Source organism: Syngnathus scovelli, chromosome 2 (genome assembly GCF_024217435.2).
Source record: "Syngnathus scovelli strain Florida chromosome 2, RoL_Ssco_1.2, whole genome shotgun sequence".
In the NCBI taxonomy this organism is placed as follows: Eukaryota; Metazoa; Chordata; class Actinopteri; order Syngnathiformes; family Syngnathidae; genus Syngnathus; species Syngnathus scovelli.
Window position 1 is genome coordinate 2,352,009 of NC_090848.1, and position 554,320 is coordinate 2,906,328.

Genomic DNA, 554,320 nt, shown 5'->3' on the forward strand with positions numbered 1-554,320 from the left:
AAGTAGGCAACCCGTGTGGGTGGACGTTATTTCCGCTAATCTTATCACACCATTAGCAGCCCACTTTAAGTTAGCGTAGTGAGTCAGGCCAACTAAATTTAGAAACGTTTTTTTTAAATAGATAAATATATAAATAACTGAATAAATAAAGCAACCAAATTGCGAGTTTAATTTTGACTCCTCCCAAAATTATAGTTTTGGTTAGGAAAAAAAAAAAATATATATATACAGTGATCCATCGCTACTTCGCGTTTCGTTTATCGCAGCTTCACTGCATCGCGGATTTTTTTCCAAATTAAAAAAACATTTAAAAGTCAAACTAAAACTTCTAAATTGAGGAAACATGTGTCTAACCTTTAGGACAATGTAGTATTGCTCCAAATGTTTGTTTACATGCCTTTAGAAGTCCGTTTTCGCGTGTTAGCACGATCGCGAATTAGCATCTTTCCGCTAACTCGTTAGCCTGCCCAGTACTTCTTGTTGGTGACCGTACTTAGAGGATTTCACTTATCCCGGGTGGTTTTTGGAACCAATTATCCGCGATAAACGAGGGATTACTGTATATATATGTATATATTTTTTTTTTTATTAAAAACAATGATTGCTCTTTGGGAGTACTGGTTATTCATGAATACATCGAGCCAGATGCATCCTGGGAAACTTGCACCCTCCTGACATTTTAGCTAGCACCTTGGTCAAACGTTCTCTTGCAAAGGAAGCAAGAAAGAAAGGTCTGAAGGTGGGAAATGTCCTCAACATGCCTCCCACGCTCCAACTTTCTGCGATCCTATTGGCTCTTTAAGACCTCGCTCTGCGGGATCCACTGCGACCCGTCTTCACCGAGGCGGTCCGAGGGCTGATTGACGGCACGCTCTGTCAAAAATGTTGATGCAAAGCGTACAAATGTTCCACCCTCAAGTGCCTCTAAAGGGGGAACGTGTTTGGGTCCCGGGAGGAATGATGAGGTGGTGCGGACGTGCCCCCTCAGCCAGCCTCCCTGGTGACAAGAACTTTGAGAGTAAGAAGCAAGCACATAGACGCCCCACAGCTCAGCCGCGGAGGCTCGGAAGCCAGTCCGGTGCTCCACCATGTCATCGCTGGCATTTTTCTTTAGGGCTCGGAGGCCACTTGGGTCACATGAGTCCACTCAGTCAAAGTGCGGCGGCGATTGTTCGGGCCTGAGAGGTTAAGTCGAGGGTTTCAATCTCAACTGGCAGTGGCGGCCTTGAGTGGGCCTCGTTCCTCTTGACTGACCACAGCTGCAGTGTGTGTGTATGTGCGTGCATGTGTGTGTGTGTACAGCATAGGTGTTAAACTCAAGGCCCGGGGGCCAGATAGGGGGCGCCACATCATTTTATGCGGCCCGCGAAAACAAATTGTGCATCAAATTCGTGTGTCATTACTGGAATTGCAAATTGTCTTCACTTTTAATATATATTTTTTAAATATTTGACCAGTTTTTACTCGATTGATTTAAAAACGAGCTATTTGTCAGTTTGTTTTGTAGCTTTTACTGTATATAATAAATTATTTATATATTTATTTGGGTTGACAGTCATAATGGAAGCTATGACCACAATGTGCCCCGCGAAAAAAATGAGTTTGACAGTATATTCCGTATTTATTTGATATTTATTTCGATAGTTTGCTTTCCTTCCTGTGTACCGTAATTTCCGGACTATAAGCCGCACCGGACTATAAGCCGCACCAGCTAAAATTCAGGGATATTTTAGTTTTTTTCTTACATAAGCCGCACTGGACTATAAGCCGCACGTGCACATGAGTTTTTTTACAAAGAAAGACAGTACACAGAAAGCCGTGAAAATCCATAAATACGCCGCGCCGCCATTTAAGCCTCAGGGTTCAAAGTAACCTTCTGAATAAAATGCATTAAAAGTTCACATTCATTACAACTTGTTTTTGGTGAGCAAAATACCAGAAGAATTGAATTTAAATGCTGATTGATTGGGTTTGAATACAATGCAAATGGTCCAAACAGCGCCACTGCTTTGTGTAATCTCTGAGTCACATGGCAGAGTAAGAGAAAGGGTTTAGAGCCCTTTGACGCAGGTCACCTAGCGTGCATTCCTACTAAAACTCATAATAGTCACAAGCAACACAGCCAGAATAAGCAGCAGCCATTGTAGTGTTTCAAAATAGTAATTTTGTTGTTGTTTTTTTTCTTCAAGATACCGCACAACAGTGGTCCACAGCCTTTTTACGAGTGTGTAAAAGTGATCAAGTCATCACAAAAATCACGAAAAAAAATCTTATATAAGCCGCACCTGACTATAAGCCGCAGGGTTCAAAATTTGGGAAAAAAGTCGCGGCTTATAGTCCGGAAATTACGGTAGTTTTAATCCAGCCGTGGCAGATAACACACATCTTTTGAGTTTCCCACACGCTGCAGCACGACAGCGCAAGCAGTAAGATTTACGTGTTCCAGCAAAGTAAAACATTCGCCGAGGATTGCGGCTGCTAATCACCGTTTTTATTTTTTTTCCGAGACCATAAAACACCCGAGTTTTACATTCAAAGTGCACAGTCAGAATCCAGACTAATAGGATTGCGTTTGATATATTTCTCCCGAGTCTGTGAGGTTGCATTTAAGGTGCCATGACCTCAAATGACAATTTAACATCCACACAAAATATATCATGTACTTTATATACACACATACAGTATTGTTTACACAAAGCGGACGTAGACTAAAGATGGCTTCCTCGGACTGATGAAATACAAGCGGTGTTTAAAATTCTGCCTCTAAAATGATAATAATTCTCTATGTGTGTGTTTTCGATCAAACAATGTTTTGTGTTGTGTTGACGTGTGTGAGTATCCAGTGTATACTGAATTTTGGTACAGCAATGGTGCAGGTTAATCCAATAAGAATCTAGCACCATCTAATTTTTATTTTTTTATTTTTTTTATTGGAAAAACAAATACATTTCAAATTAATTTTAATTTAATTAATTTTAAAAATGAGATAAATTTAAAATTAATTTAAAAAATTCAAAATAGTTTTTAAAAAAATGATCATTCGCGTTACAAAATCACAGTTATTGACTATTGTCACATGGGCAAGGGACACACCCCTCACTTGGGGATGGGGGGGTTAGTTGAAGGAGCTTTTGCTGTGATGAATTCATCCAGAGGTCAAGTTCACGAGGTTGGCGTGCCTAGAAATCCTTGAGGCTTATCTCTGTAAGAGTCCAGTGAGACAATGCAGATTGGGGCGGGGGGCACTTTGTGTCCATCTGGTAAGGGGGAAGAGGAGGATGAGGAAGGAGGGCAAGAAAGAGAAAAGGAGAAAAGAAGAGCAGGATGAGGGAGAACAACAGAAGAAAAATGGAAGGGTGATCTCCATTGGCTGAAACTGATGATGTCACGCTAAATGTTAACCAGGGCTAGAAAGAACTCCTGATTTAAAAGTCTGGAGTTTTGCCTCCAACAATTTTGGCATTCCATGGGGAAAGGGTCCACCAGGTAGATCAACGTAGGTAGATTCAAAAGCCTCATTCACCGGCCGCACCTAACGAAAACAAAAACCCTATTGTGACCCGGCCCCGGGGGACACGCCCACTAGAGACGTAAACGGGAGGAAACGTTTTCAACGACCGACAAGAGTCCTGTTGGGCCCATTCAACTTTAATAATAATCACGGAGATCTTCGAACAACAAACCTCACGCCGCAACTTTTGTTCGGAAAAATCACTGAAATACCCCTATGTCTCCACAAGGGGGAGCAATTTCCCTATATGAACAATGATTTTCATGTTACGAAGCCAAAAGAAAATCGATTCATGTTGCCTGAGAAGCAAAAACCGCCACCGACTATATGCTAAAAACTGTGAACATGTGCACAGTCTGGGAGTGGGTGTCCGAGACACGCCGTGTGAACTTGATTTGGACTCGAATTCACATGTGCTTGACATATGCTGTCGCAAAAAAAAAAAAATCTGGCCTATCAAATTCAAAATGAAACATGTTTGAGCCAATTTTACTCCTTGGTTTCTAATCCTGAGTGAAAACAGAGTTGTTGGACTTTTAGGCCCAGGGGTCTTAAAACCGTGGTCTGGGTACCATCGGGATTCCGTGTGGGTGTCCGAGAAATCACAACGAGTCACTTTAAGTACGCTTTAAATACAAAGCTGCCTTGTACGCAACATCTTGGTCGTCACGTTTTAAATTTGTACTTCCCGTAATTGGAAGACGATGTTTTGGCCTGGTGAACTTTAACCTCACCCTGAGCTGAACGTGAACCGCGTTGACATGTCTGAATCGCTGTGTGAATGAGTCGTGGTCACAGAGCTGCTCAGGTTCGGCTCTCTCAGACAGCAGGTTCCGTCTGACCTCGGTTGTTTGTGTGTTTTTCCCTTTTTGTTTTCATTTGCAGCCTTAATCGATTTATACTAATCAGCTAATGAATTGTTAAATCCACCAACAGATTAAGCCGCTCCGGTCACCGCGTCAATCCGTCTCGTGTGACGTGTGATGCGGCTCGCGACGGTTCCTTCGGGCCGAGACGGCGGGCCCACACGCGTTTTCTGGTTCCGCAGAGTTCGGACTGTGATCCAATGGTCCTGTCGTGCAGACAGCTGGCACGTCTGATCCTGGCAGATTGGTTTTAGTGGTACAAACAAAGCTGATTAGCACCGCGCTGCTAGCACCGCGCAGCTAGTCCCGCTAACGTGTTACAGACACCGCTGCTTTCATGTAAGCGCGTACAAATCCGGGTTTCTGACGGAATGTTCCAGTCCAGTTTTTTACGTTGTACGCAAGATAGCGGTTTTTAAATGTCGAGGGTTATTCAGGAATATTCCGTTGTGAATAATTGGGTCTTCTCGTTGTGGTAAAGTGTGACATCACGCGACGTGACGGTTCAACGTTGTTTCCCTTCATTGGTGTTTCCTCCTCGCCGGTGATGAAGAACCCCGAGAAACAAAGTTGAACGCTCTCACGTGGAGAAAGGAAGCGTATCCGGTGTCGTCACTTGAAAGGTGAAAGTCTTCACAGAGCTCCGCTTTGTGTGACGCTTTACAAAAGCCGCCTTGGCGCAGATAAAGTTTAAAGCAGTCGCTCGGGATTGAGTTACCGTGTGCAAGCCACACCGCTGCCAATGTGGCAACTGTGTTTCGAGTCTGTTTGAAACGTGAACAAAGCCCGCCACAGTTGGAGTGCGGGTTCTGACCCGAACTGAGGGCAACGACACAAATGTACAGCGAGATATTTTCCACCGCCATGAGAGTAACTTCAGATCAAAGTCGCACAAAGGCAATCGCGAGGTGTATTTTGTTGCTTCGACACGGCCCCTCTCATCACCCAACACCTTAGCGCTCACCAATAGGGGGAGCACTTTTCGGTTATTTAAAATGCGTTATGGTACGATGGAACCGAGGCGGAGGTTTTTAGCCGTGATTCCAAATATTGGTTAAAAAAAAAATAAAAGAATACCGTAGCATGTTTGAAGCAGCTGTTTTATTTTATTTTATTTTAATTTAATTTAATTTAATTTGTTTTGTTTTGTTTTGTTTTGTTTTTGTTTTGTTTTGGTTGGTTTTGTTTTGGTTGGTTTTGTTTTGGTTGGTTTTGTTTTGGTTGGTTTTGTTTTGGTTGGTTTTGTTTTGGTTGGTTTTGGTTGGTTTTGGTGGGTTTTGGTTTTGGTGGGTTTTGGTTGGTTTTGGTGGGTTTTGGTGGGTTTTGGTGGGTTTTGGTGGGTTTTGGTTTTGGTTGGTTTTGGTGGGTTTTGGTTTTGGTTGGTTTTGGTGGGTTTTGGTTTTGGTTGGTTTTGGTGGGTTTTGGTTTTGGTTGGTTTTGGTGGGTTTTGGTTTTGGTTAGCTGAAACTGGGTCTGAGACAAAGTGGAAGTTATTAGGAGCAGTTCGAAATAGGTTAGCAGAAAACCTTCAGGCTCCTGCTAGCTAGCAAAAAAAAGGAACAGCCTACTAGAACAGCTGAAATTGATTTTGGGTTCTTCTGTACGGCCCGGTATCAAATATCCCACAGACGGGAAACCACTTAATGTCAATCGTAGTGGCTCAGAACATCATCTTATGAATGAGGTTGAAGCAGAGCAGTCTGTCACCTTGACTGCTAATGCTAATCAGGACTTAGCTTGACAGGTGCCCAGTGACTTCGCTGGATGGAACGGTTGACAGATGATTACTCTGTGATAAGATTTGAATGGCTTAATGTTGCAGCTATTAATCTGCTAAGAAGCGTCTTTGCGCTGATTTGATGAGCAGCATCCGTTGAATTAATCTGCCGCCATATGACGGCCCCGCCCGCTTGCGCTCCAACAGGTCTCACCGTGGTCCAATTTGAATCTGTTGACTTTGCGTTCAAAACCAAGACTGCGCTGTAAACAAAGTTTGCTTTGCCCTGCTCGTGGCAAGGCGATGACCTATATGGGCCAGCCAGCCATTGTTTGGGGGCAACTGATCTGATCTTTTCGATAGAGTCCGCCGCAATCTGGGCCAGCGCATTACCAGGCCAAGATTATCCGCATTCAAGCGGCCTTATGCTTTCACATATGACAACAAGCAACCTACGCAAACAAATAAACAAATTACGTCACACGTGCTTCAAACTTTTTCTCGCTTAGTGTTCGGCCCAAAACAAAACAGTCTTGAAAAACAAATATTAAACGGTGTCAAAACACGTCACCCCCCCAACCACGAATCAAAACACAGTATTCTGATGATGTCACTGTGATGTCATTTTTAGTTGACTGCAAGTACGAGACAAAATGGTCGCCCCATAAGATGGATAGAAATTGATTTAGCTTTTCAAGTCATATTCCACAAATCCATAATCATAATAATAATGTTTAGACTACTTTTTAACTTGACTTCTCATTTAAAGTAAATTAATAGCTTTCTTTCTCAATCCGTACATTTGAAAATAATGTCTGAAAAGTCCATTTCTGTGTTCCTAATTGTTTATTAGGTGTGGCTTAAATAATTTCCCGGTGATGTAGCATGAGTACCTCTCCTTTTATGAGAATTTATTTTTAGAATTTTTTAGAATTTCACATCTGACTGAATTGACTTAACTACTTGATAAAGTTTGTTTTTGGGGGCCATCATGAAATGGCTGTGCTAGCTTATAACAGGGAGGAACATGGTGAGATTGGTTTGTCTTCAAGCTCAGAATTGGATTTTGTAAGCTTGGATGTGGAAAGGACCTAGCAGCATTAATTTCTCAAATCATAGTAATTGAATTTGATTGACAGTTGAGTGGACACGCCCACATTTGAGAGTGATTTGATTTCTCATCATGTTGAGGCGTCATATTAAATTTTGACTTGTGGTGTGTCAAATTTACAAAACATATTTGCCTTTTGGTTTACAGGGCCTTTAACAAATGTGTGTGTATAGCTGTGATAAACACACACTTTGACTTTGCATTGGCGTGGATGTAGGGAGTGTGTTCAGGGTGTGTGTGTGCGTGCACAATGTCCCCTTCGTGCCAAGTCTGTTGCTTCAGACCCAACAAAAGCCCCTAATGCCGATTTAGATTTTCAATCCCGCGCCACAATTGTGCTCCCTTGGACAGGTCAGCATCAACAATCTGTTGTTTCCTCCTTTTCATCACTCCGCCGTCATTCGCCACCGAGGAGGCCCCGGCTGATGGGCGGGGGGGAGTCTGAGGATGAGGCAGGCAAGGAAAGATGGTGAAGATCCTAATTACAGGTTGCAGCGGAGCACTGGAAGTAATCCCCGCTGCTGCTCACCATGCTCAAGCTGCGCACATCAGGAGGTTCCAACCTGCCGACCTCTGTTTACACACCAAAACCACAATTTCACGTGCGGAGCTGAAATTCTGCTGACTCATCAAAAACTCCGACGTGATCGAACCGATTTTGAAATGGGGAAAAGAAAACAATAGCTTACCAGAGTGCGATGAATGAAAACAAGATTACGGCGAGCTTGTGCTCCTTAAGCTGCCCGTTTCCCTCCCTCCCTGGACTGAGGGGCCCCTACAAGCCCCTCTCCCCCCATCCCCCTTCCATCCCCACCTGGGGAGAACAATATCCTCAGATCATCTTCTGCCAGCAGATGGTTCTTCCAATCCGCTGGTTTCCTCCCAGCTTGAACATGTGTTCACATGTTCCTGCCCTAAAAAACACACATGACGTCCTGACCGTCACATGAGATGCACGCAAACTATTACAGGTGCAAAAAAAAAAAAATTAAAATGAGCAAATGTTTTTATTTAGCGGCTTGATGGAATGATAATACCTTCTTTATCATTTTTTTTCCCACAATTTGATCTCACCAAAGGTCACGTCTGACAAGGTGACGCCATAATAATAAAATCTTCCAGATAATAACTAAAGACGATAATTTTCTCATCGTCATAGAAAAGTCCAAACCGTTTAGTTCTAGATGTCAGCGCTAATTAGAAGCAAACAACTTCCTGGTCGAAATGCTGGCAGGAATGTGGGACAAGTTATCGCTAATAACCCAACCGATGATGTCATCACCGCCGATGACTAACGCCATTGTTCCCGCGGACGACTTAAGAGGCAAAAGTTGCTATTGTATTTGTTTCCAGGTCACTTGATACATTTTTACCCTGGCCCCGCCCTCCTGCTGCTCTCATTGGCCAATTATTTCATTATCAGGGTCGCCACCCACCCTGTACGTTGCCAGTGGGAATATCCTGGCATGTCAAATATTTTCTATCCCCCAACGTGACAACTTTAAGTACGCATACTCTCGACTTAAGTAGATACGATAATTGTCTGATAGTTCATTTTTTTTGTATTGCGATTTTGACCCATAGAAGCTTGCGCAGTACGGATTTGACCATATGTTGTCATTTATCACTAGGGTGAGAGGTCACCAATCCTGATCCTTAGGGTGTCCTGTGTCCTGAATCAAGTGGGTTGAAGGAGGGAGACCTGGAAAACATGCAGGGCACCGGATCCCGAGGATCAGGACTGGTGAGGCTTCGGGAAAAAAAATCCACCTGTTACCGGCCCTAACCCTTAATCGCTAAATTCGACTAAATGTATTTAGTGCTAGCTTGCGTCGGCTCAAAATAAAATTCCCGCTTGGCTAATGTTAGGAAATTTGTGGGGAAATTTTAACATTTCCAGGCAACTTAAAAAAGACGCATTGTATTTTTTATTTTATTTTTTATTTTTGTTGTATTTTTATTTTATTTTTTTAACAGCAGAAAGTTGCCGCCAATCACTCTTGTAGCTAGCAATTTGCTTAAAAAAAAACGTGGATGGGGAATACGTTGATTCTCTAAATCACAGGTGTCAAACTCAAGGCCCGGGGGCCCAGATAGGGGGCGCCACATCATTTTATGTGGTCCGCGAAGACAAATTGTGCATCAAATTCGTGTGTCATTACTAGAATTGCAAATTGTCTTCACATTTAATATCTTTTTTTTTTAATATTTGATCAGTTTTTACTCATCTGATTTGAAAACGAGTTATTTGTCCGTTCGTTTTGTAGCTTTTACTGTATATAATATATTATTTATATATTTTTTGGGGTTAACAGTCATAATGGCCTTCCGAAAGAAGCTATGACTACAAAAATGAGTTTGACACCCCTGCTCTAAATCATCTTCATGAATACTCCCTTCTTCATTTTCATTTCCCGCAATAAATTTCTTTGCGCCACGCTAGTCTTACAGCAACAAGCAGCTATAACAAAAGTAACATTTTGACGCAGGCCTTAGCTGAAATCACAACTTAGGCCCAATCTCCAGACTCAAAAGGGGGGGAAAAAAAAGTCAAGGGCAGCTTTGCGTGCCAAACTTTCCGTCTTGGCAGACACATTTGGCCTCTCACGTGTCTTCCCCGTACAAATTATTTAGGAAGGTTCTGAGAAGGTGGGCCCCGGGTCGGAGCGCGGCGCGCTCGGGGAGTGCTGCCAGTGCATGTGCCACTAATTAGATGCGGGCTATTGTCCGTCCAGGGTCAGTGGAGTGAGATTTGGGGGGATTTGCTGCTGCTTGAGCGAGCTGATTCACTGCTGACACTGATAGGAACGCAGCAGGGGGCCACTCCAGTTACGTGTGTGTGTGTGCGCGCCGGGTACATTAGTGCCACACATGCATGCACACACACATTATTATGCTCCCAGTCATGCAATGTCCCATCTCACTGCATCACTCAATCGCAGTGTGAAGCACTGCGGGGGTCCGTGACATCCTCCGCTCCGCCGCTAAGCTCTTACTCCTCTTCTGTGTGCGTGACGGGGGAGGGGCTTTGCGCGTGTGTGTGCATGAACGCCGCCGCCGTGACTGCGTGAACACGTCAAGTCCGAACGCGTTACGGTTCTGATGCAAGCTGCTGGGTCTCCTCAGATAGCCTCTGGTCACGCAATAATATTGGAGGATTGGCTGGTGGAAGTCAGGAAGCGCAGTGACGCGTTGAGATGAGAGTTGAATTTGTTCCGTGAGCAAGCTCGTAACTTAAAACACTCGTATTGAAATGAATGTAATTTTTTCTTGTTCGGCCTCCCCCCCTCAGAAAACAATTTGTGCGTCACTATTTAATGCCGCAATCCAATTCATTGTGCTGCTCCTCCTGGTGTGCCTTTCTTGGCCACCAGGAGGCAATCATGCAGACAAACGAAGAACATGCTGAAATATTTTTGTCATTTTCCATAGAGAATAAAAAAATAAATGTGAATATTTGTTATCCGTCTACGTGTTGCTGCTTAAAGTCTTTTAATCTCGCCACATCGTTTATTTATTTATGAGCACGCCTATGGTCTTATGTGTTAGCATTAAGCTAGCTGTACCGTCGCTTCTAAAACCACTTTTGATGCTAACTGTGAGCTTGTAAATAGCATCGTTATCATTTAGTTAAGCTACTTGTGTGGTATATTTCATTTGACAGCTTGAAGCTAACTTTTTGATCAATTATTTAGCATTTCACGTGAGTTCATCTTTCCGCAACCTCACAGCACTTGTCAAGTCATAGCATAAAATCTGTCACTGTCACTCAAGTGACTCGGTAACATGCTGAAATATATTTGTCATTTTCCATAGAGAATAAAAAATAAATATACCTGTGAATATTTGTTATATTATCCGTCTACGTGTTGCTGCTTAAAGTCTTTTAATCCCGCCACATCGTAGACGCCATTTATTAGCGCGCCTATGGTGTTAGCATTAAGCTAGCTGTACCGTTGCTTCTAAAACTGTGCTTTTCGATGCTAACTGTGAGCTTGCATCGTTATCATTTAGCTAAGTCACCAGCTAAGCTACTTATGTAGTATATTTCTTTTGACAGCTTGAAGCTAACTTTTTGATCTATTATTTAGCATTTAGTGAGTTGATCTTTCTGCAACCACACAGCACTTGTCAAGTCAAAACATAAAATCCACCCAGTGGTGACTTATACTTTGAAAATCTTGTAAGTCGGGTTACTTGTATAATAATACCCCGCATGAGCTTAGCCCTCAGCATGTAACAAACTATTCATTGGTCGGGAAAGTTCAACAGGAGGTGAAAATTCAACCTCCCTGTCAAATCTTTGATTTCTTGTGAAGCTTTGACTTTTTTCTCCGTCACTCATTGGCTCAACTGTGAAAATTTCATACTGTATGGACAGTATGACACTGAGATCAAAAATCAGTGCGCTGCCGCAAGGGGAATGTCCTCCTGGGACAATCCAGCGCCGTCTTTTGTGTCTCGGCGATTGTCTCCCGCCGCGCACGCTTGTTTCAAACATTGGCTGATGGAAATTGGCTCATTTTCAAACACAATGACGAGCAGGCTCCAATGACAGGCGCCGGTGAAAAGGAGTGATCTTGAAGAACATCTCTTGTGTCCCAGCTGCCACTTGTGTCTCCCTCCGTCGCGTAAAAACCGTGACCGCCGCCTATTGTTTGGCCCGCGTAAACACTTTAAAATGAATCTTAACTGGCCCGCCCTGAGAATATTATGCATGTCAAGCAGCTCCTGAGGAGGGATGAAAAGGAGGACAACCATGCCAAAGAAGTCTTTGCGCGTCCTCTCAAACAAAGGGGCTCCATCCCGCCGCCGTTAGCCACGCATGCTTCCACGTTGCCGTGGTTGGATTTGAGGAAGGTGAGAGCAGCATTGAAGTGTTGATCAATATTTTTTTTCCGACGTGAGTTACCAGGACAACCGTGTCATCCATTTTTTTTGCTAAATGTGTGCAGCTAACTTTTTGTGTGGTGTCGCACTCACCTGCTGTGACTTTGGTGTCCTAATTGGGATGTTTGTGTCCTTTTTGATCAAATGGTGGAAGGTGAACATGGAGGTCGTGAGAAAATTTTGCATTAAGGAATCTGAGACATGGATCTTCTATTCATCGGATTCTTTATGGGTTCTCGCGCAGAGATTTGTAGGGTTGTGCTAGTCCACCAAAAATCAAATTTGGACAACTTAGAGAGTTCTTGTCTGTGAATTTTAGTCTGTTATAATTACTAAGAAAAATACATTTTATTTCATTCTAATTTTCTTTTAATTTACAATTTTACAGCCTGTTTATACCACTCACACACCTATAATAATGGTTTAATCCAAAGTCATTTTCATTGTTCCATTCCACACACTGTACATAAAGCAATCGGGCTCTGGATCAAAATGGTTCTTTCAGTGGACACATTCAAGGTCAGGTCGGGTCAGGTGAGGCCACTTTGTCTCTGTTGACGGGCCCATAAAGGCACATGTAAAAGGAGAAAGCTTATCAGATGGTTGCGGTCAGCCACCATGACAGGAGTCAAACGCTGGCGAAAGGCTCCAACCCAACTCCAGTTTAGATCACATGAGAGACATTTTGCTTTCCTGCTGAAGATGGTGGCGCTACTGTAGACTCGTTTTTGGTGTCAAACTCATTTTTGTAGTCATATTTTCCTTCGGAGGGCCATTATGACTGACAACCCAAATAAATGTATTATATACAGTGTAGGCTACACAACAAACTGATGAATAACTAGTTTTAAAATCAGACACGAGTAAGTATTTTTTTTTTTTAAATTGCTGGAAACATCTCTATTTTTTAAAAGTGAAGACAATTAGCAATTTTAGTACAGTGATCCCTCGCTACTTCGCGTTTCGTTTATCGCGGCTTTACTACATCGCGGATGTTTTTCCAAATTAAAAAACATTTAAAAGTCAAAATAAAACGTCTAAATTGAGGAAACACGTGTCTAACCTTTAGGACAATGTAGTATTGCTCCAAATGTTCGTTTACATTACTTTAGCAGTCCGATTTCGCGTGTTAGCACGATCGCAAATTAGCATTTTTTCGCTAACTCGTTAGCCTGCCCAGTACTTCTTGTTGCTGACCGTACTTCGCGGATTTCACTTGGTTTTTGGAACCAAATATCCGCGATAAACGAGGGATTACTGTATTGACACAAAGTCTATGTACAATTTGTCTTCACAGCGGGCCAAATTTCCTCTAGCTAGATGAACATTGTTTCAATCATTTTTGGATCAACTAAGTGATAATTTGATCATTTCCCGCAGCACACATGATCATTTTTAATTTCACGGTGGATTGAGCTACTTTAACCCACCAAACGAAACCCCCGCATTCACATCAGCCCAGTCCCGTGCGAGCGAAAAAAAAAAAAAACTCTCAATGAACCTGACGGATCAAATTTCAGAAGAGGTCAACTAAGTCCGTATGTTACGGACTCTTCATCTCACGCTTTTTCTATCCTCACCTGGAAGGCACCACAAATTACTTCGCAAGGTTTAGCTTGGGCAAAGGATTAGAACATGAAGAAGATGAGTGAGACTCCACCACTTAAGCGAGAGATAAACCCAGACAGCCCGATGGCGGACATGAAAGAGTCCCGGTTCAAAGGCATGCTACAAATCAATGGCAAAGCTGGGATCAAACATGTCCGCCACCCAATGTCCTAGCGACGTAGCGCTACTTTTAGTTGAATACACCCTCGGTCACAAATCAGGGCCCGTGCTGGCGGTTTATAAACGACTTCCCGGAAAAAGTCAAGATGACTCGAAAATGCGTGACACGCTTTAATGGTGAACTTCAGCTGACCTTCTGGAGAAGTTAGAATCCACATGGCCACCTGCTGAATATTTCAGTGCTTTTCACACTTGTTGTTCTTTAACAAGGAGCTGAAAGGTGAAATTCACAACAGGTGTTTGAGCTATCAAGCCAGACCAAAGATGGAAAAAGCACCCTGAGGCTCGGACGGAGGGGCAGTGACCCCGGGCTTTCAAATGAAGCGCTGAAGCCTTCAAGATTGCCAAAAACGTACTTCGTTCCTTACTTCTATTTCATATTTTTAACAAGATATTCAAAATGATGTCTCCAGTAAAAATTTCCTTCTGGCTTTCAGTTTTCATTCTGAAACTGTGAAAATTATTAGATGATGAACCTGGGTGAGCAACTTTATGGGTCCAGAAATGACAACTGGACTGCTTTGAAATTTGCAAGCCAAAAAATAACTTTATTAAATTGTCCTATTTCGACAACATCAACCAATCAGCAGCACAAACTGTGTCCAGTATCGGGGCAGGACAAACATCGTCCCGGCAGATGGAAACCCAATAGCGCCATTACTCTATACCCCCCCACTAAAAAAAAAAAAACTTAGGGGGTCCGCTGTTGCATCATCTCATATGCCTGACTTAACGACAGGAAGTTGTGAAGAGAAAAGTTCTTGTTCAGAGTTGACTCGTTCCATCTGCTGTCCGACAAGTATGGAGACCACGTCGTATTAGGAGGGCGGGGTGGGGTGGGGCGCTTATTTGCCGAAGGGGCGGAGCTGCTGTTTAGTGGCACTTCATTCATCTGGTTTAGGGTTTGCCTTTGTCTGCCTGGCAGGTGCTTCTAATCCCACTGTCACTGGGCTGGACAAGATGTTTGGACAAGCCCTCCTCAACACACACACCAACATGTGATATGATCCCAACCCACATGCTAAAGTCATGCCTGATTATACAGTTTAGGAAAAAAAGCGGGAACCGTTGCTGACATAACAGTAAGCCCGTTTCTGACCTTATTTGGTCACGGATTCTCCTGCACATTTATTTATTATGTCTCGCCCCTCAAAATAATCAACCATCGCCTTTTTAATATGGTCTTCCACGAGAAAACATCTAATCCATAGCGGTGTTTTAATATTTATTTATTTTGTTCCGTCACTCAAATCATCTTTCCCCATTGAAAAGTGTAGCTTCCTCCAAAAACCCAATTTAAAAATTTGTGTTTTTTTTTTTAAATAACAAAAATAGAACTCTCTGGGTTAATGAAACACGATATTTTTAAAATAAATAAATCGAATGAAAAGAAACAATTAATTGCAAATGACTGGTGTGTGTGACTTGGCCACCGGGGGCAGTATAATACAGTTGTGTGACTCAGCGGGCTGCAGAAATATTAGTCATTTTTTGCAGAGGATAAAGAATATATGCCTGTGAGTATTGTTAGATTATCTACAGGTTGATGCATATTTGCGTTCAAATTTGCCCAAAACGTTATAATGTGACTTTCAATGGTTGAGTTGAGTTCATGATCACGAGAGTACATAATTTGCTTTTTTATTTTTAGAAAAATAAATAGACACAAGTGCTCTGACATGAAGTTGAGGCAGAAGTGCGGTTTTAAAAGTCCAAAAGAGCCGACTGTTCTCGATTTATTTCGAGACCTGATATAAAAATCCAACATATGAGGATGCCGTGACCTTTCCTCGGGCTTTCTTTGGTCCGGTCAGCGGCGAGATGTTCTATTGTGATTCTCCGATGGGACTGCTAAAATCTCCAACCATGCCATTGATTTTGGCCTCGGGGGGTCAAGAAATGACCTCCAAACCGCTTTCTTTTGTTGAAGATCACAGAAGCAGGTCCGGTTGGGTCGGTATTTTTGGAGATCGGCGTTAGGACGCCGTTCCCCCTCACAGGGTTGGTGTCGGTGTAACCTGGTTTCCAGCTGCGCTCTATTTTAGCGGGAGAAGAGGCCGCCGCTTTATTTTGGATTCCTGGTGGCCCGGTTCCTCAGCCTGAGGTCTCCAATAACCCAATTTGAGTTGACTTTTCCCGTTGAGGGAGCGCCATGGCCCGGGGCGACGCACTGTTACAATTCAAGTGGTACAATGAACACACACCATCTTCTTCTTTTCCAAGCCTCAATAGAACGTTCGACCTAATAATGTTCCTCTCTTATCTTCAATGGACAAAGAAGACCCCACAGAGGTTTATTTTCTTCCTCAAATTTCAGCAATCTGGTCTTCTTGCTCGCTCACACGCAATATGGACGGACTGGTGTGGACTTTGCTCATCAGCATAACATGGCGGCGTATCCGCCGTTTGATTGTCAGAACCTCCTCCGGCTACACGTTGACCCAAATGATTGACTTTGTCCCAGATTTGAGGAGAAGAGTTGCAACTACTTCTGATCACTTGATGGAGAAACTTTTTAAAAATATGGAGAATCGGCTTCAACACTGGACCAAACTTGTGGCTAACTTTCTCGAACTCGCTCTTGAAACAAACTACGTGACCTTGTCAACCTTCAAAAGTCTTCTCAAACTCCAAAATACTTATGATATCAATTCATAGCTGTAATTTGTGGTTTGTTCCAACTTGTCTGTTCTTGTAAAGCATCAGATTTTTTTTTAACGCACACCATAAATCAAATTATTTATGGATCACGAATGAAGACTCACACGGGCGTGACCTTCAAACTGGTGCTCCAATGTCACGAATCTGATGATGACAATCATGACAGTCTATGGGGGGGTGAGGGGGGGTTGCACTACGCTGGGAACGTCATTGAAGGCCGAGTTGTGCTGCTGGGAGCGTGAAGCTATTGTTTGGGTTGGCACGGCGCGGGGCGCCTGCGGGCCGCGCCATCAAAAGGGTTCTGTCCGATGCCCGAGCGCTTATTGTTGAACATTCCACCCCCCCTCCTGAAAATTAGCATAGAAGAATCCAAAATGCAAAATGTTCTGCAAATGACAGCTGCTTGACTGAAACAAAGGAAGCAAAATGGCTTTTGGTTGCGCTGTACTTGTTATGCTAATGATCTCCCTAGCACGCCCCCCCACCCTCCCTCCCTCCCTCGCCACCCCCCCCACCATACAAATCACGCTTGTCCCTCACTTTGTTGTACCAACTTGAAACAAAGCTCCACTTTTTGCTGCACCTCCATCACATCAAAACCAAATAATTGCAAGCGGAACATCTACAGGACTTCCACGCCGTCCGCTCACTCAGCTCCGTGAGCAACGTTCAGACACGAGAACCCATGTCACGCAAGCGTTGACCTCGCTCCGGAGCTCGCTCTGATGTCTTCTCGGAGGTTGCGAAGGCTTGGCGTTATGTCACGCCGCAGCTTGGTGACCCACGCATGACGGTTCACTTTCTGCCTCTTCCACAATGTGTCTTTATGCTGCCGTTGCTCGGAGCTGAAAGAGAAGGGCCGCGCTCGCCTCTCACTCTTTGAAAATTAAGTTGCCGTCGCACGCCTTGGCTCTCATTGTCTCGGAAGCGGCGAGCCGGTGCTTGGTATTCCCGGCACAAAACGGCCTTGGCGGCGTGCTGCCGTTCGGATTCCCTCCCTCGCCATTCCGACTTAATCTGGGTTCTGAGCTCCGGCCCGCCTACCCTGCATACGACTGTACGTCTGACATGGGAACCGGTCGGCTGCGGGAAAGTGACCGCAAAGGACGTTTCGGTATTTGCATTTGCATCATTAGGGAGAGCCGAGAGGCGTCTCACCTGCTATCTTATGAAGTGCTACCTTTCATGGCTTTCGTGCAGCTGGTTTTTGTTTCCCGCAGGCAGCAGAGCTCCAGGAATCCCAGAGACTTAACTCACTTCATCAGCCATTTTGGAATTTTGTCTCAGTTTTAGTCCAGGTTGAATCGAGCTTGTTAGTTTTTAGCACGTTTAGATAATTTCATCCTGTTTTTCATTTGGTCAAGTTTTAGTGAGTCGAGGATTTTAGTCGTCTAGTTTTAGTTAACAAAAACTGTCAACAATTTGATCTAATTTTAGCCCAAAAATATTTTTTCGCCCTTTTTTGTCAGTAGATATTATACACATATTTCATTTATGAAATGTAGGTCAAAGTTGCTTTGAATTATACCGCATAATTTTAGTTTATTTTTTCTAAATTGTTTTAGTTCATTTTAGTTTTTAGTTTGCATCCAGGTCTCAGATCGGTTCATACTTGTGTCTTCTTTAATTATACTTACGATTCAACTCAAAGTAGTTGCCCAATCAGTATAAGTTTCTCAATTAAACAAATTCAAGTACACACACAATTATATCAACAAGTGGCGACTATCGCTACATGCTAGAAGCTAGTACGCTAGCTAGCATTAGCCAGTTTGTTACAATTCAAGTACACACAAAATCATATCAACAAGTGGCGACTATCGCTACATGCTAGAAGCTAGTACGCTAGCTAGCATTAGCCAGTTTGTTGCAACATTAGAGCCATTGATTTTATTTTAGGTTATAAATAACTATTACCAAACTTTTTTGAAAAAGGAGGCTTTTAGTCTTGTCTATTCGAGTTTTCGTCTTGTGAAAAATCTGCCTTGACCAACGTATTCACAAAATTAACACTACTTAGAGTTGAGCTGTCCAGAATCAGAATCATGGTTATTGGCCTACATGGATGGTAAAACACAACTAATTCTTCTCCAGTAGTTGTAACCACATTAAAACTATTGCAAAAATAAAACATAGATTTAGAAGACAAACATAAAGTAATGTCAAGTGTCCAATAGTGCGGTAAGACTGACGAGACACAGACGGCTGAAGCTACGGCGATGAATACAAGAATATTGAATGTCTGCTGGTTTCGGTGTGCGTTGTTCCATATCGCCATGCTATCAAGTTTCCGAAAACATTCCACTGCCTTGTGAAGGCAACATGCCCGCCAATCCTGTTGCCGTTCAAAGATCAGCGCATGCTCTGAGACTTTATTGTCTTTGCTGTTCACTGATTTGTCAAATATCCGCTCTGCTGATCAACTCACTAATTAGGATGTCTGAGCATCCCTGATGACCCTCTTAGAGGGCAGAATCAGTTTTTTTTTTGGGGGGGGGGGTTATTTAACGTGAGTCAATGAGTCTGAACACAACCACGTTGTAGCAGGGTGTCCAAACTTGTGCTACCAAATTAGCATAGTTTATTTTTACTATTGAAAAGAACATTACTGAAGTTTTAAAACGATTTATGTTAGTTTCATTATATTAAAAAAAAAAAAAAAAACGGGGTGTGTAGACTTTTCATATCCAATTATATAGATACTGGGTGTCCCAAAAAATGTACTGATGTTGCATATGGACATTTTGAACAATTCCGCCGGCTTCAAACTGATCTCTTATCTGACATGAGAATGTGTTTTTCAAATCTGAAACAAAACAGAAACCGTTTGATAACAATCTATCCAAGAGTGGTTGTGTTGACCAAGGCCCTTTTGTCTTGTTTACAAACGTACGTGTCCTACTTTTCTCGGGGGGTTGTCCGACACATTCCAGAAAGTTTGCTGTGCACTTACAGTTTGTTGTCCCGTCCCAGAATCGGCGCTAATCCGACCCGCAACTGGGGATGAGCGTGGGGTTTAATGAGGTAACAAACGATGGCAGCTTGTATGAATGAAGGAGTTGTTACCGGAGGTGCTGGACTCGGGGGGGTCGACAGCAGGAAAACGCTTCCTCTCATGAATAGTCATCGGGGCCACACGTCATCCCCGTGAATTCTAATCAGGCTTACATGCACAGTTTTTCCTGCTCATTAATATTCATGAGTTAGTGAGGGTCTCCTTTGGGGTTCAACGTCTGTCGGCCCGAAGGAACGCAGATAATTGGACTGGTCTGGAGCGCCTTCACATGTTGATTATTTTCATCTTCAGCGGGAGTCAGGACAGGAAACATCACCTGCAAGCCTCCGAGGCTCACATCCTAGCTAGCTAGCCCTTGTGGACAGTGTACAGTGTAAAAAAAACTAAATGCACACCACAAAAATTCCCAAGCAAACGCAAAAAAATATGTGATGGGTAAAATTATGTCGAAATGGAAGTCAGTTTTACAATAATATTTACAGGCTTCTGCTAGAAAGGAATAAAAAAAATGTCAGGAAGAGATCACTTTATTTGGGGTTAGGGGAAAAGCACCCCCAACAGAAGGTAGAATGTGATTGGTTCATTTTAAACGCAGTTATGAGGGTGTGCGCACTTGTGCAACCACATTATTTCAGCTATTTTACTTTCCCTCTACAAAAAACTGTTGAATTGTAAAGGTTTGGATTAGCTTGCTCTCATTTTTCATTTCATAACGGCATTTTAATTGGGGTGTGTAGACTTTTTATATCTCACCAAATCTGTTGGTTTGCGTTACGCCATGCCTCTGCTCACTTTATTTTTTTTCCAGCCCATGAATTTCTAAGTTTTCAACCTTGTCTGACCTCACCTTTCTGTTTACAACTTTTTGTAAACTTTTTGTGTGTGTTGAGAAAACTAACGAGCCTATTTGAACAAAGGAAGGAATATAAAACGCCGATGTCTGTTTTCAATAAAGCTCAACTCAGCTTTCACTTATCGAGCACTTTAAAAACAACCACAGCTGCATACCAAGCACTGTCGTAAAAGTACAAATCGGAAATATAAAATACAGTTTGAATTAATAGCATAAAACTATTCAAGACAAGAAAACGCTACAACAATATAACCTGAATTTTTTCTTTAACGTTCAACCAAAGTCAAGAATAATCAGAAAAATTAATACTCATGTCAAGTAATGTGCCTGTAAAGTTTGTTTACAAGTTGTCACTTATCTTTTGAGACATTCCACTCATTCTGTGGCGGCAAGAACTTTGTGCTTTTGGGCTGCTGTCAACTTGATGTGAGCTTCGTTTGCGTTTACACTTGCCTGAAATGCTTAGAGGCTCTTAGATGTGCAAACATTCGAAAAAGTCCACACACAACAAAAATGTTAGATATTTTTTGGTTTTGGAAAGAAAAAAAAAAAAATTGAGCTGTTAATATACATGGAAACAATTCATTGAAATATAAAATCTTTCTGGATGAAAATGAGAAGCAATAGCTGATTATAATGCAGTTGCAAAAGTGCGCACACCCTCTTCGAATTGTCCATACACGGATTTGATCAATCACATTCAAACTCATGGTCAAAAAAATTGAGCCCGATTGATCGACCCCGAATAAAGAGCAGATGTTTTTTTTTTTTTTGTTGCATCTTGCAGAAGTGAGCATCCCCAAAAATCTGCTGGATGCCATTAATAACATGTAGAATGCTATAAAATGATTTCCAAAGAATTGGATGGAGCAAGCTATCCATCAGGAAGCGGAGACATTTTTAAAAAGTAGTGATGTTACTAATGACTGGAAGGTTTGCTGGAAATGGAAAAATCATTAAAGGAGCTGCAGGAATTTCTGGCAAGTACAGGTTGTGTCCATTATGAAACAACAATCTCCCTTATTTTTCATATTTGTGGGAAGGCGAACTTTTTCTTGCAAAGTATACTGTATTGTATTATACGAAGCACAGCTTTAGTCAAGTAGATGGAAGTAGGATGGAATGTTGTTGTGATAAGTTCCAAAGACAAGCCCATTTTTGCCAGAGAGCCAAAGACAAAGAATTTAACAACCCCCCCCCACCCCAAAAAAAAAAAAATCATGCAAAATAAGCTTCACCAGAAGAAAGTTTTTTTTTAATGGCCCAGTCTGAGCTCGGACTGAATGTTTTATGATGTTTATCGTTTTATATGTCTGATTTTGACTTTATGTAAAGCACTTTGCATGCAGCTGCGGTGTTTTTCAAGTGCTGTATAAATGAGTTGTTGTCAAAGCTGCTTCAGTGTGTGTGCAAGTAGCTTATTGAACTTGAACTTATGCAAATAAAATTTGGCTGTTGGTCAGCGTGAGCTTAAGTGAGACTCCATTTTGGTCTCTCACTATACCAAATGCGCTCAGACAACCAGTTGGATGATCTAGTCTGCCTTTTTCCAGAAGTTATGTTTTTTTATCATTATTTTTATTCATATTTTATTATTTATATATATATATATTTTTATTGTGTATATTTTTATATGTTTATATTTATATTTTTAATTATTGTTTTATTATTATTTATTATTATTATTTTATTATTATTATTACTATTAATAATACTATTTATATATTATCAGAAAAATAATTCAAGATGAAGGCCTGAATCCACTGCTTTATTTATTTATTTATTTATTTATTTATTTATTGGTATTTTATCCAAACGGACACTTCATTCCAATTTATTAATTCAAATGTGTTTGTTATTCGACTTGACTTGTTGTCTGCTGAACCTGTGGCACATTCCATTCCTTCCGGACACCTGCAAATATTTTCAGCTTACTGAGGAGAACTGATTGCGCTGACGCACAACATCCTTCCTCTCTCCGCATGAACTAGTCCTTCCGTTCCATCCTCGTTTTGTATGCGTGGAATCTCCTCCAGAATGAGCACGTGCGAGCCGCTCTCGTGGCGGTTTACGTCTTGATGCCGTGCCACGTTTGCGCTTGCAATCATGCTGTGATTGGACCAGGACTGTTCTGATTCCCTTGGTCTAAATAGCAAACCACTAATGGCTTTTTAAAGCAAAGACGAGCAGGTTGTACCATGTTCGGGCAAGCCGTAGGGGTGTTTTGTTCATGTTGCCAGGCTACAACCATTTAAATTCACATTGGGATAATATCAATAGCTTAAGAACACTTTTGTTATAAAGTACCCGAATGTTATTTCTTTCCTTTTCTTGGATTTTTAAACTGATGGGATTTGTTTTATGGTAGGGCCCGCCATTATGTGCTAAATTATTCAAGAAGGTGGAAAACTTTTAATCTTGTTTGATAGACTAGAACAGGGTGTACTTCTAAGTGGCCCCATGATTCATTTAAAAAAAAAAAAAAAGGGGGGGGGGGCGAGGGAGCTATTTCTGCATGCCTTTTTTTTCATATCTATCAAAATGTGACTAGAAAAAATTTAATATACATATTATTTAATATATATATATATAATATACAAATATAATTTATATATACAGGCGTACTAGCTTAGGAATTTTTCTACTTTATACTGCATTGACTCTTACTATGTGTGCTAATTCAACTCAGATTAGTTAATTAGATTAACTCGTTTTCAAATCAGACGAGTAAAAACTGGTCAAATATTTAAAAAAAAAAAAAAAAGAGATTAAAATTTGCAATTCTAGTAATGACACGAATTTGATGCACAATTTGTTTTCGCGGGCCACATAAAATGATGTGGCGGGCCGGATCTGGCCCCCGGGCCTTGAGTTTGACACCTGTGGGTTAGGGTGTCGACCCGAACTGTAAATTTTGCGATTTATTACGCTTGTGGCCTAGTCACCTGTCACACGAGTATGACGCATAAATCAAATCAAACCGTCGGTCTTGCGTGGTAGCTTTCTGGGATAACCGTAGCATGGTGTTAAAACACGTCTGTGCACTTGCTTGCCTCAACTTAGTGCAGCCTCATGATTTTACTGAGGTTCCTCCCACTAACATTCCTCACCTCCAAACACCGAGCAACGTCCATGAATTTTCTTGAGCCTTTGTCCTCGTTTGGGTCACGGGTGAGCTGGAGACTTTCCCAACTGTCTTTGGGCGAGAGAAGCTCCACTGTTCGCCAGGCAGTGCACCTATGGGCACTTTTGTCTTCAAAGAAGCTAATGTGAATGTTTTTTTAATATGGATGGAAACATAGAAACCCTAACCCTAACCCTAAACATGAATCTTCTAAATATTCAAAATGCCTTTCATCTGTTGACGGACAGCCACCAAAGAATTTTTATTTTTTAATTCAACAATATTTTCCCTAAACATGAATCTTCTAAATATTCAAAATGCCTTTCATCTGTTGACGGACAGCCACCAAAGAATTTTTATTTTTTAATTCAACAATATTTTTTTTTATTAAATTAGCACTGTATTGGTTTTAAACAAAATAAAATGTGATCAAACAATGAAACTTACTCAATTTAATAAGTGACACAATTAACTTTTTTTGACTTTTCCATACAATGAATATCTAATTACGGTTCTCAGGAAAAAATTTGGGTTTGTAAAAAAAAATTTAAATAAAATAAATTGTTTTGCTAGCTTCAAAAACAACTCAGGCCTGCAATAAAATCAATAAAATTGACATTTTGAGAAGGTCACTACGATAATTATAATGTGTGTGGTCTTAGCTAGCAGACCTCGCTAATTTGTTCACGTCAGACAGATATTTTATTTATTGCATGTTCTCCTCCTGAACTCTCCAAACTTGGACTTCAATTACTCCACCAGGACCATCACACACGTTGATGCTCTAGAGTCGGGGTGTCAAACAAATTTTTTTCGCGAGCCGCATTGTCGTCATAGCTTCTTTCGGAGGGCCATTATGACTGTCAACCCAAATAAATGTATGAGCACCTCATAAAAAAAATATATTATTAAAAGTGAAGACAATTTGCAATTCTAGTAATGACACACAAATTTGATGCACAATTTATTTCCGCGGGCCACATAAAATGACATGGCGGGCCGTATCTGGCCCCCGGGCCTTGAGTTTGACACCTGTGATACATCGGAATAGAACTTGACGTCTTTTGTTGTAATATAACAGATTTTAATCTCGAAGCTGGTGTAACACTTAACAGATTTTTGTTGGTGGTGATTTTTTCCAATGAAAAGGTGTGCCGTGAATCACGAAAGATTGGGAAACACTGCTCGAGAGGTCTGACACGTAACAACTTGGTTTGACGTGTGACATCATCAAGGATGATGATAGCTTTTAAGTGGCTTCAAAGTTAGCTCTTCTTGTTGCACGTGCCAACAACTTTAATGTTTTCTTTCAAACTTAATTGCCTTTCACATTAACATGATCAATGGCTTCATCCACATTGTCGCCCGAGGCTCTTCTGATGAAAACCGCAAACCATCCCAACATTCCAGTCAAGCTTTTTTGTAGAAGCATGTCTTAGTCACATGACCCAAGAACCTCAAACCACTCATTTAATTTAATAATAAGACATTTATTTTTTTGTAACAGTCACCATGACGAAAACATTGAAATGTTACTGCTTCAATCTAAATGAATCTAAGAAATTGAGCTAGTAAAAAGTGTATTAAAAAAAAAAAAAATTAAAAAAAACATCTTCAAGGCAGAGATGAAGATGGTGATGATCCACATGACAGTGTTTTTAGGCCTCTTATGACAACACTCAAATACAGACAGTACCTCTTTGGTTCCTTGAATGCAGTTTTAGAAAAATAACTTTTTTTAATTTGATGTCCCGTGTTGGCAGCTTCTCAGCTCCTCAGTGCAAATAATCGAATAACGGTGAATGGGAGGGGTTGCGAATGGGAGGGGCCAGAGAGGCGTGACCATGCCGAACGTTCCGCAGAGCAAGTCGAGCAAACGAGAGCGATAAAGCAATGCGTACGTTTCAAGTATTGCCGATAGTGATAGTTTGTCGCTGGCGTTCAGCTTGTCTGCTGTGTGCTCAATATGTTGCATAGCTTGTGTGGCACTTGTGTCTTGGACTGGTGAGGCGCCACCTAATGCTCACTGGAGGCATTTCAATCCGCAAGTGCTCTTAACCGTGTGAGGAGCTGAGCCTCAGCGTGAGTTTGTGATTTGAAAATTGGCTGTGAGGTCACAGAGGTCAACTCCCAGCGTACAACCATGCAAATACAGTGGTACCTTGACTTAGGAAACAATTTTAAAAAAATAGGAGTGCATTGTAAAAGATAAATATGAAATAATGGAGAATGTAAAAGAACTGGTTGTGTGAATTCAGCCAAAACATACATCATGTGGTATTTGTGTCTCCTTTAAGGGGCGTGGCCTTGTGAGTGACATCACAGGTTATACAGCTATTAATAATTATAGCAAAAAAATGTTGTATAATTGACGCTGAGGGAAAAAAAATAACCTGCCAATAAAAAAAATAGGGGTTGGCTCCCCTCCCAAAAAAAAAACATTTTAGTTGTTTGAAAAATAATTAATACAATTGATAAATACCATGAATAAATAATTACAGTAAGGCAATTTAAAACTTTAAAACCGCCCCTTTGACAATACAATTGTTCTAAAACAGCCATTTTGTATTTTTCAGGGCGCTCGTAAGTCAAGGTACCACTGCGCATGAACAAACATAAATATATATACAAGCTTATACGCAAGTGCACGTGAGAGCGTGCACTTCTCCAGACGCTCCACCTGGTTCCGAGCTCAAGCGCAGCCGCACTCCTCCACGATCATGTTGGGAACGTCTCGTTTGACAATGTTGTACTCGTCGTCGAAATACAGCATGGACATGGTGCTCAGCCTGGTCGGGATGCAGCAGGAGTTCATGGAACCCGGGCTCATCCCTCGCATGCGGTACTGGTTCACCACCGCCGTGTGGAAAGACGACGCCGACCCCGGGACGCCCGCCATGTAAGCGGGACACTTCCCTTCACAGTAGTTCCCGAAGTAACCGGACGGCGCGATGATCCAGTCGTTCCAGCCTATGAGTCGGAAGTCGATGTAGAACTGCTGGCGGCAGCACAGACCGCCGCTGCCGTCGCATTCCAGTCCTCGCTTCCGAATACGATGCTTGGCGTCCACCTGCCGGGCCTGCAGCACCAGAAAAGGCCGGTGCGACTCGTCGTTGCGGTTGAGGAGGACGGGCGCCACGCCCGCCGCCTCGCAGCCGTCGCAGCGCACGTCCAGGTTCTGCCGCCGGTCGCCTTGCTCGAACACCAAGCGCACGGCTTGGGTCAGCGTGAAGGTGTGCCAACCGCTTCGTTTCAGCTCCACGCACTTCTCCACCAGGTTCCACTTGCTGCTCAGGCCCGGTTCCTGGTAGTACACCTTCACCGTCACTTTCCGCCGTGAGCGCACCTCGACGGGCGGTGGGAGCAACTTGAAGTAGAGCCAGAGGGTGGCCTGTATCACATCCAGGTTCTGGTTGCCCTCATTGGAGATCAGGAAGAACAAACTGGACTTGGACATCACCAGATCATCTGCAACAAGTGGCACAACGAGAACTGATAAAATTAGGATGACATTTGACCTCAGAATTTGCAAATTGGGCTTTTCTTCTGTGTTGCTCATCTGGACTGATCCCCCCAGTGGCCAATTAGAATATTAAGAACAATTGTTTTGTCCTAGGTGTCAAAGTCCAGGCCTGGGGACCAGATGCGGGCCAACAAATCATTTTATGTGCCCCACTAAAGAAAAATTCGAGGCATTCTGACAGAAAAGCTATTCAAATTGAGGATTTTTTTTTCAGGTTAATTTAATCCAAGGGACCTGAAGCAAGGATTTTATTAACTATATATATTTAATATATATAAATATATATTTATATAAATTTAAAAAAAAATTAAAAAAATAATAAAATTTAAAAAATTAAAAATAATTAAAAACATAAAAAAAAAATAATAATAAAAATTAAAAAATATATATATATATATATATATATAAAATCAATTCACATTGTATAACAGCAATCATGTCTGAAAAGTGGATTCCCCCAGGCCCTTAATTCCAGTATTAAACACGCTAGCAGTGTTAATTAGCATGGCTTCTCTGTCATCCCTTTGTGAGAGGGATATTTGTCAGAACAGTATAGCTTTTTCTTGGCAGCGATGATTAGTGACTTAGGAGTAACGTGTTGAGCCACAGAAGCCAGCTGAAGCTTGTTGCTACTTGTAGCGCTGAGCTACTCAAGCCTCGACCTCTGCAAGTGTGTGGCCAGCCTAGCAAAACTTTTTGGGGACTCTCTCGGTGGTTGATTGTCAGTTTTGCAATTAAATTTGTTTAGTGTAGTGCAAAATTTTAAATTTGCATGGAAAACCGCATTTTTTGACCTTTGTTTTTCACAGTCTTAATAGCGGACACCATAACATCTGGTCAGCGACCAAAATAAATGATCATCTGCGGGCCAGAGCAAACATGCACAGTCGCCCACAGGTACAGTTTACATGTTGATTGACAAGTGAAGAAGATTAGAGCAATTATTCAAGAGTGAACTTTGTGAACTCTGAGCGGAGCCGATTGAGAGTGACACTGAGAACCCGAGATAATCATAAAGCTTCACACTTGGATGCGCATCTTAATGCACGCACATGCACACGTGCCAGTGATGTGGAGAGCAGACGTTTCTCAAGATGCTCAGAGGAAGTCAGTTTACTGGCTTGGTCCGTTCGGGCGCAACTGTAGCAATCAGCTGGAAGCGACTCAAAGCACTGATGCAACCATTCTTGGCGGAAACGTCTGAAGGCTGTCAAAGCTGACATCACGGCTCGCAATTATTTTTCAGGAGTGATTTAGGAGCGTCCAATTTTTTTTTCCAGCATGTGAACATAACATACGTTTCTGTCAGCAACAGGTGTCACATTTCTATTTACTTTCATATTATTATTTGGATGCCACGCATGCTTTGTAAAAAAATAAAAATAATTGGAAAATTTTAAAATTTCAAGGCAACAAATGAATAGAATTTTAAGTTTTGCTGTTTTGAAAATTCTTTCTTATATTTCACATACAAAAAGACGTTTGTCGACCTAATTATTCCTTGTATTGCCCTCCAATATAAATATAAAAGTAAAAATAACTCAGCAAATTGCTTTGTGCAAGTTCCCCAATATTGGCCTCCAAGTTGAAGAACTACTGGAAAACGCACCTTTTTCCGCAAAGCTGATGATCTCCGAGCTCTCTTCCAGAACGTCATTGTTCATCGGATGCCCGTCCAAATTGGGGATCTCCACCCTGCCGTCCTCCCGCAGCTTCCCGGCGTGGAGCTTCCGCAGCGCCGTCACCATGGCGGCCTTCGGCACCGGGTGCGTGATGTTGGGCCGCTTCCTCATCTGCAATCTGCTCAAGATGTGCCTCTTGACCGCCTCCAACAAGTCCGCGTCCAGCCGGCCCGTTTCCGCGGACTCCTCCGGCTGAGCGACGCCGCAAGACGCGCAGCTATCCCGGGACGGAGCGTGCGCCTCACCCTCGCTCGTGGTACTGGGCGAAGCAGTGCTGAGGATGCAGAGGACGCAAGTCGAGAGCAGAGCCAATCGGAGTAGCCAACAAGTCATTTTCTGTTTGAGAATGAATAGAAGAACTTTGGTCCCGCTTTGGTCACACTTTAAGTCATCAAGTCCAAAGTGAAGTCCAGGGAACGCTCTGTTACATCACGCCAACACTTTGCCACTCAGCTCTAAAGATGAAGACGAGTCACGCTTCAAAAGGAAACCTAACCCGAACCCTTCAAAGTATCCCACAAAATGTGAATCCATTTGAAAAGTTGCGCCATTTCTTCAGAAGTTCCCAAGCACGGCTGCTGCTGCTGCTGCTGCTGCACTGTGGCTGAGGAAAGAGGAGGATGAGGACGAGGTGGACGAGGAGGAGGAGGTGTGCCAGCGAATGAGTCCATTCTGGCATCTGGGACCCACGACGCACCACACCACCAAGTCCTTCTTGACGCGGGTGGGAGTGGCCAGTAATTTGGTGGGTGGAGTTCGGGAAAAATTCTCAATGATTCCTCACGTTTCACTTGAACCTCTTTTTTTTTTTTATCTCACGTGAAACAAGACCCGGTGCACAAGTTCCTCGCATTTTTTTTTTTTTTACTCCTTATCAGAGGTGGAACAATGACTGACTTGACCCGTCTGTGTTGTCCTATCGTAAAGCCAAAAGTCATCCAACGAGTGTGATAATGCCGTGCAATATTAGTTTACTGCTTTTTCACGATTACATTTGTGGCATCTAATAATTATGCTATAGATTATTTCAAACCATGCTCTTCTCCCAGACACTTAAAAACTTGTCTTAAATAGTGTAATACAGGGTTCTCGTTTCCTCATTTTTACTAGACATTTCTTTTTTTAAAGAGAAGAAAGTGTAGTTTGAGAAGTGAAATTTGATCAACATATCTGATACTTGCATAATTCATCAGAAGTAGACCCTAAATTGAACTAGTGTGGTGCAACAGTGCCACCTTTTGGCGAGTGTATTGTTACTGCAACGCTAGCTACTTATTACCCCAATGATCACCCAAACCTTAAACTAATAGTGCTCTCAGTACAATTTCTCAATAAATGTAACATGTAAATCCTTGACCGTGATGCCTCAAAACTAACTAAAGACGAATGTTTATTGATAAGCAATATAACTACTATATCAATCTGCGTTTCCCTCGATAAAGTGTGAAAAATTAGTTTATTTTAAGAAGAGAAAACTCAATGAACACCTCAGTGCGTCACGCGACGTCATATCCTGTCAAAGTTCTTATCCTTTTCCAACGACAAAAAGATGTGTCACTCTGTGCACCGTTTCCAGATTTATAAAATAGAGAAAGGGAACCACTTTTCTTTAAAATATTATTACTTTGGGTGTAAAATTCCTAATAATGAAATGTAAGGCCGTGAACGCTGTGGCATGTTTATTAATTTACAGTCAACGCGAGTTACTCTCGCGGTAACGTTTTGAGCTGTCAAGAGTTAGTCCTCTTGTCGCTCTTCCTTCTTTGGCTGCTCCGGCCACAACACAAGGTGGGGCACAAAAAGTCGGCTGCTCGTCCAACTTGATTTTCTATCACTACGCTGTATGGCGGGTAACTTTGCAAACAAGTGAAAGAAGTACTAAGAGGTGAGTTTGCTGGTGTTTTTGTTACAGTTCACTACGTGTCTCGCTTTGCGGACAAAGTGTAATGTCGTTTGAACTCTACTGGTTCTCCCTGAGGGGAGAAAGCGCTATCTGCACCAGCATGTCACGTGAGCGTCACTGGTCTCGGCCAATCGTCTGTCTCGAGGGCGTACATTAAAAGGGTTAGATCCAATCAGAATCGAATTTTCATTTGAGGGCGGGAACCTGTAAAAACTATGTGGGGGCTTGTTGAAACTCGTTGATTGGCTGTCAGTTTACTCACAAACTTTGAATTGGTTCTGTTTGAGTAATCCCAACAATACTTTTTTTTTTTTTAATATACGTTCATTCATTCTGCCTCTTACCATTTTTTCACCGTGACTTATTTCAACTCGATTGCTGCTATTCAGTCTCGTTTCATGAACTGCAGATTTATATGGCGTTAGATTGACTGTATTATAATTTATCATTGTGTCATTAAATATCGCTGCCAGAGCCAATATTGTAGTTCATACACAAATTGTACGAATATTACTGGGACATAATTACATTATGTTCATTACTTATCAGTGCAATAGTTTTAAAAAAATACAGTGATCCCTCGCTACTTCGAGTTTCGTTTATCGCGGCTTCACTACATCGCAGATTTTTTTTTCCAAATTAAAAAAAACATTTAAAAGTCAAAATAAATCTTCTAAATTGAGGAAACGTGTGTCTAACCTTTAGGATAATGTAGGATTGCTCCAAATGTTTGTTTAAATTCCTTTAGAAGTCCGTTTACGCGAGTTAGCACGATCGCGAATTAGCATCTTTCCGCTAACTCGTTATCCTGCCCAGTACTTCTTCTTGCTGACCGTACTTCGCGGATTTCACTTATCGCGGGTGGTTTTTGGAACCAATTATCCACGATAAACGAGAGATTACTAAAAGACTCACTAAAAGATGAAGAACACATCTTAACCATTTTTTCTCTTTAATTCTTAACGCCAGAGAGAGACTAGAAGAGTCACAGAAACACAAAAATGGACATCAAATAAACCTGCATGGCCCAAAAACCTGTTGTTGCAATTCGGCCACTTAGAAAACAGAAAATGGTATTAACAATTGAACATTGTGTTGAAATGTACAATAGGTTAAATATAGTTAACCTGCAAAGACTTAAGTGTACTTCAAGTGCATCCTAAATTTAGACATTGACTCAATAAATCTTGATAAACAGTTCTCCGAATGGCTGTGTGATCGTTTGCACTGGTCTGTGCAGGTGTCGCTGTGAGGTGTCATGGCTTCGAGCAAAAACAAGAACCAGACGTCTCTGGCGCTCCACAAGGTGATCATGGTGGGCAGCGGCGGCGTTGGGAAATCCGCCCTCACGCTGCAATTCATGTATGACGAGGTAAGATTGCCACACTTCCGTTTCCCAGTTAGCCACGCTTGTGTTTTCCGTCTGTCACCACGGTGTTTTGCTTGCAGTTTGTGGAAGATTATGAGCCCACCAAGGCCGACAGCTACAGGAAGAAGGTGGTCCTAGACGGAGAGGATGTCCAGATTGACATTCTGGACACGGCGGGGCAGGAGGACTACGCCGCAATCAGGGACAACTACTTCCGCAGCGGAGAGGGATTCTTGCTGGTTTTTTCCATCACAGAATACGAGTCCTTTGTGTCCACAGCAGAGTTAAGGTGTGCTCAAATTTTCTTTACGATATGTTGAATATGCCCCCACTCGTCTAAACTCGGCATTCAGATTAATATTACGTTTGTGGAATATGAGTTAAGCAACAAAATGTATCTATTTTTAATCCATCTGAGGAGGCAGCCGTTTTGCCACCTGCTGAGGTACCGTATTTTCCGGACTATAAGGCGCACCGGACTATAAGGCGCACTTTCAATGAATGGCCCATTTTAAAAAGTTGTCCTTATATAAGGCGCACCAGACTATAAGGCGCACCATTAATGCATCGTGTCAGATTTTTAATCCAAATCAAATCATTCTCCATTTTATCTTTTTTATTTCAACTTCAGACGCAACAAATTACTTTATAATCACAAAATAATGATCCATAGTCTTTTTGATTCATGATTCATAGTCTTCAGCGGGCCACTTATGATTGATTTCATGACACAATGCGTCGGGCCAGTTTAACTGTAGGAATTTGGTCCATATATAAGGCGCACCGGACTATAAGGCGCACTGCCGGCTTTTGAGAAAATTTTAGGTGTTTAGGTGCGCCTTATAGTCCGGAAAATACGGTACACAAACGAGCAATTTTAATGGCTCCTTTCCATAGGGAACAGATTCTGCGTGTGAAGGAAGAGGAAAGCATTCCCATGCTGCTGGTGGGAAATAAGTCGGACCTGGAGGATCGGCGAAAAGTCACTGTAGAGGAGGTGATGGAAAAAGTCAACGAGTGGCGCGTTCAGTACGTGGAGACTTCGGCTAAGACAAGAGCCAACGTGGATAAGGTACGCACATAGGGTTGCAAAAGTTAGACACTCTGAGTGACTATTTTTAACCCAAAATAGTCAATAATTAATGAATTATTATATTCATATATATTATGAACTCGCCCATCCTAACTCACATACACTGATGGAGCTCATGTCGAGCACGCTCTCTGATCATCCTGGGTTTCTCTCAGGTGTTCTTCGACTTGATGCGGGAGGTGCGCATGAAGAAAATGGCCGAGGGCATGGACAAAAATGGGCCAAGTGGAAAGAAGAAGAAAAAGCGCTGCTGCATCCTTTAACGCGCTTACAGAGCAGGCGGAGAACACAAATGCTGCTGACGGACGACAATCACCCAGACAGCTCTTCTCAATCAGGGCCTAAAACGTGGCCACTTTTTGTCATCCGAACACAGATTGTGCTAAAACAGTCCAAAGTGTCAATTTACCTGTGGACATTTGCTTGCTTGGTTTCTGCGCCGTTTCACACCTTTTGATAATGAACATATTTTACATTCTCCCCACGCTTCAGCGGTCACCTTCTAAATATTACATAGATCACGCCGGGATCAATCTATGTGTTCACTACAGACACAACATGGGAAAAAACATGATTTGATAATAAAAGAACCTCACTTGTGTTTTGTATTTTGAAGCAGTTATCATTGTTCAGCCATGATGCTATTTTTTTTTTTTTTACTGCTATAATTCCCAGGTCGTTTGGATAAACAGCTATCTCATCATATGATACTAATTTTCCCCTTTCTGCTCTTCTTTTTGAAAATGATGGAGAGGGGATTAATGAATCCTCAACACCTATTTTGCTTGCCTGTTTCTTCTCTCAGTATAATAATATGACTTCAGTCCGCTTCTTCCTCGACAACCATGCAATATACTTTGTGTCTCATTCAAAAAAACAAAACAAAAAACAACAATATATACTACGTAGTACTCGTGGCATCCCAAAACGTTGTTTCCCGATACCAACACCAGGGGTCGCAGTTTCTCTATTAATACAGTGTGTCGCTTGAGAGGACTGGACTTTATTGTGACTGTCCAGTTAAGTCTACAAAACACACACTTACAAAGACACACTTCATTCTCGGAGAACGCGAATGTTCGAGGAGACACAGGGTGGGAGGAAGAAACGCGGCTTTGTAGAAATTTTACTGCTGGACTTTCTGGATGGACAACAAATGCCAGCATACACACAATAGACACTAAGGGGATTTTTGTCTGCTTTGTGTCATCCTCTATTTTCTAATAAAAGCTAAAAGTCAGCACATGCCAGCCACCTGCATGTGTGTGTTTAATGTGTGCGTGCAGAAAAGGTGAGCAACAGTGACATTTTATTCATCAGCAGGTTTATACTCTCCTCAGGCAAATTGTGAATGGGGGCATTGAATGGCATTTGATTCCATGCCAAGTGCATGGAAGTCAACTATGTGAACCACCAGAAAATCTATTGTAGACGCAGAAAGCGACCTACCAATTTACCAAATTCAAAGAGGCGTAACCGAGATGTGTGTAAGGGGCCACGTCCACAGAGAAAACTTCAAGGTACAACTTTGGTATGTTTTGCCAGAAAGAGGCGGGTCAATAAATATTATTATTATTTTATTATTATTATTTAACAGCGGCTGTCCCGTTTGTAAGTAAATAAAATCTTGCTTAAGTGAAGTGTGTAGGTCCTAATAAGGTGTAAGAAAATAAAAAATAAAAAAAATAAAGCATTTATTTAATATTTTCAACACAAATATCTCCATTTCTACTTAACTGCTTTTGCCCCTCTGGTGATATGACAACACTTTTACTCATGTTTGAAAGGATATGACGTAACACACGAATCCCAGTGGAAGTGGAAAAGTGGATGTTGTTGCTCGTCTCCAAGGAAGAAGACGTGATGAAGGCTGTCCGCTATTCCCCAATGAATATATCTAAGGATTGATGTTGGAATGGCCGTTTATGGAGCGCTGTAACACCGCGAGTTGGAGTTTTCCCAAGGCTGGGTGATGAGTCTAATACCTGTGAGTTGTGTTTTGAAATTACTCTACGCGATCTACATTCGGACGTTTATTTTGAAACGGGCAGGAAGTACATTGTGTTCAATAACGGTTGTTCCTCCTTCGTTTGTGCTGTGGATCCAGTCTACCGGGGATGGACCTCGGTGCACGGGACGGGACAGCGGCCGAACAGAACCCAACAAACCTGGCCAACTGATCGCTTTGAAGGAAACTGGAGTATTTTCTAGAAGCGCGTTCCCGAGACTGAGCTTCGGGTGGCGGAGGCAAACAAGACAAGGCTCGGGAGGAAGCAGGCGCGAACGAACCGCTCCGGGTAGGACCCACCAACCAGCTGTTCACGAACCAGATGTTTTGTGTCGGTAAAATATTAGCCGTGTTATTGTTCTCCCAAGTGACTTTATTTGGAGAACTCCCCCAAATTGGGAAGCCACAGCTAGCTATTTAGCTTTAGCAGGGGTCCAGCTAGCAGCTACCCTAGCCCGCTAGCAGCAAGGCCGTTGTGGAGTAATTGTCATGACTGCATGTGGCTCTGGAATCTTGTTTTGAACTCTATAAATCGGTACCAATGTCCTCCTCTTTTCCTCCTCTGGCAGTCGAGACATGGAGAAGTCCTGCTCAGGCTGCTGCACATCTGTCAGCGCCCCCGAGTCAGGAGCCGGGAGACGGCGGGGACGGCAGTAGCTACGGCACTGCTCAGTGGCTGTGAGTACCATCGTGGTCATGATGATTAGGAATAGGAGACATGTTGATATAATTTGTATCTGATTTTTCAGTTGTTCAGCAAACGTCCCACCCCTCTGGCTGAAGTCCACATCAGCGATGAATTACCAGCAGCATCTCGCCAATTCGGCCGCCATCCGGTCCGAGATCCAGAGGTTCGAGTCCGTCCATCCCAACATCTACTCCATCTACGAGCTGCTGGAGCGAGTGGACGAGCCCTTGCTTCAGACACAGATCCGGGAGCATGTCATCGCCATTGAAGGTAGGGTTTGCTCCAATGTTTTTAAAAAAGCTGATTCGGAATTTTTTGGATGAACGCTTTTGGAAGTCGGGTTGCTTCGTGGGATGTTCTGGCCATGTGAGGAGCTAGGGATGTTTGTTATGAAAGGTTCTGTAGTTGCTCTTGCATAGTGAAGGACATGATGTTGAAAGGGAAAGGAGATTTACGGGAAATTTTGAACCATGAAGCCACCCACCCATTGGTTTAACTTCACATGGGAGGTCATTATGGATCTGCTGTACAGTGCATCTTCTAACGTCCAATCTCAGTTGATTTCATCAGTTCAGTGGAGCTCACATTTTCTGCAAATACTGCCGCAGTTGTTTGGAGCGACATGCAGATGTCCTGTGAGTCATGTCCATGTCCTGATTGGTCTTCCTCATTTCTGCACAAGGACCATTAGTCGGCGTTAAACACTGCTTCGTTTGTTGTCTTCCATAATCGTTGAGTGAGCGTAAGGGAAAAAATCGTCTTTGCAATGTTGGAAGTCGATTACGTAACGTACTGGCTGAAATATCTGCACCTTTTGTGCGTAATGCAGTTTCAACCCCACCCCCATGCAGATTAGGGCCAAGCGCAGACATTCAATTCCCCTCTCCGTTAAGTGCTTGTGTACTTTCTGCACATCATCATCTGGTGCCCTGCAGGCCCATCTCTGCGCATAAAGCCGAGGATGTGCTCGGCGGAATCGTGACGTGAGGATTCTAACGGCCGTCAAATCGCAATGGCGGCAGGAACATGTCGATGGGCATTTTAAATCCAGTTTTGTCACTTGTGAAGTCATCAAACCCGGTAGCATGTAGTTAAACCTGTAGGTTAAACCTAGGTCAGAGGTCACTCACTCTTGTTACCAACTGATAGCGAGTCAAAGAGAGTCGGGATTAGCGGCAAACACCACTTTTCCTTTTCCTTAATCCGCCCGCCAGACGCTCGTTGCCAAGCGGAGCTTCACACGAGACGCGAGATTATGCATGTTGATGTGTTTACTGCTGCTGCGTGTTTGTTGTTTTAGCAACATGCTAACGTACTTGAAAGCTTGGCGGTGCCGCCGAGGGTCCCCCACCGTCCAATCCGTGTCGTTCCAGACACCCCCGCTGAGTCTTGAGCCTTTGTCTCTTAAATGGTGGTGTTCTTTAAGATGACAAATCCCCTGACCCCCTTCCAAAGATGAGGGGCCTAAGCTTAACTGACATTTTCCTTTCTTTCGATCCTCTTGTTTTGCGTGACAATGAACGACGACGTCCCGCCTCCAGACGTCCACCGTTGACAGGTGGTGGCGTCTACACTTGAAGGAATTCCGATTGGTTGAAGTCGACGGTATTTTAATGGACGTTGACTAGTTGCTGATGAATGATGGCATTTCTATATGGACGTGATAGATTTTTGGAAGCTACCCATCAGACTTTGCCTATATCGCTCGTTATAGTGAAACCGGATGAAATGAATTGTCCGAAATATTCCGCAGTAATCTTGTAGTTTGGAGCGGTGGGCCAGTATTTACTGCAACTCAAATTGTAATAATATCAGACATTTTGGAGTAATAGACATTTCAGTAACAAAAAAAAAGAATGAAAACTTGGTCTGTCACAATCAAATATTTTTTTTAGAATCGATTATTCTATTGATTTATCGCATCGATTAATCGAATACATTGTATTTACGTCAAAAAACTAATTTTCCCCAATTATTTTTTATTTGCTACTGCAAATAATTGAGTAAATATATTCTATTATATATATTATAATTTAAAAAAAATAGTGATTAAAAAACAACTAAACAACGGCTAAGCAATATCACACAATAAATCAAACAATATAAATTATTCCTTTATTTTACTTGCTTTATCTTGCCAGTAGCATCTGTCTTCTCTTCTGATGGTCAAACAGAACGGCGCCGCAGCGCCGATGTCGCTCAGGCGTCCACCTGATCCGCGATGGATCATCTATCATGTTTTCAGGATAAATTAAACAAACGGAAGCGAAAGGTCAAACGGAAGCCTCAAAAAGCTCTTCGGCTCATAAGCTGACGCTGTAACCATAGAAGCGCCTAATGGCCTCAATCAGCACATTTGAACGGGCAGCGCGAGCGTCACTCGGCAAGACCAAACAAAAACAAACAAGCCGATTAGTATCTCGATGACCGCCCGCGTGTCCTTTTCAGACGCAACTGTCCAAAGCGGGACATCGCCACGTCCGAAGAACACTTTCGCACGGCTGTTGCGACTCGGCACGTTCGGTTAATTGAGTCTTAAGCGTTCAACTTCACACTCGACTTTTGCCGTCCTGACGGTTCTATGCGTCATGTTGGCAGCTGCAGTTGTTCTCCAAACGCTCCCCTACCAAAAGGAAGCACCGGACACCGACCCAAACAATAGCAGAGGCTAGTCCCACACGGATCGCACGCGGGTATTAAAATAGACTTCCTGTCCTCGGCGCAACAATGCTCCCGTATCTTCCTGTGACGGCGGCGACTTGTTAAAAAAGCTCCGATACTACGACGCGGATACCAGCTTGACGTAAATGTAATCTGCCCTCCCTCAGGCGATTTTAACTGCTCGTCCAATATTCTAATATTGCTTATAATATAATATTTAAACAGTTTTGCCAAAAAGAAATGCAAACATAGCTCTTGATGTCCACCAGTGTTGTAATGTTTCGATATTTTTGCACTACAAAATCAGACATTTGTCCTTTGCAAGAAAATCATTTTCTATGGTTGAATTGACCATCATTTGTTCACTCCTTTTTTTTTAAGAGCCACTGAAGGCACTATAGGGGATAACCAGCACTCACTTCACATTCCAAGGACACGACAAAATAGCCAACTCACTATATGGCGCTCTGTATTTTTGATAATCTGTCATCCGATCCCTGGAGCCACGCCTCCAAGAAGCAAGTATTGTGGAGGGAACGGAAAAGGCTGAAAAAATGTGGAAAGACGAGGTTTCCCTCGGATTGCGAAAAGACACAAGCAGTTTGAATTAAATATGAACAGAAGAACATGAGCCCCAGGTGGTGTCTCTAACTTGAGAACCTGAAATTTGTTCTCTTGGGTCACTGCACAAGTATTTTGTGTATTTTGTGTCGGTCTTATTTTACTTATTTCATTTAAAATGGTTCAGTGATGTGTGTCTTTATTCCAATGTTTACACTCCAAACATGCCACACTGCAGTCTATGGCTCCCAACCCTTACTGACATTTTTTTTTTTTCTTTTTCTCCTTTTCATTGTGGTCACTGTGCCCTCGTTCGTCCACATGTATTTGCTTCGAGACGTGTTTATTTTTAGGAAGCGTTCTTTTATATCCAGCAACGACATCTTGTGGCGATAGTTCAGGCGAGGTGCACTACTGGATGATGCTCAGCAGGGGGCAGCAGTTAGTAACGTTTGCTGCATGAGAATGCGCTGGTGTTTCGGAGTGATACAATTTTTATTTATATAGCACGTTGAGATGTTGCTTTTAACCTGAAGCTGAATAGAACAATAATTATAAACTTCTGAGGATGAGTTGTGTCCTGTAAATTGCAGAATATTCTAGTTTCAAAGTGATAAGGTCAAATGTTCCAAAGATCTTCTCTGGGTGAGAAGCAAGTACACCAACAAATGTATGTGTGAATGTAATAATCGGTGGAAATGATGTCAGCTTCATGCTTGTTGGATTTTTTTTTTTTTTAAATGAAGCAACTGAAAAGAGAATTGTAATAACCTACAAGCAAGGCAGTGAACTCTGTGGGGGGTTTCTGGTGGTGAGCTCAGAGAAGATGTGGGCCGCAAATGTAGGTCATACACATTACTAATGTATTTGTCGTATTTGCGCTTTTGTTGTTGCTCGCTCCGATCTCGGAGAGCATCTGCAACTCCAGATCAGCTGTGAAACGCCAACTACAATTTTACCTCAAAGATTTCATGAAGCCTCCGCGGAGCAGAGGATGCTAATGAAGGTCGACAGTTACATGTGACAGAAATTCTCTTGGAGCAGTTACCACCCAAAGCCGGGCGGCTGGTTACCATGGCAATTTCCCCGCGTCTAAACCGGTTGGGCGATGGGCTTGATTTTCTTCTTCTATGCAAATTGACGGTTGCTAATGTGGAAATGTGATTCTTCCTCTCAATGAGTTTTTTTTTTTGTTTTGTTTTGATGGCACTGGTGTTGATGAGCTTCTTCCTGGCAGCAATAGATACTCCCCAACGTGCCCTCCCCCTCTTCCCATCGCTGACTGACTGACCCAGTTTTACTGTCTCTAGGGGGTGTGGCAATATGGGGGGGGAGGGAGATGATGTACCTCCTGCCGATGCAACCTTTCAGGTGTGCGTGTATTTCACAAGGTTCACGGCATCCCAGTTTGAAGTTGCACCTTGAAGGTGACCTTGCAGATGGAACGTATCAGCGGGTCTGATTTTGACATGGTGACTTTGTGCTTCACCACAGAGATTAGAGAACTTCACAAGGAGTGAGATGACTCACCTGCTCCAACTCTGACCTCTTCAGCAAGGGTTATTTTTGTTATTCTATATTCTCCGATTAAAAAAAAATGGCTGAAGTGCTGTCATTTTACAAACAGTTAAGATCAATGCAAAAAGAAAACAATAAGTTTAATTTTTTTTCTTGTACATGTCCCTCAACTCTGACAAATTAGTAATTCATTCAGTCGCTCAGTTGCAAGGCTGGTCCGGGCGTTGCTGACAAACTTCACTGACAGCAGAGAGAATACCGCCCCCTTTCGGCACAAAGTAAAACCCCAAATGGATTTCAGGCAGACGGACTGGGGCGAAAGAGCAACTCGGTCAGCCTCAGCAGGAAAGAAAATGACTCGAGGAAATTGTAAAAAATCGCTCATGCTATTTTATTTTATTTTTAATGGAAAGTGCTTATTTGCGGGGAGGGAGTCAAAGATCGCAAATTCTAGCTCGCTGATCACGCTGCGCGTAAAATCCAGCCCATGTTTTCGCTTCGCCGCTGCGTGCGAGCAGCGTGCGCGCCTGCCCGAGTGCGTGCGTGCGCGCGCGCACAGCTGAACGCAATGGAGGCGACAGCATCGGGATTGTTGTGAAGGGTTTTGACGATGGCCCTCGTCTTGAGATGAAGCTTATTTGAATGAGAATGACGGCCGAGCGGAGGTGAAAGGCGCAGCGGGGGATGCACGCGCACGGTGGCAACCAGACGCGTTCGCACCGGGGAATACGTTGAGCTTCTACTTTTGGAATTGCGCGGCAGTGACAGCGCGACACTCAACGAAGGAAGGTGGAGCTGCGAGCTGCTGTAGGCGAGGACACCTGCACGCTGGGTTTTTTCTTCTTCTTCTTCCTCCTCCCTTTTTTGGGGAAGTGTTTGCGCAGCCAACGGAACTCTATGGGGATGAAGGCGGAATGTATTTCCTGTCCTCTTTTTTGCGCCTTTGGATGACCGGAAAGTCACTCAATAATGCTCCATCAACTAGTTTAACGTGTTGAGGAAATGATCGTTTCACCATGTGAGTTGAGTTTCATGGAGACTTTTTTCGAAGATGTGCTGAGTTTCTGAGGCAGGACTTGGCAATTCGGCCATGTTCCTCCTGGATGGGAACTGTACTGAAGGGATGGAGAGAGGGACGGCTCAGAGGAAGACAGTGTACCGCATCTCCCTCACGCTGGTGAAGAAGGAGACATTGGAGGATGGACAAGATGCGTCGGACAAGCCAAAAGTGGGGAAGGTGAGGGCCTTCAGGCACCAAGCTTCACTGGAGGCCCCGCGCAGTGGCCTGCTAGAACAAGTGGAAGAAGTGGAGGATGAATCTGACGATTTGTCATCGCAAAGCAGCATGAGGAACTTCAGGACGTATAGCACCGGCCAGCTGGAGCTGGGGAGGCTTAAACTGGCTCGCAAGCAGCAGCTTCAAATGACAAAGAAAAAAAACGCCGCGTCCATGAGTTGGCAGGAATCTCCACCCAGACTTGAGGAGAACATTTGTGCTAGGACAGACTCTCCTGGGAATGTGGTGAGTAGCGGCGTGATGAAGATGAAGAAACTCTTCAAGTCAAAGAGTTTGGAGAAGAGCCCTGAGTCATTAGACCACGGCGGGACGACGCCACACCTAAACGGAACGTCACCTCCAAACGGGACACCCGAGACGCCACCTCAGCGGGAACCCGCTGGCCTGCTGCGCCGCAGCTTCAGCTTCCGACACTGGACAGGCAGCGAGCGGCCACGTTTGCAAGCGCTAATGAAGGACAAACAGCAAAACAGTTCTGCTCGCACAGATCTGGAACCGGCAAGCCCGAAGGTCACCCAAGATGGCGAGTTCCAGAGCCCCGCCGCCCGCCCTCGCCTGGGCACCATGGAAAAAAGCCGAACGCTGGAAGTCGGTGCCATCCTGAACAAGACGGACCCCGTGTTTGACCTCAGCTGCTGGGAGAGCGCGCACGGCGGGAAGAATCGCACGCTGGACAACAGTGACCTCCAGGTTCTGGCCGCGCACAAAGACGGGGCGGCGCTTCGGAGAGGAGGACGTTCCGGTGAGAGGAGGCTGCTACGCTTCTTCAGCGGCATCTTCTCCCGCAGGGACGGGACCGGTACCTGGACGCCGGTGGGGAGCCCCGGCGCCGTCCGTTCCCTCCGGCACAGAACCACTCCTCTGCAATCCAGCACGGAGAGTGTGAATGGAAGCCCAGGCGGTAAACAAGCATTTTGTTTGTGTGTGTGTTTGGGGGGGGGGGGGGGGGGGGTGTGTTTGTTTAGGACAGGAGGGTGATGTTTGGTTGAAGCCGCCCCGTTGTTTGCCTTTCATTACTTGGAGCTACACGGAGTTCATATCTCAAGTGCAAACACGGGACGGCTCAGGTCGAAGAGGACCCCGTCCGTCCGTGCACGTGAGGAGGTGACAACGTTGAGATAACCAGCATTTTCCAGACACAAGTGGAAATAAACTGAAATAGCAAAAATGAGGTCATAAGGGAAGAGGAAGAGCCCCGAGATGGGGGACGCTTTGCATTCGAAGCCATGTTTGGGCATCTTGAGAAAGTCAAAGCTGCCAACCTTTTCGTACGGGTGTTAACTTTTGCGGGAAGTTGGCGAGATAAAAAGTTGCTTTCTTCACTCGGATCGTTCCGAAGTAGAATTCCAAGAAGCCTTCTGTCTGCCAAATGGCGAGCAGAAAACATTGCTGGTGACAGGAAGCAGCTCGCCATGTGGTGTTGATTTTCACTGTGTGTGTGCTTCGAGTCACACGGTTCCCATCTTTTGCTCTCGAGTGGCGGCACGCGTGTCATATTAGATCCGCCAATGACTTCGTAGAATAGGATGCCGTAGAAAATATTAGAAAAATGTTTGTCATTCAATCACTGAGCGACAGTGGAAAGAATTGCTCCCATGCAGCTGGAAAAACAGGCTCCACAAATATTTTTTTTTGTTGAGTAGGTTTATTATTAGCCGTAGTGACCTAAAAAAAAAAAAAAATTCATCGATATACGTGTTCAGGTGTGAGTACGATTCTGCCGTTGTGTGTTGAATATCCCCGAAATATTACGATTCGCCAATTCCAAACCGCTTTAGCAAGACGTCGCCAAACTGGACCGTTGACCTCCCCGCCCGATGCAGGTCACGGGACCCGACTGCCTTCGGGCATTGGGGGGAAACGGCCGCCACTTTGACGTGGAAAGCAGAAAAAGAAAGTTGAGAGAATGTGACACTTGAGTGTCACTCTGCTGGCGTGTGCAACTCTGGCAACCCCCGACCTCAAAATCTTCCCAACGGGCTTGATGAACCCTGACAGGAAATCTGGCAAGTGAGGGGCTTTTTTTTTCCCCCCCAATGCTCCAAAGGGTGAATATTCTCTACAAAAGCATTTTAGTGGGATAAATGTTTGAGCGGCGAGCGCCCTGTACTGACCCCCATTGGTGTGTCGATACAGTATGTTGTTGTGTGTGTGTGTGTGTGTGTGTGTGACCTACATCCACAACCATGCAGAAGTAACGTGAGGCGCACATGCACACACATCTGATCAGAAAGATGAAGGCATCCTTCCCTTATTCATAATTTCAAAAAAGCGAAGGGTGGAGAGTCTCTGTCAATGAAGAAATGAGTCACATGGCATCCTTCATTCGTTCTGGAATTCCCACGATTTGCTTGATTACAGGTACGAACGTGGTTGGACGCGCAATCGCTCTTCCCGACTTGGCTGACAATTAGCCATCTGCCGCAGTTATCAAGTGGCTTGCCAGAGGTTGTGTGGAGGTCAAAGAGTGTGAAGGGTATGTCTGTGTTGGTCACCCTCCTCCCCCCTCGCCACCACGTCCTCTTCAGGACGAAATTAGAGCTCGTGGTGAGCGTACGTGAGGCTTGTTGAGCAGGTGTGTTCAAACTGTGGAGCGGGTGCCATTTGCTGGCCCTGGAAAATTGATTTTAGCATGCTTATAATTGAAAATTTAAAAAAATTCGTTCTTTGAATGAAGAAGTTTGGACTTCCCTGGCTTAAAAGCAGGCAGGAACCCAACGACACTAGCATTAGCTTCACCCGCAACACGTCAAACCACTTGAACGCGCCTAGCCGCTTACATTCTATAATACGTTTATTTGCGTCTGTACACTTTGTTTTCGGCGACGTAATCGTGGCCAGACCGTGCTGGCGTGCAAACAGCGCATCACCGAAATCCACCCCCCTGCTGCTTAAAGCTCTTACTGTATATAAAGCTCAAATCCGCCCAGGTGATGAGATCACTCTCCCTTCTTCTCTTTGTCCGCCCTTGAGTAGCTAACGATCGGAGGAAAAAAAAAAATCTTGCTCGGCGTCATTTGCATAGTGAACCCGGTGACCAGCGTCGGCATGATATGTAGGTCAGACCGTATTTATGCATAGGAGCTGTTTCTTGACATCCCGCCGAGTCCCCCCGATTGCTTTTTTAACACCACGATCTGTAAAAATTTAGTTTTTTAGCCACAAATCAAGTAGACTCTTTGTTGGGGTTTCTCGTCAATCAACACGAGACCCTCTCAGCTCACAACGACGTGCTAGTTTGTTGAATTTTCTATTTTCAAGTAATCTGGATTCCCTGTGGTGCCTGCCACAGATCGGATTTGGGACTAGGGGTGCGCTTTAAAAACGGTGCTGCCATTTTGTGTGCATGTAGAGGTCAAAGTTTGATTCTGTGAGATCTTGTGAAGAGGTCAATAATCTGCTTCCTCATAAAATTTCGCACAAGATTTGGTTTTTGGAAAATCCTGCTTGGGATTTCCCACCAAAAAAATGTCACAGACTAAAATCGTGAAATGATTAAAATCGTTGCGGGCAAAACGATGTCCTCTTTAATGTTACTAAAATGAGAACGCATCAATGCAAATGTCGCTAAAAACAGGAAACAGCTGAATCAACATCCTGCCTGGCAGCGAGCGGGCATCTGTGGAAACCTCTACAATGTCCTCCTATGTGTTTGGATTCTCCTGGATTCCGTCCAGACTGATAAAGATGAACGTGTGGAAACTTGGCCGCAGCCGTCGTGAGGGGCGGGAAAACCATTTGAATCGGAACATCGCTCATAACTCGAAACCAATGGAACCGAATCGATTAGTTCCACTTTAAAATATATCGGGATATATTTCGTATCATATGAATCTAATTCCCGAATGGAAAAATCCTCGGGCCGGCAGCCCCCCCCCTCGCGGGTAGCGAAGGTTTAGTGTAGCGTTACAAGTTTGATGTCTCAAAGCATCTTGGCGTGCATCACTCCATAAATGATGGATATTTGTAGGTCAGGGCATGTTCTAGATATTTCCTGGAATGGTCGCACGAGTTGAGAGTGCAAGCCGGGCGAGCATCTTCAGTACCTGGAGGGCTTTTAGCACGTCTCGCAGATTGCGGTTAATGAATTAGTGAGAAGGTCTGGAAGGGGTGCGGCCTACTGGCCTACTTCGTGTATGTGGACCGACGTTTTCTTTTTAAGTAGACACGCATGCAAAAAATTTTTAAAAATTGTGTGACATCACAAAAAATGTATTTCAAAGTAGAAAAATATTTTAGATCGCAATTTTTTTATTTGAAGTGCAAAAACAGGGATGTAAAGTTTTATATATATATATATATATATATATATATATATATATATATATATATAATATATATATTGCTCATCCCCTGACCCAGCCTAGTCCAAAAAAAAAAAAAAAAAAAATGCAGCCGAGTCCCAAAATATCTGAAAAAGTTCCATTCAACATGGTAAATGAAAGGAGCCGTTCTCCGGTCCAAAAATAAAGTCGAGATTGTACAAATCGGATCTCAATAGCCTTGTGTTCGCTTTCGATTGACAAACGGCAATTTGGCATCAATTCTGCTAGTTTTAGTCGGGGTTACGCTCAAATGTATTTTCCACAGTTATATTTAGTTCAGCTTTAAGAGGCAAGTTTCGGTTTTGTGATTTGTCGTAATTTATTTCCATGGAAAGATTCTCCGATTGGCAGAAGATTGGATGCTCGATAGTTGGTGGTGGTGTGCGAGTCCATCTAAAAAATGATGCCTTGACACAATTTATTCAATTGAGTGTTTCAAAAAATGCTTGACAATTTTTTTTTTTCTCGTTCAGATGCTTTCGTGAACAGCCAGGAGTGGACTCTCAGTCGCTCTGTGCCGGAACTCAAAGTGGTGAGCTGCCCCGACACAACTCCCCGGCCCAAATGTGTGACGTTTCCTCTTTATTAAAAATAAGGTGCTCTCGTAAACAGGGCATTGTGGGTAACCTGGCCAGCGGGAAGTCGGCGTTGGTCCACAGATACCTGACAGGAACGTACGTCCAGGAGGAGTCACCCGAAGGTACAAAGAGATAAGTTCTGGAATATCCGGACTACAACCTGCTTCTTTATACGCTTATGGCTTGATTAATTTGATTCGATTTTATTTATTTATTTATTTATTTATTTATTTTTATTATTGATGAACTTCATGGTAGTCTCCACATCTGACCTATGAAATTACCAAACAGTAGATCAGCAAAACTGTCTTGAGTACACACTCGTACTGAATTTTCATATCACTCATTTGATTAATTTGATGATCAATAACTTGCAAAGAGTAGCCTCGAAGCTGTTTGTGTTTATTTTTAAGGCTACAAGTAGCTGTTGCGGCTTTATAGTCGGGAAATTACGGTAGTCAGAAACTTTCCGAAAACGTTCACAGGATAATAACAACAAAAAGGCTTTTATTGTTGAAGTTTGAGTTTAGTTTTACTTTATGTACGAGCACAACAATCAACTGATTTATATCTCACAGCTCGTAATTTGGGTCAGTCATAAATCGAGGCTCGCCAACTGGAGGTCAAAACCTCTGACGAGGTTTTTTTTTTTTTTTTTTTTTTGACCGTAACTGTTTTTATTTCTTTCGATGAGAGCATGCATCACACGCTGGCCAAAACCTGGGGATATTTTGGTGTAAACTTTCCCGTTTCTGACCGCCACTTCCAGTATTCTTTGTACTCCTCCGCTGGGGGAAGGAAAAAAAGTCACAAGCTGCACCTCCCTGTCTGTCCACATCTGTGCTAACTTTTTGTCTTAAACCTTGTATGAAAAAAAAGCAGAAGAGCCGTAATGTACCAAAAGGTGGGCACCCAATCCTTCATTGCAGACTCCGCCCCTAAGAAAACATTTGTCTCAAAAGGTCTCAAAGAAGACCCCCCAACTAACTACTAGCCAACAGTTTTTTTTTGCTCTGATGAAAACGTGATCATTTTTTATGGATTTCATTCGCGAGTGTGCCGCTTCAAACTGTTGCTGTTCTGTGTTGTTTTCAAATTCCTGGAGCCTAAAAATATGCCGTCGTCTCCTCCATTCCCATGCCGATTGATTCAGCGCTGAGACGGCGGCTTTGCAGCAACCACAGCGCCACAAAGCCGCTAACCAGAACTATTCTGAGGCTGCACACCCCCGCCGGCAAAGCAGTAGCGGCTTGGCTCGGCGGTGTGTTCACGGACGCTCGGACAACAAAGTATCGCGGGCCCGGCGGCCGAGCGGCCCTTTTCTGAATTCACAAATGGAAACGGCGTGGTGCTTCCTCATTTTTAGAAAACGGCAAATTACAATGCAGACATTTTCATTTGAATGCATCACTCTCAAACTTCTCTTGCTAGCCAGCCTAAAGGTGGATTTGCTCTCTTCACCTTTCACCTGTGTTTTTTTTTTCCTCCTCTCTGTCTTCTTCTTGCTTCTCGATATACTAGCTGACGTGGATGCAGGTAACTATCCTCTTCTTCTCCTTCCTCTTAAGTTCAACACGGTTGCAGCAGCTTGACGACGACAGCTTGGATTCCGTTCCATCACCTCGCGAATTGGTTCTTTAAGACAAACCATCTCGGTGTCAAATTAACAACACCGAAACCCCAAGCTCAACTCGTCGGGATGACACAACCGCCATCTTAGTTTGCTCTCGGTCCCCATCTCATCATCATCAGCCATCTTGAATGATAGATGTAATCTTTCCTTCAGCATTCATAATCTATCATCCGAGGATTTTGGCCTAGCCAAACATCTCCCGAGTAGAAGTCGCCAACACCCAATTTCATCCATCCAATAGTATTCCAACTAAAGTAGTTGATCTAGTAGCCCAGTTGGCGCAACGGAGGATGACTAATCTGATGATGTCATGCGCAAAATGCTTCTTTTAGGTGGACGGTTTAAGAAGGAGATGGTGGTTGATGGGCAGAGTCATCTGCTGCTCATCAGGGATGAAGGAGGCCCACCGGAGGCACAGGTAACAATCGACTTTGTTTAATCGGTTCACGATGTGATGAGCCGTATTGTTCATTGGCTTTTTTTTTTTTTTTTTTTTTTTTTTTTTTTTTTTTTTTTTCTCATCTGCAGTTCGCTCTGTGGGTTGATGCAGTCATCTTTGTCTTCAGTCTGGAGGATGAGATCAGCTTCCAAACCGTTTATCATTACTTCAGCCGTCTTGCCAACTACAGGAACGCTGCCGACCTGCCCCTGGTCTTAGTTGGCACGCAAGGTCTGAAACACAAACATTAATCCACTAACGTGTTGCAATTATTTTTTTATGATGCACTGCTGCCACCTAGTGGAGAGTTATTGCAGCCACGCAAAGGGCACCAAGCAGTACACTACAGCGTTATCTTGGCCTATTGCGTTCCCCTGATGGAGTTCCCCAGATCAACATCGTAACTCACTTTATTCATATATCCAATAATTTTTTTAATTAAAATAAAGTTAAATTTGCATGCCCGTGGCCCCTGTAGAAACAAGCAAAATGGATGATTAATTAATTATCTTGACTGAAGAATGTCAGAGCCCTTTTATTTGTTTGAATTGGGGGGAAAAACTATTTTCAATTTTTTTTTCAATGTGTTTTTTTTACCATTTAAGCTAATTGAGAACACTTTGTCATTTACATTTACTATCTCACAAATAATTATAAAAGTCAACTCAAAGAAAATACACAGTTAAAATTATTATTAAATGTGTTATGTAGATTTTTTGAAGATTTCCCAAATTGCATACATTTTTATATTTCATATTGGTTGAGAATGTTCTGTTTGATTGGTTGGTCATCTCGAAGAAAAATTGCAGTAGTCTTGTTGCTTTGATTCTCACTTTCGCCAGCAGATGGCGCCACATAACAATTTGTACTGCATCTTAAATCGACAAGCCTGTGACTTTGGCATTGATTAAACAGTGCCTAGATATTCGATATTAATGCGTTAATGACAAAGACCATAAATGAATTTTTGAGTTTGGATCAATTCGCTGATATCGAAGGTGTTTTCCACAGACGCCATCAGCTCGTCCAACCCGAGGGTGATTGACGACAGCCGGGCCCGAAGACTGTCCAACGACCTGAAGCGCTGCACCTACTACGAAACGTGCGCCACCTACGGCCTCAACGTGGAGCGAGTCTTCCAGGACGGTGAGAATCTTGATTGCAGAGTCCAGTCTTGTGGGAAGGTCACATTCCCCCGCCGCACATTCGCCAACTCTTAATCGCCCGTCAATTAGGGGGGAAATTGACCCGCTCAGCTATTTAGCTCTAACCGAACAGCAATTAAGTTTTATCATAGCGAGGGGAGCAAGGCAAGGAGGGGCGCTGCGAGACGAGAGCCTTCCCCGGGCGGATTCATAAAACACCGACCCATTAAAGGACAGGCGCGCCAGGTCCAGACATGGCGGGCGACTATTCCGCGGACCACATCTGCCGCGTCCATACGCTCGGACAATCCTGATCCTCGCTAAAACTTACGTTAGCAGTTTATGTGTCCAACTGGGCTGAGCCATGTTGTGTTGTTTAGAAAAGTTTAAAAAAAAAAAATCTGTCCCCCTCTTGAACGTGATTATTTGCGAATGCATGTTGGAGATGATGTGACCTTGCAATTTGGCTTGTGTCCCTTTAAAAAAAAAAAAAATGAACATTTTAACTATTAAAGAAGCTTTTTGCGAGACCGTCTCAAAATTACAAAACATGGATGAGGGACACCGTTTACAGATTTGATCCGTCTTGTTGCCATGGCAGCCACTCATATTTGAAAGATTTTTTTATTTTTCATTTGCCTAATGCTTTGCCGACTAGCTTATTTGTTTTCGTTTGTGACTCCGCGTGCGCGCGCGTTAGACGTGTAATGAGAAGCGAAGCCTCGTCCGGTTGGGAGAAGTGACCTCTGCGTGAGGGAAGGAGGGGGCAGGGGCGAGGTTGACTACGCTGTGGTCCTCGTCCATCAGCGTGCTAATTTAATTAGCCTAATTACGGCGACATGAGCCTCAAATGCACACACACACACGTCTGTGGCTTCGTCCTCATCTGTCAGAGCGTGGAAGTCGAGCACATCGTTCACACTCTCTAACAAGCTGAGATGAGCACTCGCTAATGTTCATCCAACGCAACACATACACACGTGAGGTTCACCTGCAGGCTACACATGTGCTAGCTATTAGGAGAAGTCGACCATGAAAACAAAAAGTTGCCCGCTTTGTTTTTGTAATTGTGTGGTTTTTTTTTTAAAGTTTGTGTTTCACTGGCGCAACTTGTGAGATGATATTTATAAATTAAATGTCACAGTTGAACTCTCCAGACTGCGGAATCAGCGGCTCCGCCCACCAGCCCCGACCACCATCTTTATGTGACGTTCCGCCATAAATCTGATAAGAGCGCCGACGTTAACGTTAAAGCGCTCGCCTCTCACATCAGGGTTGTGATTGATGGCGAGAGATAAATTGTTAATTATTACGTTAAATGTGCGGTTTAAATGTTTAGCGCATCCTTATAATAACTGTTCTTAAAGTGGGAAGTCGACTCTTAAGATTTTTATAATATCTGCATGTGTAAGCAAAAAAAAAAATGCTTAACATTACATCTGGACATTTTTGTCTCGTCCATCGGAAAATCCGTCAGACAAACTCGACAAGTCGTAATGGCGAGCGAAACTTGCTTTGCCAGCTCCGCCCCTCCGAGATGTTCTCTCAGCGTCTGCCCTTGGCTCGCCCCGTGTCAGCGGGAGGTAAATATTTACGATTGGGCTCCTCATCAACCAACTTTAACGAGTTCAATTAAAACAATCGTCTGTGTTGATTGGATCCGAGTCTCGGTCAAGTTTGAACTCGTCTCCTTTCGAGCGACCGTGTGCAGTCCACGTTCGCCATGTTCTACTTGCTGATGACGGGTTTTCTTTTGCCGCAGAGATGGACTGGCTTTACTTTCACAGCCGTGGTTAAACATCGATATCAAAAATATCGTTTTGTTTTGCAGTTGCTCAGAAGATCGTGGCCTCTCGGAAGAAGCAGCAGCTGTCCATAGGCCCGTGCAAATCGCTCCCAAACTCGCCGAGTCACTCGTCCATCTGCACCACGCAGGTGCCCAACGTACCGGTCAACCAGGTCAGTGAGGTAGCACGTCACTTTTTCCACATATTAAAAAGTCATCTCGAGGACTGCTCAAATATCAAAAACATATGAATCGTGATTATTTTGGTTTCGTGATTAATCAAACGATTGTTTATTTTTTGATACGTTTGTTTGAAACGTGGTAATTATGTAAGTTCCTTAATGGAGCAAACGTATAAAAAAAAATTTTTAGAACTATGCAAATGTACTGTATTAATTCAAGAATATAAACAAATTGTGGATAATAATGTGTATTAAAATTAATTTTTCTTACGATGATGCCAGTTTGTAATCGTGGAGTGTAATAATAATAATTGTAATTGGATCGTGACAGCTTAAGTCATTTCAACCAAAAAGTATTTGAATTTAAGAAAAAAAAAAAATCAGTCTACATGAGAATGAATTGCAGTCTTCACAAAAAAAATAAAAAAAAATAAAAAAAATAAAAAATGATGAAGAGTGTAAATGTGATGGTGTAGTATTTTGGACGTGGAATTGTCCTCCCTTTCAATACTTTCACATTATTACGTATATCTTAATTTCTACTGTCCCATTTTGATGTTTCGTTTTTTTACCCGCTGTTCCAAACAAAATGACACCAAACTGACTTTCCGAACGTCCGGTCGTTTCAGACAAGTAACGGCGGCGGCAGTTTGAGCGACTACTCGTCGTCGGTGCCGTCCACGCCGAGCACCAGCCAGAAGGAGCTGCGCATCGACGTTCCGCAGAGCACCAATACGCCCACGCCCGTCCGCAAGCAGTCCAAGCGTCGCTCCAACCTCTTCACCGTCAGTTTGCGCTCGCTCGGGGGGCTCCTCCACGACACGGTTAGCATTCGCCAATGATCATCCTCGCTTCTCTTCCACAGTCGAGGAAGACCAGCGAGACGGACAAGGATAAAAAAGGGCTGGAGGCTCGCGCCGACAGCATCGGCAGCGGGCGAGCCATCCCCATCAAACAGGTAAGACTTCCTGTCTGCGAGCTCTTCATTAAGAGTGAAATCACACACACTTGACATCAATTAGAGCGCCGAGCTCTCCCGGGTCCTCCGAGCGCATCATTAGGAGACGGGCGCCGCCCCTCCCTCTGTTCCCCCACTTGATCGCCCACTTGACGCCGCCGTGTAGCACTTCAAGCTGCTTCCTTTGCATCCTTTGCCCCTCTCATCTGCAGCTGAGCGCTTTGGCGCCCGCCGTAGCGTTTTTCAAGGCGCGAGAGGAAGGGGAGGGCGAGCGAGACGCCGCCGCGGCGGAATCGGCGCTTAATTTGCGGCGGCGGCGGCAGGCTTTCCTCCCGACGAGCATATCAGGCAATTAGCGAGCGCTAATCATGACCCTCGTGTCGGCGCCGCAGCCTCGTTTGTAATCTCTTAATGAACAAATTGCATCTCTGATTAGGGGACGTCTCACCGGGAGAGAGAGCGCAGGCGAGACGGCAGCGGAGGCGTCACTAATTGGCGTTCCCGGTGTCTTTTTTGGGAACCCGTGATGTAAAAATGCGACTCAGTGGACAGTCAAAATTTTTGGTGGCGTTCATTTTGAGTCGGAGTGGCGTAAACACGTGACTCGGTCTATCTCCAAGTCCACGATGTCAAGTGTAAAACAAATGTCGCGCGTGTCCGTCATTATCCCCGTCGAAATGAAAGCGGACGCTTGATGTCGGAATCTACGTTTCTCTCCGGCGTGTCCCGCCGCGCCTTCGCCCGGGAGGTCAAACGAAACGGCTCGATCGGGCGCCCGCGCAGGAGCTGTCAGTCATGAAGATTAGAGAGGAAATCAATGGGATGAGGTGTTTGTGGGAGTTTGAACTGGGAGAGCTTACCTGTCAGCACTCCTGATCTCATTAGAGCGACTCCGGGCCACTCGAGGTGACGGCGCTTCAGCCCGCCTTCTTCTTAAAGAAAAGCGTTTTTTTGAGCGAGAAGCTCGCTCATTAAAAATACCCGTTTGCAGTACTCGGGTCACAGGAACAGGAACAGTCGGGCCTAATTGGTCCCGCGCACCTATTATGTTTACACACTTGGCTTTTTTTTTTTTTTTTTAAACATGCACATTTATCCGCGTATTAGCGGATGAGGTCGTTTTGGTCACGCTATCGTCGCTCAGCCGCAGGGAGGTCAAATCCAACTAGTCAGGGGAAAAAAAAAACTTATCGTATTTCTGATTGCTGTTTTCCTTCAACTGTTGGCGTGGTGAAATATTCTTCCGCTATGAGTTTCTGCAGACCTATTGGTGAGTGAAATGTCCCGCTGAATAATAAACCGTGGGGCCATTTTTTTTTTTTTTTTCCCCTCCTGGAATGCAGCGCATGCATCCAGCTTTGTTTACTCCTCCACATCTGCTCCACTTCGCTAATTAGCCGCTAATTGGCGCAGAGAAAGCAAACGGCTCACTCCAGTCTCTTGTCAGGCAAGTTCACCGAGGAGTTTGAGGAACTCGTGACGGACCGACAAACTCGCGCGAAAAAAGGAACCCGAGGCTGCCGTTGAGAAATGTCGGAGACGCAAATCGGTGATTTTGACCAATCGTGCCAGGATTCAAATAATTACAAAAAAACAGGGAAACCCGTATTCCAAAAATGACGGCAACTCTGAAGGGAAATCGTGTTGCAGGTCAACGACATTACCTGAAATCGTAATGACAGGAGCAGATCGCGGCCGGATGAAAAAAGCAAACCGGTGTCAGTCAACATTAAGTCGTGTGGGCGCCTTGCAGGAAGGAATGATTATGAATGATGTCTGATGAAGAGAATCCTGACGGGAAGAGAGAGGGCCTGGAGATTTCCCGATTCATCTCAACCTCTATGACATAAACTTGATTATTTATTTTTTGGGATTAATATTATCACTTCAGTTGTGACTGTTCGCCCAAAATAGAAACAAACTGATAAAAAAACAAAACTACAACGTGAAAATGGAAACCTTTGGACGTACCGGTGAATTTTTGGTCACCCCGCCCACCGATCGTTCCTATACGCGGCGTACTTTCCGACACGGGACGAAACTCTTGTCTTGGAAGGAAACGATTAGCGGCGTAATTGGCTCTCCATGTTGAAGCCGAGCACGGGGCTGGCTGGTTTTGACAAGTGTGCTCGTCCCCTCTCGGCGCCCGCTGCTTTGTCAGGAGTTAAATTGCATGGTTAATTCGGATGTTATTTACCCTGTAATTCATTAGTTTGGGCCGCCATTGGCGACTCGCAGGCTGTAATTTCACGCTTGGCAATAAAAGATGTCTCATAATCTGCTTCATTTAGCAGCCAAAGAATTTAATGAAATTAACTGTGGCCCTAATTAAGACGGTGAATATTAAAGACCTGCTATCAAGGCTTTAACGAGGGTGACACGATCCGCATTTCGCCGGATCGGAAAAATATCATTTCCCCCGTTGAAAGGTTGTCACTGCTCGGAGCCATTTTGGCCATGATGACATTTTTGTCACGCGCGCTCACCCCTGCAAATGAGATTTTCGCAGGGGGCGTCGCTCCCATTTTAGTCGGAGGAATAATTAAAGCGTGGCACGCCGGCGTCAATCAAAGAACATACTCATTACGCCTCATTTCCACTTTTTGTTTGCCACGGGCTCGTCGCATGATGACCGCCGTCGGCCCGAGGCGCTTCGTGTTTTATGTCTGTTAATACACTAAAACTAACTAACCGCTGCGGTAAGCTTTTTGGGTTCGTCATTCGTGAGCCCCATCGCTAAATTGAAGGATTTCGGGAGAAAGCAGCCCTGAGTCAACCTTTTTTTTTTTTCAAATCTTCAAAATCTGTTTTTAGCACAGTGATTTCCAATAAAGTTTGTAAAAGTTTGATCCCGTTCCGCCGATCGCATATCAACCGTTTGGCCACGCCGCCCGCAATCTCGCCGCGAGCACACACGCGCTGTCTGAAAGCATGATGGATGAGCTTCGATGGCCGGCGCGATAGCGGAGGCAGCGTCCAGCTTCCCTCCCACCCACTGTCACCCCCCCCCACAAGTCTGCTGTCCAAGGGTGACACCTCCAATTTAGCTCCCTGCTCTTGTGGGATTTCCACGAACAAAGGGGACGCGGCCCCTCACTGAGCCGTCTGCTCTGCGCAAAGCGTGTCCCTACTCTGTCTCGGCCGCCATCAAGCGCCGCCTCCATCTCCTTTTGGATCTCACACGGGACCCGTCCATTGTGTGAGCAACATCGGGGTGATGGAGGGATTAAATACTCTATTAGTTAAGAGCAGACCAGGAAAGTAACATTACTGCTTCACACAAAAGAAGCTAGCATGATGTCGCTAGTAGCACTTGGTCTGGTTTAAGCCATTCGAAACTTACTGCTTTTAAAAAATATATATAATCCAGCTCTAATATCTAATACAGGGGTCACCAAGTCCGGTCCGCAAAAGCCCCTATCCAGTTTTAGATGCAACCCCACGTAGTAGGGCCATTCAAAACTGCTCAGATATTTAAAAAAGATGGATGCTAATAAAAATTGCTGGCAATTTCTCTATTTTCTAAAAGTGAAGACAATTTGCGATTTTTATTGTTTGACACCTGAAGTTGATGCACAATTTGTTTCGGTGGGGCCGCACGAAATGACGTGGCGGGCCGTATCTGGCCCCCGGGCCTTACCTTTGACACCCATGAGATTCTAGACTAACCAATAAATAATAATCACCGATACTTAAATCTTAGGCTTAATTGCTAAGTCTCGACAAAGTTGAACATGAAAATTGTGACGTCCCAGTTTTGTGGAAGGTCGCTCAGGCCCATCCAACATCTTTGTCTGCCGCACGAGCCTCAGGTACGATGCGTCATCTAATGAATGACCTCATCGCTCAGCCCCCCCGCCAACAGGCGACCTTTGCGAAGCACTACTTCTTCTCAGTCTTTATTCACCGTCCGGCTTCCTCTACCTGAGCTTAACTATGACGCTCGTCATTTGCCTTTGGACATTTTTTGGGGCGTTTAACAAATGACATCATCACCGCCATCTCCCCCCCTCCCTCCCCCTAGCTATCGACCTTTTCCTAAGCACTAGGCCACAATACTTCACGTGGCGGGGAAGTGCCAAGTGAGTATATCCGAGGACATATTTATTTCCCCGCACGGGGGACCTTGCGCGCCGTCACGACAGCCCAGGCCGCTCCCGAAGGCGAATCGTGCCGCGTGTGTCACCGAGCCCGTAGACGCACATAATGAAACATGTTAGCCGTCGGCGTTCGGTTAGCCTCATGCAAAGCGATCGCGTGTCACGCGTAGGACGGATGACTCAAACGAGTCTGATAGCTCCTGTCCCAAAAAGACTTTCGGAGAGGCCAACGTGAGGAATGTTAGCAGTGGAGCACTCACGACAATCTTGTACACCTTCTGAATATTTCCGAATCACCTTCCTTGGTTTTGATCCGTCCTGACTAAATCGGGTTTTCCGGGTTCAAGCCCAACATGACCCCAAAATAAATAAAAATCGGGGATTTTTGTACGATCAGTTTATCAAGTCATTCCGCATCTTGGGAAAGTGGACCTGATGGTTTCACTTGAATTATTTATTTGTTTTGTTTTTTGAGGATGTATTATTTCTGATTTCACCGCGAAGCGCGGGAAATGTTGGGTCGCCCCTCGGTCCCTCAACCGCCGGCTCTCCCAAATTCATTTCGAGCTCTTCCCTCAAACACCGGTTGTCTTAATCAAAGCTGAGCGTTGAGAGCAGCGCCTCGTCTCCTCCTCCATGGGTGTTGCCGCCGCATGCCCCCTCCCCCCCTCCCCCCTCCCTTTACGGCTGGACTCTATTAATATCCTGTGTCGGCGTGTTAATGTTGTTGAGGTCCAGTGGAGTGACACGCGTGGCAGCACGGCTTTAATTGCTAATCAGTGGACAGTTTTATCCGCTGCCGCCGCCTCCCATTACCCCTCCGTCACTCCTCCCCCTCGCCGTGCCGCCATCTCCGCGACCTTCGTGCTCTCTCACCTAATGAACGGAGCACAAATGAAGTGTGGGCGGCGGTCGCCCGGCCTCGCTGCTCACTCAGCCGCGGCTGATGCGCGTAGGAGCGGCGAGCAGAGAAGCGGCGACGTTAACAAGCCTGAAGAGGGAAAAAGTCAGACAATTAAATGACGCCGGGCAATGTCGTAAGCTCGTTAAGGCGCTCGTGTACGCCGAGACGGACAATTGCGTGATTATGGCACTAAATGCACTCGTTAGTGGATGTTTTTTGATTGAAGCGTTGTCTCTTGACTGAACTACAAGATTTTCTTTTTTAGGGCTGGTGAACATTTTGAATGTAAATTTCACTCCTCCATATATCTTCTGTATCCTTCGTCCCAAGGCAATTTGTAGCTGGACATAATTTGTTGAAAAATGTAAAGATATGACGCTCATTTATGACAGAGATACCGAACAATAAATCTTTTGTGCAAAGTGTGTGCTTCCTCCGACATGGTTGTGTCCGCATCGGGCAGTCACGTTGCATGTTTGGCTTCGATACTCAATACGTGCTCGTCTCCAGGGTATGCTGCTGAAGAGGAGCGGCAAGTCCCTCAACAAGGAGTGGAAGAAAAAGTATGTGACGCTGTGCGACAATGGGCTGCTCACCTACCACCCCAGTCTCCACGTAAGACGTGCACACACGCTCACTTGAATTCCTACTTGGCTAATTTAAATAAATATAAAATGTCTATTTATGTATTTATTTATTAGGTGAACATGATTAATAATATAATAATAAATAAAGTGTCTATTTAGTTAATTTATTTATTAGGTCGATATAATGAATAAAATAATAAATAAAATATTTTTTAAATAAATACAATTTAAAAAATGTATTTATTTATTAGGTGAACATGATTAATAATAAATAAAATGTCTATTTATTTAGTTAATTTATTTATTAGGTCAATATAATGAACAAAATAAATAAAATATTTTTAAATAATAAATACAATTTTAAAAAATGCATTTATTTATTAGGTGAACATGATTAATGATATAATAATAAATAAAATGTCTATTTATTTAGCTAATTTATTTATGAGGTCAATATAATGAATAAAATAATAAATAAAATATTTTTAAAATAATAAATACAATTAAAAAAATGTATTTATTAGGTGAACATCATTAATAATATAATAATAAATAAAATTTAGTTAATTTATTTATTTATTAGGTCAATATAATGAATAAGATAATAAATAAAATATTTTTTAAATAATAAATACAATTAAAAAATATATAATTAACACTCTGTCTCACGCTCTCTTGACACGTTTCAACTGTGAGCATCAGTCACGCTAATTCTTCCCAATTTCAGGACCCACAAATGAATTAACACGATCTGCCACCATTGCTTTTTTTCGTTCTGTCATCTGTTGGCGTGCTTGTGTCACTTGATGTCGGAAGCCCTCCGGAGCCGAGCGACTGCTCCCCGAGGTCGTGGGTTCCATTCCCTCTGGCGCCTTCTCCTGACACACTTGAGCAAAGCTCGCGCTTCCGTCAGCGATTAGAAGAGCTGATGCAGTAAATTAGTGCGAAAAGTCATCACTTAACACATGAGTACACGCAAAATGCCCGGGGCGCAAAAACACTGGTTTTCCTGAGAAGCTCGCCGTCAATTAGCATGTTTGCAGAGGCTAATCGGATGAAACTCAATCAGCGCTGCTAATTGCCATACTATGTGCAAAGAAATCACATTAATGTCGCTAATTAAGCGGATGGAAACAACGACATGCTTATTGGCGGCCGGGAAAAGTGTGAGGCAACTCTCGCCTTTGTCAAGTCACCGTGGAGTGAGCCCTTCGTCCTCACCTGTAGCCCCGCCCTTGACTCCGCCTCTTTTAACATAACAGATTTGTTTTTTTTTAATTTGTCTTTTCTCTTTCATCGATCTACGTATGGATTCATCTGTGTCAGCACTTTTACGCACACACACACGTTTCTACTTGCACACACCGCGGCCACCTGCTGTTGATGCATCCAGTCGATACACATCGGGGCCCGGACGCCGAGCAATCGAGAGGACAACTGGGCCGATGATGAAAGTACCCCGATGCAAATGGAGACTCAATTACCTCGGTCAATCTGTTGGCGAAATGCGCGTGTGTGTCTTTGTGTGTCAGGCTTTACCCAGTGGGCTGCCGGCTCGATGGCTCTCCAGTGGCTTGTTAAGACGCCATCAAGAGCACTTGGCTTTCAATTGGCCTTTTGTCAGCCCCGGACAAGAAAGGAAGTGTGTGCGAGTGTGTGAGGATTAAAAGGTTCCAAGCAGTCAAAGTAATACACAACGCCAGACGTAACGACATCGATGGAAATGTTCTACCGAATACATTTTACGAATCAATTTGTCGACATTAAAGTGGCGAAGCACCTCTCATCTCCAGCAAGCTCCGATAATGCCAAGCCTCCTCACCATGGGGTTGAAGAAGTGTTCCTCCCAAACACATCAGAGCAGGCCTCATGATCAGTAGCATTGCTCCTCTTTTGAGTTTGGACTCCACTTGAGCCCATCTAAAGGGATTAGTGCGGTTTTTGTTCGTCAGTCTCGTCACTATTCAAATACAAATGTAAGGGTCACTGGAAGTTTTTTTTTTTTTTTTTTGTGTAATCCCTTTCAGGACTATATGCAGAACGTCCACGGGAAAGAGATTGACCTACTCAGGACCACGGTGAAGGTGCCGGGTAAACGGCCGCCGCGAGCCGTGTCCACCTGCGCCGTCATGCCCAGCCCCAAAACCAACGGGCTGACCAAGGACATGAGCAGCCTGCAACTGGGACACATTCCAGGTGAGGAGGAGGAGGGGGGGGGGTAGACAATTTGACATCCTCGAGAATCAACATTTTCATTTCCGACTCTCATTGAGATCAATAAAGGCAGCTGGAATGAAAGCTGCAAGAGATGATTAGCACCTGACAAAAGATGTCGTAAAGGAGACACGCGTCTGTTTGTTAAGCACACACACACACACAGTCGCGTTCAGGAGGCCGAGCTAATAGCATGAATATTCAGTGAGGCGTACTCGTGTACTAATTATTGTCATGAATATTAATGCAATCAGAGACAGAATCGACTGCCAGCATCGAGAAATGAGCTGCAGTCAGTGAGGAAGGGCTTTATGGTTTTTGGGGGGGGCTATTAAGAGAGAACGAGAGGTCAGGAGGAATGATGTGAAAGGTCAGATGGAGGAATCACACCTAAATATTAAGTCATGTCACACACTGAAAGAAGGTTCCCTATTGTTCCTTCCCGCTGAGATTTGATCAAAATGATTTTGTGTCTCGACAGGTTCGGTTAGCAGCAGCTCGTCGGTCTCTCAGATGGCGAGCGGCGTAAGCTTGATGTCCTTCAACAGCCGAGGCTCGGACGGCATGGGCGGGCACCAGCGCTCGTATTCCGTCTCCAGCGCCGACCAGTGGACCGACGCCGGCGTCATCGCCAACTCGGGAATCGGCACGGGTTAGTAACCGCTCGCTGCTTGGGACCACGATTCGAATAAATGACGATAGCCGGTGGGATCGTTGTAGTCGCTTACACGTTTGACTTTGTTGGGGGCAAAAATAAGACTACGTGAAAATCGGGTCACACTGAGAGTTTGAAATTTACGGACGGTGGGCGGAACTTAGCATAGCACGTCAATCTAGGCGATATGAAAAAAGAAAATATTTTTATAAAATAGTTCCAACTCATTTTCTCAAATTTTTTTTTACGTCTGCTTATTGTTTTGATTCACCTGTCAGAGCGCTAATATCAGTTGTGGACCATGCCTAACACACACACACACACACACACACACATCGGAATGCTGCAATGCAGTGACGATCATCTTGACTGACACCGACAGTTACGTCTTAAATATTGCCCCTCCAGCCCTCCCCCCTTCCACAAATAATATTTAAAGGTGTGAAACGCTTTCAGCGGGGTGCTCTCACACACCCAACAAGCGCTTTCTCTCGAGCTCTTTCACCCTTCTTTTTTTTTTTAATACCGTGCCTTCCTTTTGACCTGCCAGTATTTAAGCGAAATTTTTATATTTCTCCAAATCATTTCCAATAATTCTAAAATTCCCCCATCGTAACTTAAGTTTACCCGGAAATGTTTGCAAGGTGCATTAGTGACGTCACGACGAGCGGACGAAAAGTCACAGCTGATCGTCGAGCCGCCGTTGTCCAAACTATTGACGGGCTGACGAGAAACAATCATGGAGAAAGTCAAGGAGGAAGTCTCCAGGCTGCGTGCTGGTGGGGGAGGAAGGGGGGGGGGGGGGGGGGGGCTTGTTTGATGTGGATGGAGCGCAGCGCGCAGATGGGAGCGCCGTTAATCCACGCCGGTTAATTGCGCGCTCGGGGATGGCATCTTGTCAGCAGAGATAAGTTGTCACATTTTCCACTTGAGCTGAGACTAAACGATTGTAAAATAAGTTATGGCCGTCCTTGGGGCTGTCTGCCGTGTGGCGGCCAGTGAGCTCGTGCGTGTGTGTGTGTGTTTTTACATCTACACACACACTTATACTGTGGCCATGTCAGTGTCACCGCCGCGCTGTGATATTGATGGAAACTGAATGTTATTTTATTCCGCCGCTAGTCACAGCTGTCAGCAGCCGCGATCGAGATGGAGGGCGGAGAGAGACGCCGCTCGTGTTCTACAAATGCGGCCCACCTTCACTTTCCAATCAGCATCATAGTCATGCGGGGAAAAAAAATGTCCGCCTTGTCAAGGCTGAATGATTTTACGATTAAGATTTCTAGAGTGACATTTGTTTTTGTTTTGATCCAAAGTGTCTTCAAGGAATTCTGAGAATTTTTTCAAATTTGGAAACTGTCCATGGGAGTTCATCGGAATTTTTTTTTTTAGTTTTGAGTCACAGTTTCTGATTTATAAAAGTAAAAGTCTGATTTATTTTGTTCTTAATGAAAGTATATCTTCGTATTGAATCAGACATTTTCAAACTGTTTACAATCATCATCTACATTTCTTACCTATTTTTTTTAACCAATCGTAATCGTCATATTTTTAAATAAAGTGATGGGCATTAAAAAAAATATTTTTAATCCGATCAATCGTCAAAGTAATCGAGAAATTAATCGATTCATAAAATAATTGTCAATCGCAGCCCAAATATTTTTCCTTGATAATATTGTCTTCAATTTATGGTCAATTCTTGTCATTTCCATGGAAATTTTTCAATTTGGAATGTTTTCAAAATTTCCCATTTTCCCCACGTCTCGTGAACTGTTCCAGCTGTTTAAGGCGCTTCCGTCCGTCTCTTTCCAGACGGGGCTTTGGGCGACTGCATGTCTTCCAGTCCCAGCATCTCCAGTACAACCAGTCCCAAGATGGAGCCGCCGCCATCGCCGCACGCCAACCGCAAAAAGCACCGGCGGAAGAAAAGCACCAGCAACTTCAAAGCGGACGGCCTCGCCGGTACCGCCGAAGGTAACACCGGCAGCTTCCGCCATCGTCCTCGCTTGTGTTTTGACACGTCAAAATCTCTTCCACGCACGCACGCATGCAGAACAGATGTGCGAGCAGCCGTAGCAGATGTAACTTCCCCATCGAGCAGCTGACGAGGGAAATTATAGTCGGACAGACAAATTTACTAGTTTGTCTTTTGGTTCTTTTCACCTCCTTCCTTCATCATCATTTCCTAATTCCATCACGTCTCCTCCTCCTGTTTCTGCTCTTTGTTCTCGTTTCATCAGCAACGCTCTTCATCCCTCCCGAGAGAGGCTTAAGTGAAATATTATAAATAATCTGTGGTATTGAAATCTTTTATCCGCCGTGTCACTTCCATTATTCAATAAGCGATTCGTTACAGTCTTCCCAATTTAGCCATTAAGCAGCGAGCGCTCTCAGGCGGCCGCCGGCTCGCCGCCGCTTGTCACGCCGGGGCGGGCGGGCGGACAGGTGGCTGAAGTATCGTCGTGTCAGAGCCGAAGCCCGGCGTAATTCATGAGGGAGGAACGCCCTCTTGTCTCCCAGCTTCCCCTGATTAGACCCGCCACAGTCAAAATTGAAGTTAACAATTGATTTGGTTACCGGAAGAAAAGCAGGCGTGACAGTTGCTGCTCAGTGGCAACGTTTGGGTTCATCTCTCGCTAGTAACTTACTAGTAATACATTAAATTATTGTTTAGACGCACACAATGTGTGTCATTTCTGGACCTTCAAATGTGTTAAGGAGACCCCAAAGTAGATAATGCGTCAATTGTTCTTCGGGGAAAAACAAAGAAGAATTTGTCAGTGGCGGTAGATGAATAAAATTTCAGGAAATCCGAAAAAGATTTTCTTTTACAAACCCAAAATATTCTTTAGAAAATGCTATTAAAGCTATTTATTCTCTATGCCGTACCAGGGAAAATGTGAAAAAAAAAAAAAAATATTTTACAAACCCAAAATATTCTTTAGAAAATGCTATTAAAGCTATTTATTCTCTATGCCGTACCGGGTAAAATGTAAAAAAAAAAAATCTTTTACAAACCCCAAATATTCGTTAGAAAATGCTATTAAAGCTATTTATTCTCTATGCCGTACCAGGGAAAATGTGAAAAAAAAAAAAAAAATTTACAAACCCAAAATATTCTTTAGAAAATGCTATTAAAGCTATTTATTCTCTATGCCGTATCGGGTAAAATGTAAAAAAAAAAAAAAAAAAAAGAAAAAGAAAATTTCAGGGGGGCCCAGTGACCTCCCCGGCCCCCTCTCTAGCGCCGCCAGTGTGACAAGAAGTCTGCTTATGGAGCTTGGAGGTTATGGATATGGATATTAAACAAATGTTGATTGTCAAACTATAGAAAAGACAACATTTTGGCCAATTATTATTATCTGATTTCGAACCGATGACATATAATATATGAGCATTTGGATTTTGATGTCAACTGAGCGCTCACCCTGTCTGTGTACGGTCCACTTTATACCTGGCCCGTGTCACATGACCTGTTGATCCCACCTCGCTTTTCCTGTGCCCGAAAGGCGCGAAGGCACGCCACGGGATGTCAGGCGACATTATCCGAGCTTTGTGTCCACGTGAGCGTTTGCGTGGCACTATTTTCCAGGTTATTAAAGTAGTAAAAGGCCGCTGATATGGAGAGTAATGACCTGTGTCGCAAAGCAATACTGTGCGCGCTGACATTTAAGCTTTTAATTTGTGTTTCCCCAGGCCCCGTTTGTGTCCCTCACACCTCCCCTCTCATTGCACCTGGCGGCCCGCTGTCACATACACAACACGGGCACAGTATGCATGCCGGCCCCTCCCCCCTCCCTGCATTTGGTTTGTTCTGTTTGTGCCGCTAAAGGTTGCCGGTGTCAGAGTTCACAAATTGCCTCGACGCCGCCTCTCTGCGTGAATGTCGCTCACAGTAGCCGAGAGCGCCGGCGGTAATTACCAATAGCGAGCGAGCGGCCGTCTGGCAGCACTCGGATACGCTCGACGCCGCCGCCGTCTCAAAACGGAGGATTTACTCGCAGCGCGAAACAAGGAGGCCCACTTGAAAATCATTTCCATCCGGTGTTTGCGGCTCTTTCGGAATCGGCGAATCAAATCGAATCTCTCCAAAGATCATTTTTGGTAGTTGGAGTGGTTTCATCAATGTGCTCATGTATTTTTTGAAAATGAAGATGGCCACGTGCAGTTTGATGCAAAATGCACATTTTATTTATTTATTTCTTTTTGGTGGAGTTCCTCGAATGACTCGTTTCTCTCTTCCCCCAACAGAGCAAGAGGAGAACTTTGAGTTCACCATCGTATCACTTACGGGTCAAACGTGGCATTTCGAAGCCACTTCGTACGAGGAGCGAGACGCCTGGGTGCAGGTCATCGAGGGTCAGATCCTGGCCAGTCTTCAGTCCTGTGAGAGCAGCAAAAACAAGGTGGGTGCCTTTTGTGAGCACCTCAGCAACGTGCACTCACGTCGGCGTCCTTCTTCCAGTCTCGTCTGACCAGCCAGACGGAGGCCATGGCGCTGCAGTCCATCCGAAGTATTCGTGGAAATAGCCGCTGTGCCGACTGCGACTCTCAAAGTGAGTCGAGAAGATTGTTTCGTTGAATGAGCTCATCTTTAGATCGCGGGTCATGAGAGAAATAGAAGAAAAAAAAATTCCAAAGTTGCCACTAATGCTGCCACTTTGCAGACCCAGACTGGGCCAGCCTCAACCTCGGTGCCCTGATATGCATCGAGTGCTCGGGCATCCACAGGAACCTGGGCACCCACCTGTCCCGGGTACGCTCGCTGGACCTCGACGAGTGGCCGCTGGAACTCATCAAGGTCATGTCGGCCATCGGCAACGAGTTTGCCAACAGCGTGTGGGAGGCCAACTCGCAGGGTCACCTGAAGCCTGGACCGGACGCCAGCAGGTAGGCAAACCTGCTGCCGTTTCACTGGATGCCGCTAGGGGGCGCTGTTTGGGTGAGAGCATGTTCAGAGAAGCAAGAGTACAAATGAGCGCAAAAGTGCAACGGCCGCGGTGGAAATGCAAATGAACATCAATCAGTCCGCCATCGACTGCACACACACACACACACACACACTGAGCGTATTGACGTGTCATTAACCCTCGTCCATCAGAGCGCTAATGCTTTTATTGTTGCTCATGTTGCTATTTATTTATTAATCTGATGTATGTTTCCCCCTGAAAAGATTAGAGCAAGTCAATATTATCTCAATTTAGCTGCCACGCTCCGCTGCGGCTGCATCCCTCTCCGGCCCCGTCGATAGTATTTATCAGGCCATTCCTTAAGTGCCTTGATTTTCTCTCCCGCCCTGTTCATGACTTCTGTATCCATACCCTTCGGAACGTCACGCTCGTTTCACGGCCGTGCGCTAGGAGAACCTCGGACCGAGCGAGAAATGCACGCGAGAAACACCAGCTGTTTATCGATGGATGGAGAGCAATGGAAATAGCAGAAGATAATATTTATTGAAACTGATTTTAATTTGTTTTCGGTGGAGTGAGTCGAGGGGGGGAGGTCATTGTCACGGTCTTCAGCCGGGCGCCATATTTGGTCGAGGATGCCAGCCCTTGTTGTGCAGGCAGTTGAAAGGATCACAGGGAAGCCAGAGGGGAGGAGGGGGGGAGTCGGGTGAGACAGCTAGATGGAACACTCACCCCACCCCCTCACATGGTCTCTCAAGTGAGTAATAGAGGCCGAAATTTCATTTTGCAAGTGGCTGATTTAATGATCCAAAGGGTAATTAATGGCCTGATTATCTTAATGTTAAATATGGCCAGCAGCAATTACACTGACCTCCTGTCTGTCAAGGTCTGCCCCCAACACGCTCACGCCTCCCAACCACATCCTGTTTGGAGCTCGGGTGGAAAGTCGGAGACTCAGCAAAGGTAGGGAGCAAAGGAGAGAAGGTGGAAAGAAGGGAAGGTGAGCCAGCTAATGACCGAGTGGGGAAGAAATGATGCAAGAAAGGATGGCAAAGGGAGTAGGTTGGTTGGAGCCCAGGGGGAAATGGAGGAGGGTTGGCCAAGGAGGTGCATTAGCATGGCTGCCTGTATTAAACACCTCCTCCTCACCTCCCCTCCCCTCGCTGGTCTGGCCAGAGGGAGAAATTATGTTCATGGAGATCACGCCCCTGTCCGATGAGATATGTGACAGGCCGCTCTCCAGCTGTTGTCATCATCTCTTTATCAAGCGCCGCTTTGTAGCCACCGTTCGCCGCCCGCCGTAAGCCCACCCACAACATTGTCTCGTCCGGGGTCACATTAGCGTCAGGGAAACCAAGACTCCGAAGATTCGGTCGGCTTCTTTTGCGAGGATTTCTCCGGAGCGCCAAAAAAAAAAGACTGCGGCATCCTCTAAACGTTCCCATTAACCCCTCCGACCGCCCGCGGTCAAGCGTCCTCACCTCAGCTGGCACGCTCGCCGGTATCGGCGCCACAGCTGATGCCACAGCTGAGGGGGCTGCTAAGTTTGGGCCGGCTGCCCGTGTTGGAGCAGGGGGCGGGGGGTCGGCCGCTTCAACCGCGCTTGTGGGCTTGGCGTCGCAGCTCATTGTTTTAATTATGTGCGGAGTGACACGCCAACACCAGCACGCCCGGCCGGCACCCTGGGCCTCGTTGGGCTCGGCTTGACGCGGCGTGTTAAAAAGACGGCGGCGGACGGCAAGTGACAGCGCCGCTAAACCGGCCCCTCCTGCCTTCCAGACTACAGAGGTGACCATGTCGCTTCTTCCAAATAATGACCTTTGGCGGGTTTTCCCAGAGGCTGGCCTTGGCCTGGTTCTGCTCATGTTTCCGCGTATTCAAAACATGTGACTCCCCCCACTTTGAGCCTCGCCAACCCAACAAATGCTCAGACCAGCTCGGAAGGTGAAGTTGGTATCTCCAGACAGGAAGCATGACTTAACAGCGACCCATGCGTGTCAGATGCTGAGCCGCTATTAATTCTACACGGTCCTGTCCGCAGGGACGTCAATGAATACCAGCTCAGAGTAATAATATGCCCCCCCCCCCTCCCCAATCCTAAAATGGCCATCCCGGCACCAACAGATTTCAAATGAGACCTGCTGCTTTTAATCTGAGGTGGGGTGTCAGGTGCGGTGGCCGCCACGGCAGGGTGGTGGGATTGGGCTCAGGGGACATGATGGGGGCGGCCAGGAAAAAGGGTGGGGGGGGGCCCTCACAAGATAATTGTCCCCCAGGGTCAGAGCTGGGGGAGGAGGAGGGGATACTGCTGCTGCTGTCCCGGTTCTCTGATCATAACACACATCGGTGCGAATTTCGTCACGCACATCGGAAGAGAAAGATTCGGAACCCCCCGGACGAGACTCGAGACTGGATTTCACAAACCAAGTGGCGTTTCTCTTTTCGCTGGAACAACTCGTGTGTCGCCGAGCTCCCCTTCCGCCCAACGGTGAGCGGGGCGGCCGTCTTAATCCCTCCGCCATTATGCGCGGCCCCCCGCTCTCGGCCTGCATTTTAAACAGCGCACGCTGGCAGAAAGAAGCCTCCTGACAGGCGGGCCAGTGCAAATAATTGGGCCTACATTCTAATTCATCCTTGATTAAATGAGTCCTAATAGACATTATTTTTTACATGACTGCCTCGCTGGCGCCCGCAGCCGCGTCCTCCGACTCGCCTAATGAGCCCTCCAATTTACTATTGACATTAAACCGGCTGACACGAGCCAATCAGATTCCCTTCATGGTTGGGCGTCAGCGAGAGGTTCCGCTAATGTGGGCTAAAAGCGCTTTTTTTTTTTTTATGCCTGACTCATCACGGCACGGTAACGAGGAAGTAAATAACGATCGCTACATGCACGAATCGGGCGGATCTCAATATGTATATCTATATGTGTAATCTAATATGTGCGCCGCCGGTAAGCGTCCTCCCACCCTGTGGCTGATTGGCCCACTCAGCGAGTAGCTCATACCATGTTGGGGGGGCGGGGGGGGGTCCCTCCTCGCGTTTGTGGGTAATTTGTTTGGATTGAATGGGTTCACGAGCTGCTGATAAACACTTGAGACATTTTTTATTTCCTCATTGGTGCAGACTTTCACGTTACCAAGGCAACGCGGCCTCCCTGGTTTGTTAGCAAAAAAAAAAAATCAAACTTTCAGTTGATGTTTCTCGGATTCATGTCTGACTTCCTTCTGCTGCGATCCAAAAAGGTTTCACGTGGCTTTCCACATCTGCTCGTTAAATTACCCTGAGAGAGATTCCGCCGACATACTTTTTTTTTTTTTTCTCCCCCGATTGTCCCTCTCCTCATTTGCATCGGTTAACCCGTCCGTCTCGTCGAGTTGCGCCGAGGACTCGCCCCCTCCCCCCGCTCATCTCCTTTAATGATCCGTGCCTATCGGAGGGCAGCTAACGACCGTCCGGCAAAGGCTAATTGATTTCGGCCTCGTCCCCTTGTTCTTTGTCTTGACTTTTTTTTTTTTTTTCCCCGGCACGAGCGAATTGATGTGCAAGTAGGTTTGAGTGGAACATTCTGCGGCTCACCTTGTGACAAAAAAACGTGATGCGGTGATTCATCTCGACCGCGCATTAGCTCGGCAGTTAGCTGATGCTCTTTCCCATCTATTAATCTATTAATTAGAGGGCTAATTAGGCCAGAAGAGGAGCCACTGACACGGTGTCACTCTTAACCCGGTTTCCTACCGCTCATTACCTCTGACGCGGCGCACACACACCCTCTCCGACTGTAATTAATGATTGCCTTGAACAGAAGCCTATTAGCTCAAGTAGCAGCTTTTTTTTTTTTTTTTTTTCAGGTTGTACCTTTTAACTCGTAAAGCTTTTACTTTGAAAGAGTAAATTGCGGCAAGTCGAAGGCCGCTTTTTTTTTATGGACTGTAGTTTAGAGTGGAAAAGTGCAAATGTGAGTTCGCTCTAGACAATCGGGTGTTGTTGATGCCGCGGTGGATTGCGTTGTTATCAAAATGCAGCGTACATGTATGAATGTTGCTCGTTTTGGCGGTGATTGATTTTTGATTGACTCCACGATGCGAGAGAAGGCTGCGCTTTGAATGATGGTCAGGACGAAAAGGGCAACACAGGCTGAAGGCCTTCATTTTTTTTTATTTTATTTTCTTTTTAATTCGAAAGTCAATACCCTTCAGTTATTCCCTTTTGTATTATTCGTTAGGGTTTTTTGGATTTACGTGATTGAGTGAGCTTTTGGAATTAAAGTGTTTCCAATGAAGAGGGTTAAATACATTTTATTTATTTTTTCTGCCTCTTAATATAAAAAAATAAATAATACAAATTAAAAATAAATATTTGAATCAAAAGAATAACAGTCACCTAATTACTTATTGATGCCATTTGGCACACAAAAGAATACCAAAATTCTAAATAGTCACATCTGGACTTCCCATGTTGGAAAGATCAGTTAAAGTGGTGTTAAATTAATTTAGTGTGTAATTATGCTAATTAGCTGGGTGTGATTATCACTGTGTGTTTGAGGGTCATGGATAGGTGACCTCTTGAATCGCATCGAGGGAGCAGCCAAATGGCCTCTGGCCCCTGTTTGTGTGTGCCATGTGTGTGTGCGTGAATGCAAAGGCACCTAGACAAAGGAGGTGCTCACAAGGAACATTTACACACACACACACACAATGTGAGGAACAGGAAATGCGAAAATCTCAGTGGGCCCAGTGTGACCCTCAAAGCACTGGGATGGAATCACACAACCTCCGCATCCACTGAGACAACACTGTCAGTCAACAGGTGGACAAGTCGACCAATGTATCGAGAAAAAAAAAAAAATTACGAAAAAAAATGGAAGTCAAGTAAGAGCCTCAATTGAGATTCATTAGACGGTCCAGACTCACTAGAGATACAGTAAACACATAAAATGGGGGCTTATATCCTCTGGGTGCATTTTTTTTTTTTTTTTTTTATCATTAATTTAAATTACACGCACACTTTCCCCCTCTGGGCCTGCGTGTGTGTGTGTGTTTGCGTGCACGCGCCCGTGTATGCCTTCTCACCCATACTCATGTTTAATTATCTACCCAGCATGCCTGAGTGCAGGAAAACAGCGCTCTGCCTAATGGGATGTGAAAAGAGACACACATTAGCACACAGAAATATGAGGCCGCGCATTCACAAGATACACACGGACATATAAACACGCACACACACACACTGTGGTTAATTAGTGCAATTAGCCTCTCCACTGTCGAGAGCTGTGTGTTTTCAAGACTCGTTAGTTTGTAATGATGGAGTCACTGCGCACACACACACTCGCTTAGCAACCGAGGTGGTGGGGGAAGGAAGGCATGCGTTTCCTGGTCCGCCGGCCTTCATTTGCCTTCTCGGGGACAGAAGGTCGGCCTCCCGCTGCGTGCAGGCACACACCGAGCGACCCCGCCCCCCCCTGGGCTTTGTCCGGGGGTCACGGGCCGTGCTCTCGGCGGCCGGCCTTCCTGGACCGGAAGAGAAAGCCTCCGGGACATTCCGTGATGCTAGCCGCTATTGCTCGTCTCCGGGAAGTTAATGAGATTGCGGCGAGTTCCCACACGGAGTCTCAGCTTGTTGGAATGTCACCTCAGCACACAAGTTGATTTGTCTGGTTCAGGTTGTTTTGGTTTTATTCAGCCGAAGGTATCACGAGACGCTTAACGCACGGGAAAGTCAAGAGGCACACTTCTCATATGTTAAAAAAAAGAAAAGAAAAGGGCACTGGGTCAATAGTAGAGGAGAAAAAGAAATTTAAAAAAAAAAGAAAAGGACACTGGGTCAATAGTAGAGGAGAAAAAGAAATTAATTAATTAATGGGCAACTAATCGACTCAAATTAATCTGCATTTATTTTGAAAATTGATTCGACTCATTTTTGAGAGACATTAAGTTCAAATTCGCTAAATCCTCAAAATTCCAGTTTTTTGACAGTAAATGTTTTGTTTCCCTCCATGAAAGCGGACCGATGAAAGTCGCGTTCCATCAAAATAAAATATTTGCAAATATTTGCTAGCAGCAACATGTTTTCCAATTTTCTGATGTCGTGCAGACCAAAACTGTTACTGAAATTAACCAGATTTTTTTTTTTTTTCACTGTCAATTTAAAATACTGTTTTTGAATGAAGAGATTTTTTTTATCTGATTGATTTAAAAAGATAGTTGATAGGGAAAAACTTTGGCAGCTGTATCAACAACGATAATAATATTACAATTATTAAAAGTGGCTTGACATGTTTTCTTTATTTTTCCCCCAATTAATTTTTTTATTTTACTGCCATGACAAAAATCCGTTCCTGACAGCGCCATATGCTAAAGGCAATCAAAATTTTGTCGACAGGATCAGACACTTTTGTGTTCCCCTTCATCTCCCTGCCAGGGACACGTTTTCTAAAAAAGGGGAGGGGGGTGGGGGGGCTCAATGTCCCTAATCCCATGGGCCTGAATGAGTGGCTGTTTACACGGTAGGATTTAGGTAGATAATTGAAACCGGATTAAACACGGCAGCAGTTGATGACACTGGATTGGGAACAATGCTGTCCACGCTTGCTGCGTCTTATTTTAGCCACCGGGGGTCTGACATGGAATAGCGTAGAATGCCATGACATGCCACACGTGAACCCGAGCGTCACGCCATTTCTCGCTGTGTCTCGGCAGGGAAGAACGCGAACGCTGGATCCGGGCCAAGTACGAGCGGCGTATGTTTTTGGCCTCGCTGCCGTGCGCCGAGCTGTCGCTGGGCCAGCAGCTTTTGCGAGCGACGGTGGAGGAGGACGTGCGCGCCGTCGTGCTGCTGCTGGCGCACGGCTCCAGGCAGCAAGTCAACGAGACGTGCGGCGAGGGGGACGGACGCAACGCGCTGCACCTGGGCAGCCACAAAGGCAACGTGGTCATCACGCAGCTTCTCATCTGGGTACGGCGGCGTTTTCAGGGCGAGCGGCGTATCTTGCGTATCTGATTTAATTTTTTTTTTTTTTGTGTACAGTACGGTGTGGATCTGATGGCGAGGGACGCCCACGGCAACAGCGCCCTGGCGTACGCCCGACAAGCCAACAGCCAGGAGTGCGTGGACACGCTAGCCCAGTACGGCTGCCCGGATGAACGCTACCCGCTCATGGCCACGCCCAACTTGTCTCGCCGCAACGCCAACCGCAACAACAGCTGCAGCAGCACGGGCAGCGCCGCCGGCAGCAGCGCCTTCATCTGAGGCCTCGTTGGGAGAAGCGTCGTCCTTCTTTCGGGTAGCGCCCGCTACCTGCCGTGACTCTCGGCGCCGCCCGCCTCGCCCGTCGGACTGGTCGAACCGGGTGACGAGCGCGGGGAGTACCCAAAGCATGCTGGGTACTGCACCGGCATCACTTTCACCTCAGACTCTGGATGGCCGGTGTCATCCTTCTCTTCACACACTACAAGGCCAGTTTGCTCTCAGGCAGCGTCACTTTCCCCGCCCCAAGCATATCGTTTCCCGGCCCGCGCGGCACTCCCAGTCCCGTGTCTGCTCCATTTTTTCCTGTGAACTAATTTACCCGTGTTAAATGTGACAAATACGTACGCAACCTAAGAGGGAGAAATCTGGCATGTTTGGACTTTTTGCTATCTGGACTGCTGGACGGGGAACGTTGGATCAGGCTCAGGGGCACGGTGGTTCAGCTTGCAAATGGTGCTCACACGTCTTCATGATGAAGACCGCAAAGACCTCCTCCCAACGGCAGAGGTGGAAGGGGCGGGGTTTTGAGATTGGTGTTTTGGAACGTGTGAATGTGGACTGGCAAAATGAGTGACTGAGCAAGATTGTAAGATTTGACTTTGAAGGACTCGCTGCCAAGTAATAATGACTTGACTGGACTTGTCGTTGAACGTCCTCCCACCTCTGCTTGAAGGTACTGTGCTCGTGTCCCAAAAAAAGCTCCAGCTTTAGCAAAAAGTCCCGTGCGTGGAGAATGCTAACCACTTTAGCATCATTTCGAAAACAACACTCAAAAAGACTGATGATTTTTTTTTTTTTTTTTTTTGGATCTACACACCGTCCCTTTAACACTCAGTGAGTTTGCGTGCTTTCATGTGTGTCCACTCGTTGGGTCACTTCCTTCTGGAGCAAAAAAGGGAATCTAACCTCTTCAGGTGTTTTTGCACCAGGAAATCTTCTTGCAAGCTCCTCCTTGGCCTTTCAGCTCGGAGCTAGGAAGGGCTTTTTCTTGCGTGCAAATTAATTTAAAAACAATGTTACCCGTCCTCCTTGAGATGTGCTGACAACCGCTAGACTGAAGGTGGTGCTCATTTATCCACGGCTTCAAGTTTAACCTCCAACCCGGAGACTATTTATTTATTTACTTCTATTTTGGCTTCACTGTGTCAGGTCTGACAACTAGGAAGCAAGGCTGCATTAGTGGATGACTGAGGGCTACAAAGTGAGCTTAATGGCCAAAATAATCTCGCATATCTCGTTGATTTGACTGAATGTGCCGTTCCTTCGCTGTGTTTCCTCACCACGTGACTGCTGAGTAATGGAGGGAACCTTTTTGTCTGTTTTGCCAACTCAACCCTCAACGTGTGTATAAATCTTGAGCTGGGTACACACGTGCTTCTTATTAGAGAACAGCAAGTTGCGCAAATAGTACTGAAACACTGAATCATTCGAACCTATGCATTCAAAAGTTTGCAATCCAACGTTCACTTGTAAAGTAGCTACGTTTTACCTCATCCTAAAATCCTGAAATGCTAATATCTGAGAAGTTTGTTCAACCATGACCTCTTAATAACTGCTTAAGTCACCCTATTCGGATGTGAATCATCTTGAAATATCTTGAAAGTCTCTACATAAATCGACAGATGTATGTTGTAGTACCAACATTGGCCTGTGAGAGGTGCCGCGGGGCATACAGGCTGTCAGAAAATCTAAAGTTCTTTTGGATTCTCTAGAAGTATCTGGGTTAAGTATTTGTCTGCAAACACGGCCCGATTGGTATGTGTGTGCCCAGTTTTAAGTCACCGACACTCTAACGTTGATTTTTTTTTTGCCTTTGTTGAAACCCACCTGCCTTCCTTCAACCTGTGATCGTGGAAACCCCGCCCTCACCATGATGTCTCCTTAAAATAACTATTATTTTATATTTTTTCATGCTATTTTATTTATGTCAAAAAAAATGCACTAAATTCACTTAGCATTAGCGTGTAGCCTTGAGGCTATTTGCAATTGGATGCTTTTACTTTAATTTTGGACAAGGTTAGCGGCTACCGTTGGCTTGAAGTAGCCTTCGTTTTGTCTGTGCTGGACATTCTTGTACTTTGCCAGCACAAGTTTAAAATAAAAGCCAGTGTGAATAAACTTTTATGTGGGCCAACAAGAGAAGTGCAGCTAGCTCTCAAGACAAAAGCCGTTTAACGCTAGCCGTGACCTCAAAGTTAGCTTGTTAGCTCGTCTCTCACGTGTATTTTGTATAGGTTGCCCCCCCCCCAACTCGTTCCAAGTCCATCCATGTTTTTAATATTCTGATTTCTCGTCCAGACACATTATTGATGTGCTTGTGGTTCTAATAATTGTTTAGTTGGATGTACAGTAAGATAACAGAGAATCTTCTACTGTAATGTGTCTCTTTTCAATAAAGACCAGAATGATGTTCACTCACTTTGGTTTCAAAATGTACCTGCAACGTTTACTTGATTTCGAGCTGGGCTGACTGGGCAAGTACATACAATAAAAATTATTCATAAAATTATTACAAATAAAGATTAGGTTTTTAAATATCCCAAAAGTTCCTATTGTTCTCTAGAGTAATTAATTTGGTGAGTTTATTATTTTTCTTGTTCAATAAGAACGCATTTTGACGCTTGCCGTGTAAATGACGTCACGTTTGCTTTGTGCTCAGGTAGCGACCAATCACGACTCACCTGTGTTTGGCCATGGGATGTCTGCAAGCTAATTGGTTGTTACCTGTATTTTAGCCACCTTATTTCCGGTTATTGGTTATAACGAGTATAGTTAATGGAGCGGTGTTTTTGAACAGTTGCTACACTCACCTTTTCAAGCGATCATTAGCCTTCATTGCATTTAAAAGTCTCTCGCACGTGGAAAAATGTTGTTTTGAGCCATCAAAAATGCCACCTTCTACCCGCATTTGAGGAAAAACAGACAAAAAAAAAAAGAGCACCTCGACGTTGGACCTGCTTGGCTCCTTTATTTCTTTTCACGGACGAAAACACGATGCAGCACACACTTTGTGTTAATGTGTTTGGATTACAACACCGGAGAAGACTCGCCGGGTGAGTGCAACAATAAGGTCGGTTATTGTTTAGATTTTTGTGGGCGACTTGTCAACTTGTGAAATTATTAAGGATCGCTGCAATATTTTTGTTTTTGGAGAGTAGCTTTGTCAGTAAGATGTAGTGTGGCGTGGAAGACGTTTTGCTCACGCAACTCCAAATATTATAGCCGAGCATTTAAATATTTGCCATATTAGTTGCAAACAGACACGTATTTTTGAAGCTTAATAAGACTGCATTTGTCCACCTTTTTTTTTTTTTGTAACTAAACGTGAACTTCTTAGTAATTTACCATTCTTAGTAATTCACAGGCCCACTGGCACCACGCATGCGTAAACATTTAGACGAGATGAGTTTCATCCCCTTTGGGTTCATATGTCATTTTTCAGCCGACTGACGTGATTGCCTCAAGCCAAAATTATCATCACGTTTACAAGATCCTCAACATGTCAACAAATAACTTAGGACAGCAACAAAAAATTTGATCAAGCTGGATCTGTCAAATTATCATGATTATAATTGAAAATAAAATTAGTAAAAGAATGTTTCAATTGGCAAAAAAAAGTCATTTCATCCAATATGATGGGGGATAAAGAATCGCTGAAGTAAAATCGTCTTCTCTTTAATACAATTAAACACTGACACTACCGGTAACCAAAACAAAAATGATTTCCATATTTCGATGAGTATTTTCAGCGTTAAAAAAAAGCATTTAAACTTAAATGTCCGGCGTGCGGTGTGCCTGCATTTGACGTCAGTGAGAGAGACTTAAACTTGTTCGTTTCATTTCGATTGTCATTTTCACGTGACTTGAATATGATCCAAGTTTCCGCTTCTCTTTCCTCTCGGCGTGAGCGCCTTGTTTTATTTGGCATACTGTCAAATTATTATTTTAAGGATGGAATGTTTCACGTGTCCTAATTTTGTTTATTTTTATTATTTAAGTGAAACATTCGTTGTCGGAATGTCATGGAATTTGTCGTTAGTTCATTTTTATTTAGGTACCTTTATCATTTTTCATTCTTTGTTACAGAACTAAATAAAAAAAATGTTAATAAAAAATGTATTTCTAAAAAAACTATTTCTATATTATGTGACATTCCTGCCGTTGGATGATTAATAAGTGAGTAAATAGAAGTGAATTTGATTATATTTATAGACAGTGGGAAAATTGTCCATCCATAATTATTATTATTATTATTATCATTATTATTATCCTCTGGACATTTGAGGCCTTAAGCGCACTGGTCCTCTCAACTTTCATTTCTAAAATATTGACTTTGAAGTCCACATAAATGGATGCTGTTTAAAACCAAAACTGATGTGCACAAAGAAAAAAGGAGACTTATTTGGGTTTTTTTTTTCGATTGACACGTATTTATTTTTATCGTCACTGGAATTCACTGAGCACACTAGGATTTAAATAAACTAGCAGCGTCTTGGGGAAAGAAGAAACCTCGTAAAAAAAACAATTCGATACTATTGTGTCATCAACATCATCATCCTCCTTTCATGTTGGGAGTTGATTATATTTTGTTCAAATGTTGTCCCTTTAAATTAGAACATTAATGTCCTAAATGAATTTATTTAGATTCCATTGCACTTGTTTAAGAAAAAACGCATTTACATGTCTTGACTTAAGCTTTGGCCTGATTTTTTTTTCTTTTCTTCAAATTAAACGAGCGATAAGTGCGCTGAGGAGAGGCCAGTTCTCGACAGTTGTACTCGACAAAGTTCTCGAGGGTCCTAGGGTCGGCTCTGCTCCAGCTGCTGGTGCTGACTTCTTATTGCGAAGCGGCTGACGTGCACCGGGATGGGAACTACGATCTTGGGGTTCCGCGACGGTTCCCCGGACTTGTTGTTGACGTTGCCAGCTTTGACCCGTTTCCATTTGGCGCGCCGGTTCTGAAACCAGATCTTGACCTGCACCTCGCTCAGCTTGAGCGCATGCGCGATCTGGGAGCGCTCGGTGAGCGACAGGTACTTTTTGCAGTGGAACTCCTTCTCCAGCTCCAGCAGCTGCTCGCTGGTGAACGCGGTCCGCCGCCTCCGGTTCTTACCCCCGCCGCCGCCAGCTCCTACTCCCCCTCCACCACCTCCCGGTGGGCCCGAGCCGGACCCGGCCGAACCGTGGAGGTGCAGGCTGTCGTCCAGCCCGGCCGCCGCGGAGCTCATCATGTTGTCGTCCGAGCTGTAGTCCGCGTCGCTGTCCATAGAGAAGCTCTCGTCTCTGCGCGCGCAATCGTCCTCTTTGGACTCGTCCGGACTCGCGTGTCCTCGCGCTGACACCATATCAAAAGTACACATTCGGAAAGTGACGTTAATATCCACCCATCCATTTTTTTCTTAAAGTCTCAAAATTTTGGGTCAAAATAACAATCAACCCGCTATACGTGGGTCAATTTGACCCGATTTTCTGCATTGTTTTGATACAGTGCTGTTTTAGATATGCTGGCGTCCCACCCCCATATACTTTACAGCTGCGGAGGGCATTCTTAATAGTAAAATAATAATATTAATTAATATTAATAATAATTACTAATGACAATAACCATAATTCCTCATATTCCCTCAATAGCAGCTGGCCTCCGTCTGTTAAACTAAATTACTGAATAATAACATCAATTTAGTAACTTCCCTCCAATTTAAAATCATAAAAAAAAAAAAAAAAATGCCCATGCTATAAGAATTCGTACCTGCGGCTGCTTGCACCGACGTATCCGCGTCTTCTTTGGCCGGCATCGAAGCCAAACTCTTGGCGTCCTCAGCGTGCTTCCGGCCCGCGTCCTGGTGCTGCTGGCTTGGGGAAAATCCTCCGGGAAGCGAGGCCATGAGCGTGGAAGTGAGTGCCAGGCTGGAGCAGAAGCCGCCTTGCAGCGCCGGGATGTGCGAGTGCGGGTGCTGGGGATGTCCAGCCGGCTGCAGGGAAGCGGGCGGCGGAGGCGGAGGGGGCGGCGGTTGCAGCATCACGGAGCGGTACGGCATGAACATGGGGTAGCCCGTGTACACAAAGTGTCCCGGGCTGGGCTGCGGAGGCCCCCCGATGAGAGAGTCGATGCTGAAGGCGGAGCTGCTTCCGAGTGGCCGCTGCATCACCACGAACGGCGGGCTAGACGTCGCACTCATAGGAACGACGACGCCGGTGACAGGACGACGAGCACTGTGCGCGGTGGAGGGGCCACGGAGCCCCGCGGGCTTTAGGGAAGCCCGGCACGCTTCGCTTGGAGCCCGGGAGGCTTCGGTCGGACGGACGGAGCCCGGGAAGCTTCAGGGGAGCCGAACGTACACGCATTCCATCCGAGCCGCCGTCAACTTTCACCGTGGTCTCCCCCCTAACCAAGTGGCTCCAAAAGGTTTCCGCTCTCCTCCACACAGCAAAGACGCGTCCGCTGACGTTTGGCGATTTCAATTTGCGCTCCCCGCTGTTTAATTGCGCTGGTTGATGCCACGCCCCTCCTCGGACAAAGCCAGCTGACGATTGGCTAGGCGTCGTGACGTCACAACCAGCTATTGGCATTGACAAGGATTTGGAACTGTTTTGAACTTGCACGTGCGTGTGAGCGTCGGTTGAAGTTGGGAAATTTCACAGAGTGATTATTGATTTAAGAAGTTTCACTTCATCCATCCTTTCTTCATAATCTATACCGCTTATCTTCATTAATTTCCCATATTTATTAGTCCATTTTCCTTTCTTGCGCACCAGACTCTGCCCTTGCTGTAGCGCTTTGTTTTTAACTTGATCATTTTTCATTCTTTATGTTAAATTATTATTGCTCATGGCACATCCACCTCACAATCGTGAGGTTGGGGGTTGGAATCCAAGCCTTCCAAGTCCACTTCAGTTATATTTACCACGTGTTTTTAGATGCCAATAAGTCAGAGTGCTCGGCCAAACATGCAAACTCCACCCAAATTGGAACTTACACATTTTAAACCCTCATTACATCTCAACTAATAGATTGAAGTGTCAGTCGGCTTCAAATGGTCGCCGACGCCGCATTATCATATGTAGCCACATGACCTCCGACCCCGAGTGGATCTCCCAGTGGCTGCCCCCACTCCTTTGATGGGCTGAGTCAAGGGCACGCTTGAACGCCCCCACCCCCCCAAGGGTCACTGGGACACGATGTCATTAAAGGCGTCCTGATGTGTGGTGACATTAAATAGCAGTATTTTTCAATTAGCGCTGACAAATTCAATCAAAGTCGCATAGATTAGCAGGAACGAGCCGCGGCTCATTTACAGGCAATTTTAATTGCGCGGCCATTAGACGAGCAGAGCGCGGCCTCGCTCTCATTATCAATCATGCAGAGCATCAATAGTAAAAGGTTGGAAAGGGAGGGGAGGGCCAGCGGGCCTGCAAGTGTAGGCGTGCGCGCATGGCCAGCGCGCACGCCAATGTTCAGCCGCACTTCGCACAGCAGCTAATAAATAGTCGCTTTTGTACTTATAAATTATCCAGTTTAATTAACAACGTGGATTATGATTGGACGATGATTTAATTAAACCTTTCCTGCATGCAAGGCGAGTGCTGCCTTCATCCATTACAGAAAGAAAAGTGGCAAGGTGGCTGGGTGGGGGTGCTGGGGGGGCATATGGAGGAACGGCTCTGAAAGGTGGGGCTTAATGCTTACCTGGTCGACATTACAGCGGTACCTTAGTTTAACATGTTTAATTCCTGTAATGCAAAGCGTTATCACCATTGCATTGACTGGAAATGACGTGATTCGCTTCCAGGCTCCGGAATAACAACAAAACAAAAATGTGCGTCTCACGTTGTGCTGCTCTTACTGGTGTGAGTGCCTTGGCCACCAGGGGGCAGTATAATGTATACATTGCAAATAAGATGCGGTAATTTAACTTATTTTTTGCAGAGGACAAAGAATCTATGCTAGCGAGTATTGTTATTAGTTATATTAGTGTTCATAACTATAGTAATATTGTTTTGTTGGCTAATGTGCTAACATAATTTACAAGATGACAAACTATAGTGTACAATTAGTCAATAGCCAGTGCCTTGGGTTTTTCAACATAAGAGCTGTTGAGACAATTATTTGCTTTGAATAATGAGCATAAGTTTGGAATATAAGTGTTGTATGGTGGCAGTGAACTAACTTCAAGTCTTTTCACAATAACTAGGAATTGGGAAGAACAATTCTTAAAATAGCAAGGCCTCAGTTTTTTTTTTTAGCTGCTCTCAGTTGAAGTTTAGTGTCAAAATAAACATCCAAATAGCTTTGCCTTCGAAAAGTCTATTTAGCATTATGCTAACAAACAGTATGAACAGTTATGTATTAATATTAAGCTAGCAGATCTTTGTTAGGCAACATTATATGGTTTGGTAAAATACATGTGTAAGATTAGTCTGACAGTTAACTTGAACCGGGAGAAACCGGGAGAGCTTCTTAAAACTGTTCACTAACTGCGTCTTGTTGTTTTCATTTTCTCCCACCATCCAACTCCCACCAAGTTTTTGATCATAAGTCAAAGAAAAAAGATGATCAAGTCACAGCATGTATTTAAAAAATCTCATAAATGTGTAAGTCGAGGCACCGCTGTGCGTTGAAATGGCTGTCTTTCCACCCCCCACCTATCCTGGCGTTTAAATCTACAACGAAATGGCATGTTCGCTCATATTACTGCATGTAAAGTGGCAAGGACGTGGCGGGAAAGCCATTAGCTAGCTCGGCCAGCTGATAGGAACAGATGCGTGAAGGGTCGGTTGGGGGGTGGGTGGGTTGGGGCCGTCTTCGCCCTGAGCGCTGGTGCCACTCGCCGCCATTCAGTGAAAGCGTAGCAGCGTGGCGGTATCAAACCTTTTCATCAGCTTCCAAATGCCAAGCTGCGTTTACTCATACGCACGCCTGCTCCTGAATGCCGCCACACAGCGAGACGACGCTTCAGGCTTAAAAATATAGTGAGTCAAAAAGTGTACATTTACCAATGATAGGGAGTTTGAACACAAACACTCCACCCTGCTTACAAAGCGCCTCTCGGAGTCTGCCTTTACGATACGCTCAGACCGATAATCGGGCCGATTGGGAGCTCAACGACCTTTCTTAGGCCAAATTGTCCGATGATCGCTACCGATTATTTTGTGGTGTTGGATCTAAAGTGATTATTCCTCCTCAACCAGCTTAAAGTAATTGGTACCTGTTTGGTCTTTACAGTGTGTAGTTAATATCCACACACTGTGGCAGTGTGCAAATGTGACGTGAAAGAAAACGATAGCCCGTTAGGAAGCGACCTTTTCACCATGATGCTACGCGTACTTTTGAGTGGCAAAACACACACTTGAATAATGATTTTAACCTTCTTCTTAACCACTGCCTGAAATAGCACGCTATCTACTAGCAGGGTAGCTATTATGTTGTCTAAAATTAACCTAAGAAACAAAGCTGTGACCTTCCACAAACCCAAAAATGAAACTTTCCAGTCTGTCCCTTTAGAAGATGTTACGACATCTTGAAAGCTTCTCTGTCCAACCATTTAAATTCCTCACTCATAGATTAGATGAATCTTTTAGGAGAATCTCAAATTGAAATCTTTAGGGGAGTGTTTGTAAAACGTGTTTTCTATTTCATTAACCACAATAAAAAAAAGACAAGAAGAAGCGTTCAAGGCTTAAACATGTTCGTGGTCGCTCAGTCATGTGACTATTTTAGGAGATGAGCCACGGGAGTGTCATCCGTAGTTTGAAATCAGGTGACAGTGCCCCCTGCTGGTCAATCATAGGCCACATGCTAATTGCTGTGGGAACGCTGTCTCAGTAATTCCCAACCGTTTATTGAATCAAGGCGCATGTTTTACATCAGGAAAATCTCACATGCACCTCCAAACAAAAATGGCACATTAAGTAAATAAAATATCAATTTACTCACAAATGTAAAATGAGGGACAGTTTAGTTCATTAAAACAAAGCTATTATTCTGTTGTATAATTGGCAATAGATCTTAATTCTAGCCTCTTTTATCAAATAAAAAATAATAAAGCCTATCACAGATGCATTATTTGTTAGCGGTTAGCATGGTGGTGGGCTAGCTAGTCAAGGTGGTGACACTTTACGACATCCATCACCGTACATCAACTTTCCAAAAAGCAGCAAGCAGGTGTGCGTTGGTCTGAATGACTGTAATTACACTCGGAACACAACCGTCCCCCCTTTTTAGGCCAAAGAATGTCAAGGCACACCGTTCCACCTTTGACCACCGGCAGGTAAGTATAAGCTAGCGCCTGTGTTAAACCCAAAGAATTAGAGACATCCACGGCAAAGACAGACACCACTTGAAGCTTCCAGACGCTCAAACATTGACTCTGAGACAAGTAAATTAGATCTCAACTTGTCTCAAATGCTCGTTATCCAATTATTACCCACGGCCTCCGTCACACCAATAAGACGTGACGAGCTAAAATTGGGTTTGCGCCGCCTCGTCCCGCTGGCTTCCGCCGGCGTGAGCGCCAGATGAATAGTCGCCTTGTTTCACCATCTTGTCTCAGAAGAAACGTCTGAGAGCATGTTGAGCTGCAGGTGCCGTCCGACCGTGTGACCGATCGTGTTAACGAAGGCGCTTGCATTCGGGCGTCCAGAGGAAGGGGCACGTTGACCCCCGGACACTCACTCGGGTCTTTGATGGAATGGCTAGCGCTGGTGAGAACTAAGCGAGCGCAGGCGTCCGACATCATTAGCAGGGAAAGAGACGATAGCGGCTCGGCTAATGAGCTCTGGTGGCATAATTAGCGACGAGCTCGGCCCTCGGCCTGCTGCTCGCGGCTAATGGAGTGAACAAGGCGGAGAAAGCGAAGTGAAGACCGGGTGTGGATTCTGGATCGCCGTGTGAGATCTTCTGAAGAGCTTGGCTTACTCGCCATTTTGTTTTTTTGTTAGCTTATAACTGGATTTACACTGCAGGAGCAAATGTAATTGCCTTCAATGATGTCATCCAGGTTGATGTGTAAAGAAAGGCAGTCCCCGCCCAAAAATAATGGAGGTTATTAAGATGTGCCAAATGTAGTCATAAAAATCACGTTAAATCACTGCCGAGTTTTTAACCGGCTTGGATTTTAGCGCTGACATCATTTTTACATACCTCTTACATAAGTGCCAATGTTCAACCCAATCAACGTTCCCTTTAAACTGCTGTGATGTAAATCCAAATTGTGCCAGTTAAGAATAGACAAAAAAAAAAATGAAATGTGTAACTCAAGCTGTACAATTCAAATCCATCCTACTCATATGAGACGTCATTTAAATGTGACATCTTTGCTCTCTGTCAAAGGTCAAATCAAATGTCCCCGAGTACTTGGCCGGATAAGAATTCGTCCCATCGCGGAGGTATGCTGGAAGATGAAATGGGGGGGTTGCAATTTGGGTGTGTTTGATTTGGTCATGAGTGTCACCTATGTGGGAGATTGGTGCCAGGAGGCGGAGTCACGTAATGGCCACGGCTGGCAAGGTCAGCGAGGTGATTGGTCGCATGATCAGAGTAGGGAGGGGGCAGGATGGGTCGAGGTCGTGCTGATGACTGTTGTGATTCATTCGTCGCATGCAGGAGCACAACAATCACCAAAGAAAGCTTGTATTTATAATTGGTTGTTGTTCTTTGAAGGAAACCACTCAAGTGAACTCTGCCTCTGAAGATAGCAGTTTCGAAAAGTGGTGATGGTCGCTCACATTCTTTTTGTGACATGGCAGGATGAGATCAGTCCGGAGGAGATCTGTGTCTTTTGCTCGAAAACAGGTTAAGCGCCATTAAATGGCAGCTGGTGGCTAATCACAAAGAGCGGCTCCCACGTCTTCAGGGCTCCTCTGGAACCAGATTCACTTAGCACTCCTTCGCCCTTCCCCTTTTTGTAGAAACAGCTAACCCTTGGGAAAGTGTCAACGGCTGAACATCAACTAGCATGAGCTCACAGAATTGAGCATGGTGCAAATATCTTGGGAAGGTCTCGACTTCAGGATGCTATTGGAGATGTTGGTTTCTATAGTATGGAAGCGTGGAGAAAACATCTCACTGAGGAAATATTTGGCCTCAGGGATCCATAAACACGAATATGCATGTACACGCACACAAAGCAGCACTAATTACACGTCTCCAGGGAGCACAACTGGAGCGAACGTTACGGCGTCTTCTTGCTTAAGGGTCTTTTTAAGGCGAAGAGGGCAGCGACGTGGACAATTGCTGAATAATTCGATTTAGAGCAGAAAAAAGGTAAGTTTGTGTCGGCTGACTGAGCCCACCTGGTCCAAGATGTACAGCGGGCCAGCTTTACCTTCCTGAAGCGGTGTGGAAGAATATCAGGTTAAACCTGAGAAATGTGGAGCTTCAAAATCAGGTCAGAATAGTTTTGATCATGTGACCTGGAGGAACCCTGGAGAACCATCCCCTACCCCCCACTATCACTCACATCTTGTTATTTGGGGTAGACGGATTCGAGAAGTGGGTCATTTGTCTCATGTAAACAAAAGCTAATTAGTCACTTGGACGCGGGACACATTGGCTGTCATACATGTGTTCATTGATGCTGTGTTTCCCAACCTTAATTGAGCCACAGCAAAAATTTCATTTATATTTACCCAAAACAAAAATGCCGCAAAAAGTGGATGAACATGTCGATAATGTCCCTGCTGGAGTTTAGAGGAACAACATTTAATTGTTCTGCCTGTCACGATACGTTGCTACCATAGATAGACGAGATTATATCATTAATAATTAATAATGGTAATAGTGCAAATAAATATGTTTTCTATGGTATGTAACCTGTTTAGGATCGCAGGTGATTATATTTTATTGCAAATGATGACACCTCCATTCATTGAGACCACTGCAACGTTTTGGATGAGTAGTGTCGTAAAGTATCAACATTCAAAATTCGAGCAAGTTACAGTATTAAAAATCAAGTTAGTCAAATGGGTTCCATGATAAATTTCGAGCAAGTCGAATTAAGTCAGGACTTGGGTTTCGACAAATTGCAGTTTTCCGATAGAATTATTTGGTCACTGCCTGCAGTACTGTTCAGTTGTATTTGTTTTTAATTTGAATTTCCGTGGTATATACCACATAAAACATTAAATGTTTGGGCGCCTTTCAGCAACACCTCACGGTCGTACAGCGCCATCTGCTGTCTAAATACATCTACTTTTTTTTACTTTTTTTTTTTAAATCTAAAATAATCAGGGAAATAATTTGATTTACGAGTGTGCAATCGCAGGCCTCGATGAACTGACTGGTAAAGCCTGAAAGGAGAGGAAGCACAGGATACCACTGGGCCACATTTGAAACTTACAGTCATTGAGAGTAACGCATTGCAAAAAAAATAAATAATAATAATTCCGTATGTGGACAAAGTACTTCAAGATCTTGGTGTAATTATACCTGTCAAAATCTTGGTAACATGTAAAAAAACAAAATAGAAATAATAAATATCAAAATATCTTGCTAGCATTTTAAAATCAGGCAAATGGTGGAAACGAATATGATGATTGACAGTAACCATTTTTAAATACCTGTTTTTATGTTATTTTAATCTCAAAAGTCCCTAATTGAGTCACAAAAGTCTGCTAAACTACATACAGTTGGAAAATATGATAAAGGAGGAAACAGTGACACTAGAGGTCATTGGCGGTATTGCAGGCGGAAGCTGGCCACCTGTTGGGGACATTGAGGTGTACGTCGTCTCACCTCTTATGAATTCGTCCAACTAACTCCACCAACTCCTGGGAAATTTACGGACACGTTGTTGCTTTTGTCGGCAGCAAGAGAGCAACTTCATGGATAAACTGAAGAAGGTGCTGAGCGGTGAAGATGGTGAAAATAACACGGACGGGACCGGAATACTGGAGGTGATGTCAAGTCGCGCAGCTCTTGTTAGCTTCTAAAGGCTAACCACTAAAACAACCGTAACATATGTTAATTTGGAATTATTGCATGATTGGTTCATTTGTACTTTTTATTACAACCATTTGTTCAACTCGACGTAACAGGAATTCACCATTCTCTATTACAGTGAGAGCCAATTGACTTTTTTTTTTTTTTTAAATAATAAAATAGAGGTGGTTAGAGTAGCCATAAATCGTACTCAGGTAAGCGTACCGTTACTTTGGAGGAATATAACTTCAAAGTAAAAAGTTGATCTCTATATTATTATTACTCAAAAAAAGAATAACCAGTATAGCAAAATCAGTCCAAAAAAAATCTGTTTTGAGTCAGTAAGTTTTAAGTTGGGTCAGTCTGATATTATAGCCACGTTGTAACATTTATTTCATATCGTGTTGCTGAAATATCATTTATCTGAATGCAAATAACTTTAATTACAACAAATACTGTGTGTATAAAAAACCTGTCAGTAATAGGCCATAAATATAGAAGGAAGCAAAGCACTAAGATAAAGAACTCTTAGGCTGCTGAGAAAATGGGCCTCATTAATCGCTGTTTGTAGACTTGGAATGACATAGTTAGCAAATACAATATTTGCATGGAAAACAGGCTAGAATTCCAAAACAATCAAAAGTAACGTCAGAACTGGGTGTGCCTTCTTTTGTCACATCCTCACTCGAGGCAGTTTTTTGGCTCAAAATGTCAGGATGGCTGAAAAACAACGACCCTCTGTCACTGTTATCGTTTTTCAAGGAAGTTGGAGCCCTCCTGGTTGCACTATGTACTTATTAACTTATTAAACTTATTATAAACGTATTAAACTTGGGATCTGATAGTTACGTACGAGAGGGAATTTTGAATATTCAAACATTGGATTAACCTAACATGTTTTTCTGGCTTTGAGCTAACAGCCACTGCAGTAGTAAAATATTTTTGGAAATACTGAAAAGCAGTATAACGCAAATGAGTTTCTGTAATTAATTATGTTTAGTCAAAATAATGATGATGTCATCTCTTCCAGAGAGCCAATCAGGCTTCGACACTGTCTTGGGGGACAAGGATGAAAGGCTTCTTTTTCTGTTTCATTTTTGGGGTTATGTGCTCCATTACGGTGAGTAGATTTGCCTGCCTGTGATGTCATACTTGTCGTGGGTAGCTAAAAATCAGGCAGTAATAATAATAGTTTGGACATCTCTGGTCAACTTTGAACTCTTGCGCTGGTGATTTGTTTCAGGGCACATGTATGCTGTGGTTGCCGTTGTTTGGTCTCATTGTGTTCGCTGTCCTGTACAGTGTGGGAAATATCTGCGCTTTATCCAGGTACACATTGCGCAATCACACCACCGCTGCTTTCTTGATTCATCGTCCAACGTGTCTTTTTCTGGTGTGCTTTTAGCACCATGTTCCTGGTTGGACCGATGAAACAGTTAAAGAACATGTTTGCCAAAGAACGAGCACTGGCGACAGTCATCATGCTGGTGAGATGAGATGAGAAGAATTGCTGGGATCATCATTAACGTTGTTGAAAATAGAAATAACAATAAATATATATTTCTGTCTGCAGGTGTGTCTGGTGCTGACGTTGTGTTCAGCTTTCTGGGTGAGAAATTCATCTCATTGTTTGGCAGGCATGACATAGATATATACATATTATTCTTTCTTGAGTTATTATATAAAAATGTAGTTGGAGATTGAAAGCAGTATGGTAGTTGGAAACAGTATTTTTGGCAGGAAAATGAAATAAATACTTTTCATGTTGTTGTTTTTTTAGCCCAGTTACACAAAATTAAATTAGTTAAATAACAAGAATTTTAAAAATGCCCAGCGGAGACCCAAAAAAGTTTCTTAAAAATATGATGACGGAATATGGCTTGCAATTTGGACACGTTGCGTACATTTACTGAAGTTTGTCTCCCTCTAGTGGAAAAGCAACGGCCTTGCACTGCTCTTCTGTGCCTTGCAGTTTATGGCGTTCACCTGGTAAGATTTGGTGCACACGTACAATTAGATTTGGCGGGGTTAGGTTCAGTTCAATAATAATAATAATTTATTTATATGACACATTTTAAGGGACCCTTAACATATATATTGTTGACTAAAATCAGAGGTTCATCATTAGACTGCGAAAATGCACACAAATAGAAAGAAGACAATTAAATGACAATTAAATTCTGCTTTTTTACCGCAGGTATGGCCTGTCTTACATCCCATTCGCCAGGTAACGTGCACATACACGCATATATCGATCCAAGCTTTAAGTGGTCCAAAACACAAAAGTGAAATTTGTCGTCTTTGTGTATTTCAGGGACTGCATCCTCAAATGTTGCTCTGTGTGTTTTTAAAATGTCTAAATGACCATTCAGGATGCCGGCCAGGTGTGGTTTCCATGGAGACAAATTGTATTTCCATATTCTGTATGTTACTTCCCCACCTGCTTTCAGCATAGAATGTTATTTTTTTAAATCTGCTCACTTTTTTTCCTCTGCATTATTTATTATAATATCATGTTTTTACATTTTTGATTAAGTCTGTTTGTTGGTTAATTGGCAATTTATTTAAGAGTAAATTGTATATCATGGTAGAGTAGAAGTGCTTTGATTTGTTGCTGGGGAATATATTCTCATTCAGCTTTATTGTCCAGATATTTCAGAGCAAATTTTCTTTTCCTTTTTATGTGAATATTTATATTTGTCTTAAGAACATTTCAAAAATGACCCCAAAAAATTTCTGAATGCTTAAAATGTGACTTGAGATTGTGACAAGTCATCCAAATAAAAAAACAGCATTTCCTTGATGCTGAAATTTTTATTCAAATGCTTAAATTGGTCAATTTATTTATTTCGATGTTGATGTGTGGCCTGCCGATGTTTTCCTGCCGCTTTAGTTCACGCCGTCTTTATGCCCGCCGACAGGCTAAAGCCACTAAATCTCCCCCGCTGATTAAATCGCACGCACGACACACATGCACATATCAGGTGTCGTGTGTTTCCAGATGTTTGACCTCTTGTCCGTTTCACACTTCTGCCCGCATGTGTGGTTTCATTCAATGTTCTCTGCTGACATTTAAATGTTGGTGTGTCCCTGCCGTTGATACTTCAAAAAAAAGATAAATCAAGAGGAAGTCGTCTTTTCATCCTGTTGGAGCATCTCAACAAGTGACACTGGCATGAAAGTAGGAGGACAAATTGTTGTTTTTAACAAGCAGTCCTTTTTGGAATGTGTTTTTTTTTTTTTTTTTTTTAAATTTGGCCACATAGATGCGCTCTTGAATCCATCATTGAATGTAATTATTGGTGTGTTTGCAGCTTCACTGTTCAGTCAAGAGCGGCGAGGGAGGGAGGAGCTTCGGCCGACGGATTATGTTCCGTCGCTCACTACGCTCTTTTACATCTCCACCCAAACACTTGTTAGCGCTCATCTTCTTCAAGTCCATTTTCTTTGAGTGATTGTTTTTCTTCAGCACTCAGGTAAGTCTGATTTTTTTCTCGACTGTTAAAATCTTCTAATGTGTTGAGATTTTTTTTTTTTAAATGTCTACAATTTCTTCATTTACATGCATTTTTGTATATTCTCTGTTTTCATCAGTATCATCAAATGTTTTGTTTTTGTAGGTTATTCTGTAGATGAGGGACCAAATTTTGAAAATATTTTTTTTTCAGAAGCTTGATATATTATATATTATACAGTATATAAGTCCAGGTCAAAGCTTTAAACGTACTTTCTCATGCAAAAATTTGCCAAAATTTCCCAGGCAGTTCCATACAAATAAATTCTGATATTTCGAAAGTCAGTTGGAGATGGAATCGGTGACTAAACTCTGCCATTGTGTCGTGCAGATGAAAGTGGAGCAGCGACAGAACGATGGCGAAATCTCATCGCAGCCCTGCATATCGCGACTGCTGACCGCGGTGGAGAATGAGCTTCAGGCCGGGTGGGAGAAGGGCGACCCCACAGAAAGGGGACTCCGAGTCACCCTGGAGGACGCCGAGCTGTGGAGGAAGTTCCAACACATCACCAACGAGATGATAGTCACCAAGACTGGCAGGTAAATAAGACTGAGAGCTCGAAAAGAAAAAAATGTGCAAAATTAATTTTAGTACGGCTGAAGCTACATAGGTCCCAGTAAACAAAAAAAAAACAAAAAACACAACTTTTTGCGATTAAAAACATTTATCTTGGAAGAACTTTAAATGGTAAATTATTATATTATAGTTCTGGGAACTCTTATTAATTTGTTTCTACAACAGCAAAACATTTAGTCGAATTAAAAGGATTATTTAAGTTGCGTTGAAAATTTTATTCCACCTAACTAATGTTTTCATTCGTCTAGTACGTCTTTTTTTTTTCTTTGACCACACCAATTATCTCAAAACATCTTCAGCCATTCAAGGGTAAAAACATCAATTTGAAATTCACATATTGCAGCTCTGTAACCTAGTGATTTTTTTTGGGGGGGGCAAAACGCAGAGCAGACAAATTATATTAAACATTACCATGACTTGAATATTTTAAATATTAAAAAAATGAGGGTCATCTTATATATCAACAACATTCACAAAGACCAAAAGCGATTTCTCATTTGCTGATTCGTCATGTGCTTGTCCTAGACGCATGTTCCCTGTCCTGAAGGTCAACGTATCAGGTCTGGACCCGGGTTCCATGTACTCCTTCCTCCTGGACTTCATCCCGGCCGACAGCTGCCGCTGGAAATTTGTCAACGGCGAGTGGCTGACGGCCGGCCAGGCAGAAGGCGGCGGCGCGGCTCGGGACCACGGCGGCATCTACGTGCATCCGGACTCGCCCAACTTTGGAGCTCATTGGATGAAGGCGACGGTGGCCTTTAACAAGGTCAAACTAACCAACAAACGCAATGCGGGAGGACAGGTATCCGAGAATGAACTCACTTCTTTTTCTTGCTTTTTCTAAGTATCTTAACCATTATCCACAATATGAATATTTCAAAGAATGAATGGTTATCATAATAATTGTATAGCCATTTATTTATTTTGTGCTCTTGTTCCGCTGTTGTGTTGGAGTGGGAGAGAGTGCAATGCTTGTAATAATCCACTTTAGCAGCTCTTCTGACACACTTCACCTGCGTGCCCCCTCGTAACCACGGGAACGCCATAAACACATTTTAATTGGTTGGCTGCGGTTTAATGCACTTCCTGTGTTGAGGTTCTTCGTCATCCCTCAGAATCCCGCACACACATGCACACACACACTCAGACACACACCGACCGGGCAGTAATGTGGTGTTGGAGTTGCGCTGTAATTGAATAATTGCTCATCTTATTTGTGCATTATGATAATTATAGTTTTTACTGGGAAATTAATTTACCCATCATGTCTGAGAGAGATGAGAGCGAAGATAAACTAAATTCAAAGAGCCAACACTCCAGCTAACATGGTGTGTGTGTTTGTGTGTTAGCTGGCACAACAACAACAACAAGGGTGCATATGAAGCCAACCTCTCAAAATGAAAATTGTTTGTTCTTTTGTGTTGTGTTTTCTGAAATGGCCCAGATGGGTTAATTGGATAATTTTAGCATTGTATTTTTAGGCTTATTTAAAGAAAAGTATTTTGACTAAAAACCATGACTTTAGTCTGCATATGCATGCAACTTGTGTTTTTCTGTTTGTTTTCCAGATTATGTTAAACTCCCTTCATAAATACGAACCTCATCTGCACATAGTGTGCGTGGGCTCGCAGCATCGTCTCGTTTCCAACGTGTCCTTCGAAGAGACTCAGTTCATCGCCGTCACCGCCTATCAGAACGAAGAGGTACGGTTATGCGTGATGTGTCATTCAAAACCTTCTGATAGAAAAAAAGTTTATGTGGGGTTGATGAAAGGCAAAAATTTGTCGTGATCACCATTGAACATGATTTTGGTGTGTCTGCTCATAATATTGTTTGGCCTTCAAAATATTTATTAATTTATTTTTTTATTTTTTTTTATTTTACAGATCACAGCTCTGAAAATCAAACATAATCCTTTCGCCAAAGCATTCCTGGACACAAAAGACAGGTGAGAGTGAACAAAAAAGTTGCCTTAGCATTTTCACCCAGGATATTAGCATACTATATGATTAACAAATATTTTTTTTCCATTCTGCTGAACCCAGGAACCTGGGTGGGCGGGGCTTGGCAGAGCAAATGGACGGTAATGTTGGTATTCCACCGTGTGAGTTCCTAATTTCTGAGTGAAAGAAAGAATATGACCTATTTAGTATATTTATTCGATCTATATTTGTTCCATTCTTCTATTTCAATATGTAGTGTGACATATCTCACAGTTGAAATGTAATCTCTCATCAGGTTGGTCTCTGTGTTCACCGGGTGGAGGTGCAACTTTTTCTTATGGTGGGAGCCTTTCACTTCCATCCCATCATCAACACGGATACCGGCACCGTGGTTACGCTGGGCGACACTCTCCCTATCACTACCTGCCACACTGCTCGCACCCCTCAGGTAACTGCAATTAAATAGAATTTTAAAAAATCACAATTTAATGCTGCAATTCATTGTGCTGCTCCTTCAGGTGTGCCTGCCTTGACCACCAGGTGGCAGTAGACTACTACGATCATGCTTTCACGAATTTCAAGAAAATTTATTATTTATTAGAAGTTTTCAACATATATGATTTCCTGTATGTCAAGGTGTTCAGGTGTTACCAGAGGGGTGGAGCTCGACCTTCTCCCATCCCCCGACCAACAACATGCCTACAACACTGGCCCCTAACAACTCCAGGTGAGGCCCCGCCTACTATTTCAGATCATAATTTCATACCAACGCTTGTGTGTGTTCAGCCAGTATCCTTGTCTATGGACAACTGGCTGCGGAGAGATGAGCCCCTCCCCTTTGCCATGTGCGATTTTGCAAGGATCAATGAGCAGCGAGTACGTCAAGCAACCTCATAGTGGTAATCGAGCTGGTGGAGCATGGTGGGCTTCTGACCCTGCCCAGTCTTTCTAACAAGGCACGTGATTGCTTGAACAAAATTCACCTTTGACCAATGGATATCTATTATTAAGTTGTCGATGTCTATTTGTGTTTTGTGGTGTCGTGTGGCATCCTTCTACATTATTTGATTCGGTGTCTTGGTAATGAAAATTGTCTGAAGAGAAGAGAAAATCAAAACATTTTTACACCAATATAGGCAGAAAATTAAGATGGAAGACTTGGTTACTAAAATACACAGTTAATGGGTGACCAAGAACTCCAACGACCTGACTTTTCGGATACAATAAATTAAGTTATAGTTAAGTATAAGTATATATTTAGCTCGCGTACTGATGGTGTTGCACTTAGTAGCTTGATATCAGGGGTGGGTTAAAGTATGGGTACTTTCTTGTCAATCATTTGGTCCACTGAGCATTTCCATTTTAAAGAGTCTAGCAGCATATATATACAAATGAGAATTATGTATTGGAATAAACCTGAATGTATTTGACGTACACATTTTCACAAATTTATTTTGACCTCATCGACAAATCTGTCTGATTTAAAAATTAAACAAGGCCTCTGTGTACAAAGGTTTGCCCAGCCCTGCTCTAAATCAGTTTATTTAGTGTGCTTTTTTTTTTTTTTTTTTTAATTATGATGTTTGTCGTGTTTGTTGAAACCAGTTAAGCTGTTGCACAGTGCTTTACCATGTTTCTATGTAATAAAATATAATGATAATAAATAAAATCTAATAACTGTGTTGAGTTATTGGTGTAGACTTTTACTTTATATAATGTGGATTTGTCTCAAGTAGTTTCAGAAGTAGGACTCGATGGAAATATAAAATAGTTGATGAAAATGTCAACTTTATCCGTGTCGTGTTTCCACTATTCACCGGCAGTGGCACTATTGTGCCCACAATGTCACTAGGACGCTAAAAACCATCGAAGAAGATTTCTATACCGGAAGTCATATCAGTACGACCCGGATGTTAATTCTGTGGTAACTTGGTTTGAATACTTATTTTGTTCGATACAATGTTGGAATAAAGGTACGTTATAATATATATTCAACGACTTTATGTTTATAGAGTTCAGCTGTTCAAAACGGAGTGTAATTTGTTAATATTTCACCTGAAACAGTGAGATTATGTGCTAATTTAGCCTTTTAGCCGCTACTCTTTTAGGACACATGACCGCGCGACCAGAACGATTTCAGTCAGTGCTCCACTACGTCAACCCAAACAAAAAACGCTGACGAAGCTATCAATTTATATTTCAAATAACGTTGCTGTCTTCATACCACCACCGTGCACGACAATTATCCCTTTCAATGATCGCTCTTATTTAACAGACCGTGTACATTAATTTTCATTCAGTCTATTTAAATTCAAACGTCGGTAGCCATTCAGTTGAATGAGAGATATTCCTTTTCCTATCCCTAACAGTTATGAAGAAATATAAAATAATACATCATTATTCAAATTGAAATACCCTCTGACACTCCGACTTATGTTTTGGCCATGGTTTTAATATGATTCTCCCTAGGTTGAGGTTCTTGGGTGAAGGCATCATGGCTCACATCACTATCAACCAGTATCTCCAACAGGTGACGTCAACAACATGAAACCCAAGTACAGTACGTTCATGGATGTATTTATCAACAAGCTTCTTGTCCTCCTTACAGGCATATGAAGCTCTCGACAACCAGAAGGGGACACACTGTGCTGAGCTGCTTTCCTTTAAACACCCCCACGTAGCCAACCCCCGACTCCAGGTGTGTTGAAACCTCCAAATAGATGGATAAAATAGAGACACAGATGAAAAACAAATTTACAACTGACTCAGTAAGCTGCAGTCATGTTGACATGAATCATTTTTTGCTGAGGGTATTTATACCTGTGAATATTGCAATATTGTCTGTCCACATGTGTTTTGCAATCATTTTATAATAGTGACATTGATGCTGTTTGTTAGCCTGCTTATGTTGATTTGCATTGTGCGTTAGCATTAAGCTAGGACCGCTAACATTGTTAAGAAAAAGTCAATTCGTGAATGATAGTTAATACATGTATAATTGGTCAACGTTTGTGTTTTAGTTGGCCAATCCAGAGGACAAATGTCAACAGGTTCTTGAGCCGCCGTACGACGAGATGGTGGCTGCTCATCTCAGGTGGGCTGAGGTATTGGCTTCATGGCGTATTGAGAAATGATCATAGTCTGTATTTCACGGCAGTATTTTTCCAGGTGTACATATGCAGTTGCTAATCATGACTTTGTCGAAGCCTACAAGTTCCAGACCATTGTCGTCCAATATCCTTTTTGACGGCATCAGCATTTAATCAATAATCAGTTATGATCTCGTCTCACAAAAGTCATTGTCGCTTCCTTGACTTCTCACATCCTTTTTGAGAGCATTTCAGTCACACAAAGAGGAAAACTGGTGAGTGGCAACTAAAGCAGGTTATGCATGTAATAAGAATTAATCCCAGTTTAAGCATCTTCCCCCACCTCTTTCCAATCAATCGAGGCCCAATTGTCAGGTCATGTTTCTAAAAAATGATTCTGACTAATTATTTTGTGGTGTGGTTTGTGTTAAGTTTTTTTTTTCCTCTCTGATCAAACATATTGTCTCGTTTAGGGCGCTGCCTATAATGTTCACTGTCACTCTGGATCTCAGAATATTTGCCAACAATGTAAGTGAACATTTTAGCCCCCCCCCAAAAAAAAAACCTTTCTTTTTAATGAATTGAAAATGTTGTGGTCAAAATTGAAGCTGAACATTGACTGTATGTGGTTGCAGGCAGAGCAGCAGTTGCAAAAAAAGGGCAAAGGTCAACCGGGCGAAATGCTGGAAAAAGCAGCCGAGCAACTTATGAGCTGCTTTCGAGTTTGCGCCAGTGACAAGTCAGTAATAATAATACATCAAACTTTTTGTTATCAATTGTGTTCCATATTAAGGTAATGTTCCTTTAGGAAATCGAAACTTGTGTCGCTATGACTTGTTTTACTTTAAAGAACAAAAACTTGGAATTTGAACAGGGGTGTGTAGACTTTTTATACCCGCTGGATTTGGCATTCTCTCCCTACCTGGATCTCATCGCTGCATTCAACTTTTCCCTTGCAGTCGAGCCGGGATTGAGGATTCAAAGAAGTGGGGCATGATGTTTCTAAGCAACCAGCTCTTCAAGATCTACTTTAAGGTCTCAGGTCTTTTGTATCTACATTTTTGACTGTGGCGTTGTATATTGATGCTTTGCAAATGTGTGTTTTGGGAATCAGATCAATAAACTGCATTTGTGCAAGCCGCTCATCAGGGCCATCGACAGCTCCAACTTGAAGAACGATTACAGTACCGCTCAGAAGGTCACCTACAAGTACTACGTGGGCCGCAAGGCCATGTTTGACAGTGATTTCAAACCAGGTAGCTTCATTCACGATGACATTAGACTAAATAAATATAAGGACGTAAAGGCAATTGACATATTTGTGCCCCTCCCCCCCCCTGTAGCCGAGGAGTTTTTGTCCTTCTCATTCCGCCACTGCCATCGTGCCAGTCAGAAGAACAAGAGAATGATTCTCATCTACCTGCTGCCTGTCAAGATGTTGCTGGTCAGAAGGCTTACCCCTTGAGCTACTTTGACAACTGTGGTCAGGAAGAGTCGAACCGCCATTTGTTAACGTTTTAGGGCCACATGCCGACGCTTCAGCTCCTGGAGAAGTACGACCTCCTGCAGTTTGCACAAGTCACCAAAGCCGTCAGGTCCGTTGTGCATTTATGGAATTAATACCGGACCTATTATTAGCTCGCTAACAAGGCATTACTTAAAAGCGTCTTTGGGTTTTTGAAAAGCGCTATACAAATTTAATGAATTGTTAATTATTGTTCAAAGGGTGACGGTAAATTGTCACCCATGAATTTAACAAATAAGAAAAAAAAATGATAAAGTAGTAGCACACATTATTAAATACTATAAATTGTCAACCATGAAATTAACAAATAAGAAAAACAAATGTGAAATAGCAACACACATTCTTATTTATTAATTTAGATGGCAAACTTGAGTTATTAACGAGCATTCCTGAACAGAAAATTGATTCCTTAATTCCCGACTTCCGAGAATCGCCCACGTGAACCAGCTCAAATTGGTCTCTGAAAAATTTTAATTCAGTTTGAAAATGGTTCATAATGGTAAAAGGATGGAAGCTCACCCAAAAAAAAAAAAATCACATTCAAGCAATCCTTGATACTAAATTGTCTCCTCACTTACATTTTACTCTTTGTATTCCATTTTGAACTAATTACCGTGTGTGTGTGTGTGTACACGTATCAGTGACGGGAACCTGCTGTTGCTGAACGAGACGCTGTCCAAACACGAGACCTTCTTCATCCGCTGTGGCATCTTTCTTATCCTGGAGAAGCTGAAGATCATCACGTACAGGAACCTCTTCAAGAAAGTGTGAGTCTCGCCGTCACTCTTGCGATGCACTGAGACGTGAGCCCCCCCCCCGAGGGTGTGATACCGAGCTCTACTTCCCATCTCTGGTCAGGTACTTACTGCTGAAGACCCACCAGTTGCCTCTGGACACATTCCTGGTGGCCCTGAAGATGATGAAGGTAGAAGATGTCGATGTGGACGAGGTGCAGTGTATCCTGGCAAATCTCATTTACATGGTGAGCGCACACACACGGACGGATGCGGGAAGGAACGCTGACGCGGTTTCTCTGCTCTTAGGGTCACATCAAAGGTTACATCTCACATCAGCACCAGAAGCTCGTGGTCAGCAAACAGAATCCCTTCCCTTCGTTGTCTTCGATCTCCTAAAAAAATATCAACCCAAAAAAATAACTTTTTTTTTTTTTTGTAACGTGCTGTAAAACATGAATGAAAACTTTGTATGTTCTGTGAGTTCCTCTTTCTTCAACATTATGGCTTGAGGAATAGACATTTAACTTCATTATTGATTTAATGTTCAGGTTTTATTGTCTGGATTCAAACACAGCAGGAACATCTTTCACGGTAATATTTTTTCCTTCAGTTTCGGGGAAAGAAAAAAAAGGCTATTCCATTTTGACTCTTCCTGACCACAATCTCCATCAGTCCTTCAAAAGTTTCATCATTTTATGTGGCCCGCTAAGCACATCACTTACGTTTCAATCCATAAAATTAAAAATTGAGCTCACTTTTAAATGCATATTGCAAACAGATTTAAAAACTAGATTGAACAAACTGTTGTCCTTGACTTCTGATTTCGAGAGTTATCCAACAATTTCTTGTGTGTAGGATGAAAATGACCTCTGAACTACAATTTGGCAAGTGACTAATGGATTTGCTCGTAATATACAGAAGAGGAGCTCCTTGATGATCAAATATGTGACACCAGAAGGTGAGCGGGTCCACTCATGAGTCGTCTCAGTTTAGTTTCTTTTGGACTCTTAGGTTGTTTGGTCATGTGACTGAACGGCCTCCAGGTGCTGTCTGATCCACACCAGGTGTCGGGACACTTTGGTAAAGACCAGCCCGTTCTCCTGACAGCCTTTAGGTGGCACGATGAGCAGCCCTGTGAGAAACGCCGTCCCTCGTTCCACCGTGGCGAGAGGCATAGCGGACAACAGGCCGCCGCCACATTGCGGAGCCGTTGATCTTAATCCGTCGCTACTAACCGTCTTGGTTGACTGCATCACTGTTTTTCCAGTCCGTCCCATCACGCAGAACATTTTATTGCTGAGGTCGAGCGAGACGTTGAGCCGGCCGCGACACTCGTCCAAACTCAGGTAGATGAGCTTCTGGTCCAGGTGTTGGTTCATGCTTGCCGCCAGCGCCGTTCTCCCGGAATACATGAGGATGTTTTCGCTGAAATCCTTGGTGGGCAGACACAGGTGGCGTAGGAAGGAACCGAGAGGCAACGGGCCGCTCAGCTCCAGGAAGGCCAGATCGTTGTCGTGCCGGTTGCGAACGAAACGTTTGTGAAGATGGATAGCCTTGACGGACATTGTTTTATCCGTGGCACCTAAGAGAAAAGAGCTAAACGTTAATCAGGATTTGTAGATATTTCGACGGACAAATGTTGACTTTGTTACCAGCGATGACAAAAAAATTAGAGGGTTGAGGGTCTGGTTCCTGTAGGAGGCAGCTGGCAGAAGTTAGGACGGCGCGCGGACCTAACAAGACACCGGCACAAAGTTCCGTCCCGCCGCTTCCCAGCAGCAATGCCTGTGGACGGTCGATAATTTTAAAATTTTCCTCCATTTTAAATCGGATGTACTATTGTCACAAAAAAGATGGTGGTGTTCATGTCACCTGCCAGGGACAGTTTCCATGGTGACACATGGATGCTCTCTGAGGCGAGATTGAGAGTCTTCCGCAGGGAAAGTCCCCTGAGGAAGACCAGATGTCAGATTGAGGTCAGAGGTCAAAAGTACACGAGTGGTGGTTGCTGTTGGAAGACCTTCAGGCAGGCAGCTTCGACCATCGCTGTGCAGTTTGAATCCTGCCACGCAGGAGCACGTGAAGGCGTAAGTGGTCGACGTGCACAGTTGGTGACAAACATTTGGGCCTTCGGTGGGACACGGGAACCCTCCTAAAACACGGTACATGTTGAAGCAGAAGCATCTGAGAGGATGATTTTTCAACCTCAGGTTCACCTGCTTCCACTTGCGGCGCTAATTTCGGGGTTCTTTTGTTCTCCTGACTGTCTTTCAGTTGGCACGTGATTCCGTGGTGGGGGGGCGAGCAGGAGCAGTGGAAGCCGAAAGCCTTTTTTGTGCAATTCCCACCATGAAGGCAGGGGTTGGGCTTGCACTCGTCCTTATCTGTCACAAACAAAAATGGCAAGATTGCAGTACTTGATAGCAGATATGAGAAAGTCATAAATGTGCTTGTTTTATAGCCAAGCAAGTCATGTGACCTCAGCTTGGCTGCAACCAATCAGGGCCAGTTTACCTGCCATGTTCAGGAAACAGGAAGTGCACATTCTGTATCCAGTTCAAACAACATGCATTGCTAGTTTGAAATAAGAATGCTGTTGGATTCAGGAATCAAAACTATATTAAAACTAGAAAATAATATAAATATTGCTGTCTAATATATACCAATTCTATTGACTGGAGATATATAAGAAGAGTGATGACCTCTGACTTCTCAACAAGACTCGGTAAGCATTAGTTCTGTTATTTTTCTTTTTTTTACTTTGTTATATTTGGCTTTTGCTTCCCAAACTGCTTTATCAATATGTCAATGTTTTCCCGATGGTCAAGAATAAATTTTCTCGTGGTCCCATCAGAGAAACTTCAACTTTTACCACCTCAAAGTAGATGTGACAATATTGCAAAACATGCTTTAACCATTTTTAACCCTCCCCTCTTAATTTTGACCTACCACCAGTCAGCAACTTTTCATGATAATAAACTTACTCGGATAAGTGTCCCAGAACTTGTCCTGTGGAGAAACAAACTTGTTGAAAAGTCGAAGACTGAAGTACTGCTGTCCTACTGTTTGTGCTGACCGTTTTGTCCTTGTCTTCAAAGTATTCCCTGGCCTCCTCGTAGGAGCAACGTTCCTCGTGACATTCCCGTTCCAGGTTGCCCTGCAGGAACTCCTCCACAAAGAACTGATTCGCTCGCTTGGAACGCAGGAAAACACTTTGTGCAGCCGGCGCATGTAGAAACACTGAAACGCCATGTGACAAAACGAGCATTACAAAAAGATTAGGTGAGATTTCCAACAATGGCGCCAAAAAGATCAATAATTGGAACGGACGCTTTTGCACTGTGCGACGGTTCATACAAATCGTATTTTGCAAAGTGCTCTAAGGTTAAAAGAGTTGTAAAGCTGTGGATTAATTGAGGACCAATTTATTTGACGAACAAGCTACGGTAATGCTTATGTAATCCCAGAAGTAAACTATTTAAAAAAAAAACAAAACAGTTCAACGAAAAAAATGTACCTGAATTTTTTGTTTCTGTTTTTCTAGAGCAAGAAACATGATAATCGCCCAATATTTAAATATATGAAATTGGAGGTAAAGCTTCCACTTGAACGTGAAGGATTAAAAAATAACTGCGATCCACAAAGTAACAAAAAGTTGTGTAACCAAATATGTAACACCAAGTTGAACTCTTACCGTCTGCTTTTCCGAGGACCTGAAGGACGCATGCCAGCAAGTTGAACGAGAGAAGACACACTCCAGGTAGCGCCATGACACCGAGTGCTCGACGAGTGTCGTCACATCCCGGTTGCGAAGCTCTTGCGCAGTCCTGGGCAACACACGCTCCTCCATGACCTCCGTGAGTCCCAGGGTCACCTGCTGAATGTTTGTCTGTCTCCATCACATGTTCACATGTTGACATTAAGCGCAGTCTGCGGGAAATGCTCTGTTCTTGGACTCCGACCTTCCAAAACAAGTTTGTTTGTTCATTTTATTTGCGGAAGGGGGCAGCTCCTGATGGCAACCTGACAACCACTTAGCTAGTCTTCTTCTTAGAATATTCTTAGTTCATATAAATACTATTCATTCACACACACACACGCTGTTGCAGATTTTATTTATGAGCTTTGAAAAATGCACAAAATTTAAAAGCTTTGGCGTTCAAGCCAAACTGCATGATTTTACGACTTGTCTCCAAGGAAGCTGTGGCCGTCTTATAAATACAGCCTCCTGATTGGTTGACTTTGTCGCCTCACCCTGTCGGCGCCTTTGTCGTTGCGCAACAGCTTCTTCATGGCATATCGGATCCATTTGTTGAATTTGGAGACTTGAGTGTAGATGCCATATTTGCCTTCTTTTGCGCAGCCTTCACCCCAGCTCACGATACCAGTGACAAAATAGGTGTTTTTGTATACCGTAACGTGTGGACCGCCACTGTCTCCTCGACACGAATCCATTGCTATTTTGTCGTAGCCTGCGCAGAACATGTGTGTGGAGATACGGAAATTGCTGGATTCTTTACAAGTCTGCTGAGGTACATAAGGTACAGTGAGGCGCTGCAGGATGGTGGATGTTGGCAGATTTTGGGCAAGACGGCCAAAACCGCTAACCAAACCATCTTTCTGCACCATGAGAACCTGCAAGGAAAAGATGGAGCCCACTTATAACAATTTACGTACACTACTCACAAAAAGTTCGCGATAGCTTCAACATGCTCTTTGTATATTATTGACCATGAATCCAAGACTATGCCAAAAAATTGATATGACAACAGCAGGCTTCAAACATTAGGTGACCTCTGTCATCAAAGTTGTCGTATGGTGTTCCACAGGGTTCCATTTTGGAGCCCCTGCTGTTCTCGTTGTATTTGCTGCCCCTGGATTCCAGGGAAGCAGTGGATCAGTGGTAGAATTATCTTCCAACCCAGAAGTTGCCATTGTGACTATGTCAAAATATTCTTGACATGATACTGAAGTCATCAGTAGATGAATGTGAATTCAGGGTGAAGCACTTTTTGGGCCTTATATAAATTGCATAGTGGTTTTTAAATTGGGCAATGCAATTTAATTTGGAGTCAGCCAGTCCTCCCTCAAGCTGAAGAATGTAACTCCAATTCTGGCCTGACTGGTTCACAATACATTTTAGAGTTCATTGTAAGAACATTTACCTTCTCAGCAAAATCCGGATCAGGAAGACAGGCTGGCAGGATGTACTTGGAGAACTTGATGGGCGTAGCCAGTTTGAGGAGCGCAATGTCATTGTGGAAAGTGTCTGGGCGGTAGAGCTTGTGTGTTAGGGCCGAGTCCAGGTAGTGAGTGGCTTCGGTCCCCTCGTTTACCAATAAGTCAAACTCACCTGGATGGACATAAATTGCGTCATTTTATCACTCACGGTAAAGTTGGGACAGACTCTGATTGGTCAGTCGCACCCACCCAGCCTCACAGAGATATAACGCGTGTGGTTCATGCAGTGCGCCGCTGTTAAGATGATGTATTCGTTGAGGATGGTTCCGCCACAAAAGCCTCTGTCGTTTTCATCCATGAGAAGTGCCTGCATTGACAAAATGGAGGGGGAAAAGACTCACTATGGATTGACATCCCACATGGACAGACACCTATTGCGTGGAAACACTCGGGGCCTGATTTACTAAGATCCAAAATTGCGTGAAAGAATGTTTAGCCGCTAAACTTTAGCGGATTAGATAGCTCAGATGTTTTTCAACGTTATTTAGGAGAGTACAAAAAAGTGATGGACTTGGAAGTGTTGTTGGAAGGCTATGACTGGTGAAAAAGTTAGCCTTGACATTGTTCAGAAGTTTGCTGAATAGATCGTACGCCGTGATGATTTTTGGATTTCAAAAAATCGATCCATTCTCGTCTCGCAATATCCGCCCGGTTAATCGATCATCTTAACGCAGTAAATCAGGCCCTTGGTATGTGAGTTGATCAACTGTCTGCACCTGCCATGGACATTCTCCTGGTGGACAGTTTTCTCCATTGACTATGCGGGTCATTCCTGCAATCTCAGAGGTGATTTCTTCGTCCTCTTTATATTCAGACATGTGTTCACTGCTGTCGTTGCCGGCAGACGACATCTCCGTTAAACTGACAGCGGATGTGTCGTTGCCTTCAACGTGGGTCTGGTTGAACTCGGTGACGTTTCCCTCTGTGATGTTTGGGCGCTGGTACGTGAAAATGGTTCTGGTTTTGGTGGAAATTGTAACGCCGCATTTGAAGGGATCTGCAAGAGTTTTGTGGCGTGAGGAAGAGACTCAGTATCAGAATGTGACCCATGCCGAATACCGCTCACCGTTGGATTCACAGGATTTTTCATCCGAAGACAGCACATAGCCATCGGCACATGAACACTCAATGTTTCCTTGTTCCACCTTGCAGAAGTGCTGGCAACCTCCGTTTTGGTTCTCACAGAGTTGAGGAATAACTGGGTGGAAATGAAATAGCGAGGAGACGGTTTAAAAGCTGTTCAGGTAGATGGTGAGCACATCTACAGGCAGAGTCGTTCCGCACCAATTTCACAATTGGAACCATCGTAGCCGTGATCACAGTAGCACGTGTACCTGCCAATCCCGTCTTCGCAACGTCCCCTGTGCGCGCAGGGTACATCACGACACGCGTCGCCGTCTGGGTCAACCACATAACATTTGGATCAAAAAACGACAACAAACATTTTCCGCTAAGCCTCTCACTTCTTACCGTAGTATACGGCCCAGAATTTGTTCTGAAAATGAGCGAGATAAAATCAAAAAGCATTACTGTAAAGTGTAAATTCAAGACAACTTTTGTCAAGTTACATTTAGTGCACAAAAAGGCTACCTGGCTAGCAATAGCAACAATACTAGCTTACCGCGACAAGATTTCATCAGGTTACTGACACACACATGTTTAAACAAAAATGTTTTCCAATATTACCAGCTGATGGCGGTCTTATTTTAAGATATCGAGTACTCACAAAGTCTGCCGATACCGATCACAGTCACTGACGCAATTCTTGTGCCCATATCAGGAAGTTAACGGCATGCATAACTGTCAGAACGATTTTTCAAATATCCATGTCAAGTCCATTAAAATTCAATTTGTGTAGCTATTTGTACTATTTATGCTAAGTAGGTAATATTAGTGTCTTTCTGCCAAATATCTATACAGTTATTTGCCAACTCAATTTCTTACAGTGTCCACCCTCCGCTAGCTAATGCTGTTGCTAAGCCTCAAGAAGTTTGAGGTAGTTTGTGTTGAATATCTAACTTTTGAATATGGTGATTTATGGTACTGGGTGTTTTTTTTTTATTGTGTATATGGTAGATGCGTGATGTTGGTACTTTATGATTATCTTCGTTTTTAGTGATTTGCTGCCATCTTGTGGCAAACCCCTTTTGAGCGTATGTCAACTATTCACGGTTCTTTTGCAGCAGGGCTAGTTCATGGACTTTAAAATATTTCAAAATATAAAAAAGTTGAGTATATAAAAAAGTTGAGTATTGTCAGAATATGTGGTGGGTATTAACTATTTTAACGAACAAATTTTTAAGGCTAGCAAAAAAGCTAGTATCTACATGAAGCTCGTTATTTACCTAAGAGCTAGCAAGAGCTAGCAAGTAGCTTGCTAACTTTGAGATTGGCTTGTTTTAGGTTAGGTGTTAGTGTGTTTTTCTGGAATTGCATATACAGTTTCATCATCATCTTCAAAAATCTCCCGCGCCTCCTCCCAACTGCAGCGTTCCTCTCGACACTCGCGCTCCATGTCGCCTTGCTTGAGCTCCTCAAAGTATTTGTTGGCTCGTCTGGCCCGCATCAACACCTGACTGGCCTCATCGTTGCCGAGGAACACTGAGGACGGCGAGAGAATGACATTTTAAGACGCATTTTCATTTTTAATTTGTAACTAAAAATACAAGAATGATCAAAAATGGAAAAACCGTCATGTTAAGTTTGGTCAGGAGCATTAGCAAAGCTAGGTTAGCTTGTTAGCCGCTACATTCAAGAAAGGCCACGACCTCCATCTAGCCATTATATAGTTATTGAAATCATCTTCATAAATTAGTTCGACACGGAGTCTCCAGAGTACCTGGAGAAAGGATCCTAACTTCCGGCCGGATCCGGGATTCAAACCCCAAAACTTACACAAATGTGCTAACGACTTGCTCAAAGTCCAAAATTATGAAGAATTTCTCTTTTATGTGCATTTTAAACAAACACACACAAAAAATCAAATAATCACTCTTTTTCAAAGTCTAATTGTAAACAGTTTGAGAATAATTTTATCCAATCAGATGATCGAACACTCATCAGGTGTGGCAACGCTGACATCACACTCCATATTCTAAACATAAAAGCATACAAAACAAATACACAAACTTAGCACACAAAGCACACACTTCATCCTACACCCCAACATCCCTCGCCATCGAACATACCGTGAGCGGCAGCCAGGTGGAAAAACAGCACGCCGAGCGACACTCCACCAAAACAAAACATCACGTCGGATGGCGAGTTGACTAGAAGAAGTTCTTAGTGGCGAGGAAACGATCTGAAGTCTGAATACACAGCCAGGGGCAGGAAGGGAGGCCGATGACCCCTGTGGGGGGAGGAAGGGGTGTCGACGTGTTCAAGTGGACCCATCTGGATGGGAGGAGATTGCGTTGGCTTCACGTACTGTACAACTACCACACGTTGGAATCTGAGACTAATCACGGAAAAGGAATGTTATGAATGTTAGGACTAGAATAAAAAAAAAATACATTATTATGATTATTACGAAACAAAGTTGCATAGCATGTAGAAAAACTCGCAGGACAAAACGCAGAAAGAGAAATTGAACCAGACTAATCTGCTGTTGTGGTTTTTGAGTTCTTTGTTTGTTCTATTGGACGAGAACATTTTGAACACAGTTCATAATATCGGGTCAGCAAAAATCTGTGTTTTATTTTTTGAACAGATTATTGCAGGGGCGAACTCTTGTTTATCTCTATAAGACCGTTGAAATGTAACTTGAAGCATTTATTGCGGTTTTAGTAAATATAAAATCAGTTTGAAATGAACCGCGTTCAATCCTCAACTGGCCTTTTCTCGATTTATGTTGAATTGGTGTTTTTGTGAGGAGTTCCGATCTTAACTTCAATAATAGCAAAAATCAGACAAAACAAATGTTGGTCATTGGAATTAAGAATTGCAAAAATGATTGTATATTCTCCGACCAGGTTCGCTTGTGGTCTTAAAATGTTTTGTGTATTTATTTATTGATACAGAACATTTAGCTGTCATGAAGATCTGGTGTGTTATTTTGTCATACAAGCGAAAGAAAAAAAAATCCCTTAGTTGATTCCTAATTTTCATTTTATAGCTTTTTTGTTTTTCAAAAAAATAAGAGCACAAGACATTCAATGACCATATATAGATGTTTTTTATTTCAGACCTGAAATTTGTTACTATCAACAACACAATGACGAATCATTCCGTCTTAGACGACTACCTGTTGCATCATGTCAGGTGCCATTGTGTTCCTCGACTCCACCCAGTCAACAAACTTGGAAACTTTAGTGTAAACACCAAAGTAACCCCGGATGGTGCAGCCTTTCCCCCATCCCACCACACCTGAAAGGAAGTGGGTGGAGCCATAGAGAGTGGTCATGGGGCTCCCGTCATCTCCACGGCAGCTCTCCTGGTCACCCGCCAGGTAGCCGGCACAGAGCATGTTGTCGGTGAAGTTGAACCGGGAACTGTCGGTGCACTGGGAATTCTGGATGATGGGTACAGACATCTTGCGGAGGATGGGTGAAATGGGAACCCCCCCGGACACGATGCCTTCGTTGTTTCCACCAATGGTCCTCTTGCCCCAACCGGACACGGTGTGGTAGCGTAGCAGCAGTAGCTCATGCTCTGCCAATTCTTTGGTGGGCAGGCAGATGGTTATCACGTTGCTATTTAGCGACGCGTTTCTACTCAGATGCAGGAGGGCGATGTCGCTGTCTCCCGTCGCCGGCTTGTAATTCTCATGAACGATCACCGTCGAAACGGGGATTCTTTGTTCAGTGCCGTCGTCAGCGTCCAGGTTGTGTTCCCCTGGAAACACAATCAGTCGAGTCAAATGTGTTCGGCCGTTCGCTAACTGAGATGAAAGCATAGCAAGAAGACACAAAGGAAGTTCTTGGTTTGGGATGACATCATGTAATTGTCTTTACCTGCCACCACAATAAGTTTGTCAGGCTTGATGTTGGAGACACAGTGAGCAGCGGTAAGGACTCTGTCGGGACGGATCAGAACGCCTCCACAGTGACTGGCTCCGTTCAATTGAATCAGAACCTAATGGGAAAAAAAATCCCACTATCGTTATAGTGTAACGCTATCTTCTATCTATGTCGTATGGCCCACTTAACGCCAAAGGTCTGGTTCAGACCTCGTGTCAGTCATACTTTAGGACGAGAGCCTCTACCTGCCAGGGTAACTCTCCTTTGGTACTATGATCGGATCCGACAAGCCTCGTCTGACCCATCATGCTCTGATTGGTTGGAGCCAGCTGACCACACGGAAACTCCACTGAAAGACAGAAAGACAATTTCAAATAGAGCTACAGGAACCTCTGCAAAATATTTGTGGCTCGTAAGCACGGGTCAAAAGTTCCCAACGAGGGTACCGTATTTTCCGCACTATAAAACGCACTGGATTATAAGGCGCACCTTCAATGAATGGCCCATTTGAAAACTTTGTCCATATATAAGATATATACATTTGGCCCGCGGGCCTGACTTTGGACACGCCTGCTGTAGTGGCTCAATATTGGTCCATATATAAGGCGCACCTGATTATAAGGCGCACTGTCGGCTTTTGAGAAAATTGGAGATTTTTAGGTACGCCTTATAGTGCGGAAAATACGGTACATGACTGCTTTTGAACGGACTGCTAAACGAGCGCTATGTTTTTGGGCAGTGTTCAACGCTCGTGATTCAGCTCATGTTGTCTGTTTCTTAGCGGAACTTCAAATTCTTTGTCCCTCTTTTTCAAAAATAGTACCGTAATTTCCGGACTATAAGCCGCGACTTTTTTCCAAAATTTTGAACCCTGCGGCTTATAGTCCGGAAATTACGGTAGTTGGAAAAAGTGGCTAAATCTAGCCAGCAAGTGGCTAAAATGCTTTTGTGAACTAGCGCTGTAAGCTAGCAATGATAGAATATTAAATTTGATTGGCTAAGATGATTTCCTTTCAACAGGTGATTGGTTGAAATGTTCAAATTATTCCCAGACGCCCACCCTGAGGAATGCACTGTCGTCCATCTTCGCCCAGCATGTAGCCCTCAGCGCAGGAACATTTGCGGCGTTTCCCCGAGCCGTCGCAAAAGTGCTGACATTGGCCGTTGTGGTAGATACACTTGAGCGAGTCTTCAAATACTGAAAGATGAGAAAGAGGTGCAGCAAAATGAGCAAGGTCATCACCACGCAAACTTCATTATTTCCTGCAGTACCCATCTGACAGAAGCGTCCTTCAAAGCCTTCGGCACATTGACACCGGAAGCCCGTCCCAGCGTCGACGCACACGCCGTTGTTAAGACACGGGTTGACTTTGCAGGGGTCACGACCTCACACCGCAATAAATCAGAACACCAAAATCAGCCAAAAAGAACAGGAAGAGAAATTAGTCAGAGTTAAACGCAACTTACGGTCATACGTATCCCAGAATTGCCTCTGTGGAAACAAAGAACAACAAAAACACGGCAATTATATCTTCAGAATAAAATCTTCGGAATGTTTCTCAAGTCTGATGCGAAATCATTCGTACAATAACATTAAAATAAACTGATGTAAGCAATTGAAGGTCAAAGGCAACCGTCTGACCGTCATGGCTTCGTCCTCAAACACTTCTCTGGCCTCCTCGTAGTCGCAGATCTCCTCGCGGCATTCCCTTTCCAGGTTGCCCTGTTTGAGTTCCTCCAAGAATCCAGTGTTTGCTCGTCGCCATCGGCTCAGCACCGCGTCCGCCGCCTGCTTCTCCACAAACACTGATACCAAATGCGTACGGTCAAATGATGGATCATAGACTAGCCGAAGTTGTTAGCATAATACGTTAGCTAGGCAGGAACAAGTACGTATCCATGTAAAAATGACATATTTTTGCGTTATAAGAGACAAACCTCCAGCTGCAGCGATGTCAAACAGCAGAATCAACAAATAGCAGATTCTCGCCAACATGATGTCCACCGTTTGGCTCCCAAAAATCAAGGTTCAGATTCTCTCGAGCCTTTAAACGAGAACTCGCTTACGACCCTCGGACTCGGTAAAACAAACACGTTCCTCTTTTTGCATGAGGTCTGTAAACAAAGCAGAGGTCAACTGGATTTGGATTTTCGCTCATCAAACTGGGAGTCAAAAATATCGCTCCACAAAAACATTAGCGGAACATTCGGTCGTCAGATCTTGAAGGTCTGCTGTTATTTTATCGTACCGCGGAAAAAATTCAATCGTCTTTGCTGATTCCTCATTGGCCAATTTGGGTGCTGACACATTTGAAGAATCATACACGATATTTGGACAGAGAAAGAAAATGCAGGTCCAGAAAGTTGTCCGTCTCTGTATTTGAATGATTTTGGTGGTTAGCGTGTCCGTCTCACAGTCGATAGGTTGGAATCATGGCCTTGACTTCTTGTATGCTGCTTGAGGTTCTTCCCGTCCTTACAAACCTCAAACCTTTTACATAATTTCCCTTAAAAATAAATGGCCTCGATTATTTTAAAATGAATATGCAACTTCTGTTAAAGTTAGCTCATCCCTAATGTCTGTAAATGTATGTTTATTTCCTCGATTACTATTTTCCTAATACTAGTTATGTGTTTTACCGCTTACCTGTTGCTTGGAGTCGGACTTTTCCATTTTTGGCTCGATGTATGATGGCCTATTTCCTTGGCCTTCATAACCTGTCATGTGAACTTTGATTAGCAAAATCCTTCTGACTCTTCAAGCGGGTGCAAATTACCCATCCAAGGATTTATTTCATGAAGATAAGTTTACATATTTTTAGCAAGGGGTGCACTGCGGCCGCATATACTGCACAAAACAAAAACTGCCTCTGTTGGTGCCATCTTAAAACATTTCAAAAAGTACAAAAAAAAAAACATGTGGAGGTGAAAAAGAAACCATGGAAGAGGCCATACAGTAATCCCTTGTTTATCACGGATAATTGGTTCCAAAAACCGCGATAAGTGAAATCCGCGAAGTACGGTCACCAGCAAGTACTGGGCAAGCTAACGAGTTAGCAGAAAGATGCTAATTCGCGATCGTGCTAACACGCGAAAACGGACTTCTAAAGGAATGTAAACGAACATTTGGAGCAATACTACATTGTTCTAAAGGTTAGACACATGTTTCCTCAATTTAGAAGTTTTATTTTGACTTTTAAATTGTTTTTTAATTTGGAAAAAAAATCCGCGAAGCCACGAAACGCGAAGTAGCGAGGGATCACTGTATATATATATATATGTATATATATGTATCTAGAATACATTGACTATCATAATGGGAAACTATGACTACGACGTGACCCATGACAAAAATAGTTTAGCTTAAGTGGTTCGGTTCTACAGCGGAAGTTGCGTGTCGTTCGTGAGCTGTATTGGCGTCGTCATGCGGTCGTGTATCCACGGCAGGTAGTTGGAAACCCGAGCGTAGATCCCGTAGTGGCCTGGCCGGGCACAACCCTTCCCCCAGCTCACGATACCCAGCAGGAACGTGGTATTCTTATACTGGGTCACCAGAGGCCCGCCGCTGTCACCTTTACACGAATCCGCCTGGCCCGTAAGGTATCCGGCGCAAAACATGTTTTCGGTGAGCTGCACGCCGCTCTCCTGGATGCACTGTTGCGTCCGTATCCGAGGCACCTTGAGGCGGCGCAGCAGATGCGAGGTGGGTCCGTTCTCAGCTCGCCGCCCCCAGCCGCTCACCGTGTGAATGCTGATTGCCCACAGATCGCGTTCAGCTAAGGATCTTGTGGGCAGGCAGACCGGCACGGCGTACGGCGTGTAAACCACGGGAGAGGCCAGTCGCAGTAGGGCGATGTCGTTGTCGGCCGTTCTTTTTTCGTAGCTCTCGTGCATGAGGATTTGAGTCACTTGGATGATCTGCTCTGTTCCCTCCTCCACCATGGTGTTGTGCTCACCTGGTAAATAGAAAGCAGATAGCGAGCCGTGTACGAAATGTCATCCACGAGTTTGCTTGAGAAGGTTCTTGTCACCTCCAAGAATGATGGAAACTAAAAGCTGGCATTCAAAATGATCCGTTCATGGAAAAAACTAAATTAATGGTAAAACCTGTTTGTCATCAGTGCTAGTCGTCGTTCCGACTGACAGGTCACCATGTTAGCCAGCCAGCTTAAAATATTATACCTGCAACCACGTTTAGAAACTGGACATCAACATCTTCCAGGCAGTGAGACGCCGTGAGGATCCACATGGGTTTAATAATTACTCCACCACAGAAACCTTTGCCTTGATAAACCAGCAACACCTACAAGAAACATCAAGAAAGACTTCACCAGAACCTGCGAGAAGCTTCTGTCCAGAAGCATTCAGTACCTGCCAGGGACATTCTCCTTTGGGGCACTCATTTCCACCCACAATCCGAGCACGAGGGTTAAGTTGATTGGCTCTGTTTGGATCTTGAAGGATTGGGGTCATACCACACGCTATTGAGTCTGAAGCAAATAATACGGACTTGATAGGATGCTTGACGATGACATCACATAAAACTTTGCAAATACTAACTACGACTAGCTCACCTTTAGCTACGCAGCCCTGACCATCAGTATCCAGCAAGTATCCATCTGCACAGGAGCAGTTGACTCCTTCTCCCCTCTCATCTTCATTACAGAAATGCTCACAGCCTCCGTTTTCTAGCAGACATGAGTTTGGCCTGGCACGGTCGTCTACAGAGTACAACGAGATTCTAGATTGACTCGATCCAAGACGCGTTTGAGGTAGCCTTACCCATCTCGCAGTTGAGGCCACTGAAGGGAGGTGGGCACAAGCAGTTGTAAGACGTCGGCAGGACCGAACAAGTCCCCCCGTTCTTGCAAGGACTCGATTTACAGCTGTCTGGAACTGAGAGATGTCACTTGCTGGGGTCACTTGTTCATAGCACTGGTGTCAAACTCAAGGCCCGGGGGCCCAGATAGGGGGCGCCACATCATTTTATGTGGCCCGCGAAGACAAATTGTGCATCAAATTCGTGTGTCATTACTAAAATTGCAAATTGTCTTCACTTTTAATAATGTAATTAATAGTTAATAAGGCAGTTCTGTAAAGGCAAATTGTTCAAGAGGAACAAACTCATCCAATGGAAAAGTTTTTGGGTATTGAAAAGTCCACAACGTTGTCTTCTCATTAAAGTGTAGCAACATGCTAGCCATGTCAGTCGTTGGCTATGCTAATGCACTCGCGAATACTGAACAGAGGCGTTGACTACTTAACAAATGTGCCATTTAATATCTTAGTATTTATATTAATGGCATTTTTGTGTTGATACATTTTGAATTTGACAACTTTAGTAATTGTTAAATTTGCACAATTTTTAGCGCAATGATGCTACAAGAGTTGTACCGATGTTTTGAAAATACAATTTTCTACCTCCAAAATTGTTGTCATGTAAAATAATGTCGAATAATGTTTTAGCAATTTCAATGGGCTTGATAACAAAGTGTTGATTTTGCTTACTGCTGTATGTCCTCCAGAACTCGTCCTGAGGAAACACAAAGCCATGGGTAATTGAATCAACATTTGGAGATGAAGATGAATTGGGTATGGTAAAAAAAAGCAGGATATGCCAACCGTGGTCTCTTGATGCTCAAAGACCTCACGTGCTTCCTCATATGTGCACTTCTCCTCCAGACACTCCCTCTTCAGATCACCCTTCTGGAGCTCCTCCAGCCAGCCCGAGTTGAACCTTTTGCTGCGCACCAACACGTTGCGTGCCTCATCTGGATCCAGGAAGACTAAGGAGCAAGCACACCACAGGTTTGAAAACTGGTTCAGGATGAGATTACACGAATGCTTCCTGAACTTCTCCTTCTCTGACCTGAGGCCAACGATGGCGAGCTTAAGACGATGAGCAAGTTTACGAAGACGCTCAAGCGCGCTGTTGACGCCATGGGAACGCCGGTTACACTGTATGGGGCTGAAGTCCATCAACCCCAACGTTGGTCAAAAACTGATGGGCCTGATGAGAAGACTCCGCCTCCTTTATCGTAGCTGTTTGGGAAACTTTCTCCGCGCCCTCTGCTGGTGAGCATTATCACTACCGTCACAATGTCTTCCATTTTATTATCTATTGACACGGCAACACATGTAGAGCTGAAATATGATTGGATAAGTTGAAGTTTATATTTGAACATGAGATCAACCAAACACAAAATAGTTTTTTCACATTTTCACATTTCATGTTATGCCAAGAAGACAAATAAATCAACATGTTCAAAAAAGGAGAAGGAAGAAGCTATTGCTTGATATTGCTGAAATATGATTGGATAAAAAAAAAAAGCTAAATCTAATCTCTGCATTTATGTATAAGCTAGCACTGATCTCGCACCACCCTCAAGATGTTAGCATTTTTAGCTGGACAAAATTAGAGTAAACAGTTGACAACCAACAGAAGAAAAAAAAAATGCTTGTTTGTTAGTTTATTGAAACAAAAGTCACCAGCAAATATCATGTTGTCGTTTGGCAAATTACTTTTACCATCTGCTCATTTGATTTTGGATCCAGTCCAGGTAGTTGCTGACTTTGGTATAAATGCCGTACATGTTGTTGTCAGCGCAGCCGTTCCCCCAGCTCACCACCCCGGTCAAAAACCAAGTTTTCTTGTAGCGTGTCACCAGAGGTCCGCCGCTGTCTCCCTTGCATGCGTCTTGACCACCCTTTTGGAATCCGGCACAGATCATATTTCGCGTGATGTTAAGTTTGGTGTGCACGCGACACTCTTGCAGCGGAACCCGTGGTAGCATCACGCGTTGGAGCAATCTTGCCGTGGATCCGTGCAGTGACAAGCGACCCCATCCTGACACGGTGTACTGCCGCATTGCCGCTAGCGTGCGTACGAACGAGCTGTTCCTAGCCGGGAGACAAATAGGAACCACGTAAAGTCCCATTTTGATGGGACGGTGGAGCTTCAGCATGGCTATGTCGCTGTCGTAGCTGGAATGGTTATAACTGCGGTGGATCAAGACTTTAGATACTCGCCGCTTCTGCTCCGTCTTCTCATCTGTCTCAAGGTCATGCTCGCCTTTAGAGGAGCAAAAAGAAGAGAAAATTTCCTGAGCAAGCGGCTCCAAGCTTTGCTTTGGATCGATCATCTTACCCACAACCACGTGTAAGATGTTATTTGGTTTCTTCCACACGCAATGAGCCGCCGTCAGTATCCATTGATCGGATAAGACGATGGCGCCGCAGGAATGCTGGTGGTTCTCAGTCAGGAGAGCCTGAACAGGAGGTCATCGGTTTTTTATCGTCATTCATTTGTCACTATGAAGGATGAATCCTACCTGCCAAGGACAATGTCCTTTAGGACAAATCTCTCCGTTGACAACTCTCGGCCCAAAGTGGACCAACGGTCGTCCACACGGGACAGCGTCTAGGACCAAATATTTAGCGCTAATCTGAAATCATCTTAAAGCAACGTTAACAATCTGCTCAGACCTTGTGGAGTACAGGTACTATTATCCTGATCCAAACGGTATCCTGGTGCGCAAAAACAAGTGTATGTCCGGTCGGGTAACTCTTTGCAGAAGTGTTCACACCCCCCATTCCTATAGCGACACCCATGGGCGGTCACGCGTGCTACCAAGAAATAGACAATCATACATCAGTTGGTAATCAATCACGCCCGGTGGTGCCTTACCTTTGTCACAAGTGGATCCGTGAAATCGAGACGTGCATTGGCAGACAAAAGTGTCGAGCTTCCGAGTGCAAGTGCCGCCGTTCTTACAGGGAGATGACAGGCAGTGATTCTCGGCTAGAAACCAAAAACATCAAGAAGCTTATCCAAAGCAGCCTTCAAGCTGCGTTCAAACAGACTTACCTGTGTACATTCTCCAGAAGACCTCCTAAAAAAACAAATGCGGCACATGAGTTGAAGGCAATGGATAAAAACATCTACTGATAGAAGTAGACTGACCAGCTGCTGCGGGAGAGCAAAGATCTCCTTTGCTTCTTCATATGAACATTTCTCCTCGAGACATTCCCGCTCCAGGTTGCCTTGTTTCAGTTCCTCCCAGAAATAGTTAGCTCGACGGGTTCGATGAAGGAAAACGCTGGCGTTGGGTTTCTCCAAAAACATGCCTGTTTCAACACACCGGATTGTGGCGGCAGAACGGAAATATTTGAAATCCCCTTTTTTCCCGTCTGATTCCATTCAAGAGCCTTTGATGCTAACCGTCTGAGCCTTTGATGCTAACCACTTTGATGCTAACCGTCTGAGATGCGAAAGTCACATCTGTCATAACCAAGTTAGCGCTATTCTTGTTTCTGGTTTAAAGGAAGCTGGATCATCTAAACTGATCTCGGGTGAGACCCGGGGTATCGATGTCACCGATGTTTCATCCGACACTCGGTTGAACATCGTGATCAATCTGCTAACACAAAATTTCAGCCACGTTTCAATCAAATAAAAAAAGGAGGACGATAAAGGAGAGTTGGAAAGGTTGAAAAGGCGGAGGACTGACCTTCAGGAAGCCCAATGCATGCTGGGATACAAGCCAAGACTAACCCTAAGAAGAAAAGCGGCTTAGTGTGTCTGCTTGTTGTCGCCATTTTTATTCTGATCTGGACAAAGGTCAAAAAATGACTTGAAAGAGGAGAACACCGTCGTGTGTGTAAACTGCCCAAATATGGCTCGGCTTTGTTAGTTTTGTCTCTTTGGACTTTGCTACTAATCTGTTTTGGTCACTGCATCAAAGAAGTCACTCGAAGCGATTGAAAAAAAAACCCATCAGCTTGATTTGTCATTTATTGACATTTTTGATTCACTCATGACTACAATGGAAATGTATACTTGAAGCGGTTTCACACGGAATCAGTAAAAGGATCCAATCTGATCCTTGCATTTGTAAACCAAAAGAGAAAATGGAATGGGTAAACTCCTTTTGTGGTTTCTTTGGATTTTCAGTACTTCAGACATTTAAGGATGTCTGGGATATAATCCTGAGCATCCCTTAACTGGTCCTTCCAGTCCTGCGGGATGGTGGACTTGGTGTAGGCTCCTCCCGCTCCGAGCAGAGCCCCCAGTGCAGCTCCTCGGTTACAATTCTCTCCTGAAAACGAACATAATTGTCTCGTAATTATCACAATGTGATCTAGATTATATTTGAGTTCTTAAAAAGGATTTTCAAACCTCCACAGTTAGTATTGGCCAGGATTCCTGCAGCAGGGTCATCGTGAAACTGGTGGGCAAGGTAAAACATGCTGGAAAGAGCTCCTGGAGGGTCACAAAAAAATATTACAGAAACAAGATCACATTTAGGAAAGACAACAGGAGGAAAATGATCACCTACCTTTTGTGTAGCACGCCAGGCCGAGACTACTGACAGCACTTTGATGGACCTGCAGTCGTTCTTCAGATGCTTCTGGAAACCTAAAAAAAAATAACAAATGGACATATGATTAAATGAAACCTTTTCTGGAAGCAGGACCAAAACCAAAACAAGATCTGCAGTTGTCGGTGTGTACCTAGCAGCTTGCCGACTGAACTTCTCGCAGGCGTCCCACACCCCCAGCGTCCTGAGGGCGAGCTCGGCCTGTTGGCGGACATCGGCACCCCCTAGCACGGCGTGAAGGGCCTTGCTGTAGATAGATACGTACTCAGGCACGGATGGGTGGGGGTGGGAGAGCTTCACAAAATCCGCTGCAGCACGGACCTGGAGAAGCAGTCATTTAACATAATGGCTAACGTCCATTTGCATTCCCGCATCAAAAGAGTAGCATGTCTGTACCATTAATCCAAACAAAAAAATTCCATGAATTATCCAGTCATGTCAATTACCATCACCTGAACCCGCTGAAATATAAATTACAGTCTTTTTAAGTAATTTATTTTCCATAAAAATCTTTTGGATTGAAATTAAACACATTCACACTATGGTGGTAGAAAAGAAGGTTTTGCCACTCAGGTGTGTATGCGTGTGACCTCACGGTGCTTGCGTGGTACGTACAGCTTGCTCCTCATTGGCCGAGGCCGACAACAGAACGAAGGGAAGGCTCATGGGGAGGCAACCGATTGCATCCAACTGGCTGTCCGGGGGTGATTTTAGCTTCTTCTCGGAGCGCTCCTCCGCAAATAATAGAACCTTTCGAGAACACAGAGTTGAAGGTCCGGTGTAACAGTTCATTTTCAGCTGCCCAGCGATTGATTGAGCCGTGAACTTCCCCGAGGGGAGATGTTGTACCTCCTGGCTGGATGTCGGTCTGCTGTCCTGCCATTCGGAAAAGAAGGATCGGTGGTAGGACTCGGCGTAGGTGTCGTCGTGCGTGCCGGGTGTGGTCAAGAAGTGAACGTAGTCCGCTAGGACGGCGGCTCGAGCGTCCGGATGCGAGACGTCGGTAAAGTCACCGCTGGCCAGCGTGTGAGCGGCTCGCAGGGCGCACAGGACATTTAGCGTGTTGTTGCCTGCCTCCAAACCTGGAAGATAAAACCAATTCACAATTTTGGGAAATAATAATAGGAGATACTTCCAGGTGGCAGAAAGCCTGTGTTGCATCTTCCTTCCCAAAAGTTGACCTCACTTAACTTTTTTTTTTTTTTTTTTTTTTTTACGACGCCTTCATATAATTCAAACTACCGTATTTTCCGGACTATAAGGCGCACCGGACTATAAGGCGCACCTTCAATGAATGACCCAATTTAAAACTTTGTCCTTATATAAGGCGCACCGGACTATAAGGTCTATGTCAGCTTTTTAATCCAAATCAAATCAGTCACCATTTTATTTTTATTATTTCAACTTCAGACGCAACAAATTACTTTATAATCACAAAATAATGATCCATAGTCTTTTTGATTCATGATTCAGAGTCTTCAGCGGGCCACTTATGATTGATTTCATGACACAATGCTTCGGGCCAGTTTAAATTTAGGAATTTGGTCCATATATAAGGCGCACCGGACTATAAGGCTTTTGAGAAAATCTTGGGTTTTTAGGTGCACCTTATAGTCTGGAAAATACGGTACACCTGCAGCAAATAAGGCCAAAGTTAGTACACAATCAGGTCTTTTTTTTTTATGTTTTTGTTTTTCTTTTAATTATGTATGCTATTTTATGTTTGTACAGCGACCTTGAGTGCCTCGAAAGGCGCCTTATAAATAAAATGTATTATTATTATTAATCCATTCCCCCCGTTCCCTCAATAGTTCTGCCTTGGTACCTTGGTGATAGTGGATGGAACCACTGGAAGCTTTCCAAAAACGCAGTTTGTCATGGAGGATGATGTTACCAACCACCTCCACTCGGTTGGCTGCAGACGACCAGGAAGTGCGCCCGCTACCAGCTTCATCAAATGATCACAGTAAGATGCTTGTTGATAAACACACACAAAAAAGAGGAAGGCTGATCCTCACCGGTATTGGACAGGCTGAGGATGCTGCTCGGATGTTTAACTCGGGGAGAATTAAAGCCAGATATCCATCCTCCAAAATCCCTTCTGATGTCACGGATGTTGTAATACCAGTGGACGGGCATGGACATGGCGTCGGCAGCACACATTGCCCATAATGCCTCACTCACAGACCTCCGCAGCGCAGTCATCTACCACAAGTTTGTCAGAACTTTATTCATCATAAAAGCTGAGAGTTAGAACCAGTAAATTGTTCGATGGTGGCTTCTGACAATAAAATACATCACGTCCAATTTAACTTTCTTGTTAAAGAATATCTTGCTGCAGACAGGTTTATTATAGTGAGTACACATTTGTAGAAAGTATTTCATAAAACTGAGCACAACCTAAACAATTTAAAAATATATTGTCTAATCTTTAGTCTATCTTCATGAAAGATTGCTCACTCACATTATTTTAAGGCAAAAGTTATTAATTAACTAATACATTTTTGCTTGAGTATTAATTTGGGAGTTCCAATTTTGAAAAAAATCCAAGACATTTTTCAAAATCTCTATTTAAATTTTAAAGATTTTTATTAGGGTTTTTTTTTTTCTTCAAAATGAAAGCAATGTTGATAGGTTGCTTAATCCTACTATTTGATTATTTTTTCTTGAGTACTCATTCATCTACACTAAATATTTATTTGTATTTCATATAGTTTTCTTGTTTTCCCAATGTGTTCACGTTTACAGTCAAGGATTTGGACATACTTTGTACTCCAAACCATTTTGAAATTGTATATACAGGTTATAAAACAGTCTGAGTACATAACACACACGCACACTTATGACTGTACACAGTTTATATATTTATAAGCGTGCTTCACACTTAATTTTAAAAAAACTAAATTGCTAACCTCTCAAAGACGCGCTTTACTTTCCATCAAGACGTTGTTGTGTAACATGTCATTTAGGTGTTACAAAAGCATGACAGGAGCAGCACCGCCCACACGAGAACGTTGGATGATTAACAAAACTACTGTGCTAAAAATAATAATAATCGTTGTGTGGATTCTCCGGACTAAACAGCAGAATATCAAGCACAATACATTCATAAATTCCGGTAGTATCAACGCGAACTGTAGGCATGTATAGAACTGTAGTTTACATTTCCTACTGTGGCCGACGAGGGTCAATCGACGCCTAAAACAGGTACTACGGTGGCCGATGAAGGTCGTTAGACATCAAATATAGGTACCATGAAAAATTACATTTATCTAAACGTCCATCTATCCAAGGTAGATGAATGAATGAATCTTTATTTCGAACATGATTTAAAGAATAAAAACAAAATAAAAATGAATGAACGAATAAATCTTTATTTCGAACATGATTTAAAGAACAAAAACAAAATAAAAAGGAATGAACGAATAAATCTTTATTTCGAACATGATTTAAAGAATAAAAACAAAATAAAAATGAATGAACGAATGAATCTTTTTTTCGAACATGATTTAAAGAATATAAACAAAAAAGAACGTGGCAACCTAAAAAGTTCGTTCTGGGGATTTAAGATACAGCAGGCCTCCATTTTTTAGAATTTTTTTAGATAGATCTATAACAGAAAATAAGCGGCAAATAAAGGGATCCACTTATCAAGTATCTTGAGTGCGTTGGTGGATAAATATTACGTGTTTTAAGTGATTAAAGACATTTGAAAAGTTTCAGTTCTATTTTGTTTTGCTATACACAGTATGAACGTCAAATGTTAGTGGTGTCTGCCAGACCAACTTCAGGGTAAAGAACATTGGTAAATTACGGTGGCCGACCGGCCGGTGTATAGTGGTGGAAGAAACACAACATAACGTCTGAGCCATTTGGGCTGAATTTATTAATGCAAAGAAATAAATTACATTGAAGCTAAGACAAACAATATCAGCTTCAAGGCTATTTTATTAGACGTCGCCTTTTGTAATTTCTTTTTTCTTTTTTGCTAATGCAACCAAGTCAAAATGCGACTGCTAGCTTAGCGGTCCATCAGATCGACTAATACTTCAAAATAACACTTAAATGTTTCGCTTTGATTAAAATGGAAGATTCCTTCGACCATCGAGACGCTGGTGAGATTGTGATTTAGTTAAATTAAAGTAACTTGGGTTACGCGCTATGTGAAAAATTATTATCATAATTTTATATTTTGTCTGACTGATTTGATGATGCAGGGAAAGTGATTTAAAATGTCTTTGTGTTTCCTAGATCGGGCCAAAGCTTTTTGGGACAAGGAGAACGTGGATCAGGTGTTTAGTATAATATTCAAGAAGCTAGATCACCTGAAGGAGGTCCTGAGAGCCAACACGGCAACCGACAAAGGTTTTGCTCATCTGCCTATCTTTAATTTTATGATAGATTTTTCTAAATTGCTTCTGTTCAATCAGAACGGGTTCAAGCTTTGAAGCTATTCGATTGTCTGGAGTGGACGGTTCTGTCTCCGATGGGCAACTCTCCGGTGATTCAGTTGGTCGTTGGTTCAGGTAACCCATCGATATATTTGTGTGAATTTGCAGTTTAATGAAATATTTAAGAGCAATTAAAAGACAGCAAATGGCATTGATGTTTTTTTTTTCTCTAAGGTGGATGGTACAACATTTTTGTATGTACTTTCTGTAGGTCAAATTTGATCGAGTCTGCCAAAATGGAATTCAAATTAGTGGAAGTATTAGAACTGTACATGCCATGTTTTTTTTTTTTTTGACTGAGTGGACATTTCAGATAATAGTGGACAAACATAGTGTGAAGGTATTTGATTTGGTTTTCCAAAATGATGACATCATATTTAAACGTAGAGTTTTTTTAATGCAAAATTAATGGTGCAAAACAAATTAAAAAAACACTAAATCTTTGTTTTAAATCATGCAATCAGGCTTAATCATTCATTTATTAACATCAGATAGGATAAGAATATATTTTGAAATGTTCTGTAACTTCCAGTTTATTAATTTAAATATGATTATTATAGTATGAATAATTTTTGCACAGAATGTAAGAATGTCAAATAAAGTCCTGCCTTTATTTACCTGCTCAGATAAAGAGCATGAGCACCGCAGCTCCACAGCCACATCTCCTCCATCTGCCTTCGAAGATCAACTGCCTCCTCTGCTGCCCATTCAGCCACCATACAAGCTGCACGTGTGCAGCAAGGTAAGTTCAAGATGACCATCACCATTCACTTCATATTCTGAATCTGCTTCTCCTCCTTCTAGATGTGCCTGCCTTCTTTACAAGGCACGCTTCGGGCCAAACTGCCATATTGGAGTCAGAACCCGCTCAGGGTACCGCTGCTGTGCGGGTTCAAGAGGATGGTGGCCAGGCCACTGATGTCATCCAATGAGGACGGGTCCAGTGACGATCATTGGAAAGATGAGGAGGAAGATGAAAGCCACTGGGATGTGATTTACAAAGCCCCCTGTGGACACAGCCTCCGTAACTATGCCGATGTGTTACGCTTCCTGTTGGCCAGTGAAAGCTATGATGTATTCCAGGTCAGCTGCTTTGCAACATTGTTCGGATTCTCATTTACATGAAATGTTTTGTTGTATTATGCTAAAAAAAAAACAGATCGATGAAACAGGATCATATTGCTGTTTTCTTTCAGCTGGACAATTTCTCCTTCAATATGGCGGTGCAGTTGGACCCTCCCATAGTCCTGGGCAGCCATCCCCCAGAGATAGACCTGAGTCGCGGAGCCGAGCCCACCCCAGTGGAGCTTTGCGTGGGCCCCGATGACTCCCGGCCCCCTGAATTCCGCTACAGGAAGGAGCGCTGGCCGCATGGCTGCTTTTTGACCCGACGTCCCGTGTTTGACGCGTGTTGCGAGTGTACGGATGGATGCTTGGACGAACAACGCTGCGCCTGCATCGCCATGACGGGATCAGGAAACCACTACAACTATCAGAGACTCTCCCACCCTGTGCCGTCCGGGTGAGTTAACCACGAACAGTCAACAATCAGTGAGCATTTAGAATTCACAATCATTTGAGATGCATTGATAGGTGCTACTTGTTTTCAAGCCCAAGTATGATTATTATTATTTTTTTTTTTTTCAATTTTGTTGTAACCGCTCCATGAATACCAATAAAGATTTGAATGCAGGTTGTTTGAGTGCGGGCCGTGGTGCAGCTGCGACCGGGCTCGTTGTCAGAATCGAGTCATCCAGAGAGGAATCCGAGTCCGTCTTCAAATCTTCTGGACGGAGCGTTGTGGCTGGGGTGTGCGCTGCTGTGACGACTTGGACGTGGGCACGTTCGTGTGCATCTACGCAGGTGACACAAACAACACGTGTTTAAAACAATCTGAATTCCCAAACTTCAATTTAAAAGTCATTTTGACATCCCCCAGGCGTGATCCTGCAGAGAGTCCAGCGACCCATTGAGCCTCCGCCACTGAAGCTGAGCAGAATGGACCTGCCGTCCGATGACGAGGTGGAGTTGGTCACCGAGTGGCTGGCACCCCCCGTACAGGAGGCAAACGACTTGCTGGAAAACGCCGACCCCCCGACTTCGCCGCCGCTGCACGTCGCAGTCATCCAGAGACCCGCCGAGGCCAACGCAAATCAGAGCAAAGACAAGGCGAAGAAAGCTTTGACGTCACCAAACAACGGCGATGGCCACGGCAGCAAAAGGGGATTGAAGATGGCGGGAAAGTCGGAGGACGTTTATTTGCTGGATGCCAGAAAGGAAGGAAACGTGAGCCGCTTCCTCAACGTAAGTGGACCGCAACTCCAAGAAAACAAAGATGACTTTTTCATGGGGCCATTTTCATGTTTCTCTCTTTATGGAGCGACCCACCTTTGATATTGAGCTCTGCCGTCTTGTCTCATCTCCCGCAGCATAGTTGCCAGCCCAATCTTTTTATTCAGAACGTCTTCACTGACTCACATGACCCCAACTTCCCCATCGTGGCCTTCTTCACCAACAGGTAAGAAGCAAATAAGTGAGGCACCTGAAAATTCATCGAATGCGTCTCATGTGTGGTTTTGTGTCAGGATGGTGAAGGCAGGCACCGAACTGACGTGGAATTATTCTTCCGACGCATACACGATGTCGCTGGGTCGACAACATGAAGTGGCGTGCATGTGCGGCGCTGACGGCTGCCTGGGCCAATTCCTGGAGGAGAACCTTTGTAAAACGTGTGAGCTTGGAGTTTCGGACACTATGGAGGAGACGTGAGCGCCTTGTACCCTTTTCCACTTTTTTACACGTTGTTTAATGAAATTAAAAAAAGAGGTGACACTCTGCATCCTGAATTAATAGAAATAGGTGGAACCTTTCGTTAACGAAGGAAAGATTCTTCTGCCACTGGCATAGAGGGATGTGTCTTTAGTACGGAAATTTTGCGACCAAAAAAGTAAAATTCAATAATTGTCTCACAGCATGCCAACATGATTGGTTAGTGTCTTATTAAACTACTACAAAAATATTGGTTAGTCTAATTAAACTACAAAAATATTACTCTACTAAATGACAAAATATTTATTCAATATGCATCAATTACCCATGGCCCGTTAAGCCAATTATGTCAACAATGCTAAGATAATCAATTCTAGGAAGTCCGCCATCTCAAGTGCAGGATTTACTCTAAGAAGAAATGAGTTTCTTTAGACTGGAAGACCAAAATCACTCATTTATTGATTTGACAAGTCAGCTTACCAAGCAATCCAGCTTGGGTGGTCTGAAAGTATGAAAAATAACCGATGCAAAGTCCATCTGTTAGCACATACAGACACAGTCTGAATAGAAAAACAAAAAACAAAAAAAAATCCTCCAGACTGCTGACCGTCTCTGAATCCAAAGCCGCCGTCGTCTCTTAAGATTCAAGTGTGGATGTTTTTACGCTTGGATGGTGTTCTTGGCACTGAAGGCCACGTAGTAGAGTAGGATTCCCACCAGGGCTGCCACCACCTCGGTGGAAACCCACGGGCCACTCCACACGCCCTGAAGTCACAACGGCGGAAACATCAGTCACATCGCAACATGCGTCGAACGTCACAAAAAGTGGACAATCAGCGTCAGAAGATGATACAAAGATACACAAGACTCACCCTGTGGTCCACGTTGACCAAGAATAGAGGCTCGATGGCGTTCACATCTTCATTGTTTCTCTGGGCCTACAAAAGACACAAATCCTCATTCCAACCAAAAAGCTGAATAAATAACTCAAATAGCTTAGCATCTGGCGCTAACCTTGCGCAGTGCGCTGTAGGATTCCTCGTCAAAGAACTTGACCTGGTAAGTTCCTGAGCTGGCCTGCTTGTGAGGAAGACTCCATGACACCTAAGATCAAGTCAAAGCCAAGTTAGGATGGGGAGGAAATGGACAAGGCACTCAAGACAGCTAGTTAAGTACACACTTATGAGTACACTATAGAAACGTGTCAAGTGTGTTACCTGGTACTTGCCGACATCCTGGCCTCTGGTCACGGGAAACTGTCTTCCATTCACATCAGCATACAAAGTGATGCTCTGCCGGATGGTCACAGTGGTTAGCAATGGTTTAATGTTACTAGTTAACAATAGTTAGGGACAGTTAGCAATGGTAAGCAGTCGTTATCAATGTAAATGTTAACGAAGGCTTCACGTTTCTTAGTGAAGTCCAGTGTGTGTCTGCATGGTGCCTTGTTGTGAACTTACCTGTGCTCCGTTGGCACAAACCAGGCTGAGCTCCACGATGAACACCGACTCTGCGGCGATGACAGCGTCCGAGGTGGTGTAGGCCGACGGGGTGATGGCCGGCTCCGTGCAGGTCTCTCCTGTCAAGGGATACAATATGGTGTATGTTAACATCTGACCTGGAATATGTTTGTCATCCTAACAAGCAGCCACTTCAATTTGATAACGTGGATAATTGTATCTGTGTATTTTTTGTCCTCATTCGAAAGGCACACTAGTAAAAATAGTATTTTTCTATTAATGCAAAATTTGAATAGTTGACCCCTGTGCACTTCTGGTATTACTGATAAAGCGCTAAATATTAACTAGTGTCATTTATGACGTCCGTAGCAGTACTAGTAGCGTGCAGTGGACCGTTTAGCCTCACTCGTACTATGTACAAATGTTCTAAACCGGAGCAAAGCGTACTAGTACTTGGATATTTATTTTGATATGAAGACTAAATTCTCAAAGTTTTTTCATTGAAACACTAGTTCGACTAGTAGCTCATTAGCGAACTAGCTTCATAGCATTTGGAAAGCTCTTAAAACATCGCCCTCCACCGGCTCCAACCATATAGCTTACCCGAGCATGCAACCACCAACAGGGCGAGGAATGCAGCTGCTATCCGGATCATTGTAGCTTTTGGGGCTTTACGCGTTGAGAGGTGAAGTGTTGCTTTGAAAAAGTTCTTCTACAACGCTGCTGTTCAGTGACTGCAGGTCGGGGAAAAGGAAAGGAAAGGAGGTCCACTAGTCCACATCAGCAAAACAAGGCTGTCAGGCCAGTGCGCATGCGCTGCAGGACGCAGACTCGCAATAGACACGTCATCAAACGGTGACCAGAAATAATGCATTTCTTTTTGTCCTCTGCTAGCGTAACTTCTTTTTTTTTTAAATTATCATTATTTTTCACTGTAGTCCGCCCTTTAATACTCGGGCACCATTGCAGCGTTCGAAACAAATACTAAAGGGAAATAATTTTAAATACTGCTTTAAATTTACTAAAACAATTCAAACAAACAAAGCCACTTTTTGTCATGCCAAAAATTCATATTTCAAAACACAAAATCATTTTCTGTATCGGTTGAATGAACAACGAATAGAATTAATTTTATTTATAAACGGATTTTCAAATTAAACTCACATTGTTGTTGCTAAGCTTACAGATTTTATTGTGAAGTGTCCTCGCACAACCTAACCGGAACCGGCTGTTGCTATTTTGGCAAACTTAACACCAACTTCCTTTCCTTTACTCTGCTAGCAAGAAAACTGGCTAGTTAGCTAAACCAGCCCTTTGAAAGCGTGGTGTTATTAATATTATGAATTGTGCAAGTGCTGCAATCTAGCTAACGCACCACAGAAAACGGAACAAGATGAATATACGAAACGCCAGGGTAAGCATGTCGCTCACACTGAAGGGTAGCTCAGCTAGCCTCATCACATAGCCGACTAAACGTGCTTCTGCTAACTTCATTAGCATTGTGGCCATGACTGGACTGCAAGTGTTTATTTCTGGATATTGTGCATTATGTAGAAAGGGCAAGGTGTATCTGATGTATGTATTTAGTATAAATCATGCAGGGGTGGCTAAACATTGAGTACCGATACTAAAGTAGACTGGTGGTCAAATGTATGTCGAATGACATGATCTTGTGCTTCTTGTTTAAATCAAACTTCGAATGAAATTGCGTTTCTTGTCTTTCATTTCAGCCGGAGGACCTTATGAACATGCAGCACTGTAACCTTCTGTGTCTGCCAGAAAACTACCAAATGAAATATTACTTTTACCATGGATTGTCCTGGCCCCAGGTTGTTCACTTTACGTTTTTTTCCTCTTCTCCTTTTTTTATTTATTTTTTTATTAATCACACTTCTGTCCTCTTCTTTGTTTTTCAGTTATCATACATCGCCGAGGATGAAAACGGAAAAATTGTGGGTTACGTGCTGGCAAAGATGTATGTTACACACAACACTGCCATTAAATTGAACAACCTTTAGTGTTAATAGGATCACTTTTGTTTTTTTAGGGAGGAAGATCCAGATGATGTGCCTCATGGACACATCACGTCGCTGGTACGTCTTGAGTAAGAGCTTGACGCACTGAAATCAACTGCTTTTACATTGTATACTGCAAGTGACAAAATTCCAATATATGCATCATATATTTCTCATAATCATGTCATGGAATTGGATTTCAGATTTGAATCCTGATTCGCTCGAATGTAGATTCAAATCTGATATACTTCAGCATGAAAGTACAGATGTAATGTTTGTTTTTGGGACCATTCGTGCAACCCACACAGGAAAAAAAAAAAGTTAAATTGGTCCAAGTTGAAGGAAAAGCTTTGTAAGCATCAAACAATAAGCAAGCAGTGGCCTTGGATGTCTCCCAGGCGGTGAAGCGCTCCCATCGACGTCTAGGTCTGGCTCAGAAGCTGATGGACCAGGCCAGTCGCGCCATGATTGAGAACTTCAACGCCAAATATGTCTCGCTTCACGTACGCAAAAGGTACAACGTGTGTCCTTCAAAACGTCGTGACGCCTTTAACCGTTCCGTTGTCCTCACCGCAGCAACCGAGCGGCCCTACATCTCTACTCAAACACACTCAAGTTCCAGTAAGTCAGTTTCCATTGAATTCATTTGAATCCTCCAAAAGTTTAGGGTTAGGTATGCGTTTTTTTTTTTTTTTTTTAAACTTCAAGCCATGGAATACATCATGCTTGTTTCTGCGCAGGATCAGTGAAGTAGAACCCAAGTACTATGCAGATGGGGAGGACGCCTACGCCATGAAGAGGGACCTGGCCCATATGGCAGATGAGGTACCTGTGCAATCATTGTAATTAAAAAAAAAAAGAAAATTAAAAAAAAGATTGCAAGTGTGTGTGTGTGTGTGTGGGGGGGGGGCAGAGTCAAGTGGTGATCGGTTGGATGAACATACGTAGACTTTGATTTTGACTACAACTGTGGCATGCCGTAGCTGAGAAAGCCTGGTCCCCGTGTGCCGGGTCAGGAGGCGCCTTCCGGTTCCGGCGACCCAGAGAGAGAAAACGAAAGAGACAGCGGCGGCGAGAGCAAAGAGCTGAGCGAAGTCAGCGAGGCCACCGAGAGCACGGATGTCAAAGATTCCTCCTCGGATTCGCAATGACGCTTGTAGGCAGTTTTTGGGGTTTGTTTTTTAAAGGAAATAATAGAAAAGAATAAATTCCTTTTTAATGCCCCGCCCGCCCCTCCCTTGACAATGCGCTCACAATCATGACAGGATGATGACACACCAATTTTTTTTTTTGCTATACACTCTGGTCTGCCCATGTAACACACTGAAGCTAATAAATATGATATAGTACATCACTAGTGCAATAATTAGAATAAACGTTTTGGGAAATGAAGACCTGATTTTAGGTCAGTCCTAGCCTGAAAATCGAGCCAATAGTGAAAATCATTAATCCCCCCCTTGAAAAGATTTGTAATTGCTTAGAGAGACCACACGATGGCAGCAAAGCACGTCATAATTCCTGACGATGGCAAAGCAACTTGTATATGAAACTTTGCTTTCACCAGTGGAGGTAAGTTTTTCAGCCAGTCCTGGCAGATTGGATCCGCAATAGTAAAAGAGAGATGATTATATGATGCACACTACACAGAGATAGACAAAAATATTTGTTGTAGATTAAAATGGTACTCTAGACCTCAAAAAGTTGAGTACTGGGTTCTGGTCTGAAATTTTAGGACAAATCTACAATGCACAATCACCTCAACACACTTCTGAAATGTTCCAAAGCTTGTTCTCCAACAAGGAGTGAACCAGCAAAATTTGCAACTAGTGTTTGAGCCACGAATATTTCCAAAAAAAATGCCCACTTTTACTCTGATTCTTTAAATCTCCATAAATTTCCAGACTTTGAGTTTGCTTTATTTATTTATTTATCCCAAATAAAGTCAGAATCATGTAAAAAAAGATTCAAGGACTTCCTCAAATCACATAACCTTTTCAAATTGTCGTTTTTTCTTTTCTTTTTTTTCTATTACGCAACTTAATCCACTTTAGAGGAAGGAAGTGAGTGAGGAGTTCCAAACAGAGAATGTCCAAAAAGTTTGATACGAACCACCAGAAATGGAAAATAACTTGTTCATGGTACTTGAGAGCAGCCAGTTTAATTGTGCGCAACAAAGCAGCATTTGATATATTCGTTTCTGAAGCCGCATCACGAGGATACCCGAGGCCATCATAAACATCAATCCTCATAAAGTGCCGTCATGACCTCACACTTTTATATACGCATCACCGTGGGCATATGTAAACCATTTTTAGGCCCTCGAGTCCTCTGGTGAGTCCTTTATTATCATTCTTTTCTATCATTCTCCTAAAATTAGCATAGTGCGCTGCACTTTTGACTGCAAAATCAAATAAAATCTGTCTGAATGTAAATATTGTAAATATTTGTTATTGTAAGTATTTTAAATATCTGCATCAGTGTAAGTATTTTAAGTGAGTTCATGTTAACCGTCTTGACTCAGGAATTATAACAATTGTTGCTGTCATTTAGAGCAGTGAGTCTGTGGGCTCCCTCTAGCGGCGTGTAAGTAGTAGATTTGCATTTTATAATCGAAATCTGGACTGGTTATTTTAAAACAAATATTCGAGTATTTTTTAATTTAACTTGTGTTTGCAATACTTGAGAATTCTAACATTTATGCACTTTTTTTGTTTTCTATATTTAAGTGCCGGAATTCATGTTTAAAATGTGCTTGATGTACGGAGAAAATAATTTGTTAATATATTTTCAAATATCAAATACTGAAACGTCTTAACTGGTGCTAAAGAGTCGTCGAATATAGATGTACAGTAATCCCTCGTTTATCGCGGATAATTGGTTCCAAAAACCACCCGCGATAAGTGAAATCCGCAAAGTACGGTCATCAACAAAGAGTACTGGGCAGGCTAACGAGTTAGCGGAAAGATGCTAATTCGTGAGCGTGCTAACATGCCAAAACGGACTTCTAAAGGAATGTAAACGAACATTTGGAGCAATACTACATTGTCCTAAAGGTTAGACACATGTTTCCTCAATTTAGAAGTTTTATTTTGACTTTTAAATGTTTTTTTAATTTGGAAAAAAAATCCGCGATGTAGTGAAGCCGCGATAAACGAAACGCGAAGTAGCGAGGGATCACTGTATACTCACTCACCACAGTGTGGCGCATCCCTAGATTAAATGACTCATTCATTTTGGGCGAACCGTTTACCTCGGGAGATTAAATAATGAATTCCCATGTTTCCATTTTTCAAAATGAAATGCCACGAGTTCCAAAGTTGGCCCTGTACCTGCTGTCGAAAACCAACAGCAGTTACTTTCAATGATGACCACTAACCAGTATGTGTTTGTGTTTGCAAGTCAAATTTATACAGGGAACCAGTTGACCCCCAACGTTCTCTGCTGACACTCCCCATGTGCACATGTGCAAATGTGACGAAAGGGAAAGCAGAGAGTGAGTCACACTCACGGTGAGCGCGCACGGGCGCGTGCGTGAGCGAAAGAACGAGCAAGGAAGGGATGAGTTGCACACCCCACCCACATCTATGCGTGTGAGGGGGAGGTGAGAATTAAGTGGCGTAACTCGGCTGCCTTGTGCCTGCCTGCCTGCCTGCCGCACTCTCAAAACACAAGCGACAAGTCAAGCCTGCTCCTCATCAGGTAGGACGCAGACACACGCCCTCTGAGAAATACGTGCCCTCTTTACAAGTGCTCCAAGTCCGACTTTCGGCTCTTGGTTTTGCCATTTTGCCGCCTTTTCCTGGTTTACTACCAACAGTGAGTCAGTGGGATTGACTGTCGTCACATGGTAGTTTATGGGCTGAAGGCGTCTTCAAAAGTTGAACGCGACAAGGTTCAAGTTGCTCTTATTACTTTTAAGTCTTAAGATTTTGGAATGGCAGTGTGGTAAATGAAAGGTTTCAGAACTCCTAGTTAAAAAAAAAAAAAAAAAAAATCCGTAGCCATTGCCCCCAACCAGGGAGGGCAACACTGAAGGGGTTACTGACATACGGCTTACATGACCTTATATCAATGACGGTGCGATTGGGGAATCTACTCTTACAAAGTTGACATGTTTCTTCTAAGTTGGCTTTGTTTACAGAAATAATTTGATTAAAGATACCATTATTTATACAGTATCTAAGCGTTTGTTTGGGGTGGCAGCTACCACCATGAATTTATTTGTTTTGGGTTGTAATGGAAGAGGGGAAAAGCATATAAGAAATGAGACTCAACCCAACGTGGTGCATGACAGGCAGTTTGGGTTCATATTTGTGTTGCGGTTGAGTTTGTGTGTTGCTGCACGCATTTGTGGTTTGAACTGAAGTTTCCGATCTAAGAGCCATAACACATTTCAGCAGAAGAGAATGTTGAAGAGTCATATGTGCTTTTTCTAAATGGGGAAGTGTGTGTGAATGTGTGTTGGTCATGCAAGAAAACAGCACTCTTCCTCTTTTTCATACAATTACTCAAGTAAATCTTCCTTCAAATTCGAGTAACTGAGATCTCTGCACGGCCAATGATGGCGAGGATGTTGCCGGTCATGGTTTTTGATTTTTAGTATTATATTTACTGTGTCACATCATGTGGTCTAGTTCAGGGGCTGTATAGCTGTATAGGTTTCATTGACTCACTCAGAAGAATGACGTGATACAATTTGATCATCACAAAATTTTTATTAGATGTGTATGTAAACCTGCACACACATCAACTCTAAACAGGTTGATAATTCCTGGCACAAATCAAGCTGAGACAATATTTATTTTTAAAGCATCAAGTCAGTCTTTAATTAAAAAATCTATAATATTTAGATTTTACTTATAATAAAATTAAAATAATTAAAAATATATGTATATATTTATACATATAAAACAATAAATTTATTAAAAAAGGTGACAAAATAAATATGTTCAAATAATATAATTTTTTTTAAAATTTAATGAACTGCAAATAAATTTGTAATTTAGTGCAAATGAAAGTGCAAATAATCTGCAAAGTCATTTCAGAACTGCCTCAGCAGGCATGCAAACCAGAAGTAGCAGGCAAAACTAACTCCTCCGTTATGGTGAACGCTTTCATGCTTTGTGTCACAAGGCGTGAGAGCTTATTTCTATGGAGACAAATCGGAAAACAATCATCAGTGAATCATCAGACTGATGATTTCGTCTCAAATTTCCCACAACCCGATGTAGTCAGTTTGAAATGTCCATACAAAGGTTCTGCCGTCTAGTGGAAGAGCGTTGCAATTGTTCTACCTGTCACTATACGTCACTGGCACAGACAGATTAACAAAGGACACATTATTTGTATTAAATATTCATTTTGGGATGAGTTAAGGCAAATGAAATTATGAATTATTGCATCAAAAATAAAAATGTCTTTTAGTATTTCATTTATTTATTTTATCTCCTGTACTTTTGAGCTGACCAATCCGTGCATTTTACAAATCACCCGATTTTTCAATGCTGTCTTTGTTCCACAGAAGTCCACCTGGTTTGGGCAATCATGGCTTCCCATGTGAAGCTCAGGAAGGACAAGACTGGCGTGGTGGACTATGACACACAAATTAAGGGTAAAACACATTACGATTGCAAATCGGGGTTGTCTGTAGTCTTTGATTCCCTCTTGTGCCTTTGTCAGAGGTTCGCTGTCAGCTGGTTGACCAACTGAAAGCCATGGACGTGCAGCTGGAGCAGAAGAGCCAGCTTCTGCACGATTTTGCCGACTACCTGCGGCGACGGAGCGAGATCGAGAGCGAGTACTCGCGATCCTTAGACAAACTGGCCGAAAGGTTCACCAACCGGAGCAAAAGGTAGAACAATTTCAAACCTTCAATGTTTTGGTACTGTGAGAGGGAAGAACTCACTAGGGAGAACAAGCAAACTCCACACGGGACGGAACCTCAAAACCCGTGTTTCTGGTAACAGGAAAGAGGCGAGCAGTCATTCCGTGGCCCAGATGTGGTTGGCCTTGCTGTCACACACGAGGCAGGAGAGTAAAGACCATATCCAGCTGAGTGACAACTGCTCCTCTTTCCTCATCCAGCCTCTCAACTATTGCTTCGAGTACACACAGAGGCTGGCCAAGAAGGTACTCAAATGTGTGTGTGTGTAAATATCCACGTGAGCAGGGTACGAATAATTGCTCGGTTTCCAGAGTAAAGAGATCTGCACTCAGCTTCAGGACGGCCTGCTCAAGGTGACCACGGAGCTGCAGACTGTACGTGAGAAACTCAAAAGCATTTTTGTTTTTCTTGAGCGTGAGTAGTGACACGTGTGTCTCTGGTCCAGGCATGGCGGACGTACTCCCAGTACCACGCCGACTACCTGTGTGCAGACGGGAAGTTGAAGGAGGCAGAGAAACAGGAAGAGAAGCAGAAGCAGAACGCAAAGAAACTGGAGAGGCTCATCGAGAAGGTGAAGTGCTGTCGTCTTCCTCACTTTCTTTACAAAAGAGATTTTCACAAAATGGCAGGCGAGCAGATGTGACACACTCGAATTGATCGTGTCGCTGATTTTATGACTTGGGACTTGCTCGGCAAAAAGTGACGCGAACTCAGTGACTTCACAAGTCATGTGGTTTACATTTAAAAAATATATATATATTTTTAAATCTCTTAAAAATCCAGTACATAAAAGAATGTTCATGCCCTTAAGTTGTTTAATATTTGCCGCTATAAATGTACATTTTCTGTGTTCATTAATTTTTTTAGAGCTGGAAAATATTTTTTTTTGTTGTGTTATGATCAGTGGAATTTTTATCACTCCAATAATTTATACTGCGAATGAACAAGATTGTTTGACTTGACTCATGACTTGCTTGAAATTTGGTAAATTGGCTGTTGGGCTCTAAAGCACCCTACAAAACCCTCATGTGGAGTTTTTACAATCTGAAGGTCCAGCGCTAAAACTTTAAATTTATTACAGAAAGCAAGGAACAATGGAAGAACACACGTGAAAGTGATTTCTTTTTCCCCCCCCATGTTCTCACAGAGGCAAGGAAAAGCCCAAGACATCTACTTGAAGTGCAGCAAGGCCAGAAATGATTACCTGCTCAACTTGGATGCTGCTAACGTTTCCATGAAGAAGTACTACCTCCAGGACATCTCCACTCTCATTGACGTCAGTCCGCACTTGTCCGTCAACCAACGACGAGCGCTTTTAGACCTTGCCGTGTTCTTCAAATGACTAGATTAGCACGTGATGGCTGTTTGACATGCCGCGGCCTTCCCCCCTCCATGCAGTGCGCCGATACGGGCTACCACTTGTCTCTGGGCCGAGTGATGCAAGGTTATCTGTCCAGTCGGCGCCAGGTCCAGCAGAACTTGGACTCCAGCCTGCAGCATCTCCACAGTACGATGTCCGGGCTGGACCAGGGGCGGGACCGAGACAATCTCCTGCAGGACCACCACGTGACTTTTTGTTTGCCCTTTCGCTTCCCCTACCAGCCCCACGATGGCGACCAGGTGGGTGGTCCCGTGCTTTGGTTTGCTTCTCTCGCACATCGCTCATTCCCTCCTCATTTGCTCGTAGCAATCTGAGATTAGCGCCGAGAACGAGATGAGGTCTGAGCTGGAGACCAGATTCAAACAGATCCAGACCAGGCTGACAGCCGTCACGGAAGAATCAAAGGAGGTAAAGCGTCGCCGTCCGTCCTCTTCCTTCCTTTCACGCTCATTGGTACTCTCTCCAAACATCCAACATGGCCGATCTCACTGGTGTCCTGTAAGGACTTTCGCTTCAAGGCGAGACTTCCAACATATCCAAACTGTGGCTTTCACCCGACCGCCGCAGGCAAACAAGAGCATGTTAGCAGCCCAGTCGTCTTTGTTGGAAACGATGGCCGACTTGGACTTGGAGCCCAACAGCAACCAAGAGGAGAGCACAGACAGCCTGTTAGTCCGGCCCAGTGTGGCACGCCGCAGAACAAACCAGCAAGACATAGAAAACCTCTACCTCACTGTGAGTTTTTTTTTTTTAAGCCATAGACTCACAGTCTTCCTTTTTGTGAACAGATGATTGACAAGAGCTGCTTTTTTTGTCTTCCAGAGAGTCAAAGAGTATCTGGTGAGCAGCTCTTTGGAGTCCAAGCTGCAAGCCAAACATGACCTGCTTAAAATGGCGGTGGAAAAAGGTGGCGCAAATGTAACTTCTGTAACAATGACCTGTTCGAGTACTTAAATGTTTATTTCTCACCATACCCTAGGCCAAACGTCAAGTAAACATCTACCAAGGTAAGTCAACCTCACTTTATTGCGGCTGATCCGGTTTTAGGCCCACGGCGAACAACCTAAGCAAATGATTTGCTTTCTTTCTCCGTACAGACACAACGGGAAGTCTCCACGTGTTCGAAAAAATCCCTCCAGTGGTCATTTGGTGCACAACCACAAACTTTTCAGCGGTGACATGCTGTCTTTCTTGGAGGTAATGAAATTTGGCACTTCCTTAAATCAGTACACGTGTTGTCTTACAGAAGTGCTTATTTTTGTCAATATAAAAAAATATATATATACTGGAATGTCAAATTAAAAATACGCTGCATGTTCTTGTGCATTGTTTTATATTCCTTCCTATGTTTTGCAGGCGTCAGGTCAACAGATTCCAGTTGTGGTGGAAAGTTGCATTCGCTACATTAATCTCAAAGGTGAGCCCCGTCCATTGTCTCTCGGCAGAGTCAGAGGCGTGTGCACGATTTGAATTGTGATTCCGTTCACCAGGCCTCCACCACGAAGGCATATTTCGGGTGCCGGGCTCTCAAGTGGAAGTCAACAATTTGAGGGATGCATTTGAGCGAGGTAAGGAGGGAGCTGCTAGAAATTGTTGTGAAAAAGAAAAGTGGGGAAAAAAATGGTCAAAATACTTTTACTTAGATCCAGCGTTGTTGTTTTGTAGGAGAAGACCCTCTGACCGAGCACACGTCTGACCTGGATTCAGTTGCCGGAGTGCTCAAGCTGTATTTCAGAGAGTTGAAGAATCCCCTTTTCCCCGTAGACAGCCTCGGTCGGCTGTTGGAGTACACCTGTGAGTTTCGTCATCCTCGGCGTCCCCTTGTTCTATTTGGAGTCTTCGTTTGAGACCTAAAACTGATCTTCTCTTGGACGCCTTCATAAATTGCCTTGTTAAGTTTCACAGTCCCTTTTGTCCATCAGACATCCAAAACGACGGCGAGAGAGCCGATCAGCTGAAAAGCGTCATCTCGTCCTTCGCCGAGCCGCTCATCATTGTCATGAGATACCTGTTTGCGTTTCTTCACCAGTGAGTGCAAAACCCCGCCCACCCGTCCACCTTAAATGAGAAGCTTCACGCTAATGTCGCCATTCGTCCCCAGCGTGTCGCAATACAGCGACGAGAACATGATGCAGCCTTACAACCTGGCGGTGTGCTTCGGTCCAAGCCTGGTCAGAGGGGCTCGGGAACAGAACCAGGATCAGCAGCTGGACCAGCACGACGCCGTCACCTTGCAGCCACAGATCAACGCTTTGGTCAAGAACTTTATCGTCCAGCACGAGAGCATCTTTCCCGGGCCGAGCGAGGTGCGAGGCCTTGTGTACGAAAAGTGCATGACGCTGGAACAAGATGATGGGTGAGACAGTTAGCCCCCCCAAAACACATTATTTATTGCTGGGTTTTTTTTTTGGGAGGAGGGGCTGGGTTGATTTTCTGAATTTATTTTCCCCAATGCAGATTTTTGCTGACGTATTTTTTGACTCGGCTGTTTTAATTGGACGCTTTGCAACAGAGGAAACCATGTTTGCACAGATACAAGAGGAAGCAAACGCGCAAAAGCCTGTTGAGATTTTTTTTTTTTGCTTTCTAATGCAGTTTTTTTCTTCCCCCCTCTCACAGTGAGCTAAATGTGGAGGAAGGAGACGGCGAGCCAGAGTACTGCAAACTTGGTGAGCTCAATTGCTTGTTTTTCTTTCTGAGAAATGCTAAGAAACCTTGACTAGCAAGGACAGATTGTCGCATGCATTCGGGATTGTGAAACACAAAAGTAACACGCTATGTGATGTGCTACAGAAGTGGAAGCGGGACACCCGGTCAATCGCAGTCACTCGGCGAAAGGAGCCCTGCAGAAAAACAGCGAGGATTCCAAGAGCGGCCAGGCGGACCACCGCAGGTCCGCGTCGGGACCAGCCGGGGCTGGGGTCAATGTGGCTACATGCGGGTCAAAGGTCATCATCCAGATTCCAACCGGGCCCCAGAACTGGCCAAGGAGGACTCACTCTCCTGGTTTTACGCGCAGAGAGTGAGTATCAAGCTAACAATGGATTCACGCTGGATTCATCCCAATTTACATTAATGACAGTGAAAACGATTTGAATCCAAACATCACCCGCCATCTTTTCCTTCTTCAGACAGGTGACCACCACCCCTGCGGATGACGTCAAAGTAGATAAGGTTTGTGCTCCTTCTCTTTTGCCTTCTTAAATATTTTCAGTTCACAATGTCCTTGTGCCAAGGGGGAGGAGAGTTTGAAGTCACACCAGATTGTCTCGTCCTCTGTTAACAGGAGGTGTGCCGCCAAATGGACTCAGTCTTCAAAGAACTCGTGTCCAAGCACGTGCTGCAAGAGTCTCCCACTTCCTCGTCGTCCTCCCTTGCAGGCGTCCCAAAGGAAAAGAGGGCATGAGGGGTAGGGGAGTGTTGGGGCGTTGGAATAGCTGCACACAATCAGACAAAATGAAATTGCAAAATATTCAAGCTGTGAAAATGACTTGTAAAAAAAAAAAATGTATATATACATGTATACAATATATTTACACGTTGTCAATGCGAAAGAGCATTCACACGTTATTCTGCAATCTTCCCGTGACAACTATTTTCCATATTCCTCCAATACCAAATTTCACTTTCATAAAAAAAAAAAAAAGATCACCCAAGTTTTTAGGGTTACTTTTCTTGCATCCCTTCCATGTTTCCTGACCAGTACAAACGATTCCAAGTCTCACATTCTCCATTTCAACAAGTGAATTCATTCCACAGCATTTTAGTTCATCAGTATCCACACACACACGCACACAAATGAGAGGCTGCCCATCAAAACCCCAAAATTTGGTTCCAAGTGCCAAGTTTATTTTATCTTTCAGGGTATTTGTTTATTTGCCGTTCCACTGCAGTCCACTGACACTTGCAACCGGATGGACGAATTCCTCAGGGCTAAATGCTGCCATCTAGTGGACATATGTGATAACTGCTCATTTGCAGCCCCATTTTTGTGCATTCCAAAGCATACTTGAATATGTACAGTAAAAAATGGAATAAAGTAAAAAGATGAAACTATTATAACCAAAATGTCGTGTCATTCGAGGGCATTATACGGATATGGATGGACTGAATTAGGATTTTGTTATCAAGACTACTGTACAATGTGTTGAATTTATTTTTCGTGCTTTCCTGAAATGGGTTGTTCAAGGAAAATAAATTAGTACATTCATACACGTGTTTCTGTTTTCAAAATGACATGTTCCTTGCCTTGAGGCCAAATGTTTCCCCACCTCTTTTCTTTACATATTCAAATTCTGCGTCGTCATTAGCCAATGGGTATTCTTACAGCCTTCTAAATAAACAAGAACAAGCAGCGCCGAAGTGATGTGCATTCCAGTTCTTTTAAGTGAACAGAATCTTTAGAATCAGTTCACTCAAAAGATTCGTTCAAACAAATCGTTCAACGAATCTAGTGTTGGCTCGTGAGTGAACGATGGGTTTGAAAGAACGAATCTTTTCAGTGAACGAGAGTGACCGAATCACTTCCTAAAGTGATTCGTTCTTTTTTCAGTCCATATGACTTCAACCAGTAGGTGTCAGTAATGCCCATTGAAGCTGGTGCCACCTCGCTGTAAAACAAAACGAGTGAGTGATTCGCATTTCCAGTTCTTCGCGAGAACGGAGCAGTGAGGGTTATGCGCGTTTTCTCCAAGCTAACGGCTAACTTTATTGCATGAAGGGATGCGCCGTTATGAAACAACGGGGAGATTATGCTTCTCTTTGGGTAATCTTGATTTTATAACACTTATTGTAGTTTTTAAATAACGTGTATGCATATATACGCCTAAATATTGTTTCCAATATATCTACTGCAATTTTACATTGGATTGCTGGTTTTTAATTTACTTTTAATTTTATTATTATTATTTTTAAATAAACATTTATGTTAAAACATGTCTGGTTTTATTCCTTGTTTTTATTTTTTTGGGCATGAAAACAAAAATCTGACATTTGGTTAACTGCTTTATATTGTTGGATTTTGTCCACAATTTCTTCAATATGACAATATGTGTAGGTACACCTCATGGACACTAAAAATAAGGTACACTACACGAGGTAAAAAAAATAAAAAATAAATAAAGGGTTAATTGCACAATAAAAGCACATTCAAATATGTGCTCGCATCGGGATCGAACCAAGGTCTTACCAAGCAAGAGGCCGTGTCACTCACCAGTGGACTCTTTAGACCTGGAAGATAATACTCGTCTGCACCGTTTTGTACTACTGATGTGCATTCCAGTTAACTGAATCTTTAGGCTCACTCACCCTAACCTCCTGATTGGCTGTTTGATCTGTGATGTCACTTGGACACTCCATTAGGTACACCGCCATTTTCAAGTGTACCTAATAACAGGCCACTTTATTAGGGAAATATCATGGTCAAAGTTCACAGGTGTCAAGCTCTCGTCCTCAGGGCCGCATTCCAACATGTTTTCCAAGATAATAAAGTGGCCTGTTATTAGGTACACTTGAAAATGGCAGTGTACCTAATGGAGTGTCCATGTGATTCCCTCGTTAAGCGCAGGTGCGTGAAAACTTTTAGCTCCTTTTGAACGTGAAAGAAGCTAAAAGTTTTCACGCACCTGCGTTTAACGAGGGTCACTTGGAAAACATGTTGGAACGCGGCCCCGAGGACTAGAGCTTGACACCTGTGACCTTTGACCATATTTACCCAATAAACTGGCCTGTTATTAGGTACACTTGAAAATGGCGGTGTACCTAATGGAGTGTCCATGTGATTCCCTCGTTAAGTGCAGGTGCGTGAAAAGTTTTAGCTCCTTTTGAACGTGAAAGAAGCTAAAAGTTTTCACGCACCTGCGTTTAACGAGGGTCACTTGGAAAACATGTTGGAACGCGGCCCCGAGGACTAGAGCTTGACACCTGTGACCTTTGACCATATTTACCTAATAAAGTGGCCTGTTATTAGGTACACTTGAAAATGGCGGTGTACCTAATGGTGTGTCCATGTGATTCCCTCGTTAAGTGCAGGTGCGTGAAAAGTTTTAGCTCCTTTTGACCGTGAAAGAAGCTAAAAGTTTTCACGCACCTGCGCTTAACGAGGGTCACTTGGAAAACATGTTGGAACGCGGCCCCGAGGACTAGAGCGTGACATCTGTGAACTTTGACCATATTTACCTAATAAAGTGGCCTGTTATTAGGTACACTTAAAAATGGCGGTGTACCTAATGGAGTGTCCATGTGATTCCCTCATTAAGTGCAGGTGCGTGAAAACTTTTAGCTCCTTTTGACCGTGAAAGAAGCTAAAAGTTTTCACGCACCTGCGCTTAACGAGGGTCACTTGGAAAACATGTTGGAACGCGGCCCCGAGGACTAGAGCTTGACACCTGTGACCTTTGACCATATTTACCTCATAAAGTGGCCTGTTATTAGGTACGCTTGAAAATGGCGGTGTACCTAATGGAGTGTCCATGTGATTCCCTCGTTAAGCGCAGGTGCGTGAAAACTTTTAGCTCCTTTTGAACGTGAAAGAAGCTAAAACTTTTCACGCACCTGCGCTTAACGAGGGTCACTTGGAAAACATGTTGGAACGCGGCCCCGAGGACTAGAGCTCGACACTTGTGACCGTTGACCATGATAGTTCCCTAATAAAGTGGCCTGTTATTAGGAACACTTGAAAATGGAGGTGTACCTAATGGAGTGTCCGTGTGATTCCCTCGTTAAGCGCAGGTGCGTGAAAAGTTTTAGCTCCTGTAGAACGTGAAAGTGACCAAAAACTTTTCACGCAGGTGCGCTTAACGAGGGAATCACATGGACACTCCATTAGGTACACCGCCATTTTCAAGTGTACCTAATAACAGGCCACTTTATTATCTTGGAAAACATGTTGGAATGCGGCCCTGAGGACGAGAGCTTGACACCTGTGAACTTTGACCATGATATTTCCCTAATAAAGTGGCCTGTTATTAGGTACACTTGAAAATGTCGGTGTACCTAATGGAGTGTCCAAGTGACGTCACAGATCAAACAGCCAATCAGGAGGTTAGGGTGAGTGAACCGATTCTAAAGATTCAGCTCACTTGAGAACTGGAATGCACATCAGTAGTACAAAACGGTGCAGACGACTAATGTCTTTCAGGTCCAAATAGTCCACTGGTGAGTGACACGGGCTCTTTCTTGGTAAGACCTTGGTTCGCTCCCCGTTGCGAGCACATGATTAAATGTGCTCTTATTGTGCAATTAACCCTCTATTTATTTATTTAAAAAATGTTTTACCTCGTGTAGTGTACCTATTTTTAGTGTCCATGAGGTGTACCTTACACATATTGTCATATTGAAGAAATTGTGGACAATATAAAGCAGTTAACCAAATGTCAGATTTTTGTTTTCATGCCCAAAAAAATAAAAACAAGGAATAAAACACCAGACATGTTTTAACATAAATGTTTATTTAAAAATAATAAAATTAAAAGTAAATTTCAAACCAGCAATCCAATGTGAAATTGCAGTAGATATATTGGAAACAATATTTAGGCGTATATATGCATACACGTTATTTAAAAACTACTATAACTGTCATAAAATGAAGATTACCCAAAGAGAAGCATAATCTCCCCGTTGTTTCATAACAGCGCATCCCTTCCTGCAATAAAGTTAGCCGTTAGCTTGGAGAAAACGCGCATAAAAGAAGTGGTGTTTCAGTGAGTGGTTCTTGCTTTCCTTGGCAAATCGTAAATCGGCATTCTGGCTTACATAGTTCACGCCAGGAGACGCAACACGTTCACTGACTGATCCGTTGATGCACGGGAAGGAAGGCAGTTGACCCATTGACTCGTTCGCGAACGGGAAAGTCAGCATTCGTTCCCTCACTGCTCCGTTCTCGCGATGAACTGGAAATGCGAATTACTCACTCACTGATTGTTTCGTTGGTGAACGGGAAATGCAATTCACGACTCGTTCGTAAACAGGAAGTGACGTAATTTTCTTATTCGTTTTGTTTTACGGCGAGGTGGCACCAGCTTCAATGGGCATTACTGACACCTACTGGTTGAAGTCATATGAACTGAAAAAAGAACGAATCACTTTAGGAAGTGATTCGGTCACTCTCGTTCACTGAAAAGATTCGTTCTCTTAAACCGATCGTTCACTCACGAGTCAACACTACAGCACCGCGCCCACTCATTGGTCCAGCATGTGCACATTGCGGCTCTTGCTCGCAACTTGTCAGTGAAGAAGGTGGCAAAGCTGCAAGTGTGGATGGAGTCGAGCTTGTGGCTCGCCAACAGGCGCTACCGAGCCTCCCTCACCGGCTGGACTTTCAAGTGGACCCGAGTTGATCACAAGAACCGTCATCACAAAACAAGTACGTTGCACTTTCACTTATCCCTCGCATTCACAGACAAACACAAAACTCTCCAGTTCGTTTTCGAAAGTCGTCTATAACAAACGAGCTCATTAAAAAAAAAAAAAAAAAAAAATCTTGTTCTCACTTTTGTTTGTAGAAAACCGCGGGAAGATAAGTTTTGGAAGTGAATGATTTGGAAATTTTTTATTTATAGTAAAAAAAAAAAATATCAAGCATTATACACTTAATGCTTTTGCCACAACTAGTCAAAATAAACCGGGAATCAAAACCCCTGTGCATTTGCTTCCATTCACTTTTTTTTTTTTGCATTTGGCAGTTGTTAACCACGACATGTGGCGGAAATCTCGTATTATTTGTAATTAGAGAGTGGTTTAAGGTTGTCAACACTTGAAGGAAAAGCGGCAAAACACGCACAACCGGTTGAACAGCATCAACGAGCCCAAGTGTGACAGATGATCTACTGTAACTGAGGTGTCAGGTGGAGATTGCAATGGGAGTACCCAACTTGCTCTCAACACCGTCCAAATAGCGCGTGCTTCCTGAAACTTTTATGTAAGGAAAAGAAAAAAATGTAAGGGAAAGCCTACTAGAGCAACCTGAGTGTTGTCTGGCGCCAGGAGTTTGAAAGTGATTGGTTAATTTAAATGATTTATTTTTGGTGCAAAGCAAACTTTCTCAAATGTGTTATTTAGTCATAATCCGTTTTTTTACTACAATTAAAAAGGGGTGTGTGGACTTTTCATAAGTATTCCTTTATAGATCCTAAAAAATTTTTTTTAAAAATTGTGACCACAGAATCACTTTTGATTATTTTTGGTAAGCAAAAGTGTAATCAATCAAACGCACATTGTGGCCGCACGCCTTGAATGGAAAACAGCGGATTGTTGACTTTCTCGTGTTTCCTTACGCTTGGTTTTCAGTTTCGGTGTCGGTAGCGGATGTCGTCGGCGTGGAGGAGGGGCGAGTTAGCGTCCTGCCCCGCAAGTCCGCAGAGGACTCCGACAAAGACTTTACTGGTGGGTTCTCTCTATTTTTCCATCGATTTGAAATCACATACCTTCTACCATGATTAAGCAATTCTCCTGGTTAATTTCGTTTCCCTTCTCATCAGTGTTCTACGTGAAACGTGTGAGCAGCGGGAGCTCCCGGGGGTTGCTATGGCGACTGGGCCACACCCAGTTTACCTGTCCGAGTCGGGTCCTGAGAGACCAGTGGACCAATCATCTGAGAGGGGCTCTCAAAACTCATTGTAAGCAGTCGCCTCAAACCAATACGGTGTGCGTACTTGAAAATAAAATCTCCATCCTCTTTCAGGTCCTTTGCGTCCAAGCAGATTATTGGTTTTTATCAATCCATTTGGAGGGAAGAAGAAAGGAAAGCAAATCTTCGACTCTCTGGTTGCTCCTCTCTTTGAGCTGGCTGGAATCAGCTCTCAAGTTATCGGTAGGAGATCACACCTAATCGTTTCCAATTTTTACCATGGTCCTCATATAATTCATATTCTAATGCCATTCTTTATTTTTCCATTTAGTAACAGAGCGAGCCAATCAGGCTCGAGACCACCTCCTCAAAAAAGATCTCACAGGCTTCGACGGGTAAGTGCATATGTGTGTGTGTGTGACTTGCCTTTATTTACATTGTGCGTGCCACAGCGTGGTGTGCGTCGGTGGCGACGGCATGTTCAGCGAGGTGCTCCACGGCGTGATTGGTCGCACGCAACAGGAGGCGGGCCTGTGCGAGAACGAGCCATCCGCTGTGTTACAAGTGTGTCCGCTCCATATCGGCATCATCCCGGCAGGTCGGCGCCTAACAAAAAAACGACACCGGTTGTGTTAGTATAGAGTCTTCATTGGTTTTTTGTTTTGTTTCTTTTTTCCTTCTCATTAGGCTCCACGGACTGTGTGTGCTACGCCACCGTGGGGGTCATCGATCCCGTCACTTCAGCTTTGCACATCATCATCGGTAAAGAGAATAATTAAATTAAATTAAATATTGTCACTTCAGCTTTGCACATCGTCATTGGTAAAGAGAATAATTAAATTAAATATTCTCACTTCAGTTTTGCACATTATCATTGGTAAGCAGAATCATTAAATTAAATTAAATTAAATTATTACTTTAGCTTTGCACATCATCATTGGATAATTAAATGAAATTAAATGAATGAATAAAAACATAAAGAAAGAAAGAAAGAGATAGATAGATAGATAGATAGATAGATAGATAGATAGATAGATAGATAGATAGATAGATAGATAGATAGATAGATAGATAGATAGATAGATAGATAGATAGATGAATGAATCCAAGTTATCAATTTTGGTAAACAGAATCATTAAATTAAATTAAATTAAATTATTACTTCAGCTTTGCACATCATCATTGGATAATTAAATGAAATTAAATGAATGAATAAAAACATAAATAGATAGATAGATAGATAGATAGATAGATAGATAGATAGATAGATAGATAGATAGATAGATAGATAGATAGATAGATAGATAGATAGATAGATAGATAGATAGATGAATGAATCCAAGTTATCAATTTTGGTACGAAAGGGCTAAAGAGTGACACCGAGTTGGTTTTGTTGTGTTCCCAGGCGACTCTCAGCCTTTGGACGTGTGTTCAGTGCATCATTCCAACACTCTGGTGCGCTACTCCGTGTCTCTCCTGGGTTACGGCTTCTACGGCGACGTGCTGGCCCAGAGCGAAAAAAAACGCTGGATGGGACCGCTCCGATACGATTACGCCGGTAAGAGCACGAACAAAAAAAGTACGTGAAGGCTTTGGAATGACATCATCGTGTGTCGTCGGCGCAGGTGCTATGGTGTACCTGAGCAACAGAAGCTACAAGGGCGTGGTTCACTTCCTGCCGGCGGACCCCATGCTTTCCAGCCCGAGGGACAAGACACACTGCCTTTCAGGGTCACCAATTAGGAATTGAAAATGTTTCCCGATATTTTAACGTTTGTGCCTACTCACATGTCTGTCGTTTTGCGTGTTTGGTGTGTAGGTGCGATGTGTGTTCCAGGAGCAGGGATAGGTTTTTCCCCCAATCTGCAGATTCAAGCTCACTCTGCAGCTCCTACCTTAGCCAGAGCAGCAGTGACTCAGAGGGTAACACACTTTCTCATGCACACAAACGCACTTGACAACAGCATTGAATCGTAAATGTCTATAGGAAGATTTCCGTCTGAATTCTGAATATTTTTATGAATATTTTTGTATGTGTACCTCCGCTTCAGGTGACTGGGTGAGGGTGGAGGGCCGCTTCCGCTGCGTGTCTCTGACTTGCATGTCGTGCTCGTGTCCCAAAAGCCCTCTGGGCCTCTCGCCCTCGGCTCACCTGGCCGACGGAACGGGCGACCTCATCCTGGTTTGGGACTCGCACCCGCTGGGCTTCCTCAAGTACCTCTACAGGCACACCAGCTCACAGGACCAGGTAATACTAGCAAGTAGTCCTCATATCCATTCATTGAAAATTATTTTTCATTTGTTTTTGTAGTTTTTGAAAGGGTGCTTATTTGAATTATTTTGTAGGCTTACAGTAATACTTGAAATATTATTTTTTAAATAGTAATTGTCAATATTTTACAGAGGTTGCCGAAAATAATTTTTTTAAAATTTCTTTTTCTATTTTTTTTCAAATTTTTTAAATTTTTTCATCATTATGTGTTATGTGTGAATTCCCCACAGGGAGGAAAATACGCAAACTTGTTTTGAATAACGTCATCCGCTTTTCCTATAAGTGAAAGGGAAAGAAACCGGTTTGACTTTTGTGAAAAGCATAACATTCAAATTAAATTCTACATATTTAACAGTAAATATGATTGCTGATTTTCTTATTTACCTCATTGTGCTTAGTTTGATCTCCCGTTTGTGGAGGTCCACCGAGTGAAGGCAATTCGCTTCTCTGTATCTTCTGGCGAAGAAGAGGACGCGTACAAGAAGGTGGGAGAACCCAGTCCAGATGAAGAAGAAGAGGAGGAAGAGAAGAGAGAATACAAGGAGGACCTAAGCAGGAACGGATCTCAGCAGCACCTGACCACCAAACCCGCGCAACCCCCCAAAGCGACGTGCGGCGTCCTCTGCGGAGTGTGCTGCAGCAGCGCTCCCACGACGTCCGTGTGGAACTGCGACGGGGAGATTCTGCCCTTTACCGACATCCTCTGCAGGTGACGTCTTCGTCAAGTTTGTGACGAGCTCTTGAGGCAAAATTCCAATAAGGCAATAGTGCACTTGTTCGGTCTGCTGTCAGGATTGATTCAGCATGTTCTTGTCGGTCCATCAGGATTCACGGGCAGCTTGTGCGACTTTACGCAAGGGGCATTGAAGATGCAGCGACCATGCATCCAGAAAATGAGCTCCTGTGAAGAACTATGGCGGCAAAAGAAGAAAGGAAGTCTTTCGAGAAGCGGTTCGCCAAATACTATTTTTATCCACCACAGTGAATTCAATAAACTATTTATTTTTATATATACCCATTGTGTTTATCCTCATTTGAGAGGCAGGGGGACCTGAAAGCTATTTGGCAAGTTTATTCTATATTATAGCGCCCTCTGCTGTTGAGTAGGGTTTCAAATTAGGGGTAGTGCTTAAAACAAGGATTTTTTTGATTGTGTGAAGAAAAGAACTATGAACTTTTTATTTTTGGAACGATGAACTTAGTTCATAAAATTTGAACTGAGCAAGTTAATTTTTAAAATGTATGAACTGAACTTTGAACGAGGTCGTGCAGGAAATGAATTTTTCTGACACTCATTGGAACTGAGATGCTTCCTGTGGAGTGAGGTGAATGTGTGAAGTATGCAGAACAAAATGGACAACAATAAGACATAGAAGTGACATTTTCATTTACCTTTATAGTTTTTAAAAGTGTCAATAGTGGCGCATGATGCGCATCACAAGTGAGGTTGCACCCACTTGTATTTCCCTTCGTAGCGGAATCCAGCCGTCCTCACCAGCTCGTCTGCTTCGCTTGGGCCGCGACTGAGCAAAAAAAAAAACAAAAAAAATCATAGTGGGATGATTATTTGCGGAACATCACAAATAATCCAAAAGTGTTCCAATAGTAAAACAGTTTTCCCATAGGAAATAATGGAAATGAACAGAAAGAATCACAGTCAATTAAAAAGAAAGTAGAAAATTGGTTAGTAGAGATTCCGGCTGCACTTTACAGCACATGAAAATTCAGAAGTGAAATTATTTTTGAGGAAAATCATATTTGGAAAACAAGAAAACAAAACGACTCACCTCCCGTATTTGTAAGGTAAGGGACGTGTCTTCTTCTCTTCAATTTGGTGGAGGAGCGGGGTAAAAATTCGCCAGGCTTCCCGTAACTCATCGCTAAGGAAAAAAAAAAAAGTGGAGGAAAAGAAAGTGAGCGCACAACATTTCAGGAACAGACTGTGATGCATGTGATGGAAACCTTCGGACGAAATGCATCTGATTTCCGCAGATCACGTCCAGGAGGAGCCTCTCGTACGCGTCCGGAAGCTTCACGTTCTGCCGGGACCAGACGGGAGATGTTTCTTTGGACGTGCTTGGCTCTGATTTTTTTGTTCGTGAATTCATGCTAACATAGGGATTTAAGAATGTGGGCGGGGCATAAGGAGAAGGTGATGTCAACTCCACACAGGAAGTTCACAGCTCAGATTGGAACCTCAAAGCTGTGAGGCAAACGTGCTAACCGCTTGTCCACCGTGCTGCCATCAAAAAAAAAAAAATGGAGGTTACCTTGTATCTGCTCCTATAGGTGAGGTCCAGCTCGGTCTCCTCTGGGGTAAAGTGCCCCCCGGGCCTCTTGGTGGTCATCTTCAGGTAGATGGCTTCGTCAGGCTGCACGCGTACCACCAGCTCGTTCCGCTGACATTCATTTGCGAAAATATCGCCCGGCACGTCGGTGAACTGCAGCCGCAGCTCCGCCTTGCGCTCGTTCAGAGCTTTACCGCAGCGCAGGATGAAGGGCACACCTGAGAGGGAGCAGAAGAGAAACATCTCAAATATTGACAAACGCAATATTATTGCATTATTAACTTGAGATTTTTCATTAAAGTCATTTTTAAGGCTTAGAGTTCAAATTCAGTAATTAAAACTAATTACTGGATTTTTCAGACTATTTGTTGCTCTGGAATATTTGTTGCTCTGGAGTATTAGTCGCGGCAGTCAAAAACTGCTAATGCAAAAAAAAAAAAAAAAAAAGGGGGGGTTTAATGTAATTTATAAAAAATAAATGAGTGATGGTGGGTCACCATCCATGCAACAAACGTAAAAGAAAAATTTAGAAGTGGTGAAAGCAATGGTGTGTCTCCTCTTTACCGTCCCATCTTTCGTTGTTCACGTAAAGCACGGCGGTGGCAAAGGTGGGCGTGCGGGAGCCTTCGGGGACGCTGGGGTCGTCAAGGTAACCCAACTTGGCAAGATCATCGCCCTCGGGGTCCCCCACATACTGGCCGAGCACCACCTGGGACGCATCCACGGGAGTGATGCACTTTAACACCTTCACCTTGAGAAGAACACGTTCATGAGTGTGAAGAAAGAACTTTTTTTTTTTTTTTTTTTGCTTAGCATGATTTTGTTAAAATTAATTTCTCTGTCGCGATTTTGCTTTGGATTTGATATTGCGCCGTCCCCACTGTTACCTTCTCATTCCTGACGTCATCTGGCCCGGTGGAGGTGGGCTTCTCCATGGCGGCCAAGCAGAGCATCTGGAGGAGATGATTTTGCATCACGTCTCTACGTTCATATAAAAAAAAAAAATTGATAAAAACAAAACACAATAGTCAAATTCATAACCTTCTCTCCAGCACGGCTCGCTCACCGAATGATGCCAAAGTTATCAAAGTATCCTCCTCGTCCATACGTCCCGAAAGGTTCTTTGAAGGTTAGCACCACGCACGACACGCTGTTCCTGTTCCAAATCGGTCCAAAAATGCGATTGCCAAACCTGCAAGAAATAAAAGTGAACACATCGATGTTAACCTCTGCTAGCCTTTCTCCTTGCCATGTTCAGACATGGCAAAAGACAAGTGGCCTTCATGCTCACCTGAGGACCATGAGGTTCTGGACCATCTCTTTGCCCAGGTAGTGGTCAATGCGGTAGATCTGCTCCTCTGCAAAGAGCGAGGCCATGTGTGCCGACAGGTCCTGGGAACTCTGAAGGTCCCGTCCGAAAGGCTTCTCAACGATCAGTCGGTTCCAACCTCTGCTGGGAACATGAATGTTGGTGATGAGGTGGATCATTGATTTTGGCCATTCATTCTAATTTGTCAGCGTGTCCTCGCTGACGTGCCAGGAACCAGAAACACATCGATCATGTGTGTGTGTATACTGACTTGGTGCTCATGCAATGGGCGCTGATGTTTGTGCAGACATGGTGGTAGACGGTGGGTGGCAGCGCCAAGTAGAAGAGACGGTTAGCCTCAGCTCCGCGGGGCAGAGAGGACACATGAGCGTCGAGCTTGCGAAAGGAACCGGCGTCGTCATAGCGACCGCTCAGGTACGAGTTCCTGCTGAAGAAGGTGGAGAGCCGCTCACCCTCGCCATCAGTCACCTGAAGACAGGAACGTCCGGAATGACTGTTTGCTTCATTCGGAGGCTTCTTATCATACTGGTGGCATGCTAGGGCAAGTTTTAGAAATAAAAAATAACAAAGGCTACCTTCATGTAAGGCAGGCACGCTATCTTGATGTCCTCCACTGTTAAGTTAGATCTTGCGAAACCCACAAAGTACGTGTCTTCTGGAAGCAGGCCATCACGGAACAACCACCTAAGAGAACACACTTGAGTCCAACAAATCAAACTTAAATTTTTTTTTTTCTTTTATCAGACTCACCATAAGGTTGAGTAGATCTTCTTCTTAGCAAGATCTCCCTATGGAATCAAATAGATTGGTTATGACAGTAAATTTGATTCAAAATGATAATAGTTGTTGAGTAGGTATGAATGAGAGGTCCAAAGGGCAGCGGAGTGAGAAAAAGTGAGAGCGAGGGGGAGGGGGGGAGCAGACTTGCAGACTTTGACCACATTCCATTTGCAAGTAAATACACGCGCATTCATACGAACACGCCACTTTTTCCAACTTTGTAGGCGATCTAAAGTCCTCTTTTTGCATTGTTGGGTGAAGGGTTTGCACTTCTGTGAATAAGTAATATTCTTGAAATAAGATTAAATCGGTTAAGAAAAAAAATGCACTGACCGAAGCGCCCAGGATGATAAAGATGTTGGAATGATCGGATTGAAGGTGTCCATGGAGTTCTTTCCGGAGCTGGCTGAAAACCTCCGAGCGGCTTAACGGCTCTGAGTTCTTCCTTTCCTTCGTTTTCACGTCCATCAGCTCTCAGCCTCTGTGGAGACATGACACATACACAGGCACGCAAAGGAGCAGAGTGAAAAGTCATCGTCGCCTTGCACAAAGAAAAAAGAAAAAAGCGCTTATGCCGCCATCTACTGGCGAAAAGGGGGACTACAAGCCTCCAAATTATGTGATGGAAGCAATTACGATTAAATAAGATTCACTTTTAATTCACTGTAATTCTGATGACAAATAATATCATTATTTCACTGATTATTACGTAATATTGTGGTAGACCTCAGATCCAGGCCTCACCCAGCAAGCCACAATATTCCAATTATGGCCAAATAATTTAATAATTTCCTCAATTATTATCTTCACCGTTCCCATATAAACAATTATTCAACCAATTTTACAATGTGATCTTTAAGGATAACATAATATGATAGGATTCATTTTAGGTTCACGCCAGTTGTAAAATTTATGATAGTTAAAAAAATCATTTCATTTATTCCCCTCAAAAACTTTTTCTTAACATAGTTTGTGCTTTTTTAAAAAAAAATGTTTGAGGATCTGGGGCCAAGTAAAAAAAATTAACTATCATGTCCATGTGGCAAAATGAAAATGTTTCCTTACAGACGGCGCCGTGTAAAACATACATTTGACATTCCATGTATTGAAATAAATTAATGCTTGGCGACATACGTTTGACATTCCATGTATTGAAATAAAGTAACAGCACTTAGCTCCATTTGTGTGAGTGTTCATCAAAGCTGGATCGGAATGGAGCAGGGCGACCAAATCCAGCTTGGACCAGGGTTTATTGAAGAACTCAAAGACAGACTCGGCGAACTGACATAACTTACTAATAAAACCAACAACAGACAAAGACGTGAAAGACATGAAGACATTAAGAACAACAGGAACCAAAAAGACATAAAAAACAACAACTAACATGACTTAACAAAACAAAAGAATAACTTGACTGACCGACCGGAACGTGAGACAATAAAACAACAGGACATGGCGAAATCAAGACATAACAACGACACAATGATCTGAGGGGCAGACGGGACTTAAATCCAAAAAAAACGAAACACGAGGCAGGTGACCTCGGTTACATTGATGTAGGTGACACAGGAGGGGAGGGGCGACGCGAACAGAAACCATGGCAACCTGGGAACGAGACGTGACACTGCTGTTGCTTGCACTAGTCAAGCAGGATGGAAATACACGTTGTGGCAGATCTGGTTTTGCAACACCTCCACTTGACACATTTGTCCGGAATGTTTCTTGCTCTATACAATTGCTGAGCAAACATTTTTCAGAGTGCCGGTCCTTTGACAAGTTGTAGTTTGGTAATAGGTCAACGAGACAACCAGCGAGCAAATAGGAATCTGACATTTGTCGAATCTCTATTTTGACACGCCATGTTGCCTCATGAAGTTGGAAGTAATGATTTTTGTCATTGTCGAATACAAATCTTATTTTTTAACTATTATGATATCATTAAACCACTTTTGCAACGGTTATATGATTTTTCAAATAAAGGCCATCATCAATCTGAATTAAAAATGACACACATTGCGTCACAATTTTGATAGACAATGCTGTAAAAGTTTTTTGTAAACATATTTAAAATAGAATATCCAAAATATAAACACCTTGTGGCCCTTGCAAAAATCTTAAATAAAATGGGACTTTCTTGAACATGCTGATATCTATTCTGAGACAAAAAAAATAACACTGCAAGAAAGCTGCTCAATTCCACTTCCTTCCTTCTTATGCTTTAAAATGGAAAACAGAATGTTTTCTATCTCCATATTAAAATCAAACCACTAACAAGTCTGGCCAAAGTCTTCCTAGCTTGTCTATTACAGTATTTTGCTTAACTTATTGTACTTCCATCATCACAGCCACCACCAGTCCATCGTGAAAAAAAAATAGCCTTGACTCTGATGACCACTTTTGAGGCACCCAAAGCCGACTTATCTTTAAAGCAGCCAATCCAAGTGCATCGATGTGAGTCTGGTGCCAAAACCTCATGAGTCCAGTTGGACAGTTTGAAGGATGTCAGCTGAAGCTCCAGCGCTGGTTGTCGTTCCAAGCGTTACACTTGTCCATCACGACCACCTTTTCTTTCGCCTGTAAGCATTTTCCACTGATGGTATTCTTCAGGAGGTTCTCCTGAAGAGGGAGGAAAGGAAAAGTATCGTCAGACTGTATCGCACCGGGTCGCTAAGCTTAAACACATGGAGGCAAATGGACCTTTGTGAAGATCCACTCCTGGTTTGACGACGACTTCGAGGCCCCTCTTTTCAGGGTACATTTCTCGATCTTCACCGCCTCTGGATTAAGCGACACATGAAGACACAAGTTGTGCCGGATGTTATGGCACAGCTCCTTGTTGGCCGTATATTCAAAGTACTGGGAAAGATCACAGACGAGGCCTCCATTACACTGCTGGCAAGTGACAAAGTACAAGAACCTCCTGGCTTAAATGTTGCCCCATGGGGGTAGAATGATTTAAATAATTAAAATGAGTAAATGATTAAAAATGGGTAAAATAATTATTACAATAGAAATAAAGTTTTTTATATTTTTTCGAATTAATTATTTTATCGATTGTTAAATCAAATAATCGAATAAAAATTTTGGTGTTAATTTTTTTCCCCCAGATTACTTTTTATTTACCAGTTATTTTTGTTTATTTGGTATTATTTAGTGATTAAAACAACAACTAAATATTACACACAGACGTTTATTTTCCAAAGTAAAAGCAGATGTTTGCAAATTCCTTATTTTGATTAAATACAAAAGATAAATCAGTCTGCTTTCATGAAAAATAACATAAAATAGAGAATTATTCTTTTTGAGTATCTGAAATCAGAAGATTTGGATGAACCTCCACAATTTTTTTTTTTAATAAATAATTACTCGACTATTAAAATACAAGACCATTCATTTGATAATTGGTTTGTTGTCGATTAATTAAGTCCAACTTGGAGGTACGGTGAGTACATTGAGTTGCGTACCTGGTTGCCTCCCTGGTTGTGACAATGATACATGATAACAGATTTTCCTTCTGGGTTGGTATCACCGACGTCCAGGCACGTTTTAGATCCGGCATTCCTTATCTGGAAGCAAACAATAAAGGAGGGAGAAGCTCTACATTCGCTCCACATCCACTTGCAGCAATAAAAGCAAAGCTGACTTACTGCTCCATATTTTAATGGATGGATCTCAGGAACGTACATCTCGGGGTAGACGGTGTTTAGGTACCAGGAGAAGTTCTTGCAGCGTAAGCTCTCTCTCAGTTTCAGACGACTGGAGATGTTCCCGTATGAGTGCTACAACCACAAACGCATTTCAATTCAATGGCAGTGCAGCCCATAGTGAGAACATAAAAAAAAATTGTGTTTGTAATTTTTAAAACACAAATAAAAAGATAATTTTGACAAAAGAGTGTCCTGTTTCTGAGATTCTTTTGACTCAGTTTGGGCTTTGACACACAGTGGAGGAGACTTTCGAGTTTGATAACACGCCCAGAATGATGGAAGACGTATACAAAATACAAGACGTTAGATACAAAAGAATTAATGTGACGACTGAGTCACGTGATTCCAAAATTGGATCACTGTGAATGCTTCTAAGGAACAACCAGCAACGGTTCAATCCAGGCACCCGTCCGCCTTGTTTGTTAACAACACAAAAAGCTTCTGCACGTTTTTAGGTGTGGAGTATTTATGTCTCGGTGGGTGTGTCCCCCACATTTATGTTTTTGATGTTGCTGGCAGGCATGGATGGCCGTTTAGAATACCAACCGGTCCTCCACTTGCCTGGAAGCAAAACAACTTGTTCGTCCGAATTTTGTTTCTTGTGAAGGAATGGATGAGTATCTTTTCCTTTGTGGATAACTCCAAATCTACATCGTAGTGTCTAGAAGCTCCTCCCACAAGAAGAAATGGTCACCTCACTAGCCATGGCGCTGGCCCTATTGTTGCGACGATAGAAGATCGTTTTGTAGTCGTCCATCCAGACCTCGGCCAGGCGCACTTGGTTACGAACGATGACGTCGGTGCCTTTGGGGAAAGTGTGCGGACTCTTGGTGCGGAAGACGTGGCCCACCACCGAACAAGGAAGGATCTCCAGCTGACCGCCGCACTGCCACACCTGGACATACATAACACAGCTATGACAATCGGTGAAATGACATTTGTAAAGACAATAAGGGGGGGGGGGGGAGACTGACCCGGAAGGACATCTCCACATTTTCACCACCCCAAATCTCCATCTGTTCATCGTATGTTCCGATGTGTTCAAAGTAGCTCTTTGAAATGGAAAAGAGACCGCCGGCAAAAGTGGGTGTTCTGAAATATTCACAGGTAAGAAGAAAAAACGGAATAAATGGATGAAGCCAGTACCAGAATAAAAATGATTTGATTCTGTAGGCTACTTCGCTTGAGGAAGCAAAATCGAACGAGTCTTTTTACGTGTACTGAATGAAGAACTCAAACTAGCCGTGGAGTGGCAATACTTACTTAATCGGATAGGTGTCATTATTGCGCAACTTGTAGATGTCAGCGGGGATGGGCTCCCAGGTAAAGGTCAAGGCCCAGTCGAAGGAACCTCGGGTTTGGTAACGCAGGTTGGCTACAGGCTTCTTGAATTTAAACGTGTTGAGGTCGATGGAGACGATGTGCGGACTGACCACCGCCGTTGGTTCCTCCGCAATACGGCTCATTAGCGGCTCCAGCCACCCGTGGAAACACTCACCTTCAAGTACATCAAATCAGAATTTGGTTTATAATCAGATTCTTTTATTCAGAATTTTTTTAAATTGTGTTCGCTTCTTCAGAGGTTGAAAAAAGTAATAAAGTGAAATGCTTACAGTGCGCATCAAGGAAGGTGAGCACTTGGCCTTGGGCGATGCTGGCGCCCAGCAGCCGGGCCGCCACCAGTCCCTTCCTCTCACGCTGCCTCAGCACACGGACAATCTTCATGTCGTGGACGTACTCCTCCAGTTGCTTCTGCAGGTACTCTTGAGAAAGGCCATTTTTTTCACATCAATTGGCGCAATATCAGCAAAACTGTACCAGGAGATTGAAAAGTATCGGTATTGCCGCAATTGAAAAATGTTCACGAATAATTCCTTTCTTCTGATAACCAGATTTGGCTTTCTTCTTTTTCATTTGCTGGTCTCTCACCTTCAGTGCTGGCATCGTCCACCAGGATGATTTCTTTGAGCAAGATGGCAGGTGACGTGTGCATGACGCTGTAGACCGTTCGGATTAGCGTGGACCAGGCTTCGTTGTGGAACACGATGATCACGCTGGTGTCAGGTAGCGGAGGGCAGCGGGAAAACATCTGGGCCAAGCACCTGGGACAGAGTGGACACGTTAACATTTCATCCGTTAAAAATATGACCTGAAGTGAATATGTAGGCTAATGAAGCCGACCAATCAGCTAGTATTGTGGCAAAACGTTAGCATACCAACTGCTAGCGTTTCTCATTAGAAATATTCTACATTTAAATGAGTTATTCCGTATTTTAGCTCAGCATCAAGGTTGGTTTTTCCAATCAACAGAAATGTCCAATCAAATTAGAGATGTCACACCAATGGCGGATATCAATCAATTGGGGACTCAAAGATTGTTAAACAAAGTGATATCTTACTCTGGAGGGCGAGTGTCGTTGCCGAGGCTCCGGCTAAGCGAGATGCGGTCGCTGGCAAACGCATTGAAGCAATGCTTGGTCATGCCCGCCTCCTTCTCCTTGGTCTCCTCAGGAGACAGATTCTTTTTTTCAAAGGCTTCTCCATTTGCACCAGGCGCTTTGGGGTTCTGAGGCGGTCTCTCGATGTGAGGCTTGAGCTCATCCTGGCTGTAAAAACCAACGGTGCAGGCGATCCTCCCCGTCTCGGCCGGATTAGGAATCTGGAAGCCCAAGTTTTTGGCAGCCTCTCGGACCAGGACCATCACCTTGTCGTTCTTCGGTACCCGTTCCCAGAGCGAGGGTTCGGTGGATAACGAGGTGTCCGTGTCCTTCTGGAGAAGCAACAAGGCCAACATGAAGAAAGCCCCCCCTATAACAGCCAGTTTCAGGGGGGCCATGCGACGTCGGGGGAACAGACGCATGCTTCAGCTTCAACATGGAGCGCGACTGCGGAAAGTGATTTTGAGGAAGTGGTGGCAAATGAGTCATCAAGGTGACATTTGCTCAACCGACTCCCTTCAGGTGTCAACGCAGCAGCATTGCTCAACATCACACCTGCCAGCCGCAGGACCCACGTGACTGCAACCGGGCTAGCTCAAGCTAGTGAACCAACCACCCGACCAGCTGAAGTGACACCTGATGCGTGACTACTTCTACGTCACACCATTGGGCCTTACAGCAAGACCTGTTTCCTGGATTGCCGAAACAGGATCTAAGTGCTGCAATGTTGGCGGTCTGAAGTGAACACGGAAACTCACTCTTACTCTCGGCCATCATTTATTTACTCACGTGTCATTCAAAGCGGCCACCGACCGGCTTTGTGTAACATATTAAAATATTCAAAGAAAAACAAAGATGATACCTAGAAAAACAAACACATAAACAGAATAAGTTGGGATCAAATTATCCATTTTAGCATTTACGAAGCCGCATGTGCTCATTCGAGTCACATATTTATATTTCTTTCAAGAGAAAGCACTAAGGTCAAATAATAAGGGGTGCACGTTGTGACCAGCTCAGTGGCCTAGTAGTAGAGTGTCCGCCCTGAGACTGGAAGGTTGTGGGTTCAAACCCCGGCCGGGTCATACCAAAGACTATAAAAATGGGACCCATTGCCTCCCTGCTTGGCACTCAGCATTAAGGGTTGGAATTGGGGGGTTAGATCACCAAATGATTCCCGAGCGCGGCACCGCTGCTGCTCACTGCTCCCCTCTCCCCCAGGGGATGGATTAAAATCACATGGGGATGGGTTAAATGCAGAGGACAAATTTCACCACACCCAGATGTGTGTGTGACGATGATCATTGGGACTTTAACTTAACGTTAGAAAGTGAGCATAGAGAGGGCTAAAGCAAATATAAAGGATTTAATGGGTTGCTACATGCTAACAGGCTAGCCACTTGAAACCCAAAACAGTGATTCTCAACCGGCCAAATGGGGACCCAAAAATGTGGGGTCGCAGACAGCTAGTAAAAAAATAACTTGCATTTGAATTTTTTTTTTTTTTTAGAACAAAGGTCCCCCATAGAGCATACAATGTTGGGTAAACACTGAAACAAGGAAATCTTACAAGTTGTCAAGCTGCTCTGTAAACAAATGCAATGCAGCTCAATCTTTTGGCTAGCAGACAACAAAGTTAGCAGTTTGCTATTCGCAGTATGCCAAACATTTAAAACTGCGTTTTAAACTATTACATATCTTTCTCGTAATCTCACAATCAACAAAAACATCCTTGTATAGTTACAGTTGCATTATACAAGTGACCCGACGCATTGCACAAGAATAATGACGGTTTAAAAAAAGAAAAAAGAAAGCGACGATCATCACTTACCTACACAGGATTGGTGGTAGCGCGCCACCTACTGGCACGAAGCGGAAAATCCTCTCACAGGTCAAACGCGCGAGTTTTATGCAAAAATGTTAATTTTTAAAAATATGTTTATTTCCGGTCACATGTTTGTCAGTAAGGTACGTTCAGTGACCGCTCACAAAGTAGGACAGCTCAAAACTACATAGTAAAAACAGCACCAAACAGAAATGGCTTCTATATGATGACACTTCAGGGAGTACGTGGAAACATTTTATAATTTATTTGACGCACCAAAAATCAGAATATAAACTAGTCGCGGTATGGGATGGCTTTGTGACGTCACAAATTGAAGACCCAGTCGTTTTCTTGGAACGGAAAACACCAATTTAGGGATGTTTTTGGTGAATAATTAGCATTTAACCAAATAATTAAACAATAGATTTGCGAAAAGTATCTCCTAAAAAGGCACCTGTGTTTCAAATTGGACTGAAGCCTTGTTGGCAATGTCAAACAAGCTCTGTTTTGTTATGCCCATCAATTTGCCAAGACTACATGGTGATCTAGTAACACGGCGGCTATTTCACAAGGGGATTAACGAGAATTTATGAGACTTAATTAATGTACAGCATGGAGCGATGTGAGAACTTGGCCACGGGCTGGCCAGAAATGCATAATTCATGTGCAAGCAATTACACGTTCTCCATTGCACGGGGCTCTTGAAACCTTAGATGGATTTATTTGGGGAAAAGGAGAAGAGGAAGGCGTTCTCGAGTTACTGAATCTGAGCTGCATTTAAATGAGAGTAATTTCAAAGTGGAGCATTTCACAGAAATAGTTGGACAATTTTCTTTTATTTTGTAAAATAGATGCTACAGTCGTGCTGTAGAAGTGCACCAAGAGACAAGAAAGGGACACACAAGTAAGGCAAAAAAAAAAAATTTGCTGCGGTCCTATCGGAGAAATAACGATTAAGGGGTATTTGGTTGACTTTTCAGGCAAAGGCGTCACCTTTTAAGGCATAAATATTTTGGACCTCCACGTAAAAAGTCAGCTCCTAAACATTGCAGTGCATGTACAGCGCAAGTACACTGTATTCATTTGCAGGAAACGAGAATCCCAAAGTGTCGCGTGTCCTTCAGTGGTCATATCACGTTTTTGTTCTGACATACATTCGACGGACAGTTTGAGGGGGGTGACGAAAACAAGTCTGGAAAATTGGTCCATTGCGACTGGTTCACATCAAGGCAAAAAAAAAAGTCGCCGTGTAAGCGCTCTGTCCTAAATCTCTTCAAAAAATATACTTTTGCGTTGAAATCTTTTTGCTTGGAATAACATTGGCGTCAAAGTGGACATGATCCTCTTGCGATCTACCAGAAGTTCTGGAGATGAATAGGAACCATGCAAAGAAAGCATGATCGCATATAGTAAAAACTCACAGTGAAAAGTTACAGTATGCTTCGTCGTAGGAAAAGTTCAGCAGTCTGTTTCACTCACTCACACACACACTCTCACATATACACACACACGCACGTCGAGCGTATTGTTTGCACTCGTTATCTGCGGTGATTTCGTCCACGTGTGTGCGTGCGTGTGTGTCCCTCAGTGACTTGACGGCACAAACACGATTAAACGAGCGTACTTGGGACAGAGTCTCAGTGTTGTTCTTTGGTCGTGTTCTTCCTTCATAATGTTTCTAGCTTATCCTTTTTTGTACATCACTAAAAATCCATCTGCACGGAAGAAATAAAAATAAATTAGGAGTCCAGAGAAAATACTTGTACAGCTCACACACAACAAGCACACTCCCGTCCTAAGGCAACTGGGCTTTGTGCTCGCTTGTGCAAAAAAATAAAATAAAAAAATAAGCCTTCAAACACCACCAACAGAGCCCTGCGTGTGTGTGTGTGTGTGTGTGTAGGGGACAAGACACTAACAGCATTTGTCAACCCTGCGGGGTGTTTTTTTTTTTTTTTTTTTAAGCGGGGGGGTCCATGGTTAGCTGCTAGGGGGGCCACTGGTCAGGAAGTAAGTGGTCATTTCCCCTTTGCCCTTCACCTTGACCAGTCCTCTGCAGTCCAGCTGGTAGCCGTTGTTGGCTAGCACGTGGTAAAGGTCTGTGGTCACCTGGGAAAGAACATCCATATGAATTTAAAATAGCTTTTGAGCAAAGCATCTGAAAGCTCCTAAACGAGGTCTACTTTATCTATAGTGACACTTCAGTTGTCAACCAAAGATGGATCGCCTCAAGATCTGCTTGTCCCTTTTCAATGGAGAAAAATGTTCTGTACAACAGGTGGCAGCATTGCTCAATGGTTCTTCCTTGTGGCGGTGGAATTCATTTATAAACTTCTTAGTGTGTGTTTCTAAAAGTGTGTTACCTGAATGTAGTCCGGGACCCCGGTGCTGTCCATGCGACTCGCCACATTGACCGTGTTCCCCCAGATATCATATTGGGGCTTCCTGGCTCCAATAACTCCGGCCACGACTGGTCCCATGTTCAGCCCTGAGGAGCACAACCCAGTAATTTGTCAGAAACATATAACAAAAAAAAAAAAAAAAACTTTCCGAATGGCGACTGGAGTAAAACATGGCAGAATCCGAGCTGTAAAATCGCCACAGCTTACCGATTTTCATCTGGAAATTGTTGAAAGAGTGCTCGTTGATGTATTTCATCTGCTCCCTGAGCCTCATGGCGTAGTCGGCCAGCGCTAGGATGTGCGAGCGACCTTCTCGGTCGTAGCTGGAAACGTTGAGGCCGGAGGCGGCCATGTAAGTGGAACCGATGGTTTTGATTTTTTCCACCTGACGGAATTTCTCCTCACTGATGATCTGGGAAGCAGAAGTTTGATTTAACAATAAGACAATATAAAAGCTAAGCTGAACATGCTGAAAGTTTAAAAAGTTGTTTATGCAATTGAAATTTATCATCAAATAGTCAATTATTCAGCTAAATATTTTTTTGCTGGACTATGAATGCAAAAAAAATTAAACATTTAATTTAATAAATAAAATAAAATAAAAACGGTCAGGTTTCTTTTTTACATAAAGTATAATCATGTAAAATTTACAATAAAACCGGCACACAAAATAAAAAAACTATCTAAACACCAACATTTTCAACCAAGAAATGTAATATCAAAAGAAAGTTAGCATAATGCTAACATATAATGTAAAACCTCATAGACGGGCTAATGTAAATTAGCATAGCTGAAAATACAATCAACTGGTGCAGCAACACACAAAAATAAAGCATATAAAAAAAGAGTGACATCTTCTAACAAGACCAACTTGTAATCCAATACCTCGTCGAAATCAGCGATGATCTCGTTGAGCAGCCGGAGACACTCGACGCCCTCGTTGTTGCCCTCCAGCTCCACGTAGAACTCGGAGAAGTTGCAGATGGAGGCAAACATGACTGCCACGCACTCGCACGACTGGTAGTACAGCTCGTCGTTACGCCGCTCGCGAGCCAGGAAGTGGGCGGCGACGTCTTTGGGTAGGATGTTGTGGAGCAAGCGGCGGTTGTACGCCTGCAGCTCCTCCATCTCCTCCTTCTCCTCGGTGGCCTGGGGAGGGGGGACAAGGCAGAGGGTTTACTTCCTATTTGCATACTGGAGGGAGTAGTAGAAGTACAGAAGATGCCCTCAATTTAATTACCGTATTTTCCGCACTATAAGGCGGCGCCTTATAGTACGGAAAATACGGTATTCCTTTTTTAACTTGTATAAAACGTTTTTTAAAAATACCTGCAGCTTCCAGAGGAAGTCGAGTCGTGCGGTGGACTCCACCTGCTGGCCGTGCAAGTACAGTGCCAGGACAAAGACGGTCAGGATGACAGGGGTCATGACCTTCAGTGGCACTTTGGTCACACTCTCCAGGCTGTGGCAAGAGTTCACCAGTTCATCATCGGCGTTAAGAGAGGCGTCGAAAGATAAGATCACTTACCACTGTTCCGCTGTTGCATTAAAAGCAGGCCTGTAAAAAACAAAAACATGAAATTAGCTTTCCCGTCATTGCGCGGTAAAAAAACACAGTTAGTGTTGTTTGTTGACTTACAGCGAGTTGGCTTTGACCAGCAGGTCGGCGTTGTCGAAGAGGACCACCTGAGGCCACTCCACCAGCAGGAGAAAGATGAGCTGGATGAGCAGCGTGAGCGCTAACTTCCCGATGCTGCTCATGTGGAGGAACACCGAGCAGACCAGCAAGGTCAGCAGGACGCTGTAGCTGAAATACTGCAGTAAGGGCGGTCCACCGGTCAGCCACACAATGCACAACAAAGCCAACACTAAATTCATCTGACCAATTTTTGGACAACCTCGGAATAATGGACACGACATAAGCAGAAAATTGAAAACTAACGAGACCGACCTGAGGGAAAGGGCAAGGTATGACCTGGCTGGAACACACGTTGAAGCCGTCTTTTGCCGTCTTGGTGAGGTTGTGCAGCAGACAGAGCGTCACCGTCGTGTTCCGCTGTTCCTCAGCTACGCAGTCCTTCAGTTCAGTTCTGCTGCATGTAAACTAGAAGATCAGGAATTTTACATTAGAAAAAACGTTAGGTGATAAAGTACCGTATTTTCCGCACTATAAGCCGCATCTAAAAACCTCCAGTTTTCTCAAAAGCCGACAGTGCGCCTTATAATCCGGTGCGCCTTATAGTGCGGAAAATACGGTAGACAAGTTGGCTTTTTGCGGGCAGAAAATGTACGAGCTTCAACACACATACACACACACACACGCACACACACACACACACTGGTAACCAGGTGTATTGCCGTCAACATTTAAGTCGCCCGGCAACCAGCGTCATAACAAAATGGAGGGAAACTTTTTAATCTGGGAACTTTAGAGATAATATTGGACAATGTGCAAGCACGGGAACAAGGTGCACATGGACTCGAACCGTCTCCCTCTGCCTGTGAGGCAGACGTCCGAACCACTCATCCACCGCGCTACGTGAAAAATGACATGAATCAAATATGAGTGAAACCAAAACATGCCAAAGCGTACCATGTTAGCAAAGGAAGCGATGAAGAGGAGGAGGATGGTGAAGACCGCCACCATCGTGCTGTTTGCGCGGGACTGCACGATCTTCTTGGTTAGCGTCTGCAAGGCTACTGGGAATAGCTTCGAGATGGACAGACAGACATAAAGAGCGGACGCCACGTTAGCTACATCGCGCGACTGCCAGATGGTGAGATTATGTCTCGCTTACTTTGATGCAGGAGTAGATTGAACAGATGAAGAGGATGTTGGTTAAGATGATGAAGATGCTAATATAAAGACCCAGCATAAGCGGCGTTCTGTGGAAGAGACGAGGAAAAAAAATTCAAGAAGCTCATTAGGGCGGATGCTGAACTCATCAAGTTGATGAAAAGTCCAAGATGGGAAAGGCGAGAGCTGCTTACATTTTTAAAACGATCATCTGAATGATGCAGATGCAGCAAAAAACCAAAAGGGTGCAGGCCACGTAGCCGCCGAAGCCGTCGTCCACCTTTTTAGAGTACTGACGACAAAAAAAAAAAATGACAACCAAGTTGAAAACAAAGGTGTGATCTAAAATGGCCGCACGTACTTTTTTCTCCAGTTCAGCAGTTTGAAAGGTGAGCAGGAAGTTCTTGACGTGGTCTTTGCGTAGCTGGTCGATGCTACGAGCGTCGATGGCTCGGCCCAGGAACTCATCCACCTCATCTTCGGGGTTCAGGGCCTCCTGAGCGCAACGGCTTCAAAGGACATCATGGGTTAGCAAGAAAACAAAAGAAAATAATCATTAAAAAAAAAAAAAGACTCACTTGTCCTTGCTGGATGCTTCGTCGATACCCTACGAAAAAAAAAAACGGCAAATGGAGATTACGGTGTGGCTACAGAGAGCAGCTCAGACATGCGCAGCTACATAATCCCCAGGAGACACGCCGATGTTTTAATTAATGCTCGGAGGTTGCAAATTACAGACTGTCTTTGCCGCAAGGGTGCAAATCCCGCAGAGACGAAAAGGAAACGAGGAGGAGGCCAACGATACTTGTTCATGGAGACTTTCCAGGGAAAAAAATGTGCTGGGGAGGCGCCGGCGGGATATGCAAATTCTCCCATTCAAGGATTTTGGTTTGGAAGTTGCCTTCTGTCATTTGCAGAAAACTTGCTTTTTGCAATTTTGTGTATTGAGGCAAAAATAAATAAATTAATTAATTTAAAAAGGTGATTTTTTTTGGCATTTTTAAGGCAAATTCTTGCTATTTTTATCCCTTGGAAAGATAACACAATAAAATTAACTGAATTAATGAACTAAAATTTGCCTGTTTGCATTTTGGTGTTGTGAGGCAAAAAAAAAAAATTGGAAATTTTTTTGACGTTTTCAAGGCAAACTATTATTATTTTTATCTCTTGGAAAGATAATACAATAAAATTTGCAGAAAACTTGCCTGTTTGCAATTTTGTGTAGTGAGGCAAAAATAAATAAATTAATTAATTAAAAAGGGGGATTTTTTTTGTTTTACATTTTTAGGGCAAATTTGCTTTTTTTATCCCTTGGAAAAATAACACAATAAAATTAACTGAATTAATGAACTAAAACTTGCCTGTTTGCATTTGGGTGTTGTGAGGCAAAAAAATAAATAAATTGGAAATTTATTTGACGTTTTCAAGGCAAACTATTACTATTTTTATCCCTTGGAAAGATAACACAATAAAATTAACTGAATCAATTAACTAAAATTAAATTAGATTAACACATTCTGATGACTTCAGGTCATTTGCTGTATATTCAAATTTTTTTTGTTTTGTTTGAAGAATCTCACCATCTGCCTGAAGACTTTGGACTCCTTGGTTCTGGCGAAGGATCTATCAGGCACCCAACGCGGCATCAATCCCTCGGCGGAGTTTGCCCGCGCTCGCTGCATTTTCGCCATCATGGCTTTCTCCTCTTTCTGAAAACAAACATCCAGAAGATTCTGTAGCCGAGGCAAGCTTGATCCTTTGCGTCATTTTTGGAGGTCTTCAAATCAACCCACCCTTTTCTGACTGCAACCGAGCACCAAAAAAGTTTCAATGTTGTTCTCTTTCAAGTAGGCGTTCCTCTCCCCTCCGAAGCCGGGCTCTACTTCGTAATCCTCGTTGAGGTATTGAAGAGTAGCTTTGGTGATGTGGATGCGTCTAAGACACACACACAGAATCAGAAACTGGACTACGGATGGCAGCACACGAGTGCCGAGGAACTGACCCGGCCTTCCCGCCGGCCTCCATTTGATTGGCCAGCGTCACGTCGTTGGACCACACGTCAAACTGCCACTTGCGTAGACCCAGCACGCCGCAGTGGACGCGCCCGCTGTGGATGCCCACTCGCATGTTGACGTTGACGCCCGTCACTTCTCTCACCAGTCTGCCGACAGACGACATGTTAATGGTTCGATCGGAATAACCAGGCTGGGTCAAATACAGTAATCCCTCGTTTATCGCGGATAATTGGTTCCGAAAACCACCCGTGATAAGTGAAATCCGCAAAAACAAAAACTATTGGGCAGGCTAACGAGTTAGCGGAAAGATGCTAATTCGCGATCGTGCTAACACGCAAAAACGGACTTCTAAAGGAATGTAAACGAACATTTGGAGCAATAATACATTGTCCTAAAGGTTAGACACGTTTCCTCAATTTAGAAGTTTTATTTTGACTTTTAAATGTTTTTTTAATTTGGAAAAAAAATCCGCCATGTAGTGAAGCCGCGATAAACGAAACGCGAAGTAGCGAGGGATCACTGTACTTCAATGGCGACTATTGTGCTAAATTGACAAAATAAATCATGTTATGTTTATTTTGATCCAAGTTAGGGCTGAAACGATTTATCGATTAATTTCAATAATTTGATCTTTTACAATGTCGCAATGTTGGTTGTGCAGTAAAGAATACATTCAAGAGTAAAAATCTTGAGGAAAGTCTTAATATTAAAAAAAAAAGACAAAAGCATGTTTTACCCGATTACTCGATTAATCGATGTAAATAATCGCTAGATTACTGGAATCAATAACTGCAGATTCTGCATCTGTCTTTTCGGGTTTTTGGATTCATCTAGTGACGCATGTAAAAAAAAAAAAACATCACATGTAAACAGTTGACTCAAGATGGTCAGTCAGAATGATTTTAATCGGTATGATAAAAAAGTCTGCATCTATCGGCCAACCAAGTGCCAAGTTCTAAAATTGCCGAGTTCAGTCTAACTCGAGTTAAGTCATGTGACCGGAGGCACCCCCACCTCTGGTAACTGATGATAAAGACGCTTTTTATTTACTTTATAAATGTGCCAATTGTTCATTCCCCAATTTATTAATTTTTTGTCATTCACCCAGGGCACAACAAACTCAAGTACTCACAACGTGAGGTTTTAGAAGAGCATGAAGATAAATGACAGGAAACGACGGCGTTGCAACTGACTTACGAGATGGCTTCAATCATATCCACGCCCATCTCTACGCAGCAGTGGGCGTGGTCAGCCCGAGGTTCGGGCAGCCCCGATACACAGTAGTAGCAATCCCCCAGGATCTTGATGCGGAGGCAGTGATTCTCCTGCGTAGTAGCCAGGACATTCGGAATTACTGCCTATGCAGATGTCATCTGCTTCGGGGTGGAATTGTGACAGCTGTTGTATCTAATGTACCGTATTTCCCGGACTATAAGGCGCACTTAAAAACCTAACATTTTCTCAAAAGCCGACAGTGCGCCTTATAGTCCGGAAAATACGGTAATATAATGAATTGTAATGTAATATAATGTAATCTAATCTAATCTATAACTAATCTATATGTAAGAGATGACTCATCAGATTCATTTCAGTGTAAGTGATGTTCCGCGTAAGTGTTGCGCAATGGCCCTCTATCAGGGTCACATGACCTCTGCGGTGGTGCAGGCTCTCACCGATGCCAATTTATCGAAGCGGGCAAATAACTCGTTGAGCGTCATGACGAGTTCCTGCGCTGTGCACTGAGACGCCAGGCTGGTAAAGCCCTCGATGTCTGCAAACAAGATGCTGCATGGAAACACACACAGACACACAGAAACAGTAAGCACGGCTAACACTAGCGTAGCACTTAAGCTACCATGTGAACAAACTGGTCACCAGTTAATGTTTGGGCAGATTTAAACAAATAATGACCTGGCACCACATTATAGAATTTGGGTCACATTTAAACAGAGACCAAGCCGCGACCTCGTTTCTTTGTTCCCGATCGTCAATCACCACGGCAACCTTAAATGCACATGACACGACTAATAGGCGTGAAGAAATCACAAATCTCATTTTCGTTGATCTTTTCGCTTATTGAAAAAGCTAATTATCGCATCACGTGGACTTTGTTCCGCGCTTGTCGACCCATATTAGCATGTTAGCGTCATTGAAGACAAAGCCCTGATATTGAATCGCAACCATCGTGGGAACGAATACAAAATAATGAATGAGTTTCCGTTGACAATCATGAGTAATATGCATCATGTGACATTTTATCGGTAACGCGCCAGCCGCTGTTGTTTTTAAACATGAGTGTGCTAACTTTACCTAACGTTATCATGTTTTTGAATGTAGATCTTATGGAACATCATATCTTCTTTCTTGGCATTGATGTCAGCTTTCATCTCCATGGCGACGTGCCTGGGAAGCACTGACAGTAGGAGGCGCTCCTGAGCGAAAGAAATGAAAGAAGAGCGTCTATGGAGGCGCATTTGCAACGTTAAGAAGGCGCGATGAGTCACGTTGCCTCGTCAGCGTGTGTGTGTGTGTGTGTGTGGGAATGTGCTAGTCTAAAACTCGCTGATGCGTGTTATACCGCTAAACATATTGTCGACCTGGGAAAGCTGAGACAAATGAGAATGGCACGTGTTGCTCTTTCGCATGCGGGTGTACCTGCTGCTGGTTTTCTCTCTGCAGGTGAATTCTGGCCTGGATGTATCCTCGGGTTTCTTGGAAGGCTTGTCTCTGGGAGACTTCAGCGGGGTAGTGGGTGCAGATCCCGATCATGTTGGTGCACAGGAAGATGACAATGTTGGCACTTATCTGTAAACATGTCATTATCGGGTGTGATCAATACATGATTTATCAAATTTGCTAAAAATATGAAGCTGAACTGAAATACGGTTGAAACTGGTCAAACATTGGACTTGAAGTTCCTATCTCAGAAGACATCAGGCCAACTATACCCGGAACTGGTCGTAGGGCACATATAGACAAATAACCTTCACCGTCAGGTGAACATGTTCATTATCAGGCTCCTGCAGAACATGAGGATGAACGGCTCATTTGAATCAGGTGTGTTCAATGATGGAAACTTGGAAAACATGCAGAAATGCGACCCACGAGGACTGGAGTTTGGCGCCGATAAATGATTGGCTATTTCCGAGGACCTTGTCAAGCGCTTTTGAATATTTGCAATTAAAACCTTGACAGGTTGGGAGATAACCACTCTTCCATTGATTTACACAATCCTCATTTTTAAAAACTCTGATCCCAACGTGATTTGAACACGCAACCTTCTGATCTGGAGTCAGACGCGCTACCGTTGCGCCATGAGATCGAGGTTCAGGCTTCGATGCCTGTACCTAGGGAACAAAAACGAGAAGCAACTAAGGTTTCTATGTTTTGCTCAAGGACACTTGGAGGTGGTCATAACGGCTGGGAACAAAACCTCTGACCTCTGTGTTGGCACACAACAACTCTCAAATGTATCCACACAGTGCTCATTTTTAAAATTAATGACCCCGACGTGATTCGAACACGCAACCTTCTGATCTGGAGTCAGACGCGCTACCATTGCGCCACGAGATCAGCGTGCTCTACACGGCTGTCGTCTGCTATCCTAGAGGGTCTTGAGCTCCTGCTCTCATTGAAAGGAGCCAAATGAGGTGGATCAGGCATCTAATTAGGATCGCTCCTTTCGGCTTCCCTGTTGAAGATGCTGACTGCGCGAACCAGCTCCAGATAAGCAGTGGAAAAAAAATGGATGGGACAAGCACCCCACAGAGTCTCCATCTTTAAAGATCATGACCACGACGTGATTTGAACACGCAACCTTCTGATCTGGAGTCAGACGCGCTACCGTTGCGCCACATGGTCGATGTACTTGTAGAATTAGTCGGTGCATAGATACGGCTTCAATTTATGTGTAGAGGTTCTGTCCTGTACCCAGGGGGAAAAAAAAGGGGTTTAGTTTTTTGCTCAAGGACACTTGGACTTGGATCAACCCTCCGATCTTTTCGTTGGGAGACAAACACAGTCACTCTTTTTAAAAGGTATGACCCTGGTGTGATTTGAACACACAACCTTCTGATCTGGAGTCAGACGCGCTACCATTACGCCACAAGGCCTTACTTCCAAAATAACAAAAATGCCTCTATAAACAATATAAAAAAGATTCCTCCAGGAAAATCTGAGCAATTCAGCCTGATAAGTGAAAATCCAATTTGAAAAATGTGCTTCTTTGCTATACTTACACACTCATTCTAGTATGAACGCACACTGGAGCTACATATGATCCTGGGAAATTGGGGTGAGCTTGACTTTTGTGTGGTGCCACAGCAAATGATTGTCAAGTGATCGAATGAGCAATGAGCTGTTGCAGCAGAGCAGTTTTTGGTGCATTGCCGAGGCCATGTGCGTGTGTGTGTGTGTGTGTGTGTGACCAGCAGTATTATCTATGGCAGCAGTTAAAATGGATTGAACATCGAGTTAGCCTTCTGGGGTCATCAACCTTAAAAGCATTCCTCTTCTATGCTGTGTGTGTGTGTGTGTGTGTGTGTGTGTGTGTGTTTGATAGCATCCATCTGTTTGTCAGTTTTTGTAGAAACCGACAACGTCCGCGTGAATGAATACACAGGCGTGCGATTTCATTCAATCACCGCAACTGACTCGGACGAATCATCGGTCACCGCAGCTTCGCCCGAACATTAGAAACGAAGCCTCAAACTGTGGACTTCCCCTCTCAAATACACAAACACACAGTGTCCCCCCCCCCTCTATGCTCAGAAACGCACTTCAGCCTGGGAAAGTCACTTGACCCCTGACCTCAGCACAGAGCGTTTCCTCTGAAGATCATATCATGAATAATGAGAAAAGGTCAAATTTCAATCGGTCTTAATAGGGTCAATATCATTATTAAGTGTTTTTTCGGAATCACCGAGTCAAAATGGGGCAGAATGATGACCTTCTGAGTTCTTCTTATAAGTGTTCTAAAATTTATGCACAAACAAGTACAAGTTTTTATTATAATAATTTATATGACAGCTGGACCAATATGCATTTCCAACTATGTCTAATATTGAGTCTACAGAGATGGAGATCAAGTTACACGTCTCAAAAAATCTCAAGCAACATCTCAAAAAAGTCCCAAGTCAAATCAAGTTTATTAGTTTCAAGACTAAAACAGCCTCATAATTGGCGGCCATGTTGTTTGTGTGTGTGTGAGTGTATGTTGGTGTGTGGGCGCCAGCGTGCGTGCGTTTACTTTTATGACAGCAGATGGAGGAGATTCAGGCTACGATTCACACACACACACACACGCACATTCAGCCTTGAAATAAATGCCGATAAAATTGACTCCAGATGGATGTTAAACATTTAAGCACGAAGCTGTGAAAAGAAAACTTGGGAAGCACTTATGGGAGAATATTTACACTGTAGACACACACACGCACACACATTGGTGGCCACATGTTGCCACAACAAGAGCGAAAGCATGTGACAGCTTTCATGACGAGAAAACGGACGTCTGGCTAATTCCATTGTTTACTCCAAAGCCTAACCAAACCTAAGGAGTTAAATAAACACAAGGGAGCAACAACATGAGCGTTTCGATGATTCGCTCTCTCCTGAGTTGAACTCGGTTTTTGTGACGGACGTTTGTATTCTCAGTGCTGACTGTGCCTCCTTGCTTTTTTTTTTCAATTTCCTATTAATCAAAATTGGGTTTGCAGTTAACTACCGTATTGGCCCGAATATAAGACAGTGTTTTTTGTATTGAAATTAGACTAAAAAAGTGGGGGTCGTCATAGATTTGGGGTCTGGACATTATATCCATGCGCCAGATATCTTTAAAGCGAATGCTGAACTTAACTCCGCAGGCCAAAGCGAGTCCCTGTCACGAAGAAGAAAAATAAAAATAGCGGTAGAATGAAGAAGAAAAATAAAAATAGTGGTAAGAAAGGAAAGAGAAGAAAATAATAGAAGAGATAACAGAAAAAGATTTGAATGAGGCAAAATAACATGCTTTTTTTTCTCAAATATATTGTTATAATCATTTGTTTCAGATGTATTTTCATAATTGTCATTATTTTCTGTATAAAAATTAAATTTGGTGTTCAAAAAGTCTTTTTTCAAACTTGAGTCTTGAAAAAGAGGGGGTCGTCTTATAATCAGGGTCGTCTTATATTCGGGCCAATACGGTATTAGAATTTTTCAGTGGTGTTAGGCATTGACAGCATGGCGGAACGCAGACGAGGGATTATTAACAACATTTTTTGAACTGCTCCATAAAAATGGTCAATTAGTGCCCTAGCGATAGAATTAAACTGACTTGAACTGAATTAAAATACACACAAAGGGATGTTTGTTGTTGTTTGTTGTCCCATTGAAATTGGCTTGTTAGGACACAAGCAGCTTTTTGTGAACAGATGACTGCATTTAAAATATTTGGAGTCCATCTCTTTGTGATGTTTGAAAAGAAGTTGCAAAAGCTGTATACTGCCACATCCGAGCCAAGTCCGCAGTATTTTGTGGATTCAGGTCACTTCTCATAATTTTCGAACCCTGACCGTCAGGTCAGAAACAAAATGGATGTGTTTACACAACTAGCTAAGCGGTTATTAAGTGCTGTATTGAATTTACATAGCATAGTCACTCAATTAGGACTTGGCCGGTGGTGTTTATAATTCATTGAGAGAGCCAGGCCTGTCCAACCTAACCTGATCATATTGATCCCTAACAGATGGCTCGGAACAGTGGGAGTGCGCTAACGAGGTTAGCTAGCCTATGTGAAACAAACGGCCACTTGTATTTCCTAAACAACCGGCATGGATGAAGACAACAGAAAAGAGGACGTCTGGCCGCTAAAATAAAACTAAAAATCTATTTTTTAAAAATGATATGGTCTGTCTATATCGAGGATTTTCCCGGCTGGGACTGGAACGAATCCCCCGCAGTAAACGAAGCTTCATTGAAGACTTGTTATTGTTATAGACTGCCCATCCATCCATCCGTCCGTTTAAACAAAAATAAAAATCTATTTTTAAAAAAAATGATATGGTCTGTCTATATTGAGGATTTTCCCGGCTGGGTCTGGAACGAATCCCCCGCGGTAAACGAGGCTTCATTGAAGACTTGTTATCTCAACTCACATTTGGACTGGAGAATCTCCAAAGCGTTCCTCTGCCCTCAGACTATTGGCTCAAGTTCTTTCCAAACATTGGCTTATAAGGTGCGTCTCCTGCTAAGGTGCTGCGAAGCGTTTTTGAAGAATAAATGAAGGAAAAACAGTCGAGTTGGGCTTGGCAAACACGAGATATCCTTTGCATCTTCTGCAGGCGGGGATCAAACAAAGCACGTCATTGGGACACACTGTTTCATGGCTAAAAGGTGTTTACATGAGACAGTCACTCATTGAGAAGTTTCAATTTATCCATCCATTCATTCTCTGTACCGCTTATCCTCAATCACGATGTGGGTGTGCTATTCAAATCCAAACCCGGGGTCAAATACTGTATTTTCCAGACTATAAGGCGCACTGGACTATAAGGCGCACCTTCAATGAATGGCCCATTTTAAAAAGTTGTCCTTATATAAAGCGCACCGGACTATAAAGCGCACCATTAATGCATCATGTCAGACTTTTAATCCAAATCATTCTCCATTTTATCTATTTTATTTCAACTTCAGACGCAACAAATTACTTTATAATCACAAAATAATGATCCATAGTCTTTTTGATTCATGATTGATAGTCTTCAGCGGGCCACTTATGATTGATTTCATGACACAATGCTTTGGGCCAGTTTGAATTTAGGAATTTGATCCATATATAAGGCGCACCGGCCTATAAGGCTTTTGAGAAAATTTTAGGTTTTTAGGTGCGCCTTATAGTCCGGAAAATACGGTAAACGTTTGCATGGCCATTGACAACAGAGAGCATCCTCTTTTACTTAGAAACATAAAAAAATTTCAACCAATCATTATGTCTGTAACACCTTCCATGTATTTGATTGCTTGACTTACTGGTCACTTTATTAGGGACACATGCATACTATAAGGACTACTACAACTTCTGCTTAGGCGACGATAATGCTAACTTTTGAGAGGTATTAAGATGTTTTTTTCAAATAACATTCGCTCCTCTCATTTAGCTAAACAATGAAACAAAATTTAGAGCGACAGTTGTATATTACCACAAAACTATAACCGCGATAAGACTGCCGTTAAAAGAAATAGATCGTTCAAATAATGTCTTGCGTGAGTCCGCTGAGATTGAGGACCTAATTAAGAGCCCGCCGAGTGTAAATACGCAACACAAATATTTAGTTTATCATAAAGTGTGTTTGCCAAAGACTCTTGAGGAAAGTGTCTGTGAGTAGCTCCCGGTGGTGGTGCAGCAACAAAATTGATTATTAACTCTTGTGATGATAAAGGCCAAGCTAAACATGATAACAACCACATGGGGCCCATCAAATAAAGTCTCGGTCCAGTTTGGATTCATCAGGAGGCACCTGAAGAGTGGGAGGACATTTGCAAACATCGGAGTTCCATTAGGGAAACATTAGATTAAATTAGTTTCAGAGATAGACTGGTTATTTAAAACATATCTCAAGAAAAAATATACATACAAAGGCAAGATGGCTTCACAATTTAGCTTTGTTAGTGTGTCTAGGGTATCTTCTGATTGGGTTTGTAAGAATTCCCAAGGAGTGACTTATGGGGTTATGCTGGGGACTCGTAAATATATTTTCACCAATAAGGCATCTTGGGGCTGCCAAAACATCATCAGTTTGTCTGAAAAATAATAAAAATAAACACGGACATTCCAAGAAACTTGCCTGAAACCTAATTTGCTCCTAGTAGGGTCGTTCATGGGAGCATCAGTTTCATTTTTTTGTCTTCTTGGGGGTGTTCCTGCCTGTTTCTAATAAAATACATTTATTGCAAACATCCCCAGCGGTATTTTAGCAGTCCTAAAAAAAGGAGGGTTGTTTTCCCAAAACAAGTGTCCCCGATAACGTGACGATGCCGTTTTGGTAAAAATAGAACGGCAACACGCTAGTCTGAAGCTGATTAGTTGCAGGGCGGCTCATAATATGTAATTGTGAACACAAGAAAAGCATAAAAGTGGTTGAGGGGTGGGCGTGCCTCATCTGGAAGCTCAGCTCCGGCCAAACTAAAATTAGCCTCAGACGACCGAGCGGGCCACAAAGGCTGAGGCCAATTCCGTACGGACCACATCTGTACATCATCAATGAACGCTAACAAACACAATGAACCCAAGTTGAGCTGATTAAAGAATCGGAAAGAATTATTTCGACCTGTAAAGTGTAAAAAAAAGAGGAGTTAAAGCTTTGACTGTACTTTCCGCGGGAAACAGGAGAACATTTCCAGGAACTGTAAAATTACAGGTTAAAATAAAATGTAACCGCCATTTTAGCTTAGCATGCTTTCCCTCTATGCTGGTCATCAGCTGTGGTGTGGTGTGGTTTGTCTGTACCCAAATTTATTTGACTTTATTTTAGTACTGTTAAAGCTTTATTTTCTAGTACAGTATAATTTGGGGATTTAACTCATTGAATGCCAGCCATTTTCTAAAACTTTAGACAACAGTCCTTCTGTTCGATATTTTTTTCCGCACAAACATCGTATGGTGAAAAAATCCTGAGGAGCAATTTTATGTTCGGGAAATTCCGCTTGACTGCTAGCGGCTTGGATGTAATGCAATCAAGATAGGACAATAAATAGAAAGTCAAGAAGATTTTTTGCTTCAAGCAAATTCATTGGTATCAACACTTTTTTTTTTTTTAATGAATTTATTCCACAAATACAGAATTTGAGCCGATACTGAGCAACTCCAAAACTTGCCAAAATGTTGCTGACAAATTGGTTCAAATTGTTTTGGATTTAGAACACCAAATAAAACGTCATCATTTCACGCCTTGACCTCAGTTGACCTCATTTGAGCCAGCAACAAAGAATTCACTCACCATGTTCCTCTTGCCTTTTCCCTTGACTTTTTGTGACACTGAAAGGCCCATCGTGGTAAGAGAAGATAATCCACAGGAAGTTAGAGTGAAGTCAGTGACCGGATTTTGGCGAACAAAGAACTTTTATTTGGATCTTGTGCTCAGTGTTTGTTTGGGATGTTTGACAAGAAGGAGCATGCCGAGTTAGCGTCTCACGCAAGCAAACTAGCCAAATACTTGTCACTTGCGATCAAAAGGTAATGTGTAGTGTCGTGGTAAGTGTTATTTATATAACATGTTAAATGGTAAGGCGGGTGTTTTATGTAGCTTGTCATTGAATGGGAAATGGTGTTATACGTAGCATGCTATATGCTAGGGTAAGTGTTAGCATCGCGTTAGCTACTATATAAAATATTATATGTAGCGTGTTATATGGTAAGAGGTGTCATGTTTTATTTTATATAGTGTATGAAAAGTGTTTTCACATTTTATATTAGTGGTTGATTTGTTTTAATCTCCCATTCATTATCCACTTTATCGTTTTAGCTGATAATGTTACTTTAAACATTTTTTATGATATAGGCAATTTGGAGTTCATTCGTGGATGGATTGCCATGGAGGAATTTTTGTAGTGTCATGGGACACATACCACAAGTGCTACAACATGTACATATCAGTAGATGAAATAAATCTTATGGGGAATGCACAAGTATGCGTTTGTCCCAGTGCTGAGATTTGGCTAGACACAGAATAAAAAAAAAAAAAAAATCAACGTTTTATAGCATTAAGGGGGGTGCACTCCTCGTCCGCAACAAAGCAGCCATCCTACAAATTGGCTCCCAGCCCACCCCCACTCACCCTTCATTTCCGCTTGCACATTTGGTTACTGGAGTAAAGTTGACATTTTAGGGGGCTGTACATTTTTGGAATATTTATTTTTCTAAGGACTTTATTTTTACTCCCCACTTTTGATAACAAATTTTGTCAGTAATCCCTCGTTTATCGCGGATAATTGGTTCCAAAAACCACCAGTGATAAGTGAAATCCGCGAAATACGGGGCAGGCTAACGAGTTAGCGGAAAGATGCTAATTTGCGATCGTGCTAACACGCGAAAACGGACTTCTAAAGTAATGTAAACAAACATTTGGAGCAATACTACATTTTCCTAAAGGTTAGACACATGTTTTCTCAATTTAGAAGTTTTATTTTGACTTTTAAATGTTTTTTTAATTTGGAAATGTAGTGAAGCCGCGATAAACGAAACGCGAAGTAGCGAGGGATCACTGTATTTACTGCTTCTATTTTAAATATGAGATAACATTTTTTTTTTCTGTCCTCGGTATGAATACTATTCAAGTTAATGAAAGTTCCCAGCCAAAGCTAATGCTCCCACAACCCAACCCTGGACAAGCAGAAACAAACAGATGGATTGATGACCGGATCGTAACTTAACCAAAAAACCAACGTTCAGTTCTCTGCTGTCTTTACTCACTCATCCTAACTATGTGACAAAGTCCAGACCATTAAATATAAAACTATGAGATAAACGTCAAGAAATTCCATCTCCTTTTAAGCACAATCTACAATACGAAACCAGGGCCAGCATTTTACCGGAAGGCACACTGGAGTGCATTTAGTCCCTCGGACAACAAGTATACAGGGCTCATAAAAATAGGACGATTCAATTACATTAAATGAGAGCACATGGGCAGAGAGAGGAGCTCTGAATAACAACACAAGAGTTAAGTTTCACAAGCATCAGATAACAGCAGCAACTCACTTTCCAACTCCGGTCCCCGCCTCTGATCATACACAATATTTACTCTTACCTCTGTCCAAAACATACAAATCAATACCGTGACCAGAACAACACGTGAGCGCTTGGGCTCAGACGAACATGCTCCAAAAACAACTTTCATGAATCCCGATAACATGGACGGTAACATTTCCAAGTAGTAAATATCATTTGTCATTTTCATTCCGGAGGAGCAATGATAATCAAAGGGATGCATTTGCAATTCCGGAGCTTGTGAATGACCGAGGGGCTGACTTGAAGCCGATCACAAGAAGGAGTCATGCATGCTTTGACAAAACTTCTTTTATTTCGGCGTTTCCTTGAGTCTGTAGCATTTCAGCGCCATGGAGGATTTAGTGCTGGCGTCTTCCGGAACGGATTTCCGAGTGCACGGTGCCGAGTTTTAAATGAAATGTTACGCAGGAGTGGCAGATACAATCAATTCCCACAAATTAGTTAAACAAAACATTATGATGATGACAAAAATGCCATTTTAAATATACAGTGATCCCTCGCTACTTCGCGTTATGTTTATCGCGGCTTCACTACATCGTGGATTTTTTTTCCAAATTAAAAAAACATTTAAAAGTCAAAATAAAACGTCAAAATTGAGGAAACATGTGTCTAACTTTTAGGACAATGTAGTATTGCTCCAAATGTTCGTTTACATTCCTTTAGAAGTTTGATTTTGCGTGTTAGCATGATCGCGAATTAGCATCTTTTCGCTAACTCGCTAGTCTTTTTGTTGGTGACCGTAATTCGCGGATTTCACTTATTTCACTTACTGTATATTATAACTATAAATATACATATATAGCAAAATAGTTAAAAGTTTTTAGCTTTTTTCCCCCACAATGATCAACAAACTTGGAATTATAATATTATTGAGGTACTGCCCTGCATGCGTGAGTGAGTGAAATCACAATTCAATACCAGTTAGTTGGGATTTTAGAAAAGGATAATCTTAGTAGATCACATGCAGAAACAGAATATCAAATCTGTTGGGGAAAACAAGTAATAGAAAATCACGCCAACAGACAATTTTGCAAGCATAATCTAATAAAAGATAAAAATGACCGCCCTTGTTTTGAAAGTGACGTAGCTTAATTACATGAATTGGTTTTTGGTGTACTCTAAATCGTTTTTTTTTTTTTTTCTCCCAAATGGTCTTGTGTTACTTTGCTATTGCAACGAGTGGGCATAATTGATGATAAGGCAACGTGATTCTTTGTGAGGTTTCTGCACTTGAGAGAGAGGATCCTGTGACTTCTTCAGATGAATCATGAGACGGTGGGGGGGCCTCGTTAATGTGGACGAAATGACTCATGTTTAGTCACAGACAATACGAGAATGTGCTGTCAAGACTTTTGCTTTAGGGTTGTTATAAAGGGGTGTTGTGGTAACGAGGTAAGCGATTTGTGCTCACTCACTCCTCTCTCCGTCTCGTTCTCTCTCTTTGTATATAAGTGTAAATACCGTATTGGCCCGAATATAAGACGACCCTGATTATAAGACGACCCCCTCTTTTTCAAGACTCAAGTTTGAAAAAAGCGTTTTGAACACCAAATTAAATTTTTATACAGAAAATAATTTGAATAATCTGAAAAAAAATGATCCTGTCGAGCTCTTGAAAGCGGACTATATATATATATATATATATATATATATATATATATATATATATATATATATATATATATATATATATAACATAACATAACATGTCAACATAAATTACATATATACTTTTAAATATGTAATTTTAAATATGTTTGAAATAAAGATAGATGTATATAATAAAAATAAATATAATATATAATATAAATAAAGATATATATATATATATATATATATTGTGGATGGATGTACTTTACTGGCTTTGTGTGTGTGCATGCGTGGCATTTGAACAGCAGGACATTGTTCCGTGTTTGCGCAGCGATGGCAATCATGTTTGTCAATTACAACACGGTCTCGTCGGCGCATTCTCTCGCCATTACACTTGCTGTTGCCTGTTTAACTATGCAACAGATAATGGGCGGAGGGGCGGGGGGGGGGGGGGGGGGGGGGGGGCACAGGACGGATAAGCGTGACCGTTGTCTTGTGTTGACGCTGAACTCTGACACACAACTATTCACCTTCATGGAGAAACAAGGCTATAAAAGCCTGAGCTAGCATTCCATGCTGATCAACATTTAACGCCACTAATGGATTCCAAATATATTTGTGCTGGGTGGTTGGCCGTCAGCCATGGCACTTCAGCCTCGACGTATTTACTTTCACACGGAGCCAAGTTGTTAGTAAACCACGAGCAGCCATTGCAGTCACCCGGCTATTATTAGGCTAGGCTATTATTTTCCTTCTCGTTGGCGATGTTTTAAGAGCAATATATTATTCATAACTGATTCCAAACTGCTCTTATAGTTGTTCTTCTACGGTGGTAGCAGAACATCAGAGGTAGAAAAAGTAATCTGGACTTAAGTAGAAGTACCATATTTTCCGCACTATAAGACGCACCTAAAAACCTCCAATTTTCTCAAAAGCCGACAGTGCGCCTTATAATCCAGTGCGCCTTATATATGGGCCAATATTGAGCCACTTCAGCAGGTGTGTCCAAATATATGGATTTATATACATATACATTATATACATTTGCTTCAATTTTGATGTTCGTTTTGAGGTTTTATGTGACAATAGTGCCTAAAAGTTAGCCAATGCTAACACTGCTAGCATCATTTGAACGTATCCCCACTCGACTAATCCCTGTGTGTGTCTCTGACCAAAGTCACGACCGTTCTCAAACATGACCCTTCATAATGGCATGCGATGATGAAAGTGTGTAGCCATGATAACTAGTCAGAGAGAAGGCTTATCTAGCTTCAATAAAATAGCAGCACTAGCAAAACCAAGATAGTATTAGGATAGATAAGCAACCCTCAGGTGCTACCAAACATATTTGTAATTGTGTGTACTGTAATACTAAAATTTATTCTTCAATTGTTCGTTTTTCCTTCGGTGCAGAATTTGTTTTTTTAATTAGAGATGCAAAATGGGGCCAGTGTTGACAATTTAAGAACTATAACAAACATCTTTTTATTTCCCAACGAAATTGTAACCCCACCTTTAATTTCATACTTCAAGAGTAAGATTTTTATACGACCTCGTACTTTGTCATTCGTCATTAAAGTGTTTGTGTGAGTAATACCAATAAAGGTTTGAACTCTGGCACGATGTCATGTGGACTTTGTGCTTAACGTTGAGATCTAAGTGACACACTTCCATTTTTTAACTTGAAATCTAATCATCTCATCTTTTTAACAGTATCAAAAAAATCTTAGACGTTCACCAAAAAAGAAATGAGCTCGCGTGAAGGAACCCCTATCATAGCGTGTTGCCATTACTCTGCAACAGAATGTGTCCTTGGGTGTGGCCAGCTGACCTCGAAGCCCTGATCTAGATTTAAAAAAAAAAAAAGATTACATCAGCAGTCCATATTTCACCATTGCCAGAGTGTGTGCCAAATACAGTTACAGTGGCCAGTCAAGTTTTTCTTATATAATACTGCTTTAAATGAGTGACATATCTGTGACATTTCATCAATGGCTATCTTGCTCTCCAGCGTTAAGCGTAGTGATCAGTAAGTTTCCATCAGTCCCGCATCCATCTGACCCAACAACAATCTAGAGTAGGAACAGGTTTTTCCTCCCGTGCTGTAACAACACACAGTAACAAACAGCCTGATGTACTTTAGATACCGTACTGCCCTCCTAAAGCGTCTGTCAAGAAATCCTTCTAAGGACCAGCCAGTTTGGGATTTGAGAGCCAAAATTATCCCCGCCGCAGGCCAAAGAACATCATATGTTTGCTTGAATGTAAATCCACATGACTTTTTTTCCCAAGCTGGTTATGTTGGAACCCAAACAATGCTTTTATAAATCATCCCTTTTAAGACATCTAAGCGAACGTTAAGCTCATATGTTATGGAAATACATATACTATTTCAAAACAGAACATGTCTCCCATGTAAGTGTGTCTGGTGCCTGTGAACAAAAGAGAGACAGGTGGGCTGTTGTAAACCAGACTAATCTGGTTTACACCATGTATGTTTATATATTACAAGCCCCTGTCACAGGCTTTTGGCCGTTGTTGACTTTGAAGGAGGAAGAGGCTCAAATGATCGGTCCCGCATGTGTGTAAACTGCTTAAACAATAAATCTCTAACCATTGATAGGATACTTTGGGTTAAACAGTAATCCCTCGTTTATCGCGGATATTTGGTTCCAAAAACCAAGTGAAATCCAAGAAGTACGGTCACCAACAAGAAGTACTGGGCAGGCTAACGAGTTAGCGTAAATATGCTAATTCGCGATCATGCTAGCACGCGAAATCAGACTTCTAAAGGAATGTAAACGAACATTTGGAGCAATACTACATTGTCCTAAAGGTTAGACACATGTTTCCTCAATTTAGATGTTTTATTTTGACTTTTAAATGTTTTTTTAATTTGGAAAAAAAATCCGCGATGTAGTGAAGCCGCGATAAACGAAACGCGAAATAGCGAGGGATCACTGTATAGTAGTCTAGACGAGAAGTAACAAAGGCATGGATTCAAAAGTAAATTAATGTTCAAAATATTTTTGTTTACTGTCAATAATAGCTTAGTGGAAGTGATAGCCTTGAAGAGTCACTTGTTGTTCACGCACCACATGTACACAGTGAGTGAAAATGCTATCATTGCTAGCTAGCGCATGTGAATATTAGCCGCGGATTCCCAAAGTTTATGTCTTTCCAGTTTGGAGCGGTTACAAATTCACGATAGGACAACACTCGGTAATCTCCTCAGAATGTCTGTCCTCCAAAGTGAACTTCCTTGGCTGCCCGAGTCGCTTTATCTTCATCTGTCCGTCGAACCCCCTCAGAGTCGAGTAATGAGACATGAAAGTGGCCGTGAGTGTGGAGAGCTCAGTGTCAGCTCTCTGGGAAATAAAAGGTCGCTTCGTTTGAGATGGATCTTTTGAGAAAGGATTCTTTTAAAAAAAAAAAAAAAAGGGCAGAAAAGACTGGCAGCTCTGATGAAGTCCGGTGAGTCATACCCACACTATTCATACCCTCCGTCCGTGTCACCCTCATTACATCCATCATCCCCCCCCTATGCTCCATCGAGGAGGTCTTTCACAAAAAAACACTTTTATCCCAACCGTCATCACTCTCACATCTTCTCAGCTCTACGTGCGGCATGGACATCTCCACAGGGAAAATACAAATAAGGGAAAAACAAGAGAAAGCTGGGGAGGAGGATGAAGTCCCAGAAGGAGAATGCTACTTTCCCAGATCAGGGAGCCTAGCCATGTGACGCTAGGGGCCACAAAGTTTGTGTGAGGTTATGTGTGTGATATGGAGAGCGTGACAGGCTGAATGGGCTCTCTCTGTATTCACAAAAGTCCAAGTAGCCTGGAGCCAGACAGACGGATACCTGGTGAAATTGAGCTTACAATGAGATACCGCTGCTGTGAGAAAAACCAGAGGTGGCCAAAGTACTCACACTTGGTACTTAAGTGGAACTACAGATACTTGTGTAGGAAAAGACTTGGGTTTAAAAAAAAAAAAAAAAAAAACGGCTAAAGAGACTGAGAACAAGACAGATATTGATTCCGCCATTCTGGGAATTCACCGTCCCACTGGGCATGCCGAAATATAAAATCTTAAAAATATCAAAATATGAAACGTTTCTGTATAGATGTTTGTTTTAATACTGATTCGACTCTCACGCTTGAGTCAAAGTAAAAAAAAAAAAGTACAGACTGAAATTTAACTCATGCTGTTTTTTTTTTATTTTAAGCTAAGCGCTAGCTAGCGTTGTTTCGACTTTAGCTGATTTTGTGAACTGCCAAACAAAAAAAAAAAGTCAAATTAGGTCACGATAAGGACTAAAAATACACTTCTATGCTTTTTTCAGATTGTATTTGTAGATTGCAGAGGTAGAAAAAGTCAAAACCATGCCGCAGTTTGGCTTTAGCTTCTCATCAACTAGCAGGTAAACAAGCTAACTCTTGCTTCTCCTAATCTATTGCCCTAGTTTACATTTCTTTGTGTCACTGCTGTCCCCTTTTTTTCCCCAAGACCTCAAGTAACTAATCAATGGTTTACTTGACTCTCCCTCCCTCTAGTTAATTTTTTTATGGTCACTAAACATAAGCCTAATTCGACAAATTAGAAAGTGCAGATTTTTTTTTTTATAAACGTAAGGTAAAAGTCAAAAGTTGTTCAGAGAAATAAACACTATAACGTACGGCTACCCGATAAGATTTCTTAACAAATGATTTGTACTTGATTACTTCCCACCACTGCCATTTATAGCGACTCAAGCGTATAAACGTTGGATACGGTTCATCCAAGTCATAAACAAGCCCAAACAATGTTGCTATCCTCCTCCCACATCTATTTTAAGCTCAAGTGAGAGAGCAACAATCTTGTTGGGCAGTGCGAAGCTTATGTTCCATCATTGATTTGCATGTTGAAGTGGAACATACTGTTATCCGGGGGGAAAGGGGGCAGCAAATGTGACCCGGCCGGGCGAGGCGGCCGACAAATGTGTAAATGTGCGCCTGTAGCCAGGCTGTCTGGTCTGAAGCTCTCCACGCACATACTGGAAGCTCACTCAACCGGCGAAGTTGTGTCAACATTGTCTCATTCCCAGTGGCCCCGCAGTCATCTGGGTTGCTTCATCACCATGCTCGGTTAAAAAAAAAAAAATAAAAAAAAAAAAACAATAACCTGCGGTGCATTTGACTTGGCAAGTTCGACCCAAACGTTGTCGCGACAGACAAATATGAACAGTCATTTATTTTCTACATGAGTCTGTAAGGTGGTGACAATCAATTACCCTACCGATTATTCCATCGATTAATCGGGGGGAATCGTCACGATCTTTTCCCAGATAGAAGGACTCATCTAGCGTTCTTTGTGATGGGTTGTACGGCCTCAGCATCCCAGCCTGTTTCATTTGACTACAATGGCCTCCTTGTCTCAATCTGGGGGGGGATAGCGGACTGAACGGCACCGAGCGACATGATCACGATATAGTGTAGCTCCACAATGAGAATAAAGGCGCTCCATAATCACGATTAGGCCTCCGCAAAGCTCGCTCAACCCAAGTCACCTTCTACAAAGCTCACCCAAAAAAAGTTGCCGTCTGACAAATGACACAGAAAAGCTCCTTCTCAATAGATTGGACAGTTGGAGTGAAGTTTTTACAGAACAGAAAAAAAAAAATCAATCCTACTGCTCTACCTGCTTTAGAAAGCTGCAAATCTAACCATAAAGCTCGGAATAGTCTCACAGCTAAATCTATTCAAAGCAGTCTGACTTCCCTCTGAGACTTGGAGAGCCCACGGGCTTATTAATTGTTTCCAGACCCGGAAACAAATAAAGTCAAGCAGCTGATATCTGCTCAAACTATCGTGACATCTCAAAGTGCTCACAGCTGCTTTTCATAAATCAACTTTTTCATTTATTCTGCTTTTATGTTAGGAATCCATCAAGATTTTTTCATCTCATTTATTGTTATTTTTTTTTTTGTCTATCTGTAGAGCACTATATAGCGTACGGCGCTACGAAGATATATAAATAGCGCAAAAAAACGAAATCTCATTGGAGAAACTGACGAGAGCTTGGGAAGGATCTACTTTCGACATGCCAAGAGTGCGGAAAGAGCTGGAACAATGTTTGTCCTATATTGATGCGGAGGGAAAGTAGGACGTCTCCATATGAGGACAGTAACGACATTGTGCTCCATTGTACGTTGACGACGGCGAGCCGCCGCGGTGGCCTGCCGACTATCTCGTGCTCACACATGCCAACAGCAACTGAAGGAAAAAAAAATAATGCAAATGGAAGATATTTTTTTTAGCAATATTGCCCCACTATTTGGATATTTTCCCATTTTTTTAAACCATTCAAACTTCCAAATAGTTAAAAAATTCAGGCTAATAATTCCTACGTGAGCAAAATTCCACACGTTTCACGATAACCTTTCAAAATTGAAAAAGATGCTCTACGCATTTACCGTTTCGCATTTCCCGGCTGATTCAAAACTTCAAAACGCTGAGCTCATTTAGAAGATCATGGGAACTATTTAGCACGTTCCCCCAACATTCCGTCATTTTCACAGCGGGATTCCCAAACAAAGAGATATTTTACATATCTCCCTCTTTTCGCATTTCTCGACCGATTCAAACCGTTCTAACTTCAAATCTCATATTTTATACTGCAACAGTTCAACTTAGCTCAACTTCAGCTCTTCAGCTTTTATCTCACGCACAAATAGCATTTTCCAGTTAGCAAACGTGCACCACTATTCAAACGACACCATAAGCGCTTAGTTCTGAAGAGCAGGACCTGAATCCAAAGTGACGCAATCCAAGTTTGAAATGATGTGGTATCGTTTTGTAACATACTGACAGTCCTTTCTCATATTTTGCCAGAACATTAAAAACAAGTCATGAGGTCAGTTTGATCTGGACCTGTTCCAAACCCTGAAAAAGAGCAATCATTTTTTTGTATCTCATTATCTCCATTATTAACAATATCAATCAACATTTAGTACATTACTTCCCACTGTCAAAAGTAACAACCTTTTAATGTTCAAACATTTGGCAGCATGTTCTCTCCGTGCGTTTATGAGTTTGTCAAACGATAGCTTCGATGAAAAAAAGAGAAATTGTCCTTAGGCATGAAAATCACATTGTGTTATATGAAGTTGTTTTGGAAAAAAACTAAATTAATTTCACATCAACAAACACGTATATGATCTTGTTAATTAAGCTTTGCCAATTACGGACTGTGTACATTTTTCCTAGATGAAAGTCATAAAAATATGAAAGCAGCTTAAGACACACTACTCGTTTGTAGATTGCTACTTTCTATTTTGGCCTGAAGGAACTCTCTGAATTATTATTTTTTTTAATCTTGTGTGTAAAGTGCTTAATTGGAATCTGTTTTGAAAATATTAGCGATGACATAAGACTGTTGAGCTAGCTAGCTAGCTAGGATTTGCCACCTAGCGAGCTAGCCGCTGATTGGTTAGCTAGTGTGTGTTATGTTTACGCTGGAGTACATTCAGAAAATACACACAAGCACAGTGAGAACGTTTAAACTCCACACACAAATAAATAAATCGTGTTTTGTCCGTGCCAGAGAGTCTATGAGGCTAAAAACAATCAAACTGCGACTTACCAATTCCGAAATGAACGTGTCCTCTCGATTTCTCTGCCACGCCGTCAGCGTGTGGATGACTGACAGCGTGATGCCGCTAAGTACAGCGGCTCTCATTCGGACAGGCAGCAGTGTGTAGATGATGTAAATGAAGAAGACCGTCCACCAGACGCCCTCCGAGGCACTGCGGGGGTTCACCATCAGCAGCCCATACACCTGCACCACAATCAGCACCCCGATCACAAGGTAGCTCACAATCCACATGTAGTCCTGGTGGAAGCAGTTGCGGTTGCACACCACCATCACGGCCAGGAAAAGTGTCATGGCCACGCAGAGGACGGTGACGTAGGCCACGTCCGGAGCCCGCTGGATGCAGTGGAAGGTTAGCATGACCCCGCACACCACCACCAGGACCCCCATCAGCATGGTGAGAGAACTCTGGTTGAGTCGGAAGAAATAGCGCTGGTACAGACGCTCCAGTTTAGCCGACTGGAACTTCTTTGAGTGAAAAACCCACAATACTCGCATCCAGCAGTCGGTGGCGCTCAAGGCCTTGCACCGGCCTTCGGTGGATTCCCCAAAGTCATCCTCCTTCCTCCCCTTTGCTTCGCCATCCTCAAAGCCCAAGTCCACTGCCTTCAACCCCAGATCCACTCCTTCGCCCATCCTTTTCCCGTAGTGGTCCTCTTGCCATCCGCAGTGCAGGCCCAAGTTCCCTCCGCTCGTCCCCGCTCGAGTGTGGTAATGGTGGCCGACCGTATTCCGGGGCTCCGGGTCCTCGGGGTCCCTGAGACAGCTCATGTAGCGAGAAGTGCATAGCGAGGATTTGGCGGTCTTCTTTTTGCCATTGCGCTCTCCCCACGCCGTCTTCCGCTCGTCCACTCTGCCCACAAAGAAGCGTCTGGCCCACGACATCCTGTCGAGGGACAAACAAGACATACGTTCGCAAAACGGGTCTCGAATTAGCTTTCTTATGTACATATTTTTTTAGTGAAGAGTTATCGATAGCAATATCGGGGGGTTCGCTGTGCAGCAGTGAAATTGCTCAGTTGGGAGTTTGACCAAATTTGGGGAGGAAAATATGCCTCAAAGTTCAAACAACTTCAAACATATGAGCCGTCAGCACTGCTCACTCGACGGCATTTCAGCTAGCATCAAAAGATGTTTGTTTGGGTTTTATTTTATGAAAGGACCTTCATGGAATGACAACAAGAAGAATATCCAGTGTGACGTTAGTGAGGTCTCATTCTAAGAGAAATCTGAGCATATTTTTTTTTTTTGTCCAGGGTGTTTGGGTTTCATGATAGACTGAGAACTGCAGTTTTGCTTCTGTTAAGACACCTGACTGGTTTTATATTGGTAGGTTGCTGTTTTTGTCCTATAGCTATTGGCTTAATAGTATTTTCACTATTTTTATTTTCTTTATATTATCAAAAAAACTTCATTTGGTATAGTTGATTGGCGTGGATGTTTTTAAAAAGTGACAACAAACTGCAAAACTAGCTAGCTAGCTAGCTGGCCACTGAGCGATTAGCCGATGCTAATTGAGACACTTGTGATTACGTGTGTGTAATGTTTTGACATTTTGTTACCGGTTGATTTCATTTTACCCTTGCGTGACAGTTAGGACTCTATTTTTGTGCCAAACGCAAGTACAACACAAAGCACGGCTTAACTGTGTGCATGGTTGGAGTTTTCTTTTGTTATTTACGTAGACACGCGTGGGTAGAAAAATGGGTGTTTGCGCCCTTGTGGGAGTGAACACAGCCATCCTGTCATTAAAACAGCTTCTACAATCCCCTTCAAATTCAGCGCCTAGCAAATGCGCCTTTCTATAAAAATAGAGCCGTAAATATTGAATAAAATGAATTTACTGTGAAATTTATTACGCCGAGTCATTAAATTTAACAGCATTTTTAATTGGTATGTTTTTTTTTTTACAGACTACAGGAAGCATTACTTTATATATCTTTGTAGGAGGAGTCAAATAAGAAAAGCAAAAAAAGAAAATAGATTTTACAGGTGCACGTTTCCACTTACCTGGGTGGTTTGTTGGATTTAAGACTCCTCTTTGGGCTAGTTCATGCCAGCAGGTGCACCTTGAGGGCTCAGTTAGTTCTTTCTGCAGTCTCCCAAAGTATTAATGTATTAGCCCTGCACACGATCGGTTACCTCTGTAGGCCTTCATGTCTCCTGGGGGGAAAAAAAACAAACACAAAATCAGCTGGCAGATCAAGATCAGGCCTGGACTACCTTCAAACTACCTGTATATCGGTTCTCACCAGTCGACCGGTCCCTGCCATCTATCGCAACAATCTGCTGCTGTCATTAGTGTGCTCCATTTGACAACAAAGGCCTCTAGAGTGGGCACCAATCAGAGATCAAGAGCTCTCCAGCCACATTCAATTGTCCATGCTTCCATGAGATCTTATGACTCACGTAAGCTAGCTTCAATGACACCGACCTCCAAATCTAATAAGCAAATCTCTGTTCTGGATGAAGGAGGACAAACCATGTGGAACTTGGAAGGTGCACGTGAGGGAGACCACCAGGAGCATGATCGGATCCTCATTCCCACTGTAGCTCCTGCTGTCATGCAAACTATGAACTAGATGTTCCCATCCCTGAGTGCAACCATTGGACCAGGCATGCTATTCCTATATACGGCGAAGTGGAACAGGCAGACCGATGGTGGCGGCGGCGGCCAGTTATTACATAACAGGACGCTGGGTCGACAGCTCTCCGTGTTCACTCACTCACATGCAGCAGGCAGCACGCCCGCGAGTGCACGCCGTCGTGCAGCCCCCCGTGCCCTCTCACGAGTCCCGGAGCCCAACATTCCGCGGGGCAACTTAATGCACGGCCGAGGATGTGCAGGCAAAGACCCGGACGCGCGGTGGATGTTTGGACTGAGATGTCAAGTGGCCAACACCGCGGAACGGTGCAAATTTAATCAGCACTTCTCTGCCAGTGTCACTTTGACGCATTTGAGCGCAAGGTTCACACACACGCACCTTTGGCGAGGGTCGATCTTCCAACACCCGCAGCGGAGCAGCTCCAGGTCCACCCCCGAGACTCCAGGTTCTACGTAGCCGCCGACGCTGGAGCCTGATCCGGATGCAGATGCGGCTGTGTGAGCCTACGAGCTCCGACCTGAAGTCTGCTGCTTCTACACTCTCTCTCTCTCTCTCTCTCTCTCTCTCTCTCTCTCTCTCTCTCTCTCTCTCTCTCTCTCTCTCTCTCTCTCTCTCTCTGGCTCTCGCTCACCCACCTTCTCTATCGGGCAGCCAATAGCACCATCTAGTGGTTATAATCTGCAATACGTATATATTTATTTACTCACTCTTTTCCGTTGTTTTTCCAGCAAGTGGCGCCATTGGTCACAAACTTCACACTAACTCCAATTATTGTAAATCTCTAGAGATGGCTTTATATGTCCCAAAATGTTTTTAACGCCGATTTTTTTTTTCAAAAATGTGATTTACTTTTTCTAGCAAAATCGTTTTTTCACGTAATTTTATGTGTTGCTTTTAAGTTTGGTGCAATGCTCTACTTTTTAAGAAGAAAAATTCAATTGCAAAATTCAATTCCAAATTAAAAAAGTCTTCTTAGTGAAAAGGTGTGGATTGTGTTTAAGGTTGTTGAAAGTGGTTAAACAAGATATGGAGCGAGCGGCACGCTGCGAGAAAAGTTCCTCAAAACAAAGGAGATTAAATTGTTTGCTTCAGCGTGTCTCCTGTGGGCCTTGTCATGATGATGCAAACCAATCATATTTTCCTTGTGTACTAAGTGTAAAAACAGTCTCACTATATATTCAATGTTTAACATCTCATCTCAAGTCTGCAGCCATCAGATATGAAAGGAGTCAACACCAACCAGGTGTTTTCTCACCCCCCCTCCCAAACATTCAAAACACAACACCCCACCCTCTATCTACCCTGCCAGTGCCTTAAAATAGCTGACGCGCATCCATAATGCACCAGCAGCAGGACTCTGCCCTCAGAGGCTTTAAATGGGACAGACAGACTGACATGTGCACGCCATGCTTGGCTGCAGTTCCCAAAACAGAAGCCATTTTCTGTTTAACTTTCAAACCTCCATTCATTCATGTTTTATTCACATTTACTGCTCATGTGGAATTGGAATGGATGCCTTGCTCCTTCTTTTCTCGTCCCCCCCCCTCCCTCCTCACACCACCACCACACTGTTTCCTTGCAACCCGTCCTATGAATTATGAATTTTTGCCGGTGAGTTTCACAACTGGCACAGTCATCTTTTTTTATTTGTATCCATTTATTGATTTATGTTATACTTCATATATTTTGCTTCATACTTGAACCTATGTAGCACTTTAGCTGAGCAAGGGTGGAGCTGTTTTTAGCACAAACTCATAAACACGATGCGGATTTTGAGCTGGCATACATGGAAAAAGACAAGATGATTTAGTTAAAAAGTTAAAAGTGTTAAATTTCTCATCCATGCAACGACTTATAGACACACTGCACACAACCAATCCGTAATGCTGTTGCATCCACAGCGAGTGGAAAGCCAGCCAATCATAAGGCAGCTGTGACGTCATTTTCAGTCGACAGCCAGTCTCAAAATGGCCGCCCCGTGAGGTAGATGAAAACGAGCACGTTTTTCTGCTTAATTCATATTTCACAAACAAATTGTGAACCAGAATGTCATGTTTAAACGAGTGTGGGCACATACAACATATTTTAAAAAAAAGTTGACTTGATTTCTACTTTAAGTTACTGATTTGTTGGCACTGTAAACGTTACTTTCCAATCACTGTTTGTAAAAAACAAAATAATGATAGTAAAAAAACATCAATAAAAGCCAGTATCGCCTCCAGAAATATTCTTAGTAGAAAGCTGATGCTTGCTCTTTAATTGTGTTTCTTTTGTCAGGGAGGAGAGCAAGGACGATATGTAGAAGCGATAGAGGCTTGCTGACGTCACAGCAGTGGAGGGCGGGGCTGCTAGGCTGCCAAATCCACGAGAAAGAACTCGTCCACTCATGCAACGGTGCACTCGAGTGTTGCTCGGAAGAGAGAGCGCACCATGACCGCCTAGCGGAGCCAGAGCAAGAGAGAGCGAGAGAGAGATGCTCTCCCACCTCCTCCCACGGAGTAAGTACTGTCCTTTCCCTTCCGTGTCTGCTGCATTTCCACCCGTGGATCAGGAGCGCATGGATGATGTGTGAAAAACATTTGTGGATTGAAACTTTGAGGGGAACGCCTTTGGTTGGCATTCCGTGGCATCGTGTGAAGATGTCTGATGGTGCGGGTGGGTGGGCGTACTTGCTTGAGGGAGAAGGAGTGCATCTGGGACCGCGAGGGCTTCCTGTGCCGGGTCAATTAAATAGTGCATGAGACGGAGCACTAAAAGCCTGTCCCGTGAGGCGCAAAGTGCTTTCTTTGTGTGTGTGTGTGTGCGCGTGCATGCATCAATGCGCGATGCCTTGATTAAAGTTGATGAACCAGCAATGTTGACATTGTTAACCATTCCAATTCCTGCTTGAAAACACTGCTTATGTTTATCTTCGCTTTTCACCAAAGATGTTCCAATCTTGGGCAATGTGTTGTGTGCATCATGGGTGGTTCAGAAAAAAAATTCTTAGGAGACACCAGCAAATATTCCAAGCCAGCAGTTGGGATGCTTTAACGTTAAATATTAGGTTATGCGCTTATGTAGGACGCCATTACATATTGATAAGTCTGACATTCCCCTTCGTCAAGAGGCACCAATTAGGCCCAACTCAAACCCAGAGCCGGAATGGGGTCAGCGAAAGTTGCAAACACGTGCAATTAGTGAAGGATGCTGCAGTGGGCAAAGCTGAATGCAGCTCCATGTGGACTAGTTAGTTAGCACCAGCGTTCATGTATAGCGGTTTGGGGAAGTCGGGGAAATGGTGTCAGGCAGAAGAGGAAAGCGAGTGAAAAAATAGAATATAAAAGTAATATGACAAAAAGCTTTAATGCAAAATGACATTTAGCTATCCGATTAATCAATGGAATAATCAATTCTGAAAATATTTTATATCTCAGGAGGTTGGCTGATTGAAAAGTAGATCTTAGTTGAAAAGACGTTGGGCAGCCTTGGTAAGGATGAAGTCAACAGTGAGAATGAATTGCGAAGATCTTCGGCTTGCTCGCTGATTCAAGCATCAGCGCGTGCCAGCCTCCGCGTCATTGCCTCGTCCTTATTGCATCAGTAGCGTTACTCTTTGCAGATGGCTAATGCAAAATGTCAGCGCGGCCGTACCATGTGGGCTTGTTGTTAGCGGTTGCAAACGAAGCTGGTCTTGCAATGACACGACATCACACATTATTATTATTTTTTATACAGTAAAAACGTTTGCAGCGCCGTTAGAGTAATACCATGTATGGTTGGATGCTCAATTTGTGTGTATATTGCTGCTTTGTGAAGATTCATAATTACCGTATTTTCCGCACTATAAGGCGCACCGAAAAACCTACAATTTTCTCAAAAACCGACAGTGCGCCTTATAATCCGGTGCGCCTTATATATGGACCAATATGGATTCGTGGATGAGGACTAATTTATTAAAGTAAGATTTACGCGTGTTGTGTGATATTAACGTTTGCGCAACATAGAGTCATTGATATATTGTTATTGTTTTCACTATTTCAATTGTTATTGTGATTGCATTAACGTTTGAGCAACGTTGAGTTATTTATTCTATGCGCTTTATAATCCGGTGCACTTTATATATGAACAAAGTTTTAAAATGGGCCATTCATTGAAGGTGCGCCTTACAATCCGGTGCGCCTTATAGTACTGTAACATCAATGCTAATCTCTGTTAGCTTGCCTTGGACATTTCACATGATCTGTTAGCATTAAGCTAATTGTTGTGTAAATCAGGGATGTTTAATTCTCTTTGGTTGGACATAATAATATATATATAATATAATATAATAAAATAATAATAATAATTATTATTATTATCATTATGTAAAATAAATAATAAAATAATAATAATAATTTTAGATGAATTAAAAGCAGGCTGGAGTGGTAACACCATTTTAAAAAGTGTATTTTTTTTTTATCATCCCTCTTTTTGCATATTTTAACCGATGTTCTGGTGTCCATACATTGTGATCAGAAGGGGCCGTATTAACTGCAGGATCACCCCGAGGTAACATTAGAGCAAGAACAGGGTGGAGCTACTCAGGACAGGATGAAGCTTCTCCGCTTGTGCGGTTCTCCTATTGATCCACTCAACCCGACTCTGGTTGCATCGTCAGGGGATGGCATGATCCACCTCTACCCGGAATGCTGCCTCAGCTTCCCCTTTGCGCAGAGGGCGAGGTGGCTCCGATATGAAAAGAGCTTTTTTTTTTTTGTCACTTCACTTCTGCAATAGACCTCTCCTATTCTGTAACATGTCACGAGTAATTTAATGTGTAAAACACATCTTGTGATTTCAAGACTTTTAAGATACAAATTTCTCGATATGCACTTATACTGCATGCTCACCTCTCGCTGCCTTACTTATTTCCGTCAGTGTGTTTTTTGGGGCCTCTTGTGACAAGTGCTAAAAAAAGAAAGCATCACACCCGCATGACAGTACCAGGAGGATAAAACAATACTGCGCAATGTAATATTCTTTTTTTTTTCTTGTTTGTGTCTACTGTACGAGAAGCTAGTTCACATATAAATGGACTAAGTCAAGATAGCTGAGCCTGTTTCAAATTTGTTTTGCTCTTTTGTGGTGGGAATTCATCAAAAGTCAGTCAACTTTGACAATCCTCCCTCCCAGAGGTGATGGTGGGAGAGGTGAGGGAGAAAAACTCGAGGAAGAGAAGATGCTGAGTTATAATTAGATTGACTGAAGAATAAAACAAATTGTGCTAATCTCCTCACATTTGGCTGCCATCTTCCTCTTCCTCCTCTTGTCATCATTCCCTTTCCTTAGTTTAACATTGGATTAAGCAGCAAATGAGCATTTCGTGATGTTATTTTCTCCCCGTTTCTCTTTCGCCTAGTTATCTTTATTCTCTCGCCAATTGTTCTCTTGCTTGGCGGCATTGCGCCCCCAACTCCTACTTCATGTTCAGCCCTAATGATGAAAATAGTCACCCCGGCATGTATTGTCCACTCCAAAGAATGTGTGTGTGTATGGGCCTCAGGTTCCTTTTTTATTTCAAAAACATGTCAGAATAAAGCCCTTAAGACATGTTTTGCTAAAAGCCGCAGTGGAGTGCACTTCATTCTTAGGCAAGGAACCTTAAATGAGGCAGATGAGAGCGTGCGGCCTAGCAGCATAATGCACACCAAAGTAGCATCGTCAGTGCCCTGGGTTGTTTTATTTTTTTTATATTGAAGACAAGAGCGAATACATGTTTTCGTTTAAGTGCTACACGGTGAAAAATGGAAGGATACAATGTCCACGTAGACATTCCGTATTTTTAATTTACTAAACAAACCTTGAGATTACGAGTGTTTTTTCCGGACTCGAGCTGTCTCCGATCGATTTTTCTCCTTGTACTTGCTTGAGATACTAGCATTTCAATCGGTGTCACACAATAAGCAGCACGTTAGCAAACACTGAACGTCAAAAAAGAAGTTTCGGGATATTAAATGTCACTACCAGTTGAGGAGAAAGAGAATTGCACATTGTAAAGCCAAGAAAAAACAGCAATAATGGATTTCTTTGCCTTGGAAAAGCCCACTTAGCTTAATGCTAACAAACAAGTAATATGCTAGCAGTTAGCATTGATAGTTGTAACGGAGCAATTCGTAAACAGTTTTTATAACAGGAATCACAGGCCAAAGCCTCCTGTGGCAAAATTTGTTGAACATTATCAGTAAATAGTAATAAAATCACTGCTAATCACGTTTTACGCCATAAGTGAAAACATAAACACAACAGCCTGACCACAGCAGTAAATTTTTCACCATCATCAAAAAAAAAACAAATCGTGTTTGCCATTCCAGAGAGATTCACAAAATGTCTTCTAAGCTTGGCCTTATTATCACTTTTTCTCTCTTCATCTTGAATTTGTCACCCTTCTCGCAGCTTATGCCAAATTGTGCATCACTAATGGCAGACCAATGATGTCAGTCTTCAACGTGCCTTTCAAAAGGGAACACATAATGGAAATTTGACTTTTTAATTGCTGTTCAAGGGTGAAGTAAATCCTTATTCAGCTTCCTATTTTGGAAAAAAAACTTTTCTGTCGGCAAGCCTTTCTCCATTTTGCCGAATTGTGCCATCGCGGTAATACCTCCATTGCTCCGCTCATGACTTAGTTTTTGGGCTGAACGAATATCCACCATTATCAAGTGATTACAATCTGAATACTGGCCCGCATCCAAATACCGTATTTTCCGCACTATAAGGCGCACCTAAAACCCTAAAATTTTCTCAAAAGCCGACAGTGCGCCTTATAATCAGGTGCGCCTTATATATTGACCAATATTGAGCCACTACAGCGGGCGTGTCCAAAGTCCGGCCCGCGTCCCAAATGTATATATCTTATATATGGACAAAGTTTTGCGCCTTATAATCCGGTGCGCCTTATATATGGACAAAGTTTTAAAATGGACCATTCATTGAAGGTGCGCCTTATAATCCGGTGCGCCTTATAGTGCGGAAAATACGCTATGTCCCCTTTTATTGGTAAAAGTGACAGCAGATCTTTCTGAATGAGCGATTGGCTGCTCCTCATAGTAGCAACGTGTGATGCTGCAAAGGCAGATGCTTGAGATTTTCCATCGGGGTGGAGCTGATGCCGAGCGAGCAGCCTTACAGTCGCTGCATCACTCTTGTATAGGAAATGACTGTAGGCAAAGCAGCAATGACAGCTGTGAAGCACTTAGGCTGATGCTGCCCCCCCACCCCCACCCCCCTCCGCAAGCATAGGGGAGGTGGGGGGCAATCATGTCTGACTCCAGCGCGACAGGACTCATCTTAAACAAGGTAGGTTGTGATGCGCCCCGGCCGTCTTTGTTGCCACGCTCCGCAAGGCGGGCGGACTCTCGGTCACGAATCCCCCCCCTTCCCCTGCCGCCGCTTCTATATATAGACCAAGTCGCCACAAAGTTACACGTTTTCCGGTGGCGCCGCTTGTAAAGAGCAAGGCAGGGCGGTTGCAATAACAGGCTAAATGGCTTGAAAGATGATTTCAGCTTTCTTTTCGACCGCTCTAGTTTGAATTCATGAGGTTGTCCGTGGAAAAGATGTGATGAAAGGTAAACTGCTTTGAAGTTCTTGGATTGGTTCACTGTTGAGCTTCTGCAAAGGAGGATTTTTTAAAACCAACATATTGTAACCCTAATTCGTTAGGAACGGCGGCAGTTCTAATTTAATACCCATTAACAGTCAGCGTTTTGTCTGCAGTAAACTAGACCCCCTACAGTGAGTACTAAAAATACCCCAAATGGACCCGGGATTTATTTTTAGGACTTTTGTACGAAATACAAGGCACGTGAACAGAAATTCACTTTTGTGAGTATCAATACCAGATATCAGTATCGGTATCAGCCTTATTTCAAGGTGTCGGTACTCACAGTGGCATTAAAATACAAATAAAATAAAAATAAATACATATAATAATAAAATAAACAAAATAAATATAATAATAATAATAATAAAATATATATAAATATATAATAATAAAATAAAATAAAAATAAATACATATAGAATAAAATAAACAAAATAAATATTGTGAATCCAGCCTTTGTCACTTCCAGTATTTGAAAGCAGCCATTCTTTTTTTTTTAGGGTTCAGCCGATTCCTATACTAGTCGACCCTCGGATTCCGACCTGTCCCTGGAGGACGATCAGGAGGCGCCTCGGCGTGAAGCCGAGCGCCAGGCTCAGCTGCAGCTGGAGAGAGCCAAGGTGAGATCACGGTACTTGTCCTTATGATTGATGACGCTCGGTTGATATTTTTATACTTTTATATTTTTTTTAAGTCGAAACCAGTGGCCTTTGCAGTAAAAACCAATGTTAGTTATTGTGGGGCCCTGGATGAAGATTGTCCGGTCCAAGGCGCAGCCATTAATTTTGAAACCAAAGACTTTCTGCACATAAAAGAGGTGAGAGGTCATGACCATCCCTGCCGCTTTTTGACGCAAGACACTCTAAGTGACGTCTGATTTTCTGCGCTGCAGAAATACAACAATGATTGGTGGATCGGTCGACTGGTGAAGGAGGGCGCGGACGTCACCTTCATCCCCAGCCCCGTCAAATTGGAAGCCATCAGGATCAAACAGGAGCAGAAAGCAGCAGCCAGGTCAGAGGTCACACAGGCAAATGTAATTGCAGAGTCATTTTAAACTAGCTGCTGTAAGATTAGCAACTAGTTGTCGCTAAAGTGCATTCAGGGTATTGTGATATTTAGTTTTGCATTATTACATTATTTTTTTTTTTTGGGTTTGACTTGCAAGATCAAACTTCCGATACCATGTCACTGACTTCACTCAATGAATGTTGAGAAACATTGCTGGAAGCAACGGATATTAAAACACGGCAACAGATGGAGGGAAGTGCTGCTGCTTGTCTCATCCAAACAATTTAGTTCCAGACAAAAACGAAGGAGCGTGTACTTTTAATGCGCCGCACGTCACAGTTGACAAATTCTACGTCATCGACCTGCTGTCATTGCCCCAAAGCCACATTTCCACAACACCTTTTAACGACGGTTCCCGTTGGCCCGCCTACTTCTTGTATCGCTCGGCTTTGCCTTGCAATTTTCTCCAAATTGCCGCCTGGGGGGGATTCGCCCGAGATGACACTTAGCATTTTGTCGCTCCGCAGGAAAGGAGGCAACGCGTCATCCGGGGGTTGGAGATCCACGCCGCCATCTGCAGGTATGTAGAGCGGCGAGAGTCCAGCTGCCGAGTCGGTCCTCTTCAGGGGCTAGTCGGCTCCCAAACGAGAGCTGTACCGCATACCGCATGTTAACAGGATGTGAAATTTAAGGCATGCGCCACATGAGCCCCTCAAAGTGCTCCACTGTGTCATTTACAAACCACAGTTAGCAAAGCATGCTAACGTTTTGCTTAACTAAATTAATGATGGCTTTCCTGATGCACTTCTTCTTGTCTGATGTTTGCTCCTTTTGTTCTGAAAGCCAAACAGAAGCAGAAACAGGTGTGTTTTCCATGAAATGAAATGTCTTAAGTGGCTCTGTCTATACATCGGATGATAACATTTGGAGTCATTTGTTTCTGTGTTGACTTTTTGTCTGGCGTAGACAGAACTTGTGCCCCCGTATGATGTTGTTCCCTCCATGAGGCCGGTGGTGCTGGTGGGGCCTTCGCTGAAAGGCTACGAGGTGAGACATGTAAAGAGAAGCCTTAAATTTTCTTTATAATAGTATGTCCCAACACAGCATTCTGATTAATATTGCGTTTGTGGATATGAGTTAAGCAACAAAATTCATCTCAGGGGGCGGCCATTTTGTCACTTGTCTCAACAACCAATCACGTTTCAGCTTCAGAAAAATGGTGAGCTGTGAGTGGTTGGTCATTTTCAGCAAGTGGCAAAATGGCCGCCACCCTTAACTGGATAAAACAGGCACATTTGGGTTGTTTAATTCATATTCCACAAATAAAACATTAATCACAACGGTGTTGAGTAAGAAAAAATGTAAGCGTGACTTCCCTAACTCGTCTTGATGTGCTTATAGGTGACGGACATGATGCAGAAAGCCTTGTTTGATTTTCTGAAGCACAGGTTCGACGGCAGGTGTGTACAGAAAAATAAAAGTTTATTTATGGCCCCTCGAGTGCATGTGACTTTATGAAGCACTTCTTCTAGGATCTCCATCACACGGGTGACTGCTGACCTGTCGCTGGCCAAGCGCTCGGTGCTCAACAAGAAGGCCATCATGGAGCGATCCAACACGCGCTCCAGTCTGGGTGAGTGATGACATCATCATCAGCAGCCATGTCTTTGTGTTCACACAATTCTTCTTCTCAGCCGAGGTCCAAAGTGAGATCGAAAGAATCTTTGAGCTGGCCAAGTCTCTGCAGCTAGTCGTCCTGGATGCAGACACTATCAATCACCCATCGCAGCTTCTCAAAACCTCTCTGGCCCCCATCGTTGTCTACGTCAAAGTGTCCTCGCCCAAAGTAGAGCACAAAGCCACCTCATAGGTCTCCACAATATCCGTGTTTTAGTAACTCCTTGTGTGTTTTTGTGTGGGCTGCACTGTCAGGTTCTGCAGAGGCTGATCAAATCTCGAGGGAAGTCACAGAGCAAACATCTGAACGTCCAGATGATGGCAGGGGACAAGCTTGCTCAGTGTCCGCCTGTATGTCACTTTTGCTCCATCTACTTTGTAGAACCATCAACGTACACTTGAGCCCTCAAACTGACCAAAGTTTCATTTAAGCATTTCTTTTCCAAACGGAGATTACATATCCTATTTTGTCCCACCACCAGGAGATGTTTGACGTGATCCTGGATGAGAACCAACTCGAGGACGCGTGCGAACACCTGGCTGAGTATCTGGACATTTACTGGCGTGCCACCCATCTACCTTGTTCTGCCCCCATCAACCCGGTCCAGGACCAAAGTGTTGTCACCCCTCCTTCCGCTAACTCCAGTCAACAGGTATGTTAGCAAGCCAGAACTAGTCGTGCTTTTAGTAGATATAGTAGTAGTAACTAACTACTACCATGTTTCCTAGTTCTCTGAGACTCAAGAGTTAATCGAGTGACCACTTGCGGTGAGTCTTCCTCTTCTGCTGCAACATTCGATGGCCAAAACTCACTGATGTTGCAATGTGCTCTCTCCTCCTGCGGAAGGCTTGGGGCAGCCTAGGGCGCCACCATGGGGTAGCAGCAGCAGTAGCAGCAGCAGCTTCGCTCCACCCTGAGTGAGAAGAGGGACAAAAGGCAGAAGCAGCTGGAACGTGCGGAAGCGACACAAGATACGGTTTGGGGTGAAACAGAGGGAGATCCTGCTCACCGCTGCCCTCTAGGGGAAAGTCACTTGCTCCCGACGCCACATGACAACTCAGGGTCGCCTTCTGTACACATTCTGATAACCTTCTGCTACACACAGACACACACTGACAGTTGACACTGGTTAGGATGAGACACCTGTCTGTCTGTCTGTCTGTCTGTCTGTCTGTCTGTCTGTCTGTCTGTCTGTCTGTCTGTCTGTCTGTCTGTCTGTCTGTCTGTCTGTCTGTCTGTCTGTCTGTCTGTCTGTCTGAAGCCCACAACACATGCGAGGCTCGACGGGAACACTTCAACAACCACTACTATTACTCCTACTCCTATCGCCATTACAACTAATAACTACTACCAGTACCCATTAATAATAAACTACTACTCACTACTACTAACAACTACTATTACTCCTCACTACTAGAATTAATATTACTATTTTTACTACAACTGCTACTACTACTGCCATTTAGTACTATCACTAATTGTAATGACTACTACTCAGTAGTACTATTAGTACTAGTATATATTACTTTTACTACTGCTAGTAGTAATCGCTGAAGTGGGAGTAGTAATAATACTACTGCTACTACTTTTACTACCACTAACTACTATTATAGTAATAGTAGCCTGCTACTTCTGCTGTCTTTACAACTCCAACTATTAGTAAAAACTGCCGTGAATAGCACCTAGTAGTACTACTACTACCAACTTTGATTTACTCGTAGTATCTACTAGTAGTACTATCGCTACTATTTACTACGACTAATGCTAACTACAATACTCTTTCAAATATTACCTGCTTGTATTGCACTGGGGGAAAAAAAATGTTGAATTTACTGAAAAATAATCATCTGGATCAGATATATTTTTAAAAGTAAACTTTTTTTCAAATATACCTATGATGATGACAGAAGATGAAGTAAATTCAACACCTTTTTTTAGTGTGGTGACTAGTAGTAGATCATAATTGTGGATATATTTACTAATGCTGCTACTTGTGGTAGTATTTGTATCCCATTATACTACTAATTAACAAATACTTTTCTGATACTGTTATTAGTACCAAGGTACCACTAGTACTATTTTGAGTACGGCAGACGCTAAGAGCAGTAAGACACGCACATTTTTCGCTGTCAACATGTGTCGTGGGCTTAAGACGACAAACACAGGTGAAAGCTCCTCACTAACTCCGTCTTCCGTCTCTACCGAGCTGACATTCCAGTTGAACCAAACGCGATTCCTGAAAATGGCACAAATTGTTTCTAGGCGTCGACATGCTAGCGGTCGACATGCTAGCAGTCCACAACGCGGCGGAATCTTGAATTTTTCAAGTTGCTTGATTTCCTTCCGATCCGCTGGTAGCCTTTTTTTGTATAGTTTCTTTTCTACACTAAATGTAATGTAGTCATGGATGACATATCTTTCTTGCACACCGCCATGCATGTCAAGCACAAGACTAGCAAGGGAAACAAACTTCCTCGTAGCCATTTGTCACTTTTTATGGATGTACAACTGCCAACGCCTCACTCACTCATTTGCATCTTCCATGACGTCAGTCATATTGCAAATCAGTCACAACATTAATATCAACGTTGATATCAACAACCAAAAATGCTTAGTCAGAAAAAACAGCAACAACAAATCAACATGAGTAAACTTTGATATCTGATGCTATTTTAAGATTTATGGCCAATTCGAAATGACTTTTCCTTAAGCACTTTAATGGATTTTGGAGATTTTGTGTTGTGAAATTGGAAATGACTTTATGTATAGGCTACATCATTCCAAAACATATTTTCTTGTATCATTTGAAGCATAAAAGTGATCATAATTCATGGTCAGGATGACAACCTGTTGTGGTATATTTGAGTTGATACAGTTTTTCCATCCACTTCTAGTAGCAAATTGCAGTATCTATATAAAAAATACTGACATGAATGAAACTTAGTCATTTTGATGACTTGAAATGCATATTTACAGTGTAAACAAATCCATAATGTTATATTTTCTTTTATTTAGCCTCCTGTCATGGACCACCCATCAGCTGGTTATTATTGTAAATAATGTAACGTGCATGACATCATTGTATTGCAGTTTCATCAGAAGGGCTTGGCAGGATCACGTGACTCATCCAATGTTATCAAATACGTTATCAACGCTTCATTGTACAGATTTACGATGGACATAATAGAATTATAAATTGTTCTGATTAGGATGATTATCCAACTGCACACAAACTGATAACAGAACGCATGTTTTCTTTTAATGCTTTCCACATTTTAGAAAACAGTGGTACTGCCAAGTTGGACCCCGATCGTTCCAATTTTGGTTTTAAAGTGGAACGATTTGATTTTGGTTGCATTCGCCTCTTTTAAACCCAAACCGATTGTTTCAAATCTTTTTTTTTTTTGTTACATATTTAGGCTAACGGATGCCAAACTGGAAAGCCACTGTTTATATATATAATTACAAAAATTTCAGGATGCGGTATTGATGAAAAAAGGTCTTTGTACTCCTATTAACGGCAATTTAATAAAACAGGATGTAGAATCTTAATAATATACAATAAATAAAATAAAATAAAAGCGTGATAGGCATCCTACTGGAGCTCACGAGACTCAAGCACACAGCTTATATATTTTCTGCCGAGAATTTGTTTTCCAAAATGCCAGAGCTGATTCTTTGCTTCCATGAAATTAGGCCTGAGCTACCTAACGTTTGCGGAGATCCAACTTCAAGGTGCCACTGATCATTCAGTAAAGCACACTTTCTTCTAGGAGGTTCTGTATGCAATACAAAGTAGAGCATTGCCCTGAAACACGGCTGAGACTATCAACCTCCTCAGGTCTATCGTGGAGTATGTTTGCACTACACTGTATTTTTCTTGTCTGCTTTATGATGCAATAAATGCACTAAGTTCGGATCTGGCGTCTCAGGCTTGATAGGAAACATATTCCACGCTGCAATCACACCGTGTGTCCGCTAGAGGGCAGCATATGCTCCATTTACTCCGTAGTTTGGTTTGCTTCTGGTTTTATTCCTTCCATCATGTGCATAAAATGAAAAAACATTTGGAAAAACAAACAAACACATTATACATATGACAATATAAATTATACAATATGCTAATATAAATACGGTAGTATCATAATACCCACAATTGTAAATGCTATCACATCAAGCTTCCACCTTGTTTATTTATATTTCTCCCCTATATCTATACATATGCTACAACTTAAGCTCCTATTGCCGTTTGAACCGTTTGGATTTAATTTCATCATGAACTCAGGAATGTGATACCCCGATTGACCATTTGGGGGAGTCCTTGCTCCTTCAGGATGAAGTAATTTGATGAGGGCGGGGTCTTCCTGCAACACCTGATTGAAATGATCAACTTATAAACCAGCTTTTGCAAAAGTTTGATAACGATCCTGATGTTTTGAATCTGGACTGGACTTGGCCTAACCTAATTAATGGTAAGTTATTGAAAAATGCTTGTTTTTATTCATTTCTTAAAAAAAAAAAAGATTGTTTGTTGTTGCTGATTTATATTGCGCTACTGAGATTGTGTTGTGGTGATCATAAAATTTTATAGTGTTTTTTTTTTATGTCTTCCTTGAGCATTGTTGCTTTGTTTATGGGGTTTTTTGGTTTGGGGATTTGTTGATGAAAGTTTTTCCACTGGCCCATTTTTACACGGTAAAAATCACATGCCAGTGTCACACTTATTTTCATGCAGTTTCCCACTTTCAGTCCAGTGCCGATTTGTGGCTCGTTGCTTCTACTCATGGCCGCCCCTCATCTACAAAGCTAAGCTGGGCGGGGTGCGATGCCTCTCCCGGCAGACTTGGGAGGCCTTCCAGTGGCTGGGCTCCTTTGGTCACCTTCTGGATGTCGAGCTCGGGGGGTGAGTGTGTGGAAAATGACGGCTGGGGGTGAGAATGGCAGAAAGGGTGGAGCTGATACTGGGACAAACTGCAGGATGTTGGTTCTGTTAAGGATGATAAGAGCGAAGGGATGGAGGAGGACCAGGAAGGGAGCGGCATTAACTTTTGCTCAGGTGGAGAACTGTGAAGTGATGAGGGAGCTGAGCAAGGTGACCCAGCTGCAGGATTACCAGGAGCGATGATTCGTGAATTGGAACAGTGAAGGTGGTCAAAGTGTGTGCTCTTGCAAGCGTCCAATTGGAGCGGAGTGGATGACGGTTCAGGTATCAGGACGCATTGAAGGTGTTGGTCATCTGCGTGCTGGGTAAAAAGCGGCGGCGCAGGGGAGCAGGTGTGCGAGGAGATGCTAGGAGGCGGGGTTATGGTGCTTGGGATCAGCAAGGTGGAGGGGTTGTGAAAAAGCGGTTTGAGAAGTCGGGTCATTTCCTGAAGCTCCTGACTCACTGTGGTGACCTGGCGAGAAAGAGCCTTCATCTGGTGTGGGCGTAGAGAAATAAATCAGAGTTCAAATTTGGGAAGATGGTGGGGAAATCAAGATGTCTCACCTCGTGTTTTAGCTTTGTGATCGCCTGCATCGTGTCGTCCTCGTGGTGTTCGTCTGTGGAGGCAGAAAGTGATTAGATGCAATCCCTTTTCATAAGTCAAGGTGCGGTTAGTCTTCATGGCTTACCTGTGGCTGAATCGGGGTCGGATAAAAAATGTCGCGTGGCATCTGGGGAAAAATCAAACTTTACATCTGGACTGCTTTGATTTTCTGCTTCAATGCCATCTACAAAGCTGAAATGTGAACAAAAAAATAGCAATATAGAAAGCGTAAAGGGTAAAATATCAAGGATTCGGCATTTTGACAAAAATACACTCCTAAGACCAATTTTAACCGTCGTGACATCATTTCGACGGATTTTGATCCACTTCAATTTAAATTTCCACACCTTGCTGGAGGGCACAAATGATCACTGGAAGAATTTTTTTTTTCTGCACACAATGTACATACTAACTCACATTGTTTACATTTTGATATCTGTTGGCTGTCGAGGTCGGTTAGTCATTTTGACTAACAGCTTAGCTAGCCATTTAGCCGCAACAACTGAAAAACTCACAGATATAGCTTTTCTGTTTTTCTTGGCCGTTCATTAAATTAATTCTTGAAATGTGGTTTAAACGCAATGTTAATTTAGTATTCGCCAGCTAGCTAGTTTGGTTTGCTAGCTTTCGAGATAAGTTGCTAGCCACTTAGCTTGATAGCTACTCTAGCTAATTCAACCTGGGGACATCCAATAGTTTCCTAAAATAAAGTTTACGTACATAGTGTAATTCTTTGATATTTATTTTGTCAATAAAGTTCAAATGGAACTAGCTAATCAAACTCTGAAGCCTCTTTTTGAAGAATTTTGATGACCTGCCAAACTGCGGCTGTTGTGAAAAGATGAGTTTGCTTATACATCGGCCATGCTGTAAAAAACAAGACTGGAATCCCACTGAGATGAAACGAAGACACACTCAACAGCCTGCTTGGAGAGCAATGATTGGTTTCATACCGAGGGCTAAGCTCTGGCTGGAGGCAGCTGAAGCTCACCACGGGAATCTGCAGGCCGGCGGGCCGAGCGTGGTTGCTCGCTGGTCTGAAGGGTCTCGGCGGGAGCAGCGGCGAGCGCAGAGGGGAACGCAGGGGAGAGCGAAGACCTCGGCCCAGTCTGGCCAGCGGTGGCATCTTTGGGAGAGCTGAGCGTTCCCCTTCGGAATTCGACCCTTCCTCCACCTCCTTAATGGAGGGCAGCTTCTTCACGAGCCCTCCGTTGCTCTCGCAGTCGGTCTAAATTTGGAAATATGAGAAGGGATACATCATGGAATCCAATCACTGATTAAATTGATTTCAAAATCTGCTGAGATTTTCCGAGCAGGAACGCCTCCCCCCCCCCCCCCCCATTCAGAGCTCCGCTAGAGCTCCACTTCATTCACCAACATCGAAGGAGCGCTCTCGTTAAGAAGCAAGCACCATTCACTCTTCCATCTGTTTTCCGTCCCTCGCCACCATTTGGATCTTCTCCATCCAGTCCACGTGCGAGCAAGTATTTTTAGATCGCCGAGGTTTAAATTTAGCTGAGGTTTTGCTCTGAGGGAAAGGGGGGAGAAGAAGAGGGGGTGTTTGGGATTTCATTCTCAGCGCATGTGCGTTCTGCACGTGCCGCTGCAAATGTGTCTCTCTCTCTCCTCAAGCGTGTGTGAGAATGTCCGACTGAACAATGATGTGCTTGGTTAGGTGTGTGTACAGTAGTAAACATGAGGAGAACCAAATTTCATCCTCCCTCCCCCCGGAGCATCCTTTCATCCCGATGTCACGGCAGCTCATCTGCATGTCGTTCTATTATTATCCAGTCAGGGGTGACCTCTTCCTCTCCACGGTGACCCCTCCCCCCCCTCCCCAGCACTATATTTAGCCCCCCACACTGGATGGAAAAAGCAGGAGAGCAAGTTTAAAGACTAACTACCCATGTGTGAGTCAGTTGAGATGTTTAGTTAGCAAGACGAGGAGATGCAAAACGTGCACGCAACAGCTGAGAGCCATCTGTAAGCGTCTGGCAACGAGAGAAATTGTGTTTAGCTTGCGTCTTGAAACGTTGGCTCCAAGTCAAGGAGAGGACTTGATCCTGCCCCCCCCCCCCACCCCACCAGTCCAGATGGCTGAGCTTTTTTTTTTTTTTTTTAAATGTGTAACGCCATCCAAAGCAAAGTGTTGCATTTAAGAGCGTGTGGCTAAAAGCTGAGACAAATCTTAAAAAAAAAAAAACAGATGGGTTCAAGTCATGATTCTTAACCTGGATTTCATTTGAGGCATTTGGAAAATGAGATTATTTTCTTGCAGGAGCGGAATTTGGAATGGTGATAACAGCAATTAATTGGAATCTTTTTTTTTTTTTTTTTTTTGCATGTCGAAAATGCAATTATAGAATAGACTGCCATATTTCCGCATAAATATTCATGGCCTGTTTAATCGAGAAAAAAACAAACCAAATTAAATGGAATTGAATATAAAATGTCTCCATCGCTTCTACTAACAAATTGAGAAGGGGAGCCAGTTTACAAAAATGGCCGTTGTTATCGTTAGCTATTTTTATGAAGCCTCTAGCAACCGATACTGATGTTCTTGTTTACATAAAAAAAAATCGGAGAAATTACACGATTGGATTTTTGCATTCCAAACCAGATGCAGAACATGCTTAAGGCATATACCATCTGCTTGGAGAACATCTTGGCAACCCTCAGGCTATATGGAGTGAGTCTCCTGCGTACCCCCCCAACCTAATAAATTCATAATTTCGTCCGCCTCACCGTACCTCGGCGCTATGTCCTTCCCTGAGGTTGTACGTTAGATCGTGTTGGATCTCCGTAAGGAACTTCTGGGCGTAGTCTGGGTACAAACAGAGAACCTCCCGAAGCCCTTTAAGGCTGATATACTGCAAGTCGCAGTAAGTTAGAGCCTTCACGCAGGCGTTGGTCTTAATCACTTCTTCCTGAGTCAGACAGTCAGAACCAATTAGGTCGCCTCTTCCTAGAAGGAGAAAAGAAATACTTGGTTAAAAATGGAGCTTACTGTTTTCATTCATGCTGCAAACGCGGAGTGGCTGCAATGTTATTCTTCATTCAGGGATGGAGATGAAATTTGAAACAAAAAAAATTTTTTTTCTGTCTCCTTCTGCATCGCATCCCTTCTGCTAAGCTGTAAATCCAAAGCGGCACTGCCAAAGCAATTTGTGTGTGTGTGCAGTTGTGTTTCTGGGAGAACAACACACCTCCTGTGAATTAACACTCAGGAGGCACCAGTGAGTGTGTGTATCATCGTGTGCAGATACCCAGGCCAAAATAATAATGAGGGCAGCACCCACTTCATTATTTACACCATGAATACAACCAGCTAGTTTGTTTCATATCCACAGCTGAGCTTGATCTCCGAGTGTTGTGTTACAGGACTTGGAAATGGAAATGTTTGGCAGGAATGTTGCAGATGTAAATGATGTTGTTCATTCCCTGCTCTGCAATAATATATTTTATTCATGTAATGACTGATAATTGATATTGTGTTGTGATATGAAAAGACTTTCCGGTTGTAGTATCTGATTATCAATCAGTTTCTTCCACTAAGGACAAAAGCAGATAATATATTTTGCAAAAACTCAATTTATGCTTTTATGATTTTATTCTGGTTTCTTGTGTGTTTTTATTTCTAGTCTTGTTTCTGTAGCACTTTGAGATTCTTTTATGAAAAGAGCTTTACAAATAAAATTTATTATTATTATTATTATTATTATCCATCCAATTCTATGCATACAAAAAATAAAGACAGTTAAAACAATAAATTAAAAATATAAGAAACAGTTGAGGACCCGGAATTGAACCCTGTGGAACACCGTATGACAGCGGGGTCATGCAACTCTACGGGATTGTTTTGTTTTGCGCTCTCGCTGTCATTCTCGTTTATCTTAAAACTAGTGGTACTCTCCAAGGTCCTGAAAAGTCAGTGCGCCGGTTTATCATTATCACGTAAAGCAGAAAAGAAGTTTTTTTTGTTACCCAGAATGGCGAGCACGGTGTTATCCTTCAGCACTTCCATGGAACCGGAGCACACAAAGTAGATGGCTTGCAGGGCGTCACCCTGCCGGATAAGGAATTCCCCGGGAGCACAGAAAGACGTCTTGATGATTAGTGAGAGTGAGCGCAGGCAACCTCTGCTGGCTGACTCAAAGAGTGGCAGCTGGAGTAGCTCCTTGTTCAGGTGCATGGCAATGTCAGCCCTCAGCTCATCTGGAAAGTCCTTCAGGAGCTGGAGAGTGGATACAATACAAAATTAGGCTGACTTAAATGTGACTACAAATATGTATAGTGGCCCCTTGTGATCAAACTTTCATTTACCGTATTTTCCGGACTATAAGGCGCACCTAAAAACCTAAAATTTTCTCAAGTGCGCCTTATAGTCCAGTGCGCCTTATATATGGACCAAATTCCTAAATTTAAACTGGCCCAAAGCATTGTGTCATGAAATCAATCACAAGTGGACCGCTGAAGACTATGAATCATGAATCACAAAGACTATGGATCATTATTTTGCGATTATAAAGTAATTTGTTGCGTCTGAAGTTGAAATAAAAAAGATAAAATGGAGAATGATTTGATTTGGATTAAAAATCTGACATGATGCATTAATGGTGCGCCTTATAGTCCGGTGCGCCTTATATAAGGACAAAGTTTTAAAATGGGCCATTCATTGAGGGTGCGCCTTATAGTCCGGTGCGCCTTATAGTCCGGAAAATATGGTAGTCTGCCCACACTAGGAACTCAATACATTCGTATCCTAAATAATCTTTGCCCATTGAAATGAACAGGAATGCCATTAATCGGTTCAATAAATAGAAAAATAAATGTTTTACCTCACTAACGTCGATGCCATTGTTGACAGACCAAGTTGTCTGGAAACATTCCATCATACGTTGCTCAAGGGCTTTAGGCAACCGGTGGACTCTGATGAAGTCTTTCAGATCCTTAGTGCGGGTGTGGTAAAGCGAGCGGCGTGAATACATCCTCTGGATGATGGCGGTCACATTTCCAAATACCACGGCGTGCATTAATGCTACGGACGAGAAATGAAAAGGGCAGAATCAGCAGGGGAACTTTTGATATCTGCCCAGCCCGATGCTACGCACACCTCCGATCAGCATGGTGCAGATGGAGAAGATCTTCTCCGAATCCGTGTTGGCTGACACGTTGCCGAAGCCGACGCTGGTCAAACTGCTCAGAGCAAAGTACAGCGACGTCACGTAGGAGCTCCGCACGGATGGCCCACCGCTTAACGCCATGCCTGGCGCCCTCAAACGGGACCTGCTGCCGTTCCACTGGGTTGCACCGAACAAACCCGACCCGGTCAATGGCTCCAGGCCAGAGCTGTTCCAGTGGCTGGAGTTAATCAGTTCCGGTGTCACGGTGGTTTGAGGCGAATCGGAAACTCCCAGTAGGGAGGTCAGCGGAGATGAGAAGTATGGTGTGCCCAAACGTTTGGCAAGCTCATGAAGCCAGCCTGTTGGGGGTGAAGGGTAAAAGGTCAATTGCAATTTCCCTGCTAAACAAAGGTTTTAAACCGGGCCGCTAATTTGGCTGTGCTCAATTTGTCATTGTTTGCTGGGGGCTCACTTCTCTGGCTCTCTTTATTTTTTATTTTTTATGGTCATCTGCCTTTCAATCTTTTGACGATGAATCGTTTAACACACAGGTGTCAAACTCAAGACCCGGGGGCCCAGATAGGGGGCGCCACATCATTTTATGTGGCCCGCGAAGACAAATTGTGCATCAAATTCGTGTGTCATTACTAGAATTGCAAATTGTCTTCACTTTTAATATCTTTTTTTTTTTTATTTGACCAGTTTTTACTAGTCTGATTTGTTTGTTTTCTAGCTTATACTGTATATAATATGAGGTGCTCATAATTTTTTTGGGGTTGACAGTCATAATGGCCCTCCGAAAGAAACTATGACTACAATAAAAAAAATGAGTTTGACACCCCTGGTTTAACATGTTAGCTCGGAGTACTTTTATTTTCTTCATCTCACTCTTCCTGGCTTCATCACAAGTCAATTCTGTGTATTTTGGGTCTCTTAAGTACCCAGTAATGGATGCCAGCTAGCCCTCCCTAACGCCTTAAATGCGACACTAGCTTGTGGGTTGGGAGTCCCTTCTCGCAAGTCTCAATCAGCGACGATTTGTGGTTTTTTGGTCGAGCCTTGGGCTTGTTCACCAAGGATAACTGTTAGAATGATACTGTGACCCAAATTGAAAGAGGTGTAACGGATGCCAGCTACGTGATAGTTCGCTAAGAAATCCTAAGCCCTGGAGAGTAAAAGCCAAGGCTTCCAAACCACAGGCCAGTGTAGCACTTTGACTTAATATAATGTTACACAGCGCTGTAGCTAGCATGTGGTACATTAGCATTGCACAAAACAATTAATCACTGACTCATGTGACCAAGAATAACAGTTAACACCGCAAGGCACTCACAGCATTGCTGTTTTTTTTTTTGTTTTTTTTTTGCCGTTAACACAGTTGGAGGTGAGACAGATCGCCATAATTAGGTTTTCTCACAAATGCATGCTCTGTGGATAAAATTATTTATTTGGCCTGTCTGTGGAGGATTTGACTGCTTAGTATGATTAGCATTTTTTTTTTTATTTGCATTTTGCATAAAGCCTAAAATCCCCCAGATGATGAAATTAAATCACTTTACTCATCTCCTGACTTAGCTTGTAAAAAAAAAAAAAAAAATCAATGCTAAGAAATTGGATCATGAAACTAAATGCTAATGGAAAATTTGGCAAGCTTAACACTGCATATAAGTTAAGAGAGAATTTTTGCTTGTGTGGAATAAAGTCACAAACCTATATCCCAAGAAGCAGGGCTGTTACTTTCAATCTCGCTGCGGCCAATGAAGTACCAGACACAGGCCATCCAGTGGGCGAGTAGGGCAAAAGTGGACATGAGCAGGGTGAGGACCACGGCGCTGTACTGGGAGTAGCGGTCCAGTTTCTGCAGGAGTCTCAAAAGGCGCAGGAGACGGACCGTCTTCAACAGATGCACCCCGAAGTTCTGGGTGATGCACAGATGGAAGGAATGAAAAAACAATACCCAACTTCACTTTATGATAATGATTTATTTACTACAAATAATGTGTTGCTGGTCACCTATCTATAATAATAATAATAATAATAATAATTAATAATAATAATAATTAATTATAATTATAAATTGTATTGCACTTTACATTTGCCAGCAACCTGTAGTCTTGGTTTATAAAATGACGTCATTAATTCAACCACGCCCCCACATTTCCGTGTCTAAACAACCCGGAAGCTTCAGTACGGAAATCATACCGGATGAGCAAGTTTTCTTTTTTGTTTTTTTTTATTTATTTTTGTTAATTGTATATAGAACAGTTAATTCCAAAACTGTTAACGATAGTTAAAAATTGTTTTATACTTCGATTGTAATGAAATGTTGCTCATATACAGTGGACGCTTTTTACTGCCTCCTATCGTCTGGGAGAATATCGGTGGCGCGTTCAAGCGTCAAGCATAAGACTGTAATTTTGTGTTCTACTAAACAAACCCAATTCAACACTCCTTAAGTCAATTTATGACTTAATTAAGTAAGATTTATCATGATTTAATGACTTAATATAATCTATTTGTTACATTTCTGTTTGGTAATAGTTGGGAAATATTGTTAGACTCACCACGCTGATATTGAACGCATAGAGCAGGTCGAATGGCAAAGCGGCGATCAGATCCACAAAAAGCCAGGATGTGACGTAATGGATGCAAATGGAGCGGGCGTCATACACGACCTGACCCGACGTGCTCACAAAGGTGGTGCGGAAATTCAGTACGATATCTGAAAGACACCCAAAGACACCATGTGATTTTTTTTTTTATATGTTAAGACCAAAATGAAATCATGATCCAGACCCTCACCAATCATGAAAAGAATTTCCACCAAGATGTCACTGACACTTGGCGGGTTTCGTGCTGTCGAAGCCCCGTCCTCTCGTACCTCCACTGCTGTGAAGCAGACATTGTAAGGAACCGTGACGGCCACGTAGAAGGTCGCCAGTAATATCAGCCAATCCCAGCCGGCCTTGAATGTGCCATAATGGAGGAGGATGAAGCGGGACTTCTGGATCTCTGCCACTTTGTACTCTGGCACCGGGTTGGCATTGGCTCCCAGAACGCTCTTGTTATGAAACAAGTGACAGAAGGAACGCCGTGTGAAGTCAAGTTAGCGTACTTGCTATATTTCAGCCAAGTTAGTCGTTACTTGGATTAAGTTTTGTAGATTCTCACATTGTTGATATTCAGCTTGCTCTTGGTCTTGTCTTGTTTCTGAAGATGTCCAGAAAGCTGGTAAAGGACAGCTCGACTTCGGCGACGCTCCATGGTGAAGCCTGCCGGGTGGCTGATGGGTCGCACCTCCAGGCCTGTCTCCTCATCTGAAACGTGGAAAGCACGGATGGATGATGGTCAATACATGACTTTTGTTTGATGGTTCAAGTGTGATTTTGGAGCTCACTGGTTTCAGACTCATTGTCAAAGTCCAGGTCTTTGTTCTCTGTGATGTCCTTCTGTGAGACCAGGAAGAGAACCACCTCACTCTTCTCATTCTTAATGGGTACAATGTCCAGCAGACACCAGAACTTGGAACCTACACAAAGTTGGAGAGTGGATCTAAAAAGTCTACACACCCCTGTTGAAACAGCTGGTTAAGATCAATTCATTTTTCCCCACAAGTAACGTGATTTGAAAATAGAAATCTTTAATTGTTGAAATAACTCAAATAATGTGGTTGCATAAGTGTGCACACCCTCCGGAATGTGGCTGTGTTCAGAGATAAGTCTCTTTTTGTGGTTTTTTTTTTCATTGACTGTTAATTGGAACATGCAAAATTGAATTCCAAATTTCAGCTTTGAACCATAACAACATTTTGGGGGTATCAGTTTATTTGCGACTCTGCCCGGCAATTGGACAAGGGTGTGCAGACTTTTTATATCCATTGCTGAGGCAAGACGTGATTTGATTTTCTTACCGCTTTTCTTGTATAGGATGATTTCAGTCTTGAACTCCCGCCGCTCATCCAGAGCTCTCTGCATCTGCGAGGTGAGGTGGTCGCTGGTCTCGCCACCGTACAGGAAGTGACACGTGCAACTCTTCTGCATCAGCTCGCCGCGGGCAAAGCCGGTTAGTTCACAGAATCCATCGGAGCAGTAGACGATGGGGTAGAGCGTTTGGACTTGGGCGTTCCCCAGCACGAAGTTGCTGTCTGGGGAGAGCAAAGATAGGATTTTATTATGAGCTTCTCTGATTGCTTTTGTAAATCACTATTATGGGAGAACAATAAAAAAAATGTTATCATTTGCGTACAGAATTGGATCCTGACGTTTTTGTTGAGTCTGCAAACAGTTAAACATATCAACAGTAGGGAAATTGTAGAAAATGATTGCTTGTGTGCAGTTTTATTAAGATGTTGTCATTTCAAAAAAACGCAATTAATAGTGCCTGCACGGCGCTCCCCCCTTTGCCTCGGCTTTTGGGTCATCCCGGATTTTTCAAACCTTTGAAGAGTTCTGCTTGGGGAAATCTAAATGCCTGCTGGTTTCCAATGAACTGTCTCCCTTCACTTCTTTGCTCCTCTATTGTTCTTTCCAAAGGTACTTTGCTCAGCCAGTATTAGGAAGCCAGTGGCAATTATCCAAACTAATTACGAGAGGGAAATGTAGACGGGAACGTGCTGGAATGGCAGTTGTGCATAATTCATCCTGGAGCAGAGTGAGCGAGTACGCCGTTCTTTCCAGAGGGTTCGTTAACGTCCATTCATGAGTGAATGTGGAGTGAGCCCAATGTTCACTTTGAAGGATGTCAACTGTAGTGGAGTGACTAAATGAGGGGGGGAAGTCATTCGTGCATGAATAAAGCACCAATAAAGCTCATGTAAATGTGTCGGCTAGACTTTATTCAGACTAGAAAAATGAAATAAATCTTGCTGCCTGTCCTGTGCGATACAGAATTCAGCATTAAATGTACCCATTTTTTTCATTTTGGCCTGACAATATTTATTTATTTATTTATTTATTTATTTATTTATTTATTTATATATGTATAGATGTATGTATGTATGTATGTATGTATTTATTTATATATGTATATATGTATGTATGTATGTCATTTGTATTTATTTATTTACTTATTTGTTTATTTATTTATTTACTTATTTATTTATTTATTTATTTATTTATTTATATACGTATATATGTATATATGTATGTATGTATGTATGTTATTTGTATTTATTTATTTATTTATTTACTTATTTATTTATTCACTTATTTATTTATTTATTTATTTATTTATTTATTTATTTATTTATTTTAGTTGTGTCATTTTATTATTTAATTGTTTGATTATTCATTTACTGTATCATTATTTTTATTATTTTACTATTTTATTTATTATTTTATTATCTCATGATATTTTTACTATTAAATATAAAAACATCTTGAATGATTAAATGGGTTCGTAAAACAGTTTTTTGCGGACCCCTTGAGATCTCAGGAGATATTTTGTAATGTCAAACAAGCTGGAAGATCATCACCAGCAGATTTTTTTGTTGTTGTCATGTGACAAACAATCTTTGACACTGCATGAAATCTTCTTCCTGTATTATCTCCGTAATATGTGTAAAAAATGAGTTTTTCATTTACAGTGCATCCATCCACACGTTTCCTCCTGTGAGTTTGCACCTTTGGTGTGGTGTTGCGTAACAACGTGAGCAACCAAAACTCCAAATTGAGTGTTGATTATTCGTGATCTGTGTGTAGAAATGACTTTTACACTGCATTTGGATAAAAGGACAGCGCTTATAAGAAGTTGTGCAATATCCAAATCGTGTGTATCACTTTGTTTTCATGTCAGATCAAGGTCATCCAATTAAAAACCTGCAGACCAGGTCTAGGCCATGCTCAGTTGTTGAGGTGGCCGCATTTGTTAGATGTGTTCTACTTCTGGAAAGAAAATACATCCGGAAAGCAAAAGTGAAAATCATGAAATAGCTCAAGTGGGCAAAACCATAAAAAAAGCAATTTTTCATCTAGATGAAAGTAGTCCGTGTTGATCGATTCCACTTGGAATTGGCACAATTCCGGAATGATAAATACGCCATAAATCATAAATTAAAATCAGCCCATGCATTTCAAGTCAACTACTGCAAACTAATGTGTTTTTTTTAATTGACCTGCAGAGTGTCATTTTACTTCATGACTTGCTCAAGTGCCGCTTCGTAATTCATAAATGTTTGTGGGCGTGTGCGCGCGTTCCTGCGAGTGTGCCATCATTCATCAATTCACGCTCAATTAGAAATCCAATCAAAGCCACTTGTCATTGGTTGATCATTAAAGTGACGACGACGAATTATGTGAAACATTTTTGCAACTCACGTGTCCCGTCGAAGCGAGTAGCGATGGTTTCCAAGAAGGTGTTCTGTGGTGCAATCAGACCCCGCATCACGGGCATCCGCGACCGGGTCGAGCCGCGTCTTTCCCGGCGTTCCGAGCCATGATTCTCGGCGGAGGTGCTCACGAAGCCCGGGAGAAATCTGGACGTGGCTCCCGGCGCTCCTCCTCCTAAACCCTGGAGGAGGGCGCCGAGCCGCGACACCCGGGACTCCACGGTCCAAATTTGACCAGCGACCGCCGAGCAGGTGAGGAGAGAGCGCCCGTGCAGGATGGAGAGGATGGAAGGTGCATGGAGAGACCACAAGGAGGATGGTCACATTTACGCACGGGTGTGCTGCTGCAATCCTCCTCCTCCTCCTCCTCCTCCTCTCCTTTTCTCCTCTCTCCTTGTCGACTAAATGCCCCCCCCACCTCCTAAATCACCCTTTCACTCAATTGCTGTCATTCTCAACCCTTCACGCTTTGATTGATGGTCTGATTGAAAAGAGCATAATGACTTTGAATTAGCTGATCAGTTCTGTAAATATTTCATAGTGATTGTGAAATAGTTACACGGTGGAGAAGTGGTGGCTCACCGCTTGCACCCCAACACTTGTCTGAATCCAAATGTGGATTCTGCAGGGGCATGGGCTTGAGCAGGGTTCTCTTCATTCTGCATGAGGTGCACTCCGACACAGCACGCCTGCCTGATGAAGCCTCATGGGGTTGGAGGGAGGTGTGGAGGGGGTGATGGAGAGATAAAGTGGAGGAAACGAAGTGTCCTTCACATGTGCTCAGATGAGGAGTTTGACATTTTTTTCGACTGTCAGTACAAATCCATAAAGCTTGGGGAAATGGGAGGAAAAAATCCTGGAGGAATATAAAATATAAAAGAATATTGCGGGGGAATAAAGACAGGAAAATAAATGAGTGAATATGCAAATCTGTAGATGCCGAACTGCAAATATGCAGACTGTAGTTTTAAGTTGTAGTACCAGCAATCACCACTAGATGGCAGACACGTCTTAGTTGGGCTTCCACTAGGTCGTGCCCAATGCTGTCACGTGACTCGGCTGAATTTATTTTTTTTGTGGAAATCTATGCAGGGCAAACAGTGTCTTAAGAATATTAACATTTTGCGTGAGTTGATTTTGGTGAAAAATATACAATATGAGTTTTTTCACTTTAATGTTTGTTTCTTGTACAATAGTTTTGGATAGTGGGTATTTCATACGTGCATTGGTAAACATTATCATTATTATTGTGAGATAAATTGAGAGCATGTATGTTGTCCATATTTAAAATAACATTCCTTTTGTGAGAAAATAGGGCCCTCTGCTGGTCGTTAATTTTTAATGTCCTCTCCCATAAATCAGTCATACACAGAACATGCTTGCTGCGTGAGAATCATCTGCAGCGTTAAATCCTTCATTTAAATGCTGCGTTGTTTATCTTGTTAGTTTTTCTTCTTCTGTGTCTCTTTTTGGCGGGGCGGTTGTGTTGCTGTATTTTTCTTCTGCTGTTCTTCCTCCCTGCCTGAGGGTGGTGCTGCCGTCTGTTTTGTGTTTTCCAGGTGTGGACTTCTGATTGGTGAGGAGAGGTAAAATGGCGGAGCTAGTCTTTTAAATTGTTATTCCTTTGGGTTTACTCGCAACGAACTGCAACATGCCCTGGGTCAGGTTGCTGCAGGTATGGGCAGCCATTTTGTTTTTCTTAGGTGTATATTTGTAGAGCTCGAAAGGCTTCTGTTTTGATTATGTTTGGTTTCAATGTCCCCCGTGAGCCAATGGCTCAAATTTTAGTCTTGGAGGGGAGCCTCTTTCACCCCTTCCAAATGTTAGACCTTATTTATTGTTTAAAAACGTTTTTTGTACTAGCTTGAGGCTTACTTAAATAAAAAAAAAAAAAAACAATGCTAGTCAGTGGACCAGCAGTTTGGGGCGTGTTCTTTGTTTCTCATTGTGCCTTGATTCACTTGTTGGCAGTGGTTGAGGACCGCTGCTTTAAAATTCTTGTTGCATTTCAAGCTTTTGGCCACAAGATGTCAGTGTAAGACCATCGTCTACATCGGCTTAAACGCTCGCTTGTTTATGACGTCAGCAAATTACTGAAGATTAAATGTATACCGTATAAAGCATTTTAATTTTTATAATTATTTGTTCCTACATATTAAGCAGTTATGTATTATCCATATTCTATGTGTCTTAGATAATAAGAGTTGACGAGATTCTCTTCTGTACTTTCCCATAGACATTGAAGGCATCACTGGATGATGGACTTGGACGCCGCCGGCCGGGCTGTCCTGCGTCAACATGTCGGCCGTCATCTGCCTCACATGAACACTTGGCACCGAGAGCCGCATTGGAGAGAAAAAAAAAGGAGCGTGCATGCGCGCCATCGGATAAGCAACATCTGGCGTGCGCCCGCTTCTCGCTGTCTCCAGCAGCTGGTGCGTAGTACGATGGGACGCCCCCCGCTTGGCGTCTTCCGCCTCGCGATGGCAGAATTGCGCGCGTAAATCCAATTTCTCCCTTTTCGGATCGAACGTATTTATATTCCGGAGAAAAAATGGCGACTGGAGCAGGTTGGCAACCCGTGTACGCAAACTCGACGAGCGGCTCGAGCGGCTCCACCACCACCAGCAACAGCAGCAGTACTAGCAGCGGTGGCGGAGCCAAATACGTCCCGTCGTCCACATCCAGCATGTTCTACGACGCGAGTTTAACACTGGAATACACGCAAGATCTCCATTTGAAAATGAGCAAGAAGATTGCGCAGTTGACCAAGGTGAGAGATGCGCTCGGTGTAGCCTGGAGTAGTGGAGTGGAGTGATGCTCTTTTTTTTTTTTTTTTTTTTTTTTTGGCGTGGGACGTTGCTTGTAAACAAATCATGGCATCTCATTGAGTGACTATGGCGCAGTGTCAAGTTAGATGCAGCTAAAAAGAAAATAGTCCCGGCGCTATGAAGGTGCTTGCATCTGCCATGACGCCAAACTGTCACCATTTCCTTCATTGCCAAAACCACTACCTAACCTGTGCACGTTTTCCACAAAGCAGCCATTGCAACCAGAAAGATGCAGGAGGGGATTACGTAATTTTAGGGAGGGGAGGGGGGTGCAGGGGTTTTGTTCCGTCTTTGTACCTGAGAGCAGTTTAAGTGGTTGTAGATTTGAGGTGGCAGCTGTGAGTTGCTTTTACCCCGAGTGAAAACAAAGTCTGCAGTGCGAGCAAACGCAAATCAGAGGATGCATTTTTTTTTTTTTTTACATAACGTGCAGACAAAAGGGGGACACGCGTAAAACGCTTTGGTTCAATCACCTGCTCCACAGTCCAAAGATATTTAGGTCAGTTAATTGTGAATGTGGTAGATGTGACAGCCTCGCTGCCAAGTGCATGGCTGAGCTAAATTCAATTTTTTTCCAGTTTGTTTTGGTTGTATTCAGAGTGAAATCCCTTTTGTGCGATAATGACAACAAATGACCCAGCAAGTAACTAAGACAATGACGAGGATTATTAATGTGTGGTGATTTTTTTTTTTTTTTTGCATCCCTACTGTCCTCAAATGGGAGGTTATTTTTTTCTGCTATGTCGTCATTGTGCAGAGATTAGCCAGGCAGGGCTTTTCTTTATCTTGTTACACACTCTCACAAATAGTCCATTTCTCTTTTTGAAGCGAGTGCTTTGCTTTTTTTATACAAGCACATTTTTAGTTGACGCACAGATGTGTTTAGTTGAACAAAAGGCTTATTCTCCCTCTGCGCTAAAGCTATTTTTTTTTTTGTATTAAAATATATTCAGATTTTCTTAAACATAAAATGAGAAAAAAGCGAAACTGGATTATTTTCCATGCCACACCGAGACTTTTTTGCAATAATGTTTTCCACAAGAGGAATGTGGTTTTGTTGGAAAAAATGTTTTGTGGAAAATTGTGGAAGGAACTTTAGTGAGGTCACCTTTTTAGTTCATTCCACAAATTTGGATGGGGTTGAGGTCAGGGTTCCTCCACAAAAACCCATCCAAGTGTGCCTCGAATGATTTTGCAGGCTTGTCAAAAATGTCTCAACAAGATTGACACAATACTTTTGACAATTCAAAATGAGTGGTGGGAAATTTCTGGTTAATTTCTAAGGCAATATAAAGTGATTTATTAGAAAGTATTTCAGGAAACAGTCCATTCTTTCATTTCGGATCAAAACATGCTTGTTGAAACGTTGCCGCATTAAAGCGTGAAAGAAAATTCAACGAGAAGCGCGTCGATGAAAACATTAGCATTATTGTCGGAATCTTTTTGTGCGCACACGAATGTGTGATGCGCTTCCCTTCGGAGAGACGGCGAGGAACGCGAGAAGAAGAAAAGAGATGAAAGCAGCAGGCATCATTACAATAATCATGTATAATTAAAGGCGGGCGTGCTTCCATCAAAGGCTTGCACTGAACTCCAGGCTGAAAATGGATCTTTTTCTTCTGGCCTCATATTTGGAACATGAAGCTTGGAACCAAACAACATCCTGATAGCAATCGTAGAATATTTTTGCTTTGACCTGAGAACGACAATAGAGAATAAACGTTTGACATGCATCCTTTTTTTTTTTCTCCCACATTGTTTAAATGTTGTTCAGTTTTTTTTTTTTTTTTTTTTTTAAGAATAACAAATAAACCACAACTGTCAGTTGATAAACAGAACATTGGTTGAAAATAATGGTGTTATGCACTTTTATGATCCATAGAAATTATTAAATATAATAAATTAAAAAAAACTGATTATTCAATTAATTAATGGAATAATTGATGCTAAAGATATTTGATAGTGACAGTCTTGAAATGAAAAAAATAATGAAATGGATAAAAAAAAAAATACATAAAAATCAATAAATAAATAAGCTTGAAGGTTCATATAGAGAGAATAAATAATAATTTTAAAGAATAACAAATAAACCACAACTGTCAGTTGATAAACAGAACATTAGTAGAAAATAATGGTGTTATGCACTTTTATGATCCATAGAAATTATTAAATATAATAAATAAAAAAAAACAGATTATTCAATTAATTAATGTAATAATTGATGCTAAAAATATTTGATAGTGACAGTCTTGAAATGAAAAAATAATGAAATGGATAAAAAAAATAAAAACATAAAAAATCAATAAATAAATAAGCTTGAAGGTTCATATAGAGAGAATAAATAATAATTTTAAAGAATAACAAACCACAACTGTCAGTTGATAAACAGAACATTAGTAGAAAATAATGGTGTTATGCACTTTTATGCTACATAGAAATTATTAAATATAATAAATTAAAAAAACAGGTTATTCAATTAATCAATGTAATAATTGATGGTAAAAATATTTAATAGCGACAGTCTTGAAATGAAAAAATAATGAAATGGATAAATGAATAAATACATAAAAAAATCAATCAATAAATAAGCTTGAAGGTTCATATAGAGAGGTGGAAAAAAAAACTCCGTAAGAATTATTTTTAATTTTAACCAGGATTTTTAACTCCACTTCACACAATTTGAATGAGCCAGCTCCAGCCGAGATTCAGTTGTCTGTTGAAACTTCACGGGGAGTGGTGAAGGCCTCAATTGTCTGAATATTTTTTTATTTATTTGAATTTAAATTCACCTTCAGCGCTTATAACGGCAGCTTAAGCTTGTGGAAGTGAGCATGACTGAGGAAGTGTTTTGGTCTTCGCTCCAGCTTGCTTGATTGACGTTCTATCATATCTTTGGATGAGACGCTGGAAAAAGAGACAAAGCGAGAGAACCAGACAGGAGGTGTCTCCAGTTTGTGTTTGCATTTCTCATGTGTTCATCGTGCATTGTTGCAACTATCAATTTCAAATTGACGCCGCATGAAAGCCGCACAAGCCTTCCTCACTCTGTCATCTTGTTGTCTAGGTTATCTACGCTCTCAACACCAAGAACGACGAGCACGAAGAGGAGATCGATTCGTTGAAGGAAGCCCATGAGGATGAGGTAAGGACAAACAATGTCGAAATGATTGCTGTGAAAAATGTCAGAGACGATAAAGCTTTTGGTATGGATGGAGAAATCATTTCTAATCCTTCTTCATCCCTTCCAGTTTTATTCTGTTGGAACGATAACTTTTTTTTCTGCTCAGGTGCAACACATCGTGACAGAAACCCGAGACAAGATCATGCAGTACAAGAGCAAGATGGTGGACGAGGCCGACCTGCGGCGGCGGCTGGCCAGTCTGGAAGAATCTGTCGAGCTGCATGAACACATGAAGAGACAGGTCACGAGACTTCACTTAGTTGTCTTAACATTGAGATTTTATATTTAGAATGTACCGTATTGGCCCGAATATAAGACGTCTTAGATTTGGGGGTCTAGACATTATACCCATTCACAACGCTAGATGGCGCCAGATATCTTTAAAGCGAAAGCTGAACTTAACTCCCCAGGCCAAAGCGAACCCCTGTCACAAAGAATACAAATAAAAATAGTGGTAGCATGAAGAAGAAAAATAAAAAATAGCGGTAAGAAATAACAGAAAATGGAGACAGTTTTTGCATGATTTGAATGAGGCAAAATAACTTGCTTTTTCTCTCGAATATATTGTTATAATCATTTGTTTCAGATGTACTGTAATTATTTTCTGTATAAAAATTCAATTTGGTGTTCAAAAAGTCTTTTTTCAAACTTGAGTCTTGAAAAAGAGGGGGTCGTCTTATAATCAGGGTCGTCTTATATTTAGGCCAATACGGTAATTATTAATTGCCCCTCAATTCCCCCTGCGTTTGATTATTTTAATTTAACCTAAAAATCAAATATGAAATGAAAGATTGTTCAATTTGAATTTCATTCATTCACTGCCATTGATGGCTATAGACGTCAAAGATCTCTTTTAACAGAGTTAAGGAATGAAATAAGACCTGTAAAAAAATATTATTTGAGATGAACCGTCGAAATAATGAAAAACAAAACCCATTAATGAGGAACTCAAAGTAGACACGCTTTATTTGCCGCATAAAATGAATGAATTACTCTCGACCGTCCGCCGTTGTGAGAGCGGGCGCGATTGTTTTTTTTTTTTTGTCGACATGTTCACTGCCGTTGACGCAAATGTTGCGCAACAGAAGGCTAACTCAGCGTGTGATGGTTGTACTCTTTCAGGCTTTGGCAGAGTTTGAAATGTACAGACAAAGAATGGAGGATTCGCAGCTCTGCACCGAAGCCCAACACACACAGCGAGTGGTTTCCATGAGCCGAGAGGTTGACACACACACACACGCACACACACACACACTCAAAAGTGGAATGATGAAATAAATCAAACAGGGCTAAAATAGTTCTGACTAAGAACAACTAATATGAGTTGACGTTTGGTGCACAAAATTGTTTTAACTTGTAATTTACTGACCGCTAATTTAATTAACACGTAATTCTAACACATGTAGTAATTTGTTGACACAAAATATTTCTGTAAATAAAAAAAAAAATTATATAGATGACAAAATTGAAGTTAGCATGTTAGCTTGGCCTAGCTGTCACCATTTCAATTTTTCTGATTTGTATTTTGCTGTGGCTTAAAAGTGCGTCCACTTATTCGGGCTTATTGTATTGTATTTTCTTTCTTTGTTGACATCTGTATTGATCTGGCACGATTCCAACATTCTTTGTCTCCCACAACAGCGTGCGGTTAGCTAGCTAGCTAGCTAGCTAATTAGCTTGTCATTGCTAAAGCCAACGCAAATCAAAATAAAACAGTAACAAAAAAAACAGACACAATTTCATACACATCCTCCATATTATCGTTTTTTGGGGATTATCAAAAAGCAGCAAGAAGTCCCTCGTTTCCCTCTTTGGATCAAGGAGCGGACTTACACCCATGGCATGACATTTTACATTCCATTTTTTTTATATCTTTTTATTTTTTCCTCATGCCTGTGTGACTTGTCTATGTGTCAACTTTCTTGTATCGGGCGGACCAGAGAAGCTGCAAGCATTCGCTTATGTCGGCTTATGTCAAGTTATCGCGGTGAAATATTTTTGCACGTTTTGGAGTGAACCACGGTTGGGAGTCGGGCTCGCAGTTCGCACGCCTCCAAATAGAGAATAGAACATTTCCCGTGATCTCACTAGGTGGAGGAGATGCGGCGGGATTTTGAGGAGAAGCTGCGGGCGTTCAGCCAAGCTCAGGCCCAGTTTGAGGCTGATAAGCGGCGAGCGCTGGAGGAGCTGAGGTCCAACCACCGCCAGGAGGTGGAGGAACTCCTAAACAGCCAGCAGAACCAGAGCGCCACCTCCACTGAAGACCAGGAGAAATTGGCTGAGCTCCATAGACAAGAGGTGGGGACAGAAAGGAAGAGAGAAGAGCTCACTAACTTTCCCGTTTGGAGATAGTTTATGCAGCAAGTTACTTAACTGGGTAATTGCCGTGTCGGTGGTTTTATTGATTAATTCGACAAGGATAGGGTTTTGGTGTTGTTGCATGTCATCCCACTCACATTTTTCTTTTCCAATCAACTAATATAAAAAAAAAAATTCAAAATGAAAAGTTGCCTTTGTTGTCGGGCTGAAAAATGACTCAAATTAACATCACAGTGGAGTAGACACTGGCGGAGCTAGGGGAGGGGCCGCGGGGGCACTGGCCACCCCTGAAAAAAAATGCTTTGGACGCCCAACTGTCTTTAGGGGTGTTTTTCGATTTTTTTTTTTTTTTTTTTTTTTCTTTTTTTTTTTATCCGTTTTTTTCTAAAGAACTGTAACATTTTTGTTTGTGAACACCCTGATAGATCTTTGACACCCCATGCCCCCCCAAGGGAAAAAAAAAAACCCTACCTCTGCCAGTGGTGGTAGACTCTTATTTTGAAATTGCAAAGGCTAAATTTTGAAAAAGGAAAAAATGCTTTTAGGCTTTACACACACTTAAAAACCAAAACTATTTTTATATGTGTTTACTAACAGGTGGAGTCATTGATGGAGAGGGTGGAAGAGCTAACCAAGAACAAAGTCCGAGTGGTTGAGGAATACGAGGCCAAACTGGCTAAGGCTCAGGAGTACTACGAGCGCGAGCTGGAGGCCATGACTCGAACGCACCAGCTCACCACCGAAAACCTGCTGGCCTGGAAAAGGACCGAGGTAGAACCCCACCAACCGCCTTCCAACAACATCCACGCGACCACTGAATGTTCTTGCTCAGGTTGAGCTTCGGAAGGAGTTCCAGGCTCAGGAGGCGGCGTTGCAGAGATCGCTCTCAAAGCTGAGGAGTGAACTTCAGAGAGCCCAGGAGGAGGCGCGGGAGAACCGAGACAAGACTAACAGACTGCAAACATCTCTGGTTAATGCTGAGGGAACCATCAAGGTAAAGGAAGATGAATATTTAAATGCAGTGGCGGGGAGTCATAAAAAAAACATCCACGTACAAAACAAGACGTTCCAGGTGTCTGCGTTTTGCTTGAGTCGTTATTTTTCCTGACGACTGTTAAATGTTTCATCTGCTGTGTGATGTAGAACCTTCACAAGCAGCTGGAAGAAGCCATCCAGGATGGGGAGATTTGGGTGATGCAGCTGAAAGACACCGAGTACGAATTGGAGGGCTGCAGGGAACGAGTCCAGCAGCAGGCAACGGAAATCCTCCACAAAGCTAGTGAGACACCTGCCTGAAGCTCACACACACACACATACACAACACATGCACACAACAAGAATGGCTAAGAAATTAATTTATGGCTTATTGTTTTTATTTTGCATCATAAGAACAAAACTTTTATGCAAAGTAACACTGATATTGTTTACTGTAATTCAGAGATTAATTTGTTTTTGTCAAAAAAATCATGGGAAAGGGTCCTTGGAAAAAAAAAAAAAAAAAAACGTGTAATACATCACGATTTTAATATTGTAGAGAAAATGAATTCTTATTTTTTTAATATGGTCTGGGGTTCGTATCTCTTCCACCAGTGCTTTTATTTAATGAAAGTATGTGTTGAGATCTTTTTTTTGTGTGACTCTGTGGTTTGAGATATGATCTTGCACTGGCTTACATCATCAACAATGAAAATTAATCTGGCCGTGCCAAGCCTTAGCAGGACTTCACAGATCTTTTTAGGCTTTAGCCTTTCCAAAGGTTCTCGTCGGTCCATAAAATGATGTCCTAAAATTGTTTCTGGATTTTGCTTGGCTTGATGTTTCCCAGGTCAGATCGGATCCCTCCAGGCCACCCAGATGGCCCACGAGGCATCCATCAGGAACCTGGACCAAGAGCAGAGTCGGCTAAAGGAGAAAATCGGCAGGCTGGAACAGGAGAGGGAAGCCTTGCTTAACCAGAACCAATTAGCCAGCGAGCAGCACAAACAGCAAGTGCTCAAACTGGAGCAGGTACGTTTGCACGTCTCAAAAATGGTCCTCGCGACAGCTCAACAGCTCGCTCTTCTCCTCAGTCTCTACGTGAGGAGCACCAGGGCTACGAGAAGGAGCTCTCCAGACTGAGAGCTCACTACGAGGAGGAGACGCGGCGCTACAAGGAGGCTCAGGTCAGGGCCTTGGAGGAGATGGAGGAGAAACACCGAGTCATGCGGGAGGAGGCGGAACAGGAGAAAGAGGAAGAGAAGAAACTTCTCATGAAGGTTTGTTCTTTTTGAAAAATTACAATATAGGTGATATTCCAAGGTGACTCGCCGGCTTGCTCATGATCTCATCGCCGGCTGATGAAATCTGGCATGTACGCCGTAATTAAAACATGCAGGAACGAGCTCTTCTATCTCTCTCAGCTGCGCAGGAGCATCAGCAATTAATGTTTGCCCTTCAGCAAATGCTTGTTGAGATAAATGTATGGCGAAGAAATGCACGCCCCCCCCCTCCCCTCTCTTGTGACTGCACAATTTTAATTAGGCCAAACAACATTGCTCACCGTTGTGTAATTTTTTTTTCGCTCGGCTGGGCTGTGACGCTGTCACGCTTGGACCTGCAGGAAATCAGCCCACCTCCACGACAGCAAAGCGATTGAATTCAGAAGGGGGTTTATCTTTTGAGTATTACGCGGCCTTCGTTTCGCGACGTGCCCGCCTGATTGGAGCTGACTGCTAATTGACGGATTTTCACTGACATCAAATCCTGCCTCTGAGCATTGTGCAAGCGTGTGGGCGTCAGATTTTCTGAAAGGATCAGAAAGAGCGAGGGCGGGGGATGAATGGATACAATGGAGGTGAAAAATAATTCATACCGCCTGTGCCTCGATGGATGCCTGTTTGTCTTATGACGTCAATTTAACAGACTGGCGATGGAGTGGTCATTTTTTTTAAAGCGCGGATTTAATCGGCCAAAAACTTTTAATCCCTGCGAGCGAGATATTAGAAAGTTTCCAAAGCAATCCCGCTAATTTCTCATGCTCTATTAATTCCAAATCCAGTTGGATGAGACTGCAGCAGAATTTCTTCAATCCGCCTGCAGGTGGCAGGCAGCTTTATTGGCCGTGTCGAATCATTGACTGGTCCTTGAGGAGAAGCGCTTCTGTGCTCTGAATGTTGATGAGGCGCTCTCTGTCGGATTAGGCTAACACCACCTGTCATGCAGATTGTCAAAGCTTTCATCCTGCTAAAAGGAGGAAGGAGAAAGGATTTGTGATCGGCTGCCTGAAATATTTAATTGAAGGTATTTGGTGAGCCGATATGGAAAAGAACTCGCTTGGACATCATCAAGGAGGCTCGTGGCAGCTGAGCTGCTAAAAAAAGAAAATGGCCCCCGCATTAAATGAAGAATATACAGAATACATGTATAATTAATTATATAGTTTTATTCATATTTGAATCAAATGGCTTTATGTGTCCCGACGCATCTTTTTGATATTGATTTTAAAAGACATGTAAGATTTTTGAGATTTTAATTTTTTTATTTGGCCTGTAAAAGCATATTTAAAATAATTAATATAATACAAATAATTTTAATATCATATTTTACAAATATATTATAATTTATTAATTTAATAAAACTTCCAACCCTCATCCCTTGTGCCCAGAATCCTCCCCCCCCCCCTTTTTTTTTTTTTTTGGAGCTGCTTCCTTCGATTTTTAATTTTAATTTTAAAAGACGTGAGATTTTTGAGATTTTAATTTTTTAATTTGGCCTGTAAAAGCATATTTAAAATAATTAATATAATAATACAAATAATTTTAATATAATATTTTACAACTATAATTTATTAATTTAATAAAACTTCCAACCCTCATCCCTTGTGCCCAGAATCCTCCCCCCCTCCCTTTTTTTTTTTTTTTGGAGTTGCTTCTTTGGAGTGTAAACACTTGCTCTGCGGCGTCTCTTCTAACGTCCAATCTTCTCCCCAGAAAATGAGTCAGGAGTTTGAGATAAAACGCTTGTCTCTGGAGGAACAGCGAGATCGGGTGCAGCAGCAGCTGGACAACTTGAAAGAGGAGCTCTCTGCCAAGCTCAACATGGCCAATCAAGAAGTAAGAATCTGAAAACTTTCTTAACCGCACATTTGGGGAGTGATTTGTTGGTTGGATTCCTCACGTGTTGATTCAACAAGGACATAATCGGAAATGGGTTCAAAGAAAAGTTGTCAGTTTCGAATAATAAAAAAGTTGTGACCCTCTTTTCATAATTTTTCTCGTGCTTACACAGAGAAGAAAAATAAATCCTGGAAACAAAATACAACTGGAAAAATACACAGTTTTTTCAAAAAATTGCCGTATAAATCATCAAGATCTCAACAGGGTTATTATAGTGAACAAAAACGAAGCAAATAAATAAAAATAAAATTGAAAACCCATTTTTATTCATGAAATACGATAAAAACAAAAAACCCTGAAACTATATCTTATGATTTTGCAATTTTATTTTTACGTCTGCAGATATTGAAGAAACTTTTTGGGGCCAAAATAAGGAGTAAAAAGTCCAGATATTAAAAGTAGACCAATAAAAACATCATTTGTACCTTTGCAGGTGTCCCACCTCCAGGAGCTGGTGAGGGAGCGGGACCAAAATGTCAGCTCAGCACAGAACCAGATCACCTGCTTGAAGGAGACTCAGGAGAAGCTCAAGATCGAATTGGATGCCACCCGAGCCCGCGTCCGAGAGACCAGCAACCTGCTAACCGACCTGCAGGTGAGCTAGATGGAACTTTTGGACATTTTTGAAATGAGAATCATTTGTGAGCTAATAATGATGGAGGACCTAAATGAATCTACAAATGGCGGACAAAAATTGTGCACACTTTAGAATGACAATACAGAACCATAACCGAAAAGGCTCATTTGCATAACGCTCGTAGGAGGAGATTGAAACCCAGAAGCAGCAGCATGAAGCGCGAGTGATGTCAATCCGAACCGAGGAGAAGCAGAAGATGGACAAGATGGCTGACAACTTGGAGCAAAAATGGAGAGAAGCGCTTCGGTAAAATCTTCACTGACATAAATGGCCGGATCAAAAATATTTTGGAAAGAACTTCCATATTCCTACCAAATTTTTGGCCCATTTAAATGAAACTGAATGTTGAGCTAGCCGCGGCACATCCTTCGACTTATTAAAAAATCATGCGCTTCGCTCTTTAGTGAAGAAGTGCGGCTGCTGAGGGAGGAGCTGAACGAGGAATACGATGCCGACAAGCAAGCGGCGCTGACTCAGCTCTCCCAGCAGAAGGAGCTGGAAATGATGGCCGCCAGGGAGGGCTGGCAGCGGAAGGTGGAGGACCTGCTCGAACAGGTACAAAGCAAAATGTCGCGGCTAGTTAGCATCAATGTTAGCCAAGATGGATCCTCGTGGCCAGGCTGCAAGCCAGGTCACATTAAATGAAGCTCCTCTGCCAAAAGGCCTGGGAGCTTGTGAAATTAGTCATTTAAAAAGAAAAAAAAAAAAAAGACTCCCACTACAACGTTAAATATCGAGGTAAAGAGTAAAACCGCCCTTGCTATTTATGTTTATTAATGTTCTTTGGCAGCAGCAAGAGAGGAAACAGCATAATCCCCTGCCCCAAGCGACACCATATGCAGCATTTTAGCTGTAATCACAAGAAAAGAGCCTCATTTGTGATTATGTTCCGGAAGGAGAGCGCTTGAGCCGCTCCGAATATCGAGCGTCACGCCTCCCGGCTAAGTCACAGCTCTGCTGAGTCACAAACCCAAGCGCCAAGAGAGACCCGTCCTGATCTGGCCTCAGATGGTGGAGGCGCTGACTACTGATGGCAGATTGGGAAATCACAATAAATCAATTTATTTCCGTAAAAAAATATATATATATAATTTTACCAATTTTTTTTATGCACAGTTGATCTCTCACATCACCCTGATTATGAATTTCTGGCATAGAGGAATTCTAAACATGACAATTCTGATGTCTGTCTGCAGAGCTGCTTAATAAATCGCTGACCTACTTGGCCCCAATGCAGTAAAAAATATATATCAATTCTTAATCCCATGTTCACTTGGTACCTCATCAAAATTTAATATAACTCCGACTCGCAGACGTATGGATGTATCAATGAACACACAGAAGAAAATTCCTCCATCTGTGGTCATCGCCATTGTCCGGCTAATCCCATCCCATCCAATCCTGCTCCTCACCCTCGTTTTATTAAAGCCATCTAACGCTACAGCTTCCCATTTCTGTCGCGCTGCACTAAATTCTGCAGAGGACTTAACTGCCGGAGGAACGGGGCCGAGTCGTGCCCTTCACTGGCCCTTAAGAGAGTAGCTCCTCAAAATAACACACTATGAATAATATGGAAAAAAAAATAATCAATATTTCTCCAATAACAGGTCACATTTTTTAATCCTGGTGCGTTGTCCTCGCCTGCAGATCTCTCTGTTGAAGCAGTCCCTGGAGTTGCAGCTGTCTCAGTCACAGGCTGCCCTTCAGCAGCTGCAATCTCAGTTCAGCCAGGAGAGGGAGCTACTCGGTCAGCAACTCAAAGGTAACGCCTGAATGCTGATCGAGTTGGAACGGACATTTTGACGTTCATTCTGGATGTCAAATAACCCTGAAAAATGGGAATGCTTTTTGCTATTGAGTTAAAAAGTTATGATCGCGATGTCCTCCATTAATGAAAATGAGTCAGTGTAGAGCAGTACCACGGTTCACCAGCAGAGGGCGCGCTCTTGGATGATTGACGTTTAAGGGTTAGGAAATGTGATAAAAATCAATAATTTTGGTCAAGTCTTGAGGTAGAAATATCCGCAAGTACATCCAGCGTCCACGTAGGTAACTATTTTATTTCACTTGTAATACAGTGATCCCTCGCTACTTCGCGTTTCGTTTATCGCGGCTTCACTACATCGCAGATTTTTTTTCCAAATTAAAAAAACATTTAAAAGTCAAAATAAAACTTCTAAATTGAGGAAACGTGTCTAACCTTTAGGACAATGTAGTATTGCTCCAAATGTTCGTTTACATTCCTTTAGAAGTCCGTTTTCGCGTGTTAGCACGATCGCGAATTAGCATCTTCCCGCTAACTCGTTAGTACTTCTTGTTGGTGACCGTACTTCGCGGATTTCACTTATCGTGGGTGGTTTTTGGAACTAATTATCCGCGATAAACGAGGGATTACTGTATACCGATAAAATATCACGTAATATTATTCATATATTCTCAGAAACTCAAGTGTTGTGATTATTTACCACCATTTTGTTTGTTTCACAGAGATGCAAAGAGAGCATCAGAGAAGGGAACATCGACTACAAGAGGCTCACTGCTGTGCACTTAGCACAATGGAGGAGGCTCGGCAGCACCAGATTCGAGTATAGTACACACACACGCACACACACACACACTATAAGAATTTGTTGTGACCCAAATGAAACATGCAAATACTCAAGCACAACATTATCCAAAGTCATTGCTTCTAGAAAGGAAATTATAGTGTCGAGCACTCGCTATGCCAAAGCTGAGTTGATCAATTGAATCTACGAAAATCAATTTCTTTGTGGGAAGCCAGAGAATAAATTCCAAGCCTGTGAGGCTGAGGAAATTGCCAATTCTGCAGCGATTGGACAGACTAAGTCAAGTGTTTTACTTCTTTAATTTTCCTCATTTCCTTGCTAAATGGATCTCCAAAATTGAAGGAGCCCGATGGCTCATTGTTGGGCTCACGCGTAATGCGCTGGGATAATACATTTCCGGCAGCAACTTTTAATGCACAATGAATACTTAATGAGATCTTGACTGCCCCGCTGAACAAAATGATTTGAGGGCACCCCTCTTCTTTGTTGTAATGTTATTTCACTTCCTGAGGCCTGAGATATATGGAAATAGCTGTTATAAAAAATTGACATAGTTGTGTTTGTTTCTTTGATTAAATTTTCTTACCCGTGTGTACTGCCATTATTTTCTACTTTGCTGCCGTAAAAGGAATTTCTGTAATGTCAGACTGATGAAGGCTATTCTATTCTATTTTATATTTTATATTTTATATTTTATATTTTATATTTTATATTTTCTTTATTTTTATTTTATATTTTCGTTTTTATTTTATTTATTTTTATTTTATTATAAATATATATGCTTATTATTTTTTAGATTTTATTTAATTTTTAATTTAATTTTTATCCTATTCTATTCTAGAAGGTTTGTGATGTCATAGGGACAATTTTTTTTTTTTCTCCCCGTTCCTTTTCACCTTCACTCTTTATACCTTCTTTCTCCTCTCGCTCCGTGCCGCCGCTAGGCCCTGGAGGAACGTTTGAAGCAGGAGCAGAGAGAGGAGGTTCATGCTCTGAAGGAGGCCCATAGGAGGACCTTGGACATCCTCAGACAACAGTCAGAGCAGGAGTTGCAGACGCTGCGATTTGAACTGGAAGATGAAGGCAAAGCTAAGCTGGGTAAATGACGACATGCAAACATTATCCTCGTTATTTAGTTTTAAAATATTATTTTCTTGATGACCACTTTCTTCGTCGGCAGCGTCACTCCGCGCTGAGCTCAACCACCTCCACGCCACGGCCATCGAGCATTTAAAGCAGATCCACCTGAAAGAAAATTCAAATGCCAAACGGGAGCTGGAGAAGGCCATGGAGAAGAGCCGCCAACAGGTCACTTGTTAATTATCATCTTGAGGACGTTTGCAGAAATTTAACCAGACTTTTCCCGCCTACCTTCTGTGTGGTACAGGAGCAAGAACTGCTGGTTCGCGTCTCCGACTTGCAGGCCGAGGTGTGCTCCCGTAACAGCCGCATCACAGATCTGGACCACGAGATCCACTCTTTGAACGAGACCATTGACACCTTGACTCGAGAACTCGAGTTGAAAGGCAAAGAGGTGCTACGGGTCCGCAGCGAAGCTAATCATCACATACGGTACTGCGTGCTAACTCTTCCGGAAGCTTTTGCAGGACAAAATCTGACATATGAATTTACCTGACTGAAAATATATCAGAAAGTATTTAATTATATTCTATTAAATTTTCAATTTGTCATTGAAATACTTTTTAAATAATGGTGTTTTTTGGGGGGCGGGATCTGAGTGCTGGAACAGATTAATGGAATTTCTATTCATTTGAATGGGGAAACTTGATTTGGAATGTGTTTGGAATTGTCAGCATAGTCACTGAACAATTTGAACTTGTATCTCAATCCACCGCCTCATAATGTGTTTCCTGTTTATCAATACCTGTACACAGAGTCGATTGATTGATTAATTGACTTTTTTTTTTTGATTAATTGAGCTGTAAACTGTTTTTCAATGGGATTCAAAAGTGTGTGTTTGGTTTGTCAGGGCTCATGAGCAAGACTTTGCCAAGAGGCAAGAGCGAGAGCTGGGAGAGCTCAGTGTGGTCCATCACAGAGAGACTCATATCATGTTGGCAGACTTCAACAAGGCTCAGGAAGTTCTCAAAGACAAGATCACTGCTTTGCAAATAATGTAAGAACCAGAAAGGAACGTATCTCTCAATTGTCCCCTTCCTCAATGCTTCTAATGTCTCCTTATCCAGTCTGGAGGGAACAGAAGAGAAATTAAGGAACCGAGAGAGCAGACCTGAAGATCTGCATCTTATCGCGGAGCTCCGTGAGATGGTCTCCGAGAGAGAAGCCTTGGTGAAAAAACTGGTGGTGAGTCAATTGTATTTGCGCTCCATGTTTTTATCCAACAGACACTTTGTGCTAATGTGTTTTTTTTTTTTTTTTTTTAACAGGATGACAAAAAGTTTTACCAATTGGAGCTGGTCAACAGAGAGACAGGCTTCAGCAAAGTCTTCAACTCCAGTGCCAACGTTGGGGTCATCAACCCTCTTATCAAGGTCAGTGGCCGTGTCAGACATGGTCAGTCTGTGCCAGATGCATTAGTTTAGAGGCATTGTGTGTTCTGCTGTGTATCTGCATGTTTGCACAACATGCATGTCTTACAAATCATACACAACTAAATATTTTGTTATTGTCGGCAATGTTTGACTCTGCAATAATTGGTTCGGGTTCCGCTAGCATCCTGCTGTTTGCGTATTTGACGTACTCTGTAAAAATCTATACATGATCCTAGAATAAATTAATATCATTTCAAACTCATCTTACAACATTACATTTAAAAATTAGTCTCACAGATTTTGGATATATGCTCCAGAAAAAAGACAAAGCTTGTCTCTCATCACTTCGACATTCATTTCCCTGACACTGGTTCCCATTTAGACGTGACTTTGGCGACACCTTGTGGCCTCTTGGGGAATATGTCTGCGTTTCAATGAGGCGTTCATTCTGGAAACATTCCAAATGCATGTGCTGTTGAACATCAGTTTTAAATGTAGTATAAAAAAAAAAAATGAAATAAAAATTCAATTGAGAAATTCAATTAAAAAAAATCATTTGAAATGTATTGTAAAGTTTATATTTAAATTCTAACAATCTCAATATTTAAAAACAAATAGTTATTTCAATGTTGTGAGATTGTAATTTTACAAAAGTGGGTCTCGGTGGAAGTTAAATAAGAAAAATATCCAAATATTTGAGCTTTAACATTAAATACAACTGAACTGACCCTAGGCAGTGATTCTTTTGGTATACCACTAGGGGGAGTTTACCATTTGCACTCTATAGGCAGTGTCGAGAAAAGTCGCATGCTCTCGTGGAAAGGCACCTCCATACAAAATTGCTTTCTTGCCGTTTCCCCCCCCACCCCGACACGCCTCTCTATGTTTGTGTGTAGTCGAAACCAGGCAGCCAATCAGATCAACGCTTGGCCAGCTTCCCGAGCCAGTCGGCTCTCCGATTCGTCAGCCCTCCCGCCGTGAGTCGTGCGAGCGAGGAAGCGGAGGGTCGGGAAGTGGAGGAGGTAGGACCGGGCCCATTTGCGCCTCCCCACTCCCCCCTCCAACGCTCCCTCCCCCGGCTTAAGAAAGCTCCGCCGCTCCTCCGTCCTCTCCCTCACATCCCTCAGCATCCGCCACCTTTTCCTCCTCATCCCCCGCCAAGCCACGCCCTTGCCCATCCTCCTCATCCTCAGGAGCCGCAGCATCAGGCAAGTTGTAGGAGGTGAGAACTCGTGTGACTTGCTGCCTCGGCTGCCTTGAGATGACGCGGGCGGCGGACGCCATTTGCCTGCCGCCACCTCCCGTTTTAGTTGTCCTTACAACCATCCTCACCCCTAAACCCTTAAAAGAGGCCCCGTCACCAATTTTGTATGCAGACACCTTCATTGAGAAGATCTCGAGTTGAAATGTGCCTGAGATAAGGAATCACCACTTTATCAGCCATTATACTTTATAATTTCATCTCTCCGCCAGATTACAGCCTCTGAGACATGCTTTTGAGACTCCGCTTAGAAAAATGAACCCAAACTCATAAATCACTCCCAGTGGGAATTCAAATTGAAAGCAAATGTGAGAGTCAAGATAACGACTGTGAATTATTATTATTTTTTTTTCATCTCAGAGTGGACCTATGAGCATCCATTATGGAAACTGTGAAGGACAGACAAAAATAATCAGGAGAAAAATCATACAAACATTAACAGCATCGAGAAAATTGAATCCGCTAAACTAGACTATTTTGCACTAATTATCCAGTTGTTCTCATAAGTTTACACCCCCCCCCCCCCCGGCAAAAAGTTATTTGGAGTTTTAACGTGAGTTACAACTCCCGCCCGGGTTTGTCAATTTATGAGCACAACTACTTGTGTGAGTGTCTTTCTAAATGTTCTTTGGTGCTATGTTTTTATGGCATGTTGGTAAATCTGGAGGACATTGTGTGTGTGCGTGTGTGTGTGTGTGTGTGTGTGTGTGTGTGTGTGTGTGTGTGTGTGTGTGTGTGTGTGTGTGTGTGCGCGTGTGTGTGTTCGGGTAAATGAATGCGCACGTACCAACTCGGTGCATGCTCGGCATTGTGTGTTCCGACCATGCTTGCGACGTGCGCATGTTTGTTTGGGACTATTTTAGCGATGGGAAAATGAAGCTTCGAATTTGCTTCATGAAGCAATTATATTTTTTGACTCCTCTAGATGGCGCTCTCTGTTCAACGTTAAGGTGAACACGCATTGCACACTTTCCATTTCTTGAAACCAACAGTGCCGTCTAGAGGAGTCAAACTAAAACAATTTGGAGCGTCATTTTCCCGTCACGAGACTTATCTATCAGAACGACACGGCCTCACCCCCTCCCTCCCAGTCTTTTTAACGGATGTTTTTATTCCTTCCCGTAGCCTTCATGAGGCAAATGCAGCGGCGTCAGACCACAAAGCAAAGGAGACAGGCAAAGATTACGCTGCAAAAAAAGACGAGCTGTACGCTCACTACTTCTCTTTCTGATGTCCAAATGCAATTCCGTAAAACGGACACCACTAAATTCCATTTTGCCAGAGTAGCGGAATTGTTTCGTAACGGCCGTCTTTGTCACGGATGGGCTAGACGGGAATTTTTCCCTCTTCGTTCTGTTATTACCGACCGATTAAGATAATCCGTCGGACATGGGGAGTTGACAAGCGGGAATCTTTTAAATGCTGCTTTTGACAAATTTCTCACTGTGAGGCACCTCAGCAGTCCGGGGGAAGGGGAATCAGCGACACCTTTTTTTGTTTCTTAGAATTCTAATATTTGTAATATAACACAAAAACTGTTTTTCTATGGTCTGTCATATAAGGCCAGAGATTTTTTTTCGGCCATAATGTGGGATGTTGATATTTTACCAAGCCTTCCACGTTTTAATCGATCAGGTTCCGCAGAGGGGGCACGTTGAACTTGCTTGCTATGTGTCTCTGTCTGCACTCATGACGGTGAAGCATGCCAAAACAGAAACACACGTCTAATGCTGCTGTTGCTCACACAAAATGTCTCTCGGTGTTCAAACCACTTGAAAAAAAAAAAAAAAAAAAAGTTGACTTGAAGGTTTGCACACTTCTCGTGAGCCCCCTCCCCCCCTTCAAGTGTGAACATCCACAATGTCCATACTGTCCCCTGCACAGTTTCCAACTGCATGATCATCATCTGTCCGGACGAATCGTTTTATTGTTAAAACGGGTAGAAAAGCGAATCACCTAGAGAAAGACGATGCTTAAATCAAAATTGACTCCACATTTTTCCAAGTACAAAAGATTAACTGAGTGACCTAATTATTTTTGTGAACTTCCCTGATTGGCCCATTGGGCAAGTCCTTCCCCAATATCGCCAGATTAGATTACATTTTGTTAAATTAGTTTTACCTGCCTCAGCAACTATCACCTCATCTTCTGTTTTCTTTCACACTCAAACATTGAAACTGAACTTGAATCTGTTTTATTCGGTATGTGGTTTGGTCATTTGCACCTTGAGGGACAGAAATGGACATTTGCTGTAGCCCAATTTCTTCCATCTGGCACTTTTTTGGGTGTTTCCCTATTCTGTAGCAAACAAACAACAAGGCTTAGAAGAATCTGGAAAAAAAGAAAAAGGATCTCAGAATGTATCTGTCCCAATTCCAAGCGTGTGTGATCCAATTTATTCTTTTATAAAGGTTTAACTGAGAACGGAACAATGAAAACAAAAGATTGTATTGTTTCATACACCCCTATGCTGAACCACAGTTGGTTCGTTCCACTTTGCGCACTGTGACGACAACACTGAGCTGTGATGACGTTTTAAGATTTGGTTCTTGTCTTATTACTTCTTTGCATCGAATTGCACTTTTTTTTTTTACTTCATTTTCCATTTGGATGGGTGGTTAATTGTTGGTTTTCTAAGCCTTTGTTTAGACCAAGAAGCACATCCCAATTTTTTTTTTACATATGTAATTCTCTGTTGTGCTTGAATAGTTCCACGAGTTCACAAACGTCACAAACTTTGAGTACTCTGGCTTAAAAAAAAAAAAAGTTAAGACCAAGTTTCACTCTTATACCTCAAATTTTGTCTTTTTTTCTCCATTTTATTTTGTTCTGACATCCATCGTCTTCCATCTGAAGGGACTGTAATTATTATCCAACATTTCTTCCACCAAATATCGCAACGAGCAAAAAACTGTAAAAAGAAACGTCTTTTAGTTTCCATTTTAATAACAATATACAAAATATTTACCTGCATCTGATGCTGAGTCCCGTGAAAGTCTTCTCTCAAAACGTAACGATCGAACACTGCCACCTGTTGGTCGACTGTGAAACATAAACGGCAACTCCAACTAATTGGAGTCTTTTATTTATGTGGTGTTATATAAAATGCAGTCCGAGGTTTGCTTCCATTCACTTTGTCAAAATGCAAACAGGCGATTATCGTCACTGTCTCGATCCAACCTGACTTTGGTGCTGACGCGTCTGCTCAACGTTTGCATTTTGAGTTGAAAAGTGGATCATCCTTGTGACTTATATCCTTTTGTTTGTCTTGACGTAAATGTACAATTATAACAATGTTTATATTTATATCATTTCTGTTGTATGTTATCAAACAGTAAAATTATGATTGTGACTTTTGGCTTTGGTGTCTTGATTTGCGTGCGAGAAAGAAAATTAAAATCCCAAACACAATTGTGCTAATGCGGTTTATTTGGTTGGCTAGAAGTTAACAGAACATCCAGCCATGTACGTTTCTGGCCCGCTAAGTTATATTGGTATTTAAAAATTACTAGCCCAAAATACCTTCAGGCAAAGTCACATTGTAATGATGACACACTTTAAGTGTAGTTTAATTTATAAGGCGGAAACGTGGTCGGGGGATTGCGCAATTTATTGATATTAAGCATGTATTTTAAAAATGTCAAAAGGGTAGTAACTTGATCTAACTTCCAGTTCCTACCGAAACATTTTGGTGAATCATTTATAACGAGACAGGCTTATCCATATGTATCAAATTTTCACTCGTTTTCAAATCTCAACATTTTGTAATCGTTAAACCGGCATAAGAATAACAAACAATATGGCCGACTGTGTTGCTCTCTGCAATCTTTTCACTAAAGCGCCGCTCACCACTGGGGCTTGGATATCACTTCTGATTGACTTCACGAGTAGTGATGAGAAAATGAAGCTTTGAGTTTGCTTCATGAAGCAGTTATTTTTTACTCCTCGAGATGGCGCTCTCAATTCAACAATGGACTGAATGCATGATGCACAATATCTTGGCATTTCATAAAACCTTTTATTGAACCCATCTAGAGGAGTCAAAATAGAATTGCTTCATGAAGTAATTTGAAGCTTCATTTGCCCCTCACTGTTTTTGCTTTCAGAAATTCTGGGTCTAGTCGACATATCCTGGATTTATTTATTTATTTATCAAATCTTAGCTTTTCCTGCAACACAACGAAACTTTCCACGCCATTTCAATTATGTCAGGCAACTGCCATTTTAATTAAACAGCAAATGATCTTCTCTGACGCCATTGTTACTTTTTATTTAAGAGTGTGCATCAAGTGACGGTTTCATCTTTCCTTCTCAGGACGGGACAAAAACCAACGGATAGAAGTCCAGAGTAGCTGTGAGTTTTTTTTTTTTTTTTTAAAGTTATCGTGACACATTGCACATATTGTAATTGCGCAATCTTTCCAACGCTACACTGCAGATAGGTGGTGCATACTGTGGCTTACTCATTCCTCAACTGAAATTTTATACAATACACCAAGTCGGGCTTGGAGTAGCTGTAGGTAGACGTGCAGTCACACATGAAGTGGATGAGTGAAGTGTAAAGGTCGCAGGTTCCACACATCAGCTACTCAGCAGGACGATGATGTAGATGAGAAGCAAGCAGATGAGGAGGAGGGTGAAGTTGATGAAGAGCTCCTGCAGGTTCCTCTTGGCCTGCGGAGTCACCTCGATTTGGGACGCGCGGCGCATGGCCGACTTGGTGATGTGTTGGACGCGCTCCATCATTGAAGTCTCGTGGTGATGTTGAGCCTGGATGAGGGAATCAGGACATGAAGGTGGGCGGAGATCAGGTCTGGACTGGTTTTGAGACAGGATGCTTTTATACTGAAAAAAAACAGGAAGGAGTGTTACCCGCCTGCTGATCAAAGTTAGCATTTTCCGCTTCATAGCGTCATGCTAGCTGGAACTCATCCGCACTCTCGCTCATGTGACCTCAGCTGTGGCTCACCACACGCTACGATGATAAGAGGCGCCAGCCGAGGTCGGATGATGCGTCATTCCAGACAACACGGATATGATGACAACAATGTAAAGTCAAAGTGGCCTCGCCTTTTCCACGTTTCATAGTCCCGCGCCAAAAAGTCTGCCCAGCTTGATGGGGAGATGAATGCGAGCACATGGGGTGACATTTGAAATGTCTTTCATCGGAGGCTTTGAATCCCTTTTATGATCCCGTGCGGGATTTTACCAATGTGACAAAGTCAGCATGCTTTCGTATTAGCAGCAGCTGCTAAAACCCAGCATCTTGCACTTGCGCTATTTTTACTAGCTAGTGAGTATTGAAAATATTTTTATGTACCATGACTTTATTTTTATTGTTCAGATTCGCCCCCCCTCTATCCTCCACCTCCCTGAACTCTTGAGTCGCTGATTATAACTCGACATGTTAGCGCCTCATCCAGCCTCAATCCTCGCTAGATAACTTTTAAGTGTGTTGGTGTGCTCACACCTCCGAACTCTGGCTTGGCTCATGCATTGCTGGAATCATTGGAAGGAACACAGCCAAAGTTCTTCCACAACATCCAAATATGATTTTATAGTTCCAGCTTGGGAATAGTCGCGGCAGGAACAGAAATGGGCCGATGAGTAAGATTAAAGAGAGTCAGCTGTTCCTCTGTGGAACAATGCGCAAGTAATCCTCAGTTTCACGCTGCTAATGAGTGAAAATAATTCAATGTTGCCGGGAAATCCGAGGAGCTTTCGAGGCTTCTGCTAAATTTAGCTCCCGTCTAGACCAAATAGATTTGAAATCTTTATTTTTCAGCAAGTTCTCTGTGGGTTGGCGCTTGCCGTGTGCGCTTTAGTTGGCCTTGATGCTGCAACCTCGAAGTTTTGAAAAAATTATTTTATTATCTGTGAAAAGATATGGTTTTAGTTAAGGCACAGGTGTCAAAGTCAAGGTTCGGGGGCCAGATACGGTCCGCCACATTATTTTATGTGGCCCGAGAAGACAAATTGTGCATCAAATTCGTGTGTCATTACTAGAATTGCAAATTGTCTTCACTTTTAATATCTTTTTTTTACTCATCTGACTTGAAAACAAGTTATTTCTCAGTTTGTTTTGTAGGTTTTACTGTATATAATACATTTATTTGGGTTGACATTCATAATGGCCCTCCGACAGAAGCTATGACTACAATGCGACCCGCGAAAAAAAAGTTGGACACCCCTGAGTTAGCGGAACATTCTTATTTTGTCATACATTTTATTTTTATGCAGTTCCTGTAATTATAGTCGTTTTTGTTAAGACCCAGGAGTGAGTCTTGTTGAAGTGGGTCGTGACGTAATAAGAGGGGGATGACGTCATGAGAGGGGGATGGAAAAAAAAAAAGCTTCTGCGTGGATGTGCTCTGGAAAAAAAATGCTTCATGTAACCTCCAACTTTTTTTTTTTTTTTTTTGGAGTGTGCAACATGAGCCGTCATTTGTTTACAAACATCAAGTTGCCAGGGGAAGCCAAACAGGCAGATTCATTATTGCGTCACGGATTTTTGAAGAAAAAAAAAATGCCTTCCATGCGTGTTTGTTTATTTTGCTCGAGGAAGAGGCGGCACGAACTCAAGCTGCTATTGTTAGCTGCTCTTCACATGGCATCGCTCCAATGTGGCTGTGATGCGTCATGTGGCTGCTTGTGAAAGTACAAAAAAGTCACACGCAATCGATTGTATCAGCAAAATAATCAAAGACGTTGGAAAAAGAACAGCCGCCATGTTGAAGCTGAGGTGGGCTTTGTTGTCTCTGGCTTGAAACAGCTGACGGGTTCCTGTTCTTTATCTTTCGACTCATTCATAGTTTCCGTCAAGGTGGCTTTCAGCTGCTATGGAAACTCTACTCGCATTGCAGAGAGGACTCCAAAGTGATGATGGAGAAGTTATGACACAAAACACGTTTCTTCCACTCTTAAATAATCGCAGCTCTTTGACAATGAAGAGCTTGTTTTGGAAACGATAAATATTTTCTCCTCGCTGCAAAGTCTTTTGGTTGACAATGTCAGAAATTTTAAAAGTTAGTTTTGCACTGGATCCTAGTTAGAGGTGTTTCCAATATTTTGGAAACCTGCTGGAGGAGCTATTTTTAGAAAGTATGATGCAATACCGGTACAAACAACAAATTAATAAATATGGTGTTTCCGATATTTTTGATATCAGCTTTAGTTATTGGAGCTATTTTTTTAGAAAAAAAACTATGATGCAATACAATTTAACACCAGTACAAACAATTAATTAATATTCTGTGGAATCAATTCTTCTCTGACAGACAAAATTGATCATTAATAAATTCATAAAAGTGCCAAATTTGGGGTACACCATCTATTGTAGCGCATCGGATTGAGTAGGTGTGCCTAATAAAGTGACGGATACATCGAGATGAAGTCAAGGATGTTGCTTCTTACCTTTTAGATGGGAGCAGGTCTAACTGGTGTTTGAGAGACCAAGATATGTCGGATATTCAAGGCTGTAAACAGAAGCAGGAGAGGAGAGAGAGAGGGAGAGAGAGGGAGGGACGGAGAGAGAGATTAATCTTGAAACAGAAAAAAAAACCTGACCAATCCACAACAAGAAAAAATCTGTTGTCGCTGTTACACTTTGTAAACTTTTCTTGAACTTACAAAAAGAATGTATGTGTGTTTGTTTAAACCTCTGGGTCACATCCTCCACAAAAAAAAATTAATGAGTAAAAATAAGTTGGACCAACATTTTAGGTTATGCTAAATTGCCTTTCGTGTCTTTTCAATAAAGAAATACGAGTTTCCAGAATGACCTGACCCTTTGCTTTGTCCCATGTCTTAAGACATATGTTAAAAATAACTCAGCAAATTTCTTTGGAGTAAAAAACAACTTTATAGCTTTGTTGCATTAACAAACAATGTTGCCATAAATATCCCAATTTAAATTATTTTAGATGAAAAATAAAATAAATGTAGTGACTTGCAAGAAAAAAAATTGCCAATGGTGCAGAAATATTATTAGAAAAAATGTAAATAAAATATCAATCACCGAATGTTTGACTCTTACTATACACTGACATTGTTTTTGTTTTTTTAAGAGTGGACTGGACATGAAAAGTTAATCATCGGGAACGGCTGTGAAACTGCAGCCAGAGCTGAAAATGCATTAAGGACGACAAACGCTAGTTTAAGCGTGCGTGCTGTGTGAATTAAAGATAATACAAATGTTTTCTCAGCAGGTACATGAGACAAAGCTGTCAAAGCTTGTGTAGACTTAAGAGAGATTTAGTGCCGGCTGGAATGTAAAAGCGTGTGAAGAGAGGAACTCAACTTTTTATGTTCTACGTTATTTAACAGCCACTTGGAAATTAGCTGGGAAGTTTATTATTGCTTGGTGATTTGAAAATTAAAAAAAAATGTCTTTCCTTCTTACGCAGGCCGTAACAAATGCATCTCACATGCTTTTACATCTTCTTTTATTTGCTCCTGCGAAGAATGAGCTTTTTTCTTTTTTTTTTTTATTCCGGAGCTGCTCAGCTTTGTATCCTTACATGGTGAAAAGATGACTGACCCGAAACTCGAGTGAGAGGGCGAGAGAGACAGAGAGCGAAAGAGAGAGAGAATGAAGCGGTCTCTCTCTCACGTCGACACGTCTCCCACCACAGACGATTGAGACAATTGTGACCACATCAAACGTCACCGCTCCATTTGTTTGTTTAATAGCCTTTAAAACAAAAGTCATCGCAAAAGAATATAGTGGTGCCATTAAATATAAGTTGATGCTAAGCTAATTAGCATTTGCATTGTGATACTTTGACCCTTTAAGGAATAGGTGTCAAAGTTGAGGCCCGGGGGCCAGATAGGGTCCGCCGTATCATTTTCTGTGGCCCGCGAAGACAAAATTGTGCGTTAAATTTAAGTCATACTAAAATTGCAAATTGTCTTAACTTTTAAAATTCATCTTTTTAAAATATTTGAAAAGTTTCCGCTAGTCTGATTTGAAAAAACAAACGTTTATTTATTTAGGTTGACAGGCATAATGGCCTTTCGATGGAAACTTTGACTACAATGAAGCCCGTGGCAAAAATGAGTTTGACACCCCTGCTTTAAACCGTAGGTGTCAAAGTTGAAGCCCGGGGGCCAGATATAGCCCGCCACATCATTTTGTGTGCCCCGCAAATAAAAATCGAGCATCGAGTTCATGCGGCAATACTAAAATTACAAACTGTCTTCAGTTAAAAAAAAAATAAAATAGAGATTTGTAGATTTTTTTTACCATTCATCTATTTTAAATATCAAAACTATTTGTACTGGGCACTGATTTAAAAAAATACTCATCAATTAATAGGTGTTAACATAATGGACCTCTGAAATAAACGATAACTATGAAGCGGCCCGCGACAAAAATGAGTTTGACAGCAAATGGTTGAACACAAACGGTGCAGCAAAACATGTAGACAGACAACTATGCCATGTATTCTTTATTTTCAGCATAAATCTGTCAGAATATTTCTCAGATGTATTTTCCAGCCTGCCTCCATATCTTTTATTCATCTTGTTCTCCTATGGAATGAAGTGAAAAGGGTGACTCAGGCTCCACCCGATCATCTTTGTGTACTCTGGAGGTCCTACTGCTGCTGTTGGCATCTTAACACACATTCTCCGCCTGGTTCCGAATCTCCCCAATACCCCTCTCCCCAATCTCCCACATCACTCCTACTCTACTCCAGATTTAGAACGTCTATGTGGAGAGGCCCAACGCAGGATTATCCCCACAGGCCTGCTGCATATACGAGCAGGATTTATCATATTTCATATTTATGGATTTGTGAATCTCAGTACTACGTGTTCTATGAAATAGAAAGTATACTCATATAATTAGTCTTTCATTCACATAGTGTCAACAAGCTGTGATTTATTTCAAAGATACTTTTTTTCGATGGGGTCGGAGTTAATAATGTGGCGGTGGTGTTATCGTGCGAGTTTTTTTTTTTGTGCTAAAAGACCCCGAATGTTTGTGTGGTGTCTCTGGTCGGATGTTGGACCCGTGCAGTGGAAAAATATCTGTTCTATTTATAAAGGCCCATTTAACATAACAGGGTCATCTGTGTCGCATTCAAGAACACAAGCAGTCAGGATGTGAGAACTCGATGAAAGTCTCCACTTCTTGAAAAAAAAAAAATCGCAATCCAATTAAAATATTATACTAATCTAAAGAAATCCTCGACAGTTAAACATTGATTCATGCACGGCAGCTAACTCGAATGCAGTTAAAGTCTCGACTTGGTTTTATTAGGTACACTTAAAAAAATGGCATCCCAAAACAAAATATTTGCTTACCAAAATATTAGGAACAGCCCCAGCTTGACCGATTCCACTTGAGTAGTACAACTAAACCATCAGCTGTAGCGATACGGCTCTAATTGGAATGTTACCTCCGTAAAAGTGAAATTGCATGAATAAAATTAACTATTTGATGTTTTAATAAATAAAAAAAATATTTGAATAAATGATTTTACATGCAGGGCATACAGACATGCTAACCAGTGCATCACTGTGCTGCCAAGGTATTTTTAGTTTGGATATAGTGTTTTCAAGTTTCAAGCTCACCATGTTTATTTTCAGTTTCGAGGTTTCTTTTTTCAAGTATAAATGTGGGTTGTTGTTTTTTTTTAAGTACAAAACTTTTGACCCCAATCTACCTCCATACGTCGCATCTGCCTAACGTTCATTTGTGAACGGCCTTCTTTTTGAGTCACACGTTATTCTGACAAAAAATAATTTAAAAAAAAGAATTGAATGAAAAACTACTAAATATGACTTTAAAAAAAATAAAAAAGTCAAGATGGGGGGCCCCTGGATCGCTTCCGTTTACGACAAACTGCGAAATGAGGTCCTGGTTGCTTCGACAGGAAATAACCTTCATATTACCCAGCAGTTGTTCTTCGTGTCAGTCAGCTATGAAGTTGAAGGTGATGGTGTGGATGCTTCCTTCATCAATCGTCTCACTTCTCCTTCTCGGCTGTCGTCTTTCCTGTGCAGGTAAAGAATATATTAAAATTATTCTGTGATGATTGCTAACATATTTTTCAGTTGGTCGATTTTTTGGAATTTTTGCCAATGTGTAACTTTTTAATACGACTTTTACAGAAGTTATCTCACATGGTTATTATGTCTGAATAGAAATAAAATGACTTCTGTGATTTAAAAATACATATATTGTTTTTTTTCCCCTTGTGCTAAATTGGCAAATCGGCTATTTGTAAAGCGAATGATAAATTAAGATTTGTGTTGTTCACTGGGAAAAGAATCGATGCGCTGAACTGGCTAATTTTATTTATTTATAATTGGTTGCAAACAAAAAGTATAAATTTGGATCTGAATACAATTAAGTAGATGTAAATTATGGATCTGCATCCACTTGATTTTATTTCATGCAACCACTCCACATAATAAAAGTAAATTCTAATTTATTTTGTGTGTGTCGTCTTCAAAAAAGAAATATGTCGCATGATAATGTTGTTTTATTAAGATGGCCTGCTCGTGACAAGTCTGAGAAGAAAAAAAACAAGGACAGGAAGTGATGCGAAACTGCTTGGCTACAAAACGTTGAATGTTCTTATTATTTTTTTTTTTTTTTGGTGCCGTAGACTCCCAAGATGCTTGTGGAGCTTACGCCCTCATCGGCGGAAATGTTATTGTGCCTCTCTACCACAACCTGCAAAAATCAGAAAAACTCAGATGGATACACAACAAAACCAAAATCTTTGACCAAAGAAATGGCATGATTGTTATGGGGAAGCCAAACGACATTTTTCAAAATGGATCCTTGAGGCTGACAAACCTGAAGAGAAGCAATGAAGGCACTTACGTCCCTGAGGTTTATGATATGAAAGGCACACTTCTCACGGATGCCAGGAAGCTGTATTTGTGTGTGTTGGGTGGGTATGTTTCGAAAAGGTGTCAAACTCCTTTTTAGTATTCATAGTTTCCTTTGGTAGGCCTTTATAAATAAATTAATGTATTATATACAGTACAGGCTACACAACAAACTCAGTTTCAAATCTGAGGCTAGTAAAAACTGTTCAATTTTTTTTTTTAAAAATGAATGGTATTAAAAATTGCTCATAATATCTCCGGTTTTTAAAGACAATTTTTAATTTTGACAATTTGACACATGAATTTAATGCACAGTATGTCTTCCCAGGCCACATAAAATCATGTTCTACACCTATTTTCTGCTGTTAAAAAAAATAATTTGAATTTCTAAATATTTCAATGAGTGCCCTGTCAGATGTTTTTTTTTTTTTTTTTATGTACCAGTAGTTTTGGAGAATCGTTGTTGATCTTTTAAATCTGATTAGATCCTGTCTCAAAGCCTGGATTGAAAGTGGAATGTGCCTTGCCTAATGTGAAATTCACTTGCACGTCTGATCAGGTAAGAATGTTTTTGTTTTTCTTCCAATGTTGAAAAATGAGATCCAACAAAAAAAAGCGTTTTTAAAGACCAAAACAAGGACAATTATGGAAATTAAATGCTGATTTTTTTTTTTTTTTAATGCAGATACCGAGAGCCACTGTCGAGTGGTTTCAGAATGGCAAGCTTCTGCCCCAGAAAAATCAACAGACTGTGCTACAAATCGCTCAAAATGTGAAATCTGATTCGTTCACGTGCAAAGTTTCCAATCGACTCAGTTCCATGAGCAGCGAGGCCGTGAAACAAAACTGCATTGACTCAAGTGAGTATGGCGCAAACCATGACGTTCTTCTCAAATTGTTCCTCTGACATGTTCCTCTCTTCATCCAAGGCTCCATTTTCCCCAAAGAATTATTTGGCCTAGATTTTAGGATCATGGTGAGCATCCTGGCTGGCATTGGAGGTAAATGTCCTTCACCAATGAAACATTTAAGATTTCCAGCATATTTTACAACTTCCTTTTTTGTCCTTATCAGGTCTTGCTCTGTTGCTCATCATCATCCTGATTGTTTGCTGCGTCCGAGCCGTTCGAGAAAAACGAAAACGAGTCAAAGGTCATAAAAACACTGCGTATCAATAAAAAATATACAACACGTTCATTCAATCGATTCCAACAGATGAGGAGGAGCTTCGCTTGCGTTGGACCAATCCAGAAAGACGGCACCCTCAATGTCCTCATCATTCTCACGGTCAACGCGGCGTGCCGCAACGGTCGAGAAGCCAAGCTCAGGCCGACGTCAGAAAAGCAAAGCAGGTCGAAGGTCAAACGGTCAGTGCTTCTCAAAAGGGGCTTCTCAAACTGAGCTCTCAAAACGTTTCCAGCCTCCGAAGGCATTTGAAGTTGTTCACTGTTTCTTACTTCTTTTGTAGGGCTCCAGACCTGCAGGTGCAGATCAGCAGGCTCCTCCTCGTCCTCGTCCTCAGCCGCGGAAGAAGCATCCGGCACAAAGAAAGTGAGAATTCAGACGTCATTAATATCATCATCATCATCTCACACTATTTAAGTTGACTTATTAAGTAACACAAAATGACAAGAAACTTCCATTAATGGTGTTTTTTTTTTTTTAAATGTTAATGATTTCAGCAATACTAGATATTGCAATGCCTGCTTACTTTTCACACCTTTGAAAATAAAATTTGAGTACTTTAAATGTAGTTCAAATGGAACTATTTATTGTGTGACAACATTTATCTCAATAAAGTTTTTTTGTTTTTTATTTGACAAAGAAACTACATTTCAACAATTTTGCCTTTCCCACGTGTTTGAATTCGACTAAATATGCAGAACTTTTTGGAAATGCTGGAAGTAAAATACGTGACTGTGGTTTGTGACTTTGGTCCGCTTCTGCACTGTTGTCAGCTGAACGCGCAGCAGATGCGTCACATATTTTGCACAAGTTCTGTTTGTGGTTTTTCTGAGCTCCTGCGTGGTGGTTAACTTTTTTACACGTGACTCCAAGCTGATTTATTACAAAATAGATCTAAATGGTCATCTTGCTTGTGAAGTTTGATATGTTATCTTCCCCTAATTTTTAGACTTTTGGTCATGATCAGTAACAACTTTTGTGGAATTATTCACAGGTTAAAAAAACTGCACTTGTAAAGTATGTCCACTAGATGGTAGTGTTGTGTTAATTTAATATGATTTAGTGATTTTGATGGTATTTTTATGGTTTTATGAGAGGAAATTGACTCATGAGTGTTTGCTAGGAGCCCAGACACACACACGCACACGCGCATACACTCGAGCACAAACATTTGATGTTGCTCTCTTCACATCCTCAAATATTAGATGACCTTTGAGCGTGACGTTTGACTTGCCGCACTTCCTCCTGCTTATGGTTGCATGCGTCGTGACTCAGTGTTGTCTCAGTGAGTGTGGCGTGGACGAAAATGTTCTTGGGCCACTGGGTTGGAAACACCGACAAACTTTTAACAGGTTTAGTTGAATGAAAAAAAATACGGGGGGTTTTCCGACTCATATTTCAATTGCATTATTTACAATAAAGCATTTGAGTAAAACATAATCAACAATGAAATACATTCTCCATTTTCCGTGCTGCTTTTTTTTATTGAGGTCATAGGAATTTATTTATTAAAGACAAACGAGCATTGGCATGGACAATTATGTGGACAATTTAGAGTAGGGGGGTTAATTTTTTTATTTTAATGAGCTACTTTTGGGGCAGTAACATCATAAACTCAATGAGAATATACAAACTCCACACAGAAATGCAGGATTTGAACCACCAACCTCCAAAGCGTGAAGGAGACAGCAGCCACTATATGGCCCTCGCTCCTTACTTTGAACCACCCAATAGGTGAGTGATGACGTATGTTTAAAGAAGCCGTTGAAAAGTTCAAGTCTACCATGTTTGCTCATCCTGGAGGGGGGAAAAAGATTTTTAACTGTGCCAGTGAAGGAAATCACTTGGAGACCGTGCTGCGCCGGCAATATGTGTCACATAAAAGCTAATTAAACTAATACGTCATGCAGCATAAAACCAGTGTGAGCTCTCTCTCTCTCTCTCTCTCTCTCTCTCTCTCTCTCTCTCTCTCTCTCTCTCTCTCTCTCTCTCTCTCCACACTCCTCCTTGAAACCACCTAACTTCCGGCCACACTCCCTTCCTCTACCTGCCTTCGTGTGCCTCTTATCCCGCGTCCAGATTCCAATCGGTTCCGTGTCCCAACCACATGTAGGTCCGGGAGGTGTGTGGATTTTATCGGCTTGGTTTGGAATCACAGCGGGCATCCCGTTTGCGCTGCGGCTCTTCCCGGCGAGTGGTGCGAAAAGTGCCTGGCAGAGTTTCTTGAAGGGTCCGACAGCGGCGGTAGTAGGGGGACACTTTTAACCCCCCCACGCTCGCTGGACAAAGAAAGAAGTGGGGTGGGGGGCTAAATTGGAATAACGGAGAAAAAAATGGAGAATTACGTCTTCACGCTGCTGTTGGCGACGCTCATATTCGGTAAGCTTGCTTGACTGTTGATTGTAAATGAACTCGAGATACGCGCCACTGCATGATGCCAGTCTGAGTTCCCGAATGGTCTTTTTTTTTTTTTTTTTAAATATGTTTCCACTTTGCGACCGCCGCATTTCATTTTTATTGCAAGCGTTTAGGTCGATACCGCACGCTAATGAGTTCGGGTTAGCCCCACTTCACCCTGGAAGCTCAATTCCAATAGGAGGACCCTCCTCCCCCCCTCCCAATCTGTTTAAATCTGTTTAACTATAACTAGATCCTTCACTTAGTTATTAAGTAGCGACAAACGTGTGAAGTGATTTTTCTATATTGAATTAAACAACACCCTAGTCAGGTTTCATTCGGGCTATGTTAGGCAGTCCGACGGGCTGTTAAATTCAGTGTTGTATATTAGGTGCTGGTTGCCTTGACAGCAGGTGGTTTGTTAGTAAATACAGAAGTCAATAAAATGATTGAGTTATTTGTTTTAATCGACAATACACGTACACTGAAGCTGTTACTTTCATAGTAATATTCCTAGAGTCCTCCTTTGCAAGAGCGCAAAAAAGACCATTTAAAAAAAAAAAAAAAAAAACGAACGCAAAGACCTATGAGTTGGGGACCCCGTGAGGGATACAGTAATCCCTCGTTTATCGCGGATATTTGGTTCCAAAAACCAAGAGAAATCCGCGAAGTACGGTCACCAACAAGAAGTACTGGGCAGGCTAACGAGTTAGCGGAAAGATGCTAATTCGCGATCGTGCTAACACGCGAAAACTGACTTCTAAAGAAATGTAAATGAACATTTGGAGCAATACTACGTTGTCCTAAAGGTTAGACACATGTTTCCTCAATTTAGAAGTTTTATTTTGACTTTTAAACGTTTTTTTGATTTTGAAAAAAAATCCGCGATGTAGTGAAACCGCGATAAACGAAACGCGAAGTAGCGAGGGATCACTGTATTTCCAATTACATTTGTATATTGATATGGATCAAGATCAGGCTGCTGAAATGTTGGCATTGTAGTGTCTAAAAGGAGTCGTTTTTATTTGGGCTAGCTTCAGCCATTTCTCAGGTCCTCCTACATAGCCCAATGTACATTCAGTAAAAATATGTACTACCGTATTCACCCAAATATAAGATGACCCCCTCTTTTTCAAGTTTGAAAAAAGCCTTTGTCTAGACCCCAAATGTAAGACGACACCCCCCTTTTTCAGTTTTATTTCAATGAAAGAAAACCTCGTCTTATATTCGGGCCAATACGGTAATCAACACGTGCATAATTATCATTTTTACCTCTAAAAAGAAGCCTAACCGGTCTGATTTGATTAATTTGTGTGTTTTTTTTTTTTTTTAAATAAATTAATCTGTGTTTTACCTGAGTTCACGTCACTTCTCTGCTTCCATTTTCCCTCTAATTGGAGCTGCTTTTCATTATCTAACCCAGTGTTTCGACCATATCTTTGTCAATTCAGCCCTCAAGTTGGACTAAAGGGCCATGTGACTACGGTACTTAGTCATCAGGCAGATTTGCAGCAAAGGGCCAAGCACCATTCTGATACTGACATTACCATATGTTCAGTCATCAGAGCTGTGTGTGTGTGTGTGCGTGTGTGTGTCAGACGGTGTTGGCTTAATTTAGTGTTGTGTCAGATGCTCAAATGTCGCAAGCTCTCCTGTGGTGCATGGAGTGTGATTCTGCAAAAGAGAACATTGGCACCTGATAGTTGATGTTTACTTCCTTTTAATAACACTTTTCGCCGCGTGTTTAATTTAGTTTGCCATTTCTTTCATCAATTTGAATTACAGAGCACTTTAAAAACAACCATCGCTGCATACAAAGTGCTAAAAAAAATTAGACATAGAATAAAAACAAAATTATCATGCTTATTCAGTCATACTCCATAGATTTTTTTTTTTTTTTAATGTATTGTACTAGACAGGCGTCAAGCCAAGGCAGTAAGATTGCAAATCCACTTTGTCCGCCAAACCGGTTCCATCAAAATGCCTGTTGTTTGTTTCTTCACATGATTAGAACCCTTGCTGTGTGTCCTCAGGCACACTGGCTCCAAGATAATAAAAGTCTAAACACCCCACTTCAAATGTCAAGTTGTAATTAAACAACAAAAAAAAGACCAAGATAATTATTTCGAAAAATATTTCCAACATTTGACCTTTTCACTCACTGAGAGAAGGAAAAATAAACAAATGTACCATGTGACTGTATTCAGAATTAACTTTTAAACTAGGTGATTACCGATACCTAATATCGATATTGGGCTAATACTGACCTCATTTCAGTGTATCGGGTAGAATGCAAAAAACAGCTACCAGTATTTAAAGAAAGAAAAAAAAGAAAATCTGACATAGAGTAAGCACTTTTTGCCAATAGTTGGTGCTACACTGCCATCGTTTGATCACGATCATCTGTCATTGTATTAATTCAAATATCGTAATGGCATCGGTACTTCGTATCGGTACCGGGGAATAATCGAGATGAAATAAAAGTGTTGGTTTGACTCATACTAAATGAGTCAACACACATAAAGTCCCCTCTAGTTAACCTCCAACAACTATTCCTTGTTTAAATCTCATTAAAAAAAAATTAACCCCCGAAGCTAGTCTTCTCTTATCGACTGTACTCTCACTTATAAATATAAACTTGATTTTAATTCAAGGGAATACCTAGTTAAGATAAATAGCCGGATGAGTGGAAATGGCTTTATCTCATGATAGGCAGCTTTTAGTTGCATTTTTCATTCAATCCGCTTGGCAAGGTTAATCCTCGTGGCTTTCCCCACTTGTGAGAAGAGGAGAAAGCAGTGGGAAAACACTTAGTTTACCTTGTTCCAATTTGGTGGGAAAGCACTCACTTGGCCATGGACACTGACAAAGCCAGCCAATGAGCGGAAAAAAAAGAAAGAAAAAAAAAATGCACTCTTCATGTATGCGGGCCGGCCGGGATGGAGTAGCTGCTAGCATGCGCGACTCGTGATAGTTCTGTTTTTAAGGAATAATCTGATTTATATATTCAATAATGTAAGACAGTAGTTTCTGACAGAAAGCTAAAAACCTTCATCACATTTCTGATCTTTTGCTGTATTTTTGAGGAGAAAAAAAAAAAAAAGGTCACGGTTGTCATCCCGAGTCAGACTGGAAAAAACTAGAATATCGAGTTTCATTGCTGCAGAGGGAAAGTGAAAGGGAGCGGAGCAACGTTTTTAGTACCACTCCTCAAATGTAAACAATGATGAACTATTAGTGGGATAATTCTTCTTGAAATATTTGTTTTGAAAATGTCAACTTGTGATGGATTTACATGGCTGAAAAGTTGGCTCTTAATGGGAAAATATACAGTGATCCCTCGCTACTTCGCGTTTCGTTTATCGCGGGTTCACTACATCGCGGATTTTTTTTCCAAATTAAAAAAACATTTAAAAGTCAAAATAAGACTTCTAAATTGAGGAAACATGTGTCTAACCTTTAGGACAATGTAGTATTGCTCCAAATGTTCGTTTACATTCCTTTAGAAGTCCGTTTTCGCGTGTTAGCACGATCGCGAATTAGCATCTTTCCGCTAACTCGTTAGCCTGCCCAGTACTTCTTGTTAGTGACCGTACTTCGCGGATTTCACTTATCGCGGGTGGTTTTTGGAACCAATTATCCGCGATAAACGAGGGATTACTGTAGTTGGGAAAATTTTAGGTTAGCATAATTCTGACTATAACAACCAGATTACATGCAAATACAGTTAAATTGCCTGAAAGTGTTTAGCAAAAAAATGTAAAGGAGAAAATTGTGGGAAGCTTTTTTTTTTTTTTTAAACAATTTTTTTTGAATTGTCTGGCTTGACGTAATGATTGATTTAATCAGAATGACAAAAAAGCATCTGTGTAAATCCAGCTAATGATATTAGCCATCGCTAATGAAAGGAGAAATGAGTTAATTGTCTCATCAGCAGCACATCATCTGTGGTTTTCTGTGTCTTGGCCAATGATTGGAATCTGCTGACACAATCATTCACATGAATTCTCCCTTCAGCTGCAACTAGCTTTTTTTTTTCTTCTCTTGTGAACATGGTAATGTGTGTTTATTTTGTCAACTGACTGTACAATGCGGTTGTGGTTGTGGCTATCTCAGGTGACAATCGATTAATCGAGAACAAATTATCACATTCATCGTCTTATAATTTAATAATCGAGTAAACGTTTGGGGGGGGGAATTAACAAAAATTTGTCAATATTTTCTGATTTCAGGCTTTCTTAAGGAACATTTTTCTGATTCATTTAATTGTTTTACTTTGGACTTTTTACTTTTGTAAAACAATGTCTACTTGTGTGATATTGCATTACTGTTACTGAATAATACCAAATAAATAATATGTTAATATATGGGGATCGGGGCAAAAAAATTTTTTAATTCACTTTGACGCAAATAAAATCGGATTTGATGATTTGATTAACGGAAAGAATAATCGATTCTAAAAACATTTGATGTACTTTCTGTGCTACTTCAAAGTTCTCAGTACTATCTCATCTTTTTTTTTTTTAAAGGATATTCCCAAAAAATTTTCATAAAAAAAAAAAAAAAGTGATGACATGGCACCAGTCTCATAAAAGACAATGTCAAAAGTTTTTCAACCTTTTGTGAACTTGACCTCGGGTTGTCGATTGTCAGTCAAAGGCTTTTTCATTGATCGTCAAATTCATTTTTGATATTGATTGCTCTTTTACTTTCCACTCAAGATGGCTGCTGGGCTCGGGTGGTGACGGTATCTCCCGGCCCTTTGATTCGTGTGGAGAGTCAGCCAGTCTCCATCCGATGCGATGTCAATGACTACATGGGACCTCGTGAGCAGGTGAGACCTTTCCCACAAACTCTTTGTATATAAATAATTTTTTTTCTTCTTCTCTGAGTTTTTGACTTGTCATCCTGCAGGACTTTGAATGGATGATGTCCCGAGAGGCCAACGGCGGGCGTATGAAAATCATCTCAACCTTTGACGCCAGTTACTCCCACGCGTCACTCAGCAAGCGCGTGGCGTCCGGTGACATCTCAGTGATGCGTCTCCAGGACAACGTGGTGGAACTGAAGATAGCCGAGGCCAAGTCGCAAGACGCCGGCTTCTACTGGTGCCAAACGCCGAGCACCGACTCTGTCATCAGTGGCAATTATGAGGCGCAAGTCCAACTCATCGGTATGGGGGATGTGTGTGTGTGTGTGTGTGTGTGTGTGTGTGTGTGTGTGTGTGTGCGTGCATGCGTGAGTGCTGCCATTAGTAAAACGTTTGACCATGCTTAGCTAGTTTGACTTTTTAAATTGACTTTATCTGCCTACGGTTCATTTAACAGCCAGTGCCATGACTTAGCAATGCTCTACTGAACATGTTTAAAGCTAAGCACACCAGCAGCCGCAATTGCTTCTTTTGCTAAGTCGCCGCTGCCTTGTATTTCGGACTCTCGCATGGAGGTGAAGCCTGAAAGAGAATCTCGATGAATTCCGTCAGATAAGATGGATGGATGTGTCACACGGGAAACGGATCACTTATACCAACATCCATCCATTCATCTTCTATACCACTTATCCCCATATGCTCGATGACAGTGATTGATAGTTGTGTCTGTGTGTAGATATAGAGTGATCCCTCGCTACTTCGCGTTTCGTTTCTCGCGGCTTCGCTACATCGCGGATTTTTTTCCCCAATTAAAAAAACATTTAAAAGTCAAAATAAAACTTCTAAATTGAGGAAACATATGTCTAACCTTGAGGACAATGTAGTATTGCTCCAAATGTTCGTTTACATTCCTTTAGAAGTCCGTTTTCGCGTGTTAGCACGATCGCAAATTAGCATCTTTCCGCTAACTCGTTAGCCTGCCCAGTACTTCTTGTTGGTGACCGTACTTCGCGGATTTTATTTATCGCGGGTGGTTTTTGGAACTAATTACCCACGATAAACGAGGGATTACTCTATCTATCTATCTATCTATCTATCTATCTATCTATCTATCTATCTATCTATCTATCTATCTATCTATCTATCTATCTATCTATCTATATGTATATGTTTGTGTGTGTATATATATATATATATATATAAAAATATATTAATAATATATTATATTATTAATATATTTTTATAATTATATTAAGATATAATAATAATAATAATAATATATTATGCCGCAAAAGACTCAAATCCGCAAATGCCAAACTACGATAACTATAATTTTAAGTTGTAATATCACTAGTCACCACTAGATGGAGGACAAGTTTTAGTTGCCTGTACTCTTATATTACCCTATACTTTTTGGGGCTGCTTTGGAATGATATGGAGGTCAAACACAGTACCTCAGTAATATTACAATTTTTATTGAGTTGATTTTTTTGGGGGGGGGAAAAAAGTCCGAGTTGAGTTCTTGCACTTGGTTGGTTTCTTGTTCAGCACTTTTGAGCCTTTTTAAACATCTGGTTAGGAAGTGATTGGTTCTTTGTGCCTTCCTGGTAGGTAGAAATTGTGGCCCTCTTCAGCCTTCCCACTTTGGCAGTATTTTGTAGCGTCATTTCACTCTTTGCAACTTGACCTTGGATTGATTGCTCACCAAAATGAGCAGGCCTGTGAATCCTCTTTTGCTTCAAGGGAAGAAAAAAAATGGAAGTCTGGGTTAATTTAGGAGGGTTGTCAGTCCTCTAAGTGCTTCAAGCAGTCTTCGGGAACTGATTTTTACTTTACCTGGATACCTATGAAATTGTTATTCTTCAATGGCCTGCTCAAAATATATTTTTTTGATTGGTGTGCCGGCTCAGGTCCTTGATAATTTGGCCTATTTTACAACAAAAGATTTTGAAAATCATCTACTTAGCATTTTCCTTTGAAATTAATTGGGTTTCTGGCCTGCAGTTACCCAGTAAGTAAATACCCGGAATAGTCAGAGGTAGCGGGGGGCGGGGCTGTATTGGTGCAAAGCTATTGTTGTCCAAAAAAAAAAAAAATGCGTGTTTGGCTTTTCGAAAACATATTTGACACAAAAAGCGATGATGCCTGAGAACAGGTTATTTAGCTCCATAATGCACTATCATGTTCAGCTGCTCCCGAGCTGGGCTCCCTTGGTACCTTGTTAAATTTAGACCTGAATTAACTTGGCAGAACTGTTATGTGGATCGTGCGTTCGTGCGTTCGTGCGTGCACTTGGTCGTGCATGAGGCAAAGATTCATGTTGTTTGTGTGTGAGGGAGGCACTTGGTTGTTAGCTGAGATGATGAGTCGGATTTGCCGCTGCAGGGTGTGTACCAGTCGAGACTTGTGCATAGCGAGTACACACACACACACGGCGGTGTCTATCTCCCCGATGAGGGTGTTGGTTACGTAAGAAACAAGTGAAATAGAGGTCGCCACGGGTTTGAAAACTCGGTTCAGGCTAATTTTAATTGATAGTGTCAAACGTGTATTTTTTTTATTTATTTTTTTATTTTTTTATTCCTGCCTTGGCTATCTGTCATCAGCACTCACATCACAGCTAGCCTGACCACTAGTGGACTACAATTGTGGCATCGCTAAATCATGCTTATTTTTCTTGACAATAAAATGAATGCATAGAACTCTGATAGCGATCACCAGATTTTCTTCTTCTTACTTTCTTTCTGTCAGGTGCAGAACACAGGTATGCAATCCTGTGAGTTGGAAAAGTCCACACACCCCTGTTTTATTTTTAATTTTTTTTTAATTTTTTTTTTTTTTTTTTAAATGTGTCCATCTTATGTCATATACAAGCTGTGTTACTCAATTTAGAGCAGGGAAAATATTTTTTCAGAGGAAAACTAATATCAAACAACTGAAATAATGATGTTGCAAAAGTGTGCACACCCTCTGATAACTGGCTGTGTTTAGAATTAACCAGTCAGCACACACCTAACGAAGCTAACACTGACTTGTATTTGGAACTAATACAGATTATATACTATGTCAAATTAATAGAGTAATTATTAATTACATGTATCTCGGGCTTGTTTACATTTGACCAGGGGTGTGCAGACTTTTTTTTGGAGTCAATCCACTTTTGCTGTTTTCCAAAATCCTGCTCAAGCTAATGAAATCCAACACCTGCTGGAAATTTATTTGTCCCAACAGAAATATTCTTCAGTTCCATTTGGCACCATCAGACACGCATTTCTTGTACTTTCTAATTTGAAGTGGTTTGATTTATGATTTAGATGTATTTTAGTATTGTACCCTTCTCGCAAAGCTTAATAACTTACAAAATATTAAAAACACACACAGCAACCACATAAGCAGATATTTAATGCTGGTTTCACCTCCATGGAATTATCAGTACCAAGCATTATTATCTCTTTAAAGTCATAATTACAGCTCAGGCGTAGTGCCCGCTCGTAAAATGTGTGTGCGTTGTTTCCCCCTCCAGGAGGTGAAACATCGTAGCGTGCTTCCCGCAATGCATCGTGTTTTCACACACGTCTGCCGAGTTGTTATTTTCACATTTAATACAAAATTCCTTAATGAGGAGTTAAAGATCAGTTATATTGGCTAATTAGGTTTTTAAAAATGGAGACCAAAGCGCACTTGTAAAAGAATTCGACGTCAGCAACGTTGGGAGTGTTTCATCCACGCAACATGTGATCTTGCACTTCTTGCTCCAACTTGTCAAAACATCACGCTGTGCTTCATGAATCATTGCAAACTTATTTATTTATTTTTAAACACGTTTGGCTTGTCCCACGATTGGCCGGTTTACCACCGACATAGAATAGGAGTAGAGGATAACGTGAAGGTTGGACAGATGTTTGGTCAACAGCTAACCAATGTCACCCAAAATTCACGTTTCCCTCAGGCTCATTTATTTATCTTCCTTGAATTTGAAAAGTAGGGCACAGGTAGGTGAAGACTGATCTTATCTTCATTTTGTTTTGCGGGCTCCCTTTTATTTGTGATTTTATTTCATCTCCAAAAAGGAGACATGAAGACATCTGAACGCCTTCACAAAACAATAAAAAAAAAGACACATGCTAATGAGAGCGTGGAAATTTTGGATTGAATGCTCAAAGGGCTTTTATTGCACTTTCTGGAATTTAGCAAGGAGATCAGGTTTCACATAAGTATCGTTACTTACTAATTATCGATACAATGATTTATTTCAGTTATTTTATTTATATTAAATATTTATGTTTATTTTATATATATATATATTGAATGGTTAACATGATTCAAGGTTCTAATAAATATAAATAATATATTAATAATAATAATAATAATAAATAAATATAAATATGTATATAATAAATATATATATATAAATATATATATATAGAGAGAGAGAGAGAATAAATATAAATATACGTATAGAATAAATATAAATATATAATATAAATAAAATCATTGAAATAAATTATTGAAAATTTTATATATATATATATATAAACTAAAAAAAAAATTGTGAATCTATTAAATGTTATATGGATGTATGGTTTGATGGTTTACTACTTTTTTTACATTTATAAAACCTGAAACTGGTCCAGTTAAAGAAACCTGCTTCAAACCGTCATATGAATTAAAAACACGTTTCCTGACTGCTTTTTTTTTTTTTTTTTTCCCAGTCATCCCCAACACGCTCAAGGTGAGCCCTCAGACTCCGCCCTCTGTCATCCCCGAGGGTAGTGACATCACGCTCTCTTGCAACGTCACCCGAGAACTCACCCAGCCCACTTACCTGTCCGTCACCTGGTCGCTGAAGAGGGGAGGAACATCGGAGGACATTTTGACTTTTGGCCCTCAGGGCGATGTGGTGACGGGAGCCAAATACGCACGACGTTACGCCGACGGAGCCATCCGTCTGGCGCCCGGGAAGAATGGATTGTTTGAATTGGTCATTTCCAGAGTGACGACGTCTGACGAAGGGATTTACCAATGCAACGGAACTGAGTGGACACATGAAAATGGCGGGAAATGGATTCAAATTGTGGGCAGCGCAAAGGAAATGGGAGCCGTTGCTGTTACTCCGACAGGTAAGAAGCTGTTCGATTTTAGCCCTTGACCTCTGACATTTGAACCTGTTATAGTACGTCAGATGTAAAGTGAAATGTCAATAGATGAGCTGATTCCAATATTGACATAGTGGAAATGAAGTTAATGAATCATTGAGCTCCGCGAGAGTTTTTTTTTGGTTATTGCAGCTTCAGTCTATCATGGCGTTTTTATTTTAGACCAATATTATGCCTATTAATTTTTTTGTCGGTGGGGCATTGAAACCACTTTATGCTCAAATTCTTTTTAGTCTAAAAACCCGCAGTCAAAAATACACTCCCGAGAGTCGAATGCATCTTTTGGCACTGTAAATCCTTGTTGTGAAAAAGCTTGTTGCCATAACTACCGTTTTTTTCCTCTGTCTTCTTCGTAAAGTATGAAAATAGAGGAACACTAGTCATTACAGGTTCCCATAAGAATAAGTGATTCTTTTTGTATTTTCAAAGTTATATTTATTGAGGATGAAGGAAGTAGTGGTTGCTTTCCAAGTGGTTCTTCTGTGTTTCTGTGGATTTTCTGTCGCTATACTTTACGGGTGTCAAACTCAAGGCACGGGGGCCCAGATAGGGGGCGCCACGTCATCTTATGTGGCCCGCAAAGACAAATTGTCCATCAAATTCATGTGTCATTACTAGAATTGCAAATTCTCTTCACTTTTAATAATATATATTTTTTTAAATATTTGACCAGTTTTTACTCATCTGATTTGAAAATGAGTTATTTGTGAATTTTTTTGTAGCTTTTACTGTATATAATTTATTTGGGTTGACAGTCATAATGACCCTCCGAAAGAAGCTATGACGACAATGCGGCTCGTGAAAAAAATTTGTTTGACACCCCTACTATAGTTCCTCCCTGTTCCACACATAAAAATACTAATTAATTAAAGACCAAAGTCAACTAGGGTAGCTTCACCTACAACTTGAATGAGTGGAAAATAGTTGGGTGGTTGAAAATAAATAGGGGGCGGGGCATGTGAGTGTCTCCTGCTGGAGTGTTATTGTGTTTTAGTGAGGCCCCCCTACACATTCATTGTTGTTGCTGGAGCCACCATATCTTCTATGCTTCTGGGTCACCATATCCTCTTCACACTCCCGACTGATTTATAATGAATCTCAGGTACACATAGGAGTCCGTCGTGACTCTTTGTTGACTGAGCAAAGAAGATGAGAAAAGTCAAACAAAGTGGCCTTTGTCTCATTTTGTCCCGCTCCAGACACCATCCAAAGGCTTTTCCCAGCATGCTGCGCTCCAGGTTGCCGTTGGAGACCCAAGTTGTGGGTTTGAAGATAGTCGCAAGAGTTTTTAATTAAACTGACTGTCTTTTGAAAAAAGCAGTGCGAGTTGCACCTTGACATTGGCGGAGGGGGGTTAAAAATACATTTATTGCTCTTCCTTATCTGACATTTGCAGAACCTCTTCTGTTTGAGGGCCACTTTGTCTTTGGTCGTTTTCTTCAGTATATTCATTTAATGGATGTTGATCATTTTCTAAGACCGCCATACATCAATTTAAAAAAAATATATATAAAATATATATATATATATATATATATATATATATATATATATATATATATATATATATATATATATATATATATATATATATATATATATTCGTTTATTTATATATATTTCTCTATATTTATTTATATATATATATATATATATATTTATTTATTTATATATATATATATTTATTTATTTATATATTTATATATTTATAATATATATTTATTTATATATATTTATTTTTATATATATTCATTTATTTATTTATATATATTTATATATATATTTATATTTTGGAAACATTATATTTGGTAAATGTTGCATGACTTGATTTTATTGAAAGAGCACAAAAGGGTCCAATTTTAAGCCACAATATTTTTTAAATTTGGCTTTGCGCTGAGATCAGTTTTACAATTACAGAATCGTTCGAACGATCATATTCAGATTGAATAAGATTTATGGTTCATTATTTTGATGGTTTTAAATTTACACTCTGAGGGAACTCATTTTTGTTCCTCACTTTTTCTGTTGTCAAGGTTTTAAGTTCTATGCGCAGTTACATTTGTATTATTCAGCACTAAAGTTTACAAGACCTGCCTGTGTCAACAGTCTGTGTGAGATCTTTCTTTTTTTTTCTGATCTCTACCATCTGCTCTTCTCCTTTCAAGGTCAGTCCCTGACTGTGAAGGCCTCTTCGTCTTCTTCGCCCCCCTCGGCGAATGTGCACCTCACCCCCAATGACAAACTGACACTGCTTTGCTCCGTCGCTGCCGACAATCTGCCCTCCCTGTCCCTGGAGGTGTCCTGGCTGGCCAACGGCCGGGATATCATCACCATGGAACGCAGCGGGGTGGTGATCTCCAATATGTCGGCCGGCTCGCCGCAAGGAAATCACGGCGAGGCCAGTATAGAGAGGACCGGCGCCAACCAGTACAGGTTGGCGGTGAGGCAAGTGAGCCCGGAGGACGGAGGAGCTTACGCTTGCCGCATCCGGGCCTTCATCGAGAAAGGAGGAAAGAGTTCGGGGGGAGGAGGACGCTGGCACCTGGCGGCTGAGAAGATGTCCAGTCCGGTGATGGTGAAGGTGTCGCAGATCAGTGAGTCAAATCTTTCATCGTTTGCCTTTTTTATTTTTATTTTTTTCCTCCTTTTTTGTTAAATACACTGTCGATGATTAGGGTATGTTACCAGAGTGCAAAATACTGTTGATAGAAAAAGTCTACACCCCCCCATGCCAGGTGACACACACAAAAAAAATGAATAATTTCAAAACCTTTTCCACCATTGATGTGACCTGTAACCTGTATAACTCACTTAAAAAATATTATAAATATTTTATATATATATATATAAATTATTATAATGTATTTATTTAATTATTTATTATTTATTATCATTTGAATTAAGGTTCAACTCTTGAGCCAAAACATTTATGATGCTCCTGAAAAAATAATTTAAAAAAAAATAATAAAAATGCAGGCAGGAAAATACAACTAGACATTTCAGCTTTATTTGGGCTTAATTAAATAAATAAATAAATAAATAAATAAATAAATAAATAAATAAATGGAGGTGTTTGCTAGCTCCCATTTAAGTTTGATTGTGTTTGGTTAATTCTGACCACACCCACATCTGCAGTTCTGAGAGCGTGCACACTTGTGCAACCACGTTATCTCTGTTGTTTATTTTAACTTTGCCTCTCAATGATTATTATTTTTTTTTAGTTCACCAAAAAAGATTTTCCTTGATCTCATGTTTTTAAATGACAAAATCCTAGAATTTGAACAGGGGTGTGTAGACTTTTTATATTCACTTGTGGAGTACCATAAAAACCAGAGAATAGGTTTCCACATTATTGAGATATAGAATAACATCTTTTTCCAATTAATAATCCGTACAATCGGTCACATCGGCGACATCTGTGCATCTCCTGCCTGCTGCCACTTTTCGGGCTTCACAACAGCCGCCTACTAACTTATGAAAGTCCCAAAAGGACTTGGGATACGCTTGCACATTTTTGTGTGCGCCAAATTGTGTGTGTGTACTGTATCCACACGCACACATGTGCCCCACATTCTGAGGACGCGGGACTGTTCTAACTGGTAGAGCTGCTACGTTGTAGCCTGGAGCTATACATTCCATCAAACCTTCATCTGCGCACACACACACGCGAGTCTCCAACCCACCCTCCCGAGCTCACACACACACACAAACTGTTTTTTGGGGGAACTCAAAGTCACTCGTACACACACTCTGGGGGGTTAATTCCTCTCACCCTGGGTTGTACTTTGACGTGTGTTGCTTTGTCAGCTGGAATTGTTGTCAATTAATGTCTCAAAATGTCAACGTGCAAGCTAACTTTAGAGCATCAAACTTTTTGGCCACCTTATTGCATATTCGAAGACTTCCTATCGATGCTATTTTGGCGATGTAGCTCAATGTTTTTTGTTTTTTTATACGACCCATATTTTTTGTGTAAGTGTGCCTAGGTCACGACCCCACGCTTTTACTTGGCACCTAGATGGCCACCCGATTTCTAACAGGCCGGGTGTTGACAGAACAGCACAAGCCGTCTCGCTAATCTACTTTTTAAATCGCAGACGGTTGCGTAACGCAAAAGGTGGCATCCCACACTCGGTTGTTTTGGCAGCATCGGCTGCTTTGTAATATGGACAGCGTTTGTCTTAATGGCGGTAGTAGTGGTCTGATTATTCGTTTCGATTTTATTCAGTCACATCACGTCAAAGTTTTTCAAAATCCAGGTAAAACAAAGGTGTTTTTGCTTACCGTCTAAGTACCGTACTTTCCGGACTATAAGGCACCTAAGAACCTAAAATTTTCTCAAAAGCCGACAGTGCGCCTTATAGTCCAGTGCGCCTTATATATGGACCAAATTCCGAAATTTAAACTGGCCCGAAGCATTGTGTCATGAAATCAATCATAAGTGGCCTGCTGAAGACTATGAATCATGAATCAAAAAGACTATGATCATTATTTTGTGTTTATAAAGTAATTTGTTGAAATAAAAAAGATAAAATGGAGAATGATTTGATTTGGATTAAAAATCTGACATGATGCATTAATGGTGCGCCTTATAGTCCAGTGCGCCTTATATAAGGACAAAGTTTTAAAATGGGCCGTTCATTGAAGGTGCGCCTTATAGTCCGGTGCGCCTTATAGTCCGGAAAATACGGTACTTCACCACAATTGTAGCATGTAGATAGGAGCTAAGTGACTGCCATTAAAAGAAGAACTTCAAAAATAAATCTTGTGACGTTAGTTCGCAAGTAGAGCTCATTGGCTCCTGAATCAACATAGTTAATGATTGCCACAGTGGGCAAATAAAAACCAGGTGTAACTCGAAAGAAAAAAAAAAACGTCATCAGGACCTGATCATATCTGAATCATTATGACAACATATCGAGCGATGTGGCAAAGCGAAACCACAGCATTACGCCATCCTTCTCCGCCCGCCATGTTTTCCAAATGACTCTTCCTCAGTAATCGTGTTGTGCAAACGCACATCCAGTTTTACACGCGAAAAAAGTGAAACAAGACGAATCGGGTGGGTGGTTGGTTTTGTCAGAACCCAGATGAAATCAGTGCGTCGCACCCACGCGCTCCACCGGCAACACAAAAGAAAGACGTGTAAGTGATGGCACCTTTTAACAATTCATGTGTCATCTGTTTTATCCGAGCACAATAAATATGCGAATCTTTTCCTTGCCCTCCATCCTTTTTATTTTTTTATTTTTTTAAATCGACAGTACAAACTCATTTGTTCTACAGTGGATGACTTTGGAATCGCAACTCTATTTACATTTTTCTATCTTATTGGCGGAAACGACAAATATTAGATCAAATCTTTAAAGTTACCCGTCGTTAAATTTTTGATGAAGAACTTGAAAATCTCGATTGTTACTATGATCTTTATTTCTTTTTCCTGAAAAGCAAAATTGCTAGCTTTTGTGAGTATCATTTTGGCCCAATTTCACTCGGATCCAGGGGAAGGGTTTCCAGCTTGCTTTACTAAATAAGACATTCTGGTGAACGAGAGTGGCACATGAATAATTGCCAGAGAAGCTTCGCACTTCCTCATCCGTCAAAGTGTGTACGTGAAACCTGTGTGTGTGTGTATTTGCGCTTACGTCTTAAAGCAGATGGTGCATGAGGTGCAACATGGCTCCAAACCTGTGTTGCCAAACACATCAATATACTTGAAATAACTTTTTTTTTTTTTCTGGTGTGTGATGTTAAGCATAAAAAAAAAAAGAGCGAGAGAGAGAGAGAGATCGTCAAACAAGGTGGCAAGCCCATCACCTCTCGTCAGGCAGGTGTTTGCTGTTTGCTCAAGTGTAACGATGCAATCTGGGAGCGCTGACAGAGAGCGACGCACCGCCATGCTATTTGTGTCTTTTTCTTCCCGTGGCTCGGTTCCATTTGGATTTCAGGTCCAAAAGCACAAAGCAGCAATCACCGCTCTGTACTTGTCCGACCGGCCGGCCGGCCCCACGTCGGACAAAAACCTGGCACTGACAGATGAAAGTAATGTGCCACCAGGATGGGAATCATTTCTCCAGAGGCAGCTAACTGTGTTATTATTAGAAGCGAGATGTTGTTCAAGGAATTGCCGCTCATAATAGCAACTGCTGAAAAAATCGATGTAATTAAAAGGAAATATAAGTTGGAAGCATTAATTCATATTAAACGCTTCGTGCTTTTCGAGTCGACGGCGTTTTGTCAATATCTCCAGCATATTCAACATTTTCTCCTTTTCCCCAGAAACGAGCTTCGAGCTGGATATTGAGACCATCGTTCACCCCCAGATGACCGGCGAACCGACAGAGTTGGCTTGCCATGTAACCAATATTACACACCTTCCCTCGGGAGGCCGACTGGGAGTTACGTGGGAGCACATTCCTCTTCCTGGTACTTCGACTCCACACACAATAAAAAATAAAGTAGTGATGGGGAAAAAGTCTTTATAATATTGCTTTTTTTTTTTTTATTGCCGCAGGCACCGCCAGTGAACCTCAGGCTTCACAATCCGTCGGTTCTATGGACGGCTACGGCAATCTTCTACCCGGTGCGATGTATTCGGACCGTCTGGAAAGCGGCATGATGACACTGAGTAAAATCCAGCCCAACACCTTCAAATTACGATTCCTGCGCACGCAGGTAGAGAAACGTCGATATCCCGATAACGGCTCGTTCAATTTGGCGGTTACACCATGCGTGTCGTCTACAGGAGATCGACATGGGCCAGTACGTTTGCGCCGTTTCGGCGTGGAGCATCAACAGCCAAGGCGATGCGGTGAAGACGACTGAGCACCAGAGCTTGCCGCTGACTGTGCGATGGGACACCAAACGTATGGACTTAGCTCTCCGTCTCGTATTTTCAAGATCTCTGCATATTTCATTGCAGGGGTGTCAAACTCATTTTTGCCGAGGGCGGCAGTTTCCCTCGCCGTATATTATGTACAGTATAGGCTAGTTTTGAAATCAGAGACATAGTTGAAAAAAATGAATGGCAATAAAAATTGCTAGCAATGTCTCCATTTTTAAAAAGTGAAGAGAGTTTGTGATTTTTGTAATGACACAAAGTCGATGCAAAATTTTTCTTGGCAGGCCGTATCCAGCCCCCGGGCCTTAAGTTTGATATCCATGGGCTACACGATGAAGTGAAATTTAATCACGAGAATTATTTTGGCTTCCCGCTATCTTTAAAGATCAGGTTGCCCACGTTGTGAACTTTAATATATAATACATAAATAATGTATAATAAATATGACAAAGAGATAAGGTCACAGCTTCACTGAGTGCAAAAATGCATCGAAGATGGAGATGTTCGCCGAGGGAAAATGCAAGAGTCTTAAATTTCACATGATGTCCACAAGGTCACTTTGTACTTGACTCAAATTCAAGAATAAAATGTGCAACATATTGAGATAAAGGGCGCGAGGCTACGATAATAGATATGAGTGGTTAAATTGAGATCAATGGAAAAAATCGTTTTTCAATCGTGATTATTTTAATCATCCAGTCGTATATCCCGCAACTTTTCTGTATTATTTATCCCAAAACTAAAAACTCATGTCGAGTGTCAAAAAAAAATCCCATGCCGTCTCATCATAGTGACCCCGCTGTTGGATCTGATGAATGAATGTCCAAAATTCATTGATATCATTTCCAAACTTCAGAGGAAGTCTCTCAACAGATCTTTTGTCCGCTATCTTTCCTCCTCCCCCTACTTCCCCACACCGAACTTTATGGCCTCACTCGAGCTAATTGAGCCATGATGTAATAGCGTCGCTCAGTGGGCACGCACATCTGCTCCGACTCAAAATGGCTTCATGGTGTGATTGCTTCTCTTCCTGTTAGGCCCTTGCCTTCTTCTCCCTTCCATCCAGACTGAATCATGTCTTTCATAAAGCTGAGAAATCCATTCATTGATCCGCCGCCGGTTCTTCCCAGGTCCCTCGCTGAACGTGGTAGCCAAACGTATCCGCGAGGCTTCTGTGGGCGGCGCTACCTTTGAGATGAGCTGCACGGTGGTGACCCAGAACCTCGGCGAAGCGGGTTATTCGGTGCTGGTCCAATCGCAAGAAAGCCCCGAAAGCAACGTGAGGACCATCATGACCCTCAGCCCAGACAGCGTCGTTCAACACGGCGGAGCAACAGACCCAAACAGGAGGTGCGTAGCGTCGCCATTGTGGCGTGCCGTAGCCGTCCCTCCAAAATAAAATCTCCTTTCCGTCCATTCAGAGACAGTCTGGTTTTGACCAAGTCCGGCCCATCTGAGTTCCGGTTTCGCCTCGGAGGCGTCCAACTGTCGGATCGAGGTTTCTACTGGTGTGACATCACCGCGTGGACGAAGCAACAACCGGGTCAAACGTGGACCAGAGCCACGAGCGCAGAGTCCAACAAAGTCAAGATCGACTTCCAAGAAAACGGTAATGGATCTCAGCGTGAAACAAGTTTGTTCTGCACGTACGCATCCCTGGCCTACTTGACTTTGTTTGATGTGAACGGGAGGCCGTCAGAACAAATGTTGGAGATGGAGGAAACGTGCATCTGTTTGAGGAACACACCGACGATGTCTGAAGGATGAAAGGAGGAGGAGCTAAGCGAAACAAATCTTTCTCTGAGGAGAGAGGCTTCTTTCACCTAATTGTGGATTTTTCTCCCCCCTCCCTTTCTGAGACATCTTCAAAGTGAAGCCCTTTGGCCACTTACCCCGGCTACAAAGATCTACACTGCTGCTTCCCTTTTCCCTGTTTTTTGGTCACAGGAATAATTTCGGATGATCTTGCTCTATTATGTGTTCATCCTTCATTTTGTGGGGGGGTGACCTCAACATCACCAAAGCCAAAACATTCCTCTCCCATCCCAAAAAGATTTACCGGTGTTCTTTTTCCCCGATATTGCCGTCCGAAAGAATTTCAAAGGGTCGAGGTCTGTTTTTACAACCTGGGTCCGATTCTCCACCCTTGGGGCCCCAATTTGTGTCTGGATTCCCACCCCTCCCCCACCCTTGAAAAAACTGAAATGTAGACGGGTGAAAAAAAAAGGGGTAGTCTAAAATAATATGATCAATACCTCTTCATAATGTCCATCGGATTAAATGAACGGTGTTAATGATTGTCTCGAAGTTGATCCACACACTTTGTTTCTTTTTCAGGACCCTCCTTCTCCATTTCTATCCATTCAGACACCAGTACTGTTTACCCGTGGCAGACAGCCAAGATGAAGTGTTCCCTCCGCATCTCCGGTTCCTCACCAAAGACCGGTACCACACACACACACACACACACACTTACATTACATACATTTAAAGTCATCCCCCGGAAGCCCAACCCTCAATAAAAATCTATTTTAGTCTTAACAACCAGAGTGTGCACAAAAATAATAAATAATGATAAATAATAACTCAACGCTAAATAATAAGTAAATAAAAAAATGATTACCCAGTGCTGTGCAAAATGACTTTCCCCCATTCATAACTACGAGTCATAAATCAGTCACTTAATGTTTGTTATTTTTCTTACGTGATTCCAAATCGTGCACGCTCGCAGATACAAAAATACTCTGAACAATTTGCATATGTGCCGCGCTCACCTGTCAGCCGGCGGCACCGCTAATAAAAATGTTCTGTGTTTAAAAGTGCCAAACACACACACGTACACACCCAGATGCCATTAAGTCATTGACTCTGACAATATTTATCCCTCTCAAGTTGTATTTACCGTATTTTCCGCACTATAAGGCGCACCTAAAAACCTCCAATTTTCTCAAAAGCCGACAATGCGCCTTATAATCAGGCGCGCCTTATATATGGACCAATATTGAGCCACTCCAGCAGGCGTGTCTAAAGTCCGGCCCGCGGGCCAAATGTTATATATGGACAAAGTTTTAAAATGGGCCATTCATTGAAGGTGCGCCTTATAATCCAGTGCGCCTTATATATGGACAAAGTTTTAAAATGGGCCATTCATTGAAGGTGCACCTTATAGTGCGGAAAATACGGTACTCCAATGATGCCGTAAGACACTGCATGTTCACCTGACTGTATCAGAACTATTTCAAACACTGCTCCAAAGAATTGATTTTGTTTCATGTGTTCTCCATCCCCCTACCAGCCCGCAATATATTTGGCATACTGCTTTCATCTCCCATGTAGCCTTGCCTTCATCCCCTTCTGCTTACTAAAGACCCATCCAGTTTCTCTCTCTCTCTCTCTCTCTCTCCCCTTCATCCTCACGCATCCATTGCGCTAATGTAAACATGTCGCATGAGCTCATGTGCCACTCCTTTGCCTCCCTCAACCCATCTGTCAACATTCCTCCTCATTTCTCGCCTCTTTACTACACCAGCCGTCCAATGGTTTCGACCATAAATCCCTCCAGCAAATGACTCAAACACGTCGCTCGTAGGCTTGTTTGGATTTCCGCTTTGTACATAGAATATGCAAACATGTTGCTTTGCATTTTAAAGTGGAAGTAAATTCTGCCATTGTCATTGGCTACTTACACCTTCAGATGATAATTATTAATTTTGACGTTGGTAATCCCCCGGAGCAACTTTGTAGTGTCAAAAGCGCTGACGCGGCAAAAGGGACTTCTTGTTGCTTTCCTGCCCGTTTTGCTGATGAAAATTCCCAGAGGTGGCGAATGTCACTTCCTGGGTCACAAGATTGAGTGGAGCGCAGGCTTGAATGTTAAGCAAGCAGCTCGGTGTCGTGACAAAAAGTGAGGCGTGCCAATTTAGCTTGCCAAACTTTTGCTTCCTCAGGTGTCTTGGCTTCACGAACAATAACTAGCGGCTGTTATGCGCAATTTGCAACTTGCTTATGGAAATTTTTTTCTAGGCAATGCGCAGACGTGACGGATATTAAATAATTTCATAAACCTGCGCCACATAGAAATACTACCGTATTTTCCGCACTATAAGGCGCACCGGATTATAAGGCGCACCTTCAATGAATGGCCCGTTTGAAAACTTTGTCCATATATAAAATATATACATTTTGCCAGACTTTGGACGCGCCTGCTGTAGTGGCTCAATATTGATCCATATATAAGGCGCGCCTGATTATAAGACGCACTGTCGTCTTTTGAGAAAATTGGAGGTTTTTAGGTGCGGAAAATACGGTAAATGGAAATTCAATTTAATCTACTCCCATTATCAGTCTTTTCAATCATCCCTTGAGGCATTCAATATTTTTTTAAGTGCAAAAATGAAATCGTTACAAGTTGCTTCGAGAGCATTAGCTGAAACTCCTTTTCCCTGCTGCTCCCATATCAGTTAGCTTTCACTGCACAGCAGTCAATGATGTCATCAACAGTTGGACTCGCTCAACACCCACACCGTATTCCATTCATCGATTGTAGCTCGGCCTCCAGCTACACTCACCAGGGGTCAAGGCTCCGAACTAGCCTTTTACTTACATCTACAATGAAAGAAAAAAACTATTATTTACCGCGGCATACAAAGTGCTGTACGTTGTCATAGAGCAAAAATGAGTCATACCCGCAGAGTTCCGCCTCTCACCCTGACAGGAGAATCTTCCTCCTCAGACAACACAAATCATCTCCTAATCAGTTTCTATTGTAGAACTCAGTCTCATGTCCATCTGGTAGAACAATGTTGACTGCCAAGCACAAAAAAAAGCCTTCAACAAAACAACATAGGCGACTCAAAAAATGATTAGCTCCTCCCTCCTCCATCAGTGGAATCAAATAATACTTGGGACAAAAATCTCCCCGAGTACAGTCAGTTGAATTCTTGGACAATGTGTATTTTCCGACTAAGAGCTATGACTAAATGTTCACCGGTGGTGTTTTTGTAATCATTCATGTTCAGTCATCATTTGTAACTCAGTTGAGCAACTGGGCAGTTACATTCCTGAGGGAGCGCTGAATGCGGATGCTCTCCTGTTGGAGCTTGTTTTTGTTTTTTTATGAGCTTTATTAATACAAAGGCGTGTGCACACATATGGAGTTTCGCTCATCGCTTCGCAATGATAGTTTTTCCTGTAGGAGCTACTTAGCTAAAGCTACATTGATTAAAGAAAAATAAAGACAAGATCTACTCTGAGAAGATCTCTAAAGTCAAAATAGAAATGTTGCTAATGTGAAAACAAACTTAAATACACCAGCGTGTCAATCGTAGGTTAGCAATTAGCATAGCGTGTAGCTTATTAGCATGGCTTGTAGCTGATTCCTCGAATTCGCAACATCTTCTAAATTTCCTGAGATAAGAAAAAACAAATACGCTTATTTGGAGATTTGATGTGGCCTCCCAGCCTGCCGCTACTTGCTAACTTGCCCTTTGCAAATGGAATGACTGGCATGTTCTGGCAGTCAGGCCAATGTGTGTTCAAGACTCACGGCGATTTTGTTTACCACTGCTAACGTCATCATTGAGAGATTTTGTACTTCTTAATCTCTCTTATAAAATCCCTGCAGTGTCAATTTGTCTTTTCGGCTAATTCCCTGCTTTGTCATTTTGGCTTTGTTTCCACGGTGACTTTTAGAGACTTATCCTTCTGGAGGATACATTGCAGCTCCATTAGGAATTATTAACGCCACCTAGAATATGCAAAATAACATTTCAAGTAGAAATAGACGAAGCGATGTGTTTCTACGACTTCGACTGCTTCCGCTATATTTTGTCAATCTGATCGTAATTTTAATCCCAACTCTGGGCGGGTTAATGGAATTTCGTCCACGTAAACATCCGCTTTTCCATTTCATTTCCTATTTTTATACATTTGTGAAACTAGGCGATAAAAGCGCCGTGCATCTTGCGAGCCTTTTGGCTTTTCAAAGAACACTCCAAGATTAAAGTTAGAGTGGTTATTATCTCTATCCTCGCTATTTGCTAGATACCATTTCTTCCATCTCTTTTGTAAGAAAGGTCCAAAAGGTGCAACTGCTGCTCCTCCATTTTTCCTCCGATATGGCTCCCGTGGAAAAGGAAGCGAATAACATTCATTCGCCCTCAGTGACATTCTCCAAGCAGGTGATTAACACCTGCCAAATTGTTTGCTTGAGAACGCCTCTGACGATCGCGTCTTTGCCTCACAAAGTCTATCATCCCTCTTTTGGTTGCTTCTGCTGCTTTGACTCCTTCTCGCCTTCCTCTCCACTCTCACCAAATTACCCAGCTGTCTTTGCTAGGGCGACAGGCAGCCGTTAATTAGCCAATCTCACGCTCCGTTAGCCGGCCGGGGAGACGGGAACGAGCTAGCGAAAGAATAGCTGCTGATGTGGAGAGGCAGCGAATGAGGTAAAAGTGGAGGCCGCTAAACAGGCTGTTAAAGTGAACAGTGGTGAATAGCCCAGCCAGTAAATGGAGGAAGAGGAGGCTTGAGAACACTGTGAAAAGTTTGCAGAGTTGGGGGGGGGGGGGGGGGAAGAGCTTTTCGAGAGAGAGGGACAAAATTCGTCTCATTGAGAGGGAAAAGACGAGTCCCACCAATACTTTTGCCAGCAATGCGATAATGTCCCAAAAAAACTGCCATTCGGAAAATATTTCGTCCCGCTGCTGGATGAGCTCCACGAACCTCAAAAGTGGGTGATTACATAAGCATCAACCCCCCCGGAAACAGATGGATGGATTCATTGACGCAACTTGGCACCTTGAAATCGCTCAGCGTTAAATCATCACCGCTCATCTCAACCTGATTTACAGTAATAAGCTTTAATTCCGTTCACGCTGCAAAATGTCTCCCGTCACGTTAATGCAATATGTTTTTCAACCAAAGGTGGCATAAACTGCTTTTCCGTACGCCGAGCCTTTGATTCAACTTTCATGCGCCTCGGGCTTTATTTATTTGTAATTCCGAAGCAATCATACTGGTGAATTAAGAGCAAACAACAGAAAAGAAGAGTGACGGCGCAATTAATTAAATACGTTCAGCGGATCCTGAACAGCAAGAAGAATGCAATGATTTTCGCTCCATTACTCGCGTAGGGAAAGGAGGCTATAAGACTTTGAAGGAAACCTCAAACAGCATATCAAAATATCAAATTCAACTCTTAGTTAAGCGGCCACATAGCAAGCAGGCATGAAGCAGAATTCATCTACTGTAGATCTTTTTCAGCGCTCAGCAGTTAATGAGGGACGTATCGCCGCCCGGCAGCTTTGTTTCCGAGAGGCTAAATGGTGTTTTTATCTTTTTGTCGGGATTCCGCTCTGCCAGCGCCGCCCTGCTTTATGGCGCGGAGAACTCGCAGCCATTTTCATTATAAGCGTGTGTGGTAATTGTCGGCCTTTTGCGTGTCTGTGTTTGAATTTCAGGCAGTTTGGAGCCTCGGAGTTTTCTCCGGGGATTAATCGGGAGAAATCCAATCAGGCTGTTTTCATTTCCGCAGACAGCCATTTTAGTTTTATGAGCTCAGACGAGAGCCAGATAGTCAGTTAGAGGTGCGCCGGCGTTCTCACTTGCCATCACCACGCTGCTCCTTCTCCGCTTAATGAAGCCAGCGCATCACTTTAAAGCGTGTAATCAAGCTTCTGCACTTGAAGTTCTACTCTAACCGGGTTCACTGGACCCTCCTCTATTTCTGCATCTGAAATCGTGCTTAAGATACACTACATAAGGGATGGGACTAAAAAAAAAATGCTAGTTCAAATATGGATGAAATAAAAAATTGTTTTGTACTTATTATTGCCGACCCCTTTTGGTACTGTGATGTCATTTTCAATTGACAGCAAGTGGTTGTGCCAAAACAAAATGGCCGCCTCCTGAGATGGATAAAAATAGGAGGATTTTTCTGCTTCATTCAAAAACGCTATTATATAGTTTTCTTTTAACTCAATTTTTTTGTGGTAAATGTCATCTCATACTCAAAGGCATGTTTTATTTATTTAGTTTGAGTCCATATTTTTGGGGCTTCACATTATATACTGACTTTCAAGGCACCATTATTTTTTTATGTTAAACGCCTGAGGAATGAATACTAATCTTAAGCAGACAAAACAAAATGATTTTCCGGATATTAATCAGTTATGTTGTACCTTCGGAGGTCATCATGAATCTGTTGTAGGCGTACTCGTGATATGACAAAAAAATAATAATTCCCTCGCCAGATGTGTAAAAACAAAGCAATTGTTCAATCCACTTGAAACATTTCCACATTTGCCCATTTACGGCACCAAAACAAGGTCACCGCTCACAATCGGCTTTCCATACCACGGTTCAAAAATTTCCAGCATATCAAATCGCTGTGGAAAAAGTCAGCGGGCAGTGCATTCATCTTATCAACTCAGGAATGTGTGCGTTCATGTAGCAGGACCGACACGGTGGGTCCATATGGGGCCGCAGCAGTGAGTCAGCCTGCTGGATGCCTCTCGGATAGCCCTGGAGGAGGAAGTAGCGGTGCTCGAAGCTCAAGGTGTCCCCCCACCCCCTCCCAAAATGACTCCCCACTGATGATTTTTGGGCTTGAGTGATAAACAAAATAATCTCTACACTCACTAAGTATTCCAAATCCTCCAGCTCCATCCGCCCCTTCTCGCTGCGCATTCTCAGTCATCGCCACTGTCAAGAACAAAGACGGTAGTGGATGGGGGAAGAGAAGACAAACTGCAAGAAAGCCCAAGCTTGCTAAATATAGCTCCATTCCTCGACCACGCTTGCCCTTCAACAAAAACAAGCAAGCTCACTTCATAGACCAGATCTGTGTTACCGTGCGAAACGTGTCTTTGATCACTAACAAGAAAGGCAGATTGTGATTTTTTTTTTCAAGAGTAGAACGTTTATATTTTCGGTAACGCATAGGCAAATACCTGACTTGATTTTTTTTAGACATACAAGCTGATATACAACAGGATTTTTGTGTTTGACTTGTGTGCAAACATTTTAAATAAATAACAATTAGCAGTTTGGCACATTGTGAATATTTCTCAAAAGAACCTTCAATGGTACTTGAAGGGTACTGTCAAACAAAGCAGAGAATCACATGTAGACAGTTAGCTTAATGCTAACCAACAAATCACCACAGATGGGCTAACAAAAGAGTATTTGTGAAACTCTTCTTTGCGTGTCTTTGTGCTGTGTTGTACTGCCCCCTGGTGGCTATTATTCTATTATACTATTCTGTTTTGGGATGAGGTTGTAATATAAAATGTGGAAAAAATAAAACTGTGAATACTTTCTGGATACACTGTAGGTGGATGTCTGATCAAGATGAAGGTGTTTACATTTTTGGATTTCAGTCCGTTTATTGTAGAACCGTAGTTACTTTTTATGTATAAATGTGAAATGAAAAATTCACCTCCATCCTTCACAGCCATTTTAGTGATGCTCTTGTTTTGTAATTTACAGCTACATTTATCTTCTGGTTTATTTTATCCTCTCAATGATAATCAATCCTGGCTCCATCTGTCAAGCGGATCCATTTATTGTGGCAGCTATACGAGTACACGGCACAATTGACTAAATAGGTGTCAAGACATTTTGTTGAGTGAGTGTTTAAGATAGCTCTCAGTCTGAAGAGCAAATCAAAGGCCAGTGTATGACGAGTACCGCCACTTTTTTTTTTTTTTTTTTTTTTTTTTTCACAGCGCTTGAATTTGAAAGCCATTTAAAGGGCAAGTCAACCCTAAAGTCTTTATAATATGTTCGGTGCAGTGTTTTTATTAATGTTTCATTTATGGAATATGAAAATCCACCTGTTTTCATCCATCGAAGGGGCGGCCATCTTGCCACTGACATCACAGTTGCCAGGTGTCAGGTCACAACCAATCACGGCTCACCACTCTTCTGAAGCTGAGCCGTCATTGGTTGTTGAGACCTGGCAACTGTGATGTCATTTTAAGTTGACAGAAAGTGCCAAAATGGCCGCCCCCTTGTTATGGATAAAAACGGGTGAATTTTTCTGCTTAATTCATATTCCACAAACTTAATATTAACCACAATGCTGTGTTTAGACTAGTGGGGGAAGGGCACATACAATATATTGTAAAAAATAATTTAGGGGTTGATTTCCCCTTTAAGAAGCAAACGTGGCGGGGAGCATTTGAGAAGTGATTCATTACGTGGCTTCGGGTGACTTCACTTTTTTCCCTCATCATTATTCCTTTGCTCCATTCTCTTCTCATCCACCTCGTTTCTTCATCCATCATTTTCTCGCCTAACACCCACTGTCTCTTAATAGTTTTCATCATTGTTTGCCTTTTTTTTTTTTTTTTCCTCATGTTGTCGCTTGCAAATGCATTGTCTATTTGTCTCCAAAATGACAGAAGCTGCCGAAGGTGTCATCTCGTTCTTAGTGTTTTCATGTGTGTGTGTTTTTGCATGTTTGTGCATGCATCTTAGGGTATGTGTGTGTGTACGCCAGTGTGTAGGAGGCACCACAGTGCTAATAGTTCCTGTCCCTGACACACTAATGACTAGTTTGTGCTCTTGCTCGCTCGCTCTCTCTCGCTCTCCCTCCCTTCTAGAAATAATTAGTTCCCCCCCTCTCCTCCAACGATTACATCTATTATCATAATTCTCTCTCATCCCTGTTTGCCTCCATTTGTCATCAGCGGCATCCTTTTTCTTATGCTGCCTATCCATCACTTTTATTTCTCTCACTGGGAGAGGAGCAAAAAAAAAAAACCCACGCCCCCCACGAACATGTTCATGATTAAGCTGCTCCGAAGACTCAGACGGATCTGTGCGTGTCAGTCGTCAGGGCTGCATCCAAAATACCACAATGAGATGCCGTTTTAAAACGTGACTCTTGCACGTAAATATTTTTCTTAAGATGCATAAATAGCGCAAATCATGCCAGCTTTGACAGCATGTCTCCGCTTCGAGGGGATTTTGAGGGATAACAGACACACCTGCCCTTTGAACAGGAAAGCCTGAGATTAAAAATCACCTTCATAAAAAATGTCCCTGTTCATTAGTAATCAATTTCACACGTCCAGGTATGATTTTTTTTTTTTTTTTCAAAGACTTACCTGCTTGTGTTTCTTTCAGATCACCTAGCCTATGAGGTTCGTTGGTTTTTCACACGACTTCGCGGAGGGCAGACGACAACGCAAGTAGCCAGCGTGGACCGCTTCGGGGTTGTGCGTAAAGAGGATCGCAATTCTTCCAGTGACGTTTCCATCGAACGTGAGGACACGCATTCGTACACGTTGAACGTCCACGGCGCCCATGACAGGTGAGTCGTCAAGCGGCTGTTTAAGAAACGGCTAAAGTTAGCGTGGCAGCGCCAATGTTGAACAGAGAGCGCCATCTAGAGGAGTCAAAAAATATAACAACTGCTTCATGAAGCTTCATTTTCCCATCAGTAATTTTTTTTTTTTTTCCACCCCTGCTTGTGATTTCTAAACATCCCACCATGTTTTTGTCTTGCAGTGACAGCGGCGAGTACCACTGTGTGGCTACCCCCTGGTACCTGTCTGCCTCCACGGGAGCCTGGACCCAAGCCGGGGAGTTGACGTCTTCCAGAATCTTCCTGACAGTCCGATTTGCCGGTAAGGAGTGTGTGCACTCTTAATGTGACATTTTGCGTTCCAGACACAAATTCACCAATTCTTCTGCTTTCTTGTTTGCTTTGCAGTGTGGGAGTCCCTAAAGTTGCCCCTCTTGTACGGCGTTTCAGCATCAATAGGTAAAATCACATTCATACACGCTTGCCACAAAAAAAAAAGCTCCTGTTGTTATTGTGCTGTGGCTTTCGGAACGAGCCAGGCTGAACTTTAGTAACGCAAATCAGTCAAATCTGCTTAGTTGGCACTGGCGCCGTTCTCGCTGGGTGCATTCCAAAATGCTGCAATACTACTAGAAATATTGCAAGCAGATGGAGAACAGTCTTCAGAAGAATTGTGTGTGTATTTTACGTGTACACATGAAATTGTCACAAGTTATAGCTTTGGGGGCTTTTTTTATCTCTGGTGTGTCGTGCTGGGAGTTGCACATCAGTAAAACAAACTTGAGTATATCCTTTTTTCCACATCAATTAGGTTTAGATGTGGAATTGCAATGTAGAACAATAAAGAAGCGGCTCTGTTCATAAAAATTGCAAATATTGAGTTAGTGGAAGGAAAACAGCAGCAGGAATTCCTAAAAAATAATTTGAGTTCTTGTACTTTCTGCAGGTGTGGGCCTCTTCTCGCTGGTCCTGGGTCTGGTTTGCGCCCAGTGCTGCTGCCGGGACATCGCACACACTCCCCGCTCACGCAATAAACTGATGGACCTGGAGATGGACTGACAAATACTTCCCCCTGCGCCCTCCCACTACAGCGCTCCCAGGAAACAGCAAACGCCCAACAGACACACGCCCGTCAACGACTTGTGGGACACCCGGTTGTTTCCGAGTAGAGGACGTTGGGAGTAAAACGGGCGGCGGGCGTGTTTCCTTGGGGGACGAATTCAAGGAAGTATCTCGAGAGGCATTTCAGCTCTGCAGTGGAGGAGCAGGGAGTTGTTGTTCTTTTTTTTTCTTTTTTTTTTTACAGGCACAGGTGATTTCACTGCCATGTGGGAACAAATATCTACCAAACACTAACAAATGAAAAACTCTGGTGCTGCCCTCGTGCAAACTTCAGCCACATTTTGAACACCATCAGAATGTGTTCGTTGGGCTTTGTGGAAACTTCTTGTCAAATCCCACAACCGACCAACGTGGACTGTTCACTCAGCCTGAGCCTCGTTTTGGCGGCGGTTCCGGAGCGGCCGGAGAAAGTCGTCTCCCCCCGCCGCCCTCCCCCCCACGCAAGAGGCATTGCACTAGCGACCCAGAGTGTTCCTTCCTACCTTAACGAATGGACGATAACTACCTTTTCTTCTCGGCTCTATTTTTTTGAAAATTAAGAGATTTTAAAAGTCGGACAGATTTTTATGCATCCCAAGGAGACATGCAGTGTGTGTGTGTGATGTCACTTATTGAGAAATATTTTGTGCGTTGTGTGCACAGTGCCAGTGTGCATGTTGTATTTTATAGCACTCGGTGAGCAGCGGGAGATGTTTTCAGGGTTACATCAAACACTCCTAAAAGTTGCTGTCAATCCACTACTTGTAGTCATGTGTTCACCCCCAAAACCCTTTTCCCCCCCCCTAAAAATTCAGTGTTGCATTTAATTTTGCACCTTTTCAGATCATTTCACCAACAATGAATGCATCCTCCATCTTTGCCCCGTGTAATCGAAGCAAGGTCAAACTGCCATATTTGTAGACCTTGTTGAGTGTTTTTTTTTTTTTTAATTCTTGCGTGGTGCCTTGAAATACGACCTGAATTTGTTCCCCGACCAAGCCAAACGCTCATCTCAAATCATATTTCCCCATTGAAATGAATGGGAATGGCATTAATCCGTGCCAGACCCACCCTGAAAAGCAAGTGTCGTGTATTTTTCAAAAAAAAAAATAGCACAAACCTATGATCATAATTCAATATAATGTAAAGAATTCAACGCTTTGCGTATTTTGATTAATCTGTAGCAACTCCGTCTGGTGTGTGCAGCTTGGCCACTAGGGGGGCAATATAATTCAGTTATGAAGACACAAACCAAGATGACCTTCACAACTGCTGTAAATGACCCAGTGAGCTCTTGTAATTGTTTTTTTTGTTTTTTTTGTACTGTTATAATGTCCGTCCACGTGTGTTCAAATATCCCCTCGCTGAATTCGTCGGTGAGGTGAGTTGAGGTCATTGCTGGAAAAAACTCTCGTGGGATCGCTTGTATCTCAAGGCACCGCAGTAGTTGGATTGCACAAATGTAGCGAGGTTGCTTTTGATCCGTGTGTGCAGCTCTGATGGACTTTTATAGAGCTTTCAAGTTGTATTTCAAGCACGCCAAACTGGGAGGGGCAATATTATGTGGTCGTTAATTATTTTTTTTACCCTGAGTCCTCAGGGCCTGATTGACGGCGCCTGTGAAAGTGCAGCCGCACAAATGGAGCTCTTTACTGTACACTCGTATTCAAAATACATTTAAATATTCTGTGCCAAATTTAACAAATGACAAACTTCTCGTGTTCTGTCATTCCATTGCAATATGTTTTTTTTTTTTTTAATAAATAGATTTGTAAAAGGCGGATTTCCATTTTGTTGTCTAACTCCCCATTTGCCCCGACTTGCAGTTCTAATAAAAATGGCTGCCTCTTGACGTGTGTGTTTTGTGTCGTGCAGACAAGATGGATTGGTGTGTAAATAAGGTCGTGGGTGGGGCTAGTGTGTTTTGCACCCTGGCTTTGTCGAAAATGAGTTTTTCCAAACGATCTGATGACGTGATCGTGAAAGCTGTTCCCACACGATCTAGTAAATGTGGGCCACTTTGGTTGTCGGCAAGGCATCAATCGTTTGGGAAGATCTTCAAAAAGTCGCCTCTACTGTTTTATAATTCAACACTGGGCTGCATCTTACTGTCTTCCATCTTCTTGTTCGTCTTACGGGATTCATATTCGATGTTTATATTCTCTCATCCTCCATTTGTCTTGCAGCTTCTCTCGCTAGCCTTCTGCACATCTTTCTTCGCCTCTCACTCTCGATTGAAAATGCAGATGAGGTTGGGCCGTTCTCCCGGGCTTTGATTTTTTAGCACCTCTCCGTCCATCCGGCTCGCTTTCATTTGCATTTCATGTGGAGAGAAGTGGGATCTGGTGGCGTTTTGGTACGCGTGCGCATGGTTCCTAGCCTGCTCTCCCAGGGTCCACTTGACCCACTTTTCCTGGTCCTGCTTTGTGTGCTCACTCCTGTCATGGATCATTTAGTAATGTGGTTTCGTTGCAATTTCAGATGTTGTCTTTCTCAGTTCGTCGTGCTCACCTCCTGCGTCATTCCTCAGACATTCATCGGAGAGCCGAGGAACTATGGAGTATTTCTCCGAGGAGTCCCCCCCCCCCCACACACAAACTAGGTGATGAAATTTCTTACAGGACTGAATGTTTGTTTATCCAAGTTGCATCTGTTCCATCATCATGTGGACTCTCCTCACTGGAACCAAAATGAAGCTTATCTAGTCAAGCAGATCTTACTTGAATTTTATGTTCTGCCCAAACCAAATGTTACTTTGTGTCAGATAAGATCTTTTCATCATGTTTTAGTTATGATGCCACAAAAGCAAGTGAACATTTACCTCAACTGAACTGAAAACAAGGGAAAAAAAACTACTTTAATTTAGGAAAAAATAAATAATTAGTGAGGTTAAATTCTGTGGATTATCTTTCAGGCACTTAACAATGGCTAACGGCTAGCCTGCTAGCTAACGTCAACGCTACAACACGCTATTTCAGAGTCTAAAGAGCGCCTAAGTTTCATTAATTTAAGCAAATAAGAAAAAAACATTTAACCAATCCTTCCATAATTGTGTTACCTGTTGAATTACAGTCAGCATTCTATTTCACTTTTAACTTCACCAAACCTTTTTGCTACCTGACATATTTACGCTATAGTAGAGAAGGCTAAAATCACCATTCAAGCAATTGAAAATCTTAAATTATATTAATCAATAAGAAAAAGGTATCAGGATTGACGCCTTAACCCACTGGTGTCAAACTCAAGGCCCGGGGGCAAAATACGGCCCACCACATCATTTTATGTGGCCGTGAAGACAAATTGTGCATCAAATTCGTGTGTTATTACTAGAATTGCAAATTGTCTTCACTTTTAATATCTTCTTTTATTTAAATATTTGACCAGTTTTTACTCATCTGATTTGAAAATGTATATGAGGTGCTCATACATTTATTTGGGATGACAGTCATAATGGCCCTCCGAAAAAATCTATGCCTACAATGCGGCCCGCCCAAAAAATCAGTTTGACACCCCTGCCTCAACCTCTTCTCTCCAAATTTCGGGGTCCAGGAATCCAATTCTTTTTTTTTCCTCCAAACATTCTCCATGTAGTTGGTTCGACCCTCTCAGAGCTGTCGCACACGCTCTCACCTCCATCCGGCATGCGCTAACCTTACATGGTTTGTTATGCACACGCGTGCACGTAAATAACTGGTGTGAATACGAGTCTCGGTTGTCTCGGTGGCGTGCCGCCAGCTAATATCTCGCTGAGAGACTGGCCCGCAGCAACTGTTTTGCGCTCACGCTGCAAATACTGCTTACCTCATCCAACCAAGGGTTATTAATACTTGATGACGTATGCGTCTTGATCGGGGACTGTGCTAATTGGCGCTCACGCTTGTTAGTACGACGGAAAAAAAAAAAAAAAAGCATCTGCATATGAGGAATGGATCCGACATCGTGGAATTAAGATGTCACAGTTGAATTCCGCCATTTTTGCGGAGGTTACGCCGTCTCGACACGCACGTCCACGCTAATCACAACGGCTTTATTGACATTAAAGCTATAATTCCGCAGTAGATTGCAGCTAATGCGCCATAAGGGAAGCATTAACGTGAAAGGGGATGAGGAAAGTCACTTGAACTCGTACGCAGCTGTCAAGACTTCCGCAGTGCATGACCCCATGAAAAACTTTGGAGAACCATGCAATGATAAAGTAACCTCTCACTTTAAATCTCGTGCAATCATACCAGTTAGTCTGAGACTCAATCCTCGTATGTTCACGAAACCTAAGATGTTTCTCAATTTTCTGTAAATTTTTGTAGGGAAAAGTGATTTATAACCCTAAAGCATGAAAACAGACCCCAACTTACCTCGACGATAAGACGGCTACACAGTCCGGCCCCTCGGCAACAAGTGATAACAATAATGGTGAGCGAAAAAAAGGGGGAAACAAATATGTGAGTATTATTTATGGATTTTTATTGTGGTTGGATTATATGATCGATACTTCGGCACAATTATGTGTTCTGAGTTGTCGCTTGCAATAGAGCTAGCTTAAATGGCGTCAGGGCAAAATAGTCTGTCTTCGTCAAAGCTTCAGGGTTAAGAGCAAGGAATGGGATTGGGCCTAGTCTTCTAAAACTAGTTCTTAAAACAAAGACAACCCCGCTAAACTAACTATGTGGATGAAAATGCGTTGTAGTTTCTCATATTGTAGTCATTTCCATGCATGATAGAAACCAACAAAAAAGTTTACTAAAGTATTAGCGACACACACACGGTGAACATTAGCTAACAATGCTAACTTTAGCCTGAAGCTAGCTAGTAGCCCATTAATGACCATAAATCTAGTTTTACACAAAACTCCCAGGGAACTTGTAACTTACTTTCGAATCGTCTCATCACTAAAATCTCACACATCTAGCTTTAATTAATCAGAGCCATTATTATCTCATCGTTATGAAATTATGTCGTGAAAAAAGGGTCATCAACTTAATTGTTTCGTCATAGTTTGCGAAAACAACACAACTTTTGTGATAGTCTCATGAAATCAAGGGCAAAGAACGGAGGCGGGAATTGGCTGCTCAGACATAAAGTGTCTCCAATTTCAGCATGTTGGATTGTAAACGTGCTCATAAAATCCAGCTTGACCTGCATCTGCCCTCGATCCGTGGAAGAGGCAGACATCTCATTGAATGGCGTGTCTCTGGCTGAGAATAGACTAGATATTAATCGAGTACTCGACAACACTGCCGATGACCTACAGAGCAACCCATTAATAGACAGCTAAACCTTCTTGAGTTTGGTCTTAATGTGGCACAAATACCAACCAGGATGGGACGCCATAGATCCCTCAATAATTCATTAGTTACGGTAGAACATCTAAACTAACACAAGAAGGTTATAACAAAATACTAACAAAAATAAAATGAGATGTGTAACCTTGCAGGAAACTGTCTTGTCACGCTCACCATCTATGGAACAGCCAAAATGTGGATCAAGTCATCTTGAAAGTGCGGTGACGCCATCTTTGTGTTCACGCGGCCAGCGCACCATCAATCATGCGATTTCACGCTCACATAAACCCCGAGAGCGAAGCAATGCCGAGTAGGGAGCACGTCGACATCGAGCGCCAGCCCCAATGCGTCATAAAATATTGTATTCCATTACACACCCTTGGATATATTGGCAAAAAATAAACAAGGTGGATTCAAATGGATCATGTATAACCTTAAAGTAGAGCGGACAAATAAAAGTCAACGCAACTGTTTAGGCTTTCAAACTCTGTCATGGCTGCTTTGCAATGAATTACCAGATGCGAGTAAGCTAACGTTGGCCAGTCGCGTGGTTCTCCCCTTATTTTTATGATACCTTACAAATCTCCTAAATCCCACTAAATTGTTTGCACCACATAAATCAGCAGGGTGGCGGAAATATTTCTATTCACATGAACTTTTTGGAAGGGGAAAATTGATTGATTGATATCTTTATTTCGAACATATTTAAAACATAAAAAGATTTTAAAAAATTAAAAAAATAACACTTTAAAGTGACATATGTAAGTCCGTACAACAAACAGACAATAAACCAACAAACTGAAAAAAAATCAATAACAAAAATAAATAAAATAAAAATCTGACATGTAGCCATGTAACACAAACTGAAAAAAAATCAATAACAAAAATCAATAAAATAAAAATCAGACATGTAGCCATGTAACACATAAAAGTAAAGGCAGTGCAAAAAACAGGTAAAGTTTGATAGAAGCCAATTTATTTCCTATTTGTGAATTGATGTCTCTCTAAAGGGAAATAAATGTCTTGTAAATTTGACACAAAAATTGGAGTGTTTTTGTAATCATAAAAAATCTGCAAGATTTTAGGATTTGAAAATCTTGCAAAAATCAAACGTCCCACTTTCCTGTCAACTGTCAATCAAATATTACTTCTATGACGTAGAAATATGGATGTTACTTTCGTATACTTTTCCAGCCTTTATCATCTTGAATATTAAACACGGCTTGTTCTTTTTGGGTGCTATTCATCAAAAGAAATGCCAAAGTGAACAGAAACATATGCCAACTTCCTTTTTGTCCCGACTACTTCGTGTTCTCTTGGGTCAAATTCCAACAATGGACGAGTTGTGCCTGCAGCCATATTTCCAATTAATTTTTCCATTGTGCGTGCAGGATTTTATTCCTCCCTCCAAAAGTGCTGCCGAGTTTTACAATTCAGAGGCTATTAGATTGCTTTCTGTTCTGCTGTCCTGACTCCTGACCAGTCAGTCCACCACCTTCTTTTCAGTTTGACCCTCCAGAAAAGCTTTATTTCCCCCCCTCGGCTGTCATCTGGAGGTGATGCAAAGATATAAAATGGAAGGAAGTATATTTCCGTCTATATCAGGTTACAGAAATAACCAATTCACATGTACGGATAAATATGCTTGTTAAACACAAATCCAAACAACTTCACAGCTGGTTCCGACTTTAAAATTTCGAAATATGATCATATTTGATGGTTTTAATTTAGACGTCTATTTTAGGCCTATACCGAGACCAATTTTAGACGTCTAAATTAGGTCTACATATAGACCAGACGTCTAATAGACGTCTATGGCTCAGGGTATTAGCATAGGCTATATTAACTACACAACACACAAACATGCACACAGAATATACATTACGATAGTGTTACTTCAACTCAAGAAATGTAAAAAAAAAAAAAAAAGAAAGAGGACGGGTTGCTCGTTCCCTGTCGTGCATCTGACAAGCTTTCCCCTTCCAAAACCTGCTGAGTCAGGAGTGTCAGCATTTTCGTGCGCGTGCATGTGCGACTTTTCCCCATACTGTATATTAAGATCCCACTGATAGAAAGCCGAGGAGCATTACATCTGGGGTCTTAAATCCCCCGAGCACATTCTATTGTAAAACGATGACGCAATTACGTCTAGATCAAGGCTAATACCTTTCTTATGCAGAACCAGTATTCTCCTTTTATTCTCATCTCCCCGTCTGTCTGACACATGAGCGCGCGCGCGTGCACGGAGTCTGCTTCATTCTGACAGGCGCGTGTTTGCAGAGGTCACAAAGTTTGTGTGCGTTCCTCTGGTTTCTCAGCCACTTTGTGTTCTCACTGTCACTCTCTCCCAGACGTGTTTTCTTCACAGAATTTCTCTCGACGCTGACGCGCATGTAACCATAGCAACAGCTATACATTCATCGCAGACGTTTAATTGGGATTTTAAAAAAATGCAATATTAATAATTGTGGTCTAATGATGTTTATTTGACTATACTCGGGTTCAGACAACTGACTGGATCTAAATTAACACATCCAACTTGTGCAAGTTTCGTTCGTGGTCTTCATTAACCCAAGGGGACCAAAAAAAAAAAAAACACTCGACAGCGATGTTGTTGGAAGTGATTTTTCCATCTGCCTTTCATTCCTCCCACCATCTGCCACCGCCAGTGACTATTTGCAGAATAGTGCCCCCCTTCTGGTCCATGCAGAAGTGTGTACGTGAGAAAAGATGGGGGCATACCACGGATCACAGACACTCACCCCAGCCGCTTTATCTACTGTGCAGCTAGTTGCACAGTTGCCATGGAGGAAAAAAATGCATTCATTTTGCTTTTGGCTTGCTCATCGAGTAGATTAAATTTTATGTCACATTATTATGTTAAAGAGGCCCCTTGTGTTATATCTACAATGACACTCCTCAGTTTACGCTTTTAAAAGCTAACGGGATCCAATTTCCCTTCAAACGTTAAAACATATTAATGCTCAGTTTTGATGGACACTGTCATAATTATTTATCGTTGTTTGTTGTGGGAGAGAACTTTAATTTACTGGAGTTGCTTCTGCTACATGCAGCATCATAACCATATGACATTTTCTGACCGTTTCGTCATTATATTCAGACATACTACAAAGTACTAGAGGGGATTTGGATTTGAAAAAATGAAGAATTAATGGTAAAGGAGCTGTTTGTTCTGAAATCAAATAGCACCATCTAGTGTCTCATTTCAGTTTTGCAACAAATTAGCTATCAAAATATTTACAATCAGCTTTTGGATAGTTGTGATGAATGATACAGCTTTACTGATAATAATAATAATAATAATAATAATAATAATAATAATAATAATAATAATAATAATAATAATAATAATAATAAACTCACAGTGTAACAAATCAGGAACCGAATGGCATTAACAGAAAAAAGTACACCTTCTGGATTGGATAAAGTCCGATTTAAACCAGATTAAAATGCAATTCGCACCAGATTAGCATTGCTGAGCTGAAACACTTTTGCAAAGAGAACAAGGTAGAAAATTCTGACCATACAATAGTACACCTAGCCCACATGCGCTTAATTATTCAACAGCAAACAATCAAAATGACCTGGCACCAGAATAAAAATCTACCTTGTATTTTTCAATCTTGAGAAATAAAATTTGCGATTGCAAAAACAAGCTAACGAATTTTGCGATAACGTGCAGAAAAACAATTTACGGAAAGACGGTACATATCCGGGTAATTTTATCACTATGTTAAATACAAACATATTCTCCTCCGACGATTTAAAATACAAAAGATTATTATTTTATGCTCACCTTCGCTAATTTTTAAACGTTCCACAAGACTTTTATTTTACCTTTATTTTCCACCATCACCGGATGTTTTTTTTTTCTGTTTTGTTCACGCGTGCTTTCTTAACACATCTTCATTCCCAGCTGTAGAACAAATCGACATCAGCTGGGTTTGCATCAAGTACCACCTTGGTGACCAACGTTGTGTAATTCTAAGCAAATTTCAGCGTGCGTTCTGCAAAGTGTCGACTATTCTTGCAAAGCTGCCGAATATCTCTTTTGTCGCGGCGAGGCACGCGACAAAGGGGCGATAACATTACATCGAACCCCGGCAAACAAAGAGGTCTTTTTCTCAACGTCAACATTTTTCCTCCATATTCCATAGTGATGAGTCATGTGTCCGTCGAGAATGTCCATGGTCTAGAACAACAGGTAAGCAGCGTTTGATGTTTCTCGTGGCGTCATACGAGGGGGAAAAAAAAAAAGTCTTAGAATGATGTTAGCTTACTGGCTAACAACCGCTAGCGAGATGCTATCGTGCTAATGGGAGCGCTTCAGTCTGCGACTTTCCTGACGACAAGTGACGACCGGTCAAGCTGTTATACGTATTTCCCGCAATATTTTTGACGTAACCTTTGTATTTAACACCCCCGAAAATACTTTTATCCAAACGCATCTTTTTGTGAAGCATAAAATGATGCTTGATGCAGGAAAAAGTGATAGCTAAATAACGGCGGCCTCCGTCGGCGCGACGCGGTGAGCATATGCAACGCACCCGTCTGCTATTATCTCACTGCGTTTGTCTTGCAGCTCGACACAAAATAAAATGGAGGTGCGCTAAAGCTTAGCCTGTGGAGCTGAGCGCTCTAAATTCTGCATTTGACAGCGCGTCACACTTTGCTGTCAAAGGCAACAAGCTTTTTTGTGCTCGTATGCGTCGCGAAAATGTTCAATTATTCTGCGTCACTAAGAGAAGCCATCCATCCGACTGTCAGTGTGCTTGGTTAACCAGTCAAATCAAAAGATTCCGAAAATTGTCCTCGTATTGCCCAGTTAATTAAATATAAGGCGCAGAATTGCAGATTACAGAAATGATATTTGATGTCTGGCATTTGCAATATAAGATGATTCAGTGAAGGACTTAATACTGATTTTAAACCCACGCACTGGATGGTAAATGGCATCCAGGCACAGTGCAAAAGTCTTGGGACACCATTGATTGAGATCATTTTTGTAATGATCGTTTTTCCCCAACCATTCATTTTAACATTGTTAAATTGTCAATAGAGAATACTGGCTTTGTGTTCTAAAATTGATTTCCATTTTGATGTTATTCAGGCAGTTTTGTTGAAATGTATGTATTAAAGTTAGTGTTTTTGTGCCAAAGCCAAATAGTAAAAAATATATAATTGATATATATAATTATTATATAATTAAATATAATTAAAATGTAATTATGACAGGTTTAATTGTTTATGTCTGACACTTTACGTTGCTGGCATTGGTAGACAAACAAAGGATATGGCACATATTTTGTAGTAAGAATTTTTTTTATATATATACTATTTGCCTTGGTCATACACTTTCAAAAATGAATGGTGAAAAACAACCTAATTTGGGTGAAAAATTGGACTGTGACCCAACTATTTTTTTTTTTTTTTTTACTGAACCACCCAGCAAATTGGGTTTTCTTTTTTACAAAAAGGTCTAGTCAACCTTGAGATACTGTCGGTGACTCAATTTCTATGTTTTTCGGGACACAAGCTCAAATTTGAGGTACGATTGCGTCACAAGTCGACCGGTTTGTTTTTCCCAGTTGAAATTCAAACTGAACACGAAACCAAGAGAATTGACACAATGTGTCTATAAAACAGCCACAGCATTGCCTCACTTGGCTTAATGCTATTCCAAATATTGTTCCTCACATTCGATTAGATAAGGTCATGCCTTGTATTTTTATGATACATGTAAAAAAAAAAACAAATATAAAAGACTTTTTTGTGTGTTTCCAACTCCAGCTTGCTGTCCTAGACTTGAATGTGGCAGACGGACAAGGTGGTGGCCCCAACAGTAAGCGCTTCCTATGTTCTTGCAAGTTTGATCGGGTAATCGGTAATCGCAAACTCTTCTGATAAAAGTTAGGGATGCCTCAGAGGCAACCGCAACGGGCCGTAACGTGGCGTTGTGAATTCTCATCCACAAATTGTTGCATTGAGGATGTTTTTAGATTTTGATTGCCCTACTTACTGATTTATTAGAACGAGGCTGATGTCTCTCTCGTGTCTGCAGGAAGATACATTCCTCCACATTTACGGAACAAAGATGGTCCTAAAAATGGTGAGGAGCAGCAATTTAGTGCTTCTTCCAACAAAATACTTTTTCTCTGAGTCCTCGAGGCCCCAACGTGACTCAGAATGCTACGTTTTTGTAAAGCTAACTTGATGCATTCGCTTCACTGCTATCTCACCATTTTACATCGTGTCGTTTGTAACCGACCGAACCGTTGGTGAAACCACCGTCGTCTTTTTCGTCTTCTTCTTCTAGGAGGAAATGTGTTCGCTGCCAGGGCAGGCTACACCATCGCACCTGCCGCCGCCTGTAAGAAGCTTCTCGGCTCAATTTGAAATCTCTCGGCGTCACTTCTGAACTAATTGTTGTCTTCATCTATCCAGTCGGTTGGGATGGCGGCCGCGGCAACTTTGTCAACGGCTACCACGACAACCGCATGACCGCCGGGAACGCTTACAACCGCGGCCCGCCTCGTATGGAGCGGGGCCGAGGGGGCATGGGCGGCTATCGCGGCAACAGAGGCGGCGGCTCCTTCAATCCCATCAACCCCGCTCAGCCTATGGGCTTCGGCTTGTACGAAAACAAAGGTGGCCGTCCCCGTTCGGACCGCGTGTAATTATTTGTGCAGTCGGCGAAACTTGACGACCTCTTGTTGTCTTCCGGGACCTCGTCAGACGCTGGTGGTTGGAACACCGCCAAGGACGCCTACAGCAGCTTCGGAAACAACAGAGGAAAGTCGGCTTTCTTCAACGACAGAAGCAACGCAAATCGTACACGGTGAGATGATCGGGAATTGGAGTCACGTCATGATTAAGGTTGCGTTTGTGTGACTTTTTTTTTTTTTTGGGCTAGGTTCGACCATGGTGGCTACAGTGGTGGCGGGGGAGGAAACAGCCGCTGGGTGGAGGAAGCCTGCAATGATGGAGACTGGTCCAAACCGACGCCGCTCAACGAACGACTCGAGCAGTAAGTGGAAGAGAGAGAAACGGGTTTCGTATGGAGAAACGCAAGATGGCTATGTCGTTTGGTGAATTAAGGGAAATGTTTTCACGTTATTTGTCCAGCGCTAAAAATCCCGTCTCTTGGTAATGTCTTGCGTAACCCTACGTGGATTAGGCAGTAGCCAGCTAACAAAATTTCCAAAGCCACATTTTTTGGGAACGTGTATGTAATTCTCCAATGCCCGGCGTGAGCACGTTAAATACGCTTAGGACAATAATCCGCAAGTTCAACTCTCCACTTTTCTACCCTCTAGTGAGTTGTTCTCCGCCAGCAACACTGGGATTAATTTTGAGAAATACGACGACATTCCCGTCGAGGCCACTGGACAGAACTGCCCTCATCACATCGAGAGTGTAAGTCCGAATGGAAGGTCTTATTTTTTTTTTCCGTTTACAAGTGTGACCTGTTGGCACGCCTTTCTTGTTGCGTAGTTCCAGGACATCGACATGGGGGAGATTATCATGGGCAACATTGCGCTGAGCCGCTACACCCGACCCACCCCTGTCCAGAAATACGCCATTCCCATCGTCAAGTCCAAGCGAGACCTCATGGCCTGCGCACAGACGGGTAGGACATACTCTTTGTGTCTTGAATTGCAGAACCAAGTTGAAGATTTTGCTGTTTCCAGGTTCTGGAAAGACGGCGGCTTTCCTGCTGCCGATTCTAAGTCAAATCTACGCAGAGGGACCAGGAGATGCTCTGAATGCAGCTAAAGCGTCTGGGCAGGTATGGAAAAGGATGCCACACATTGGATCTAAATGTGACTTTTCTTCTTGTCACTATTTCTGCAGTTCCATCTGCTTATTTAAAATCCTTTGGTAATTCTTTTGACATGTTGTAGGAGAATGGAAAATACGGCCGTCGTAAGCAGTACCCCATTTCTCTGGTCCTGGCCCCGACTCGAGAGCTGGCGCTACAGATATATGACGAAGCTAGGAAGGTAAGTTTCCATATAACAGAATGTAAAAAATAAAACTCTGCTTTGAAAAAAATGTCGTCGTCTTATTGCGTTGTAGTTCTCATACCGGTCCAGAGTGCGCCCTTGCGTCGTGTACGGAGGAGCAGACATTGGCCAGCAGATCCGAGATCTGGAGAGGGGTTGTCACCTGCTGGTGGCCACGCCTGGAAGGCTGGTGGACATGATGGAGAGGGGCAAGATTGGACTGGACTATTGCAAGTAAGATACGGACGGACTGACACGAGAGCTCCGTCCGCCAGGAGAGCTTTTCATTGACGTTTTCATTCAAGACAAAATGGCCGCCCCTAGAGACCATAGATTCATATTAATCAGAGAGCTGTGTTTATTGCCATTTCAATATTAAATTGAAGTTGTAAAGATAATTAAGGCCTAAATAAATATTCTAAAAGATCACAATGGAAATATATTCAAACATTTAGAGCACATGTGTGATTGACAGCTGGACATCTGCTTTTTCTCCAGGTATCTTGTCCTGGATGAGGCGGATCGGATGCTGGACATGGGCTTCGAGCCTCAGATCCGGCGCATCGTCGAACAGGACACCATGCCGCCGAAAGACATCCGGCAGACCATGATGTTCAGCGCCACCTTTCCCAAAGAAATACAGGTGCGTCCGTTCGTCCTCGCCATGACTCACGTGGAAGCAACCTCACTGGAGCAAAAGCCGCCACTCCGGCTCGCCCCTACAGATTCTAGCCAGGGATTTCCTGGATGACTACATCTTCCTGGCGGTGGGGCGAGTGGGCTCCACCTCTGAAAACATCACTCAGAAGGTGGTTTGGGTGGAAGAGAGCGACAAGAGGTCTTTTCTCCTGGACCTGCTCAGTGCTACAGGTGAGACGGTCACGAGGCACCGTCGGTCTTCTATCCCGCTCGCGACGTTCCACATAAACACACGGGCACCAAAAAAAAAATAAAAAACAGACGCACATGGTTGCTGTACTGGCGCGAGGGCGGTCGTTGGGTGTTGATGGTTTGGTGTGGTTTTATCCCAAGTCATCCCCAGCGAAGTGCAGGACAATACTGGAGAGAACATGGAGAAGCCTGGTAAGCTCTATACCAGAGAAACTCACATCCACGTTATTTTTATTTTTATTTTTTTTGTTACGGCAAGTTTGCCTATCCGCCTGCGATCGCCATTTTAATTCTCATCGGTTCCGTGCATCCCGGCATGAGTCGGATCCGTAGTCCAACACGCCAACCGTTTGGATTCCAAAAGTCATCTGCTCGGCTTTTCAATCAGTGGTCATATTTTTTTTTATGTATTTCTGCTTGTTTTCATCCATGCGTCCTGCAATGCATGTTTGTCACTTGTCATCACCCACATAAGCAGCTGTCGGATTTGAACCGAGGTGGCCAAAAGGAAGAAAGGATTTGAGTTCATTTGCAGTTTCTTTTTTTTGGCCGACTAGGGAAGGACTCGCTGACTCTGGTATTTGTGGAGACCAAAAAAGGCGCCGACGCCTTGGAGGACTTCCTCTACCGGGAAGGTTACGCCTGCACCAGCATCCACGGCGACCGTTCCCAGAGGGACCGAGAGGAGGCTCTGAACCAGTTCCGATCCGGCAAATGCCCCATCCTGGTGGCTACCGCTGTGAGTAAAAATTCAATTTCGGGAAATACAGCCCAGCACCTGTAGTAGGCGCATGTGGTTTAGAACATAGGTGTCAAACTCAAGGCCCGGGGGCCAGATATGGCCCGCCACGTCATTTGATGTGGCCCGCAAGGACAAATTGTGCATCAACTTTATTTGTCAATACTGAAATTACAAATTGTCTTCACTTTTAAATTTATTTTTTTTTTTTTTTTATCATCATTAATTTTTTTTAAATATTTGTTACCAAAAATGAGTTTCCTGGTTTAGAGGCTTCCGTCGCTATCTCTCAGGTTGCAGCTCGCGGTCTGGACATCTCCAACGTGAAGCACGTGATTAACTTCGACCTGCCAAGTGACATTGAGGAGTATGTCCACCGTATTGGACGCACAGGACGAGTAGGAAACCTGGGTAAGATTGTCACCGGACGCTAAATAGCGAGTCGCCGTGCTTCCAATAAGGCTTCTTTTTTCCTCAGGACTGGCCACGTCATTCTTCAACGACAAGAACGGGAACATCACTAAAGACCTGCTAGACATTTTGGTAGAAGCCAAACAGGAAGTTCCTTCATGGCTGGAGAGCCTGGCTTATGAGCACCAGCACAAGAGCAGCAACCGCGGACGCTCTAAGAGGTCCGCCGACGCAGTTTCCTCTCATTGATTCGGATTCTGTAGATGCGTCGCCTCGTCCTCCAAAAACTGGAATTTGGTTTTGCAGGTTCGCCGGTGGTTTCGGAGCACGCGACTATCGTCAGACGGCCGCCGGGGGCAACGCCGGAGGTTTCGGAGGGCGTGGCGTTCGGAACCAAGCGGGACACGGAGGAGCCCGTGGCTTTGCAGGAGGTGCGGCTGTACTTTTTACGATTGTTGTTGTTACGCTGGCCGAGCGTCCGCATTACCTCCATTTTGCCTCCGCAGGTGGTTTCGGAACCTTCTACACAAGCGACGGTTACGGCGGCAACTACTCGCACTCTCAAGTTGACTGGTGGGGCAACTAGACTTTATTTTTTTCTCTCTCTCTCTCTTTCTCGCTTTCACACGCATATTTTGTCCCCTCCCCACTCAGCTGTCTTCCTTTCTCAACTCTGTTGTCTTCAGCCCATCTGCTGCCCTAGTCAACATTTAGAAACCTCTCTCTGCATGCAATTATAAATATACTCATCATACAACTCCCTCCCTCCCGCACATCATCCCTGGACAGTGTAATCGGAATTTTATTTTGTGGTAAAATCTCACATCAGACAGTCTACATGGCAAAGGGATTTTTCTTCCATTTGGTTCTTTTCCAACATTCCCGCCGTGGGATGCTTTCTGCGTCACTTTCCGTATTTCAATTTTGGCTCCATCCTTTTTTTTTTTTATGCCTTGACCCAGTCACACAGGCTTCCTTCGAGTGAGCCTCTCCCCCCACCCACGAGTCATCTTTTGTGTTTAATGCATGTCCACTGACTGAGGAAGAAAAACAAAACAAAAAAAAACAGCACTGAGACATGAAACAAATTCAGACATAGGGAACTGCTGGCTGAGGCCTCCTTCTGGAAGAGAGGCCACTAATATTGCTCTTAGTTTTAATTTTTATTTTATACGTTTTCTTTTAACCGGAGTGCAGAAGTGCAGACGTCTCGGAAAGATGTCTGAGGAGAACCCAGGGCATTCTGGTATGGGAAATTTGATTGGCTAGCAAGCATATTTGCCCTTCACTTGAAACGTCAGCTAACAGAATCATAGGACTTGGCAAAAATGAACAACAAAGGAAGATCATTTTGTTTCTGTACTGTGCCTTCAAGAATTCGAGCATTGGCTTCTCTTATTTCCGTTCTGTGAAAAACATTTAATGTCATGTATGGGTTTGTTATCTTGATTTCTCTTTGGAAGGAAACAAGTTAGACTTGAACTAAATCAAACCTTGGCAAAACAAAACTAAACTTTGTAAAAACTGCCGTGAGGAAACTCAAAAACGTGTTTCCTCATGATCTGACCCCCGGTTCTTAATAAAGCTTCGTGCTTCTCGAACTCGGATGTCAAACCTGCAGCTCTGCTTTGAGCATGAAGTCGAGACGTTCCACGCATAGTCGCCAAAAGTTGGTATTTCAGTCGTCGGGCCACTGAGGGCGAATCGGACTCTGTATCATTAATAAGTTCCATTGGTGAGTGCCCAAGTCTGTTGTGCCAACTCTTGGCCTCCTTATGCTTCTGGGAACCTGACTCCGCCTCCACCCACAAACTTTTGAAGCCCTTTTTGGCCAAAAGTGTCTTTGAAGGGGAAACACAACTAAAAAGACTCAGAGATCCAAAATTCCCTGCTCACTCTATCCTGGAGAGTCACATAAAGAGTTTTCTCTTACAAAAGGAACAAAAAAGAAAAAAAGTCATTCCAGTATTTTGTTGAGTGTTTTTGGATTAGTTGCGGTCGGGGGATGAATGCATACATCGGGCCCAAATGTTTCCCGGCAGAGGTTCGGAATGGCTTGTTGACTTTTCAAGGTTTGAGATCGGCTCCGTCGGTTTCTGCAAACCACACTTTGACGATATTAGGGCAGGTGGTGAGTTGCCCCGCTAGACACGAAAACGCAGCGAAATGAGGACTTGCCACCGTTGCACGTGGCCCTGCCGTGGAACCAGGCCTCCACCTTCCTGTGTGATGGCAAAAATCAGGGTGTGAATGTATTTAGTTAACGTGGAGATCTGAAAGGATCCTGCATGTAGATAACGTGTAAATAGTTGCAATTTGGCGAGCGGAAATGTGCTTGGGTCACTCACTGCTGGGGATTGATATTGTCCGGAGACCTCACTTCAGTGGATAATTTAAATCCCAAAAAGATTTTCTCCAAATTGCCCATGCAGCAAAATTGTGGGTGATGACTATTGGACATATGCAAGTGTTGTTGTTGTTTTTGGTCAAGCAAAAACGAGTCTTTCAAGCATTTTTTTTTTAGTTAATGCTGATATTTTTTTAACCCCCCTGTCCTTTTTGTGTTTCCTTTATTGATCTGCGTTACATTGGGGAGATAGTCTTTTGTTTACTTGCAGTGGGAGAAGCTCCGAATGAATCCCATGAAAGGTGGTTACGCCCTCTAGTGGCAAGATGATGTTTGCGGAGATGTCAGACAGATTCTACCCTCGTGTAGGGCTGAATTTACTCCGAATTTCAGTCCTTGTAGTTGAGCTGCAAGGTTGGCTTGCAAATGACAATCGGTTCAATTGTCGTTCCATCAATCACGCGTTTTCCACCTCCCCAGGTTTTGGTGACACCTGGCGCAAACCCCGCCCACTCCAATTTAACTTCAACAGAGCTCTTTAGATGGCTTGTACGCACTTTGCTGTCATGAACACTGACGTGCTCGGTGCCTTGAAATTCTTCCTTACAGACTGAAACGTTTGCGTGACACTTCTCGTAAATGTCTCCAACCTGTAACGTTGTTTATTAACCAGCAGGGTTCCGCCTGCTCATTTTTAGCATTTAGCTCAAAGCACTGATTGCACAGTTTCTAGCATAGCTGTGGGGTTTTCTGCTTTTCCTAGTCCGTCGTTGCCATCTCGTGGTAAAGATCGTCACTCATAGCCTCCATAGAGAATCACTTACCTTTCGATGCCTTAAAATTCAAGACCGATCGTCCGAATACATTGGTTACGCTCGATACCGTGTCGCCGTGGAGTTTTGTTTGTATCAGTGGCAGGAAATTCAGCGCTTCTGTGATAGCTCAACAGACTCTTGAGAGGTGTTTAGTGTCGGGGGAACAATTTAATGGTGCTATGCTCCCTTTGCTGCGGCCTGCAGGCCTTCCGTTTGTAGAAAGACTGAAAAATCCCACTCGGTTTTTACCAAGTTCTTCTGTAGCACAGGGTCCTCCGTGGGCTTGGCAAGTGGTCCATACGTTTGTCGTTGCCAAAAGAAGGACGACTCGGTAGTGATGTACGAAAATGTTTGCGTGTGTGTGTGTGTGTGTGTGTGTGTTTGGAAAAGGATGTTGCAGATGTGAATCTCTGCGGGGACCGGTTTGAGTTGTAGTTCAGAACAACGGCCAGATTCAGCTGTTTGCACCCAAAGTTCTTGAGTCTACTTTCGCTAGTTTGTGTAATTTATCAAAACATTTTTGAGAAATATTTATTTTTATAAGCCTAGTGCAAGTGTTTGAGGAAAAAAAAAACGATAAAAAAAAAAACGTGACTTGACCAAAAGACGGTGAACAAAAACACTGGCACATGAATGTTGAATGTCATTGGTATGAGTGAAAATTTCTATTTTTCTGGGGTAGTGTGAGCTTTTTAATAACGGCGTAATGGGGTTTCTCTGAGTAGGTCACGACAGTTTCGAGCTGGTCGCCGGCAGATGTGACGTACGAAGAGAAACCGATTACTTTCAAAGTCTCATTGGACTCAGTATCAGATCCACCAACCTGTTTGTACAACGGGTTCCGATGCCAATCATGATGATGATAATACACCATTAGCAGCCATCTTCAATTGGCCCCCCCTAAAAAATTATAATTTGAGACACTTCCACCGAATATGCCAAGGTTTGGATTAAATTGTAAGAAACAAAAACCATTTTGTATATATAAAAAAAAAGAAAAAAACAATACATGCAGTACAAACATGTCCAGATTCGCTCCAAGTCCGTTTTTTTTTCGGTTGTTCATTTGTTTTGACACTTTTCCTTCCTGTTGATACCCTTTGTGTGATTATCTATCAAGTGGGGATGTTAAAAAGTCTATAACACAGAAGTTACTGTGGTTCTATTGCTATGTTGTTGTGATCTGCATATTTTCAGGCGCAGCGTGCTCTTGCGCTCACCGCTGAGCGTCCGGCCAGTCAGGCAATGGGCGAGCGACGTACGATAACTTGATTTTTTTTTTTTTTTTTTTCTCTTTTGCTGTTAAACTGTCGCGGCACCCTTTGCCTCTTTGCTCCAGAATGCAACGGGGCCAACGGGACATGCCTCCGTCGGTCGGTGGCACATTCATATGCAGCCTTTTATATACTAAATTTTGCAAATATAAGTTAATGGCCCTTTAAGTTCTTTCTAAAAGGTAATCTGGGGAAGAAAAAAAAAAATCCCTACGGTAAAACTCGCAGACTGAATTGACTAGACAAAAAATATTTTGGTTTTATTCAAAAATATCCGGTGCATGAAGCAAGCCTGATGTTGTCACCATTATTGACTGGCCAGACAGTTCAGGGTGGACACACAGCGCCACAATCCTGCTAGTTAGTATTTGCTTTATGTATTAGTTTAGCAGTTGTGCACGAAGAGGAGCACTACACTAAGGAAAAACAATATTGTGCATCCATTGTGATTTTACCACAATTAAAGGTTTGGATTTGCAAAACTAAACTGCTTTTGTTTCGTTTTGGCTGTGTGAGAAGCAAGTCGTCCATTTTTTTTTTTTTTTTTTACAATATGTCTAAATAGGGCAGCAATATTAAGTCATTTACTACCATTGGCGGCTACAAACATCCAAGATCCATTTTAACTAGGCTGGCAGTGAATCAAAGTCGAGAACATACTACAATACTTTCTACCTCATTCGCAGAACAAGAAGCACACATCGAAATCATGTCCAAAATAGTTTTATTGCTCATCCATTATGGAGCCTTGTGAAACCTAAAACAAAAATGATCCTAAAGTATTTACAATCATTGCTTTAACTCAAAAGTTGAATAAATTAAAGATAACATTCAGTACTAGATAAATCCAAGATAAGTCATCACACGACCTATTCTCATCTTTCTCGTACTTAACTCAAACGTCAATGAGGTGATGCAATAATTCGACATTGTCTCATTATCTCAGAACATTTCTGCCTCAATGGAATTTCTGCTGGCGGACGCTAGCATGCAAACTGAAAAGCTAGGAACGTGCAATTAGAGGAATGAGCCCCTGGGGTACATTTACCCCCCAGCTGCTAGCGTGTGTTTCCATCAGCGAAAGATCTGGAAAAAAGATCTGGACGACCTGAGCCCAGCTTGGATGGACGGAGGAATGGACAGTAAACACAACTGGTCAGTCGAGGTAAGAATTGAGGTAAAAATTCCACCACTTGTTAATGTCCTCTGATATCAAGTGTGTTCAAGTTGACTTCACAGTGCTTTGGTCAAGTGAGGCTGCGCCCCCTGTTGGTCCAAGGCGGTACCGGCTTCATTCGGACAGGTCTGTATCTTCCAACGTGCTTGGAATTTCTCCCGGGCCCTCCGGTGTGTCCGACCAAAAGTCTGGGTGGTCCTGGTACCATTTGACTAAAAACAAGACGGGTATGAATATTCTGTCTCAGATGTGTGTTCGGCCTGGTTGTGTGTGCTTGCCGTACCAGTCCGTTTGATACCATCAGACCAGGAGACTTCGGCCTTCCAGCCCAACTGCTGAAGCTTTTCACATTTGATAGGGTAGCGGATGTCGACCTTCGGCCTGTCTGGTACGAACTCCAGCCAGTCGTTCAGCTCGGCATCTGGCACGTTTTTTACCTTAAAAAATATACACAGCATTTGTGATGTTTACGTCCAAGACTATCCGTGTCGACCTACCATCTTGACAAGTTCCCTCGCTAGTTGCACTATGGCGATCTCAAAGTTTGAGCCTATGTTGTAGACTTCTCCCACGATCCCTTTCTCCAGAAGCAGAAGGAAGGCGTTGACCGTGTCGTCGACGAACAGGAAATGGCGAGATTTGGGGAGGGTTCCGTGAATGGTACTATGGCGAGGCAGCACAGAGCACAAAAATGGGACGCTGCACGGTGTGACCTTTTCAAAATAAAATCACCTACCATTTTTTGCGCATTTGCAAAAGCGTGAGAAATTTCGGGATGACCTGTGAGAACGACAACACCGGTTATTATAATCCAGCACTGCAACGACCCAAGAGGACAATTTCACTATCATTAGTTTTATTAATAACGTAGGATGTCGTTTTTGTCATTGCATTGAGTAAATATTTGGTTAGTTTGCGTTAACCTTGCACACCACTGCAACTAGTCTGTACCTTCTCGATGTATTGCTTGGGACCGTAGATGTTGTTGCTCCTTGTGATGATGACAGGAAGCTGAAGACAGCAAATTAAATTAATATACCTTCAAATACTATTATATTAAATTTCTACCGAAAGCAACTTCTTCTACGTACCTTATACTTTTCCCAGTGCAACCTGACCAGGTGCTCTGCAGCTGCCTTTGAGGAAGAATATGGATTGGAAGGCTTCATTGGACTGTTCTCATCAAATTCCTGCAAAACAGAGGTGTGTAGACTTTTTATACCACAGCTAAAATGACGACATGAATAAATCCACCAAACCTCATCTAGACTCGATCCGTACACTTCATCACTGCTGGCGTAGATGAAGCACTGAAGCTTGTGGCGTGTCTGAGTGGCAGCTGCTAGTAAAACTCGCGTGCCGTGGATGTTAACGTGCTGGAAAATGGCTGGGCTTTGGAAGGATGAATCTAAGGTAAAACCCAACAAGACCATTGTAGGAAATAGTGTTGTGGTTGCCATAATTCGACTTGCTGCTCACCAACGTGGGTTTTGGCGGCCAAGTGGAAGATGATGTCGATTTTTTGAGAGTTGAAGATGTGGTTCACCAGCTGGGCGTTACATACATCGCCCTGTTAGACAAATCATTCGGTATGATGGAATTTAAACATCTTAACCCACAAGGGGGGCGGAAGGGGTCATTAGGTAACTGTCCGTAACTGCAAAAATTTATTACCTTGATAAAAGTGTAGTTGGCTGTGTTTTTAATGCTGTCCAGACTTCTTGGGCTGCAGCAGTAATCTAGCTGAAAAGATGTCACACAAATTTTGTCGCTATATAAATCTCTGCATTTCCTTTTTTTAACACAGTAAACTGATAACAAAAGCTTACATTATCCAAGTTAAAAATTTTCCATTCGGGATGCTTTTGAACCAGTGAACACACAAGGTGAGAGCCACTGTATGGACAGAGGAACAAATCACTGTAAATAAAGACAAATTTATAATAATTGCAATTGAATGATTTATGTGACGTGGACTCACATAAACCCAGAACCCCCAGTCACTAAAACAGTTCGGATGGAGTCCATCAGTTCCTTCACTTATAGTCTCGTACGCGTATTAATGTTGAAATTGTTATACACGATCGTCTTTGGGTTTCACTTCTAATTTCGTAATCTTGAAAAACACGTTTGTGACAGGAGAGGTTCATGATGGTAAGCACGACAGTAGGTGATGGTTTACGGCAGTGTTGACACGTTGAAAAAGGGGTTGGACAAATGAGCCCCATTTTCTGCTTTCTGATTGGCTGAAAATATATTTTATCAAAAAAACGTTTTTGATTGGGTGGATTCTAAATCCATCATTTTATCAACAGCACCGATTGGACAAAGTCATACCACAAAGCGTACTGACATAGAAACAACATTTCCGAAATATAATGTCAAAATAAACGTTAAGAAAATGACACCTGGTAAAATATAGTGTCACCAACGAGGAATCAAGTTTGTACATTTTGCTGAGGTGTTACGTCTCGTATTATTTTGTCACTTTGCACCATCACGAAAATCCTAAATGGACTACTTTGAGACTTTTAAGAGTATTATCCTTTGACTTCCGCTTTATTTGTGTCCATGCATGTAGCTTGACGCAGAAGGGATGTCACTTGGTTTCGTGGCTCATTGAAGTGATGAGCTAACATTTATTGGCTTAAAACGCAAAAATTACTGCCTGTAAAATGTCGTGTTTAATAACCGCACTTACAGCTGCAGTATTCTTTTCTGCACAGGCTTTCGGGAAAACTGTAACGGGACTTTTTAAGACCGAAGTAGCGAGGCAGCATCAAGGCCAATTCATCACAAAATTCATGTATCAAGGTAAATTAGTTTTTCCTCTGATGTCATCATCCGGATTTTCATTTCCATCTCAACTTATTTCTAGAATGGAAGTTAATCATGACACTTTTTCCAAAAACAATGTTAAGCTGTTGGAAAGAAAGACACATTTAAACGTTCCCCTTGTCCCTGTTTGACATTCTGTGTGTAGGTGCTGATGGTTTGTTGGTCTGCCAACTGGACAACCCTTCACTAGCTGCAGAGAAGGAATCCCGACTGCTGCTGTTTGCAAACGTGGATGAAGATTGGGACAACCTCAGCTGCTCTGAAAGGCTCACCCGTGCCCAGTTCATCAGTAAGAAGTTGCACCAAAAAAATGCAAAACCAGTTATAACAATTCACATGCATATCTCTCCACGTCTGCTTCAACCTCTAAAAATATCAAAACAATCACACTAATATTTGGGACTCTCCATATTTGCTCACTACAAATTAAAATTGCTCTATGAGGAACGCTTACTCTCCATAAATTCTAAATATCGCGGTGATTGTTTTGACAATTTTCTGAGGTTAAAGTGGGCTTAAGTTCATGTGTCAACACATTTTTTTTTTTTACAGCGATTGATAGCATTTTTCTGACATTTTTTTTACATTATTTTTAACATTAACCCAATTCATACCATACAATAAGTTGTGCACTTGTGTGTTTTCCCTCCTTTGCTTCAGTTTCTCTCAATCAAGAAGAACACAACCAGACGATTCTCAAGCAGTCATCCCCGACAGTGTGGACCGCTCTTTATACAGATCGATACACATGTCAGGTAAGTGAAAAAAAAAGGCTGAGTTTACAACTTTTACTGAGCCACGTCATATATTTTACGCTCGCAAAACCTTATAAGACGAGTTGCGGTTTGAATCTGCTTACGATTTCTATCTCCAGGTGGATACAGCGATTCCTTCTCATGGTGACCTCAGATTTACTCTCCTGCTGCTTAATGCCGATTCTGCAGGAAACCCTCTAGAACATTTCAGCGCAGAGGAGGCAGGTTAGACATCCCTTTGTTTAGTCGAGCTCCGATTCGTAGCTTATGAGCCTAAGACAAGAAAAACTAGTCTAAATACGTGATTATTTTGTTTTTGGCATTGTCTAGGTCTCCACACGTTTTACTTCCTCCTACTCCTGGCCTACTTTGTAGCATCTTGTATCTACATTAAGCCACTGTACCAAGCTCTGAGGAAAGGTGGACCCATGCACACGGTCCTGAAGGTGCTGACCGCAAGTCTGGCCTTCCATGGATGCTCGGCCCTTTGCAAGTACATTCACATGGCCAGGTAAAAGAAGTCGTTAGCATTGCAAGCTAAAGCTAGCTACTCAATGCATTTCGTGTGGCCGGCGCTAACATGAACTATTGACATAAATCAGGTACTCCAGAGACGGCGTTGGTATTCCTCTGATGGGCAACCTCGCAGAGTGTATGTCGTTTTTTTTATTTCCCCAAATCAAACCTCGCATACACAAGTAACATCTTGGACTCGTTGCCTGTGCGTAGTCTGGGCCATGGCAGCCCAAGTGTCAATGCTGTACACCTTGCTGAGCCTGTGTGTGAGCTGGAGCCTGAGTCGAGGCCGGAAACCTCAATCGCGACCTCTGCAGTGGGAACAGTCTCCGGCGTCCACGGCCGTCGCCGTCTGTGGAGTCCTCCTGCAGGTGAGCTCGCTTCGCTCAGGTGGTCACGTGACGAGATGTTGACGGTGCCGCCCGCAGGGGGCGCTTCTGCTGTGGGAGCGCTACTCCACGTCCGAGCGCCAACATCACAGCCAGTTGAATCTGGCAAGCATTCTGCTCATCGCCCTGAGGGTGACGCTGGCCCTTCTGCTGGCCTCCATTCTCTACCAAATCATCTCCACTGAGAGGAGCACACTGAAAAGAGACTTCTACCTCTGCTTCGCCAAGGTCACCCGCGCCGAGGCACGACTCGCACCGTGCGGCTCTCCCGGCAGCTCCTCACTCTTGTGTTTTCTTCGCAGGGATCCTTCCTGTGGTTCCTCTGTCATCCTGTCCTCGTCTTCACGTCATTTGTCTTCAATGAGCACCAGAGGGAGAAGGTTTGGCTGCCTTTTAGCTTCATTAGCGGATGTGGCAAATGTTCCTACGCGTGCAGGGACGTGCAGAGGGGTGGCATCCACCTGAGAATCTTTTTGTGGTTTTGTGCAGGTGGTCACCATTGGCGTGATTCTGTGTCAGTCCATCTCCATGGTCATCCTCTACCAGCTTTTTCTGTCTCGCTCCCTCTACTGGGAAGTGTCCTCACTTTCCTCGGTGTCGCTGCCGCTCACAATGTCCAGGACCAACCAGAGGGGTCGCTACTGAGCACCTGTGCTGGCCTGAGGTGGCTTCACCTCCAACTGGAGCACAGGACGAAGACGGGAGACGTCGCTTCGTGGGGGCTGCTGGGCCTTTGCGGTTTTCTTGGAACCAAGTGAAGCTCTTCAGTTTGCTTCAGAGGGAACAAAGGCCGGAACCTCGAGAAGCGCCACCAGCAGTTTGGCTGGACAAAAGCATAAAAAAAACGAAAGTAGATGTTGAACTCTATTTTATTTTATTTTTTTAAAGAAAAGATATATGATACAATACAGGGACTCTTAGAGGAATTTATTTAATACATGGGATTGAGGTTTATAAGAAAACCATTTGGAGTACGAGCTATCAAAAATGTGAATTTTATTGCTGGGAATACACTCATCTCCAAAAGTATTGGTACGGCAAGGTCAAGTTGTTGTATACCAAAGACCCAAATGTCTTCTGTAGATATCAAAAACAACTGAATTGACCTTGCCGTTCCAATACTTTTGGAGGAGTCTACATATCATCTATAGCACGTTTTTTTTCCTCGTGAGTCTATCTCAGAGTCTTTAACCTATTTAAAGTTTCTGAATGCATGTCATGCAAATATCTCCACATCATGTCTGAAAATCTTGTTACTGCTCCATTTTGATGACTTTATGTACAGTTCAAGAAAATGTAACTATTGTTTTATTCTTTATAACCTGTGGATCTATGACCGGAAATAAATTATTTCAGGGAAACAATATATCTATCGTCGATATAGCATCTGTCGAATCAAGCTAGGCGAAAATGATTTATAGAACTACAAGTCCCAAGATGCATCACGCTGTTACACCCCAAGGAAGTTGAGGACCTCTCCCAAAACGCCAGTTTGGACGCAGTAAGGTAAGATGCGGAGCTTTTTATGAAATAATAATCCATAGCAACAATATAGATTCTTACATTGTTGTTTGTTGCACGCAAAAGAACTTATTTAACTTGCGTTAGCATTTAGCACGGCTAAGCGCATCCTTGTCATAAACGGGATCCACGTGGTGTGTAGATGTGCGAGTGTGTTTTGAGCCAGCGTCAATTTTAAAGTTTGTGTGGCTAGCGGGTTTGTTCGTGCAGTCCACGTTTTTTTTTCCTTCCCCTCCTTCAGTCTGCAAGCTGAGAACACGCGTCCGTCTCCTGACCGGGCTCCGGCTAATTCCCGCTTTATCCAAAACTCACAGGTTGGTGTTGCGATGATTCGGGAATGTAACACGTCGCCTACTGAGTTATTTTTTTTTTTGCAAGTTCTAATTTTCTTTTGTGATTATTTTGCTAACGTGATTTTCATTTATTCTCTAGATTTTTTTTTTCCACTCGGTACTTTATAGAAATGCTTGTTTTTTTTCATTTGGTACTAATGCTTTCGTTTAAAGAAATTGGCGTAAGTTTAATTTCTGCAATTTGGTAATAGAACACGATTAAATGTATAAAAATAAGTTGCTTCTAATTTTCCTTTGGGATTATTTTTCTAAAGTGATTTTCAGTTCTTCTATAGATTTCTTTTCTTTTCACTCGGTACTTTATAGAAATACTTGTTTTTTTTTCACTTGGTACTAATGCTTGCGTTTAAAAGAAATTGCCGTAAGTTTAATTTCTGCAATTTGCTAATAGAACAGGATGAAATGTCTTTAAGTCCAAAAATAAAAATGAACTTCTACTGTAAATGACAGACAAACCCCATTGGATAACTTGGCTCAGCAATTACAGGAAAAGAAAAAAAAAACTTGACGTCTTTTACTAAGTAGCGCTCGAAATTTTATTCAAGTACAATGAAGTCAAGTACTTCATTACTTCCCAGTTTGTTCATATACAATATATTTTTCTCGCTAAAAATATCTTCACTCAGCCTAGGATGAACTCTGACTCCGCACTTATTAACTTTTAGGTTAACGAGTATGGTGGCTGCACATAAAGCCCCTAATTGTTGCGCTCGCTCGGGAAAAGGAAGCCAAATTGCATCAGTCTAATCAGAGCGTTTTACTGATGAAATCACATGACGGCAAACAAACGTCACGAGGCTCGTATCCATTGTCCTTTACTGAATTATCAACACGAGGATGCGGTACGAAAGCGTAAAAAAGAATCCAGAAAGTTTACTCCGGTTTTTCAAGTAAAGCCGTCGAGAAGCTTTTGTGTCTTCGTTCTGCCCGATTGAGCCCATCCAAGTGTAACAATACAAGATAATATTAGATCGCAGCTGTCTATAAAGGTCAGCGCTTCCTCGCCGCCCGACCTTTCGTTTGTGTAATTAGACGACATGGAGTCGTGAAAGGTCAATTTCCCATCTCGCAGGTACCATGGCTGAACGGGTGCTGGTGGTTGGCGGAGGAGGGCGGGAGCACGCTCTAGCCTGGAAGCTGGCCCAGTCGCAGCACATCCAGCAAGTCCTAGTGGCGCCGGGGAATGCCGGGACGTTCAATTGCGGCAAAATTTGCAACTCGGGTAAATCAAATTGGACTTCCCGTTTGTGTGGACGATAAAAAATTAACGTCATCATTCTTGCGACAGAGGTGTCGGTGAATAACCACGCCATACTGGCTCAATTTTGTAAAGACCATCACGTGGGGCTGGTGGTGGTCGGACCTGAGGTTCCGCTCGCAGCAGGTAAGTTCAGCGGTTCTCCTCAAGTCTTCCTCTGGTTCTCTCTAACCTCCTCATCGGTTTTGCCACCCAGGTATCGTGGATGACTTGATGGCGGCAGGAGTGCAGTGTTTTGGTCCGACTGCCAAAGCGGCTCAGCTGGAGGCCAGCAAGAGCTTCTCCAAGGCCTTCATGGAGCGACACGGAATCCCCACCGCACGTTATGGCTCTTTCACGGACCCCGAGGCGGCATGCGATTATATCCGCACGTCAGTAGTTCCTAAAATTGTGACTTTGAAGAATATCTGTAAATATTTATTTTTTTCCTCATCAAAAACACATTTCCATTGTTGCTGTTGATATTTTACAGCAGAATTTTTTTTTTTTTTTTTTGATGTGTCATTAAAGTAAAATATTACAAATAAATTAAATAATAAATATTTTTTGGGTGATTTACCAAGAGTCACTATAAAAAAATAAAAATGTCCTTTTTGTGTGACCCAGGGCTGACTTTCCAGCGCTGGTTGTGAAAGCCAGTGGCTTGGCGGCAGGGAAGGGCGTTATTGTGGCGCAGGACAAGGACGAGGCCTGTCGGGCTGTGATGGACATCATGAAGGTGATTTTGCATTTTATGATTGATGAGCAAGTGGATCGTTATCATTTTTTTTTCTTCCTTCAATCACTGCATTTCAGGACCGGGCGTTTGGTGCCGCAGGTGACACGGTGGTGGTGGAGGAGCTTCTCGAGGGCGAGGAAGTATCTGTAAGTTCTTGCTCACTTAAATACAACAGCGCTCTCCAAATGTTTCTGTCCCATAGCAGACGATTAAGAGTCTAAATGTGAACCGAGACACATTTGATATTCAAACTCATTTCAGTCTCCGGCGATCAAGTTTCATGACCTGAAAATAAATATAGCCGCTTGTGTTTACAGTGTCTGTGCTTCACCGATGGCTCCTCGGTGTCGCCCATGCCTCCAGCTCAGGATCATAAACGTCTGCAAGATGGCGATCGGGGGCCGAACACAGGCGGCATGGGAGCGTACTGTCCCACTCCTCAGGTATGTCTCCTCTTAGCCAGGTATTTAAAAAAAAAAAAATCTAGTTTTAATTTCTTTGGGGGGAGAAAAAAAATCACTGCTCTTTCATAATTAGGCAACCAAAATGCCCTTGGCAGAAATTGCCCAAAACTGAAATCCGGAGTCTGCTAAAGAATTCTTTGTGTGACGCAGGTGAGCGACAAGCTGTTGGCGCAGATCCGAGAGTCCGTCCTTCAGAAGACGGTGGACGGCATGAAGCAAGAAGGAACTCCCTACGTTGGCGAGTGCAAATTCAATTACCGACTCGGTTTGACCGACTTTTGTCAACACGGTCGCCGTGTGACTTTCCAGGCGTTCTGTACGCCGGGCTGATGTTGACCCAGCAGGGACCCAAAGTTCTGGAATTCAACTGTCGCTTCGGAGACCCCGAGTGTCAGGTCTTGCTTCCCCTGCTGAAGAGCGACTTGTACGAGGTCATTTTGAACACCGTCAACGGCAAACTGGCCTCCAGCGCCCCCGAGTGGCACAAGGACAAATCTGCCGTTACCGTGGTGATGGCGAGTGCCGGTTATCCTGGCGCTTACAGCAAAGGGGTGCTCCTCACCGGTGAGTGGTTGGAGACCAAGTCCTGAAATGAATAGTGCCAAAAAAAAAAAAAAAATTTCTAACTCCAATGATTGATTCCTCAGGTCTGTCCCAGGTTGAGGAGGCAGGGATTCAAGTATTCCACGCAGGCACAGCGCTGAAGGACAAGCAAGTGGTCTCCAGCGGCGGCCGCGTCCTGACCGTCACAGCGGTCCGCCCCTCTCTGGAGGCCGCGCTGCAGGCGGCCAATCAGGGCGTGGCGGCCGTGGGCTTCCCCGGCGCCGTGTACCGCCGCGACATAGCCCACAAGGCCATTGCCCATTTGAAACAACGCAGGTGTGTTTGAACATTTCATCTTCTGACCTGTTTTACGAATAAACCAACTTTGGATGATCTCGTCGTTGTCGTTTCTTCACTCGGAATGAGCGTCATAAACACTAGGGGGCGTGCCCACTTAGCTGTGATTTGACGTATCTGTGACAGAGGCCTGACCTATAAGGACAGCGGCGTCGACATCGCCGCCGGCAATAAACTCGTGGACACCATCAAGCCTCTGGCCAGGGCAACTTCCCGACCGGGTTAGTTTAGATTAGCAAACCGGTTTTTGTATGCATAAAAAATGAATTTATGTGTTTTGACACTTTATCCTCACCAGGATGTAATGCTGAGCTGGGAGGTTTCGCCGGACTCTTTGACCTTAAAGCGGCAGGGTTCATCGACCCAATTCTGGTTTCTGGCACTGATGGAGTTGGGACCAAACTTAAGGTATGATTTAGATATTTCAATGATTTTATTATATTTTAAAGCTTTATGCATTGGTATTGTGAGTATAGCTGAAAAAAAGTGATTTGTTTGATTTGATTCAGGTTGCTCAGGCTTGCGGGCAGCACGGCAGCTTGGGTCAGGACCTAGTGGCCATGTGTGTGAACGACGTGCTGGCTCAAGGTGCCGAGCCGCTCTTCTTCCTCGACTACTTCTCGTGCGGAAAACTGGACGTCAATGTGACCGCCACGGTTGTCGCTGGTATCGCCAAAGCTTGCGAAATGGCCGGCTGCGCTCTGCTAGGTAAGCAAAGTCCTTGCCGTCGGCATTTCCGTCGTGCTGCCATGTTGTCCTCGTGGATATCCAGGTGGAGAAACGGCAGAAATGCCGGGCGTCTACGGCGCCGGCGAGTACGACCTCGCCGGGTTCTGCGTCGGAGCGGTGGAGCGGGGAGCTCTGCTGCCTCGGCTGGCCGACATCGCCGAGGGGGACCTCTTGATCGGCGTGGCGTCCTCCGGTATCCATAGCAACGGTTTCAGCTTGGTCCGCAAGGTGTTGGAGCAAACGCAACTCAGCTACAGCTCTCCAGCACCTTTTGGCAACCTGGGACAGACTCTTGGTAAGTTTTTCTTTAAACTTCCATCACACTAAAAAAAGTTTGCCATTTGCAAAAAAAAAAAAAAAAAAAGTCGTGCTCAGGACTTTGTCATTGTCACAATGACCTTCAGGGGAGGTTTTGCTGACACCGACGAAGATCTACAGTCGTCTGCTCCTTCCGATCCTGCACAGTGGTGCCGTTAAAGCGTACGCGCACATCACCGGCGGAGGACTTTTGGAAAACATCCCGCGGGTTCTACCCCAGGAGCTGGCTGTCGATTTAGGTGAGGCACACATGACGTGGAATCAAGTGTATGGAGATTATTGTTCATTTATTTAATCATTTTCTCCGTGAAACTTAACTCAGCCTTCTGGTCCAACTTACTCTCACCACCATATTTTATTGGCCATTTTATTTTGATATTATATTATAGGTTGGTATTTGTTTTTTTTCCAGATGCCTCTCGTTGGAGCATCCCTCCAGTATTTACCTGGCTTCAAAAGGAGGGTGGCCTGAGTGAGCACGAGATGACTCGCACCTTCAACTGCGGCCTGGGTGCGGTCCTGGTGGTCGCCCCCGTGGATGCTCAGAGGGTCTTGCGGCAGCTTCAAGCCCAGGAGGAGGCCTGGATCGTCGGGGCGCTCGCTCACAAGCCACCTGGTGAGACCCCGAGCGTCCAGAACCTCCCTAATGGGAGATATTATAATGTTAATGGGGTATTGCAGGTGCCGAGTCCGTGGTGGTCCGCAACCTCAAACACAGCCTGCTGAACGCCGGTCCAGCCGCTAAAAATGGCAGTTCTCTCTGCGATAGCAGCATTCCTCATAAGAGGACCAAAGTCGGGGTTCTCATCTCAGGAACAGGTTTGTTTATTATTTTACGATGTGAAGTCATGGAGATTATAATTATTATCGGCGGTCTCCTCCAGGAACCAACCTTCAAGCACTGATCGAGCAGGCCAAGCGCCCGTCGAGCTGCGCAGAGATCGTGGTTGTCATCTCCAACAAGCCGGGGGTTCAGGGTCTCAAGAGAGCCGCGCTGGCCGGCATCCAGACACGGGTACTCGTTTTATTATGATGTTTATCAAATGCTCGCTTCTCAAAAATTGGTAAAAAAGAAGTCTTGGCAAGTCAGCTTTATTTCAGTAGGACAACTCAATGTGTGTCATGCAAGTAAAGCGAAAGCAGAAACGTAACAGGTAGAGAAAGTTAATTACTAATTAAAAATTATTTGACATTTAAAGTAATAAAACTGTGAAAAGGAAAAAATATTTAAAATGTTTAAATAATTTCAAGGTATGGGTTAAAAAAAAAGCTACATTTTTAAAAGCATTTACACTGAGATTTGTAATTTATTTTGACTAAAAAGAGTTTCATTCACTCAGTATGTGATTGATTTGTTCTCAAGCTCTTTTCAACTTTTTAAATTGGTTAATGTGTATAAATAACCAATAGTGTGGATTATTGAAAAACTCTGAAATGAACCATATTTGGAAATAAGAGATTTACGTGTACACTAACAAAATGTGTTTGATTTCCACGAGGTGGTTGACCACAAACTGTACGGGAGCCGAGCAGAGTTTGACGGCACCATCGACCGAGTCCTCGAAGAATTCGGGGTGGAGTTGGTGTGTCTGGCCGGATTCATGCGGATCCTCACGGGATCTTTTGTCAAGAAATGGAACGGTGAGTTGAAGCACACATAATAATCACTCTTGATTCCTTTTTTTTTTTTTTATTCTAAAAATAAAAACATTGTCCCATTTTAGGTAAACTCTTGAACGTCCATCCCTCCCTGCTGCCCTCCTTCAAGGGTGTAAACGCCCAAAAGCAAGCTCTCCAGGCCGGGGTGCGGGTCAGCGGCTGCACAGTCCACTTTGTCGCAGTAAGTCAACCACATTGTCGTCCACGCGTCGCCAAAGCCGAGACGAAACGTCACGTGTCTGTCAGGAGGAGGTGGACGCAGGCGCCATCATCGTGCAGGAGGCCGTACCGGTGTCGAGCGACGACACGGAGGAAAGTCTGTCGGACCGAATCAAAGAGGCCGAGCACAGGGCCTTCCCCGCCGCCATGGAGCTGGTCGCCAGCGGGGCCATCCACCTCAGTGAGGACGGCCGCATCATCTGTAGGTCCAACGTACAGCAGTAGGAAAGGCGTAGTCTGACACTGTTGCAAAATTGGGGGAAGAAAAAAACCATTCCAAATTTGCAATGCTTACCATTTAAATGCAATTCATGCACATTAAAGAAATATTTCTTGACGACGATATATTTTCCCCTGCATGTATTTATTTCATTGCCTTATTCCAATCTACTTTCACCCAAATATTTGCTAGTGACAGGTTAACAATTTGAAAACAACAATGGGAATGATTCTGTTCTATCTTCACGATGACCGTGATTCTGATAAAGGACACTTACCAGTGCCGGCGACTTCACGTATGTTTGCACCTCTGAAAGCGCAGCACTGCGAGCCGCTCGTTCCCGGCTCTGGTCGACAGGTGTGGCTCTCCCCGTAGGCCGTGTCTGCTCAGGATCTGGATGATCTCCTCTAGGATGCCATTGTTAGTTGCAAAGTAAGTATTTATTCATCAAGCTGCATCATCCCAGACACCTGGATCATTCTCAGCGATGGTGACCAAGTAGAACAGCCCTCGACTGGACAGCAACTGCGATACGATTGGTAGAAATCTATCCGTGACCTCACGACCTCGCCTTCCGCCGGCCCAAGCCGCCTCGATGCCCGTGCTGCCCACCTTGACACACCAAGAAAACACACACATTGTGTTCAGTAATCTCACTTTCATGACCTTTCAACTTGAAGAGGTTGGGTCACCTCACTGGACGGTGTGACCACATATGGCGGGTTGAACAGGAGCACATCCACTTGTCCGCTCAAGCGGGGCAGGATACTTTCCACCTAAAACGGAACATCGTGGTCAAACCAGTATCTCACAATGTCAAATTGAGTCTCGGATGTCTGACCAGGTCGGTGACGATGGGCTCAAGCGACACGGCGTTGCGTGATGCCGTCTTGGCGGTGCATAGCGCTGCGGCACGATTCACGTCCGTGCAACTAGGAAACACATTCTTGGTCACATGGAGAGGAGATGATGTGGAGCAACTCACAAATATATGGCTGAGGGTCCAAGCAGGGACGCGAGAAACGCAGACACCACTCCGGAGCCGCTGCCCACCTCCACGCACATGCAAGGCCCACTGAAAGAAAAAAAAAAAAAAAGTTTGCAACATTCAGATGAATCTTGAACAGTCACCTGAGGGTCACCTCATGCGCTTAAGTTCTTCAGCATCCTTTTCCAGGGCATCAATGAGAAGGAAGGAATCCTCCGACGGCTCGTAAACTTCGCTGAATTCTCCCCGCGCGGCGTGATCGTACAGCGGCGTGGGGTAGTTAGCCGACATCCCTTCTCCAGTCATGTGCAGGTTATGGCGCTAATTAGTTCAAATGAAACGCGACACGTTTGATATTTACTTATTAAAACATGTGACGCGTTCTGGTTTACTTCCTAGTACGTCAAGCGTACGCACGCTGGAACGTACGTCAAGACGTCACTGCGTCAACTGGCGTGCCTACGGTAAACGAGAAGGCTCAATTCAAATAGAACCAAGCGCATTCTTACCAAGGTTCCTTGTTTTGACTGACGCAGCAGGTATTGAGTTTCAAACTTTAATATTTTTCAGCAATTCGAAGATCTCGTTCCTGTAGCGTCGGAGTGCTCACAGTTACCCGCTCCTGGAGGCAGCACTTTTGAGAAAATTTGGTAGGCATGTCTCTCATGAGTAGAAAATAAAATGTACGTTCAAGCGACCGTTTTTTTAACACGGTTTTCAAGTCACCTGGCTTGCACACCTCGATTGGGGAGAGGTGGGTAGTTGCCCATTATTCCTTACAGAGTTGCACAAGTTCAATCTGATTGTTGTTGTCACTTGCTGTGAATAAAACTAAACTACAATAATAAAGTGAAATCACCAAGAACTCTCGTCTTTTTCGAACGTTTCGGTGAACGATTCTTTTGAACGAATCTTTTGAGTGAACTAATTCTAATAATTCAGTTCACTTAAAAGAACTGGAATGCGCATCACTACTGCAGGCTGTTTGCTTGTAGTGATGAGCATTCCAGTTCTTTTAAGTGAACGGACACTCCATTAGGTACACCGCCATTTTCATGTGGTGTTTCAGTGTGTGGTTCTTTCTTTCCTTGGCAAATCGTTTATCTACATCAGGGGTGTCCAAGTCCAGTCCCTCGAGGGCCGCATTCCTCCATGTTTTCCAAGGTTCCCTCGTTAAACACACCTGATTCAATGATCAGGCTCCTGCAGAACGTGAGGATGACTATTATTTGCAACAATCAATCAATCTCAATAAATTTTGAAACACTGCTGTTTCACGTGTGCTGTCGTTTTTCGTAGTACAGACCGCTGTCCACAAGAGGTCGCAAAAGACATGTCGACCAATCTCGCCTATATTGTGACTATGAAGGGCTGCCTCCACACACCGTTATACACTATACACCATGTACAGTGTATTGAGACTTTTGGCACTCAGTGTAAGGCTTACACTGAGTGCCAAAAGTCCCAATGATGGTGAGCAGCAGGGGGGGGGGGCCCCATTTCAACCCCTTACACTGAGTGCCAAGCAGGGAAGAAATGGGTATCATTGTTATAGTCACTGGTATGACTCGGCTGTGGGTTTGAACCCACAACCTCCCAATCTCAGGGCGGACACTCTCCTCTTCGGCCACTGAGCTGGTAAACACTCGTATCGTAGTATAACACTTATAGTCGTTTTTAAATAAGGTGTATACCGATATACGCCTAAATATTGTTATCCAATATATCTTGGTTTAGAATTCACATTAGATTGCTGGTTTGAAATTTGCTTTTAATGTTATTATTTTTAATAAACATTTGTGTTAAAACTTGTCTGGCGTCTTATTCCTTGTTTTTATATTTGCCAATTAAAACGTAAAAATCAGACATTTGGTTAACTGCGTTATGTGTAGGTACACTACACGAGGTTAAAAAAAAAGAGAATAAATAAAGGGTTGATTGCACAACAGAAGTATATCCTCGCACCTGGGCTCGAACCAAGCTCTTGCCGAGCAAGAGCCCGAGTCACTAACCAGTCGGCTTTTTCGACCGGCAGTCTACAATAGCTTGCACTGTTTTGTACGAGCGATGTGTATTCCAGTTCTTTCAAGTGAATTGAATCTTTAGAATCGGTTCACTCAAAATATTTGTTCAAAACAATCGTTCACCAAATCGTTCGCTATAACACTTATAGTCGTTTTTAAATAACGTGTATACCTATGTACGCCTAAATATTGTTATCCAATATATCGACTGCAATTTCACATTAGATTGCTGGTTTGAAATTTGCTTTTAATATTATTATTTTTAATAAACATTTATGTTAAAACTTGTCTGGTGTTTTATTCCTTGTTTCTTTATTCGCCAATTAAAACATAAAAATCAGCTTAATCATGCTTTATATGACAATATGTGTAGGTACACCTTCAATAGGTACACTACACAAGGTTTAAAAAAAAAAAAGAATAAATAAGTAAAGCACATCGAGTCAATTTCTCGCACCTGGGATCGAACCAAGTTCTTACCGAGCAAGAGCTCGAATCACTAACCAGTCGGCTATTTCGACCGGCCGTCTACAGTTGCTTGCACTGTTTTTGTGCATTCCAGTTCTCAAGTGAACTGAATCTTTAGAATCGGTTCACTCAAAATATTTGTTCAAAAGAATCGTTCACCAAATCGTTCGCTACACTTTCTTATTTATTAATTTTATTATTTTTTTACCTCGTGTAGTGTACCAAAATATCCCAGAATTATCTGCCTGAATAATTGTGACTAATTTAAAACTATTCTACTTGTTAATACCTACAAAATAACATATTCTAACCAGAGATTGCATTGATCTAATTTTCACATGGTCCTTGTTTAGTCAAAGTCAGCTTTATTGTCAATTTCTCCACATGCCAAAGACACACAAAGAAACCGAAATTTCGTTCCCCCCTATCCCACGGTGACAAGACATGGCCCACAACAGACAAACAGCATGCTGAATAAATAATGAATGAATAACACAATAAATAAATAAATAAATAAATAAATAAGAGGAGCAAAAAAGGAGCAAGTGCGCGTACAGCGGACATTCCAGAAAATAGCGCAACAGTGCCGCACGCTACGCAGAAGGGGGTAGCGAGTTCAGGGTCCTAACAGCCTGGTGAAAGAAGCTGTTGGCGAGTCTGGTGGTGCGGGAGCGCAGGCTCCTGTACCTCTTCCCAGAGGGCAGAAGGTCAAACAAAGCGTGAGCCGGGTGACTCACATCTCGCGCAAATGAGGTTGCCTTGCGGGCGAGATGGGAAGTGTAAATGTCCTTCAGGGAGGGGAGCGACGCACCAATAATCTTACCAGCCGTATTCACTATGCGCTGCAGGGCTTTCAAGTTCTGTTCAGTGCAGTTACCACCCCAGACAGCGATGCAACTGGTGAGGACGCTCTCAACGGTGCCATGGTAGAATGTAGACAGGACTGCCTGAGGAGCACATGCACGCCTGAGCTTTCTTTGCCAGTGACGAGGTGTTTGCAGACCAGGAGAGGTCCTCACTGATGTCCACCCTCGCCACCACAGCACCATCGATGATCAGCGCCAGGTGTTTTGTGTGACCCTTCCGGAAGTCAACAACGATTTCCTTGGTCTTGTTGACGTTCAGCAGGAGGTTGTTGTCCCTGCACCACGTGCTCAGCATGATGCTGGCGGAGATTTTGTCGCCAACACGCACCACCTGAGGCCTCTGACAGAGGAAGCCCAGTAGCCAGTTGCAGAGGGAGGTACTGAGGCCCAGCTCGTCGAGATTGCAGATTACATTTTGAATTTGACACTGACAGCTGTCAAGTGCCACGTTAGGGCTCTTCTTGTGTAAGTTTTATTTGTTATGGGTTTTCATTTGTAAGTTTAACTTTGGGTACTTCGAAAGTGTCATTTTAAATTGTACTTTGCTAGGTGTTCGTGTACACAACATGTTGTGATGACATCTGCTGTGGAGTCTTCACTGATCTAGTCGCTTGTGAGCTGCTCCATAAAACCATACATGTTCCATGCACTGAGAGCAAGGCTTCCATAGGGTAGTGGTTCGTTCTCTGGGCTTTCACCCCAGCGACCCGGGATCGAATCTCAGTGGGACCAAAATACTTTTATCATAGAAAATTTGCAACACAGTTGCTCGTGTAACCATATAACGATACACTTCCTAGGGTTAGGTTTAAAGTTAGGGTTACTGCAAAATTAGGTTCAGAGCTAGTGTTAGGGTTAGAGCTAGGGTTAGGGTTAGAGCTAGGGTTAGGGTTGGAGCTAGGGTTGGGGTTAGGGTTAGAGCTAAGGTTAGGGTTAGAGCTAGGGTTAGGGTTAGAGCTAGGGTTAGGGTTAGAGCTAGGGTTAGAGCTAGGGTTGGGGTTAGGGTTAGAGCTAGGGTTGGGGTTAGGGTTAGAGCTAGGGTTAGGGTTAGAGCTAGGGTTAGAGCTAGGGGTAGGGTTAGCGGTAGGGTTGGGGTTAGGGTTAGAGCTAGGGTTAGTAATAGAGCTAGGGTTAGGGTTAGGGTTAGAGCTAGAGCTAGGGTTAGAGCTAGGTTTAGGGTTAGGGCTAGGGTTAGGGTTAGAGCTAGTGTTAGGGTTAGAGCTAGGGTTGGGGTTAGGGTTAGAGCTAGGGTTAGGGTTAGAGCTAGGGCTAGGGTTAGTGTTAGGGTTAGAGCTAGGGTTAGGGTTTGAGCTAGGGTTAGAGCTAGTGTTAGGGTTAGAGTTAGGGTTAGAGCTAGGGTTAGGGTTAGAGCTAGGGTTGGGGTTAGGGTTAGGATTAGAGCTAGGATTAGGGTTAGTGTTAGTGTTAGGGTTAGGGCTAGGGTTAGGGTTAGGGTTAGAGCTAGGGTTAGGGTTTGAGCTAGGGTTAGGGTTTGGGTTAGAGCTAGTGTTAGGGTTAGAGCTAGGGTTAGAGCTAGGGTTAGAGCTAGGGTTGGGGTTAGGGTTAGAGCTAGGGTTAGAGCTAGGGTTAGAGCTAGGGTTAGGGTTAGGGCTAGGGTTAGAGCTAGGGTTAGTGTTAGGGTTAGAGTTAGGATTAGAGCTAGGGTTAGAGCTTGTGTAGGGTTAGAGCTAGGGTTAGAGCTAGTGTTAGGGTTAGAGCTAGTGTTAGGGTTAGGGTTAGAGCTAGGGTTAGAGCAGGGTGAGGGTTAGGGTTAGAGCTAGTGTTAGAGCTAGGGTTAGGGTTTGAGCTAGGGTTAGAGCTAGGATTAGTGTTAGGGTTAGAGCTAGGGTTGGGGTTAGGGTTAGAGCTAGGGTTAGAGCTAGGGTTAGAGCTAGGGTTAGGGTTAGGGCTAGGGTTAGAACTAGGGTTAGTGTTAGGGTTAGAGTTAGGGTTAGGGTTAGAGCTAGGGTTAGAGCTAAGGTTAGGGTTAGAGCTAGGGTTGGGGTTAGGGTTAGTGTTAGAGCTAGTGTTAGGGTTAGAGTTAGGGTTAGAGCTAGGGTTGGGGTTAAGGTTAGGATTAGGGTTAGAGCTAGGATTAGGGTTAGTGTTAATGTTAGGGTTAGGGCTAGGGTTAGGGTTAGAGCTAGGGTTAGGGTTAGGGTTTGAACTAGCGTTAGGGTTTGGATTAGAGCTAGTGTTAGGGTTAGAGCTAGGGTTAGGGCTAGGGTTAGGGTTAGAGCTAGGGTTGGGGTTAGGGTTAGAGCTAGGGTTAGAGCTAGGGTTAGGGTTAGGGTTAGGGCTAGGGTTAGAGCTAGGGTTAGTGTTAGGGTTAGAGTTAGGGTTAGGGTTAGAGCTAGGGTTAGAGCTAGTGTTAGGGTTAGAGCTAGGGTTAGAGCTAGTGTTAGGGTTAGAGCTAGGGTTAGGGTTAGGGTTAGAGCTAGGGTTAGAGCAGGGTGAGGGTTAGGGTTAGAGCTAGTGTTAGGGTTAGAGCTAGGGTTAGGGTTTCAGCTAGGGTTAGAGCTAGGGTTAGTGTTAGCGCTAGGGTTAGAGCTAGGGTTGGGGTTAGGGTTAGAGCTAGGGTTAGAGCTAGGGTTAGAGCTAGGGTTAGGGCTAGGGTTAGGGTTAGAGCTAGGGTTAGTGTTAGGGTTAGAGTTAGGGTTAGAGCTAGGGTTAGAGCTAAGGTTAGGGTTAGAGCTAGGGTTGGGGTTAGGGTTAGAGCTAAGGTTAGGGTTAGAGCTAGAGTTAGGGTTAGAGCTCTAACCCTAACCCTAACTCTAACCCTAAACCTAACACTAATCCTAACCCTAGCTCTAACCCTAACCCTAGCTCTAACCCTAACCTTAGCTCTAACCCTAACCCTAGCTCTAACCCTAACCCTAGCTCTAACCCTAACCCTAGCTCTAACCCTAGCTCTAACCCTAACCCTAACCCTAACCCTAGCTCTAACCCTAACCCTAGCTCTAACCCTAACCCTAGCTCTAACCCTAACCCTAGCCCTAGCCCTAGCTCTAACCCTAACCCTAGCTCTAACCCTAGCTCTAACCCTAACCCTAACCCCAGCTCTAACCCTAACCCTAGCTCTAACCCTAACCCCAACCCTAGCTCTAACCCTAGCTCTAACCCTAACCCTAGCTCTAACCCTAACACTAACCCTAACCCCAACCCTAGCTCTAACCCTAACCCTAGCTCTAACCCTAACACTAGCTCTAACCCTAGCTCTAACACTAACCCTAGCTCTAACCCTAACCCTAGCTCTAACCCTAGCTCTAACCCTAACCCTACCTCTAACCCTAACCTCAGCTCTAACCCTAACACTAGCTCTAAACCTAACACTAGCTCAAACCCTAAACCTAGCTCTAACCCTAGCTCTAACCCTAACCCTAGCTCTAACCCTAACCCTAGCTCTAACCCTAGCTCTAACCCTAACCCTAGCCCTAACCCTAACCCCAACCCTAGCTCTAACCCTAACCCTACCTCTAACCCTAACCTCAGCTCTAACCCTAACACTAGCTCTAACCCTAACCCTAGCTCTAACCCTAACCCCAACCCTAGCTCTAATCCTAACCCTAGCTCTAACCCAAACCCTAACCCTAGCTCTAACCCTAACCCCAACCCTAGCTCTAACCCTAACCCTAGCTCTAACCCTAGCTCTAACCCTAACCCTAGCTCTAACCCTAACACTAGCTCTAACCCTAACACTAACCCTAACCCCAACCCTAGCTCTAACCCTAACCCTAGCTCTAACCCTAACACTACCTCTAACCCTAGCTCTAACACTAACCCTAGCTCTAACCCTAACCCTAGCTCTAAACCTAACACTATCTCTAACCCTAACCCTAGCTCAAACCCCAACCCTAACCCTAGCTCAAATCCCAACCCTAACCCTAGCTCTAATCCTAACTCAGCTCTAACCCTAACTTTAACCCTAGCCCTAGCTCTAACCCTAGCTCTAGCTCTAACACTAATATTAACCCTAGCTCTAACCCCAACCCTAATCCTACCTCTAACCCTAACACTAGCTCTAACCCTAACCCTAGCTCTAACCCTAACACTAGCTCTAACCCTAGCTCTAACACTAACCCTAGCTCTAACCCTAAACCTAGCTCTAACCCTAGCTCTAACCCTAACCCTAGCCCTAACCCTAACCCCAACCCTAGCTCTAACCCTAACCCTACCTCTAACCCTAACCTCAGCTCTAACCCTAACACTAGCTCTAACCCTAACACTAGCTCTAACGCTAAACCTAGCTCTAACCCTAGCTCTAACCCTAACCCTAGCTCTAACCCTAACCCTAGCTCTAACCCTAACCCTAGCTCTAACCCTAGCTCTCACCCTAACCCTAGCCCTAACCCTAACCCCAACCCTAGCTCTAACCCTAACCCTACCTTTAACCCTAACCTCAGCTCTAACCCTAACACTAGCTCTAACCCTAACCCTAGCTCTAACCCTAACCCTAGCTCTAACCCTAACCCTAGCGCTAACCCTAACACTAACCTTAGCTCTAACCCTAACCCTAGCTCTAACCCTAACACTAGCTCTAACCCTAACCCTAGCTCACTCCCTAACCCTAACCCTAGCTCTAACCCTAACCCTAGCCGTAGCCCTAGCTCTAACCCTAACCCTAACCCTAGCTCTAATCCTAACCTTAACCCTAACCCTAGCTCTAACCCTAACCCTAGTTCTAACCCTAACCCTAGCTTTAACCCTAACCCTAGCTTTAACCCAACCCTAGCTCTAACCCTAACCCTAGCTCTAACCCTAGCCCTAACACTAGCTCTAACCCTAGCTCTAACCCTAACTCTAACCCTAACCCTAGCTCTAACCCCAACCCTAGCTCTAACCCTAACCCTAGCTCTAACCCTAACCCTAGCTCTAACCCTAGCTGTAACCCTAACCCTAGCCCCAACCCTAGCTCTAACCCTAGCTGTAACCCTAACCCTAGCTCTAACCCTAACACTAACCCTAGCCCTAGCTCTAACCCTAGCTCTAACCCTAGCCCTAGCTCTAACCCAAACCCTAGCTCTAACCCTAACACTAGCTGTAACCCTAACCCTAGCTCTAATCCTAACTCAGCTCTAACCCTAACTTTAACCCTAGCCCTATTTCTAACCCTAGCTCTAGCTCTAACCCTAATATTAACCCTAGCTCTAACCCCAACCCTAATCCTACCTGTAACCCTAGCACTAGCTCTAACCCTAACTTTAAACCTAACCCTAGCTCTAAGGAAGTGTATCGTTATATGGTTACACGAGCAACTGTGTTGCAAATTTTCTATGATAAAAGTATTTTGGTCCCACTGAGATTCGAACCCGGGACGCTGGGGTGAAAGCCCAGAGAACTAACCACTACCCTATGGAAGCCTTGCTGTCAGTGCTTGGAACATGTATGGTTTTATGGAGCAGCTCACAAGCGACTAGATCAGTGAAGACTCCACAGCAGATGTCATCACAACATGTTGTGTACACGAACACCTAGCAAAGTACAATTTAAAATGACACTTTCGAAGTACCCAAAGTTAAACTTACAAATGAAAACCAATAACAAATAAAACTTACACAAGAAGAGCCCTAACGTGGCACTTGACAACTGTCAGTGTCAAATGCAAAATGTAAACAAGGACCATGTGAAAATTGTTTTGAACAAATATTTTGAGTGAACCGATTCTAAAGATTCGGTTCACTTAGGAACTGGAATACACATCGCTCGTACAAAACAGTGCAAGCTGTTGTGGACTGCCGGTCGAAATAGCCGACTGGTTAGAGACTCGGTCTCTCACTCGGCGAGATCTTGGTTCGATCCCAGGTGCGAGGAAATGCTTTTGTTGTGCAATTATTTTTTTTTTAACCTCGTGCAGTCACTACACGAGGTTAAAAAAAAATACACAGATATTGTCATATAAAGCAGTTAACCAAATGTCAGATTTTTATGTTTTAATTGGCGAATATAAAAACAAGGAATAAGACAAGTTTTAACATAAATGTTTATTAAAAATAATAATATTAAAAGCAAATTTCAAACCAGCAATCTAATGTGAAATTGCAGTAGATATATTGGATAACAATATTTAGGCGTATATAGGTAAACACGTTATTTAAAAACGACTATAAGTGTTATACTACGATACAAATGTTTACCAGCTCAGTGGCCTAAGAGGAGAGTGTCCGCCCTGAGATTGGGAGGTTGGGGGTTCAAACCTCCAGCCGGGTCATACCAGTGACCATTATCAAAATGGTACCCATTTCTTCCCTGCTTGGCACTCAGTGTAAGGGGTTGAAATGGGGCCCCCCCTGCTGCTCACGATCATTGGGACTTTTGGCACTCGGTGTAAGGCCAAGTTCATCCTCACGTTCTGCAGGAGCCTGATCATTGAATCAGGTGTGTTTAACGAGGGAAACTTGGAGGAGTGCGGCCCTCGAGGACTGGACTTGGACACCCCTGATCTACATTCTGGCTCACGTTGATTCACTGAAAGTCAGGATTTGTTCCCTCACTGATCCGTTCTCGCGATGAACTAGAAGTGCAAATCACACTCAATGACACGTTCACCCACAAATCCGTTCAGTTGGTAAACGGGAAACGCAATCCACGACTCATTCGTGAACAGGAAGTTACATCATTTTCTTCTTTGTTTTGTTTTACGGCGAGGTGGCACCAGCCTCAATGGGCATTACCGACACCTACTGGTTAAATCATATGAACTGAAAAAAGAACGAATCACTTTAGGAAGTGATTCATTCACTCTCGTTCACTGAAGAGATTTGTTCTTTTGAACGAATCGTTCACTCACCTTTTGACGACGATTTTGACGAGCGGCTCAAAATCTTAATGTCATTAAAGGTATTCTTTTTCCTTTATTGATCTGTAGCAGTTGTTTGTAGAGTCATAGACATTTCTAGAGCAGTAAATAAATATTGGTACAAGTCAAGTCAAGTACAGTCACTTTACAAAAACTCTTTTACCGATCTCTCCTTGCCGCCGGCCGTCTCCGATCTATCTTGCCTTCCATGGTGGCCTCGAGGGGTGTCGGTGGAGAGGCAACCCCCTAATCCCGAACCGGTGGGATTGGTTTTGCGCTATGTGAACTGGCGGAAGCCTCGGTGCGGACATGTGGGCCTCAAGATAACAGAGTCACGGCGGGAAGAGCTCCTTGGAAGGCGTGAAAAGGCATCCCGACCCCGCCGGGATGGGTGGCATTTGCACACATGTCGGCCGCCTCAGCTCGTCCTTTGTCAACACGCTCGCTCGGGTTGGCCGGCGACACCCGCAGGCATTTTCAGACGCCAAATGCAGACCTCGGTGGTAGTCTGTGTCCGCAAAGATAGAGCGTCCCCTCCGAGAGGCGCTTTGCTTTGTGACCGCATTAGCGCCGCATGGACGTGCGCGACTTCAACACGGTCCGGTGTCGCCGAGAGCCGGCCAGAGTTGTCCGATGAATTTTGTTTGTCGTCCGAGTCAACTGCAAAACAGCTCAAAGTTAAGGACCGCACGCTGGGCCTCCGGAGACCCCCCCGAAACATTTTCCGCACGACACACACAATTACAGTCGTCAAAGAGCCAGCAATGTGAATTCGGGGTGACATCCCGCACCTTGGAAGCACCGTTTGACTTTTTTATATTTTTTTCTTCTTCTTGCTAAAATTTATCTTACAAGGCGTATCCTTTTGAATGCAGATCTTCTGACGCGTCAGCCGCTCGGCTTCTTATTACTTGCTTTTATTTCATTCCATCTGCAAGTTCTGGAGTTTAAAGGGAAAGAAAAAAACTTCGATTGGTTCATTTATCAAAGGCAGTAAAGTTCGGTTAAAAAGCGCCGCTGCCCTCGGCAACCGAGACTTTATGTCAGATAACAGCAGGGGGCGACCGACCGACCGACAGACCCCCCCCCTCTCTCTCTCTCTCTTCTCGTCTTTTCCTCATTTTCAACCAAAGATGTAACTGTTCAAAGGGACTAATTCTTTCAAAGCTGCAAAGATCATGAAAGGCCAGTCCCGTTCCGCATTGCTAATGGATGGAATGCTCTCGCGTGTCTGAACGTGAGCCTGTCTCCAGAATCTCATTAGCGCTCGCGGCGGCACACGTCATTAAATTTGCATTGCAGACATTCTAGACACACCTTCACCGGCCTCCACCAGTTAGTATAAAATTATTATATCGTTTATGGATACTATAGAACTGTTTTAAAGTCCTTAACGAAAGCAAATTTTTCCCACACGTGGAAAAGACTAAAATGTTGAACACCATTAAAATAAAATGTCTATGATGCACAACTAGTACAAAGATTTTTAACATTTTGTTCGTTTCACTGGGGAAAGTCAGTCCATGCATCAAACTGTACATTGATTGACTGCGGTTAGCTGTTTTGTCATTGGTCCGCTAGAGGGCACTGTTACCCTCGCTAGACTAAGGGCACAGACAGTCGCGCACAGCCAGCCTCTCACTCATCCTCATCTGCAGGAGGGCAAACAAGCAGAAGCTCGTCTCTTCGGAAAAGCAGCACGCATCTGTCAGGACTGTTCCGTTCCGTCGTTTGCAGGAAGCGAGAAGGATTGTGCACGCAGCAAAGCCTGATGAGCGGCTTGAACTCAGCAGATATTGCCGTCGGACTTGATAACTAAGTTTGTCGCGCTGCCATCCAAAGAGGAACGGACTTTCTGTGGGTGGACCTTTTTTTTTTTCCTCCTTCTAAACGGGGAAAGAAGTCGGTGGGTGCCCTGTCGGCGTCTCTGCAGCTTGCCTGGCTGTGGAGTCGGATGTTGATGTCGCTCCTCGCCCACGTACGTCAGGCGAGCGGGGATGAGAGCGCGACTTCCTTCGCGGAGAGCGCAGCAGATATGAGGACACAAGTCTGCTCTCGGGGTTAACAGAACCAGACCACACGGAACCGCTTCGCACCAGCAGGTAGGTAAGGGGGGTCCATTTTGGGCGCCGTGACGGGGAAAGTGACTAGAAAGTTCATAAACAAGCTGTCGCTCACTTGGTTTTGTTATTTTGAAGCGGAACCACCAGTCGTTGTTATGCTTCAATGGTAAATCTCAACTTTTTGGACTGAAACGGGGCCCCCTGAGGTGACACGGCTAGCGGCACTTTGAAAGATGAGGTAACGGGATCCACGCTGAGCTGCAAGCGCACCTTGGGTGTCCAGTGACTTTGCCCGTGCCCGGTCCCAGTCTGCTCAGGAGGTCGAGCTGACAGTAATACGAGCGAGCACGGATGGCATCCTTAAAATGGTTTTTCTTACTAATCCCCTCCTAATATGACCAATGATGGAACATGGCCGCCGTGCAGAAGATAAAATGTACATATTCAATTAATTGTGTTCTTGTTAAGGGAGCAAAAGTGGAAGTATTTTTCTTTAACCAGAAGTTGAGTGCGTGTGTAAGAACACCGCAGCAACAGATGCTCGGCCTTAGCATCTTCTTAGCATTACGCTAGCAGAATAGAATTTTGGGGAGAAAATGTTGACTGCCACAATGCTGCTTGCGAGCATTCATGGCCACCACATGGTACAAAAAAAAAATCATTTACAGTTGATCATGAAGGCAAATTTCCAAGATGATGCTGTGGCCCGTGTTTGTGGAGGGCAAATCAATGCTGACAATATAGGGGCAATTACAAAAGCGCTTTGAAAGGCAACCTAGTGGAACAGACCCACCCATGCATGAAGAATGTGTGTGTGAAGTGAGCAGAGGAAATGTTGCGTTCGGTTGGTGCGGCGAAGCTGTTTGCTATCGAGCGAGCGTCGATGCGGGTCTGAGCCAGTGTGTGTGTTTGGACACACTGCAAAAGATTGATTTCCGCTCTGTTGCTTTGAAGCAGTCGCCAAGAGCTTCCTGCTGAGTGTTCCTGCAACGCCAAGCTTGTCTGGCAAACTCTCGTTCTGCCTCTCAGCCACTTCCAGTCTGGCTTCTCCCTTTTTCTTTTTACAAAAAGCGGAGATGAGCGCATACTGGTGGAAATAAGAACATTTTGGTAGATTTGAGAAAAATTGTATTCCCTGTCGCGGCCTCCTTCAGGGATGCTCGATTTCCCCGTGAAATGGGTCCGGTCCCTCTCGCATGCCCCCGTCGAGTTTTTTTTACAAGCGCCTCTCGCTCAGTGTGCCATAATATGCCGAGCGAGGGATTTGGGAGATGAGTGAAGCTGTGAACAATTTTTGTCCGAGATTTACTCTGCAGATGCAATCCGGTCAGGAGCGAGGGGGCTTTTACAATCACTGTAAATACGTGAATCCAATTTTCAGCGAGAATGTCACATCTGCTTTAGTCTCCTGCTGAATTTAGGATGTTAGAAAACAAAAGGTTGACATTGGAGCGATACACAACTCTTTATTTGAACAGCAAAGTTGCGCAATGGCACTCTTGCGTCGTCGGGGGCGACGGAATCCTGTGGACCGACCGCGCTGGTTCTTTTCAACTGCTGCAAATCAGTCGGAGGAATCCTTGCCGATAAACACGAGTGTCGTCAGTCTGTCATGCTTTGTAAAGATATCGGCGGCGAGCAAATCCTCCAAAGTCAAATTACAGAGAGTGTGGCTAACATGTGGCCAGATGGAGGGAGCGGATCTACACAAGCAAAGCAAAAGGTCACAGTCAGGCTCCAGATGTCAATATTGGGCAGGCTGGATGCAGGATTCATCAGGAAATCCGCCCTGTTTGGAACTATGCAACCCAAAGGACCTCTTTTGGATGGCGCTTTAGTTCTAATTTTGTCCGAATTAAAGGTCAGCGAGGCCTCGTCCAATCAAACGCAAGATGACAATGACGGCGAAATCTGAATTTCTGCCCTTGGCACTTTTTCGTTCAGCTATGTCCAAGATTTGTGTCAGATGCTTGTCCCGAGTTCCAGGTGTGGAAAAGTCAGTCGTTGCTGCTGCTGGACCGGGATGAGACGGGAGGGGCCGGAGAGATGAGCTGTCCAGAGACGGATGCATGACAGCCAACTATTTTGGGCCGATGGCGAGCGTGTGAGCCTCAGCCAAACCCGCCCGCCGTGCCCGCACAGAGCAGGGCCGACGGAGAGCGCCCGAGCAGATGCTTGATTTAGAAAATGATTCTTGCTTCTAGGGCAGGGAAATGGCGCTGAAGTTTTGGCAAACAAGATGAGAAAAGCTCTGGAATGAAGACCAAGCCGCCATCACAGATGCTCGCTGGAGATTCAAAGCAACAAGAACCCGCCCATGATGGTGTTGGGCACACCTGACCTGGATCTGTACTGTCAGCAGCCGCACTCCTACGACCTATTTGTAGTGACATCCCTGACTGTAGCTTCAGGTGAAAGCAGTTCCCCAGGTTAGCAGAGGGAGCAATCGGTGGGAGGGAGTGCGACCCCCATGGGTGGAATCCCTGTTTTGTCGGGGCCGCACGAGATGGCAGGAGCTCATTTGAAAGATCCAACGTCAAGTCTGTGATGTGCATTCTGATGGAGTCTGACAAATAAGAGCGTGACCAAGTGCGTGCAGACACGTACGCACCCAACTTGGCGCCGTTTTAGCCACGCCCACAAAATCTGGATGCGTATATTCCAGGCTGATTTTGCGCGCCCTTTTTAAAGTGTGTTTTTGAACGAGTGTTGCTGCGGGGTATTATTGTGCAGGGACATCTTGAATCTCTTCCCGCTGCAAACCTTTGGGAGGACAAACGCGAAGCGGCGCAATCGAGAGGAGGCTGACGAGGCGTGAGGAGGGGAGGGGGCGGGGGGGTGGGGGCGCATTCCAACGGGACTAATTAAAAGAAAGGAACAGACTGCACAACTCATCGGAGAGCGGCTCGCTTTCTCCAACAATCACCCGCAACTCTTTTTCTCAGTCATGAAAGCAACGTCGGAAGATCCAGCGTGGGTGGACGGTGCCGAGACCAAAGCTGGAGTGTGTTTGTGAAAGGCGCCGACGTTTCAAAAATTTTCGTACCGTAGACATTTGATTTAATGGAATGGCCTGCACGCATCTCCTTGGACTTTTTCATGTGGTCACATGTTTTCTTGTCTCCGTTTTTTTTGGCTGTCTCTGACAAAGTGTGTGTCCTCTTTTCGTGGCAGAATGCGGGAGCCCTGTCCGTGCGGAGGTGGCGGCGGCGTCCGTGCGTGGAGCCTGCTGCTGTCGATCTGCCTGGCCTCCTTGACGCACGCGCAGCGGAGTCACACAGGTATCAGGTGATGGCTGGCAAAGAAGCTCCGTCCTTCATGGCAAGCCTTTCTCGCCTCACGTTGCGCTCAGTCCGTGGAGGGAAACCTCGGTAGCACGACACCATTAGGCGCCTCGTCCGACTTTATTTCCAAATCAGACGTGAAGTTTGTGCAAAGTTGCTCAGTCCGTCGGGAACGCGGTCCGGTTGTTCTCGGGTGAGTGCGCACCGAGCGAGTCCCACGGGCCGGCCCGGCATGCGTTGGCTCGTCAAATGGGCTCCCCGCCGGGATGTCGGGAGACAGGCTGTCGGCCCTCTTTGGAAGCTGCTCGGCGCTTAAGTGACGTCTCCATATGGCTTGATAAAAAATTCAAATTGAAAATGACACGTGTGAACGTTTCATGCCGCTTAGCGGTCGCTCAGCAAGCGCTTAGTGTGTGCGTGTTTGGGTGATGCACGGCTTTTTTTGTTTTGATGTTACAGCCGCAGGAGAGTCCAAGTTGTTTCCAGCTTTGGTGACAACACCACGCACGTCTTGAAAACAATCTTGTCTTTTCAGTCCTCCTCCATTTGCTCGCCGCACTTTGCAGGAGTTGTACTAGCTCCCGACTTTTGCTTTATTTCACGGTCAATAAAGCTCGAAACTCCAATCAGGTGGCACAGCGTGAATTTCCGCAAGCTTTTTTTTCCCTTTCCTTTTTCCTCCTCAACATGGCCTGCTTTTTTCCTTAGGCAAGACACTTCACCCCGCTTGTCGTTGGAGTTGACGTCCACCCTCTGTCCTTTGGGACGTAATCCTCTTCGCCGAGCGCCCGAGCGTTTCGCCGCATATGCTGCACTCTTAGCCATGCGGCGTTTTTCCGTGGCCGGCATATGCTTCGCGGGGCAACTTTCGTCAGATTACTAGATTAGAGCTTAACCACGTGGGGAGTTCGTTTTGCCCGTGACCGCGTCTGTGTTTACCGATGCGCGTGCTTTTCCGGCTCCCGTCGTGTTTGCGGAGCTGTCGTGTCGGACCGAGCCTCTCATGTTGCCTAAATTTGCTTAAGAGGCTTTTATTTTTAGTCTTTTGCTGTTGTGAGTTAAATAAAACAGCCGTAATGCAGCCTCACTAATCCTCTCAGGCGCAACTAATCCTTGGAGAACACCACTGTAAATACTCGGTGGGCTTGCGTTAAGGCACAAATCACTCAATCCCGCGCTGAGCGTTTGATGCTTATTTTGGCTCAAATTAATTGAAAACTCGCCCCCCCCCCTCTCTGTTTCTCTCTCTGCCTCAACAGGCGAAAAAACATTCCGGAAATAACGTTGCTATACTGTCTAAATACTATGTTTTAGCATTTGTATGCTTTTTTTAAGGTGCAAAAAAGGGGCGTGGCCATCCATACTGCCCCAAAGAAGCGATGACGCGATGGCTCACTTCAATAAAAAAAAAAAAATCTTCATTCACATGCTCCAAAAGAAGTTAAATACTTATTGAACTACCTGGAGAAAACCTTGAAAGGCCTTGTGGTGAAGCACTTGATCTGTTTGCAGATGCCGTTGAGTGCCCGCCCGCTCGCTGATGTCGAGTGGCGTGTGCGTTGCGGCCTCTTCAATCTTTCACGCAGAGTAAACAGGATGAGAGCGCGCCATTTATCTCCATCTGCACCATGACACCTACACAAAAACAAGAACTCACTCTGACGCACGCACACACCCGCAACTCGTGACGTAGTTTATATTACACAATCCGTTTTGTCCAGCAGCGGCAACGACACAATGTTCTACTCCGGCGTGACATAATGTGACTTTTCTCCCCAAATTTAGCGTTTCTTAGCGTGATAACGAAAATGACAAGTGTCCTCGAATATGCGCATATCTTCAGCCGCCTACTCGGCTTTCGAGAGTTCAAATACCGCTAACGCCGCGTGGATTCATGCGCACGAGGAATTGATTGGTCGATGTTCTCGAGGAGCGCTCGACTGTGTGTTCCCTTTTCTCTGCGCTGATTTTCTTGGCAGGCACCCTCGCAGAATTTTAATTTGCCCCGTGTTTACGATTCATAATGGATGGTCCCATCTCAGTGGAATGACATCTCGTCATTAGCAAAAACGCAAGAAGGCTGACGGGAGCGCACACACACGCTCGCGACCACGTGTCATCTAATTGGCTGAGCAAGTGCGAGTTGCACTAACAAGAGGAACGTTTGCTTTCTCAGCGTGGCTCAAAATGCGGTCAAGTGTCTGTTGTATTTCGTTTTTAATCCATAAGACCCATGAAAGTTTGTCATCTGTTCTCGGAACGAACGAACGTCGTCGCGACGGAGACTGGCGTGCATAATGAATTGGCCGTGATTGGCTCAGTTTTGAAAGGTCAACCGAAGTGATCCCGTGGGGGTCATTAGTGTGTCCCCGCCGGCAGCTAAGCTCCTTCCAACGCCAAAAAGAAAATAAATGAGGAGAAACGGACTTTTCTCATCAATTTCTTAGGATGCAACTGTGACATTTTTATTCTTCTCCTGACCTCGCACTGAAGTCTGCTTCTTTGTTTCGCTCATAATACTACGTCTGGAAATGTACGAGCGAGTGAGAAAACACAAAAGCGGAGCTGGCAACGGGGAGAGGTGGCTTCCTTTCTTTGCCCGCCCTTGAAAAGTCGCATTTCGAACCATGTCGACTGACGGCTTTGTTCCAGAAGCAGCGTGCGACCTGCCAGAGCGACGTTCGGAGCAACGTGTGTAGCAGTGTGTGTTTATTTGTGTGGCGCAGTGCAAGTGAAAGCCGGCACGTGCGAGGTGATCGCCGCCCATCGCTGCTGCAACAAGAACAAGATTGAGGAGCGATCTCAAACGGTCAAATGTTCCTGCTTCCCCGGCCAGGTCGCCGGCACCACTCGGGCCAAGCCCTCTTGCGTGGATGGTACGTAGATCAACAATATCTGATCGATCGATCTCTCACTCCCTCCCTCCTCGCTTTTGATCCGATGTGACGCGTGGCGCGCAAATCTCACATCCCGCTGCACGTCTGGCCTCCACTGGATTTGTTTCCACTCGAATACGAAGTGTGGCCCGTGCGCCGATGACACGGCGGCGGGACCCTCGGCAGCCACGTCGTCATCAATAATAAAGGCAGAGCGGAATTCAATTGCACAATGTGCGCCTTGAATATGAATTTACCCAAACCAGCGCCGCAGAGGAACATAATCCTCGTAAAGCCGAACGGCGCCGCTCGTTCGTACCGAGATGCAAGTTGGATTTCTCGCTTGCGGCTGACAAATGTTTTTCCACCAGCCTCCATTGTGGGCCAGAAATGGTGGTGTCAGATGGAGCCGTGCATGGAAGGCGAGGAGTGTAAGGTTCTTCCGGACCTCACGGGATGGAGCTGCAGCACCGGCAACAAAGTGAAGACCACCAAGGTCAGCGTTCACGCACTCTCCACAGATCTTGGCTCGCCCGGTCCAGCCCGGCCCGACCTCGGGGGTCGCGCCGGCTTTGGAAATGGATTTTTTTGCTCAGGGAATGAATTGAAGGCAATTCTTAAGGAAAGCCTCCATTTGGAAAAGTTCTGTACGAGACAAAAGCAAAGGCACGCTTCTATCGGTATCGTCCACCGGTAAGAGCGAGATCATTTTGCGCTGCTTGCATCCAAATCCTTAATCGATGATTCATCACTAGATGATGAAAAGCCTCGTTTTGTTGTTTTTTTTCTCCTCGTCGCGTGCGGCTGGCTGAGGTCAAAATGCTCAGGCATCCGGATCAATATCACCGCACGCATTCTTATCGTCCCATTAAGCCCGGCTCGTAAATTGAAATTGACGATGGGCCGGAGAGCCAAGATGGCCGCCCCGCCCAAAAGGCGGACTGCCGTCTGCTCGACAAGAGCCGGCCGCTCCGCCCCCAAATGCTGCTCCTCCACTCAGGACTTGTCCTGCTTCAGCATTTTGAGCCGCTTCTTTCTGTTTTTTAGGTGACGCGATAGTCGAAGAAGACGCCTTTGCTGACGAAGATTTGTCCCGAGCTAGGAATGGCGGCCGCCGAGCCGGCCCGGACTTTTGCGCGGCCCAAACTTGCGCTCGGCCGCAAAGGGCCGCCCGACGCCACCTCCCGGACCGAGGGAAGCGGCAGCTGGGCAAAAGTCCTTTTTTTTCCCAGCCAGCCAACCGTATTCTCCCCCGTGGCGTTCTGCAGAAACACGGCCAGTGGTCGGCCTTTGGATTTCGTACGCCATCAAATTGAACATTTTGTCAAATTGTGCTCCCCCCCCCCCACCTCTGAAAAAGCGCCACCTTTGTAGGAATTATTTACCTGAACTAGTTTGTGGTTGACCACCTTTTTGTTTTTCTTCTCTCTTTGTGTTTAAGCTCAGATTGCTATCAAGTGAGATGTTCTGCTCTCCATGTCAAAATGGTGCGTGTTTTCAAACGTATTCTAGGCAACGAATAAAGCCTCAAAAGCCAAGGGAACGTACCTCCGTCTCTCATTGACCACCTGAACTTGCGAGGCGACTTTCTGCTCTCGTTTGTCCTCATCTGCCTTCTGGAGAGGGAATCCATCTTCACCACAAGCAAAAGAGACGTGGGCAGAGCTGAGATGGGAATTTTACAGGACGACTTTGCTGAAAAGTCTCATGATTAGCATCAGAGGCGGCAGACACTCCTGTCAGACAAGGAAAAGGGAACAAATTAGCGAAATTGCAGAGCCTGGCGCTCAGCGTTCTTCACGGGAACTCATGACAACAGCGCGGCGACGGTCACTGCAGGTAATGAGCTCCATTTTGCATAAGCATCTGAAAGTAATTGACAGCTCATCGTTTTGGATGGAGGCTGGGAGCTGAAACAAAGTTGAGGTATAAAAAGGAAAAGAAAAGACCTCAAACGCGTCATTCTGATTGGAGCACCGTCATACTTATGTGCTCGTGCTCATTTCGATTTTTTTCACTGTCAGCATAGCCAGCCACTGTGATGTCCTCCATACTTTTGACGTTGTCACGTCGTGGCTAAGAATAATAAGTAGGCAAGTACACCGACCTTAAGGCAAAAGTCAGCAAAACCCAAATGCTGAAAAATATTTGTCAGTGCTTGTTGCATATAGTCGATCTCAAACTTTTCTCGATGTGTTATTGTTTTTTCTTTTTTTTTTTTTTTTCAAATGCAAGCTCTGAATTCACTTTCCAGGGTGATTTAATATATCTTTTTCTTCATAGATGCTCTTTTTTCATTTCCTTCAGCAATCTTTATTTGATCTTAATCTTAGAAACCACTGCATGGCACACTCTGCTGCCTGCGCGCACACACACACACACACACACGCGCACACACACTTGACAAATAGGTTCCAGCGAGCCATCTCGAATTAATTAAGGTGGCTGCACTTGCGGGCAGTTGCACTGCAGACTAATATGAATAAAAAATGCATGCAGTCAAAGACAATAAAGGAAGAGCGAGCGCAGCGATGGAAACGCATTTTTCTTAGAGGGGGGTGAAAGAAAAAAAAAAAGAAAAAGTTTCAGCTCCAACTGACTTGCCTTCATTTCAATTAGATTGTTCCTGCATTTGCTCACTAAATAATTGAAGGGGAAAAAGCATCAGCAGACAGCCATAAGCATATGAATGTTTTAGAGCGTGCACAGGCGGCGAGGGGATGGAGGGTGGGGTGGGAGAACTTGTCATGTGGGCTCGAGGAAGGGAAATCGTTTTTAGAATAAGCGCCTTTTCCTCCACTCCTTCTTCCGAATGCATGGGAGTAGGAGAGAAAAAAAAAACATTGCTGGCTTGGGCGTCAGCAATGGTGGATGCGAGCCACTCGTCGCCAAATCCGCTTAAATGTGCCAATCACGTGTTTTGGCACCTACGGGCACATCTGGCCGAAATCGGCAGGCGCCAGGGTGAGAAGGTCTTCAATGTAAAATCAAGGCCACAGAAAGTTTTCAACTAGCCAGCCAGCCATGTTGCAATGGACACAGGGTGCATCCACAATGTGTCAAGAAGATAAAAATTAAGGGGACAAGACTTGAAGTCCAGTATTGTCTTTCGGAAAATGGACGTCAAACCTCCTTCATTGCTGCTCCCTTTTTTTTTTTTTGCTTCGCCCACTCCCAACCTCCTCATTTGTCCAATCCCTTGGGCTCCCTTTTCATTTTCAGCCATCCTTTAGCTCTGGCAACTTTTTAATATGCTTACATCTTATTTCATTCCCAGCCAGACTGTGCGGGGATATCAATTATTCAATGAGCGGAGGAATATCTTCGTATTGATGAAGCTTTCGCCACAACCAAAACGATGCGTGGGCATCCACCTACTGTAATATCGCTTTGGAGCGGTGATTAAAAGCCCGTCGGTCGGAGCCAACGTCATCTTTGCAGCTCCACCTTGTTTTTTTACAGCACAGCAAAGAATTAACGAGATTGAAGAATGTCAAACAAGAGGTCCCCCAAAGAGGTCCTGCTTTTCAATTGCCAACGATTGTTGGTGCGCTTTTCACATGCCGTGCCTCGGCCGGCGTGACATTTGCTATCTCGTTTGCGCAGAGCAGCAAAGGGACGGCGGCTCCAAGAGACTTTCCAGAAAGCGATACGGCCGCTCGCTCCTTCAACGCCGCAAATGATGCTGGGAGATGAGAGCGAAAATGCAAAAACGCAAGCTTTCTCTTTCCAGACGTTTAATCGGACAAAGTAGAACCCATGCAGGGCGCCCGGGTGAGAGCTGCAAATGACAATCCAAACAGTCCGGTTGCCAATGATGTCATGTGGAGACGAGGATATGAACCAAACTCAACATGGGAAGAAATGATGAAAATACATGAGGAGTGATTTGGCTTGTGTCATTTTGAAATGTGCAAAAGTAAATGTGATTACATCCATCCGCAGCCTCCCGCACTCCTTGGTCCTTTTCATTCTTCACTGGATGTGTCAATCATCCTTGAAATATTCATGCTCTCGAGTGAAAAATGGATGCAGGCGCTTACGGCGCTTCTCTTCTGTGCTGGCAGAATCGGCGTTTACACGCTGAAATATTTTTTTACCATTTTTGAATGCCAATGTTTGGCCGCATACTTCCTTTCCCTTCCCAGCTTCAAATCAATGATTCATTTGGATTTGATGGCACCTTATAACACCACCGAGCCGAACGCCGGTGATCCAAAGGAGCACGACGGCTCCCACAGAAGCTCGGGCGCTCCCGGAGCAGAAATCAAAACCGTCAGTCCCCACACGGAACACTGACAACAAGGCTAACGGTGGCCGCCACGGGCGGGCCGAGCAGTCACGGAACACACCGATGCCTCGGGCGAGAAAAACTGAAAGAAAGAAGGCGGCGTCGCGCTCTCAATCGGGCAGGCATTGTTGCAAAGTGACGAGGAACCTTTGCGATATTCTTCTTCCTAGGCGCCGTGTGTGTTTGGACTGTCGATGGCGGCGGGAGGAGCAAGAGCGCCGACAAATTGAACAACAAGCAATTTACATCTTCCATCACACGGCCTGATTAGCGAACGCTTTGGAATCAATAAGCCGGCCCCCGACTCATTCTTCACACACACAAATGGAAATACAAAACAAGATGGAACCTTTTGCATTGTTCCCAAAATTGTTTCTGAGCTGCGTGTTTTTCTGCTTTTGTCGGTAGCCCGCATGACCCGAACGCGGCCATCGCGGTGGACGCGCACCGCTCCCTGACTGGCTCGCTGGAGCAGAAATGTCTCAAGTCAGATGCGCGGGCCTCAAGGGATCCGTGTAACTGGGGAATTGTTTCATTTCACGCTTTTGTTCACAAGCTGGAGGTCAGCATAGTGGAGGGAGATTCGGGCTGGGGAATGATCAGCTCACGCGCTGCTGCTCCAGCGCAAGCTGCTCCTTTCCATTTGGACTAAAGCAAACACCCACGTGCTGCGTATCAAGTCAAGCTTTCCTGTATCATCAGCAGAAAATGGCCATCCATCACGTGAAGGAGAAGGCAGGAGGAATCCAAATGTCCAGCACCAATTTGCAGAAGATGTCTAGTTGCCTTCAAGTGGACGGACGCTGTAATTTTGTATTGTGCGAGTGGCTTTGCTCCACCGTCACGGGACACATTGACCTCACGCTGGAAGACATGTTAATCCATCTGTGAAAACGCCTCACGGCTGGCTCCAAGGTCTTCGCCATCCATCCATCCATCAGAGGCGGTGTGCCCACATGCACGATTTACATGTGGCTAAGATGATATCCTGGGGCTGAGAACGTGGGTTCGTTATCTGGATAGAGGCGGCAGCAGATTGTGGAAGCTTTTTGCCAAGTTCCTCCCTTCTGGAGGACTACCAGTGGATTATTTACAATCAAAAGTCAACGTGGACATTAAGAGCCCACGGAGATCTCATTCGCCTTACCGATCCGCCAACGGGCCGATTCTTTTGTTTGAAAACCTTTCGAGGTAAAATTGTGCGAAAATGTTGTCAAAATAATAAATTTACTGAAACACACAGCGTAACAGCGGCAGTTACAATCAAGACCTGGCGAAACTCCCGCTCACTGTCAACTTACTTCCGGGTACAGAGGACCCGTTACAAACATCACACACACGCAAAATTATACATTGTACAACAATAACCGTATGTATCATATTCTCAAACAATAATTAGCTCCGACTACCAGCAATATTGCGAGTTCTGATCATCATCATTTCAACAGCGTTACTCACCTGAAACACACAGCGGCGGTTACAGTCAGACCCGGCGAAACTCCCGCTCGCTGTCTAATTACTTCCGGGTACAGAGGACCCCCGTAGTTGTCCCAGGTGCCTTATTGAAATTCCCCAGAATCATATTCACAAAGTAATTCAAAAAAATAATTAACATGGCGGGTGAGTATGAATATCCATTCAAATGTCCCAAAAACCACGATGGGCCCCACAAGACGACTTTTTTAAATTGGACACTGCTTCATTTCTTTGCCGCTCTGTGTGCGTTCATCTCACTGAAAGCGGCTAATATTTTACAGGCATTGAGGACACACACGGCCGAGCTTTGAGAATACATTTGGGCAAGCAGCAAATTAGTATCTTTTAATTCCCCATATTAAATTCCGCACCTTCAACCTTGAAATTAATTACGACCGCTTGACACATTAGCCGTCTCGCTAGCTCGAGTTAGCCCGTGCACATGAGTATATAGTGAAAGAACTCGCTTGCAGAGTTCAAAATTGGTCGGATATCTCCATGATTTAGCCTGTTACATTTAGCAAGAGAAATACATCTGAGTAGAATATTCCTGATTTTAACTTCTAAATAATTTGAGACCCTGTTAATGGCCTTCCGCATAACAACGCTTTCATCCCAATACTAAGAATTGAGCAGTCATTAGACATCAGCCAACGGAAGATGATAGAAAGAGTTATTCCACTCCCTTTCAAATGCATAATGAGCACTAAGTGTGTGTGTGTTGCCTTTACAAAACACTCTTGATTTCACGCTATTGACCTTTTGCCAAGCGATGGGCAATGTGTGTGCGTGCTGTGACACCCCACCGACCTCCAGCGACAAGCTTATTAGGGCTTTATCTCCAGCCGAAGAGGCCAAGAGGGCAAATCTCTGGAGAAGCAAAAAGCCGTATATGATACAGACAAGGTTGGGCTTTCGGAATGTGTTTTTGTCGGTTGAGTAACAAGCTTGTTAGGAAAGTCGGTGCCAAATGAGCCAGAGCAGAGAGGTGTGAAAATGTCAGCTTTGTCAAATTGCCAGCGGTCAGCATACGGCACCTTTGCCCACACCCACAACAGCCAGCTCTCGCTCCCTTTTTGCTTTCTCCTCATCTCTTGATTTCTAGCTGATTGTTTTTCTCTCATCAAAGAGGCAAACCAAATTGTGAACGGCTCAATCTCAAACTCAATCAGCATAGTTGGTGTAGAACGTTTATTGACGGCCAGCAAGAGTGCAAGCTAGCTAGCAAGCAAGCTACCTAGCAAGCTAGCAAGCAAGCTTCTCGTCTGAATACGCATTTTAGTGGCTCAATCTTAGTAATGAGGCCCTCTGCGCCTCATCGTGATGGATCGTTTGCGCGTGTCTGTTAATGGCACATTCCAAAGCAGGTTTAGTGGCTAAAAGAGTTTCAAGGTGACTGATCAGCCAGCCTGAGATGGAGCTGAGCTAGCACTGAGCCCGCAGCGTCAGCTATTGATAAGGAGATGGATGGGGCTTATAAGTGTCTGACATGGCTTGTTTAGCGGGACATACGGAGCGGAGCAGCCGTTGCCTGACAACACGCTACGAGTGCGCGGACATAAGTTAGCATGCCGCATCGACGTCATTAGCTCGTTGTGTATGACTTTGCCTGGCGGCTGATTAGTTGCGTTGGCTCGGAACACAATTCAATAGAAGCTAAAGGATGGGACTTGTTGGCATAAATGAGGAGGCTCGTCAAATACATTGCCGTTCTCGATGACGTGATTTTGTTGAATCTCCCCCCAATATATCGAAAGTGCACCATTGTAAAAAAAGCAAAGTTTCACTGCGTGTAAAAGTACAACAAAAGCGCTGGCAACATGGCCGACCATTTTTTTTTTCTCCTCACTGACGGCTTGGCTATAATGAACAAGTCGAAGCGTTTCCTCTCCGCACGTGTTTCCCTGAAGTAAGACTTTGCGGCAGTATTTCAGGGCCCGATTGAGCGTGACCACGCCAGGCAACAACACCCGGCTGGCTTTTTCATTATAGATAAGAGGCAGCCAGTGACAGGGAGAAGCAGCGTCAAGCATGTCCTTCATTTAGCACCATTGATCTCCATCTCTTCTCTGGCCTTTTTCATTCAATAAGTGTCAAAGTGTGTATGTGTGTGCAGCCCTTTGGCTATGCACAGCTCAGGCACAGATAAGGTTATCACACTCCACCTCGCTGATGTGATTGGCAAGGTGACGAGAAGCCCCTTGAGGCTGACCACACACACACACACACGCTGCCTGACCTTAAAATAAGGTAATCTTTTGTTTCTCTCCAATATCTGCATGAAACAGCACAAAGACATTAAGCAGAACTTCAAACGCTACTGCTGCTGAGCTCCGACGAGAAGATCTCAAGAGAGATCTCAGGAGGTGTTCATCATCAAGTATTGGATTTACGTGGAGAGAATTCCAAAGCGATACAAATATTAAAGTGAAGGAGAGCTAGATCTTCCGGAGGAGGGAAAGGAACTTGATTGACTCAAAGTAAGAGATGAGAACAACAGATGATGACAGTGTATTCATGGAAGCTAGTGTGAAGGTCAGAGCATGGGGAACGTGCTATAATTGCGGTGGAAGTTTTAATGAAATAGTTTGGAGAGGTTGGAGCCTCTGGGCGCTTGGAGGGCGCCCACTGTCACAAGAACTCTCACAGACTGACGTCAGACGGGCGAGTGGCCTGTCACCGCCATGACAAGTCATCATCCATTTCTTTGCCTGCCCCCTCCTTCCTCAAATCAAAACATATAACACACACAGCTCAAGTAGTGGGCGGGCCCCCCGGGAAGGCCGGTGTGCCCCCCCCCTCCAGGGAACATGTTCATTAGGCTAGCGGAGGTGTCTTGATACTATTTTTAGTCACTAAGGAGAGTTGGCTGGCTGAGGTGAAATATTTTCCTTCTCCTGGGGGGCCTAACAGAAAAGAATTGCGCCGCTCCACCGGATGACATCAAGTGATGACATCACGGTGATCTGTAGACACCTTCGTCGGCAGGTTTTTACCATCTGGAAGCGAAAGGTCAAGGTATTTGGAAATGACCTTCATGTGGGCTATTAAATATTTGCTAGTAAGTTGATCCGTTCGCCACTTTTGCCATTCAGAAGATCTGCTGACACAGCTGGTTCCAAAAGTAATGTAGAAAATCCAAAAGAGCGCTGGATTGGTTTCTTGCCTCGTGGCCTCGCGGCAGCATCGATCGCCGCGTCGGCGGCTACGGGCTGTCGGTCTGCGTATTGATCCAAGCGCCTCCGCAAACATCGGGAGATGACGTGGCACATGTAATGTGCACGACACACCAATGATCAGGTTAGCGTTCAGCACGGACGGACTTTGTTGGATGATGATGATCATCATAATTATTATTATTTTCATGGTTATGATGATCATTATTATTATTATCATCATCATTATTATACAGGCAGGGGAGACAATGGGAGAGTGAGTTTTTTTTTTTTTTACAGTTGTACTAGTTGCTGGTAACTTTCTTCATTCTTCTTTGGATGGTCCTCCAAGCATCCGCTGAAGGGAAACCACAAACAAGCGTGGGCGCTATGGTCTCCTAAAATGGCCGAACAGCAACAAGCAGCGTCCGCAGTAGCCGCGTTTGTGTTTTTGCTCTCTACCTGTTGCAGCCCGAGATGTCGGCTCCTCATTTGAAGCGTGGAGAGAAACACCAGGCAGGCCCATCTGGAAACAAACGATGCCTGTTTGTGTGCGAATGGAAGGCGAGGGCTTCAACGGAAGGCCCATCAATCTTGTTCCCGGTGTTAATCATCTATCTGCAAGAGCTGATGTTGTGCAATAAATCTCGGACAGATGGACGGACACGCTTAGTAGACCTTGTCGACAGGTTGCAATGGGCTTGTTCCGAGCCGGCCGACGCCAACGTAGACACACCAAGTTGGCGATGCCGTCCATGTTGGAACGTGATCTTTCAACAACCACAACCTTTTCAACACACTTGAACAATATGCACGAGTAGAAAACACCATCGACACGTTCGCCTGGAAGAGATAATACAAAAGAAATGCAAGCTTGCCTCCTCCCACACACGGGCTCTTTATTGATGCCAAGTGTGTGTGTGTGTGTGTGTGTGTGCGTCGACTTTGTTTGGCCGAGCACAAGAGGCAGACTGGTGGGGGTTTAGATAGCGATCCCAATCCTTGCTTCCGGCTTGTACTCGAGTTCATTTCCAAGCGAGTTAAAGCCATCAATTGCATTTCAAAGTTCTTCAGCGTTTTACTTTCAAACAAAGTCAGCCGAGTTTTCATAAAAGTCAAAAGCATCCATCGAGTGGAAAATAGGCAGTCTTCTGGGAGCTACTAATTAGCATAGTGAGCATTTGAGAGAAAGAACCGGGTGAAGCTAACCGCCGCTAACATGACTAGCTATGGCTTTTCTTTGCTAGCTGTAATAAAATGGCTGACGCTTGAGTGGATTTCAAATCTGCTCAAGAATTTTTATGCTTTTGTGTGTGATTGGCCTTTGGTAGCTTAGCGCAAGACGGGTCAACGTAGCGCTAACGGATAACACAAGGAGGAAATAGCGGCGCTTTGCCAAAATTCTTCTCTTGCGTCACCGGTGATTACCTTCCAAGCTTTCCAGCCTGGACGCTTCACACTCTCACGCAAGCCGTCTCCTCACATTAGCTTCTCTCTGCTTCGCGTCTCATCACGTTAGCGTCGGCGTCGACCCGCCACTCGGGAGTGCTCTTGGTCGTTGGCGCTGGAGCTGGTGGCACAGTCTTGGTGATCCCCGTCAAGACTGTGATATGGGATGCTTTTCATCCTTCAGGTCAGGTGACCGACCCGACCCGACGGCTCAGCGATTAGGAAACATTTGCAAGCCGGTTATAGCCGTTACAGAGCGAGCGATGAAGGTGACAGTGGTGCTAATTGTCATTTCACATTTTCTTTACTTTTCAGTACATTTCACGCAAAGAAATTGATCGGATCCCCAAATGAATCTAGAAAAATGCCAATTGGGTACAATCGAGAAAGATTTGGAGGATGTAAACGCATCCCCAAATGATCTCAGGTCACGTCTGCTCAACGAGGATGAGCGGTGTGGCTTGCTTCTCCTTGAGCTGCAGATGGGCTTGCGGATATTACGGATAGCCATCACGTCAACCGCAAATTGTCCAAATGAAACCGGCGTTCGGATGGACGGATAAATTCGTCGGCTTCGTTCTCCGGCAAACAGGTCCATCGTTCATCTCCCAGCCACGGATGGGACTGGAAGCAATTGAATTAGCCCCACCCACTGCTCCCCGCAGCCGGCGATGGGCGGCCGGATTCCATTAGACAAACTCTATCTCAGCTCATGGAAAGCTCATATCCATGACAAGGCTCCATACATCAGCCGCAGGCTAATAGGCCAGGGCGGGGCGGGGCAGCGCCCACCCGCACGTTGAGCCCACGTATCTTTCAAGCTGGGCTCACGGCGGCTTGCCCTTTTCTCAATGTGACGACGTGAAGCACGCTATGGCTAGCTATTATTCCATGGCTGGACGAGCCGGCCAGTTTGCCCATAAAGCAAAGCATCCTTCCTTCCTTCCTTCCTTCCTTCCTTCCTTCCTTCCTTCCTTCCTTCCTTCCTTCCTTCCTTCCGTCCTTCGTGCATGCCTGCCTGCCTTCCTTCCTTCCTTCCTTCCTTCCTTCCTTCCTTTCTTTCTTCCTTCCTTCCTTACAGTTTTCCTTCCTTCCTTCCTTCCTTCCTTCCTTCCTTCCTTCCTTCCTTCCTTCCTTCCTTCCTTCCTTCCTTCCTTCCTTCCTTAATTCCTTCCTTCCTGCCTTCCTTCCTGTCTTCCTTCCTTTCTTCCTGCTTCCCTTCCTTCCTTCCTTCCTTCCTTCCTTCCTTCCTTCCTTCCTTCCTTCCTTTCTTCCTGCTTCCCTTTCTTCCTTCCTTCCTTCCTTCCTTCCTTCCTTCCTTCCTTCCTCCCTGCCTTCCTTCTTTCCTTCCTTCCTATCATTTTGCTGCCTTGAGGGAAACAAATATCTTCTTCTGTATTTTTCGAGCGCTACCCGTTTTTCGTACGACAGGTTTTCCACGCCAAAAGATTCTTGCATTCCAAACTCACTGGGGAAGGACCAAGCTCCTTATTTCAATATTTTTTCTGTACTGACTTCTTGAATTCAAATTCAGCCAGTTGTATGTTTCCTGTTTGTTTTTTTTACTGTTTGAAAAATAGAAAGAACTGAATGTGATGGAAAACACAAAAAGGTGAGCGATTGCTTATCCATCTTCTTTTCTCCCCCTGCCAAAGTCAGCGACACCTCATCAGGGAGCACATTAAAAGTCCATCGGTTTTACACGTGGGGGGGCCTGTCCACGGCTTAATGGCCGCAGCGTCTCGGCGCGGCATCTGGCGTGCCAGTCCCTCTCATTTTGATCTCGTGGCCTTGTTGGCACTGGCGTTCAATTGAGCTGTCATCCAAGGCGCTGAGGGACACACATGCACGCACGCTCGCAAATGGATTTCCTGTCAGCACGCGTTGAGAGCAATCAAAGCGTGGTATCACATCATGCCCTGATGGGGGCTAAAGGCCGTCGAGGGACTGACGCACGCAATCATCGACTCCCCGAACTCCTCAACACGTGCCAAGTGTCTGCGCGTGTGTTTGCGTGTCTTTCGTGTCACCCAATCGGGGCCAAAGCCGAGTCCCGCGGGAACTTAAGAGCGTCAGTTTTGGCGAGTTCAGCACGGGAGCCCGGAGGGATGAACGAACGCAAGAGATAGAGAGTGATGAGTGACGGACAGGAGGAGAGAAAAGGCGAGGCGGGCGCGCGGCTGTCAAAGCCCGCCGTGTCGCCAGTGAGTCGAGTCAACTTGTTAGCGGGATGGAAAGGGAATTAGTTTTAGGTGTCAAACTCAAGGCCTGGGGGCCCAGATAGGGCCCGCCACATCATTTTATGTGGCCCGCGAAAACAAATTTTGCATTGACTTTGTGTCATTACTAAAATTACAAATGTTTTAAAAATATTGCCAGCAATTTTTATTACCATTTATCTTTTTGAATTGTTCGAACAGTTTTTACTAGTGTGACTTTGTTGTGTAGCCTATACTGTATGTCAAAATGGCCGCCCGAGGAAAACTATGACTACGATGCGACCCGCGACAAAAATGAGTTCCACACCTCTGCTCTAAAGTGAAGAAAGCAACGAAAGCAAGAATTTATCAATACCGCTGCTTGTGTTTGTCTCTTGGCAACGTTGGATTGACGTGGGAGGCGAGCCAGGAAGCCTGATTGCTACTTGACCGCACCACTATTTTCGGGTCGGATTTAATTTGAGCTGATTGATTGTGATCATTAATTTGCTGTGGGTTGATGATTGTAGTCATTTATTCGCTACAGCTGGATGATTAAGGTTCGCCCGTGTTCCCGTTGCGACGCGCGCCGTTCGGCCCATTAGCGGTCGCCCAAGTTCGGAGTTGGAGCCGAGTCCAACTAAAAGAAATCGACGACTTTTTGTGAAAATGCAAGCCCGCTGCCATTTCGGTTCAACCTTTAAAAGTGGAGTTTGAAAGTCCGGGCGGGTTTGTTGCGGCGGGAAGTGTTAGGGTTTTCCAGGTTATCTTTATCATAGGATTATGTTGGAATGCAACAGGTAATAAATACCTTACCTTGTCCTCCTTATCACAAGATCGTAAAACATCCCCTGAGATGTTTAGACTAGAGGACAAGGGCTTTCTATTCAGCCCACTCATACCCCCACTCTGTTCCTCCTAATAAATATGCCCTTGCAGGAAGGAGACCTTTCAGACTTCATTCGATAATCGCTGTTCAGACAGCGACGAATGGACTCTCCACCTGCAGGTGTCTAAAAGAACTTGCCTTGTCTCTTGTGGTTCTTGCAAAATAAGTTGGAGTGAGCAAATCTCTAACAGGAAGGAAATGAGAACGGATGCTAGCTGTGGCTTTTGCCTCTGGGCGGAGCAGCGGGGCGCTCGCTAACTTGCGCCTTTGCACCTTTACAAACCACTTGACGAGCTTGTTATGATTAATAGGCGAGAAAATCACTCGCAATCTCGGAGGAGCGTTGGACTCGCCTGGTTCTCTCGGCGCGCTCATCACGCTCGGGCCGCCGTGCTTAATGGAGCCCTCGTATGGGTTATTGATTGGGCGACCCACAGCCAGATTAATTTATTCTTCCAATCAAGCTTTAATTAATAGCAGGACACTGGTAAGGCCGCCGTTCAAAGTGCTGCTCATTACTCACAGCAAAAGGAAAGCAATAATCCCAGGGGAGGGGGGGGGGGGGGGTTTGCTTCTTTGTCGTTATTCGTCACTTGTTGTTGTTTTCGGCTTTCCTTCCGTTTTAGCCGAATCGAGGACAAACAAGAGCCAGCTCCCGTTTGAGGAATAAATATGTGGGCTGGCAGGAAGTTCTCACAAACGTAAAACTTTCCTGTGACGGCCCAAAGCGAGAAGAAGAAGCGTCCAGCAATTAGCCTCGCTAATGAGAGCAACCTTATGGCACCTTCCTGTCTTCTGCTCGCAAAGGGCTTGGTTGAGACAAAAAGGGAAAAGGACTTTCATCTCATGTGGTATGGCCGCAGGAGAGGGGAAGGTTTCCATGGCAACATGGTGGACGCGCACTTTTTAGTGTTGCTGCTTGATGAGAATTGGGATATCCAGATGGAGCCAATGTGTCACATGGCTCTTCTCAAGTGGAACAGAAGACTTCCCGAATATACTCGAAAGCCGACCTGCATCGAAATATGGACGTTCTTCCACAAATTGACAGGAATAGGAGACAGGAGACGTTACCGTCATGGCTCCATTGGAATCGGCTGCCGCTTTGGACGCTGTTGCTCGATTCCCACGACACTTGGGTCCCACGACTCACTTAATTAATTAATGAAGTAATTAAGTAATTTAAATTATTTACTTTGTTCCTAAATTGTGGCTATTTGACATGTGTACAGTTCATTAAAAATAAAATAAATAAATAAAATAAAATAATGATCATAATAATAATTAAACAACTAAATAAATAAAATAAATAAATAAATAAATAAATAAATAATTAAATAAATAGACAAACAAACAAATAAATAAATAAATATATATATAAATAAATAAATAAATAAATAAATAAATAAATAAATAAATAAATAAATAAATAAATAACATGTCTTCCGTCGGCTGTGTCAGCACAACCTTTACGATCGAGTTTTCATCAATGACCTCGTTAAAAGAGCCGAGCGCTGGTGATCGATCAGAAACACGGGACTCATCTCTCACTATTTCCCACAACCGCTGCTGAGAACACGTAAACACACACTCAGCTTTCAGCCGCTGCCGTTGGCCTATTGCAGGGCTCAGCCACTAGCTCGACGTACTTTTTTCTATTTGTAATCTTTTAATTTAGCACTGTAATCATCACAAGTGGGCTAAAATTTGAACATTTTAAATGCCCCAACTTGTTTTTTATTATTCCCGCTTTGCTGGCATCGTTTGGCAGAGAAGATCTCCTTCTGCTTTTTTCCCCTGGATAGATTTGGATCCGTGGGACTGCACTGTATTGTTTAGCTTGATCTAATTCGATAAAGTCAGCTGTGTCCCTTTCTTCCAGCAATTTTCACTAGCGCCTGCCTGACGACGATAACATGAGCCAGTTGCATGAGGACTTTGGCAAACGTCTGGAAGATTTCCTCAAAGGATCTCAGTGGACAACGTGGGGATGAAAGCATGTGACCGACCGATGTCTCAAAAAAAGTGGACGCCAGCATGCTAACAGACAACGGAATGGAATCCGAAATGAAAGAGGCCGACACATCGTCTCTAGTTTGCTGTCAGAGTCGAAAAGCCTTGAATATTTGATCAAGGTGGGTCGATAATGATATGTAGTATATCGTTGTTTCTTAATAAGCTGCGGTATCGTTTGAAGGCAGCCCAAGAAAAAAATCGATTGTTAAGAGTACGCTATTGATCAGCGCATACATCTTATTGAAGGTTGCACTTATAACAACAAAATCTGTGTCGTTGCAATGCTCACAAACAATTTCACTCGTGATGGAAAATCAATGTGGAACTCTCGTAGGCCCTTTCAAATGTCATGCAAATCTTCATTCATTGCTCATTTCTGCTTATTTCCTCCTGGGGATCAAAATTATCTACCTGCAGATCACAGAGTGACTTACAATAACTGAGTCTTCAATTGTTTTTATGTGACTGAGTCAAGTCACGCACATTAATTAATGAATCACGATATCATGAATCGCAACAGGATGTCGAGATGTGATTTGAGTTACCAAGGGGGTGAGTGAACGAACGAACGAACAAACAAATGAACAAACAAATGAACAAACAAATGAATGAACGAACGAACAAACGAACGAACGAACGTGGGAATCTCCTATTTCAAGGTCCTGGTGTGCACTATAATGCGTGAGGTGTTCCTTTTCCTGCACATCGGACTCTTCCCAATTAACTGAGAATGATGCCTAATTCCCGGAAATAAAGAGGAGGGCGCTGCGGCGGCCCGCCCACTCAACCCTTTACCTCTCTTCTCTAACTTTGTTACTGAAATCTAAAATTGCAGGGCATTAGGCCAAACACATTGCGAGGCCTTTTATTGAGCGATGCTTTTAGAGCAATCTCATTCCCCGTAAATGTCGGAGCACTCTAACGGTACGCACGGCACGCTTTTTGGCAGGGAGGGGGGGGGGAGACGTTTCTGATAAAGAGGCCTTTCAAACGGCTCCGTCTGTTCGACTCAACGAAAGAGAGCGAGAAAGCAATAGATGATATCCAAACAGACAAATTTGCGCTTGCCGCTCATTTTTCCTGGGCTCGCACTTTATCCCCCTCCTCTGGATGCGCGCCTCCTCTGCGTGAATGATTAGGGATGAGAGGAAGTCATTCTCTGCCTGTGGTTATTAGTATTGATCTAAACGCCATCCAGCAGACGTTTCTTCCTGATTTGCTCGCCTTGGTCGTCCTCATATATTCTAGAATGTAGCCGCCGCCGCGGCTCATCCATCTTTGCTCCTCTCAAATTTGTCCACTTTGTCTGCTGTGTCGCACTGATTTACTGATTATCATGGCCACTATGAATAATGACGCACAGACATCCAACCAACAGGCCGAGGAAAGTACAAAATTCAAATCTGACGCCGGACGGTGTTTCGTTGACAGACAAAAGACACACAAGTTGCGGTGACTTGTATGATATGCGCACATTTATTATTAAAAAGGCCTCTGCGACTTTGCTCACGAGTTACGTAATCCATTCTCACAAAAGAGATCATTCTGGACAAAAAGGCCTCCTCCAAAAAAATCCACCTCATCCATTCTAAGATTATGGTCAATGAAGTGAAGCCTGTCAATTGCTTCTTAGATGGGACCATCAGTGCAACGAATCTACAATGACTTGCAAAGTGCTGCTGTGGGCCACAGCTCACACTCACCTGAAGACTAATTGGCCCTCACTAGGCCACGCCCCTTCAAGCCACACATCCAACACAGGAATACTACACTAGTATTATGTTTTTGTGCATTTATGTACACACACTGACTAACATGAACTAACACACAGCTTCTCACGTTGTGCGCCAGTCCTCACCGAAATGTGAATGATATTGGTTTGCATGTTGTTAATCTGCTCCGGATATTAATTACAGTCCCCATTAACATTTCGTAAATACTTCCCTGGTGGCTTTGCCGCTGTGGCAACTGAGGGCCTTATCAGCAATGAGGCCTTTAATTGGCCTTCCGCTGCACAAATGGCTTTTTAATTAGCGTGCGGTTATCATGTCTGCACCAAGCTCGGGGCCCCGACTTGATCAGTACGTGCAGATGGGTCGCTTTTTGCTGAGTGTGGCCATCTTTAATGGCGTGAGGTCGGCCGCTCTTAGCATCACGTTTCATTAGCGTAACCGAGGGAGGCGATGGGCGGTCTGCGGGCGCCGTGGAGTGGACCTCCACTTGTCTTTCTGCACCAGCCTAGCCTCTCAACTCCTTTTAGCATTTGAGGGTATTACAACCTGACACAAAACTTGTGTCGAAACAGAACTCGTGTTTGTGCTGCTCAATCTTTAACGCCATCATCCCTCTCTGCCAACAATGCCGGTAATATGTTACACCCACTTTTGGTAGTAATGACTCATTGAACAAGTTACTTCTCCCAGTCAATTCATCTAACTACACCGACTGGATTGAAAATGATGATGTTGGCAAGCAGGTAACATGAATCGCATTGAAATTTACTGGTTACCAGCAGGTGATGATGCTGTAGTCACGCACGCGCAAGCGCGCACACGCACACGTTAGACTGAAAAACTGCGTGAGGTGATAAATGTCACTTTTGAAAGACAATAGCTCCCTCTGGTGGTTGATCTGAGTTCAGTTAACCTTTTGGTAGAAATTGAATGGATGAATAGGATTTCTCTGTTAAGCCACGATCTTGCTTTGCTTTGAATAAACATTCACACACAAACACACACACACACACACACACACACACACACACACACACACACACACACACGTGGAATTCTACATCATCCAAGTGCAGAGGCCTGTGAAACAATAGAAACACGAGCCTGTTCAAATGCCGTGACAGCATGAGTAATAGGGTTAGGGTCTGCCTAAAATGTAAATACAAGTGAAAAGTAAGGTATTGAGCTTTTAGAATGCACAAGAAAAATAAGTGGTCCAATTAACTGTCTTGTCTCCAGGACAGTAACGAGAATAAACGTTAATATTCTTCCCACCCACTGCAGGCTGAAAATGGATTTCTTCAAGTGAGTCACTGCATGTAGATGAAATGCGTTCCCGATTATTTTTATTTCACGTAAGGCAAATATCTAGGCAAGAAAGAAGGTATTGATTTCTCAATTCCCACAGCTGAAACAAGTAAACAGCCCCTGCAATTATTTTCTAACTGTGATTTCTTTTTGGAGGGGGATGACTATTTAATTGTACTTTGCAATAAAATACACTTACAGTAAGACACTGATCTCACATGGGAAATTTACAGCAACCAAAAGTTTTATTTTTTGCTGTTGTATTAAATACTGCTCTGATTTATCTGATAATGTACACGCTATGGATGAATAATAATTATACAAAAAACAGTAAAATACTGATACCAGGAAATTCCTTCCAGTGTGACAGTTGATGTCATTTTATTTACAGCCACTAGATGTCGTCAAAATTCGACTGGCATTTTATGAAATCGATCAAGGCCTGCACAAGAGCTTAGCACTACTCTCACCAAAAGATATATGGAAGTTCTTTATCACTGATAATATTATACAAGTGGTGGAAGGACAGAGAGGAAAGCTAGAGAACTAGATGAAAAGAATGGAAAAATGTCATCAAAGAAGAAGTGATGGCCTTGTGCATCTAAGGGTTGAAACCCTAACCCTAGTTTGAAACCCTAACCCTAGTTTGAAACCCTAACCCTAACTTTAAACCCTATTTTGAAACGCTAACCCTAGTATGAAACCCTAGTTTGAAACCCTAACCTGAGTTTGAAACCCTAGTTTGAAACCTTGACCCAAGTTTCCCTTGTGCATCGAAGGGTTAAAACCATACTAACGTAGTAAAAACCCACTGCCTCACCCCGTATACTTTTGGTGATATATATATATATTTTTTTCCCTGTAATACAAAGCATGTTCTTTGACTTAAGAATTGAAAACACACTGACGTGTTCAGGCCAGTATTTTCCTGAAGCGTGCCTCTTACGTCATCAGTCCCTTACTAACATGGCCGCACGTAAAGGTCATTGAGCGTCACTCACATGGCTACGCCTGTGACCAATCAGAACACTCCGGCGGGGAACACTTCCGGTAGCGTTTCCTGTCAGTGTTTGTAAACTGAAAAGAAAAATTGGAAGTGCGTCAACTAATAATCGACAAAACTGTAAACAATTAAAAGGTAAGCAAAACAACCGGGAGCACACCTTAGTCGCGTGTGCAGAATCTTTTCATTGGTGGGCTGTTTTCGGATTTGCGAAGGTTCCAGCACAGCCTGCGGTAGTTTTGTGTGCTGGTCCCTAGCCCGCCCGCCCGCACGCCCTGCCTGCCTGCCTGCCTGCTGTGCCTTGTGTGTGCCTGCCTGGCTGTTGTTGTGTCGTCTGGGGTGGGGGAGGGTGGGGGTAACCGTCTTGCAAGACTCCCCCCCACCTCAAAACGAACAACTAGCTAACAAGCTAGCACGCGTTGTTTGGTTTCATTCAGTGCGGCCTCCGATTTCTTTTGCCATTTGGGTATCCGTGTTTAAAATCAAAACCCGCAGTCGACTGTTTTGATACGTTTCCGCTCGCCAACCTGTTTTCTGGTAAGTCGCTAACTAGCAAACTTGTACAGTTAGAAATGTGTCACCTTTGCTTCAACTAGATCATTTCTTCTTGCACGTGAAAGCCCCTAGCTAAAGGGATCTCGTATTCACAAGACTTGAGCTTAAAGGAGATGCTTTACCATTTGTAGATAATGGAACCGGGTTTACACAATATGGAATCAAACTAGTTCACGACGAAAACGGAAACTATTCTAGGCATATAAGAAGGATAAGGTGTCAGAACTACTGGAAGAAGACTGGGAACTAACTGTAACCTTTCTGGAAATCAATATTAATGTGGACAAAGTGGGGGGGCGAGAGAGGGAGCCCTCTTCTGGATAAGCGATCACGCGACTGCTAACCTCGAGCTTCCCATTTTCCTATGCGCTATATAAGATGCTCAACTTGCCGTGACGTCATTTGCCTTGTTTGGGTTGTTTACAATTTACAGTACGTCGTTAAAAATGTCATCAATCACGTATCAATTGGTTTTCCTACTCAGGTTTCCATGTGGTGTAGTCAGAATACATCCCATATTTTTTATATGCTGTATAACAAAAGTTATCAGGAAGCACAGCTTAAATATGATCACACAGATGGTCAAAAACGTCCAGATTTGACCCGCACAATTGTTTTAGTTGTTCCTGCAGCACAATGTGTGTGTGTCCGTGTCAGAGCTCCTCTGACATTCCGCTCGTTGTTTGTTTTACTTTGCTGTCGTGCTTTCTGGAGCCCCCACGCACACAAACAAACGTTGAATGTCAAGTCAAAGGGATGCTGCACATTTGAGCGCCAGAGCTCCATCTCATCCCTGCCATGCTTGATGAACTTGCTTCCTGACTGAAGCATGTTATTTTGTCATGCCTCTACTTTCAGGCTTTGGCCTCCGTGATTTGGGTGCGTGTGGTCTCTTCTGACTGAGGTCAGCTGTGCCTCACCTCCCCCCCCCCACACACACAAAAATTCAAAAGCACGGCGATGACACACCATTCAAACAACTCTGTTGGAGGGCATGCGAAATGGGTCAGTGGAAGTCTCTCCATCTGCAGAATCCAAATCACGTGGCGCCAGAGGCCTGCCCGTTTTGTGTTTACTCACGTTGCTCGGCACCGCTTCGCCGTCCCTCCGTGAAATCCCGCCGCCGCCGGGTCTGACGTCACCGTTTGCGTTCCCAGGCTGGCTCGTCGGGCTACGAGGAGGTGCTGTCCGGCATGGCCCTGATGCAAGCCAACAACATTGCGGCTCAAAAGAAGATGATGTCCTCCCTGGGTCACGGGCACCGGGCTGCGTCGGAGGGCCACCAAAGCCACCCGCACCACGGCCACAGCCACCACGGACACCAAGGGCACCACGCGCAAGCCAACAGCCACGTGGGCCATCTGTCGACCGGGAGCTGCCCACCCCTGGTGAGCGCAACCCTTCCAAAAGCAGCCTAATGGCGCGCCATGCACCTCCGGCGCCGACCAACCACCTGGCGCTCAGCGCCGGTCCTGTTGCCGAGAATCCTAATCCGACCATTTCTTTTCTCCCCAAGCTGATCCAAAAGGATGGCGATTACCACACTTCCAGAATATTGGACGGCAAGAACACACACGGCGGCCAGAGCGGCCACGTCAAGAAAAAGCACAAAAAATCGGTCCGGGTCAAGGAGGAAGCGCGGGTACGCTTGAGCTTCTTTTCACGTTTGCCTGACGCCACCGGTTGACGAAAGGTGTTTATTTTATCCCGCCGGCTAGCCTTTATTGCAGCAGCTGGACATGGATGACGACAGCGCTCTCAAAGTCCAGAAGAACTTCATCTGCGACCACTGCTACGGAGCTTTCCGGAGCAGCTACCACCTCAAGCGGCACATACTGACGCATACGGGTGAGGGGGAATTGACGCTCAAAGGCTGTTTTGAAGCACCGCCCGCGCCACGCCCCCTGACCTTGAGAATGGCGTGTCCGCAGGGGAAAAGCCGTACGCTTGCGACAGCTGCGAGATGCGCTTCATCCAGCGCTACCACCTGGACCGCCACAAGAGGGTGCACAGCGGCGAGAAGCCCTACCAGTGCGATCGCTGCAATCAGGTGAGTGGCGCAGCGGGACGGGACGCCATTTTCCCCTTTCTTTCCTCTGATTGGTTCGTTTGATATGCCAAAAGTGGCATGCTGACAACCGACCTCTTTGCCCGCAGACCTTCTCCAGGACGGACCGGCTGCTGAGGCACCGGCGCCTGTGCGTGGCCGGCATGTCCAAAGACGACGGGCAGTGTTGCGACGGGCGCTCATCGGCGTACTCGCAGGGCACGTCCGGCGGCCACACGGCGTCCTGGAGCCCCTTACAGCCTTCCGGCGGCCGCCTGACCGTCTGACCCCAGCAAGGACCCAACGGACAGCTGGCCACGCTGCTGAAGCGAAAGTTGAACGCGGGCGGCTTAGACGACACACCTAGCTAGCTAGCTAAGACAACCAGATCGAGTTAGTTCCGTCACGGATTTTGATACCTTTTTAATCTCCTTCCCTGTGTTGTCGAGATCTGAGGAGAACGAGCGATTCTCTTCTCAACACGGCAGTGGCAATAAGTGGATGATCGTCTGCCGCTTGATCACAGTAAAGACTGGAGTAGCGCCAGCCGGCAGACAGCCGCCATTGTAGACGGCGTCTCGGCCGTGTCTTTGAGAATCCCGCCGAGCCCAGAAATCAAGCCGGACCTTCGGACGGTGTCCGTCGCACAAGACTCTGTCAGCTTCCGTTGGTCAAATCAGGTTGCTTTGGTCTCGCACTTGAAAATCAATCAACATTGAAAAATGTTCAACGCGTGAAAGCCGAAGCGTTTCAATGTGGCGAAACAAAAGCTCATATCCGATCCAAATATGCATTTAGTCCTCCGCTGCGGGTTCACCTTTGTATTTAGCGTTTTCTTTTTTTTTTTTTTATGAAATCATCCCATCTAGTTCAGGTTGTTGATCTGTTGGTCTTGTTTTTGGATGAACGCTCCGGCTCATTAGTCCATCCGTTTTGTGGGATGTGGCCCAGAGCGCGCTCGCTCGCCTTTGGCTCAACGAGATTGAATGTGAAGACAACCGTGCCAAGTCCTCTCATTTCTAGTTTGAAACACTTGAGCATCTTCTGTGAAGATGATGTCTAAGTGCTGCTTTTTTTTTATTTTTATTTTTATTTTGAACTCCACGAGCTCATCCCCTGTAGAAGCGTGTGTCCGTCCGGTTCAATCTCCAAACAGAAGCAAGATGTGTTGAAAAAGGCTTTTGCTTTTCCATTCAATTTTTTGGGGGAGTTGCGTTGCTATTTTTGGACTACGCAAAAGGAGATGGGGGACCATCAATGACACTGACCTCTGCTCAGTAAGTTAATATAAGTATTTAAATTGTATTCAAAATGTGGGACCTATACCCCGCCCCCGAAAAAAAATCTCCATATTTAGAAAGTTTTGAAGCCTGCCTGATTTCCTGCGTGATTGGAAGGTGGAGCAACTTTTCATTTGGAAACATCTTTCTTTTTGTTTTTGTCTGCATTTATACAAATGTAGAGACCCCGCCACGATTCAGTGTTTCATTGTTAGGCATTAGGGTAAAACGATGTACATTTTCTAGCTACATTTTACACTGCTTTGTGCGTGGAGTTTTAGGGCCCTAAGTCTCAATAAAACGATCCATTTTTTAAGAACTGCATGCCATACTCATTTAATAGGACACATGTTGACAACTTATACTAAACTATACACATAAATTCTTTTGCCACAATTAGTTTTTAAAATGGCCCGCCGTTCCCACTCAGTAAATGTGAGTGATGATAAGCTAACGTGCCTTGTGGACCTTTAACACGATTAGAGACTTTTGATTGATTTATGCAATGTTTGAAATTACATTCCAATGCCTCTACGTTGCCATTCACCTGGTCACGATTGATATCGCAGCTAAGCAATACCCGTTTTCGCCGCAAGGGGGTAGTGTGTCACTTTTTTCTGGGAGAGTAGCGAGAGAGGCCTCCAGTGACGTCAGAAGAGCAGACAGGGATAGTTCGAGTAGCAGTGTGATGGCTGCAAAGTTCCAAGGGTCCACATTTGAGAACCCGTCAAGAAGATGGGGGTCAGTGAGACTCCGGTTTTAGCGCTTGACGTCATCTGATTTCTCGAAGGGAATAAAGGAAACAATATGTTGGTCGCTGCATTCGTAGTCTTGGGCGCCTTCCACTTTGCCAGTTAACTCCCCGAAGGCTGCTGGTAGTGCTCGCACGCTCAGCCCCACCCCCACCCTATGGGAGGTTGCCCTCCCTCACTGACCCCCCTTCCTCCCGCCCGCCGCCGTCTTGATTTACAGCACCCACCGGCCCCCGGCACTTAACAATGGACCTTTTTAAGTGAGTGAGATGGGAGAGGAGATTCGAAAGCGGATTAGAACACTCCATCTTCATACACAAAGTGTAGAAATCATTCAGGTTCGAAATCATCTCCGCGAGACGGAACGATCATTGATCATCGTGGGTTCACTTGTGTGAATGTTGGTGTAACCAATGAAAACAGGGTACTGATAGACGTTTACGATCAGCCACTTCAATTCAAAAATTTGAATGGAGTAAAATGCAAAATCGCCTCACCACTGCAACCATAATAATCCACACATTCAAATATAACGGTGAATTAGAAAAAAAAAAAATACCGACACGCTCTTTGCACGCAAATAGAAGAGCAAATACTCCTCGACGTCCTTTGTAACATTTTTTTATATATATTGTCCAACGTTTTTATAGAGTATTTGTGTAGATGGTGTGTATACGTATGAATGCGAGTGATTGCCTGCTGTGGGTGACCAGATTTGGGGATCCGTCGATTGTCCTCCTCGTGGCCCACGTCACTCCGTAGCGGCGAAAGCTAAAAAGAAAGCATAGCATGAGGCGAAGGCTGAAAACTCGAGTTAATACTACATCATGTCCTCCATTCTGATTAGGCAATGTTATGTTCATCCCATACGCTAGATGGCGCCCGACACTACTTTAACATGAGTTGGGTCGGCTAGCAAGTAAATGAGTTGAATGCAGTAGGCAAGATGGAAGCTACGCTAGGCTAGTGCTCTCATGCATTTGTGTTACGTTTTTTATTTAAAGTACATTTATTAAACTATTTTGACATGTTTCACACATTCTTCCGTATTTTAACAACTATGATGACAAACAGCACGGCTGGAGATACAACTTTATGTTGGATGTCGCCAATTACGCACGCGCATGCGCACATGGACGCGCGCGCACACGCAGGCATTCATTATTCCTAAAAACAGAGATATAAAAATACACACACACACTCCTCTCCTCCTAATTAAAAATGTTGACGAGTCTTGCAATGGAAGCAACTATCAAGGTTGTAACAATACAAAAAAGTCTAATCATGTGCTCACAAAACAAAGGCTCATTTTCTTGGGTGCCTGATTTTTGCAAAAAAAATTTTTCAATATGTTCCCAAAATGGCCACAACCACACGGGTGAAGCATTTGATGAAAAAAAAAAAGAGCTGTTGCAATGAATGCGTGCACGGAACCTGCCTGGCAGCTTCTTGTTAAACCTTCAGCCCAAAAATGAGAAGAGCGTGACTATAATTGATTGCTAAATATTGTAATTTCCTCCAGAGTCATTGGTCCAATTGTTGTATCCAGAAGCAAAATGTGAGACACTCGCACGTACAATAAATTTGAGAGCAGCGTGACGACATTTCTTTGGAAGTTGAACGACTTGACGTGATCTTTCACAAGTCACGTTAACTTTTGATCCTTGGATGTCAAAAACGGAGGACGTCAGCAAATGTCTTTTGGTCCCACCGTGGAGACGCTTGCTTTGCTTGGCCATTGCTGCTGTCACCTTGACCTGCCTGCTGGCTCTCTCTCTCGCCACCTCAACATTTATCATCAGTAAGCGAAAAACAGGCTTGCCTGCCGTCTGGCCACTCACTTGGCCAGCGCAGAATTTTCCAAGCCTTGAGCAGACTTTGCTTCTTCGCTCCCGAAGGCTCGATGCGATCAGCACCAAGACGGCTCGACGTGTTGCTAACGCAAGGTCAAGAATCGCCCAGGTCTGAAGGTCAAAGGGTAGGAAACGATTGAAATTAATGAAGGTGCGCTGAGCGATCTCTTGCTACAAGGAGCTCCGCCTCCATCTGGAGCCAAGGGCTCGTCACGGACGACCCATCGAGCAGAATGGCAAAAAAAAGAAGGCTTACAATGTGACCTCAGCGGCGGGCTAACCCCAAAGCTTTAACAATCGGCTAATTTGGTTGAAGTTGTACCTCGAGGCACAGAAATAGAGCCCAAGTTGGCGCACAACTGTTTTGAATCTGTCTTCTTCTGCCAGCTGACCTTAACTGGTCACTGTACTCTGAAATAGTAAAGGCAAGGATGCCATATCCAAGGGAAACGCCGTGTCAGTGAGCGGGACGGGCGAGATGAGCCATGGAAATTTCCACTGGTGAAGGTTGTTGCAAGGCCGGGGTCAGGCGGGCGTTGTGTTTTTGGGCGCCTGAAGCAAAACGTTTTACGTGAGACAAAACGAGTGGCGATGCTCTCGTTGTTCGGATTGAAATCCAAGGTTGAGCTTTGGCGTCCCTCCCTTCACTGGAGGGGGGGCACTTCTCGGATGCCTTCACCAAGCCTGTCTTCGTATTATTCTGGTCGTTCTTTCTCTCGGCGGGCGCGCGAGGTCTCTTGTCCCCCCCTTGTGACGTCATAGCTATTATGCTGGAGCACCGCCTCCCTTCGGGGAGAAGACTTTACGATCGCAACCTGACACCGTTTCTGTGTCCTATAAGCCATGGAGCTGTAACTCACTTCAAAGGCAGGAGGCATCAAATCTCGGTGCGGCCATAAATTTAGCTGTCAGCTTTTGGCCAATGAGAGGAAGGCCATAAATCACAGCTGTCCCGCTGGCGGCCAATGGAAAGACGATGGTAGTAAATCTGTCGTGGCCGTCTCTGTTAACAGTGTTGTGGTGTGGTTGGGGAATCCGTGCGGGGAAGGGGTGGGGGGGGATGACAGTTTGGGGGAGGGGGCAACAGCGGGCTCAGAGGTATGCCCGACTAGATGCTCCTCTGCACATTCTTTTGCTGCGACTGCTGCAAAGCACCCATGCAGACTTGAGTCCCAACACAGAAGTGCTCAGGGAGAATTTTTTTTAGGGCATACAACAAGACTAAACACGCAAGGGGGAAAAAAACTGACTCGGGAACCCCTCGTAAAGCTTTACGGCCGCAATTGCGAGTGCGTGCGTCTTGTCTTGTTGACTGTCTCCAATGAAAATGACAGATTGGCGTTCTTTAGTACTGTTTTGCATCATCACTGCTGCAAAAGTGTTGAGTGTTTGATAACAGCAGTAACCCAGAAAGGTCATCAGGATTATGGCCCGTGGTGGGGGAGGGGCGGGGTCAAACTGCATTCCAGATGTGACCCGGTTGCACACGTGAGTATATCTGCTCGGCTTGACGCGTCACTTTGAGCGTGCCTTCTTCGCTTCGATGGGAAAAAGGAAAATGGAGGGAGAACACATCACCTCCAATATCTGCGGGATTCACAATGGTTCCCCTCGGTGGACCGCTTTCATTTTCCTATCAAAGTTGGACATTTTCATGTCGTAAATCTTTCGAGTGCCATAAAAGCACTGATCTCGCGAAGGCAAAGCTATTCCAGTCCAAAAGGGGAGGGAGGAAAGGGAGGGAGGGGGAAAAAGCTGTAACTTCACAAAGCCCACCATTTTTTTTTTTTCAGCAACCTGTAACGACGTCCAATAAACCAAGCACATTCACGCTGACAGTTTTATCTGACGTCAACAAAAAATAAACATTAGCATCAAAATTTACAGTCATTTTTGTCATTACAATGAATGCTCTTTTTGGGGAGGGGGGCGGGGGCACAAACAGCTTGCTGAATTATGGCCAAGGCAGGCAAGAGTGCAGCAGCGAAGGTGTTGTTTTTGGCCGGCTTTTTCAGGAGCAGTCGTCATTCTCCGTTCTATGGGAATCCATAAAGAGAGCCAGAGAGGCCAGCGGGGGCCATAAAACACGTCAGGCTGCAGAGTTGCTGCATGCAGGCTCGGCTCGGCCCGGGCCCATTCCACCGCCTCCTCCTGCTCCTGCACGTGTGCTCTTCTAGCCTAACCTTTAATGACCTCCTCCTTTTTCTCCATTCATGGCCATTGGATTGCCCTTATATAGTTTGTACTCAGTCTTTGGAGTTTGGTTAGTATCTTTGTGTGGATGTTAGCTAGCTACCATAAAGTAGCTTTTAAATGCTACAAGGGTCATGCGCTTTGTCCTGCTCAGCCAATCGAATGTCTCCGTCTTGAATGTATTTAGCCAATCAAATGGCTCCGTCTTGAATGTATTTCGAGATTCAAAATCATTGTGACAGTTTTCTCTTGCACGGTCCACGCCGCCCGACGGCCGCTCGGCCTCATTGATGATATAAAGACTTTAAACTTACAGATGACGAGAATTTATTGACTCTTTTGCACAGCGCACTCAGGCGCACGCAAAAGAAAGCGAGTAACTCTCGCTCGCACTGTACTCATCGATCATATACGAAAGCTCGAGCCTGCACCTCTCTGACAGCGTGTCAAGCTCTTTCAAACGTTCCAACCATCATTAAGAGAAGTTACTGTGTTTTTTTTTCTTCTGTTTTTTTTTTTTTTTTTTTACGATGGTGCAAGTGTAATTAGCAGATGGAAGTACGCATGCGCGAGATGGCGACCAAAAGAAGCCAAGTGTGTACTTTAGGAGCCAAGATTTCATCTCATCACATTTATTGCTCTACTAACCTTCACGTCGGCGTCCTCCCGCTGTCCTCGCTTCGCTGGCAAACTGGTGCGATAACTGTAAAGCAGTGTGATAATGATGACGCCACCCCCCTCTCTCCGCATGGCTTCTTGGCTAGTAAAACACTTAGCATGAAGCAGTAACATACAGTCACAGTTCATTCATGCTTTCTTTCATTGTGGCTCTTAGAGGCTCTCATTCAAGGTTTTGAATCAGACTGGAGGCTAGCCAAGGAAGTAATTAGCCCCACGGGTCAGAGCCGATAAGACTTTCATTGATGAGTTTCTATGACGTAAAAAAAAAAAATCGTCTTGCCACAGCAATCTTAAATATCGCGGGAAAAGACGAAGGCCCTTTAGAGCCAGTTAAATGCCTGCTCACAAAATGTTCACAACGGTGGTGGAACACTGGAAACAAATGACAGAAATTGCCCAACTCAAACAAAAATGACGGCAAAGTTTTGTTTATCTTTTTCTAATTTGACGTATAAAACGGGGGAATTCGGCCTGACTCCTTTTTTCTTAACCACGTTAAAGCTAAACGTGTTAGTGCCCTCTAGTGGACTCATTGCATAAGACAGTTACACACTTGTCAAATAAAACGTGCTCGCCCTGACAGCAATTTATTATTGGTAGATTGCCTAAAAAAAGATTCAACGCTTGTCTCGTACTGTGCTTTCTATCTATTTCGATTCCAGGATGGTGCTTCCCAGATATGAGTGAAGATATTAAGTGAATAAAATGGTCTGACAATCAATTTGCTTCAATCAATGATATTGTAGTTCATCGATTGAGGTAAGGACTGCCAACTTGTTCCTTGAGTGGACGAGGTACATTTTTCCTGCAAAGGGGCCACAACAAAGGCTTAGTTCTCACAGTCAAGTCTAAAATTAGCAAGAATGTGTTGACGATGCCTTTTTGTGAATTCTCCTGACCATACACATTTGTTTTATACCGCGATACCGAGACCAAAAAAAGAACAAAAGTAGGGAAGTTCCATGACTGACTACATTTTTTTTATTACTCTGTTGAAATGTGGGAACAATTTGTGGAAGAAAAAACAACACATTACCAATTCCAATTGCGCGCACCTAAAAAGACGTGTCTGTCCACCGCACCTGCTGCACCGTGACAAAACGAACAGCAGAGGGCGCCCTCGCTTAGGACGGCCGGATCGCGACAACCACACCATTTTTGAGGAGCAAACAAACGTTGGAGTGCATCAACAGACTTTTATTCAAGTGGTCTGATGACAAAAGGCGGCAAAATGAAATAAAGTTCGGCCACCAGTGATGACATTACAGTACGTTTCCATCAACAAATGAAAAGATTACAAGGGCCATGCGTGGAATGTTGTCACCAGCTCTGATGGGTTGATTAAGAATCAGGGAGCCATACGCTGGTTTTCATCATGAGAAAATAAAAATACAAAGAGAGCAGTTCAACCGGAGTAAGAGAATGTACACCTGATTTGAAGCCGCTAGTGTCCACAGCTGTACAGAAAATACTTTTTTGGGGCTGCGGCAGCTGACGGCGGTGATTGCAGGGGAGCAAAAGGAGGATGTGGATCAGTGCCATGACGAACGGGCTCGTTGCGCTGCTGCGACTATCGGAGAAGCGACCACTTGATCTGTTCCTTGGCAGACTGAAGGACCTGGGAAGGAAACGTTGCTTAAATTCCGTGCTTATCGTCGCTGTTAGAAGTGGCCATAGTTTGTTGACAGCTGATTTAGGCTGCAGATGCCTTTTTGACGGCCGGGCTTTGCGCTTGTTTTGTGTTGTGTTTTATAAGCGGTGGGGGAACCAACCTGGGTGACGGTCTGTTCAGTCAAAGGCACATCATCCCCCTAAAAGAGAGCAGATGTTTCAGGTTCACAACACGTGTCTTAATACAGTACCAAGAGAAGCAGAAGTGGCGACTTACTCTTAGGGCCACACGGTGAACAACTTGCTGAGGGTCACTCTCGAGGATTACCCTGCAGGGGGCAGCAAAGAGCAAGCTTATCATCTCAACGGAGACTGATGGAGACGCTCACGCTTAACTCACCCTCCGTCCACAATCTCATCCACGGCAAGGAAAAGCCCCTCCATATTGTCCAACAATGCTCTGCGCTCAACATTTTTTCTGTAGGTTTGAGTAGAAGACATTAAAAGTTTTTCTGAACCAGTCCGAGAAGATGACGTTAATGAAAGATGTCAATAGCATACCTTAGCATCTGACTGAGGGAGTCGAAGAGGCAGTTCAGAACAGACATCAGCATCAGCTGTTCAAACAAGAAACATTTATTTTTCAAATGGAAGCTGTTTGTGTCACTTTTGTTCCTTACAGCACAAATACATTTCAAACAAATGAAAAATGGACTCACGACGGGCCGACCCGTCGTTGTTATGGGATACAAACACGTACCTCATTTTCATGCGAACTTCCAATCACATAAAAGAAGAGGTCAATGTTGCTCTTGTAGACAACCGTGAGGCCTTCCAGTAATGCGATCTCACCTTGTAATGCACATAGACAACATCCATATTCAACATGTGTCTTCAAATTGGGAAACACTATGACATCTCTTACTGTCTGTCCGATGTGTTTTGTTGAATATGTTCTTCTCAAATGCTTTCTGTTCCTTCACTGTGGGGTAAGTGTCATCATAATACTGCAGAAACATGTCATCGGGTCCGATTAATGCATAAGCGGAAGAATTGCCAAAGTTTAATTAAAGAAATGCAATTAACCCTCCTGTACCTTGGCATAAAGTCGGTCGCCATCATTGTCCAAAATGAGAATTGCCTTCACGGTGTACAAAGACGGTTCCTGTTCAAATGACACGTCGTTACAAACGAATACATTTGGAATTTGAACACCAGCTGGTGGCGGGCGTCCCTTTTGCTGCTTCAAACGTCAACAAAACGCCAATTTCACGGAACGACGCTGAAATACAAATGATACTCATAGCCGATTGTTGCTTTTTGATTTGACTGATGTAAAAGGTGAAACGTGACACTTTCATATCACCAGAACGGACGAAAGCCAAGCTAACAAGTAAGCTCACAGAGGCTGGCTAGCTAGCTAGCTAGCCGGCTAGTTAGCTAGCTAAAGCGTTGTTGTACCATTCCGCGAACGAACCAACGCCGTCTCTATGTTGCCCATGATATCACACGGCGTGCTTAGAAAACACAGGCTTTCTTCAAAGTAGCGACATTACCAATATGGGAGTATCCATCTTGTTTTTTGTTAGCAAACCCGGTGGAGTGGACTTGTCAGAAACCACGTGATACGGTACGAGGAATGAGGCGCTTTCCTATTGGCTGGCGGCAAACACACGTCGCTCAGCACCTTTCTCGCGAGATCGAGCAACTTTTCAGTGAAATGTAGTTAATTAAAAAACTTGGAAATTGTTCTGAAATATAAATAAGGATATAAATACATAAGAAAAATATGACCACACTTGACAAATTACACAAAAGTGTTGATAAGCAATCTAAACTACAACAAATGATATTTTCTAAATGTTTTTATAATGTAAATAATAACGGTGTGTAAATAATCACAACCAAGCAATGGCTGCGTCCTTTAGTGGCTTTGGGCAACAAAGTCCATCAAAGTCCATTGAAAATGAATTTTCACTTGGCCTATGTGCTACACGTATATGTCTACTTTTGGAAGGCCAAGCTTGGGGATAAAGGTAAACATCAGCCTGGCTGGAAAATGAGCAATTAATTTATTTATTATACGGTCGGTATCGAGCTTATTGAGCAAAAGGTGGGAAAACGAGAGCTGTTGCATTGATAAGGGTGAAGGGGAGACAATCAGATGAAATGGTGAAAGTCAACAACAGCGCGACCCCACAAGACCTTCGTGTCAGCAGAATTGCCACAATTGTGTACATTTGCAACAATAGTCCCATTTTTATTTCCACACCGAGGTATATATCGCTGTCATGTTTTCCCGACTAGGCCAGGGACATTTTTTGCGTGGAAAGTTTTCATGTGGTCTGCTTGTACTCATCTTTTTTTTCTTTTTTTTCCCCCCAATACCCTCCTACATTCAACCAACTCCAATTATCCTACCTCCCACTTCTGGGAAGCATTGGGAAAAGCAGGCCAATGGGGTTTTCCCTCTATCTCAGTCTATAAATGACATCACAATTTGGCCTGACGCTTCGATATTTTCAGCTCGGAGTTTTGAAAAAGAACAAAATAACATAGCTGTACGTGGCGGTGAAAGCAACGGTATTGTGTTGTTGTCGAGAACACATAACGTTTTGAATCGAAAGCGACGTTGCGGGTAACCGTTGGCAATGTTTGTATAGTTAAAGCCCGGTTTTCAAATTTAACTTTCCGCGTTAAAATTTGATGATACGCCTGAATGGTGTAAGGATGCTGTTTCGATCAAAATACGTACGTGGAAATACGACGAGCATGTCAGTGTCGTCCGCAAAATCATCAAACGGAAAAAGCTGACACGATGTTATTTCTCACAAATTGAAAAAAAATCATCTTGACCACGATTATGTGTGATCTTTAAACGAGTGACGCGGTATAGTGTTTATTCAAGATTGCTTGTTTCGGAAGACGATCAAATATGGAACAAAGTTTGCCTCGTTCTGGTCGTCTGCCGGCAGAACCACAACAGTTTGTGAGTTGCCTTCCTTCCACTCAAGTGGTCCTTTTATCAGCATTGAGCAGAAGTTCCGCTTCCTCTGCCTTCCATCTTCAAGTGAGCAGCATGCAGAGCACTTGCTGGCCCACCTGTCTTCCACCAATGACGTTTCAATTGCAACCTTGGGTGTCTTTTTTTTCGAGGAGGTCGCCGATCGCATCTCTAACGGGCTTGCCAACAACAAGTCTTTGAAATCCAATGGAATGAAAGAAATTTAATTATTTTCCTTAATGAACTGATTGGAAAAGGCGTTGCAGACTGAGAGATAGGTCTCGTTACGTGGATCCATGTCACCACTTTGCAAAATTCCCCCAAAAAACCAAAGATAGATAAGAGTGACGCAAACTGAAGTTTTTTGCCAAACATTATCTTGATGGAAACACATTGAAATAAATGCCGGCTAAACGGTCAACCGTGTTTTGACGCTTCCTCATTTTCTGCCACTGGACTTGCGATGTGTGAAAACCACGTGTGATAGTTATTCTCAGAAATAAAACAGATCAAGATCCCTTTAAAGGTAAGCCCACTTAGTTCCTCTTTTGTTTTTCTGTCTCTCTCTCTTACACGAAATGTCTAGGCGACTTATTTCCAATCAACCGCCAGACCAGTATTTGAAAGGAAAAGAAAAAAAAGCTGCCGGGAAAACTTAATGGAGGCAAACAAATAAACGGGACGGGAGGAGCGTGGGCGTCTACTGCGTCCAGATGCCAAAGGCGCCGGCCACTGCTGCGGTGGCGCTAATAACACGCTTGCGGTGTCGCAGCTTGAGTCAGGGGCGAGCCGCGAGCGCGGGCCTGGTCTCGCCGGGAAGGCCTTGCCGGAAGCGCTCGGGAAATCCCTGGCTGGCTTGATTCCGGGTAGACGTTCACCTTTTCCCGCAATTGCACACAAACAAGCCGGATTCTTTATGTTATTCTCAAAGTATGATGTCATTTACTAAAAAGCGGAAGCATCTGTAAACAAAATGGTCGACATTGAGCTATCATCCATCACTACTCTGGCCGGGGTGAGCTTAGACTTTTCAAGCAGCGGGTTCTATCCACGCTCGGAGCGGTTCTCTCAAGTCTTTTTTGCCAAAGGATGGGAACGGAATTCTCTCCCTCTCTTCCTTCTTTCCCCTCGCTCTCCCTGGACGCCAGGTCGAGGAACAATGCGTTCTTTCTTACCTGTACATTCCATTTGTAGGTCTCAATCCCACCCCTGCCCTGCCCAGCCTGAAGAAGTCTTCTTCTGACTCCAGGTGTTCCCTCGTCATACCTTTTGATTCAGGAGCATTTTGAAGGACACAGCTTGTTTTTTTGTCTTCTGTGGCGAATGCATATTTTGGCAGGTATGGTCCACCATGGCGGCAGCTTGTGGCTTTGTGGTTTGTCATGTGGGCAAGAGGGAAATTTGGAGGTTGGGGTGTAAGCGTGCTATTAAGAAGCACTTTAGAGGAACGTCGCCTTTGAGCCATCCCATTTTTGCTGCTGTGTGTCGCTGAGCGCACGCAGACACACACACGCACAGTGCGCCTGGAGGAGCCCGGATGATTTTTGTTGTCCAGGGCAGGATGATGCCCATCAGCTGACCCACGTACGCAATGTTGCTCAGGTATGTCGCTTTCCTCTTGTCGTTTTTTAATTCAACAAACTAAATGTGGCTTGATGGGGGACTTTTTGCATCATCATTTCATGTTTAATTTTATTGATGCATGTTTTTTTTTTTTTTTTTTTGGGACGTATTTCAACATACAAGTATTTCAACATTTCGGCGACCTTGAAAGGCGCCTTATAAATAAAATATATTATTATTTTACTGTTATAACTTGTAGGCGCTTTTAGAAGCTATTTTGCAATATGCCGCCTTATCTCTTAACAGGCCATTGCGTCTCTTAAAAACATTTTTGCTCAATATTTTATCCACCGTTCACAATTCTACAAAGCTTTCCCAATTTTATAATGTGAAGAGTTTATATTTAAGCTAAAACATCAACAAATTGTGTGTGATGTGATAGCAATCGCAATCAATCATGACAACGGCTCAAATCTAATATTAGCAAGTGAGCAGGTCGTTTCGACGCTCACTTAGTTGCTCGTCCATTTTGAAACATTTGGACGAAGCGACAGAGTTTGCAAAACGACAAATAGAAAGAATGTGCCGACCGACATTTAGCATTGGTGGCTACGAGACTGTTCCAAAAAACGTTTACAGTCTTCCAGCAGACCTCGGCCGCTGTCGCAGAATATTCTGTTTCCCTACAGATTGTCTTATCACCGGTTGGCACAGCTGATGGGCGGAGTCAACTGTTTGGGAACATTCGTGTGTTCCAGAAAGCCTTCATAGAAATTAAACTGCTAGAAATGAGCATGGTTGACCTCAAGGAGGAGAACGAAGCGGACAAGACACGCCACCGCTGACATTGCAGTGATGTTGTGTCTTTTTAGCGTATCTCTGTCCTGATAGTAAAGAGTTGGTGATAATCGGATATTTAATGATAAGTGAATCCTTACAAGGTTGAACTTCTGCAACAAGAGCGTGGCCTAAATGTGTTCAACAGCAAACTACGTGCCCCCGCCAAGGAGGACCTGCGAGGTAGGGGTTGTCAAAGACATTGGATTTACAGCTTGCCCCTGCGTCGACACTCAAATATTTTTTGCTCTCTTTCAAGCTACTGGCCTTCCCCTCGAGCAGAGCGTGCGGCGGAGCGCCTGCTCATTTCCTCGGTGGTCGAGCTCATGGAGCGCAACATTCGCAGACAGACATGGACGCCGCCTGGCAGGAGTTGATGGCCATAACAGAGTTGCAGGTGACCGCAGTAGCAGCATTTGCATAAGCCCTTTTTTTTCAAAGTTTTTAGTATATGACTGCAAAACAAAAAGTGGCCACCAGACTCCCGACCTGACTGCTTGTTGTCGTTGCAGGGCTTGGAGACATCTGCCGACAGTTCCTACCAAACAAGCCAATACCAAAGTATCGAGCCAGCGCCTCTGATGGGCGCATATGGGCCCGCTCACCGCCATTCTGCGGAGCCCGCCGCATTTGAGGTGGGCCCGGCCGACGGGTACGACGGGGGTTACTCGGAAGGAAGTCACCGCGCAGAGCAACTCTATGAGCACTCGGGACCGCAACTTGATCAGACGATGGCTCTCGCGGGACAGATGGGCTCACCGGAAGCTGGTCGAGATGACAGAAGGCCCAACGGCGGTGTGCCCCGTCGCGCCATGTGGACAACACGCGGCCATGGTTCGTTTGCTCATTCGCCCGATGATTTGGAGTCAGACTCTGGACTCTCGCTGGGCTCCAGCCCACCTTTGGCCTCACCGGAAACTTCCGCCGCTGGTTTAATGGCGGCCTGCAGGGGTTTGGACATGTCCATCGCGTGTGATGGGGATACAGGTGGCGGAAGAGCGCCCAACTACCAGACAGATTACCAGAGTCGCTTTAACCCTTACCCACACACGGGTGCACAAGAATCTTATTTCACAGCCCAACCGCACTTAAGCCATTTGCAGTTCAACATGCCGAATCCCGAGCCAGCCAAACATCTGACTTTGGGTGACCCTTACCGCCCCGAGTCAGCCAGCAGAGGGAGCTGGCAACACACCGTGCATTCAAAAGCTCAAGGAGCAGTCCAGACAGCAGCCAGCAAGGATGAGAGGCGGGCGGCGGCATTGAAGATCCCTTTCCCGATGGAGAAGATCGTCAACCTGCCAGTGGATGACTTCAACGAGTTGCTGACGCAGCACACCCTGAACGATGCCCAATTGGCGCTGATCAAGGATATTAGGCGCAGGGGCAAGAACAAAGTGGCAGCTCAGAACTGTCGCAAGCGCAAACTGGACAGTATCATTCATCTGGAAAGAGAGCTGTCTCAGCTGCAGGCTCACAGAGACAGCCTGGTGCAGCAGAGGTTGGAATTCCAGCGCAGCTTGACGTACATCAAGCGTCACCTCAGCCAACTCTACACCGAGGTGTTTTCTCAGCTGACGGATGAAAGCGGACGACCGTATTCCATCGACGAGTACTGCTTGCAACAGATGGCGGACGGCGAAACCTATCTGGTGCCTCAAGCGACGTTGCGCGAGAAAGAATAGCGTAATTCGAAAGGAAATGAGCGTTCGGGTCGGGGCGACGTCGGGTTTTTTATTGTGCATTCCGTGTTCCACAAGTTAAAACACCACCTGTTTATGAAAATAAAATTTATTTTTAAAAAAATGAAACATTGGTCTCTTCAGATGAATACAAAAAATAAATAAAATCTGCAGTCGTTCTCCAGAATCCTGCAAGAGAAACGCAGAGCATCAAGTTTTGCTTGTTCAAGAATCAACTCCATCAGGTCCAGGTTCACGACATTTGGTGCAATTTCAATAAAAAAAAAAAAAAAAAAAAGGCAGGCCATCGCCGGTTGTACCTGATGTAGCCATTGCTGGTGATACGTACGAGGTCGTTCCGCCGTGGTCAAACTTGTATGTCACCTGAAATTAGAAGCACAAAGTCAATGGAATCCAGCGGCCGCTGGAACGGATTGGCGGCATGCAAATATTGTGTCTCAGGGATGGTCAATTTTCATGAAAACACTTTAATCATTACTGTGCCACACATCTGACTACCACATGGACATGATCAAGCAAGGTGTACGTTGAGAAGTCTTGTCTTACCTACACAGGTAGCATTTAAGCCTTTGGAAGCTGCTGCCTTGCTAGCCTCAGGCTTCTGTCCTCACCCTCCCCTGCTTCAACGCTCCTGGCGACGATTGCTACTTCTCTCCCTCAGCTGGCTTCCACGGCTAGCCTCACAGAGCGCATGTAAGCTAGCGTCCCTCGGATGACCTGCGTAGCAAGCGCGAGCGAGCCTTTTCGAAACCCCTGTCAGCCCTCAACCGGTCGAGGCCTACCGCGTGGATGCTCTGTCATTGGGCTCTGCTCGTGGTGCTCCCCAGCTGTATGCAAAAGTCAGCCGGGCGGCCGGCCCTCTTCTCAAACCCACTAAAGGAGGCTAACAAGAGTTTGTAAAAAGACTGAAAGTTTGTTTATTTCAGCTCAACTTGGATGCAGTTACAAATAAAACCAGAGATTAAGGACAACATATCTACATAAAACCCTCATTGGAATGCTTGCTTTCCAGAAACAAAATTTGATAAAACAAAAATCAAAACACAAAAACGCTTAATGGAACACCACCCTCCAATTTTTTTTTTTGTTTAACCTAGTATACATCTGTCGCAGCGGAAGTAACCTGCCACGTGTTTGGCTGAGCAGATTTAGGAGGTACACCTGCAGCTGCCCTGTCACTTCCTCTCCTTGCTCTCCTCTTGCTGTCACTTCCTCTCCTAAGTACTCAGCCCTGTTGAACAATACGGAACAACATTGTTAACTGCGCGCTGACTTCATAGGACCTGAAATCCTGAGTTTTTTTTTTTAAGGTTATGAGCACCGAACAACGGCTCCCTGTTACTACAAAGACTGGAAAGCCGGTGGCCACGGCATCAATACTCACCCCTTGAGTCACTTCAAAATCGCCCTTGACGTGAATAGCCACTGTTTGAGTTTCCCCCATAGCCACCTTCAACACAATCAATACGCACTCAGTCTATAAACAAGAACACCACGATGGTATTGAACCATCCACTCACCATAGCTCCTGCTGCCGCCTCCACCGCCGCCGCCAAAGTTATTCTTCATGGGGCCAAAGTTGGAGGACTGAGAATCATAGTGACCCATGTTGTAGCTGCCACCCCCTCCGCAGCCTGCAGGATATGGCGGCACGGGATCATTTTGCAGGCCAAATGTCACACTGTTCCGCCGCCAAAGAAAACTTATCTACCGTAACCGTTGCTGTCATAGTTATTTCCGCCGTAGCCTCCACCGCCGCCGCCACCTCCCTGGTTGTATCCTTGGCTATAGCCGCGGTTCCCTCCATTGTTATATCCACCTCCATAGCCTAAAAGCAGGATGTCTTTTCAGTACGGCAGTCAAAAGCTGTGTTAGTCTCAACCCAAAAACTGCACACTTACCTCCATCATTGCCGTTGTAGTGGTTGTCACTGTATCTACCTCTGCTTCCTGGAAGGAGATGGACAGATTAGCGATAGACAACACTCTGGAGTCACAGCGGCGTACCGTTCGCTCACCCTGGTTGTAGCCTCTGTCGTAGTCATACGGCCGCCCGCCACCGCCTCCACCGCCGCTGCGTCCGCCTGAAAATCCTGTTTGACATTTTGAAAAAGATTAGCAAGACAAATATTGAGCAGATGGTTCATGCCACGTGTGCAAGCGGCAAGTACCTCCTCCTCTCATTCCCGAGGACTGCATATCCTGTCGCGGGAGGGCCTTTCTCACTTCGCAGTTGTGGGAGTTAATGGTGTGATATTTCTGAACTGCAGGCACAGAAACATGGAGTCTACAAACATGTCACATACAGTCATTCATTCCGAGTCACGGTCAAAAGTTCACTTACTGACAATCCTGTCCACAGCATCGTGGTCATCAAAAGTCACAAAACCAAAGCCCCTCTTCCTTCCGGTATTCCGATCGTTCATAATTTCAACCACCTCAATCTTGCCAAATTGCTCGAAATAGTCACGCAAGTGTTGTTCCTCAGTATCCTCCTTGATACCCCCAACGAATATTTTCTTGACTGTGACATGAGCACCCGGTCGGTTGGAGTCCTGCAACAGGAGAAATCAATCAACATCTATCTATCCACCAGCCCGAGAACCATCGACATTGTTGTACTACCTCTCTGGAGACGGCACGTTTAGGTTCAACCACTCTTCCGTCCACCTTATGAGGACGAGCTGACATAGCAGCATCCACCTCTTGTACTGATGAGTAGGTGACAAAGCCAAACCCCCTGGATCTCCTGTTGTTGGAATCCCTCATAACCTAATCGGCCGACACAAGACATCATTTAAGTACGCTCCTGAGAAAACAGTTGAATTCAAACTAATTCACTTACCACACAATCAGTAAGACTACCCCATTGTTCGAAATGGGCCCGCAAACTTTCGTCTGTGGTTTCGAAGCTCAAACCTCCGATGAACAGCTTGCGAAGCTGCTCTGGCTCACGTGGAATCTAAACAGTAAGAGAATGCATGACGGCGGCGTTCTCCGAGATGCATCCCGAGAGTAACACTGGCGTCTGCGCAGTTTTATTTGAGCGTGTCGGAAGAGACAGCTAAGGTTCCGCGTTGCAGTCAAGCGCTGGGTGGGGGAGGGCGAAAACGCCGCCATTACGCCACAATATGGTGGCGGTAGGCTCATGTATTGCTGACTTAAAATGACTTCTGAAAGATCACCCACTGCAGCAACGGTGTAATAATTTAGTTGCGACTGAGTATAAACAATTTTAAAAAGCAGTAAATATCGACGATGGGAAATCCTACGAACAATAGAGCACGAGGCCCGGGCTCCTATAAAATGGCGGCATTGCAGTTCGTGTCGCGCATTCAAATTGAGGTAACGCGCATAAAATACGGATTGCCAACTGGTTCATTTTCTCCATCTCTCAACTACTTAATAACGTCAAGGTACTCACATCTTTAGACATTTTGCACACAGGGTAACTTCAGCCGACGCGTTTCGATTTCACTGAAAAAGGTGAACCGCGTCAGGCAGGCACGCCAAGACTGCCTCTCAACAGTAGAATAAATAGTTACAGAACCACCTCTTTGACTCAGCGATTGGTCAGGAGTTCCCGCTGAGGTGTGGCGTCACTCCAACAAGAGTATTTATTGGACACACTCTTGTCAATCAGCCATGAGGTCCAATCGCTATCGAGGTAGGCGTTACCGAATTTTCCGTACGACCCAAATATTCGAGTGCATTTTCTGCATTAACGATCGCATTTGCAATACATATTTTAATCACAAACCAGTATATACATCTATACAAGTTTTAAATGTAGGTAATTTGCGATTGAACGTCATTCATAACGACATTTGTTTTTTGGTGGGGACATGCGCATCGCTGTTATTAGAGTTCATAAGCTACCATAATTACTGTAATGTCTTATGTATATGTTCCCTCGCTTTCTCATTCTTTCGTTTTTCTACCCTATTAATGATGTATTAAGGTTTGACTGATGGTAATAACAAATGGGCTTGCAATAGTTAGGGACGAGGAAGGGATGAGCGGATGACGGGCGGCCAATATAGGTCAGAAGCTGGCTGAGGGGCGGAGACATTCGTTCATTGTGAGCTTTAAGGCGCGCTTTTCACGCACCGGGACAAGCAAGCGTACAGTACCTTTATGTGGTCTCGGCTAAATGCTAAGTTAGCCTCAGTCGCCCTTCACAAACAAGCAGCTCCCCACCTTGCTATCGGTTAAGACTGATGCTTGTTGCGTGAACAAGGTAAGCAAACGCGTAAGCGTGTTGGCGCGTCGTCTGTTAGCTAAGCGTTCGCAGGCTATCTTCGTTAGCACGTTTGCTTTTGCTCTGTTCATTGATTAGCACGCCAACTAGCTAGCGTTAGCATGGTATCGTTATTTTACGTCTTGGTGACTGAATTGGAGGGCTTTAAAACTTCTGCTCTAATGTTTTTCTAGCCAATGTTTAGTTTGCAGTAATCCCCGATCAAACAAATACCCGTAAATGTTGTTGTCGCAATGCTAACCCAGAGCAGAGTTAGCCATTTTTTCCAACTTGGTGGTATCTCTAATGTTTTTGTTCCCTCATCACCTGGTTAATTTTGATCCCACTTGTGTACTCGTCACACTGTATATTATTATTTGCTGCTATAACCAGTGAATTTCCTCACCGTGTTATTATTCTTCGTGGTGCCCAGAACAACACGGAGCCCTTTCATCGTTTGTAAACCACTCGTGTTTCAGTTAAAATGTTAATTTTTAGGAAGTGTGCCTTCAAGTGAACGTCATTGAAAGCTCTTCACCAAACAACTTTAAAATGGGCAAAAAGTCTCGCGAAGACGACTCCTCTTCGTCGGATGAAGAAGAGTATGTTGTGGAGAAGGTGCTGGATCGGCGGGTGACGAAAGGCAGGGTCGAGTTCTTTCTCAAGTGGAAAGGATATTCAGAGTAAGTTCTTTTTTATTTTATTATTTTTTGTGTGCACCCGAAGAGAAGGACTGAAAAAAAAATCCTGTTTACAGCTGCAATTAATAATGATGTTGACCATTGATGAATGTTTTGATTATTTATTGACAAATAATAGTGAAAAAAAATCTGTCTGAGCCGCTTAAGATATGTCAAATAGGCGGTGCAGAAAATGCACAAATGTAAATTAAGATTCACTAACTGGTTTGGTCCATAACATGTCAAAAAATAGGAGAACACGCACGGCAATTGTTCAGCTGGTGTTAGAAGTTGTGATTTGTTCTCAGCAAGCACAACACATGGGAACCAGAGAAGAACCTGGACTGCCCCGAGCTCATTTCCGAGTTTATGAAGACTTACAAAAAAAGTGGGAGCTCAACTCCAAGTAGCGCAGCCAGCAAGCCCGGCACAGCCCCCTCTCCAGGACGCGCCAAAGACTCCGGTAGCTCCAAGAAGAGGAGCTCGGACGACGACGAAGACGACGAGGGTGGAAGCAAACCTAAAAAAAAGAAAGAGGTAATGATGGCAGCGTCACCTTGGGGACACTGCCACTATAGATTGAGCTATGATGGGCAAATATTAATTCTTATTAAAAAAAAAAATCCCACGTTAAGGATTGATGTTGCTTTGTGTTTCAGGATGAAATTCTAGTGGCCCGAGGTTTTGAGAAGGGCCTTGAACCAGAGAAAATCATTGGAGCAACTGACTCGTGTGGTGACTTGATGTTCTTGATGAAATGGTACGCGTTACACTTGCGAGCTTATCTCAGTTCACCTTTTATTAATCCGACCATAACAAGCACTTCTAGTTTCCTTTTACTTCTGTGTGCAAAGTTGGGAAACTTTGTCGGTGGCCTGTTACTTCAATTATTGCAACCTTGAACAACTTTGGCTAACAATCTTTGGGAAAGCTTAATATTTGAAACAAGGTATCTTTCCCGAGCGTTTTTAGGATCTGGATAACTTTTTCTCCAAGTGCCAGTCCTTGTAGAGGAAAAAAAAAAAGCGTTTGAATTGCGCCCAAAATCATAACACTCCGACAAAATCGCCTTTTGAGCTCGAGCCCGTCTGAGACGACGGGTAGACCCCGGATCGATCCCAAGAAGGCCATTCCCGTCTTTGCCTGTCAAATGAGCGAGAAGTTGACGGTGATGTTTTTTTAACCGGGCTCCTGTTTTTGCCTCCGACAGGAAAGATTCCGATGAGGCGGACCTTGTGCTCGCAAAAGACGCCAATCTCAAGTGCCCGCAGATCGTCATCGCCTTCTACGAGGAACGCCTCACCTGGCACGAGGACGGCGACAAGAAGGAGAAGGACGCCGTCAGCGTGTGAGTTTGTTCGCCGCCACGGGAAAGGAAAACTTCTCCGCCACACGGACAAGCTCGAGTCAGACATTTTTACCCCCCCAACTGCATCCCCACACGCTGTACATTGTCCGACAAAGACGCTCATACAGTGGACACAGACCGCCAACCCTCTTTAGACCAATCTTTTTGTCATCGGGTGTCCCGTCACGAATGAGAAACTGCTGCATCAGTCACCGCCGGGCGCGTTTGCGCTCGCTGCCACCTTGTGGATGAACACGGTGACGCTCGCCATTGCCGACGCTAAGCCGGTGCTTTTCATTTCCAAATATTAGTCCTCAAATCACGTCACTTTTAATGGGTGAATCATGATTTTGATCATCGTGACTCGAAGCTTTAGAATGTTGCCTGATCAGGCTTATTCTGCCTTCATTTGATTGGCAACTATTCTTCAGTGCTTCCTGTCATTTTGTCTTCACAGATACTTTCCAAGATGGGTGACATATTTTAAAAAGTGGGTGTCGTGTGTCCCGAAATAGTTTTTAGGGCCAAATATGTTTTTAATGAGCTTTATTTTACTTAGCAAACAAAGCCTTCAGTAGTTCTGGCGTGACAGTCTTTTTACACTTTTCTTTTTCTTAAACATTGCAGACTTTTTAAACAAAACGTGAGCCGTTCCTTTTGTGATGTTAAACAGAGTATGGCAGCATACTTCAATAAATTGTTTCGATGTTGAATTTGCTGTTGGTTTTGGGTTTTTTCTAATCGCAAACATTCCCAAGATGGACACACTTACAACTGCTGGATTAAAAATTGAACTAGCTCAGAAAATTGGGGCATTTTGACACAATTTTGGGTTGTTTTTTTGCAAAAAAAAAAAAAAAAAAGCAACCAAGGAAGTGTGGGTTCCATTTTTAATCCCAAATGTGTTTTTTTTTTTTTTTGACCCAGCAATGTATGTATTCAGCTGGTGGGCTTGTGCACTGTAAGAGGGCAGGAAACCAAAAACAATAACACATTAATTGGATGCAACAGTCAAAGGAAAAACAAATGTTGAGTACACTTTTTTTCTTCCGGAGGAAATGTCTTGTACCAGCCTATATCACCAGCAGGTGTCACTGTTGGACAAAAAGCATTCATTTTTTTTTACCTGCATTGCTTTCCGGCCTAATTTAAGGTGGGTGGGTTTGCACGTCATCAACGGCGTTCATCTGATCCAGTAACTGCCTTTTTGCACACTGGCTGAGGATTTTAACACCTTCCGTTTTCAGTTTGTCATTTGAACCAATCAACATTTCACCAATTAAAGCCCCAGTTCGCTCAATCTAAACTCGGTGTTGTGTATTAGAATATTTATCTTTTATTTTTGCTTTGTGGATCCAAAAATGGCAACAATCGTTGCCCCACGAGTCCCTCAACAGCCCCAGCCCCTCCCCTTTTCTCTTAGTGCCCTTTACAGTGAGCACGCAGGCATGCATACAGAGAGCTGCTCAGTTACACCTAAAGTGATGGAATTTCCCGAGCAAAAAGCCTGTTCCGCTGTAACGACGATGCAAAGGTCACTAGTAAATTTGCAGCCCTAGGGACCGTTAAGCTGGGCAAAGGGATGAAACAGCAGGCTGTTTTATGGAGCTTGGAACAGCGCTGACCATGAACCCCGGCTGGTAGATTTGGTTGGGGGTCGAGGGGGCTGCTGCTCATGCGCGGCAACAACACGTGTAGCGGCACAGAGCACAACCGACTATGTCATGTGTGGTAGAGACATGCTCCATTTGACACATTTATGCTCATTTTTTTTCAACACATCACGTGAGAATAGTCGTTGGAAGAGCTCATCCAAAGAACCTGTGTTGGATAGATTTACCTGATCCATAACCATCATGCTAAAACAACAAAAGCTAATGACATTCAGTTTGTCAATGTCTGCTTCAAGGTCAAAATAAATTTTATGTTTGATTTTCAGAATGCGGCCAGAGTGTAAATATGTGCAATTCTTTGATTCAATAGTTGTGCCTTTGTTAAATTTCAGACGTGGGTCTGTTGGATTTCATGGCAGCCCTCGCACTTTCAAAAAACTCCCAGCATGCCGTGCAAATGAGTTCCTCAGGGCATGATTGGGCACAGCGGCAGAAGAGGGCGGCCAGCTCCCCCAACGGCGCATCACACCAGATGAGTGTTTAGGAAGGGGGGTGCAACAATGATGCTCGTCAATGGAGGAGCTGGCTTGCGTGTTACTGTTGGCGAGCTCATTGCTTGCTGATATAAAGTGTGGTGGTGATGACTGGTGCACTGAGGTGTGGCAAGGCCATTGCCATGTGATGCTCTAATTTGGGGAGCCATCACACTTGATGTGCATGCTCCCGGGACCAGAAAGCCAGTTGGTTCCAAATGCTCCTCCTCCAACCCTCTGCTGGCTCGGTTCCCCCTTCAGCAACCCCCACCCACTGCGGCACCACCCCCACTCCCTCATCTCGCCTCTCCACCAGGGGAGAAGAGTTATGGCTGCCATAAAAGGCAGGTAATGCATTGTTAACTAATTCTGCCTGCTCAGAGCTGATATATCCTCCGCTCTAAATCTCAGCGCTTCCAATAAAATGCAAATGCTAATGCTTGCCCTCTATGAGCTGATATCATTTTTAACAGGCCAGAGGTAAACGCACGAGACAGCCAGGCACGAGGGACCGGGCCTGGCTGACGAGGGTTTTTGGGCATCTGGCCTTTCGGGACCTGGCTGTCCACGTGTGCAGAGGCGGCCCAGGCTACCCATGTGAGACTGAAACGGCACATATTTTACAAGCTAGCTAGCCGTGTGCAAGCGGCATGTGTTGGAAACGTGTCTTTCAACAACTCTGTGCTCCTTTTTTTTTTTTTTTGTGAGTGCAAAGGTATTTTCAGCTACCAGTTTGCCGTGGATCATGCAATGCATCATATCTCCATTTTAATTGTAACGTCGCACTTCACGTAACCTTGGGCTTCTAACTATTGATCCCCCTTCTCCATTTTCAATTATCCTCTGCCTTTTTTCTGCCAACCGCTAAGGGATAGTGATTTGTGTTCCTTCATATCTGGAGGCTTGTCCAGTAATTAGACCATAAATTAATTTGCAGAAAGAGAGACAGGGGAGGGGGGGGTGGGGGGGAGTATTAAGTAAGTCCACTCCGGCCATCGCACAGTCCCAGCGAATCGCAATAGTGTTTTATTCATTAGGAGATAATTGGATTACAAATTGGAGCGCCATAACTTTTGTGTGCCTGCCTGTTTTTCTTTCAGTGAAAGGCGCGCTGTTGCTGCTAATGATGGTTGCTAAATCTACTCGAGACTTCATGTCGAGAAATCATCCGCTGGCGTAATTGTACCCAATTACTGGCAAGACAGCAGCAGCAAAAGGATCAGGAAAAAATTGGCGCAATTAACATCCAAACGTGTGAACTCGGCAACGAAATGCGCTCGAAAGACACACAGAGCGTGGCATGTAGCAAACGCAACTCTTATTTACCGCACAGGCAGCTCTATAAAAAGCAGAGGAATCTCGATGGCTTTTAAATTGCGGCCACGACGCTTCCCCGAGAGATGAGCTCATTGTTCCCCGCTGGCAAATGACACCATGCGATTCGGGCTATTGCCGCAGCGTGTCTGACGACTGCTAGTGCCCATTAGACAAGCTCAACATCCTCACGATTTGTAATTAGGAGTCAAAATGACACCGAGCGAGATGGGAACGCATACTGTAAAGCCTCGTTGGCGCCAGATTGAAAGGAGTCGTTTGGATTTCCGAAAACGACTTCCGCCGTCACACCGCCGTCTGCTCAGAGCTCGATAGAGACCAGGTCAAATGCGCCAGGTCGGCCCGTAGGAATCAAACAAATGATGGAACTTGACGAGTGTGCTGTTTTTTTGTTGTTTATGAGCCAACTTGCTGGGTACCTCCAATTTTTAGGGTGTAGTGAAACAAGCATTTTTTTAGTCAGACTACAAGCACTACTTTTTTTTCTGAGGTTTACTAGTTCTGCAGCTTCTACTAAAATACGACTTGGGTGTGGCCAATAGGTGGTGATAATGAGCCAAACATATTTCTCAAGCACCAAAAGAAAGCAGAAGAAATGGAAGCAAAAGTACAAGTGGTGTGGATTAAAAAAAAAAATCATGTTGATATGAGAAAGCGTTTGCCTTAGGCCTCAAATCGAAATTGAAGGTCAAGGAATTGAAGGTCAAGAAATTGAAGGCCAACATCGTGGCCTTTAAGTTGCAGCCTTTGATTTTTTTTTTTTTTTTTCGAGCCGACCTGCTTTGGATGATAACGTTGCCGCTGGCTGTGAGTGAGCGCACGAGCTGCTTCCCTCATACCTTGCAGGTCTTGACAAACAAGGTCGGCCAACGCCGAGCCCACCTGCTTTTTTTTTTTTTCTCCGTGGCGCCGCCCCTCCCCGCAGCCAAGCCGGTTTACGGGCCTCAGACATCACGTGTCGCCCATTTTATGACGGCGACTTCTTGGCGGCCTTTGCCGTTAAAAGTCGTCTTGAGTTTCCCCGTATGCGCGGCCGGCGCTAATCCGTTAGCATTCGGAACAGACACGTTCGGACTCCGGCTTTGAGCCCTGACAATATTTGACCCGCAGCTGACCGCCGCATTGTCCCTCCCTCTCGCCTCAACAATGCCGTAAACTCTCTAGTGTTACGTCGCATACGGATTATGCGATCCAAAATGCCCGCCAAAAAAACGCGTTAAAAAAGTCCAGCTGCTTCAAAGAAATGCGTGGGGGCATCCATTTACAGTAAAACAAGTCATATTTGCAATTTAACAATTTCTTGAGCCCTTTCCAGCCAGTATCGGATTGAAACCTGCCTCGCTCTGATATTCGATACGAATAAACTCGAGGCCCCGCAAAAGATGTGTTATCATTTGGAACGGCTTATAAAGGCTCGCTAAATACTTTATAAAGCCGCCTCGCATAGCAAATCATCCAACGCATAAAATACGGCCCGACACGGGATAAAGAGGATCTTGGCAGCTTCTTTTATATTTCAACATTACAACCGCCATTCTGTCATTACCGGGGGCTCGACGATATATGTACCGAGAGAGAGAGAGAGGGAGAATGTATATACGTTTAAGACGATTTCAAGCAACGCTCACAGCGGAGTCCATTACGCTGATTAGAAGTAAACACATTGGTAATAAAAGTGGGTGAAAAAGAGGCTGATGATTGATGACGGGATCTCGTCGCGGTCGTAGGTGTCGTACTTGCACCCTGGGTGGCCATTTATGATGCTCCTTGGGCCAAGTGCTGGACCGCCGGCTAACTTTGTGCAAGTAGTTTTACATTTCGTTCTTTTGCTGCGATGGATGTTTGGATGGATATCGAAACGAGGACATGTTTTTTGTTTGGGTGTTTTATGTGGGCTTTTTCCTGAAGCGACGATTTTGTCTTGTTTTGCGGAATGTACGGGTTGCTTTGAGTTAATAAAAATGCTCGGAGCACTGGAGAACGAGAGCCGGAGCGAGCTCCTTCTTGTCACTTGCGATTTCCCCTGTCAGTCAAAGTGAGCTGCTTTACGACGCAGTTTACATTTTTTGCTGAAGCTCGGCTGAAGGGTCGTTAGAGGGAGGTGAAGAAGAAAGCGCTTGGTCATGTCTTTGCACTTTTGACCCCTTCCATCGACGCATGTGCACACCTGGTTCACTTTAGAACATGCAGAGGAGCGCGCAAACATGCTAACTTTGTTCACGTGTTATTATGTCAGGGCCGAGGTGTCGTGCGGTCTCAAAATAAACGAGTCGTTGTGGGGCAGCCGGCGTGACGGCGTGCTGAAATCTCAAATGAGCTTTTCGTGTCGTTGTAAACTGGCCAAGAGAAAGGCCTTGCACGATTTTGAACGCAATAGTGCAAATCTTGCAAAATAAGAGCATTGGATGAGAAGAGCAGCTACGTGCAAATGCATGTCAGATGTGTTGCCTCGACGATGACGAGCGCCGACGCCGATCCGGAGCGCCTCATCTGTTTTCTATTGGGGTCGAGCAATTCTGGCAGGAAGGCTCGGGCGGCAGATCAAGGTGGCTGGCGTTGGAGCGGCGCTCCAACCAGAGAGAGGAAAGGAAGGGGCAGACAAACAGGAAACGACAATGTGAACCACTGGGCCCACTTAGCAGCTTGCCAGAACCTTGGCTTGCCCATAGCCAACCGACTGGGTCTCTCTCTCTCTCTCTCTCTCTCTCTCTGTCTCTCTCTGTCTCTCTCTCTCCACATTTTTTGTGGGCCTTCCTTGCCCCTTCCCGCTCCTTGCTGCCCCCTGGCACGCTGAACGAGCGTTACAGTTGCTAAGAAATCAGAAATCATTCCTGCTCCCATCCTCGGCGCTTTACAATACCTTCAGCGCTCCCTGGTGATGGATTAATGCGCTGTTGTTGTCAATTTATTGCCATTTTATTGCCCGAGAGCAATTTAGCAGGCTTTATGTGCCTCTGCCGTCCAGTCGAAAACCGCGCAGGCGCAGGAGGTCAGCGCATTCCTGGGACTGGCTGACTGGCTGGCCTGACCAACGCGCATGCGCAATACGGTGCCAGTCCGCGCACACACTGACGGCCTAAATCAAATGCACAATTCATTGAAACACAAATGGGCTGCTGTACAAGCAGCCAGATGAAAGCCCGAGTAGTGAATCTTTCAGCCGGCTGATGGACTTGACTCAGTGCCGTGCTCCTCTCTCGCCACCCGAGGGCAACATCACTCACATGGCCTACAGCAGAAGATGCAACAGCCCCATGCAACTTGTCAGTTTCAACAGCGTTTCTAAATTCTAAATTCCCCTCTTTTCCCGTCAGTCAGTCTTTTGCTCACGAACACCCCGATTTAATGCATCACTTGTTTGATAGCTCAAATTGAGTGAATGCATGTAAATCCATAAAGAGCTTCCCAGATTTTTACACACCTCTGCCTGCCGCTTAAGGTCAATTTAAATCCTAAATAATAATAATAATAATAATAATAATAATAATAAAATGAATTATTATTATTGATAATAATAATAATAAATAATAATAATATTATGGTGAAGCACTGGTTAGCACGCCAGCCTCAGTTCAGAGGTACAGTAAAATAATAATAATAATAATAATAATAATAATAATAATAATAATAATAATAATAATAATAATAATAATAATAATAATAATAAGCTTCTGTTAGGCCTCTTAAGGTTTGCTTGTTTGTTGTAAATAACCTTTTTTCCCCTTCTCATCTGGTTTATTTGATAATCTTTCACGTTTTTTCTTATAAGTCTTTAATGCGCTAACCCGTAAATGTCCCCACTATGGGATAGAGATAGTCTTATCTAAATAGAATTGTTATTTTGAACATAGCGAAACACTTGAAATATTTTGGAGTGCTACGTGAAAAGGCCCACCCGCACTTAAATGCACACGCTGCTCATCTAAGGTGGCTTTTTGTTGTAGCACGTGGAAAATAATTTGTCACATCTCTTGCCAAAGTGATATCTCAACGCCCTGCGGCCTCCTCCATTCACACACAAAAAAAACCACTCTATTTTCCTGCCATTATGTTTATACAAACCTATAAAATAGTATTTAATTTATGGGCATCCAAATATGCATAAATCATCTAAACCTTTATGACATGTACAATTGTAGTAATAATAGGTTACGTGCAAGATTGACAAAGGAAGAACATTTCAAACATTTCCTGTTTATCCGCACTTGGAATGGGTGCTGACTGACTGACTGTTTTAAAGAGGTCACATTAGTCGCCATAGCACAAAGCAGCCACCAGAGGGAGCACCAACACTGCTTATTCCTGTTTAAATCGACACCACTTGGCCAAAACTAGCTACTGTATTTACAACTGTCATCGCTGCTAACGTCAAATAAAAATAACAAAGCACACACATGCGAGTGCACCTTTTCAATAATTTTAAAACTTCACAAGTCTCATCACACCTCTCATACATTGGAGCTGATGTGGACATACACCTGCGTGTACATTTCCGGCCTATTTGTACTTTTTTTTTGTCTTTGCAAGGACCTGTAACCTCTGAGTGTCTTGTGACCCCGAGAGCCGATGATCCATCACTCTTAATGGAAGAGGATAAGTTTCAGCCAGTGAAAGAGAGATCAGACAAAGGCAGGAGGATTTATGGCGGCCGAGCGGGAGAAGTGGAACTGGCTGTGGGCCTTGATCTGAGCCATGGGCTCGATGCGTGATGGCTAGGCCAGGTGAGGCATTGCCTCGGGCCGGGGTCATTCTCATGCACGCTCACTGATGTACAGACATGACACTAAGCCAACCCTGCCCAAATCTACACACCACATCACAGAATCCAAGGCATTTGTTAAGCTTTTGAAGCCCCCTCCCAGATCATTAGGCCCCACTTCAGTCCGTCTCTCTTTTCCCAATGAATGGAGAGACGTGTGTGGTGAAATATGGAGAGGTGACCTGTTCCATGTTAGCTTGGAAGATGGCCACGGCGTGAATGATGCGGGAGTTTCAAGCCGGTTTTATTTATGTGCGACCTGTCAGGTGTTTAGGTGTCGCGCCGAGATGCTCGGCTTAGCGCATAGTTTGCTTTGCCGTAAATCAGCGCCGACGGGTCGGGCCCGTTTGCGTGTTTGCACCCAGCCCCGATTTGTTGTCGAGGCCTCGGCGCGAAGGCTTTGAGGGCGCGTGCGCAAGGTTGTCTGTTTTGTCTGGAGGCCATCGCCGTTTACACAGATGGCTTGAAACACCAGCTCTTCCAACTTTGCACCTGTTGGCAGTGCAATGAGAGCAAAACTTTAGCTCCCTCCCCATTGTCCTCTTTGCTTGGCCACGACTTTTTAATTCCTCCTAAGTGGGCCCGAAGTCGCCGGTGGGCAAAGGCGGCGAGGTGGAGACCTGAGCTCTTGAGTTGAGGGTGAAAGAACTTGAGAAGATGAGACAATTGTGGAGAGAAACGGGGAGGATGCAAATGAAGAGGCAAAAACGGGGGGGGGATGTTGGCGGGTGATGTGCCGCCGGAGGCAGGTATCTCCATCTGCATTCTCTCCAAACGCAGCATCTCAGGTATCTCCAGGTAGATTTACGGCCTGGCTTTGTGCCGGCGTGTTTGTGCGGCCGGCGAATGCATGGAGTTGAAGGGCGGCCAGCAAATAGCGACCATGTTGCATTCCATCCATGGCGCGATCCCCCTCCGCCCCGCATTTCATCTCTCCTCTTCAACGTGCTCCATCCTTCTATCCATCTATCCTCTGTGTCTCATCTCTTCTTTGCAGGCCTCCATTGCTCAGCTGGGTCTCAGGCCGTAAAGCCCTCTCAGGGGGAAGGCTGTAAATCAGTCTCCCCGTCTCAGGAGATTTCCTGGAGCTCAGCAGACTCAACAAAGCCTGGCTGGTGAGGAAGAGCAAATGTTTGAGCACGACACACACACGCAGGCACTCACACACCACAACACACACTATTTCGAGGTAAAGTGTAGGTGCTCTCACACACTTTTTTTGCTTTGGTGCAAAAATGAAAGCAGGAAGTTGCTCTCAGCATTTGTGTGTTGGCGTGCATCCACAAAGAACCCCCCTTCCCCCCACCGCCTTTTGTCCAGAGGTGTGTGTGTTGATCAGACAAGCTTGTTGTCTCCTTTTATTTTGTCACCCCCATGCACCAAGCCCACCCTTTCCTTTCCTCTACTTCCCGCTCTGGTTTATTGCACTTGATTGTAAGCGTGGCCATTCCTGAGATGGCTCAGATAGCAGCTGAAGCTAAATTGCCCGTCATAAAGTATCCCCAGCAGCGAGCGGCAATTCTAGCTCTGCTTCTGCTGCGAAGACTCCACTATGAAAAGACCAAGTCCTCTTTTTAATCTTTAAATGTACAATATGAACTCTGTCTCAACAGCCACAAATCAGCAGGATCTTCTGGAAACATTAAACGATTCGGTGGCATGATCGATATCCTAAGTGGCTCCTAAATCATTTTTATGCAAACGATTTTCAGGAACATTTGGCTATTTCAGCGCCAGGTTTTTGGACAAAAGTGACTCAAAATCAAAAGTGGCCGTGATCTAGCGGCATTTGGGGACATCAAAATGCTCTTTCGTGATACTACTAATTACCCGGACAAGACAGGCTGCTTCAAGTGAGATGCGGCGATTTACGGGCTAGCCGTATATTTGCCTCTGCTATGTGCTTGTCACATGGCTGACAGATGGATGACTGCTGGTTGGCCTGTCATTTCCTTTTCTGTTCGAGTGGAACAACAAGCGCACTTGCGGGATTTGGACGGTAGAGGGCGCACGAGTGGAGACTTGCGCGTCGCGAGCACGATAATGGCAGCAAGAAGAAGAAGGAGGAGGACTGAGTGAGCACATAGAGTGCAAGTCAGGTAAGAAAATTTGCAGGGAGGAGAGGAGCAGCAGGTCAGAGCGGTTTTGGCGCAAGCCATGGAAATTGTTGCGCGCGGTGGTGCCAACTGAATGGCAAGAGATTGAGCCTCATCAACGCAACAGCAGGCACAATTGTCATGCATTCAAGTCAGATAATAGCACTAAGCCAACAATTAATTTTTTTGGGTGTGATTCAGAATCAAGAATTTATTGTCTTTGGAACATTCACAGTGCAGACTTTGTGAAATGGCCCAGACAGTTTGAAATTGGTAGATGAACAAATCAGTGTTTAATTACAATGCATTGAAGCAAGCAAGCATACAAGATGGACGCGTTGTACTTCCGCAAGCTGGAAGGTGCCTCGCTCTTCCCTTGACGGATGAGCCCAATGACAGCAGGACGCGACAACCTGCAATCGAAGGTTCTCTTGCCTTCCGTGCATCCGTCACTGTCGCCGAGGATCAGCGGGCATCCGTGCGTCATCGCACAGCCCACCAACTGGAAGAAGAACCAGGGCCCGGAAGGCCTCAGTTACATTTTTTTTTCTTCCTTTTTGCCTTTCCATCACCTTCCTCTCGATGGTGTTCAGGTTGGCCTTGCTGCAGTACGGCCATTGGTCAATTTCATATTTTTTTCACATATTGTGTCGCTTTCCAGTTTTTTTTTTTTTTTTTAATCTTAAGGGTTAAAATTGGCTTGCTCTTTGCAGAACAGAAATGGAAAAACTGAAAAACAACAGAACAATGGCACTCGTTAGGAGACGGGAGTGGCGCATTTCCGGCTGGTATTTTTGACGAAGCCAAGCGAGTGGATTTAAATGCTGAGCATAACGGTGGCCGAGAGGAGGCGCGTTTTTTTTCCTACGTGCTACTTGGTGGCTGTCAATATTTTGATAAACACCGGTTTATATCCCACCCTTCTCACCCTGTTTTTTTTCTTGACGTCCTGCAGTTCTCCACTTTGACCACAAGGTGTCACCTCACTCACAAAGCGTGCAAATCATGGAGCTAGAAGGAGTCTCGTCTTCCCCTTCTATTTTCCGCTTAGGCGACGGGCACAGCGAAATGGAAAAGGAAAAATGAAAAGCAGCACATAAATGTTTTTTGCGCCACAGCGACTTTAATGAAGTCAGCCTCGCCATGCAGGACATTAGGAACACCCGCATGCAGCCATTGAAGGACAACGCGCAAAATGGCTTCAAATGGAGATAACAGATGAACAGCGAGCCTGCTCACTGAAAAAGCAGCTCGTTGATTGTCAAAGTAGAGATTTACTTTTTGTGCAACTCGCTTTTTATGGCCAAGCTGTACACAATGGCGCTGTTTTGTAACAAATACGGCACTCAAACAAGCCGGCGCCATTTGTCATATTTAAGCGGATAGAATGATGCCCAATGACCGTTTTGTGCTTGAGCCGCTCAAAGTTTTGCAGGATGGAGACAAATGGACATCATATATGTCAGATGACTGCAAGCCATGGCGGGATCGCTGGTTTTGATTCTAAGCCCGCTGCATGAGCTTGTTCTTTGTTGTATTCCAAGGCAAATTATGAAATAAAGCAGCTGCCTCTCGCAAAGTAACGAGCGCTCGGCTTCCCCCACATAAAAGCCAGTGCCAAAATGAATCGTTACAATCAATCAATTGCTCAATTCCAGAGTCATCAGGCTTTGCCCGAGATCATGAGCATTCTTTTGGCTTGGGCTTGCCCTGGAGTTTGCCACGTGATTAATGACTGCGTCCGCAAATACTATACGGCCATGTTGACAAGCGCACTCACTCTGCGTTTGCACATGCGCGCGCATTCCGAGAGGATGACACACAGCAGGGAGTGCCTCGTGAGGGAGGGGGGGGGGGGGGGTCTTCCGTGACGGTGACACCGGACTTGCTATAGTGGACGCTTCCAACATGTCAACACGTGACCGCCACTCGTGGCGCATCCTCATCTGCATACAGAAGACGCGTGCACGCACCCGGCTTGTTGTTAGCGTGTCGTTCCTATGCTGTGGCTTGCGGGCCTGTCTGCGGGGCTGATCGATGGGCCTTTACTGCTTCCCCAGGATTATCGGTCGAGTTCACCGGGAGGGGAAGGCAATTCGTCAGAGCGCGGGGAGAGGAGAGGACAGGAGAGGAGAGGCGAGAAAAGAGGCGAGGGATGGGAGCCGGCATCTTTGTGCAAGTGCGAGGAGAGAAAGGGCAAGGTGAGGCGAAAAGGAAGATGGCGCTGCAAGATGGTGGAAATGTCTGGAAGAGCATCAAAGGTGCACAGAAGATAAGCGGATGGAATGTTAGCACAACCTCACTTTGAACCCTCATCATTTTGTTTCCTTAATATTCAACATGACAAAGACACTTTAGGATGAGACAAGAGTTGCATCGCTACCGTGCAGATGGCGAGCTAGCATTAGGCCTTCCGCCACTAATCATTTTTCTTCTAGTCACCGCCATTGAGATGAAAGTCGATGACGTCGTCAAGATGGTTTCAGCGTGGTCCGCAAGTGTCAGAGCTACCACGTTAGCTCGTTAGCCGCTTGTGTGATGTCATACTGGACGTATTGTCTCCTTTACCATTTGTAGGAGAAATATAAACATGCTTTGCACTCTTTGCTAGCGCATTTTCAACATCGTCGTCCGGAAATGCAAATGTTTGTCTTGCGTTCCATTTTGTCTGGCTGCCCTCGCTCAGCTTCTCTCGCGCTCTCCATCTTTCCACTGATGGATGGACAGATCATGCATATCCAATCTAGCCAGGGATGCCGCTGATGTGGTTCGGGGTTCTGACGAGTCTCGAGGCGGGAGAAGCGAGCAGAGCGAGGCAGCGGGGTGACAAAGAGGACACGACACCTGCCCTGGCAGGCAGAAAAAAAATCGTGGCCATGTTGGTACGTGTCAAACAAACATGGCCGGCTGCTCTTTCTGCATGGGCCGCTTTTTGCTTACACACAGAAGGAAGAAAGATCAAGGCGGCGGGCGGCATGCAAATGGAGAGCCCATCCATAAATAGTGTCCCGAAGGCCGCCTGCCGATGGAGATGGACTGGGCTGCTCTTGTGGGAGGTTTGGCTGCCTTTACAAACATTGGCCGCTAGAGGGTAGTAGAAGGTCAAAGCGGACTGAGCTCGTCAACTTGACAGCCAGCCACGTTTTTTGACGGCCAGCACCGTGTGCTGATTGAGTGTCTGGATGGTGGTGGTCGTCATGATGTATCGATGTATTGATCACATATGTTGGAATTTTATTTTCCATAGTTTACTTGAAAGGGACGATACACATGAATGGACACTGGTACAATAATGCAACATTAAAAAAAAAATATGTCATCAAATTAATACAATTGGTTATTCTTACTTTTATTCTTTCTTGGATGGCACATTTGCAGGAAATACCATTGACACCTTTTTCTCTTTTATGTTCATTTGCAAAACATTTGGTGAGGAAGTTGTGGTCGGAGTGAACCCAAGACCGTCTGACCTCTGAGAGGCAAAAGGCGGAGGTCATCTCACTTGACCCCTCCTCTTGTTGTTGTTGTTGTCTTGCTCGGTCCAGCTGCCGCATTCCACGTCGGAGTGGCGAAGGGTTACTAGACATCATGTATGTTTTATTTTTTAATGGCCTTGTTGGTATGGATGATGGCGACTTGTAATCTTGAAATGATTCAAACGGCTCGCTTCAGCTCAGCAAACTGCCATGTGGACGTAAAAGCAACGAGCCGACACAACAAAGCACATTTTCCAAATTCCACCGCCGTGTCACAGACAAAACGGCAGCCATTTTGTGCCCCCCCCACCCCGATAGTAATCAAATTTGTTCTCATCTTTTCATTTTCTCCTCCCTCCTCCCCATCTGTGCGGTGTTGTCATTCTCTCCCTCGTCATCCCTCACTGTCGCTCGGCGGCTCTCAGCCGTTGACCTCCGACCCCCGGGCGGGTTCACCGGCGGGTCAGCAGCCTAGTTTGGGGGAGGAGGGCTGTTACAAGGAGAGGAAGAAGGGTGGGAGCTGCCAGCTTCCTGCTTTGACCATGGATACAGAGCAGAGCCGCTGCTGCCATAGCAACTGGCCGAGATGGCGGCGAGCGAGCGAGCGAGCGAGAGAGAGCTGCTTGGATGGAGAATGCTGGCTGGCTTGCTAATATGCTTGCACGCTCGCACACAATCTCATTTGTGCACGTTGATCCTAATCAAATGTTTTATTCGGGCCGGCAGACTGTGCGCAAAAAGACTTTTTCAACTTGGAAGATTGATGAGAATTCTGTCTAGGCTGCAATTAATCGCTGCATAATTAGACTTACAAGTTATTTATCGAAGCAATTTGGGGAATACAAGAGCCCGGGGATGTGTGAAAACATGAGCTGGCGCCGCCGCATGCCGCGCAAGATGCTTGTTCTTGATAGCAATGAAAGTCACGTTGCTCGCCGAGTTTGTCCGAATTTGTGAGTGACGATGTGGGACGTGCAGGAGGTCGACCTGAGGTGACGGAGGAGCGCTTGCTGCCGGCCGGATTTGCGTGGGCACCTTTGCACCTTTGCAGCTGCACATGAGAAGCTTTGAGGTGGGCCGCCGAGGGCCTCTAGTTCCTTCCGGCCGGTGTCAAGTACAAACGCACACTCTTCATTTGCTTGATCCACCTCCTCCATCCTCGCTCTTCCTCCCCAACTCCTTTATTGTCATCTTCTCTTTGCTTTGGACTTTTTCTGACTTTTCCACTCAGCCAGCACTGGCCTCTCTTTTTCTCTTGCCCTCGTTGTCTTGTCTCGCTCTATCTCGCTGTGTCTCGTTGCTCAAACAAATATGACGAATGGGGCTATTTGCGTCTCTCTGAAAAATGAGCTGTGATTGCAAAAGCTTTGATGTTTGACAGCTTGAATGATGCATCGTGATGAATCCATGTACACTCATTTTTACTGCATGAGATTTTCTGTTTCGCCGTTCTCAACCTCACACTGCCATTGAATGGTGTGTGTGTGTGTTTCCCTTCGCTTTTCTGGACTTGCATTCCAGCGCCTTACATGCTTGGTGACAATGTCAGCACACTCAAGCCGGGAAGCTTATCTCAAGTGTTTCAAGAGGCTCTTATCGGTTTTAGGGCTAGTAATAGGGTGGGATGTTTTGCGTGTCACTTGAACACTACACACTAGTGATGATGACTAATATAGTCTGTGTGCGTTTGCGCGCACGCATGCAAGAAACCAAGCAAACGTGTAAATTATTTCACCTGAGATAATTATTCTTAGATTTTTATTATTATTAATTATTATTATTATTATAATTATATTTTTATATATTTATTTTTAATGATATATTTTTTATATTTATATTTTATATATTTAATAATATTTATATAAATATTAACATATTTTTTATATAATTATTTGAATATGAATGCTATTTGAAGCGACTTAAAAATCCACCAAAATGTTATTTTATTCCAAATTTGTGTTATTTGCCTTTATTTCAGACCAAAGATGAAGTAACTGTTGCAGTTCTCCTGTTCCACCAGTAGGTGGGGCTATTTGCATGAAACGGCCCACAAGGCCGCTGCAACCGACTTGCCTCAATTCCAAGAGCTAATCCAATAGTGAGTGTGTGTGTGTCAATTCAAGGGGTCAACTTGATGGGAGGAAAAAGCCCCCCCTATCCCCGCCCGTGCAGGAAGAACTCTTTCGAGCTACGATAGTATTGAAATGAAGGTTTTCATAAGCGCAGCCAATCTTGTGAGATCTCACGCATTCCTTGAAGCTCGCTCGCTGGCTGCCGCATGAGTGATGAGTTTTGCTTTTCACAGATCTTGGCGAGATGAATGCATGGCGCGGCGGAGGCAGGCCGCTACGGCGAGACTGCGCGGCCGCTAGCTATCTTATCATCACTTGCTTTTATCGGCCAGATAAAGTAAATGAGTTTGCAAGCCTTCTGATTCATTAGGAGCTCCCTCAGCCCGAGACCGTTTATTGACAAAGCCGAGAAGCACGTGACCAACGCGAGCCTAGTCTGCCGACAGATATTACGTAGCGACTGACGGAAATAAAGAAGCTTCCTTGATGTGATGCCTTTGCTGCCTTCTCCATTTAGTTTATCTACAAAAATCCCTGCTAACGCCCCGGAATGGTCGCCGGCCAATTGCTTGTTGCATTTTGGTTGACTTTCAATTTGAGTTGGGTTGACTTGTTCTTATTTCAAAACAATCATCCATCGATCCAGTTGTCACAGATGAATGGAACGAGACCAAAGGGCATCAATCAAATTACTACGACCGATCAATATCAGTCGCAGATCGTATCAAAATGTCCGAGGCTTATTGCACAATACGCAAGATGGCTGACAAGCTCATCAGTTGACGAAGACGACGACAAGGAAAGGAATTATTTTTCCCTCTGCTTCCATCTCAGCTTTGAGCACTACGTCGAGCTCAATGGTAGTTATCAGCAAAACAAATTAGTCAATAAGAAGGTATGGAGTCGTCCCACGAGGAGGATCCATCATCGTGCTGAGTGGCGCCTCTGTCAATGAGCGTGAACGTATCAAATGCACTCATACGCTATGTGTGAGAGCCAGCGTGTGCGTTTGTGGAGAACGAGGACATCGGCCTCTCAGAGTTGAGTGATGCTCTTATCAAGGATACTCTTAAAAACCTGGATGCTGGCTGCATGGCTGGCTTTGTCTCCTACATAAACATTATGTTCCTCCTCGGGTTCCTCTTTCCTGGCCCGTCACTTTGCTTACCTGCATCAGGTGGACAATAGCTATCAATAATAAGGATAAAATAATAAAATAATAAAATAATACAATATAAAAAAAATCACCAAAAAAATATATACAGAAATAAAAAAATATAAAAAAGAAATATAAAAAATATAAAAATAATAAAATAATTAATAAAAATAAATAATACAATTAAAAAATAAGAAATAAAATCAAATCAGGATAAATAAGTCCTTCTCTCCCCACTTTCTAATGGCCCATAATGCCAGACAGGACAGGATGGGATGACCCACCTCCATTAGCGAGTTTGCCATAGTGAGGGCAAATCCATCCATCTGATGGGAGCTGAAATTGGGCATGCATGAAACCCTACTCAATTCCAAATGTTGAAGTTCAATTTTCAGCCCCAAATCTCTTCATCACTGACTGGCGAGCGCGAAGAGCTAAGATCAGCAAAGCAGACGCACCTGATCGGAAGGAGAACGGACGCGAGGAATCCCCGTTCACGTTGGCGGCGTGCTCAAGGACAACCCGAGAACATTTCCTCTGCTCCAATCAATGCATTCGTTCGCATGTCCTTCAGGGTGGAAACTCATGATTATTTCATTCATCAATTTGCAGCCTATTGTTTAGATTTATCACTTGCTCATTTAGGTGGGAAAATGGCAAATCATTTTTTTTCCCTAATTATGTATGATGACATATTCCAATTGCTTTTTTTTTTTAATATAAGTGTGTGTGTGTTAGAAGGCGGTCTCCAGGTTGACATCACCTGCAAATGAATATTTTGGCAGTTCCTTTGAAATGTACTCGGCCCACGCTCATCTCCTGCACGGACTCGTACAAGTGCTTGTAGCGTGCAGACGGCGAGAAATTGATGAGAATAAGGGGCGGGGCTTCCACGGTATGGCGTGTGTTTTCCCACAGCGGCGCAAAGGCCCCCTTTTCTTCTACTTGCACCTTTCTTGGAAAAGACCAAATATAAGAAAATTCAATTTATGCACACAGTTGGACTGCACTTTTTAGTTGACATAAAATAGTAAATAAATAATAAATAAATTGACTCAATGTCCTCTATGAACATGTTTTCATTTGAAAGATAGGAAAGGCTTTTATTTTGAAACTGGGCCAATACCACAAGAAGGAAGTGGACACAATGCCTCAATGTGTGGATGTGTATGTGTGGGGCCTGAAAAAAAATGAGGAGTCGGACTTTACTCAGGTAAAAATGCTTCTTTTTTTTGCCTTTGATTTGCAAAACCATTTGTGCAGCAACATGTTTCAACGCTGCTGCCAACGCTCGACTTGCTAATGCTCGGCTTGGACCTGTGCTAAAATGCAAATGATCCTGCTTTCAGACTGTTGTGTCTTGGCTTTGCTTCTTTTATGTTTACATTTAAATCAGAGATGTCTAATTCAGAGAGTAAAAAGCCTGCCACCGTTTGGCTTTAATCACAGGTGCTTCCAATCAAGCGGCCCGGCAGGGTTTTTTATTTTTGGATTTGACACCTCTGATTTGTGGTGTCTGTGCTAATGGCGGCTAGCTAGCTAGCTAATGAGTACACTGTGGCTGCTAACCTTTTTGTGTTGCTGCTTGTAGCATGTATATCTTGTCATTATTTTGACTCAATCGACTAATTATTCTTCACAAGAGGCCATGATAGTTTCATGCATGAGTTTATTGCTGTTTTTAGTAGCCAAAGTCCCAAACAAGGTCAAAGGTCAACACAGTTTGTTTAAATCCTTTTGAGCAGTGGGTAGCAGAGGCTCGGCGGCCTGAGCTCAACTTTCCATTGCGGGCGTCACGATGACCAGCGCAATATAAATTTATTTTCAGAAGTGATGCATCAAGTGAGCGATTGCATAGCCAACGCCAAATGATTCATCCGCCCATTCCTTGTGCGTTCAATTTGAAGTGGTCCTTGTTAGCGGATGCTATTTGTAGAATTTGTAAATGTTCCTTCCGTTTGCCTTGTCTCATTAGAGGCTTGACTAATGATACGCTTCCATTAGCTTAGGCTGGAGCCAACGCGTCCCGCTTCAGGTCTACTTTTTGTTTGATACTCGGGCCAGCTCTCAGACAAGGGCTGCCCGGTGCCCGCAGCGCCATTGGAAGCGTCGCTTCCTGCATTAGTAGGCCTACTTTGCCTGGTGGCTCCACACGGGGCGAGGTTGGAGACAGACTCGGGCTCCTTGGCAAGTGTCTGCAGGCCGCGGCGGCACGCTTGCCGCACACTTGCCAATAAGCGACCATTAGCGTGTCGGCAGACACACAAATGGCATGGAAATGAGATCAATTAGACGTAGAGAGCAAAGTTGTGCGGCCCCCGGATGCTTGGGCAAAGTCAGCCGTTGGATAAGTCTCAAGGTGAGACGTCAGCCCCGGCTTGTTATGAGACGCGTCGGCCTCGTGGGGTCAAAGCTGCGACGATGTCGCCGCGGCCGTGTCACCGCCGCCTTTGTGAGTAATGGCGAAGCCTTTGTATATGCCTCGCCATTGATTTTGTCTGGGCTCCCCCAATTAGCGCCTGCTTCGGGCCGCCAGTTGAGGCTCGGGAGGCAGGAAACGGGCGCCTGGGTGAGCTGTTTGTTTACACTACTAATTGCTCCTGTTGCTTCCTTTCATTAGCTCAGGCTGAGCTATTGGGCTGCCTCGCGCGAGCGACTAAGTGCTCGTTGGCGTCCGTACACGTAATGGCGGCAAACGGGAGAGGACTGCCCTCTTCTAATAAAAATCCAGTGTCCGCTGTTTCAGCTCGGCATCGTCTGCTATGAAATGGTAAACATTGATCTGGCCTGTGAGATGATGATGGCGGCGTAAATAGCCAGACGATATTGCAGTCAAGCAGAAATGCATAACAAGAATGGAGAGCGTCAAGGTTCTGTAGGATCTCGGTCAACTTTCAAGCGCCACCCTTTGAAGGAGTAGGTGGAATTTTTGCTTTTAGAAAAAAAAAAAAAAAAAACAGCCCCATCTGCCCCACCTTATGCCTTTGATATTAGAAACCAGCGCGCCCGAGGAAAAAAGAGCCAAGTGGTAGCAGAAACTGTGAGGTGTCAATGGCTCCCATTCTGTGGCTACGTTTACAGTGCTAATGCTAGCTTAGTATTGCCAGTGTTGCTATTTTATTGATTATATGCTCTGGTCCTATTTGTCACGACTTTGCATATTTATCGTGGACGTGTTTGAGAGTCACGATCATGATGGGCGTGGATCAAAAACTTTTGATATTTAAAAAAAAAAAACCTGATTGCATTTACCAACTCATCAAAGACTGGATTGTGCTCTTCGATGTTGCCCTCTGTTGGACGTCTGGCACGCATTAAAGTTGCTCTTTTCTTCTCCGGTAAAATACGTAAAATATATTTTTTGTGTGCATTTGTCTTTGTCCGGCTCTGTCAAGGTGCGCGTTTGTGTGCATGGAAGGCTTGCACGCCTGGGTGAGTCGCCTGACCTCGCCTCCCCGTGCCTTGCCGTGCCTGCGGCCGGGGCCCCCTCCCCCTCTCTCCCCCTTTCTCGCCCCTCACCACGTCCTTTCCAACTTGCGTGTGGAAGAGCGCGGCATCTCCGCACGCAGGCACAGCCGCGGCTTCTTAATGAGCGCCATCCCTCTCCGTGCCATGTTATTAATTAGCTCAATGATGCTTGCCGATGGGACCTGCACCGCAGATTAGAGCCCTCAAACACACATGTTGGTTGCGGAAGGGCGGGGCAATGGATGTGGGGAGTAGGTGCTCATGCATGACGGACGGATGGACATTGCTGCGTGTTTAAGATAATTGAGATGGCGTCGGAAGAGGAACTTCCGGTTCCCCGTCGACACGCTGAGGCTTTTTTACCTAGACGCAATTCTTGTTCGGTGGCTTCATCGGAGGCTCGGTCACGGTGGCGTGCAAATCTACATGAATAATTATTGCCAGGAGAGCAAAAGAGGGGGAAAAAGTGGGGGAGGGAGGGCAAGCGTCCCCTCCAGATGCCTCACAATTGCAGAGAAAATGAACATAAATGTCAGTGTCAAGCTGAAATGAAGAAAGAATGCGTCACGGCAGCAAAGTGCTCCCGAGTCTGACAATGGCAGGCGGGCGGGAGGGAAGGAGGGAGGACATGTTTTGCATAAGAAGGGCAGAGTGGCCAAGGACGTGAGGAGAGGAGAGGGCGAGGAAAGGGCGTCCCCTCAATTCGATCAACAACTCGCAAAAGTCATGAGCTGACGCGACCACCGAGTTTATCGGAGGAGCGGCAAGCGACTTGATGTTCGCCCTGCTGTCATGTCATCTGTCAGCTAACGCCCGAGCGACACGGACAGAGAGGCCGCCGCCGGCCGCTCTCGCACCCATCGATACGCAGGCCGCTCCGAGGTGACAGAGGTGCGCCGCGATTATCGACCGCGCGACCTGCCGATGACCCCGGCTGTGAATCGAGTAAAGGGCAGAGAGTTAGCGCATGCCGCCGCACCTGTCGTGGCCGTCAATACGCTGATGAATGGATGTGGCGGTTATTAAAGCAGAATTAGAGCGGGGAGGGGCGAGCGGGATAAATGATGCGGAGAGCGTGGAGCCGGATGGCACAGCCTCGCTCTCATCACTCTTTATTACCCTCCGGGGAGCAGAGGGGAGAGACGTGCAAGGGTCAGCGCCACGCACGCACATTCAGGTAGCTAGCGACCGGCACACCTATACACGAAATTAGAAAAACCGACTGGTCCACCAATAGTTTTTTTTTTCTGCATATACCAACAAATTATGAAAGCGAGCAAACCTATTTCATTGTTGTGGTGCAGCGCTGATGCTCTCTGGCTTCTCTGCATCCCCCCCCTCTATTTTGCCTCCTCCATTTTGCCTCTCACCGAAGGAGTGGAGGACCCCCGCTACTATCAATCATGGCCGAGTCACAGAGAGGCACACTCAGGGCAGCGTACAGATAAGCTGCTTCGAAGAGGCGAGGCGGAGGGGAGGGGCGAAGAATGAGGGGAGCTTGCCTGCGCTGGGTTCACTGCACAGTCAAGAGTGGGCACGCTCGCCTGCCCGCCCGCCGCTGCATGGGGGGACTCGGCAACGCATGGGCGAGCCAATTCCATTGGCAAAGCCCACGTGAGGCCCACCCCCTCACCACACAGATGAATGTGTGTGTGTGTGTGTGCTATTATTGATATTCTGCCTGCTGCAACTGCTGCTGCGCGCCGCTTCTTTTTTCCTAATTAGAGGTTTATTTATTGATATTGTGTCTCCACTAATCCTACAATATCGTTGTGTCTCCATTCCCGTGCAAACCCAGAGCATCTGGAATAGGGACCCTGCCCCGGCCCCTTAGTTTGCACACCACTCCAAACGATGCATTCTTCCAGTTGTTTTTAGATCCTGATAAGCTTGCTTGCGTTTTCATAAAATAGTGATAAATTGCGTTGAAAAGAAATGACGGACAAATGACAACTGCACTTTGGTTGAGATTTTTTTTATCCGGTAGCTTTATTGAATTACTACAAAGTCATCTTTTGATAATTGCGTGTCTTTGCATTGAGGTGAAAAATAGCCGCTGCAATGCCACCAACATATTAAAGGCGGCGTGGAAGGGAAATAGTCCTTCCAGCAACTTCAAGGTTGGTTGGCAAATCATTAATTTGTATTACACCGCAGTACGTGTCATGCATAAATTATGAATTCATTATTCTCCCCGAGGTTTCCGTGCTCGTGCTGTTTTGGGTTTAGCTTGAATGCACAACGGCGGATGCTCCCACTTTAGCTTCAGCGGGGGACGTTAGGTCACCCTGGTATCGCTAAAAAGCGTCAATCCGGTGATCGGACGTCATGTCTGCCTTTGAATAATGACACATTTAGTTTATTCTGAAAACGTATGCTCATTTTCAAATCACGTCACAGCCGTTTGATACAAAATCTTTGTTATCCAACTGCGAGCGCAAAGACCGTTCTGCCAATTAGATCCCAGCGAGTGTGTCAATCTGAGCAGATCCGGTCCCGGCGGCCATTCTGAACCCGTTTGGCGTCACCGTCTGCTTTTGTCTAAGCTCCGACGAGCTCATGGATCACAATCAAACATCCTCGCTCAAGCCGCCGACAGGGCTGTCAGCATCTCGTGTCTCCCCGGGGCTCCGTTTGATCCCATCGCCGCCGCCGCAGTGCAGTTCAATGGACACCGGCAGACGATGCAAGCTCCTCATCCTCTGATTAGATTTAAAAGAACAACAGAGATGTTTTAGATTTGGGGGCACCAAACCAATCAAATATTCCATCCTGATGAGGACAGAAAGTTGTGCCACAGAAGCGTAGGAGGAGACTATAGTCCCCATGCAGCCCCCCTTCCAAAGAACTCCTCACATTCCAGCTGCTTAAGCAATCAAAGTTCATCTGGGAGTGGACATGCTAACGTTCTAATGACCTTCAAATGGGGAGGATGCGCTTTTGTGCGGCTTTTGCTAATGACTGCGCACACGTGGGGTGAACCAGCGTGCCACAGTGTGTCCCCGTGCCATCATTTGTGTGTGTGTGCCTTTCACAGGTGATCAGTCAAGGCTATCCGCTCAGCAGCCCCTCATTACACGCCACTATCTCCTCCAAACAGGCCCCCACGGCGGACCACCTTGAGCCGGCCGGGCCGGGCCGGGCCCGCCGCCACTGCCAACGTTGAAGGAGATGCCCATCACATCAATCTGCATGCTCTTGTTGATATTTATGTATGGCAGCCAGGCAGGCTCCAAAAGGCCCCTCTTACCGTGCGGGGGCTTTATTGACTAGGCATTACGCCGACATTATCAGACCGTAGCCCAGTTATTTACGAGGCGGCGATAAAGGCTACGCGCCCGCCTGAGTTATGTGAGAACTCGGAGCGCGGGATGAAAGCCGCTCATACGGCCGCCGTGATACCTGACGCTCGCTCGGAGCAGAAGCGCCGACGCCAATGCTGAAGCTGAAACGTGCATGGCGGGATTTATGGAGGCGAAATTTATGTTCTTCACCGGGGGGAGGGGGGGTGTTTATACGACCATCGTTGTCGCTCGTGCTACCGAGCCGCAGGTGATGACATTTTCAGACTTGACTTGGGACTGGAGCCAAAGATGTGCCGGCAAGGACTTCTCAGTATTCCAGAAACTCGGGCTATGCCCAAACAAGCTCCGCTAGGTGGACAATATCAGTGACATCAGCCCATTTGCCACAGGTGGCGCTAGATCCACCTCAAGTTCTCCATTCGGATCCAATTTGACATGACCTCTTATTGTCTGTCCTGGTATCGATATCCAGATCAAGATCAGATCGGTTCCTGTCCAGAGAGAGCATTGCCACGCTGGAGGTGCTTCCCAAATCTCCTGAGCTAGATGAAGTCCTTCAAATGCTTCTTGAGGATTACCAAATGAATACTGGTCGTGGTTTGGATCCTCTTTGGCTTTTTGTGTTCGCTTTGACTTTTGTCGTATGGCGTTCCACAGGGATCTATTTTGGAGCCCTGCATGATTAGGGTGAGTGAAGCCAATCATGATGGATCAAACGTTTCTATATGAACACGTTTGCTTTAAAGCAAAGAACATGTAAGTTTTGGGGGCTCTCACGGTGAGTCGGCCCCTCGTCCGTGGCATGCGGCAAGTGTGCGTTCCTGTGTCTGCTACCCGGCGTTGTTCGCTTCCTCTTAACCAACCAAAGGCATCTTTCTGCGCAATAAAGCAGGTCAACAAACAAAAAGCAATTATGTTGGGCAGCTGCCGCCTGGGAGTGGGTAATTACAGTGCGGCGTGGACAGCTTCATTCTAAACAGGTACTAAAAGCATCATCAATCATCCTCCCTCTGACGCCTCACCCTGGTCATGTGATGGAGGCTGCGGATGAGCCGGGGAGGTTGAGTGGGCAGGGGCTGGGGAGGGGGGGCGTGCTCTGCCTCGGGAGGGGAAGAAGCAAGATCTGATTGGCCCTTTCTTGGAGATGTCCTTTTAGAGGTCAGCCAGTCAGCAGAGATGACCTGCCTATGACCGTGCTCAGGGCTCGGGGGGTCATCGGCTTCTATCACTTGGCGAGCTGAGGAACAATTCGTAGACTAGACTATAAGATGGACGTAAATGAGGTGAATGGAAAAAGAGTCAGACAAGTTTGTGAGGTTCGCTGTCAAGCTATGATCTGATTGGCTGATATGATCAGATCACTTATTTTCAGGCGGGATTAAAATAGTTTGTACTTTTGCATTTTCTTTACTTTTTTTGTCACGATGTGTTGGAACTAAACATTGAATGGAGCAAACAGCGACACCTAGCACGACGTCATGGGTGTGCAATGTGTGGCCATACTGTACAGCGTGACGATCAATTGCGTCTGTCCTCAGTGACATACAGCCAAGACGGCGGCTGACAGGAATCGGATTGAGAAAAGTTCATGAACTGTTGCCGAGCTGGGTTGACACGATGCTGGCGGCTGACAGATGACACAAGAAAGACACATCAGCGCGGGTCCTCGTGCACGCGCACGCATCACAGCCTTTCTCCTGCATCCCCCCCACCACTCCCTCCCTTCTCGGCTCTCCTCCCATATGTCTATGAATCTGTCGCCATGGCAACCCCGCTCCGGGGGTAGAAGAGGAAGGCGACGACGAGGAGGCGCGCGCGCGGGGTGCTTTCGCTCAGACAAATAAGCATCGCAAGGCTCATTGATGACGGTTTGTTTAGAGGTGCTAACCTGCTGCTACAGGCCACATATAGCATCACTCGCGCGCTTATGTTGAGCAGAAGCTTGCGGGGGGAAAAACCCAAAGCAACATTTCTTCCATTTTAGCGCATTGAAGTGACTGCTTGTAATTAGATTTGCGCATGTGTGCAACTTTGCGCAAGCCCAAGTTGGGTGATGGTGGTGATGATGATGACAGCAAATGGAATCCAGTATGCGGCGGCTGCGGCTGCCCCGCCCTGACCGCGCTCCCGCCACCCGCCAGATGCGTGCACGAGCCATGTACTCGAATTGATAACGGTCCCGTGCGACCTTGACACACTTTCACCTCTGCGTGCACCCCCGCGCTTGCAAGGCGGACCGCAGAAGCGTCAACTCAAAGGCCGGCCTCCCACATAAAGCGCAAATTTCTCTTGCGGCCAGAAGTGCTGAGTGTGGCTGTTTGCCGTGCGCACGGGAATGTGCTGAGCATGTAAGCTGTCCCCAAACATCTGCTCCCTGGAGGCTCGAGTGGAGTGGAAGGAGAGAGGCGAGCCTGGCTGCCTGCCTGCCTTGTCTGTCTTGGCCGCATGTTTGCCCGCATGGGCGCCCGCCTAGAGCTTTGTTAGAGCTTCCGCGGTTGGGAAATGAAGCTTTCTATATTTCAGCCTATTGTATTTCTTTGGAAAGTCGGTGCATTGGAACGCGCAAGCGCGCACACGCGCATCTCGTTTCGACTTTGACACATAATTTGTTTGGCAATCAAATTTAAGAATTAAAGAGAGCGAAAAACAGTATGCGCAATTACTTCAACAATCTTCGCATGCAGCTTTGAAGCTTCACTTGATCGATTCATTAGATTAATTCCGCTTGTTTGCCACCCAGAATAAAAAAATATATAAATTGGTCTGACCCAGGAAGTTGCGTCATTATGACAAAACCATTATTTTAACCCAAATCTTTTTTTTTTTTTGCAAGCGACTTCTGGGTCAAGCCAGCAGTTTTAAGCGTACGTTCATTTGACTCCGACACTCTTAATTAATTACAATTTCTGTCGAGGGAATTTTGTGTGCCTTTTCTTAAAATGAATATAGTTTCGGCCATAAAATGTTGACGAGCGATTCGGTTACAACGCACATCTCGAAATGAGTGACGTCATTCATAACCTTCGCCTCAATAAATCCTATTTGAATGATTGCACTTATGGATAATGTTTCCACTTGGATTAAAATAGTTTACGTGGCGCGGGCATTTCGATGTGACAAAAAAAGTGGGGCGGCAACTTATCTGCCATGCGGTGCTGCAACTATTTCAATTTCCCGTTCATCGGCGCATGCACGCACCTTCTCCTCGTGTCTGTGCATGGGAGAGAGCGCAGATGTCAGTCTGGTGGGCTTGGCATCCATCTTCACACACATACACACAAATTACGCCAGTGCAAAAATTCATCAGCGCGACGTCACACTCAAATGCGTTGGAAGTAAATGTCAGGTCTGAGCGAACAATGCGCTTCATCAATTTAAGTGCTCAGGCTGCCACACAATGAAATGAAAGTGATAGTTCACCCAAACTCCTCTTTTCACTTTCATCTCACTTTTATCATTCACACACTAAGTAAACACTCTTTGTTGAGCAGCATTCATTTTACAGTATCAAAATAAATACGGTTCATTGCACGGTTCGCGGTACTTCTCGACAACAAACACGGTCACGTGACTTGTTTAATAATAGCAGAAATTATCATTTTGTTTAGCAGTCCATTTGGGAAACTCAATGGGGGTGAGAATGATGTTTTTCCTCCTCGGTGCAAATTGAAAATGAAGCGAGTTCATCTTTTACTCTGGAATTTATTAAATGTTTTCTTGCAATTCTAACAAAAAAAAAAATCGTTGTCATTCTATATTGTTGACATCAGGAGGACATTTTGTACTTTAAAAAAAAAAATCATTTTATTTGAATTTCATATGGAACTACAAAACATACGCTTGCAAATTGTACCTTTACAAGAATATTCCCCGCTCCATATACTGGTTTATTATAACCCCCCGTATAGCCTACTATGCATTTCGCGATAAATAACTTCACAATGACGCCTATTATGTAGGAACTCTTGACAGCCGCAACCAAAAAAAAAAATGAATACGTCATTGATAGGAAACGCTCTCCTCTGTTCTGCCGGGGTACCTAATGAAGTGTCCAGGGAATGCAAACAAAGAGCTCACATAAATGAAATAGATGTTCGAGCGGTTTTCTTTAGTGTTTATTGCCGCCGGTGCTATGAAATATTCCAAAACACGAGTTGCTCTTGTCAGCGTTGTTATTCCAAGTGGGTCTCGCCGAACCCACTCGGGCTGTCACTTTCATCCAGCGAGGTAATAAAGCGAGCCGGCAAATTTTTCGGTTCATCAAAATAAGAGATGAAGCCGAAAGCAGGTTAGCTGCAGGAGATGCGCCCTGCCCGGAAATGCTCATCATCATATGGCCGGCCGACCGGCGCACACCCTAAAGATCAAATAGTCGACAGTATATCTTTGCCAGTGACCGGGTCATTGTTGTCCCAAACTGGACGCGGGTCATGAAGGTCAAAGGTGAACTCTGGTTTAGCCAGTTGCCGGGCGGCGCACGCACGCACTTTGCGAGTGCAAATTGAACATTTGATTTCGGAGCGACGATTTGGTGATCTCCGTTGCCGCGCCTTAGCTAAACAAAACACTCCATTAAATTAAGTGAAAGGAGCTGATGGGCCATTTTGTGATATTAAAATAGACGTGAACATGATCGAAGCGCATTGCATCTGGCGCCAACGTTTAAGGGCCGTGCGCGGGTTTACGATCATTTGCCGTCGATGAGATGTAAATCAGAGCGGCCTACACTTGCGCTTTATTGGTGGATGTGCAAAGCAGCCCAGACAGCCTGTTATTGTCTGCACAAGTCTCATTTTGTGCCGCACGAGGAGGCGCAATAAAGACGCGCACAAAATCCCCCTCGACTTGTTTTGACACGTCATTAACATGCACGTACACGTGCGCCTTTATTAATTATTAGGACCTCCAAAGATGGCTTACGACTTTTACTTAAATGAATTGATCGTCTTGTGTAGGCATTTTATCTAAGCTAATCCATTAAAAGCGCGCAAATACAACGAGCGGCGTTCAATTTGAAATGGACGGAAGCGAGGGAGACGGAAACGCGCATGTGCCAATTCACTAAAGCCGGAAATGTTTTTTTTTTTTTAATCACGGCGCACGTTAATTTAAAAGCAGCTTGCAGAAGTCAAAAAAATATATTGTGGCTAAATGAAATAAATAATGTGTGATTTCTGCGAACCTAATGATCACATTTGAATGTGAGCCGCGTGCAAAGCCGTGCACGATGACAAAATCCATAATAATGCCGTCTGGGCGTCAATAAGCAATTACATCCAATCTTGCAGCCCGATGCACGTCCTGGAGCTCGCTTGGGGCTGAAAATGCGTGCGTGCGTGCGCGTGCGTGGCAGGGCGGGCGACGTACACACGCGAGAACGTGCCTTTGGGTTCCACATGCTCCTCATCTGGTGGGAAACCAAATTTCCGGCCACCTTAGGCGACTTGCCGAGGTGGACTTCCCTTCTCGGGTAGCTCGGTGCTCCTGTCGGACACGTGAGTCCGAAAGTGAGGTGGACGGCCACCTGAGTCCTGAGTGCAAACAAGAGAGACACTTGTGAGACAAGCACATCATCCTGCTCATTTGTAAATACTGCAAAACATTCTCAAGTTCAAACAAAAATGATCATCAGACATGGGAAATGATCCATCCATCCATCCGTCCGTCCATTGATTATCTGAACCATACCGGAGACTCCCAGCGGTGTTTTTGGAATCTCGGAGTTGTTTGCTGACTTGTTTTGACTTCTTGAAGTTCGGGGACAATGCAAGAAACCGAGTTGAAATTGCGGGTTAGGCCATTTTCACAAAACTTGAATCATTTTGTCAAGTGCCCAACTTGAAATGTTGAGCTGACATTCCGACCACAAAATGAGTCACGGCTTTTATTCTATTTTGGACATTTTGTGTTTTGAGATTTTCCTGATGCTAAGTGGCTTCCTGGGCTCATTCAAGGCAGGCGAGGAGCCATCAGGAACGGACTGAACATGGAACCTTCTCGCGTCATCGAAAGCAAGCAGGAGCACAACTTGATGAATCTTCTCAGCCTTGTGAAATAATGTGCCGGACACCTCCGAGAAAATGTTGTCCACTCTTTCCCGTCCCGAACTTTTCCCAAAATGGCTCCCTCCCGCGTGGCATTGCCGTCCGTCTTCCCACATCATTTCAACACTTCCTCGCCAATGACAAACATCTCAGTTCTTCTTCCCGCTGAGGTTTCTGGGTTAGGCGTGCAAGAGGTGCGCCCAATGAACAAATCAGGCGGCCCCGGCTGATGAATGGCCGCAAAGATAATGGAAGCCGTGCCGGCCAGAAGGCAAAAAAGGAATCCGGCCGGGTAAATGTTTGAGCAATGACCGGCGAGTTTCAGAACGGGCGGCCGAGCGGCAGCCGTGCGGGCCTGGACCGGCCGCGACCGCGCCACGGCGGATCGATACTCGTCGCCTCGCTCATCTGGGCGTCCGGCCCGCAGTAATTCAGCCGCTGTCAGAGCCTAATTGAAGAATGGCCAGGAGAGGCGCTTACGTCGGCACGTCTGCCGAGATGCCAAAGCCCCACGCCACCCCTCGTGCTGGTCGTGAGGACGTTCGAGGAACTTGGGCAGGCTCAAGATTTTTGCGCCCCTCGTGAGCATTGTCACCTTGCCCGTCACGTCCTGAGCCGAGGGCTGAGTCAGCACTGATGAAGAAATGCACGTTGGCTTGGAAGCAGGTTGTCAGCCCACTTTTGGGAGCAGCAAGGAACCTTCACAGCTTGGCACATTTCGTCAAGACAGTTGGCAATGAAAAAAAAAATGATGGAAGAGATGAAAGCAAAGTCTTCATCTGTCCTTATGTCTACCTTGGTCTTCATATTCCAGCTTTCAATTTGAGTTTGTCTGCGAGAGGTGAGCTCCTTGGAAGACCTTGCGAATGTACGCTTTGCTCTGGTTTGGAACATCTGCAGCCTTTTGCCACCTTGAAGGAACCTTGACCAACTGGCATGGTCGGTCATTTTTTTTTTGGAAGATTGTTATTTTCCAAGGAATATGCATTCTTCTTCTGGCTCTGTGCCAGGGATTCATAACTCAGGAGAATGATGATCTGTGACAGCAATTAGGTTCAAAAGGTGCACGGACAAGTGGAAAGGTGCTGCAAACTGAAATCAATGCACAAAGGCTTTCATTACAAACAGACGAGCAATCGATACTCGGCCTGGCCGGCGCTCCGACTCAACTTTTACTCAACTTTCTGTGGCATGATGCATTATTCAAAGGCTAATAAGAGCCAGTGCAAATCATTGATCAGGCTCACACGGAGGCCGAGATGCTCCTCTCGTTCTCGTTCCTCTGAACCCATGATGCAACGCGCATGCATGTAAACTTGTGAGCATGTGTGTTGAAAAGTGAAAAACTTTATCAGGTACACCTTCCTAATCTGCAGATCAGATGAATTTCAAAATGTATATCTTGTTTATATTTATTTATACTATTGATTAATAGTGCAGCCACTAATATTAGGCCATAGCAATAGTAAAAAAAAAAAAAAAACGAATTGGCTTGATATTAGAAACATTTGCAATTTTACACAAGCTATAAATAAGAAACATGTCAAATTAATAAGGCTCTAAAACTGATTTACTTTTTAAAAAAAAATGAAATTCTTGTATTGGTGGCTGCAGGTGTGTCGAATGAAGAGAAGAGTTTCAACATAAAGTTATTTGAAAAATTATTTTGTGCTAAATATAATTCATGACAGGCATGGGAGAAAGTATTTTTGTGCAACTTAAAAGTTCTAAGGCTGCCAAAATGTTTTGCATCAGAAACCAACATTTTCAATTGTATACATTTTAACTGAGACAATTTCATGTGTAGCTGGCGAGGACGCAGATATCTACGTCATTGCTCACGTCAACGAAAAGTTTACACCAAATTTGAAATGTGCATGTTGCTTTTTCTATTTTTTTCTTTTTCTTTTTTAAGCCAGCAAATCAGCACTCACTCGTCACAGCGACTTACCCGCACTTTGCTCCACTCCCGCCCGCCCAAGTTTTTTCTCCTGATTCCGTTAACGTTCCTCTCCGCGCTCCAGTTCTCCTTCATGCGCGAACTTCCCACGGACGGGCAACGTCGCTGCAGTCGTGGGGACCGGCAGCCAGCCATGTGTGGAGCTCCCCCGAAAGTATTGCGCGGCTGAGGAGAGGAGGCGGCGCGCGCCGAAGTTGCGAAGAACGGAGGAGGGTGCCGAGCGAGTGCGTGCGAGTGCGTCCGCCTTTCCACGCACCATGCAGACCTCGGGGCGAGTGGAGCCGCTCCATGACCCCTCTGGCTGGGCTGCAGCCAGTGCAAACTCCTCTCCGGATAGGAAGTCGTTATCCGTTGTGACCTGCATCATCATTGGACGGTGCTTCACCTCGTGGCCGGCCTCTCGCGCACGCAGTCACGCGTGGCCGAGGGTAGGAGACATTTTCTCCGAGGTTGGATGGATGGATGGATGCATGGCGTGCCCCCCACCCCCACCCACTCGCCAATGGCTGGACATGTGTGTCATCAACATCAGCATGCAAAAATCATGAAGCTGCTGGAAACTTGGAGAAACTCCAGCAGGGCCAAGCAACTCGTGGGGCCTTCTTGCCCTCGCCCCCCCTGCCCCCACCCCGGCTCCCTTTTCTAGAGACCCAAATAGCAAGATGATTTTTCACTACAACAATACCGACTTTCATTTGCATGATACAAGCGGCGTTGATGCAACTAATGGTTTATGTAAATGGGCGCCTGCAGGCTCCACAGTTTGCTTGCGCGGGTCATGTGAAAGGCACACTTAATGGGTTCAGAGGTCATGACAGCTGCTATTTACACGCAGTTAGGAGTTCAGCAGCAGCAGATTTCTAATTAGTCCCCAACAAATACACAAACAGAGATCAAGAAGTTGCAAGTGGATGAGTTTGTCCGCTGGGCCTGCATTGCGCAAGCGCCGTTTTTTTATTTTGAGCACAAACGAACAAAGTAGGAGCGGAATCAAAATAATCCTTTACTGGACTTTGGTTCTAGGTTAAAACATCACACACAGACACACACACAAAAACTAACAGTTACATAAAAACACTAAAGCCATGCTTATGCTAACTTGAAAAGCCAAAGAATATAAATTTTCAACACAAGAGTTTTATGACCACATAAACTTTAAGGTTTCATTTTTATATCAAGGCTGACTCTATAATATCTCAGTTAAATTCTTTCTGAGGCAAGTTAATTTATTTCCATACACAGCAGTGTCATTTCAAAAACTGCTACTGGAATAGAGACGCATGTTCTGTTCAATTGCTTTTTTTAATTTTTATTAAATAAATAAAAAACTGCCGCCTTAATGCAGGGCACCAGACTGCCCATAAATGGTCACCCCTAAAATGTGACACAGTGCGATTAAAAATTTGCTGTATGATAATAATCATTAAAATAATAATAATAATTGTCACGCCCGTGCCACTTCGCTCGGCCACACCCCTTTCGTTACCATAATGTCTGTCACCTGCTTCCTATTGTTACCCTGTGTATTTAAGCCCTGCCCGTGTGTTTCTCCCTGTCGGTGTCTACTGTTGTGTCCATTCCTGTTCGTGCCCAGTGTTCCTGTTCGTGTCATCTGGTTTTCCCTCGGTCTGTCTGAAGGCTCACGGTCAGAATTTTAATCTTGTCCAAGGGGACTTCATGTCGGTCAGTCTGTCTGTTTTGCTGGCCGTGAGTCTTCCTCCCGTCTGTGTCGTTCGTTCCCCACCTGCCTCCCTTCCAACTCCTTTTCCCTGCAATAAATCCTGGTTCAAGCTGCATTTGGTCGCCCTGGCTCAACTCATTCCTGACAAATAATAATAATCTTCATTTAAAAAAACAATAATAAAAGTATTAATAATAATAATAATAATAATAATAATAATAATGATAGTGATAATAATAATAATAATAATAATGCAGTTGTTAGCAATAATGCCCATGCCCGCTCTGGTTGGCTTGCGCGTATAAAAAGAGGCGGGCCTTAGACTATGGTCGGCTTTCCTGTAATTCTTCTAAACAATGACAAAGAAACTTTCTTTGTCCCCCATAAACCTCGTGTGAGGAGACAATGAGTCTGGCTTGTTTTGCGAGGAGACACTTGAGGCAAATTAGGCTGGAAATTCTGTTTTTTCATTTTTATTCATCATTTCCCCGGGAGACCAACTTCATAAAGTGCAAATTGCGCTGTCATGCAGGAAACGCACTTTTATTGATTAACACCAATTTGACCTTTAAGCTGTGTAACTTAACTATGTTGATGTCAAAATGCGTGCAAGAAAAAAAAATGCCTGCGATGAATTTAACATTGTGCAGCCCTTCATTTTCCCCCCTGTGTACCTCATATTTTGATTATGGGGGGGTCAATGTGCTCCTATAATAAAAACCCCAAACGTTTCATTTGGGTATAAAACACAATATATTGAAATCAAATAAATGATCAATAAAGTCACACACGTACACGTGGTGAGCTGTACGTTGTGTCTAACAAAAGTCTTTTCAGCGCTTTTCATGTTTGTGTTATGAATGTCTAATGGCTCATCACCAAGCGTCAATATAGTGACAGCTTTTTGTGAAATGAGATGTTTTCTTGGACGACCATTTCTTCTGTGGCCTTGAGCTCCTTAGCGATTGCAAAAATGCTTCCAGTGGTAATGAACACCTTGCTAACTAAGTGTGTCCCGTGAGCCTGGAAATATGGCCTCAGCCGTGGGACTTAATGGGATTCCACAGGCCGAGATGTGAGCGAGCGAGAGAGCGAGCGAGCGCAATAGATGCATTTGCATGGGGCGCCCATCCGTCTTCACGTCAGCTCCGAGGTTACTCAGGGTTCACACGCTCGCTTGTTTCTCTCCCGCACACTCGATAAATAAATCTCCGCAGCGCTCTGTTTACCGCCTGAATATAAATTTGTTTGCAGTCGATCGAAGGCCTGTGCGGAGGTATTAGAAATTGTATTTCTGTAATGGCTTTCAGCAGAGGGTGGAGAGAAGAGGAGGGGGGGATGAGGGGGGGGGGGAGGATGGGCTGCAAAGAGAAGAGGAGAGAAAAACAGGTGGAAGCAATCGCTAGTCCCTTTTATGCAAACAATTGCGAAAATAAAATGCGCCAAGGGGGCCTGCGGGATGCATCCCAATCACATTTCAAAGGTAGCCCCCCCTCTTTTTTTTATGATGTAGGACAACAAGAGCAATCCATGTTTGCGGCGCAAGCGCCAGATGTTTGATTTGCATATTTGAAGTGCACCTTTCTGTAATGACGCATTTAAATTGAGGGTGGGTGGGGACGAGGGGATGTTTAAGTGAAAATCTTCCTACAGGACAGCTTGAGTGCCCCCACTACTTGCAATCAGCTGGAGGGACCAGGCAACAATTGGTGTGATGTGAAATGAAGTCTTTGTACCCCTGTTGGGGCTCCCCTGATATGAGTGCATGAGTTCTTCAGCCTTATCTTCTCATTTTAAAGCAACAAAGTAATGTAATACAGTAATCCCTCGTTTATCGCGGATAATTGGTTCCAAAAACCACCCGCGATAAATGAAATCCGCGAAGTACGGTCACCAACAAGAAGTACTGGGCAGGCTTACAAGTTAGCGGAAAGACGCTAACACGCGAAAACGGACTTCTAAAGGAATATAAACAAACATTTAGAGCAATACTACATTGTCCTAAAGTTAGACACATATTTTCTCAATTTAGAAGTTTTATTTTGACTTTAACATTTTTTTTAATTTCGAAAAAAAAAATACGCGCGATGTAGTGAAGCCGCGATTAACGAAACGCGAAGTAGCGAGGGATCATTGTAATGTGGCCAACCAAGCAGAATAACAGTTACGCAAAGCACTTTCGTTTTATTTATTATTATTATTATTTTTTTAATGATGAGCTCAAGAGCTGCTCACGCGCTTCCATCTTCGGAAAAGCAAAATCCGTCAGCGGAACGCAGCAACGTGTTGCAGGGACGGGGAGGGGAGGGATAGCGCAAATTGAGAGAAACGCCACCGGATAGTCAAGCCGGTTGATCGGCGCACAAGAGGAGAGGTGACCGTATGTGATTGATAGAGCGTGTCAGGCATTTTCAAATATTGACATTTGTGAAAAATAGTGATGGTGTGCTGAGCCCCCCCACACACACAAGCGCGCGTGACGGAAAGCGCCATCCTGCGACGACCAAACGAGAAGAGGCGCTCATTTGGATTCCATGCAAAATCCAATGTTATTTTGTCTCGTGCTCATCATCACTTGGGTCGCAGAACCCAGCGGGGCTCGTCTCATTGCTCTCGTTCCACGTTCCGCGCTCCTTTGTTTGTGCATCTCCCATTACAAAATCCATCGGGGTGGAAAGAGGTAGAATTTTTTTGGCCTAATGAGATCTTGTCCAAGCTGATTGTGCAACAAGCGAGTATTGAAGACTTGGAAGTTTCTCTCTCCTAGCTGTTGAATTTCCTAAACTGTGCGCGTCAATGCAGGCGCGCAGCGTGCACGCGCAAAAACTGAGGCCGGGCCAGTCTCGAGGCAAGCGGCCATCTTTGCACATATTTCCTTCCTCGGAACGGGCGGGCGCCCTCCCTAACATGATGACAGGCGGCCATCAGTCATCTTCCCCCCGAGCCGCTGCCCGTTTCCGGGGTTGCGACTGTGGGAAATGAGCAGGGTTCAACAAGAAACGGGAGCAAGTGTTCATCATTGCAGCGTGCGCGTGTTGTTTCTCGCCGCAGGGAAAGAGAAGGAGAGCTTTTGTTTGTTTTGCTGCACGCTCAGTGTGCACAGCAGCCGGGTCGGGATCCGCTGGGGATGCAAAGCTAATGTGCTGCTGGATAATGAGTCGATTCATTAGCTGCAGCCTTTCACTTTCAAATAGGACTTTACTAAGCGTCCTTCTTTGATTATTTGTGCATATTTACCCCTTTGCTTTCCAGTTCTTCCAAACAACTAAACGATATTTGTTCTGATCCCAAAAGCTAATTGCTCCCTCGCAAATACGTGTCATTATATAATAATTTCCCATGGCGTTCATTTTTATTTATTTGGCGGCTTTGCAAAAGAAATTTCTCTTAAAATGCGAGCTCGTGCTTATTTTTCCCTCGTGCGATGAAGCCATTGACTGCCGAATGAGTGATCGATACGGCTCAGCGTGTGACATTTAGCCAGATGATTGTTATGATTGCAAGTTCATTCATTAAAGTGACTTCCGCCGAGGCAAAAGAAAAAGAAGCTCGGAGACTCTCTCCTCACCGCCTTAAAAGTGAGTACTTCAAATGTCATTGATCTCGAGCAAGCGTAACCGCTGCCTAAGATGGAGGAAGTCAAATTTGCCAGATTTCCTCCCGCTAAGCCATCTTGGCGAGTATATTTGGCTCAGAGCTGGCAGGTCGAGGGTCATTTTGCATGTTTAGAACTTGACTTTGAAATAGTACGAGAGCTGCTCCGCCTGTGTGGAATGAGGAGCCGAGGGCATCTCTCCAGCCTGGGAACCTCCCGTCTGACGTAATGAACTTTATCTGTGCCATTAGCGCCGTCTAAGTTCCCCCTGCCGCAGGTGATTTCTTACTTGTTGCACTTTGGTGAAGGCGAGATGGTCCAAATCGATCACCATTATAGCTTCTGCGCTAAACTGAGGCTGCAGTGCTGAGAGATCCCTTGCGAGTACTTGATGACAATACCGTGAATAGTGATGGCCTTGTAAAGGAAACAAGCGACCAGATGAAGAGCGACAATCGTCTAATAGGGGAGAGATTGAATCGTGCCGGAAATGTTTGCTTGGAGCAAAACATTTAGAATTGAAAGTCACATTATGTTTAGCTAGCATGAGGTACGCACGCTCGTGGTTGACGACGAGGCGCTCTAAAGGCTTAAATCGCTCCAGGTTTTTTTTTGTTGTGGAGGAGAGGCATGTGTTTTAGCCACACCCTCAAAAATGAGCAAAACTGAAATGATGAAAAAGGATTATTGCAAAATTTCCACCATTGCGTATTAGAAATTTGACATCTTTTCAACATTCAAAAAAATGGACACCAATCTCATTTGTGTGGCTCTTTTAGGCAGATTTTATATGTGTGTTTGTGTGTGTGGAGGTCAGCCTTGTCGCAAGCGCTGCCGTGTTTGGACGCCGTCTGCTGTTTGCTTGTTGCAGGAGAATGCGTGCTGAGCGAGCCCCGAGCAGCAGTGGCGTCATAAATCAGCAGACACATCCAAGAATGTCCGGAATCCAGCACTGTCTTCCTCTCCCCCCACCCCCATCTTTAGCAAGCAGACATATTTGGAAGTTTTAACAACTCCCTCTTTCCCTGGGCAGGTCATGCATAATTTCCAGGGCACCCCTGCCGGCTGTCCACTAATATGTGCCGGGTAAATAAGGCTGAGATTTTGTTGTGTGTGCTTTTGCCTCCAGGGGGCGGTGTGCTGCACGGATGCGGACAATACAGGTAGACGACACAAAGAAGGTTCGTGAGGAATAGCGGCTGCTGACTGTACCACATGGAAAGAGCCTGTTGAGGGGAATTTTCCTCATTTTTTCCAGCACGACTGTCGGCTTGACGCCACAGGGGGTTGGCGTCTCTCGCTTGGATCCATAAGAGTGTATATCATGACCCATGTGCAGGTTTTGGCTCTTTAAGGGTTTTAACAGATTTTCCCGATGGATCCCCAAAATCCGAATCCCCCTAGTTTCACAAGCTGTGACGCTAACATGACACCCGGCCAGCCCGCTCCGGCTCTGCCTCGCATCGCAACCCCTCAATTTGGCTTCCTGTCACGCTGCCCCACTGGGTTTAGAACTCGTGCTCAGAGCGTTCCAAAGGCCCGGTGATTAATGGTGGGGAACTCGGAGAGGGGTGGACCGGCTTGGCCTGGCCAGGGAGACGCTTTGAGTGGAAAGATGGCTTCGACATGAATGCACAATAGGGAGCCGCCTTCAGTCTGACTTCGCTTCGACTTTTGCAGCCTCGGAATTGTTCAGTGTAAAATAAACGACCATTGAAGCAGAAGTCGTTCCGAGCAAAGCTTGAATTTATTTCGCACGGGCAGAATGACTGTATCAAAGCATTGTTTGGTTTGGAAAAACATCATTTAATCTTGCTCATTTCTCAGAGTTACTATTTACAGCAGAAAAGACTCCTAAAACATGCAACAATAAGCCACAAAAAAACGTTTTGAATTTTGGACATGCTGTGTTGGGAGGCGCACTTGTGCGCTGCTGTGGGATTTGAGGTGAGCTAATGAGCGCTACCAAATGTATGATTGCAATGAAGATGGCGGATAATGGGCCCTGGGGCTGTTTTGGAATGCACTGATGACCATCTGGGCCGCCGCGAGACTTGGTGAGACGAGCCTGCCTTCCAAATGTTTTTGCTTTGATTTGAAAATGACATTTCCAGCAAGCACATAGTAGATGCCCTTAGACTGCTAGCTTAATGCTAATGTGAACACATGATGGGAAAGTCATCTCTTTTAGCAATTTTTGAGCAGCAACACATTTTGATGTTCCCCACAGTCACGTATTGTTTATCCTCCGCAGGGAGCCGAGCTGAGCTGAGAGTCCTCGCTCGCTTGTTCTGGAAGCAAATCTCAACCTGGTGCTTCTTGAGGCCCGTCCGGGGTGACGCAAGTCATCTCAGCGGAATTCCTTCTCAAACCGGTGAAGGTCACCCTCCGCTCGCTGGGAAGACGATCTCGCAGCCCGTCCCTGAAACATATGATGAGTCCATCAAGAAAGACCGAACCTGAACCGGTTGCCTCCTCAAGTAAGAGTGTGAGGAAACATCTGAGGCCGCTACAGCTGCCTGACAGACCACATTAATCTCGGCCACACGCACTAGCAGACCCGCTACGTCTACGTCCCAGTCATTTAAACGCTACCTTGGGACAGCCGTGGAAAATCAGCGCTGTTGGACGTGGATGCTGAAAGCCATAATAAGGCCCGAGTGACATTAAAAATTGGCACATTAAAAAGAGCTCAAACTTTTTTCCTGCAGCATCTGCGACTCGTTTGTTAGCATCAAAGCTAGCTCTATAGTGCAGCAGTCAAACATGGTCTGCGTCTGGACGACCATTTTTGTTTTGGGCTTAAAATGTCAGTGACAGAGTGACGGAGCATTGGGTTTTGACAAATGTTTGAACGCCATCGGTTCATTGTGAACACAATCACGTCTCCAGTTATTTGTCCTTGATAGGTGTTGTGTTGTGCACACCTGTGCAAACACACAATCTAATTCAGTGTTTCACAACCAGTGTGCCGCGGCATTGTAAACAGGATCGCCAAACCACAGGTCAGTTAGCGCAAGGCTTGGTCAGCTACTTGCAAATCGGAGAATCTTGAGATTTCATATTGTGGCATCGGCACATACTCAGTTTATGTGTGTGTTGCTGTTAGTGTTGGCTCGTGAGTGAACGATTCGTTCAAAAGAACGATTTTGTTTTTAGTGAACGAGAAGGAACGAATCACTTCCTAAAGTGATTCGTTTTTTTTTCAGTTCATATGACTTCAACCAGTAGGTGCCGTTAATGCACATTGAACGAATCCTGACTTTCGGGGAGATTATGCTTCTCCTTGGGTAATCTTGATTTTATAACACTTGTAGAAGTTTTTAAATAACATGTATACATATATACGCCTAAATATTTTTATCTAATATATCTACTGCATTTTCACATTGTATTGCTGGTTTGAAATGTACTTTTATTATTATTTTAATAAACATTTATGTTAAAACTTGTCTGGTGTTTTATTCCTTGTTTTTATATTTTTGCCAATTAAAACATAAAAATCTGACATTTGGTTAACTGCTTTATATGACAATATGTGTAGGTACACCTCATAGACACTTCAATAGGTACACTACACGAGGTAAAAAAAAAAAAAGAATAAATAAATAAAGGGTTAATTGCATAATATAATCAATGCTTCTCACCTGGGATCGAACCAAGATCTTACTGAGCAAGAGCCCATGTCACTAACCAGTTGGCTGTTTTGACATGACTGGCAAAAGTCGTATGCACTGTTTTGTACTAGTGATGTGCATCACAGGCCAATAGGGAAAAAGCTCAAGTGAAAGTGAAAAGTGCCACACCCACCCTCACCCCCACCTCCTGATTGGCTGTTTGAGCTGTGACGTCTCTTGGACACTCCATTAGGTACACCGCCATTTTCAAGTGTACCTAATAACAGGCCACTTTATTAGGGAAATATGGTCAAAGGTCACAGGTTGTCAAGCTCTAGTCCTCGGGGCCGCGTTCCAACATGTTTTCCAAGTGACCCTCGTTAAGCGCACCTGCGTGAAAAGTTTTAGCTTCTTTCACGTTCTTCAGGAGCTAAAACTTTTCACGCAGGTGCACTTAACGAGGGAATCACACGGACACTCCATTAGGTACACCGCCATTTTCAAGTGTACCAAATAACAGGCTACTTTATTAGGGAAATACACGAGGTGAATCTTGGAAAACATGTTGGAATGCGGCCCCAGGACTAGAGCTTGACACCTGTGACCTTTGACCATGATATTTCCCTAATAAAGTGGCCTGTTATTAGGTACACTTGAAAATGGCGGTGTACCTAATGGAGTGTCCATGTGATTCCCTCGTTAAGTGCACCTGCGTGAAAAGTTTTAGCTCCTTCCGAACGTGAAAGTGACCAAAAACTTTTCACGCACCTGCGCTTAACGAGGTTCACTTGGAAAACATGTTGGAACGCGGCCCGAGGACTAGAGCTTGACACCTCTGACCTTTGACCATGATATTTCCCTAATAAAGTGGCCTCTTATTAGGTACACTTGAAAATGGCGGTGTACCTAATGGAGTGTCCGTGTGATTCCCTCGTTAAGCGCACCTGCGTGAAAAGTTTTAGCTCCTGCAGAACGTGAAAGAAGCTAAAACTTTTCACGCAGGTGCGCTTAACGAGGGTCACTTGGAAAACATGTTGGAACGCGGCCCCTAGGACTAGAGCTTGACACCTGTGACCTTTGACCATGATATTTCCCTAATAAAGTGTTATTAGATACACTTGAAAATGGCGGTGTATCTAATGGAGTGTCCAAGAGACGTCACAGCTCAAACAGCCAATCAGGAGGTGGGGGTGAGGGCGGGTGTGACACTTTTCACTTTCACTTAAGCTTAACCCCCCCCCCCCCCCCCCCCCCCCGAGTGGCTTGTGATGCACATCATTAGTACAAAACAGTACATATGATAATGTCTTGATGAAACAGCCGACTGGTTAGTGACTTGGGCTTTTGCTCAGTAAGGTCTTGGTTCGATCCCAGGAGTGAGGAAGTACTTTTATTGTGCAATTAACCCTTTATTTATTTATTTATTCTTTTTTATTTTTTTACCTCGTGTAGTGTACCTATTGAAGTGTCCATGAGGTGTACCTACACGTCATTTAAAGCAGTTAACCAAATGTCTGATTTTTATGTTTTAATTGGTGAATATAAAAACAAGGAATAAAACACCAGACAAGTTTTAACATAAATGTTTATTAAAATAATAATAAAAGTACATTTCAAACCAGCAATCCAATGTGAAATTGCAGTAGATATATTGGATAACACTATTTAGGCGTATATATGCATACACGTTATTTAAAAACTACTACAAGTGTTATAAAATCAAGATTACCCAAAAAGAAGCATAATCTCCCCGTTGTTGCATAACGGCGCATCTCTTCATGCAATAAAGTTAGCCGTTAGCTTGGAGAAAACGTGCAGAAAAGAAGTGGTGTTTCAGTGAGTGGTTCTTTCTTTCCTTGGCAAATCGTAAATCTACATTCTGGCTTTCATAGTTCACGCCAGGAGACGCAACACATTCACTGACTGATCCGTTGATGCACGGGAAGGAAGTTCACCCATTAACTCGTTCGCGAACGGGAAAGTCAGAATTCGTTCCCTCACTGATCCGTTCACGCGATGAACTGGAAATGCAAATCACTGACTCGTTCACTCCGTTCAGTTAGTGAACGGGAAATGCAATTCACGACTCGTTCGTGAACAGCAAGTTACCTCATTTTCTTCTTCGTTTTGGTTTACGGCGTGGTGGCACCAGCTTCAATGCGCATTAACGGCACCTACTGGTTGAAGTCATATGAACTGAAAAAAGAACGAATCACTTTAGGAAGTGATTCGTTCATTAACCCTAACCCTTGAAACAATACATCTTGATGCTCAATATTTGTTCTTGATAGGTGTTGTGTTGGCTATATGAGCAAATAAATATTTACCCGATGGCCTCGTGTGCTTATCTGCGGATTCTTGCAATTGGGGACCCTTTGCTGGTCTTCAGCTGCACCTCAGCCTGCAGAGTCCAGCGAGCACCTCAAGCTTCAAACTGCAACTGGTTAAAAATAAAGATCAGGTCCTAAGGACAGGAAAGACATCCACAAAATAAATAACGAGAAATAAATTCAAGCTGCTTCAAAAGAATGTCTACGTGGCCAAAATGAAAGTAGAAATTACGCATTTGGAATAGCCATGTGGAAAATCGGAACACTATTTAAAAAAGTTAAAAGTTAAAGTCCCAATGATCATCGTCACACACACATCTGGGTGTGGTGAAATTTGTCCTCTGCATTTAACCCATCCCCATGTGATTTTGATCCATCCCCTGGGGGAGAGGGGAGCAGTGAGCAGCAGCGGTGCCGCGCTCGGGAATCATTTGGTGATCTAACCCCCCAATTCCAACCCTTAATGCTGAGTGCCAAGCAGGGAGGCAATGGGTCCCATTTTTATAGTCTTTGGTATGACCCGGCCGGGGTTTGAACCCACAACCTTCCAGTCTCAGGGCGGACACTCTACTACTGGGCCACTGAGCCGAAAGCAGCCTTGGTCACGTGATCGCGAGCCGTCCAATGGCAGATGACCGAAATCAAGCGCCGTCAACTTGAAGCTTCTGTGCAACTTTTTCCACATGTCATCTAAGAGCAGAAGCAACAGTCTTTGATCATCTGCAGGATATTTTGAAAAAAAAAAAAAAAAAAAAAACTGGTGAGGGTGTAAAGGAGGGAAGGAGTGACGTCAGCGCAAAATGGCAGCAAAGTGAGAGAAACGTCACTTGTTTCGGACGGTGTGTTGTATTTATTAAAAATAGCGGTGGTATGTTTATGGTTTCATTTTTCGTTTTGTTTTTTAATTCGTCAGGATTTCCACTTCAGCCTATTTACTGAAGGGTGCCACAGTATTTCCTTTAATAATTTTTTTTAATTGTTATATTTCAAAGGAAAAACACGTGATTGTCAAATTACGTATCTATTTGAATTACAAATTGAATTGCAAATAGAAATTCTTAAGAGCAGCCTCAATGGCTATTTAATTTTATTTGCTCACCGGCACAAATGTTTGCATTTCTTGCTTTGGTGGGCTTTCCCGGGAACGACCAGTCAGCGCATGTAGAGACAATGAAGACAATCAACACTTGCACAAAGCAACCTATTTCCCCGCGTGCCTGGATGTGGCTCACGTGAAGCCTTCCGATTGCTCGATTGCATTAATATTTTTTAGGTCATCGTATATTATTGCTAGAGTCATTGCAAAGTGAATGAAATTATTTTTTTTTTTGGTTGTTTAACCTCCATGAACGATGAGCGCGCATACACGTGGTTACGCGCCTTTCGCCTGCAATGACTATACTCGATTCTTCATCTTCATCTCACTTTCATCTGAACCTCTTGGCTTCACGAACATCTTTTGTTTTTTTTCCCAAAGGTTAAATTGCGCGTGATTATTTTTCATTTACAATTAACAAATAACTTATTTGAAATAATTTAACAAAAGCATATTTTTTATTGTGCAGAATTCAGTAATTTTACACCTAGATGTCCTCTTGATTATTTTGGATATATAACACATTATGAAATCAGATTATTTGAATGACTTTTAGTTATTGTACAATATTATCTACATTATGTTGGCGGAGCTACATGAAATAAAATTTTAAAAATCTGAATTAGTTCATTACATTTACATCAAAAGCTAAACTTGACAAATTAAGTGAAAGCATCACGAGTCGTCTTAGACCATACATGGCAAAGCGTTTCCTTCCATCTCGCGCACGCCCTGCATTGCAAGCAAGCTCGTCTGATACACAAGCTCAGCAAGTTGGCCATCATGTCGCTGCTGCGCCTGCACCACTATTCTCCCTGAACTCTGCTTGAACCGCCCTAGTCCCAATAAATCATTTTTCTTCCTCGCGCACACGCACGCACGCACACACACAAGCCCTGCCGGTCGCTCTGGGTGTCACCCCCTTCGTTTACTCCTCTTCCCCCTCCCCCTGCCTTTTATTTTTTTTCCCTTCACGCGCCTGCTGACAACAATAAAGAAATTTTCAGTAAAGGCTTAAATAAGAATTTCGAGAAAACGCAGCTACTTTATTTGCATATCAAATCTTGAAAATGATGCATAGTGGGTAACTGATCTGTCAAATAAATAAATTAAAAAACAAAACAAATGTTGTTTTGCGGTGTGTGCGCGCGCATGCGCAGGTTGTCTGGCCAGATAAGATGAGACTGAGGGGGGGGGGGGGGGGCGTTAATGGGCAGAGAGGATGCTGCCGGTTCAAACGCTGCATATAAATGGCGCTGTCCTGGCACGCAGGGAAGATTGATGGTTCCGGTGCCCTATATTGCTGTAAACAATGCAGCGCCAAATGAAAGGACTGCAGTTTGCTCACCACACTTCACAAGTGAGCCCAAAACAAGGCACAAGGCAAATACGCACACGCATGCCGGACCAGTATGCGGATCTTGACTTTTGCATGCAAGCACGCGCACAAGCACGCGCTTTTCATTTGGGGCTGACGTATGCATAGCCACTGTACCTGCAATGAATGTGCAGGCTTACAAAAATCAGCACGAAGAAACAATCAGGATTTTCAAATGTGCTATTATGTTGTCTGCGTGATATGCTAACATACGGGCACGCACATTGCCATTAAAAAAAAAAAAAAAAAGAAAATCACAAAAGGGGAATATGACATCCATGACAATTATTACATTATTATTGATGAGTGCAACATTGGATGTTCCCAATATTGTGGTCATTTACGTTAAAAGCAAAAACGGATTAAAAGAGCCCAGCAAAGCAACTTGTGTAACGTTGGATGCAGACTGAGGAAAAAATAAATCACGTTGCGATGCTCTGCGCAACAGCAAAGTCTAAAATATGAAACGACTTTTTTAGCTTAAAGATTCTTTTTTAATGATTATTTTTGTTTAAATGATGTTGCTCGCCCTAATATTAAAGGTGTCAAATTAATTGATTAATCAACAACAAATCAAAATCAAATTACTTGCCTCGTATTTTAATAATTGAGTCATTTTTAGAGACATTATAAAAAAAATCAACATTGTTCAAATTTCAGGCTCAAAAGCAATAATTCTCTGACATTTTTGAAATGAGATGAACAGTACTCAGAGGGAAAGGGATTGTAAATACCCTTTAATACGAATACAATTGTATTAAATGATTTGCTTGATCGATGGAATAATTAAATAAATTGATTCTAAAAATATTCGATAGTGACAGTCAAAATTGTAGCAAAGGTTTTCAGTGCAATCAACTCAAATCTGAAGCATAAGCAGTTTAATAAACATGCACCTCTATGACAGTGTCAATAAAAATATTTTAATACATTTGTAAATGACACATTTGTGTTACTCTTATTGTTTATTTTTAGCGGACTCGTTAAACGGAGCGTCCCGACAGAATATTTGATTCAAGTGGACTTCGGTCATTGTTATGCGAGGCGTCGTTTAAGTACATTTGGGAAATTTGAGCGTCGCGCCAAATCACTTGCAAATCAATTGGCCGCTGTTTTTGGTTCTAAATGCGTGTTTTATGCAAATGAAGTGAGCTAGCCGAAAATGGACGCGGTGCATCTGCTACCCGGGCAAGGAGATTTACGCCTCTATGCTGCCTGGTGCGCATGCGCAAGTTAGCGGCCGTCCTGACCTTTGTTTCAACTCGCAGCCTTTTCACAGCTGTCGCCGCTGCACACAAGAACAATGATGCACTTTTCATCACCTAGCTTGCGCAAAGTTGCTGCACCGGGCAGGCGCTCACCTGAGAGCGCCGCCTTATTTTTTTGCGCCCGTAAAAACGTCACCCCAGCCAGCTAGGCAGCAAGATTTGGGCTACTCTTACGATTCTAGCTCGCATTCAAACATTTCGATAACCATTAATGTCAATATTGTTGCCGAGGCCCGGGGCAAATATAAATCAGTGCAAGTGTGCCATGGTGCAATTGGATCAGAAAAAAATCCAGAGTGGTTCAGCAGTCACAAGACGCACGCATTGAAAACAAAAGAAAACCAAACCTGTGGAGCTGACTAAGCATTGAGGAATGTGAAAGAGTGAAGTTGAGACGAGCTGCACGTCCACACTCAGTGTGTGTATGCGTGGCTACCGCCTTACCTGCCACGCTCAGAAAAGAGATTTCGAGCTTGGCCATGTAAGGATTTAAAGGACGGGCAGATGAGGAAATTTCATTACCGGTGCAGGTAAGCTACGAGGCGGTCTATGACGTCACAAAATTTTATCGAAGGTGCCCACAGTAATTGCGTAAAGTGACACTGACAATTTGGGGGCAAATATGATCGAACAGTAATCATCAAATTTTTTTTCTCTGAAAGTAGACTATCATTTCCATTGAATTGCATTCCAATATGATGATACTTTTTTTTTGCCTTTAGCTATACTGTTTTGCAAAGACCTTGCACGCGCGCGTCCATGCACGTGCAGACTTGCTTGGCGAGGACTTGCGGAAGTTGCTGTCCAAACGCTAAAGCCGAACAGGATGGATGGGCTCACCTTTGAAATGCTCGAGTAACACACGAGTCACGTGACTTAGGATTGTTGACCCCCTCCCCTCCCCCACTGTGACTTTCCCCTTAGCATTTTCTCTTCCGGCATGCAGAACACGGAATAATCCATTCAAAATAATGGCAGTAAATTTTGATGAGCGCTGCAGGTCAGGGAGCGGAGCAAGATGTGGAGCAGGTTAGGGTTAGGGTTAACCCTTGGGTTACCCTAACCCGAACCCGCAAGTGCCTTTGACCCGCAGCGTTCATCATATTTTACTGCCATTATTTTGAATTGATTATTCTGTATTAGGGTTGGGGTTGACTTTAACAGACGGGCACAGAGCCCGCCCGCCCGCAAACGAACGAGAGAAAGCCAAGGGGAGCGGCCGGACTGTTCACGGGTGGGCGCGGGGGGTGGCTCGCCCATCCAGCTTGAAATAAACCTAATGGGACATAAAATGTGTCCTCGGTGTGAACTCGGGCTTCTCCAATGCAAAAAAAAAACTTCCATCAAGTCGCTTTTCAGCGTGGCGACACGGAGGCGAGGACAAGAAGAGAACTCGGAGGGCTCTGCTGCATGCTGAGCGCATGTGGCCCGCCTGTATACAGCACAACCATTTCTCCAACGTGTCGGCCAACATAAAGGCTCCTCCGCTCATTTTTCAGACGCGTCTCATCGCTATTCTGCGGACAAGCGACCTCCCTCCATCCCTCCATCCCCGCATGCCTGCCTGCAGATGCGCTAGCTCGCTCGCGCTTTTGCTCCAAATTGAGCAAATCCACCCTATTCAAAACACACATTTAGCAAAATCCAATATGTTTTTTTTTTTTGCGCATCAAAAAAGCTGCATGTGCCGTGAGAATGACGGTGAAGAGCCTTTTGTGAATCCACTATGCCCCCCTCCCTCTCCCGAGAGGAAAAGCGATTTATACTAGCCTATTCATGTCACAAATTCAGTAATTTATCAAATTCGTGTGGATTGATTTCTTTTTTTTTTGGTTTGATGTTTGGATCCATTTGAGCTAAAACACAAATAAGGGGAGAATCTAAAAGTCCCGGTAAATATTTTGAATGGTTTTGCTTTGAAAAAACAAAAAAAACAAAAACAAGGGCGGAAAAAAATACAACTCCTGCGGGCCATGCTGATCACGTGGGGCTGCTGTTCTCCCTTAATAACAATGCATGGTGCACACAACAATTTCATTCATGCACTTGATTTTACACACAACTTGCTGGATGGTGTGTGCACGTCAAAAAGCAATTTAACGCGTACGAAAGCAAATGGACGATTTTCCAAAACATTGTCGACCCCCCCCCCCCCCCCAACACTTTGCAGATGTCCACTACACCGAAACGCTAGCAGTTTACTGTTCAACACACACACGCACGCACACACACACATGCAATAAAATGCACAGCGATCGCTGCAGGGAAGAGAGAGATAAAACACACACACACACGCACACACACACAAACACGCCCACGGTGATAGTGGTTTGGTTCAAAATGGAAGATTGCGCCTACAATAAGCCAACGAGTCAGCAAACGTATCGAAAACTAGAAGACACTCACTGTTTTATTGATCAATATGATTAGCACAGGTACACTAAATCCGTTTATTGCATTTCACAATAATCCATTTTTTTTGAAGGTCCTAAACACAACACCAACACCACGAAACCAAACTGTAAACAATAAATAAATAATTAAATAAATAATTAAATAAATAAATAATTGTTTCTGAAATACACGAGGTAATTGTCACATGTTTTTTTATCCTAAACATACAAGTTCAAGATGAATGGTGTGTTTCAGCTTTTTTTTTTTTTTTTTTTTAATTCTCCCCTAATACCAAAAATAATTATATTGATATTTTTCCGGTGTTGTCTGAAATAAATAGATTGTGCATTTCACCTGCAAAGGGCAAAAGAATGGCCCACAACAATATTTGTATTCAACGTATCGCCATTTTTTGCTCGGCCTTCTTTCCAAACATATTCAAAGAGCATTTGAAACGCGTTCAAATAAACGAAACCCTGTATCACGTATAAAAAAGACTGCATCGGTATTCGCAGGAATCCATGCTATATAACATGCATTTTATATAACGCTGGACTTGGAGGAAACCGCACACGATGGCTACGAAAAAAAACCCAAAACAAAATAGACCATCATCTATAAATACGCAGTTCTCTTCTGTTTTTTTTTTTTCTCCTTGCATGATCTGCGTCGTCCGTGTGCGTTTTTTATAACCTGGTCATGTCGTCGCCGTGCTGCGCCGCCGCGCTCAGTTCATCGGAGGCCGCTGCGGCGCCGGTGGCCGAGGAAGGAAGCACGGCCGCGGACGCAGCGCTGGAGCCGGACGACGACGACGACGAAGACGACGAGCGCACTTTGGTGTTGGGCAGCCGGTGGTCCTTTTTCCATTTCATCCTGCGGTTCTGAAACCAAATTTTGATCTGGCGTTCGGACAGGACCAGCGTGTGGGCGATCTCGATGCGCCTCCTCCGAGTCAAATAGCGGTTATAGTGGAACTCCTTCTCCAGTTCCAAGACTTGCTGGCGGGTGTATGCTGTCCGAGACCGCTTGGGCTCCGTCCCGTTGTAGCCCGAGTTGACTGCGAGGGCGGGCGGGCGGGTCGACGGTGGGTGCATGGGGGGAGAAGAAGACAAGGAAGAAGGGAGGAAGGAAGCAAGCAAGGAAAGAAGGAAGCAAAGAAAGAAAGAAAGAAAGAAAGGAAGGACAACACGGAATAAAGGAGGGGTAAACATGGATGTGACTTGAAAGATTTATGTGCGCGTTTGGGATGTTGAAAAGGCAACTTTAGAAGTTGTGGGGACACTCGCTGCAGCCAAGCAAGATCAATTATTAATGCAAGATTACAAAGCTGGATTCCTTTTTTTGTTCGTTTTCTTTCGCTGCCTTCCCCTCTTATTCATATATGTCCCGTCGCTGTCTCTCTCTCTCTCTCCCCCTTTCCATGGTGCAATACATAAGAGCAGAAGCCACATGGTGATACGGCTGCCCTGAGTATACCTCGGCTATAAAATTTATGGTGGGTGTAATTACCAACGCCGAGTCGTAAATCCGCCTCAATTGTGCCATTTCAAAAGGCTGGCTGGCTGGCTCACTGGCTGGCCTGCTCTCGGAGATGCAGGGGAGAAGGGGGCTGGGGAGAGCGAGGGCGGACATAAAGGCGCAGCTTTTTTGCATGCCTACCGGTGCTGACGTGAATCTTCTTCATCCACGGGTAGACAACGGGTTGCTTGGACGAGGCGGCGCTGTTGGGATGCTCCGGCAGGGCTTGGTTGCAGGCAGAGGCTGCGGCCGGCGGGGTGGCGGGGGACATGGACAACTGGGGGGTCTCGCACGAAGCGGGCTGGCCCTTGCCCGCAAGCAGGTGCGCCGAGTGGCCAATGCCCGCGTGTCCCCTCGGCGTGTCGGGCTCGGGGATGCTTGCGCAGTTGTACTGGCGCGCTTGGTAGCTGGCCCGCGGCGCAGCGTACAAGTCCTGCTGCTGCTGGTGGTGCTGGTGCTGGTGGTGATGCTGCGGTGGTGGCGGCGGCGGAGGAGGCGGCGGCGGCGGCTGCTGGTAGCCCGGGTCCCTGGCGCGGCCGTAATATTCAGGGCTGTGCTCGGGAATGTAGTTGTTTTGCGAATATTCCTCGCATGGAGGAAACTTCGGATCAATGTAGTTGGACTCCATCAAATACGAGCTCATGATCATTAATTTCTGGAGTGCAAAATAATTTTTCTAGCTTTGTCGTTTTTCTGCTCCATAAAGCCCTCCTACTTGCAAGCAGCCCTGTAAAGTTACTTTTACCACGTGACCATGACGGCCAATCGCAGCCGAGCTGCAGGTGCCCGGATGAGGAACCAGAGTTGTTGAGCATACCTCCAGTCGCCATGGCGCGCTCGCTTCCAGCTTCCTCGCTCGCTCGCTCGCTCTCTCGCTCTCTCCCTCGCTTAATTTCTCCTTTTGCTCAGCCCTCTCCCTTGCTCTCCCTCTCCGCTTGTCTTGGTAGCGAAGCCATTGATCTTGGCCACTAAACTAGTAGCTCGCTTTGCTGACCAAGGAGAAAAAAAACAAACACACACACAACCAAACGCAATTATTCAAGGCGACAATCGAGCTCTTCCTCCAAGAAGAAGAACAATGGCAACCCTGAAAGCGATTGCAAAATTGGATACAAAACGTCTCCAAAACGGTGCATGATGGGAAATAGTTTTGTTAGATGGGTGAAAAAGAACGATAGGTAAAAATAAAACAAAAATATTTTCTAATATATAAAATAAATAAATAAATAAATAAATAAACAACTTCCAATGAAAAAGAAAATTGAGGGTCACATGACCTAGCTCATCTGACCCAGGTCAAAGGTGGGCAATAAAGAGCAGTGATCCTTAAAGGTTGATACCAGAACCACATACAGGAAACCAAGGGCAGCTCCCTTGTATTGAATACATTTGATTTTCATCTTTAGGAAACGTTTTTTTTAAACGTTTATTGATGAGTGTTTTTATTTCACTTTTATGCGCACCCAATTTACAATTTTTTTCCCCCTAAATTGAAGCACAGCATTTCTGTTCATACTGTGCCTAATGTCATACAGGCTTAGAATAGGAATAAGACCTAGCTTGTTTTAATGAACATTTGGGCCTATTATACAAATGTTTTTCTATTTTAGAACCTCATCTCTTTTGAGGCGGCACTGCATGCACATGTCACCGAGGTATTTGCGGTTTTGGTAACGCAATTCCATTTTCAAATCACACAATTTGGAAATTCTGACATATACTTAAAAAAACTGCTATAGTTCAAAGGTCATATTGTTTGTGGTGACCAGGAAGAGACGATTCACCTCCAATTATTTTGAAAATTCCAATTTCAGTAGTGTGGAACTGGTAGCCGTCAGCCAAGAAGTAGCTGTCGGTTTGCAAAAGGTCGCACTATCGGGGCAGACGACCTCTCGCGCCCTCGCTGAGCGTAAAATGAATCAATGCTGCCCGCAACGTACAACTAGATCATGAGTGAATCAGATGAATCCATTTGAAAAAAGCATGTCAAAGGAGTTTGACGCTATTTTAGCAAAAACAAGAAAAAATGGGAGAACCATCACAGGAGTCTTGATCATATAAAAGATTGAATGAAGGAGCCAAGGGGCGTATTTGGACGAGCCCCGCTCAAATCACACGTCACAATTACGAAATTGGGCATGGGTTTGCACGTGCGGCACAACTTGGGGTTAAAGCGGCCTGCTCGTTTCCAACAATGGCCGCCTGCTACAGCTTCACTCACTGAGGCCGGATTCGCTTGTTTTCAACTCCAACCAGACGGCTTGCATTTTGGTGTGACAAACAAAGATCACATTCTAAAACCGTAGTAACACGTGGCTTCCAAGCATCACGATGGCAAAGAGCCTAACTTGTGTTGCCAGTTGCCAATAGTGTTATCATTTAACAGAGCACAGCAAAAAACGACACTAATGGTGGTTTTTGTTTCCCAACAGCTATGCATGCAGGCATGGATTAGATCTTTCTGCCATTATGAGCGACAGACGGTCACCCTTCTAGCATGCCAACAGAGCTGCTTTTGCTCACGCAAGCCACGTACGAGCCAAGACCAAACGACTACACGGGCCTTAATTCTCCATCCGTAACACAAGACACATTTTGACATGCAAAACACACACAAAGCAACACCAAGGTATTCCACTAGAGCTGAGACAGCAAATATTTGTGCATGACTGCCATTTGGAGAAGCCATCCAGCTCCAAATACTGATGCTATCAGAAGCAGTGAGCACATTAGCTCTGCTTTTTATCGCCATGGAAACTTGTCATGTGAATGCTGCATATTTTCTTATCGCTCTGGACAGCTCTTCTGTCTTCAATCTGACAGCTAAACAACAAAAACATCATCACTACTAACCCATAATAATAATAATAAAAATAATAATAATGATCAGGAAGTGGAGGAGTTTGATGTGAGCGTGCTGCGTTTGCGAGCGCTTGACTTTGTGGGAAAGGCGCGTGACATTTCTATTAGCGCTCGTCTTGGGAGGCTTTTATTGCGCAATAAAAGCGGTAAATCAGTCGGGTTTTAACGAGCGCCTGTTCGCAACGTGTTCGACGAGGTGTCGAACGGTAGCTGCTTGCAAGGCGGGTAATCCCTGGACGTGGCCGGCAGCACGAGGTATCACGTGTGCGTTTCGCGGGACGCCCGACGGAAACGTGCGCGTTGACTTGCAGCAGGCCGAGTCTGGGGGTGAGTTGCAGCTGCCCATGTATTCCCGTAGAGACGTATTTGCGATTGTGTTCAAGTGCACGCAAATTCGGTTCTACAGGGTACATATAGACAACTAATACGGGGTCTCTCGGCCTTTGTGCGGCATCCCAACAACTCAACAGCTGCATCGTGTTGTTTTTCAATGCGTGTCCGTGGCGCTTTTATGAATATTCAGCCGCCAACATGCACAAAGGGTCGGCGTGACAGCGGGGATGAAAAATAAGTTGGCTGCATTGTTCCCGAGCGTTTCTTTCGGCCTGCTATTAGCATAGTGACCGCTCGCTAACCTTTCTTGCTGACACTCGGGAAGCTAATGAGAAAAGGCCGCGATGACAAATGTCATATCGGACATGTGGCCCCTGTTTGGGGAGGGGTTATTAAAAACGGCAAACATATAACGCAAATTGGGAATCGATGGCATTGATTATAGCTACAGTGCAAGCGCGCGAAATGCATGAGCCAGGGTGAGCGATTCACCTTGTTCAAAAAAATGACGTGAGGAAGGTGTGAAGGATTAAAGACGCCCCGACGGGGATGCGGCGGACGGGATTGTTGCATTTTAATACGAGGAGACAGGCTGACCCGCGCTTCACCCCGCCTGCGTTCCAATAGTTCACTGCCAAGCATTATTGATGGAGGGACACCAATGAATTCCTTCCCCGCACAAATGGCTTTCAGATTGTGCACCGCCAGTTCAATAACTTGTTATAATGTACAAGTAAAAAAGATGAGGCCCTCGGGCGGATTATTTGCCTCGTTCATTTATTCATTGGAGGGCTAATTAAAGGGCCCCTTTGCTAATTAAAAGCCTTACACGCGTTGGGAAATGCAGACGATGTGGTGGTTCCGTGTTTCAATTGGTGGCCCAATGGCTGCACCTGACCCGAGCGCTGCATGCAATATCCCTGATTAAATAGCCATAACGTGCTTTTAATCAAACACTTAACAGAACACATACACGCCCCCCCCCGCCCCCACAGGTGTAGTTATAATATCGTCCAGTTCAAATAAAAAAAAGTTGTAATGAAATGCAGACAGTCGTGCGAGAGGTGCAATATGCGCTCAAAGCAGCACATGCAGGCAAGAGGGACTCTTAGACGCCCCCCTCCCGCCCCTCCCCAGAAACCAAAGTGCATGTTTTGCACTTCATTAAAGCTCCACGTTCAACCACTTGAGTGTGCAACTTGAATGAGGATTTCAACAAGCGCTCGACACGTTCTCACCTTTTTCAGCGGCACCGCCATGCAGCACGATGGAGCGATCTGTGAGAAGCGAGCACGGGATAGGAGACGGGACGGGATGGGCCACACGTCCTGCATGGCCTTCCCCTGAGCATGGAACGTTCTGAAAAACACAAAGGCAAATGAGACATGCACGAGGTCAAACGTGGTGCAGGTCTGAAGAAGAACTTGGAACAGTCGAGCTACACACACACACATATATATATTATACGTATATTTCTATAAATAAATAAATAAATAAATAAATACATAAATAAATAAATAAATAAATATTAAATTAAAATATATATATATATAAATAAATAAATATATATATGTATAACGGCATATATATATATATATATATACACACACACACACACACACACACACACACACACACACACGCACGCACGCACGCACACACACACACACACACACACACACACACACACACACATACACAATGTTTTTTTTGTTCTTTACAATGGTTGGAATTAGAAGAGAGGAGCTTCTTACGTCCAGGCCTGCTCATGCATGTGAGGGAAACGCCTAAACATTCATTTACTGCGCGACAAATAAATAACATGGTTGCCAAACGATTTACAACTTATTTGCGTGTCGATTCCTTGAGGGAAAACAATGAATTTATTTAGGGCTATTTAGGGTTAATTTCTAACCGGAGGATATTTTTTTAATTAATGAAAAATGTGTTTAGTTCTATTTCTATTTTCATACGCTGCACTCGAGCGTTGCTTTTTTTTTTCTCCTGTGATTTATTTCCAAATGAGCTGAGAGGATGCCCTAGAAAAAAAAAAAAAGGAGGGGGGGGGGGGGGGGGGGTCGCTGGACTGAGGAGAGACATTTGGGACGGGTCATTTTGACAAAAAACTAAAAAGAAAGCCTCCTCGGGCTAAAATCCACGAATAGAAAGCCCGACTACGTCGTCATGCAGTCGTATTATAAATAGGACGATTTGTGTGTCCACATTTAGTGGCGTGCACTTATATGTGGGCTGAGACAAAAGCAAAAGTCATCCGGAAGTGGCCTCTGCGATTTAAATAATGACCGTGTCAGCTGCACAGGTCAGAGAAAAAAACAAAAACAGCACACACGTTGCAAGTGAAAGCGGATGTTCCCATTGTTCCCACTTTCGATCCCGCATGACGCTCCAGAAGGACAACATGAGAGAAACACATGAAACACACAAATGACGCTACCGGCAAAATGTGCCACACCACAGATGCTCCAAACTGTGCATGGACTTTACTTTCATAGGACCTACACACACGCGCACACACACTGCTAAGGAGTGTGTTGGACAGTGCCCCCTAACGGTAGTGTACTACACATCAGCATGCGCGACTAGAAAGGCAGAAATAAAAATAAATGGACGTGCTTGAAAGGGGCCTGCAGCTTGTTGCCGTCACAAATCGACAATTCAAGTCAAAGGAAGACTAGACAATTCACATGAGTAAAAAAGTGTCGAGCAGCTTGTGGTTCTGCGCGAGCGCGCACACACACACAAATTGAATTTTTTTATATTATATAAATAAATTGCGTCAACATGCTTAACTAAAAATATGTTCTTATTTACGTTTGACTATTAATAATAATTCTAAAATCAAGAAGATGGGTCTGAGCAAGTAAAAAAAAGTATTTATCAGTGTCGGTATTTTACAGCATGCAGTGAAATTAAAGGCGAGCGAGTGCCAGCCTGCTGCCGATCCGTGATCGCAGCAGCACGGCCATGCAATGTCCGATCCACTTGCCTGCGTGCTCACCGCTTGCAAACTGCCTCCTGTGGCCCACATGAGGCGCATACATGCAGCCAACCGGTCGGTCGGTCGGCCGGATGGCCGGCCAGCAGCTGCGATTGCCGGACACTTAGGATTATATATGATGTGTATATGTCGAAGGTTTGTCAGCTCTTGCGGGCCATAAAAGCCACTTAAATGACACCACGTGCTTCCCAAGCACCATTCACAGGGCCTGCTCCGGCCAATTGACATAATTATGTAACCTTGTAAACTTGAAAATAGCCCAAAAGAGGGGACTGGGTGGAAGAACCAAGGAAGGAGGATTCAAGACGATGTCAATGTAAAGGCCGTGTTGCAGGGGCCTAAAGTGGACGCCGATTTTCTCCACCAAGCAAGAAACTTTGATTAGGAGTTAGGAGGTGAGTCCTGTTTATTACTCTTATATTTTATCCCTTACAAATTTCTTAACGCCTCCTGCTGTGCATGCTTAAAAAAAACAAAAAACAAACAAAAAAAAAAAACGGCGCGCGCGCACTGCCGCGTGAAATTGGTGCGTCAAGAGCGTCTTGTAAAAAAAGCAACTTTTGCATGGGAAGGGGGAAGTCGGGGAGGGAGTATTATCTCAGGTGGACGAGGGCTTCCTTTCTTTCTCCTGGCAAAACAGGAAACAGTCTGTCTGGAAACGAGGGTGATAAAGTTTTATGAGGGCTTTAAACTTCATTGCGCGTTTGTCACTCGGCTTTTAAGCAGACGAAAAAAAGGCAACGCTTGAAATGAGACCTCACCCACTTTTTCAGCCATTTGATGCTTGTCAAATGTCATAAAAGGGGGCTACACAAACAGTGCGTGTAATCATTTTATTAGTTACAGTCAACAGTGAATCGCTGATTCGATTATTCGTCAGGCACCGGAAGTCTAAAGATGACAGCCCCCGCCACACACACAAACACTCACATCACAGTATCATTACACACAGTCGTCTTGGATTACACGCGAGTTCATTCACAATGACACATAGCCGAACGCAGAAAATAACAAAATACATGGAGCACTCTTAAAAAAAAAAAGTTTTTTTTTTTTTTTTTTATCACATGACGTTGGAGGTAAAGTTGACGTGGTTTCCTCATCCAAGTTCTAAATAAATTCCATTTAGGAATTCGGTGGACGTTTGGCTCCGCAGCGCCCCTCAACTTCTTGTATAGGCAGCAAATTAATTCATTTAGCAACGCAAACCGATTGATCAGCGTGAGCGAGAGTCAATACATTGGATTCCGAACTGCAACGGCCGACACATAATTGCTGATGGAAGAGTCACGCTGCGGTGTCATGACGTCATTGCTCCCCGCAGTTCATCCGGAGGTCAGACAGCTGCTTGCGCAAAGTGTGTTCGGCCATGCCCTTATTCCTTGACTTTAGTCTTGGAGTCCTTCTTCCATTTCATGCGCCGGTTTTGGAACCAGATCTTGATCTGTCTCTCGTTGAGGCACAGCGTGTGCGCGATCTCAACGCGCCTGCGGCGGCTCAGATAGCGGTTGAAGTGGAACTCCTTCTCCAGCTCCAGAGTCTGGTAGCGGGTGTAGCTCGTCCTCGAGCGCTTGCCCTCCGATTCTGACCGATTGCAAACACAAGTTAGCAACGGGCCAGACGGTCGCGCACAAATTGACGCATGCACGTGACAAAAAAAAAAAAAAAAAAAAGATTGGGCCACCCTTTCTGTTCCTTATCAGGCACTCACTCACTGAATAAAAAAATAATAAATAAATAGATATTTTTTTATGTTGAAATAACGTGTCAAACGCGTTTCTATGGAGACTTGGACTGGCGCAAAACATGTCAAAGGTGCTGATTGTGGTGGTAGCAACCCTCGTGGCATGTTGGATGACTGGTTTACCCATGCATCTCACAGTTCAGAGGTCATGGGTTCAAATCCACTCTCTGGCTTCCTATTTGGAATTTGCGTCCTCCCTTTATACATGTAAGTGAGTATGAGGATAATCAGATATAGATAAATGTTCACACAATATATTTACAATTTGGCTGATTCATTGCATCTCGCTAAGCATTTTTATTCGTTGAAAATAGAAAATATTTTTCCATAGTTACATTGTTGAAGTATCGGCTACACACGCACACACAAACACACACTATATATATATATATATATATATATATATATATATATATATATATATATATATATATATATATATATATATATATATATATGTATATGTGGGTGTGGGTGTATACACACACACTCACACACACACACTCTTAAAAATACTTTGTTAGAAACAACCCAATTTGTGTTAAAAATTGGACCAACCAAGGATATATAAATGTGTGTGTGTGTGTGTATATATATATATATATATATATATATATATATATATATATATATATATATATATATATATATATATATATATATATATGTGTGTGTGTGTGTGTCTTTGTGCAGATGAAATTTGTACATTATAAAACAAATACAAATATTTCTTTTGATTTATGGTCATCTATAAATACAAACTATAGTGATGGCTACACGTGTCTAGTATATTTTGACTAAGCGCTAACTTGCTAAAGATAACTTGTAGCATGTTGCTCTGTGCTTCTATAAATCGAGTGCTCACAATTGGACTAATCGAGAAAAAGAAGCGTCCATCAAAAGAGACCAATTCGGCTGACATTACGTGCTGATTACGGCTTGGTATACAGTCGATGGAATGTGCAGACAAATACTACAAATTAGTTTCCCTCTGTATTTTCTGAGGTACAACAAGACATTATCCCTGAAACAAAATAGTAGCCTGCTCATGGAACGCCGGCCTGGCGTCGGCTGGGTCCAAAACCATGCGACTATGAGCATTTCACGAGCTATTATGCCCCGGCTCAATGCCTACGCATGCACTCGGGGACTGCAGTGCGTGAGTGGGACATTTGGAGCCGTCCCGCCTGCCTGGCTGCAGGGCTCTTTGCAAATCAAGCCTATAGACAAATTTACCGTCAAAGTGTCCACTGTCCATTTGGAGCCCGCAGCCAACTCGTGGCTCCTACACTGTCTGCAAAAGAGTGCCTGCATGCCTATTCAAATCTTTTCGAGGTGAAAAGTTCAGGCTCGGCTAGGGTCAGGTCACTAGTGTTGCCCAGAGTTCAATTGAAGGCTACAGCTTCAAACACACACACGCAGGCTGATCATGTCAGAGCTGCGCCGAGGAGTTGCTAAAATAGAAGCAATAAAGACAATAATACTTACGGATGAATCTGGAAAATATGATTTGATAATTTTGTCACAATTTGATCCTCCGGCCCAATTACTGCATCATAAATCAGACCCCAGATCACCTCTTCGCCGTAATAGAGCAGCTTTACGAGCAATGGATGCCTTTGTCATAAAATTTATGGCCGCGAGTTTTTATTATTTCCTGCGTTTGGCCTATAAAACTCAAGAAGCAAAGTGGAGAGCGCTGGAAACGAAGCGCGAGCAGCCTGAAAGAGGGACCGAGTTTACCGTGGCTCACGTGCAGTTTGGTCATCCACGGATAAATCTGCGGTCCGTGCTCGTCGCCTCGCTGCGCGCTGGCGCTGGCATTGCGCGAGCCCGTTTGCGCCTTCTCCGCAACGGGGGCGCCTTCCTGCAGGCTCCGGGCGCCGCCGGACTTGGCGCTCCTATCCGGCGCTCTGTCTGCACCGCGGCCGCACGGGAAGCTTCCCGAGCGCTGCGCGACCGGACCGGAATGCGCGCAAGCCGGCGGCGGCGGGAGGGGAGCCTCCCCCGGGCTGCTTCGTACGCTGCTTTGCATCTCGCCCCGTCCGAGCGAACCGGCGGATCCTCCGTGACACAGGCTGGACCCGTGCCCCGCCACACTGAAGCCAAACATTGGACAACTTGTCTCGCCCGCCTGCTTCACACAGCAGCTGTCAACATAAGAGCTCATTTAAAAAAAAAAAAAAAAAAAGAAGAACCGCTTTACACCTTTAGCAACGAGAAGCTTGCGCTTATTCCCTGATTTGTGTTGATCATTGCTTTTCTTGCTAGCCCAGTTTAGAAGAAGAAGAAGAAAAAAATTGGCCTCTCCTAAAAAAAAAAAAATAATCCAAGATTTATCGGTGGACTAGCCTTTGGTATCTTTTTTTTTTTAATCCTTGATCCCCATGCGCGCTGCCCAAATATGGCCTATTTGTATGGGATCACGTGCGCATGTTGGCCACTCATAAATTGGCGTTGATACTCAATGGGGATATTGATGAATAGCAAAAACGTGTCCAGTAAACTTTGAGCTGCTGCGGCTGGTGAGTGCGGGGGAGCAAGGCGAGCAGCCTTTCGCCAAAAAAATGGCAGCACAGTAGAACAAGAGCGTCATCTGCTGTTGGGAAGGGGACAGGACGGCCGCGGACGGTCACGCGCGCAATCGAACGCGCTCCCGTCTCATCAAAAGAAAATCAAATAAAAAGGCATGAATGCCGAACTCAATGGAAAAAAAAATACAAAACGAGTTGAATTATAGTGCGAGCGTCATCTAATTTTTGAATCAAGCGGAGGTCAAAACATTCAGCACTTCTGGCGTCCATATGAATTTTTGTTTTCTTAATATTCTGCGAATTTGCTTCCACAATATTAAGACCAAACTAACGTCTTCAAGCATTTGATTTTTTTTAAACGCCCCGCAACCACACCGTGTTCCCATACAAAACACCTCACGAAATGCCAACATTTATTTACAAATATTTTATTCCATGATACACAATTATGACAAAACAGGAACTTTCAAAAAAAAAAAAAAAAAAAAAAAGATGGACGCGTACAAATATATCTCCGAAGGAACTGTGGGTTCGAACAAAAAAGGGTTGGGGTGATAAGCGCCATTTGGTGTTATGCGTTGACTATCAAAGCAACTAAATGCACATTCATCCTTTAAGGATTTGCATAAAATCGTATTCATCTGCATGGTAGAAAAAGTCCTGCTCACAAGCAAATTTTTCTACGTGTGTTTGTGTGTGCGTGTGTGTTTGTGTGTGCGCGCTACAGTTTCTTCGTGCAACGCTCAAGTTTCTGCAAGACTTATGTATACATATTTATCTCTCTCTCGCTATATATAATATATTCAAGTAGTAAATGACACTGTGGCCAAATGAAGGGTCCAACTCTTTCCTTCCGTGGAATGTTGAGACTAACGTAACACTGTATTTGATGAGCAGAGACTTCACAGTGATGCTTTGTTTGCGTGGGGGAGAAATAGGTTATACTGGCATTGGAAATAGAAATTAATACTTTTTTTTTTATTTTCACAATACAAGTGTGACACTGACGAGCTAAAAAAAAATCAACAAAACAAAAATTACATAAAAGTGATCCAGAGTCACAAGGTTGAGAATGTGGCTGAAATTAGTGGGATGATTTTTTTTTTTTTTTTTTGCAAGACTCCTCACCCCGGGGTGATATGAGGAAGACGAGGGGGGGGGGGGGGGGGGGGGGGGGGGAAGCCTTCATGCAATGGTCCCTTTCAGCTCCATGTTTAGGTAGTAATGTTGGGCTTCTATTTTTCCACGTGGCTCGGACGATAGCCTATTCCTTCTTTTTTTCGTCCTCCTTGTCGTCCTTGGCCGCGCTGCCGTCGCCGCCACCGCCGCGTTCGTCGTCTTGCGTGGCCGCCGTGGATTCGGCTCCCGCCACCGTGGAGCTCAAGTTGCTCTCCTTCTTCCACTTCATGCGCCGGTTTTGGAACCAGATCTTAATCTGGCGCTCGGTTAGGCAGAGCGCGTTGGCGATTTCGATGCGTCTGCGGCGGGTCAGGTAGCGATTGAAGTGGAACTCCTTCTCCAGCTCCAGAGTTTGGTAGCGCGAGTAGATCTGACGTCCCCTGCGCCTGTCTGACCCGTAGCCCACTCCTGCTGGGGGACAAAGTCGCCCGTTCAGTATGGATAGATAGATTTACAGTATGTATTTATTTGGCGGAAGGGGGGGGGGGGGGGCGGTTGCGTTCCATGCGAGTCCCGCGTCTTGCTGTATCGATAAATAAAAGTAGGGAGCTACAAGTGTTCGGTGCGCCTAAACGCGGGTTGTTTGTTTGCACATGCATGCAAAAGGCCCTGGCCGCGGCATCTACAAGTCAAGGAGATACAGTCATGTTTTATGGGGCCATAAAAAGTAGCTTACTCTCTTGGTGAGACAAATCGTAAAACGGGGCCCATTTCCTGAATTTATTTGCCGCTAGTAAAACTCACCGCTGTGTGAGTTCATGCGCTGCATCCACGGGTAGATGGGGATGTTGCTCTTGTGCTCCTGGGACGCCCTGCCCGGCTCCAGCGGGTAGTCCTGGCCAAGGTGGCTTTGTCCCGCGTTGGCTTGCCTGCAGCTGGGCAGCACGTCCTTGTCCTGCAGGAAGACGTTGGAGCCGTAGTCGTACTGAGCCCGGCCGGAGGAGCCGAACACCACGTTGTCCTGGGGCGAGTAGAAGGGCCCGGCGGCGTAGAGGCGGTGGTGGTGGTGGTGGTTCTGGCTCACGGCGGCGCCGTACGACGAGAAATGCCGCACCGGGTCATAGGTGCTGGAGTTGATGGGCACGTTGGGCAAAACGTCTTGGGCGCCGGAGAGATGGCAGGAGAGCGACGGGTTGGCGAAATAAGAATTCATACCTTGCCTCGTAACCCTCCTCGGCAACTCTCCCCACTTCGTTATCGCTCGCTTTTCAATCTCGCTTCCCACTAAATCTCCCTCCCGCGCGTGTCAGCCAACCACACCTTTCTGCGAGCTCGTCTTCTCTCGGGTTTTTTTCTCCCCCCTTTCTTTCTCCTCGTGTACCCCCCCCCACCCCCGATCGCAGCTCCACTCGGGTGCCTCCCCGCTATTTTGACGATTGGGTATTATTAATTTGCAATCTCCGCTTAAGACGCACAAAGTCGAGCGTTAGAGCAGAGCCTTGGCTCGCTCGCAGACAATATGACAAAGTCAGCTGACGCGGCTCCACCAATGACGAGACGGCAGAGCGGCAGAAACTGTAGCTTGTAGCCCAGAGCTGGAGCATTTGAGCAAAATGCCGATGAACACTACAAGCCGCGCGCGCACACACATACACACACACACAGCCCCGACTAAGGCAGTGTTTACTTTGATAAAGGCAATTGTGATTGGTAATATTCCATTTGAAGGAGCACATTAGTATTCAAATCCCCACCGACACCGAGCTCAGTTGAAAGAGACATATTATGTTAACAAACTCTATGAGGGCTTGTTTTGCCCTTATATATATATATATATATATATATATATATATATATATATATATATATATATATATATATATATATATATATATATATATATATATATTAGTGTGTGTGTGCGTGCGTTTGAACACAAAAGGGCACACACACACGCATTTTACATTTATTCATGCAGCATGGAAGACAATTTTTATTTTTTTTGTCAAGCTTTAGCGTCAAAGTTTCCACGGCGCGATGAATTGTTGGACGTGTGAGCAATTTCCAAAGCTTTTTGCAGTGAACAGGGGGAGGTGGTAAGAATGCGTTTATGGTCTGGCTTGTGTGAGGGCAATAAAACAAGTGACGTTCCCCCAGCTCGCCCAAAACTAGCTATGCAGCAAAGCGAGAAGGCTGCCTGCAGGCACAGAAAAAAAAGTAAGTCCTTTAATGAACATTATGTCTGACACTTTTGCATTAAAAAAAATCCCACACTCGATCCTCAGAAAGAAATTCCGCACACACAAACACACCCGGCCTCTGAGGGGGAGAGTTTTAAAGGAGCTTTGCTGAGTTGTTGCCGTCATACGTGTGCATTCCTGCGCCGTGCAAGAGAGCAAGCAAACTGATGATTATCTTCGTGGCAAATAATGGCTTTGGAAATTGCTTTTGAGGCGCACCACCAACACGCAAAACTTGAGCGATTGTGATTTGGACAACCCTAAACGGATATTACAATTGCTGCCTACTTTTGTTCTGCCTTGACAAATTGTCTGACAATGAATTAAAAAAGACTTTTATTTTCATGTAGTTGTCATCACGTAACATAAAAAAAATGAGTCAAGAAAATACAAGAGGTTATGTTTTTTCTATTTTTTATATCGCGAAATAATCTGTCGCGATGGAAAAGCGCATTCACGGGCTGCGTTTGTTTGTTGTGGACTTCATTGATTTTGGCGTGCAAGCCTCAGCCGCCCACAAAAGAGACAACAAAGACGAGGAAGTGACTTGCCATAAAACCTTCCTTCCCTTCCCCGTATTTGGGGCCATGTGTGAGCGACCATCCGCCTTTACAGCAAATGTTTGCAGCATATGCGTGTTCGCGGGATCGTAGGAGTAACGTCAAAAGATTGCAGTGCGGCTTTTATTTATTTTTTCGAAATAATACTATAACTGCAGTGGAATCCGTCCCCCGTCTCAATTAAACAAATGATTTGAAGTTGTAGCATTTTCCGAGCACCCGTGCAGCAACCGAGGCAAAATGTGTCAACAAAGAGCGCACACGATCCGGCCCGTAAAGTTTTCGGTTGTAAATAAAAGCTGACGAGGGAAGGCAAAAAGTGAGACTGGAATGCAGCACAATTAGAAAGGTCAGCCTTGCCCTCACTTTGTACGCTTTTATTGCGGCCCAGCAGGCGCGTCAATTGCATGCGCGCCTCCAAAGCAGCCTTTTGCCTGCACTTTCTCCACCGCGTCTTTTGCCCGACTTTATCTCGGGAACAAAACAACAACAAAAATCCGCAACCAAAAGGACGCTTCTATAAAAACACAACTGAATTGAATTACTTTATACATAGCTGCTATTATTATTATTATTATTATTATTATTATTATTATTATTATTATTATTATTATTATTAGTACTAGTGCTGTTGTCTGTTGCTCTCAGGTTGGGGGCAGAAGAACCGTATTGTTATAATTCGTTGAAAATAAAATAACAATAATTATAATAGTAATAATAATAATAATAATTACTATTACTATTATCAGTATTATTATCATGATAACAATGTTACTTAAATTGTGAAGCTTTAACAGACCGAGGAGCCAGCTGGACCCATTTGAAACTCAGCTGATTTTTCTTTCTTTCTTTTTTTTTTTTTTTTTTACTGTGACTTAACATGACACAGTTATTTTTTCTGTCAAGTGTACCATTTCGACATGATCCGTACTGATTAAAACGCAGCAAGGGAGTTTAAGGCTGGTAAGCTCTGATGTTCACTAATAAGGACTAATTGGGTTTGTAACAATGTAAAGGCATCTATAGGCACTTTAGCGTGGCAGGCTGGCCCAATTACGGCCGGAAGTGTTCGACTTTGTGCTCGTTATGCACTCAGGAAGCCAGTACCCAGCGAGCGTCATGTTGATCCACACGTCATAAATTAGGACCATTAGTGGGCAAAAACTTCGGACCTGTCGGGAGTTCTAAATGTGGTGATGGGGACAGATGTACGACTTCAATGGACCTGTATTTAACAACGCAAAACGTGGAACAAAAATGGATTAAAAGGGGCCATTTGCTTGTGTGTGTGTGTGTGTGCAGGCACAAAAGTGGACCATTACAGCAGCAGAGCCTCGCGGGGGGACAACAGACGACTTGCATGGGCGGCTCAGAAGATTCGAAAGGCTTCAAGAAGCACCATTTGACAATAAATACACTTTACTTGCAAGCTCCAAGGACGCGCGAATAGCACACAATTCTAGCTGCATGAGTGTAAAATAGCTACTATGAAACGCGCACGCGCGCGCGCGCGCGCACACACTATGTCGTGTGATTTGATATTATTAGAATTATATAAGATGTTTATAAAAATATATTAAGGACATTAAATCGGTTTTAATAATTAATTGAGGCCCAAACACAATGCTGAAAGATATTTCACAGACGCACGCACGCACATTGCAGCTGTTACCCGTACGTGTATGCTGGGATTTTTTTTTTTTTTTGTCTACTTCCGTCAGGGAAAAATCTGGAATGCGTTTGATGACTATTTGGATATATATCTTCATCGCTACTGGCTATTTAGAACCACACGCGCACACACACGCACTTCTCATTTGACAAGAACCATGATGACAATTCCTGATGTGAATAAATATGAACGACAATAAAAACGCTCATGTGTCTTGGATACATGCAGAAAGAAACGTAATGTGTGTTGATAAATACAAAGTCGAGTTTCTCCAAGACGGCATTGGAAAAGCTGACCAGCGCGCACACGCGCGTACACAAGCACACAAACACACGCGTGGGTCAGCTGACATCCGCAGTGAGGCAGCTCAAAACAACCGCTGCCCCGCCCACTTCCCCCCTGCAAAACGGCTGGTCGCTAGGGGGCACTGTAGGGTCCTACCACAACGTCAGCTTGCCTGTCTGTGTGATAACACGACGGCAGCCTGTTGGCAGACACTCGAATCTATCAACAACAACGACGACAACAACAACTTATAATCCACCACTCAATAATAATCATGGTAGGTCTTGGAGAAAATGGGGGGAAAAGGGATAAGGCGTCTCCGGCTAATTGCTAGCAGCACAGTGGGCAATAAGCTTTCAAATGCTAAGCCGTGATCGAGTCCACGCAGGTGCTCCTGGCCGTCAGCAGGCTAGCTAGCTCGGCCGCTGTGTCGTGGGGGCTCCCACAGCTGGGTCATACGCGGCCCCCACACACCTTGCCGTGATTTCACAGGCATCTGCATCGTCCATCAGGACACGCGCGGCATCCAAATACGAGCAGCAAGAGAAGAGAAAAAAATCGCCGTCCTACCTGAACGGCGTCTCTGCGGGGGCTCCATCTTGCAGGTTGCCCACGCTCGCTCGCTGGCTTGTTGTCTGGCTCGCGCGCGCGCACGCACGCAGCCTATGAGGATGCAGCAATGCAAAAAGTCCATTCGTGCAGCTCGCTTTCCTTCCGTGTTCCGGAGGGAGAAGGGCTGCAGGCTGTCCTCGAGATGCCTGCCTGCGGCGTGAAGGCGGCCGAGAGAAGGTGAACGAGCGGCCGAAGCTGTTATGTGCATGTCCCCACGTGAGCGTGGAGAAACCGGGGAGCTTTTACACGACTGCAGCCTGCTCTGCTGGCGATTCAAAGGAAGGAGCGGGGAATAGACAACAGCATAAAGTTCATGTTCATAGAGCGTGAGCCACGTGGCTCGCCGCAGCCAATCACGGCTAGCCGTGAGTCGTAAACTTTTATTACTCAGCTGTAAATTTCTCTCTTTAACAACCAGGAATGTTTGCACCCATCTTTGCCATTCCCCCTCTTTCCAGTGCAGCAAATATGCAACACGAAAGAAAAAAAAAAAAGGAAACGGCCGCAAAAGACGCAGCTCCAATGCGGACGTTTGTCCGTCAGTGTGAGGCAAATACTGACACGCTGCAGTTGATATTGTACGCAAAGCAAAGTGTAAGAACGCCATTAGATATAGTTGAGGGCAATTAAACAAGCGCACAAGGACAGACGAAAGTGGACTGGAATGAGAGCAAGGACCGAGCCAGTTGGAGGCCACTCACATGACGCAGCGCGTCCAATCATGAGCGCGCACGTTCTCGTCAACTCAGCCAATTAAACAAACTTCAACATGTTTTTACTCAACGACGCGCACGTTGTAAATTGCACAACTTCGATGACGAAATTCCTTCAATAGCAACTTCCTAATGCGCCAATATAATAATTCCAACACGGAGAAAACACAACACTTGAGCAAATTCAGTTGGCCAAATAGCAAAACTGAATCATTTGAAATAGAAACGGAAGGACACTCAAAACAAAACGAGCCTCTCCCATTTGACGATGAATAGAATGAGTTGATTTCGCATGGGGAAAGGCCAGCAGACACAAAAGACGCAAAAAAAAAAAAAAAGAAAAGCTGCATGCGAGTCTTTCCTTTACACCACCAATAAAGTTTACAACAGGTACACTAAAGTTTAGTGCTGACAATGTCAGCCCTCTGGTGAAAACACGCACGTAAGATATAGGCTGATGTGTACACGCCAAATGTTGCCACAAAAGACACATCCGGATACAAAATGCAGGCGCATTATATAATGCGTACAACTATTTTAAAATAGAACATGCAGAGATTGTACAAGGCATAATAAAATGAATGTAAAAACTGAATGTGTTGATTGGATGGAAGGATTTTTTTTATTTTTCACACTACAAAAAAAAAAAATCAAAAATGCTATATACGCACTCGTTCTGATGACGTTCGTTTGGTTCTGAATTCAACGGGACACACAATCGACATCACGTCACCAATACAGAAATAAAGAAAACAACTTAACGGACAAATGTTTAAAACGATCGTTTTGTTTGACTTTGTAATAAGCACAAAGCCGAAATAATTTGATAAATTACTTGTAAACTCAATCTAAATGAACTAAATAATTATTTTTAAAACTGCATTATGTGAGTGATTTGACAAAGGGTCATTTTAGTTTGTAGAGAGTTTATGAATGAACCGTCAAGTAGAAAATGATTGAATTCAAACTATCTCAAGGAGGAGGTTATTTGTCTCGAATTTAGGAGGTGCTTGAAACAATCCACGGCAATATTCATAATAAAACAACTCATTTAGAACGCACTTTAACTTGTCGGGAATGGGATCACACCGATTACATTAGGATAAATGTAGTTTTTGCCTATTTTTTTCAGTTTTATGTTTGCACACACATTTTGCACATATTTGTTTATGTTTGCACCGACATTTTGTTTTTTTTTGTTTTTTTTTACACCAAAGTAGTAAGAGCAATTTTTTTCAGTGCAAACTAAGTTATTTTATTATAAGAGCGCACGTGACACGAATTGAACGTAGAGCACGTCAATTGACATTGTGAAATGTGAATAAGGGGGAAGGGAGCAGACAAAAGCATCATTGTTTTAACGTGCAAACACAACAATACGTTTCCACATCTATTCACTTATTTTGTTCATTGAAAAGCACCAACTGCCGCTGTAAAGTTTCTGTTCAAATCACGGAAATATCTCAGAGGTGTGTGTGTGTTCCAAGCATGAAGGTAGCTTTCTGGGGCTTTGGGCCTGACGTGTGTGAAACCGGCTCACAATTATGCTGCTATTCGAACCACACCTTGCTTGCTCGCTACCTTGATAATAACGCAGCCAACGTTTATTCAACTCAAATATTAATAATCTCAAGATTCATTAAAAACGCTCCCTGAAGACAGCAAGTTTTTATTATCTTATTATTAAAGAGATTCATCAAATGGGAGGGGGGGGGGGGGGGTGCCTGAGGCTTTAGATACCTTACACACTGTGCATCCCCGCAAAAGGCAAATGAAAGTATTTTTTTAACAGCAACTTTATATATATATATATATATATATATATATATATATATATATATATATATATATATATTTTTTTTTTTTTACTTTTTTTCTCCTTGGTCGGTCCAGTTTTTTTTAAGCCAGCACTTTTAAGGGTGTATGTTGATATCATGAGCTAATTTCTAGGAAAACAATAAAAAGAACAATAATAATAACACGCTCTGCGTTTTATGAGGTGAGAGCCTAAGGCGTTATTCTTGCATGCATTTTAGTGTGTGTGTGCGAGAGAGAGAGAGAGACAGAGAGAGAGAGAGAGAGACAGAGAGAATGAAGGCAATCAATTAGAAGACGCATGTAATAAATAGAAAAGAGGGAAGAAATGATTGTGAGGCATCCTCTTTATTTGTGATTTGACATCAACAATGGCGGGACACAAAGTTGTCTTTCACAGGAGAAACACCATGAAACGAGCGTAATTGTTAACATCAATATATAACAAGACATACACAAAGGTTATATTCAGTGCAAAACAAACAAACAAACAAACAAAAGAAAATCAAAAAAAGCAAGGAAACAAGCAAAAGAACCTCGTCTATCTATTTCACCAGCACATTGAAATTGAAAGGAAAGAGTGTTGCAGCTCTCTACGCGCAGTCACTGTGCGTTTTCTTGTAGGCAGTTTGAGTTGTTGGGGAACTCGTTTGTGGTTCGTGGCGAGCCGTGCCACGCGTCTCGTCTCGTCTCGACTCGAGTGGCTGCAAGTGTGACTTTTGCAAATTAGGCAGCGTGCGAGCGAGCGGCTCGCAAGTTTAGGTAGTGCCTGCATGCGTGCTAACAACCTCCTCATTGCTTGGCTTCCAACAATTGTCTTCAACAAGTATTGACTAAATGCTACATGTACATAACTTAAGAAAACTAGATCGGTGCGTTGCGCGCGCGCGAGGGTGTGAGGATAGGGGGTGGGGTGGGGTGGGTGTATAACACTTTCAAATAATAATAATAATAATAATAAACGTATGAAACCTCTATATTGAGACATCTCTATTGCAATTCTCCCCAGGTTTAGGTAGCATCAAATGATTTCAAACGATTGCAATTTCCTGGTTAAAAAATAAAAAAGCGCGTGTGGGGAGATCGTGGCTGTTTTCAGACCATCCGGACTGAAACTGCATCAATTGACGAGAATGATCCTAATGACAATCCTAAAAGTGGCTGTTTGTACAAATTGCTGCGATGATTGCTGCATGAGAGCGCCACTAAAAGCCCTCGCTTGACTTTGAAATGATTTGGGCGCTTTATTTACACTTTGCATCGCGTCGTTTGAATTGATTTTAATGCAATTGTCCGCCCAAAAGTTGCGCAGCCATTTAAAAAAAAAAAAAAATCATTTATCATGCGTTTTATTTCCCTTTTTGTTCCGTTTTGCAAGGGCAGCAAACGCAATCCAAAACAAGGTTTAAGCGCTTTTTATGTTATTTTTTTTTTCCGAAAATGGGCCATCTCGTTGGATAACGAGGGTTAAATGTGCCTGACGGGAATATTGTTGGAATCCCTGTTGCCACTTGACAAAAGGAAAGGGTGGCCATAAAGATGACGCGCTCGCGACTCCTGCTCCGTTTATGAGACCTCGCTCTCCTTTTTTTTTCTTCTCCCTTCTCTTTTTCAGCCCTATAACCATAAAAAGGACCATAAAATCACTCCTTGCTCTCCTCTCGCTCTTCCGCTTCCTTGTCTTCGCCCTCTTCGCCTTCACCGTCCTCGTTGCCCTCCTCCTCAGCTTCAGCCTCCCCCCTCTGACCCGGAAACTTGTCCTTGTTGTTCTCCTTTTTCCACTTCATGCGGCGGTTCTGGAACCAGATTTTCACCTGTCGCTCGGTCAGGCTCAGGGCGTGCGACACCTCGATTCTTCTCTTTCGGGTCAGGTAAGGGTTGAAGAGAAACTCCTTCTCCAGTTCCAGAGTCTGGTAGCGGCTGTACGTTTGCCTGCCGTTGCGTCGTCCTGGCGCTTGAGGGGCAGACACGCAAATTAAAAAGAAAGGGAGACAAAATGAAAATACAACACTAACAACGACCCCGTTGAAGTGCGTCCGAGTGTCGCAATTTAACATCATTCGTGCGAAGCATATGGGTGTCAAACTCAAGGTCCGGGGGCCAGATACGGCCCACCGCATCATTTTATGTGGCCCGCAAAGACAAATTGCGCATTGCCTCCATGTGTCAATACTAAAATGACAAATTGTCTTCACTTTTAATTATAGAGAAATTGCCAGCATTTTTAAAATATTTGAAACGTTTTTACTATTCTGAGTTCCAAACTAGTTAGTTGTATAGAATACAAGGTGTTGACAGTCATAAATGCCCTCGGAAGGAAACTATGACTACAATGCGGCCCGAGTCAAAAATTAGTTTGACACCCCTGATATTGTAAAGCCTACAGGCCGCATGAATGATCAATAAACGACCCCCCCAATAATGCCATGCCAGGTGAGTCCAATGAGCTCTTTCCAAAAATGACTCCATTTTGTAGACAGTGTCGTGACGGTGCACTGCAAAATATCGCACGGGAACAAAAAAAATGTGGCTGTCATGCTACGATCCGTAAATGTGAGCTGTATGGGCATGTGCTGCACTGCAGTGCCTCTACATGTTCTCGCTATGCACAGTCAACACCGACCGACACACGCACACACGCCCGCCCGCCCGCCCGCCCGTCCGCCTCCGACGACACATGCACAACCGACGGACGCATAATAAGAGCGGAATGCAGATTCTGACCGTGGGGTCGCATCCAGGGGAACATGAGGCTGGGCGAGGAGCTTTGATTCAAGTGGCCTTGTCCTTCCCCGGGGTTGGAGCCTGCCGACGATTTACAGTCCGGGTACTGCGCCAGGCTCGCCTCCTGCTGGCTGCCGTACAGCGTTTGCCTCGGCAGGGCTTCGTATCCGTAGAATTTGCCGGCGTCGCTGTGGCACGCCAGTGCGCACGGGTTCTGCTGGTAGCCCGGGTTGGAAATGCCCGCGGTGCCGTGGTGGAAAAAGTCCTGCACATGGTGGGGCGGGTGCTGGAAGCCCGGCGCGGCCGCCCCGGGTCCGTAGACCAGCGTGTGGCTGCGGGCGACGCTCTGTGGAAACCGGCAGTCGTAATAGGTCGGCTCCAGAGACTCGCCGCCTTTGTACTTGGAGAAAAGAGGGTTGACAAAATAGGAGCTCATGTTTGTTTTTGCATCCGGCGCTGCACCTCGCTCTCTCGCGCGCACTCCTTCTCTTTCTCTGTCTCTCGCTCGCTCGGTCGGTCGCGGCTGTGGAGGATCTCGGGGAGGGTGATGGCAGCCTTTTGTTTGGGGCTCCCAAGTCGCACAACACGGCGCGTTACACACGCGCAGACAGACAAAACCGGAAACTGGAGGAACGCTGCCCCTTCGGACGATCCACGGCAGCTCAGTCGCTCTGAGCCTTTGCTCTCATCGGATGGCTCCCTGCCTGCCTGCCTGCCTGCCTCGGCTGCCTCGGCTGCGTGGGCTGTTGCTGTAGCTGCCGCCGCCTCCGCCGCGCTGCCGCGTCTTGTTGTTTTTCCGCCCCGGCTTTTTGCAGGCTCAAGTCCGGCTCACGGCATGTGTGCGTCTTATCTAAACTTAAAGCTTGGCGTGCAGTCACAGACGCTTGTGCTCTTTTTTCCCCCCTTTTTTTTAGCTTCCCACCCCCACCGCAGGCGCCCCCTCCTCCCCGTCCTCCCCGTCCTCCCCCTCCCTCCCCTCTCCATCCCCTTCATCTTTTCCATAGCGGTCAGACGTGGGGCCCTATACGGATACTGTATATGCACACCTTGGAGGAGCTGCCTGTAATCGTCACTATGTGATCACCTCATCAGCGGATGGCATTTTCAAAAAGTCCAAAATGAGTGTGCCTTGCGCTGCTGCACAAAGAGGACCCCCCCTCCCCTTAATAAAGGCTAAGAGGCGCATCATCCGCTCACCAGATATAAACGCCATTTTAGCCTTGACCCCCGGTGGGCTGTTACAATGATATGAGAAAAAGAACAAAAGCATGTCCAGAAGCACCACTAAGAGAGCAACAAAAACAAAAGCACCGCGTGTAGATGTTGCAGAAAACAAGTACAACACACAAGCCAACATCTCAATTCAAGAGCACTAAGAAGTGCGGTCGGAGCAATGACCACCATCTACAGCGAGCGTGGTAGATAACACGACAGAGAAGAGCTAACTGAAGCTATATATAGCAAGACGCACGCACTATAGCAAGAACAACAGCAGAAAATGAGCCCCCGTCAATGGCGTTGTGCACGGCCCCGGTGTAATCGAGTAAAGGGGGCCATGCGGGGCAGCACACACTTGCACCCGGCGCTGTAAAACACCGACACACGCAAATATAAACACGACCTATGAATAGTAGGTGCCACTCAATGACCCCGTAAAAGCCACCGAGAATAAATCTCCTAGCGTGGAAGAGTTCATAAAATTTTACACTGGATGTTTAGCTGCAATCAGCACTCGCGAGTCCCACTTCAACGCTCACACTGGCTCGCTCGCTCGCCCGCTCTCTCCAAATATGCCAGCGTGCTTTTTGTGGGGCCACTAACGTTTTATACACATCCTCGTAAAATATGAAAGGCGCGCTGGGTGAATTTATAGACCTTTCACACTCTATAAATATGCAGATTGCCAATCACTGCTACTAACGCGCACACAGACGCGCACGCGCACGCACACACAAACGTCTTCGTACAACTGATCAGGTCATTATTATTATTATTATTATTATTATTATTATTATTATTATTATTATTATTATTATTATTATTATATACTATTATCATATACTATTATCATATACTTTAATTATATATTATTATTATTATTATTTTATTATTATTAATATTATCAGGAGTAGTAGTATTCGTGTTAGTAGTTAATAGTTCATAATATTCTCAGTACATTCGCAAAAGAAATAGTAAATAAAATAATAATGAAGCAGTGATGATGTTGATATTGCTTTTGGTATATTGTACTAGTATTAGTCATATAGTCTTGTAGTCTATTACCTTCACGCGAGTTCTACCAACCTGGCATTTTAGCGGATTTTTCATTTTACAGTACAATTCAAAAATGTTAATTTGATTCTATTTCCGTGGTTTAGTGCATTATATACTTTCTCACAATTTTGTGTTAAAATATTTTAGAGAGAACAAACATAGTTTGCTCAATAATACATATGAGTCATGGAATAATTCAAATATAAAACTAGGTTGATCTATAAAGTTTAAGTCGAGTTTATGATTCAATTTATAATCAACGCACTGATCACACATGATCACACACGGACATTGTAGTATTAAGCAGAAGCGGTGGAAGAAGCAGCAGCAGAGTCTACTGCATTGTACCAAGAGGCAATGAAATGTTTGGACAGCAACCACCTGGGTGCTTTTTGTCCATGAAATGCGGCGGCTGAGCACGGCGGTCATTTTGCCTTGCCTTCTTTTTTTTTTATGAGGCAAGGGACAAGAAGCAATTCAGCAGAGGCTGCCAGGTTGAAAACGCGGAGCAACAGCGTCATCTAGTGTTCACGCGACCAAACACCTGACAACCTGACTGCAGTCCACCAATCACAAACGCCATAACGGGGACAACAAAATGTCCCCATTTGTTCACGTCAAGTCACAACGTCGCCATTTTGTTAGAATGGGCGCACGACGTCATTTATTAAATCTGATGACCCGCATTTTTATAATTATTTGTCTACGAGTCGCGCATGGAGGCCAGGTGACGTGCTCATTCAGCGCAACAACTATTTTGCCCATTTAATGCTTGTCTAATAGAGCAGTCATATGATGAAGGGCAGGGGAGGGAGGGGGGGGGGAGGACATTGCAGCTGGTCCGTGAGAAAGGGAAGTGGGGGGGGAGTCGAGGTTGCACTGGAGGTGCGCATGACTCCTTTGAACGAGTCCTGCCGCTGCGTCCATTAAAACCATAAAGTCATTTAGGCCAGACGTCTAGCCAGTCGTTCGAGTTTGCTTTGTTACTCTGCAGTTGAGACAAATAAGACAGCCCCAGCAAGGCCCAGTTAAAAAAAAAAAAAAAAAAAATCGCAACCCACACAGCGGCCTTTTTTGTATGCGTGCGGGCGGAAATGCAGACGATTGGCCTTTGGAAAGCGCAGCATCCTGTCCGCATTGTTCTCCGTCACAAAAAGATCATTTAGCCTCTTCTCCAACTCGCTTCAAAAATGGAAATTTAGCCCACTGCAGCCCTCTCAAGCACAAACTGGGAAAATTTGGGGGGCGATGTTCAAATTGCATTCGGACATTTGTCGTTGCTACGTTGAAAAAGCACAAATCTTTTGTCAAAATTAACCTCAACGAGTCAAACTCGTTTCATCCCCTCCCACAATGTTTTGTTTATTATTTAATCAGAGTTAAATGGTGGCTGAAGCTGAGTTGGCCAAGGTGCCTAGCTTGCGCGGCCAAAACACACATGACACTCCTAAAATTGCTGGGTTAAAAACATCCCAACTCGTGTTAAACATTGGACCGACCCAGGAAGTTGGGTTTTCGGTTGTTTTGCAAAATAGAAAATAAAAATTGTACAGAAAATGGGTTGTTTTTGTGCAAAACAATCTAGAAAGCTTGGTCAAATTGACCAAATTGAGTTGGTTTTGACCATTTTTTAAGGCTGCATTGGAAAAAAATGTTCCAAAACAATATATATATATATATATATATATATATATATATATATATATATATATATATATATATATATATATATATATATATATATATATATATATATATATATATATATATGGAACAACTTTTGTTTATATACATATAACTACACATATATATTTATATCAATATATAAATAATATATATATATCAATATATACACACACACTATTATATATATATATATATATATATATATATATAAAATAAATAGTGTGTGTATGTGTGTGTGTGTGTGTGTGTGTGTGTGTGTGCGCGTGTGTTTGTATTGTATATTCCAGCCTCTAAATGTTTAAATACGCAAGATTCCAATAATCAAAACAGAACGCAATTGATTTTGGTGATTAAGTTTTTTTATATATATATTTGTAGATCTCCGTCTACACTCTACATTTCAGTACAGTCGCAAAAAGATACACAACAACTATCACAAAAATACAAACAAGACAAACAAATGTTTGCAGATGTTTCAAACCTGTACAAAATACTCCACCTGCAACTTGAAACACGGAAGTTTTTTCAAGTATTCTCTCACTTTGGAGCGCTACGACGCGTCCAAATTGTACTTGGATCATTTCCCTAATAAAAAAAAAAAAAAAAAACGTTTTTTTAAGTGTCGATGTTGAAATTGCTTCGTCAATGTTGAAATTGCTTTGTCTTTCTTGCTTTCTTAAAAAAATGACCAGGACAGCGATTTGCGTAGAAAAATAACCCGCATGAGTCAGTCCGTCAATGGGGATCGCAAATGATACATTTCACGACGTGCGGATTTTGTTGGCTGCGTAGGTGCTGTTCAATATCGTGGTCAAGCTCGGACATTATTGCTCCTTGCTGTCGCTTTTCTCCTTGTTCATTTTCTTCATCTTCATCCGCCGGTTCTGGAACCAGATTTTGACCTGCCTCTCGGTCAGGTTGAGGACTCGGGCTACCTCATAGCGGCGGTCCCTGGTGAGGTACATATTGAACAAAAATTCCTTCTCCAGTTCCAAAGTCTGGTACTTGGTGTACGGGCAGCGCTTCTTCCTGGTGGAGCGAGCGTGGATCCAATTTGCCACCGGGTTATCTGCAATCAAAACACAGCAAATGAAAAAGCAACGCACAAACCTGCACATACACGGGCAGTCATGACACATATGACGCCATGTAGTCCCCAAAACGACCGATTTGCTTCCCATGCAGTGCTCTTAACTTGTGAAGAACATCGTAAAATACTCAATGCGCTTGTATAGTCACTTTATTGGCCCATAAAGTGGGCCCAGTTCAAGCCTGTACAGGTCCTCGGCCAAACTCGGCCAAAGACGTTCCTCAAATTGCATGGATCTATTCCGATAATTAGCGCAATAAACTGTAAAAACATGACTTTTTTTTTTTTTCTTGGGCTGACTGCTGGGCCGCACTAAAATGGCTGAAAGTAACACGGCCGTGTGATCTGCATGTGTTCGCTGTCCAAAATCCTGAATAAATTTGCGATTGGATGATTTTTCTGCACCAAAATTCATTGTACTCCTTCCTGCGGTTGCATGAGGCATGTTTACAACCCCGTCAGGTTTTTATAGCCCCAGTATTATTAGCCCGGTAGCGTTTGTCTTTTATAGTTCCTAAAACTACACATGCCTGCCTGCCTGCCTGCAGGAGAAAGGGGGCCAGTGTATCATTTCACTTTACGGACGATGTTGTTCAAAGCGGGGGGCAAAAAAAGAGAAGCCAGTAAAAAAGAGCTTGAACTTACTGGGGTCGAGCTCGGGTTTCTCGTCTTTCTGCCTGCCCGCAGCCAGCAGCTCCGATTCGGGCGACGGGAGGCTCTGCAGCGTCTTGTCCCGCACCTCCGACGATGAGCAGTAAAGATAATCCGTGTAGGTCCGCCCGGTGTTCGCCAGGCAATCGGCGGCGGCTCTGTGCTCCGAGAAGGCGTCGGGCTTCAGGGCGTAGTGCCTGCCGTGCCCCGGGTAGCCGTGAAACGGCACCGCACCCGAAATGGGCTCCAGCCACGAGCGCACGTAGCGCGAGTCCGCTGCTGTGCCCAAGTGAGCCTGGTGGCCGTACGGATGATGGTAGACCTGCACCGACGACTGCGAGGGTGCCCACGAGCTGGGGAACACGGCCGGTTTGGCGGCGAAACTGCACGACGGATAGTCGCCTGAGCAATCCGCGACCTGCAGGGACGAGGGACGTGCGGGGCCGGAAGGGTGAGAAGCGGGTGCCGAGAAGCGAGCAGCCGCAGCCGCCGCCGCAGCCGCCGTAGCTGCCGCCGCTGCCGCTGCGTGCAAGACCTCGTCGCTGTCGTGGCTGATCAGGGAGTCCACGTAATAATTACTAATGGGCCCCGTGGTCGACATGTCGAAGCTTCCCGGACTCGTTTACATGCATCCGATTATTATATGGCCTGTATGCGTACTTTTTTTTTTTTTTTATCTGCCCATAGAACAATCACGGCAGGTAATTATTTCTCCGAGCTCCGCTGCCTCCTATTGGCTGCCCCTGCGTCACGTGACTGTATTTACCCCAGGAAATTTTGCACGGCGGATCAATGCGCCACTTGCCGCGGGACAGCCTTGCGCTTTAATCGGACTAAAGAAGTTTTCCGAGTGGACGCTTTCGTGTAATCGAGTGACTACTCCAACTACTGTGGGTTTCTGTTTTTTTTTTTCTCGATGTGCGGGGACTAAAACATGGTGAGCAGCGCTTAAGGAGGATCTTTGTGCAGACGCAGTGCAGATACATGCGCACACTGCGTATGGAGCTGAGCTTGGCACTATTTGACGGTGTCATCAATCTCTGCCTGGCTCAAAAATCCACAACTGCAGTGAATAATATTGCAAGTTGAATATTGCAAGAGCCTCTTTTTAGCCTCTCGTTATCGGCAATTAGGCTTATGACACTGTTTATTGTTTATTTGTTTTTTTACAAGGAGGGCGGTGTTGACAGGAGACAAAGAGAAGAATTGTGACGGCGGACATCAGGATGCGCTCAATCTAGTTAGCGCTGTTTTCAAGAGGACCCAAGGATATTTCCTAAAATGGGGATCAGGGGAGACCGCAGTGGTGAAGAGAAGAGGGTCTCGACATTGTTGACAGGCAGCCCACGAGCGCGGCCATGTTCCACATAGTGGCCGTTCATGTTTTAATGCCTACCAATAAATTTTAACGACGACCATTTGATTGTTGATAAACGTGTCGTTAATAAGCCAGCATCCAAGTCCCGAGCTTGACATCAAAACCGACTAAACTATTTTGTGGAACGCACGCACCGCACGCGCGAGCACACACGCAAACACACACATACACGCGCACACAAAGGCCGAGGCACATTGCAGTTCCAAAATGAAGGGAGAGAGAAAAGAAATGAAGATGAAGAAGACCAAAAATGCTCTGCTGCCCATCAAAGGGGGCCGTGTCGTCAATTTGACTGCTTTATCCCGCAATAGTGTCACTTAGCAGGACATGAAACAAGATTGGACCGGTAAGCCAACGCGCTGCAATGCAGGCTGCAATTAGAATAACGGTGTCATTAAGTTTAATTTTAACTTTCACTCTCAAGCCTCAATATCCGCTTGCAGACGATTTAGGATTATTTTGTGCATGCGTACGTGGAAGGAGGAAAGGCTCAGCGTTGGACCCCAAAAGATTTTTTTCGGGTAATATGCAGCTAATTAATCGGGGATGGAGGGTGGCTTTAAATATCATGTTTGGATTTTATTTTTAGTTAAACACTTGTGCACATGCGCAATTCAGATTTGAATGTGTATTGAATTCCGTCGCATCTTCACAAAAGTGAAACGTGTAATCAAATAATTTGGAATGATGCAAAATGAAAAGAGGGAATATGATCGACGATTATATTTCTAGAGCACTTTCAAACCACAACGTGGTAAAACAGAAACAACAAATTAATAACAAGACTGTAAAAAAATACTTCAAAACCAAAAGCAAGTCCCGCGTTGAGTCAAAAAAATAATAATATGTTTTAAGATGACTTTTAAAGATGAGCAGCGAGGAAACTTGGCTAACATTTATTGGAAAAAAAAAATTCACTGCGTTATGTAGCAACCACGGAATCTTTTGCGCACGCGTGTGCGTGCGTGCGTGTGCGTGTTTTATGGAGTTCAGATTCAAGCATGAAATGTAAAAGGCCAGACAGCATTTCTGCTGAGCGTACAGGTGAAGTCAAATGTTTCACCAGATGTCCCCGCTCTAAATTTCCTTTAACTTCAATAAGATCGTTTCAAAGTTTTTTTTTCTTTTTTTTTGGAAGAGGGGAGGAGGGCGATGGTTGGGCAGGTTGAAGGTCTACGTCTGTTTATTCTGCTGCTGCCATTAAGCCTCAGTAGAAAGTGATGCGATACTTGAGCCTGGAACGCCTCTTTTTTGTCCTTAATTTAAATCACACATCGATATTGAATACGTGTGCACTTTTTTTTTTTTACTTTCCTGCAATAAAAAAAAATACTTCCTATTACTGCCGTTCATTTCATGCTGCAAGCGGGCGGATGATATTTCATATTCCAATTTGCTGCACAAGGCACAAAAGCTTCGAAAGATGAAACGTTCGTCATCCAGCGTCCAAATGACAGAAAACAACGAAACAATGCAACGAATCTGCTTCTGCAATCACTCGACTAATGCAAATATAAGGTATAGCCTCAAACAACTGCAGTGCGCAAGAACCTAAATAGAGCGTGCACGCGCGCGTGAAGCGATTGTGCATATTCATCCGTATCAGCATTTTGTCATTCATTTCCTCCCTTGATGGAAAGAGTGCAAAAGATTGGCCTCATTTGGATTGAGTCGACTTGATCGCAGCAGTGTGTGACAACGCACAAAGCTGGATATTGAGTCTCATTGACACACGAAATGTTTTCATGTTGAAATCATTTGCAGTAGTGCTCAAGTTGAGTAGGTGCTCGTTTAAGAAACGAGGCTGCTTGTTGCTCGTTTTTTGCGGGGATCGTGAGAAAGCCACCGATGGCATTGTCGTGCTCGTCGTCCAAGAAAAAAAACATTATTATTATTATTATTATTGTTATTATTATTATTATTATTTTAGCACATGCAAGTAGACTCAATTCCTCAAATGATAGTTTGGACTAAAGACAGCGACTCATTTATGAGCGTCACGTGAAGATAATTTTTGTAGGGTTTTTGTTTGAGCGTCACAAGGAACTCGTCAAGAGCAAGCCCCAAACACAAATCGAGTGACCAGTCAGTGTTTTGTCGCTAATTTGGAAAGTCAATCTTGATGATGATATTATTATTTTGTCTGTGATTTAGGGCTATACAAATAAACTTGACTTGACTTGACTTGATTATTAAGCAAACCACTCGTGTCCAAACAAACCATTAGAAAAATGAAGTTACTAATAAATTACGATTATTCACCGAGATTACGTGGTGGTGTTTTTTTTAATTATTTTTTTTAAATAAAGTTACTAATAAATTTCCATTATTCACTGAGATTACATTTTTGAGTGGTATTGTTTTTTTTTATATATTTTTTATTATTGTCAGGCCCCAGTAGCCATGGGTATAGAAGTGAATCTTTCAAGTTTGTAACTAAGTAAGTGAGTGAGTGAGTGAGTGAGTGAGTGAGTGAGTGAGTGAGTGAGTGAGTGAGTGAGTGAGTGAGTGAGTGAGTGAGTGAGTGAGTGAGTGAGTGAGTGAGTGAGTGAGTGAGTGAGTAAGTAAATAAGTAGGTAAATAAATATGTCTGTCAAATTTGGGTCTGTCTGTCTGTCTGTCTGTCTGTCTGTCTGTCTGTCTGTCTGTCTGTCTACCTGTCAATCCGTCTGTCTGTCTGTCTGTCCATTTATCCGCCTGTCAGCCTGTCTTTAGATATGTGAACGATTATGTTAATTGCGTCGCGTTGAATTCGGCTGCAATATTTAGACGCGTTGTCCATTTTGCGTTTTTGAGCGAACGTGAGTTTGTTGCGCATCATATTGTTGCCGTCCGTCACACGGTCACACCTCGGCGGTGTTCCGAGGAAGAAGTGAGCGTCCGAGGGGCTAGGCTTCCTGTCTGCGCGCCACTACAAAGTGAAAAGAAAGGGCTGCTTTATGTTTATATGGTTTTAGGGCGACCTGTTTGCGCGCCGTAAAAGTCTTTGTGAGTTTTGCATTCCACGAGAAGACGCCCGCCCATTGAGCCGAGTGAATGTAAGTGACTTTGGATTCCAGACTGAATGTCCCTCAGCTTGCAGGAACTTTACTTCGAGCACACGAGGGCATGAGAACAGACAGTAAACACGGCGGCCAGCGTGATTGTGCCATCAACATGATGCCATAATATGAGGATTTAAGTTTGTTACAGTTGGGAAAAATAACATTTGTTCTTTCTATAAACTATTTGGGACGCTCGGCCTGGCTTCATATGCAAACACTCTTCCTATTTTATAAATAACAGTTTGCAAGAGTTGGTGCTCATGTGATGAGCTGCAGACTTTATCAATGAAGTGTATTGTCAACTAAAATAATTGCTTTGGATGAATTATTTGACCAATATTCTGTATGATAATAAGGATAAATATCCAGAAACATTTTTAATGATTGTCTTACTTTTAGATTTACTACTGGGAAATGATGGCTATCATACTGACAATGAAAGAGACGAAATATCTAGAATTTTCTTATTTTAGCATCCTCGGCTATACTTTGTATTTCAATTAGCTCACTGCATCTTTTCATATTAATCAATCTAATTTTATTTATATAGCCCTTTACAATAACCAATTGGTAGCAAAAGTGCTTTACAATAGCTAAAAACAACAATAGCGATTAAAAAGTACTAATAAGAAAAGTGACAAAAAATGCATATTTTGAAATATATGAAAAATAATCTTTTTTTTTTTTTAACATGCAGATTTGGAAAGAGAAAAATGCTGAACGACTGTCAGGAGTTTAACACAAGAGTGTTGACGGCCAAATCCTCCAAATGGGGGAACAAGCCCACTGTTGCAATTCTGCGTGACTTCTGCCACCAATATTACGCTGACATGAGAAAAGCCTCAGACAGATTATTGATTTAGAACATCCAGCCATCCGACCAGCCAGGCGTGCATCCGTCGATCAATGGCGGAAGCATTTTGTTTACAACTTGTCTCTCTCTACTACGTGCAACAAAGCGGCAGCAAGGGAAGCAATTGTCTCCGCACACACACACACACACACACACACACTCGATATTCCTTCCCCACTCGCATTTTGCAATCGTGCCCTTGATGAAGACGAACTGACGTAATCAAGGCAGTTTCTTGTTGCCGAGTCAGGAAGCCAACCCCAACAACATGAAACTACCTAAACCACGCTTCAGCTGCGTGATAAAAATCCACGAGGGGGAACACGGCAGTGGCACAGAGACAAAGGCGACAGCGCAGACAACCGGCCGGCCGGCCCCGTCTGCCGGCCCGGCTACTTTCCTCGCTCACGCATCCCAACAGCAGACAAGCGTCCAGGGCGTAGCAGCATCAGCCGCAGCCGCAGCCGCAGCAGCAGCAGCAGCTACCTTCCTTTCCGCATGACACACACACAACAGCCGCCATGCAGTCACTCGCGAGCGTGCACGCTCAATCTTCCTGCTAGCCAGCACACACACACACGTTCGTCCATCATCGTCAAACTGTCAGACGGCCAACACCCGCCGAGAGAAGAATCACACGCTCCCAAAAGTGGACGTGACAGCAGCTCCATCAAACACCACCAATATCAGCAAAAGAAAAGCGTCCTACCTTCACTTGCTCCCATCCACGTGCTCTCCTTGATGGATGCTTGGAGGAGGGATGAACGTCTGGAGGAATGATTGGAGGCGCTTCCCTCGCACTGTCTGTCCGTGCGCGTGGCGCGTCTCCTCCATCTTTCTTATTTTTCCATCTTTCTTTCCCGTGCAGGTTTCTCCGTGTATGGCGGCAGGCTCCAAATAGGCTTTGTGCACTTTGCAGCCGCCTTGCGTGTGCGGCTTCGTCCTCCTTTTACTCCTCCTCCGCGCGCGCACACACCTTTTAAAGCGCATCTTTACGGCTGCGCCACATTATATTTGCAGATCATAAAATCCACCCCCAACGCTTTCCGGGGAGAGGCTGACATTAGATTTTTATGACCTTGACTTACTGTGGTCACCTGGATAATATTTAAATCAAGGTTATAGTCTCTCGCTTGTATTAAAAGTGGCCTGAAGCTCTGGGCGCCACTCTTTCTTTCTTTCTTTCTTGCTTGCTGTCTTACTTTCTTGCTCTTTTTCTTTCTCGCTCTCATACTTTTCACATGGGACAAGTTGACTGCAAGTTGGCTTCACCGTGAAGTGACGTGGCGCCTTGGGCATCTCGCGTACGTGCACAGCTGGACGCGTGCTTGTCGTCTACACACAAAGTCAACTTCCGGGTTTGGATCGGATATCCAAAAGTGAGTCATTTGCTGCTTTGGACAGTTTGTACTAAGGCGCGCCTCAGTCTGTGCTAAAATGAAGTTGATGAATGGTCGGTGTAATGTTTACAGTTGTCGTGTGTGTGTGTGCGTGTGTGTGTGTGTGTATGCGCGCCTACGTGCGCGTGCGTGCATGCGTGCGCGCGCTTTAGACGTAGTGATAGACAGCGCCATGCTCCCTATGGCGGCTCTCCCTGCTCAGTTTCTTGAGCTTCATGCGTCGGTTCTGGAACCAGATCTTGACCTGTCTGTCGGTCAGGTTGATACTCCGGCTGATCTCCAGGCGGCGCTCGCGAGACAGATACATGTTGAACAAGAACTCCTTCTCCAGCTCCAGCGTCTGGTGCTTAGTGTAAGGGCAGCGCTTCTTGCGGCCGCTTTTGGCCTTCAACCAGCTCCCGCTTGTCTTCTCCTCCGATGAAACGTCTGCACATGCGGACATAAACACACAAAGTCGGTCAGACTATCTTAGCTGAATTAACTGTTGGCTTTCAAAGAATTTTATATCAATCAAATATGGGCGAAGGGGAAAAAACGCTCTTGCTCTTTTTCTCTCTCAATCCATGCAGCTGCATTTCTAAAAACAAACGAGAGAGAGCGCCCTTATTTCTCATATTTTCTTTAGAGAAATCACAGGAGGTTGGGGTGCAGAAAACAGCAATAGCATGCAGCGAAATCAAAATAATGCTTGAGACCTAAAACTCACATTGTTGTGTGCTGTGGATCTAAACGCGTAACTGTTGAAAACAATGAAGAGACCGCCATGTTTTATTCCATTTTTGGTGCCATCAATGTGTCTCAAATGACTGACACAACAGACAACATGGAATGGCCCATAACGTAAGAACTTGGATCAAGACAGACTAGAAATGCCTTTACCGTACAGCTCTTCAATTCAATTCCGATATACGTCATCAATATTTTGCTCAAAACAAATGTACCTTTAATTTTACTATACAACCTTTCAACTGTTGGGTTAAAAATTGGACCCAGGAAGTCGGAATTGACGCATTTGATTGGCCCAACCCAAATTGGGTCGTTTTTGACTCAGCAGTTTTAAGAGTTTGATTTCGTTATATAGAGTTGGTCAGGGGTGTTCCCTTCATTTTTCCCATCCTGTATAATTCAATATTATTATTATATTATTATTATTATTAGCATTTATTATATATATATATATATATATATATATATATATATATATATATATATATATATAATTATTATTATTATTATTGATCCCGTAAAAATGCTGGGTAGAAACCAATTCAATTGGCGCTAAAAAAATTAAACCAACTCAGGAGAATGTGTCCAATCAACCCAACTTCCTGAGGTATATTGCCGAAATCAACACTTTTTTTTTTTGTGCAAAGGAACGAAAGATACCATATCATATATCATATCATATCACATCATATAAATCTTATATCTCAGTGGTGTTGTTGCTGCTGTTGACTCCCAGGACAGGAGTGGCTCCACTAATATTCAAGCTAATGAAATGTGCTCGTAGTTGGAGATGGGCTCTCATTTTGACATAGAACATAGCTCCAGCTCCAATGAGGCCTGTTTTGAGTGTAATTGCATCAAATTACGACGAGGTACGAAAGCGCCTTCCTTTATTGTGGTTACTTTACTGTCGGTGTTGGACCTCAGACTCCCATAAAGGTTTACGACTTTGCTGCACTTGAGCCAGACATCTTGTGCAAGGCTTCCCTATTCTTAAAAAAAAAAAAAATCTAACAAATGTGGCTGTACTAAAACAAAACATTTTAGGGAAGGAAGAGGAGGGGTGAGGGCTGCATTCAGGTAACTTAACATTCTATAAACACGCACGCACGCACGACGCACGAAGACACTGAGCGGAAGTTAAAAATAATTACTGTGGACAGTTACCACCAAAACATCAACACCATTGAGCGAGCACACACACACACCTACACACACACACGCACGCGCGCGCGCACACACACACACACACACACACACACACACACACAAACACACACCACGCGAAAGTAGCAGAATGGAAAAATTCGTACAGCGTTGCACGCTCGAATTCAACAGGCGCATATTGACAAAAATAACAAGCTCATCGAAGAAAGTTAAATATGAAATATTATTTTCTGCCGTGCAGTTAAATTGCGACAATTGCAGTCAAATTAGGACAATCGCAAAGAGACAGAAGTGAAGGTTGACTTGAAATGCCTAGTTTATTGTAAAGCGAGAAAGAAACAAATACTCGATGTGGCCGCAGTGCCAGATGCAGCATTAAGTAAATCTTCCAGTCATTCTTGAGAGCTGTTAGCCATGGCTTTTATTCTTAATTCAAACAAAGCGCCGTCATTTTTGCAGATGGTATCACAATTATTGTTGACGGCATAATTTATTGGCGTAAAAGATGAAAATGTAAAAGTAGTGGGCGAATGAGAGAGCGCGCGCGCGTGTGTGTGTGCGTGCGTTTGTGTGTGTGTGTGCGTAAGTGCCCTTCTGCCGTTGTCACGTGAATGTAAAGGTGTTAAAGTCCCAAGCTGCAGCTGGGTGAGGCTGAAGTCAGCATTATTGGGCTAATTCGCAGTCGATCGTTGGGGGGGGGGGGGGGGGGGGGCGGCGTCGATTCCAGTCAAATGGGGCTGTACCTTTGAATTGGACATCCGAGTCATCCGAGCAGCTGTCAGTCTTGGCCTTCTGCTGAGCGCCCTGAGCGTCGTCTTCCACCTGACCGGCTTCCCTTGCGCCGCTTTCGCCCAAGTGAGCGAACGAAAATCCGGAGGGGGGCGTCCGCTCGTCCGGCCGAAGCCGCCCCTCGGCGTCATACACCTGGTAGGAGCCGCTCGCCTCCGGGCGGCAGCTATTGTCCCCCAGCCGGATGTAGACGGCCGCCTCTGAGGAGTCTTTGCTCTTATTGCTGCCACAAAACGCCTCCTCTTTGACGTGGCACGGTTGTAAAGCCGGGGCAACAGGTTGCGAGTCCCCCCCGGACTTGGAGCCCGGGCTCCAAGCGGCCATCTGCGCGGCCAGGTAGGGCCCGTCGTGGAAGCTGGCGAGCGGAAGGCCATCCGCCGGGAGTCCGTCTGCGGTAGCCTTGGAGATCGAAGACGGGGACGCCTTGGCCTGCGGGTTTCTCCCACCGCAGTAGCCGTAGTCTGCGGCGGCGTGGACGAACATGCCGGGCCCGCCGGAGTAAGCGTCACTCTTGTACGATGACGAGCCTCCCATCAAGGAATCCAGCAGGAAGTTGCCAGCCGCAGTGTTATTGGGACATGTCATTTTCCTCGCTCGCTCGCGCTCTCTCTCTTTTTCTCTCTCTCCAGCCCGACTAGCGGACCCTCCCGACACAATAAGGACAGTGGGATGCTGACATCTTTTGGGGAGGAGGGGGGCGCAAAAAATATATCAGCAACATAATTATGGATGCTTGGAGACGTGGTCATGTGACTTTCAAGACCAATAGCGGCGTGGAAGTGGCCTTGATGCTCCAGACTGCCGTGACGTCAGCGCGGTCAAGTTGGGAAGGGAGAGGTGTCTTGCGTGGAGCAAGAGCGACACCTAGTGGTCGTCTGCGGAACGGCACGGCACGACGAGGCCTTAGTTTGGAGAACAAAGGCGGGCTTCTCAGGCTTCCTGGAGCTCAAAACATTTGCTCAGCAACTTACTGGCTCGCGCCCCTCCGCCATTTGTTGGCATTCAAGTTCAAAACGAGCTTTTTTCCCGAAACATAATGCGTGCTTTCGAAGGACAAGTGGACGGGAAACAGTCTGACGGACGCGACTCATGCTTGGTTCGTTTCTTTGTTTATTTGTTGTGTCACACGGCGAGGTAAGATTCGATTTAACAGAGAATACGCAATATTTCTTTTCTGCAGACAAGCTTTCTCAAAATGACAAACCACAACGAGAAGAATAAGTCCATGTTGTGTTGTGTATTTTTTTCTTAAACTACACTTATTCTGTACACAGAGGCGGGTGCTGTGTCAAGTATTCACCACACCCTTAAGAATGCGGGCTTAAAAAAATTGGACCGACCAAGGACTTTGGGTAGATTTTGCAAAAACAAAAACAAAAACAAAAAAAACCGCATTTGTTTGGGGTTGTTTCATTCATAAAAAAAAAAAAAACAAAAAAAACAGGGAAGTTAGGGTCGGTCCAATTTTTTAACGCATATTGGTTTGTTTTTTACCTATCACTTTTAAGAGTGTATTTATCCGAATATATCATTCCTATTTTGCACGTAGCACCAAATTACATTGCTAGATCTGTTATTTTTATCGACTACATTGATGAGTTATTTTTTTTTACAACCTGAATTCGTGAACTCGACTTTGCTGTTTGACAAACAAACGAGTAAATGATGGGCTGGATCAGGTATAGCACTGCATTCATATTATTATTATTATTATTATTATTATTATTATTATTATTATTATTATTAATAATAATAATAATATCATCATGCTTGATCTTGAGGACTTAACACATTTGCTAATTTTGTTGTAGCTTGTTTCGTTGTTGACATAGTTTACAACCTCATAAATAATTCACAAAACACATGAAATGATTGAGCCATGGTTATGTGCACTCGTATTATTTTTGTTGAGCAATGTGCTTTCAATTTGGCGTCTATTAGACCTTTGAGTAAGCTATTTATTGGGAGCCGCCTGTAAATTCAGTCAACAAACAAACAAACACGCAAAGAAACAAATACATGAAAAATCATCGACGCGCGTTAGACTGCATCATCTGTTGCTTGCTTTGGTTTGACTCGAAGTGACGAAACAGTTTTGAGCGATTTGTCGACACATTGGCGTGTGTGTTGTGTGTGTCGACTCGATTTGAATTGGAACCCCCTGCTGCTCGTCGTTTCATGCATGCAGCATGTTGAACAATGTGGTTAGCGCATGACAACATGCACAGAGCTCAGCTCGACCGGCGCTCACAGCAGCTCCGAACAACACGCTCTTTGCTGCCAAACAGCTCTGTCATAGAGTTTCAAAAGAATTCTCCACCTTTTTTCCACGAATACGATTACAACAAAGTCGCAGGACGCGTTCAAACGAGTTGCACCAGATTAACAAAAGAAAGGAATCCTAAAAATCCTCGACAGGCACCACGCAGACTGAGCAAACTTGAAGGACAAGGTGAATTTATTCATTCATATTTTTTTATTCACATTGACGCGCATTGTGATTAAATGTGATCGTTGTGAAATAAACCAGAGAAACATCGTCCAAAATGCAAATGTCTGTTGTCTTATTTTCTCATGAGTGTGTGTCCCTGAAACCAATCACAAAGCTATGCAAACAACTTATTTTGAGTTGACACACAACCCTCAATCAAACACACAAACACACGCACGCTTAAAGACCCGTCCACTCTAATTAAAACTAAATAAGAAGAAAATTGAGAATTGCTAAAGTTAACAAAAGCCTGATTCTGAAATGTAACACGTGACGGTCAAGTTGTATGACACGAGACACTGCCCATGCACACTCAAGTGTGTGTGATGTAATTCATTGAGAGGCAGCCATTTTTTCTACAGCAAAAACATTCCTATACTCACAGTGTCCTCAGGCACATGCAGACTCGGACCGATTACGTCATACACACGATGGACGTGGAAAGAGCGACACAAAAAGGAGTAAATCAATTTGTGCACCAAATATGAAAAATTCATTTCAGAGTTTAACAAGATATAAATAAGGTTGTACCATCTTTTAAAAAAATACATTTAAAAATCTGGTTATTTTTATTTATAATGCGATTAAAGCCATTTTAAAGCAGAAAAACAGACATACACACTTAGTGCAGAATTAAATATAACCCGATTTGAGTTAAAAAATGAACCGACCTAGAATTTTACTCTAAACAACCCATTTTTTTGTGTGCGTGTGTGCCCTGCGACTGGCGGGCGTCCAGTTCAGGGTGTATTGGGTGCCCGTTGCCCGATGTATACTTTGCTAAATCACCCATAAAATGAAGTGGTGTCAAGAAGTTGTGTCAAATTGACTAAACACGCATTTTTTGTACAAAGCAATCTAACACATTTAGCAAAAAAATAACTCAAATTTGGGTCAAATGAACCCAACTTTCTGGGTCGGTCCAATTTTGAACAATAAGGGAAGACATTGTCATGCGCAACATTTTGATTTCTATAAATCCCTGCACGTGTTTACATCTTCAAATGATAAATTCAACAACTGATAAACACATACATATAAATATGTGTATTTATTAGTTTTTTTTAGGTCAGGTTTCTAGGTTTTTAAGGCAGAGGTTACAAAAAATCCCCCAAAATTCGAGTAGTGTTTCATTTTAATGTACAGCCATATAAATGAAAGTGCCAAAACATTTGCTGGGCTAAGACCTTTGAACATATTCATCCACCAGCAGTTAAATGAAATTTTCACAATAAATCTCAATTTAAAAAGCTTATTGCCACGGCCACGGCCATCAACGTCATTCTGTTTGTTCTATTTTTAAAATATAAATTAATATACTACTACCATGACTACTATTACGACTACTACGACTACGACTACTAATAATAATAATAATGATAATGATAATGATATAATTATTAATATTATTATTGTTATAATAATAACAATGGGAACACAATCATGACAGTTTTTTATCATACATACTGGGTTTTTTTGCCTTGTTTTGGTGCAGCCGGAAGTAACAGACTTTCACAATAAAAGAAAAAATAGGAGCCGAGTTAATGTGAGCTAAAAAAATTAATGTTATTAAATTATTATTAATTATTATTATTGAATTAATCCAAAATGATTGCGTTAAATATATATATATATATATATATATATATATATATATATATATATATATATATATATATATATATATATATATATATATATATATATATATATATATATTTGTGTGTGTGTGTGTATTTGAGAAACCTTCAACTTGGGAGGTCATTGAACACCTTTTCAAATGAACTAAAACGTACATTTTGCTACGTCAAGCTTCCTTTATGCTTACGAAACTTCAGCGTGCTAGCTTAGCAGTCAATGTCGCCTCGCAAAATTGACAGGAGCAAATAATATTAAAGACAAATAACTACTCCTACTTCAAAAATGTTTTTTTTTTCACGTTTTCAGAGATTTTCATGAGAAAAAAAACGATGGAAAAATGATTGCATGTTCTGCACGCGGGTCTTTAAATGGCAATGAATAAATTAGTATGTTTTTTTCCCCTCCTTTAGTAAATACAAATGAAAATGACTTGTCATGCTTCTCTTCTGGGGTGCACTGCTCACACGTCAGCAACGATCCTCTTCTACGAGGCAATAAAAGAGTTAAATGCAATAAAAGGAGCTTCATCTTATATTGCTGCACAAACAGCCCTCATTTACATTTGGTGAGACTGTCGAGTCTCCCTCGCAAGTTTTCTTCTCGGATGATCTGCTGCTGCCCGCAGAGGTGCGTTTCATTTCATCAGGTGCTCTCCATTGCACAAGGCCCTGTACGCACATTCTGGCGTGCGCCGTAAATTTGCGCGCAGCAGTAAGGAGGGCACATAGCACACGTTTGCTCGCACCAATCCAATTGGCAAAGATATTTAGAGGCGCGGCTCGGCTAGCCAGCAGCAAGAGAGTACCATCGGCCCGCTACTTGCACATTTGTGCGACACACACGCTCGACACTCAATGCAAATATGGCCGTTTGCTGCGTAATACCGGTCTCCGGGCTATCAAGTGCAAGGCAAGAAACTGATTATTTCCTGACCTACACCACTGAGACTCAAAATCATGCAAGTTACCCAAAAAATATCAACAAAATGAGGCAGTAATTAGTCGTCTTTATTTCCTTTATATATATGTATATAGTTAACTTCATCGCGAGAAGTGCGCGACCTCACGGGATTTAAATTATCTTCAGGTTTCTATACATGCTTTTGCTAAATTTTCATTCACAAACGGGGCCCAAACAACACCAGTAAGATGTTATTTAATTTATTTTAGATCATAAATATTGAGCAAAGTAAAAGAAACTTTTTTTTTTTTACAGCGGTGTGGGTTGCACTTGTAAAACAGATTGGCGGTTGCCTCGTCTCAGTTTTATGATTTTCTTTTGCTAGAAACTTTGAAGGTTTAATCTCCTACATAAAAACACACGCGGTCATTTGGGTCCCGCCACAACACGAAGAGCACACACACACGCACACACGAAACCAGAGTGACATTCCGCCCTTCCGCAGGTCGCAAAGTCCAAATGAAGAGTCATTTTGCTCAACTCTGACGTCACCGTCCACATCAGGAAACACGACCAACATCCCGTGGGGGAAAGAAAACAGAGCGGGTGGGGTGGGGGGTGCCCCCGTGTGGTAAAGAAAGGCAACACTACGAGCAGGATCAACAAATGATCCAGGGCCAAGGTTGGTGGGAGTGGCCGGGTGGAGGGGGGTGCCCTGCAGCCTTGATCTCTGTTGGTGTGTGCTTTTGACACACTAACCCGAGCCCCCGCCCCCACCCTACGCGCTTCACTTGCATCCTGACGAGATTATGCGCATCGGAGCTGCTCTTGACTATTGAGAAAAAAAAAAGCAAAAATGCCCAATTGGGAGCAGGAAGCGAAGCGGTCACGTGGACGCAACAAGCCCCGCCCCCGAATAATACAAAGCTTGACCACTGTTAACCAAAAGTCAATCGTATTCATGCAGAATTAAACACTTAACCGTGCATGTAAGATACAGATAATAGAACAGATTGTTACAGCAGCAATCAAACACACACTAACCCCCCCCCCCCTCACACACACACACACACACACACACACACACACAACCACCACCACGCGCGCGGAAAAACGCACACACACAGGACCACGCTGCGATGTGTGTTTGAAGTCTTGTTCCTTCCAAGCCGAGCGTGAAGAGAAAGTCTCGCACGTCACAAGCACAATCAAGACTATTTACTGCACAATGTCCGAAAGTAGGGCACGTACGTTACCTGCTGTAGTTTGGAAGGCGAGGGGTCAAAGTTGAAGCCTGCTCACATTCCACCTTCTGTTCCCACTCATTCTCATTGGCCGGCTCCACCACGCACGCGCACACACAACACACTCACATCCGGGCTGAGGGTAGGAGGGACGGAGGGAGGGCGCTTGTGAGAGTCGGGGGTCCTTGATTCTGCTTTATGGCAGCGGGTTAAAGGTGAAGGCCTTGACATTATTGAAGTTCAAAGACTAGATTTTATTCTAAAATGTTCTCCAGTGCATATCACGTGCATGCAAAAAAAAATCCGACATGACATGTTCACTAGCTGGGTGTCTTTTGCAGGACACCCTTCAAGTGCTGGGAGCGAACTACTTATGTCAATGTGAGGGAACTTGGGTTGTTTTGCAAAAAAAAAAAAAAAAAAAAATTGAAATATATTTTGTATATAAATGTATTTTGTATTTTATATATTTTATATATTTTATATATTTTATACATTTTGTATATTTTGTATATTTTGTATATATATATATATATACATTTGTAGGTTTAATAAAATGCAAATAAATTAAAGAAACACAAACGTTTTTTTTATTTTCGAAAAATACATATAATGCCATTTTTTTCCCAAAATAACATTATTCGAAAACGAAACGAAAATGGAATGAAACATAACAAAACAAAACAAAATGGCATTATATGTATTTTTCGAAAATAAAAAAAAAAACATATATCTTCACGTTCGCAACAGAAAGCTCTTGGCGGCCAGTGCGACCCCCCTCGGACACGCAGCCTTGCATGTTGACTATTTACTGCGGAAGAGAACGCCTTTTTGGCCAGAACAGAAGGTGCAATTAAGAGAAAGAGAGAAAAAATAGCCATTTAGTGCCTGCGTCTTTATGGCAGTGTCTAGACTGGACAACAAGAGTGGGGCTTCCATTTAGTGGCCACTAAAAGAGCTTATCATCGCGCCCTCTGTCTCTCCAGTTTTGCTTGAAAGCAGCATTGCTCTTTTGAAAGCACGACTGGAAATAGCCTGCAAACAAAGTCGAGCCCAAACGAATCCGCACTTCAACGCGAGCACGGCACAGCGAGGCGTCTGGAGAGAAATGGCGCACTCGAGACATTCAGATGCTATTTTGGGCTCAAACACATGCATGCAAGAGCTGAAGAAGCACAAGAAAAGTCCTCACCCATTTTGCCTCTATGCTTGGACTTTATTTCATATAGCTATTATAGTATTATTGATACACAGTGTGCCCCCCCCCCCCCCCCCCCCCGCACCATGGAATCCAAAGCACCAAATAATTTAACGAGTACTGGTATTAAAGCTGTTCAAGGAGAAAGTGGAGTGAAGAATTGCAGACTTATTTACAAGTGCATTTGCGCCTGTGTGTGTGTGTGTGTATGTGTGTGTGTGTGTGTGTGTGTATGTGTGTGTGTGTGTGTGGTGTGTGTTTTTCACAGATTGGACGTCACATTTGTCATCGCTTCTTGGAAAAAAAAATAGCCTTAGATATTATCCGGCCGGGACGTAATTCTAATGAGATGCTATATACACGAACCAGAGGGGAGAGCCGGCAAACATTCAAATGATTACATTTTGTTAAACAAATAATTATTTGTGCACATTAGAATTTAACATAAATGAGACTTTCAAGAACAGCATAGTTGATTTTTTTTTTTTAATTATTATCGGCCTTTTTTTTCTGAGAACCAGCTAGAAATACACCGCCACCCGTGCGCAGTAAGAAAACGGCAACTTTTTTTTTTATTATGAATGTTTTTGAACCTCACGCAGGGCTAGAAAAAAAATAAGCCCACATTGGCGAAAGATGGTGGGCGCCCCCTCGGAGGATTTTTGGGAAGGCCACGCTTGCAATTGTTCGACGCGAGTGGACAAGATGGCGGGCCACTTTCGCTGCCACTGACCGAGACTGTGACCGCTGCAGGCGGGCAGGCAGCAGGGATCGGGGTGCTCACAACAAGGGATTGCCCGAAAAATATTGCAGGCGATCCCTGCTTAGCTTCTTCTCCTTCATCCGTCTGTTCTGAAACCAAATTTTCACCTGGCGATCGGTGAGGTTTAACATGCGGGAAAGTTGCAGACGCTTCTCCTTGTTGATGTAAACGTTAAAGAAGAATTCTCGCTCCAATTCGCGGATTTGGAACTTGGAGTAGGGACACCTCTTCTTCCGTGTGCGCGGGGTGCCTGCAAAAAAAATAAAATAATAATACCTTTATTTCACAATATACATTCGTGGAGATGGGGGGGGAAAGAAAATTGCCAAAATTAATGAGCTGAAACAAGGCTTGCAAAAAAAATAATACTAATATTGTAAATAAAGTCAGATAGCCGTGCGAGTGGCACCAGTGCAATGGAAGCCAAGAGCGTAAAATATGCCAACCGTTTGGAGTAAATAAGAGCAAGTGACAGCATCTAAGCACGTGTTTATCTCTTTTAAATTGACGAGAGCAAAAAAGCATTTCGCTGCATTATGTACCCTCGCATTCCTCTGGAGCCGAACTCAACAATTTACACACTCTTGGCACCGTGTTGAAATGCATTTGGCCACATTTGCCTTTGCGCACCTCCCAGGACCGATAAGTTCTTATCAAACAGGTAACTAGGGAACACGCAATAGTCTTTTCTGGTAATTGTTTTTTCTCTTCAAATATAAAGATGCATTCCAAATAAAGCAGACAGTAACATGACTACTGTGTGTGTCTATGGGAGGGGTGGGATTTTTTAGCACTATCATAGCAACTTTATTTTCTTTTTCTCATTTGTCCTGATAGCCGTTTCCTGCAGTCCAAGTGTCAGCGAGTCAGTTGTGTTAAATGAGCAAGCATGCGTTCGTGTGTGTGTGTGTGTGTGTGTGGATCACAGCAGCCTGGACGTGCATGCAGGGCGGCCAAAAGCCATGCAGTTTTCGAAAAGACATTTCACAAGACGCCAACAGCAATGTTCTGCCCAATTGGGTTTTACACATGTACGGTGGGCACAACAAGAAGAAAGAAAATCCCTTCATAAAACGCCCAATGCAAGTTCACGATCAAAGTTACCATTTGTCACAATAGCGCTGTCTCTTTATAAAAAAAAAAAAAAATCACACAGCCTCTCAGCACGGAGTGTGTATAACATGGTCATTTTTTGAAGAGGCTCAGCATCGTAAAAATTGTTCTCATTGCAAGAAAGAGCTTTTGTGGGCTTATAATAAAATCCTTTTGAATGCTTATAAAAGTGCACATAAAACGAGAGCGACAAAACAGCGGGCTAGTTCCCTTCACCTCTTCCCCCATTTTACAGCTTCTACGTACTGGAGTGGCTGCTTTTGGAGCCGCCGCTGGCTTCCTTAGTGGCCGCAGAGGACGATGTGCAAGAGCCCGAGTTGGTGTGCTCCTCATCGGCGTCGGCGTCGTCGTCCGCGTCGGCGTCCGCGTCTTTGTCCTGCTCGGAAGCGGATTGCGGCTGCTCCTGCTGCTGCTGCTGCCGCCGCTGCTGGGGGTCGCCAGCACCGCCGCCACCGCCACCACCGCCGCCACCGCCCGGCAGCTTCCCCACTAGCTCGGCCTTTTGTAAACAGCTGGCTTCCGTCTGATTGTCCGTGCTGCTGCAGTAGGCCGTCTCGAAGAAGCGGTCGAAGCCCTGCGGAAGGACGCTGTTCTTGGCCACGCCGGAATAGAAGCCCGCCGACGGGTGGTTGGAACCCGGATGGTGGTGGTGATGGTGGTGGTGGTGCGCGTGGTGTTGGCTGTAGGCGCTCTCGCTTTTCAGGAGCATGTCCGTCATGGTGGAAGGCGGGAGGCAGTCCCTATGCACCAGCTCCTCTCCCGCCGCCGAGTAGCAAGACGCGTAGTTGCCGCGGTGGTGCCATTTGCCGGCCGGCTCGTGCAGCCCGTAGGACACCTCGCGAACCGGCGGCGGCGGCGGTGGCGGCACTTGCGAGAGGTTGCCGGAGTACGGGTAGCTGAGCTGGCGCGACGGGGCCTGCGGTAGGAAGGACGACACGGCGGAGAACTCGGGCACGTAGTAGGTGCAGCTGGGCAGGTAGAGATTGGACGCGCAACCCGTCCTCTCCCCAAAGTCGGAAGTGCGCTCCTTGCGTGTCTGCGAGCAGAAGTTGCTCAGGTTGACCGAGTTAAACATCTTTCGCGCTCCGTCGATAAAGATGTTTTGGATGCGAGCTGCAGCACTACAGAAAAATTGGGGAAGGCGAGATGACGCGCAATCCGTCTAAGTCGCCGGGCGGACACGTGATCGAAAGTAGATATTGTCATATATCAATTTGGAAGAGTTGCATGTAGGAGTGGTTGGGCTTGCTACATCCAGGGGGTTGGGGTGTGTGCGTGCATGCCTGCCTGCTTGCCTGCGTGCCTGCGTGCGTGAGTGCGTGCGTGCGCGCGCGTGTAGACGGGGTGTGTGTGTGTGTGTATGTTGTGGGGGGGGGATCAAACCAATCATTCTCATATACAAGCACCAAAATCAGGACCAGCATGCGTGTATATGATTTGCCTTGACACGAGGAGACTTTGTGCGCATATGTTGATGTTTACGGAAAGGCCGGCGCGCTCACGGACAGGTAACAAGGCTCCACGCACTCTTCTCGTCATGATCACTCTTGTTCGGATTCTTGTTATGATTGCATCCAAGGACCGTGGTCATCTCCTGTAACGTTTCCTGCACATGACATTTTATCCACAGCATTATTGACATTGACATTTACACACAGGAAGAGAAGTTACGCCTTTGGAAAGTGGCTGCAAGCTGCATGTGGGGGGGAGGGGGGTGGGGGTGGGGGGGACTGGGCAAGCCGTGAACGACAACAATTCCATAACATCAGAAATGTGCTCAAGCCTGCGTGTATTTTAAAACCTTTATGATTTTAGCTGTTATTTTAATTTATTGTTTTTTTTTGTGCAGGTGGGTGTATCGCGGTCAGGACCGTTTCGACACCGATCTCCTTTTTGATTGCTATGCATGTTAAGTTACAGAGTGGCGGCTACGCGAGCTATAGCCTGTTGCGCCAGCGTCAACACTAAACACAGGTGCGGATAGAGACTTTGGCGCAACATATTCAGACCTAATAAAGGCCGTTTTAGATGAGGGGGGGTGGGGGGGGGATTCGGACTTGTTGTTCAAGTCATGCAGGGACAACAATGCACTTGGATGTGGTTCGGCTTTGATTCAGGAGGGAAAACATGGAAATCGTTGCACAAAGTACAAGCCGTCAAGCACACCATGTCTCGCTTGCACTCCTCACGCAAACAACACGCCGCCTGCTGAAGCTAACACTTTTATTTCACATTAGCATTATTATTATTTATTTTTCTTTTTATTATTATTATTAATGAATTATTTTTTTTATACTACTCTTATTATTTATTATATTGGGATACTGAGTAGCAGTCGAAACTGCAGCAGGTAACAGCTAAAAAGTTTTTCATTGTCTGGAGAAAAAAAATCTGTTTAGAATTACTCTTATTATTGCGGTTGCCGTTGTTGCGATTTGCAGGTACCCGCGCATGCACAGAGTGCTGTGGCAAGAGGAGAAAGATTTGAAAAGGGCTAACGAATGCGTCATCGAAATGTGTTTCTGGTGTGCAACAATGTGCTCGCTGTGTGCACTTTGTCTGCTTTGTGAGCAAAATCCCGATTTCGACATTTGGCTTTAAAAGTAAATAAGTCCCAGCTGATGCATCTGCGATCTTGTTTTGTTTTATTTATTTGATTTGTATTTTTTGCAGCAGGACGTGGACATTAAACAGCGGGGGTGTGATTGTTTTCTTGCTTGCTTTATTTTAAATAAATTAACGAGTGGTTTGAAAAGATGCTTTTGTTTGTTCTTTCCTGAGTCGCTGTAAACTTTTCATTGTACTGTTGAGGGCAGTCTTCCACTTTTTTATAGACTAACAGATACAATCACACGGTGGAATTAATATAATGGCCCGTTGTTTATGATTATTGGACACTTCCTAAATCCTGCAGCAGACTTTTGAATTATTGTCCAATATTTTGTGAAGGCCAAACTTGCACATGGCGTTTATAGGAGAACTTTTTCCGATTTGACATAACGAGAGTTGCCCTGGCTTGCATGTTTGCAAAAGGTGGCAATGGCATTAGCTTCTTTAGTGCCCTTGGTGACAAAAGGTGGGCTCACGTGATGCATCCTGCAAGTACAAAGAAAGCAGACAGCTGTCCAGACACAGCACTTGAATTTGACCACTAAAACTCGCTTCTATACGTCCACCATAAAACTCGCAATGGCTCCAGTAACACTAAATCCTTTTGTTGCCCCCCCTCCTCCCAAAAAAAAAAAAAAAAAGAAAAACAATAAACCTGAGAATGAGGGGAATTTGGATGTCACTAACGACGAGGAGATTGTGCACGCATGACAACAAAACACTCCAAAGTATCAGTCGCCGTGTCAGGAAATTGCTGGGTCGGCGCTCGACTGCATTTTAACCACAACGAGGAGTGTCAAATTTGAGCGCGTTTTTTTTAAGGTTAAAACAAACATGCGCGGTTCGAAGCTGGGGAAAATGTGGAACACCTAAGACGCTCTTTAGACGCCGTCCAATGCCAGTCGAGCCGAGTTATCAAAATACACGCAACGTGTGACGCTGCTCCAATAAAACCGGTGTGAAGATTGAGAGCGCGACTTGCAAAGTGCGCAAAGGTTGAGGCCAAGTATAGCGTTGCAAGTCTCGCACGGCCTTTTGCAGCATTTACATTGGGGCGTTTGTCATCATGTGTCAAAACGGAAGCAGCAAACGTCCATCACTTGGAAATATTTGTCTAGTGGGGCTTTTAAGGGCCGCCTATCGCCTCACTGGTGCGCGCAGATTAGCGAAGAATGAGCTTTATCATGTGTTTATTTCCTTGGATGGCTGACTCACAGCAGCTGATATTCCGCTCGCAGTAGGACCCTGAACAAGCAGCGGCGGCGGCCGCCGCGGCGCCTCTGCTTGCACCAAATGCGCAGCCTGTTTGCACAGAAATGGCAGGCGATCAATATACGCAGACGTCAAAGCACCATAGCTTCTGGTTTTTTTTATGCTGTCTAATGCGAGCTATTGTGCAATATTATCGTCGTCACGCCTTTGTTGAGAGCTGCTCGCAGAAGGTGTAGTCCACGATCGACGCCCTGCTGCCTTTATGAGCAACGCTGTGGAATGTAAAATGTATCGCTTGCAAGCTCCTGGCATATAATGACAGTGTTTTGCTAAGGTGCTACACTCGTGGAAAGAACATCTCCGAAATAAAGACTGCTTTGGAAGCATGCAGCCGCCCGCCCGCGTCCAACTAGCCCAAAACACGAGCTGACCCACGCACGCAAGCAGCAGAATAGCCGCCCTCTGTTCGAGTGGGGAAAGCCAGTGTAATCGCGTTACAGCCCCCTCATGGCCCAGATAACTTTAATTGGATGTAAGTCGGCCAGTTAAACTTGGCTGCATGAGGCTGCGAACATTTGCAAGCCGCACCAAAGGGCCTCTTGTGAGCGTGTGTGTCTGTGTTTTTAAAATGAACCCGCCGTGAAGGCACCACGCGTGAAGCCTCTGCGGTTTAGGCAACATCAGATCACAAGATAAGTGACGTGCGTTTGGCGTCCTGCTCCACAGCCAGCGGATTTCTACCTCCGCTATGAAGTGCTTAAAAAACGCACTTTCACTTCATTATTATTAGTAGTAGTATTATTAGTATTTTATTATTATTATTACCATTACTATTATTATTATTATTACTACTACTATTATTATAATTATTATTTGGTAGAAAGTCACGAGCAATGACCGCAGATGACTATAAAGTTTGTTTACTATAACTAAGAGTAATTTCTACAATTGTCTAATTCTGACAGTTACTTGTACATCTTGTCGAAAGTTGGAAAATACTTCGAGCTGTTGCTTATCACTCTCGGCACTATTTAAGTAAACTATTGTGCAAATTACTAGAAAGATGATGCATGCTGTGAACAAGATGATACCACAATATTTTTGGGGTTATTAATTATCTATCTATCTATCTATCTATCTATCTATCTATCTATCTATCTATCTATCTATCTATCTATCTATCTATCTATCTATCTATCTATCTATCTATCTATCTATCTATCTATCTATCTATCTATCTATCTATCTATCTATCTATCTATCTAAAAATTTCAGGTTGGCAAATTATGTCAAATAAATAAATGCGCTGTAAAAAAAAAAAGAAGAAAATTTCAAGGTCACGAACTCCCACGAGATTTTAAAATTGGGCATTTGACGAAAATATTAAAAGTTTTGCTAATGTGAAAAGTGGCTTTGCCACATGTTCAACAACAAAACTTTACATAGGTAATTGTCCTAACTTCAAGAGAGAACTAAAACCAACTCGGCAAATGGTTTGGGAGAAAACAACTTATTTGCTTTGTTGTGCTGCCATGCAACATTGTTTCCATTCAATGTCAAACATTTATATTTTAAAGTGGTTCCAACATAAATTGCTGATGTGGTCCCTCGTAAATACAAGCCGGGATTTTTTTTCCCCCCACCGTGTGGAATAACCAAATCATTCAAACTCTCTAAATGTCATCGGTGCATTCGAATTTAAATATACATTTTTAAAGAACATTTAAAAAAAATATGTTTCATGCCTACTACGTTATTATTTAATTGTATTTATTTGAGAGTGTCGGCTATTGAGTTACTGGCAATAATTAGAGTCCATTTTTTTGTCTTTATGACCTTCACGGAGGACGACAAAACTAAAAGACGGTCCAAAGTGTACAAATGGGTGAAATTGTTTTTGCCACACGCCAAAAATAGAGCGAAATAAATAAATAACTCTAGAGACAAAGCACATATTGAGATGTTGATATTGACTTGGGCGAGAGCTCGGGAATGGTTTTGCTAAAGTTGCAGGCAAATAAAAACTGTTGTGTCTGCCTAGTTTGCTCAATTAATTTGACATCTGTTACAAAAGTGAGTTTAACAAATGGCACTTTTTCAGCTCAATGCTGTAAATTTCTCTTTCGGTGAATTTGTTGGTAGGGCATTCATGCACGCACCAACATTTCGAAATTTTACGCAGCAACAACATCGCCTATTATACAATCCAATTGTGCGCACGACGTAATAGGGGGGAAAAAATACACGTAACCTAAATGGAGCAATTGAGAAAGAGCTGCAGCTGCAGTCGGCGCAGTCGCGCTACTTTTAGAATCCAAAATAAAACTAATCGATCGCCCAATCATTGTAAAATCGCCAGGTGGATCAATTTTAAATGTGTTTTTCTTCTTTTTCTGTCGATCGGAGAGCGCACACAGTGAAAGAGGCATTTAAAAAAAAAAAAAAAAAGAAGCTTGTTGAGAAGATGCATGGCACATCTCAGAACTCATCTAAACATCATGTCACAATCAATCGATGACACTGCAAAGGACAAAAGTCACATGCAGGAGCTCGCGCTCCCTTTTCGAAACTATTTCTCACACACATACACCCACACACGCGCGCGCGCGCACACGCGCGCACACACACAGTCGGAGAAGAACAACAGTGTCGTGCATTTTTCTTGGCTGTTTTTGTGGCCATCTCTAAGTCATAAAGGGCAGTGGTGGTGGTGGTGGTGGGGGGAGGTCAGTAAGCCCACGCAGCCCACGTGACCACAAGTTCTCTGCGAAGGGCACCGTGAAGCTCGCTGACCTTTGAGACTCGGAGACAGGCCGCCATAAACACATTTGGTCAGTCTCAAAGTCAAACTTAGTCCTGAGCTTGCCATTGTTCCCCACCGCGCACATTTTACAATCCGGATGCAGCAGTCTCAAGGTTTCTCCGCACTCAACACTCTCTTTTTTTCTTTACAGGGCTTTTCTTTTATTGGTGGAAGGTGAAATTCCACAAACTGCACTCACGCCTAATGCTAAGCTGATATTATAGATTCTGCGTGATAAGATCATCGAGGAGGAGGCCAAGCAAATTATAAGAAAAAGAAAAAAAGCAAGAAAGCATTCGACAGGGCGCAAATGAAAATAATGAGGCATGCATGCACATTAAAATTTAGTTGCAGCCGACATGATTTAGTTAAAACTGGATGGTGAGACATCATGCGTAAGTCAAAATGCGAGAATGCGCAAAGATGTCCAAAAGTCACGTCGTGTGGAAAAAAAAAATCCCAAAAAAAATCAAAAGCGTCCAAACACCCTCTATATGGATTATTGTTAATTTTAACAAAGCCGAATGCTATTAATTAGCACCAGGGCGCGAGTACGCGCGTTTGGTGCTCCACATTCAACGACTGTGGTTTTACTTTCCACGCGCGCTCCTGTTTGACCTTGGCTTCTGCATGTTTGGAAATGTGCCCGACGCAAGTGTGATCGAAATGCCGGCTGCATGGAGCGTTTTGCATCCATGACGCTCAGCTGGCTGTCCTCGCGCGGCGGCCCATTTAACAAGGCAGCAACAAACAAATATGAAGGCACCTGCACTTTATCTTCTTTCACGGCCAACTGCGCATTTGACACTGCCGTGAAAGATGCACTGCAATCACGGCCGTGGTGAGCCAAACGCTGCAATTATGGAATTCAAATGCAGCTTTTCCTCAAATTACACTTGAACCAAAGTGATATCGCCCATATTTTTTTTTTCCTAATGTGGAGCTCTGATGGGAGCAAGGCGCGCGTGACGTGGGTTTCGGTTTTAAACGCAAAACATATATTTGGGGGGAATTTGACGTGCATGGTGAAGACGAAGCAGCTTTCCAGCTGTTTGTCATCATCTGCGCCCCACAATGTGCTGCAGCAACTATTCCAACGTGGAACTTGCACAATTTCAACGTCAACTTTCCTCCGGCGTCGTCTGGAAGACACTTGTAAATAAAATAAAATAAAAAAAATCGTGACAACAACTCAATGCAACAAAAAACATGCAACGAAAAAAGAAGTTGAGAAAAGCAGCGCCTATTTGCTCACGGCCAATCGTGTTCAGACGCGTTCACGAGCACCGAAGGAAATTAGGGAAATTCAAGAAAAATAAAAAAGCCGCATACGAAACACTGGCAGGACATGGCCAGTGCGCGTGGACCGAAAAGACAACAACAATGGCTGCTGAACACAAATACGTGCATGCGCCTCCCTGGAGCCAAGTAGCCACAATCAACAATTTTGTTATACTTGCCTTTGCCAGTAGGAAGAGCTTGCTAGTTGCACATTTACGCGCCTTACAAGGCCAATCGCTTAATATGCAAATAAGCCTACCTCCGGTAGGGGGGGGGGCGTGTAAAAAAAGAAAAAAAGGAGAGTGGGTCCACTGGGCCTGTTTATGGAGCACCGGGGTGTAACCCCATTAGTGACTTTACAGAGCTGTTGCATGTTTAGCTACACCGTTATAGGCTCGTAGAGTACCCATATTAAGTTCAAATTGAAAGGGTGCCATGTTAAAAGAATGGAATAAAAATCAGAAGAAGCCAAGTCGGAGGACTGCGTTTTGTTTTGTGCTCATGCACCTCTGTCGTATAGCTACTTTTGTATTCAGGGTGGCCCCAATAAAAAGCGGGGTCTGTCAACCTGCCTGCGTGCTCCTTCACAGAATGAGCATCGAGGTGCCAAGAAAGCCGATCAAGGATAGATGCCCTGCATGCATGCCCTCGGAAGTAAGCCACCGCTCAGCTCAGGTTCCTGCACTAATGTCATCCCCACGCACGAACGCACGCACGCACGCGGGCGGGCGAGCGGGCGCGCACTCAGGCCAATGACCAGACTGAGCGACGTTGCAATAATTGTGTTTATTGAAGACCGTACGCAGATACATTCATATCATTAGGACTATACAAGACAATGGAGCAATCCTTACAAGCGCAAAGAAAGGAATGCAAAGGCGGGACCAAATCAAAAGAATTCATCATTTGGACAAACAACTACGACACGGAACATTTTCGGGATACTTTTTGTCCATATCCAACTTTTTGGCAGTATATATTTATATATATATATATCAAGAGAGAGAGAGAGACAGGCCTACATTTGCAAGTCCTACGCGACCACAAAGAGGCTGTATATGGAATGCGACATTTTTGTTCAAGACCATCAAAAAACAAAGCACCGACATGACATAGCAAGAACGCACCGTGCGCGGATCAGCGATCCACACAATTACACCTGACAAAGTTTGACACGAGTTTGCTCCTCGGGAGGAGGCAAATGAGGAGGAGGAAAAGGAAGAGGAGGGGGTAAGGGAGGACGAGGGCGCCGAGGGAGGACGAGGAAGGCCTCGCTCGCGCGCGCGCTCGCTCGCTCCAAGAAGAACGTCAACAATGAGACATTGTTGTTGCTTGCTGAGCAAAACAGGTTCGCTTTGGACACGAAAATGAAAGAGAGAGAGAAAGAGAGAGAAGAGTGGAAGAGAAACGTCACCTACATGAAAAGTGGGCCGCCCGCATTTAAGGACTTGAAGTAAATTCACATTAATATCATGCCGCAAATACACCGCTCACTGCTACACTTTACTCGTTCGACGGGACAGATGGCGCACCGCAATCGTCCCGCGACAATTAATGGAGCGCGCACACACACTTCTTCGTCATTATTCATAGTGTTAGTATATGCATTAAGATCATGAGCACCAGAAATTCTGAAACGATGTTTTAGGCCTGGGAAAACAAAAAAAAGCCCGTTCGAATGGCACCATCAGGCCTGAAACGCATCTATATTTATATTAATAATGTCGGCATGGAGTTTTTTATTTAACCATTATGTCAACTGATATTTTTTTTTTTTTTTTAATCCATGCAGCATTTTTTAAGAGGTAATCGAAAGGAAATAGTACAACTGAAGCAGACGAGCGCAGTCATAATGGACAATCTGCCTCCTAACTTTTCGTCCAGCGTGCCTCTCCTCATGCGCACTTGCACGCTTGCTGCCCGTGACCGTGAACGTGCCCACAATGCGTGGCCCAAACGATGGCATGGCCTAAACAAATCGCACGCGAGAGGGCGCGTGTGCGTGCTGTTATTGATTCACATCAGCGGAGAGGTTGTGTGGACGCAACCACGCACTCGAGTACCGGCGCTTCATTTGAACGTCTCCCAGAATTTGGAAGTGTGAGCAAAATGAGCCCTCTTTCGTTTCTCGTCCACACAGGCGCGCGTACACACACAAAAAAATCGCTGAGGATGTTATGTCAAATTTGGCTCGTTTCCGTCGAATTGGGAAGCCGACTTGACTGAAGCTCCCCGAATTTGTGCGATGAACAGCATTGATTGAATGTCACACACCGGCTTGAAAAGGGAAGGAGAAGGCTGCTATATATAAAAAAAAATTTAAAAAAAGCTTCGTTGGAAAGGTGAAGTAGAGGCCGTGCATGCACTCGAAGACCACCTGAGCACAGAAGGTTTGGCGATTTTTTTTTGCTTTGATTTTTTTTCTCCTTCTTTTTTTGAGTGCCTTGTGGATTCACCTTCTGCAGCCGCATCGTCAGCACTAAAAGTAGGCCAGAGCTTGTTCCCTCAGCATGAGTCTCTTCTTCTTCATCCTGCGGTTCTGGAACCAAATCTTCACCTGCTGATCGCTAAGGTTGAGCCGGTCGGAGAGCTCCCTCCGCCGCTGTCTGGTGATGAACTCGTTGAGCATGAACTCGCCCTCCAGTTCAGCCAGTTGAAGTTTGGAATACGGTTTGCGCTTCTTCCTGGTCCGCGTGTGCATCGGGTACCACGGGGCACCTGCGAGGGGGAGGAGGAGGAGGAGGAGGGCAAAGATGGTGAGGAGCCGGAGCAGGAGCAGGGGCCGGCGGCGGCGCATAACGCAAAATCACGGTCACCTTCAAGGTTACGGGGAGTCTGGAGGGGCGTCATCTTACTGGCGGCTCACTGCATGCACGTATAAGCGCCGCAAATAATAACAGACGCAATTCGGGCTATTTTCTCGCAAAAAGTTCTTGCTTGAAATTAGGAAGCCTGTCTGCCTGCCTGCATGCTTAAGCAACCTGCATTCAGTCACTTCCTGCATGCCAAACCTAATGGAATTTGTTTGACGCCTTCCTGCAGAGGACGCCTGGATTACGGGCTAAAAATCATATAGTCATTGCTCGTGTTCATTGCTCATCTTCTTCCGGCGTACAGCGGGGTGCTTTGTGGCACAGCACAAAGTTTTATTGTCGCAGTTAAAGTTGCATTAACGTGATAATGAAGGCGCGCTTGCTTTATTTGCCTGTTTCTGGTCATGTTAAATTAGCGTTGAGTACACATGCAACAGATATTAATTCCGTTTACAAGTCATTAAAAACAAGAGAGAGTAAACTAGTTAGGCGGCAGTCGGGCGAAAAGGATGTCTCTCTGGTGGCTGTTTTATTTTGATATCTTTTAATCCCGACGGCTATTTTTTAATAAAAACGCGTCGAGGGCGGGCGTGGGCGCGCCACCAAGACAAAAGTCACATGCTGCAGGCAGGCAAGGTGCATGCACGCGTGCAAGCGAGCGGGCGGGCGTGCGTGGGAGCGCGGTGACAAAGATGCTGCCGTTTCGGGAAAAAGGGAGCTCCACGGTGGAGTGGACGCGGAAAATAAAGCACATGGCGCTTGCCTGGACTATTTTTAGGGCAACCCCTAGTGGCGTATGCGCACCACGCAGGTCCTGCTGCAGAAGCCTCCCGCACAACATTAACGCTAAGCAGCACTAATTGGCGCTTTTCTACACTCGTGCACGCGTATGCAGCTTATAGCTTCGACGACGCCAAACAAACAACGACAAAACCAAAATGTGAAATGAAGAGCACCCACCTCCGCCCGCGGCGATGTTGTTGGCGTGGCTTCCCGGGGACACAAGGCTCTGCGTGTCGCTGGATGGGGGCTTGCTGCTCTCGTTCAGCAGGGACGAGCTGGAGTCGGACTCCATGGACTGGCAGGACGGAGGATCCTGCGTCAACTGCTCGTTACCGTACTCGTACTTGGCGAAGGCGGCCGCCGCCACCGCCGCGGCCGAGACGGAAGCGCCGGAGGCGGTGGTGGCGCCGATACCGGCGTGCATCCCGTGCTCGGATGTCAGGGATGAGGAGGATGCGTCCCTCGCCCTGTCCTCTCGCTTGAGGCCACCCGAGCCCGAGCTTCCGCCGCCGCCGCCACCGCCGCCACCACCGCCGCCGCCGCCGCACGCCTCCCTGGCCCCGTTGCCGTAGTAACACTTGGCCTCCTCCGCTCTGCTGATCTCGCACGAGCGGTTGAACGAGGGGTTAATAGAAACGGGGCTGCTGAAGTAGGACTGGGAGTATCCATTGCACGGCTCCGAAGGATTCCACGGGAGGGAGCAAACGTTGTCCCTCCTCGGGTAGGAGAGAGAAGGCAGCCCCGCCAGTTGTCCCCCCGAGGCTCGAAAATTGGGGAAATAAAAGGTGTCTCCAGTGTGGATGTTTACCAAAGGTCCCACAAACCCTGGATTAAGGAGATTATGCTCGCCCATTTCCGCGGGCCCGACCAACAGCTTCTACTTTATTGCAATCTGACATTTAACATAGTTAAACCTGGGGGGCTGTCTGATTGGTCAGCCTCAGACCACGTGGCTAGGCCAACTTCTGCTCCACGGGGTCCCACCCACTCGCTCCGGCTCACACAAAACAAAAACATCCACTTCTCTCTATAACCCACCTTTATATGTTATTTTTTTTAAGACCATAAAGCTTTTTATAAAATTCAGCAATCTTGTCTCTTTCTTGACTTGAATCGTGAGAGCAAAACAAGCCAGGTCTGCCTTTTTTTTGTCCGACATTAAATGTCACACATTAAAAAAGCTGGCTGTCGCCTCGTTTAATACTTTAACAAGCTGGCAAAAGTTTATTTTTTATTTTTATTTTTTTTTCTTAAATGCTCGATCTCATGAAAACTGCTCCCTTCAATGAGGGGTTGCATGCATGTGGCATCTTGTAGCAAATTATGGTTGAATTCCTTGTCACATAAAGTCGTGATGTCCCAACTTTACAAGCTTGTTTTAAAGAAACGAATGATGCTCATTGCCCTATTTACAGTAAGACGAGGTCAGCAGGTTGAAGCCTCTGTAAAAAAAAATTTTAAAAAAAACGGGATAGGGGGCACTCTATAAGGTAACTTTAAGAGGGTGTATTTCACGTAATATTCTATAGTACGGCTCACACGAACAAGTTGAACAGATAGGTCCAATAAAGCCCCACTGACTAACTCTGGTGGGATTGTTAGCTCTCTCACAATTCTTTTATAAGATTTTTACAGGATAACAGGGGACACTTCACTCATTCAAACAGCAAAGACTTTCCCAATGCGGCTAATTACTTGATTTGTGGACTCACTTCTCCCGACCGTCCACAAACATTTGCTGCATCTTGAGTCAAATAAAAAAAAATAAAAAAAATGCAAGTGACAGATACGACATGTTGTGTCCGTGCCACTATTTAACGTTCAACAGCCCGCGGCACACTCAGACATTCACACGGAACTTTTACAGCAGGGCCCAAAGTCCACTTTGAGCACAAAAACCATCGTAGCTTTCAGTATTAATTCAGCAACAACAAATTGTTCATGAAACAACAGCAAAAAGTATTTCAAGAAATAAAGTTGAGGCAAATTTGCTGCATTACTAAAGTTAACTCAAATGAAGATGATTAATTCACATGGATGAGACAAAAAGCTAAAGCGGCGCGCATGCATGATCAAGCCAAGTTCACGGTTGCTTGAACTTGGTTTTGAACTCAAAAAAGGCGACTTTGGTCAAGTCAATGTGTAGAAACAAATACACAACAACATTCTGACATGTGTGATTAAATTATGCACATCGTGTTTTAAGTTTGTGTGCGTGTGCGCGTGCGCACATGTGTGCGTGCGTGTTTATTACGTAAATGTTATATGACCTGAAAAAAATGCACGGAATCAAAATAAGGAAATATATCCCTCCCATAATTGCAAGTAACAAGTATGTCATTAACAAGTATGTGCAGACTGCGGCTTTTAAAGGTGCTAGTTACGTTCGTGTGTGCTTCAAAATGTGCCCGCGCAGTGATATGTGAGAACTGCAGCAATAGTTTGAAGGGAACTTTTGTCGTTTTGCAAGCCTGTCGACATTTGAGAGCAGAAATTTGCTGATGCTGCATGTATCTCATCACACGACACGTGGCAGCGCAGAAAGGCTCCTTTTGCAAGCCATTTGCTGAATTGTGCTCGGTTGTGCGTCGCTACACGCAGCCGCAGCCGCCCGCACGCACGCGAGCTGTGCTGCGTTCAATTCCAACTGTAATCACAGCTAATGCGCTACCCTTACGAGAAGCCTCAGTGCTCCCTGATCAAGCTCCTCCGAGAATAAAATAGTACAAGCCAAAGAGCCCTGTGTGACGTGGACTACAAAACGGCCCTGCCTGCTTGCGTGACTGCCTGCCTGCCTGCCTGCGTGAGTGCCTGCGCGAGCAGCCGGCCAGCAGATGCGGGCTGAAGTCGCCTCTTTACCTTGGACCGAAGCGGGCCGTGTGCGGGGCGTCCTCCGCTCGTCCGCTGCCGAACGTCCGCGTTTGACTTTCAAATTATCGTGCGGGGTCTGCTCGGGGCATCTCCTCGGGATGATGTCATGGCTGGCGCCCACACGGATCCATTTGCTCTCATTAACGGCGTGGGGGGGAAAGCCAAGCATGCATGGTTTAAAAAGGAAAAAAAAGGAAAAAGAAAAAGCAAGCCCCGCAAGTATATGGAGCATAGAGACACGCAGTCAAGGTCACTGTCTAGTCCAGCGTCTCCTCGATAATGGAATTAGCCTTCTGGAATCCATTGGTGGTGGCCAGACGAGGCAATAGCCCCAAACAAAGGGCCTTTCTTTCTATTTTCGCGAGCTCTTTGATTCGGTGAAGGCAGGTTATTATGGCCTAGCATGGGCAATCCCCTTTAAAGCTCCCTTCAAGGCATGCACACAAGTAGCAAGTGCTAAAGTTTAACTTAAAAACGCCACGTGAGATTATCTTGGAAACTGCCCCGCAAACCGCCACCACAACAACAACAAACAAGAATGACGACAATGGACAATGAGTGCAGAGAAATAAAACATGAGCGTGATCAGAATTTAAAAAAATTTGGCTGAGAATACAAATGGGTGTTTTATAATACTACAGGACTTCAAAGCAACAACAAAAAACAATTCGTGACATTTAAAGCGGCTCCTAATTATACGCTTTGTCGGATTGAACTTGACCATCAGCGCCGAGAAAAAAACAAAACAAACCCAAAGAAAAACTTAGACCAAGTTCTCAGTTTTATTGATAAAATAAATGCATGTACACTGAAAAAAATAGGTCAACTTATACATTCTATGGTTAAAAAAAATGCATGTATTGAAAAAAAATAGATCAAGTTCTCAGTTTAATCGTTGAAAAAAAGTGCATGTATACATTGAAAAAAAATAGATCACGTTCTCAATTTTATCGTTAAATAATGCATGCACATAGAAAAAAATACAATAAGTTCTTATTTTTATTGCTAAAAAAATGCACGCGTATTGGCAAATTTGATTTGGTCACGGAATAAAATCACCTGATTTTTTAAGTATCTGCACTAAGCATATCGTTTTATTTAACAAAACTACTTGACCAACTCCAATGTGATCAATTGAATATTTTCCCCAGTGTATGCAAGCGCAAAACATTTCAATCAATTGTTGTATTTGAATTAGTTCCGTAAGCCTACAGAGCGCAGTGATGCTATCAATTTTTTAATTATTTTAGACGACGGGATTTCCGCATTTACATTTTTCGCACACGCAAGCGGACATCATTTCTAATTTAATAAAAAAAAAAAAACCTGCATGTTATATAACCCAGTGCGCAGTCAAAATCTTTGGAAAGGGTTTTTCTCCGAGCAGACTTTTGCGAATGCATTTTCAAGTTCCTAAGCGACTGACAAGCTCGTTTGTTGCGTATACAAACAAGCATTCTATTTATTTTTCTTATTATTTGTACTTGTACTCTTTGTTCAAAAAGCTTTTCGGGTTACACTTGAAAAGGCTTGTGTGAAATTATATATATATTTATTTATTTATACATATATATGTATATAGTTTGCAAGTCCATTCTAAAGTGAAAAGGAGGCAACGTCAACAGGCATTGGTGCAACTCTGCCATTTTTGCTTGCATAGCAGCACTTCCTGATATTTTCCTCTGGTCACCACCAGAGGTTATCAGACCCCTTTTCAAGACTCTCGCGGAGGCCTGCAGCTCCACCCCCGCTCCCCCCCCCCCCCTTCCTTTCCTCCACCACCACAACACTCACTCACACACACACACATTTATACACACACACGAACACACACCTACACACACACACATTTCTAAATGAAACTCGCTCTCGCTCCTAAATTTAAAAGCAATTTGGTGTTTGTTAAAATGCACAACCTTGAAGTAAAGTTGCATTTGACGCTTTAAAGAAGACTAATGTAACATATGGGGGCACGTAGAAATTTTTTTTTTAGTTCGAATTACACAAATAAACTGGAGGTTGGAATTTAAGGAGTAAAACAAACTTTTCCCAAACTACAATGCGGTCACCTTGTTGACATGTTCCCACACTGAATCTATTATTGCAAAATATATAAATATATAAATAAATTATATATATATATATATACACACGCACATACACAGTATAGAATATATACACACTAATATATATATATATACACATACATACACACAATATAGAATATATACACACTAGTATATATATATATATATATATATATATATATATATATATATATATATATGCATGGTTTTTTTCAGATACATATACATATTTATATTTATTATATATTATATATTTCAAACACTCATACATACATACACATATACACATATATATATATACACATATATATATATATATATATATATATATACACATATATATATATATATATATATATATATATATATATATATATATGCATGTTTTTTTTCAGATACATATACATATTTATTTATCTTTCAAACTTGGTAGATAGATTCATCTCCCCAATGGCAATTTGAGTACTATATGCTTATGTTTGATGGAGATATTTTACAATGTCACATAAGACGCAGCAGCTTCCAAAATAAACATTTACAATGAAATATATATATGTATATATATATATATATATATATACATATATATATATATATATGAATGTGTGTGTGTGTGGCGCTTACTATTGGCAGTTGGAGTTGTTTAAAAGATATTTGATGAAGACATTTTATAATGTCACAAGACGGTGCAGCTAGCTTCTAAAACAAACAATCTCGCCATGTTAGTTTGAGTTAGGTGGGGTAATTGCTTATGCGAAAATATTTGCAGATATATCATTTTACACATATGTACACGTTATTATTTAAATAGTATAATTCAAACAGAATTCATTGCGGCACGAGGTGACGTTACGAGCACGCAGTACACTTAAGCAAAACAAATGGCAAAAGTAACATGGACAGGAGCAGCCGATACCTCACAGGTGCTTTGACTTTTGCAGCCTAACTGTGCAAAGTTGTCGGCACGCTCGTGAGCTGGATCAAAACGCGTCGGTTTCAAAACAGGAGCAAAAAGGCCAGCTACCTTACCTTGGACGCTTCACCCGAGCACGACGGACTCTTCTTCGCTCCTCCTGCCGTGCAGTAGTTGAAGCTGCCCTGCGTCCAAGCTGCGCCGCGCTACGCTGCATCGCGTGCCTACAGCTCGCTGCCGAGCGAGCAACGACAAGCACTTATTGCGGGCCTTCTGTCTAAAGAGCAAAAAGACAAAAGAGCAGAGACCAAATGTTAATGCGAGGCCCCGAGAGACGGTCAGAAATGCGGTCAGAGCATTTCGGCCGACTTCCCCTTTTTTATGTATTTATGGCGTGTCATTAAGCTCGTCTGTCTAGACGGGGAAATAACACCTTGTTTGCCCACAAACAAACCGCCTGCATCAGTGTCCAGCCCCCTATTTATTATGCACAACCTGCCGCCTGCATGTCAAGGTCAAAGTGACTGCATAGTCATGGTCAAGGCTAACATCAGGCGAGTCGAGCACAACTTTTTGCACAACAACTTGGGAAGTGTAGCGCGGCGAATAAAGACCGCTTACATTGCAATCAGCAAGCCGAAAATATCCATGGGCGCTCGCAAACTAAGAATCAAACAAAAAAGAATGGAGCGCAGGCAACAAATGGCCAAGCAGATTGCAACTTGACAGCTGATTTTATTTTTCAACATTTCTCCCGTCAAATAAATCCGGGCAGGAAAGTAGTCATCGTGTCAAACACGTATCGATTATTGAGAGTAATAAAAGTGCAAATGAAAAAGCTGGCTAAAATCAACTCATCTGAACTTGAGTTGCCGCGGTGAAACGCAAACTTTCAACTTTTCAAGACTCAAAAGTTTACATTGGACAAGGGCGCACCGCATGCACGGGAGGTGGTTGGGGCTCTACTACTAAAAACACGCAAGGCAGTTGAGCCAGATTTTTTTTTTCCTGACCGACTATATACTCATTCCATATCGTGTGTTTGGCAAATAAATAATTAAATGGACAGCTATAGCAACTTTTAAGCCTTTAAAGGGAGTTGAAAACAAAACTCGAGTGAAGCCTCATCATTCAACGCAAGCCTCACCTGCGTGTATTTCCCGAAATCCTCCTCTTGAACTAAACCAAAAGGGGAATTATGTTACGAGGTGCACATGGTGTGTAAAAAAATATTTTGCTATTCAAAGTACGTGGCAAACTTCTTAAGGTGCTTAATCTGTAGCGTGCCTACACGACGAATAAACTTTGCGCACGAATTTGCTCACTCAATAAAAACATTTAATTGTATACTCCCACAGCTTTGATTTCACTTTTAGAAATGATTTTAATTTTAAACACAAACAAAGAGCACGTGACAAACTGCAAAAAAATAAGACATAGCTAAAAATAATAAGAACACAATTCGCTATATACTATATATGCGGAAGTGATTTGTTTTTCTTGCGGCTGCGCATATTTGTCAAGTGTTAAATCTGGGCAAATATTCAACTAACATGAAAATATTAACAAATACATTTTAAGTGCGTCATAACCATAACGTATATTTAAATAAAAAATAAATATTTAAAAAACTGTGCACAGAGCAAATCAACGCAAACGAATTCGTTTTTCCACACGACAGGAGGCCTTTGTGCGGATGTGCAACAACAAATCGGCCCGACTGGAAAATGACCATCCGTCGGCCTCTTAGCAAAGCGCAACAACAACTAGAAGAAGTCGATGTGACGCCACGATGCCTCTTACCGGTTGCGATTCATCGGGCAGGCTCCGAACTGCACATCCGCTCCCTTCTGCTGCATGGCGCCCACGCACACAGACACACACACATGCTGCGAGTGAGAGTGCCAGTCTGCCAGTGGCTGAGCGATTGGAAGACTTGACCATTTTCATGATCATTTATTGATGAAAACCGACCGGCATATATAGTGCAGCAAAAGTTACAAGCTTGGCACGAAACAAATAAAAGGCGCGTGCATCCGTGTGTAGTACTCACTGACTTTAATGCTTTACAATCATTGCAGATGCGTGACACAATTCTCCTTGGACCAAAAATAAAAATTAACCCAAAAAAAAAAAAAAAAGAGGAGAACATACTCTTATACTCGAGTTTACACATGGGCCATAATATGAATTTAAATAATAAAAAGGCATTGCACTACACAGGGAAACAATATCGCAGCGCTTAGAAGAACATACGAAGAGGATCATCGCTTTTCAATTCAGCGGGAATTAGAAAAGAACGCGTGTCACCCAAAGTACACCGCTTTTCTTTTCTGAACTTTTTTTTTTTATGTCGTTGAGGATGTTCGAGTCTTTTGGGTGAAACCTGACATTCAGTCACAAACATTCCTGTTTGTGGGGCGACATATATAAAAAAAATAATAATAAACAACAACGACCAAAACAAAAAAAAACAAAGTAAGCCACCATCAGTCATGTTTTTTGCGGTCCTTTTCTGATTTGGTTTGGAGAGAAAAGGAAACAAGAAAATAATAATAATAACAATAATAATAATAATCATTAAAATGAATCACGCAATATCATGACTTTAGATATCGTTTTAAATATTATATATTTATATATGTACAGTCATATAAAACAAATATGGAGTCCGTGTTCCGCATTTTCACAGTTTTGAGAGACTTGCTCGGCTCTCAAATGAAATCGGTCGGGCGGGCCGTGCGTTGGTTTGACGGAGATGCAAGTTCAATTAAAAGCAGCCGAGATGATGGTTGCTCTCGACCTTCTTTCCGGCGAGGGAACCGCGAGCTCGTCAAGTGGCGTGCAGGTGATTGCTCTTGGATTTGCTGACAAATTTCTTCTCCTTGACCCGCCGGTTCTGGAACCAGATGGTGACTTGGCGCTCCGAAAGGTTGGTGGCGGCCGAGATGCGTCTCCTCTTGTCTTTGGTAATGAACTTGCTAGCCGCGTACTCCTTCTCCAGCTCCTTCAGCTGCACCTTGGTGTAAGGCACGCGCTTCTTGCGCCCGCGCCGGTAACTGCTCACCTCGGGCGGCAACGGCACCACATCTACGCAAAAATGAGACGAGGACAAGGTCAAACGCGCATTCATAAAGACGCGCAAATGTCACCTGCATGCCAGATTGCCGGTGGCCACCCTGCCCGCGCCGACGGCGACAATGTTTACGCGCAGCGAGCCGCTTACGCGCCTATAAAAGGCGTTGACGCTGCATGCAACGCGGCCGAATGAAAAAAACACCGCACACAATATCTATCTATCTATCTATCTATCTATCTATCTATCTATCTATCTATCTATCTATCTATCTATCTATCTATCTATCTATCTATCTATCTATCTATCTATCTATCTATCTATCTATCTATCTATCTATCTATCTATCTATCTATCTATCTATCTATCTATCTATCTAGCTATCTATCTATCTATCTATCTATCTATCTATCTATCTATCTATCTATCTATGCATCCTTCGTGAGTGTATGACGTAATCATTGCGTGTCTGCAAGTGTGTGTTTATGTAGATGAGCACACTGTGGGTATAGGAATGTTTTTTGCTGCAGAAATAGCGGCTGCATTTCAATGAATTTCATTGAAATCAAATATGGGAGCCCACCACAAATACGTGAGTGTGCATGGGCAGTGTCTCATGTCGAGCTTCAGTGTGAAGCATCACACAACTTGACCATCACGTGTTACATTCCAGTCTTTGCTAACTTTTAATTTTCTTTTTACCCTTTTGTTCATACAGTTAGAATTTCTCAACAAAAAAAAAAAGTCGGTTAGGCATAAAATGTGTGTGTGCGCGCGCGTGCATGGAAGGGTTGTTGAGGCTTATTTTTGTCTCAGCTGAAAATAAGATGTTTGAATCATCTGTAAGTATCTATCCATCGTTCATATAGGCGGTGCAATTCCGCCTATGCTGCACGTCAATATGGAACCTGCTGAGCTAAACCATAAAGCAGTGGCATGTGATTTGCGCACAGAGGTGTCCCAAGGAATTGTGGGTAATCGTGTCAAGCCCAAACAATAGTGGTGGAGGCAGGAAGAGCCTTGACGGCAACACTGCATTGACGTTGCAGGGGCCATTTGTGAGAATGCAAAAGTCGCTTTAGTGCTCCACACTCAAGCATGAATGTTAAAATCCACCCAAGTGGGGCAAATAAATAAAAATAATAATAATAAAAAAATATATAAGTTGAGAAATAAGAAAGAAAAGATGATTTGGCCGAAATTGTTGTAAAACGGTATGCGTTTGGTGCTGCGTAATATTGTCGCTACAGATGGTGGGCAACGACTGAGCTGATCTTCTGAGGTGCCTGCAAGGCTGCCATGGCAAATAGTCTTCAAACAACACAGTCCATGTAGTGCATGCCTGGAGTAGGGCGTGTGTGTAGTTTTTTTTTTCCCTTTTTGTGCCTCTTTTTCCATAATGCTACATGCATAGCAAGTTGTGTTCAGGTGGAGGAGTCTCCACATGAAAAAGCAACACAGTAAACACCTTGGAGGAGAGCTTAGAGGCTGTGTAAGTGAATTTAACACAGGGCAAAATCATGCTTTAAAATAAGACAAGGTTTCCAGGGAGCAATTTTTGTGCGTAACGCGATACTGAAGCTTGTGCATAGTTGTGTGTGTGCGCGCGTGTGTGTGCGCGCGCGCGTGGGTGTGTGTGCGTGACACAAGTGGGTCCTGATATATGCAAGACATCACACAGGGCGTTGAGGTTTATTGGCAGAGTCCAAACAAGCTAAGTGACTATCTTGTCATAAAGGGGGCAAAGGTTTGCCCTGCTCTGGCTTCTCCTGCGTGACTGAAACTCAACTTGTGCATGTTCATCCATCACAGGACCTGAAGAAGCTCGCTTTCTGCACTTCAGGCCATGAAGTGCAGTGTAACTCTTGGTTTTTTTTGTGTTTTTTTCCACCTTCTCATTTTCTGAGGGCCCGTGTGGGGTTTGCTGCTTGTCAAGTTGAAGGGCATGGCAGCCTTAAAATAGCAAAGTCCACCTCGCAAGAACAAAATAAAGACCGAGGGACGCGTGTGTTTGTCGAGCACGTTCGGGGCACCCCCACAGTGTGTTTTGCCGAATTTGCCAGTGGAGCGCAGTCGCGTGTAAGACGAACGCAAAGAAAAATATCCGAGCGTAAACAACGTGGCCGGCTGCAGGTTTCTAATAGCCGCGAGGACTTTGTCTGTCGCACAGAAAAACGGGGGAAGATGCATGCACGGCACCGAGGGGGGGTGGGGGGGGAGAGAAAAGAAAAGGAACGGAGAGAAAAGGAGGGGGGAGAAAAGGGAAAAAAGAAAGGTCATGCACCGTGATTTACCTGGGAAGGGTGACTTCCATAGATGAGCCGACTGCGTCTGGTCCTTGGAGCAGTACACCTGCCCATCCCAGCCGTTGGAGAGAGCCCAGTGCTGGTAGCCCTCCACGGGAATGAGCGCGTCGTGTCGCGGCTCGGGATGGCCGCTGATGCCGGGCACCACCGACACGTCCAGATAGCCCGGCACGGCCTGGTAGGAGCCGGCGAAGCTGGGGTAGAAGGCAAACTCTTTGGGCCGGCTCGAGAGCTCGTCGCTGGGCAGCGCCGTGCTGGGCTCGGCGTATTTGTCCGCGGGGTGGTACGAGCACGGCTTCTGCTGCAAGTTGACGTTGTGCGCGTGGGACAGCCGGCAGCCGTAGTAGGGGCCCCCGAACGGGTAGCCGTAGCCGAGCGAGGCGCCCGACGTAGACTGTGGGGCGGGACACTGGCGAGCGGCGTCCGGCGAGGAGATATCCGAGTAGACGGAGCCCTGGTGTGGGTGGTGGTGGTGGTGGCCGCCGCCGATGGTGCCGGAGTGGCGTCCCAGGGCGGGGTGCGACATCAGGTCCCTGCAGTGGGTCGCGGGGCAATTGCCGCTCAGTGCCTCCATTGTTTGGCTCTTATTCGGCCCGCTTTCATTCGGACTCTTATCATACACGTACATCAAGGTGTCCGCCCAGCGTGGATGCACAAGCAGCGAAGTCGTCATATCAGGGGCTGCCGATGCTTTTTAAAAGTCGACTTCTCCAAGACGGACACCTCATTTCCAACTACATTTTTACACCCGGCGCATGCGCACACGGGTGCCCCTCGCGCGTCCACTTCATTAAGGATGTGGCACGTGATACGCTAACAGGTCCTGAGCTCCGCGCACACAGCCACAGTCGATCCAGCGAGCCAGCCAGCCAGCGAGCCCTTTAAAGAGAGCCACTGGCTCGCATGTCAGCGCTTCTCCTGCTTGCCACGCCGCGCTGCCATTGGCTCCCGGCGGCCAGCCTCACTCCCTTAAAGGGAAGTTCGCGCACTGGGGCGATAGAGGCAAATGAAAACAATCTGTGCTTTTTAGCCGGCTTCCAAGCGCCACCAAAGGCCACAAGAGGAAAAAAAGCAGCAAACGCAACACAGCTAGTTGCTATACTCACGTCTACCGTGATTTTTATTCTCTTCCCCACCACCTGCCTTACGCCTCCATGCAAGTGCCTTTTCCCAACTGTTGCTTTCAGTAAAGAAAATTACAAGGATCCATCTTGCTACGTTTAAACACGCGCGCGACTCACACTCGATCATGTCGTCTTCCCAAAGCCCGAACCACACGCCCGTTACATGCCGCCGCAGCAAAATAAATAGCTATATGGGTCACACATTGAGCATTCCGAAGCTGTTCCCTCGCGGAGGTGCCTAACAGGGCACTTACCTGTTGAATTGAAAAAGGCGTCCGGGCCAGGGACCCGTTCATCCCCGTACAAATCTTGGAAAAGTCTTTCAAGATGCGCAACTCGAGCTACTTTTCATTCAAAAGGGCTCTATAGGCAAACACACCCATTAGAAAAATCAAAACATTAAAGTGCATACATGCGTACAATAAATCACCCAAGAAAATATTGTTAACGCAATTATTGCTAATATTATTATCAGAATTTTACGTCTCAACATTCTCGAGTGTCTCCCAACTACATTAAGAACCCCTCAAAAAAATATTCAATATAAAGACACCAGAATGGCAAAATAGCAAAAACAATCAAACAAACCAACAGCAACAAAAAAACTACATTATTAACGATTCTTAGAGAAATAGTCCTGTGTGTGGTGCAGCTAAATGCCTCTTAGCCAAGTTTTTCTATGTTCTACAGGTAAATGGCACCCACAGTGTTTATATATGTGCACATATATACTATACAATACATATAACAGTGTTATATATATGTATATATATGTGTATATGTGTGTATATCAAAATATATATATATAAACATATTTATAAATATATATATAAATGCATATAATATATATATAACAGTGTTTATATGTTTGAAAAATGTGGGTATATATATATATATACTAAACTAAATATAACAGTATTTATATATACACATATAGGTATGTGAAATGCGCTATACATAAAGTTGTACTAAATAAATACACACAATGCAATTCAATATAAAATGTATAATATATAATATATATTTGTATTTATAATATATATATAATATATATACATATATACGCGCACGCACGCACACACACACACAGACGTACGCACACATACACACATACACACACACACACACGCGTGTGCCCTGAGTGTGCCTTTCCACAGGTCGAAAAGAGACATTTAAAGGAGACGATTAGACGACTTTTGTTTGTGTGCGGGATCTTTTGGGGACGGTCTGCATTTTGACTGCAGTAATATTCAAGCGCATGAGGCTGCAGTGAGAAGCGTGACAACAGTGTCTGCCGACGCTTCAGGCCCTCTGACAAATAAGAACAAGGAAAGGACTGTGTCTTTAATTAGACGCCATGCTGAAAACGCACAAGTTATTTGACAAGATACTTTTATGCTTCATTCCGCTGCCGTGCACACAGCAGTCAAGCTAGAAAATGCGCCCCTGATGCCATGTCAGTGTTTTGCTTTGGAAAGATTTGCGCGTTCATATCGAGCTGCATTTTTAGAGGTAAAACTGCATAGTCGAGGGCAGAGTCTGGTCTGCATCAAGAGGACTTTTTTTTCTAGTGCCCGTAGCTGACAACTAACAAACATACAAGCCATGAAGCAGCGGAAGCGGTAAAGAGCGTCTTTGCATGGTTGATCAACAATTTTTTTTCCTGAGTTGTCCTGGGAAATGTACGTGGCCGCCGTGTGCGCGTGCACGCCACTAAGGAAGCAGAGCCCCTCTGTCCTTTTGAGGAGAGGGACTAAAGCTCTTTTGTCTTAAGAAAAAAAAAACACAAGCACGAAGGGTGCATAGGCGGCAGCTGCACGGAAGTCCAAGGTCAAGGTAAAAAACGCAGACAAACAGGGTCGTAATCGGAGTCTAGACGGACAAGAATGAACTTCACACTCTGCAAACGAGTTGCTCTTTACAGGCGCTTTCTGTTTGAAGGAAAGCAACTGCACGTGATTCTGTCTTGATCAGCAAAAGCGGAAAAAGCGGAAAAAACGGAAAAAGCCACTGCAAGTGCCGCCGCCGCAGGCGCAGCTCGATCATGGAAAGTTCGGCCACGCAAACTCCAGCCTGAGTGAGGGGCTTCTCGTTTTAGCTGCAGGACGCTTTCCGATTTGGACAATTACACATTACGATCATAGTGGGTTGGCAAATCATAACGCTCAAGGGTAGAAAGAATATATATTTACATATATTTTAAAAAAGAGCACATTAATGAGTTAGTACATCAAATATTGACAGTATTCTTAACGTTGTCCTTGCTCGGCACTTCAAACTAATTGTTTGTGTCAATATTAAAGTTATTCTAATTTTTTTGTAGGTCAAATCTAAAATGCCTAAAGCTAATCATGAAATAGCAACAAGTAATCGTGAATAATGTTTACAAGGCTTTCGGTAAGATAAATAATTAATATATTTAACCACAGACTTAAAAATCTGTTTTTACGACGCCGATAATTTTGCATTGACGTCCCGCAACAAAAACACTTCAAGATGAACTTAAATTATTTTCCAATTTGTAGAGAAGTTTACCCAAAGTTGTACTATTGATTTAATTTGGATTCTTTGAAGCTTCAATAAAGTTGGGACGTTTTGTCGTTATTGCAATTCGTCACTGGGCAACAATTCCGATCTTATCACAACACTATTTAGTCCGCTGCAAGAAATATTGATATTATTCTCTGCGCGTGTGAATGAAAAAATAAACGTTGAACGCAAGCATGGAGTGAGCAAAGCAAAATATTCTGCTCGCTTTTCATTTCTAAAGCAAATGTTCTTTTCATTAGGACAACAAGGAAGTGCGCAAGTTGTTAAGTGTTGCGGATAATATTTGGGAAGTCGGGCTGCGGAGCGAAGTGGCTTGCCAAAACATGTATGCATGCATTGCGTCATGTATACACGCGCCTTCCTTCCGTTCAGCCTCAAGTGGCAACTCGGACTCTAGTCTTATTGTCAAACAAACTTGATGCGTCCTTGCGGATCCGCACGTGGCGGCTGAGGTGGAGGTGCGTACATGCTCACATGCGCCGCTGTGTCTCGGGGAGGGGAGTGCCACTGTGCCCACTCTCGGGCGGGCGATCTGCCCTGCCTGACCAAGCCAAGCCAGGCCTATACCTGCAGCTTCCGCTATGCCGGAAAGTAAGATGGCGGCATGCGGAACACATTCAAGTCTAGCAAAATACTCCGCGCCAGGCTGCAACAAATTCCCCAAAGAGGAGGACTCGGTTCGAGTGGGGAACCGAGGTTGCATGTGCACGCATCCAACAGCAATCAGGTTTGGAGTGGCATCAGAACAGAGGCCGCCCCGCGCCAGCGTCAGGAAATGTGCGGGCGACTGTTAGTTTTGCCCTCAAGCGCGCAGGGCACTCAACTTCTCGATGCACTTTCAGGAAGAATGCTGTAAATGCACACACGGTGAAATGATTGCCGTCCGGTCTTGTCGTGAATGAACCATGCAACGAGCATAAATGCCTGCATGCAGTGACTAAATTCATTTTACTGGAATTCAAGGCGAGTGCGCAACCGGTAAGTCAGATCAGTGTGAGTCAGCATTGCTGGAGGGAAGATGTGCGTGTGTGTGTCGCTTTCCTCTCCTCACCTCACTGCACTGAATTCAACAAAAAAGTAAGTTGCTCGTCCTTTTGATCGGACACATTAGGCACATCTGCAATCGTTCGCCGTTCCAAAATGCGAGAGAGGAAACATTTCCAAACATCAGAACTTAAATCAGCACCATGCATGTAAGTTCCACATATTTATTGCCTGGCGCGTTCTGAATATTTTGGTGGACGTGGAAGTCATATGAGTTGCAATATTTGTGTTGTTATAACAAAAGGGTGATTTATGTCAAAATGAAGCCTTATTGTCTTGACGGGACCCCCACCCCACCCCAATCGCATTAACTTGTGCAGGTGTACCCTTAAAACTGCTGGTTTAAATTTTGGACCGACCCAGGAAGTTGAGTCAATTTCACCCAACATCCTGTTTTGTTTTGCAAAAAAAACAACCTAATTTGTTGGCTTGTTATGAACAAAAAATGGGCTGTTTTGTGCAAAATAATCCAGGAAGTGGGGTCAAAATGACCCCACGTCCTGGGTTGGTCTAATTTCTTAAATAAATTGAGTTGTATTTCACCCACTATTTTCAAGGGTCCAATATTGTGACGCAAAAGTGTGTGCGTGCGCGCGCATGTGTGTGTGCGTGAGTGCGTGTGTGTGTTTATACACACACACACTATATTTTTAAAGCGCAAGAGCGAGTGAAAATCTTTCCAAGCTGCTCTTTATCGTGGAATAAAAATATATCACCCCAAGTATAGCGTCCAATTTGGTTGCTTGGCACTTTTTGATTGCGTTCAAAATGACAAATGTTGGTAAAGCCAAAGGTATGGCATGTACAGAAATGCTAAAGTCGGTTAGAAATAAAAACGTAAATAAGGTCCACAGGACGTGTAAACATAAATTTAAAGCAAATAGTTAGTGCGTTTTTTTTAATTCGCCCCCCTCCCTCCCAACACGCATTGATTTTCAAATTCCTGTCACATTCCTCATCCCTTGCACAAGAATTTTCACACGCCACACCATAGTGCAAAGTGCCTCAACTAAAGCGCACATCCAAGTCACGCAAAGTTGGTAAAGACTCGCGTGAACATCAGCCCGAATATTCGTCAATAAATAAGGCCTCCCAGGCACCCATCGCAGTGGGTTAGCGCGCGTGATTGTGCGCGTGCAGGAAGAGGGTGGCACTGGCACATGCCAATCTCAGCAAAATATTTTTAGAGCTGGAAAAATATTTCAAACGGGCCACGCGTGTGCGGGTGTTTGTTTTTCATTCGAAATAAATGGGTTGGATGATTATGCGGCTTTTGTGTCGTGCAAGCGACGCTTTAGCGTCCGATTGCTCCAACTCCAGCCTGAGTGAGCTGCGACGGAGAGTGCGAGATGCCCACAGGTACAACATGTATACCGAAGGTGAAGGCGCAAACAATTTTAGGGATAATACTGGAAGAAATTGGACGTTATTAGAAATTGTATTTGAGAGAGCGCGCGCGTGTGTGTGTTAGCATAAACGGAAGACTGGACAGAAATATTTACACGTCCGCCCATACCATTTCTTCTGCAACTTTTTAAAATATTCAATGCGGCTGCGGCTTCAATTCGGTAAGACAGTCGATAGAGATTGCAAGTTGAGTGCTCCAAAAAGCGACACGCGCATTAGCATCATTTGAGGAGAGAAAAGGTTTCAAAATCATCATTCGCAAAGGTAGCAATTTCCTGGTTTGGTTTACCAGAAAGCAATTGACTTAAATGCATTTATTTAGTTTGCGTATCTTTGTCCACACACACACGCACACCTAAACACACGTTTAAGAAACAAATACGAAATACGTCTGGCCCACTTTCCGTTTGACAGCGCAGTGAGACAAACGTCGTGTTTGTTATTGCGGCTGCAGGAGTTTTCAGCACACTTTTGGAATATTTTGCCAGTGCATATTCCTCAGCTCAACTGCATTTTGCACAAGTTAAAAAGAGAAACACTATCAGGCCAATCAGCTCTTCTGCATCTGCATTTCGCAACGTCCTTGTATGGCCAATGTTGTGACGTCGCATTTGGGGTATGAGGAAGAAAGGAGAAGTCTTTTTTTCATCATCCCTATCATGAACTTGGAGAACACATGCAGTCACCCGAATTCGCCCATTTTGTGCACTAATAAATTGTGTCCGTTATTGATTTGAAGACGCGAGTAAGCTAAGATGTCCTATTTCTATTTCTTGAGCGAGACGTCAAGTTGCGTATGCGTGCAGTGCACCGCACCAGAGAGCATGTGAATGAATGACTAACATGGCGGCCGCATGCAGCGAGGTGCAGCAAATAAATCCTGCGGGGACGACGCGTCTCGTCGGAAGTCCAAGTTCAAGTTAAGAGAGGCGGCGGTGGCTCCTTGCGGACAAAAGACACACACGTTCGTCGTCAATCATCTCGGCTTGCCCTGAGTGCGTGCGTGCGTGCGCGTGCGTGCATGCGCGCCCCCAAACGGCTCAAGGCGCCCGCCTGAGTGACAAAAGGATCCCAATGCTTCGCTGTGACCAGTGAGCCTAAACTTGCATTGCCAGGCTTTCCATCCCCTACAGATATTTTCCAAATCTTTCCTTTTAATTTAAATTTCGCGACTGTGTGATAAGCATTTGATGTGGTCGCCCTTAAAAAGGATGCAGAGATTTAAAAAAACCAATTTGGGTTCAGATTAGACAACCGTTTTACACAAACAACACATTTCCTGACAAAACATTTATTTATCTATTTATTTATGCAAAACAACCCAAAGTTGGGTCAAAAATGGACCCAACTCCCTGGGTCGATGCATTTTTTTAAACCCGGCAGTAGTTTTAATGTTTGCACGTGTACACATCGCATGCGGACAACTCAGAGCTTTCTCAAAGATGAGGCGAAAAAGAAAAAAAAAACAAGCAACGCATTCACTGGTCACTAGATTAAGTACACACGCCTAATGTTGACGCAAAAACTGCATCAAAAGGAAGAAAAATGAGGTTTTGCCATTTTTGCGCACGGTATGGAGAACGTCATGGCCGAGATTTTTATTTCTGATGGGCAACCATGTGTGTGAGCGCAGGGCACCGTTCCAAATATGCTTGTCACTCCTTTAGCCTATACTTTCAAACAAAATACGGGCAATCAAACACTCAAATAAATATTTGGGTTGCATTAACAGCCCTCAAAACGTTACACCTTCCATCCAATACAGGCAGATTTTGGACATTTCCAAACAGGGCAAAATACACGTCCGTATCAAATATACAGAATACGACGAGAGCACGTAGAAAAATGAGCAACTTCACAGACGCCTCTTAAAAGCCTCCTTTGGATTGATCATGAGGCTTAATTTTTTGTTTATTTTGTTTCGAAATATCCCGAGGACACGTCACGGTCTAAGCTATTAGTTAGACGCTCCAAATAGACGCGCCATTTATGCGTCAAATCAACGCCAGGAAATAAGGAATAAAGGAATAAAGGAGAGAGAGAGAGAGAGAGAGAGAGAGAGAGAGAGAGAGAGAGAGAGAGAGAGAGAGAGAGAGAGAGAGAGAGAGAGAGAGAGAGAGAGAGAGAGAGAGAGAGAGAGAGAGAGAGAGAGAGAGAGAGAGAGAGAGAGAGAGAGAGAGGAAGGCCTGACTCGGCGAACCGAACCAAGAGCTAGCAAGCTAGCTTTGGGCCAGCTGGTTCGGCCAAGTGTGCCTTTTTTGTGCCTGCATGGCTGCTTGCGTGCGCTCATCAGGTGCGAATATGATCAAGCAGAATTTATTGAGTATGGACTCGATCATTAAGGGCGGAGTTATTCACATCTGGAGCGTTGCGCTGTTGAATTTTGGGCCTGACTGGGGACAGATGTTCATTTATTCGCCTTTAATTGACACGGGAGGACAAGGTGGAAATTGCTTGCGAATGTCATTTGACAGCAGGGCGCGCGCATATTGTGTCCAGCAAGCCTGGAATAAAATGACCCACTTGAGCATGCGGCAAAGTGGAAACACAACTCAACCCAAACAAGCAAACAATTTAATCTCTCCCTCAAGGTCACGTTTCCATTGGAAAATTTTACATTCATTGGAATGTGAGGAGAAGAAAGGCAAGCGAGGGCAAATCTCCTTTAACTGGGGAAATTCTTTTGGGCTGCCCGACTTCAAATAGTCTTTCACAACACGGCCGCGCGCACTTTAAAGTGACTTTTTATTTCCAGGCTAGCAAAGCAATACGTAAGTGTTCATTTGCGCCCAAAAAGGTGGACTTTTTCTAAAGTACATCCAGACCACACGCCAAGTGGAAATGTTAAACGAAGACGCATGAGATCCACGTTTCCATCCATGTGGCCTCCCTCGCGTTTGAGTGTCAAATGAGGCAGACGCAGAGGCAGACAAAACAATTAGTGCAGCCTCATTAGTGCGGCGGCGGCGGTGGCGGCGCAGTACGGTGCGCACACATCAGCAATATGGCCAAGATGAAGTTCAAGTTCAAAGTCAACATGCACGGATGTGCCCAGTCGGGTGCAGGGCATCGGCCGCCGCTCCAAATGGCCAATATAGCGCAAAGAGCAAAAGAAAACAACTCCGACGAACAGCAAATCTGTTCAATGTGGGATTTCTATCGATTCCACTTTGTGTGAAGCAAAAAATAAACACAACTGTTTACAAACCACGAAGAAAATAACCAAGAAGAAAAGTCCAAGAAAAACATATTGCATTGTTTAAACTTGCCAATGTCAACAGATGATGACTTCACAGCTCGGATATATAAATGCGCGTGTAAATATCAAGTTATTTCATAGCGGGATGTCATTCAAAGTTGCCCATGCTCGGTTAAGTGACATCTGGGTCGTTTTTGTGCTCCATTGGAGCAGCCAGGTAGCCTGCAACCTGCCTGCACGTCCGACACGTCCGCGCAAATTAAGCTTTTGTCCACGCCATGCCACGCTTCTGCCATTTACCTGCTCCCACTTGATTTCCCGACAACAAAAATAACTAACAAACAAAAAATAGTGCTGTTCGACTGGAAAGTTGTTATTCGTTCTCTATTTATTCGTTAACATTTCAAAAGTCGCATATAAACTACGCAAAGTGCTCCGCCGTTATTTTTATATGAACGAATTTGGTTTTTAACGTGTTGCTGTCTGCCGAATATCGAGACAAAAATATTTTTGACGGGATATTCTCCCCTGACTAATTGTAATTATATATTTTTTCAAATAAAGAAAATACAATCCGCTACAGTAGTAACGGACATATTCATCATAGCCGAACGATGCAGTAGAATGAAAGCTTTGTTTAGAGGGCAGGAAAAGCTGACTAAGTCCCGATCCAGGTCACAATTCATGAAGGACGCGTGGAAAAAAAAAAGTGCGCAGGACGTAGAAAGGCTCGCCGTGCAAACTCAAAAAGAGGAGCTGGACATGTAAGACATGTAAGACATTAAAAATAAATACCTTGAGCTGAAGAATATTATTTTTATTATTGTTATTATTAACATTATTATTATTATGACATTGTTTTTAGATGGGCCTTCTTTTATGATGCCCCTCTGACAATATTCTTGCAATTTATTGTCATTTAAACATCTTTTTCTTCGCTTATTCTTTCACCGACAATTTTTTTTTGGGGGGGGAGATTCTTCTGGCTGTCTGAGCAAAAAAAAAATTAAAATAAAAATGACGGCGCTTTGCACTCCTGAATCTGTATTTTGCACTTCACGAGTTTGTATTTTGCACTTCACTTCTGTTTTTTTTTTTTTTTTTTTTATAAAAATGACCCGCGATTGCGAAGAATAATATAAAGATACTATGAAGAAAAATAAATCCCCACAGCAGTTCCAAATTAAAGAATCACATTTGGGAAGGACGTCGAGAAAGGAAATATTATTAGATGCCGCACTTTAGGACACCTGCTTGATTCATTCCTTCTCCCTTTTTTTTATTTAACTTAACTTTTTTATTTTATTTATTTTACACACATTATTGTTTTTTTAAATATACTTGCATTACAATCCAAGAAAAAAATAGATTTGTGCAATATCGGACAGGTCCAATGTTTGTGGCGTGTGTGTGCCGACAAAAAAAAAAAAAAAAATACTTGCCCTCACAGTGTGTGTGACACACACGCACGCGCACACACGCACAAGCGAGAGAAGCAAAGCTGATTTAATTATTTAATTATTTTGTAAATTAGCGCGACTGCAGCGCACGTTGCTCTTGTTGATTCAAGGAATGCACAAAGAAGCCCTGTTAAGATTTTGGACGTCTTGACTGTACACATTTTGGGTTGCTCCAATCCCTTGTGCAAAATTGTTTATTAAGTCGATTTCATATTTTGGTATGCGAGTGTGTGTGTGTGTGCGTGTGTGCGTGCTGCTGCTGCAAGTTTGTCACTTCTTGCTTGTGCTGCCAGACTCCAATTCTCGGCCTTGACTTTGACTTTGGAATGTCCTTGAGCAAACCTCCTTGAAAGTGTGCGTTCTCCTTATTTGAAAGGGTTGCAATTTGAAAGAAGACGTGTGCTCAAATGAATGATTACGAAATTCAGTGTGTTGCTGATGAATAATTTAACAAGAAAGAAATGAATATCAATACGCACTATTTAGTCTGCACTTTTTTGCATTATGAAATATTCACTTTTAGAATAGGATTTTTTTTTTTCCATGATGCTCATTGACAGTTTTTCACTCAGCTCTTCAAACAAACTTGCTACTGTATGACAAATTATTTGTCTTTGCTCAACACACAATTAAATATGCGGCTTCTAAACTTACAGTTTTCCAAATTGCTGTAACGTATAGCCAATATTTGCATTTAGCCCATAGCAAATACATTTACGAACGTAAAACTGTAAGCACGGGTTCATTAGGTTCAAAGATGCAAGAAAAATTGTTTTCAATTCAATATTTGTACAATATTTGTACAAAATCACCTTGAGGAAAGACAGGAGCGGTTTTGCTGCGAGCTGCCACTATGCAAATGTTAGCTCATAATTGAAAATATTCAGGCGCCCTAACACACACGCACACACACACACAAAAGTAACAAGACAAGTCATTAAAAAGTCAAGTAAACATGGTAGCAAAGAGAGGTGCACGCCAAATTGGCTGAAAAGCAGCATGGCGGCATTGTGACGAGCGGCGGCAGCGGCGATATAGCGCAGCCGTAGGAAGTAAGCTCGCAGACGCTACGTAACGACAGCAAACAGACTGGAATGAGCCCCGAGGCAAGTTGGCAAGAGGAAGATCAGGATTTTGCTCGCTGGGGGCCGACCACGACGTTACTGGCACATAGCGCTAATGTTTTGTTTGCTAGCAAATAGCGCTGTAGCATGGGGTCAAGGTCAAACCAGATTTGGAACCTTTGTACCATTATTAGCGGGAAATACGCATCGTTTGAATCGCTAACAAACCTCAGCGCACATTTCAAAAGCGAGAAGATGGCGACGCGAATCATTCCGCCGATACAATGGAAGCTAATTTATAAGGTGTGTACTCTCACCAATGCTTATTAGTCATGCTAGCGCGTTGTTTACAACATAACACACGCCACCTTCTGTCCTGCGATTAAGAGATGTCACGCAAGGGAATTTTGCTTTAGCCTAGCCACAGTTTAACGGCGCGGAGATGAAGATGATGTATGCTAACGCCGTGGCACTCCTTGTCCACGCCAGCCGCGTCGCCCGACTTAGCCCCGCTTGTGCCGCTGACAAATAAAGTCACTGACTCGAATGTCATTTGAAGAAACTTGCCAGATTGACAACATCCATGCGTGATCAAAAGGAAGCACGCAGTTCAATCAATGACCTCACGGCCGTGCCATCATTGAAACATTTTTTACGCCGACCTGGAAGGAAAGCGCCGGAGCGTATATCACGGGAAGACATTTTACGAGACTTATCACGACACTGCTGCGTGTGCAAACCTGTGATCTTCCTTCTGCTCTATTTTCATTCTGACTGAGTGGTCAACACCAAGTTGGAGTGAGGTCGAAGCGCTTTAAACGAGCTACCCCCAAAAATGTACGGAGATAACTCCGTAAAGTTTTTCCTACCTTTGTATATGCGGAAGGAAAATTGCAAATGTACGCTTATCGTGTTGGCTATGAGGAAAGCAGAGTGAGTCTCTGTCCAATTTTCTCGCTGTGGAGCATCCATGTTTTTTATGGGAGCATTTTGGAGCAGGCATGCAGGCGGGCGGGCAGGCGCACAAGGACGCGGGCGTTCCCGCAGAATATGCAGGCGAGCAATACACACCGCTCAAGTGCTACACAAAGTCATCTCAGAGTAATGTGGCCATCAAGTGAGGGAGGGAGGAGGAAGGCCATAGCGTCACCGTCAAGCATTTCAAATTAAGCCGGCAAAGTATAATGCACTCCACACCGACAACACCGATGCTACTAGGGTCGCGTGATCTTGAAAAAGTTCTTTTCCTCAATACTGCCATGCCAGTTTAACAAGTGATTGTTTTTCAAGGTCCTCTTCTTTTTAAAACAAAAGCAAACAATCGTTTCATCTGTATTTGTTTGCCTATGCTTTGATCCCACCGGCGCCACAACTTAGACCCGCTTTCAGCCGCTCTGAAATGTAGTCTGCAAACAAATTGTCACATGCCCTAAAGGCCATATTTGCTAACACGCCTCCATACAGGAGGCTTGCAGCAAGATTTGCCAAACGTACAGAAATACCGTCCTAAGTCTTTGAAGTGGCGTAAACATGAGTCGGTAGTTCAGAAATCAGATTTAAATTCAAACTATTCCAGCTAAAGAACCAAACAAGTCTGTACGATGAAAAATAGTAAAACCAGATTGTACTCATCAGTTCAGGGTGCCTCCTGCCTACTGCCTGGAGTTAGCCGGGATAGGCTCCAGCACACCTAATTGGCTTTGGGAAAAATCATCAGTTTATCACATTTGATCAATGTTTTAAATAAAGTCAATTGCTTCATCAGAAGAGGATCAGAAATCGACACCAGTGAGTCTCTTCTGTCTACATGAGCCGTTGCACCATTGCTGTTCACATAGCCGCCGAGACTTATCTAAGGATTCGTCCGAAACGCTTGTACGGCCCAGTCACGTGAGCCGCCATTGTCGTTAACCCGAGGGGACCGGTCGCTGGACCTTAACGCCCCCCCCCCCCCCCAAACCATCTAATTTTCCTCGAGAAGTGAGTGCAAAAAAATTACAACAGCTAGAGACAAAATAGCAAATACGAAAGGATGCAACGCTAGAAAACGTGAAAATTACGTTCCTACCAACTGTCAGAATACGAGGCGGCGAACAGGCGTTACGTTGCGGAGAGCCACGCTTTGTAAATAGCCACAGGCCGCTTTTCCTTTTCTGCACAATATCCAGATGTCCTCTTATGTCAGGCAAAGTGGACATGGCTTATCTCGGGAACTTTTATTGAGGTAGCTGCTCCTAATGATTAGGCGTAAAGTAGCGCAGATGCTTTTTTGTTGTTGTTGTTCAATGCTCAGTTTGATATTTCGCAATTTGCCACATGATGCACAACCGATAAGAAAATGCAAACTTACACACTAGAAGAATCATCAACAATTTCTACCTTGGTTGGTCAAGTTATCAAGATTGTTGACTTAATGTCAAGGTGACACGTTGTTATGGCTGCAGCTTTTACATTCTGCCAAATTGCAAAACGTCGTATGTCGTCCACATCACGTTAGCCGGCAGCACTGCTGGGAATTTTACTTCGACGTACAAACGTCACGGCGAGGGGAAAAAAAATAGTTGCATATAAAAAGTTGCTATTAAAAGAGGAAACGGAAGGGGAACAAAGCTAGGCACGCAAGAGAGAAAGGGGGCCTGAGGCTTTTCAAATGACGAGTATAACGCTCCTACTACGAGGTGTTTTCCCCCGCTTGATATGTTGCGGTGACATTTGAGTAAATCTAACCAAAAAAAATGGAAATATGTATAGAGGTTGACATTTAGAAATGTATTTTATATCCACAGTTAGTGTAGCCACACTCCATTTTTTACAGCACTAAAATATAATTCCGCGGATTGACACAGGAAAATATGAAAAAAAAAAAAAAAGAAAAAGAACGAGACTGCTTGACGTGTAAGTTGAAGCAAAGCTGAAGGTAGTAGTTTTTCTTTGGGAGGATCAATAATGTCATGAATTACAAAATGTCACCACACGTGCAATTTTTTACAGCAAAATTATGCCTCAAAATAAAATCAGTGGCATCATAATCAATAATTCATTTTGCGCAGCTGCGCCTCATTAACATTCAACCGCTGCGTTCCCTTGCCGGAGCGAATTCGATGCGAGCTGAGGTCAGGCCCCCTTTCACCGTTTTGCTTTCGATAGCGTCTCACATCTGTAGACAAGCAAAAAACAGACGGACGGAATGTGACGGTGGCTTGACTTTGGCCTTTATTGGAAACGGCGTTGTGCAAAATTAGCGTCTCAACGTGCAACGGCGTGCTAAAAAAAAGCGCCAATCTAACCTCGTCAAAAAAAAAAAAAAGGAACTTTATTTGTATTTGCTGCGCGGACAAGTTTCAAGTAGCAGTGAAACGGCTGCAATGTGTGAATAGTGAAAGAAAATAAAAAAAGGCAAAAAATTTAGCATGGGTAATTCAAGAAAATATTTTGCTGCTGGCGTTCCTTGCAAGGTCCTCCAACTTCAAGATAGACGCCAAAAATTGTTTGGGAGGAGACAACTTGCTTGTCGTCAACAATTTCTAGTTTCCAATTTCAATAAGTGTTGGAGCTCTCCAGCCCGAATACAAAATGGAAACATTCGGCAAATGCGGAGAAAAAAAAATTCTTTGGACAGCTACGATAGTGAAAAATAAAAACATTGAGGGTAGCTTTTCCTCTGCTTGTGTCAAGAATTTAGATTCTTCCTGTTCCTCCAAAGTGCGTCTTCCTCCCTTTGTTTGGCAAGGTACGTCTCGCTGGATCGTTTTTCACTCTTGGAGGACAACCGTTGTCAATCTGCAAGCTGCTCTTATTTGGTGAAATACGGCCAGAATTATTCTCCCACCGGATGACTGTGACATGGAAACAACTATTTGTTTTGGTGCTTACAGAAAACACAACCATAAATATTTTGAAATTTGGATCCTTGCAGGATTGCGCCAAAAGTATTCAAGCCGCCTTAGCACAAAAAGTAAAAGGCCTTAGTCATTCCTACCGCGAGTTAGCGCAGAATGCTAACTTATGCTCATTGTTTAACTAAAATATAAAAGTTTGAGGAGCTAATCAAGACTTATTCGCTTTGTCAAGACAAGATTTTGGAAAATTTTGTAAATTCGGTTCAAGATTTTTGCAAAAATAGCCAATAGTGAGAAAAAAAATGTGCTCAAGCTATCAGGAAAAAAAACTGGCTGGCTGGTTCGCTAGCGTGTTCGCTAGCGGGTTCGGTAGCAGGTTCGTGATCTTCTCTTACAAGCAGAAAGCTGACATTTATAGATTGGGAGCAAAATATCTTCACATCCGATGTGTGAGAGTTGCCTCAGACTTTTGCGTTAACCCTCATGATGATCTTTCAATGTCAGTATTCAGTTTTTTTTGTGGAGGGGGGGTCAACCGTAACACAAAGTGACGGAGGAGCAGAGTTGTGTTGCTGTGACGGAGGTCAGGGGCATTTCCGCCAGCGACGGTGTGTGTACAGACAAAATATAAACGGCACGGAGCCCAGGCATGACTCGCACGTCAGCCTGCTAAATCTTCCATTTCAAATTTAGTGCAATGAGCATTCCATATTTTGGTAAGAAAAGTTTTTCTAATCATTAAATGGGATGCAATGTCATAGTGTAAAACAGTGATTGTCAACCGGTGGTCCGCGGCCCTCCTGTGGTCCGAGGTGGTACTGCATGTGGTCCACAAAATTGGAAAGGGAAAATAATTGTAACATTTTTAAAAATAAAATTACTTTCTTGTTTGGACTTGATGAATTTTCCAGCTAATTTTCTGAATCATTTACCTATCCAAATTATGTCAAATGTAGCTGAGATTCACAAAATAAATGTACAGAGGCAAAATGAAAAAGCAGTGATTCCCCAGTAGGTTATAATGGTGGTCCCTTGGACAAAACCCCTGATGTAAAATATAAACTGCTCGGGAAACATAATACAAATACATCCCACGCCCCTCAAAAAAAAAAAAAAATCCACCAGATACAGGCTGAGCTCAGCAACGACATCCAAAAGGCCAACAAGCTAATTGAGGAAAACTGGACTCGATGGTGTGAGGCGAAGTGATCAAATGAAATGAGATGTTCATCTTGAGACATCATGAACTGATTGTAGCGTCTTAAGAGATTTCCATTTCCTGCCAGCGGCTAATAATGTTGCTCGTAAGATTCGGCGAGAATGTCGCCCCCCCGCTCGGCTCGGCACGGCTCGGCCCGGCCGCCGCCTTTACTAGCCGCCTGCCCGAATGCTCACTCAGTTTGTGAGAAAGCCAGCCACCCCCTGCCGACTGGACCTTGGAAATGGAAAACATTTTCATGGGAAATGATTTGCAGCATAAATTGTATATTTTTTGTCTTTTGGTGAAGCTGCAGATTTCTTTTTCTCAGGGTTCATCTACTGTAAAAGTCTGGACGATTTGGTAAGGCCATGCTGAAAGAAAAGCGTCTTCTGTCTTGAAATGAGATTTGAAAAAGTATCATTTCAAGTTCAAAATGATTAATAATTATTAGATTTGTGCTCAGAAGGGAAAACATACTTGATTGGCAACAATACAAAAAAATACATTTTAATTATGACAATCAAAATGATAAAAAAAAGATTAAAAGAACTAATATTGTATACTTTAATACGAGTTATTTTATTCTTTTTTTCCTTCTATAATTATCTTAAATTGGCTGAATAAATGGTGGAGTAGAGCCCTAAAAAAAAAATATATATATATATATATATATATATATATATATATATATATATATTATTTTTTTTAATGTATTAGACTCAGTACAAAAACAATTTACTCATAATAATTTGCATCTCCTTTTGCGCCTTTACATGAAAACAAATTCAAAATTAAATCCGTTATGAATGACAATTCAAGATTTGCTTCTCAGCAGTCTGACTGAAGCAGGACACACACACACACACACACAGACCTGTAAACGTGGCAGTAGACAAAGGCTTCGGTCGGAAAGGCAAAGTGATCACGAGTGACTTTTCCGGTTTATAGTGAGGATAAAGAATAAAATAGGCCAAATGAAATTTCTCAGAACATATTTTGAATTTGTAGTATTTTTTTTAGTGCCTTTAAGAAATCTCACGTTGTTGCTAGGCAAAAAACCAAAAAGTTTTGAAGGGAACGTGAGAAATGCTGCGTGAGTTGTGCGATGAATCCAGCAGTTTGTAAAGATTGAGCGACCAACCGGAGTAACCGGAGGCGGATTGCCGCACGCACGCACGCACACACGCACGCCGTTTACCGCGGTGACCGGCAGAGATGACATCATTGGGACTTTATCGCCCCCGCCGAGGAGGTGATAAAATTCGAGGTTAGGTTTTCATTCCCATTTGTTTGTTGTTTGTCACCTTTGTTCCCGGCCTCAAAACAGAGTTGTCTACCGAGCGAGCTCGTGAAAAAGAAACACTTTTTACCTTGCACTTTGACAGCCCGGCGTAATTAAGAGGAGAGCTGAGCAAATACGCATTCATACTTCAAATCGGGTTGAATGGCAACGGCTGGCCACGTTTGCCATGGCCGGCCAGCCTCGAGGTCAGAGGTCGGAGAGGAAATGCACACGTGATTTTTTTGCTGAATTCTTACAATTGACGGGCATTTGTGTTTCAAAATTTGCGCTCCTATTAATTCTAGTCTCGAGGAAGTTAAAACCAAAGTGACAATCCATTTAAATTTAGCGACGCAATTGAGTCCGATTCTTCCTTTTGCTGGGAAGATTGTTTACGCTCGGCTTTGAAATAAAATGAAGTAAAAATGAGGCTGGATCATTTGTGATGCCACTTTTAGATGGTTAAGTAAAAACACTCGTCAAGACTTTCATTGCTTTCATTTGGGTGGCTTTTCCACGTCTGCTTGAGCACACGCCCATGTCTGGGGCAGTAATGCGCCCTGTTAGGTTACGGATTCTAGTTATTGATCTGACTCCAAATTGCGATCAACACTTAACACATAAATTGCTATGTCCTAATCCACACACTGGCGCACCTAACAATTTTGCAAGTTCGTTCTGTCAAAGAGAAGACCAGTAGATCAATCAGACCAAATTTACCAATTATTTATTCCTGACAAAGCGCACTAATACAGGCCTGGGTCCCGGGTCCCTCACACTAAAACTCGTGCGTTTTTGTGACCACCAAAAGACGACACATTCTTCCGGGTTGCCCAGTTTTAAAGAAACACAATATGAATATTAAAGCATGCAAAATATTGTGAGATGATTGGTCGATGGCCATCTCCTCCCCGGTCCAGGTGTCGCTGAGGTCAGACAGTTGGGTTTTTCCCTCGAAGGCCGGTCTCATAGATGTGCTGTTGTTCTTGTTCCTAACCGACCTTGAGATGATCTCCTCCGGTACTCCCTATCCGGGCCTATTCCACAACACTTTGAAGAAAACAAGTTCATGCAGTTTGTCTGCACATTCCTCGCCCCCCACCAATCCACACGTGCACTCTAATACTAGATATTATATTAATATGATTATAAGTTTAACACAAACTTAAAAAATATGTTTGCAAACTCCCAAAAGCACATTTCCCTTTATTCCCTCTCATGACCTCATTTATGAGGTCATCACCCGTTACCCTAGCAAACAGCTACCAGCGCGCTGTCGATCCTTCCTTCCCCCCGCTGCTCATGTTGAGTCACCAGGGCATATTGGCCCATCGGTGGCAACGGGCCAACGGTTTTCTCGATCAACCGGACAGTGAGTGACCTAATACATGGAATACAACAACAATCGCATAAAATCATAATTGTAATAAAAATAGCTACAGCAACAAGCACAGACATGATGAGGCCTTTCCAGCTTCCGAACGTTTTCATCCAATCAGACCAAATATCGGTGTGTACGCCTGAATGATCTTTCATCTTTTTGTTCAGTGTCCTCAGTCCTTCCAACGCCCTGGTCAGTCGGCCTCCTGGTGCCGTGTTGTTTGGGATGAAAGTACAACATGCATCACCAAACATTCCACACACACCATGTTCCTTAGCTAATAGCATGTCCAACGCAATTCTATTTTGGAACGCCATTAACGACGTTGCAGCCAATTGTTCATGAACTGCGGCGAATGATTCAGCTGTATAATTACCCAGCCGTTGGACATTGTAATGAACGTAATTAATACGGTCTACATTTTTATTGGGGGTGATCCATAGGAAGATACTTTCGAATCCCGAGGACACTTGATTAACGAGTTTATACTTATCTGGCACACCCCGGGGCACTCCTATAGTGTCAATATATGTTGGATCGTCGTCGCTCAACCACGGGGGCAAAATGTCTCTTTTGGCTCGCTTCAGGAGCCCCGCCAGTGGGGACTCCAGGTTCCAATTGAGATTCTGTATTTCAATGGGGACAACCACCACAGGCATTATCAACGACACGAGGGCACAGATACCTGATGCATTCTTCGGCAAGCGATCCTATAATTTGTCATCTCCACACCACAACCAGATGTCACTGGTCTTCCTCTGCTCCTTCCATCATTGCTGGGTGAATTCTGGCATGTCCTGTTAAAGCTTGAAAGCAAGTGAATTTGGAAAAAAAAACTTTGTATATCACAATTACAAATTGAAACCTACTCACCCATTTCTATTTTACCACTCCCCCCTTTTGACACATTCACCCAATGTGTCATTACGTATCAAAAGGAACCTGCAAAGCGTCCCCTCTCATCACCACACTCATTGTAGCCAGGCCCGCGGAACCTCTAGTTACCATCTGGGCCCCGGGACCATCACCCCAAGTCCTTGAAACTTGACTGTCCACCACACACACTCGGCAACACAAACAAAAATCATCGCACTCCTGTCAGTGAGCTTATAGCCCGGCTGACAGTGGACATTTGTACACACAAAAACTGACATCAAGTATCAAAATTAAAACAGTCATAAAATGAATCCTGGCGCCCGCGGATCATGTCCTGAAAACCACGTCATCAACAAGTTCATCATAAAAACCAAAAGGGCAAGGGTTAACATATTCTTGTAAATCCAACACAAACTTTCCACGAATGCAATCGACAACCTGCAAGAATGAAAACAAGTTACGCAAGCAACGCGCAATCCGCTCCTTGGCTGGTGGCTGATGCTGCAAAAAAAAAAAAAAAAAAAAAAAAAAAAAAAAAAAAAAAAAATCAAGTCACACAGAAAAACAAAGCAGAGCGTGCTATTGTCGCAAAGACGTTCAAGCGTCAAACAATTGGTCACTGTCCACCTAGTCCGTCACCCCGTCGGGTGAGCTCAAAGTCGTCACACGTCAAATCGTCCAAAGTCTTGCTGTTCGATACTAGTTCTGTCTTGTCTGACCATATCACTGAAATGGGCCTTCTCCATCACATCGTTTTGTTGTCGATGGTGCCCCTGATTTGATCATTGAGCCATGGTTCCGGTCAGAACTCATCATTTACCAGTTCCAGACCCTCCAGTCTGTACCACCCCTTCAGGTGAGAGGAATTTTATCCTCAATTGCAAACACATCACCCCAACTTCAGACCTCTCTGGCCAATCATACTGCGCACACACAGTCATAGATGATCACATGCGCACACACCCATCCACACACTCGCAGACACACACATCCGTCTCTATCACTCAGCTCTCCTCCCACACTAAGCAAAGTTAGTATGTTAGTGTGCAGGCAAACATTGACTCCTAATAGTAACTCTTCACATTTGGACATACTTGTCAACATGACCTATTGTAAAATCTCCAATTCAATTTTCCATAAACTCGCCCATCAGATTCATCGCAAATTGTCATATATGTCTATCTGGGGGGGAGACGACTGTGGGACCCGCGTGTCAGGGGAGCCTCCATAACCTCAGATTGCTCCTACAAACTCGATCTCTATTAATTATCCTAATTAAATTCAATAAAGATGGGTCCGACTATTCCCTCTGGATTTTTACATCATCATTTGGCTCTCCCCCTTTTTCCTGTTGTCTAGCTCAAATATGTTTCTCAGTCTGCTTCTCTTTATTGCCCCTCTTGGCGAGTCTAACTCGCCCCTTTTTCTCTTCCTAAAAATCCTGCCTGTCACACCATCCAGCACCTCTCCCTAGAATGGGCAGTTTTTAATGTAATTTACGTCATTGCTGTCCAGATCTTCTATCCTCAATCTCCCTTGCTGTCAATCCCTGTTAAAATGCCAAAATGCCCCTGTTCCTCTTGACCGAATCCACTTTAGTCCAAATGTCCTATTCTAAAATGTATCTAACTCGACTTCTACTTCTTAAGCCTGACGAGCCAAAATATCAGATCTCGCTCTTGTTTCTTACCGTTTTAGCCTATTTGTTTTATCCAAATCTGTTCAATCTCTGACTATGATGCTTTTCTCTGTAGCTCTACGCATTATTCAATTTTTATCAAATCTCCTCAGTTCTGTCAAACTCAGTGCACAATGAAGCTCCTGTCCACCTTGACCCGAGCTCCACCCAGTTTGGTAACGCCACAGCAAGGAGTGCGATTTGGCCGTCGGACACTTCCAACACCCCTGCGTCCCAGAGGCCACACAGAGTGTCTTCCATGCCTTGGTCCGCCTCTTTCGGCCAACGATATTGAGGCCGTTTGATAGGCTGCGTCTCATCCATTTGGAGATCAATAGGGGCCACCGAATGACAAAACCCGACATCAAATGGACCCTGGGACCACAGTGTGTCGGGCAAGGCCGCCAGCATTACTTCAGCGTCCTCATGATCAGTTAACTCCCTACCGTGTGTGCGGGACACCATAATCTCCTCCAGCAATCCTGTGTCTGCCATGGGTTGTTTAATTTGGTATGCATTCTGAGACTTAGACCAGTACAAATTAGGAATGTGAGTTTTCCGCCAATCGGTCTGTTGCAACAACTGCTTGACCATTGAGCCCAATTGTCTGGCCTCGTGTCCTGGGGCAAGAGCCAGCGAAATGTGTGGCACCCCTTTCTCTGTCATTTTGAACCACTGCATTTGTTCATATGTCAATTCAGTTGCCGCTGCGACTCCCTCTTTACCAATCAAAATGCACGATGAAGTTAAATCCCACATGTGCCCTTCAATTTCTTCAAACAAATCCCGATATACATCATCACTTTTTCGGTCATAAAATAGAGTGCAATGCAAAGGATCAACAGGTGGGTGGTATGGCGCCAGTGAGCAGATCCAGGCTTCCACATTAGGTAGGTCGAGAACACACCGCCACCAGCAGGGGTCTCTGGCTCCAGCCTGGCCCAGTAGATGGTTGCAGTTTCTGCTTCTGCCGGTAGGGGCGCCATCAGCCACTGACCATGTTGTTGTAGCTGCTGTGAGCACTGGATGCTGATGCCATCTGGAAATTGAATAATCACTCCCTTTGGCCCACACAGAATTCTGGCTTGAACGGCTGACAGCAAGTCCCTTCCCATCAAATTGATCGGAGTGTCTGTGGAATGGATGTATTTGTACCACAGTCTACACCCTGTCCGGGTGATCACAGTTTCAAGTGGTTTGGTAAAAGGCAGAGTACGTGGTTGTCCCGAGAAGCCGACTAAAGTTGTTGTTTTCTTTGACAGTGAGGATACAGGAAGGGCAGTGTTTATTGATGAATAAGTTGCTCCTGTGTCCACCAGCATCTTCACAGGTTTTTCTTTCCACTGTCACATGAAGCATTGGCTCCGCCGGGCCACTGCTTTCCTGGCTCCCTGGGCAGCCCTATTCAAATTGTCCACACCAGAGATCATCATGTTGGTAGTACTGACCTCCGTGCGTTTGTGGGCGGGTGGCTCCGCGCGGTCGATACTGTGGGCATTCTTTTGCCCAGTGGTCGGTTTCGCCGCAGATGAAACATGCGTTGGGCGAATGGGGTTTGTATGCTGCCCTCCCCGGGTAAGCAGGTGCACTCCCTCTGTATCCGCCCCGGAACTGGCCCCTTCCGCGCCCCACCACCTGAAGAGCCTGTGACATTTGCATTTCCTTTTTCTGTGATTTAGACTGTTTAGCTTCACCATGCATTTTTGCCAACTGTAATTTCAACAACTGTTTAGATAATGCGTCTGTCTCGTTTTCAACTTTAGCTTGTGACTCAGTGAACATTCTGCAGTGATGCAAAAGATGACGTTTAAATCGTTCTTCGGCACAAACCAGAATGTCAGGATCTGACATTAGCTGCTTCTTCACATCTGGCGGAAGTCCATCCAGCAGCGCCGTTCGGAAGAGCACCTCTGCCTCGTGCGTGAGAGCCGGATGTCGACCTGTGGTTTCAATCCAACTCTCCACACATGTTACATAATGTTGTGCAGGTGACATTTTCACATCATAAGGAAACATAGTGGGGGCCAGATCGGTGGGTTGTGGGAAAGTCAATTTAATGTTTTCAAACAGGGGCGCTGCTACTTGTGGCAAGGGCACCTCCCTCCCCAGTCTCGCTGTGCCTGCTGCTTCCTCAGTTGTCTGCAGTTGCACCAGGGAGCATGCTCCTGCCAACATCTGGCGCATGTCACCGAGTGTACAGCTCTGCCCACTCATCAGAGCCAAAAATTTGTTCAGCCACACCTTGCCTCCTCTGTGAAGTGGGGGCATATTTTCCATTATCGTGGTCACATCACGGAGCACCATGGGCTCGTAGTGCTGACCGCCCGATGTGGTCACCAGCGGACACATCAATTCATTTTTCTGCACCTCGGCCTGTGTCATCTGTCCCTGACCACTCCGCAAATTATATTTTCTCCGTGTCTCTCTCTCTCTCTCTCTCTCTCTCTCTCTCTCTTTCTCTCTCTCTCTGTTGCCCATTTTAACATCTGCGCTTCCTGTCTACGCTGCTCATCGGCTTGATCAATTTTCTTTTTTAGCTCCTCATTCTCGGCAGTAAGTCTATGCCAGCTTTCTCCTTTTGTCATATTGGACGGTTGAGGGCTCGGACCGGGGGTGGAGGTGTCCACGCGGGATGTGTCCACGCGGGATGTGTCCCCCTCCCGGGCCCGTCGCCTCTCTTTATTTACTGCTTGTTCAATCAACTGTACAATACTCTGATCCGCCCTTTCGCCTTCGCCCTCGACATCCACTACCATCCTACCACCCAACGTCACCACCGGATCCATTACTCCGGGGTCGCCGTACGGCGGCGGTCCAACATAGCTCACTCCGAGTTTCGGGGCACTCGGGTGTGTCACATCATGCAAAGATGGATAAATGCCCTTGTATTCATTTCTTTCCTTGTCTATTTTCACCGCTTTCTCTACCCTTCTTTCTCATGCTCTTGTTAGCCTGCCATTGTCCAAATCAAAAATGTTTTTTTCTTTTAACTGTCTTTCTTTTGAACCTCTAAATCGCTCGTGTTGCTAACCTAACCTAACCTTAAAGAAAGGACAAACAGATTACTCCCAATAGCTCCTCATTATTTACGAGTTAGCCCCCCTTTCTTGAACATTCTCTGATCCATGCCGTCTTCCTCCTCACACTGTGTGGATGCAGCACACAGGGTGTGCACATAAACGCACACACCGAGCGCGCACACAACCGCACGTACACACACACACACACACACACACACACACACGCATACGCACGCACGCACGCACGCACAATCCATCTCTCATGTAGCTTCTTTGCCACTTTCTATCGGTCAATACCACTCACAATTTGCGCTTCCACATCAGCATATACATTCCTTCAATCTCACTGCTTCAAACATTCACTGAGAAACTCACACTGTCCCTGCCCCGCCCGGGCTACAGCACCCCCCGTGCGAGAGGGTCGCGGCATCAATGTTGACTGGTTACAGGCTGGCCATTTCCTGCAACAATCATGATGCCGGCCCACCGCCCGCGCGAGCATAGCACAGGCCCACGCATACAGCCCAGACCCGCGACTACGCGCGAGTGCAGGCTCGCCCATCAGTCTCAACCTCTCAAAGGGCAGGCCAACTTTGCTGTTGCGCCCTTCACCATGTTCACATTCGACATCTTTCAATGTCTTCTACACAACATTTGTTGTCTCTTATTCTCATCCTATCAAGCCACCGTTCTAGTAACTTTCTGTCACACACCTTATTTTCTCTACTGCCACACCTTGCTCATCTTAGTTTCTCTAACCAACTTAACTTAAACACACCATTCTTCCATAGAACACACATCACTCACACACACTCATATACACACCCACTCATGAGGATCCTCTGCGCGCACACTCTCTCTCCCCCCAATTTGGTTCATTTTGGATGTTTTAGCGGTCTGATCTCTCACAGGAGGAACTGTTACCACCGGATATTTTTTGAGGAGGCCTCACTTCCCCTCGGGGATCTCTTTATTAACCCCAGCTATTTGAATACGATCGTCACCGCACCCTTGTCCGCCACGACGAAGCACTAGGTCCCTGACCTATCAGTAGTACGCGTAAGTCCCTGACTTTACCGTACACGTTACACACGTAAGTTCCAAACTTATTCACCGTATGTATCTTAACTTCATGCACACCTTATTTGATCTGAACGACAGTCTCCTCTTAAATTTCCTCTTTCAATTTGCAGCATTTCGACTTATAGTAACAGGTATTCTGCTTACCTTATCGGTGATGAGCTCAGGGTTTAGGAAACGTCGTACCAGCTCAACGTTGTGCGCTTATTCCAAACGGTTCGCCGACCGGAAGACAGTGTCCCTGACACTGTCCGGTGTCTTGGCTAAAGACCACGAGTTGTCAATTACCCTTCTCTTGACATCACGTCCGCGGTCACCAAGAAATTGTTAGGTTACGGATTCTAGTTATTGATCTGACTCCAAATTGCGATCAACACTTAACACATAAATTGCTATGTCCTAATCCACACACTGGCGCACCTAACAATTTTGCAAGTTCGTTCTGTCAAAGAGAAGACCAGTAGATCAATCAGACCAAATTTACCAATTATTTATTCCTGACAAAGCGCACTAATACAGGCCTGGGTCCCGGGTCCCTCACACTAAAACTCGTGCGTTTTTGTGACCACCAAAAGACGACACATTCTTCCGGGTTGCCCAGTTTTAAAGAAACACAATATGAATATTAAAGCATGCAAAATATTGTGAGATGATTGGTCGATGGCCATCTCCTCCCCGGTCCAGGTGTCGCTGAGGTCAGACAGTTGGGTTTTTCCCTCGAAGGCCGGTCTCATAGATGTGCTGTTGTTCTTGTTCCTAACCGACCTTGAGATGATCTCCTCCGGTACTCCCTATCCGGGCCTATTCCACAACACTTTGAAGAAAACAAGTTCATGCAGTTTGTCTGCACATTCCTCGCCCCCCACCAATCCACACGTGCACTCTAATACTAGATATTATATTAATATGATTATAAGTTTAACACAAACTTAAAAAATATGTTTGCAAACTCCCAAAAGCACATTTCCCTTTAGCCCCTGTGAAGAAATGCGCATGTGTAGCCGCTGCACAGCATTGTCATAAAGACCTAGCGAAAGGGAGGAAAGGGGGGGGGGGGGAGAAGAAAAAAAAACGCCTTTTAATTAGACCACAAAAGTGCTTGCTGCTGGCCTTTGAGGACATACTTGCTCAGGTAGGCGGAGCCTCAAAAAGGCTGCATGGCTTGCCGTCCACTTGTGAGCAAATGGAGGAAAGGGCTGCAACTAGACGGCGTCTAGCAGACCGGCGCTAGCTGACATTTGCGCAATCATCGTTAATTCAAACATTCATCATTACGCAATGATATTGCGAAACGGTCAAATATTGGGGGCGGGGCGCCTATTAGCCACGGATGCTAACTGCCATTTTGTTTTTCCTTATTTGTGATTCTTAGCCAATCTGCGAGGTACTCCTGACATCTGGGCATTTATTGTGCTGGAAAATAAAGGCCGCTGGCTGGGGCTTCACATACTTTCAAACAACAACGGACACATTTCCAGCGCTAATTTTAGCTCGATTCAAAACATTCGAACGGCGCCGAGTGTATGATGGATGGATGTGTTGCGCCTTGGTTATTTCTTGCAATAGATTAGCCGCAATAGTTTTGATCTATTCTCTGATGTCGGCCATTTGACAAAATATTTGGACTCGTCGATGACAAAAAAAAAACGGACAGCGCCGCCTCTGTGCCTTTTCTTGCGGTGTGGTCCGCTCTAAGCTAGGCTATTAGCGCTGTGTTGGCGGCAAAAACTCCTCACATCTCCCAAGCCACGGCTTCTCAGAAAAACCAAGAAAAGGGGTTATTAAGATGGCATCATCCAAGACAGGAGTCGATTTCAACACTTTGAATTGCTCAACATTTTGCAATAAAACAGAGCCACCGGAGAATTGAGCAGACGTATCCATCTGTGATGAAATCCAGTAAATGCGAACACGAGACGACCATATTTGGGATGGCCAAAAAATTAAGCAATCCCCGTCGTCCGACTCCTGCGTTGAAGCGCAGGCCAAATATCAGTTGTGAGCGACACTGACTTCTTCGTGGTGTGAAGAAACAAAGACTTAAGGGCGAGCAATAAATCAATGAAGACCTCGCTTCCCCGGGGCTATTCAGCCACTTGGGGTGTAAAACTCTCAAAGGCAAACGAGCACTTGAAAGTCTGCCACGGTGGACGGATTCTGGCCCGCAATTATCTGTCTGCGTGCCTCCTGGACGCCGCATACCAGATATGCTCGGACCTCCCGTCCACGGATTGATGCCGGTGGGGCTTTTCGGAGCTGAGAGGGCCGCAGGCGGTGCCACTCGCAACGGTAATGGCCGACGCGTGCAACCTAAAGGCAACTCGTCGAGGGAACGTAACTTGCTCATCAACCATTCCTGTCAATCGTTTTGTTAGACGCACGTGCACGATGGCCCCGATTTCTTGTGGCCTCGGGTCAAGCGGTGCCATCCGGGACTCTTTCCTTTTTGGGCCACTGCCCAGTATGGAGCGAGCCACCAGCACCTGTCAGGACGATTGATGTGTCCAGCTGGTGAGCAAGAGGTGGGTTAAAAGACACGGGAGCAGAGGCGGCGCATATTAAATCTGACGGACATGACGAGAGGGGGCGCGGTTCGGAGGGGCGAGCCCGAGACCCGATGGCGAGATGAGGTAAGGTGGAGCGGCGGCTGATTGCGAGAGAAGGTGACACCGCCTGCTCCAGCTTGGATAACTTCAAGGTGAGGCCGCGATTGCGTGTCTGCGCATTCCCAGAGGTTTACTACTGCAGAAAAGGATCGAGAGCGAAAGATGGGGCGATAATTTCAAGGTGCAAAAGCTCTTTGCAGATGTCCAAATAGGCAGTAAATCACTGCAAAGACCTGAGGGTGCTCAAACGCTTTTGAGTGAACGGCTCTTCCGGCCAAGAGGCTGCAGAACGACTAAAACATGAACAGGAGCGTTGGCGGTAACCGCAGCGGTGCGCCCATCCCCCGCCGCCGCCACCTACACAATCCCACGACTGTGCAAACGTGAGGCAAAAGCAAAATGGCCTCCATTCAGAGGGTGTCCGAATGCACGGACGACAGGTTTGCACGCCAACCGTTTAGCCGTGCGTCCGCCCGCCGCCCCGTGAGTCATAACGTCATTCGAGCTCTATGCGTCGAGTTACAGGTGTTCCTTTTAACGTAGTTGCTCCAAAAAAAAAAAAAAAAAAAAAATCATGACTCATCTACTATGGAGGGGCCGAGGAAACACAACTGGGCTTGAAAAACGATCTTAAAAGCAACATGTCGGCCGCGCTAAAGCGGGATATACTGTACAAGCAGAATTGTAGGAGCGTTGAAGGAAAAAAAAAAAAAGCTCATAAACTTGAATTACACCAACACCCAACGTGCTTGGAGAGAAGAATTAAACAAACAATATTACAGCTTTGATAGGCTCCAGCACACCCAAGTGAGGAGAGAATGAAATGATATACTCGACCATATATGGAAATATACATACGTGGTTTACATATATGTTTTATACACACACACGTATCCATTTAATCAAATAAAAATGTATCTGAGGATAAAGGGGTTCGGATGGATATTATTTTTTACATAAACTCTGAGCTAGATAACAAGCTAGCTAGCTAGCTAGCTAGATACAGATAGAAAGATGGGGGACACATTATCCATCAAATAGCAGTTGGGTAAGATTTAGTTGATTATTTATGAGTAAAAAAAGTATTCTGTGAATATTCCATAAGACATTTAGTGCCGCACCATTATTCAAGCAGACAATAACAACCGTGGATCCAATTTTGCTCGTAAAGGGCAGCAGTGAAAAGAGTAGTATGAAATTCATGAATTCCTTTTTTTTGAACAATTTTATAGGCAGAATATGACAAGTTTACATTTTGAATTCAATGAGGATAAGCGGCTTAGAGAATGGAGGGAGGGATGAAGTGGAAGTGTTGCGCTAACTTTGGAGTGTGTATTCTGTCAATGTTCTTTTTATGTACGCCGTTTAAACTTTTTGCATGCTGAACGTTGTTTTACTGCCTGCACATTGGCACTCGTTCATCTCCACTCCATCCTTCACTTTGCCTCCTCCGACCTCAGAATGGAATATCAGACATGATTTAATGCTTGTGTAGTGAACATTAATAGGGATATAAACCACCAAAGCCTATAATTGTAGTATTTTCACGGAGCAACCAACGTCTCGAAATTATCCGGACAAGTCCAAAAAAAAAAAGAAAGGAAAAAATTGGTCATCTTAACAAAAAGAATGACAACAATTTCAATTAGCTGAGATTTCATCTGAAAGGAAAAGCCTCCGAGGCTGCGGAAAGTGACGTGACGTGCAGCTGTCCTTGCAAGACGCGCCTGCTGTCTTCAGGCGTGTGCTCGACTGCCCCCTGGCAGATGCACTTGTCATTACACTAACACGTCAACGCCAATGACCACTCCCTAGCAAGAAAACATAACAGGAAAAAAAAAGGAGACAAGCCTTAGGACGCGCGTCGAAGAAAAAAAATAAGAAGAAAAGTAACCTTAGTTGTGTGAATACAAGAAACTTTTGGACAGATATGTGAGCCTTTTGGGAGATGTACACGCGCAACAAAAGCTGAGAGGGGGAAAAAAAGTGGCTTTCCCACTGTATTTATGTCTAGAAAAAAATCAAATGTCATCAGAACCTAACTGGGCAACTTTTCGGCCAAGAATATTCTAGACTCGGATGACCACCTTTAAAATGTGCATGCAAAAGAGGGTTTCATTTACACATTGTATTTACGGCACACAGTACTGGATATATTTGTTGTAAAGTTGTTCATGTAGTGATAAGTTCGTAAATGCAGCAGTAATTTGCATGTGGAAGACACGCGTCTGATATTTTGGCTTCATTCCTCAACCTGACGGGGAGGGGTGGGGGCAAATATTTGAAAACCCCCAATTCAAATCTTCACCTCAGTTTTTTCAATATGTGTCTAGTTTGATCCGATGAGAAAAAAATATCAATCCAAATAAACAAATAAGGGCGGCTCGGTGGCGCACTGGGTAGCACGTCTGCCTCACAGTTAGGAGGGTGTGGGTTCGATTCCACCTCCGGCCCTCCCTGTGTGGAGTTTGCATGTTCTCCCCGGGCCCGCGTGGGTTTTCTCCGGGCACTCCGGTTTCCTCCCACATTCTAAAAACATGCTTGGTAGGCCGATTGAAGACTCCAAATTGTCCCTAGGTGTGAGTGCGAGTGCGATTGGTTGTCTGTCTCTGTGTGCCCTGCGATTGGCTGGCAACCAGTTCAGGGTGTCCCCCGCCTACTGCCCGATGACAGCTGGGATAGGCTCCAGCACGCCCGCGACCCCCGTGGGGACTAAGCGGTTCAGAAAATGGATGGATGGATAAACAAATAAAAAAAAGAGCAGAAAAGATGGTGTCAGCTATGAAATGATGACTTGGATGGGGGAAAAAAAAAATCAGGGCAGCCAGCTGGGCAGTATATCTGCGTGTCAGGGTGTTTCACATAAAGCTTGCATGTTGACGGCTCCGCTCGCTGTAAGACGGTAAGGTTAGACGTGCTATTAAACTCCCCTCTGTCACAAACACATGCTATGTGACTTCACTGCCGAGTAGCCCCAAAAGTGACACCGCGCAAATGAGCACAACATGCAGTACCGCGGCCAAACTAAAGGTGGCAGCAGAGCCCCTGACAAGACTCCGCGGAGCGGCAGCACTAAGCTCCCAGAGAGCATCTCGGACCAAAGCAACCTCGAGTTAAGCAAGGTCCGGCGCCAAGTCACACATTCTTCCCGTAGGTGCCCGGTACCGGTACAGAAAGAAGAAGAAGAAAAAAAGAAAGAAAGAAAGGCCTTCCTGGCTTCATAAACGCACGACAACCCTAACTAGTCAATCAATAGCTTCTCCTCCATTTGAGGTGAGAAATACAGCAGTGTGTCTTTTCACAGCAGAGAGACTTTTGTGCTTCTTAACACCTGATAAATGGAAGCAAATGACACTTTGGAAAAGGCCGCACGAAGTGAAAACGTGCGTCATTTGTCACCTGACGTCACCAAACCTTAATGGCGCCTAGGCGACACCATGCAAATTAATGTTGGATTACGAGAAAAAAAAAAGATTTGTTTTCCCTCTGAACCTTGTCAAGTGTTAGTTAGGATTTCGGTGGGTTCATTTAAAAGTGCACTTGAGCACTGAGATTCCAAATAAATGTCCTTTGTGATGCTTTTTCAGGACCAAGATTCCCGATTAGAGAAATAAGCCTGTCACACTGATAAAAATCGTGCAATAAGATGCCTGCTCTGATGGCATTTGATTTGATTTGGAGAGCGCGTGCCCGAGCTCGTTGCGGCGCATCTCCGAGAGACAAGTCAATTGTGAGGTTTGCTAATACAGTCCCAGGGACGGACGGATGGACGGACGGGGGATTGTAAATCCCCGCAAGGCTACAAAAAGGCCGATCAATATAGAAAGCATGTAAACAAACCAGGCTGGAAATGAAGTTGAGATGGATGGAGAATAGGAGGAGGAGGAGGAGGAGGAGGAGGAGGAGGAGGAGGAGGAGGAGGAGGAGGAGGAGGAGGAGGAGGAGTGTGACCACGAGAGCTTCATGGCTAGAAAAGAATGGAAACGTGGGGGAGGGGCCAGAGAGGGATGGCTGCAAAAGTGAGAAGCGGTGGGAATGCAAATGAGGAGGTGGAAGTCCACCAAGGAGATGAGGGGAGAAAAGAGCCGAGCAGAGAGGAGAGCACAGCAGAGAGGAGAACATCCTACAGAGAAGAAATGGAGGAAAACGCTTGTGCACAAGTGATTTATGCTAGTTGTATAATGTTCTCCAACACTGCCCCCAGCCCAAACCCCCTCGTCCCCTGCCCCCCTCCCCTCCTGCCACGCTGTGCTCATCCTCGCCGTCACACCAAGAACATGCAGTCCCTGGCCACACTGGCAAAGTGATTAAGATTCTGCCGCGATGCGACTGCAGCACTTCGCAAATGGAAGACTGGACATAATTTCCCTAAAATGCTGTTTTTTATCACCTATTTCCCCTTCATCAGCTTGCCGCACACGATTGATGGCTGATGGCACCTCTGACAACTTAACGATTTTATGGTTAGATTTATGGGCTATCTGCTCCTCTCCTTTTACGGCTCAAACTCTGTAAAAATGCTTATTTCTCAGATAAGGAGAGGGAGGGCGCAGCCTCTATGTGTACGGAATAGTATCGGGCCGGCGCTGGGGAGAGAAGTGCCCCGCCGCCGCCGCCGCATTGCAGCCGAGAAGAGGCTGCCGCCCGCCGATGACTTTTTGGAAGCCCAAATGATGCGCGTGCACGCGCACGCCGCCATATGTTCAACGGCAGTAACTGACTCTCATCAACGCTTAATCACCACATCACAAAGCATCAAGCGTCATCTGTTGCAGCGCCATTTTTTACATGTACTGTGGCATCATTTCAGTACTTTTTTTTTTTTTTTTTTTAAACCTGAAGCAGGGAATTAGAAGAGCAACAATGCGCACTAGCCAAAAGTAAGATTGCAACTTTGAAGTCAGGGCAATCCGGTGACGTTGGCCGAGTGACGTCAGGTTTTCGGGTGGGGGCGGGGCCACCCCAGGAACACCTCCCAACCTGGACAGATTTACAGCCAAATACAGGCTCCCAGTTAGCCGCCTCCTTGTCTCCGCTGATGAGCCTGGCAGATCCCAGACGGACATCCCTGGGGACTAGAGTGTGGCAGGGGGCGGGGGGGTGGGGACCAGTCTGGTGAGATCAGTGAATCAAAGACAGCCAAGGAAGACACACCCTGGAATGGGGTAATACCAAACATGTTTTAACGGGGAGCGTCCATAATTCATGCCAGTTACCAAGGATACGCCGAGCGTGCACCTTAGCACAACCGCGACACTTTGGTCGAGGTGACATCAACTGCTGGCTGGCTAATTCATATTCAAGAAGCCTCGGGTGAACTTGACCTCGCTAGTAAAGAGCGAGCCTCGATTTAATCAAACCAGCACATTTGTCGTCTGCACGCTGGAAAAGCAATTGCACGGCCATTTTTGTGTCGTGACAGGAGCGGAGATTTGCGTCAAATTAATACGCGCGCTTTTCATTTCGGAACAGAATGTTACGCTTCTTCAAGAAGAAATTTGCTCTTTGGGACTGTCAAGATGTTTTGCAAAAATTGAATTTCCAAATGAACATCGAGAATGAAAAACACGTTGAAATTAGTTTTGGACTTGAATACAAAGGGATCCAATTTCGGGTCGCGAGCTCGGGTCTCTGACTTTTCACAGGGGTGCAAGCCGAAAAAGGCAGTTTGCGTCGTTGTGGGTATGAACACAAGCAACTTGATTGGCTGCCAACCAAAGCGTGACAAATTTGTTTGAGGGGGGGCTCACGGGACCAAAGCCTTTCCATTTTTATTTTTTTTACTACATTTTTTTTTCAAGAATGGTGAAATCTTTTCGACTCTGGGCTCCACGATCTTGTTGATCGCTTGAAGAACAACAGTTGAGCATTTCACTGTCAAGTGGCCGAGAGAGCAAGCCGAGAACCTTCCGCAGTCCGTCCCCATTGCTGGTCCAAGAGAACCTGCTCAGACACTTTTGAACACATTTCCAAGAACAACAGAGACGGAGAAGCAATCGGCGAAGACCGCCTTTGTACGCAAAAGCATTTACGTCCGCAGGGGCATGATGGGCATGTTTCCCCCATGAGTCACAAAAGCAGCCGAGGAACGCTTAATTAGTGGGATCATTGTGTGTAATTGCCGTTGCCTGCCTGCTGGATATGCACTTTTATGGAGGTTCTGCTGAACAACAAGCGTGCAGACAGAGCGGCAACGCATTCCATTTGGGGTATTTCGGGCAGCTAGCGCCACGTTAGGTGGAGCTTGGCTGCATGATTCTTCAGCTTCACATTGTGCAAGAGCAACACAAAGACAAATATGGACAAGGTGGAAAGGAGATAGTCATCTCCAGCTAGAGAAATAAACAAAGCGCTTTTTCCAAGACTGAGCTCACCGGCCGGCAACTGTTTAAAAAAAAAAAAAAATTCAAGTAAACACCAAGTCATGCCTTGAGGATTCTTTCACTCATTATCAAAAAAACAAATCTCTGCAAAATAATATATGTCAATAAATATATCTTTATAAATATATAAATATATATAAATATAAATAAATACAAATACATAAATATAATATAATATATAAATATATAGATATATAAATATATAACTATATAAATATATCTGCAATTCAATCCAATTCAAATATTGACTCAACCCGGCTCATGTGATTTGCGAACGGGCACGAGTGAGTCCTTCTTTTCCAAAAGACAGAGAGTCACAGCAAAAGGATGAAAGAGCCGCACGTGGCCCTGGAGCCGCAGGTTGCGGACCCCTCAAGGAGGAAAACCGGTCTGGCCCTCACAATGCGTCACGTGACGTTTGAAGCGACGGCGCACCAGGAGACAGCTTCGCGCGTCGCTCTCAACGATCTTTCTGATGAGTGTGAATATTCACGGCGAGCACGGCTCGACCAAATTGTAAAGGAGGAATTTGGACGAGCTTTTTAAAGAGGGCCATTTCATCAGAATCATTATTTTTTTGCGGTTCTCTATAGGCTCGTAACTGGCGGCCTATGAAGAGAGACATGCCGCAGTGGGGCTTCATTTAAAACCAGAAAGGTCACCGCACTAAGAAAGGTCCTCAGCTCAGCCAAAAATATAAAAACCTGAAGTGAGCAGTGGGGGGAAGGGAGGGCAGGAAGAAAAGAGATGAGAGCATTCCGCTCCAGGAGGGAACGGACGACGTGCGAGAGGACAACCCGAGCCCGGATGACGACGCAAATGAACTGGAACGGGCCTCGCATCAAACAGATGCGTGAGCTTGTTTGTTGACTCAAACGTTGTCATTTGTTCTAACGGCCTGGACGATTAGACAAAAACATTGCAGCCGTGCAGTCTGTCCCGCAATCTGTGTTGGCGCCAACGCAAGCGCCCGAAGCCGATTCGCTCGCTCGCCGCTAATGGTCAGATGGGAGATTTGCTCGGCCATATGCAACTCAGCACAAAATCGTCCCGACCCCATCGCACTGTTTACAAGCATTGATGAGATTTGATTTGGCCGCCTGTCGCGTGTCAGCTTTGGCCTCGTTAACAATCGGCGAACGCCGGTGCCGCTCGGCCCCGCCCCCTCCCACACGTCGGTTCTCCGACCCGACATCCATGTCTTCAATCACTTGTTTATCTATCAGTTGCCTTTAGTCGTCCGCTGGGTTTTTGACTGCACAACATTACATAAAAAGTCACAGGAGCCTCATGGCAGCGGCATGACAGGCTCTGATGTAAAGCCTCGTGCTTGGCGCAGATAAGGCGGGTTCAATTTTAATGTCGCTAGCACACCGAGACGCACCGGGCTCACTTGTAAAACAGAATGCCCCGATCGCTTGTAAACGCGCCAACCCAGGAGGAGGAAAGGGACGGGGTGGGGGGGGGGGGCACTAAAAGAGGACAGGAATTCCACTCGCCCAACTCCATCGCCCGATCAATTTGCTCTCTCAAATCCCCGATCCATTCCCCGTCTCGTCGAAAAAAAATAATACCCGATTCCAATCGGAGGCGCAGTCAAGCATCTCTTGTAAAAGGTCAGAGCGTGACCTCCGAGTTCTCTTTCTCGGGCCGTTCATCCGTGTTGTGACGGGACTTGCTCGCTTTTGGGGAAGTTGGGGAACAGGACCTGCAACCACCTGGGACCGTGTGTGTGAGTGGTGGCCAGCGGCAGAATGGTGGCATATAAGCGGCGCCTCCCCGCACACCCAGCCAGGGGAACTGATCAGATGGACGATCAAACACTAATCATTCCCTCACGGCCCATAGCGAGTAAAGCTGTCATTAATTTTGCGGAATTACATCAAATCTGAGACATTCTTTATGTGGCCCACGGCCTGCAGACAGTTATACGACAGGGACTGCTGCGCTAAGCAGATGGGGCCGCTTGGCCGTGCATACTAAATACCTCCGTCCCCCTTTTCTCCATTTGCTCCCTCCCTCCCTACGCCGCCCCAGACTCGGAGGCACTCCGCTCCGACGCCCGCCCGACGCCTTTGTTTGCCGTCGGACGCCGGCCTTTCGTCAAAAACGCTCTCAGCGATCGCGTCACCCGTCCTATATCGAAGCAAGCGACCGGAAAAAGAACACTGGAGTCAAAACAACGAGGGAACAAACCGCTGACGGACATAAACGTTAATGTTTTTCTCTCGGATGTTGACAAACGTAACGGTTAGGCACAACAGAAGGTCATAATCCCATTTGAGGTTTCCTTGGCAACTGATTACGGCTCCAGGCAATGTGCAATTTATGGCCGGTGACACATACCTGCCATTCCCTTTGAATGAGACATGTGGTAAGCTATATTCACAATGACCACCCCAGGTAATGAAACTGCAGTGGTACTCGGGGGCTACACCGTTTTCTTATATCGAGAAGAATTCCAGGCCAGGTTGGAAATAAATACCATAAAAATACGAAAATAAAATCAACAGACAAGAGGAATTAAATCGCTGCGCGCGCTAGTGCTGCCACTGATAAACAGCATACTTGGATTTAGGTGCCATAACTGTTTTTTGTCTAATCTAATGCTTAAACGTGCATGTGTGTGTGTTATATATGTGTGTGCGCGGCGGCGTTTACGACAGTCAGAGGAAGCATAACAGCAAGCTGCCAGAACAAGAGCAAGCCGTTGTATGGACAATCAGTCCACAAATTACTCGCACAATCCACCTAACGGCACACGTTCTTATCATTTAAAAGTCAAAGCAATTCTCCCGAACAGAAAGGGGCATTAAAACGACAACATAGTAAAAATCTCCAGCAAACACACAAATACAATCAAGGCAGCCCGCAAAGGCATCAGCTAGTCATGGCAGTTCAAACTATTTAATTATCCCATTGCACAGAGTGCTAGCACTCGCTCACATGGAGACTGCACACTATTAATCCACTTAAACACAATTTATGGGGACTAAACATCGACTGTCCATCGACATAAAATTACTCCAAGCGTCCTTATAGCGTCTTGAGCAGACTAAATTAGCCAAACTGGACTTACTAATTGAGGAGGAGTAAAAGTACTGTGTGACTGGATTGACTGCTCGTTGAGCAGAGATAAATAAGCAGGCTATAAACTGGATGAGAACACCAATAACTATAATTATAAATTACCAACATTATTTAAGATGAGGTTAGTGATGCGGGGTTACATGACTTTTTAACGTAATTTCCTCCTTCACGGCGGAACGTACGGCTGTATGCATTAGTGGGTGCAGAGGCAAAATTTTCTCTCATATGTTTTTTTTTTTTAGTTTCTCATTGGACTCTACCAGAATGCTAATATACAGGAATTGGGAATATGTGTCACACCATTTTAGTTTTCAAAGAGACATCAGCAAGAAGCCTTTTTACTATTTAAGTAAAACACGAAGTAAATTAAAATCAAGGATTCAACTTGAGACTTGTCTTGCAACCCGACCAGGTCATTTATGTTTTTCCCCCCATCAAGTATTTGGGTCACAAAATAGTATACTGCCATCTGCTGGGCAGCAGCGGTATGGTAAAAACATCATCTGCTGGAGTGAGTGAGCGTATCGAAAATTTCTCACAAAGCTTTTGTGCACCTATCAAGAATTTCTTCAAAGTCCTCCCCATTTGTAACTTTTATTTGAAAGCTACGAAAAAATTACAAGAATTCAACAGCCTTCTCAAATGCATTAAGATTTTTACTGTGACCGAATTGGCGTGTGGTTGGAAAATATTTTGACAGTGTTCACATCTTTGGAGGTTTCCACTAGAGAACGACGTGAGAATCGTCGCTCAAATAAAAGTCAAACAAAGACAAGGTTACTTTAAAGGGCTCGCACGCAAAACAAGTTGCCTTCCGCAGGCAAAAAAAAACAGAAAGGCAAGCTTCAGGTTACACCACACGTGACCTCAACAACTGTACTTGCATTGTGGGATTTGTAGTCCAAAAGCGGATAGTGAGCGGCGCCGCAGCGAGCTATCAAACTACAATTTCCACAAGCGCTCGGATGAAGCTGAAAGCTGTCACGCTTGCGCTGCTTTTTGTTATTCTTTCTTGAGGTCGGGTCGTGCCGTGGAGCAACCAAGTCAAAGCAGAGCGACGCGCGCGGTTATCTGCGCTCACGGTGCGTCTTACGGCATCGAACGAGCCACATTGACAAGTGGAGGCGGTTAAAGGTGAGGACGGTGTGCAAATAAAAAAGACGCACGATCGGCGCGCAGACGCGCTTTGATGCCCATGGTGATTGTTATTGTCACGCGGGTGGAATTAGAATAACCAAGATCCATGACGAGCCGCAGTATTCGTGTGAAATGCGCTTTTGAGCGCTGTTTGGAGCTCCTTCAAAGTTGAGCGCACTCTTGCGGGGCCTCGAGACTGCCTCCATCCTGCGTCTCCTGTGTCACGTGAACGCTTGCAAGCAGGCTGCATGTGGACATGTGTCACGTTGTCCACGCTATTTGTGTCATTTGGTGTCTCAACCGTGAGAACTTCCTTCAATCCCTATTTGCTATGTTTCGAGATACTATTTGCAATGTGTCTAGAAAAAGAAGGAAAGACAAACATGGTGACTCCTTTTTAAAGTCCATGTGGAAGTTCTAACAAGCAGGATGGGAAAACTCGTGTGGAGGGGGGGCTCACAGCAGCTGGCACGTGCTGAAGGCCCGACCCCACGCAGACACCTTGCGGCGTTCGTGTTGTGCCGACCAAAATAGCTCGCCCGCCGACCAATATGTCAGATGGCCACGGAGCTTTTAAGTTGTGCTGTCTGTCCTTGATGTGAAAGGGAACGCCGCCGCCTTCTTCTCACGCCGCTTCCCTTCCTGTGCAAACACAGTGCCTTTGTGTTACGTTGCCATGGAAACGGAAGCAGCGGTGGAGTTCCGAAATGTGGCCCGCAGTTATTTCCCTCAAAGCAGAGTGGACTGCCATTACACGCTCAGCTCAGGTCACACCTGGACCAGCGGCGACTGGGTCGGCCTCTTCAAGGTACCGAGCACCCGCCGCCGCGACGCTTTTGTCCAAATACGCCGCCGCAAACGCTTCTTTTTTCCGCAGGCGGGATGGTCGTCAACGAAGGACTACCAGACGTTTGTTTGGGCACTGGCCCCCGCCGGCTGTCAAGAGCCAACAAAGGTCAACTGTTGCGTTCAATTCCAGGGTACTTGTTTCCTTCTCCATCCATTTCCCCAGACTGTTTGAAAAGTGCCGCCAACAGGTAGAAGCCGGAATTGACGGAGCTATTTTTTCTTGACAAGGGAGTTGCTTCGATTTCTTCTCCGACGACTATCACCCGATTATTTCTTTAATCCAAACTGATCGGATCAAAGAAATGTGAACGTAGCCACGATTGCCGTTTCAGACTTTTATTGCTTATGAAAAAAATACGTGTTGAACTTAGATGAGAAAGTGATCAGGTCAAACTGATATAATACTCTCAGAGGGGTTGAATGCCTTTCATGAGGCAAGATGGGGAATGATGGGAGGGGCCAAGAGAAATGAGCGATGGGAGGGGCCAAGATGAGCATGATTGAGTGTGAAGGGCACAGGTACAGCAGATGAGGCACTCACCTCTGCAGCAAAATTCGACTTATTGCCTTTGTCACTCTTCACTCGCAAAACGACAAGGAATTGTGTGTGCGTGTTTTTTATTTTAATCCGTGTCCAAAAATTGACCTTTGTTGCTGCATTGAATTATAATAGAGCTCATAAACCTTGGTGGGCTTACCCTTTGTTGGCCGAATTTGCATAAATTATTCCCCGTTAATGTGATACGGAATTATATTGGTTGATCTTACTTTACGGGTCCGGACGTAGTCGCTTCAGCAGGCGGGAGTGCGGGTGCATCGGGAAAGAAATTCAGTTCTATAAAAAGAGAAGCAATGACAACTTGAGTAAAATATAGGAAAATATGGTGAGCCTGAAATCAAGACAAATGTGCCATTCCTGTCAGTTTGCTAAATGCACATGGATACGATTCAACCATTCACCTACCGTGCATTCAATCGAGGATCTCCCCGCTGTGACGTCACTTTCCCTTCAGTAGCAACCACACGCTATTTAGCGTCTCTTACTAGCTTTTGTCAGTTTAAACGCTTCTTAGTCATATTTCACACCGACAAAGAATGCAAATGAGGAATGGTGATACGAGGAACCATCAAAAGAAGTTGGTGAGAATGTTTGTTCAATTTAGACCACTTTCCAAGTCGGGCTGCAACCGAGTTTGACACACCTGCACGAATAAACTCGTCTTTTGCCCCCAGTGGTCCAAACCGGTATTGCTCCCATGACGGCCTTTAAATTGGAAGCGCTTTGTGTGCGCGCATGCGTGTTAAACGTAACTTTTTTATAAAATCTTTTTTTTTTTGGGAGATTTCAAAGCGATCAGTAAATTGTCTCAGTCAGCCACATGCACCAATAAAGTTTAATCAAAAAGCTGCATCTATAAATTATATCGTTGCAACAATAACAATGTTCATTTTGATCGTTTAGAAACTATTTTTTTGATACTTCCTCATAATCAGTAAATTCAAACTTTATTAATACTGCACTTTTTATAGATGTGTTTCAAAGTCCTTTACAAGTTCAAATTATAAATAGACTGTCACGCAAAATTTCACATCTTGAGTTGAAAATATTTTCATATTATAGATTTTCTAGTCCATACCAACTGCTTGATAAACTAACATGTTTGTTTTGTTTTTTTCTAGCATCTTACCTTCCTCGCCCAAGTGGCCAAGAGTATGAATTTGTGTACGTCGCTGCGAACGGTGAAGATTGCTTCCGGAGCTCAAGATTCACATTTTGCACCCCCAAACCCCTGGACGACCTGGTGACCCTTGAGGAGGAGCCCCACGGGGAAGGAGACAGCACAGACATTGTGCTGGTCGTACCTCGGGCCGAATTACTGAAGGTAGCAAACGAGCGCTGCGGATCCGAGAGGCCCATCCGACGGCTGCTTTTCTTTGTCTCGACAGCGCCAACTGCGGGAATGTTTGCGAGAGCAGGCTGAGCTTCTGGGGATGCAAGAGGAAGCCAAGGAGCAAAAGGAGAAAGAGGGACGAGACTTCAACCAAGAGAGGCTCGCCTGGAGTAGACTTCGTGAAGAGCTCCATTCCGACATCAGTGGGCTGCAGGACGAACTGAGGAGAAGCCAGGAGAAGGTTGAAGAGCTGGAGAGATGGCAGAAGGTAGTCACGGATGACATCTTTACATTGAGATCTTTACCTTGGGCCACAAAACACACGATGGTCTTTGTAGCCGCATTCAAACAACACGCCACCGTAGATCTCGAGTTGAATCGTTGGTGTCGAGATACGCGGGATGGCCCGACGATGTTGCCTTTGTTCCCTCAGGAGGAAACGGTTTTGGGGGAATGTCTCGCAGAAGAAAATAGAGCTCTAGTGGAAGTGAGAGAGGCCAACAGGTTGCAAATTGAACAACTGCAGGAGGACATCAAAACGCTGACGCAGAGAGCTCTGCAAGGAGAGATGGAGTTAGAAAGGTGAGTCGCTCTTCGCAAAAAAAAAAATCTCTGTACGACATCCCCTTCAATGTCTGCAGGATAAAGGAAAGCGCTAAGAGGACAGCAGAAGAAGAGGAGATGGAGAGACAGATACTGCAGGTACCTTCTCCTACCATTGCTCCATTTTCTCTTTGTGGCTCTTCTCATGTTGTTCCACACTTAGAACAAGCTGGAGCAGACACAAGGCGACCTTCGAAGTTTGTCCAAGGAGTTTCAGGAGCTGAGGACCTCCCGGGCCCAGAGAGACACCAGCGTGCTGCAACTCCAGAACACCATCAGCAGCCTCAGCCAGAAACTGTCCGCGGCTTACAGGAAAGAGGTGCGTCCAAAACAAAATACTCACAGCGTACGACAAATAGAGACGAGGCAGTTATTGTTTGGTCCAGGCGCTGACCGAGGCAACGCTGAAGGAGATGAGGAGCCTGCAGGAACGTTTGGATGTGAGCGAGCGCGCCGCCGACGTCCTGAAGAACGATCTGAGCTCAACGGCCGACCAAAGAGATCGCGGGCAGACCGAAGTGCATCAGGCCCGCTTTCAAGCTGCCCAGCTTACCTTGCAGCTAGCCGATTGCAGTCTGGCTCTGAGAGAAGGTCGAGCACAATGGGCTCAGGAAAAGCAAAGTCTGCAGCGCAAAGCTGAGGTACAGCACACTGGAGCTTGCGCTCGCTCGTGTTGTTTCGAGTTATCACCTGTGTGTCGCCCCGGCAGAAGGCACGCGAGGATCTGGAGAACCTTACAGCCGAGATGCAAACGATTGAGGAAAAGCTCCAGGAGGAGAGGACTGAGCGAATGAAGCTGGAGGTGGAGCTCGGGAGAAAAGGATTGCAACAGGGTGAGAAAGACAGATGATAGAAAAAAAAAAAAAATCTGCACAGCTCAAATCTTCTGCCCTGACCCGTACCATCTTGTAGGTCCAAGTGAGGGAACTGCGCAGGGAGCTCCAGGAGCTGAAGTCCAGCCTGAGGGTGAAGGAGAAGGAGCATTTGGAAACGAAAGTAACAAGTGGCCGCAGTTGTTGAATATCCTTAATGCCGCGTTTATGTTCTCTTTCTAATCATCTGATAAGCCCCAGAGGCCACTTAATGGTTGGTATGGATTAACAAATAAATAGCCGTTGTCCCTTCTTCAGACGTTAAACTGCTACTTCATTCAACTGCGCTCATTATCAGCTTTAAATTTAAGTCCGGCGAACACCTTTGCATCACTCTCAAGTCTCAGCGAGTGATAGATTATCGCTTGGCTATTCATAAAGCAATCGAGCGTTCAATTGGGGCGATAGCATAACGCCGTTCTTGCTAATGTCTCACTTGTTGGGCATCTTTGCGCCGTCGTTGTTGTCTTTTTAGCCGTTATTGCGCAATATAAAAGCTTTACGGCGTCCTATAAATCAGAGCTTTTTCAGGGCGCCGCTGTTAAAACGCCTGCAGAGTTTTGTCGTTAGCTAAGCGCTATCGCTTCGGCCAATGCGTTTCAAAACGCCCGTCCGGTTTATGTAAACGCTCTTGGCGTGCCACCGTCGCCAAATAAATCCCTCCGACGGAATGGCGTTTGACGTCCGCTAGTTGTCGTAAAGCCCGTGTTTACATAACGGCAACGGCGGCGTATTGTGCGGCGCGGGCGAGCGAGCGCGCATGTGCGTCCGCTTTATGTGTCAGACATCTGGGGGTTACGAGAGCAGCGGCGAGCGAAGCCGTGATTATGGAAGGCCCGCCGCCCCGCCGTGTGCAATGATGGCTGTATTTCCCACTGCAGGACTTGATGGACTACAGCTGTCAGTTGGAGCAAAAAATGGGAACGGCAGCCGGTGCCAAGCGGAGCGCCGCTTCCACAGGTGAATGAAGCCACATTAATCTGCCCAACACCCCGCAGATGGGAACACTAAAAGTGTTCACTTTCATTCAACGGCAACACTAAATAGCCTTCGCAACGGTTTGACGCGAACGGCGCTCTGCCCGTCGTCTAGGCGGCACCTCTTCGGACGACCGATGGACCTCTCGGCCTTCCGGTTGTACCCGACCTCCGTTGACCCCGATTGCGAGCGTCATCAGCCAGCAGCCGGCGCCCCTCTCCTCACCTCACGAGCCGGGAGACTCCTCCTGCCCGGTGAGACCCGAAAGCCGAGCGGCTCGGTTATGTGCCGTCGTGAAAACGGCATATGCCGCCGCACCTGTTAACACGCATCAACCCGATGTGTCGCTTACTTTGTTCGTAACTCTTTGTGTCCGTCCGTGTAAGAGGAAGAACCTGGTTGCACAGGAGGAACAGAGCAGCTTGTGGATCACGCGGACACAGTCTAAGGTGAAACACACAAGCAGATATCATTAAAATGTCAGAACAAACAAGTAAGCTTTACAAGCTTAGTAAAATATGTATACTTTAGACGTCAAAAATAGGGGCATGAATAAACTAAAGCTACTTGCTATCAGGAAAAAAAAGTGTCGTTTGTCGCCGCTCGGCACAAATGACAATAACTCAAGCACGTGCGCGGCCGAAAGTTGAAATGTCCTATTTTGCCTTTAGGCCGAGGCAGTAAATTTTGTACGTGGAGCAAGACAACAAGGGCCTCACGGGAAACTACACTCCAGAATAGAATGGAGATTTATCGTCATCATTGCACGGCGGTCACAAACACTTTGAGCAGCTCTTGATTTAGCAGTATAAATCTAAAAAGGTATTTCATGTACAAGTCGGCACGGGACCATTAGCGATTCCGTGGTTGTTTACCGTGGCTTTAAAAAGTCAAGGCTTCAATTCCCGCCAAAACTGTCTGTCAGTAGTAATGAGCTTTTTTTTTTTTTAACTTAACTCGATTCGTCTCTGCCGCTAATGACAAAAGGGCAGGCTGTTTTTTTCCAAGAGCAGTGCCAGAACTTGTCAGGTAGAAAGCGAAAAGTGTCAGGGGAACCCGGCGAGAACATCTCAACCTTTGCCGAGGTCAGACGACAAAGGGAGCGCAATTGAAGCTTCGGAGCGACGACGTTTCCGTTTGCATTATTGACGCCATATTAAAATGAACATTTCTTTTGAACAAGCCTACAAATTTGCCCCCTGTCACGCCGGCTGATTTAAACATGAGCAATGCATCACACTTTATGAGCCCGCCGCTTGATTTGTGTGTACAAGCTCACTCGGCAAAGTAATTAGTGAACCCAGCCAGCGGGAAGACGCAGCCGAGTAAAAAGTAACATATTTCTCCTTGAAATATAGCCTAGCAAAAGGATAAAGAATTCCAAAATGGTGGAATTAAGTGCCTCCACTAAATTGTACCTCACACATCTGGCTTGAACGCCCCAAAAAAAAAAAAAAAAAAAAAGGCGACTTTTCCAAGCTCACTAATGCACACAGACAAAACGGCGGCAATTATTTACGGTGACAGGGTGAGTATGGCCGCAAGATGAAAGTTTTGAATATGTGCTCGTAAAAGAAGTTGAGGCTTTGGGGGGGGGGGCGACAGAGGGAGGGAGGGCCAAGATGGGAGGACAAGGGGACAGATAAGTTGACAGCAGGCCGTAGCAATGATTTACCTGCGGGGGTGTCGCGCCGTCACGGGCCAATTTTCAGCATCATTAAAGCCCGCCCGCCCGCGCTCGCTCGCTCTGCCTCTCAGACACTCCCTCCGTCCGTCCGTCCGTCTAACCTTTTGCAACCACACTCTACTCACTTTTTGCACACTCCCCCCCCCCCCCCCCCCTCCTTTCCCATCAGTGAACACGTTGCTATGGTAACCAGCGGTGGACATCCCTCACGTGAGAAGCAGCAGCAGCCCTTCCATTATTTTTCCACAGACTCAATGGTGATATGCAATTTTTTTTTTTAGGGGGGGGCGTTTATAATGAGGGGGGGGCTTAAGACGCGGGTGGACAGAGCGGGCGTTTAGGCTCCGTTTGGCAGGTTGTAGCCCAACGCCTGGGCTTGAATCATCGCTACGTGGAGAGCTTTACGGCGGATGTTATGTCGTTTTTATGACATTTGTGATTAGGAGTCATGACAGGCGGCGTAATTATGATGTTTTGTGCGGGGCCGCTCCCCGCTGAAAATCATGGCAACGCTCCCTCGCAAGCATTAAATTCTCCCCATCGCTGCTTTGAATGCCAGTCGTGACGGCATAAAGCATTCATACGGCATGGCGCTCAAATTATCTGGCAGGGAGGCGTGACGTTATACGGCGGCCGACGTTTGAAAATGGCGTTAAAAAAAAAAAAAAAAAGATGTTTTTGCAATCAAACGCTCGTTGAACAGATTAAAGTTGACGGCAACTTTGTATGAATAACTTTTAACGCCGCCGGTTTGGTCTTCATTCGCATTCACACGGCTGGAAATTTGCACCTGAATAATTCAAGAGCGCTCTTATGAAAGAAAATCTTTCTCATCACGTGCTGTCAGCATGTTCCCCCGAGGCCCGTGGTAAGATAGTGCCTAGTAAAAAATCTTTTTGTCATAAAGTGCTGCAATTAAGCTGAATTTGGACCGAGGCAAAAGGGAACCGGCAAAAAACAAAAAGAACAGGACGTTCAGACCAATTCAGCCCTCAGTCAACAGAATATAGCCAAATGCCCCCCCCCCCACACACACACACACACATTGATCTTAATCCTCCCACATTGCGTGCCGTGTCCACATTTTTTTTCCTATAAGATTTTTTTATGCAGATATTTTGCAGTGTTTGGTTTTATTATAAGGCAAGAAATAGCACTGGATTCATAATGTGCGAAAGAAATGGATTTTAATGTTTAATCATCTAGGGCGGGATTATTGAAAAGGGAGCAGCCGCTTTAGTGGGCCAATTTCTCACTGTCGTTTCGCTTTGAAAAGCAGACGGCAGTTTTTTGGAGGGGGGGGGCGGGGTTACGACAGGAGGTCGTCGCACAGCAATTATTACGATTTGTTTTGGAATTGTTTTCATCCCGCCATGTATGTGGCAATGTAAGAGTTTTGGGATTCTTGTCTAATAAAAATCGATATATCTCTAAATGCGTCTTATTCGGAATATTTGGGACCTGGCGACATTTCACTGGCAATTACCGCTGCCATTTTGTTTGCTACATTCCCTTCTGGCTTCAAACATGCAAGGTGTGCGAAGGTCCCCCCACCCCCACCCGGGGCCGACCTCCTGCTCCTCATCGTCACCTTCATCCTCACGCCTCGCTGCTCCACTTGACGGTCGCCTCCTCTTTTTTTTTTTTTTTTGAATTTTTTTTTTTCCCAAGCGCACTCCCTCCGTCTTGAGTGCGGGGTGACGATAGCTAATTATAAAATCAATGATGCCGGGCTGCCTAGTTTACAGCCCCCTCTAAAACCTTAACTGGGAAATCACTGTGGGATTGATGACTCCCTCACTCTTTATCTCTTTTAATTAGAAATGTAAAAGATATGAAAGAGCCAGAGGCCAGAACACATCTCGGAGTTTTTTATGATCCCGCCTCCTCCTGCCCAAATCACCTCTTCCCTCTACCTGGGCCTTGTTTATTTCCTCTGCCTTCCTTCATTTTCCTCCCTGCTGGCACACCCTCCCTCCATCGTCGCCCGCCGCTTCTCCATCACTTGTTCCATTACCCTTTCTTTAAGATGGCCCACGCTCACGCGCTCACACGCACGCACGGAGGAAGGCGTTAAATTTATGGTCTTTGCACTTGAGAGCGTTGCTCACCTTCCCCTCACCTCTCCTCTCCTCTCCTCTCTCGTCTTCTTTTCCCTTGACTGAGCCGCAACCCCGGCCGGGCGCGTTTGTAACAAATGAGGAGCACGTCCCGTCTGCCGAGCGGCAGCTGTAAAACCAGGTGGCGTCACGCGGAACGACCCCGACGCGGCCGACATCCCGTATGACTCGCGTGTCTCGGGGTCGCTCTGCGTCTTGGTATCGCGGCGCGGGCTTTATCGGGGTCAAAGGTCATCTGACATTCCTCTGGCAATATTTAGCTTCATCGGTGAAAGACTTGACTAATGTCACTCGCGTTTACTTTTGTCGTGTTCCAGACGGGCCCAAATTTGGAGGCCTGTCAAAACAAAGGGCACCCGTTGCGATTTTTCGGGAAAACAAAAACAGCACGAGAGGTGATCGGCTAACGTTAGCGTTGACAGCTGGCCTAAGATGGCTTGGAAATTGGCGACAATAACAAATCCATGAGGTGGGTGACTCACCAATAGAATCCATTGTCAGGAAATATTAACGGGACCACATTTGGACAACGGATGTTTGCTATCTAAATTAATTTAAGCACGACAATGCTAACGCAAGCGTGCCAATCGGATTTTTCAATCTCGGTTCAGGCCTTCCGTGTTTGCTGGCGGGGAATTTTTTCCCACGTTCCCCAAAAATGCGTGTCTGCTTCATTCATTGTATGTTTGTCTATATGTGCCCTTTGATTGGCCGGCGACCAGTCCAGGGTCTCACCCCGCCGCCTCTCGCTGGGACAAGCCACCCGCAGCTTCCTAATCGTGAGCTTATCGGTGGCCAAACGACATTTGAATGCTCTTTGCCCTTCACAATCCTTTTGTTCCCCACTTCTACTTCACAGATAATCAAATACAGCCAGGTCTGTGTGTGCATGCCTCTTTTAAAGCCCCCCTCCCCACCAGCACCACCCAGTCGTCCTCCGCCTCCCTCCGGTTACCGTGGCAACCCCCTTCCAGGGGCTTGGTATATGAGGCCATTTGATTGTTCCTTGTAAAATAGTGTATAATGTATGGGCCTTATTTTAATTTGAGTCTGGCATTATTGATCTGTCTTTAATGATAGTTAATTAAAGCAATCATATAATTGATAGAATCTCATCGCTGTTTATCACCCTGCTCTATCTATTAATAAAATCAAGGTGAGGCGTTTGTATCTGAATGGCACGCTGGGGCTATGCGGAGGGGGGGGGGGGGGGTAAAAATAAAAATAAAAAAGATGTTTACTACAAGTATAGCCGCTCGGCTCCTTTGAGAATTTATGGGAATATCAAAATAAACGGATCTGATCAGCTGAGATGTGTGTTGTAAACTTTGCGCTAAGCGCATAAATCGTGATTACTGACGTGACATTTACGCAGGCCATCACAAAGGCTGCCTTTATTCATTTGCTTCTTGCTGATGTACTTTGGACAAACATTTAAAAGGTGCGTTTGTGACAAGCGTGATACGGTTTAACTTTAAGGCCCTGATGTCCTATAATTTGTCAGAGATTGGGTGTCAGATCTCGGAGGACTCCGCTATCTTATCTCATAAAAACAAACACCACGCCGGTCGTCTCGGACCAGATTGAGGATCGCTCGGGCATCTCCGGCCTCTGGAATCAATCAAATTTGGGACATTTCCCTGCCGAGGCTTGACTATTCCGATTTACAATAGACTTCCCGCTCTATATATCTCATCCATACATACACATACGTATCTCTCCTTTTATTTGCACATTTGACCTTTTCCACAAGTGTCGCCGCACCTATTGCAGGAGCTGCTCTATTGCACGGCGTGCTTAAATTCAAGTCATAAATCACCGCACCGGGGGCAAGCGTAGCTCCTCGCAGCTAGCGGAGCGCTCCATCTTTGAGGCGAAACTATAGCGGAGCTGCGATGGAGGCCTATTAATGCTAGCGACTGCCTTCCTTCCTTCCTTCCAAGCGCAGCTGAACAAGCATCAAGAGCAGAGCTTTATCTGATGTCCTTGTTCACCAGGCGCTTGTGATTTATGAGCCACTGCACCCACTTCCCCACATGACCTTAGCACCCATGCAGCTTTTTTTTTTCTCCCCTCCACACACAGCCCGAGAGCCGAGTCACGGTGCATGACTGCTCTCTAGTGGCCAAACCTGCTCACGTCTGCTTGAATGCACTGATCAAGTAAAAGTGAAGATTTGTGGAAAAGGGAGAAGGACCGATTCAACTCATCTACTTAAGTAAAAATAATAATGTATTTCAATAGTTATTGAGTGCTACCGTTAATTATATCCAATGTCTGTTTTGATAACGCACACCAAAAAAAAAGAGAAAGAAAAAGAATGTGTTGAATTGTTTGGTTGGGTTTGTTGGGTCAAGTTGGTCCAATTTTAAACCTAAATTGCGTTGTTTTTAATATATTATGTCTTCATATATTCGAATTTTGAAATGCACATAGAAAAGATCCAACTAACACAAAAAATAATCACATACAGTAATATGGTTTCTTTAACCCACACCCTCGCAAAGGACTGTCAGGCATTTCAAATATGGCGACAAAAAGTAACATTAATTGCAAGAACTCATGTGTTGGCAAAAATTAACTTTGTAAAACATTGTAATATTAATATACCGCCACATGTGTGTCATTTAAATTTCCACTCACCTGTGGCTGAGTGAATGAATCATTGTTGTTGTTGATGAATAGCGGCCATAAAATGCTCTTCTTCACAATTCCAACCTGGGGTTTGGAGGCACTGATGAGCGACGTCTGCCATCTTGTGGTTGACGCCGGCACGACATCTTTCAATGACTGAGCCAATCCAATGCCAAAACCTTCCATCCATCCATCCATCCATCCATCCATCCATCCATCCATCCATCCATCCATCCATCCATCCATCCATCCATCCATCTATTATTATTTTTTTATTTTTAATTAATTTATTTGTGATATTTGGCGGTGGGCCGGATTGCATTCCCTCACATGCCATACGCTGCCCACTAGCTGCATGTTGGCCAACCCGTGATAGATGAATTGGATGTCTCCATAGCAACAGAGTCAAAGTGCATCGGTATTTCATGATGACAATTACTTGTTTGTTTTTTTAATGAGAAAAAAATGTCCATAAATCTCACAAAAGTAGTTTATTGTGCCTCTTATTGTTTATATGGCTTTTCTTTGTATAACAAGAGTTGGCATAAACAATGGGTACACAACACATTGTCCATGTTGAAAAAAGTAGAACGATGAAAACAGCATCGTCTCAAATGTTCTGCCTGCGTCAACATGATGTTACCATGGTAACAGCCCAGCAGAAAGTCATCACACAAAAGACACTTGAGTGCGCGACAGCACCGTAACAGCGGACATCCTGCGGCTGAAAAACACACTCGCGCGCAGCTAGCCCAAAGTCATTCATACTTGTCAGAAAGAAGTTTTGCAAAGTCTTTTTTTTTTTTTTTGCAACTATTCATACGCCTGATTTGAACAGACAAATGTGACGGAACAACTTAAATGCACCGATAAAGATTTGTTTGGTTTGCGTTTTATTTATATTTTGGGCCGTTATCTGATCACTGATCTCAAACATTTGCATGCACGGAAGAAGAAAAGATATTTATGAAAACCAAAATCAGCGCGTTTGTGAGTCACTTCTAGCTAAATGTATAAAAGGAAAATGTCCCCAACAGTACGCAAAATTCACATCAACTCAAAATGTGGCTGAGGTATGAATAATTTTGGGCTTCACCAGACACACACGCACGCACGACTGGAAAATGAGGAGACCCGCCCACATTCACGCCACGGGCCCTCTCGTCTCATCGCTACAGTTCATATTGCTTGAAAGAGAAGACGAAAAGTCTGATTGTGTATATCAGCTGCTTTTCCCCACCACGTTTTGGCAGGCAAGATAAAAATAGAGAAATGATACATAAGACGTTGAAAGAGAAGTGAAGATATACGCAAGAAATGATAACAGAACCATGGCTTTTTTGGGATGAGAAGGCGTGCGGCCCAAGAAGAACCGGGCCCGGGTCAGGGCGGGGGTCACCTTGCACGCCAAGGGGTGGAGCTCATTGAAACGGGGTCAAGAAAACACACGTAAATATTGCCTCTTCCTAGTGCCTGCGAGCAGCTAGTGTTTGGTCCTCGCCGAAAAGCCCTGAGTCTTAAGTCCAAAAGTTTCCTGCTTTGCACTTGCATATGTGTGTCGGATTTGTTTCGTTTGGCGTGCCTGCCGACATCATTGGGGGGGGGGGGAAGCTCCGAGCTTGATTGTATTGCCGGTCAAACATGCCAAATGTCTTGTACAAAAGTGCTACATGTACGACCGGGTCACGTGTAAATCTGGAACAGCTGAAAGAAGAGCGCCCCCCTCCCACCCTTGCCCCCACTCCAAAAAATGACTTTGGCACAACAATGATTTCAAAAATGGCGGCAGAGCAAAATACAGGCCAAATATGTGAGTTGTGACAACACGGTTTTGATCAGCACTGATGGCCACAGTGACTCGCCTCCTCCCATCACCAAAAAAAAAAAAAAAAAAAAAAAAAAAATCCTGTTCAACTGTTACGGAAGACCCAGCTTGCAAAATCGGAATATCCTCTTCGGAAAGCTCTTCAAAAGGATATAAACAAATCAAGACAAAAACGATAATGGTAATATATATATATATATACGTATGGAATTTCATAAACTGAGATAGCAAGAACCACAAAAAACAAAGGTTACATCATTTGGTTTTGCCTTGTACTCACTCGTGTTTGAGAAATGTGCTTTGTCCGCACACACACAAACACACACACAAGTGTGTGTGTGTATGGCATGAGAGCTTTGCTTCTTTTTGTCATGTAACATCCCGCTCGGCCTTGACAAGAGTTTGTGCGGACGTGTGTTTGTTTTACTGTCATCTCTCCTTGGCTCGATGTGTCTGGAGTTCATGGAGCATGTGGGCCACACTTTAATGCTTCTCAACTCCGCCATGGAGGACGTGGTGGGGAGGGGAGGGCGCAGGAGGGTGGAAGGCCAGCTTTTTTATTAAGGTCGGAGATGGAGTGGCGTGATCTTGATGCTTGAATGTGTGTGTATGTGTGTGTGCATCATCAATCAGTGCATGTGTATGAAATGGTGTGTTCATTGAGCCCTCGGTACAAGGCCTTTCCTGTTGCCTTCTAAATCGATGGCATCCAGAACCCCCCACTGCTCGCCATCGCTGTCCGAGGCCCTGTCTCTCTCTTCGTCGTCGTCGTCTTCCTCCTCCTCCTCCTCCGGCGACGGTTCGCTGCCGTTCTCTGCGGCCCAGCTGTCGTCCTCGTCCTCGACTTCCTGTTTCAGCACAAGGGGGGGGGGCCGGTTGCGGGGGTGGTGGCGGCGGCGCCGGCGGCGGCGGGCTGTCGTTGCGTTCCGTTTGGTCCTCGAAAGCCTCCGGGTTCTCCAGCATCTCCCTGATCAGAGGAGGCATCGGGCCTGGGATTTCCATCTTCAGGGTGATGGCTCTCTCCGCACCTAAAAAATATGGCCGTCAACGGAAAGCGTTGGAACGATAAAGGCAGAGTGACAGCAATTTTTTTTTTAAATTAAAGAATATGTCATCTTTACCCTTGGTGCTGATACCCCTGAGGTCCGTAATCTTCATGAGCATTCGGGGGAACATGTGGGGCTTGTTGGGACGACGGCGACGGGCGTAAATCTTTAGCGCCTCCAGCAGAGGTTCTTGCAGCTTGTCCACTTTCTGAGGCTCCTCCAGATCCATACGATCTGATGAGAAAATAAGCCGTTCGCGTTTTACTTTACAATACATAGACGTCGTGGTGGGACGGTGCTGCAGTACCTCCACAAATGAGGCAGATGGCGCTGAGGAGGCCGGTTTCGGTGTCATCCATCTCCAGAGGTAAAAGCTGGCCGGCAAAGGCAAACACTAAGTCGGTCAGCGGTCCAAAACCAGCGTTGTGCATCT

General features: G+C 44.0%; 48 protein-coding genes, 10 long non-coding RNA genes and 4 other non-coding genes across 110 annotated transcripts in view; 27 read left to right on the plus strand and 35 right to left on the minus strand.

Annotated features, from left to right (window-relative positions):
* Positions 1–25,006: 25,006 nt before the first annotated feature.
* Positions 25,007–29,436, minus strand: LOC125989492 (inhibin beta B chain). Its single transcript, XM_049755940.2, has 2 exons — positions 28,670–29,436; positions 25,007–27,005 (listed from the first exon to the last, which is right to left on the minus strand). Exons 1-2 carry the CDS (start codon positions 29,073–29,075, stop codon positions 26,230–26,232), a joined length of 1,182 nt encoding a protein of 393 aa, XP_049611897.1. The 5' UTR covers positions 29,076–29,436; the 3' UTR covers positions 25,007–26,229.
* A 1,037-nt stretch (positions 29,437–30,473) lies between these two features.
* Positions 30,474–33,715, plus strand: LOC125989494 (ras-related protein O-RAL). Its single transcript, XM_049755942.1, has 5 exons — positions 30,474–30,627; positions 31,886–32,017; positions 32,095–32,303; positions 32,912–33,086; positions 33,263–33,715. Exons 2-5 carry the CDS (start codon positions 31,904–31,906, stop codon positions 33,368–33,370), a joined length of 606 nt encoding a protein of 201 aa, XP_049611899.1. The 5' UTR covers positions 30,474–30,627; positions 31,886–31,903; the 3' UTR covers positions 33,371–33,715.
* Positions 33,716–34,928: 1,213 nt separating this feature from the next.
* agap1 (ArfGAP with GTPase domain, ankyrin repeat and PH domain 1) lies at positions 34,929–75,922 on the plus strand. 7 transcript variants are annotated; one of them, XM_049755934.1, is made up of 22 exons: positions 34,929–35,094; positions 35,215–35,404; positions 35,685–35,793; positions 35,865–36,073; positions 46,639–46,697; positions 46,778–46,865; positions 48,265–48,279; positions 48,709–48,794; positions 48,905–49,046; positions 49,827–49,961; positions 51,792–51,928; positions 52,558–52,713; positions 52,794–52,886; positions 58,401–58,505; positions 60,505–60,673; positions 61,173–61,343; positions 63,159–63,320; positions 65,598–65,752; positions 65,812–65,902; positions 66,014–66,236; positions 72,955–73,210; positions 73,283–75,922. In XM_049755934.1, exons 1-22 carry the CDS (start codon positions 35,080–35,082, stop codon positions 73,502–73,504), a joined length of 2,988 nt encoding a protein of 995 aa, XP_049611891.1. In that variant the 5' UTR covers positions 34,929–35,079; the 3' UTR covers positions 73,505–75,922. The 7 variants fall into 7 exon arrangements, with proteins under 7 accessions (XP_049611891.1, XP_049611892.1, XP_049611893.1 ...); XM_049755935.2 differs by lacking the exon at positions 48,265–48,279 and having other exon boundaries at positions 34,930–35,094; XM_049755936.1 differs by lacking the exon at positions 48,265–48,279 and having other exon boundaries at positions 34,930–35,094; positions 51,792–51,919.
* A 329-nt stretch (positions 75,923–76,251) lies between these two features.
* Positions 76,252–90,245, plus strand: LOC125989495 (vesicle transport protein SFT2B). Of its 2 annotated transcripts, none has more exons than XM_049755943.2 (9): positions 76,252–76,574; positions 87,311–87,397; positions 88,453–88,542; positions 88,666–88,751; positions 88,828–88,909; positions 88,996–89,031; positions 89,353–89,411; positions 89,620–89,649; positions 89,737–90,245. In XM_049755943.2, exons 1-9 carry the CDS (start codon positions 76,521–76,523, stop codon positions 89,771–89,773), a joined length of 561 nt encoding a protein of 186 aa, XP_049611900.1. In that variant the 5' UTR covers positions 76,252–76,520; the 3' UTR covers positions 89,774–90,245. The 2 variants fall into 2 exon arrangements, with proteins under 2 accessions (XP_049611900.1, XP_049611901.1); XM_049755944.2 differs by having other exon boundaries at positions 76,254–76,557.
* gbx2 (gastrulation brain homeobox 2) lies at positions 77,903–81,086 on the minus strand. Its single transcript, XM_049755941.2, has 2 exons — positions 79,254–81,086; positions 77,903–78,839 (listed from the first exon to the last, which is right to left on the minus strand). Exons 1-2 carry the CDS (start codon positions 79,681–79,683, stop codon positions 78,304–78,306), a joined length of 966 nt encoding a protein of 321 aa, XP_049611898.1. The 5' UTR covers positions 79,684–81,086; the 3' UTR covers positions 77,903–78,303.
* Positions 90,246–90,362: 117 nt separating the features above from the next.
* On the plus strand, positions 90,363–95,146 carry LOC125989491 (T-box transcription factor TBX19-like). 2 transcript variants are annotated; one of them, XM_049755938.1, is made up of 9 exons: positions 90,363–90,898; positions 91,268–91,476; positions 92,039–92,315; positions 93,082–93,216; positions 93,400–93,461; positions 93,559–93,617; positions 93,752–93,904; positions 94,093–94,183; positions 94,243–95,146. In XM_049755938.1, exons 2-9 carry the CDS (start codon positions 91,268–91,270, stop codon positions 94,406–94,408), a joined length of 1,152 nt encoding a protein of 383 aa, XP_049611895.1. In that variant the 5' UTR covers positions 90,363–90,898; the 3' UTR covers positions 94,409–95,146. The 2 variants fall into 2 exon arrangements, with proteins under 2 accessions (XP_049611895.1, XP_049611894.1); XM_049755937.1 differs by lacking the exon at positions 90,363–90,898 and having other exon boundaries at positions 91,022–91,476.
* Positions 95,147–95,327: 181 nt separating this feature from the next.
* pcid2 (PCI domain containing 2) lies at positions 95,328–99,608 on the plus strand. The gene is made up of 15 exons (XM_049755278.2): positions 95,328–95,429; positions 95,926–95,986; positions 96,065–96,154; positions 96,477–96,550; positions 96,625–96,690; positions 96,779–96,820; positions 97,019–97,073; positions 97,181–97,284; positions 97,505–97,580; positions 97,660–97,801; positions 97,889–97,989; positions 98,067–98,140; positions 98,712–98,837; positions 98,929–99,052; positions 99,114–99,608. Exons 2-15 carry the CDS (start codon positions 95,951–95,953, stop codon positions 99,201–99,203), a joined length of 1,200 nt encoding a protein of 399 aa, XP_049611235.1. The 5' UTR covers positions 95,328–95,429; positions 95,926–95,950; the 3' UTR covers positions 99,204–99,608.
* On the minus strand, positions 99,293–102,657 carry prozb (protein Z, vitamin K-dependent plasma glycoprotein b). 2 transcript variants are annotated; one of them, XM_049755275.2, is made up of 8 exons: positions 102,502–102,577; positions 101,884–102,047; positions 101,792–101,816; positions 101,024–101,191; positions 100,828–100,959; positions 100,680–100,756; positions 100,460–100,592; positions 99,293–100,389 (listed from the first exon to the last, which is right to left on the minus strand). In XM_049755275.2, the coding sequence occupies exons 1-8, from the start codon at positions 102,575–102,577 to the stop codon at positions 99,815–99,817; spliced, it is 1,350 nt and encodes a 449-aa protein (XP_049611232.1). In that variant the 3' UTR covers positions 99,293–99,814. The 2 variants fall into 2 exon arrangements, with proteins under 2 accessions (XP_049611232.1, XP_049611231.1); XM_049755274.2 differs by having other exon boundaries at positions 101,792–102,047; positions 102,502–102,657.
* Positions 102,658–102,905: 248 nt separating this feature from the next.
* Positions 102,906–111,104, minus strand: f10 (coagulation factor X). Its single transcript, XM_068649910.1, has 18 exons — positions 110,945–111,104; positions 110,649–110,812; positions 110,474–110,498; positions 110,279–110,392; positions 110,067–110,204; positions 109,252–109,355; positions 109,001–109,121; positions 108,286–108,881; positions 107,487–107,505; positions 107,237–107,329; positions 106,489–106,649; positions 105,519–105,543; positions 105,333–105,446; positions 105,115–105,246; positions 104,765–105,045; positions 104,238–104,355; positions 103,973–104,160; positions 102,906–103,442 (listed from the first exon to the last, which is right to left on the minus strand). The coding sequence occupies exons 1-18, from the start codon at positions 111,000–111,002 to the stop codon at positions 103,020–103,022; spliced, it is 2,874 nt and encodes a 957-aa protein (XP_068506011.1). The 5' UTR covers positions 111,003–111,104; the 3' UTR covers positions 102,906–103,019.
* A 921-nt stretch (positions 111,105–112,025) lies between these two features.
* LOC125989182 (rho GTPase-activating protein 4) lies at positions 112,026–140,558 on the plus strand. 4 transcript variants are annotated; one of them, XM_068648684.1, is made up of 24 exons: positions 112,026–112,150; positions 132,135–132,780; positions 134,603–134,692; positions 134,761–134,932; positions 135,048–135,210; positions 135,277–135,339; positions 135,411–135,536; positions 136,113–136,241; positions 136,364–136,585; positions 136,653–136,754; positions 136,914–137,081; positions 137,169–137,253; positions 137,326–137,353; positions 137,444–137,543; positions 137,703–137,763; positions 137,837–137,914; positions 138,012–138,140; positions 138,269–138,374; positions 138,448–138,702; positions 138,966–139,015; positions 139,140–139,368; positions 139,478–139,520; positions 139,633–139,756; positions 140,217–140,558. In XM_068648684.1, the coding sequence occupies exons 3-23, from the start codon at positions 134,626–134,628 to the stop codon at positions 139,750–139,752; spliced, it is 2,496 nt and encodes an 831-aa protein (XP_068504785.1). In that variant the 5' UTR covers positions 112,026–112,150; positions 132,135–132,780; positions 134,603–134,625; the 3' UTR covers positions 139,753–139,756; positions 140,217–140,558. The 4 variants fall into 4 exon arrangements, with proteins under 4 accessions (XP_068504785.1, XP_049611220.1, XP_068504784.1 ...); XM_049755263.2 differs by having other exon boundaries at positions 139,633–140,558; XM_068648683.1 differs by lacking the exon at positions 112,026–112,150 and having other exon boundaries at positions 132,062–132,780; positions 139,633–140,558.
* LOC125989189 (coagulation factor VII-like) lies at positions 112,144–114,984 on the minus strand. The gene is made up of 8 exons (XM_049755276.2): positions 114,876–114,984; positions 114,629–114,792; positions 114,515–114,539; positions 113,789–113,902; positions 113,581–113,727; positions 113,378–113,496; positions 113,189–113,309; positions 112,144–112,962 (listed from the first exon to the last, which is right to left on the minus strand). Exons 1-8 carry the CDS (start codon positions 114,946–114,948, stop codon positions 112,385–112,387), a joined length of 1,341 nt encoding a protein of 446 aa, XP_049611233.1. The 5' UTR covers positions 114,949–114,984; the 3' UTR covers positions 112,144–112,384.
* f7l (coagulation factor VII, like) lies at positions 115,459–117,685 on the minus strand. Its single transcript, XM_049755277.1, has 8 exons — positions 117,517–117,685; positions 116,970–117,133; positions 116,874–116,898; positions 116,694–116,807; positions 116,492–116,632; positions 116,338–116,426; positions 116,154–116,274; positions 115,459–116,078 (listed from the first exon to the last, which is right to left on the minus strand). The coding sequence occupies exons 1-8, from the start codon at positions 117,602–117,604 to the stop codon at positions 115,531–115,533; spliced, it is 1,290 nt and encodes a 429-aa protein (XP_049611234.1). The 5' UTR covers positions 117,605–117,685; the 3' UTR covers positions 115,459–115,530.
* Positions 117,783–121,575, minus strand: LOC125989192 (uncharacterized). Its single transcript, XM_049755281.2, has 9 exons — positions 121,299–121,575; positions 120,405–120,591; positions 120,212–120,334; positions 119,236–119,468; positions 119,002–119,136; positions 118,520–118,707; positions 118,345–118,424; positions 118,185–118,268; positions 117,783–118,104 (listed from the first exon to the last, which is right to left on the minus strand). The coding sequence occupies exons 2-9, from the start codon at positions 120,589–120,591 to the stop codon at positions 117,956–117,958; spliced, it is 1,179 nt and encodes a 392-aa protein (XP_049611238.1). The 5' UTR covers positions 121,299–121,575; the 3' UTR covers positions 117,783–117,955.
* setdb2 (SET domain bifurcated histone lysine methyltransferase 2) lies at positions 120,454–125,669 on the plus strand. Of its 2 annotated transcripts, none has more exons than XM_049755269.1 (10): positions 120,454–120,600; positions 122,638–122,751; positions 122,817–122,912; positions 123,464–123,579; positions 123,642–123,920; positions 124,034–124,359; positions 124,531–124,700; positions 124,777–125,141; positions 125,267–125,355; positions 125,423–125,669. In XM_049755269.1, the coding sequence occupies exons 1-10, from the start codon at positions 120,558–120,560 to the stop codon at positions 125,604–125,606; spliced, it is 1,782 nt and encodes a 593-aa protein (XP_049611226.1). In that variant the 5' UTR covers positions 120,454–120,557; the 3' UTR covers positions 125,607–125,669. The 2 variants fall into 2 exon arrangements, with proteins under 2 accessions (XP_049611226.1, XP_049611227.1); XM_049755270.2 differs by lacking the exon at positions 120,454–120,600 and adding an exon at positions 122,186–122,501.
* On the minus strand, positions 126,041–127,885 carry ssr4 (signal sequence receptor, delta). The gene is made up of 6 exons (XM_049755285.2): positions 127,670–127,885; positions 127,067–127,185; positions 126,824–126,898; positions 126,621–126,710; positions 126,479–126,544; positions 126,041–126,371 (listed from the first exon to the last, which is right to left on the minus strand). The coding sequence occupies exons 1-6, from the start codon at positions 127,719–127,721 to the stop codon at positions 126,267–126,269; spliced, it is 507 nt and encodes a 168-aa protein (XP_049611242.1). The 5' UTR covers positions 127,722–127,885; the 3' UTR covers positions 126,041–126,266.
* Positions 128,293–130,432, plus strand: naa10 (N-alpha-acetyltransferase 10, NatA catalytic subuni). Of its 2 annotated transcripts, none has more exons than XM_049755284.2 (8): positions 128,293–128,480; positions 128,797–128,895; positions 128,983–129,041; positions 129,114–129,159; positions 129,480–129,595; positions 129,658–129,702; positions 129,822–129,906; positions 130,098–130,432. In XM_049755284.2, exons 1-8 carry the CDS (start codon positions 128,460–128,462, stop codon positions 130,230–130,232), a joined length of 606 nt encoding a protein of 201 aa, XP_049611241.1. In that variant the 5' UTR covers positions 128,293–128,459; the 3' UTR covers positions 130,233–130,432. The 2 variants fall into 2 exon arrangements, with proteins under 2 accessions (XP_049611241.1, XP_049611240.1); XM_049755283.2 differs by having other exon boundaries at positions 128,294–128,480; positions 130,065–130,432.
* A 3,972-nt stretch (positions 140,559–144,530) lies between the features above and the next one.
* Positions 144,531–149,197, plus strand: zgc:158263 (ceramide kinase family protein). The gene is made up of 13 exons (XM_049755271.2): positions 144,531–144,708; positions 145,632–145,727; positions 145,823–145,960; positions 146,026–146,154; positions 146,243–146,306; positions 146,364–146,509; positions 146,599–146,673; positions 147,317–147,469; positions 147,537–147,642; positions 147,731–147,834; positions 147,963–148,159; positions 148,582–148,892; positions 149,009–149,197. The coding sequence occupies exons 1-13, from the start codon at positions 144,603–144,605 to the stop codon at positions 149,088–149,090; spliced, it is 1,707 nt and encodes a 568-aa protein (XP_049611228.1). The 5' UTR covers positions 144,531–144,602; the 3' UTR covers positions 149,091–149,197.
* A 356-nt stretch (positions 149,198–149,553) lies between these two features.
* On the minus strand, positions 149,554–153,652 carry LOC125989186 (glucose-6-phosphate 1-dehydrogenase). 2 transcript variants are annotated; one of them, XM_049755273.2, is made up of 12 exons: positions 152,915–153,652; positions 152,552–152,589; positions 152,377–152,485; positions 152,052–152,269; positions 151,763–151,921; positions 151,538–151,663; positions 151,359–151,452; positions 151,036–151,222; positions 150,454–150,689; positions 150,146–150,222; positions 149,971–150,063; positions 149,554–149,706 (listed from the first exon to the last, which is right to left on the minus strand). In XM_049755273.2, the coding sequence occupies exons 1-12, from the start codon at positions 153,047–153,049 to the stop codon at positions 149,619–149,621; spliced, it is 1,560 nt and encodes a 519-aa protein (XP_049611230.1). In that variant the 5' UTR covers positions 153,050–153,652; the 3' UTR covers positions 149,554–149,618. The 2 variants fall into 2 exon arrangements, with proteins under 2 accessions (XP_049611230.1, XP_049611229.1); XM_049755272.2 differs by having other exon boundaries at positions 151,763–151,924.
* A 160-nt stretch (positions 153,653–153,812) lies between these two features.
* Positions 153,813–159,273, minus strand: galnt6 (UDP-N-acetyl-alpha-D-galactosamine:polypeptide N-acetylgalactosaminyltransferase 6 (GalNAc-T6)). Its single transcript, XM_049755268.2, has 10 exons — positions 158,688–159,273; positions 158,218–158,390; positions 157,902–158,051; positions 157,552–157,786; positions 157,263–157,380; positions 156,983–157,183; positions 156,229–156,360; positions 156,046–156,147; positions 155,279–155,437; positions 153,813–155,197 (listed from the first exon to the last, which is right to left on the minus strand). The coding sequence occupies exons 1-10, from the start codon at positions 159,146–159,148 to the stop codon at positions 155,084–155,086; spliced, it is 1,845 nt and encodes a 614-aa protein (XP_049611225.1). The 5' UTR covers positions 159,149–159,273; the 3' UTR covers positions 153,813–155,083.
* Positions 159,274–161,368: 2,095 nt separating this feature from the next.
* Positions 161,369–191,901, minus strand: LOC125989179 (adenylate cyclase type 6). Its single transcript, XM_049755259.1, has 23 exons — positions 191,742–191,901; positions 190,768–190,920; positions 188,749–189,643; positions 170,421–170,570; positions 170,076–170,197; positions 169,439–169,550; positions 168,963–169,090; positions 167,753–167,911; positions 167,544–167,685; positions 167,331–167,459; positions 166,329–166,357; positions 166,112–166,259; positions 165,945–166,042; positions 165,752–165,839; positions 165,547–165,663; positions 164,905–165,057; positions 164,593–164,768; positions 164,482–164,511; positions 164,283–164,415; positions 163,839–164,102; positions 163,161–163,365; positions 162,915–163,039; positions 161,369–162,660 (listed from the first exon to the last, which is right to left on the minus strand). The coding sequence occupies exons 3-23, from the start codon at positions 189,640–189,642 to the stop codon at positions 162,532–162,534; spliced, it is 3,531 nt and encodes a 1,176-aa protein (XP_049611216.1). The 5' UTR covers position 189,643; positions 190,768–190,920; positions 191,742–191,901; the 3' UTR covers positions 161,369–162,531.
* trnaw-cca (transfer RNA tryptophan (anticodon CCA)) lies at positions 171,016–171,087 on the minus strand. The gene has a single exon. It is a non-coding gene; the product is annotated as a tRNA-Trp (tRNA).
* On the minus strand, positions 171,267–171,338 carry trnaw-cca (transfer RNA tryptophan (anticodon CCA)). The gene has a single exon. It is a non-coding gene; the product is annotated as a tRNA-Trp (tRNA).
* trnaw-cca (transfer RNA tryptophan (anticodon CCA)) lies at positions 171,555–171,626 on the minus strand. Its single transcript has one exon. It is a non-coding gene; the product is annotated as a tRNA-Trp (tRNA).
* On the minus strand, positions 171,806–171,877 carry trnaw-cca (transfer RNA tryptophan (anticodon CCA)). Its single transcript has one exon. It is a non-coding gene; the product is annotated as a tRNA-Trp (tRNA).
* A 6,226-nt stretch (positions 191,902–198,127) lies between the features above and the next one.
* On the plus strand, positions 198,128–205,594 carry LOC125989193 (voltage-dependent L-type calcium channel subunit beta-4). Its single transcript, XM_049755282.2, has 14 exons — positions 198,128–198,680; positions 199,487–199,606; positions 199,681–199,803; positions 199,879–200,000; positions 200,525–200,577; positions 200,841–200,860; positions 200,964–201,044; positions 201,399–201,457; positions 201,530–201,630; positions 201,692–201,843; positions 201,930–202,025; positions 202,157–202,327; positions 202,404–202,442; positions 202,522–205,594. Exons 1-13 carry the CDS (start codon positions 198,642–198,644, stop codon positions 202,431–202,433), a joined length of 1,167 nt encoding a protein of 388 aa, XP_049611239.1. The 5' UTR covers positions 198,128–198,641; the 3' UTR covers positions 202,434–202,442; positions 202,522–205,594.
* Positions 205,595–206,344: 750 nt separating this feature from the next.
* Positions 206,345–219,008, minus strand: LOC125989180 (potassium voltage-gated channel subfamily H member 8). 4 transcript variants are annotated; one of them, XM_049755261.1, is made up of 16 exons: positions 218,641–219,008; positions 216,237–216,470; positions 215,724–215,855; positions 215,498–215,643; positions 215,129–215,387; positions 214,891–215,048; positions 214,037–214,244; positions 212,317–212,685; positions 212,042–212,241; positions 211,188–211,437; positions 209,954–210,168; positions 208,157–208,431; positions 207,289–207,395; positions 207,164–207,216; positions 206,789–207,092; positions 206,345–206,662 (listed from the first exon to the last, which is right to left on the minus strand). In XM_049755261.1, exons 1-16 carry the CDS (start codon positions 218,714–218,716, stop codon positions 206,457–206,459), a joined length of 3,192 nt encoding a protein of 1,063 aa, XP_049611218.1. In that variant the 5' UTR covers positions 218,717–219,008; the 3' UTR covers positions 206,345–206,456. The 4 variants fall into 4 exon arrangements, 3 of the variants coding, with proteins under 3 accessions (XP_049611218.1, XP_049611217.1, XP_049611219.1); XM_049755260.1 differs by having other exon boundaries at positions 206,345–207,092; XM_049755262.1 differs by lacking the exon at positions 206,345–206,662 and having other exon boundaries at positions 206,831–207,092; positions 207,289–207,330.
* On the plus strand, positions 215,325–216,391 carry LOC125989196 (uncharacterized). Its single transcript, XR_011088381.1, has 3 exons — positions 215,325–215,459; positions 215,543–215,822; positions 216,253–216,391. It is a non-coding gene; the product is annotated as an uncharacterized lncRNA (long non-coding RNA).
* A 1,202-nt stretch (positions 219,009–220,210) lies between the features above and the next one.
* On the plus strand, positions 220,211–245,891 carry LOC125987763 (protein FAM184A). Of its 5 annotated transcripts, XM_049752218.1 has the most exons (25): positions 220,211–220,326; positions 220,888–221,424; positions 224,547–224,624; positions 224,770–224,904; positions 225,786–225,884; positions 226,755–226,961; positions 227,580–227,753; positions 227,815–227,976; positions 228,126–228,261; positions 228,808–228,989; positions 229,052–229,237; positions 230,951–231,073; positions 231,570–231,731; positions 231,898–232,019; positions 232,178–232,328; positions 233,421–233,535; positions 234,261–234,358; positions 235,285–235,438; positions 235,521–235,648; positions 235,728–235,912; positions 236,331–236,477; positions 236,548–236,665; positions 236,749–236,853; positions 237,750–237,875; positions 239,240–241,466. In XM_049752218.1, the coding sequence occupies exons 2-25, from the start codon at positions 221,206–221,208 to the stop codon at positions 239,246–239,248; spliced, it is 3,321 nt and encodes a 1,106-aa protein (XP_049608175.1). In that variant the 5' UTR covers positions 220,211–220,326; positions 220,888–221,205; the 3' UTR covers positions 239,249–241,466. The 5 variants fall into 5 exon arrangements, with proteins under 5 accessions (XP_049608175.1, XP_049608174.1, XP_049608176.1 ...); XM_049752217.1 differs by having other exon boundaries at positions 237,750–241,466; XM_049752220.1 differs by lacking the exons at positions 237,750–237,875; positions 239,240–241,466 and adding an exon at positions 245,535–245,891 and having other exon boundaries at positions 220,212–220,326.
* pln1 (phospholamban 1) lies at positions 242,312–245,589 on the minus strand. Its single transcript, XM_049752226.2, has 2 exons — positions 245,528–245,589; positions 242,312–242,959 (listed from the first exon to the last, which is right to left on the minus strand). The coding sequence occupies exon 2, from the start codon at positions 242,858–242,860 to the stop codon at positions 242,696–242,698; it is 165 nt and encodes a 54-aa protein (XP_049608183.1). The 5' UTR covers positions 242,861–242,959; positions 245,528–245,589; the 3' UTR covers positions 242,312–242,695.
* A 3,064-nt stretch (positions 245,892–248,955) lies between the features above and the next one.
* LOC125987765 (T-cell surface antigen CD2) lies at positions 248,956–251,710 on the plus strand. 2 transcript variants are annotated; one of them, XM_049752224.2, is made up of 8 exons: positions 248,956–249,124; positions 249,733–250,023; positions 250,447–250,520; positions 250,647–250,821; positions 250,891–250,962; positions 251,036–251,113; positions 251,177–251,328; positions 251,430–251,710. In XM_049752224.2, exons 1-8 carry the CDS (start codon positions 248,971–248,973, stop codon positions 251,514–251,516), a joined length of 1,083 nt encoding a protein of 360 aa, XP_049608181.1. In that variant the 5' UTR covers positions 248,956–248,970; the 3' UTR covers positions 251,517–251,710. The 2 variants fall into 2 exon arrangements, with proteins under 2 accessions (XP_049608181.1, XP_049608182.1); XM_049752225.2 differs by lacking the exon at positions 248,956–249,124 and having other exon boundaries at positions 249,847–250,027.
* On the minus strand, positions 250,429–253,327 carry LOC137839683 (uncharacterized). The gene is made up of 2 exons (XR_011085743.1): positions 253,194–253,327; positions 250,429–252,943 (listed from the first exon to the last, which is right to left on the minus strand). It is a non-coding gene; the product is annotated as an uncharacterized lncRNA (long non-coding RNA).
* Positions 253,154–284,677, plus strand: ptgfrnb (prostaglandin F2 receptor inhibitor b). The gene is made up of 15 exons (XM_049752223.2): positions 253,154–253,525; positions 258,265–258,377; positions 258,458–258,716; positions 263,126–263,533; positions 265,735–266,163; positions 269,849–269,995; positions 270,084–270,244; positions 270,315–270,435; positions 271,541–271,760; positions 271,832–272,019; positions 272,748–272,855; positions 281,544–281,730; positions 281,928–282,046; positions 282,133–282,183; positions 282,671–284,677. The coding sequence occupies exons 1-15, from the start codon at positions 253,480–253,482 to the stop codon at positions 282,781–282,783; spliced, it is 2,670 nt and encodes an 889-aa protein (XP_049608180.1). The 5' UTR covers positions 253,154–253,479; the 3' UTR covers positions 282,784–284,677.
* A 7,329-nt stretch (positions 284,678–292,006) lies between these two features.
* LOC125987909 (ATP-dependent RNA helicase DDX3X) lies at positions 292,007–303,095 on the plus strand. 3 transcript variants are annotated; one of them, XM_049752477.2, is made up of 20 exons: positions 292,007–292,329; positions 293,916–293,967; positions 294,187–294,234; positions 294,442–294,495; positions 294,570–294,773; positions 294,861–294,963; positions 295,039–295,152; positions 295,442–295,541; positions 295,620–295,755; positions 295,817–295,914; positions 296,030–296,128; positions 296,205–296,365; positions 296,630–296,774; positions 296,857–297,001; positions 297,164–297,214; positions 297,580–297,761; positions 298,055–298,172; positions 298,240–298,393; positions 298,479–298,603; positions 298,679–303,095. In XM_049752477.2, exons 1-20 carry the CDS (start codon positions 292,285–292,287, stop codon positions 298,756–298,758), a joined length of 2,214 nt encoding a protein of 737 aa, XP_049608434.1. In that variant the 5' UTR covers positions 292,007–292,284; the 3' UTR covers positions 298,759–303,095. The 3 variants fall into 3 exon arrangements, with proteins under 3 accessions (XP_049608434.1, XP_049608435.1, XP_049608436.1); XM_049752478.2 differs by lacking the exon at positions 294,187–294,234; XM_049752479.2 differs by lacking the exon at positions 297,164–297,214 and having other exon boundaries at positions 292,008–292,329.
* A 220-nt stretch (positions 303,096–303,315) lies between these two features.
* LOC125987911 (dTDP-D-glucose 4,6-dehydratase) lies at positions 303,316–307,615 on the minus strand. Of its 2 annotated transcripts, XM_049752482.2 has the most exons (11): positions 305,767–305,982; positions 305,615–305,681; positions 305,460–305,528; positions 305,265–305,355; positions 305,045–305,193; positions 304,877–304,975; positions 304,737–304,796; positions 304,522–304,565; positions 304,283–304,448; positions 304,069–304,222; positions 303,316–303,997 (listed from the first exon to the last, which is right to left on the minus strand). In XM_049752482.2, exons 1-11 carry the CDS (start codon positions 305,811–305,813, stop codon positions 303,900–303,902), a joined length of 1,044 nt encoding a protein of 347 aa, XP_049608439.1. In that variant the 5' UTR covers positions 305,814–305,982; the 3' UTR covers positions 303,316–303,899. The 2 variants fall into 2 exon arrangements, with proteins under 2 accessions (XP_049608439.1, XP_068505322.1); XM_068649221.1 differs by lacking the exons at positions 305,615–305,681; positions 305,767–305,982 and adding an exon at positions 307,483–307,615.
* Positions 306,256–309,649, plus strand: gpr180 (G protein-coupled receptor 180). Its single transcript, XM_049752480.2, has 10 exons — positions 306,256–306,599; positions 306,769–306,912; positions 307,284–307,378; positions 307,498–307,603; positions 307,709–307,889; positions 307,981–308,030; positions 308,108–308,265; positions 308,323–308,511; positions 308,586–308,663; positions 308,773–309,649. The coding sequence occupies exons 1-10, from the start codon at positions 306,461–306,463 to the stop codon at positions 308,926–308,928; spliced, it is 1,296 nt and encodes a 431-aa protein (XP_049608437.1). The 5' UTR covers positions 306,256–306,460; the 3' UTR covers positions 308,929–309,649.
* Positions 309,650–309,691: 42 nt separating this feature from the next.
* Positions 309,692–316,767, plus strand: gart (phosphoribosylglycinamide formyltransferase). Of its 3 annotated transcripts, XM_049753824.1 has the most exons (22): positions 309,703–309,789; positions 310,046–310,118; positions 311,230–311,379; positions 311,446–311,541; positions 311,612–311,786; positions 312,022–312,133; positions 312,211–312,279; positions 312,451–312,576; positions 312,748–312,835; positions 312,907–313,161; positions 313,245–313,476; positions 313,624–313,718; positions 313,796–313,905; positions 314,007–314,205; positions 314,270–314,521; positions 314,631–314,783; positions 314,957–315,160; positions 315,226–315,363; positions 315,429–315,559; positions 316,044–316,185; positions 316,269–316,384; positions 316,450–316,767. In XM_049753824.1, exons 3-22 carry the CDS (start codon positions 311,235–311,237, stop codon positions 316,645–316,647), a joined length of 3,036 nt encoding a protein of 1,011 aa, XP_049609781.1. In that variant the 5' UTR covers positions 309,703–309,789; positions 310,046–310,118; positions 311,230–311,234; the 3' UTR covers positions 316,648–316,767. The 3 variants fall into 3 exon arrangements, with proteins under 3 accessions (XP_049609780.1, XP_049609781.1, XP_068506005.1); XM_049753823.1 differs by lacking the exon at positions 310,046–310,118 and having other exon boundaries at positions 309,692–309,789; positions 316,269–316,767; XM_068649904.1 differs by lacking the exon at positions 309,703–309,789 and having other exon boundaries at positions 310,025–310,118; positions 316,269–316,767.
* n6amt1 (N-6 adenine-specific DNA methyltransferase 1) lies at positions 315,621–318,095 on the minus strand. Its single transcript, XM_049753825.2, has 7 exons — positions 317,785–318,095; positions 317,628–317,717; positions 317,484–317,574; positions 317,335–317,418; positions 317,113–317,254; positions 316,920–317,049; positions 315,621–316,665 (listed from the first exon to the last, which is right to left on the minus strand). The coding sequence occupies exons 1-6, from the start codon at positions 317,934–317,936 to the stop codon at positions 316,934–316,936; spliced, it is 675 nt and encodes a 224-aa protein (XP_049609782.1). The 5' UTR covers positions 317,937–318,095; the 3' UTR covers positions 315,621–316,665; positions 316,920–316,933.
* An 8,859-nt stretch (positions 318,096–326,954) lies between these two features.
* Positions 326,955–341,884, minus strand: LOC125988738 (uncharacterized). Of its 3 annotated transcripts, XR_007488491.2 has the most exons (5): positions 341,757–341,884; positions 337,556–337,743; positions 334,593–334,766; positions 328,637–328,724; positions 326,955–328,444 (listed from the first exon to the last, which is right to left on the minus strand). It is a non-coding gene; the product is annotated as an uncharacterized lncRNA (long non-coding RNA). The 3 variants fall into 3 exon arrangements; XR_007488490.2 differs by lacking the exon at positions 328,637–328,724; XR_007488489.2 differs by lacking the exons at positions 326,955–328,444; positions 328,637–328,724 and adding an exon at positions 331,082–331,550.
* LOC125988737 (chemokine-like protein TAFA-3) lies at positions 329,405–337,545 on the plus strand. 2 transcript variants are annotated; one of them, XM_049754348.2, is made up of 5 exons: positions 329,405–329,886; positions 333,022–333,128; positions 335,858–336,007; positions 336,379–336,503; positions 337,055–337,545. In XM_049754348.2, the coding sequence occupies exons 2-5, from the start codon at positions 333,023–333,025 to the stop codon at positions 337,064–337,066; spliced, it is 393 nt and encodes a 130-aa protein (XP_049610305.1). In that variant the 5' UTR covers positions 329,405–329,886; position 333,022; the 3' UTR covers positions 337,067–337,545. The 2 variants fall into 2 exon arrangements, with proteins under 2 accessions (XP_049610305.1, XP_068506040.1); XM_068649939.1 differs by lacking the exon at positions 329,405–329,886 and adding an exon at positions 332,711–332,851.
* Positions 341,885–355,515: 13,631 nt separating the features above from the next.
* znf740b (zinc finger protein 740b) lies at positions 355,516–359,726 on the plus strand. 4 transcript variants are annotated; one of them, XM_049753875.2, is made up of 7 exons: positions 355,559–355,660; positions 356,939–357,085; positions 357,238–357,468; positions 357,597–357,722; positions 357,799–357,928; positions 358,012–358,130; positions 358,238–359,726. In XM_049753875.2, exons 2-7 carry the CDS (start codon positions 357,041–357,043, stop codon positions 358,412–358,414), a joined length of 828 nt encoding a protein of 275 aa, XP_049609832.1. In that variant the 5' UTR covers positions 355,559–355,660; positions 356,939–357,040; the 3' UTR covers positions 358,415–359,726. The 4 variants fall into 4 exon arrangements, with proteins under 4 accessions (XP_049609834.1, XP_049609832.1, XP_049609833.1 ...); XM_049753876.2 differs by lacking the exon at positions 355,559–355,660 and adding an exon at positions 355,829–356,062; XM_049753877.2 differs by lacking the exon at positions 356,939–357,085 and having other exon boundaries at positions 355,516–355,660.
* Positions 359,727–360,592: 866 nt separating this feature from the next.
* On the minus strand, positions 360,593–365,389 carry LOC125988557 (uncharacterized). Its single transcript, XR_011086478.1, has 2 exons — positions 364,854–365,389; positions 360,593–360,930 (listed from the first exon to the last, which is right to left on the minus strand). It is a non-coding gene; the product is annotated as an uncharacterized lncRNA (long non-coding RNA).
* A 679-nt stretch (positions 365,390–366,068) lies between these two features.
* copz1 (COPI coat complex subunit zeta 1) lies at positions 366,069–368,202 on the minus strand. 2 transcript variants are annotated; one of them, XM_049753879.1, is made up of 9 exons: positions 368,054–368,202; positions 367,594–367,662; positions 367,423–367,504; positions 367,258–367,349; positions 367,059–367,114; positions 366,898–366,975; positions 366,775–366,826; positions 366,659–366,697; positions 366,069–366,504 (listed from the first exon to the last, which is right to left on the minus strand). In XM_049753879.1, the coding sequence occupies exons 1-9, from the start codon at positions 368,069–368,071 to the stop codon at positions 366,457–366,459; spliced, it is 534 nt and encodes a 177-aa protein (XP_049609836.1). In that variant the 5' UTR covers positions 368,072–368,202; the 3' UTR covers positions 366,069–366,456. The 2 variants fall into 2 exon arrangements, with proteins under 2 accessions (XP_049609836.1, XP_049609837.1); XM_049753880.2 differs by having other exon boundaries at positions 367,959–368,055.
* A 1,692-nt stretch (positions 368,203–369,894) lies between these two features.
* Positions 369,895–373,712, plus strand: nfe2 (nuclear factor, erythroid 2). 2 transcript variants are annotated; one of them, XM_049753350.2, is made up of 5 exons: positions 369,895–370,027; positions 370,696–371,103; positions 372,006–372,084; positions 372,161–372,298; positions 372,414–373,712. In XM_049753350.2, the coding sequence occupies exons 3-5, from the start codon at positions 372,037–372,039 to the stop codon at positions 373,584–373,586; spliced, it is 1,359 nt and encodes a 452-aa protein (XP_049609307.1). In that variant the 5' UTR covers positions 369,895–370,027; positions 370,696–371,103; positions 372,006–372,036; the 3' UTR covers positions 373,587–373,712. The 2 variants fall into 2 exon arrangements, with proteins under 2 accessions (XP_049609307.1, XP_049609309.1); XM_049753352.2 differs by having other exon boundaries at positions 369,937–371,103; positions 371,754–372,084.
* LOC125988318 (heterogeneous nuclear ribonucleoprotein A1) lies at positions 373,677–377,189 on the minus strand. 2 transcript variants are annotated; one of them, XR_007488287.2, is made up of 12 exons: positions 377,028–377,189; positions 376,449–376,565; positions 376,229–376,375; positions 375,948–376,158; positions 375,775–375,867; positions 375,622–375,696; positions 375,506–375,553; positions 375,316–375,432; positions 375,125–375,238; positions 374,989–375,054; positions 373,904–373,967; positions 373,677–373,772 (listed from the first exon to the last, which is right to left on the minus strand). XR_007488287.2 is itself a non-coding variant. In XM_049753353.2 (11 exons), the coding sequence occupies exons 1-10, from the start codon at positions 377,037–377,039 to the stop codon at positions 375,002–375,004; spliced, it is 987 nt and encodes a 328-aa protein (XP_049609310.1). In that variant the 5' UTR covers positions 377,040–377,189; the 3' UTR covers positions 374,498–374,835; positions 374,989–375,001. The 2 variants fall into 2 exon arrangements, 1 of the variants encoding a protein (XP_049609310.1); XM_049753353.2 differs by lacking the exons at positions 373,677–373,772; positions 373,904–373,967 and adding an exon at positions 374,498–374,835.
* Positions 377,190–377,568: 379 nt separating this feature from the next.
* Positions 377,569–380,584, plus strand: cbx5 (chromobox homolog 5 (HP1 alpha homolog, Drosophila)). Its single transcript, XM_049753354.2, has 5 exons — positions 377,569–377,843; positions 378,342–378,526; positions 378,832–379,060; positions 379,183–379,283; positions 379,734–380,584. Exons 2-5 carry the CDS (start codon positions 378,396–378,398, stop codon positions 379,873–379,875), a joined length of 603 nt encoding a protein of 200 aa, XP_049609311.1. The 5' UTR covers positions 377,569–377,843; positions 378,342–378,395; the 3' UTR covers positions 379,876–380,584.
* Positions 380,585–390,100: 9,516 nt separating this feature from the next.
* Positions 390,101–391,674, plus strand: LOC137840113 (uncharacterized). The gene is made up of 2 exons (XR_011086557.1): positions 390,101–390,210; positions 390,921–391,674. It is a non-coding gene; the product is annotated as an uncharacterized lncRNA (long non-coding RNA).
* A 4,038-nt stretch (positions 391,675–395,712) lies between these two features.
* Positions 395,713–420,415, plus strand: LOC125989341 (uncharacterized). Of its 2 annotated transcripts, none has more exons than XR_007488653.2 (4): positions 395,713–398,124; positions 417,836–417,997; positions 418,094–418,145; positions 419,219–420,415. It is a non-coding gene; the product is annotated as an uncharacterized lncRNA (long non-coding RNA). The 2 variants fall into 2 exon arrangements; XR_007488654.2 differs by lacking the exon at positions 395,713–398,124 and adding an exon at positions 415,470–416,947.
* LOC125989336 (homeobox protein Hox-C4a) lies at positions 418,690–464,511 on the minus strand. 9 transcript variants are annotated; one of them, XR_011086552.1, is made up of 6 exons: positions 447,504–449,954; positions 434,999–435,119; positions 423,494–423,631; positions 422,909–423,021; positions 422,691–422,755; positions 422,149–422,602 (listed from the first exon to the last, which is right to left on the minus strand). XR_011086552.1 is itself a non-coding variant. In XM_049755573.2 (2 exons), exons 1-2 carry the CDS (start codon positions 431,212–431,214, stop codon positions 429,734–429,736), a joined length of 879 nt encoding a protein of 292 aa, XP_049611530.1. In that variant the 5' UTR covers positions 431,215–433,001; the 3' UTR covers positions 428,563–429,733. The 9 variants fall into 9 exon arrangements, 1 of the variants encoding a protein (XP_049611530.1); XR_007488650.2 differs by having other exon boundaries at positions 422,691–422,758; XR_007488649.2 differs by lacking the exons at positions 422,149–422,602; positions 422,691–422,755; positions 447,504–449,954 and adding exons at positions 418,690–419,386; positions 464,483–464,511.
* Positions 427,037–435,172, plus strand: LOC125989344 (uncharacterized). Its single transcript, XR_007488657.2, has 2 exons — positions 427,037–427,183; positions 432,998–435,172. It is a non-coding gene; the product is annotated as an uncharacterized lncRNA (long non-coding RNA).
* hoxc5a (homeobox C5a) lies at positions 437,598–441,193 on the minus strand. Its single transcript, XM_049755579.2, has 2 exons — positions 440,267–441,193; positions 437,598–438,363 (listed from the first exon to the last, which is right to left on the minus strand). The coding sequence occupies exons 1-2, from the start codon at positions 440,691–440,693 to the stop codon at positions 438,155–438,157; spliced, it is 636 nt and encodes a 211-aa protein (XP_049611536.1). The 5' UTR covers positions 440,694–441,193; the 3' UTR covers positions 437,598–438,154.
* On the minus strand, positions 442,203–443,536 carry hoxc6a (homeobox C6a). Of its 2 annotated transcripts, none has more exons than XM_049755578.2 (2): positions 442,981–443,536; positions 442,203–442,644 (listed from the first exon to the last, which is right to left on the minus strand). In XM_049755578.2, exons 1-2 carry the CDS (start codon positions 443,387–443,389, stop codon positions 442,322–442,324), a joined length of 732 nt encoding a protein of 243 aa, XP_049611535.1. In that variant the 5' UTR covers positions 443,390–443,536; the 3' UTR covers positions 442,203–442,321. The 2 variants fall into 2 exon arrangements, with proteins under 2 accessions (XP_049611535.1, XP_049611534.1); XM_049755577.2 differs by having other exon boundaries at positions 442,207–442,647; positions 442,981–443,535.
* On the plus strand, positions 444,238–446,883 carry LOC125989343 (uncharacterized). The gene is made up of 2 exons (XR_007488656.1): positions 444,238–444,393; positions 446,279–446,883. It is a non-coding gene; the product is annotated as an uncharacterized lncRNA (long non-coding RNA).
* Positions 450,403–453,706, minus strand: hoxc8a (homeobox C8a). Its single transcript, XM_049755576.2, has 2 exons — positions 452,798–453,706; positions 450,403–452,027 (listed from the first exon to the last, which is right to left on the minus strand). Exons 1-2 carry the CDS (start codon positions 453,231–453,233, stop codon positions 451,717–451,719), a joined length of 747 nt encoding a protein of 248 aa, XP_049611533.1. The 5' UTR covers positions 453,234–453,706; the 3' UTR covers positions 450,403–451,716.
* hoxc9a (homeobox C9a) lies at positions 457,099–459,678 on the minus strand. Its single transcript, XM_049755575.2, has 2 exons — positions 458,493–459,678; positions 457,099–457,826 (listed from the first exon to the last, which is right to left on the minus strand). The coding sequence occupies exons 1-2, from the start codon at positions 459,097–459,099 to the stop codon at positions 457,582–457,584; spliced, it is 852 nt and encodes a 283-aa protein (XP_049611532.1). The 5' UTR covers positions 459,100–459,678; the 3' UTR covers positions 457,099–457,581.
* On the plus strand, positions 459,303–459,919 carry LOC125989342 (uncharacterized). The gene is made up of 2 exons (XR_007488655.2): positions 459,303–459,435; positions 459,672–459,919. It is a non-coding gene; the product is annotated as an uncharacterized lncRNA (long non-coding RNA).
* A 54-nt stretch (positions 464,512–464,565) lies between the features above and the next one.
* hoxc10a (homeobox C10a) lies at positions 464,566–469,587 on the minus strand. The gene is made up of 2 exons (XM_049755572.2): positions 467,810–469,587; positions 464,566–465,599 (listed from the first exon to the last, which is right to left on the minus strand). The coding sequence occupies exons 1-2, from the start codon at positions 468,438–468,440 to the stop codon at positions 465,322–465,324; spliced, it is 909 nt and encodes a 302-aa protein (XP_049611529.1). The 5' UTR covers positions 468,441–469,587; the 3' UTR covers positions 464,566–465,321.
* Positions 469,588–475,757: 6,170 nt separating this feature from the next.
* hoxc11a (homeobox C11a) lies at positions 475,758–485,371 on the minus strand. The gene is made up of 2 exons (XM_049755570.2): positions 477,452–485,371; positions 475,758–476,342 (listed from the first exon to the last, which is right to left on the minus strand). Exons 1-2 carry the CDS (start codon positions 478,278–478,280, stop codon positions 476,110–476,112), a joined length of 1,062 nt encoding a protein of 353 aa, XP_049611527.1. The 5' UTR covers positions 478,281–485,371; the 3' UTR covers positions 475,758–476,109.
* A 507-nt stretch (positions 485,372–485,878) lies between these two features.
* Positions 485,879–491,555, minus strand: hoxc12a (homeobox C12a). Its single transcript, XM_049755571.2, has 2 exons — positions 488,885–491,555; positions 485,879–487,829 (listed from the first exon to the last, which is right to left on the minus strand). Exons 1-2 carry the CDS (start codon positions 489,558–489,560, stop codon positions 487,591–487,593), a joined length of 915 nt encoding a protein of 304 aa, XP_049611528.1. The 5' UTR covers positions 489,561–491,555; the 3' UTR covers positions 485,879–487,590.
* A 5,478-nt stretch (positions 491,556–497,033) lies between these two features.
* Positions 497,034–501,023, minus strand: hoxc13a (homeobox C13a). Its single transcript, XM_049755011.2, has 2 exons — positions 499,949–501,023; positions 497,034–497,668 (listed from the first exon to the last, which is right to left on the minus strand). Exons 1-2 carry the CDS (start codon positions 500,631–500,633, stop codon positions 497,412–497,414), a joined length of 942 nt encoding a protein of 313 aa, XP_049610968.1. The 5' UTR covers positions 500,634–501,023; the 3' UTR covers positions 497,034–497,411.
* Positions 501,024–514,564: 13,541 nt separating this feature from the next.
* LOC125988140 (uncharacterized) lies at positions 514,565–541,915 on the minus strand. Of its 2 annotated transcripts, none has more exons than XR_007488231.2 (3): positions 541,195–541,915; positions 540,999–541,065; positions 514,565–514,965 (listed from the first exon to the last, which is right to left on the minus strand). It is a non-coding gene; the product is annotated as an uncharacterized lncRNA (long non-coding RNA). The 2 variants fall into 2 exon arrangements; XR_007488232.2 differs by lacking the exon at positions 514,565–514,965 and adding an exon at positions 529,800–530,582.
* On the plus strand, positions 539,217–547,697 carry calcoco1a (calcium binding and coiled-coil domain 1a). Its single transcript, XM_049752975.1, is given in 16 exon segments — positions 539,217–539,378; positions 540,038–540,189; positions 540,259–540,361; positions 541,911–542,113; positions 542,178–542,390; positions 542,556–542,704; positions 542,764–542,824; positions 542,889–543,044; positions 543,112–543,366; positions 543,435–543,538; positions 543,540–543,558; positions 543,638–543,721; positions 544,479–544,557; positions 544,690–544,829; positions 544,962–545,024; positions 546,432–547,697. Coding segments are annotated over 15 exon segments (1,764 nt in total). The 5' UTR covers positions 539,217–539,378; positions 540,038–540,057; the 3' UTR covers positions 546,435–547,697.
* Positions 547,698–553,346: 5,649 nt separating this feature from the next.
* The window catches only part of rarga (retinoic acid receptor gamma a), a 20,853-nt gene continuing 19,879 nt past the window's right edge, over positions 553,347–554,320 (minus strand). The window contains 4 exon segments of the mRNA XM_049752459.1: positions 553,347–553,720; positions 553,722–553,869; positions 553,963–554,121; positions 554,195–554,320. The exon segment at positions 554,195–554,320 is cut by the window's right edge and continues 79 nt beyond it. Coding sequence (XP_049608416.1) covers positions 553,498–553,720; positions 553,722–553,869; positions 553,963–554,121; positions 554,195–554,320 — 656 coding nt within the window. The 3' untranslated portion in view covers positions 553,347–553,497.

Excerpts from the sequence above, each read along its gene's own strand:
- hoxc12a (XM_049755571.2), bottom strand. The coding sequence starts at position 489,560 with ATGGGCGAGCATAATCTCCTTAATCCAGGGTTTGTGGGACCTTTGGTA. Across the intron at positions 487,830-488,884 it reads CAACATCGCCGCGGGCGGAG|GTGCCCCGTGGTACCCGATG; the intron begins GTGGGTGCTCTT and ends TCCCCCTCGCAG.
- ptgfrnb (XM_049752223.2), top strand. The coding sequence starts at position 253,480 with ATGGAGAATTACGTCTTCACGCTGCTGTTGGCGACGCTCATATTCG. Across the intron at positions 272,020-272,747 it reads GATCGACTTCCAAGAAAACG|GACCCTCCTTCTCCATTTCT; the intron begins GTAATGGATCTC and ends TTTCTTTTTCAG. Across the intron at positions 281,731-281,927 it reads GTCCACGGCGCCCATGACAG|TGACAGCGGCGAGTACCACT; the intron begins GTGAGTCGTCAA and ends TTTGTCTTGCAG.
- hoxc5a (XM_049755579.2), bottom strand. The coding sequence starts at position 440,693 with ATGAGCTCTTATGTTGACAGCTGCTGTGTGAAGCAGGCGGGCGAGACA. Across the intron at positions 438,364-440,266 it reads CAAACTGCACGTGAGCCACG|AATCGGAGGGCAAGCGCTCG; the intron begins GTAAACTCGGTC and ends GCAATCGGTCAG.
- LOC125987911 (XM_049752482.2), bottom strand. The coding sequence starts at position 305,813 with ATGGACTCCATCCGAACTGTTTTAGTGACTGGGGGTTCTGGGTTTAT. Across the intron at positions 305,529-305,614 it reads AAATTTTTAACTTGGATAAT|CTAGATTACTGCTGCAGCCC; the intron begins GTAAGCTTTTGT and ends ACATCTTTTCAG. Across the intron at positions 305,194-305,264 it reads GGCCGCCAAAACCCACGTTG|ATTCATCCTTCCAAAGCCCA; the intron begins GTGAGCAGCAAG and ends GTTTTACCTTAG.
- LOC125988737 (XM_049754348.2), top strand. The coding sequence starts at position 333,023 with ATGCGGGAGCCCTGTCCGTGCGGAGGTGGCGGCGGCGTCCGTGCGTGG. Across the intron at positions 333,129-335,857 it reads CGCGCAGCGGAGTCACACAG|TGCAAGTGAAAGCCGGCACG; the intron begins GTATCAGGTGAT and ends TGTGTGGCGCAG. Across the intron at positions 336,008-336,378 it reads CAAGCCCTCTTGCGTGGATG|CCTCCATTGTGGGCCAGAAA; the intron begins GTACGTAGATCA and ends TTTTTCCACCAG.
- naa10 (XM_049755283.2), top strand. The coding sequence starts at position 128,460 with ATGAATATACGAAACGCCAGG. Across the intron at positions 129,596-129,657 it reads TCGCTTCACGTACGCAAAAG|CAACCGAGCGGCCCTACATC; the intron begins GTACAACGTGTG and ends TCCTCACCGCAG. Across the intron at positions 129,703-129,821 it reads TCAAACACACTCAAGTTCCA|GATCAGTGAAGTAGAACCCA; the intron begins GTAAGTCAGTTT and ends GTTTCTGCGCAG.
- hoxc10a (XM_049755572.2), bottom strand. The coding sequence starts at position 468,440 with ATGACATGTCCCAATAACACTGCGGCTGGCAACTTCCTGCTGGATTCC. Across the intron at positions 465,600-467,809 it reads CTCGGATGTCCAATTCAAAG|ACGTTTCATCGGAGGAGAAG; the intron begins GTACAGCCCCAT and ends CCGCATGTGCAG.
- cbx5 (XM_049753354.2), top strand. The coding sequence starts at position 378,396 with ATGGGCAAAAAGTCTCGCGAAGACGACTCCTCTTCGTCGGATGAAGAA. Across the intron at positions 378,527-378,831 it reads AAGTGGAAAGGATATTCAGA|CAAGCACAACACATGGGAAC; the intron begins GTAAGTTCTTTT and ends ATTTGTTCTCAG. Across the intron at positions 379,061-379,182 it reads AACCTAAAAAAAAGAAAGAG|GATGAAATTCTAGTGGCCCG; the intron begins GTAATGATGGCA and ends TTTGTGTTTCAG.
- znf740b (XM_049753875.2), top strand. The coding sequence starts at position 357,041 with ATGACACACCATTCAAACAACTCTGTTGGAGGGCATGCGAAATGG. Across the intron at positions 357,723-357,798 it reads GGGTCAAGGAGGAAGCGCGG|CCTTTATTGCAGCAGCTGGA; the intron begins GTACGCTTGAGC and ends CCCGCCGGCTAG. Across the intron at positions 358,131-358,237 it reads AGTGCGATCGCTGCAATCAG|ACCTTCTCCAGGACGGACCG; the intron begins GTGAGTGGCGCA and ends CTTTGCCCGCAG.
- LOC125989186 (XM_049755272.2), bottom strand. The coding sequence starts at position 153,049 with ATGGACGTGAAAACGAAGGAAAGGAAGAACTCAGAGCCGTTAAGCCGC. Across the intron at positions 152,270-152,376 it reads CGTGCCTGCCTTACATGAAG|GTGACTGATGGCGAGGGTGA; the intron begins GTAGCCTTTGTT and ends TCCTGTCTTCAG. Across the intron at positions 151,664-151,762 it reads CAGAACCTCATGGTCCTCAG|GTTTGGCAATCGCATTTTTG; the intron begins GTGAGCATGAAG and ends TATTTCTTGCAG.
- gbx2 (XM_049755941.2), bottom strand. The coding sequence starts at position 79,683 with ATGAGTGCGACGTCTAGCCCGCCGTTCGTGGTGATGCAGCGGCCACTC. Across the intron at positions 78,840-79,253 it reads GTCGGTGCAAGCAGCCGCAG|CGCGAGGACACGCGAGTCCG; the intron begins GTACGAATTCTT and ends ATATGGTGTCAG.
- agap1 (XM_049755930.2), top strand. The coding sequence starts at position 41,634 with ATGTTCCTCCTGGATGGGAACTGTACTGAAGGGATGGAGAGAGGGACG. Across the intron at positions 52,887-58,400 it reads GAGCCATCCCCATCAAACAG|GGTATGCTGCTGAAGAGGAG; the intron begins GTAAGACTTCCT and ends GCTCGTCTCCAG. Across the intron at positions 73,211-73,282 it reads TCACGCAGCTTCTCATCTGG|TACGGTGTGGATCTGATGGC; the intron begins GTACGGCGGCGT and ends TTTTGTGTACAG.
- hoxc11a (XM_049755570.2), bottom strand. The coding sequence starts at position 478,280 with ATGTTTAACTCGGTCAACCTGAGCAACTTCTGCTCGCAGACACGCAAG. Across the intron at positions 476,343-477,451 it reads CTCCAAAAGCAGCCACTCCA|GCACCCCGCGCACACGGAAG; the intron begins GTACGTAGAAGC and ends TTTTTTTTGCAG.
- gart (XM_049753823.1), top strand. The coding sequence starts at position 311,235 with ATGGCTGAACGGGTGCTGGTGGTTGGCGGAGGAGGGCGGGAGCACGCT. Across the intron at positions 312,836-312,906 it reads AGAAGGAACTCCCTACGTTG|GCGTTCTGTACGCCGGGCTG; the intron begins GCGAGTGCAAAT and ends GTGACTTTCCAG. Across the intron at positions 316,186-316,268 it reads TTTTGTCAAGAAATGGAACG|GTAAACTCTTGAACGTCCAT; the intron begins GTGAGTTGAAGC and ends GTCCCATTTTAG.
- hoxc9a (XM_049755575.2), bottom strand. The coding sequence starts at position 459,099 with ATGTCGACCACGGGGCCCATTAGTAATTATTACGTGGACTCCCTGATC. Across the intron at positions 457,827-458,492 it reads GAAACCCGAGCTCGACCCCA|ATAACCCGGTGGCAAATTGG; the intron begins GTAAGTTCAAGC and ends TTTTGATTGCAG.
- LOC125989495 (XM_049755943.2), top strand. The coding sequence starts at position 76,521 with ATGTGTTTGGATTACAACACCGGAGAAGACTCGCCGGGTGAGTGCAAC. Across the intron at positions 76,575-87,310 it reads CGGGTGAGTGCAACAATAAG|CAAGAGAGCAACTTCATGGA; the intron begins GTCGGTTATTGT and ends TTTTGTCGGCAG. Across the intron at positions 89,412-89,619 it reads CAGTTTATGGCGTTCACCTG|GTATGGCCTGTCTTACATCC; the intron begins GTAAGATTTGGT and ends TTTTTACCGCAG.
- LOC125987765 (XM_049752224.2), top strand. The coding sequence starts at position 248,971 with ATGAGGTCCTGGTTGCTTCGACAGGAAATAACCTTCATATTACCCAGC. Across the intron at positions 250,521-250,646 it reads TCACTTGCACGTCTGATCAG|ATACCGAGAGCCACTGTCGA; the intron begins GTAAGAATGTTT and ends TTTTTAATGCAG. Across the intron at positions 250,963-251,035 it reads CATCCTGGCTGGCATTGGAG|GTCTTGCTCTGTTGCTCATC; the intron begins GTAAATGTCCTT and ends TGTCCTTATCAG.
- galnt6 (XM_049755268.2), bottom strand. The coding sequence starts at position 159,148 with ATGCGTCTGTTCCCCCGACGTCGCATGGCCCCCCTGAAACTGGCTGTT. Across the intron at positions 157,381-157,551 it reads AATGACACCTATCCGATTAA|AACACCCACTTTTGCCGGCG; the intron begins GTAAGTATTGCC and ends TGAATATTTCAG. Across the intron at positions 156,361-156,982 it reads CCAGCGCCATGGCTAGTGAG|CACTCATACGGGAACATCTC; the intron begins GTGACCATTTCT and ends TTGTGGTTGTAG.
- copz1 (XM_049753879.1), bottom strand. Across the intron at positions 367,505-367,593 it reads GCGACCGACTTTATGCCAAG|TATTATGATGACACTTACCC; the intron begins GTACAGGAGGGT and ends ATGTTTCTGCAG. Across the intron at positions 366,827-366,897 it reads GATGAGATTGTGGACGGAGG|GGTAATCCTCGAGAGTGACC; the intron begins GTGAGTTAAGCG and ends TGCCCCCTGCAG.
- hoxc6a (XM_049755577.2), bottom strand. The coding sequence starts at position 443,389 with ATGAATTCTTATTTCGCCAACCCGTCGCTCTCCTGCCATCTCTCCGGC. Across the intron at positions 442,648-442,980 it reads GCGCATGAACTCACACAGCG|CAGGAGTGGGCTACGGGTCA; the intron begins GTGAGTTTTACT and ends TTTGTCCCCCAG.
- LOC125989189 (XM_049755276.2), bottom strand. The coding sequence starts at position 114,948 with ATGGCGTCAACAGCGCGCTTGAGCGTCTTCGTAAACTTGCTCATCGTC. Across the intron at positions 113,310-113,377 it reads AAGGAGAATGTCCCTGGCAG|GTGTTGCTGGTTTATCAAGG; the intron begins GTACTGAATGCT and ends TGTTTCTTGTAG. Across the intron at positions 112,963-113,188 it reads GTTTCTAAACGTGGTTGCAG|GTGAGCACAACACCATGGTG; the intron begins GTATAATATTTT and ends TCTATTTACCAG.
- LOC125989180 (XM_049755260.1), bottom strand. The coding sequence starts at position 218,716 with ATGCCCGTGATGCGGGGTCTGATTGCACCACAGAACACCTTCTTGGAA. Across the intron at positions 215,644-215,723 it reads TGACAATGAGTCTGAAACCA|ATGAGGAGACAGGCCTGGAG; the intron begins GTGAGCTCCAAA and ends TCCACGTTTCAG. Across the intron at positions 211,438-212,041 it reads ATGGCATCGACGTTAGTGAG|CTCCTGAAGGACTTTCCAGA; the intron begins GTAAAACATTTA and ends TCCACTCTCCAG.
- pcid2 (XM_049755278.2), top strand. The coding sequence starts at position 95,951 with ATGGCTCACATCACTATCAACCAGTATCTCCAACAG. Across the intron at positions 97,285-97,504 it reads CGAGTTTGCGCCAGTGACAA|TCGAGCCGGGATTGAGGATT; the intron begins GTCAGTAATAAT and ends TTTCCCTTGCAG. Across the intron at positions 98,141-98,711 it reads CAAGTCACCAAAGCCGTCAG|TGACGGGAACCTGCTGTTGC; the intron begins GTCCGTTGTGCA and ends TACACGTATCAG.
- LOC125989179 (XM_049755259.1), bottom strand. The coding sequence starts at position 189,642 with ATGTCGTGGGCCAGACGCTTCTTTGTGGGCAGAGTGGACGAGCGGAAG. Across the intron at positions 166,043-166,111 it reads CTGCTGAACTGGAGAAAAAA|TACTCTAAAAAGGTGGACGA; the intron begins GTACGTGCGGCC and ends TTTTGTCGTCAG. Across the intron at positions 164,512-164,592 it reads CTGGTCAAAGCCAACTCGCT|GCCTGCTTTTAATGCAACAG; the intron begins GTAAGTCAACAA and ends TGTTTTTTACAG.
- nfe2 (XM_049753350.2), top strand. The coding sequence starts at position 372,037 with ATGTGTTCAACAGCAAACTACGTGCCCCCGCCAAGGAGGACCTGCGAG. Across the intron at positions 372,085-372,160 it reads CGCCAAGGAGGACCTGCGAG|CTACTGGCCTTCCCCTCGAG; the intron begins GTAGGGGTTGTC and ends CTCTCTTTCAAG. Across the intron at positions 372,299-372,413 it reads TGGCCATAACAGAGTTGCAG|GGCTTGGAGACATCTGCCGA; the intron begins GTGACCGCAGTA and ends TTGTCGTTGCAG.
- LOC125987763 (XM_049752217.1), top strand. The coding sequence starts at position 221,206 with ATGGCGACTGGAGCAGGTTGGCAACCCGTGTACGCAAACTCGACGAGC. Across the intron at positions 231,732-231,897 it reads ACCTGCTAACCGACCTGCAG|GAGGAGATTGAAACCCAGAA; the intron begins GTGAGCTAGATG and ends TAACGCTCGTAG. Across the intron at positions 234,359-235,284 it reads CTCGGCAGCACCAGATTCGA|GCCCTGGAGGAACGTTTGAA; the intron begins GTATAGTACACA and ends TGCCGCCGCTAG.
- LOC125987909 (XM_049752477.2), top strand. The coding sequence starts at position 292,285 with ATGAGTCATGTGTCCGTCGAGAATGTCCATGGTCTAGAACAACAG. Across the intron at positions 292,330-293,915 it reads TCCATGGTCTAGAACAACAG|CTTGCTGTCCTAGACTTGAA; the intron begins GTAAGCAGCGTT and ends TTCCAACTCCAG. Across the intron at positions 296,366-296,629 it reads ATTGGACTGGACTATTGCAA|GTATCTTGTCCTGGATGAGG; the intron begins GTAAGATACGGA and ends CTTTTTCTCCAG.
- prozb (XM_049755274.2), bottom strand. The coding sequence starts at position 102,657 with ATGGAGGAGCGTGTGTTGCCCAGGACTGCGCAAGAGCTTCGCAACCGG. Across the intron at positions 100,960-101,023 it reads AGCGCCGCAAGTGGAAGCAG|GAGGGTTCCCGTGTCCCACC; the intron begins GTGAACCTGAGG and ends ACCGTGTTTTAG. Across the intron at positions 100,593-100,679 it reads ATGGAAACTGTCCCTGGCAG|GCATTGCTGCTGGGAAGCGG; the intron begins GTGACATGAACA and ends GACCGTCCACAG.
- hoxc13a (XM_049755011.2), bottom strand. The coding sequence starts at position 500,633 with ATGACGACTTCGCTGCTTGTGCATCCACGCTGGGCGGACACCTTGATG. Across the intron at positions 497,669-499,948 it reads ATGGAAGTCACCCTTCCCAG|ATGTGGTGCCGTTGCCGCCC; the intron begins GTAAATCACGGT and ends ATTTTTGCGTAG.
- LOC125989491 (XM_049755937.1), top strand. The coding sequence starts at position 91,229 with ATGGAATCGGTGACTAAACTCTGCCATTGTGTCGTGCAGATGAAAGTG. Across the intron at positions 93,217-93,399 it reads CCGCCTATCAGAACGAAGAG|ATCACAGCTCTGAAAATCAA; the intron begins GTACGGTTATGC and ends TTTATTTTACAG. Across the intron at positions 94,184-94,242 it reads CTGGCCCCTAACAACTCCAG|CCAGTATCCTTGTCTATGGA; the intron begins GTGAGGCCCCGC and ends GTGTGTGTTCAG.
- LOC125989336 (XM_049755573.2), bottom strand. The coding sequence starts at position 431,214 with ATGATCATGAGCTCGTATTTGATGGAGTCCAACTACATTGATCCGAAG. Across the intron at positions 430,105-430,706 it reads GAAGATTCACGTCAGCACCG|TCAACTCGGGCTACAACGGG; the intron begins GTAGGCATGCAA and ends CCGCCCTCGCAG.
- gpr180 (XM_049752480.2), top strand. The coding sequence starts at position 306,461 with ATGTCGTGTTTAATAACCGCACTTACAGCTGCAGTATTCTTTTCTGCA. Across the intron at positions 308,031-308,107 it reads GATGGGCAACCTCGCAGAGT|TCTGGGCCATGGCAGCCCAA; the intron begins GTATGTCGTTTT and ends GCCTGTGCGTAG. Across the intron at positions 308,512-308,585 it reads TCTACCTCTGCTTCGCCAAG|GGATCCTTCCTGTGGTTCCT; the intron begins GTCACCCGCGCC and ends TTTTCTTCGCAG.
- LOC125989192 (XM_049755281.2), bottom strand. The coding sequence starts at position 120,591 with ATGACTGCGCTGCGGAGGTCTGTGAGTGAGGCATTATGGGCAATGTGT. Across the intron at positions 120,335-120,404 it reads CCTCAGCCTGTCCAATACCG|CTGGTAGCGGGCGCACTTCC; the intron begins GTGAGGATCAGC and ends CATTTGATGAAG. Across the intron at positions 118,105-118,184 it reads GGCCAATACTAACTGTGGAG|GAGAGAATTGTAACCGAGGA; the intron begins GTTTGAAAATCC and ends GTTCGTTTTCAG.
- f7l (XM_049755277.1), bottom strand. The coding sequence starts at position 117,604 with ATGGCGACAACAAGCAGACACACTAAGCCGCTTTTCTTCTTAGGGTTA. Across the intron at positions 116,633-116,693 it reads CGGATCCACTTGTGACAAAG|CACGCGTGACCGCCCATGGG; the intron begins GTAAGGCACCAC and ends ATTTCTTGGTAG. Across the intron at positions 116,079-116,153 it reads CATCTTACACGTGGTTGTGG|GCGAGCATGACCTTGAGACA; the intron begins GTAAGATGATCG and ends GCTCCTCTAAAG.
- LOC125989494 (XM_049755942.1), top strand. The coding sequence starts at position 31,904 with ATGGCTTCGAGCAAAAACAAGAACCAGACGTCTCTGGCGCTCCACAAG. Across the intron at positions 32,018-32,094 it reads TGCAATTCATGTATGACGAG|TTTGTGGAAGATTATGAGCC; the intron begins GTAAGATTGCCA and ends TTTTGCTTGCAG. Across the intron at positions 32,304-32,911 it reads GTGTCCACAGCAGAGTTAAG|GGAACAGATTCTGCGTGTGA; the intron begins GTGTGCTCAAAT and ends TCCTTTCCATAG.
- LOC125989193 (XM_049755282.2), top strand. The coding sequence starts at position 198,642 with ATGTCTGACTCCAGCGCGACAGGACTCATCTTAAACAAG. Across the intron at positions 200,861-200,963 it reads CCAAACAGAAGCAGAAACAG|ACAGAACTTGTGCCCCCGTA; the intron begins GTGTGTTTTCCA and ends TGTCTGGCGTAG. Across the intron at positions 201,844-201,929 it reads TCAAAGTGTCCTCGCCCAAA|GTTCTGCAGAGGCTGATCAA; the intron begins GTAGAGCACAAA and ends CTGCACTGTCAG.
- ssr4 (XM_049755285.2), bottom strand. The coding sequence starts at position 127,721 with ATGATCCGGATAGCAGCTGCATTCCTCGCCCTGTTGGTGGTTGCATGC. Across the intron at positions 127,186-127,669 it reads GTTGGTGGTTGCATGCTCGG|GAGAGACCTGCACGGAGCCG; the intron begins GTAAGCTATATG and ends ATCCCTTGACAG. Across the intron at positions 126,899-127,066 it reads TTTGTGCCAACGGAGCACAG|AGCATCACTTTGTATGCTGA; the intron begins GTAAGTTCACAA and ends ACCATCCGGCAG.
- LOC125989492 (XM_049755940.2), bottom strand. The coding sequence starts at position 29,075 with ATGACTTGTTGGCTACTCCGATTGGCTCTGCTCTCGACTTGCGTCCTC. Across the intron at positions 27,006-28,669 it reads CATCAGCTTTGCGGAAAAAG|ATGATCTGGTGATGTCCAAG; the intron begins GTGCGTTTTCCA and ends CACTTGTTGCAG.
- setdb2 (XM_049755269.1), top strand. The coding sequence starts at position 120,558 with ATGCCTCACTCACAGACCTCCGCAGCGCAGTCATCTACCACAA. Across the intron at positions 123,921-124,033 it reads AAAGCTATGATGTATTCCAG|CTGGACAATTTCTCCTTCAA; the intron begins GTCAGCTGCTTT and ends GTTTTCTTTCAG. Across the intron at positions 125,142-125,266 it reads ACGTGAGCCGCTTCCTCAAC|CATAGTTGCCAGCCCAATCT; the intron begins GTAAGTGGACCG and ends CATCTCCCGCAG.
- zgc:158263 (XM_049755271.2), top strand. The coding sequence starts at position 144,603 with ATGGAGTCGAGCTTGTGGCTCGCCAACAGGCGCTACCGAGCCTCCCTC. Across the intron at positions 146,307-146,363 it reads GATCTCACAGGCTTCGACGG|CGTGGTGTGCGTCGGTGGCG; the intron begins GTAAGTGCATAT and ends TGCGTGCCACAG. Across the intron at positions 147,643-147,730 it reads AAGACACACTGCCTTTCAGG|GTGCGATGTGTGTTCCAGGA; the intron begins GTCACCAATTAG and ends TTTGGTGTGTAG.
- LOC125988318 (XM_049753353.2), bottom strand. Across the intron at positions 375,868-375,947 it reads TGCTGTGGACAGGATTGTCA|TTCAGAAATATCACACCATT; the intron begins GTAAGTGAACTT and ends CTGTGCCTGCAG. Across the intron at positions 375,433-375,505 it reads CTACAACGGCAATGATGGAG|GCTATGGAGGTGGATATAAC; the intron begins GTAAGTGTGCAG and ends TCCTGCTTTTAG.
- LOC125989182 (XM_049755263.2), top strand. The coding sequence starts at position 134,626 with ATGGCTTCCCATGTGAAGCTCAGGAAGGACAAGACTGGCGTGGTGGAC. Across the intron at positions 135,211-135,276 it reads CACAGAGGCTGGCCAAGAAG|AGTAAAGAGATCTGCACTCA; the intron begins GTACTCAAATGT and ends CTCGGTTTCCAG. Across the intron at positions 135,340-135,410 it reads TGACCACGGAGCTGCAGACT|GCATGGCGGACGTACTCCCA; the intron begins GTACGTGAGAAA and ends TCTCTGGTCCAG.
- f10 (XM_068649910.1), bottom strand. The coding sequence starts at position 111,002 with ATGTTGGCGAGAATCTGCTATTTGTTGATTCTGCTGTTTGACATCGCT. Across the intron at positions 110,393-110,473 it reads ATTCTGGGATACGTATGACC|GTCGTGACCCCTGCAAAGTC; the intron begins GTAAGTTGCGTT and ends TTGCGGTGTGAG. Across the intron at positions 109,356-110,066 it reads ACGACAGTGCATTCCTCAGG|TGGAGTTTCCGTGTGGTCAG; the intron begins GTGGGCGTCTGG and ends TCTGTCTTTCAG.
- hoxc8a (XM_049755576.2), bottom strand. The coding sequence starts at position 453,233 with ATGAGCTCCTATTTTGTCAACCCTCTTTTCTCCAAGTACAAAGGCGGC. Across the intron at positions 452,028-452,797 it reads CCCCTGGATGCGACCCCACG|CGCCAGGACGACGCAACGGC; the intron begins GTCAGAATCTGC and ends CTGCCCCTCAAG.
- pln1 (XM_049752226.2), bottom strand. The coding sequence starts at position 242,860 with ATGATGGAGCGCGTCCAACACATCACCAAGTCGGCCATGCGCCGCGCG.
- n6amt1 (XM_049753825.2), bottom strand. The coding sequence starts at position 317,936 with ATGACTGGAGAAGGGATGTCGGCTAACTACCCCACGCCGCTGTACGAT. Across the intron at positions 317,718-317,784 it reads GAAGAACTTAAGCGCATGAG|TGGGCCTTGCATGTGCGTGG; the intron begins GTGACCCTCAGG and ends TTTTTCTTTCAG. Across the intron at positions 317,050-317,112 it reads CATCGCTGAGAATGATCCAG|AGGAGATCATCCAGATCCTG; the intron begins GTGTCTGGGATG and ends ATGGCATCCTAG.